The sequence below is a fragment of the Scyliorhinus torazame genome, chromosome 12 (genome assembly GCF_047496885.1).
Source record: "Scyliorhinus torazame isolate Kashiwa2021f chromosome 12, sScyTor2.1, whole genome shotgun sequence".
Lineage (NCBI taxonomy): Eukaryota > Metazoa > Chordata > Chondrichthyes > Carcharhiniformes > Scyliorhinidae > Scyliorhinus > Scyliorhinus torazame.
The window spans coordinates 209,401,748-209,913,651 of NC_092718.1; the positions used below are offsets into that span (position 1 = coordinate 209,401,748).

The following is a 511,904-nucleotide window of genomic DNA, read 5'->3' on the forward strand; positions in this document are numbered from 1 at the left end:
GCCGGGGGTTGGGAGCCGAGGGTGGGTGTACATTTCAGGAGAGTTGGTACTGTGATGTATTAAAAGTTTAGATTACAATTTGAGGTTTTTCCAAGATCTCACACGCCTCCTGATTAATTTCTCCCAACTTCCACCAGAGGGAGACAAACCCAACAACACGGAGCTGGGATTTCTGAATCCATCTCAAACCTCAGCTAAAGGAGTGAACCAGTCTTATTCCTGACCTGATAGACATATTTGAAGTCACAGAATCATAGAGCTTTACAGCACAAGGAAAGGCCGCTTGGTCCATTGCGTCTGCGCTGGGCATCAAGCACCTATCTATTCTAATTCCACTTGGTCCGCAGCCTTGTATGCTCGGGAATTTTAAGTGCTCAGCTAAATGCTGCTTAAATGTTGTGAGTGTTCCCACCTCTGCCACCCTTTCAGGCAGCGAGTTCCAGATTCCCACCATTTTTCCTCAAATACTTTCTGAATCACCTTGCCCTTACCTTGAATCTCTGCCCTCTGGTTATTGACCCCTCTACCAAGGGAAAATGTCCCTTCCTATCTCCCCTATCTGTCCCCCACATAACTTTGCTCACCTCGATCATGTCCCCCTCTCAGCCTTCTCTGCTCCAAGGCAAAGCAATCCCGGGCTAACCAGCCTCTCTTCACAGCTGAAATGCTCCAACCCTGGTAACATCCGAGTGAATCTCCTCTGCACCCTCTCCAGTGCAATCACATCCTTCCTGTAGTGTGGCGACCAGAATTGCACACAATAGTCTAGCAATGTCCTGACCAGCATTGTATACAGCTCCATCATAACCTCCCTTCTCTTATATTCTATACCTTGGCTTAGAAAGGCAAGTATCCCATTTGCCTTCTTAACCACTTTATCTACCTGTGCTGCTGCCGTCAAGAATCTGTCGACCTATTTCTCTGGATCTGTTTATAAGGTGACCGGAGAATCGGAGCCATTGGCTCCGTCGTGGCGCCAGTAGAGCGCCCACCCCCGGCGATTCTTCGCTCGCGTTGGGCCGAGTGGCTGCTGAGATAGGCCAAATCCCGCCACCGCCGTTCACGTGTGGTCCTACCCGGCGGGACCTCGGCGTTCATCCCGCGGGGGGGGCGGCCTGGTGGCCGGGAGGGGGGTCCGACCCCGGGGGGGGGGCTCCACTGTGGCCAGGCCCCCGATCTGGTGGCCGGCTTCTCCTGGTGGGAGCCTATTTTACTCCGCGCCGGGCCCCTGTAGCTCTCCGCCATGTTGCGTCGGGGCCGGTGCGGCGAAGGCAACTCCCGCGCATGCGCGGGTTTGCGACGGCCGCAGCGCGTAGGCGCAGACCCTGTCATGATATCCAGGTGAACACCATCGCACAAACATACATACATACTGATGGACCAATCAACACACACACAACACGACAGCCAATCACAGGCAAGAGCATACACAGTACAAAACAGGGAACACGACACTTCCTGGGCACTCAAGGACGAGACAGCTCAGGGCACAGAGCTCAGAGCAAGCCACTCAGACATCCACCATGTGCTGAGTGCCGCTACAAGATAGAATTAGGAGTAGGTCCATAGGTTCAAGGGTTATGATCGAACCTCAGTAAACAGTTTACAACTGTAAATAGATGTTTGAAATAAAACTGAGTTGTACCATTCGCAACCGTGTTGGTTTGTCTGTGTAGCAGAGCACCCAACACTTCAGACCCGAGGCGCCCATTTGACTCGGTATCCGCAGCTGGAGCTGCGTGAGTCGCTCCAATGCCGTGCTGGCCCCCAGTGAGGCGCAGGATCACAGATCCTGGGGGCCTGTTAACGCCGTCGCGTTCGACGGCGTTTACGACGACGTCAACACTTAGCCTCAGGATTAGAGAATCTCGCCCCTTATTTTCCTCCTTTTGAGTCCGAGACTCCGCAAGGTCTCACTTCCGAACTTGCTCGCCATGGCACCCGATGTTGGCACATCACTGTGCTGCCTGACTTAGGCCAGGATTTACCGGCCGCACCATGGCTATCTGTGCCGGTGAGTGTGTGGTGCGACGGTCAAAAGTCCATTGAGTTTGGGCAGGGCCGGACAATACCGACGGCAGACAGGGTGAAAAAAAAATCACGCACTGAGTTAATGCGGATCGAGTTTACCTTTGGTTACAGAGGCTGATGTTCTGTCGTTTCCTGACTGTTACCAACATCTTTCACTTTTCTTCCAGGTTAACACAACTCTACGTACTGATATTCATTCCCGGCCTTCCTGTCAGTAATTTGTTATGAGTAACACACACACACACACACACACACACACACACAGACAGACAGACAGGGAGAGAGGAAATAGGAGCACCCGGCGGAAACCAACGCAGACGCGGGGAGAAAGTACAAACTGCACACAGACAGTGACCCGAGGCCGGAATTGACCCCTTGGTCTTGATCGAACTTGTTCGGAAGTTTGGCAATATCAGCTCTTAGAAATCTTACAAAATCTTCTCGAGTGATATGTTTATGTAGGTTCTCGAGATAATAAATACTTCAGACCTCACAACCTATGTGCTTCAAATATATATACAGTTTATTGAGGCCCATCGTAGGCTATAGCTTACAGATAGAAGTTATAAATAATCACCAAAGCTAATCATAACCTGGCAATTATGCAGTGCAAATACACAACATTTCTAAATCCACCTTGTGGTATTATAGGTATTACAGTACCTGAGAGGCTGAAGTACCATTGGTAGAACCTATATGCTTGCTATTGGCTAGAGAGTATAATAGCTCCGCCCTGATAGGCGGGGTATAAGAACCCGTGCCGTCCCAGCAGCCTTCATTCTGTACCTGAGCTGCTGGGGGAAACATCTAGCTTAGTAAAGCCTTCAGTTGTACTACAACCTCGTTTTGGTGGTCATTGATCCTGCATCACCCCTTATCAGCAAGCCTGGTTGGATTTTCAAACAAACAGCAAGAACAAAAAGACATGTACTCACAAATCCAGTATGATTTGCTGATTTTGAAACACCGCGGTCTCAATCCAGGGGGGGGTTTCTCCAAAGACAACTCAATGACTTGGACATGAATTCCCCCCCACCCCACACGGCCAGCTTTCTGGGGGCGGGTGGGGGGGTGGGGGGGGGGTGGCACCGGGAGATCCCACCGCCAGGAAGGGCCGCCGAGATCCCACCGCCAGGAAGGGCCGCCGAAAACCATCGGCCTTGCGTTCCAAAGATGGCCAACTGGAACCTTACCGCTGGTGGCGTGCGCTCTTGAAGGAAGTGCGCAGAAACGAAACAGACTTTTCCTTCTCCTGTGTTAGTGATGAGCCTGATCAATTTGACAACAATCGACGAAGACCGCGAGTGGGATTTTCCAGGCACCCCCCCACCCCCAGCCCCCCTCCATACGCCATGTTTACCGAAGGAGGAGGCGGCTCGGCAATGGTCGCCGGCGCATTCTGCCGGTCCCGCCAATGTCGAAGTAATCTCACGTGGCTCGCCCATCCCTCCTTCGGGGAACCCTCTATGGGTGGGGGGGTGGCTGCTGGTGGAGGGACACCTTTAGTGGGACTGGAAGACCCCTGAAGGGCCTGAACACCCTCCCGATATGTCTCCCTTCTCAACTGCGTAATTTTGTGTTTTAAAATGGCTGCCTTCCCAAGGTCAATGGGTTTCCCTCTCAGAAGTTAAGTACCTCAAGACTTTGCATCAGCCAACTGTCACACGCTTGACCAAGTTTTTAATTATTTGGTTATCTGAAGGGATTTTTACATTCAGAGACTATGTCGCTGACAAGGTAACAACCCCAAGCGCGGGTGCCTGTCCTGGCTGCGTTCCAATTCCTCCCTGCCTGAATTCTTCTTTTACTTCCGATGCACATTGGCGATAATTCAAGTGAGCGGCCATTTTAAATGGGCAGCTTTTGTCAGTTCCGCCATTTTACGTTGCCGAGCCGGTGCTGCCGACCTTTTAGATCCACCGTCTGATATGTGACTTGGTTCACAGGGAGGAGGTACACCGGAGTCTCGGAGGGGTGGTAGGGCTGGAGGAGGGTACAGAGGTAGGGAGGGACGATCCTGTGAAAGGGGACTGCGTTGAGTGTCAGAAGGCGATCTGGGGGTAGGGGCGGAGGAGGAAAATGAGGGGATCAAAGTAATGGGGAGCAGAGATTCTGACTGATTTCATCCCTTCCAGAAACCCAGAGGGCGATGAAGGGGGTGGGGGTTAACGAGGTTAATTGTAAAAACAACCACTTCCCAACTGAGATCAGGTAACAAAGGAGACTGTGGACGTCTGTCTGACCATCCTGACCTGTTTGCTGACACATCCGCCCACAGTTATATTGATGGAGCAGTTACTTTCAGCAACAGATTAAGTTGGGAGAAGACAATAGAGAGTAACGTCCCGAGTAACTATCCCTGTCCTTTCTCCTGCAGGTTTCGCTGGGATACAGTGTGGCTGTAACTGTTCTTGTGGGTAACGCACTGGGTGCCAGTGACCCAGAGCAGGCTGTCAACTCTGCTAAAGTTGCTGTGTGCTGCATGGGTGAGTCCAATCGTTTAAACTCGCTGACTGAACCTGTGGTTATTCCTGAGGGAGGGGCAGCACGGTAGCACAAGTGGCTAGCACTGTGGCTTCACAGCGCCAGGGTCCCAGGTTCGATTCCCCGCTGGGCCACTGCCTGTGCGGAGTCTGCACGTTCTCCCCGTGTGTGCGTGGGTTTCCTCCGGGTGCTCCGGGTTTCCTCCCACAGTCCAAAGACGTGCAGGTTAGGTGGACTGGCCATGATAAATTGCCCCTTCGTGACCAAAAGGTTTACGAGGGGTTACGGGCAGAGGGTGGCGGTGTGGGCTTAAGTAGGGTGCTCTTTCCAAGGGCAGGTGCAGACTCGATGGGCCGAATGACCTCCTTCTGCACTGTAAATTCTATGATAATGGCAGGGGAACAATCATGTTCTGGATGGTGCTGAGTGTTGTGGGTATACTGATTTTGAATGATCAGACTGCCTGTCTCGCCCCAGTTCATACAAAGAACAAAGAACAAAGAAAAGTACAGCACAGGAACAGGCCCTTCGACCCTCCAAGCCTGTTCCGACCATGCTGCCCGTCTAAACTAAAATCTTCTACACTTCCTGGGTCCGTATTCCTCTATTCCCATCCTATTCATGTATTTGTCAAGATGCCCCTTGAATGTCTCCTCAACTGCTTCCAACCTTAGTGTTCAGTTCATGGGTGGGATTGTCCCCTACCCAGCGGGGCGGGGGGTCCCGGCGGGACAGAGTGGCGTGAATCCTCCGCCCCTTCAGCGGCTAGGCCCGCCCCGGAGTGGCTTGAGCCCCGCCGGCCGGCGGGAAAGGGGCTTGGTGCCACGCCAACCGGCTCCGAAGGGGAGTTGGCGCGTGCGCGGGAGCGCCAGCGCGTGCTGGCGTTATCCCCGCGCATGCGCAGGGGGCTTTGTTTCCGCACCGGGAATGGCGGATTGGTACCGCCTCCGGTGCGGAAGGAATAGAGTGACCCCACGGCACAGGCCCGCCCGCAGATCGGTGGGCCCCGATCGCGGGCCAGGCCACCGTGGGGGCACCTTCCGGGGCCAGATCCCCCCCGCGCCCCCCCCCCCCCCAAGAACCCCGGAGCCCGCCCGCGCCGCCTGCTCCCGCCGCTAAGGGACCAACTCCAATTTACGCCGGAGGGACTGGCAAAAGACGGGTGGGACTTCGGCCCATCGCGGGCCGGAGAATTCGGGCAGCCCCGGAACGCCCATTGAGTCGCGCCGGAGCCCGGCATTCTCCGAGGTGGGCGGCGCAACTCACGCCGCGCCGATTTTTGGGAGGCTGTAGAATTAGGAGGACGGCGGGGGCGGGAGTCACACCGACTCCCGGCAATTCTCCGACCCGGCGGGGGGGAACGGAGAATCCCGCCCCTTGTATCCAAAGGCAGCTTCTGGGAATATTGCTGAGTCAGTCTTGCTGCCAACCACATGCAGGAGCAGGAGGTGGTGCCGACCGTGCCACCCAGGCAGACACCATACGGGTGGCGCCCCGCGGAGGAGGCATGGGGGATGCGAGGGTTGCCCACACCTTTCACACTCACCTGCTCCCCTCTGAAAGAACCCACTCATTCTCGCCCGAGTCATATGCACCCTGTGCACCACCTTAAACTGTATCAGGCTCATCCTTGCACAGGAGGAGGTCCCGTTTACCCTACGCTGTGCCTCACTCCATACTCTCCAATTGATCTCCATTCCCAACTCCGCTTCCCATTTCTCCTTGATCTTCACCGCTCGCCTCCCAGCCACTTATATATATCCCCAATTCTTCCCACCCCACTTCCTTCCATCTCCTGTATACACTATCCATCCTCCCCGGCTCAAACCCATGATTCTCGCACAGCGGCGTTAGCACCGACATCCCTTCCACCCTAAAATGCCTCCTCAGCTGATTCCATATCTTCACCGTGGACTGCACCACCGGGCTCCCTGAATACCTACTCCGAGCCATTGGCAAAAGCTGCCGTCACCATAGCCCTCAAACTAGACCCCTTACAAGATTCCTCGCCCATCCTAACCCACTCTACCCCTTCTCCTTCCCACCATCGCCACACCTTGTCCACATTAGAAACCACAGCACCTTGCTGTGAAATGTGGGCCGTGTCACCCAGTTCCCACCCTGGTTCTGCCAGGTAGCACTGCCAGGCTGGCAGGGGCACTGCTGGGGGTCTAGGCTGGCAGTGTCAAGGTGCTCAAGTGGCGTTTGGCCCCACCAGGGATCAGGCCCAGCGGTGTTTTGGCTGTTTGATGTGGGGTGAGGGAGGGGGACCCCCCCAGCAGGTGAGTTGGGGCACTGGGGAGGATCCGGGGGTCGTGTCGGGGGGGGGGGGGGGGGGGGGGGTGTTGAGAGATCGGGGCTCGATTTAAAAATGGCAGAGCTCCTCCATGCAGGAAATGCGATTGGGCGCCGCCTCATAGAATTTTTAAATTTTTTTTTTACAGTGCAGAAGGAGGCCATTCAGCCCATCGAGTCTGCACCGGCTCTTGGAAAGAGCACCCTACCCAAGGTCAACACCGCCACCCTATCCCCATAACCCAGTAACCCCACCCAACACTAAGGGCAATTTTGGATACTAAGGGCAATTTATCATGGCCAATCCACCTAACCCGCACATCTTTGGACTGTGGGAGGAAACCGGAGCACCCAGAGGAAACCCACGCACACACGGGGAGGATGTGCAGACTCCGCACAGACAGTGACCCAAGCCAGAATCGAACCTGGGACCCTGGAGCTGTGAAACAATTGTGCTATCCACAATGCTACCGTGCTGCCATCCTCGCGGGGATGTTCCCCGCTGAGACCCCCCAGAAATAAGAGTGTTGTTCGATAGTGGTGTCGTTATAAGTTCTGGGAACGACCCCACTAATCCCGCCCAGGACGGGACTCTGTTTTTTTCCTGTTCAATCATGCCCCTAGCCTTTGACCTGCTCGTGTAGCCACACTATATATATGGCCGACCCAGTTCAGTTTCCGGTCAATCGAGATCATCATCCTTCCAAGCTGCCATCCCACCTCCAACTCCCTTTCCTCTCCATGGTCCTTGAAAAGGTTGTCTGAATTGAAACACCTCAGATCAAACTCACAAGAGGCACCCCATAGGATGGTGACAAAGATAAACTTTCCCTCCTCATTCTTCTTGACCAGCCTCCAACCTTTGTGACGAGTGATCAAACCACCCTTCTCCAATGCCTCTCCGGCTGGGCGGGGCTGCTCTTACCTACTCCCATTCTTATCCAATCAGAGAGAGGCCAACAACGCGGGTTCGATTCCCGTACCGGCTGAGGTTACCCGTGAAGACCCCGCCTTCTCAACCCTGCCCCTCACCTGAGGGGTGGTGAAACTCAGGTTAAATCACCACCAGTCAGCTCTCCCCCCTCAAAGGGGATCCTCCAAAGATCTCTGGTCCCTCCTATTTCTCATCTATATGTTCCCCCTTGGAGACGTTGTCTGATATCACAGGATTAGTTTGATCTGGCACTATCCACCACTACCTAGCTCACTATCACCTCTTTCTATTCCTCCTCTGTGAAATTATTAGAATGCTCATGTGATATGCAGATTGGATAAGCAAAAAAATCACTCCAATTAAATATTGAGAGGACTGAAGCCATTGGTTTTGGTCCTGGGATGATATGCATAAGCAGTCATGTAAATAGTAATATGTACGACCTCCAGCCAGCAGGTGGCAGTAGAGAACTACCACGTGACACTGTTACCTCGGGGAGTCTGGAGATAATCATCGTAGTGGATAGTCACATTTGTAGTAGCTCTTAGATAATTTATAATAGTTTGTAGATTTTGATAATTTTCTTATGGTTATCTAACCCACATTATTGTTCAACGATAAACATTTAAATAGTCGGGCAGCACGGTGGTGCAGTGGTTAGCATTGTTGCCTACGGCGCTGAGGACCTGGGTTCGAATCCCGGCCCTGGGTCACTGTCAGTGTGGAGTTTGCACACTCGCCCCGTGTTTGCGAGGGTTTCACCCCCAAAGATGTGCAGGGTGGGTGGATTGGCCACGCTAAATTGCCCCTTAATTGGAAAAAATAATTGGGTAATCTAAATTTATTTGAAAAAAACATTTAACTAGTCACGAACTGGACGTTCTCTCGTACGCTTATTCTGACTGGCCAAGCTCCAGAATGTAGCAGGTTCCTGCCCACATCTCTGTTCCTCAGCGACTGACTCGATTGCTCTTCCTAGCAACAGTCTGGGATTAATCCATTTTGTTCGCAACCTTGGTGCCAATTTGACCTCGATGTGCATTTCTGTCCGCATATTTATGCCATCACCAAGACTGCCTATTTCCACCTCTGTAACACCCAACCTCACCCCATCTCAGCTCCTGTGGTGCTGAGACCTGGTTACATGACTTTGTTACCTCCGCACGTGACTATCCCAACGCACACTTGGTTCTTTGGATCTCCGGCATCGCCGATGATTCGCATCTACTGCCCACCTGTTGGGGAGTCTTCAAGTGGGAATACCATCCTACTCGTGCAAAGCATTGTTGGTCGCACTGGGCCACCGTAGGGCACCATTCACAACAGCAGGGGTTACTGCCACATGTTGCTCTGTGCAATGGTGTTTTTCTGTGGCAAGCTGTAAGTGCCGTTCTTCAAATTTCCTTCTTCCATTTGGAGAGTTTGGAGTCAAGCGTTTCGGTGAAGAGCAGACTGTTTCCATTGATTGACGTCAATCTGACACGGATGATGGCTCCCTTGCATTAATCTTTAGCTGCCCAACAGATCCACCGGCACCATCAAGCTCTCCGTAGAATGCATCATTTGACAGATGACCATCATCCGTTCAAATGGTGTGGCCTCGCCGTCTATGTCACTTGAGCATTGCTATAATATATTCTGAGGTAGAGAGCTACCATATTTATGTACTGGGGACCCAAGTCTGCCAACGGATCCCAAGGATCTTTCTCAAGCTGAGCACGTGAGATGAATTCAATCTGAGTTCCTGCTTCTCCCATGTTGTCCAAGTTTCAGCCGCGTACAGCAGACTAGTTAGAACACGGCCATTTTAGATTCCTGATTGTGGGCAGCTGTGACTTTGGGTTTTTTCGAAGGTCTTGCCTGAAGCTTCCCAAATGCGTCAGCTACACTACCAATACGAGCTTCCCACTTCCCCATCGGGTTCATTCCAATTGAAACCATTGATCCCAGGTATCAGGATTTGTCTATATTTTTCACTTCAGGATTGCTCAGTGTTTGAGCTGATTGGCTCTTTCTCAGGCCGACCACGAGCACTGATTTCCCTGCCGCAGTTGAGAAGGTGTTTTCCAAGTGGCTGCCGTTCTTCGGCTGGACCAGTCACGAAGGCCGAATCGTCAGCAAACCGGAGTTCACGGGCTGATTTAGCGCCGCTCACAGGAGCGGCCTCGGTGGCAGGCGGGGCCCCCATAATCCCGGGGGGAGACCATGGATCCCATTCAAGCTGGCGGGAAAACAGATCCCATTCAGTCAGCGGTGGGATGGGGCTGAAGCAGGGAATCTACCCGCTGGTGAAGCGGACTTATTACCCAGCTACGTATAGCTCATTGTCCCTGAATTCATCGAAATTTAGCGCTGGCACGATGTAATAACCTTCATGAGACCCACGGGGATGACCCAATTGGTCTTCCCATGGGCTCGTGGAATACCAGCGGCCCCACTGAGGGGCAGAGGCCTAGCAGCTGGGGCCCGTGAATCTAGTGCTTAAATGCCGGGCGGATTGAGACCGGCAAGATCGGTAGTCCCGGCTGGAACGTGCGTGCCTTTTGTCGCCAAATCAACCTTTGTTTGCGTGGCCTTCTGGGCATTCCTGAAGATTTTATACACAGTGATTCGCCCTATCTTGTGTGGGTTACGGTGCCTCCTGAAGGTCACCCAGCTGCCTCCCGAGGGGTCCCTCTTTCAAAAAGGCAACGAGTGCCCAATGAAGGCCCTGAGGGCTCGGTCGATCTGGCCCTGGCATGGGAAGGGTGTGCCCCGAGTGCCACCCTCCTGCCCTTGCATCTGACCACCCCTCCCCCATCCATTTGAAGTCATGCATCTCATTCTCTCTCTGAAACCTTTATCCCGGGAGCCACCCATGAGGAGGCAGGAGAAGAAGACGCTGAACAGCGATTGGTGCAAGAACACAACAGCTTGACCGCAATCAGTCTTAATGTCGGGAATGTCTTAAACGTCAATCCATTGGAGACGATTCTTCCATTCATTTCAATGTTGAAAAGTTTTGGTTGGCAACTGAATTTTGGAAGAAGGGAACACAGACCATTCCTGCAAATCAGGTCTGTAAAAGCAGCATGCACTGGCTTCTGAACTGTCTCGGGGATTCCTGAGAGACTATGGGCTGGACCCCCATATTCGACTCACTGTAAACCTTCTTTAAAAATGACTTTATGGGATGTGGGCATTGCTGGCTGAAACAGCGTATATTGCTCACTGAGTGGCTTGCTCGGCATTTAAGAATCAACAACGTTGCTATGCACCTGGATGCACACGTAGACCAGACCAGGTAAGGAGGGCAGGTTTCCTCCCCATCGGTGAGGCAGGTGGGGTTTTTACATCATTTCAATTCCAAATCTTATTGCAATTAAATTTCATCATCTGCCGTGGGATTTGGATTGGATTGGATTTTGTTTATTGTCACGTGTACCGAGGTACAGCGAAAAGTATTTTTCTGCGAGCAGCTCAAACAGATCATTTAGTACATGGGAAGAAAAGGGAATAAAAGAAAATACGTAATAGGGCAACACAAGGTATACAATGTAACTACATAACACCAGCATCGGATGAAACATACAGGGTGTAGTGTTAATGAGATCAGGCCATAAGAGGGTCATTTAGGAGTCTGGTAACAGCGGGGAAGAAGCTGTTTTTGAGTCTGTTCGTGCGTGTTCTCAGACTTCTGTATCTCCTGCCCGATGGAAGAAGTTGGAAGAGTGAGTAAGCCGGGTGGGAGGGGTCTTTGATTATACAGCCCGCTTTCCCCAGGCAGCGGGAGGTGTAAATGGAGTTGTCGTACCCTCAATAATGACACAAGAGTGGGGAATGGTAAATGAAGGCTTTAATAAGCAGAGAACTAGCCAGCTACAGAGACGCGTGCTTACTGAGTGCCACCTACAGGGCACCACCTTATATACGGCTCCCTGTGGGCGGAGCCGGAGGCGGAGACCCCAGGGTTACAAACCTGGTCTTAAAGGGACATCACCTACATGGTGTTAAGGGTACAGTAACCATTCATCACAGGAGTCAATGGATGGGAGGCAGGTTTGTGTGATGGACTGGGACTGGGCTGTGTTCAGGCCTCTGGAGTTTCTTGTGGTCCTGGGCCGAGCAGTTGCCATACCAGGCTGTGATGCAGATTTGAACCCAGCCCCCAGAGTATCAGCCTGGATTCTGAATGATGACCCCAGGGGCAATACCACTATGCAACTGCCTCCCCTGGTCACCTAAAACTCAGCTCCCTGTGTCTTACCTCGCACCAAGCCCCATTCTCCTCTCAATCTTCTGCTCCCTGTTATCGAGCAACATTTGGATTTAAAGATTCTCCTCTTTGTTTTCAAATCCCACCTCGGCCTCACCCCTCCTTATCTCTGTAGATTTCTCCAGCCGCACCTGTAACCATCCACCTTATCCTCACTCCTACAATTCTGGTCCCTTGAGCATCCCAGGTTTTAACCGTTCCCTGGCAACATCTTCAGTTGACATGTCTTTATGTAAAGCATTATGCAAATGAGCCACTCATCAGGGCTTGTTGCAAATTAAAGTCAGGCTCATTTGCTCATTATTGTTCTGACACAAACAGCGTGCGTTATGTGTCACAACGCATCGTCGCAAAATCTTTCAGATTGGAATTGTGAAATAAAGAGCTTCAGGTAAAGTTTTAACAAACAATTATTTCAACGCATTTGGAGAAGTTGATGTTATAATGTAATTCACCTGTGTGATTCAAACCCATCCTGTAACAGGAACCAAGAACAGTAAAATCTTCACAAAGGTCTTGTGGAAACACTGACCCAGACTGTCAGTACTGAGCGGTACTGAATAACAGCCACTTGCATTTATATAGTGCCTACAATGCAGTAAAACATCTCAAGGCATCTTGGAGGAGTGCGATCAGACACAAACTGGCCCAAAATGTGAGGACTGTTAGGGAGGGAGCTCCAGGTTTTTGACCCAGTGACAGTGAAGGAACGGCGATCTAGTTCCAAGTCAAGACGGGAAATTTGTAGGTGGTCCTGGTCCATTTTGTCTGCTGCCCCTGTCCTTTTAAATGGTAGAGCTTCCAGGCTTGAAAGGTGCTGTTGAAGGTGGTTTGGCGAATAGCTGGAGTGAATCTCGTGTACAGTACACATTGCTGCCGCAGTGCACCTGTGTCGGAGGGACTGTTGATCAAGGGGATCAGGGGTTATGGGGAGAAGGCAGGAGAATGGGGATGAGAAAAATATCAGCCATGATTGAATGGCGGAGCAGACTCGATGGGCCGAGTGGCCTAATCCTGCTCCTTTGTCTTATGGTCTTAATTGCGTTGTGCTTCTTGAGTGCTGTTCAAGCCACACTCATCCAGGAAAGAGAGGATTATTGCATCACTCTCCTGACTTGCACCTTGTAGATGGGGACACGCTTTGGGGAGTCACAGGTCATAGAATCATAGAATTTACAGTGCAGAAGGAGGCCATTCGGCCCATCGATCCTGCACCGGCCCTTGGAAAGAGCATCCTACCCAAGCCCACATCTCCACCCTATCCCCACATCTCCACCCTATCCCCGTAACCCAGTAACCCTACCCCACCCCAACCTTTTGGACACTAAGGGGCAATTGATCATGGCCAATCCACTTAACCCGCACATCTTTGGACTATGGGAGGAAACCGGAGCACCCGGAGGAAACCCACGCACACACGGGGATGACGTGGAGACAGTGACCCAAGCCGGGAATCGATCCTGGAGCTGTGAAGCAACAATGCTAATAACTGTGCTGCCCGTAGATGCAGATGAGCTACTTGCCACAGAATGTGCAGCCTCTGAGCTGTGCAGTATTTATACGCCTCAGCTTTTTAAAAGTCTTGTCAATGGTAAGCGCAGGATTTAGATAGTGGGGAATTCAACAATGGCAATAACATCATTGAATGCCAATGTGGAGATGTTTAGATTCTCGTTTGTTGGAGGTGGCCATTTGTGTGATGTGAATGATGCTTATCAAGCCAATTGTGAATAGAATTGAGTTCTTTCTGTAAGCGGGCATGAGCTGCTTGAGTATCTCAGAGACCTGAACGGTCTTGAACACTCTGAAAGTTTCAATGAACATCACAACATCCAACCTTGTCACAGAGGGAGTGTCATTGATGAAGCAACTGGAGATGTTTGGGCCTCAGGCACTACTGTGAGGAACTCTTGTGTCAACCAAACACCCCCCCCCCCCCGACGAGGACCACGGAGAAACCTTCATTGATCCCCCTGTGGGATTGGTGGAGTACAAGCGTCCCAGGCAGGGGGCCCAGACCAGCCCCCCTGGGGGCAGAGATTAAAAGCAGGCCCAAGTCAGGGCCTGGTTTTAGTTGTCCCCCCAACTAGGATTGTACTGGGCGTGAGATGGTGCTTGACACAGAACTGTGTAAATAATTGTAAATAAATCAACATCAAGTTTACAGTCAGCCTCCTCTGCGTCGTTATAAGTTGTAGTAATTGCCTGAGACTGCGATGATTAGTTTCCAAATCCTAGACCATTCATTGACTCACTCTCATGTTTGGGATGCTTAGCGGGCCGGAGGAGTGGGGGAGGGGTTATCCAAAGTAGAGAAGTAAAAAAACGGGTTTATTTTTCCTTAGCAGTGAAGGATCGGAAAGATGGAGAATTCAATGAAACTCGACTCCAACAATGTTGCCCAGACCCCTGGAAGCTGTGGTAACCGGTTCCTGAGGAAAATAAAGAGATTGAAACCCATCAACTTCTGGCAGGAAGCGAAATGCGTTTCCAGACTGGCTGGGCCAGTGGTGAGTGATGCACTATCAATTACGACGAGATGAGAGTAGAATGTAATCAAGGCTTTATTACACAGAGGTGTGTGGCCTCCTACAGCAGCTTACGAAATGGCTGCTGTTCGGAGAGCACACAGATTTATACTCCGCCTACTGGGTGGAGCCAGCAGGCAGGGATCTACCCCCGTACCTGTAGTACAGGGGCCTTACCGTAATACCCATATATACAATATAATACAACAGTGCTGACTAACACATTCACCCCCTGTTTAAATGAGTCCAACAGCGGTGGTGGAAAACTATATACATACAAGTTTTTAAATTACAGAGAAGGTTACAAATTTAGACGATCAGGCGCCTTGATCTGTCGTTGATAGCGCCGCAGTGCTGGTGGCGACTCAGGCGTCGGCTTGGTCTTCGGTGACTCCGGGAGCATGTCGAAATCCTCTTCATCCCCGGGTGGGGGCAAGGGGAGGACGGATTGTCCTGGAGCGGGGACTGCGGTGTGGTGCGCTGGGGGAGTGGAGGGTGGCGCCGGGGCAGGCGGGGAGGGGGGGGGGGGTGTATGGGGACTCAGCTGGTGCCAGATCCCTGAGGGAGACTGTGTCTTGGCGGCCGTCGGGGTACGCTACGTAGGCGTACTGCGGGTTTGCGTGGAGTAGCTGTACCCTCTCAACCAACGGGTCCGCCTTGTGGAGCCGCGCGTGCTTGCGGAGGAGAACGGGTCCTGGAGCTGCCAGCCGCATTGGGAGCGAAACCCCGGAGGTGGACTTCCTGGGGAAGGCAAAGAGACGTTCATGGGGGGTTTCGTTGGTCGCGGTGCACAGGAGCGACCAAATGGAGTGAAGTACTTCGGGGAGGACCTCCTGCCAGCGGGAGGCCGGGGGATTTCTGGACTGTAGGGCCAGCTGAACGGCCCTCCAGACCGTGCCATTCTCCCTTTCTACCTGCCTGTTTCCCCGGGGGTTGAAGCTGGTCGTCCTGCTCGAGGCAATGCCCTTGCTGAGCAGGTACTGGCGCAGCTCATCGCTCATAAATGAGGATCCCCGGTCGTTGTGGACGTAGGCGGGGATCTACCCCTGTACCTGTAGTACAGGGGCCTTACCGTAATACCCATATATACAATACAATACAACAGGGGTGATTACCACAGTGAGTTTACACCTGCCTAATATCCCACAATATTCAGTGAGCTTGACGGATTGGAGAAATAGAGACCGTTCTCCTCGGAGAAGCACCGATTGAGAGAAGGTCCGAGAGATTAATTCAACATTGTGAGGGGTCTGGACCGAGTAGATGGAGAGAAACTGCTCCCTCTGGTGGGTGAATCTGAACCAGGGGACACAGCTTTAAGGTAATTGGCAGAAGAAGGAACAACAACACGAGAAGGAGTTTTTTCGGGCAGCGAGTAGTTAGAGTCCGCGACGCACTGCCCGAGCGCGTGGTGGAGGCCGGTTCAATCGCAGATCTCAGGCCGGAATTGGATTATTATCTGAAAGTGAAGAATCAGCAGCACTATGGAGGTGGGAGACGGAATAGAGAGGGATTGCTCCTTTGGGGCCAACACAGACTGGATGGACCGAATGGTTTTCTCCCAAAGATGTCACTATTCTAGCATTCCATATCCTTCGTGCACACCCAGAAACACGGCTAATTATCTGCCAAACCCATGTGTCCGGGGGGTGTTTTCTCACCGCGTTGCCCCGAGGACGGATGAATCGCGGGAGAGCAACAATTCGGGATCCAGGCCGGCCGAGAAACCTCGTGCCAGCCACCCGACGCGTGGCATCCGGCGTGATTTGGATCAGGCCCTCGCCGGGCGTGATCCAGATAATGATATTTAAATGAACCATTCGGCTCGTTTAAAAATCCCGACGCGGTATTCAGCCGGCACACGGGAGTCAACGGCCGCGCCAGCGAAGCCTTAACTGGGCGCTGTTCAGCATTTGCTTCCACAATCGTAGACCAGGCCTGATGGCACCTCATCGGGAGGGGTGTTGTCGCGAGCCATTATAGCCCCCCCTGGTGGGCGGGGATGGGGAAGGATAGTACCCTGGCTCTCCTCTGGCACCTGGGCACCTTGACACTGCCAGCCTGGAACTGCAGCAGTGCCACCTGGGCACGCTTGCAGTGTCAGCCTGGCAGTGTCAAGGTGCCAGGTTGCCACTGCCAGGGTGCTCGGGGCACTGCCAGGGTGATGGGGCACTGCCAGAGTGCCAGACTGGCAGTGCCAAAGTGCCCAGGTGTCAGGTTGGCACTGCCAAGGGTCAGGGCCCGAGGGGGCCATGCCCACGAAGATGGGGGAAGAGGAGAGATTGCGGGGGCAGAAGAAAGGTTGGGGTGTGAAAGTGGGGGGGGGGGGTCCTGAAAACGGGGGGTCCTGAAAGGGAAGGGTGTAGAGATTGGGACAACCTTTCACAATGGTTGCCCGATCTGCGAGGAGCCAGTTCCGCTGGCGAGCTCAGCTCCCTAGTGCAGGAAATCTCTCTTAATGTGACAGGGAGAAATTCCACGAGGTTCCCCCAAAAAACCGCTAAGTGTCCTTGAATAACGGTGTCAATCTCGGCACTGCAGCCATCGGCAAACATCCCGCCAAACGAGACGAAGCCGAATTTTCTCCGGTGAATCGTGCTCATCATCTCCTTCATTTAGACATTTATACAATTCTTGTCACTGAAGACATTTATAGAAAACCCTTCAAGTCATCAATGTATTTAATCACCTTCACTGAACCTATTTATAAAATTACCTTCACGGATTCCATTAATACGATTCATTTTGTTGAACCCGTTTCAAAAATCATGGATCATAGAATTTACAGTGCAGAAGGATGCCATTCGGCCCATCGAGTCGGCACCAGCTCTTGGAAAGAGCACCCTACTTAAGTCCACACTTCCACCCTATCCCCGCAAACCAGTAACCCCACTTAACCTAAGGGCAATTTATCACGGCCAATCCACCTAACCTGCACATCTTTGGACTGTGGGAGGAAACCGGAGCCCACGGAGGAAGCCCACGCAGACACGGGCAGAACGTGCAGACTCCGCACAGACAGTGACCCAAGCCGGGAATCGAACCTGGGACCCTGGTGCTGTGAAGCAACTGTGCTATCCACTGTGCTACCGCGCTGCCGTTCATGTTCAAGAACCTTGCCTGTTAACTGATTTCACAACTTACTACCTGAAAGGTGTAAGTTTTCTGTTTGATTTGGTTTTGTTACCAGAAAACGCATTGCGATTCAGCGACCGCGTTGTGCCCAGTGCGGAACTGTGTGCGCAGGGTGAATAGCGGGAGTTGGCAAACTCGAGATTCATGGTGGGCGCGAACCATTTTGCGATTGACCTGGCCCACTCCCAATGACGAGTTCCAGATCATGCCCAAAGATGGGGAGTGATGTTTGGGTACTCTGGATCTGTGGAGACTGTGTTTACCTTAGCGGTAACATAGACAGGCTACAAACACTTGTAATAGTACAACTCTACTTTATTTAACTAAGAGCTGTTAAACATACTTGCACTGTGGGTCGACACTATGTTAGATTGACTGAAGACCTATGCCTAACCTGACCAGCCTATACTGCTGGCACATGGTGGATGTTTGTGCTACTGACTGCGGGCTCCGTCTGTCTCAGAGGCTGCACCCCGAATGAACGGGAAAACTAGTGCCCTCTGTCTTTATAGTGACGGTACCCTAACTGGTGATTGGCTGCTGTGTTGTGTGTGTTGATTGGTCTTGCAGTGTGTCAGTCAGTGTGTGTCTCTGCACCATCATATACTGATGTGTATATTATGACAGGGAGAATATCATTAACCTTCATTTGCATTCAACCCCCTGAGGGGGGTTGGACTTGGCCGGGGGATGGGGGCTGAAGTGTCCCAGGTCCGGGGTCATCCTTGGTTCGGGGAGTGGGGGGCGAGCGGGGGGGGGGGGGGGGGGGGGTGAGAGGCCGACTCTCTGAGAGAAGGTGGGACAGTCATGGTAAGGTTGGCGGAGGCTTGGGGGATTTGAGTGTGAACGATTTAGGATTTCTGACCTGGTTTTATTAATCTTACTGGCCTGTTTTCTGACTGAGCCACTGAAAGACAGAACAGAGAACAGCTCCCACTAGGGGGAGGATACTCTTCAAGCTCTGAAATAGTGAAACAATCAGTTACGTTCTGATGGGGATTCTCCAGGTAAGTTGCTCAAAATAAACTGTTACATTTTCAGCATGGATTCTTGTCACTTAGGACATTTCCTAATGAGCTTCCAGGAATTTAAACTTACTCTGTGTAACACACACACAGTTTATATAGTTAGTGGAGTTTATTTTCAATATTTAAAAATATAGAACAGATTTACAGAGACTACAAAATGTAAGTCTTCTGACAGTTTGTCATTACAAAAAGAGAAATATACTTACACATGGATATCCAGAAGGTTTCTCTATTTCAAAACTTTTAACACCGTGTGGTATTATCAGGTACTGCAGCACCCGAGAGGCTGAAGTTCCATTGGTCAAACCTGGGGGTTTACCATTGGCTGTATAGTATGTAGCTCCGCCCAGATAAGCGGGGTATAAGAGTCGGTGCCGTCCCAGCAGCCCTCATTCTGTACCTGAGCTGCTGGGGAACAGTTCTAGTCTATTAAAGCCTTCAGTTATGCTTAACCTCGTCTTTGCCGTAATTGATCGCGCATCAGACAGTAAGAAATCCATACTTACAAAGTCCAGAATGATTTGTTTCACGGAACAGAACCTTGACTTCACCCTCTTGCAGGAGAGAAAGAGTTTTTAAAAATGCATTTACGGGATGTGCTCCTCACTGGTTAGGGCCACCCCTCCTTGCCCTTCTGAAGGTCGCGGTGAGTCGCCTTCTTGAACCGCTGCAGTCCTTGAGGTGCAGGTACACCCACCGTGCTGTTAGGGAGGGACTTCCAGAATGCTTCCCCAGCGACAGTGAAAGGACAGCGGTATACTTCCAAGTCAGGGAGGTGAGTGGCTTGGAGGGAAACCTCCAGGTGGAGGGGTTTCCAGGGATCTGCTGCTCTTGTCCTTCTACATGGTAGCTGTCGTGGGTTTGTAAGGTGCTGTCTAAGGAACCTTGGTGAGTTGCTGCAGTGCATCTTGTAGATAGTACACACGGCAGCGACCGTTCGACACTGGTGGAGAGTTGAATGTTTTTGGAAGGGGGAACAATTAAGTGGACCACTTTGTTCTGGATGGTGTTGAGCTTCTTGAGTGTTGTTGGAGCTGCACTCATCCAGGCAAGTGGAGAGTATTCCATCGCACTCTTGACTTATGCTTTGTAGATGGTGGACCAGGATTTTGGGGCGGGGGGGGGGTGGTGGTCAGGAGGCGAGTTACTCGCTGTAGGATTCCTAGCCTTTGACCTGCTCTGGTAGCCACAGTATTAATATGGCTAGTCCAGTTCAGTTTCTGATCAATGGTAACCTCCAGGATGTTGATTGTGGGGGATTCAGCGATGGTAATGCCATTGATGTCATGGGCGATGGTTAGGTCCTCTCTTGTAGGAGATGGTCATTGCCTGGCACTTGTGGCGTGAATGTAACTTGTCACTTGTCAGCCCAAGCCTGGATATTGTCCAGGTCTTGCTGCATTTGGACATGGACTGCTTCATTACCTGAGGAGTTGCGAAAGGTGCTGAATGTTGTGCAGTCATCAGCGAATATCCCCACTTCTGACCTTATGATGGCGGGAAGGTCATTGATGAAGCAGCTGAAGATGGTTGGGCCGAGGATACTATCCTGAAGAGTGCTGGTTCGATTGAATCTGTGTCCTTTTATACGTTTTTCTTCCCTTTCTCTAGAGTAGTTAGATGTTCCTTATCCCTGTGTTAACAGCCTGTCTTAGAGAAGGCTATTCAAGTTTGTAGATTTATATATATATGTATTTTTAAGGACAGGGATAGCTTGGTACCTTTAACCTGAACGGAACTAGTCTGTAGCAGGCCACTTTAAAGACGGCTATTCATGGGTAGAATTTTTTTTTTAAGGATGGTGAACTTCACAGGACCTGCATAAAAGCAAAGGAAGAAGCACACAAGTTGGTGAGGATTTGTGGGAAGCCGGAGGATTGGGAAGCCTTTAAAAGCAAGCAAACGCAACTAAAAAAAGCAATTAGGGGGGGAGAAGATGATATATGAGTGTAAGCTGGCTAGTAATATAAAAGAAGATTGCAAGAGGTTTTTTTCAATATATATAAGTTAAGAGAGGGGCAAGAATGGACATTGGACCATGGGAAAATGAGGCTGGAGAAGTAGTAATTGGAAATAGGTACTTGGCATTAGTTTTCACAGTGGAAGACAGCAGTGGCATACCAGAACTTCAAGTGAGTCAGGGGGTAGAGGTGAGTGTAGTGGCCATCAGTAAGGTGAAGGTTCTGGGGACACTGAAAGATCTGAAGGATAAATCACCTGGTCCAGATGGACTACACCCCAGTGTTCTAAAATAGATAGTTCAGGAGATTGTGGAGGCATTGGTGGTGATCCTTTGGGAACCAGGGAGGCAGGGAATCATAGAGTCATAGGTACTGGCATGGATAGAGCATTGGCTGACTGGCAGAAGGCAGAGAGTGGAGATAAAAGGTTTTTTTTCAGGATGGCAGCCGGTGACTGGTGGTGTGCCTCAGGGATCAGTGTTGGGACCACAACTTTTCACGATGTACATTAATGATTTGGATGAAGGAACTGAGGGCATTGTTGCAAAGTTGACAGATGATACAAAGATATACAGAAGGACAGGGAGTGTTGAGGAAGCAAGGGGGCTGCAGAAGAACCTGGGTAGGCTCGGAGAGTGGGCAAAGAAGTGGCAGATTAAATACACTGTGGAAAAGGAGGAAATACACTTTGGCAGGAAGAATAGAGGCATAGACTATTTTCTGGGAAAAGGCTTCGGAAATCAGAAGCACAAAGGGACTTAAGATTCCTAGTAAAGGATTCTCTTAAGGTTAATATGCAGGGTCAGCTGGCAGTTAGGAAGGCAAATGCAATCTTAGCATTCATGTCGAGAGGGCTAGAATACAACAGCAGAGATGTACTGCTGAGGCTATATAAGGCACTGGTAAGACCCCATTTGGAATATTGTGAGCTGTTTTGTGCTGGCCTTGGAAAGGGTCCAGAGGAGGTTCACGACAATGATCACCAGGACTTGTCATATGAGGAGCAGTTGAGGACTCTGGGTCTGTACTCGATGGAGTTTTGAAGGACGAGAGGGGATCTCATTGAAACTTACAGAATACTGAGAGGCCCAGTTAGAATGGACATGGAAAGGATGTTTCCATTAGTTGGGTAAACTAGAATCAAAGGGCACAGCCTCAGAATGAAGGGACGATCCTTTAAAACAGAGATGATAAGCAATTTCTACAGCCAGAGGGTGGTGAATCTGTGGAACTCTTTGCTGCAGAAGGCTGTGGAGGCCAAATCACTGAGTGTCTTTCAGAAAGAGATAGATAGGTTCTTTATTAATAAGTGGATCAAGGGTTATGGGGAGAAGGCAGGAGATTGAGGATGAGAAACATATCAGCCATGATTGAATGGTGGAGCAGACTCGATGGGCTGAATGGCCTAATTCTGCTCCTATGTCTTTTGGTTGTATGGGAACTGTTATCAGTGTTTAATGCAGCCAGACTAATAGTCATTCAGCACCATGTTACCTCTGTGGACCTGTGGATCTCTTGCTAAAGTTTTTAATAATGATTTTTTTAGTTAGGAAGAATTTATGTTTATCAACCCAAGATCCTGTCTCTTTGTACGTTAATACTTTGGGTAGCTTGAACTATTTAAGTCTTACTTATAATTCTATTTGTTGTGTTTCTATCCCAATGGATATTAGGGATTCTGAATGATAATTACATGATCCAGGTTTCATTTGTACTATTTTGACTTCATCCGGTTCTGCAGTCAGTGTGATATTCATCACATCCCCCTCTTGATAAACTTTTCTTTACTGAGTTCTTTTACTCAAGCCTGTCATCTTGTTTATGCTAACATTGGCTTTTTCCTCCTCTAGCAAAGGAGAGCCTTTAGTCAGAAGGAGTAGTATATTGCGCATTCGTTTGACGGGCAATCTTGCAATCCATTCTCAGTTCCGTTATTTATATTGGAAGATAATCGTGTCCGAGGACATCCCCACATTCATTGAGGATTCCACGGAGCTGATCTTTCAGACGCTTTGGTCTACGGTGAGGTAATGATTCTATATTCTGGGGGAAAGATGTTAACGTCTGTTTCCTGACCACTGTAGGAACCTCATTCCTCCGATCTTCGCCAATTCATTTTTTGTTTTATCTTTTATTGTGGTTGCTGCAGTGACTACATTTTTCTTGAGGCCTAGATCTAATTGTAGAGCCGATTTTAAGATTCCCAATTGTTTCTTTTTCTCAGAATTTATTTTGGTCTCTATTTGGTTATTCTCTCTTTGCGATATGTCCATTAAATCATTACAAATTCTCTGAAACTTGACCGAACTGTTAAGGGTTAATCTACTAGGCCATGGATCCTCTCCTCGTCCCCTGCAGAGAAAAATCTTGGGCATTTCACCCTTGTTTGTTTGTTATGGGCCAGGGTTTATAGAACCCCAAAGTGTATCATGGAGTTCACCTGACCCACAACTTTTAATAGATTGTGGTATGGAGAGCACCCAGCCCACTCTACAGGTGTGGTACAGCAGAAATGGAAAAGTATTTTTTTAAGCAAAACAATGTTTATTTTATGAACTCAAGTTAAACTTTTTAAAACATACAGTGAACATCTTAGCAACCATTAATTCAAATACAATCCCCAAAGAATACAACACTAAGTAATCCTTTAAGCTTTCCTTTTAACATCCATATGACTTAAAACACCTTTCACCAGAAGCACATCAGGTTAAAGTCACTACTGTTATTAGTTTTAAATCACCAGGATCGATTTACAGTCTTTAGATTACAGAGAGAGATTCATACACCTTCTGGCTGTGACTGCAGCTATCCAGCTCTGAAAATGAAACCAAAACACACCCTGCAGCAAACAGCCTAAAACAAAAGTAAAAAGCTGATAGACAGCCCAGCTCCACCCACTCTCTGACATCACTGCAGTAATAAACACCCATTTATTAAAGGTACTCTCACTACAAATACTTATATACACACCCATTTATAAACACCCATTTCTCAAAGGTGCTCTCACATGACAGTTACCAGAGCATATCCACAAGTTCTCTGAGATTCTTCCGCTTTTTGCAGGGGTTGAAACATGGAACTATTGTGACGAGATTCAATTTCCCATCTTATTTCTTAATTATATATGTTCCTTTTTTATACTGTCCATAGGAGGTGCTGATGGAACTGGTCTTGGACCATTGAGCCTGGGCGGCGAGGTGTGGGGGAGCGGAGGGCAACAGGGTGTGGGGGTGCAGGCAGGTCCGCTGTGAAGATTGACGTGGCAGAGGCTGCACATGTATGAGGTTTTGACATAATAAGCATTTCACTGTGTCAGATTCCCATTCCCCCTCGCTACAACAAGTGACCCCATTCACTGCGCCTCACTCCTCTTGATCTTCCGCCGTCTACTGTGACATCTAGGCGCGTACCCAGGATGCACATCTGTCGTGGAGGCAGCCAGCTACTTCCTGTGCCCTGTGACCTTTGATGCCCTTGGTGGAGGTCTGGAGCCGGGGGGGGTGGGGGGGGGGGAAACCGGCCGACTTACCGGCGTCACTGGCGTTGCCATGCCACCCTGTTCTTCCCGCTGCCCTTGATGTGCGTTGGTGTCAGGAGGGGGGATTTGGAATAAATGGAGACCGCCGCAGTCTCCTTGGTGACAAGCCTTGGGTTGGCCTCCAGTGCTTCCTCCTCGCTGACAGTGCCCATAGGGCCCTAGGGGTCTCAATGGGATGGAGGGTCAGCTGGAACGAGCTCTAGAGGCCACTGAGCCATCTGCGTGTCCTGTAGGCTCCCCATTGTCTGTACCATGCTGTCGATGCCCTCAGCGATGCTCCTCAGTGACTAGGCCATGCTCTGCAGTACCTTGGCAATGTCCAATTGCATCTGGGACAAATCCCTCAGTGACTGGGACATGATGTCAAGGCCTTCAGCCATGGCCATCACAGACTGAGCCATGCCTTGGACACCACCACTCGCGATCTGGACGTCGTGCTCCAGGTTTTCCATTGAGATTACCACCCTAACAGCATTGGCATCAGTGCCAAGCATTGCTGGCACCATCCCCTGAGCCTGCAAACTTTGGGACTCCTCCAATCGGCCTGGCTGTTGCTGGAATGTCATTGACATCCCCTCTTGAATCTCACGGCTGTGTCCAATCATCTGAATCAGCTCCAGGAGAACCTTGTCCAGAGGCTCAGCATCTGGCTGGGACCCAGCTGTGTCCTGGGATCCCGCAGATCCCCGACTGCTGCCTTCCTTGGATGTTCCTGCTTCCCCCTGATGTGCAACAACAACTGTGTGGTACTCCCTAGATAGTGCCCCCGAAGCCTGTCCACTAATTTACTGGTGGACGGTGCGGGTGATGGTTTGTGACGCATCGTGGGCGCGTTCTCCTCGGAACTCCCTTTCGAGGTGGTCTACAGGGTGGTGGGTGGGGTACTACTCCGGGTGTCCCGGCCTCATCAGATGGAGATCCTGCGAGATGATGGACATGTGGTCAATGAGAGGGAAGGATCATTTTGTCATGAACAGCTCAGTTGCGACAGGCCATCTGGGTGAATGGGCAGTGGATCCTCACCTCTCTCTGGCACAGGCCAACCTGGCTGTTAGTGACAGCTCGCTCCTCAGGCAACCCTGCGGTTTCCGGAGCCAATTCCTCATTGGGGGTGAGGTCTCAAATCGCTGGAATTCCAGCCTGGCAGTGCCCCTGCCAGCCTGGCAGTGCCATGTGGGCACCCTGGTAATGCCGGGCTGGCAGTCCGAAGGTGCCCAGGTGGCACCAGCAATGCCAGGGTACCACCCTGCTCGGAGGGCCTCCAAACCCTGGAAGATTCCCCACCCCTGAATGCCGTTCCAGCTGGTCTTTGTTTGTGGAGACCAGTACTGAATGGTGCTCGCCCATGTTCTCCAAGGCCAAGGGTTTAGATCCCAACTCCTCAGGTATATCAGGTGACCGCATATTAGAGTGAGACCACCTCCTCACTCTAATGTGCAGATTTGCCCAATACTGATCCCTCCCACAGATTGCAATGTCTCGCTAGATCCCGTTAGATGTCGCTGGGCATGGCGAGTCGGGTAAATCCTGGAAGAGGCCACTCCCGACATCCACTGGCCGCATTGTTCGAGCAGGACGTGGCCGGTAGATCACACCCTTCCAATATTTTTCTGCAGTGGGCAAGGTTGGCACCTTTCAAAAGGGTGCCTCCGATCTCAAAGTGAGGTTGAGGTCTCACATATCTGCACCTACAGACATCGTGACCCCCCCCCCCCCCCGCAAACATGGGGAACTCCCCCAACCCTCGACTCCCGAGACATAACCGCCCCCACCCCCTGCCCCCATCGCTAAAGGTCAGCATGCACTTCCCCACCATCGAGGCATGAGGGTGACTCGGTTGTAGTGATCTCTGTATATGTAAATACATGATTGGTTGATGTGCAGACAGTACAGTCAGATGATCACTAGAGGGCAACACCAACAGGCTGTATATAAGCAAGCTCTGTAGTGATCTCTATATGTGCATGTACACAAGGGGTTAATGGGTAATCAGTAGCACCACATGATCACTAGAGGGCCGGACTAACAGGGGTATAAAAAGCAACCACATTGGGTCTCTCGCTCGCTCTTGGGTGCACTGTGACCAGGGCAATAGCAGACTAGTTCAGGTGGCTAGTTGGGTTACGTATAGTTACCGTAGTTAGATCTTGTTAACCTTATCACTAGTATCAAAGTTAAAGTAAAGTCATGCAATTATTGTTATAGTTACTCAAGAAACCTTTTGTTATTACTGGACGAGTTCGAGTCTTCATCGAGATTCAGAAGGCCTCATCACTAACCAAGGTTTGAGTAGCACATGATACCTACCACACAGGTAACAAAACATGGTACCAGGCGTATTGGCTTTAACGGAACTAGTTACATTAGGTTAGACAAAAAGAGAAGAAAGTTCAGACCGGGTATGCGACTGTGGAAGACTTTGCAGCAAATGGATCCTCGGTGACTAACTATGGGACTCATTGGACCTCTAGGGCAGCTGGAAACAACAGGTAATTTAAGTTATGACTGGAAACGATTTGAACAGATATTCCAAATATTTATCACAGCTAATGATTTAAGCACGGTCTCTGACTCAACAAAAATAGCACTACTGCTCTCAATAGGAGGGCATGAAGCTAGAGAAATCTATAATTGCTTTACTTACTTACAAGGTGAAGACAACACCAAAATAGAAGTGATACTCAAAAAATATGATGAACACTGTAAGAGTCAGTCTGTTGAGATGCTGGAAAGATTTAACTCTTGTCATAAGTGCCAGAGAAATGGAGGGCCCATCACTGATTTTATGACAAATCTCAAGTTAATACCACAAGGCTGTGATTATGCTGATTTCAGAGACACTATGATAATGGATCAATTAATTTATGGACTATCTGACAAAAATTTGAAGGAAGAACTTTTATACGATAAGTATCTAACTCTAGAAACTGCTATACAAAAATGCCTTGCTTATGAACAAAAACAAAATCAATACTGTGAGTCTTTACAAACACAGAATCAGTATCTAGAAAACAAAATCCGTAAAAATGGGGCGAACACTCACCACGAGGCAGGATCTCACTCGATGCAACAGCGCTTTATGATTGGCAGCCATCTTGAGCGAGAGCGTTCCGGCCAGTACGCACATACGCACTTCTCAAAAAGAAGGAAAACGGCAAAATACATTCGAGAAGCCGCGCATGCGCAGTTGCGAAAAGAGCGCACAGTAAAGGAAACTCGAATTGCGCATGCGCAATCGATTTCTACGCATGACGTCACAAGCGTCATGACGTCAGAGGACCCGGACCACGCCCACTTAAGAGGGAAATGCACGGAAATGAACAAAAAGAAATGTAAAGCTGCAAAACCCAATTTTCTTACCTCAAAGGACAGAACAATGCCTGAACCTACACCAGCCGTTGAAAATAACTTTCACAACACCCTGGAACAAGCAGTCTGCACCACCCAAAGTGAAGAGCACAATGACAAATCCAAAACCCAAGAAGATGATTTGTTCATTGAACATGAAGAGAATGATAACAACTCCGAAACAAAAAGAGATGATTTGTCTACCGAACAATACACACAATACTACTCAGACATGGCTGAGTTATTCGGATATGCTGATCACAGCATCAGCAAAATGGTTGCAAAGCTCAACACGGCTCTACTCAGGGTAGATGATTCCAATACCATGATGCCATGGCAGATCGTTGATACATTGGATGACAGCAATACCCAAGAAGAAGACGACGCCACATAGAGAGCACAGATCGACTCGACAGTGAGAACACTGCATGACTCCACAGAGAGAGCGATGACAGACTCCACAGAGAGCGATGACAGACTCCACAGAGAGAGCGATGAAAGACTCCACAGAGAGAGCGATGACAGACTCCACAGAGAGAGCGATGAAAGACTCCACAGAGAGAGCGATGAAGGACTCCACAGAGAAAGCGATGAAGGACTCCACAGAGAGAGTGATGAAAGACTCCACAGAGAGAGCGATGAAAGACTCCACAGAGAGAGCGACACAAGCCTCCACAAAGAAAGCGACGCAAACCTCCACAGACAGCTCGGTGACAGACACAAAAATGGAAGCAAGCAAACACTCAATAGCGAACGCCATGCATGAACAAGACAATGAAAGTCTACTAAGCTCACGTGAACAACAAAAAGACTATGACAGTCTACCCAGCTTATTTGAACCATCAGAACCCAGCTCATTTAACCAACAAGAAGACACTGAATGTCTACCCACTGTATGTGAGACAGGTGACGAAGAAATCACAATTCCCGTACAGGATGTGCAGGATCACAGCGAGACTGACAGATCTCAGCTCATCTGCACAGAAGCACTCAACAATCAGAGGACAGCCACTCATGAGTCCAGAGAGACCAAATCAAATGAAATTGTGGATTTGGACTCCAGAAGAGGAGCACCAAGAGTCCAGCGAGACCACGTCAATAGAAATCTTGAGGATTTTGACTCCAGAAGAGGAGCACCAAGAAACCAAAGGTGGTTCAAATGAACCAGAAATAACTCCAGAAGAGGTGCACAAAGAGATCACAGATGATTCAAGTGAACCAGAAATGACTTGAGAAGAGGGATACCAAGGAAGCAAAGAAGAGGAATCAAATCCACCACAAATGACTGATGTCACCAACATCAATGCAACATCAGATCATTCTCACCATTCCCAAGAAGATACGCTCAATGTAACAGATACCACAAAGGACACTGACACCAATAACTGTGACAATGACTCACATCATCCACACGGAACACTCATTGGGCGCAACAGGAACAACAAAAACCGCAAGAAGCACAGCAGAAACAAGAACAACAACAGCAACAATGAAAACAACATGCAGCACAAGAGCAACAACAAGGAGCGCGGCAGAAACAAGAACAATGACAGCAACATCTAAAGCTACAAGCACAACAACAAAAACTACAAGAACAACAACAAAACCAACAAGAAGCATAACAAAAACAGAAACAACAAGCACGACAGAAACAACAACAAGAACGACACCGAAAACGACCAAGACAGAAACGACAACAAAAATGACAAAGACAGACATGACAGAAACAACAACAATGAAACAACAACCTGTACAACACGGTAAGACTCTGCACGTGAAGGACAATGCCACAGCACACTGCAAAACAATGACAAGACTACAAACATGCCAAGGCATGACAAAGAATCTCACAAATTCACATCTGCTCCAGAACAAGCAAGCATGCCAGCTTTCAAGGCAGATGACACACAAGATCAATACCGCAAGCACAGGAAAAAGTCCAGGTCAGACGACAAAGATGACATACAGAATCAATACCGTAAGCACAGGAAAAAGTCCAGGTCAGACTACGGTGTTACACAGAATCGCTACCACAAGTATAGAAAAAAAAAGAAAGTCTAAATCAGACAACAAAGGGGACTTCCGGTGACGGCAGGCGGGAGGCGGCCGCACAATGGAGGGCTCCTGTTCGGCAACGGCATTTTCGGGGCTTTAAGCCCGGTCCCAGGGTCCACGGAGGCGGCAGAAGCAGGGAGAAGGCACAGAGGAGGCACAGTGAAGACACAGGAGGAAAAAAAGAACCAAGAAAAATGTCGAGGGTGAGCAAGAAAACGGCCGGAAAAAAAACAGCTGAAGGTCCGTCGGGGAGTGGAAAGGTCACCGCGGGGTCACCAAGGAAAATGGAGGCTGGAGCACCAGGGAAGGCCGCACTGCTTATGGCTGAAGAAATAACCAAGGTGATGGCTGCGGAATTTGAAAAGCAGTTGGCGCAGATTGTGAAATGCATGGAGACGGTGAGGAAGGAGATGAGGGAGGCTTTGAGTGTGCTGGTGGAGGAGGCGGTTTCCCCGGTGAGGAGGGAGGTGGCGAGCACAGTGGCGGAGGTGCGAGAGCAAGGGGAGGCGCTGAAGGAAGTGGAGGAGGCGTTATTGCAGCACGGTGATCAACTTGCCTCGATGGGGAAGAGATGAAGAAGGTGATGGATACTAACAAGGATCTGCGAGGAAAAATGGAAGACCTGGAAAACAGATCCAGGCGACAGAATTTGAGGATTGTGGGGCTGCCCGAAGGAGTTGAAGGACCGAAGCCGACTGAGTATTTTGCCGCGATGCTGGCAAAACTATTGGGGGAGGGGGAGGATCCCTCCCGATATGAACTGGATCGGGCTCATCGGTCATGGAGGCCTGTACCAAAGGCGAGTGAGCCGCCAAGGGCAGTGACTCTGAGCTTCCGTAGGTACAGTGTGAAGGAGAAGGTCCTGAGCTGGGCCAAACAGAAGCGGGTGGTGCAGTGGGCTGGAGCTGGTATACGTGTATACCAGGACTTTACGGATGAGCTGGCAAGGAGCCGGGCTGCCTTCAACCGGGTGAAGAGGGCACTGTACATATGTAACATGAAAAAAAGTGGAATGTAGTGATCTCTATATGTGCATGTACACAAGGGGTTGATGTGTAATCAGTAGCACCACATGATCACTAGAGGGCCGGACTAACAGGGGTATAAAAGGCAACCACATTGGGTCTCTCACTCGCTCTTGGGTGCACTGTGACCAGGGCAATAGCAGACTAGTTCAGGTGGCCAGTGGAGTTACGTATAGTTACTTGTTAACCTTATCATTAGTATCAAAGTTAAAGTAAAGAACTCATGCAATTATTGTTATAGTTACTCAATAAACCTTTTGTTACTACTGGACGAGTTTGAGTCTTCTTCATCGAGATTCAGAAGACCTCATCACTAACCAAGGTTTGAGTAGCACATGTTACCTACCACACAGGTAACAAAACAAGCTCAAGCAGTTTTCCCACTCTCTTCGGGTGTGTTGTAGCTAGAGGACAGAAGTGTGACCAGCTCAGAGTGCAGAGTGTTATATTCATTGTTAATTTAATTCAATCTTAGTTAATTCAACTACTGGTCTAGGTATTAAAGTAAAGAACTCACAAGTATATTATTTTGCTACTCAATAAATAAATAGTCATCAACTGGAAGACGTTTGAGTGTTTATCATCAAAGTTAAGTATAACTCGGCAAGACAAAGGAGTAGCATATATATTACACCTCTGTAATATAACATCGGTCTCACACCCATCCATCCTCTTGTGCATTGGGTACCATGTTGGCGGTGCCAGGTTAGCAGTGTCAGGGTGCCCCTTGCCCTGTCCCCGACCACCTGGGGGCGCCGATGGCCTCCGAGGCCCCAGCCCCCTGGCACGGCCATCGCGCCTGATCTCCATTTGTGGAGACCAGCACTAATCCCCGCCCGAATGCGGCCTCGTCGGTACGGCCGGTGGTTACTCGGAGCCGGGAGAATGCGGCCTGAACCCGACCACCTAATGGCTGATTTAAATAGTGAGGGTGTGATCCAGATTGTGCCGGGTTCAGCGAGTCGGGTGACTTGCGATCGGCTCGGCGTCTGGCACGAGACCCATTTTGGCGCCTCTCCCGCGATGCGCCGGCACAATGGGATAGGCGCTGGGCGCAATGCGGTTGGAAAATCTCGCCCAAACGTGTTTGATGAGAATTTAGTGACAGTGTGTCTGATTTTCCTTTCACAGATTCTGGCACAGGTGATGGTACTTCTCATAAATGTTGTGAGCACCGTGTTCTGTGGACATTTCGGAAAAGTTGAATTGAACGCTGTTAATCTTGCCACAACGGTGAGTTTATATTCACAATGTGTATATTTATTCATCATTTTGTATCCTGTATATAAGAACATAAGAACTAGGAGCAGGAGTAGGCCATCTGGCCTCTCGGGCCTGCTCCGCCATTCAATGAGATCATGGCTGATCTTTTTGTGGACTCAGCTCCATTACCCACCCACTCACCATAACCCCTTATTGTTCATAAAACTATCTATCTTTGCCTTAAAAACATTTAATGAAGGAGCCACAACTGCTTCAGTGGGCAGGGAATTCCACAGATTCACAACCCTTTGGGTCAAGAAGTTCCTCCTCAGCTCAGTCCTAAATCTACTTCCCCTTATTTTGAGGCTATGCCCCTTCGTTCTAGTTTCACCCGCCAGTGGAAACAACCTGCCCGCTTCTATCCTATCTATTCCCTTCATAATTTTATATGATTCTATAAGATCCCCCATCATTCTTCTAAATTCCAATGAGTATAGTCCCAATTTACTCAGTCTCTCCTCATAAGCCAATCCTCTCCACTCCGGAATCAACCTAGTGAATCTCTTCTGCACCATCTCCAGTGCCAGTACATCCTCTCTCAAGTAAGGAGACCAAAGCTGTACACAGTACTCCATGTGTGGCCTAACCCAGCCTCCTACTGGCTACAACATAACCTCCCTGCTTTTAAACTCCATCCCTCTAGCAACGAAGGACAAAATTCCATTTGCCTTCTTAATTACCTGCTGCGACTGCAAACCAACTTTTTGCGATTCATGCACAAGGACACCCAGGTCCCTCTGCACAGCAGCGTGCTGCAATTTTTTACGAATTAAATAATAGTCTATTTTGATGTTACTCCTACCAAAATGGATGTTTACCAACATTGGGCCACATTCTCCGATTCCGAGGCTAAGTGCAGAGGATCTGTGGCGTTTTACGTGGAAAATATAGTCGCCACCCCCTCACCGATGCTGCGAACGATGAGCGGAAGCCGCACCACATAAAAGAAGTGAAAATCGCTTATTGTCACAAGTAGGCTTCAATGAAGTTATTGTGAAAAGCCCCTAGTCGCCACATTCCGGCGCCTGTTCGGGGAGGTTGGTGCGGGAATTGAACCCTGCTGCTGGCCTGCCTTGGTCTGCTTTAAAAGCCAGCTATTTAGCCCAGTGAGCTAAGCCAAAACTCCCAGCCTCTACAAATTAAACGGTCGGACAATGGGCGGGTCCAGGTGACGCACTGAGGCCACCCCTGCGGCGCACGCCGCGATGACTCCGTTTTGGAGGGGGCGGAGCATACGAATCCTGCGGCAAAAAGGTGCCGCCCCTGATTTGGGCGTCAAAATGGATTCGCCGCCCGCTTGCCGATTACGAAATCGGCGTTGATTTCGAAATCGGTGTCGGGGAATGGAGAATGTCTCCCATTGTACTCAATCTGCGAGACCCTTGCCCACTCACTTAAACTATCTATATCCCTCTGCAGACTTTCAGTGTCCTCTGTGTATTTGGCTCTACCACTCACCTTAGGGCCATCTGTGAACTTTGACACATCACACTTGGTCCTCGACTCCACATCATCTCTGTAAACTGTAAACAATTGCGGCCCTAACACTGATCCCTGAGACACGCCACTGATCGCCAACCAGAAAAACACCCATTTATCTTCACTCTTTGCTTTTTGTACAAAATAGTGATAGTGATGCAATTGCTGGCTTCCTGGTCAGTTTCAAGCTTAGTGCTTAGAGGAGAATGAGGTTGGACTCAGTCCCAATGCTCTTCGTGGGCAGGTAACCCTCTGACAGTCACTTGTCTCCTACATGGGGACTGGATGTTTATGCAGGTTTTTCCCAGGCTGCTGGGCCAATGGGTCTGTGTCAATTAAAGCAACAATTGCTTTAGTAAATCTACAGTGTGAAACAGATTGGTAAGCTCGAGGAAATACTTGTCAGGAAGGAAGATGTGTTGGGCATTTTGAAAAACTTGAGGATAGACAAGTCCCCCGGGCCTGACGGGATATATCCAAGGATTCTATGGGAAGCAAGAGATGAAATTGCAGAGCCGTTGGCAATGATCTTTTCATCCTCACTGTCAACAGGGGTGGTACCAGGGGATTGGAGAGTGGCGAATGTCGTGCCCCTGTTCAAAAAAGGAACTAGGGATAACCCTGGGAATTACAGGCCAGTTAGTCTTACTTCGGTGGTAGGCAAAGTAATGGAAAGGGTACTGAAGGATAGGATTTCTGAGCATCTGGAAAGACACTGATTGATTAGGGATAGTCAGCACGGATTTGTGAGGGGTAGGTCTTGCCTTACAAATCTTATTGAATTCTTTGAGGAGGTGACCAAGCATGTGGATGAAGGTCAAGCAGTGGATGTAGTGTACATGGATTTTAGTAAGGCATTTGATAAAGTTCCCCATGGTAGGCTTATGCAGAAAGTAAGGAGGCATGGGATAGTGGGAAATTTGGCCAGTTGGATAACGAACTGGCTAACCGATAGAAGTCAGAGAGTGGTGGTGGATGGCAAATATTCAGCCTGGATCCCAGTTACCAGTGGCGTACCGCAGGGATCAGTTCTGGGTCCTCTGCTGTTTGTGATTTTCATTAATGACTTGGATGAGGGAGTTGAAGGGTGGGTCAGTAAATTTGCAGATGATACGAAGATTGGTGGAGTTGTGGATAGTGAGGAGGGCTGTTGTCGGCTGCAAAGAGACATAGATAGGATGCAGAGCTGGGCTGAGAAGTGGCAGATGGAGTTTAACCCTGAAAAGTGTGAGTTTGTCCATTTTGGAAGGACAAATATGAATGCGGAATATAGGGTTAACGGTAGAGTTCTTGGCAATGTGGAGGAGCAGAGAGATCTTGGGGTCTATGTTCATACATCTTTGAAAGTTGCCACTCAAGTGGATAGAGCTGTGAAGAAGGCCTATGGTGTGCTCGCGTTCATTAACAGAGGGATTGAATTTAAGAGCCGTGAGGTGATGATGCAGCTGTACAAAACTTTGGTAAGGCCACATTTGGAGTACTGTGTACAGTTCTGGTCGCCTCATTTTAGGAAGGATGTGGAAGCTCTGGAAAAGGTGCAAAGAAGATTTACCAGGATGTTGCCTGGAATGGAGAGTAGGTCTTACGAGGAAAGGTTGAGGGTGCTAGGCCTTTTCTCATTAGAGCGGAGAAGGATGAGGGGCGACTTGATAGAGGTTTATAAGATGATCAGGGGAATAGATCGAGTAGACAGTCAGAGACTTTTTCCCCGGGTGGAACACACCATTACAAGGGGACATAAATTTAAGGTGAAAGGTGGAAGATATAGGAGGGATATCAGAGGTAGGTTCTTTACCCAGAAAGTAGTGGGGGCATGGAATGCACTGCCTGTGGAAGTAGTTGAGTCGGAAACATTAGGGACCTTCAAGCAGCTACTGGATAGGTACATGGATGACGGTAAAATGATATAGTGTAGATTTATTTGTTCTTAAGGGCAGCACAGTAGCATTGTGGATAGCACAATTGCTTCACAGCTCCATGGTCCCAGGTTCGATTCCGGCTTGGGTCATTGTCTGTGCGGAGTCTGCCCGTCCTCCCCGTGTCTGCGTGGGTTTCCTCCGGGTGCTCCGGTTTCCTCCCACAGTCCAAAGATGTGCGGGTTAGGTGAATTGGCCAATGATAAATTGCCCTTAATGTCCAAATTGCCCTTGGTGTTGGGTGGAGGTGTTGAGTTTGGGTATGGTGCTCTTTCCAAGAGCCGGTGCAGACTCAAAGGGCCGAATGGCCTCCTTCTGCACTGTAAATTCAATGATAATCTATGATTAATCTAGGACAAAGGTTCGGCACAACATCGTGGGCCGAAGGGCCTGTTCTGTGCTGTATTTTCTATGTTCTATGTTCTTAATTGCCATTTATATACAACACATTAACTTGGGAAAGGTTACAAGAAGCTTTACAGAAGTCTAATGCAGGGGCAGATCTATTATGAAACTAATGAAGCTTAAGCTTCAGGGCCCCTAATCCCGGAGGGGCCCCAGAAGCGACTTTAGTCCACATTGCTTAAAAATTTTGGGTCTACTGTATGAGAAGGGTTTTTTAAAAATAATAATATGAATAATATAGTGTAATTCAATACAAAATAATAGTTAAAATAAAAATTAAAAGGTTATTAAAGTATCATGTAGGCTACACTTTAAGTGTAACTAGATGGTCTGCACACTATGAAGCAGTCCGGGCAATTAAAAATGGATATATGGGTATTTTACAAACTCTCAAGAACTTTGAAGACTCAGAAGAGAAGCCTGAATGTAAATGAGATGCAAAGAATTTATACCACAAGTTGGTAAAGCTGGAATATGCTATTTTAACAGTCGTTTGGGAAGAAGTGCTGGAGCGTTTCAACAAAACAAGTAAGAAACTCCAAACCCCTGGTTTTGATGTATTTGAAGGTTATCTTCTGCTATCATCTTTACTTTCGTTTGTTAAAGAACTCAGAGAAAATTCAGCCGATAGGATTGCACACTATGAATCAGAAACAAAAGGTTTGTGTGAAGATATCACCGCAAGTTATTCTGATGCTTCCAAACGCATTGTTACAAGGAAATTTTCAGATGGAACAAGTGGTATTGCTTCTTTGAGAGGAGCTGACAAATTTAGGATAGAAGTTCTACATCAACTCTATGACTGCTTGATAACCCAGTTACACAAGAGGATTGACCCATATGAGCAGATTGTGAAAAGGTTCAAGTTCCTCTCAGAATTGGTGAACAATTCTGAAATTGATGAGGACAGTATTAAATTTATAATATCGTATTACAAAGATGATATTGACCACAAATTAGTAAACAAGTGTTGTCAGTTCAAAGAATATTTGCACCTTAGGAAATCCCAGACCACAGAAGAAAACACGCCATCTAAAATGCAATGCGCAGAAGTTCTTCAGCTTATTTGTGAGCAACACCTAATTGAAGTGTTCCCCAATATTACTGCTGCACTTAAGCTGTACTTGACAATGCCTATCACGAGCTGTGAAGCAGAAAGGAATTTTTCAAAGCAATCCTATATAAAGAACAAATTTTGGTCTACCATAACTGAAGAACGCTTAACTTCTTTATGCATATTATCTCTATAAAATGACATTGCAAGGAAGCACTCTTATGACAAAACTGTACGTGAATATGTTGCTAGAAAAAACAAGAGTTTTTTGTAAAATGTGCTTCATGTAGTATGTATTCTCATAGGTGTCTAAAATAAGAGATTATATTGACTGTGGTCTTTTCTATGTTTTATTTCATCATTCTCTGATGCATCATGCATGGAAATAACATTTCCCTAATTTTCATCCCCCCATAACTCGAAAATTATAAGGCACAGGACATTTTTATTCACACCAGTGACTTTGACATGTGAGATAATCCAGTACAGCAATTTTAATCAAAATCTGAGATGCAGTGGTTAAATTTTTTAAAAATTTGTGGTGATCTGCCGTGGAACAACCCCATTGAAGAAGATAACAGTGGTTACCCAGACCTCGTTGCTGGTTGCGAAGGGGCCCCCATAACATCTCAAGCTTCAGGGCCCCAAAAATGTAGGTCTGCCACTGGTCTAATGAGATTGAAAAATAAAACTGGACACCGAGACAAAGAAGGAGACATATGATGGGTGACCAAAGGGTTGATCAAGGAGGTAGGTTTGAAGGAAAGTCTCGAGAGGAGGAGGAAGAGGTGGCGGGACAGAGAGCTTTAGGTTGAGGATGGAAATTCCATAGGTTTGGACCCGGGTGGCTGCAGGAACGTCTGCCAGTTGGAGAAGCACAGAGTGCTCGGAAGGTTGGAAAAATGCAAGGGAGATGGGGAACGGAAAGACCACGGAACAGTTTGAAACAGAAGGATAGGAATTCTAAAACTGACGCATAGATTCGATCGGGAGCCAATGTGGGTCAAAGCGGGCACAGGCAGAGAGGATTTGGCGTGTGTTAGGAGACAGGAAGCAGAGTTTAGCACCAGCTGGAGTTTAGGGAGATAAAAGCAAATTACTGCGGAAGCTGGGATCCAAAACAAAAACAGAAATTTCTGGACAATCTCAGGAGGTCAGGTGGAGAGAAAAGGGAGCCAACGTTTCGAGTCTGCGTGACTCTTTGTCAAAGCTCGAGAGAACTGGCAATGGGGTCAGATTGAAACTGTAGTGGGTGGGGGGAACGCGTGGAAGCGGTGGGGCTGGATAATACTGCTCACCTTTGTTCTGCTATTCACACATTCTAATCTCTTTATGTGCCTCTATCAACACCCTTCTTAGCCTTAATCACCCCCGTTTACATTGCTTTTAGACGGGGGGCAAACAAAATATTCCGAAGAATTGCAAGCCGCTGGGAAGAGGGAAGGAATGAAACACTGAATACGGGGGAAAAAAGCACAACTTGCAAATAAAATAGATTGTAGCGTGCATTATTTCACCGTGGTGACATCCACGATGATATTGCTTTTCTGTTCTTTATTTGCTTCTCTTTATTTCTTTTGGCCAGGTAATAAATGTAGCAGGTATCGCCGTAGGTATGGGCTTGGCTACAGCGTGTGACACACTCATGTCTCAGGTAGGCGTAGCTAACTCCTGATTGTTATTATATTTCCCACTAGGATCCATAAAGAAAAATAATTACATTTACCGCATGGCCCCCAAGTGAAGAAATTGCCAAATAAAAATAGCTTTTTGTAAATTCTACTCTGAACATGAATCAGAAACAATGTCAATTAAACATTATTTGCCATGAGTGCCATTGTTGATACAACCATAGGGAACATCAGATGCAACAAAGGCTATCCCATGGAGTTAATAGTCAATCCACGGCACTTGTATGGTCCTAGTTCCAGCAACACAGTCCTTCCATGCAAAATACCAGTCCATTTCCTTCAATGACTTAGCAATTTTCTACAGATGGCAATTTCCTCATAAGTCGTGTCCACCTGTGAAATCTACCCGATATGGTACACTTCGTCTGGAGTCATCCAATCTCTCAACCCCCAACAGCTGTAGTAACATGGATCTACCAGAACTGCCTTTACCATGATGTGGAGATGCCGGCGTTGGACTGGGGTGAGCACAGTAAGAAGTCTTACAACACCAGGTTAAAGTCCAACAGGTTTGTTTCGATGTCACTAGCTTTCGGAGCGCTGCTCCTTCCTCAGGTGAATGAAGAGGTATGTTCCAGAAACACATATATAGACAAATTCAAAGATGCCAAACAATGCTTGGAATGCGACCATTAGCAGGTGATTAAATCTTTACAGATCCAGAGATGGGGTGACCCCAGGTTAAAGAGGTGTGAATTACATCAAGCCAGGACAGTTGGTAGGATTTCGCAGGCCAGATGGTGGGGGATGAATGTAATGCGACATGAATCCCAGGTCCCGGTTGAGGCCGCACTCATGTGTGCGGAACTTGGCTATATGTTTCTGCTCGGCGATTCTGCGTTGTCGCGCGTCCTGAAGGCCGCCTTGGAGAACGCTTACCCGGAGATCAGAGGCTGAATGCCCTTGACTGCTGAAGTGTTCCCCGACTGGAAGGGAACATTCCTGCCTGGTGATTGTTGCGCGATGTCCGTTCATTCGTTGTCGCAGCGTCTGCATGGTCTCGCCAATGTACCACGCTTCGGGACATCCTTTCCTGCAGCGTATGAGGTAGACAACGTTGGCCGAGTCGCACGAGTATGTACCGCGTACCTGGTGGGTGGTGTTCTCATGTGTAATAGTGGTATCCATGTCGATGATCTGGCACGTCTTGCAGAGATTGCCATGGCAGGGTTGTGTGGTGTCGTGGTCACTGTTCTGAAGACTGGGTAGTTTGCTGCAAACAATGGTTCGTTTGAGGTTGCTCGGTTGTTTGAAGGCAAGTAGTGGGGGTGTGGGGATGACCTTGGCAAGATGTTCATCGTCATCAATGACGTGTTGAAGGCTGTGAAGAAGATGACGTAGTTTCTCCGCTCCGGGGAAGTACTGGACGACGAAGGGTATTCTGGCGGTTGTGTCCCATGTTTGTCTTCTGAGGAGGTCGGTGCGGTTTTTCGCTGTGACGCGTTGGAACTGTCGATCGATGAGTCGAGTGCCATATCCTGTTCGTACGAGGGCATCTTTCAATGTCTGTAGATGGCTGTTACTCTCCTCCTCATCTGAGCAGATCCTGTGTATACGGAGCGCTTGTCCATAGGGGATGGCTTCTTTAATGTGTTTAGGGTGGAAGCTGGAGAAGTGGAGCATCATGAGGTTATCCGTGGGTTTGCGGTAAAGCGAAGTGCTGAGGTGACCGTCCTTGATGGAGACGAGTGTGTCCAAGAATGCAACTGATTTTGGAGAGTAGTCCATGGTGAGTCTGATGGTTGGATGGAACTTATTAATGTCATCGTGTAGTCGTTTCAGTGATTCTTCGCCGTGGGTCCAAAGGAAAAAAATGTCATCGATGTATCTGGTGTATAATGTCGGTTGAAGGTCTTGTGCGGTGAGTAGGTCCTGTTCAAACTTGTGCATGAAGATGTTGGCGTATTGGGGTGCGAATTTGGTCCCCATGGCTGTTCCGTGCGTCTGGATGAAGAACTTGTTGTCGAAGGTGAAGACGTTGTGATCCAGAATGAAGCGGATGAGTTGCAGAATTGCGTCTGGAGATTGGCAGTTGTCGGTGTTGAGTACTGAGGCTGTTGCAACAATGCCGTCGTCATGGGGGATGCTGGTGTAGAGTGCCGAGACGTCCATTGTGACGAGGAATTTTCCTGGTTCAACTGGTCCATGGGTGCTGAGTTTCTGTAGGAAGTCCGTCGTGTCGCGACAGAAGCTGGGCGTACCTTGTACGATGGGTTTCAAGATGCCCTCGATGTAGCCAGAGAGGTTCTCACACAAGGTCCCATTGCCTGAAACGATAGGGCGGCCTGGTGTGTTAGCCTTATGTATTTTCGGGAGGCAGTAGAGATCTCCAATGCGGGGAGTACGTGGAATGAGAGCACGTTAGGGTGCTCTGAAGATCTGGATCCAAGGTCTTGATCAGTCTGTTAAGTTGGCGGATGTGTTCCTTGGTCGGATCTGCGGGTAACTGTCTGTAGTGTTCTTGGTTGTTCAGTTGTCGGTATACTTCTTTGCAGTAGTCCGTTCTGTTCAGTACGACAGTGGCCTCCCCTTTGTCTGCTGGTTTGATGACGATGCTGCGGTTGGTCTTGAGTGCACGGATGGCATTGCGTTGTGCTTGGGTGACGTTCGGGGCTGTCTTGTGAATGCGACTGATGAATCTGGCATTGACGCGACTCCTGACGGCTTGAGCATACATGTCGAGTCTAAGGCAGCGGCCTTCCGGAGGGGTCCAATTCGACTCTTTCCTCTTCGGTTGCCGCACCGCAGATCTCTCGGTCTGCTGTTCCGGTTCATTGGTAGTCTGCTTGGATTCGCTGTTGGCCTCTTGGGGTCTGTGGAAGAATTCCCGGAGCCTCATTCGCCTGATGAATTCCTCCGTGTCTGCCGCGAGACTGATGGGGTCCATTTTGGTGGTGGTGCAGAAATTGAGCCCTCTGCTGAGGACTTCGATTTTGTCTGGTTGAAGGGTGTAGTCTGACAAGTTGACAATAGATTTCCCTGTATTGTTTTCTACTGTGACACCGGGGGTGGCTTGGTTGCTGCCGGTGGTGATGCTAAGTTTCTCAAGCTTTCTGTTCTTGGTGTGCATATAGGTGGCATAGTATTGTTGTCTCATCTGTTTGGCGGTGTTCCGCAGCTGGTCTGCTGCGTCCTGAGCGCAAGTTGAGAATATGGCCTCTATCGTGGTTTCCAGGTTGCGTCGTCTGCTGTAGAGCTGGCGGACGAGGTGGTTGAGGAGTGTGAGAGAGGTGCGACGGCAGAGTCTCTCAGCGTAATCTGTGTTGTAGGTCGACTTGAGTGGGTTTGTGATCTGTAGCCCTTTCGGGATCTTGTCTGCTTTCTTGCATCTTTGTAGAAACTTAATGTCGGTGTCTATATGCGCGATCTTCCTGGAGATCCATGGCACAGAAGGCCAAGTCAAGGCATTCAATCACCTGGATGTAAAAGGCACTGCAGCTCCAATCCTAAATGTGCTTTCAATCGCTCTCCATTTCTTCCCTTCCTCCTTTCCATCTGGCTGCTACAGGACCGCCACATTTTAACTTCCTGTTTTTTTTTTAAATTCATTTTTGCGGGAGGTGGGCGTCACTGGTTGTGCCAGCATTCAGAATCTGGTGGTGAGTTGTCTTTTTGAACCGCTGCAGTCCTTGAGGTGTAGGTGTACTCACCGTGCTGTTAAGGAGGGAGTTCCAGGACATTGCCCCAGCAACAGTGAAGAAGCAGTGATACATTTCCAAGTTAGGGCGGTGCGTGACTTGGAGCGCAACCTCCAAGTGGTGGCGTTTCCAGGTATCTGCTGCCCTTATCCTTCTCGATGGTGCTGGTGGTCGCGGGTTTGAAAGGTGCTGTCTAAGGAACCTTGGTAAGTCCCTGCAGTGCATTTTATAGATGGTACACATGGCTGCCACTGCTCGTTGGTGGTGGAGAATTTGAATGTTTGTGGAAGGGGGAGCAGTCAAATGGGCTGCTTTGTCCTGGATGGTGCACTCATCCAGCAAGTGGAGAGTATTCCATTACACTCTTGGCTTGCGCCTTGTACATGGTGGACAGGCTTTGGGGGAGTCAGGAGGTGGGTTACTCTTCATAGGATTCCCATCCTTTGACCTGCCCTGATAGCCACAGTAGTAATATGGCTAGTCCAGTTGCTACGGCGCCTGGGTAAAGTTCACGTGAATCAGTACGTATTCATATAACTGATCCATTTACAATGATGCAAAACCTTCTAAGTAATTTTGAAACGTGTAAAAAAAATCAGAGAGATTGCCCAAATATTTTACAATAATGACACATTTTCCTCAATGTTGCCTCTTCCCGGTCAAAGGCGGTCACATTTCAGTGGGTTTCTGTTCGAGTTCCGCTCCCAATGGAACCAGATTTCATGGGCATGTCTCCAAGATTAGATTATCTGGAATTATTTAACTTTGAGTTAAAGGTGTTACGACACCGCACCCCCCACCACCCCACCCCGATGTTCAATGCGAGGGTACCCCCAAACCACGCAGAAGAGCTTGGAATGGTATTTCTTAACTATTCATTTTTTGCAACTTGGAAAAATTGTGAGAAAAGAGAGGTGCAAAGGGGGTCAGTTTATTAAACTTAAAACACACAACAAAAAGGCAACAGTAAAGGAAAATATTTCTAATGAACTACATTGATGGTTAATTAGCCAGTGTACTTAACTTACTTCCAATTCGAAATCTCTCTGGGCACGATTCTCTGCCGCATTGCGCTCGAGTGAGAACAACACGTGGTGGGAAAATCTTGGGACAGCCCTCTCGCCGATCTCCCAGCAGCCTCCGCACCTCGTGGGATTCTCCCAAATCTAGAGAGACTTCGGATTCAGAACTCCACCCAAAAGGTGCATGACCCAACTGCGCTCCCAGAAATAGGTCTTAAACCTACTTAATGCTAGTCACCCGGGATACACCGGCCTACCGAGATTTTCCGGCCTCCCCAGGCTACCGATCAATGCTGAGCCAGAAGAATGTGGAACGGCATCTGGGGGATGGGTCTCCTGGGTTATCGGAGACCCCTGGGTATCAGGGTCAGGCAGGGTGGCGCCCTCGCCCTCCCCTGGTATGTGGGCACCTTGGCACTGCCCAGCTGGTTGGAACACCGCCTGGGTGCCAGTGCAAGGGTGGTTGGGTGCCTGGTTGGCGCTGCCAAGAGTCAAGGCCTGAGTAGGCAGTGCCCATGAATGTAGGTGGTGGAGGGTTTGAAGGGTGGGGGTGTGCAGGGCAGGTAAGTATGGGTCTCCGGGAGGTTGGGGAGGTGACAGGTTGGGGTCCTCGAGGGGAGTGGGTGCTGTAAGGGGGCTTGGCGGGCCTGGAGAGGGGGGCCCCCATAGCGGGGCGTCCTCACTTGGGGTGTGTGGGGTAGTGTCCATGTGTGTGTGTGGGGGGGGGTGACATTTCCCATGGGAGGGGGTGGGGGACCCACAAGCTCACTCAGAGATCGGGGCACCCTTTCAAATGAGGGCCCGATCTCTGAGTTCAGCTCCCCGGTGCTAAAAAAAATTCTAAGTGGGGGCTGCTAAACCGGTGAGGAGCTCACCAGGGCCCAAAAAAGTGACTAAGTGTCATTGAATAACGATGGGCGACTTGTCGGCAGAGCCAACGGGAAACTCACTGAAATACACGCCACAAATTAATTTGTTGGGAGAATCGTGCCCTCTACTTCCTTTAAGTCTGAGAATACACCTTCTCCAAAACAACATCCCATTGGTTTTAACACGATGACCCAAAACTTGCAAATAATTACCCCCCTGTGGCTTTATTGTTGGAACCTTTCTTCCAGTTCAGAGTGGACTGTCACAGACAGGCTTTGATAAATTGCCCTTAGTGACCAAAAAAGGTTATATGTGGTTATCGGGTTACGGGGATAAGGTGGAAGTGAGGGCTCAAGTGGGTCGGTGCAGACTCGATGGGCCGAATGGCCTCCTTCTGCACTGTATGCTCTATGTTCTATGTAATACTGCTTCCCTATTTACTGCACAAGAGCTTGATGCTTTGAGAGGGCTGTCTCTACTTTGCACTGGGCATGGCAATAACCTTGGTCTCTCCATTGCTTATCTTCACTTTGCAGGCCACCCGCTTCACTCTGCTGCGAGGCGAGTTTGCACCTCACAGGTCCTCAGTGTAACTTAATCCCTTCTCAGTTTCATTTTTATCCAGTTCTTTACTTTTCACTTCATCCCAACTTCCTAACAAAGTTACATTTCAAAAGTTGAATGTTTTGTAAATGTCAATGTTCACGAGAATGCCCATTGGACAGCCCTGTGTTCTCAATCGGGCAAGAGGTTCTCTGCTTCAACTGGGCTGGCGACTCAAACTGGCAAGAGGAAACCATTGCCACTCTGCCCGATGCCACTGCGGAAGGTGAACAGCTGGTGGCCGTGTTACCACGCAGAGTGAGCTGCACCCTATTGAGTGTCTGAGTCACAGGGCGGGATTCTCCCCCAAGAATGGGACAGACTGGATTTTCTGATTCCCGACACCGGAAACGCGGGTCGTGATTGGGCGGGGAAACAGGTGAACGGCCAAAATCGAGGTCCGCGCCCTGCGCCAGTTCGGGCGCCATGCTCCGGTTCCTCCCTGGTGGCAAGATCGAGGATTGTGCCCTGAGCCGGCAGTGATGCAAAAGCAGTATTTGTATTCATTTACATGTACTTACCGGCTTGGACACAGTATGCTCCGGGCCTCCGCAATGCTCAGCCCCTCACGGGAAGGTCACGCGGGCGCGATTTACTGCAGGTATTTACAAACGCGGACTCGGCGCCATGACTGCTGAGGGGAGAGGGGAGGAGAAGCAAAGTTTGAAAAATATTTCAATATTGTAGCGTTTGCTGAACCCCCCTCTCCCTCCTCCCTTCACTCCACCCTCTCCTCTCCCTCCTCCCTTCACTCCACCCTCCCCTCTCCCTCCTCCCTTCACTCCACCTCCCATTCCCTCCTCCTTTCACTCCACCCTCCCCTCTCCCTCCTCCCTTCACTCCACCTTCCCTCTCCCTCCTCCCTTCACTCCACCCTCCACTCTCCCTCCTCCCTTCACTCCACCCTCCCCTCTCCCTCCTCCCTTCACTCCACCTCCCATTCCCTCCTCCCTTCACTCCACCTTCCCTCTCCCTCCTCCCTTCACTCCACCCTCCACTCTCCCTCCTCCCTTCACTCCACCCTCCCCTCTCCCTCCTCCCTTCACTCCACCTCCCATTCCCTCCTCCTTTCACTCCACCCTCCCCTCTCCCTCCTCCCTTCACTCCACCTTCCCTCTCCCTCCTCCCTTCACTCCACCCTCCCCTCTCCCTCCACTCCATCTCCCCTCTCTCTCCTCTCTTCACTCCACCTCCCTATCCCTCCTCCTTTCACTCCACCCTCCCCTCTCCCTCCTCCCTTCACTCCACCTCCCCTCTCCCTCCTCCCTTCACTCCACCTCACCTCTCCCTCCTCCATTCACTCCACCTCCCCTCTCCCTCCTCCCTTCACTCCACCATCCCCTCTCCCTTCACTCCACCTCCCTATCCCTCCTCCCTCCACTCCACCTCCCTGTCCCTCCTCCCTTCACTCCACTCTCCCCTGTCCCTCCTCCCTTAACACCACCCTCCCCGTCCCTCCTCCCTTCACTCCACCCTCCCCTCTCCCTCATCCCTTCACTCCACCCTCCCCGTCCTTCCTCCCTTCATTCCACCTTCCCTCTCCCTCCTCCCTTCACTCCACCTCCCCATCCCTCCTCCCCTCACTCCACCTCCCTGACACTTGTCCCTTCACTCCACCCTCCCTATCCCTCCTCCCCTCACTCAACCTCCCTGTCCCTTCTCCCTTCACTCCACCTCCCCATCCCTCCTCCCCTCACTCCACCTCCCTGTCCCTCGTCCCTTCGCTCCACCCTCTCTGTACCTCCTCCCTTCACTCCACCTCCCTCCTCCCTTCATTCCACCTCCCCTCTCCCTCCTCCCTTCATTCCACCCCCTATCTCTCCTCCCTCCACTCCACCCTCCCTATCCCTCCTCCACTCACTCCACCCTCCCTATCCCTCCTCCCCTCACTCCACCTCCCTCTCCCTCCTCCCTTCACTTCCCTGTCCCGCCTCCCTTCACTTCCCCTCCCCTCTCCCCACCTCCCCTGTCCCTCCTCCCTTCACTCACCTCCCCTCTCCCTCCTCCCTTCACTCCACCCTCCCTATCCCTCCTCCCCTCACTCCACCTCCCTCTCCCTTCACTTCCCTGTCCCGCCTCCCTTCACTTCCCCTCCCCTCTCCCCAGCTCCCCTCTCCCTCCTCCCTTCACTCCACGTCCACTGTCCCTCCTCCCTTCACTCCACCTTCCCTGTCCCTCCTCCCCTCACTCCACCTCCCTATCCCTCCTCCCTTCACTCCACATCCCTGTCCCTCCTCCCTTCACTCCATCTCCCCTCTCCCTCCTCCCTTCACTCCACCCTCCCTATCCCTCCTCCCCTCACTCCACCTCTATCCCTCCTCCCTTCACCTCCCTGTCCCTCCTCCCTTCACTCCACCTCCCCTCCCCCTTCACTCTACCTCCCCTCTCCCTCCTCCCTTCACTCCACCTCCCCTCTCCCTCCTCCCTTCACTCCACCTTCCCTCTCCCTCCTCCCTTCACTCCACCTTCCCTCTCCCTCCTCCCTTCACTCCACCTGCCTGTCCCTCCTCCCTTCACACCACCCTCCCCGTCCCTCCTCCCTTTACTCTAACTTCCCTCTACCTCCTGCCCTCACTCCACCTCCCTGTCCCTTCACTCCACCCTCCATATCCCTCCGCCCCTCACTCCACCTTCCCTGTCCCTCCTCCCTTCACCTCCCTGTCCCTCCTCCCTTCACTCCACCTCCTCTCTCCCTCCTCCCTGCACTCTACCTCCCCTCTCCCTCCTCCCTTCATTCCACCTCCCTATCCCTCCTCCCTTCACTCCGCCTCCCCTGTCCCTCCTCCCTTCACTCCACCTCCCGTCCCTCCTCCCTTCACTCCACCTTCCCGTCCCTCCTCCCCTCACTTGACCTCCCCGTCCCTCCTCCCCTCACTCCACCTCCCTGTCCCTCATCCCTTCACTCCATCCTCCCTATCCCTCCTCCCCTCACTCCACCTCCCTGTCCCTCGTCCCTTCACTCCATCCTCCCTATCCCTCCTCCCCTCACTCCATCTCCCTGTCCCTCCTCCCTTCACCTCCCTGTCCCTCCTCCCTTCACTTCCCTGTCCCTCCTCCCTTCACTCCACCTCTATTCTCCCTCCTCCCTTCACTCCACCTCCCCATCCCTCCTCCCCTCACTCCACCTCGCTGTCCCTCGTCCCTTCACTCCACCCTCCATATCCCTCCTCCCCTAACTTCACCTCCCTGTCCCTCCTCCCTTCACCTCCCTCTCCCGCCTCCCTTCACTCCACCTCCCCTCTCCCTCCTCCCTTCACTCCACCTTCCTGTCCCTCCTCCCTTCACTCCACCTCCCTCTCCCTCCTCCCTTCACTCCACCTCCCCATACCTCCTCCCCTCACTCCACCTCCCTGTCCCTCGTCCCTTCACTCCACCCTCCCTATCCCTCCTCCCCTAACTTCACCTCCCTGTCCCTCCTCCCTTCACCTCCCCTGTCCCTCCTCCCTTCACTCCACCTCCCTCTCCCTCCTCCCTTCACTCCACCTCCCCATACCTCCTCCCCTCACTCCACCTCCCTGTCCCTCGTCCCTTCACTCCACCCTCCCTATCCCTCCTCCCCTAACTTCACCTCCCTGTCCCTCCTCCCTTCACCTCCCCTCTCCCTCCTCCCTTCACTCCACCCTCCCTCTCCCTCCTCCCTTCACTCCACCTTCCTGTCCCTCCTCCCTTCACTCCACCCTCCCTGTCCCATTGCCCTTCACTCCACCCCCCCACCCCCGTCCCTCCTCCCCTCACTCCACCTCTGTCCCTCCTCCCTTCACTTCCGTGTCCCTCCTCCCTTCACTCCACCTCCCCTCCCCCTTCACTCCACCTCCCCTCTCCCTCCTCCCTTCACTCCACCTTCCCTCTCCCTCCTCCCTTCACTCCACCTTCCCTCTCCCTCCTTCCTTCACTCCACCTGCCTGTCCCTCCTCCCTTCACACCACCCTCCCCGTCCCTCCTCCCTTTACTCCACCTTCCCTCTACCTCCTGCCCTCACTCCACCTCCCTGTCCCTCCTCCCTTCACTCCACCTCCCCTCTCCCTCCTCCCTTCACTCCACCTCCCCTGTCCCTCCTCCCTTCACTCCACCTTCCCGTCCCTCCTCCCCTCACTTGACCTCCCCGTCCCTCCTCCCCTCACTCCACTTCCCTGTCCCTCATCCCTTCACTCCATCCTCCCTATCCCTCCTCCCCTCACTCCACCTCCCTGTCCCTCGTCCCTTCACTCCATCCTCCCTATCCCTCCTCCCCTCACTCCATCTCCCTGTCCCTCCTCCCTTCACCTCCCTGTCCCTCCTCCCTTCACTTCCCTGTCCCTCCTCCCTTCACTCCACCTCCCCTCTCCCTCCTCCCTTCACTCCACCTCCCCATCCCTCCTCCCCTCACTCCACCTCCCTGTCCCTCGTCCCTTCACTCCACCCTCCCTATCCCTCCTCCCCTAACTTCACCTCCCTGTCTCTCCTCCCTTCACCTCCCTCTCCCGCCTCCCTTCACTCCACCTCCCCTCTCCCTCCTCCCTTCACTCCACCTTCCTGTCCCTCCTCCCTTCACTCCACCTCCCTCTCCCTCCTCCCTTCACTCCACCTCCCCATCCCTCCTCCCCTCACTCCACCTCCCTGTCCCTCGTCCCTTCACTCCACCCTCCCTATCCCTCCTCCCCTAACTTCACCTCCCTGTCCCTCCTCCCTTCACCTCCCCTCTCCCTCCTCCCTTCACTCCACCCTCCCTCTCCCTCCTCCCTTCACTCCACCCTCCCTCGCCCTCCTCCCTTCACTCCACCTTCCTGTCCCTCCTCCCTTCACTCCACCCTCCCTGTCCCATTGCCCTTCACTCCACCCCCCCCCGTCCCTCCTCCCCCTCACTCCACCTCCCTATCCCTCCTCCCTTCACTCCACCTCCCTGTCCCATTGCCCTTCACCATCCTACCCCCCCAGCTCATCTTCCCCCCTCCGAAGGTCCTCCCAGCATCACCCGCGGCTGTTGACCCTGGACAGGCTGTATCAGTGGGTCCTGTCCGCAGGACGGCGGATGATGACGGCTCGCTCTGATGTGAGCTCTGGTGCTCCTCATCTTTTGACAAAGTCTGACTCCTGCCTTTACGGTCACATTCCACTGTCCGCCCGGGCGATCCCTGCATGTGTGCCGGCCAATCCATCTCACAGGCCCATATATCCTTTGGGGGGGGGGGGGGGGGGGGGGGGGGGGGGGGGGGGGATGCGGTTATGGAGATAGTGAGTGGTGATGGGTCACTCACCGGGTAAGCTGTCCTCCAAGGCGGCCTCACACGTCTACCCCCGTTCCCTCTGAGGGGGACCCCAGGTGGAACAATCATGTGTCCTGGGGACCCTGCCCGAGCCATCCTCCAACACCCACCCATCCCCTCCCCTACCCACACCCTCCCACCACCAACCTCCTTCACCCCCCCACCCCACCCGCCACACCCAAGACACCCAGCCCATCCCATCACCCCCCCCCCCCACCCTCCAGATGGAGGATTTAGGCAGGTTGGAATGTTGGTGAATAGATGTTTAATGGTGACTATACATATTAGAGTGCCCTGGCCCCTAACTCTAACCCATGTGCTGCATCCGTGCCAACTTATCTGGTGTCTAACTTTCTCATCTTGCAAACTCTGAACGCTCCTTCGAGGTGTGACCCTGAACCGCACATCAGACGCGGGGGCGACCTGCTGCGTTTCTTGCCCTCTGACCTGAGATGCATTCTGTGGCCGTCCTCTGGAGTGCCTGGACCTGGATGGGCCTGGCTGACCTTCACGTGTCGCGCATGACGAGATGCCACCATGTTCTGCCCGCAGCCCATGAGACGCGCCAGTGTCAGGTTGGGGGGGCTGAGGTGTCCCAGCACATTCTCTGCGGGAGGCACGGGTCTGGCCTCCTTCACTTCCCCCTCCCTCGGGGCGCTCAATAGCCCCCGAGCTACTCCAGGGGGACGGAGGGGAGGCCAGAGTGGGCTCAAGAGGGTCTATTGTCACCTGGCACTGCCGTCCTAGAGGCCCTCCCTTGTCAGAACCAGGATCTCGACGTCCTCAACCATGGGGCACTGAGAGCGGGTCACGTCACTCAGTGAGTGAGTCATATCCCTCACTATCTTGACCATGCCCCTCTGTGACTGGCCCAGGTTAGTTAGCACCCGGCCAATGCTCTCGATGCCCTTTGTGAATGGGCCAAGTTCTGGGCTCCCCTGTCCTGAGCCTCAGCCATTAATTGCAGAATGCGCTCCAAGCCTTGACCCATGGCTGTGACGTTGTGTCCCAGGCCTTCCACCATGGACGCCACCCATTAAGTGTTGGCCTGGGTACCAGGCATTCTCGGCACAATCTCCTGCACCTCAATCTATTGGACTCCTCCGGGTGCATCTGCAGGTGCTGGAAAGTTGCTGACAGCCCCTCCAGTATATCCTGGTTGTGCATCTGCATCACTGCCAAGGGTGGGATTATACCTTCCAGAAGCGCGATACCTATGAAGAATATAGCTGCTTGTTGGGATGGGCAGCCCTCTGACCGCCCGCTCCCTCAGGTGTTTCTACCTCCACCTGGCGTATTGCCGCATGTGTGACGTGCGCGCCAGAAGGTGACCCAGGAGCCTCTTTCCTAAAATGCCCCACGGAGATGATAGTCTCTGCGATGGTGGAGGGGACAGGTGAATGGAGTGATGAGAATTCAGTGTCTTTCCCGGACTGGTCCTCCGGGCTGCGCTGGGGATCTGGCGTTTGCGAGGTATCCCAGATGGGCCGGCCTGGTCTGGTGGTGAACCTGGCAAGACTAAAGAGAAAGAGACATGGTGAGATCTTGGGAAGGAGTGGTCTGGGGGGAAAGGGGGGGACTATTTGCCATAGGGACATAATTTTGCTTTGGGAGCCCACTTGACTCATGCATGCCGACCTCCGCATCAGAGATTGCCCTCTCATTAAATTCGCTGAGGTCCGGGAGTCTCCGGTCTTCGCCCGCTCCTAGCGATTATGGGCTGCCTTTTCCTCGGGGATGAATAAAGGACATGGAGAGACATGGTCTCCTTGCTGCCACCTTCCTGGCCGGAATGAGATTGTGTGGGCAGTGGAGTGCTGAGAAGGCCCTGGAGATGGCGAGGTTTCCTGAGGAGAGAGCAGTGGCCGACAGCGGCCTGCCCCAGGGAAGTGAGGATCCACTGCCCCTTCATCCAGATGACCCGTCTCAAGTCAGTTGTTGATGTCCCACAAAACTATCCTTCCCTCTCACTGACCACATGTCCATTATCTCGCAGGATCACCATCTGATGAGGTCGGGCCATTGGAGTCGCTGTCCCCCGACCACCCAAGAGACCACCTCGGCGGAGAGTCCCCAGGAGAACTGGCAATTTGCCACAGCTCTCACCCCCACTTTCCATCAGCGCAGAGACACACACCTTGGTGAGTGACATTAGTGGACAGGCCTCGGGCACACTGCCTGCTGAGCACCACACAGTTGTTGTTGCACGTCAGGGGGAGGCAGGCACATCCAAGAGAGACGGCAGTCGGAGGTCTGCTGGATCCCAGGACACAGCTGGATCCCAGCCAGATGCTGAGCCTCTGGACAAGGTTCCCCCAGAGCTGATACAGAGCTGATACGACACAGCCGTGGGATTCAGGAGGAGGTGCCAGGCACATTCCAGTCACTGCAAGGCGATTGGAGGAGCCCCAAAGCCTTCAGCCCAGGAGATGGTGCAGACAATCCGTGATTTGCTGAGGACAGTTGATGCAGGTGAACATTGACAAGGCACCCCAGAACGTGGCCATTGAGGACCATAGCTTGACGCACCGGCACATGGAGCAGACAAAGAGGGGCATCCAGATTGGCAGAACCAGATGACTCAGAGACATCTGGAGCTCCCTCCAGCTGCCCCTCCATGCCATGGGTGACCCGGGGCCTACAGGCACCCTCAGGGAGGAGGAAGCACAGTAGCCCATCCTGGGGTCTTCCACCTAGGAGACGAAGGTGGTCTCCAGGCCTTCTGAATCTCCCCCCTCCTGACATTGGCACCTGTCAAGGCCAGAGGGCAGAAGAGGGTGGCATGGTAAGGCCTGTTGCACTGGTAAATCGGCCTGGACACTGCAGTCCCTCCAGAGGACATCCGCCAAGGGCATCAAAGGCCACGGGGTCCGGAAGGCAGCAGGCTGCTCCACCTCTGATGTGCAATCTGGGGTCACACCCGGATGTAGCACTGGACCACATAACAAGAAGACAGAGGAGAAGCACTGAGTGGCTCTGGCGAGGTCACGTTCCATAGCTGGGTGCAATGGAAATACGTCAGAGTAAAATGTTCACCATGGTACCGGCACGGTAGCAGAGTGGTTAGCACTGCACTTCACAGCTCCAGGGTCCCAGGTTCGATTCCCTGCTGAGTCACTGTCTGTGCGGAGTCTGCACGTCCTCCCCGTGTCTGCGTGGGTTTCTCTGGTTCCTCCCACAGTACAAAGACGTGCAGGTTAGGTGGATTGGCCATGATAAATTGCCCTTCGTGTCTAAAGGGATTGGGTGGGGTTACTGGGTTACGGGGATAGGGTGGAAATGTGGGCTACTCTTTCCAAGAGCCGGTGCAGACTCGATGGGCCAAATGGCCTCCTTCTGCACTGTAAATTCTATGTCTATGTCCAAAATATCTCAGGCCTGATACATGTGAAGCCTCTGTCACTTTAGTCTTCACAGCAGGCCTGGCCGCACCCTCACCCCCATTGCTCCCACTCCCCCTTACCCCCGTTTGGCACAGTGGTCCAAGAGTGGGTGATGAGGATGGACGAGCGCCCTGTCAGCGGAAAGACAGGAGTCAGATCCTGAGGAGCACCAGAGCTTCCCTCACAGCCTCTTGCCTTGTACAGGGACCCGCTGACAGTGCCAGCACAGGCCCATCACCCTGGAGGAGGAACAGGGTGATCGGGGAAGGGGCAGTGCAATAGGGGAGGGGGTTGGGTGGAGGGAAAGGTTGAGCTGATGGATACAGCCTGGTCTCATAAGAATCTTGAGACGATGAGGGCCTCTCTGATCCTCCTAGAATATCGGACCCTTGCCGTACCTGCCCTCCTTCCTAAGGGTTCTCCTCTGCCTGTCCTCCAGCCCCACATGGTCCTCCTCCTCCTCCTCAGACAAGGCCGCATGTTCCTCCTCCCCCCTCGCCCAGCATCACGCCATGTTGCTGCGCCAGATTGTGGAAGGCACAGCAGACCTCCACAAAGAGGGGGACCCTTGGGAGCTGTAGTGTAGAGCCCCACCAGAGCGGAACCACACTTTGAGGGGCTGAATGGCAGCACAGTTGGCAGTGTGGACCTCATTGTAATGGATCTCCGCATCGATTCACGGCTCCGCACTGGCGTGATCAGCCATGACCTCAGCAGGTATCCCTTGCCCCCAGTTATGGGCCAGGGTTCAGAGAACCCCAAAGAGTATCATGGAGTTCGCCTGACCCACAAATTTTACTAGATTGTGGAATGGGGAGCACACGGCCCACTCTACAGGTGTGGTACAGCAGAAATGGAAAAGTATTTTTTAAAGCAAAACAATGTTTATTCTATGTACTCAAGTTAACCTTTTTAAAACATACAGTGAACATCTTAGCAACCATCAATTCAAATACAACCCCCAAAGAATACAACACTAAGTAATTCTTAATAACTTCCCAAACAACATCCAGAAGACAAAAGAAACACTTTTTAACAGAAGCACATTAGATTTACATTCACTACTGAGAACATTTATAATTCTGAATTCACCAAATGATCAAGAGATAGTCTTTTCATGGCAGAGAGATCAACAGTACACCTGCTCTGTCTGGCTTCAGCTCCAACACTGAAAATGAAACTAAAACACACCTGCAACAAACAGCCTAAAACGAAAGTAAAAAGCTGACAGACAGCCCAGCTCCACCCACACTCTGACATCACTGCAGTAATATGAGCAGCCAAACATTTCTTAAAGCGATATTCTCATGACACCCCATAAGTCAACCCATGTACCTAGGGTGACCCTCGAAGATCTCTGAGTGCCCCAGGATGTAGCTGTCATGGATGCCACCAGGGTAGCGGGCACACAGGTGCATGATTCTGAGGTGGTGGTATCTCATGATCTGAACATTCAGGGAGTGGAACCCAGTTCTTTGGGTTGAGACCCACGCAGACACGGGGAGAATGTGCAAACTCCACACGGACAGTGACTAAAGGAAACTTTAATTTTAAGGGATCTTAACCTGTCGAACCACGCCAAGTTTGGGGGAAGCTTAGTTGATGAATCAAGTCCTGGCGCAATACGACAAGTTATAAGATTTGTAATATTTGTAGACTGTGTTAAGTTGTTCGATTCCTTGTATTATTCGACTGTGTATAGTTGAAGGAATTTATATCATCTCTGCTATTCGGTTATCAGTAGCACTTTGCGAATACTGGAACTCAGCAGAAATTTGCAGTATAAACTCCTCAGGTGCCAAAAAGAATTGTTTTATTTGTAGTCGCTTAATTACAATTTGAAAGTCATTTAAAAGGCAATTCGTAGACAATTCGAAGCTTTCAGAGAATTACAGACATTATCTTTCTTTGCTTAGGCAGACAGCTCGAAAGTAACTTTTAAAAGGTCAAAGTCTGGCAATGAAACATGAAAAGAGAGAGAAAGCTAATCTTCAGCTAAACTCAAACTCAAAGTCAAAAGTGGACTAACATCACTGACACAGACTGTTAGACTGACAGAACCCCCAAACCTAACCTAAAAACTAAACACTAAAACAAAACTGGAGACTAGAATCAAAGGCAAAAACTGACTAAACTAACAGAAAGACAACACAGCACAACACACCTTCAAAGACAATAAAACCACAGACAACACACTAAAAACTAAACTTAACCTACAAAGACAATACTCACAAAGACAACAAAACCCCAAAATGGCGGGGAGAAACTTTTTAGTTATACACTTTCATATCTGTCTTAAGTCATCTAATTACACCCCAATATAATCCTAATTGGTTTGGGTTAGACTCAAACACATTTGATTTGATGGCAAGCCGTCCATCTTCAATGTGCAACATCAGCTTTTCTGACCCAGCTGTTATCACCATTGTGAACAATGGTGCCTTCATGTTGCTGTGTATTCAATCCCTTGACCTTGACAATTAGCACAAGACAGTGTCAAATTATCTTGCAACTGTGCTTTTTTTAATGTCACACTGTCTTTGAAAATATGCATTTGCCAGAACAACGGACTTCAGTATAAGTGAACTATGCTGTATAAATGGGTATTAAAAACTGGGGCTCAACATTTATGCTTAAACAGCTATCTTTTACCTATACTAGTTGTATTCGAAATACCTGGCTTCTACAGTCGGCCCTTTGATAAATCGAAAAATTGAGATATATCAGAAAAGATTAAAATACATCATTAATGCAATAGGATAGGTAAAAGCGCAAAGAATCATTGCAGTTTTAAACAATAAAATGGAATTAACATTGCAACAGGCATTTCAAAATAATTATTATAATTAATAAATTAATCAAATTTGATCACATTGGTAATTAATAATAACTTCATGTAAAATTATTATACAATAAAAGTTGAACATATGATCTAGTAATAAATGGTAAAATGATTATCAAAATGGACATCCTCTGGATTATACACAAAAGCTTGTTGAAAGGGTTAATTTTCTTACAGGGACAAAAAGAGGCGTATAGCTTGGAATGATGCCATTCGCATCTTTAAACTTTTTTTTTTGTCACTCAAATGGACTGGGAGTAAAAGTTGGATTGCTGCCAAATTCCCGTTATCAAATTTCTTTGAACAACCTGTTCTTTTGGCTTTTAATCAAAGATTGTTGGGTTTTTTTTTAAACCAGCTTCCACATTGTTTGAAGTTTTAATTTCCAGGCTAATTCCAAACATTTATTTTAAAATATCAAATACAATAACTTATTAAATATATAACTGAACCAATCTTGTGCTGTATCTTGATTTTCTGTAGATGAATTTGCCGATTCTGTTAAAGGAAACACAGCTAACAAGATATGTTAATTTCTTTAAATTAATAAAGCAACGTTCAGAATGACAGTTTTCTTAAGTTGACAGTTCTTGGCAACTTTTTAGCGATACATTGAGGGTTCTTTAGCTGCTTTGATGGCAGCCGTTCTCTTCTGAGTAAGTTCCCTTTTTCGTTTGGAAATTTTCTGTCCCAAGTAAACATCTTTCTGGGCAATTTGTGCTTTGTGAAAGCTAGCTTTGCGACTGTTAGTACTGAGGTGGTTCAAGACCATCCGTAAATCTTTGTCATGATCATCTTTATTGATAGAGGTTATCAGAACATCATCTTCATATTGGATAATGGTGGAAGGCCGAACAGGCAGTTGCCTGAGATGATTCTGTAAAGCCATGTGGTAAACAGTTGGGCTATTATGATACTGTTGTTGATTAACTGTAAAAGCAAACCATGGTTGTAGTTGCTTAGCCAGTGTTGCTGACCAGAAGCCAAACTGGGTGTGTCTTGTTGGTACGTGTTACATGGTTGACCATGAGGTGGAGATGTATTGTAGTGAACATTGTCTACTTCATTATCATCTCTTGAATCCATCCGTTGTTTTTGATAGCATTTTGCCATCCAGTGTCCTACTCTACCACAGGAAAGACATTGTGGTATTTTCTTACGTGATTTTAATGGAGCAAGGGAACGTGTTTGTTCTAGCGCTGGTGGTGAAATTGTAGTTACTGCTGATATTCCTGCAGGTGCTGCAACAGCCGCCGCTGGAGCAGCAGGTAACATGGGCTGGATTTGAGCAATAGGCTGCATTTGAGCAGCTGCAGTGTTAAAAGTTGCCTGATTGTGCAAACCATGATCTATCTGAGTGCATCGGTCAACTATGTCTCGGTATGTGCCAGCTGTGGCCCAAGCTGGTAAAACCAAATTCAAGGCAGCAGAAACTCCAGGTTTAACACCGGCTATAAAAGCCGTTTTTAATGGACTTAAAGTGCTTGCATCCCATGTGTCATTTTCCTGGTCGAGTGTCATCCCTGAATATTCCATCCAAGTATGTAAAAATCTTTCCTCAAAATCCTGAATATCTTCATCATTTTTTTGAAAGCAAGCTGTGATCTTAGACCAATTGGTCCTCGGGGGGCGAAATTGTAATAGCCAATTCTTGATTGTTAGCCAACAAGCTTCTAAATTTTGCAAATCGTCTCCAAGGGCAACTTCTACTTCATTTCTAAGGGTTGAACTGATACGAGTACCTAGCATGATAGTCAGAATTTGTACTCCATCAAATGGGTGGAGACTGTAAATGGCTTGTAATCTGTGACTTCCATCCCATGTGATCTTACCACCCTTTTTAGGGTGTGGAAGACCCTTGGACCATTCGTCAATTTTAGAAGGATCAATTTGTTCATGAACCCATTGGTGGTCAAATATGTTTCTAGTGATAGGTTCACCATCTTCCTCTATTTTTTTGCTTCCAACTCTAACCCGTTTGCGTTTTAAAGGGGCTAGTCGAATTGCTTTAGTATTTTGTATTGTAGGAACACTATCTTCGTCTGATTCATCCGACAGAGAAAATGATTTATGTTTAACAATTGATCTCGGCTGTGCAATTGCCGATTGTGCCACTAGGTGAGTGGCTTGGACTGCTTTCTGAGTTTGTTCAATCTTTTGTACAGAAAGCATGTTTGTCAAAGAATTGCAATGTTCAGTCACGCTGGTTATATTTCTTTTTAAAACACATCTTTCTTTCACTAACTTGCAATTTTCAAGTTCAATTTGCTCAGTTTTTAATTGCAATTGTCGGTATTTTGACTCCACTTCAAAGACTTGATTTTGGAATTCTGTTATTTGAAAAGATAACTGTTGGAGCTCAGAGGTTTTGTTTCGCAAATATGTTTTAATTTCATCATAATGCTCAAGTTTGGATTTTGCATCTTGCAATTCTTCAACAACTGCAATTAGTTGCTTTTTAGTGGACCTATACTTATCATCGCTTCGCTCAGTAGTTAATTGCAACTGTTGGTATTTTGACTCCACTTTAAAAACTTGGATTTGAAATTGCTGGAGTTCAGAGGTTTTGTTTTGCAAATCTGTTCTAATTTCATCATAATGCTCAAGTTTGGATTTTGCAACTTGCAAATCTGTTTTAATTTCACCAGAATGCTCAAGTTTGGATTTTGCATCTTGTAAATCTGTTTCAAGTTTGGATTTTGCATCTTGCAATTCTGTTTTAATTTCATCAGAATGCTCAAGTTTGGATTTTGCAACTTGCAAATCTGTTTTAATTTCATCAGAATGCTCAAGTTTGGATTTTGCATCTTGCAATTCTGTTTTAATTTCATCATAATGCTCAAGTTTGGATTTTGCAACTTGCAAATCTGTTTTAATTTCATCATAATGCTCAAGTTTGGATTTTGCATCTTGCAATTCTGTTTTAATTTCATCATAATGCTCAAGTTTGGATTTTGCAACTTGCAAATCTATTTTAATTTCATCATAATGCTCAAGTTTGGACTTTGCATCTTGCAAATCTGTTTCAAGTTTGGATTTTGCATCTTGCAATTCTGTTTTAATTTCATCATAATGCTCAAGTTTGGATTTTGCATCTTGCAATTCTGTTTCAAGTTTGGATTTTGCATCTTGCAAATCTGTTTTAATTTCATCATAATGCTCAAGTTTGGATTTTGCAACTTGCAGATCTATTTTAATTTCATCATAATGCTCAAGTTTGAACTTTGCATCTTGCAATTCTGTTTTAATTTCATCATAATGCTCAAGTTTGGATTTTGCAACTTGCAAACCTGTTTTAATTTCATCAGAATGCTCAAGTTTGGATTTTGCATCTTGCAAATCTGTTTCAAGTTTGGATTTTGCATCTTGCAATTCTGTTTTAATTTCATCATAATGCTCAAGTTTGGATTTTGCATCTTGCAATTCTGTTTCAAGTTTGGATTTTGCATCTTGCAAATCTGTTTTAATTTCATCATAATGCTCAAGTTTGGATTTTGCAACTTGCAGATCTGTTTTAATTTCATCAGAATGCTCAAGTTTGGATTTTGCATCTTGCAAATCTGTTTCAAGTTTGGAATTTGCATCTTGCAATTCTTCAACAACTGCAATTAGTTGCCTTTTAGTAGATCTATACTCATCATCACTTCGTTCAGTATTTAATTGCAGCTGTTGGTATTTTGACTCCATTTTAAAAACTTGATTTTGGAATTCTGACTCCACTTTAAAACTTGATTTTGAAATTCTGCGATTTGAACATTTAACTGCTGGAGTTCAGAGGTTTTATTTTGCAAATCTGTTCTAATTTCATCATAATGCTCAAGTTTGGATTTTGCATCTTGCAAATCTTCAAGAACTGCGCTTAGTTGGTCTTTAGTGGACTGAAGCTGATGATCACTTTTATTTTTAACAATGATCTCTTGCTGACTGTGTATCTGTCCCGTAATTACCAGGGACCATTTTACACGTTCTGCACCGTGTAATCGTGTGCATTTTCCCCATGCTCTCTTGATATTATTGAAGGACCACTGTCCTCTGGGGATATCATACTTTGATTCAATTTTTTTTGAGGTTTCACATAGGTTAAAATGTCTACGAGTGAAAGATCTACAATCCCCCAACATATCTTCAACAGAAACATCTGGTATTCCAGCACCCCCCTTGGATGTAGTGGGGAGTAATTTTCTGTCTGCTAAAGGCTCTGAATCTACACTTTGAATTGGATCAGCCATAACTTTTCTTGATCGCTGACTGCCGTTTTATTTTAGTTACTGCAGTGCCTAATCTTCCAGTCACGCCTGATAGTCTGACCGACCGACTGGCACTTGATTTATTTAACAGTCTATAAAAAATGTTCTTTTCAAGGGTCGAAGTACTGATTGATGCGGCTTTAAGACTTTTAATGGGTGAAAAAGATATTTCTTACCCCAGTCTAGCCGTGGGTTCCGGCTGTCTTCTGGGCCTCCTCCGATTATCTCCGAAGCTTCCCGAAGGTTCCCAACCTCCTCCGATTATCTTCGAAGCTTTCCGTCGTCACCTGGGCCTCCGAAGGTCGTCCTCAGTACTCCCCCCCCCGACTGCCTGACTACGCCAATTAAAGGAAACTTTAATTTTAAGGGATCTTAACCTGTCGAACCACGCCAAGTTTGGGGGAAGCTTAGTTGATGAATCAAGTCCTGGCGCAATACGACAAGTTATAAGATTTGTAATATTTGTAGACTGTGTTAAGTTGTTCGATTCCTTGTATTATTCGACTGTGTATAGTTGAAGGAATTTATATCATCTCTGCTATTCGGTTATCAGTAGCACTTTGCGAATACTGGAACTCAGCAGAAATTTGCAGTATAAACTCCTCAGGTGCCAAAAAGAATTGTTTTATTTGTAGTCGCTTGATTACAATTTGAAAGTCATTTAAAAGGCAATTCGTAGACAATTCGAAGCTTTCAGAGAATTACAGACATTATCTTTCTTTGCTTAGGCAGACAGCTCGAAAGTAACTTTTAAAAGGTCAAAGTCTGGCAATGAAACATGAAAAGAGAGAGAAAGCTAATCTTCAGCTAAACTCAAACTCAAAGTCAAAAGTGGACTAACATCACTGACACAGACTGTTAGACTGACAGAACCCCCAAACCTAACCTAAAAACTAAACACTAAAACAAAACTGGAGACTAGAATCAAAGGCAAAAACTGACTAAACTAACAGAAAGACAACACAGCACAACACACCTTCAAAGACAATAAAACCACAGACAACACACTAAAAACTAAACTTAACCTACAAAGACAATACTCACAAAGACAACAAAACCCCAAAATGGCGGGGAGAAACTTTTTAGTTATACACTTTCATATCTGTCTTAAGTCATCTAATCACACCCCAATATAATCCTAATTGGTTTGGGTTAGACTCAAACACATTTGATTTGATGGCAAGCCGTCCATCTTCAATGTGCAACATCAGCTTTTCTGACCCAGCATTTATCACCATTGTGAACAATGGTGCCTTCATGTTGCTGTGTATTCAATCCCTTGACCTTGACAATTAGCACAAGACAGTGTCAAATTATCTTGCAACTGTGCTTTTTTTAATGTCACACTGTCTTTGAAAATATGCATTTGCCAGAACAACGGACTTCAGTATAAGTGAACTATGCTGTATAAATGGGTATTAAAAACTGGGGCTCAACATTTATGCTTAAACAGCTATCTTTTACCTATATTAGTTGTATTCGAAATACCTGGCTTCTACAGTGACCCAGAGTCGGGATCGAACCCGGGTCCTCGGTGGTGTGAGGCAGCAGTGCTAACCACTGTGCCACCGTGCTGCCCATAGTTGAATCAATCCTGAGAGATAGGATTAACTGTCACATAGAAAAGCATGGACTATTCAGGGGTAGTCGCCATGGATTTGTTAAAGGAAAGGTCTTGCCTCACAAATGTGTTTGAATTATTTGAGCAAGCGAGAAGAAGGGTTGATGAAGATAGTGCAGTGGATGCCGTGTGCATGGATTTTAGCAATCCAAAGTCCCACAGGGCAAACAGGTCGTACAAATTGGGATACAGGGCTGAGGGTGACTTAATTGAGGTGTGCAAAATTATGAGGGGAAGAGATACAGTGGACAGGATAAAATTGTTTCCCTTGGTGGCAAATTCTAGAACCAGGGGACATAGATTCAAGATAAGTGGCTGAGGTTGTAGAGAAGCGCAGAGGGCAGTGGGAGTCTGGATTTCACTGCCCGAGTTGGTGGTGGAGGCAGAGACCCTGAACTCTTTTATAAAGCACCTGGATGTGCACCGTAAGTGCTGTAAGCTGCAGGACTATGGGCTGGGTGCAGGAAGGTGGGATTAGGAAGGGCACCTGGGTGAACTCCGGCTGGCACGAACAAGATGGGCCGAGAGGTCTCATCCTGTGCTGTAACATTTCCGTGGTTTCTAAGGTCAGGGGTCACCCTGAGCCAGGGGTGCAAGGGCTTGGCGTCTGTCAGACCTCCAAGGCCATCTTTAAATATTGTGGCGACCCATAACAGTGGCCAGCACATTTGAAGCCTGTCTGTTCCAACAAACCCTCCCAGGGGACACCCCTGCTGCAGCCTCTCTCATGAAAGTCCATTTCACCCCCTTTGACTGTGAGCAGCCTCAGGCTTCACAGCTGAAGGCTATCTCAAAGGAGGGATTAGCCTTGTTAGTTGTGAGAGCACTTCACACTCCTGAGCTCGCAAGTGCCTCCTCGAAGGCACAGGTGCCATGTCTCAGAGGGTGATTAGTGCACTGTATGTTCAGCAACCTCTGAAGCCTGACCAGTGAGCCTGTAATCCAGGAGTGTCAGCACCAGAGAGGCAGCTGCCAACAATCAAATGGTAAAGAGCAGGGCCTCACCCCTGAGGATCCTCTCGAGGATCCAGATCGCGCTGGGCATAGTGACTCGGGATGGGCTCAGCCCCCGTTGCGAAGCTCGTTTTGGGCCCTTCCCTCGATGCACCCGATGTAATGGGAACTGCAGCAGACACAACGCATTGGAAAAACCGCGGCCGATAGTCTATTACTCTATTCTAAGCAGCACATTGTGTACAAAGCTGGTCACAACCTCGCAGCTTTCAAAACCGCTTCGCCGACAAAGAAACAATGAAATGTCATCGCCGTTGTAAACTCACCAGCCAATTAACACAGAAATGGTGTCCAACGGGACTGTGACGCAACAGTCAACATTGGTCTGATTCATTTTCATTTTTATTCTGATTTTTCAGACATTTGGAAACAAGACGTTCAAGAGAATTGGAGTGATCCTCCAACGAGGGATCCTCATTCTCATGATAACCTGCTTTCCCTGCTGGGCCATCTTCATCAACACCGAGCACATTTTACTGGCTTTCAAACAGTCTCCTGCAGTGGCCAAGTGAGTGTTTCATCCACACTTTATTAACACTGTCGCTGGGTGAAATCCAGGAACTCCCTCCCCAACAACACTGCGGGTGCACACAGAGCACATGGACCGCAGCGGTTCAAGAAGGTCACTTTCTAAGGGCAAATAAGGGGGATGGACAATACACACTGGCTTAGCGACAGCCACGGGCAAGTAAAGAAAGGGTTGGTATTTGTGTGGCACAGTGACACAAAGGCAGAGTTTGTTTGTGAACAGAGATGTGTTGAATCAAGGAATGTAAGGGTCAGGTTCCAAAATGCAGATATAAAGATGGTGGGCTGGATTCTCCGCGCGACCGCTGCTGGAAGCGGGGTTCACGATCTGGCGGAGAATGGAGCATTTGGGCTAAAAGTGGGCGACAGACATCCTGATCAGAGACACTCCCACCTGGCATATCAGAGACATCCCCTACCCCAATCAGTCACCCCTGCCTGAAAGCTGAAATACAGTCCAGGCAAAAACAGGGAAATATCACTGCTTTTTCACTGACCTGTCCCTTATACCTGCTGCCTCAGACAGAGGAGCTGATACTTCATAGAAAACCAAAACCATATCACAAAGTTTTAAACCCCCTCTTTGACCTGCGAGATTTCTATTAACTTTCAAAGACAAATAGTCTTTAGTAGGCTGTAATTTAATAGCTTCCAGGCAGCCAGGTGTCACAGGATTGTCTATTTTCATTTCCCTTCATGCTTGAATGCATTTCAAGAACCTTTGTGAAACCAATCTAAATGTTTATATATATCGAGGAGATAGGTACTTTAATTTCCTCTTTTTCTCAGCAGAAAGCACTTAACTGCATTAGATGTGGTCACAACCCATCAATCATAGCTAGGTATTTATAAACATTGTGCTTAGGTTTATAGCAGGATACTTGAGGGTAGTTTGATGTGAGGATAGAATGGGGGATCTCTGATATGGTGGTCTCTGATTCAGGCTCTCCGAAATGGTGGGTCTCTGATATGGGGGGGTCATTAATATGGGCGTCTCTGATGAGGTCTCTAGTATGGGGGTCACTGATATGGGGGGAGTCTCTGCTGGGTGTCTCTGATATGGGAGGCTACCTGGTGGGAGGGTCTCTGATCTGGGAGTCTCTGATATGAAGATCCAATGGTAGGATCTGATAGGGGGTCTCTGATGGGGTTTGGGTGGGAGTTCTGACTGGAGCCTGATGGGGGGGGGGGTCTCTGATGGGGGCTAGATCCATAAAATGCCATGAACAAGGCTAATGGAATGCTAGCCTTTATAGAGGATTGGCGTATAAAGACAAATACGTTATGCTGCAGTTATACAAAACCCTGGTTAGGCCCCACTTGGAGCACTGTGAGCACACCTTAGAAAAGATATATTGACCTTGGAGGATGTGCAACGTAGGGTTATAAAAATGATACCTGAGCTACAAGGGTTAAGTTACGAGGAGAGATTACGAGGAGGTGGGAACAAAGAACAAAGAACAAAGAAATGTACAGCACAGGAACAGGCCCTTCGGCCCTCCAAGCCCGTGCCGACCATGCTGCCCGACTAAACTACAATCTTCTACACTTCCTGGGTCCGTATCCCTCTATTCCCATCCTATTCATGTATTTGTCAAGCTGCCCCTTAAATGTCACCATCGTCCCTGCTTCCACCACCTCCTCCGGCAGCGAGTTCCAGGCACCCACTACCCTCTGCGTAAAAAACTTGCCTCGTACATCTACTCTAAACCTTGCCCCTCTCACCTTAAACCTATGCCCCCTAGTAATTGACCCCTCTACCCTGGGGAAAAGCCTCTGACTATCCAACCTGTCTATGCCCCTCATAGTTTTGTATACCTCTATCAGGCCTCACCTCAACCTCCTTCGTTCCAGTGAGAACAAACCGAGTTTATTCAACCGCTCCTCATAGCTAATGCCCTCCATACCAGGCAACATTCTGGTAAATCTCTTCTGCACCCTCTCTAAAGCCTCCACATCCTTCTGGTAGTGTGGCGACCAGAATTGAACACTATTCTCCAAGTGTGGCCTAATTAAGGTTCTATACAGCTGCAACATGACTTGCCAATTCTTATACTCAATGCCCCGGCCAATGAAGGCAAGCATGCCGTATGCCTTCTTGACTACCTTCTCCACCTGTGTTGCCCCTTTCAATGACCTGTGGACCTGTACTCCTAGATCTCTTTGACTTTCAATACTCTTGAGGGTTCTACCATTCACCGCATATTCCCTACCTGCATTAGACCTTCCAAAATGCATTACCTCACATTTGTCCGGATTAAACTCCATCTGCCATCTCTCCGTCCAAGTCTCCAAACAATCTAAATCTTGCTGTATCCTCCGACAGTCCTCATCGCTATCCGCAATTCCACCAACCTTTGTGTCGTCTGCAAACTTACTAATCAGACCAGTTACATTTTCCTCCAAATCATTTATATATACTACAAAGAGCAAAGGTCCCAGCACTGATCCCTGTGGAACACCACTGGTCACAGCCCTCCAATGAGAAAAGCATCCTTCCATTGCTACTCTCTGCCTTCTATGGCCTAGCCAGTTCTGTATCCACCTTGCCAGCTCACCCCTGATCCCGTGTGACTTCACCTTTTGTACTAGTCTACCATGAGGGACCTTGTCAAAGGCCTTACTGAAGTCCATATAGACAACATCCACTGCCCTACCTGCATCAATCATCTTAGTGACCTCCTCGAAAAACTCTATCAAGTTAGTAAGACACGACCTCCCCTTCACAAAACCGTGCTGCCTCTCACTAATACGTCCATTTGCTTCCAAATGGGAGTAGATCCTGTCTCGAAGAATTCTCTCCAGAAATTTCCCTACCACTGAAGTAAGGCTCACCGGCCTGCAGTTCCCGGGATTATCCTTGCTACCCTTCTTAAACAGAGGAACAACATTGGCTATTCTCCAGTCCTCCAGGACATCCCCTGAAGACAGCGAGGATCCAAAGATTTCTGTCAAGGCCTCAGCAATTCCCTCTCCAGCCTCCTTCAGTATTCTGGGGTAGATCCCATCAGGCCTGGGGACTTATCTACCTTAATATTTTTTAAGACACCCAACACCTCGTCTTTTTGGATCTCAATGTGACCCAGGCTATCTACACACCCTTCTCCAGACTCAACATCTACCAATTTCTTCTCTTTGGTGAATACTGATGCAAAGTATTCATTTAGTACCTCGCCCATTTCCTCTGGCTCCACACATAGATTCCCTTGCCTATCCTTCAGTGGGCCAACCCTTTCCCTGGCTACCCTCTTGCTTTTTATGTACGTGTAAAAAGCCTTGGGATTTTCCTTAACCCTATTTGCCAATGACTTTTCGTGACCCCTTCTAGCCCTCCTGACTCCTTGCTTAAGTTCCTTCCTACATTCCTTATCTTCCACGCAGGCTTCGTCTGTTCCCAGCCTTTTAGCCCTGACAAATGCCTCCTTTTTCTTTTTGACGAGGCCTACAATATCTCTCGTCATCCAAGGTTCCCGAAAATTGCCGTATTTATCCTTCTTCCTCACAGGAACATGCCGGTCCTGAATTCCTTTCAACTGCCACTTGAAAGCCTCCCACATGTCAGATGTTGATTTGCCCTCAAACATCCGCCCCCAATCTATGTTCTTCAGTTCCCGCCTAATATTGTTATAATTAGCCTTCCCCCAATTTAGCACATTCATCCTAGGACCACTCTTATCCTTGTCCACCAGTACTTTAAAACTTACTGAATTGTGGTCACTGTTACCGAAATGCTCCCCTACTGAAACATCTACCACCTGGCCGGGCTCATTCCCCAATACCAGGTCCAGTACCGCCCCTTCCCTAGTTGGACTGTCTACATATTGTTTTAAGAAGCCCTCCTGGATGCTCCTTACAAACTCCGCCCCGCCTAAGCCCCTGGCACTAAGTGAGTCCCAGTCAATATTGGGGAAGTTGAAGTCTCCCATCACCACAACCCTGTTGTTTTTACTCTTTTCCAAAATCTGTCTACCTATCTGCTCCTCCATCTCCCGCTGGCTGTTGGGAGGCCTGTAGTAAACCCCCAACATTGTGACTGCACCCTTCTTATTCCTGGGGCGAAATTCTCCCCCAACGGCGGGATGCCCGCCGACTGGCGCCAAAGCCGGCGCAAATCAGACGGGCATCGCGCCGGCAAAAAGGTGCGGAAGTCTCCGCATCTTTGGCGGCCTAGCCCCAACATTGAGGGGCTAGGCCGACGCCGGAGGGATTTCCGCCCCGCCAGCTGGCGGAAATGGCGTTTGTTGCCCCGCCAGCTGGCGCGGAAATGCGGCGCATGCGCGGGAGCGTCAGCGGCCGCTGTCAGTTTCCCCGCGCATGCGCGGGAGTGTCAGCGGCCGCCGAAAGTTTCCCGCGCATGCGCAGTGGGGAGAGTCTCTTCCGCCTCCGCCATGGTGGAGGCCGTAGCGGAGGCGGAAGGGAAAGAGTGCCCCACGGCACAGGCCTGCCCGCGGATCGGTGGGCCCCGATCGCGGGCCAGGCCACCGTGGGGGCACCCCCCGGGGTCAGATCGCCCCGCGCCCCCCCCCCCCAGGACCCTGGAGCCCGCCCACGCTGCCTGGTCCCGCCGGTAAATACCAGGTTTGATTTACGTCGGCGGGACAGGCAATTCCTGGGCGGGACTTCGGCCCATCCGGGCCGGAGAATCCAGCGGGGGGTCCCGCCAACCGGCGCGGCTGGATTCCCGCCCCCGCCCAATCTCCGGGAGCGGAGACTTCGGCGGGGGCGGGGGCGGGATTCACGGCGGCCAACGGCCATTCTCCGACCCGGCGGGGGGTCGGAGAATGACGCCCCTGATTTCTACCCATATAGCCTCACTGCCCTCTGAGGTGTCCTCTCGCAGTACAGCTGTGATATTCTCCCGAACCAGTAGCGCAACTCCGCCTCCCCTTTTACATCCCCCTCTATCCCGCCTGAAACATCTAAATCCTGGAACGTTTAGCTGCCAATCCTGCCCTTCCCTCAACCAGGTCTCTGTAATGGCAACAACATCATAGTTCCAAGTACTAATCCAAGCTCTAAGTTCATCTGCCTTACCCGTAATACTTTGTGCATTAAAACATATGCACTTCAGGCCACCAGACCCGCTGTGTTCAGCAACTTCTCCCTGTCTGCTCTGCCTCAGAGCCACACTGTCCCTATTCCCTAGTTCTCCCTCAATGCTCTCACCTTCTGACCTATTGCTCCCGTGCCCACCCCCCTGCCATACTAGTTTAAACCCTCCCGTGTGACACTAGCAAACCTCGCGGCCAGGATATTTATGCCTCTCCGGTTTAGATGCAACCCGTCCTTCTTATACAGGTCACACCTGCCTCGGAAGAGCTCCCAGTGGTCCAGATAATGGAAACCCTCCCTCCTACTGTTTAGCCACGTGTTTAGCTGCTCTATCTTCCTATTTCTAGCCTCACTGGCACGTGGCACAGGGAGTAATCCCGAGATTACAACCCTCGAGGTCCTGTCTTTTAACTTTCTGCCTAGCTCCCTGAACTCCTGCTGCAGGACCTCATGCCCCTTCCTGCCTATGTCGTTAGTACCAATATGTACAACGACCTCTGCCTGTTTGCCCTCCCCCTTCAGGATGCCCTCTACCCGTTCGGAGACATCCGGAAGGAGGGGCCGCATCTGACGCTGTGTAAACCGTCAGTGCCAACCCTTTGAGGATCTGCTAGACGGTGAGCACCACCAAAGACTCCGGCTCACCATGGAGATCGTGTGCACCTGTGCCAGATGATGGCACACCTGGAACCATGGGTGTATGGGGGAGGACGCCCATTGGCAGTGGCCATCAAGGTGATGTCACCCAGAACATTTACGCCTCTGGCTCATCCCAGGTTCGAGCGGAGACCTGTGTGGGATCTCGCAAACATCTGTGCACAGGTGCATCCACGCCGTCACGGATGCCCTCTGGGCCCGGGCATCAGACAACGCAATCTTCAACCGTAACCAAGTCTAAAAGATGCCCAGGTTGCAGAATGTGCTGCCAACTCTGGCATGCCCCAGGTGCAGGGGGCGATCGATGGCATGCATGGTCCCCCCTGAGCACCCCGTCGACAAGGTGTGCCCTTCATCCACTCCATGAATGTGCAGTTGCTATGCGACCATCAGCTACACATCCTGCCGCACTCGGATGAGGGATTGCCTAGAGGGTGACAAGGGTAACCCGCTGAGGTCTTGGTGGAAGCCAGACCTATTAATAGAGGTGTTGGAGTTTGGTGGAGGGTGGGATGTGAGGCAGATGGGTTTTGACTGGCCACTAGGGGACTGGGGAGTGGGTGATGTGAGGACTGAGGGGCAGGGGTGATGCCGGGGCACAGGGGTAGTGATTCACCACCGGTCCCCTGAGGAGGTCATTCACCTTCTTCCTACACTGGGTCCCAGGCCTCCTGGGGAGGCTGGTAGCACTGACCGCCTCTTGCCACCTCCTCCCAGACCCTGTTTACAATGGCGGGCTAGAGCCGCCGGCCCACCCCGGGGAAGAGGAAGTCCCTCCTCTTCTTCACTGCGGCCTGCATGTGATCGAGTTCTGACTCCTGATTCTCCGGGAGCTGGTCTCCGCTGAGCCACCTTCCTGGCTGGAATGAGAGTTTGCGGGGAGTGGATCGCTTAGAAGCAGCTCCAGCTTGTCAGTCTCCCCAGCACTACCGGGAATGGGAAATGCTCTGAATTCCATGTGGACAGAGTACTGGCCCATTGGCATGCCCTGAATTGCTCCCCGAATAGCTCTCCCAATGGGAACACAGAGCACACGCAGCTCAGTCCCTGCAGCAGCACTTAGGGCTGAATTCTCCGGTTTTTAGGCTACATCCGGAGGAAGCGTCCAGTTTCACAACGGAAACGTCAGCACCGCCCCCGCATTGATGCTCTGCTCGGTGGGGGGCTAGCAGCCACGCCACGTGAAACGCCCAGCGTTCCCATAAACGGCCAGACAATTGGCAGGTCCCAGCGGTCGCGCCGTACAACATGACGCCGGAAACGCGTGGACCCGACTGGCCAAATAGTGATCCCCTGGATACTCCCCAGCCACCCCAAGGACCCCCCCCCCCCCCACCAGCCCCCCCCCCCCCCCCCCCCCCCCCCCCCCAGCCCTCGCCGAAGCCCTCGATGATACCGATTTGGACGGGGCGGAGAATCCTAAGAACGGCGCTGGCCACGATTCGGTCGCAAACGGGGATTCTCCGCCCGATCGCCGACGACGCGGGGCAGCGGCGAATCCCACCCTTAGTCTCCCAAACGGAGAATCCCGGCCAAAGTGTTCCCGCAGGATCAGAATCGCATGCAATTCGCGTTCCCGAATTTGGTCCAAAATTCAGGAGATGCAAATGAGCCAGCAATCTGCCGGTGTGGATTGGAAGCAATTCCCAGCCCCACTGGCGTCGGATTCACTGGAGCCGCAACTCACATTAAAAAGCCGGACTGGATGGAGCTGATATAAGGACTCCCCTCACCACACACTCATTCCAGAGAAGGCGCTGGTTCAGAGAAGGCCTGCCTCCTGATCCCGGGAGTCTGAAGTGGACAGACTGCTCAATGCCATTGAGGGGAGGAGGGGCACCCTCTTCTCCAGGGTGGGTCGCAGACTCCAGCCCGCTCTCCTGAGCAGCCCCTGGGAGGAGGTGGCCGAGGCAGTCGGTGCTGCCAGCGTCACCGGGACGGCTGGCACGCAATCCCGGAAGAAGGTGAATGACCTCAAATGGCGGTTTGGGATTTTTGGATGACCCGATATTCTCCGCCGGATTGCGATTCTCATTGCCAGGATCAGGGAGCGGAGATTCCAGCCCAAAGCACAAGGACAGTAGAGCTCAGAAGGGTGAGATTTAACCCACCAAGTCTAGCCAGCTCTGTCAAAGAAGAATCCAGCTCGTCCCTCCCCGGCTCCATCCAGATATCCCTGTAGTTGTCACCCCTCGGCGAATTCCCCCTTTGACGGCCACTATTGAACTGTCTCCACACTCTGACAGGAGGAATGTATGAACTGATCAAATGTTACTGAAACATCAGAGTTGCCTGCGGCGACCATCACTCGATTAATTGTTCTCTTTGTTGTATTGTATCTCATACGGTGATCAGGCTGTCACTCCACTATGTGCCAGGGTTAACTTCCTGTCTTCATTGCCATGGCAACGTGTGTCGGTGCTTCACTGCGCGGCAGGACTTACCTGAGTCTGAGTTTACCTTTGGTTACAGAGGCTGATGTTCTGTCTTTTCTCGATTGTTACCAACATCTTTCACTTTTCTTCCAGGTTAACACAACTCTACGTACTGATATTCATTCCCGGCCTTCCTGTAAGTATCATAGAATCATAGAATTTACAGTGCAGAAGGAGGCCATTTGGCCCATCGAGTCTGCACCGGCCCTTGGAAAGAGCACCCCACCCAAGGTCAACACCTTCACCCTAGCCCCGCAACCCCGCCTAACCACTTTTGGACAATAAGGGCAATTTATCACGGCCAATCCACCTAACCTGCACATTTTTGGACTGTGGGAGCAAACCGGAGCACCCGGAGGAAACCCACGCACACACGGGGAGGATGTGCAGACGCCGCACAGACAGTGACCCAAGCCGGGAATCGAACCTGGGACCCTGGAGCTGTGAAGCAATTGTGCTAACCACTGTGCTACCGTGCTGTCCCATAAGTCGTTTGTTATAATTAAATTTAACACACACACACATACACCCACACATATACACAGTCGGCAGCACTGCGCCCCTGGCATTAACCCCCGTCCCACATATACCCGTAACCATAACCCCTCCACCTGGAGGGTGGCCAAATTCCCGCCCTGCACCACATTCCGGACCGATACCGGCTGCTATGGCTGGGTGCCCGGGCCACTGGAGCCACCCGCTACCCACCCCCTGGGCTGCATGCGTCGGAGTGTCTAATGCTGTGCATTTTCTGTCTCCCGCCCCCACCCCACCCACCCAGAAGCAGGCCGCCCATAACCGCCGGGAGCGGGAGAAGAGAGGAGGGGAACCGCTGGACCTGTGGCCCCTCACCGCGGCAGAGCAACGGGCCATGGACGGGTCCCATGACATGTGTATCACCCCCCCTCCCCCCACACCACCCTCACACCCACACCACCACCCCAACATCACCCTCACACACATCACCCCCACCCCCACACCACCCTCACCCCCACCCCCACACCAACCTCACCCCCCACACCCACACCACCCGCACCCCCACACCACCCTCACCCCCACCCCCCCCCAACACCACCCTCACCCCACACCACTCTCACCTCCACACCACCCTCACACCCACCCCCACACCACCCCAAACCACCCCCACACCACCCTCACCCCCACACCACCCTCACCCCCACACCACTCTCACCTCCACACCACTCTCACCTCCACACCACCCTCACACCCACACCAAACCACCCTCACACCCACACCACCACCCCAACATCACCCTCACACATATCACCCCCACCCCCACACCACCCTCACACCACCCTCACCCCCACACCCACACCAAACTCACCCCCACGCCCACACCACCCGCACCCCCACACCCCCCAACATCACCCTCACCCCACCCCACACTCACCCCCACACCACCCCAACCCCACACCACCCTCAATCTCACACAACCCCCACCCCCACACCAACCTCACCCCCACACCAACCTCACCCCCACACCCACACCAACCTCTCCCCCACACCCACACCAACCTCACCCCCACACCCACACCAACCTCACCCCCACACCCACACCACCCCCACACCACCCTCACCCTACACCACCCTCAACCCCACCCCACCCTCACCATCATCCCCACCCCACCCTCACCATCATGCCCACCCCACCCTCACCCCCACCCCCACCCTCGCCCTACACCACCCTCAACCCCACCCCACCCCACCCTCACCATCATCCCCACCCCACCCTCACCATCATGTCCACCCCACCCTCACCCCCACCCCGTCCCCCCAATATCACCCTCACCCCACCCCACAACCCTCACCCTCACACCACCCTCATCCTCACACCACCCTCGCCCCCACACCACCCCCGCCCCTACATCACCCTCACCCCCACACCCCCCCCAACACTCACCCCCACACCACCCTCACCACCCCCACCCCCCCAACATGACCCTCACCCCACACCACCCTCACTCCCACACCACCCTCACCCCCACACCTCCCTCAGCCCCACACCACCCACAACCCCACCCTCACCCTCATACCCACACCACCCCCACACCACCCCCCAACATGACCCTCACCCCCACACCACCGTCACCCCCAATACCACCCTCACCCCCAACACAACACTCACACCTCACTTACCCCCACACCACCCTCACCCCCACAGCATCCCCACCCCCACACCACCCTCAGCCCCATACCACCCTCACATCATCCTCACCCCCACGCCATCCACACCCCCACACCACCCTCACCCCCATACCATCCCCAGCCCCATACCACCCTCACCCCCACACCACCCTCACATCATCCTCACCCCCACGCCATCCACACCCCCACACCAACCCTGTTCCACCCTCCCCTACCCCCACCACCCCCAATCCCTCCCCGACCTGCCGTGGAATCATGTATCCCGTATTCATAGAATTTACAGTGTAGAAGGAGGCCATTCGGCCCATCGAGTCTGCACCGGCTCTTGGAAAGAGCACCCTACCCAAGGTCCACACCTCCACCCTATCCCCATAACCCAGTAACCCCACCCAACACTACGGGCAATTTTGGACACTAAGGGCAATTTTGCGTGGCCAATCCACCGAACCTGCACATCTTTGGACTGTGGGAGGAAGCCGGAGCACCCGGAGGAAACCCACGCAGAAACGGGGAGAACGTGCAGACTCCGCACAGACAGTGACCCAGGCTGGAATCGAACCTGTGACCCTGGAGCTGTGAAGCAATTGCGCTAACCACTGTGCTACCGTGCTGCCCATGTATTGTGTCTGTCAGGACCTGCTGGTGATGAGGCCGATCTTTCTGGTGTCCCCCACCCCCACCCCCAGCCACAGCCGGATCTCAGGTGCCGAGCAGCGACGAGGATACCGACACGGAGTGGAGCCATTTACCTGAGATCCGGGGTTTGGGGTTGCCTCCGGCAGCCTACGCCAGCAGCTTCTAAAAATAAAAGGCCTGACCTTAGCACCTGCAGTTGAAGCCTGTGTCCTGCACGAGAATGCAACTAGCCGCTATGCCCAATTTCAGGCAACCAAATCGGCGCGGAGGGGGTCCTACGCGACCGGATCGGCGAGCCAGGTGCCCCACGAGGCCAAACGGGTCCAGGCGATCGAGTTTCTCCCGGCCCGCGGCCCGGACGAGGGCGGCCGTTTCGCGCGCTTTTCGAGGCCTCCCGCGCTTGTGCGCGCCAAAACCTACGGCAACACTGAGAAACGTGATGCGCAGGCGCGATCGACGCAAGACCGAACTGCGCATGCGCAGTGGCGTAACGAACGCCATGACGTCACGACGTGCGGCAACTGTGGAGCTGCACATTTAAAAGGGCAATGTCCCGCAAAAGCCCGACAATGCCTACGCTGTGGCAAGGTGGACCACTACGCTGCTTACTGTCGAGCGGCTCAACCTGTTGATCTTCCGCATCTCCGACAACCTCGCAGGAACGTGCGGACCATTCAGCCTCCCCATTACGACATCCAAACCGACGACGCAGATGACCAAGATGCCTTCCGGGTTGCGGTCATTGATGGGAACCGGGTCAACACAATCAATCCGGGTGATGAATGGTGTGCCACCCTGACGGTCAACCCAAATTCGTTGCCCACCTACTAGACTGGACTTATGAGACTGTTTACACGTTGAACTCATGCAACCACTGTTTTAACATGTCTATGTTCTTCTCGTTACAGGCATTCGTTTTATCGTTCCACATTTCCATGGTTTTTTTGTTATGGTACAACCTCGTTAGTATGTCACACCCAACATCGCCCCTTGTATATAGTTAAGCCCCATGTACACGCTGTAAGTATTGCACACACACACATTTAGCTGCACTCAGTACACATTTCTATTTATAACCACGTAGGCACATAATCTTGTAAAAAAGGGGGATGTCATGATATTCAAATGAACATCACAGCACATACACACATACATAATGATAGACAGAGCAACGGACCAATTAGCACACATAACACGACAGCCAATCACAGATAAGAGCATACACAGTACAAAACAAGAAACACAACACTTCCTGGGCAGTCCATCAGGAGACGGCACAGGGCAAGGATCTCAAAGCCAGACACTCACACAGTCACCACGTGCTGAGTACCAAGTTTGTTATGTAACTAGTTTGAAGGAATAAAACTGCGTGTTACCAATCGCAACCGTGTTGGTTCGTCTGTATCTCAGAGCACCCAACACTTCAGCGTGCATGATATGTATCTGATGGTCACGCACCAACTGCACGTTCATCGAGTGGAACTCCTTTTGGTTGGTGTGGAGCGGCCTGTCATCCGCCGGTGCCTGTGGAGCGACAAGCATCATGTCAATCACCTCCCGGACCTAGCAGCAGAGTTCATCACCATCGCAGCGAATCCTGCTGCCCGGACATCCTGGTGGACTAAGTCCAAGTTAAAATGGATGTATTGTGCCGACTGGGCACAGAGGGCCTCCGTGATGGCTCATACACACCTGTGCACCAAACTCCTTGAAATCCTGGACAGGTCCGCACTCGGCACCTGCAAGGACCCTGTGGCGTAGAGGTTCAGGGCGACCGTCACCATGACAGTCACCGGGAGAGGGTATCCTCCCCCATTCCCCTGGTGCCAGGTGCACATGATCTGGTAGGTATGTCCCTCTGCTCAGCTGGAGTCTTCAACAGCATGCCCGGTCTGGCAGGTCCTCGAATGACAGGCGCTGATGGGACACACGAGGCCTCCTGCGGCGCCTCCTTTCCACCTCCTGCTCCTCAGTGTGTTGGGCGGCCGGCTCCTCACTCTCAGTCGCTGCCTCCTGTTTTTCCGGGGCAGGCTCTGCTGCTGCAGCTTCCTCCTCGAGCAGCTCCAGCTCGTACACACGAGTGCACCCCCCAGGGCTGCGCCGACTAGGAGGAAGGCCACCATTGCTGGTTGAATTCCATCCACTGCCTGCAGGGGGTGAAAGGCTGACACGTTAACGCGTACCGCCGTGCCTAACCAGGTCCAACGGGTTCATCTCCTCCCCTATCCTCGCACCCCTGGCCCCGCGACAGCATCTGGCCCTGGCGCCCATTCCTGCTGCCAGGGGTACTGTCGGCTGCCACTGTCCTTGCCAGCGGTATGCTCCACAGTCCCCGTCCGGCACCCCCCCCCCCCCCCCCCCCAACCCCCGTACGGGCTACTGCAGGGGTTGCCCTTGGGTGGGCCATGTGATGCCCCGTTGGTGGGTGGTGGCCGGTGGGGGCGGGTGGGGGGGGGGGGGGCGGGATGTCGGAGGGTGGAGTGCAGGGGTGGTGGGTGTGGGCTGGGGTGCGGTGGGTGGTGGGGTGCAGGGTGGGGGCTGGGGTGCGGGGGTGGGAGCACCCATATGGCTGATGGCACTCTGCAGAACCAGGCGACCAGCTCAGTAATGCAGCAGTCAAACGTTTCACGTTCTGGGCAGTGACAGGTTGTGTGTGCAGGAGGACATCAATAGCCTGCAGTCAGATTGAACAGAATCCCAACACGGGTCCGGCTGAAACTTGTAGCGAATGTCTGAATGTAACTTTCTTTTCTATTTCACTAGTGATTGCTACACTGTCTGCTGCTAATTATTGTCAATGTTCTTTCTTAGGCAACGTTTATGTATGATTTAGAGACCAGATACCTTCAGAATCAGGTAAAGCCGCTGAATTTTAGTGTTAATCATTCAATAATTATTGCAGTGAGACAGAATTGTGAGCTGTCAGTTTCATGCACAGATCATAGAACATACAGTGCAGAAGGAGGCCATTCGGCCCATCGAGTCTGCACCGACACACTTAAGCCCTCACTTCCACCCTATCCCCGTAACCCAATAACCAACCCCTCCTAACTTTTTTGGTCACGAAGGGCAATTTATCATGGCCAGTCCGCCTCCACCCTATCCCTGTTACCCAGTAACCCCACCTAACCATTTTATTTGGACACTAAGGGCAATTTTAGCACGGCCAATCCATATAACATAGAACATAGAACATAGAACAATACAGCGCAGTACAGGCCCTTCGGCCCACGATGTTGCACCGAAACAAAAGCCATCTAACCTACACTATGCCATTATCATCCATATGTTTAATCCAATAAACTTTTAAATGCCCTCAATGTTGGCAAGTTCACTACTGTAGCAGGTAGGGCATTCCACGGCCTCACTACTCTTTGCGTAAAGAACCTACCTCTGACCTCTGTCCTATATCTATTACCCCTCAGTTTAAAGTTATGTCCCCTCGTGCCAGCCATATCCATCCGCGGGAGAAGGCTCTCACTGTCCACCCTATCCAACCCCCTGATCATTTTGTATGCCTCTATTAAGTCTCCTCTTAACCTTCTTCTCTCCAACGAAAACAACCTCAAGTCCATCAGCCTTTCCTCATAAGATTTTCCCTCCATACCAGGCAACATCCTGGTAAATCTCCTCTGCACCCGCTCCAAAGCCTCCACATCCTTCCTATAATGCGGTGACCAGAACTGTACGCAATACTCCAAATGCGGCCGTACCAGAGTTCTGTACAGCTGCAACATGACCTCCCGACTCCGGAACTCAATCCCTCTACCAATAAAGGCCAACACTCCATAGGCCTTCTTCACAACCCTATCAACCTGGGTGGCAACTTTCAGGGATCTATGTACATGGACACCTAGATCCCTCTGCTCATCCACACTTTCAAGAACTTTACCATTAGCCAAATATTCCGCATTCCTGTTATTCCTTCCAAAGTGAATCACCTCACACTTCTCTACATTAAACTCCATTTGCCACCTCTCAGCCCAGCTCTGCAGCTTATCTATATCCCTCTGTAACCTGCTACATCCTTCCACACTATCGACAACACCACCAACTTTAGTATCGTCTGCAAATTTACTCACCCACCCTTCTGCGCCTTCCTCTAGGTCATTGATAAAAATGACAAACAGCAACGGCCCCAGAACAGATCCTTGTGGTACTCCACTTGTGACTGTACTCCATTCTGAACATTTCCCATCAACCACCACCCTCTGTCTTCTTTCAGCTAGCCAATTTCTGATCCACATCTCTAAATCACCCTCAATCCCCAGCCTCCGTATTTTTTGCAATAGCCTACCGTGGGGAACCTTATCAAACGCTTTGTTGAAATCCATATACACCACATCAACTGCTCTACCCTCGTCTACCTGTTCAGTCACCTTCTCAAAGAACTCAATAAGGTTTGTGAGGCATGACCTACCCTTCACAAAGCCATGCTGACTATCCCTGATCATATTATTCCTATCTAGATGATTATAAATCTTGTCTCTTATAATCCCCTCCAAGACTTTACCCACTACAGACGTGAGGCTCACTGGTCTATAGTTGCCGGGGTTGTCTCTGCTCCCCTTTTTGAACAAAGGGACCACATTTGCTGTCCTCCAGTCCTCTGGCACTATTCCTGTAGCCAATGATGACATAAAAATCAAAGCCAAAGGTCCAGCAATCTCTTCCCTGGCCTCCCAGAGAATCTTAGGATAAATCCCATCAGGTCCCGGGGACTTATCTATTTTCAGCCTGTCCAGAATTGCCAACACCTCTTCCCTACGTACCTCAATGCCATCTATTCTATTAGCCTGGGGCTCAGCATTCTCCTCCACAACATTATCTTTTTCCTGAGTGAATACTGACAAAAATATTCATTTAGTTTCTCGCCTATCTCTTCAGACTCCACACACAATTTCCCATCCCTGTCCTTGACTGGTCCTACTCTTTCCCTAGTCATTCGCTTATTCCTGACATACCTATAGAAAGCTTTTGGGTTTTCCTTGATCCTTCCTGCCAAATACTTCTCATGTCCCCTCCTTGCTCGTCTTAGCTCTCTCTTTAGATCCTTCCTCGCTACCTTGTAACTATCCATCGCCCCAACCGAAACTTCACACCTCATCTTCACATAGGCCTCCTTCTTCCTCTTAACAAGAGATTCCACTTCCTTGGTAAACCACGGTTCCCTCGCTCGACGCCTTCCTCCCTGTCTGACCGGTACATACTTATCAAGAACACGCAGTAGCTGATCCTTGAACAAGCCCCACTTATCCAGTGTGCCCAACACTTGCAGCCTACTTCTCCACCTTATCCCCCCCAAGTCACGTCTAATGGCATCATAATTGCCCTTCCCCCAGCTATAACTCTTGCCCTGCGGTGTATACTTATCCCTTTCCATCATTAACGTAAACGTCACCGAATTGTGGTCACTGTCCCCAAAGTGCTCTCCTACCTCCAAATCCAACACCTGGCCTGGTTCATTACCCAAAACCAAATCCAACGTGGCCTCGCCTCTTGTTGGCCTGTCAACATATTGTTTCAGGAAACCCTCCTGCACACACTGTACAAAAAACGACCCATCTATTGTACTCGAACTATATCTTTTCCAGTCAATATTTGGAAAGTTAAAGTCTCCCATAATAACTACCCTGTTACTTTCGCTCTTATCCAGAATCATCTTCGCCATCCTTTCCTCTACATCCCTAGAACTATTAGGAGGCCTATAAAAAACTCCCAACAGGGTGACCTCTCCTTTCCTGTTTCTAACTTCAGCCCATACTACCTCGGAAGAAGAGTCCCCATCTAGCATCCTCTCCGCCACCGTAATACTGCTCTTGACTAGCAGCGCCACACCTCCCCCTCTTTTGCCTCCTTCTCTGAGCTTACTAAAACACCTAAACCCCGGAACCTGCAACATCTATTCCTGTCCCTGCTCTATCCATGTCTCCGAAATGGCCACAACATCGAAGTCCCAGGTACCAACCCATGCTGCCAGTTCCCCTACATTGTTTCGTATACTCCTGGCATTGAAGTAGACACACTTCAAACCACCTACCTGAACACTGGCCCCCTCCTGCGACGTCAAATCTGTGCTCCTGACCTCTATACTCTCATTCTCCCTTACCCTAAAACTACAATCCAGGTTCCCATGCCCCTGCTGCATTAGTTTAAACCCCCCCCAAAGAGCACTAACAAATCTCCCCCCCAGGATATTTGTGCCCCTCAGGTTCAGATGTAGACCATCCTGTCTGTAGAGGTCCCACCTTCCCCAGAAAGAGCCCCAGTTATCCAGAAATCTGAATCCCTCCCGCCTGCACCATCCCTGTAGCCACGTGTTTAAATGCTCTCTCTCCCTATTCCTCATCTCACTATCACGTGGCACGGGCAACAACCCAGAGATAACAACTCTGTTTGTTCTAGTTCTGAGCTTCCATCCTAGCTCCCTGAAAGCCTGCCTGACATCCTTGTCCCCTTTCCTACCTATGTCGTTAGTGCCAATGTGGACCACGACTTGGGGCTGCTCCCCCTCCCCCTAAGGACCCGGAAAACACGATCCGAGACATCACGTACCCTTGCACCTGGGAGGCAACATACCAAACGTGAGTCTCTCACGCTCCCACAAAATCTCCTATCTGTGCCCCTGACTATAGAGTCCCCAATTACTAATGCTCTGCTCCTCTCCCCCCTTCCCTTCTGAGCAACAGGGACAGACTCCGTGCCAGAGGCCCGTACCCCATGGCTTACCCCTGGTAAGTCCCCCCCCCACAAGTATCCAAAGCGGTATACTTGTTTCTCAGGGGAACGACCGCAGGGGATCCCTGCACTGACTGCTTTTTCCCAGTCCCTCTTACAGTTACCCACCTATCTCCAATCTTTGGTGTAACTAATTCCCTGAAGCTGCTATCTATGACCCCTTCTGCCTCCCGAATGATCCGAAGTTCTTCCAACTCCAGCTCCAGTTCCCTAACTCGGTCTTGGAGGAGCTGGAGATGGCAGCACTTCCTGCAGGTAAAATCAGCAGGGACACTAACTGCATCCCTCACCTCAAACATCCTGCAGGAGGAACATTGCACTCCCTTCCCTGCCATTCCTCTAACTTTCTACCAAGATCTGGCTAACAACTAAATTAAATTTTTTATAAAAAATAATAATAATATAATAAAATATGGTACTTACCTCAGACCAATGGGTTTTATTATTAGGTTAGAGGAGGAGGGCGGGTGGGAGACACTACACGTGTAGTGTCTCGGGTTTCCTCTCCACCAGAATTTATTGGTGAGGGTCTTCCCAGACGTCCGCGGGTCGACTTCCTGTTCCCGCCTAAAACACTAATTAAAAAAAAAAAAAAATTCTCAGCTCCTGCTGAAATTGACTAACCAGCCAGCTCCACTCCCGCCGAAATCGACTGGCCTGCCCCTGCAAAGACAAGTGCTTTTAAAGGACAGACTTACCTCCCAGCAATCACTTCCGCACTGCTCCCGCTGAAACTGACTCACCAGCTGTTCTCCCGCCGAAATCGACTGGCCTGCCCCTGCAAAGACAAGTGCTTTTAAAGGACAGACTTACCTCCCAGCAACCACTTCCGCACTGCTCCCGCTGAAACTGACTCACCAGCTGTTCTCCCGCCGAAATCGACTGGCCTGCCCCTGCAAAGACAAGTGCTTTTAAAGGACAGACTTACCTCCCAGCAACCACTTCCGCACTGCTCCCGCTGAAACTGACTCACCAGCTGTTCTCCCGCCGAAATCGACACATCTTTGGACTGGGGCGGAAATTGGAGCACCCGGAGGAAACCAACGCAGACACGGGGAGGACGTGCAGACTCCGCACAGACAGTGATCCAAGCCGGGAATCGAACCTGGGACCCTGGAGCTGTGAAGCCACTGTGCTAACTACTGTCTACCATTCTCCGCCAGCTCGGGAACCACAATATCGGTGGTGGGTGGCGGATATCTACCACGCTGTTTTTTGTTTTTTAAAATAAATTTAGAGTACCCAATTCATTTTTTCGAATTAAGGGGCAATTTAGCGTGGCCAATCCACCTACCCTGCACATCTTTGGGTTGTGAGGGCGAAACCCACACAAACACGGGGAGAATGTGCAAACTCCACACGGACAGTGACCCAGAGCCGGGATCGAACCTGGGACCGTGGCGCCGTGAGGCAGCAGTGCTAACCCTCTGCGTCACCGTGCTGCCCCTCCCGCTGTTTTTTATTGAAGGATAATTTCAGGAATAACTATCGTTTTGTTCCCAGGGGATCACCATGCCTCAGATTGTCACTGGTTTCATAGCCAACATCCTCAATGCTGTCATCAATTATCTCTTCCTCTTTGTGTTGGCACTGGGAGTGGAGTAAGTAGCAAATGAGTTTTAAAATTTTAAACGTCAAATATATATTTGATTCCCGGTTCTGATAAATGAAGCTGTCACTGAACTTTATCTGAAGCTGCCTTTAACATGCACACTTGTTTCTCAGAGGCTCGGCCGCTGCCAATGTTATCTCTCAGTACTGTCAAGCTATTCTCCTGTTTGGATACATTCGGTGGAAAAAGCTGCACGTTAACACCTGGGCAGGTAGGTTTCAGAGGGGGCCATTCACACCTTGGACAATGATGTGAAATGAACAATTTCTAATTGGAACAAAAGTAGAAAATGCTGGACAATCTCAGCAGGTCTGAGACAGCATCTGTGGAGAGAGTAGGGAGCTAACATTTCGAGTCTGGATGACGCTTTGTCAAAGCTTGAGAGATCTGGAAATAGGGTCAGATTTATACCGTAGCGGGAGGGGGGCGGTGTGGAGCGGTGGGGCTGGATAGGGGGCCAGTGATAGGTGTGTCATGATATTCAAACACACACATCATGATAGACACACCAACAGACAAATCAGAACACACAACACCACAACTAATCACAGACAAGGACAGGGACAGTATAAAAGGACAAACACGACACTTGGTGGCCAGTATTAGCTGGAGACCAGGACAAGGACAGACCTGTTACACTACACACTCAGGGAGACACAACGTGCAGAGTATCCAGAACAAACTGTATATAGTAAGTTTGAATAAAACAACGTTGCACCAAATACAACTGTGTTGGCTCATCTGTGCATCAGAGCACCCAACACCACAAGGTGGAGATAGACAAAGATGTCAAGGGCAGGAGACAAAGGAATGTAAATGGGAGTGATTAAGGCTAAGAAGGGTGCTGATAGTGCAGCACGGTAGCACAGTGTTTAGCACTGTTGCTTCATAGCCCCAGGGTCCCAGGTACGATTCCCGGCTTGGGTCACTGTCTGTGCGGAGTCTGCACATTCTCCCCGTGACTGCATGGGTTTCCTCCGGGTGCTCCGGTTTCCTCCCACAAGTCCCGAAAGACGTGCTTGTTAGGTGAATTGGACATTCTGAATTCTCCCTCTGTGTACCCGAACAGACGCCGGAATGTGGCGACTGGGGGCTTTTCACAGTAACTTCATTGCAGTGTTAATGTAATCCTACTTGTGACAATAAAGATTATTATTATTATAGTGGCACATAAAGAGATTAGAATGTGTAAATGGCAAAACAAAGGTGAGCAGTGTGTCAAAGAGCAACTAGGAGCAGTTGGCCCTCGTGGAGTGGTGGGAGGGGGGACAATGGTGAGGGTAAAACAGATCAATAGAAGAAATGAAACTAAAAATAAATTGATAGAAATACAAATGGGGTGAAGGTGGAGGAGAGAGTTCACAGTCTGAAGTTGTTGAACTCAATGTTAAGTCTGGAAGTTTGTAACGTGTCTAATCAGAAGATGAGGTGCTGTTCCTCCAGTCTGCGCTGGGCTTCATTGGAACATTGCAATAGGCCAAGAACGGACATGTGGATGTGAGAGCAGAACGGTGAGTTGAAAGGGCAGAAACAGGAAGTTCTGGGTCCTACTTGCGGATGGACCGAAGGTGTTCTGCAACGCGGTCACCCAGTCTGCGTTTAGTCTCTAATTGGACCCTCATTATACACCCCACGGTGGGGTATATGGCAACAAGGTGGATGTATAACTGTTCCGTCAGTCACCTCGAACACAAACTTACCAATCACACATTGATGAACAATATAAGTGTTTGGATCCTTTACTGATGAACAACACACTATAGACAGAGTAACAGGAGAGCCCTATGTCCGCACGCTAACACGGGATTATTCAAACTGCCCTGAACATGTTGCCGCTCGTCACTTCCTGTGGTGATGATGAATTTAACTAATGCAAATTCAGGGATATGCTAATTGGAACACTCCAATATGTTAGACGTTTAGCTGCTGTTGTATAAAGAGTCAAAGGTTCTGCTCCTTTTCCACAAACACCTTTATTACACTTTAACAGACTCTGCACAAAACACTATCATCACATCACCTGACACAAAGGCCACCTGAAGCCCCTTTACAGATCAGTGTCAATTATTGGATACTTAACATAAATGAGGCAACTAATTGCAATGTCTCTTAATCCATTACTTAACAGTCTCCTCTTCCTTGGAGAAAAAAAAATAATTAGGTGAAAACAAAATTTCAAGAAACTCAAAAACACACATGCAATTTTCCCCCTTCTTTATTTCATTTTTTTTTGGAAGAAAAAAAACAGTCACAGAAACAGGCGCCCCTTCATTAACAATATCGAAATGTTTCTGTGAACTCGCCCCTCTTTTTGTGAAACAGTCTGACAATTGATCGCTACTTCGACTCACTTAATTTTTTCTATTACCCCTCTGTCCAACATCTGCTTCAAACTTGCAATGTCTATCCTTAACCTTTTTTCATTGACACTTTTTGTAGAGTGCACATTTTCCCACAGGGATTTAGTGTCAATGTGACAGTCAATAGGTACATTACCCAAATCCCCTAATCCCCAAATTTCTGTCAGTATCTGAGATATATAAATGCCATATCCACCGCCTCTACAAGGCTTAACATCTCAGCAGCCAAAGTGCTTTTGACCACTCTCCTTATTTTCTGTGTTTCCCACACAAGAGGGCAACATTTACCATTGTTCCCCAAAAGGAAAATTATAAAACCTCCTGCGTTTTAAACCCCATCACATAAATTTGCATCACTATAAACTATGAGTTTCAAGTGCCTACGGTCACTTAAAACTTGGAACCTCAAAACACACTCCTGCATTTTTAGTTTGGCCAATGCTTTATTTGCTCTTATTATGTCTTCCACTTTGGGATCATTCACTTTTGTACTCAACTCTAAGACATCAAAACCCATGTCCGGTCTAGTCTGTCTACCTAACCAATTCAGTTGCCCAATTAAACTTCGCAGTTGCTCTTTTTTCATTTTTGAAACAATTACGTCTTTTTGTGAAACCCGGCCACAACTAATTGCTACTGGACTGATGCTTTCCAAATAAGATCGCTGACGTAAAGTTGCCCCTAACTTAGTCTGTCTGATTTCCAGTCCAATATATTTAACTGCACCGGAAGCCTGACTTCCAACCCTGAATTCTTTCCTCAAAGCAGAGATTACAATAGCTTTGAAATCACTAGTCCCACCCCACAAAAAATCATCGACATGCATCATAAAGATGCCAGAAAGATTTCCTTTATCGTGCTAGTAAAACATTGCCGGATCTGCTTTCAACTGCAACAGCCTAACTTTAACAAAACTGACCTTACCGAAAAATACCAGACTCTTGACGCATCATTTAAACCACATACACATTTGTTCAACTTCCAGAGTACCCCTTCTGTGTTAGCTGCCTCTTTAGGAGGACGGAGAAAAATGTCTCTCTGGAGCTGATGCCCCTGCGAAAAGGCAGCTTTTATATCTATAGATTTACAATCCCATGCCTTTGTGGCTAATAGAGCCAAGAAGATATTTAAAATAACCTTTCCGATGTAGATGAATCTACTCTTAAATCCTGATCTTCTAAGTTTTCTTCAAATCCCCTTGCCACAAGCCTGGCCTTCGCTTTATAAGTTCCATCCGGAAGAACCTTTTCCGTGCAAATCCATCTGTGGGATAGAGCTCTTTGTCTCCTATCCGGTACTTGCGTGTATACCCCAAATTCACTCCAACGATTCAGTTCTTGCTGTTTGGCACCTTTGATAATTTTTTCATCCAATTTATTGGAAGCTTCCAAAATCTCACGTGCATGTGGGCTTCTACTCCTATTAGTATTTGTAGTCTTACTCATGTTCCGAGACTTTGATAAACTATGTCCCCTCTCCCGCCTGGTTTTTCGTTCTTTACTGTTACTGCTTGATCTTTACCTTCTGCTGTGGGATGTCCTTTCAATAGTTCTCAACCTTTTCCAGCGGACCTGTTCACTATCTGATGTGCTATCTGAACTGGCACTGCCTTTCTGTGCCCTCCATTTTTGAACTTCATGTTCCCAATTCATTGTCCTGTACTTTCAACCAATATTTATACTTTCCAGTGGCCTTCCCTGCTCCACTAATAACAGTCGCATCCTTCCATTGACTAGACCAAGTATGTCACTTTTGTACCAACTTTTGGCAATTGTCCTTTTGGAAGAATGGCCTATTCTAATTCATCAGAAGTGTTGTGTTCCTCTACAGAAACCCTGTCTATATCAGTTAACTGGTCCTCATAGTTCTATAACACGTGCGTACCAGATGACCCTGGTTCCTCATCATGTCTGTCTGTTCTGTCTAAATTTGAAAATTTGTAATCTGTACCCATTATCCTATGTACCCTAACAGTTTGATTGCCATGTTGCAAAATAATTGTTTTGCCATCTATGCCTATGATCTTCCCTGGGCCTTTCCATTCATTAAAATTGTCTTATACTATACAATGTCTCTTTGCTGAAAAACGGTATTTGATGGCCGTACATTATGTCTTGAAGCTCTGCGAATTCTTTCAGAGACTTCTGCTTCCAAAAAAGCTTTTCTACTGCTATGTTATGCATTTAAATGCTCAGCAAAGGCAGAGCTAATTCCCAAGCTGGAGGCTGGTCATCCAAAATGGACGGAATTTTAGAATTTCTACCAAACACTAATTGATAGGGACCATAGCCCCCAACCATCTGCAATGAATTCTTTGCCTGTACCGCCCATGCTAAAGCTGAATTTAGCTTGCAATTCGGCCGATCTGCCAAAATTTTCCGGAGCATGTCATCGATTACAGCATGGTTTCGTTCACATACACCATTACTAAATGGGCTTTCCGCAGCCGTATTCTTAACTGTGATATTCACGTTTTCACAGATATCCCTAAACTCATCATGAGCAAATTCTCCCCCATTGTCCATAAGGAATTTTGCCGGTGGGCCCATTCCTGTCCCTATCCATTTTTCCACGATTTGATCCAGAATTACTCTCTTTTCTTTACTTCGTACAATCGTTGATTGACTAAATCTGGTTGCTAAATCTACAAAATGCAAAATAAATATATTATTCGCTTTATCCCAGATCTTAAGGTCCATGGCCACAATGTTGTTAAAATCTCTGGCATAAGGTAGGGTTACTATCAGTCATGCTGATGTCCTTCTGTATTTCCTACAAACTTCACAGCGGTCACTAACCTGTTCTATCAGTTTGTATAGTCGTTATCCCTTACCCCAGCATCCTTTAATAAATTTTTCAGCCTCCGAGGAAACGGATGTGCAAATTACCTATGCACTTTTAATACAACAAGCTTTTTATCAGCTAAATTCCCATTTTCAACTGCCATTAACACATCCTTAACAACTGTACTTGAAATATTATTTGTCAGTAATGGAATATAATAGTGTCCCGACTGTGTAAATTGTAAGTCCACCGTCTTTCCAAAAACTGTTGCCTTATCCTGTTCCATATCCAGTTTCATGTGTGCTTTCTTCATCGACAGTTTGCTCAGAAGCAAAGGTATCTCACTTGATGCAACATCAATGCTAATGAAACGATTCACTCTGGCAATATTGCAAGGGATCGCCACTCTGTTCAGCGACTTCAGAGTATTATCATCCCCAAACCTGAAACTTGTGGAACTTTCAAATTCCTTAACCTTGTTACGATTTACAGCATTCAAGGAGTCCAGGTAACATTTTAACCAGTCAATTCCACACACAGTAGATGTGCAGGCACTGTCCAACACAGCACAATTGAAGGATTCTGCAACCAACACTCTCATTACCGGTGTAAAACTGCTTGTTAATAGGACAATGCCTTCTTTCTGGTCACTATCTTTTTCCTCTTCTGACTCTTCTGTGTCATGTGTCGCTTCAAACACTCTATTATAACGTGTTGGACAGTTGAAAGCACAATAGTGTTGAGAGTCACATCAAAAGCATCGATTTATCATGTCCTGTGCATTTCTGGGGTTCATCTTCCGATTGTAGGTTCTAACTGGGTTTCTGTCTTCATAATTTCCGGGTTCCCGATCTCCTTCTATAGTCTTGGAACATGTTCATAGCCGTACGATTTCGCCCTCCTGTTAGCAGTGCATCTTCCATATTCTGCTTTACAGCTGACTGACCTATTTGGGTCATCAGAGCCATCGGAATTGAATGTTTCCCCAGAAACCTTTTTTAAAGCTTCTGTCATCTGATCGAATAAGGTATCCTTATCTGCAAACTGAACTCCTGTCAAAACCAGGAACCTATCCATGTTGCTCACTCTAGCACAGTCAAGTAATTTAAAGGCCAACACAGACTGTGGAAATTCCAGATTGTGTTTCTGCAGCCTTTTATATAGTCTGCCAAATTCCATTATATAGTCTTCAATGGAGAAATCCTCTACTTTCCAGAACCTATCAAAATCCGACAATGCTTCATACGCACTTAACAAGTCATTATTTTTATAAATCTTATCCATATAATGTAATAGAGTCTCCAGACCATCTTCTGAGTCTAACTCTTCCAATTCCAGCTCAGAAAACACGTTGCTCTGGATTTTACTGTTGTATGGTAGAGAAAGAGCCAATGCCATACTTTGTTTTCTCTTTCCCAAGGCAGTTACCTTAATCCACATAACTACTGTACTTCTCCATTGGTCGTACGATCCCCTTTCAGAAAATAAGGAGGGGATAGTCATATCCGGCCATCTTTACCCTAGGTTCAGCCATATATCGTTTTCTTTTCTTCTCACTCACTCCTTGGTTTGGTCTGGAAAAGTTGTATCTTTCAACCCTTCACATTTGCACAGCAACCATCCTCTGCTACCATTTGTTAGACGTTTAACTGCTGTTGTATAGTCAAAGGTTCTGCTCCTTTTCCACAAACACCTTTATTACACTTTAATAAACTCTGCACAAAACTCTATCATCACATCACCTGACAGAGGCCACCTGAAGCCCCTTTACATACCAGTGTCAATTATTGGATACTTAACATAAATGAGACAATTAATTGGAATGTCTCTTAGCCCATTACTTAACACAATACACACATTAAAGCAACAATCACAACAAAACCCAGAGTCAATTTGAAAGCTGAGGTGATCTGGATGTTGATGATGATTTTCTCTATACTGCGTCAGTAACTCCATTGTTGTTTTTTCTGTGTAGGATGGTCTACTGACTGCCTGCAGGAGTGGGGCCGCTTTACACGGCTGGCAATCCCCAGCTTGCTGATGTTATGTGCTGAATGGTGGGCCTATGATTCGGGAATGTTGTACGTAGGTAAATAAACAAATTCACAACTTAACAGAACACGCCTCCCACTAATGTTAAATGGGTGATACACTGACCGGGGGCCTGTTTGGAAATGTAGAGAAAATAGATACTAGAAGGAGATAGGCATGACCCCCCCTCCCCCTCAACTTCGGGCCATGAGGTTTACAATGATTCACTAACACTCACAATATGAAATGATTGAGGGAGAATCTCACTTTGACTGGGATTGTAGAACAGTCCAGAGTCAATCCCTGATGTGGTGATCTTTGAGCGGGGTTTCCAAGATGGAAGGCGTAATGATCACAAAGACACAAAAAGTATTTTGAAGAACTAAACTAATTTTATTAGCACTACTAAATTTCATTTCAACACTTAATCTAAATAGCAAACATACTTGTAAGAATTAAATGACACTCACTAACACTATCTTTATCTACTAATTATAATTATTATATGTTAACTAGCTCTGCAATACACTATGAATCTTATCTTCTTCAGCTCCAATCTAATCTCCTCCCTGAAGCCCAAAAGCCAGTGCAATTTATAGTACTGTCCCTTAGCTCCCTCTAGTGACTCGGCTTAACATAACATAAACTCTTCACATGCGGGGCAGCACGGTGGTGCAGTGGTTAGCATTGCTGCCTCACGGCGCCGAGGTCCCAGGTTCGATCCTGGCTCTGGGTCACTGTCCGTGTGGAGTTTGCATATTCTCCACGTGTCTGCCCGGGTTTCGCCCCCCCCCCCCCCAACACAAAGATGTGCAGGGTAGGTGGATTGGCGACGCTAAATTGCCTCTTAATTGGAAAAAATTAATTGGTTACTCTAAAAAAATGTTTAAACTCTTCACATGCTGTCCATTTGTATAATGTCACACCTGAAAGATGATCAATCATCTTCCAGCAAATATTAATCTCCAATTACCCCCAAGAATCCCGATTAGGAAACTGTTCCAAAACAATGGCACTTGGATTGTTTGTCTGAGGCTTGTTACGGTCCCATTGGATGTCATAGCTGAACAGGAAGATCCTGGAATGGAACCTTGGCTCAAAAGATCATAACATTTTTCTTAATAGAATGTGGAGGAACCACTAATTAGTTTTAACAGCAAGAAAAAACATTAATTAATCATTGAGAAATTGGATTATGATACAATACGCCTTTACTCCCCTGTTAACTCAACGATTACATATGGATTTTAAGATTAACTTGGATTGCAACGTGTATCTTAAGCTACAATGGTCCCATTAACACAAACTCCTCTTTAAGCACACAGATTGGCTGTGGTCAAATACTCACTCTCCACTCTGAACCCAAAGTAGTGTCTGTGGATTTCCCCTCAGAGTGTCCCCAGATAATTGTCACATTAGGGTTTTCAAACTCCACTCCGAAAACCTTGCCCTAAAATCAAAGGTTAGGTGAGGTTACAGGAATAGGGCGAAGGAGTGGGTCTAGGTAGTATACACTCTAAGAGAGGGTCAGTGCAAACCTGATGGGCCGAATGGCCTCCTTCTGCACTGTAGTGATTCAATGTTCTATAATTGTGCTTTCTCTGAGCAGTTTGCCTTCCAAAATCTAGATCCTATTTTCCAAATTACTCTTTTAATCAAAGCTTCACTTTTAACAGCAAATTCAATCCAGGAATTTACACAAACCCCTTTGGGATTTCCTTGTCTTGACTGCTGTGCAAACCACTCACAACTAGCACGGTAGCACAGTGGTTAGCACTGTTGTTTCACAGCGCCAGAGTCATAGGTTCGATTCCCGCTTGGGTCACTGTCTGTGCGGAGTCTGCACGTTCTTCCCGTGTCTGCGCGGGTTTCCTCCGGGTGCTCCGGTTTCCTCCCACAGTCCAGAAAGACGTGCTGTTAGGTGAATTGGACAGTTTGAATTCTCCCTCCATGTACCCGAACAGGTGCCGGAGTGTGGCAACTAGGAGATTTTCACAGTATCTTCATTGCAGTGTTAATGTAAGCCTACTTGTGATGATAATAATAAAGATATTTAAAAATAGCTTTAACACTTGATTCCCAGGCTGTATTAAAATGACATCCAATGCTTCAGTTACCTCTGAAGTCCGCTGTCCCACTTTAAGTCTAGTTACTGCAATTGTCTCTTTAACTCAGAACATTTTGTTTGCTCTTCCTTGAATTCCTCTGAACCATACCTTCATCTCTGTTCAATTCACTCCAGATTTGGACACTTTTCTTCATTTTCCAGTTTCCTTAACTCGCTGTACTTCTGGGGCAAGATTCTCCGACCCCCCGCCGGGTCGGAGAATCACCGGGGGCTGGCGTGAATCCCGCCCCCGCCGGTCGCCGAATTCTCCACCACCGGATATTCGGCGGGGGCGGGAATTGCGCCGCGCCGGTTGGCGGGCGCCCCTCCGCGATTCTCCAGCCCGGATGGGCCGAAGTCCCGCTGCTAGAATGCCTGACCCGCCGGCGTGGATTAAACCACCTCTCTTACCGGCGGGACAAGGCGGCGCGGGCGGGCTCCGGGGTCCTGGGGGGGGCGCGGGGCGATCTGGCCCCGGGGGTGCCCCCACGGTGGCCTGGCCCACGATCGGGGCCCACCGATCAGCGGGCGGGCCTGTGCCGTGGGGGCACTCTTTCCCTTTCGCCTTCGCCACGGTCTCCACCATGGCGGAGGCGGAAGAGACTCTCTCCACTGCGCATGCGCGGGAATGCCGTCAGCGTCCGCTGACACTCCCGCGCATGCGCCACCCGGAGATGTCATTTCCGCGCCAGCTGGCGGGGCACCAAAGGCCTTTTCCGCCAGCTTTTCGTCCTAGCCCCTTAAGGTTGGGGCTCGGCCCCCAAAGATGCGGAGCATTCCGCACCTTTGGGGCGGCGCGATGCCCGACTGATTTGCGCCGTTTTGGGCGCCAGTCGGGAGACATCGCGCCGTTTCTGGAGAATTTCGCCCCTGATCTCTGCACTTGTTTTCCTAACCATTACTCCAAGGTTTGACATTTCTTCCTGAAAAGCTAAGAGAGATGTTCCCTCTCTAGCCTTCGAAAGCAGCTGGTTCTAGCAGAGCTGTGAGAGCTGCCTTCGCTCACACCACCTCTTTTCAACTGCAATCAAATTTATTAATCTAAAACTTAAGAGCTTGTCTACTTTACAAAGCCCAATTTGCGAAGTGACCGCTGCTGGTTTATTTAATCTTCATGCCATAGCCCTCTCTAAGCACAGAAACACAGTTGGAACTTAACCAACCCCTACACATACCTTTGTCCAAGGTCTCTGAGCTCCCCCATATCCTCGTCCCTTGCGTGTTCCCGATAATAATCACTCATTGATGGAGCCTTTATTCGGCCTTCAGCTGACTTGGTCCCAGGATCAGAAATAGTTTCCTCCAATGTGTCCATGCGCCTGCACCGTTAAGACATTTGTTTAAACTTTGCTCTTTCACTGGGATTTGATTATCTCTCCTGACAATTGTCTTCATTGGCTTGGAGACAACACTGCTTTTAATAATACTGTTCTTGTGAAACGACTTGGGATGTTTTGCCAAGTTAACTGTTCTGTAAATGTGATTTGTTGTTTCAGCAGACTTCCTACTGTAACATAGGAATTGTGGACGGAGTTTAATTCATGACTGGCTGATTTTGAAAAGTTTATTTGAGGACCCAAAGGTGTTTGAGTCAACAAATGAGGAATTTCAGAGACACCAGCTAAGGCACCGTGTGTTGATGCAGTGGGTATTTGACACTGAGACAGGAATTCCAGACACACCCAGCTAAGGCAGCGTGTATCGATGCAGTGGGTATTTGACACTGAGACAGGAATTCCAAAGACACCCAGCTAAGGCAGCGTGTGTCGATGCAGTGGGTATTTGTCACATTGAGACAGGAATTCCAGAGACACCCAGCTAAGGCACCGTGTGTCGATGCAGTGGGTATTTGACACTGAGACAGGAATTCCAGACACACCCAGCTAAGGCACCGTGTGTCGATGCAGTGGGTATTTGACACGGAGACAGGAATTCCAGACACACCCAGCTAAGGCACCGTGTATCGATGCAGTGGGTATTTGACACGGAGACAGGAATTCCAGAGACACCCAGCTAAGGCAGCGTGTGTCGATGCAGTGGATATTTGACACTGAGACAGTAATTCCAGACACACCCAGCTAAGGCACCGTGTGTCAATGCAGTGGGTATTTGACACGGAGACAGGAATTCCAGAGACACCCAGCTAAGGCAGCGTGTGTCGATGCAGTGGGTATTTGACACGGAGACAGGAATTCCAGAGGCACCCAGCTAAGGCACCGTGTATCGATGCAGTGGGTATTTGACACGGAGACAGGAATTCCAGAGACACCCAGCTAAGGCAGCGTGTGTCGATGCAGTGGATATTTGACACTGATGTGGTGTTGGGTGCTCTGGTGCACAGATGAGCCAACACAGTTGTATGTGGTACAACTCTATTTTATTTTAACTCTTATAATACAGTTCGTTCTGGATACTCTGCACGTGCTGTCTCCCTGAGTGTGTTTGGTGGCAGATGTGTCCTGGTCCTCCTCTGCAGCTAATACTGACCACCGGGGGTCGTGTCTGTGCTTTTATATCTTTCTGTCATTGGTTGTGGTGTTGTGTGTTCTGATTTGTCTGTTGGTGTGTCTATCATGATGTGTGTGTTTGAATATCATGACATCCCCCCTTTTTACAAAGATATGTGCCTACGTGGTTATAAATATAATTGTGTCGTGAGTGCATTAAAGAGTGTGTGTGTGTGTTGTGTACAGCGTGTGTATATGACGTAACTATTTACATGGGGCGATGTCGGGTGCGTCACACTAACAAGGTTGTACCATAACAAAACTTGGATGCGAGAGAAAAAAAAAACTTGAACATTGGTCCGGTCAGACGATATCTGGAACAATAAACAACAACAGGTTATAATACAGAAGTGTTTGACTTTTTGAACGTATGAACAGCGTTATAAGTCCAGTCTAATGGGTGACCGCCTCAAGAGTGGGCTGGTCCTCAAGCCGGTTCAGCTGTGGAGATTTGGGGTCACACTGGTTCACCTTGGACTGTTGGAGGTGATGCTGTTGCCGAAGTCTCTACTTTACCATTTGTTGTACTTCGTGCAGTGCTTGGTTTTTTCATTCATGCAAATATAACATTCAACATCTTTGTTAGTGGTGCCTTGGCTGTGGTTTGGTTCTGGTGGCGATGGAAGGGGCATGATCCGTGGCATCTCCATGAAGTCATCCTTGGGAACCAGTGGAGGATCCGGCGTGTGCGTACGGTTCAGTTGCGAGCGTGGAAGGCGGCGCAAAGCTCGCTGATTGCGCCTACGCACCAATCCATCCGCCCTGCATGCCAGGAACAAGGTGGAGTCTTTTTTCTTTTTATGTTTGTGGTGGACGGCATCTTGTAGCCGATGGGTCGTTGCCATCGAAGTAGCACCATCACTAATATCATGCAAGGCGATGACTGTGCCAGATGTGGAAGTTGGCCGAGACCGTGTACGCTGGTTCCGGCCACCTGCTGTGCCGGAAGGGCGACTCCGCAGAGAAACGTCGAAGCATGTCGCCTTGGAGAGAGAATTGTTGCTCGCATCAACGTCTGGCGATGGCGCGAATTGGTGTGTCCATCTTGGACCGCCGGTGCTGGTTGCCACTGCCGACCCAGTGGGACTGCCACGCGATCCATTCCCTGTCGCCATGGCATCCGCCGTCACCCTGAGCGTGCCATCACCGAGGCCGCGACACCGCCCGTCCGGAGCAAGGTCTGGCGTGCGCAAATCAGAGTCGGCGCTTGGCTGCTCCCCATCTGGAGTCCGGTCTGCCTTCCGTCGATGCCCCCCGTCCGGAGTCCCAACAGGTTCACTGGAGGCAGCCGAGATTCCCTGAAGCTGCACTTCTGGAGTCGGAACATGCAGGAATGCACCAACCAGTGGAGAGGCTCGAGCCATCGAGGGTGGAAACGGTGCGCCGCCACCGCAGTCGTCAGTGGTCCCACCGTGATCGTCGAGTGCCTCGGTACGCACTAGGCGAGGTCTGTCACCTTGCACCTTTTGCATGGGAAGTGGGATGCTGTCGTCACTCGTCTCACATCCCGTGGATAGACCCTCATTAGCAGCTTGCTGTTCACTAGGGTTGGATAAATTGTCAGAGTTTTCATCTGGTGGTGCACACCATGTCGGTGGACTGTCATTGTCTTGCCGTTGTCCTTCATTTGGGCTTTTCTTCTTTGGAATTTTAAATCTTCCCCCAGACATTGCAGAACCTTGTTTATTACCCCCAAATTCTCCCATATGTATGGTCTCGAATATAGGATCCAATGTTTCTATCGACATTGTACTATTTTCCAAAGAACATTCCGTTTCACTTTTCTTCTCAGGTGCCTCATATGTATCTTTGTCTAATGTACATGCCTTCATGGTCTCTGGGTCTGATTTTGCTGGGACTGGCATGGTCACAGTCTCTCTTTTACTGTTCTCAATTGCCCACATTATACTCCCCATACATAACTGCTTAATCACTGGGGTTAGTGTGGTACAATGGATAATCTGGTCGACCTTATCTGCATCTTCACCATTAGTGGAAAGCACACTTGGTTCACTTGAAACTGCTGTGGGTTTTAAATTCGTTATCTGGCTACTCGATGTCGGTGTCCTCAGGATTCTTGCTCCAATGTTCTGCTCATTTATCAGTGGAGTGTGTATAGGTTCAATGCAATTAATGTTCCCCTCAAGGTTTGAAGAGTCATTACTGACTAACTGCTGGTCTCCGAAGTTGGGATTTTGCGGCGTTGTGTTGAAGGGAGACATTTGTCCCTGCTGTAGATATGATTCAGGTTGTGTTATTTCCATTACCTGAGGATCAATGTCTTGTCCATTTTTTCGATCCGTACTAAAACACTGGCAATTCTCAGTCTGCTCCTTGCAAGTTAAACATTCAATAAATTTCTTTAGCAAATCCTCAGCATCCTTCTGTGGCCGTGCAGCATTATTAATCTCTGTTCGGCTATAATGATCCTGAAGGTCAGCGCATAAACCTTTTTTCTTTGGGCTTGGGCGAGGCGATTCCTTTGGCTTGTCTTCAGTTGGGCTTGAACAGTCATCAGCGCTGTGCCCTTCATTGTAGCATGAGAGACCTTCATGGTCATGCTGCTGTGTAGTGGAGCATGGTAGGCTGTTATAGCCTTCTTGCTGTTCACGTGAGCATGGCAGACTTGCATCATCTGCCGCTGGTTGGTCAGGAGAGGTTGCTAGACCCTCATGGTCTTGTTCCTGCAAGGACTGCACATTGGAGTCTTGCGTTGCTTCTATCGTGGAGGCTGTCCACGAGCTCTCTGTGGAGGCTTGTGACACTGGAGTCACTTCTTGTTCGTGCAAGGACTGCGCTCTGGAGTCTTGCGTTGCTTCTATCGTGGAGGCTGTCCACGAGCTCTCTGCGGAGGCTTGTGACACTGGAGTCACTTCTTGTCCGTGCAAGGACTGCGCTCTGGAGTCTTGCATTTCTGCAATTGTGGAGTCTGTCCACGAGCTTGCTGTGGAGGCTTGTGACACTGGAGTCACTTCTGGTTCATGCGAGGACTGCGCTCTGGAGTCTTGCATGTCTTCTTTCATAGAGTCGGGAACGTTGAGCGGGACGTGGACCACGCTCTGTGTGGCAGCAGGGCGCTCTCCGTGTGCTTGCACCGCTCCCTGTCTGTTAATGTCAGGCTGCAGCATCATCCGGTACTGATAAGTTGGAACGTCATATCTGCTGGATTGAAGATCCTCAAATCCGAAAAATGAATCCGCATCTACGTCGGATTCAATGTGGGGGCCGCCAATGTGCAACACGAAAGGTTCGTCCGAGTCATAGTCGTATAGGACCACGGAGCTATCATTGGGCTCGCGAGGTCCGGAAACACTGTAAAGATCGTCATCGAAGTATTCGAGGTCGGAATCATCGGCTTGTGCGTAGGTAACTGCTTGTCGGAGGGTTCTTCGGAGGTCAAATTCATCTCCTGGGTCAATTTGCGGCACTGTGCTGTCATTCCAGGTGAGGGAAGGTTGTTTTACAGCTTTAACAGATTTTTGTTTTTTTGATTTGGGACGTTTCCCTTTTAAATTGGATTTGGGACATTTCCCCTTTAAATTGGTGCAGTCTGGGGCCTCTGACATCCTGACGCTCGGTATGTAGCACGTAGGAAGCGACTGCGCATGCTCAGATCGCTGTTCCTTTACCGATGGCCGTTTTCTTGACTGCGCATGCGCAGCATCTCGCGCATGCGCAAACGATACTTCCGGTTAGCGCACTGCTCGCGCAACTGTGCTCGCGTGATACCTTTAGCAAGATGGCCGCCGACCTCGACCCAGCCCTCTCTCAGGCCCGGGATTTCGGGCTCCGGGATCCCAGCCACGAGGTGAGTACTGCCGCTTTTCTTACCTTTACTTGCCGATTGGATTGCGTTTTCTTCACAGTACTTGGAGAATTTGTCCAGGACTGCCTGGTAATCGTACCTTTGCTGCCTCCTGAAGAACCTGAACCTTCTGAATATTTCTCTTGCCCTTGCACCGGCGATGGTGAGGAGAAATTCAATTTTTTCGCTATCATCCAGGTCTTGGAGTTCAGCTGCCACCAGGAACAATTCGAACCATTGCCGGAATCGCCGCCAGTTTTCGCGGAGGTCGCCGTGGCACTGGAGCGGCTGCGGAACCGGGAGCTCTATCATTCTGCCTGGGCACTGCTGGTTGTCTGTGTACACTGAGGTATGCCGGCAGGTATCGATCCACTCCTGTACCATGTGGTGTTGGGTGCTCTGGTGCACAGATGAGCCAACACAGTTGTATGTGGTACAACTCTATTTTATTTTAACTCTTATAATACAGTTCGTTCTGGATACTCTGCACGTGCTGTCTCCCTGAGTGTGTTTGGTGGCAGATGTGTCCTGGTCCTCCTCTGCAGCTAATACTGACCACTGGGGGTCGTGTCTGTGCTTTTATATCTTTCTGTCATTGGTTGTGGTGTTGTGTGTTCTGATTTGTCTGTTGGTGTGTCTATCATGATGTGTGTGTTTGAATATCATGACAACTGAGACAGGAATTCCAGAGACACCCAGCTAAGGTACCGTGTATCGATGCAGCGGGTATTTGTCACTGAGACAGGAATTCCAGACACACCCAGCTAAGGCACCGTGTGTCAATGCAGTGGATATTTGACACTGAGACAGTAATTCCAGACACACCCAGCTAAGGCACCGTGTGTCAATGCAGTGGGTATTTGACACTGAGACAGGAATTCCAGAGACACCCAGCTAAGGCACCGTGTGTCGATGCAGTGGGTATTTGACACTGAGACAGGAATTCCAGACACACCCAGCTAAGGCACCGTGTGTCAATGCAGTGGGTATTTGACACTGAGACAGGAATTCCAGAGACACCCAGCTAAGGCAGCGTGTGTCGATGCAGTGGGTATTTGACACTGAGACAGGAATTCCAGAGACACCCAGCTAAGGCACCGTGTGTCGATGCAGTGGGTATTTGACACTGAGACAGGAATTCCAGAGACACCCAGCTAAGGTACCGTGTATCGATGCAGTGGGTATTTGACACTGAGACAATGTCCAGTTCTATTCATCATCATTAGGAGGAAGGAGTTGAGCTTCAGCAAATGTTGGGAAGAATTGTATTTGTGCAGTTTCACGTTGTCAATTCTATTTTGACCGGACTATACTTACCATCTATATTAAACCGCACAAAAAATAAATAAACTATCTTTTACAGTACGTGGCAGCAGGGAGTGAGGTTTCATTCTGTATTTAGCTGAATTGTTGATCTCACACGGGCTGCCCTGGGTAGTAACAACTTGGAGATCAAACACTGCTCCCCGGGGGAGGAAATTGGAGGGAAACCATTGTCAGATGATTCTTATTGCAGCCCGGAAGTGACTTCACAGCGACAATGGCAGAGAGCTGGAACCCTGGCAGCTCCCCACCCTCTCAGGAGGGCAGAAAGGTGAGTGGGTGTTAATTTAGGTCTCCACCCATCCCTCAAAGCAGAGGTGGACTTACAATGAGGCACACAGCCAATGGGGAGGGGGGAGGGGGGTGAACTGAGAGGTGGCTTTCTGTGCCCCAAATGTGTAAGTCTGCCTCGGCTGCGGTTCCTTCAGCGAGGCGGGGAGGAGGAGTCACTCGCCAATGGCCATCGGAGGGAGCAGTGGGGTGATTTTCCACCTCCAGGACAGGGCGGATGAGGATAGGCAGACAACCAACCAAAAAGAACAGAGGGCAGCAGGTCAGATAGCCAGCTGCACCCAGGAGCAGTCGGGGTCGTCGAGGCTCGGGGCCTGGCCTCCCGAGCAAGAGCCGAGAAGTAGGCAGAGCTGCAATTCGGAGGTGTGTAAAAGGCCAGGCAGCCGCCCGCGTTGTGATGCGGAGAATCGGGGAGCAGCGGCCAGCGGGAGGCTCGAACAGGGCCAGAGGCCAACCAGACAGCCGGGCCGAGAGTGAGAGAGCTGGACTGGGCAACAAGGGCAAGATCAGGGGTTTCGGTGCCCTGCACTGCATGAGCTGAGGGTGGGCGGAGTCAGGAGGGCATTGATATCTTTCGGGGTGGGGCTCGACATCGTTGTGGGCAGGCTATCATGTCACCAGATGGTGGGCATGATGTCATTGTGGGCAGGCCGCCTCGTCACCAAGGGGTGGGGCTCGATGTCATTGTCTGCAGGCTGCCACATCACCAGGGGTGGGGTGTGACCATCATTGTGGGCAGGCTGCTATGTCACCAGGGGTGGGGTGTGGCCATCATTGTGGGCAGGCTGCCACATCACCAGGGGTGGGGTGTGACCATCATTGTGGGCAGGCTGCCATGTCACCAAGGGGCAGGGCATGATGCCATTGTGGGCAGGCTGCCATGTCATCAGGGGGCGGGGCATGACATGAAGCCCCCACAAAGAGGGCCCCCAAAAGCGTAATCCGCCTCTGGCCAAAAGTAAGAACAGACAAATTTGTTTGGATTCTGTGGAAAGTTTAATTCCACATTGGGATAATTTTTTCACCCGCGATGTTGGTTTGCTTTGAGACAGTTTAATTTACTGATTGTGCATTTCCTGTTCACAGGGTTAATTAATGACGTTCAACTTGGTGCTCACGGCATTATTTTCCAGATATCAATAACAGCCTACAGGGTAAGAATGAAGATTCTGCACAATAAAGACTTGCATTTATTTAGCCCTTTTCATGACCACAGGATGACTCCAAGTGAAATGCAATGCTTACAAATCTAAGGCTTGCTTACTACAAATGGCAACTTTAACAAAGAAAGGGAACAAAGTCGCTCTTAGCGACTGAGAAAAATCAAGGTTAAACATTCTCTTTTCGCTGTTCTTGCAATGAGGGACTGGTCCATTCTGTGTAATCTGGTCCATTATAGCTCATCCCAGACCCAGCTGAACAATCACTCTGCACCTTCAACAATACCACTGATCCATTTGTTCGGTTGGTTACTGTACCCTTGAAGAGTCACTGAAATGTAACCACAGAAGGAGCCCATTCAGCCCATCTACCATCAATGGTGTCAGCTCTGCAGGTGGAGCTATCTTCCATAATCCCCATTCATCACTATTCTTCCTTTTCAACTACTTGTATAATGGCATTCCATTATTAGCGTTTTCCGCACAACCAGGCTAGCCATCCTCGGCTACGTCGTGGAAAACGGGGTCCTAGGGCCCGACCCTGACCGTATACGCCCCCTCCTACAACTCCTTCTCCCTCACTGTCCCAAGGCCCTGAAGAGGTGCCTTGGATTCTTCTCCTATTACGCCCAGTGGATCCCCCAGTAGGCGGACAAAGCCCGCCCACTATTTAAGGCCACCCTCTTTCCATTGGCAGCTGAGGCCCGCCAGGTGTCAACTGCATCAAGGCGGACATCGCCAAAGCCGTGATGCGCGCGATGGCCGGGTCCATCCCCTTCCAGGTGGAGAGCGACGCCTCAGAGGTCGCTCTCGCCGCCACCCTCAACCAAGCAGGCAGAACGGTAGTGTTTTTTTCACGCACCCTCACCACCTTTGAAATTCGACACTCCTCGGTCGAAAAAGAAGCCCAATTCATCGTGGAAGCCATGCGGCACTGGAGACACTACCTCGCTGGTAGGAGGTTTACCCTCGTAACCGACCAACGATCGGTAGCTTTCATGTTTGATAATACACAGCGGGGCAAGATCAAGAATGATAAGATCTTGAGGTGGAGGATCGAACTCTCCACCTATAACTACGATATAGTACATCGTCCTGGGAAGCTCAACGAGCCCCCAGATGCCCTGTCCTGCGGCACATGTGCCAGCACGCAAGATGACCGACTACGGGCTATCCACGATGACCTCTGCCACCCGGGGGTCACCCGGCTCGCCCACTACATCAAGGTCCACAACCTGCCCTACTCCACCGAGGAGGTCAGAGCCATGACCAGGGGCTGCCCGATCTGCGCGGAGTGTAAACCGCACTTCTATCGACCGGATAAGGCCCACCTGGTAAGGGCCTCCTGGCCCTTATTTAGGGGCAGGATTGAGGACGAAGTCAAAATCGGGAAACGCGATTCGGCGGGGAATCGGTTTTGACGCCAAAATTGTGATAGCCACCGGTTTCACGCCAAACCGCAATTCTACGGTGCCTCGACAGAGGCGTCAATGTGTTCCACTCCGCACGTACAGTAAACACCGTTCGCATTTCATTAGCGGGCCTGACCCAGTATTCCCCAGGGCCTCCGCGATTCTCCGCCTCCATTGGTGGGAACTCCGAGGTTCACTTGTGCTTTCAAAAATCGTGAATCAGGCGCCATGGCTGCTGAGGGAGAGAGAGGTGGTACAGAAAGTGTCCAACGTCGCCATAGTTTGCTGACCATCGTATTGCTGTCTGAGAGCATCTGCCAGGGCCGGGGGGGAAGGGGAATAGTGGGGAGCGGCCAGGGGGTGGGCTGTGGGGTCGGAACATCATTGCCGTGGCCGGCAAGGCAGCCATGCAGCTGCGTACAGGTCGTATGGGTGTCCCCCCAGGCCACCGCCCCTCGGTGCCCTCTGGCCCCAGCTGACCCATCAGTGGGATGGGCGCGCTCCAGCACAACCAGAGACATCTTGTTGGCTGGAGTGAGTGTGCGTGTGGGGAGTGCAGTGTGTATATGCAGCTGCAGATTGTCAGCCTCCTGAGTGTCAATCACGGATCGGTGAATCCAGCACCGTGTCCCATTGGAATGGATTATTCCACGTGGCATCGGTCGCTGATTCAGTCCAGGTGCGATGCCAGGTTTGGAAGTCCATGAATCCTGCCCCAGCGTTTCGGGACTGGAGAATCCCGGAGATGGTCTTTTCCTCAGTAACACCCTGAGGATTCATAGAATCCCCACAGTGCAAAAGGAGGCCATTGGGTCCAACGAGTCTGCACCGACCCTCTGAAAGAGCACCCCACTGAGGTTTGCTCCCCCGTAACCCCACCTAACCTGCACATCTTTGGGCTGTACTAAAGTATTCCACATGCTGCTGATCCTCGCTAAGAAATCATTCATTAAGATTCCTCCCCTTGGTTTTGTTAATCCTGAAACTTGTCTCATTGTCTCATAGGGGCTGGTTTAGCACAGGGCTAAAGAGCTGGCTTTTAAAGCAGACCAAGGCAGGCCAGCAGCACGGGTTCAATCCCCGTACCAGCCTCCCCGAACAGGTGCCGGAATGTGGCGACTAGGGGCTTTTCACAGTAACTTCATTTGAAGCCTACTTGCGACAATAAGCGATTTTCATTTCATTGTTACCATATTTGTGGATTTCTCAGTTTGATTCTCCTTGAATCATTTCTGTTCCAGTGGTAAAGGCCGCAATCTACGGCCCCATTAGCCGCGAGCACAGATCCTGGAATGACCACTAAATCTCTCAAACGGCCAAAAACGGGATGTGGATCTCCATTTGAGATCTGCCCTACAAAGGGCATGAACCTGGTCACAGAATTTCATAGAATTTTTACAGTGCAGAAGTGGCCATTCGGCCCATCGAGCACCGGCCCTTGGAAAGAGCACCCTGCCCAGGCCCACACCTCCACCCTATCCCCATAACCCAGTAACCCCACCTAACCTTTTTGGACACTTGAGGGCAATTTAGCACGGCCAATCCATCTAACCTGCTCACTCCAGCTGTGCCTCTCTGTCCCATGGAGTCACCCAAGTCCCTACGGTACCCTCAGGGCGGAGGAAGCACTGGAGCCCATTCCGGGGCTTTCCACCCAGGAGACTCAGGCAGCCTCAAGTCCTTTGAATCCCCCTCTCTGGACACCGGCGCATCTCAAGGACAGCAGAAAGAATAGGGTGGCATGGTGAAACCTGCGGTGAAATCAGGGCCCTGAGCTTCAGGCCGTCCAGAGGGCAACCTCTGGGCAGCAGGCTGCCTCCACCTCTGCTGCGTATCCTGGGGACACACCTGGACATGGCAGTAGACCCACTGAACATCAGGAAGAGTGAGAAGCACTGAGTGGGCACTGGTGCGGTCGCTAGTCATGGCGAGGGGCAATGGATAATTGCCACATTGAAAGGGTCACCAGTAAAACATGTCACAGCTGAAATGTGTGGAGCCTCTGTAATCTTCAAAGTCCTCCCACCCACAGTGGTCCAAAATCTAAAGCCCCCAGATGCAGAACCTGGCGTGAGGGTGGGTGGGAGCGGGCTGTCAGCGGAAAGACAGGAGTCAGACTTGATCAGTACCTGAGGAGCACCAGAGCTTCCCTCACAGCAAGTAGTCATCACTCTTCTGCCTTGAATAGTGACCCGCTAACAGTACCATTACAGGTCCATCACCCTGCAACATCAGCTCTCGGCAGGACAGCGCGGGGGCGGGGGGGGAAGAGGATGGTCGGGCATGTTAGGAGTGGGTGGTCTGGGAAGGGGTGGTATAATGGCGGGGTGGGGGGGGGGGTTAGGTGGGGTGTAGAGCTGATGGACACACAACCTAGTCTCATGTGAGTCTGAAGGCAATGAGGGCCTCACGGGGTGCCCCTCGTATCTCGAACCCTGGCCACTGCATACCCTTCATCCTCCGGGTCCTCCACGGGCATGTCCTCCAGTCCCTCCTCCTCCTTCTCCTCAGATGAGGCCACATTTTCCCCTGCCTCCTCCAGCATGCCACCCTGCTGCTGTGCCAGGTTGTGGAGGGTACGCCAGACTGCCACAAAGCAAACGACCCTCTGGGAGGGGTGTATTGTGGAGCCCCGCCAGAGTGATCCAGACAGTGGAACCAAATTTTGAGGAGCCCAAAGCACCACTCAATGACAGCATGGATGGCAGTGTGGGCCTCATCGTAACGGGTCTCGGCCTCGAGCTCAGGCCTCCGCGATATGGATTGTTTATGGTCCAGGAGCTGATTTACACTGGGATCTGGTATAAATATTCTCACAGCAGCTATCTAGCTCACTTAGGGTCATTCACTGTAATAAGTCCATAGAGTCCCGTCACCAGAATTCCTTTTATTTACAAATCCAACAGCTGACCAACCATGACCATTCAGTCTGCTGTCCACACCGGGAGTGCAGAGGATCTGACACTCCCTGTTATATACACAGAAAGGGGTTCCCTGATTGGGCCACTAATCAGGGAACTCGTATTCTAATTGGCCAATCTCAAAGGCCTGGCCTAAGTCATTATGTTCACCAACAACAATAATGCATTTATACAGCGCCTTTAACAAAGTAAGACCTCCCGAGGCACTTCAGACAACAGGGCAGGCTGATCAATCTCTGTCATCTAAATCTTTGGGGTGAGGGGGTAGCGTGGTTAATGAAAAACCAACCACTGCCCAACTGAGGTCAGGTAACTCAGCACAGAGGGGAACCTGAATGTGACCTTCCTGATCTGTTTGCTGATACATCCACCTGCAGGTGTATATCACAAGGGCACTTACCTTCAGCAGCAGATTCATTTGTGGAAAAGCACAAAGAATAACATCAAAAGTAACTATTTATGTTCTTTTTCCTGCAGGTTTCTCTGGGATACAGTACTGCTGTCACTGTTCTTGTGGGTAACGCACTGGGTGCCAGTAAACCAGAGCAGGCTGTCAACTCTGCTAAAGTTGCTCTGTGCTGCATGGGTGAGTCCAATCGTTTGTTGACTAAAGCTGTGGTTCTCCAAATAATGTTGTTGCTCACAATCTCTCCAATGCTCTCCCGCGTTAAACCCTCCTGAAGTGTTTGGCAGCCCATTGGGATATAGCTCCCTGGGGATCAGCAACCTCTGTAAACATTCTAATTGGACTTTCGGAGACTAAACAGTAATTGTTGAATGACTATTTGACTGCAGGAGTCATCACAACTGGTCTGATGTCTATACCCGAGGAGGTTTCGACAATTTCTATAGTTTTGTCATCTTTTAATTGCTTATTTATTGCCTCTTCCTGGCTACCCTGAGAGGGTGTGGGTGGTGGGTCCCCTCATTCCTGTTCTTATGGTGCTGGTGGTCCCACAATGGTGTTAGGCCGGGAATTCCCAGATTCCGACCCAGGGACAATGTCGCAGTGATGATTACATGGCCAAGGCAGGATGGTGTGTGGGTTGGACGGCCATCTTTAGTTGCCCTTGAAATGAGGGGTTTTCTCGGCCACTTCAGAAGGGCGGTTAGGAGTCAGACACATTTCTCTGGGTCTGGAGTCACACGTCGGCCAGGCCAGGTAACGCTGGCAGATTTCCTTCCTTTAACACTAGCCAACCCACGCTTGAAAAGGTCAAATTTGAACTGAGGGGAAGGATGGAGGGGTTCTACAATTCATGGGCGTTATTCATTATGTACTTGTGGGAATTGGATCACATCATACATTAGGAGGCTTGGGGGGTTGTGGAGAGGGGGACTGTATGGGTTAATGGTGATTATGGGTGATTCCTGATTCCTTTCTGTCATTTGTTTATGTTAACATGTGGGCTAATGTCTGGGGTTTGGTGGGAGGATGGAATCACTGTTATCGATATGGGGATTGACATTACATTCGTTATTGATTATTGTTTATTGTTGGGTGTAAATTTGGGAGAAAATGTGAAAAGGAGAATAACATTTCTTTTTAAAAAGACACGAGCCAACCCGATGGGTTTATTTTTACAACAATTGATATTTTCACGGTCATCATTACTGAGGTTTGCTTTCAATTCCAGATTGATGAATTGAACTTCCACCCACCAGTTGCCATTGTGGGATTTGCATCCATGAGTCCAGACCATTAGCCTGGGCCTCTGGTCCAGTGACGTTCCTATGAAGCCACCACCACACAAGGGGTTTCTCTAGTATTTAGCCCGGGGGTTTCCCGGCGGCATGGGGCTGCTCCACAATGGGAACCCCCATTGACCAGCCGGCACAGCGGAGCATCCTGCCGGCGGGGTGAAACGGAAATGTGGCACGGCGGGACGGAGAATCCAGCTCCTTGAGTTTCAGTTCCACTTTAAAAGTTGCCTGAGAGTCTATGGTTGTTTAAATGTACGGTGACACAGTGATTAGCACTGCTGCCTCATAGTGCCGGGGACTCGGGTTCAACTCCCAGCTTGAACGACTGTCTGTGTGGAGTTTGCACCTTCTCCCAACGTCTGTGTGGGTTTCCTTCGGTTTCCTCCCACAGTCCAAAGGTGTGCAGTTTGGGTGAATTGGCCATGCTAAATTCTCCCTTAGTGTCCAAAGGTTAGATGGGGTTACAGGGTTACGAGGATAGGGTGGGAGAGTGAGCCTAGGTAGGTTGCTCTTTCAGAGGGTCGGTGCTGACTCGATGGACCGAATGGCCTCCTTCTGCTCTGCAGGGATTCTATGGATTTTTTATTCAGTTTTCTAACTCTTGTACGGAGGTTTAAACAAACATAGGGTATAAAAAATGGGCAGTTGGCAGAGGCCACAGAACAGAAAGCAACTTTTAAAAAATAAATTTAGTGTACCAAATTTATTTTTCTCCAATTAAGGGGCAATTTAGCATGGCCAATCCACCTAACCTGCACATCTTTGGGTTGTGGGGATGAAACCCACGCAGACACGGGGAGAATGTAGAAACTCCACACGGACAATGACCCAGGGCCGGGATTCGAACCCAGGTCCTCAGCGCCTTGGTCCCAGTGCTAACCACTGCGCCACCGTGCCGCCCTGAACAGAAAGCCACTTGAGGTTCAGTTGCCGATTATGCTCTAAGGTGAAGGGAGCAGTTTCAGTCTCTCTCTCTCTAAGATGAAGGCAGCAGTTTCAGTATCTATCTCTCTAAGATGAAGGGAGCAGTTTCAGTCTCTCTCTCTCTAAGATGAAGGGAGCAGTTTCAGTCTCTCTCTCTCTAAGATGAAGGGAGCAGTTTCAGTCTCTCTCTCTCTAAGATGAAGGGAGCAGTTTCAGTCTCTCTCTCTCTAAGATGAAGGGAGCAGTTTCAGTCTCCCACTCACGAAGATGAAGGCAGCAGTTTCAGTCTCTCTCTCTCTAAGATGAAGGGAGCAATTTCAGTCTCTCTCTCTCTAAGATGAAGGGAGCAGTTTCAGTCTCTCTCTCTAAGATGAAGGGAGCAGTTTCAGTCTCTCGAAGATGAAGGGAGCAGTTTCAGTCTCTCTCTCTAAGATGAAGGGAGCAGTTTCAGTCTCTCTCTAAGATGAAGGGAGCAGTTTCAGTCTCTCTCTCTAAGATGAAGGGAGCAGTTTCAGTCTCTCTCTAAGATGAAGGGAGCAGTTTCAGTCTCTCTCTCTAAGATGTAGGGAGCAGTTTCAGTCTCTCTCTCTCTAAGATGAAGGGCGCAGTTTCAGTCTCTCTCTCTCTAAGATGAAGGGAGCAGTTTCAGTCTCTCTCTCTAAGATAAAGGGAGCAGTTTCAGTCTCTCTCTCTCTAAGGTGAAGGGAGCAGTTTCAGTCTCTCTCTAAGATGAAGGGAGCAGTTTCAGTCTCTCTCTCTAAGATGAAGGGAGCAGTTTCAGTCTCTCACTCTAAGATGAAGGAGCAGTTTCAGTCTCTCTCTAAGATGAAGGGAGCAGTTTCAGTCTCTCTCTCTCGAAGATGAAGGGAGCAGTTTCAGTCTCTCTCTCTCTAAGATGAAGGGAGCAGTTTCAGTCTCTCTCTCTCTAAGATGAAGGGGGCAGTTTCAGTCTCTCTCTCTCTAAGATGAAGGGCGCAGTTTCAGTCTCTCTCTCTCTAAGATGAAGGGAGCAGTTTCAGTCTCTCTCTCTCAGATGAAGGGAGCAGTTTCAGTCTCTCTCTCCAAGATGAAGGGTGCAGTTTCAGTCTCTCTCTCTAAGATGAAGGGAGCTGTTTAAGTCTATCTCTCTCTAAGATGAAGGGAGCAGTTTCAGTCTCTCTCTCTAAGATGAAGGGAGCTGTTTAAGTCTATCTCTCTCTAAGATGAAGGGAGCAGTTTCAGTCTCTCTCTCTCTAAGATGAAGGGCGCAGTTTCAGTCTCTCTCTCGAAGATGAAGGAGCAGTTTCAGTCTCTCTCTCTCTAAGATGAAGGGAGCAGTTTCAGTCTCTCTCTCTCTAAGATGAAGGGAACAGTTTCAGTCTCTCTCTCTAAAATGTAGGGAGCAGTTTCAGTCTCTCTCGCTCTAAGATGAAGGGAGCAGTTTCAGTCTCTCTCTCTAAGATGAAGGGAGCAGTTTCAGTCACTCTCTCTAAGATGAAGGGAGCAGTTTCAGTCTCTCTCTCTAAGATGAAGGCCGCAGTTTCAGTCTCTCTCTCTAAGATGAAGGGAGCAGTTTCAGTCTCTCTCTCTCTCAGATGAAGGGAGCAGTTTCAGTCTCTCTCTCTCGAAGATGAAGGGAGCAGTTTCAGTCTCTCTCTAAGGTGAAGGGAGCAGTTTCAGTCTCTCTCTCTCTAAGATGAAGGGAGCAGTTTCAGTCTCTCTCTCTCTAAGATGAAGGGAGCAGTTTCAGTCTCTCTCTCTCTAAGATGAAGGGAGCAGTTTCAGTCTCTCTCTCTAAGATGAAGGAGCAGTTTCAGTCTCTCTCTCTCAAAGATGAAGGGAGCAGTTTCAGTCTCTCTCTCTCTAAGATGAAGGGAGCAGTTTCAGTCTCTCTCTCTAAGATGAAGGAGCAGTTTCAGTCTCTCTCTCTAAGATGAAGGGAGCAGTTTCAGTCTCTCTCGCTCTAAGATGAAGGGAGCAGTTTCAGTCTCTCTCTCTCTAAGATGAAGGGCACAGTTTCAGTATCTCTCTCTCTAAGTTGAAGGGAGCAGTTTCAGTCTCTCTCTCTAAGATGAAGGGAGCAGAGTCAGTCTCTCTCTCTAAGATGAAGGGAGCAGTTTCAGTCTCTCTCTCTAAGATGAAGGGAGCAGTTTCAGTCTCTCTCTCTAAGATGAAGGGAGCAGTTTCAGTCTCTCTCTCTCTAAGATGAAGGGAACAGTTTCAGTCTCTCTCTCTCTAAGATGAAGAGAGCAGTTTCAGTCTCTCTCTCTAAGATGAAGGGAGCAGTTTCAGTCTCTCTCTCTAAGATGAAGGAAGCAGTTTCAGTCACTCTCTCTAAGATGAAGGGAGCAGTTTCAGTCTCTCTCTCTCTAACATGAAGGGAGCAGTTTCAGTCTATCTCTCTAAGATGAAGGGAGCAGTTTCAGTCTCTCTCTCGAAGATATGAAGGGAGCAGTTTCAGTCTCTCTCTCTCTAAGATGAAGGGAGCAATTTCAGTCTCTCTCACTCTAAGATGAAGGGAGCAGTTTCAGTCTCTCTCTCTCTAAGATGAAGGGAGCAGTTTCAGTCTCTCTCTCTAAGATGAAGGGAGCAGTTTCAGTCTCTCTCTCGAAGATGAAGGGAGCAGTTTCAGTCTCTCTCTCTAAGATGAAGGGAGCAGTTTCAGTCTCTCTCTCTAAGATGAAGGGAGCAGTTTCAGTCTCTCTCTCTCTCTAAGATAAAGGCAGCAGTTTCAGTCACTCGCTCTCGAAGATGAAGGCAGCAGTTTCAGTCTCTCGCTCTCTAAGGTGAAGGCAGCAGTTTCAGTCTCTCTCTCTCTAAGATGAAGGAGCAGTTTCAGTATCTCTCTCTCTAAGATGAAGGGAGCAGTTTCAGTCTCTCTCTGTCTAAGATGAAGGGAGCAGTTTCAGTCTCTCTCTCGAAGATGAAGGAGCACTTTCAGTCTCTCTCTCTAAGATGAAGGGTGCAGTTTCAGTCTCTCTCTGTAAGATGAAGGGAGCAGTTTCAGTCTCTCTCTCTCTAAGATGAAGGGAGCAGTTTCAGTCTCTCTCTCTCTAAGATGAAGGGAACAGTTTCAGTCTCTCTCTCTAAAATGTAGGGAGCAGTTTCAGTCTCTCTCGCTCAAAGATGAAGGGAGCAGTTTCAGTCTCTCTCTCTCAGATGAAGGGAGCAGTTTCAGTCTCTCTCTCTAAGATGAAGGGAGCAGTTTCAGTCTCTCTCTCTCTAAGATGAAGGCCGCAGTTTCAGTCTCTCTCTCTAAGATGAAGGGAGCAGTTTCAGTCTCTCTCTCTCTAAGATGAAGGGAGCAGTTTCAGTCTCTCTCGAAGATGAAGGGAGCAGTTTCAGTCTCTCTCTCAGGTGAAGGGAGCAGTTTCAGTCTCTCTCTCTCTAAGATGAAGGGAGCAGTTTCAGTCTCTCTCTCTCTAAGATGAAGGGAGCAGTTTCAGTCTCTCTCTCTCTAAGATGAAGGAGCCGTTTCGTCTCTCTCTCTCTAAGATGAAGGGATTAGTTTCAGTCTCTCTCTCGCTAAGATGAAGAGAGCAGTTTCAGTGTCTCTCTCTAATATGAAGGGAGCAGTTTCAGTATCTCTCTCTCTAAGATGAAGGGAGCAGTTTCAGTCTCTCTCTCTCTAAGATGAAGGGAGCAGTTTCAGTCTCTCTCTCTAAGATGAAGGAGCAGTTTCAGTCTCTCTCTTTAAGATGAAGGGAGCAGTTTCAGTCTCTCTCGCTCTAAGATGAAGGGAGCAGTTTCAGTCTCTCTCTCTCTAGGATGAAGGGAGCAGTTTCAGTCTCTCTCTCTCTCTCTAAGATGAAGGGAGCAGTTTCAGTCTCTCTCTCTCGAAGTTGAAGGGAGCAGTTTCAGTCTCTCTCTCTAAGATGAAGGGAGCAGTTTCAGTCTCTCTCTAAGATGAAGGGAGCAGTTTCAGTCTCTCTCTCTAAGGTGAAGGGAGCAGTTTCAGTCTCTCTCTCTCTAAGATGAAGGGAGCAGTTTCAGTCTCTCTCTCTCTAAGATGAAGGGAGCAGTTTCAGTCTCTCTCTCTCTAAGATGAAGGGAGCAGTTTCAGTCTCTCTCTCTCTAAGATGAAGGGAGCAGTTTCAGTCTCTCTCTCTAAGATGAAGGAGCAGTTTCAGTCTCTCTCTCTAAGATGAAGGGAGCAGTTTCAGTCTCTCTCGCTCTAAGATGAAGGGAGCAGTTTCAGTCTCTCTCTCTCTAAGATGAAGGGAGCTGTTTCAGTCTCTCTCTCTCTAAGATGAAGGGAGCAGTTTCAGTATCTCTCGCTCTAAGTTGAAGGGAGCAGTTTCAGTCTCTCTCTCTAAGATGAAGGGAGCAGTTTCAGTCTCTCTCTCTAAGATGAAGGGAGCAGTTTCAGTCTCTCTCTCTTTAAGATGAAGGGAGCAGTTTCAGTCTCTCTCTCTAAGATGAAGGGAGCAGTTTCAGTCTCTCTCTCTCTAAGATGAAGGGAGCAGTTTCAGTCTCTCTCTAAGATGAAGGGAGCAGTTTCAGTCTCTCTCTCTCGAAGATGAAGGGAACAGTTTCAGTCTCTCTCTCTCTAAGATGAAGAGAGCAGTTTCAGTCTCTCTCTCTAAGATGAAGGGAGCAGTTTCAGTCTCTCTCTCTCTAAGATGAAGGGAGCAGTTTCAGTCTCTCTCTCTAAGATGAAGGGAGCAGTTTCAGTCTCTCTCTCTCTAACATGAAGGGAGCAGTTTCAGTCTATCTCTCTAAGATGAAGGGAGCAGTTTCAGTCTCTCTCTCGAAGATGAAGGGAGCAGTTTCAGTCTCTCTCTCTCTAAGATGAAGGGAGCAATTTCAGTCTCTCTCACTCTAAGATGAAGGGAGCAGTTTCAGTCTCTCTCTCTCTAAGATGAAGGGAGCAGTTTCAGTCTCTCTCTCTAAGATGAAGGGAGCAGTTTCAGTGTCTCTCTCTAAGATGAAGGGAGCAGTTTCAGTCTCTCTCTCGAAGATGAAGGGAGCAGTTTCAGTCTCTCTCTCTAAGATGAAGGGAGCAGTTTCAGTCTCTCTCTCTCGAAGATGAAGGGAGCAGTTTCAGTCTCTCTCTCTCTAAGATGAAGGGAGCAATTTCAGTCTCTCTCACTCTAAGATGAAGGGAGCAGTTTCAGTCTCTCTCTCTCAAAGATGAAGGGAGCAGTTTCAGTCTCTCTCTCTAAGATGAAGGGAGCAGTTTCAGTGTCTCTCTCTAAGATGAAGGGAGCAGTTTCAGTCTCTCTCTCGAAGATGAAGGGAGCAGTTTCAGTCTCTCTCTCTAAGATGAAGGGAGCAGTTTCAGTCTCTCTCTCTAAGATGAAGGGAGCAGTTTCAGTCTCTCTCTCTCTAAGATAAAGGCAGCAGTTTCAGTCTCTCGCTCTCTAAGATGAAGGCAGCAGTTTCAGTCTCTCGCTCTCTAAGGTGAAGGCAGCAGTTTCAGTCTCTCTCTCTCTAAGATGAAGGAGCAGTTTCAGTATCTCTCTCACTAAGATGAAGGGAGCAGTTTCAGTCTCTCTCTGTCTAAGATGAAGGGAGCAGTTTCAGTCTCTCTCTCGAAGATGAAGGAGCACTTTCAGTCTCTCTCTCTAAGATGAAGGGTGCAGTTTCAGTCTCTCTCTCTCTAAGATGAAGGGAGCAGTTTCAGTCTCTCTCTCTCTAAGATAAAGGCAGCAGTTTCAGTCTCTCGCTCTCTAAGATGAAGGCAGCAGTTTCAGTCTCTCGCTCTCTAAGGTGAAGGCAGCAGTTTCAGTCTCTCTCTCTCTAAGATGAAGGAGCAGTTTCAGTATCTCTCTCACTAAGATGAAGGGAGCAGTTTCAGTCTCTCTCTGTCTAAGATGAAGGGAGCAGTTTCAGTCTCTCTCTCGAAGATGAAGGAGCACTTTCAGTCTCTCTCTCTAAGATGAAGGGTGCAGTTTCAGTCTCTCTCTCTCTAAGATGAAGGGAGCAGTTTCAGTATCTCTCTCTCTAAGATGAAGGGAGCAGTTTCAGTTTCTCTCTCTGTCTAAGATGAAGGGAGCAGTTTCAGTCTCTCTCTCTCGCTGGACATGCTAGTGCATTGCTGAGGACAATAAATCTGAGAGTCTTGGATGAGTTACTCTTGAGTTAATGTAACAGTGACTGTCAAGTGAGTTCTGCATCTCAAGGGAGACCCCCGGAGTCAGCAGTGAAACCAGGGAGGGGGACAGAAGGAAGATCGAAGCAGACCTCTAGCCAAAGTGAAAGAGCAGGAATCTGGAAAAGGTTCCTGTTCAGTGAAGTTAAATGTGAGGAGCAGAGGCTCCAAGGTGAAAGACAGGACTGCAGACCGAGAATAATGTAGTCTTGTCAGCAGCCACAGACACCAGGAGACCCGAAGGTTGGTGACTCCTGCGATCAGAACAGGAGTTTGATGATGGGACATCACTCAGGAGACAGCTTCTGGGAATATTGCTGAGTCAGTCTTGCTGCCATTTGGTTCTAACATCAGGATTCTGAAGCCGATGCTACAAACATGCCCATTAACTCTGTTCCTGTCTTCACAGAGGCTGCTCGGACTCGGAGGGCTGGATTCTCCGCCCCGCCCCGCCACATTTCTGCCCCGACCCGCCGGCAGGATGCTCCGTTACGCCGGCCGGTCAATGGGGTTTCCCATTGTGGGGCAGCCCCCACGCCGCCGGGAAACCCCCGGGCTGCCGGCAAAACGGAGCATCCCGCCGGCGGAGAATCCCTGAGTGTTTCCAGCATTTTGTGTTTTATTGTATATTTTATAGTTCGGACGATCCCATGTTTGACGCCTGGGCCTGTGCTGAGTGAGCTGATCCCAGCTGCGATGCCAGTTCGAATTCAGTCTCAACAATCTGGGTTAGGGAAAAGGAAAATCAGCCACGATTCCTGCCCAGGGCTGGATTCTCCGCTGTCGGGATTCTCCGTTGCGCCGGCAGCGCACCCACGCCCGGGAATTCCCCGACGGCGTAGCGCTGCCCACAGTGGGAAACCAATTCTTGGGAAAAGCTAGGGTAAAGAGAAGCAGCAAACTGCAACTTTCTTGAAAATAAGTTGCCCGGGAATCCCACGAGATTATTTGATGAGAATTCCTCCTGTTTTCCTTTTATTCCCACAGGGTGTATCTCCTTAGTAATTACAGTGATCATTGGAGCAACAGGAAATGTGGTGGGTTACATCTTCACCAATGACAGGTCAGTGAAACAGAAACAAATCACCCTCTCCAAACACACAACTCATTAACGCACCTTTACAATGTGAATTCAAAATCATGTGACACCTCTCCAACATCCTTCTTTTCATTTTCCAGAGAAATTATTCATTTAGTTTCAGAAACAATTCCAATATGTGCGGTTTATCATTATTTTGAAGCCATGACGGTGAGTATTTCAGTATCAGTGACATTATTCCAGGTCTACATGTAGCATTTCTGTTTCTCTTCATTTACAAGTGTGGAGGGTGGCAGCAGTGTCAATGACTGCTCTCTGAATTTTCTGGTAATGGCCACACCGAATCCTGCCCTGGGTGAAGCTGGAAAAACCCGGCCTAGTTAGATTTTAAATTTGTTCTGTCCTGCCAATAAATCTTAATCACAGCACCCATCTGGTCATATTTTGCCTGGCATATTTCCATTTCCATTTCCACTTTAGATACAGATGAAATCCACTCTTTCTTAAAGTGTTATGGAATCCCAACAGTACAGCAGGAGGCAATTCCTTGTACTCCCTGTACACACACGACTGCGTGGCAAAATTTGGTTCCAACTCCATCTACAAGTTTGCTGACGATACGACCATAGTGGGCCGGATCTCGAATAACGACGAGTCAGAATACAGGAGGGAGATAGAGAACCTAGTGGAGTGGTGCAGCGACAACAATCTCTCCCTCAATGCCAGCAAAACTAAAGAGCTGGTCATTGACTTCAGGAAGCAAAATACTGTACACACCCTTGTCAATGGGGCCAAGGTGGAGATGGTTTGCAGCTTCAAATTCCTACGGGTGCACATCTCCAAAAATTCGGCCCATCGAGTCTGCACCGACCCTCTGAAAGATCACTGGACCCAAGCTCACTCCTCCGCCCTATCCCAATATCCCCTTCGCCTAACTTAGACATCTTTTTTGGACACTAAGAGGCAATTTATCATGGCCAATCCACTTAACTTGCACATCATTGGACTGTGGGAGGAAACCGGACCACCCGGACGAAACCCACGCAGACACGGGGAGAACGTGCAAACTCTGCACAGACAGTCACCAGAGGTTGGAATTGAACCCGGGCCCCCGTCGCCCACTGTACAGCCAATAAAGATTCCGAGGAGGCTATGCAGGCTGTAATAAGCATATTCAGTTTTGAAAATGGGTGGTATCGGGGCTTCCAAATTCTTGGTTGAGGCCAGTTCCAAAGCAGTAAAGGTGGCTAACTGTAATCCTGTGCTTGGTAATTACTTACAGAAAAGGCATCTGCACAGAATCAGCGCTGAACATACAGCGTGAGAAGCACCTGATAAATTTGTTCCCGTTGCCTGCTATCTCGGAATGGTTTGACGCGTTTCTGCTCAGGACTCCCTGTGTTTTGTTCAAATATAATTTTGCTGGATTTTTAATTTTTATTACTAAAGTCGCAGAAAAGAGTAAAAGAAAATAATTATCAATGCAAAACAGGTACACGGCAGACCAAGAGTTATTGTAACCAGAGGAACAACCAAGATAGTATAAATCTAGAACAAGAGACGTATGGGACTAATGCCTCCAGTTGTGATACCGGATCATTCCAAAAACAGATTCAGATTAAGGCGGAAAGGAGGATGAGGCCATAAAAGTACATCAGGACACACACCTTTATGTATTGTGAAATCAAGACTTACAGCATGGATAAGGTGGAGTCTATAGATTTAAGATAGGGGTCCAATACTTGTTGGGATGTATCTGACTTAGAGAGGATCACAGATGTCAGTAATTCCTTAGGAGCACATTCCATATCTATTTTATGCGAGTTTTGAATTGAAAGATATTTGTCGCTGACCCAGGAACATAGGGGGCGGAGTAATCCCGGGGCGGGGGCGAATCCCGCCCCGCCGCCCAGACGCCGGCTGCCGTATTCTCCGGCACCGTTTTTCAGACTAGGCAGGATTCACGCCACGCAGGTCGGGGGCCATTGGCAGCGGACCCCCCGCCGATTCTCCGGGCCCCGATGGGCCGAGTGGCCATCCGTTTTTGACCAGTCCCGCCGGCGTGAATCACTCCACTCACGTGACAGCGGGACCTGGCAGGTAAGTGAGCGGGGGCGGTCCTTGGAGGGGCGCGGGGAGATCCCGGGAGGGGGGGGGCCCCCAACGGTGGCCTGGCCCGCGATCGGGGCCCACCGATCTGCGGGCGGGCCTGTTCCGTGGGGGCACTTCTTCCTTCCGCGTCGGAACATGCACCAAAATACGCCGGCCAATCCGCCTAACCTGCACATCTTTGGACTGCGGGTGGAAACCGGAGCACCCGGAGGAAACCCACGCACACACGGGGAGAACGTGCAGACTCCGCACAGACAGTGACCCAAGCCGGGAATTGAACCTGGGACCCTGGAACTGTGAAGCAATTGTGCTAACCACCATGCTACCGTGCTGCCCTCGATTCGATCGATCTTCTTTATAAACTCTACCTGACAGCAAAATTACTAATATCTGCAGGGGATATAACAATCTGGGCAACACGTTCATTTTAATGAATGTCTAACGACCCACATATTGTTCGCAATCAACTGAGGGAAATTGGCCTCATATAGCTGCCTAAATTGTGACACCCAGTTTCCCCTCAGCTGTCCCACTGGCAAAATTGATCTTATAACCGGAGAAGTCACTAAATCTATCCACCATGCTAATGACAGCGGGAACCGAGACATCCAGCTTCGACAGAGGCACATTGTCCGCAAGAAGCATAATCTTGTGCTGCCCCCCTCCACACTCCAGCCCCAATATTAGCCTCTGCCAATGGTTCTATGGCCAACGCAAATAACAAGGGGGATAGGGGACACTCCAGCTTGGTCCCCCTCTGGAGCCCAAAATTCTCAGACCTTATCAGAAATTGGCTCGCTGAAAGAAGACAGAGGGTGGTGGTTGATGGGAAATGTTCAGAATGGAGTTCTGTCACAAGTGGCGTACCACAAGGATCTGTTCTGGGGCCGTTGCTGTTTGTCATTTTTATCAATGACCTAGAGGAAGGCGCAGAACGGTGGGTGAGTAAATTTGCAGACGACACTAAAGTCGGTGGTGTTGTCGATAGTGTGGAAGGATGTAGCAGGTTACAGAGGGACATAGATAAGCTGCAGAGCTGGGCTGAGAGGTGGCAAATGGAGTTTAATGTAGAGAAGTGCGAGGTGATTCACTTTGGAAGGAATAACAGGAATGCGGAATATTTGGCTAATGGCAAAGTTCTTGGAAGTGTGGATGAGCAGAGGGATCTAGGTGTCCATGTACATAGATCCCTGAAAGTTGCCACCCAGGTTGATAGGGTTGTGAAGAAGGCCTATGGAGTGTTGGCCTTTATTGGTAGAGGGATTGAGTTCCGGAGTCGGGAGGTCATGTTGCAGCTGTACAGAACTCTGGTACGGCCGCATTTGGAGTATTGCGTACAGTTCTGGTCACCGCATTATAGGAAGGACGTGGAGGCTTTGGAGCGGGTGCAGAGGAGATTTACCAGGATGTTGCCTGGTATGGAGGGAAAATCTTATGAGGAAAGGCTGATGGACTTGAGGTTGTTTTCGTTGGAGAGAAGAAGGTTAAGAGGAGACTTAATAGAGGCATACAAAATGATCAGGGGGTTAGATAGGGTGGACAGTGAGAGCCTTCTCCCGCGGATGGAAATGGCTGGCACGAGGGGACATAGCTTTAAACTGAGGGGTAATAGATATAGGACAGAGGTCAGAGGTAGGTTCTTTTCGCAAAGAGTGGTGAGGCCGTGGAATGCCCTACCTGCAACAGTAGTGACCTCGCCAACATTGAGGGCATTTAAAAGTTTATTGGATAAGCATATGGATGATAAGGGCATAGTGTAGGTTAGATGGCTTTTGTTTCGGTGCAACATCGTGGGCCGAAGGGCCTGTACTGCGCTGTATTGTTCTATGTTCTATATGTAAACAATTGGTGAGCACATTTGGTCCCCACCCAGCCCAAATCTCCGCAATGTGTGCACCAGATGATTGCACACAACTGGCTTCCTGACCATTCAATACGGGCTCCGGCTGTAGAAGCCACATTTTCAACGTTTAGATCTCTGGCCTGGAGTCTCCATCCTTGAGCCTGAGTGCTCGCACTAGCAGAGAATCGCAACTGGTCTCCGTGGGCACTAGGAGCCAGGCCCGGTTATGAGAGTCTCCCCCCTTCTTCATGCTAATTTATGCATGGGGGGACATCTCGGCAGATTCTGCCAAAATCCCGGTACTGGGCTCCCATTTTGAATCGGCAGCCCAACACCAATGTCTGAGACCGGAGAGTACTGTATTTAGCTTTCACATTTATAGTAGAAATCTAGTGCTAGGAAACATATAGTTAACAGTAACTTTTTTTTAACTTTTAAATTTAATTTACTAATTAATTGTCGCAATGTCAGTTAGAGGGGTGCAGTGCTCTGACTGTGAGATGTGGCAGGTCCGGGAGGCTTCCAGCGTCCCGGATGGCTTCATCTGCAGAAAGTGCACTGGAGCTCCTCACAGACCGCATGGTTCGGTTGGAGCAGCAGTTGGATGCACTTAGGAGCATGCAGGTGGCGGAAAGCGTCATAGATCGCAGTTATATAAATGTGGTCACACCCAAGGTGCAGGCAGAGAAATGGGTGACCACCAGAAAGGGCAGGCAGTCAGTGCAGGAATCTCCTGTGGTTGTCCCCCTCTCGAACAGGTATACTCCTTTGGATACTGTCGGGGGGGATCGCCTATCAGGGGAAAACAGCAGCAGCCAGAGCAGTGGCACCACGGCTGGCTCAGATGTTCAGAAGGGTGGGTCAAAGCGCAGAAGAGCAATAGTCATAGGGGACTCTATAGTCAGGGGCACAGAAAGGCGCTTCTGTGGACGTGAAAGAGACTCCAGGATGGTATGTTGCCTCCCTGGAGCCAGGTTCCAGGATGTCTCCGAACGGGTAGAGGGCATCCTGAAGGGGGAGGGCAAACAGGCAGAGGTCGTTGTACATATTGGTACTAACGGCATAGGCAGGAAGGGGCATGAGGTCCTGCAGCAGGAGTTCAAGGAGCTAGGCAGAAAGTTAAAAGACAGGACCTCTAGGGTTGTAATCTCGGGATTACTCCCTGTGCCACGTGCCAGTGAGGCTAGAAATAGGAAGATAGAGCAGCTAAACATGTGGCTAAACAGCTGGTGTAGGAGGGAGGGTTTCCGTTATCTGGACCACTCGGAGCTATTCCAGGGCAGGTGTGACCTATATAAGGACGGGTTGCATCTAAATCGGAGAGGCATAAATATCCTGGCCGCGAGGTTTGTTGGTGTCACACGGGAGGGTTTAAACTAGTATGGCAGGGGGGTGGGCACGGGAGCAATAGGTCAGAAGGTGAGAGCATTGAAGGAAAACTAGGGAATAGCGACAGTATGGCACTAAGGCAGAGCTGACAGGGTGAAATTGCTGAACACAGCGGGTCTGGTGGCCTGAAGTGCATATGTTTGAATGCAAGAGGAATTACGGGTAAGGCAGATGAACTTAGAGCTTGGATTAGTACTTGGAACTATGATGTTGTTGCCATTACAGAGACCTGGTTGAGGGAAGGGCAGGATTGGTAGCTGAATATTCCAGGATTTAGATGTTTCAGGCGGGATAGAGGGGGATGTAAAAGGGGTGGCGGAGTTGCGCTACTGGTTAGGGAGAATATCACAGCTGTACTACTGAAGGACACCTCAGAGGGCAGTGAGGCTATATGGGTAGAGATCAGCAATAAGAAGGGTGCAGTCACAATGTTGGGGGTTTACTACAGGCCTCCCAACAGCCAGCGGGAGATAGAGGAGCAGATAGGTAGACAGATTTTGGAAAAGAGTAAAAACAATAGGGTTGTTGTGATGGGAGACTTCAACTTCCCCAATATTGACTGGGACTCACTTAGTGCCAGGGGCTTAGACGGGGCAGAGTTTGTAAGGAGCATCCAGGAGGGCTTTTTAAAACAATATGTAGACAGTCCAACTAGGGAAGGGGCTGTATTGGACCTGGTATTGGGGAATAAGCCCGGCCAAGTGGTAGAAGTTTCAGTAGGGGAGCATTTCGGGAACAGTGACCACAATTCAGTAAGTTTTAAAGTGCTGGTGGACAAGGATAAGAGTGGTCCTAGGGTGAATGTGCAAAATTGGGGGAAGGCTAATTATAACAATATTAGGCGGGAACTGAAGAACCTAGATTGGAGGTGGATGTTTGAGTGTAAATCAACATTTGACATGTGGGAGGCTTTCAAGTGTCAGTTGACAGGACTTCAGGATCGGCATGTTCCTGTGAGGAAGAAGGATAAATACGGCAATTTTGGGGAACCTTGGATAACGAGAGATATTGTAGGCCTCGTCAAAAAGAAAAATGAGGCATTTGTCAGGGCTAAAAGGCTGGGAACAGACAAAGCCTGTGTGGAATATAAGAAAAGTAGGAAGGAACTTAAGCAAGGAGTCAGGAGGGCTAGAAGGGGTCATGAAAAGTCATTGGCAAATAGGGTTAAGGAAAATCCCAAGGCTTTTTACACGTACATAAAAAGCAAGAGGGTAGCCAGGGAAAGGGTTGGCCCACTGAAGGATAGGCAAGGGCATCTATGTGTGAAGCCAGAGGAAATGGGTGAGGTACTAAATGAATACTTTGCATCAGTATTCACCAAAGAGAAGGAATTGGTAGATGTTGAGTCTGGAGAAGGGTGTGTAGATAGCCTGGGTCACATTGAGATCCAAAAAGATGTATTGGGCGTCTTGAAAAATATTAAGATAGATAAGTCCCCAGGGCCTGATGGGATCTACCCCAGAATACTGAAGGAGGCTAGAGAGGACATTTCTGAGGCCTTGACAGAAATCTTTGGATCCTCACTGTCTTCAGGTGATGTCCTGGAGGACTGGAGAATAGCCAATGTTGTTCCTCTGTTTAAGAAGGGTAGCAAGGATAATCCAGGGAACTACAGACCGGTGAACCTTACGTCAGTGGTAGGGAAATTACTGGAGAGAATTCTTCGTGACAGGATCTGCTCCCATTTGGAAGCAAATGGACGTATTAGTGAGAGGCAGCATGGTTTTGTGAAGGGGAGGTCGTGTCTCACTAACTTGATAGAGTTTTTCGAGGAGGTCACAAAGATGATTGATGCAGGTCGGGCAGTGGATGTTGTCTATATGGACTTCAGTAAGGCCTTTGACAAGGTCCCTCATGGTAGACTAGTTCAAAAGGTGAAGTCACACGGGATCAGGGGTGAGCTGGCAAGGTGGATACAGAACTGGCTAGGTCATAGAAGGCAGAGAGTAGCAATGGAAGGATGCTTTTCTAATTAGAGGGCTGTGACTAGGGGTGTTCCGCAGGGATCAGTGCTGGGACCTTTGCTGTTTGTAGTATATATAAATGATTTGGAGGAAAATGTAACTGGTCTGATTAGTAAGTTTGCAGACGACACAAAGGTTGGTGGAATTGCGGATAGCGATGAGGACTGTGAGAGGATACAGCAGGATTTAGATTGTTTGGAGACTTGGGCGGAGAGATGGCAGATGGAGTTTAATCCGGACAAATGTGAGGTAATGGATTTTGGAAGGTCTAATGCAGGTAGGGAATATACAGTGAATGGTAGATCCCTCAAGAATATTGAAAGTCAGAGAGATCTAGGTGTACAGGTCCACAGGTCACTGAAAGGGGCAACACAGGTGGAGAAGGTAGTCAAGAAGGCATATGGCATGTTTGCCTTCATTGGCTGGGGCATTGAGTATAAGAATTGGCAAGTCATGTTGCAGCTGTATAGAACCTTAGTTAGGCCACACTTGGAGGATAGTGTTCAATTCTGGTTGCCACACTACCAGAAGGATGTGGAGGCTTTAGAGAGGGTGCAGAAGAGATTTACCAGAATGTTGCCTGGTATTGAGGGCATTAGCTATGAGGAGCAGTTGAATAAAGTCGGTTTGTTCTCACTGGAACGACGGAGGTTGAGGGGCGACCTGATAGAGGTCTACAAGATTATGAGGGGCATAGACAGAGTGGATAGTCAGCGGCTTTTCCCCAGGGTAGAGGGGTCAATTACTGGGGGGCATAGGTTTAAGGTGCAAGGGGCAAGGTTCAGAGTAGATGTACGAGGCAAGTTTTTCCACAGAGGGTAGTGGGTGCCTGGAACTCGCTGCCGGAGGAGGTGGTGGAAGCAGGGACAATGGTGACATTTAAGGGGCATCTTGACAAATACATGAATAGATGGGAATAGTTGGATACGGACCCAGGAAGTGTAGAAGATTGTAGTTTAGCCGGGCAGCATGGTCGGCATGGGCTTGGAGGGCCGAAGGGCCTGTTCCTGTGCTGTACTTTTCTTTGTTCTTTTGTTTGTGTTATGTCAGTAGTTTTTAATTTTCTTGCGGTAAAAACCACAATGAGCTGTTGTCTAATCTCTGTTTGCCTATTCTACAGTGTGTATGTGGTGGAGTGTTAAGAGGAGCTGGGAAACAGAACCTGGGGGCTGTCGGTAACATCGTCGGATTCTACCTAATTGGGCTTCCCATTGGGATCTCACTGATGTTTGCTGCCAAACTTGGTGTATTTGGTAGGAACTTTAAAAGTTTTTGTTCTTCACTGGCGATTATCAGCCTCCACCCACTCTTCAAAGTACCTGGGATAGCATTCCACCTCAAGATCTGTACTGGAAGATGTAATCGGGTGTAGGTTTCGTCCCTGGGTATTGCCTCCCAATACTCACTCTGTACCATTGGACAGAGTAAACTTCCTCCCATGATCATATTTCATCTGTAAACCAGATACCGGAATATTAACAGGAGGCGAGTATTGCAGCGAAGCCAAGTCAACGGTCTCGGCCAACTTGCATGCACCTACATTTCCAACAGGGGTTGTTAGATATTACTCAAGAGTGGGAATCCTGGATGAATTCTTTAAATCCCAATTCCAGGGTTGCTCTGGCCAAACATGGACAAGTATCTCCATGCAGGCTGACACCAGCCATCTGATCAAGGTGAAATCTTCCATGAAGGGACAACGGGCGGAAGGAAAATTCAATGTCATTGTCTCCATACTCACTGCATCATTGTCATTTTACAGGTCTCTGGTGCGGAATATTAATAGCTGGCGTTGTGCAATTAATTTTCTTTCTGATCGTGATTTACAGAATAAACTGGAAGGAAGCAGCCGACGAGGTACGGGCAGATATTTATTAAGCTCGTGTTTTCATAGAATCCGTAGAATCCCCAGAGTGCAGAAAGAGGCCATTCGGCCCATCTGGTCTGCACCAGCCCTTCAAAAGTGCACCCTTACCTCGGCCCGCTGCCCCGCCCTATCCCCCGTAATCCAAACTAACCTGCGCGTCTTTGGGATTTGGTGTAACTTTATTGTTGTTCCCCTTCCATCCTCGTACCATACACTGTGTGCAGCTGGCAGGGTGAACAGTCAGAGAAACTCTTGGTTATTTTGCCACTTATTAATCTGGTGACATCATCTTTAAGGGCCCCCTGTGAAAATTGAATTAAAGTACGGTCTGGAGATTGTTTTGTACAGAAAGCGTTGCCTCTGTTTTGCCCCTCCACTGATTTAATGCTGGTTTTTGGGTTTTGTTTGAGGCTCTGGTTAACGCAGGTGTGATGAGAGACGTGGACACCTCGACCGGAACCTCGGCTGGTCAAACCCAATATCTGTCAACAGGTAAAAGAGAAAGTTGTGCTGACTTTAAACCATTCCCCGGTTAACAAATAAGAATAGAGTAAGAAACTACTTTGGTATGTTTCCGTTAAATTATAATTTCAAGTTAGGACATCTAAATTGTATCAGTCAGTAGAAATGCCAAAGGGTAAAGCAAACGCAGGGCGTTGCAACGGTAGCGCGTCTGACTCCAGATCAGGTTGCGTTCAAATCACGTCAGGCTCAGGAAGTTTTAGGGGCTGTTTAGCACTGGGCTAAATCGCTGGCTTTGAAAGCAGACCAAGGCAAGCCAGCAGCACGGTTCAATTCCCGTAGCAGCCTCCCCGAACAGGTGCCGGAATGTGGTGACTAGGGACTTTTCACAGTAACTTCATTTGAAGCCTACTTGTGACAATAAGCGATTTTCATTTCATTTCATCATGTGTTAAGTGTTGTGCTGAGGTGACTTGTTGGGAAGGCCGCACTGCCAACCCCGTGTAGACAGTAAGTACAGAACGTCTGTGGAGAAGTGATTTAAAGCTCGGAGTCCAGTCGTTAAGTTGGTCACTGTGCTTTTGACAGGACCAATGATTGGTCTGATCACCAGCCCATCGAAAACAAATTGAATTAACCGGTATGGTCATGGACTTACAACTTTTCAATGTGACTTTCCTTCACACAGGAAACAGTGCAGCGAATCCCATTCCCAATGGCTGTGTATTGGAACCAAAGATAAACAATGGCCGGGTGACAGATGAGACTTCCATTCTGGACGCTGGAGTCACCATGGTTGGAGAAATCCTGTCCACAAAACAACTGATCATTCGTCGTGGCCTGGCCTTCCTTTCAGGACCACTCATCCTGGCAATTGGAGTGGCGATACACTTTATTCTTGAAACAGCTCGTAGATCCCAGTGAACATTGTAGAGACAAAGCAAGATTATTTTCCTCAGCATTAACTAAGCGGCCAAAGTTCTTCAATCAAGTAGAAAATAAATAATAAAGCAAGAATGATTAATAACGATCAGTTATGAACAGATGTTGAGTGGTCAAGGAATGGTTGCCACACCAGTTGAGTGGTTTGAATGTTTGGGGTTCAAAATGTTGTTTCATGCCTTTGAGGGATTGCAGCATGACATCACTTGAAGGAAGTTGTGTCACGTGATTTAGCTTTAGTTCCACTTTTGCTTTTCAATAGAGCACATGCACACAAGGCTCTGCAACTCTGAAGGCCTCGAGCTTCTATGCTTCTGTATATATGTTCCCATGAACTTCGTGTCAATAAATGAACCGACAGTGTGTTTTCACAATTGCTCATGAGTGATTGGCACCTTTATATCATGATTGAAACATGGCACGAGGTAGTTAATTTTAAATGACTTGGTGCTCTGTTTGGCAGCAAGATTCAGTTCAGGTTCGACATCGAGCAGTATCTTAGATTATGTTGCACAAAATGAGATGACCACCGAGGTTTTGCCCAGGCTGCAGCAAGACCCGCAGCATCAGAGGTTATTGAAATCACAGCGTGACTTTGATGACACAGCTTTCGGATGCCGTTGACCTACTCTACGAATTCAAATTGTTTGACCATCATATCGAGCTTCGGTTTCTTGATTATGATGTGCACCCGAACATCCAAGCCATGTGTACTTCACTCACTCGAGATAGATTGGGTGACTGGGCGAAAACCTGGCAAATGGAGTTTAATGTGGGGAAGTGTGGAGTTACGCACTTTGGTAGGAGGAATCAAAAGGCAGATCATTATCTCCATGGAGAGAGTCTGCAGGTGCGTGAAGTACAGAGGGATCTAGGTGTTCCAGTGCATGAATCACAAAAAAACTAGCAGGCAGGATGCAACAAGTAGTCGAGAAGGTTAACGGCATTTTGACCTTTATTGCAAAGGGGTGTGCGTTTACAAATTGGGAGGTTTTGTTGCAATTGCGCAAGTGTGAGGCCTCACCTGGAATACTGCATCCAGTTTTGGTCCCCAAAGGTTATGTAAAAAAGGGTACGATAACATTGGAGGCAGTCCAGAGCAGATTCACCAGGCTAACTCCTGGCATGAGAGGGTTGTCCTGTCAAGAGAGACTAAATAATCTGGGTCTGTATTCCTTGGAGTTCCGAAGTGTTAGGGGTGACCTTATTCAAACTTATAACATCCTGAGGGGACCTGACAGGGTAGATGATGAGATGTTTCCGCTAGTGGGAGAGTCTTGAACAAGGTGACACACCTGCGAGATAAAGGGTCGGTCATTTAAAACTGTGATGCGTGGGACGATCTTCTTGCAGAGTGTGGAGAATCTCTGGAATTCTCTGCCCCAGAGTGGTGGGGGCTGGATAAATATTTAGAATCATAGAATCCCTACAGTGCAGAAGGAGGCCATTCGGCCCATCGAGTCTACATCGACCCTCTGAAAGTGCACCCTTACTATGCTCAAACCCCACACCATCCCTGTATCACCACCTGGGGCCATTTTAGCATGGCCAATCCACCTAACCTGCACATCTTTGAACAATGTCTTGAGCATCATGGTGGTCTGATCCGTCCTTCATAACATCGCGTAGCAGCTCGGCAACATGTTGGACGAAGAGGAGGAACGGCAGGCCTCATCTGACGAGGAGGATGTCCACTAGGAACTGAGCATGCAGCCCGGACTACCAGGGCAGGGCACCCAATGTGCGATCCAGGGCCACTGCACATGGACAACCTTATCACCTCCTGACTTACCAACGAGGAGGCCAGCTTGTGGTGACATGCGTACAGGCATATCTGCCTATAATTGTACATAGTTGCATCAATGTATACATTTGTACATAACAATGCCACTGTATATGGACAATGACCAACACATGTAGGGACAGCTATAACCTCCCGCCAGCAGGTGGAACCAGACCGGACAGATGGACACATATTAGGGGACGTACGGGAGCCAGACACTTGGGTAGCAGAACAAACAAGACAACAGACATCAGTAACGGAGACAGAATTGTTTGTACATAGTAATGCATGGTTACCACTAAGAATAAATAATTGTGGCAACTCCATCTTTGTGTTCTGTGTGCGTTCATCATCAAGGAGGTAACAGAACACAACACAGCCCAGCAACAGTTCCCCCGCCCTGTCCCACCTCTTTCCCCCATCCCAACTTCAACTGCCCCTCCACCACCCCACACAGAATCCACCTTCCTCTGAGCCTCTCAGCCATTCCGTCTCCCTTGGTCTTTCCACAGAAAATAGAAGCAGGAGGCCATTCGGCCCATCGAGACTGCTCCACCATTCATTATGATCATGGCTGATCGTCAAGTTCAATACCCTGATCCCACCCTTCCCCCCATATCCCTTTAGCCCCAAGAGCTATATCTAATTCCTTCTTGAAATTACAAAACGTTTTGACCTCAATTACTTTCTGTGGTAGCGAATTCCACAGATTCACCGCTCTCTGGGTGAAGAAATTTCTCCTCACCTCAGTCCTAAAAGGATTACCCCTGATCCTCAAACTAAGACCACTTGTTCAGGACTCCCCCACCATTGGGAACATTCTTCCTGAATCTACCCTGTCTAATCCTGTTAGAATTTTATAAGTTTCTATGAGATCCCCTCTCACTCTTCTAAGCTCCAAAGGATATAATCCTAACCAGTTTAGTCTCTCCTTATATGACAGTCCTGCCATCCCAGAATCACGGCACTCCCTTCATGGCAAGAACATCCTTCCTCAGATAAGGACACCAAAACTGCCCACAGTACTCCAGGTGTGGCCTCCCCAATGCCCTGTACAGTTGAAGTAAAATATCTCCAATCCTGTACTCAAATCCTCTCGCTATGAAGGCCAACATTCCATTTGCCTTCCCTCTCCATCAGTCCTTCCACACTTTCCCCCTACTTCAGTCCTTCACTCCACCTCCCCTCCTCGCCTTCCACTCCCTCCCTTTGCCACAGCTCCCCACCCCCCCCTCCGAAGATCCTACCAGCATCACTACAGGGTGTTGGCCGTATCAAAGGGTCTTCTCGACTGGGTGGAGGAGGACGATTCACTGTGAGGGGAGCTCTGCTGCTCCTCATTGTCTGACAAAGTCTGACGCCTGTCTTCAAGATAACATAGCACCGTCTGCCTGGGTAATCCCTGGATGTGTGCTGGCGGTTCCTTCCCACGGGTCCACAAATCTTAGTGGGGCGGGGAGGGGGGGATTGCATTATTACATTTCTTATACTCTGCCTATAGTTTATTCCTTACAATAGTTGTTTTTGTTACAATCCTTGGCGGTTGCCAATATTGCACCTTTCTATTTCGCACATATGGCATTGGTTACATCCAGAAACTCCTCTACATGTTAGTCATCAGCGACGAAAGAGAAATCTTATTTCAGAAGAAAGCTTTGTAGTGTTGAGCAGGGTGGGAGTCCCAATACCCAGAATCCGGCTGTCTGGAATGTGAAATTCTCTGAAAACAGGACATTATTGCAGTCGGGAACTTTGCTTGTTGGAGACACTGATTTGCGTCTACTCGAGGAAGAAGCGCCCGCCCTGACTTGAACAGGAGCAGCCATCGGATAAGGATGTTCACTGACATGCTGCAGTACATCCGAGGGGCGACTTCAACTGACCACGGTTCACAAGGGACGCAATAAATCAGTTCAAGTAAAGCAAATTTCAGTAACCGGACATTTTTGAAATGGCGTGCTTGCTGGCCAGGGCACTGTACAGCGTGGACGTTCAGAATCCGGGCGGGTCTCAGTGCGGAGGGCACAGATTTAGACACCGTACGGTCACGTGGAATGAAATATCATGAGCTATCGCTTCAATTCCAATCAGGGGTACAATCACGTAATTCCCCTCGTCTGCACAGTCCTGCGTGAGAGCAACTCGATACTTGTGTGAGATAGAAACAAACGGTTTTGTCCAAATTCAATCCACTCAAAAAAAAACCCCACAATAATTTAACATGTCGAAACGAATGTTTCTTTTTGGAAAAACTCAGCCTGTCTGGCATCACCTGTCAGATGTCGAGTCCTCTGGCTCATTGTCAGAACTGAAGGGAGGGAGAATATGTTACAGCTGAGAGAGGTTGCAACAAGACAGTTGGCCTGGAGTGGTGGTGGTGGTGGGGGTGCTGCGGTTTGCTTTGATGTAATACATACATAGGATATTTTAAGAGGGGGAGGGTTGAAGATGGAGGAGAAAGATCACAATCTAAATGTGTCAAACTCAGCGTCGAATCCGGAAGGCTGTAGCCTGCCTAATCGGATGAGGTGGTGCTCCTCCAGTTTGCGTTGGGCTTCCCCGCAGCCGGCCAAGGACGGAGACGTGGGTACGAGAGCCTGGTGCCGGGATAAAACGGCATGCAACAGGAAGGGTGGGGTCACGCTTGCGGACTGAGCGAAGGTGTTCCGCAAAGTGGTCACCCGGTCTGCCTTTAGCCTCCCCGTTGTGGAGAACTCACTGGGAACAGCAAATGCGGTAGATTATTTTTCAACGACTGCGTCACTGGCGGCCGATGTGGGACATTTCCTTCTGTAGTGTAGCCATGAGCCGTGAGTGTTCAGCTCACTATGGACAATTATATCAAATATCATATCAATGCTGGAAAATTATATTCACTCTATTTAGCACCTTTCCACAACTCCAAAACATCTCAATCTGCTTCAACAACAATGAACATGTTGAGGTGCAGCGATGTGTACACAATTTCTTTTTTAAATTTAGAATACCCAATTCATTTTGTCCAATTAAGGGGCAATTTAGCGTGCCCAATCCACCTAGCCTGCACATCTTTTGGGTTGTGGGGGCGAAACCCACGCAAACATGGGGAGAATGTGCAAACTCCACACGGCCAGTGACCCAGAGCCGGGATCGAACCTGGGACCGTGAGGCAGCAGTGCTAACCACTGTGCCACCTCTTACCCACTGTTGAGAGCTGATCAGGTGTCCGTAACAGTGCACCATAGCAACAAACACCAACGGACCTGTTGACTCTCAGTCAACCCCATAGGCCAAACGCATTAGCGCCCACAATATATACAAAGTACCCAATAAGACTGCATCCGAATCTGCAGATTCCAATCCGCACCCACGCAGGACAAAGTACATTTAGGTGAGTTGGTCACACATTAAAACCGACGTTTAAAAACGAGGGGGGCAAAGAGATGTAAAAACGCCCAAGTCACCAGAGGAAGTGTATCAGATCTTCGCAGCAAAACTGGACAAAGCACAGGACATCTGAACATTCCATGGGTGCACCAGGGGACTCAGGGCAGTTGGGAGCACCCACTGCCCCTTCCCACACGGGGCAGCCATCCAACATCAATGCCGTGAGGCCATCGGCCGAACTCTTGGAGAGCTGAAGGAAAAACCGTGGGCAGGAGAAACAGCAAATGAACACTGCGCCCAATTCAAGTCTTTATTTTTAAAACACATTTTTAGACCATTTTATCATACTTTCAGTAGGAAGGGGCGACGGGTCATTGGCTTCAGAGAACATGTTTGCCGACTGCACCCCCGCTCTCCGCACCGCCGTGGGACTGGAACAGAAACGGGGACACACTGACCTCCGTGAGTCAGTAAGGCTCGTCGTTGAACGGACCTGGCCCTCTTCACGCCGAGGGTTTCTGCTTGCGGTGCTTTGCAAACCATTCAGCGCTTTTGTCTGCTGCTACGGCCTGTCGGGAAAGAAAAGCTGGATTACTCCCTCCGCCCAACCAGGTAAATGGACCCCGAGGGGGATAAGGTGCTTCTGCACTTTTCCGATTGATTATGAGGGATGGGGACCGATGTGAAGAGAGCAGGATCATTGAAAACACGGGTTAAATTTGTAAAAGCTCCAAGGGTTCCAGTGGCGTCGCGTCGGGGGAAGAAAGGGCCATGTGTATCAGGTATACCCGCGGATTGATTCTTTTTGTGGTAGGTCGGTCTCTCCCGCCTTCTGTGTGGCGACTGGTTACTCAGCGATTGTGGTTTCGGACCATGCCCGGCAATTTGTTCATTTGGCGCTAAAGTCAGGTCCCTCCCAGCGTCCACCATGGAGGTTGGAACACAACATTTTATATTTATTTTCGATATCTCCCCATTTTTCTCCCCAAGACCTTATGTGTAAAAATCAATAAATTAATGCCATCCTCTCTCTTTGGGCCGGAAAGGTCCGTGGGCCTTTGCTCCAAAGAGATAGGCAGTCCGGGGTCTTGGCTCTATCCAATTTATTGTTTTACTATTGGGCAGCTAATATTCTGAAGATATTGGTTATGGTTCAGTGATCCTGGTTCCGAATGGAGGCGAGATCCACCATGGTTTCTGGCGTTGGTGCAATAGTAACCTCATCATTGCCTTTTTCTCAAGTACAATTTTCCATGAATCCAGTGGTGGTGTGCACCCTGAGAATCTGGAAGCAGTTCATGCAGCATTTTAAGCTCTGTTCCCTGTCTCCGATGGCTCCCATCTGCAATAACCACCGTTTCCTGCCAGCGGGTTTGGTCTCGACGTTTTAAGTCATGGGAGGGGAAGGTTTTGGAGACCTGTTTGTGGAGGGGAGGTTCACCAGTTTTGAGGAGCTGGTGGAGGAATTCCAACCGCCTGGTTCCAGTGTTTTCAGATACTTTGAGATTCACGGTTTTTCGTACCAGACTTTTCCCTCCTTTCCCCTGGCACCACTCTCTTCCCTGTTGAAGAGGATTTTGTTTTTGGCCGGGTCTAGTTGGGGGGGACTATTATTTTTTATAAATTACTATATCCTCTCAGTGGAGTCAGTTCCATTGAGTGAGGTGAGGGTGAGTTGGGTCCCATTCTGGAAGATGAGGTATGGAGTGAGGCCCTTCACAGGGTCAGCTCCATGTATTCATGTTCTCGACTAAGCCTGATACAATTCAAGGTGGCGCATCTATTTTCTTTTTTTTTTAAATTTAGAGTACCCAATATTTTTTTTTTCCCAATTAAGGGGCAATTTAGTGTGGCCAATCCACCTACCCTGCACATCTTTGCATTGTGGAGGCGAGGCCCAAGCAGACATGGGAGAATGTGCAAACTCCACACAGACAGTGACCCAGGGCCGGGATTGAACCCAGGTCCTCGGTGCCGTGATGCAGCAGTGCTAACCACTGTGCCTGAAGGCGCATCTTAAAGTGAGGGTGAGCGGATTTGTCTTTGGAATGGATTATAAGTGTGAGCTTAACGTCTGGGCCTGTCCCAAGTTGGTAAGTTGTCGGACCTCTTTCTTCAACACCTTGTCTCGACACTCAATGTTGATTTGGATCCATTCCGCTGGTGGCTAGTTTTGGGGCATCAGACTTGCTGGTGCTTCAGGCGGGATTGAAGGCGGATGTCCTCGCCTTCGCCTTGTCGATAACTTGGAGATGAGTTCTGCTTGGGTGGGGGTCTCCTACTCCGCCCAGTGCCTCTGCTTGGTTGGGTGACTTCATGTCTTTCTTACATTTGGAGAAGGTGGAGTCCACCATTAGAGGGTCGGCAGAAGGGTTCTACCTAAGATGGCAGCCGTTTTGACTTCCGGTTGCGGATGGAAAGAAGCGACAGTAGTGGTCAGATTGCGGAGGATCCTTTAGAGCAGCGGCAGAGAAGAGAAGGGAGAAGCAAGATGGCGGCCGAGGGAGCCCAGATGGTATGGGGCCCGGAACAGCAGGAGTTCCTCCGACGATGTGCGGAGGAGCTCAAGAAAGAGGTGCTGGCGCCGATGTTACTGGCAATCGAGGGACTAAAGGAAACACAAAAGGTCCAGGCGATGGAACTCCATGGAGTGAAGGCAAAGGCAGCCGAGAACGAAGACGAGATACAGGGCCTGGTGGTAAAAACGGAGACGCACGAGGCACTACACAAGAGGTGCATAGAAAGGCTGGAAGCCCTGGAGAACAGCTCGAGGAGGAAGAATCTATGGATTTTAGGTCTCCCCGAAGGAACAGAGGGAGCGGATGCTGGGGCGTATGAGAGTACGATGCTCCATATTCTAATGGGAGCTGAGGCCCCAACGGGACCCCTGGAAGTGGAGGGAGCGTACCGGGTCCTCGTGAGAAGACCAAAGGCAGGGGAAACACCAAGAGCAATAGTGGTGAAGTTCCATCTCGACAGGGAGATGGTCCTGAGCTGGGCTAAGAAGACACGGAGTAGCAAGTGGGAGAACGCGGTGATACGCGTGTATCAAGACTGGAGTGCGGAGGTGGCGAGAAGGAGGGCGAGTTTCAACCGGGCCAAGGCGGTGCTCCATAGGAAGAAAGTCAAATTTGGGATGCTGCAGCCGGCGAGACTGTGGGTCACGCATCAGGGCAAACACCACTACTTCGAGACGGCGGAGGAGGCATGGACATTCATTCAGGAAGAGAAATTGGACTAGACTTGAGAAATTGATGTCCGGAGAGAGGTAGCGAGGTGGTGGCACAGAAATGTAAAGTGGGGAGAGGGGAGGGCTAATGTATAATAATGTTGGATGGGGAATTTTTCTCCACCCCGATGGGGGGGACACGAAGAAATGTGGGCGCCGGTGGAAAAGGGGACAGGGAAGGGGAATGAGGGAACTGCGCCATTAGGGGCGGGGCCGAGTGGAAAGCGCAGGTATTTTCCCGCGCTATGGAAATTATGGCGGGAAAAAGGGCGCAGGAAGGAAGGGAGCCTCACACGCAGGGAGGTCAAAGGATGAACTGGGGAAGCCGAGGTCAGCCAGAGTTAGCTGACTTTCGGAAGCAATATGGGGGGAGTAATCAAGCTAGAGGGGGATCTAGCGGGGGGGATTAACTGGGTTGCTGCTGAGGGTAAGGGGGAGCTGATACGAGACGAGGTGGTCGGGACGGGAGGGCGCCGTCTGGGGGACAGACGGGTGCGTGAGACCTGGGTGAGGAGATGGCTTAAAAAAGGGGATGGCTAGTCGACGAGGGGGGGGGGGTAAATGGCCCCCCAACCCAGCTGATCACGTGGAATGTGAGAGGTTTAAATGGGCTGATTAAGAGGGCAAGGGTTTTGCGTACTTAAAGAGACTGAAGGCGGACGTAGTTATGCTCCAGGAGACGCACCTGAAGTTGGCGGATCAGGTTAGACGAAGGAAAGGATGGGTGGGACAGGTATTCCACTCAGGGTTGGACTCGAAAAACAGAGGGGTGGCAATAGTGGTGGGGAAACGCGTATCGTTCGAGGCTAAGACCATAGTGATGGATAGTGGGGGCAGGTATGTGATGGTGAGTGGCAGATTGCAGGGTGAGGGGGTTGTGCTGGTGAACGTATATGCCCCGAACTGGGATGACGCGGGGCGGGATTCATGAAGCGAATGCTGGGACGTATCCCGGACCTGGAGGTGGGAAGCTTGTTAATGGGGGGGGGACTTTAACACAGTGCTGGACCGGTCCAGATCCAGGACCGGGAGAAGGCCGGCAGCGGCCAAGGTGCTTAAGGGATTTATGGAGCAAATGGGGGGAGTAGATCCGTGGAGATTCGCCAGACCGATGGGGTAAAGAGTTGTCCTTTTTCTCCCACGTCCACAAGGTATACTCCCGGATAGACTTTTTTGTTTTGGGAAGGGCACTGATCCCGAAGGTGGCAGGAACGGAGTACTCGGCCATAGCCGTTTCAGATCACGCCCCGCATTGGGTGGATCTGGGACTAGGGGGGGGGTCGGAGAATGGCCGTTGGCCGCCGTGAATCCCGCCCCCGCCGAAGTCTCCGGTACCGGAGATTGGGCGGGGGCGGGAATCGGGCCGCGCCGGTTGGCGGGGCCCCCCGCTCACTTCTCCGGCGGATGGGCCGAAGTCCCGCCCAGAAATTGCCTGTCCCGCCGGCGTAAATCAAAGCTGGTATTTACCGGCGGGACCAGGCGGCGTGGGCGGGCTCCGGGGTCCTGGGGGGGGGGGGGGCACGGGGCGATCTGGCCCCGGGGGGTGCCCCCACGGTGGCCTGGCCCGCGATCGGGGCCCACCGATCCGCAGGCGGGCCTGTGCCGTGGGGCCACTCTTTCCCTTCCGCCTCCGCCACGGCGTCCACCATGGCGGAGGCGGAAGAGACTCTCCCCACTGCGCATGGGCGGGAAACCGTCGGCGGCCGCTGACGCTCCCGCGCCGCATTTCCGCGCCAGCTGGCGGGTCAACAAACGCCATTTCCGCCAGCTGGCGGGGCAACAAACGCCATTTCCGCCAGCTGGCGGGGCGGAAATTCCTCCGCGTCGGCCTAGCCCCTCAATGTTGGGGCTCGGCCCCCAAAGATGCGGAGCATTCCGCACCTTTGGGCCGGCGCGATGCCCGTCTGATTGGCGCCAGTCGGCGGACATCGCGCCGTTGGGGGAGAATTTCGCCCTAGGAGAGGAAAGGGAGCAGCGCCCACTCTGACGATTAGACATGGGACTACTGGCGGACGAGGGGGTATGCGGAAGGGCGAAGGGATGTATCGAAAGATACCTGGAGGTCAATGACGATGGGGAGGTCCAGGTGGGGGTAGTATGGGAAGCGCTGAAGGCGGTGGTTAGAGGAGAGCTGATTTCCATCAGAGCCCACAAGGGGAAACAAGAGGGTAAAGAAAGAGAGAGATTAGTGGGGGAAATTTTGAGGGTGGACAAGAAGTACGCGGAGGCCCCAGACAAAGGGCTATACAGGGAAAGACGAAGATTACAGATGGAGTTTGACCTGCTGACCACAGGAAAGGCAGAGACACAGTGGAGGGAGGCACAGGGGATACAATATGAATACGGGGAAAAGGCGAGCCGGCTGCTGGCCCAACAACTTCGGAAGAGGGGGGCGGCGAGAGAAATCGGAGGAGTTCGGGACGAAACGGGAAAGATGGAGCAGAGAGCAGGGAAAGTGAACGAGGTGTTCAAGACATTTTATGAGAGGCTGTATAAGTCCCAACCCCCGGAGGGGAAAGAGGGATTGATACACTTTTTGGACCAGCTAGAGTTCCCGAGGGTGGAGGGGCAGGAGGTGGCAGGTCTGGGGGCGCAGATTGAGGTGGATGAGGTGATCAAAGGAATTGGGAACATGTAAGCAGGGAAGGCCCCGGGACCAGATGGGTTCCCGGTAGAATTTTATAGGAAGTATATGGACCTGCTGGCCCCGCTTTTGGCGAGAACCTTTAATGAGGCTAAGGAAATGGGGACATTACCCCCGACAATGTCGGAGGCGACGATATCGCTAATTCTGAAACGAGACAAAGACCCGCTGCAGTGCGGGTCATACAGGCCCATCTCCCTCCTAAACGTAGACGCCAAACTGCTGGCCAAAGTGATGGCGACAAGGATGGAGGATTGTGTCCCAGGGGTGGTACATGACGACCAGACAGGGTTTGTTAAGGGGAGACAATTGAATGCCAATGTACGAAGGTTGCTGGGGGTGATGATGATGCCCCCACCGGAGGGGGAGGCAGAGATAGTGGTGGCGATGGATGCAGAGAAGGCATTCGATAGGGTGGAGTGGGACTATTTGAGGGAGGTGCTGAAGAGATTTGGGTTCGGGGAGGGGTTCATTAGGTGGGTTAGACTCCTGTACGGGGCCCCGGTGGCAAGCGTCGTTACAAACAGGCAAAGATCGGGATACTTTCGATTACATAGGGGTACAAGACAAGGGTGCCCCCTGTCCCCGTTACTGTTCGCGTTGGCAATTGAACCATTGGCCATAGCGCTGAGGGACTCTAAGAAGTGGAGGGGGGTGCTTAGAGGGGGAGAGGAACATCGAGTGTCACTATATGCAGACGATTTACTGCTATATGTGGCGGACCCGGTAGAGGGGATGCCAGAGGTAATGCAGATACTCAGGGAGTTTGGAGAATTCTCAGGATACAAATTAAATATGGGAAAGAGCGAACTTTTTGTGATGCACCCCGGGGAACAGGGCAGGGGGATAGATGCTCTGCCGCTGAGGAGAGTAGCAAGGAATTTTCGATACCTGGGGATTCAGGTGGCCAGGAACTGGGGAACCCTACATAAACTTAACCTGACGCGACTGGTAGAGCAGATGGAGGAGGACTTTAAGAGGTGGGATATGGTGCCCCTGTCATTGGCGGGCAGGGTGCAGGCGGTTAAAATGGTGGTCCTCCCGAGGTTTCTTTTTGTGTTTCAGTGCCTCCCCATCCTGATTACAAAGGCCTTTTTCAAGAAAATAGACAGGAGCATTATGAGCTTTGTGTGGGCGGGAAAGACCCCGAGGGTAAAGAGGGGGTTCCTGCAGCGCAGTAGGGACAGAGGGGGATTGGCACTGCCGAGTCTGAGTGACTACTATTGGGCCGCCAATGTGTCGATGGTCTGTAAGTGGATGAGGGAAGAAGAAGGGGCGGCGTGGAAAAGGCTGGAGATGGCGTCCTGCAAGGGAACGAGCCTAAAAGCGCTGGTGACGGCGCCGCTACCGTTCTCCCCGAAAAGGTACACCACAAACCCAGTGGTGGTGGTGACCTTGAAGATCTGGGGGCAGTGGAGACCACACAGGGGAGTGACGGGTGCCTCGGTGTGGTCCCCGATAAAGAATAACCACAGGATCGTCCCGGGGGGGATTTCAATGTTGGCAGCGAGCAGGAATTAGGAAGCTGAAGGACCTGTTTGTGGACGGGACGTTTGCGAGTCTGGGAGCATTGGAAGAAAAATATAAGTTGCCACCAGGGAACACTTTCCGATACATGCAAGTGAGGGCATTTACGAGGCAACAGGTGAGGGAATTTCCGCAGCTCCCGACGCAAGGGATCCAGGATAGAGTGATTTCGGAGGCATGGGTTGGAGAAGGTAAAGTGTCCGAAATATACAGGGAGATGAGAGACGAGGGGGAGGCGATGGTAGAGGAGCTGAAGGGAAAATGGGAAGAGGAGCTGGGGGAAGAGATTGAGGAGGGGCTGTGGGCAGATGCCCTAAGTAGGGTAAATTCCTCGTCCTCGTGTGCCAGGCTTAGCCTGATTCAATTTAAGGTTCTACACAGAGCGCATATGACGGAAGCAAGACTGAGCAGGTTTTTTGGGATGGAGGATAGGTGTGGGAGGTGCTCGGGAAGCTCGGCGAACCACACCCACATGTTCTGGTCGTGTCCGGCACTGCATGAGTTCTGGGAGGGTGTGACAAGAGTGATCTCAAAGGTGGTGGGGGTCCGGGTCAAACCAAGCTGGGGGTTAGCTATATTTGGGGTTGCAGAAGAACCCGGAGTGCAGGAGGCGAAAGAGGCCGACGTCTTGGCCTTTGCGTCCCTAGTAGCCAGGCGAAGGATTCTACTTATGTGGAAAGAAGCGAAGCCCCCGGGCATGGAGGCCTGGATAAACGACATGGCAGGGTTCATAAGACTGGAACTAATAAAATATGCACTAAGAGGATCGGCTCAGGGGTTCACCAGGCGGCGGCAACCGTTCCTTGACTATCTCGCGGAACGATAATGGAAAAACAGAAAAGACAGCAGCAGCAACCCGGGGGGCGGGGGGTGGGGGAGTATTATTCCGTGTTTTTGTTTTTTCTTTGCTAGTTGTTGATATTTGCTTTGTGTTTATCTCTTTTTTCATCTGTTGTTAGTTTAATATATTTAAATAACGTTTAATATATATTCCTTTATTAAGTTGTAAAAACGGAAAAATATTTGTTTGAAAAACTTCAATAAAATATATATTTTTTTAAAAGGTGGCAGCCGTTTGTTTCCTTTTTTAAGGAGCTGGTCACCGTCAGCTGTCAGAGAATTGTTTAGTTGGGTTAAGTTTAATATGTGCATTTGCTTGTTCATCTCATTCTTTTATTGTGTAACTTTGGTTAATTGTTTTGTACGATTGTGTTTATTATGAAAAGATGTTAAAGTTTGTAAAATCACATGTGGACATGGCCTCCCACAATGACCCTACACTAAAATTCCAATTGTAATTCTCCTATTGACACATAGGACCCGGTGAATAAACATCATTTTTAAAGGTTACAGTTTCTCCCAACTTAAGTGGACACATCACGTCTTTTGACTGCACACTTGTGGAGTTTGTACTTTCTTCCCGTGTCTGCGTGGGTTTCCTCCGGTTTCCCCCCCCCAGTCCAAAGATGAGCAGGTTACGTGGATTGGGCACGCTAAATTGCCCCTTAGTGTCCAAGGGTGAGCAGGTCAGGTGAGGTTATGGGGATAGGGTGGGGTAGTGGCCCTAGGTAGGGTGCTCTTTCAGCGGGTCGGTGCAGACTCGATGGGCCGAATGGCCTCCTTCTGCACTGTAGGGATTAGATGATAACTATTACTCACTTAACAGATTTACACCATCTCTGACGCGACCAATCTAAATGGCTCATCCAGATTTACCAAACCCAACCCAACCCAGCTCTCCAGCAACCTCCAGTCTTTGGTGTTCTATTGTCCGTTCAGTCTCTTGTTTCCGTCCCGTTACTGACGGCAGAACCTTTGGCTGCAAAGTCAGTGGTCCCTCCTCAACCCCCCTCTCTCCAGCTGTGCCTCCCTCGCCAGCTCCAAAAGCAAAACCCAAAGCAAAGCCCATTGCTTTGATCGTAACTTTCAGAACGCAATTGGACATAGGCTGGAAAATAAAAAGATGAAGGCCCTGAAAAGAACCAATGGATCCTCGTCGTGTGCCAGGCTGAGCCTGATCCAGTTCAAGGTGGTCCACCGGGCTCATATGACTGTGGCCCGGATGAGTAGGTTTTTTAAGGAGGTGGAGGACAGGTGTGGGCGGTGCGGGAGAAGTCTGGCGAATCATGTACCTATGTTTTGGGCGTGTCCAAAGCGGAGGGGATTTTGGCAGGGATTCGCAGGTGTCCTGTCAGAGGTGCTGGAATGGAGGGTGACTCTGAGTCCAGAGGTGGCAATATTTGGAGTGCCGGACGATCCGGAAGCCCAGTAGGGGAGAAAGGCCGACGTTTTGGCCTTTGCCTCCCTGGTGGCCCGGAGACAGATTTTGCTGGGGTGGAGGGACTCGGAGCCCCCAAAGTCGAGCTGTGGGTCAGTGACATGGTAGAGTTTCTCAGGCCAGAGAAGATTAAGTTCACCTTAAGGGGTTGAATGCAGGGGTTCGCTCGGAGGTGGGGGGGGAGAGGGCACGGTGTCGGCAATATATCAGGAGATGAAAGAGGGGGAGGCGTTGGTAGAGGAGCTGAAGGGTAAATGGGAGGAGGAGCTGGGGGAGGAGATTGAGGAGGGGTTATGGGCTGATGCCCTAGGTAGGGTTAATTCCTCCTCCTCGTGTGCCAGGCTCAGCCTGATACAATTTAAGATGGTCCACAGAGCGCACTTGACGGGGGCGAGGTTGAGTAGGATTTTGGGGGTAGAGGGCAGATGTGGGAGGTGCTCAGGAAGTCCGGCGAACCATGTCCATATGTTTTGGTCATGCCCGGCACTGGAGGGGTTCTGGAGGGGAGTGGCGGGAACAATATCTCAGGTGGTGAAAGTCCGGGTCAAGCCAAGCTGGGGGCTAGCAATATTTGGAGTAGTGGACGAACCGGGAGTGTAGGAGGCGAAAGAACCGGCATTCTGGCCTTTGCGTCCCTAGTAGCCCGGCGAAGGATCTTGCAAATGTGGAAGGAGACGAAGCCCCCCCCAGCCTGGAGGCCTGGATAAACGACATGGCAGGGTTCATAAAGTTGGAGAGGATTAAGTTTGCCTTGAGAGGGTCTGCGCAGGGGTTCTACAGGTGGTGGCAACCGTTCCTAGACTATCTCGCAGAGCGTTAGATGAAGGTCGGACAGCAGCTACAGCAACCCGGGGGGGGGGGGGGGGGTTTGTCTTGTGAAGGGGGGTGTGGGAGGGAGAGAGGGGGGAAGGGGGGTCTGCCAAGGGGGTATTTGAGCAGGAGAACACATGAAAGATCTGGAAAACTGGCATGTACGGGAGGAATCCAGTGTACAAAGCTCTGCAGCATATCGTTTTACCATGTTTATATCTTGCTATGTGCATTTTCTTTCTATTTTGTTCTGAGGGGGGGGGGTTTGTTTGTAAGGGTGAAAAATTGTGTGAAAAGACTTTAATAAATATATATTTTTTTAAAAAAAAATGTTAAATGCCTCATTAAAATGTTTCCTAAAAAAAAAGGAAAATAAAAAGATGGCGAAGCTGAGGGAAAACAGTCGAGCTGAGGGACTAAGCCCTTTCAAAGGGCTGGCACAGGCATGAGGGGCAGAATGGCCTCTTTCTGTGCTGTGTGATGAAGGAAGGGGGGTGAAGTCCCGGCTGTAGATTTTACTCATCTCCGGTTGGATGTTGTGCTCCCAAGGTGAAAGCTGTGTGCCCGGCAAACTCACGTCATCCAGTAGCTTGGAGCCATTGGGATCCATTCGGGAAAGCTCCCGGAACACCGCATCTCCCACCAGGCAAATTTCATGGCCATCCTGACGGTTAAAAGCAGAAGGCAGAGATTCAGTATACAAAACCTGGGTGCGATTCTAAACATCCCCGGGCACAGAGTGCTGCAAAGCGCAGTTCGCCAAGCGCTGGAGAATCAATCCACAATCCATCGGCCCTCAACTGAAGGGAAAGGGGTATAAAGAGCATGGTGGCCGTGGGGCATCGTCGCTGAGCATGGTCACCTTCCAGTCTGATAACACATGGGCGAGATACCTCCGGACATGTGACCACGTTGAATGGAGCTATATAAATGCAAGGTTGTCGTCAACATCTCAAACATGTGATGGATCAGGTTTAATTTCTGTCCCCTGGCTCACCCCAGGCCTCAGCCAGACCGAGCGAAAATGCCTCAGTGTGTCATGGGAAAGCGATGCAAGAAATGTCAGAACAGGAGGAAGGAGGCCCTGTGGCAGTGGTAGCACCCCTACCGCTGGACCAGAAGCTCCTCCAACGCCAGATTTTCCCAGGGGCTGATAGCATGGCCACGGAGAGGCTGTTTCTCCTGGTCAGAAAATTGAGAGAGGATTGGGGTGGGGTGGGGGGGGATGTACGTTCTGAGGATAAGGAGCCGATAATTCAGGACTGAGATGAGGAGACGTTCCTTCTCTCCAAGAGTTGTGAATCTTTGGAATTCTCAGCTCCAAAGGGTTGTGGAAGCTCCATCGCTTTGACAATAATCTGCATTATGCATAGAATCCCGACAGGAGGCGGCCATTCGGCCCATCGAGAATGACCCCACCAACCGTTAGACACGAAGGGGCAGGTTATCATGGCCAGTGACATGTAGGTCTGGGTGGACTGCATGTGACTCCAGACCCTCAGCAATATAGGAAGGATGTGGAAGCATTGGAAAGGGCGCAGAGGAGATTTACCAGAATGTTGCCTGGTGTGGAGGGAAGATCTTATGAGGAAAGGCTGAGGGACTTGAGGCTGTTTTTGTGAGGGAGAAGAAGGTTAAGAGGTGACTTAATTGAGGCATACAAGATGATCAGAGGATTGGATAGGGTGGACAGTGAGAGCCTTTTTCCTCGGATGGTGATGTCTCGCACGAGGGGACATAGCTTTAAATTGAGGGGAGATAGATATAAGACAGATGTCAGAGGTAGGTTCTTTACTCAGAGAGTAGTAAGGGTGTGGAATGCCCTGCCTGTAACAGTAGTGGACTCGCCAACACTAAGGGTATTCAAATGGTCATTGGATAGACATATGGACGATAAGGGAATAGTGTAGATGTGCTTTAGAGTGGTTTCACAGGTCGGCGCAACATCGAAGGCCGAAGGGCCTGTACTGCTCTGTAATGTTCTATGTGGTTGACGTTGAAATATCCTCTGAAATGGCCTAACCTGCACATCATTCTGGTTTAGCTGGTTTAGCACACTGGGCTAAATCGCTGGATTTTAAAGCAGACCAAGGCAGGCCAGCAGCACGGTTCGATTCCCGTACCAGCCTCCCCGAACAGGTGCCGGAATGTGGCGACGAGGGGCTTTTCACAGTAACTTCATTTGAAGCCTACTTGTGACAATAAGCGATTTTCATTTCATTTCATTTTTCATTCGACTGTGGGAAGAAGCCGGAGCACCCAGGGGAAACCCACGCAGACACGGAGAGAACGTGCAGACTTTGCACAGCCACCCAAGGCCCGAATCGAACCCGGGCCCCTGGCGCTGTGAGGCAGCAGTACTAACCCGGGTCCTGGCGCTGTTAGGCAGCTGTGCTAACCCGGGTCCCTGGCGCTGTGTGGCAGAAGTGCTAACCTGGGTCCCTGGCGCTGTGAGGCAGCAGTGCTAACCCGGATCACTGGCGCGGTGAGGCAGCAGTGCTAACCCGGGTCCCTGACGCTGTGAAGCAGCAGTGCTAACCCGGGTCCCTGGCGCTGTGAGGCAGCAGTGCTTACCCGGGTCCCTGGCGCTGTGAGTCAGCAGTGCTAACCCAGGTCACTGGTGCTGTGAGGGAGCAGTGCTAACCCGGGTCCATGACACTGTGAGGCAGCAGTGCTAACCCGGATGCCGGGAGCTGTGAGGCAGCAGTGCTAACCCGGGTCCCTGGAGCTGTGAGGCAGCAGTGCTAACCCGGGTCCCTGGAGCTGTGAGGCAGCAGTGCTAACCCGGGTCCCTGGAGCTGTGAGGCAGCAGTACTAACCCAGGTCCCTGGCGCTGTGAGGCAGCAGTACTAACCCTGGTCTCTGACGCTGTGAGACAGCAGTACTAACCCGGGTCTCTGACGCTGTGAGACAGCAGTACTAACCCTGGTCTCTGACGCTGTGAGACAGCAGTGCTAATCCGGGTCCCTGGCACAGTGTGGCAGCAGTGCTAACCCGGTTTCCTGGCGCTGTGAGACAGCAGTGCTAACCCGGGTCCATGGCGCTGAGGCAGCAGTGTTAACCCGGGTCCCTGGCGCTGTGAGGCAGCAGTGCTAACCCGGGTCCCTGGCACAGTGTGGCAGCAGTGCTAACCCGGTTTCCTGGCGCTGTGAGACAGCAGTGCTAACCCGGGTCCATGGCGCTGAGGCAGCAGTGTTAACCCGGGTCCCTGGCGCTGTGAGGCAGCAGTGCTAACCCAGGTCTCTGGCGCTGTGAGGCAGCTGTGCTAACCCGGGCCCTTGGCGCTGAGGCAGCAGTGCTAACCACTGTGCCACCGTGCTGCTTTATTTTTTTCTTTCTTTCTCGAGATGTGGGTGTCACTGGCAAGGCCAGAACTTGTCGCCCATCCTTAATTACCCTTGAACAGAATGCCTTGCTTGGCCATTTCAGGGGGCATTTAAGGTTCAACCACCGCAGAGAGTCTGGAGTCACATGCAGTCCAACCAGGCCTACATGTTACCCACAGACCAGGTAAGGACAGCAACTTTCCTTCCCGAGACGACATGATAGGTTTGTTGATGACAATCGATGATAGCTTCGTAATCACCAGCACTGAATTCTAATTCATTTGAATTTAAATTCCACTCACTGCCTTGGGTGGGTCTGAACCCACGTCCCCAGAGCATGAACCTGGGCCCCTGGATTACGAGTCACATCACTACCATCACCCCCTTGAACACGGAAAGCCTTGCAAGAACAGGAATGTTTACCAAATAACGTCAATGAGCAGAACGTACGCCAGAATCATTTTGCACATGTGACAGAGGCCGATGATTTCACACAGTCACCCGGTGAGGGGGACTCCTGCCTCTGATGCCAGGGCAATAGAAATCTGTACCCATTCACTTGAGGATAAAATGTGGAACTCACCGGGTCAGCGAGAATCACGACCTCCACCGTCGCTTTTCCCGGCGTGTGCAGGCTCACCAACGGAGTTAGGATTTTCTGATTCTCTCGTTTCATCTGGGTCTCGATGGCTGGTAACTTAAGCAAGAATTGAGCACTACTTAGAGCGAAACAATTTCAGTCAGCAGAAAGCGGATGGAAATTGAGACTTTGAACGCAATTAAAAGAGTTATGATTGATGCTTGTTGAGTTGGGAAACAATGACAGCAACTAGCTGTTCCCGCCCCCCCCCCCACCACCATGGTTCACCCCCGATTAGGTATAGCTCGTGCGGTGCAAGGGATCAAAGGATTGGGGGGGGGGGGGGGGGGGGGTGGCGCGAAGGCGGGACTAAGTCATTGAGTTGCATGATCAGCCATGATCATAACGAATGGCGGAGCAGGCTCGAGGGGCCGAATGGACCCCTCCTGCCTATTTTCTGTCTCCCAACCGCAAACCCCATCTCGACTTCCTGGAAGAAAGTTAAATTCCACCAAGCTGGCCCTTGCCCATATTCAGGGCGGTTGGAACTGCACTGGGCACATTCACCGCCCTTCCCTTTGCAAAATCCACTGTTTGCACCCCTGCCCTGTTTCATCCTGCTCCTCATTCGTTATGTCTGTATAACATTTTCAAGGGTGAGCTAGATTAACAAGGGGGTGAAGGGTCATCACGGGGGCGAGCCAGGAATGTGGGGTTGAGTTTACACCCAAATCAGCTGTGATCTTATTGAATGGCATAGGAGGCGCGAGGGGCCGAGTGGCCACGTCCTGCTCCTAATTTGGACGTTTGTATCTTACCTGCTCGCTCGGACAAGAGAAAGCGATTCTCCCGTACGCTGTACCATGGTCGACAGGGCACCCAATATCCTGCAATTCCAGCTTACACTGTAATACGGAGAAAGATAGAAAACAAATTGACTTCGGTCTCAAGAGGATAACATGCCCCCCTCCCCCCCCAATGACATGCAAGAATTCAAATTCAGCGCACTGCAACTGGATTTACAGCCTCGATATTAACAGGGGGTGGAGCTTTCCATCTTGACAGACACAAGAATACCAAATTTCAAAGGGAGCGACAATTTCAAACTGCATGACAAAGAAGTGCTAACCCGGGTCCCTGGCGCTGCGAGGCAGCAGTGCTTACCCGAGTCCCTTGCTCTGAGAGGCAGCAGTGCTAACCCAGGTCCGTGGCGCTGCGAGGCAGCAGTGCTAACCCGGGTCCCCCGGCGGGTGCTGTGAGGCAGCAGTGTTAACCCGGGTCCCTGGCACTGTGAGGCAGCAGTGTTAATCCGGGTCCCTGGAGCTGTGAGACAGCAGTTCTAACCTGGGTCCCTGGAGCTGTGAGGCAGCAGTGCTGACCCTGGTCCCTGGAGCTGAGGCAGCTGCGCTAACCCGGGTCCCTGGCGCTGTGAGGCAGCTGTGCTAACCCGGGTCCCTGGCACTGTGACGCAGCAGTGCTAACCCGGGTCCCTGGCACTGTGAGGCAGCAGTGCTAACCCGGGTCCATGGCACTGTGAGGCAGCAGTGCTAACCCGGGTCCATGGTGCTGAGGCAGCAGTGCTAACCCGGGTCCTGTCGCTGTGAGGAAGCAGTGCTAACCCGGGTCCCTGGCACTGTGAGGCAGCAGTGCTAACCCGGGTGCCTGGCGCTGTGAGGCAGCAGTGCTAACCCGGGTCCCTGATGCTGTGAGGCAGCAGTGCTAACCCGGGTCTCTGGTGCTGTGAGGCAGCAGTGCTAGATTAGACATGCAAGAATTCAAATTCAGTGCACTGCAACTGGATTTGCAGCCTCGATATTAACAGGGGGTTGAGCTTTCCATCTTGACAGACACAAGAATACCAAATTTCAAAGGGAGCGACAATTTCAAACTGCATGAGAAAGAGGGTGGTGATTGGTCAAAGCCGTGCCATGGAGAACATACAAGGGAAATATTCTCTCTTATGTTTTTGTTTAACTCGAAGGTGCAATGCTTGAACATGCTCCTCTTTCCTGCAGGGGGATAGGTCCCTGCGTTTGAATATATGTGGCTTCTCGGAAGTGTCTCTATGAGAACACATTTTTCAACAGTACCTCTCTTGTTTTCCAACCATACTCAAGTATGGCTGAAGCAGCCATTCAGTTTTTCTGACTACTGCTTAACCAGTTGAACCTCTAAGTTAAGCAACAGTGAAGTGTTAACGGAGCGATGGAGCTCAAGCTAATTATCCCATCAATATGCAGTGTGGAATTAGGAAATTGAAGGCCTCCCATCCGCCAAAGATACGTCAAACGCGTGCTTCATGGCATCGACCAACTGGTTGGTCAACATTTCAATGGCAAAGATCAATTGAGAGAGGGAAATCTAATCAAGGAAGAGCATCGATTTCAGTTTCTGCATCTTCCCCACTGTCAACGTGTCTGCAAGGAGGGGATTGTCACACTTGTATAGGTGATGGCTCACCTGGTCATCTGCATACCCGAGCAGGGCGCGCTTCTTGCCGTCATTCTTCTCGTAGACTTTCATCCCCAGCAAATCTGACCAGTAATCGATTGAGCGCTGGAGGTCCGACACTGCCAAGGTGACCTTCTGCACGGGATCTGTACAAGCAACACTGCGTCAGCGCCGCTTGACGTGAGCAACAAAATTATTCATGACAACACCACCAAATTCTCCACTGGTCAGTCTGACAGCCTGCCCTGCAATCAAATGTGTAGCTTTTCCCAAGAGGGACAGGGTGCACCCCAGACACAACGCTTAACACAACACTGTGTTTGCAGCCGTAGAGGCCTTTCCTCAATCTGACAGAGGTTCAGCATCCAGCTGACACTGTCAGAGCATACAACACACGGCTTACATAGAACATACAGTGCAGAAGGAGGCCATTCGGCCCATCGAGTCTGCACCGACCCACTTAAGTCCTTACTTCCACCCTATCCCGCAAACCCCATTAACCCGCCCTAACATTTTTTGGACACTAAAGACAATTTTAGCATGGCCAATCCACCTAACCTGCACGTCTTTGGGCGCTTCCTATGGGATATGTAGGAGGGTTGGCATTGAAAGAGTTAAACGCGCCAGGTTTCAGTTCATACACCTGGACTGTTCGGCGAGTTGCAGCTTGATTATTTTTTTGTCACGTGCATAGGCTATTCTCAACTTCCTTTTTTAAAAAAAACCTCTGAAATTATTCAATTCATGTTGATCGATCGATCGACCGACCAAATTGGCTCCAGTATGTTTACAAACAGAGTCGATAAACAAGACGACAATCAATCCCACAAACCTGTCTTTGGACGTTCCTTATTCACCAAAAAGAACTTGTACCCTCCCGGGTCCTCAGTTACAAACACCTCGTCCTTGTCTTCTGTCAGGGCCCATCCCTGCTTTTTGGCATTAGTGACTGCCTCACTCGACTGAATGGTAATCCCCTGTTGGGAAAAGTAATAATAGTGTAACACCGCCAAGACACTGCAGATTAGATTTTAGAGGCTCTATACTAGAAGGAAACACCTTTTAAGGACACAGGGACAGACCGACGATAAGACGTAGGAGCAGAAGTAGGCCATTCGGCCCATCGAGTCCTCTCTGCTATACAATGAATGGTGTGATATGATAATCATCAACTCCACTTTCCCGCCTTAAAGCCAGAACCCTCTGTTCCTTTACTGATTAAAAATCTGTCTATCTCAGCCTTGAACATACTTAATGACCCAGCCTCTACAGCTCTCTGCGGTAAAAAAATTCCACAGACTCGATACCCTCGGCGAGAATAAATTCCTCCTCATTTCTGTCTTCAATGGATGACCTCTTACTCTGAGATGATGCCCTCTGGTCCTGAGAACCTTATATGTCTCAATAAGGTCACCTCTCATTCTTCTGAACTCCAATGAGTACAGACCCGACCTACTCAACCTCGCCTCATAAGAAAATAACAAAACAGGAATGATGACAGATTGGGAAATGTTGACATGCAAAGGGACCTGGGTGTCTTTGGGCACCAGCCACTGAACGCGAGCATGTAGGTGCAGCAAGCAGTTAGGAATGCAAAAGGTATGTTGGCCTTCAGTGCAAGAGGACTTGAGTACAGGAGCAAGGCCTTCTGCCTGCAGCTGTACAGGGCCTTGATGAGACCACACCTGGAGTATTGTGTTCAGTTTAGGTCTCCTTATCTAGGAAAGGGTCTACTTGCCATAGAGGGAGCGCAGTGAAGGTTCACCAGGCTGATACCTGAGATGGCAGGACTGTCGCACGGGGAGAGATCGGGTCGACTGGGCCTGCATTCACTAGAGTTTAGAAGAATGAAAGGGGATCTAATTGAAACGTATAAAATTCTGACAGGGCCGGGCAGACTGGATGCAGGAATGTCGCTTCCCCTGCTTGGGGCATTTAGGACAAGGGCGGCGGCGGGGGGGGGGGGGGGGGGGGGGGGGGGGGGAGAGCCGGAAATAAATCACTAGATGCTAAAGGCATTGAGGGGCATGGGGAGAGCGCTGGAGTATGGCGTGGAGCTAAAGGGTCAACCATGAAGGGCAGAGCATGCTCAACGGGCCACACGGCCCACTCCTGTTCCTATTTTCTATGTTTCTATGTCTATGTCGGGCCATTCTGCCCCTTGGGCCTGTGGCACCATTTATTCAATTATAATTTCTCTATATCACAGCTCTTTATACCCGGTGTTACATACCCTTTGATGCTTTTGCTCAACAAAACATTATCCCAAGCAGAGAGAGAAATCTTAAAAAAAAGGTTACATTTAAAAAAAAGGACTCACCAAAAAGTCATTCCCCAAGCGATAGTCGCCGACTCCATAGTTATACGTCAATTCAGACACAAAGTGGTTGTCCTCAGGGCCGAATCCCACCATAGTTTTACTCCAATTGCCATCGTAAGGGCTGTAAACACAATTGAGAAAGCACTTATTTTGAAGAACAAACGTGTGCTGAGATGTCCCCATCTTCCGGAGGTCGACAAACGTCACAAAAACAGGGGCGGGAGGCGGCCCATTTGGCCCGTTGAGTCTGCTCCTCCTTTCAACACAGTGATGGTCTGACCTTCCACCGTCACGCCAACCCCAACGGCCTGTAGTCTAGCCACCTCGGCTTGAATCTATTCAACCACCGAGTGTCCATCTTCCGAAGATTCCGAGTGAAGAAATATATCCTCTTCTGAGCCCTAAACGGCAAACCTCTTATCCGGAGGCGGTCATCCCGTGTTCTGGATTCCTCAGCCACGGATAAATTTGAATGGACTGACTCAGGGAAAGGTGCACCCTGGATTCTCAGTTCAACCTTTTGACTTGACGTTGCGTCTCTGGGGCAGGACGGGTCCAGTGCCGGTAACTGAGGCAGGCCACAGGACTCCCAGCAGCGGAAGGCGAGGTAGGAGATGCTGGTATATAATGCCACCCCCGTTACATTCTGTCATTTCAGCTCTCCACCCAGACAAGGGTTTGGGCCGACTCGCTCCCGTGACTCTACCAGCTGGAATTGCCCGAAATATTCCAGGGCAATAATTCTCCATGGCGGGAATATATTGTGGTGCAGTGTTCCATGCCTCGGAATCAGAAGTTCCAGGTTCAAGTCACACTCCAGGACTTGATGGTCAAGGAAGGTCTGTTCATTACATGGCCAACAGGTTGAGTGTCAATTTGCAAATCCTTCCGATACAATGGCAGGTGGTAGGAACAGGAAACCCGGTCAAGCCATGCTCGACTCGAGTGCCCCCCCCCGTATATCACGCTATAACCTCTGGCTTCAGGCTATCGATCAGGAGAAACGAGCTGCGGAAAACAGACAACAGCACGTGATGCGTTCTGAAGAAGAATCACATCGGACTCGAAGTGTTAATTCTGTTCCTCACTCCACAGATGCTGCCAGACTCGCTGAGATTTTCCAGCATTTTTGGTTTTATTCCAGATTTCCAGCATCCGGAGTGTTTTGTTTTTGATTTGATTTGATGTGATTTATTGTCACATGTACCGAAGTACCACAGGGACGATCGAAGTACAGTGAACAGTATTTTTCTGCGGCCAAGGGAACGTACACAGTACGTACATAGTAGACAAAAAGAATAATCAACAGAGAACATTGACAAATGGTACATCGACAAACAGTGATTGGTTACAGTGCGGAACAAGCGGCCAAACAAAGCAAATACATGAGCAAGAGCAGCATAGGGCGTCGTGAATAGTGTTCGTACAGGGAACAGATCAGTCCGAGGGGGAGTCGTTGGGGAGTCTTGTAGCTGTGGGGAAGAAGCTGTTCCTATGTCTGGATGTACGTGTCTTCAGACTTCTGTACCTTCTGCCTGATGGAAGGGTCTGGAAGAAGGCAATGCCTGGGTGGGAGGGGTGTCTGATAATGCTGATAATAAAGCACGTGCTTCGTGTGCCCCATGCCTCTCTGGACGAGGGGAGCCTTCTGCGGTTAAGCCTAATTGTCCTTCATCTTTCTTACCTGCTCATTGGGCCGGGGGCAGTACGTTGTCATTTGCAGCGCGATTACATCGGGTGGCGAGAGGAGTGAAAGACAGAGTGGCCAGTCTGGGGCAGTTCTCTTTTAAGAGAAGATCGAGAGGAGGTTTGACAGGGGTGTACAAAATCCTGAGCTGTCTGGACAGAGCAGATACAGAGAAGTTGTTCCTGCTCGGGGAGGTCAAAGTCAAGGGACACCATTTGAAACTGATTGTCAAAAGAAGCAAGGTGACACAGGAGGAAGAACGTTTGTTTTTAATGAAGCCCTGGCTGACACTGTGGTGGAGGCAGATTTAAGTGTGGCTTTTAGAAGGAAATTGGAAAGTTATCTGGAGGAAAGATTTGCAGGGCTGGGGGGAAAAGGCAGGGGGAGTGGGGCTAGGATGAGTGGCTCTGAGCTAGTATGGACACAACAGGCCAAATAGTTTCCTTCTGAACTGTTACCATTCCATTATAGGGGTAGGTTTCCCTTGTTCATTATCTGTTGCACACAAACAGGAAAAATCGCTCTTCACCCTCCTCTGCGCCACTATGCTGCCCCTGAATCTGGGCAATTAAAGGAGTTTAAACTGGACCCGTGACCAATTGAGGATCTTTTAATGACTGGGTTGATAAGATACTCTTGATACAATCTTGCGCTCGTCTGAGCGATTGTGGGAAGTTCAGACGTTGACCGGAGATTGGAAATCGAGTGAGGAAATGTACAACTTTTGACTCCCTTAAGCATGGCTCCCACAAACAATCATTAAAAGGCTGTACACACCCATTGCAGCTCGCTTTGCATCCTTCTTCAAACTCTTCGTGCCTCAGGACCTGCGCAAACACCCAAAATGAGAAAGTCAAAACCAACGCAAATGTTCCTCCACATCCCATTTTTAAATTTTAAAAAAAATTTAGAGTAGCCAATTCATTTTTTTTCCAATCAAGTGGCAATTTACCGTGGCCAATGCACCTAGCCTGCACATCTTTGGGTTGTGGGGGTGAGACCCACGCAGACACGGGGAGAATGTGCAAACTCCACATGGACGGTAACCCGGGAATCGAACCCGGATCCTTGGTGCCATGAGGCAGCAGTGCTAACCACTGTACCACCGTGCTGCCCTCGTTCTCCCAATTCCCTTTCATTTTTCAGAATACAAACTTTTTATGGGAGTACAATCTCCCGAGGACCAGCTTTCCCCAACGTGTCTTCAATGTAATTATTCATGTGAGCTGTGATCGCGGGCGTCGGAGTGCTATTGGACCAATTTCAGCTTCATCCTAGCTGCAAGCGTTACTGATAGCATTAGCTGCGAGGAACCCTGCCCAATATTCTGTTTCCTTAATCTAAGGGCACCGAGGTCATTGCAGTACCCAAAACACTGCCCTACTAACTCAACAACTTGCGGCGAGATTAAGGTAATAAAACACCCCAAGGCGCTTCACAAAAATATTATGGAGCGTTATTAAGACACTGAGCCACAAAGAGGAATGTTCGGGCAGATGATCTTGTTCAAAGAGATAGGTCTTAAGGAACATCTTGAAGGAGGACAGCAAAGTGGAGAGATGTGGGGAGGGAAGTCCAGAGCTAGAGGCCAAGGCTGCTGAAGTGTTGAAGCAATTGGCCAGAGTTAGAGAGTGCAGGTTTCTCACAGGGTTGTGGAGTTAAAGGGGATTACAGAGAGAGAGAGAGGGAAGAGGTAAGGTCATGAAGGAATCTGAAAACAAGGATGAGAATTTTTAAATTGAGGCCTTGCTTGTCCGGGAGCCAGTGTAGGTCAGCTCGCACAGGGGTGATGGGTGAATGGGACTTGGCAGCAGAGTAGTGGACTGCTTCAGGTTTATGGAGGGTCCAATGCAGAGAGCAGCCAGGAGCGTGTTGGGAGTAGTCAAGAATGGGTTTTGTACTGTTTCTTTGCCGAGGCTGGAGGTCATAACTAAACAAAGCACTGTTTCCCCCAAATCAAACTAGGCTGAGAGAGAGAGAGAGGGGGGGGGGGGGGGGGGCTGTGAGCAGCTGCTCCAGAGGTTGGAGGGGGAAACAGTGCTGCTCTATTCCCAGATGATGGACACAGGGCAGCCGGGACACAACCTGCTGCTCTGCACCTTTCACATTTGCAAACACCAACTCACAGTCATGCCCAGAACATCCCTGTAAAACTTGGCGGTCCGGGCCCGGTCCCCCACTTTAAACACAAAATGCAGCGCCCTGCCCAGCACCATTACTCTCAGAAGCAGCCCTGCTGCCCGCCTCACGTGACCGCCCCTCACATTGCAACAGTGCCGCTTCCCGCGCGCATGCGCGCCATTCACCGCCTCCTCAGCAAAAGGCACCAGAGGAGTGAGTTTGCCACAGGCTCAAAGCTGACCCGTCCCACCCGGGGCAGAGTGAACTTGTGCTTCCGTGTCTGCCTGTGGAAGCAACAAAAAAAAAAATGCAGATTTAGAATTCATAGATCATATAATCCCGACAGTGCAGAAAAAGGCTGTTTGGCCCATCGAGTCTGCGCCGACCCCCTCCGAAAGAGCACCCCACCAAGGCCCGCACCCCTATCCCAGTAACCCCACCCAACCTGCACATCTCTGGACGCGGGTGGCACAGTGGCTAGCGCTGCTGCCTCACAACTCCAGGGACCCAGGTTCAATTCCGACCTCGGGTGACAGTCTGCACGCTCTCCCCGTGCCTGCGTGGGTTCCCTCCGGGTGCTCCGGTTTCTTCCCATAGTCCAAAGATATGCAGGTTGGGTGGATTGGCCATGTTAAACTGACCCTTAGTGTCCAAAAGGTTAGGTGGGATTATAAGGGATAGGGTGGAGGCATCGGCTTAGGTAGGGTGCACTTTCCAAGGGCTAACCGCTGCACCACCGTGCTGCTCCTGAAACGTAACAAAAATAAATGAAAGTACCATTTTGGGGGAGGTTGCCATGCCAGCTCTTGCAGCGCTTACTGGCTGCAGAAGTCAGAAGGAATTTGTTAGTGACAATCAATCAATCAAAAAGTGACCAATGATGCAGTGCTTAGCACTACTGCCTCACGGTGCCAAGGACCTGGGTTCAATCCCAGCCCCAGGTTACTGTCCATGTGGAGTTTTCACATTTTTCCTGTGTCTGCATGGGTCTCACCCCCACACCCCAAAGATGTGCAGAGTAGATGGATTGGCCACGCTAAATTGCTTCTTAATCGGAATTTTAAAAAAAAATGAATCAATAAGTGTCCCCATCCCCTTCCTAAAGGGACACTAACAAAAAAAGTTACGATAGAAAGAAAATGTTGTTTGCTGGCAATGCCACTGATGCGCAGTTGTTTGTGTGCCCACCATCTCACCATCTTTATAGGGGGCAATGCGCAGCAGGGCACACACGGCATCATCACTAGCCCTGGAATTGCAAATATTACTGCACCAGCAGCATCAAGTTAACAATTCTAACAATCCACTCAATCCACAGTTCACCCCAAACCTCACAGACAAGGCTGGAAAGACACATCACTATGGTATGTCTTTAGAAATATGTTAAATTGCAAATTATATAAATAAATGGCTGGAGAGAGCAGGAGAGAGACAGACGATTAAATGGCTGCCCCCCCCCCTCCTCCCGAGTGCCTTGCCCACCCCAGGGCTCAGGAAGCGTGGATTTGCCTGAAATTTCAGACCAGCCATTTAATTAGTTATGGTGGATGGCCCACCTCTCTGTGTAATTTTATTTGTGGTGTAAACCAATCCAGGGATGCATTATTCATTATTAAAAGTTTGAAGACAGTCAAAAAGAACATCTCGTCATGAGGGTGGATTTGTGACTCCTGCAAATGACACATTGGATTCTGCGCATACACTGACGATCATCGATGGCCCTCCTGCATTGGCAGGAGACACTGTAAAAAAAAACGGTTTCCTCCCACGGTTCAAAGATGTGCAGGTTAACTGGATTGACCATGATCAATTGCCTCTTAGTGTCCAAAAGGTTAGGAGGGGCTATTGGATTACGGAAATAGGGTAGGGACTTGGGCCTAGGTAAGGTGCTCGTTCCTAGGGTCAGTACAGACTCGATGGACCGAACGTCCTCCTTCTGCACTGTAGTGATTCTATTCTAAAAAAAGACCCCCCAAATTAAAGGAAACTTAAGAAATCAATTTAAATTGACATTTCTGGGGGAGTGGAATGATAATGTTCTCCAGACAAAAAGATTTCAACCTCTTTCAGGCAGGAGGGCAGTACTGGGAGTCATGTGACCAAATGTAACCAGCAGGGTGGTCACCTGACCGGCTGGGTTGGTTACATCCCCGCGCAAGCGCAGTAGCCCCCGGATCAGCACTATGGCGGCGCTCAGGGGAAACGTGAGCCGCTGGGCAGTTGTCCTGACCCCGGGGAGGCGGCACGTCCGCACGCTGAGGAGGAGGCCGCTGGAGGTTCTGTATCCCCGGAGCGAGGGAGCCGCCCCCGGGGCCGAACATCGAACCAGTGGCCCGGAGAAGCGCTGGCCGGCGGCTGGCAGCCCCGTCCCGGACCCGAGCCCCCGGCAGCCCGGCCGCCCCACTTCACTGGACGGGCTCTCGTACGAGAGGGCGCTCCCCGGGGACAAGCGGCTGGCGTAAGGGATAAACCTGAGCGGGCACCCTGTACACTCCCCGGCACAAACACCTCCACATTCAGCCTCTCTATGTCCCTTTCACACATCACCCATGTGTTCACTGACCTACAGTGGCTCCTGGTCCAACAATACTTCAATTTTATCATTCTAATCTGTCCAAATTCTTAATATTCTCATCCTAACCCTATTGTCGGATCTTCTCCAGCCCGGCAACTCTCCGGTCACGGCGTCTTCTAATTCTGCCTTCCTGTGTATCCCTCCTTTTTTTAAAAGAGTACCCAATTATTTTTTTTAACCAATTACAGGGCAATTTAGGTGGACAGTCCACCTACCCTGCACATCTTTGGGTTGTGGAAGTGACAGACACGGGGAGAATGTGCAAACTCCACACGGCCAGTGACCCGGGGCCTGGATCGAACCCTGGTCCTCAGTGCTAGAGGCAGCAGTGCTAACCACCGCCACTGCTTCTAAATCCACCATGATCTCTTTTTTTTTAACTTTGAGTTGAGTATTGGTGATGAGGTGTTTGTTGCCCATCCCTCGTTGCTCTGGACAAGGTGGTGGTGAGCTGCCTCCTTGAACCGCTGCAGCCCATGCGTTGCAGCCTTCAGCTGATGGGTATCTCGGCTCTGGCCTTTACTCTCTTTAAGGGGGACTGATGATATGGATCAATGGTTGCTAAACTCTTCAGCACTTTGAATGTTTCCTCATCTGCCTGGGTCTAATGTAGACTAAACCACAGACTAATTGCTACCATTAGTCAATAACTCCATTGTTGCATTATGCCACGAGTGGTATGGTGGATGGTGACCGAGATTGTCAGTGGCCTCCTTGTGTTTAGCAATTTTTATAGTCCCTCTGCTTCAAATCTAATTCTGAATCTCGCCTATCAATAGCAAAGTCGTGACTATCGCGAAGTCTAAGAAGTTCCGTGACCAGCAGGGGAAGATCCTGGTGGAGGGACGGCGGTTGATCATCGATGCCTTGGGAGCTGGAGCATTGTTGCAGACTCTTTTCTTTAGTACTGTGGACAGCCTGAAGGAGTTGCCTCTGGAGAAACTGAAACACGTCAAGTTAATCAAAGTAAAGTTTGAAGAGATCAAGATGTGGTCTGATCTTGTAACGCCCCAGGGAGCAATGGGTATGTCTGCAGAATTACATCTTTTGGATGCTTAGTTTGCTCTAATCGGTTAATATCACATGAAACATTGATGCATAGCAACAACAAGAACAACACTGCTATGCCAAGTTAGAACTAATAACTTTCATGCATCACAGTGTTATAGAATAGAGCCATAGACTCCCTACAGTGCAGATGGAGGCCATTTGGCCCATCGAGTCTGCACCGACCCTCTAAAAGAGCACCCTAACCAGGCTCCCACCCTAACCGCACAACCCTGGACACTAAGAGGCAACGTAGCATGGCAAATCCACCTCACCTGCACCTCTTTGGACTGGGAGGAAACCGGAGTAGCCGGAAAAAAACCCCGCTGACACGGGGAGAAAGTGTAAACTCCACACAGACAGTCACCCAAGACCAAATTGAACCAGGGTCCCTGGTGCTGTGAGGCAGCGGTGCTAACCACCGTGCCACCATGCTGTAAAACATTCCAAGGTTTGTTCACACGAGACCTGTTTTGACTGTGTGACAAATTGAAACAGAAGCGAGCCCTCTGGCCTTTAAAAGCCAGCTCCACCATTCCGTCCGTACGATCGTAGCTGATCGTCTATCGCAGCTCCAATTTCCGCTCTGACTCTTAATACACACAAATCGATCTAGCTGTTTCTCTTGAACATGCTCACTGACTTGACCCGAGCTGGGACAGAGAATTCCAAAGACTCACAATCCTCACCTCGGCCCTAAACGGCCAACCTCCCCTTTTTTGACCCGGTGACCCACTATTCTCCATTCCTTAGCTGGAGAAACATTTTCTCAGCCTTTCACGCCCATTAAGAATTTTATATGTTCCAGTTAGATTCTACTGAACTCCAGGGGACATGGGCCGTGTCTGGTTAATCCCTCCTTGCCGGACAATCTCCTCACCCCAGCAATAGATCTTGTGAACCCTCATTGCCGTCCCTCAAGGCTGGGTATACCTCCTGGGTTTGGAGGACAAATGGCGGGCAATATTTTCACACCAACATCCCACAAAGCAAGGAGCTGAATGCCCGTTTTTTCTAAATTTGGTGACGATTGAAGGATGAAAGGGTGAGAGAACTCCCTGCTTTTGTTCAGGTAGAATCTTGGGATCTTTAATGTCTGTGGAAGCAGGCAGGCTCACCTTTGGTTCAATGACGTGGTTACGCAGTGTAGAGATTGCATTGAGAGCGGATCTCGGGGGAGGGGGGTGGGAGGGGCTGAACCTGGCTGGGAGTGATCAGCAAATGAAATCTTGCTAATTGTAAATTAACCTTTTGGCCTTGCTGTCGCTGGCAGGGATATTTGTCAGACCAGATCATTCCAAGATGAAGTACCCATCGGTTCAGCAGGAACACACCATACCTCTCTCCCTCATCGGTGACAACATCCGAGATCCTGGAAACCTGGGGACAATATTACGATCGGCGGTGGCTGCTGGGTGCAGCAAAGTATTGCTGACGAAAGGTTCGTGCCGTTAGTGTTTTTGCTCGATTTTGTCATAACCCCACAACTCGGGACGGCACGTGACGCAGTGGTTAGCACTGGGACTATGGCGCTGAGGACCCGGGTTCGAATCCCGGCCCTGGGTCCCTGTCCGTGTGGAGTTTGCACATTCTCCCCGTGTCAGCGTGGGTTTCACCCCCACAACCCAAAGATGTGCAGGTTAGGTGGATTGGCCCTTAATTGGAAAAATAAAATAATTGGGTACTCTAAATTAAAAAAATAAATAACCCCATAACTCCCTCAGCGCTTCCATTTGCAAATGAAGGGCAGCACGGTGACACAGTGGTTAGCACTGCTGCCTCACAGCGCCAGGGACCCGGGTTCAATTCCGGCCTCGGGTGACTCTGCAGAGTTTGCATGTTCTCCCCGTGTCTGCGTGGGTTTCCTCCGGGTGCTCCAGTTTCCTCCCACAGTCCAAAGATGTGCAGGTTAGGTGGATTGGCCATGATAAATTGCCCCTTAGTGTCCAAAATGTTAGGTGGGGTTACGGGGCTAGGGTGGAGGCGTGGGCTTAAGTAGGGTGCTCATTCCATCGGCCAGTGCGATCCCGATGGGCCGAATGACTTCCTGCACTGTAAATTCTATGGTTTCCCTCTCGCTACGACACAGATCCGCACAGGGTCATTATTCACATTGCGCCCCCCCCCCCCCCCCCAGCTAGTTACTATCCATAAGTGAGCCAAAACGATACTGGCCAGCTAATTCCCTGTGCAGGATCCTGCCAGGCTCGGTCCTGTCCTCTGCTAATGTCAGCACACAAATAACCCCGACTTGAACATGTAAGGAAAGAAAGAATGGGGACCCCGGCTGATTTTTTTTTTTAAGCGCCCCTCTGATTTACGGGTACTGAGCTCAATTGGATGGTGCACACTGCCCTTCCCCTGGCCCAGATTAGCTGACTCAGCATTGGGGGTGAATCAACCGGAGGAGAGTTGCTGTGTATCACGTGAGGAGTGTTACAAAGAACCGTTCCTAATCTCCTCCAGCTTGTTTGGACCTTGTTATCAGCCGGTCCCCTAACTATCATTAAGTCATTGCCCATTCACCTTGTTTCTGATGGAGCTATGCAGCACCTGGTCACCCAGGCACTACCTTAGACCCGCCTGTGCCGTCCAGTCACCCTCACCCCGCCCTGCTCTTCCTCCCGTTTCTTCTGCAATGCACAGCCTGGAAGTGTGATGGAGGCAGGTTCAGTTGAGGTGTTCAAGAGGGCATTAGGTGGTTATTTGAATGGAAACAAATGTGCAGGGGTACGAGGAAAAGGCAGGGGAATGGCATTGAGTCATGGTGCTCGTCTGGGGAGGTGGTACAGACACGATGGGCGGAATGGCCTCCTTCTGCATCATAACAACTCTGTGGTTCTATGGTGCACAGCGAGGTTTCTGCACCAGGATGGCCAAGGGACATGAAGCGCTCAACCTCCCATTGGGACTTGCAGGGTGAGGATGATTATCTTCCCTGTGGGTCTCACTGAGTACGAGCTCTCCTGCTGAGGGGTGGGGGAACTCCATTTAGCATTGTAGAAATGTCGGCCAGTAAGGCACCAACCAGATAGAGACCCAGTAGAGATCTACTGCGAAGGGCAGCACGGTAGCATAGCAGGGCAGCACGGTAGTTTAGTGGTTAGCACTGTGGCTTCACAGCGCCAGAGTCCCGGGTTTGATTCCCCGCTGGGTCACTGCCTGTGCGGAGTCTGCACGTTCTCCCCGTGTCTGCGTGGGTTTCCTCCGGGTGCTCCGGTTTCCCCCCACAGTCCAAGGACGTGCAGGTTAGGTGAATTGGCCATGATAAATTGCCCTTAGTGTCCAAAAAGGTTAGATGGTGTTACTGGGTTACGGGGATAGGGTGGAAGTGAGGGCTTAAGTGGGTCGGCGCAGACTCGATGGGCTGAATGGCCTCCTTCTGCACGGTATGTTCAATATACCGTTATTGTAAATAAAACAAAGTTCTTTGTTATCGGTATGGACTTCCCATGTCCTTATTAAAGGGACACTGAACCAAAATTCGTGGGAGCTAAAGTGTGTTTGTTTCCTTTCTCCCCTCCAGGCTGTGTGGATGTCTGGGAACCCAAAGTGCTTCGGGCTGGTATGGGCGCTCATTTCCGCATCCCTGTTATCTCAAATCTAGAGTGGGATGTGGTCCCTAACTACCTGGCCACCAGTACTCGCGTCCACGTGGCAGACCATTCCCACTGGAGTGCTGGAAAATCTGTGGTGCCTCGTAAATCTCACGCAGCCGGTGACCAGAGCTGGGCCTCGCACACGAGGCAGACGGAAGAGCAGGAGGGTGGCACCGAGGACCGGGAAAGAGAATTCCTCCTCTCCCTGCCTGAAGTGGAAGCTCGCTGTTACCACCGCACCTGGGCAGAGGGGCAGACGGCCATTGTGATTGGTGGCGAGACGCAAGGGCTCAGTCTGGAAGCCCTCTTGTTGGCCCAGAAGATGCGAGGCCAGCGATTGTATATTCCCATGATCCCTGGTGTGGATAGCCTCAACTCAGCTATGGCAGCAAGTATTTTACTGTTCGAGGGTCGGAGACAGCTCTTGTCTAGTGTGGCGAATGGCAATAGGACCGAAAGAACCTAACAGAGTCGCATGGCTTCAGTAAGAGTACCTATAATCGTGGGTTCATCCTTAAGCTGCTCGCCATTGCAGTGATCAAGTCTGTCATGTGAGTTTGAGAGTTCTGAAACGGAAACTTGTGAGTCCACACGTCAGGCTGGATTTTTAATCAATGTCATGAGACTTCAAGTTCAGTCATCGCACTAAAATAACTTTGGGACACGTCTGAGAGACTTGATGCAGCATTATACTAATGGAACCATGTTTGGCTGGCGCAGCGCATTGCAAATATTCCACCTTTTTACACCCTATGCCATTATCCAAATCGCAAGATAATTATGATTGAGGGATCGCCCACCTTAACATATCTATCCAGATACATCTCCCCAACATTGCTGAAAAGAGAGTTCTAAAGCTTTCCGTCTCGCACCCATCAGGACAAATGCAAGAATGCCAAATTTCAAACTATCACAACAATTTGTACCGCGGGAGAGCGTTCTCATCGTGGTGAGTGGAAGATGAAAAGCTTTGGCAACATGCCTCTTCAGTAATAAATCCTCCTGTTCCTGCTCCCACATCAGCTGAATAGCCTGCAGATAGTCGCCGCCTGGTTTCATATGCCCTGGCGTCATTGGTGTATTTAGTCACGCCCTCAGCAGAACAAGGGACAGTAAAAAAGGATGAATAGTTTGTCGAAGGTGAAGGGTATTTAATAAGGTATATGATGTTGGAAGGGCCATCCGTCCAATCGGGAAGCTTTTCACTGGACATATCATGGTTATGGGGTTCAAGGGGCGATGGTCACTTTCCCACTGGCCTAACTCTGGTTCACTCTTAGTGACAGGTACTCAGGCTGATGTTCCGGTGCAGAGAAGGGCAATAGGGCAATGGTCTGACCAGGTTTCTTTTTGTTTTAACCTTTGGATTGGATCGTCATTGATCTGAATACTCCAGAAACAAGCACCAAGTGGAAGAAGCGGGAGCTACGGTCTACTACCTACTGATGTGCTGCTACCAATTTATGTCTGGGGGCACGTGTGTGTGTGTGTGTGTGTGTGTGTGTGTGTGTGTGTGCACACGCACGCGCTTGAGTCCTTCAAGTGAGGGGCGGGATCAGGCTTGGCTGTGATGCCCACAGCAATCAAACAGCCTGTTCTCATCGTCCGGAGTCAGGGGTGAAGAATTCTAAGTGATGTTCTGGCCTGAAGCGCTAAGTCCTGAAGGACGTGCTGTTCGGTGAATTGGACATTGTGAATTCTCCCTCTGTGTACCCGAACAGGCGCCGGAATGTGGCGACTCGGGGCTTTTCACAGTAACGTCATTGCAGTGTTAATGTAAGCCTACTTGTGACAATAAAAGATGGTGGTTATTATTATTAAATGATTCCAGGACTTTCACTTTCACTATTCCTGCAGGAGTTGGTTCTGAGTGACGGTTTGTAAGTTTCAAGCCGCAACCCTATGCCCCGATGTTACGGACATCCTGATGTACATTTTTCTCGTTTCATCGCCTGTCTTGTGCATCACCCTCAGGATCACGCTGCTCGATCACTTTCACCTGAGACTTGAAAACGCAAAATTACCCCAAACTCTCATTCACCCCAGCCTTGGGAATTAAAGCTTCCCTTGAGTCTCTGACCCATTGCTGAACGGACGGTGCTTCCTGCGTTACCGTGCGTCAGAGTATTTGTGCGCACCGAGCAAGTCGTAGGATTCAAAACAGATTCTTGATTGACGAGGGAGTCAAAAGTTGAGGCCTCAATTGGATCAGCCACCATCTTTGACACGGCCGAGTAGGCCCAAGGGGTCAGGTGGCCATCTCCTACTCCTGGTTGGTCAGTATTTCAGGAAGATGTGATTGATTATCAGAGCATAGAATTTACAGTGCAGAAGGATTGCGCTGGAGCGAGTACAGAGATTCATGAAGATGTTGCCTGGACTGGAGAAGCGGAGTTCTGAGGAATGATTGGATGGGCTGAGATTGTTTTCTTTGGGACAGAGAAGGCTGAGGGGGGGATAACTCATTACAATATGGAAAACTGAGGATCGAGCGGATAGGAAGGCCCAGTTCCCACTGATTGATGAATCCATAACCAGGGATCATGGATTTCGGGTACGATGTTGGAAGTTTAGAGGGGCTTCAAAAGGATTTTTTTTTTCATCCAGAGGATGATGTGGGTCTGAATAGTGGCAGAAACCCCTCATATTTAAAAAGTAAAAGGACACAGGAAGCAGATACCTGGGAACACCACCACCTGCAAGCTCCCCTCCCAAGTCGCGCACCATCCTGGTTTGGAAATATATCGGCCGCTCCTTCACTGTCCCTGGATCAAAATCCTGGAACTCCCTCCCTAACAGCGCTGTGGGTGTACCTACACCACAGCGGTTCAAGGAGGCAGCTCACCACCACCACCATAATTAGGGATCGGCGATAAATGCCGGTCGAACCAGTGACACCCACATCATGTGGAAGAATTTAATAAACTCGGATATCCACTTGCAAGTTCCCTGTTCTGCGAGATCACGGACCAGGAACTGGAAAGTGAGGTTAGGCTGGATGGCTACTTGTCGACCAGCATGGACGTGATGGGCTGAATGGCCTCACTGTTGTAAATTTTTATGGTTCTGTTTACAGCTCCCACCTGTTCACATCGCACCATAGTCAACATTAAAACAAAACAAAACACCGTAACTTGCTGGAAATCAAAGCCAGACGATGCTGACTTTGCACAGCAAGTCCACCTGTAGGTTATAAGCCCTTCACTTCTGGACCCAAAATGCCCCTTTTCCTCTTCACAGTGACACATTGCTGAACTGACGACGCTTCCTGCGCTAGCGTGTGTCAGAGTATTTGCACGCAGCCCAACCTAGATGACGGTGCAATGTGTTAGAAGGTGGTTAGCAAGGCCGCCTCACGGTGCCAGGGGCCCGGGTTCGATTCTGGCCTTGGGTGTCTGCGTGGGTTTCCTCCGGGTGCTCCGGTTTCCTCCCACAGTCCAGAAATGTGCAGGTTAGGTGGATCGGCCATGATAAATTGTCCCTTGGTGTGCAAAGATGTGAAAGTTAGGTTGTGGGGGAGTGGGACTAGACGGAGTGCTCTTTTGGAGGGTTGGTGCCGACTTGATGTGCCAAATGGCCTCCTTCTACATTGTCGGGATGCTATGGATAACATCAGAGACTACAATTGGCCCGTCGGGCATGTCGACGTTCCGCATGTCAACGTTCCGCACAGTCAGGGGTTGCCATTTGTCGGAAATTGTGTAACAATTGAATGGTGGATTTGCCTATTCTATTCTGATGGATGAATGTTGCAATTCACCCAACTGGGCAAACCTGCGCGTTCGAGGCGGGGAATCGGAAAGATTGACGGACGGATTTAACCCGGTGTGTAGGTGGCCACTGGTTTTAAAGTTCTGTTTTCAGTTTCTGCACTTCCGTGGCTTGTCACTGGTGTCAGATGTCTGCTGAAACATACCAAGGCTGGTGTTCCTCATTGTCGCCACATGGTGGTGCTTGGGTCTGCGCAGTCCATGTCCAGAATAGTCGAGCACCTAGGGTGAGGAGAAACTGAATTAAAAAAGTGGAGGCATTTCTGCAGCGAATCATAGAATTTACAGTGCAGAAGGAGGCCATTCGGCCCATCGAGTCTGCACCGGCTCCTGGAAAGAGCACCCTATCCAAGGTCAACACCTCCACCCTATCCCAATAACCCCCCCCCCCAAAACACTAAGGGCAATTTTGGACACTAAAGGCAATTTGTCATGGCCAATCCACCTAACCTGCGCATCTTTGGACTGTGGGAGGAAACCGGAGCACCCGGAGGAAACCCACGCACACACGGGGAGGATGTGCAGACTCCGCACAGACAGTGACCCAAGCCGGAATCGAACCTGGGACCGTGGAGCTGTGAAGCAATTGTGCTATCCACAATGCTACCGTGCTGCCCTCTTTGGCAACCTCTACCTCAAGGGGGCTCAAAACCGTTGAGCGCATTCGAACCTGACATGCATTTTTCTCGACATTAAGGGGAATAAGGGAACATGGAGTTTGGGCTAGGGAGTGGAGTTGAGGTGGATCAGCCCTGGTCTTAATGGCGGAGTAGGTCCAAGGGCCCCAATGGCCCACTCCTATTTCTCGGGTTAGTAAGATTTGCAACATCCAGCAGTCAGAAAGGGGAATGTCTCCGCGGCTATCATCAACTTCTCTCTGAGTGGCAGGTTTGCTGACGGTGAAGGGTTACGGGGGCAATGGGGAAAGTGGCACCGAGGCCGCAATCAAATCAGCTGTGATCTTATTGCATGTCAGAATAGGCTCGAGACGTCGAGTGGCCTTGCCCTTGGCTCTTGAGCCGTAAGATCGAGAACACCGGCATTTGAATCCTTAGCCTTGGCTGACACCGCAATGTTGCACTGAGGATGTGCTGCACTGTTAGGGGTACCTTTCAGATGAGCAAGTGCATTTCAGGCGGATGAAATAATGTAAGAAATAGAAACTGGGTTATGCCATCCTGTGACTGAACTCTGCCTATCTACCATTGTCCCGTAACCTTAGCTAACAAAAGTCTCAGAAACCTCTGGTTTGAAATTAACATTTGATCCAGCGCTAATTACCATTCGCAGGAAAGTGTTGCAGACTTAGATCATTTTTAAAAAAAATGTTTTATGTTGTCACAAGTAGGCTCACATTAATACTGTTACAGTGAAAAGTCCCTAGTCGCCACTTCGGCGCCTGTTTGGGTATATAGAGGGAGAATTGAGAATGTCTAATTCACCTAACAGCACGTCTTTCGGGACTTGTGGGAGGAAACTGGAGCACCCGGAGGAAACCCACGCAGACACGGGGAGAACGTGCAGACTCCACACAGGCAGTGACCCAAGCCGAGAATTGAACCTGGGACCGTGGCGCTGTGAAGCAACAGTGCGAACCACTGTGCTACCGTGCTGCCCTGTACTGCCCTCTGTGGAAATGTGTTCTAACTCGATTCATAGAATCATAGAATTTACAGTGCAGAAGGAGACCATTCGGCCCGTCGAGTCTGCACCAGCCCTTGGAAATCGCACCCTACGTAAGCCCACGCCTCCACCCTATCCCAGTAACTCCACGTAACCTTTTGGACACTAAGGGGCAATTTAGCACGGCCAATCCACCTTACCCGCACGTCTTTCCTGAAAGGGCTGGTTCTAATTCGTTGACTATTCTCTTCCTCAACTCCCGCATCCACCAGTGGTGGATTCCCCGCCTACAAGGAACAATTTCTCTATGTACCCTTTCTATTCCTTTTGATATCTTGAAATCTTCAATCAAATCACCCTTTGACCTTCGAAATACAATTTTGTTCAATCACTCCTCATAATTTAACCCTTGGGAGTCCAGATATTGTTTTAATAAATGTGCACTGCACCCTCGCCAAGGGCAGTGTATTGTTCCTCTGGTGCGTTGCCCTGAGCTGCTCTGTGATCTGACCGGGTATGACTTCTACTCCCCCTTCTGTGTTAATCCTTTAGACATAAAGGCCGGGATCCCATTAGCCTTTTGGTTTTCTTTCTTTTTCTTTCCCTGGGATGTGGGCGCTGTTGACAAAGGCCAGCATTTATTGCCCATCCCTAATTGCCCTGGAACGGAGTGACTTGGTGGCCCATTTCCGCTGGGGAGTTAAGAGTCAACCACAGTGCTGTGAGTCTGGAGTCACATGTAGGCCACACCGGGTAAGGACGGAAGATTTCCCTCCCTGAAGGGCATTAGTGAACCAGATGGGTTTTTATAACAATTGATGATAGTTTCATGGCCACCATTACTGAGACCAGCTTTATATTTTCATTGTAGAGTACCAATTTTTTTTTTCCAAAATAAGGGGCAATTTAGGGTTCCGAATCGACACCAAGATCCATCAAGTAGTCACTAATGATATCCTCGTGTTAACTCTCTCTAATTTATTCTACTCCTCGTGCTGTTCTCAGTCTTTCTCCTTTGCTAACTACCCAGCATTCCCTGAGGTCTGATATCTATACTGGGAAGTGGTGGTGCCCTCTAGTGTTTGAATTACACTGGGATGTAATAATTAACTCTTCACTGGCTTGCCTATATACATATCATTACACCAGGTATCTTTCGACCTCCACTGTTTCTGCTTTCCATCATTTAGAAAATACCCTGTTATATCCCCTTTAGGTCAAGAGTGGGTGAGCTCACACTGGCGTGCGTGGAAGTAGTGATAACGGGGGGATTATTGAGCAGGACGCACCCGGGGGAGGGGGGGGGGGAAGAAATAGATCTGAACTCGAAGGCATGGTCACGATGCAGGACTGGTTTCTAAAGACATGTGAGACTACGTCTGCAAGGAGGGAGGTGGAACCGAGTTGGATGGCAGCTAATGGGGGTGCTAGTAGTTACAGTACGACTGGGAGAACATCTGGAAAATGTCAACCTGAAAATGAGCAGACTTATTAAAATAAAAGTGTGAGTTTTGGCAAGACGGCCAAGGTTTGCAAAGGTAATAAAATCCGTGGCAATAGGATGTTTTCAAAGAGTTATTCTTTTAAAATGCAGAAGGAGTTTATCCTTGTAATGGATAGGAGGTGAAATGAGATCCAGGCAGCCGCTGATGAGGCTGCGACAATGGGATTTCTGCAAGACACGCTGAAAATGACAACGCTGGGTTCATTTGCAGATAACACAGGCCATCCAGCCCATTGTGCGGTTGCCAACTGTGATTGAGTGTATTCCTGAAGGTTTTATCACGTGACTTTCCCCCACGCCCCGGCCATCATTCAGCCAACACCATCCCAACTTTGTGACGCACAGCCTTCCTAGGCCGATCGCAAAGAGAAAAGACTCATTTCCCAATTGGATAATGCTTGACTGTCAGGCAAACAGACAGTCCCCCAACCCCAATGATGAGAAAAGCTCATTAAATGACAGCAGATAAAATGTCCAAATGATTTTTTTCTACAGGTTTGCACAAAGCTGTATCCTGGAGATTGATTTTCAGTTTCCACATGCCCCAGGCCAGTCCTGGAGGGTTGGCAACCCAATGCCCATGCCAGCATCACCTGGTGGTAAATAATGAAACTGCCGAATCTGAAAGGAACAGGAAGCACAGCAGATAGAGAATCATAGAACATAGGATTTACAGTGCAGAAGGAGGCCATACATCATGCAGCCCAGATGGAGGCCATTTGGCCCATAGCGTCTATGCCAGCTCTTTGAAAGAACTATCTAATTGGTCCCTCTTTCCCCATTATCCTTTAATTTATTTTCCTTTTTTACGTATATATCCAATTGACTTTGAAATGACATGAAACGCACCCCCCACCACCACCACAGTGCCATTTGTTACTTGTTCTCTTGTGGTTTCACGGAGCACTGCTTTTTATTCTTCTACGAACACATTCTGCTTTCTTAGCTTTGTCCCACTATTCGCACCTCCTTTAGTCCTTAATGCCACCATTAACACTCCCTTCGCCTTGCGCCTGGGACATCTCTCTTGAGCTCCCACCTATCCCTGACCTTCTACTCTGCTCCACCCCCTCTCCCACTGTATGATCCCTCTCATTTCTGTCCCTCTTCAGCTCTGAAGAAATCATTTGGACTCAAAACTTTAATTCTGTTTCCCTGCCCACAGATGCTGCCAGACCTGCTGAGTTTATCCAGCGTTTTCTGTTTTCATTCCTGTGGTTACTGACTGGCCTGACGATGGCAACGGCTTCTCCCCGTCTGTCAAAAGCTTTCAGAATTTTCAACACGGCTCCCGTCTTTCCAAAGAGATTTGTTTTTACACCAGGGAGTCAGCTCCCATGTTCTATTCTAATGAACGATGCATCCTGGTTACAGCGGCAGGCTTTTTGTGAGAAGGGAAGGTAATTTCATTATAAGATCCATCGGGACTCAGCCCGGCCCTGTCAGAGTGACAAATGCTGTCTGCGTTGTGGCGCTGGTGTAGCAGACGTGTTATTATCAGTCTGGCTCACACTTGCATTCCTTGCCTCACTGGTTACCTGACGTCGCAGACTGAGTAAAATACGAAGCAAAGATTTCTCACCTGCTTTGCTTGGGTGGGTCAACAGAGGGATGGCAGTGAGCATCTCAGCTGGTCAACATTTACAGTTTATGGGCAGCACGGTGGCGCAGTGGGTTAACCCTGCTGCCTCAGGGCGCCGAGGTCCCAGGTTCGATCCCGGCTCTGGGTCACTGTCCGTGTGGAGTTTGCACGTTCTCCCCGTGTCTGCGTGGGTTTTGCCCCCAAAACCCAAAAATGTGCAGGCTAGGTGGATTGGCCACGCTAAATTGTCTCTTAATTGGGAAAAATGAATTGGGTACACTAAATTTAAAAAAAAAGAACATTTACAGTTTATTTTACGAAGATAAACCCGCTCTGTGTGCCCGATTTTAATGATATTCTGAACCCCTCAGTCAATACGGGTGGCACGGTAGCACCGTGGTTAGCACTGTTGTTTCACAGCGCCAGGGACCCGGGTTCGATTCCCGTCTTAGGTCACTGTCTGTGTGGAGTCTGCATGTTCTCCCCGTGTCTCTGTGGGTTTCCTCCGGGTGCTCCGCTTTCCTCCCACAAGTCCTGAAAGACGTGCTGTTAGGTGAATTGGACATTCTGAATTCTCCCTCTGTGTGCCCGAACAGGCGGCGGAGTGTGGCGACTAGGGGATTTTCACAGTAACTTCATTGCAGCGTTAATGTAAGCCTACTTGTGACAATAAAGATTATTATGATTTAATTCAGGGCACAACTCTGCTCAAATTATTTTATACACTACAACTAATAAATATTTCCTGAATATGGAATAAACATATGTTTCTCTTGCTGCTTATGAACGGTGAATCAGATAAAAAGCTGGGAGAAAAAAGGCAAGGAATGGGGAAATTGGGACAGGGAGGAGTGGGACGAATTGAAAAGTTATTTCAAAAAGAATCAGGATGGGAGTGATGGACCAAATGTATTTCTTTAATATAGTTTTGGACACGGATTAAGAGAATCTTTGGAATTCTCCACTCCAGACCCCTTTGGGTCCGTGACTGCCCAATAATTACAGTCACCAGGTTTGTCAGTTGAAACACAATTACTGGGTGTTTTTGGAAAATATTTTTATTCTCCATTTTCACATTTTTCTTCAGAATTTACACCCCACCAATAAGCAGTAAACGGTAACAAATACAATGTCAATCCCCTTATCAACGACAACGATCCCATCCTCCCATCACCCTAAACAACGGCTCACCTGACAATATAAGCCTCGAATAAAACAAATCCTCCCATGGTGGGAAAACCAAAAGAAAAAGGAATCAGGAATCGCCTATGGTCACCATTGACCTATAGAGTCCACCCCACCCCCCCTAACATTCAATGCCATCCAATCCCCGAAAGAGTACTATAAATGACACCCATGAATTGTAAACCCCCCTCCTCTCCCCGACTCCTCCCCTCCACTTCCTCTTGTAAAACCCCTCCCCCCCCCCCCAACCTCTGTTCCTGCCCCCCAACTTTCCGCCCTGGCTAGACTCATCGGAACCTGCTTTGCCAGGTTCCGATGGCCGCAGCCCCTGACCCCACCTCACTGGCCGGCTTAAGCCGGTCAGCGAGGAAGCCCCCGCCCGGGTCTCTTTCCCCCTTGCCCAGTCCCAGGAAAACCAAGAAATCCCCTTTAGTACTGTTTATTTATAACAAGAATGATGATGAAATGCAACTGGATAACAACAGGCCAATACCTACTGCCCCCTTTAACTGTTCCACCCTCTATCCACACGCAAGACAGACAAACACAGAAGGCTGGAAAGGGATAACAATAATAAGGATGAAGGACGGAGTCTCCGTCCCGCCAGCCCCGTTTTCCGTCGTGCCGAATCCCCGCCGGCAGCCGGATCCTCCGTTCCGGCAGCCGGCCAATGGGATTTCTGATTGTGGCTATCCGATGCCGTCGGGAAACCCGCGGGTGTGGGTGGGCTGCTGATAAAGCGGAGGACCCCACCGACGGAGAATCCCGCTGAAGAGTCTTTCATCTAATGGTGGCCATTTAGCATTCTTTCCTTGCGCAACGCTGGCTGACTAAAGTCTCTGGTTTACAGCTGCCAAAAAGTCTTCTTCACACAGTTCAGAACTCACAGACAGCAGGCTTTCTTCTGGAGTGACACTTTACTTCTCATCAAATTAGGCCTTCAGCTTGAGATTCGCATTCAGGCCCAAATCTTTCTGGATGGACACTTTATTTCACACCATACCTCGCTTCCAGCTTGGGGTTTGACCTCAGGCTTCTGCAGTCTCAAGAGTACGACATCCAGAGTTGCTGTTGAGAGAGTCAGCCCTCACAGTAGCCTCAAGTAGAGAATGAGTTCAATCTTTTCGGAAAGAGTTAGTTAGATTCCTCTATCCAGGCTGCAAAATCAAAAGTGAAACCAGACTTGAACCTTGTGACTCTGAAAGAATTCCAGTGGGAATCAGATCCAATCACCGCCTGTTACCGGGCAGAGCTCAGCCTTTTGGGCCAATTCATTGGCCACCAGCCAAATCAATCAAACCGAGTCATCACTGATGTTGGCCAGTTTGGAATCACCGGCCTAAAACAGCACAAACCTCTGGGTCCTTCTGTTACATTAAAGGCACAGGCCGCTGCTTCCTTCTACTTGAATTAAAGGTACCAGCTGCCTTAAAGATACATGTCCACAGATCAAAAATGTAACGGCATAAAGAAAAGAAAGGGGAAATGAGGGAATAGACAGGAAGGACCCTTATATCTCAATGTGAAGACGGATTCTGTCTCCACCAGGACTGTGGGGTGGTCACTCCTACTGATACTGTCATGGACAGATGCATCTGTGGCAAACAGATTGTTGAGAATGAGGTCTGGGTTTTCCCTCTTGTTGGTTTCCTTCTCATCTGCCGTAGACCCAGTCGAGTAGTTATGTTTTTTAGGACCCAGCAAGTTTGGCCTGTGGCGGTACTACCGAACCACTCTTGGCGATGGACATTGAAGTCGGCCACCCAGAGTACATTCTGTGCCCTTACCACTCTCAGTGGTTCCTCCAAGTGGTATGGAGCAGTACTGATTCCTCGGCTGAGGGGGGGGGGGGGGGGGGGGGTGCAGTGTGTTGTAATCAGCAGGAGGTTTCCTTGCCCATGTTTGACCTGGTGCCATGAGATTTCCTGAGGTCCAGAGTCGATGTTGAGGACACTCAAGGCATATCACTGTTCTACCACCTCTGTTGGAATGGTGATGGTGGTATCTGGAACATTATCTGACACATATGATTCCTGAGTATGACTATGTTATGCTATTGCTTGATTTATCTGTGAGGCAGCTCTCTCAATTTTGGAAAGAGTTAGTTAGATTCCTCTGTCCAGGCTGCAAAATCAAAAGTGCAACCAGACTGGAACTTTGTGACTCTGAAAACATTCCAGGTAAGGAGGCTAGCCACAGATCCCAGAAGGTGTGAGCAGGTCGATAAGGTGTTAAGAGGGCATACGGAAGGGCATCACAGTGGCTCAGTGGTTAGCACTGCAGTCTCACGCCGCTGAGGACCCGGGTTTGATCCCATCCCACGGGTCACTGTCCGTGTGCGGTTTGCACATTTTCCCTGTGTCTGCGCGGGTCTCACCCCCACATCCCAAAGATGTGCAGGGTAGGTGGATTGGTCACGCTAAATTGTCCCTTAATTGGAAAAAAAAAATTATGCCATGGAGTGTCCCTTTAAGAAAGGTTTTGTCTTATCACATGGCTTGTAGCGAGGCTTCAGTGATGTAATTTGTGGGCGGAGCTGGGCTGTGGCTGGGAGGTGAGAGGGAGATTTGGTTTGTTGCTTTGGACTAAAGAAGAAAGTGTTTCCCTGTTTTCATTTTAAAGCTGGTCCAGGGAACTGAAAGCACGTTGGGTGCTGCAATCTGCCTCGGTAACTTTAAAGATAGAGGGGCGTTCCGGAAGGAGTTTCGTATCGGCTGATTGGAACTGGATCTCAGGGAAAGGACCAGTCCCATTCAAGTGAGATTACAGTGTGCTCGGCCACGCCCTGGAAAGGGGTTTTAGTTTATTCGATTTTGTATTGAATTTGAACAGCAACTGAGGGAGATTCATGAAGAGTTATATACATAGATTACTTTAGCTGTTGTGTGCTTTTTCATGTTTGTAATTGATAACCAATTCTTTTTTTAAAAATAAATTTAGAGTACCCAATTCATTTTTTCCAATTAAGGGGCAATTTAGCGTGGCCAATCCACCTAACCTGCCCATCTTTTGGTTGTGGGGGCGAAACCCACGCAAACATGGGGAGAATGTGCAAACTCCACACGGACAGCGACCCAGAGCGGGGATCGAACCTGGGACCTCGGCGCCGTGAGACTGCGGTGCTACCACTGTGCCACCGTGCTGCCCTGACAACCAATTCTTGATAACGGTTTCATATATATTAACTACATTCTTATAATAAACTTTGATAAAAGTGCCGAGGAAGTCTGATGAATCAGACCTGAAGTGAAGGCTCTTGTGCTCCCCCTAGCCAAATTCAACATCAAAGTTATAGGTCAGGTGAGCTTGATAATACACTTTAGAGTTTCTAAGTCCTGCCCCATAACAATTGGGTTCTCTAAATGTATTTATAAAAAGAAGGCATGTGGAATACTTGCCTTTATTAGCCAAGACTTAGGCTACAAGAGCAAGGGGGTCATGCTGGAACTGTATAAAAGGCTGGTTAGGCCACAATTGGAGTACTGCGTGCAGTTCTGGTCCCCAAGTTTTCAGAAGGATGTGATTTCACTGGAGTAGGTGCAGAGGAGATTTACCAGGAGGCTGCTTGAGCTGGAGGGTCTGAGCTATGGAGAGAGATTGGAAATGGAGCAGTGATGGACATTGAAGTCCCCCACCCAGAGCCTATTCTGTGCCCTTGCCACACTCAATGTTTCCTCCAAGTGGTGTTCAACATGGAGCAGTGCTGATCCATCAGCTGATGGTGAACGGTACGTTGCCCAGGTTTAACCTGAAGCCACGTGACTTCATGGGGCCCAGAGTCGATGATGAGGACTCCCAGGGCAACTACCTCCTGACTGTATACCACTGTGCCACCGCCACCTCTGCTGGGGCTGTCCTGCCGGTAGGATAGGAATGGTGGTAGTGGTATCAGGGACATTGTCTGGAAGGTCTGGCTATGTTGCTTAACTAGTCTGCGAGATAGCTGTCCCAACTTTGGCACAAGCCCCCAGAAGTTGGTAAGGAGGACTTTTCAGGGTCGACAGGGCTGGGCCTGCCATTGTCGCTTCCGATGCCTGATTTGATGCCGGGTAGTCCGTCCGGTTTCATTTTTCCCCCCATAAATTTAGAGAACCCAATTCAATTTTCCAATTAAGGGGCAATTTAGCGTGGCCAATCCTCCTACCCTGCACATCTTTAGGTGGTGGGGGCGAAACCCACGCAAACACGGGGAGAATGTGCAAACTCCACACGGACAGTGACCCAGAGCCGGGATCGAACCTGGGACCTCGGCGCCATGAGGCAACAGGGCTAACCCACTGCGCCACCGTGCTGCCCAGTTTCATTCCTTTTTGGTGTTTTTATAGCAGTGGCTTCATAAAATCAGAGGCCATTTAAGACACATGTAGGCCAGGCAAGGATGGCAGATTTCCTTCCCTGAAGGACATTAGTGAACCTGGTGTTTTTTTTATGACAATCAACAATGGTTTCATGGTCATCATTGGACTTTTAATTCCAGATATTTTATTGAATTTAAATTCCATCACCTGTTGTGGTGGGATTCGAACCCGGGCCCCCAGATCATTATCCTGGATCTCGGGATTACTAGTCGAGCGACAATACCACTATGCCACTATGCTTCTCTGGAAGTGCAGGGACTGAAGGGAAAGGTGTGACGGTGGGAGGACGATGTCAGGTTGGGAAGTTCCGGGGGGTATGGAGCACCCGGAGTGGGAGGCCTGTCTTGTGGGGAGGCCCCCAGAAAAGGGGGACGCCTGAGAAAGGTGACCCCCGCCCCACCTTCCCACCTCAGGCCAGAGCAGGGTATCTTTATGATAAAAAGGATATAGAGACACAGGAGAGAGAGAAAAATAAGTTGAGAACAATTTCCAGGACTGTGAGCTTATATACCTATTAGTAAAACACAGAACTTGAGTATTGCTTAAAAAAAAGATACATGTTGTCGAAGCTTTCCATCTTGCACTCATCAGGACAGATACAAGAATACCAAATTTAAAAGGGAACAAGAATTTATACTGCATGATAAAAGCGATCAGCCACGATGTTATTGGACGAGGGGGCAGGCTCGAGGGACCAGATGGCCGACTCCTGCTCCTGGTTCTGATGTGAAAGCAGGCTGATTGTACGGATTGTCTTGGCGGAACTCTGGGCTCAGATGGATTCCACTGCGCAGTGAATGTGAACTCAATTGAAGCATTCAGAAAAAGGGACAGTCTGACTCATTCCTCTGCCATGGCAACAGCTTTCAGTGAAAACAATACTGAATACTGTCAGTCTGACTTACCGCACTGATGAATACCCTTATTTTAAACAAGCCCTTGCTGGTTTCAATGAGAATTCCACAATCGCGTTAGCTCATTGCTCCAGTTTAGTCCTTCCGGCAGTTTCTTGGCACACACGTTCGGTGGAATAGGGAATGGGTGCTGCAACGGAAAGTAGCCTGCCCAAACATGCAGCACGGTTTGCCACCCCAACTGGCTGGTGTGATTCAGAGCGAAGCTCCACGGTAATATGTTCAGGCCTGGTTATTCGTTTTTAAGCATAAAATCAGTCTCGCTGTGCAGCTTTCGCAGTTAATTAAAATTTAACCAGGGGCAATAACTAACACAAGAGGAGGCATGCAACTGAATGACACAGGCAGCTGGTTCAATGAACGGCGTGCATGTGACGGAATACTAGTCTGTTCACTTGCAATGTGGGATTAACATGGGTGCCGTCGGTGAACACTCTCTCCTCTGATCTTAATTTCTTTTCCCCCGCTTCCTGTCCTGGCTATAGAACACCGATTCGCAACATCTTAATGGTGAGGCAGAGTGGCTTAGAAGGAAAGAAAACCGCGTAACTCCTGGAGTCCGGATCCCGCTACTCAATGGGGCATCTTGCCCCATGTGCTCATTGATCCGTGGATCGATAATTCGGTCGGTCCCGTGACAGGGCAAAAAGCGGCGACCCTGCGTAAACGTTATCCTCGAATCGAGGGGCAGCTTCGGTTGCCATCAGACTATACAACCCTTTTAAGAACAAATTTCCAATGAAGGGGCAATTTAGCGTGGTCAATCCACCTACCTGCACATTTTTGGGTTGTGGGGGTTGTAGCGCACAAAGACTCACGAGAGACGAATAGAGATGAAGTCGATGAGGCTTTATTAAGCGTGACTTAGTTCCCCGCAGTTCAGTAGCTGACTGGCCTGCGGGGGAGAACTCCAGGTTCTTATACTCCGCCTTCAGGGCGGAGCTAGAGGTTAACAGCCAACCAGGACCCGGGATCTGTCAGCCAATGACATCACGGCTTCACAGTCCCACATGACCCCTAATGCATACTACCACATTCACCCCTTGTTAAAAATGAACCCGGCGGGGTGGTGCTTCGTATGGTGGTAAGGGTTTACAAGGCTGGTCCTGGGAGGAAAACTTTTGCATGTACAGAGGTTTTTTTTTTGTGTTTTGAACTATTTACAGTAAAAGGGGGAAAAGGAAAACGTTCTCGTTACAGTCCACAATATAGTAATGTTACATTGATGCCACAAGTCGGTCGGGCGGTCGGGTCGTCCTCGTCGATCGCCTCGGCCCCGGTGGTGGTGCTTGTTCCCGTGTTGTCGTCTCCGGGAGCCTTACGGTTTCTGCTTCCGCTTCACTTCTGGTCGGACCTGGGAGGAGGACCGATCCCCCCGGGAAGGGGGCGCTCGCGGGGTGCGCCGGTGGCAGGGAGGGGGTGATTGGTGTCGGGGGGGTGTGCGTGTTGCCGGCGGGCGCCAGATCTCGCAGGGAGACCGTGTCCTGTCGGCCGTCGGGGTACTCCACGTAAGCGTACTGCGGGTTCGCGTGGAGGAGGCGAACCCTCTTGACCAACGGATCCGACTTGTGCGCCCGCACATGTTTTCGGAGCAGGATGGGTCCTGGGACCGCCAGCCAGGTCGGCAGCGACGTTCCAGAGGAGGACTTCCTGGGGAAGACAAGGAGGCGCTCATGAGGCGTTTGGTTAGTGCTAGTACACAGTAGCGACCGGATGGAGTGGAGAGCGTCCGGGAGGACCTCCTGCCACCGTGAAACTGGGAGGTCCCTGGACCGTAGGGCCAGTAGGACGGTCTTCCAGACCGTGCCGTTCTCCCTCTCTACTTGCCCGTTCCCCCGGGGGTTGTAGCTGGTCGTCCTGCTCGAGGCTATACCGTTGCTGAGCAGGAACTGGCGCAGCTCGTCACTCATAAAGGAGGACCCCCTGTCGCTGTGGACGTATGCGGGGCAACCGAACAGTGTGAATATGGTGTTAAGGGCTTTAATGACTGTGGCCGCTGTCATGTCAGGGCAGGGGATGGTGAAGGGGAAACGGGAGTACTCGTCCACCACGTTTAGGAAGTATATGTTGCGGTCGGTGGAGGGGAGGGGCCCTTTGAAGTCCAGACCAAGGCGTTCAAAGGGACGGGAAGCCTTGATCAGGTGCGCACCATCCGGCCTGAAAAAGTGCGGTTTGCACTCTGCGCAGATGTGGCAGTTCCTTGTGACTGTACGGACCTCCTCCACAGAGTAGGGGAGGTTGCGGGACTTTATAAAGTGGTAGAACCGAGTGACCCCCGGGTGGCAGAGGTCCTCGTGGAGGGTTTGGAGGCGGTCAATTTGTGCGTTGGCACATGTGCCGCGGGATAGGGCGTTGGACGGCTCGTTCAGCTTTCCGGGACGATACATGATCTCATAGTTGAAGGTGGAGAGCTCGATCCTCCACCTTAAGATCTTGTCGTTCTTAATTTTGCCCCGCTGTGCATTATCGAACATGAAGGCTACCGACCGTTGGTCCGTGAGGAGAGTGAATCTCCTGCCGGCCAGGTAATGCCTCCAATGTCGCACAGCTTCCACTATGGCTTGGGCTTCCTTTTCCACTGAGGAGTGGCGGATTTCTGAAGCGTGGAGGGTTCGGGAGAAAAAGGCCACGGGCCTGCCCGCTTGGTTAAGGGTGGCCGCTAGAGCTACATCGGAGGCATCGCTCTCGACCTGGAAGGGGAGGGACTCGTCGATGGTGCGCATCGTGGCCTTTGCGATATCCGCTTTGATGCAGCTGAAGGCCTGGCAAACCTCTGTCGACAGGGGGAAGGTAGTGATCTGTATTAGGGGGCGGGCCTTGTCTGCGTACTGGGGGACCCACTGGGCGTAATATGAAAAAAAACCCAGGCAGCGTTTTAGGGCTTTTGAGCAGTGCGGGAGGGGAAATTCCATGAGGGGGCGCATACGTTCGGGGTCGGGGCCGATTATCCCATTGCGCACTACATATCCCAAGATGGCTAGCCGGTTTGTGCTAAACACGCACTTGTCCTCGTTGTATGTGAGGTTCAAGGCTTTAGCGGTCTGGAGGAATTTTTGGAGGTTGGCGTCGTGGTCCTGCTGATTGTGGCCGCAGATGGTCACGTTGTCGAGGTACGGGAACGTGGCCTGCAACCCGTGTTGATCAACCATTCGGTCCATCTCTCGTTGGAAGACAGATACCCCGTTTGTGACGCCAAATGGGACCCTTAGGAAATGGTACAATCGCCCGTCGGCCTCGAAGGCTGTGTACTTGCGGTCACTTGGGCGGATGGGGAGCTGATGGTAGGCGGACTTGAGGTCCACGGTGGAGAAGACCTTATATTGGGCAATCCGATTGACCATGTCGGATATGCGGGGGAGAGGGTACGCATCTAGTTGTGTGTACCTGTTGATGGTCTGGCTATAGTCTATGACCATCCTTTGCTTCTCCCCTGTCTTGACTATTACCACCTGTGCTCTCCATGGACTGTTGCTGGCCTGGATTATGCCTTCCTTCAGTAGCCGCTGGACTTCGGACCGAATGAATGTCCGGTCCTGGGCGCTGTACCATCTGCTCCTAGTGGCGACGGGTTTGCAATCCGGGGTGAGGTTTGCAAACAAGGATGGGGGCTCAACCTTGAGGGTTGCGAGGCCGCAGATAGTGAGGGGGTATTGGGCCGCCGAATTGAAACGTTAGGCTCTGCAGGTTGCACTGGAAATCTAATCCCAGTAATGTGGGCGCGCAGAGTTGGGGAAGGACGTAGAGCCTGTAGTTTTTAAACTCCCTCCCTTGCACCGTTAGGGTCACTATGCAGAAACCTTTAATCTGTACGGAGTGGGATCCTGCAGCTAGGGAAATCTTTTGCGCACTGGGACGGATGGTCTAAGAACAGCATCTTACCGTGTCGGGGTGGATGAAGCTTTCCGTGCTCCCGGAGTCGACTAGGCATGGTGTCTCGTGCCCGTTTATCAGCACCGTTGTTGTCGTCGTCTGGAGCGTCCGGGGCCGTGCTTGGTCCAGCGTCATTGAGGCCAGACGTGATTGTAGTGTTTGAGCTTCTTCCTCGAACCCTGTGGAGCCGTCGACACTGGGGTCCGTTGTTGCCGTCCAAGATGGCGGCGGGGGTGAACAAAATGGCCGCCCCATGCATCGCACATGGCTGGGGGATCACAAGATGGCGACGGGGGTGGACAAAATGGCCGTCCCCCTGCGTCGCACAGGTCTGGGGAATCCCAAGATGGCGGCGCCCCTCCTCCCCTCGTGGTGGCCGGGACCCAAAATGGCGGCGCCTGCGGGTCGCACATGGGGTGCTGGGGGGGTTGGGGAGCGTCAGTAACGCGCAGCTCGCCTTGTTGTCCGGGGACAGCGGTATTCGGGACCCAAACTGGCTGCGCCTGCGAGTCGTACATGGGGCGCTGGACAGCGGTGGCCGGGACCCAAACTGGTTGCGCCTGCGGGTCGTACATGGGGCGCTGGGGGGGGGTTGAGGAGCATTATAAGCACGCAGGAATCCTTGTTCGCCGGGGACCGCGGTGACCTCCCGGGACCGGCACACAGCCGCGAAATGGCCCTTTTTCCCGCAGCTCTCACAAATCGCTGCGCGGGCCGGGCAGCGCTGCCGGGGGTGTTTCGCCTGGCCGCAGAAATAGCAGCGGGCCCCCCCGGAACGACTTGGAGTCTGAACCACGCAAGCCTGTGGGGTGGGGGGGAGGGGTGGGGTTTGTCGCGACGGGGGCCCACGGAGCCCAAGGGGCTGCCGCGCGGTCGGGGCCGTAGGCGCGGGCGTTTCGCGCGGCCACATCTAGGGAAGCTGCAAGGGCCCGTGCCTCTGAGAGTCCTAGCGACTCTTTTTCTAAAAGTCTTTGGCGGATTTGGGAAGAGTTCATACCTGCCACAAAAGCATCGCGCATCAACATGTCCGTGTGTTCCATCGCGTTTACCGGCGGGCAGCCGCAGGCCCGTCCCAAAATTAGTAGCGCGGCGTAGAAATCATCTATCGATTCTCCGGGACTTTGCCGTCTCGTTGCGAGTTGGTAGCGAGCGTAGATCTGGTTCACTGGGCGAACATAGATGCTTTTTAGTGCTGCGAACGCCGTCTGGTAATCCTCTGCGTCTTCGATGAGAGGGAAAATTTCCGGGCTTACCCTCGAGTGCAAGACCTGTAGTTTCTGGTCTTCTGTGACCCGGCCGGGGGCCGTTCTGAGGTAGGCCTCGAAACAAGTCTGCCAGTGTTTGAAAACTGCTGCTGCATTCACTGCGTTGGGGCTGATCCTCAGGCATTCCGGGATGATCCTGAGCTCCATAGTTCTTTTAAGCACGCTTAATAAATTGTAGCGCACAAAGACTCACGAGAGACGAATAGAGATGAAGTCGATGGGGCTTTATTAAGCGTGACTTAGTTCCCCGTAGTTCAGTAGCTGACTGGCCTGCGGGGGAGAACTCCAGGTTCTTATACTCCGCCTTCAGGGCGGAGCTAGAGTTTAACAGCCAACCAGGACCCGGGATCTGTCAGCCAATGACAACACGGCTTCACAGTCCCACATGACCCCTCATGCATACTACCACAGGGGTGAGACCCACGCAGACACGGGAAGAAGGTGCAAACTCCACACGGACAGTGACCCGGGGCTGGGATCAAACCCGGGTCTTCAGCGCCGTGAGGCAGCAGTGCTAACCACTGCGCCACCGAGCCGCCCTCTATACAGCCTTACTCTGGATGTCGTTGTTCTTCAGTTGGAGAGTCTTGATAGAGTCTCAAGAATGAGTGGGTGGGGGAAGCAGTGGGTGCAAGAAGAGAGAGCAGAGAAATAGGGGAAAAAACCCCCAGAGGTTAAATAAAATATTATTTTCGGAGGGACGTCACAAAGGGGGGGAAATTATCTGGACGATGCCCGAGGTAACAGGCTTCAGTTGCAAGGAGAAACAGAGGAAACTGGGTTCTTTCAAATGGGTTCTCTTAAAAACAGAGATAAAGTTTGATAGGTGTGTTCAAAATTATGAAGGTTCTGGATAGAACCAAATTGCACGGGATTCTCCAACCGCCCCCCCACCCCCCCGGCTGGGTCGGAGAATCCCTGGGAGGGGGCGGCGCAAATCCCACCCCGCCACCCCGACGCCAGCTGCCGTATTCTCCGGCGCCGTTGTTCGGGCGGGGGCGGGATTCCCACCACGCCAGTCGGGGACCGCTGCCAACGGCCTCCCCGGCGATTTTCAGGGCCCCATATATTTGGCCAGTCCCGCCGGCGTGAATCACTGAACTCATGCACCGGTGGGACCTGGCAGATGAGTATGCGGCGGCGGTCCTCGGGCGGGGGGGGGGGGGGGGGGGGGGGGGTGGGGGGGGGGGGGCGGCGGGGAGTGGGGGAATCCGACCCCAGGGGGAGCCCCCAAGGTGGCCTGGCCCGTGATTGGGGCCCACCGATCTGCGGGCGGACTTGTTCCATGGGGCCACTTCTTTCTTCCGTGCCGGCCCCTGTAGGGCTCCGCCATGGCCGGCGTGGAGAAGAGAACCCCCCGCGCATGCGCCAAAATACACCGTCCGGTCTGCGCATGCGCGGAATCACGCCGGCCGTTCGGCGCAGGCTGGAGCGGCGCTAACCCCTCCGGCGTCCACCTAGCCCCCAAAAATGCGGGGAATTCCACACTTTCAGGGGCTGGTGACACCAGAGTGGCTGGCGCGGTTTTCCCGCCGGTGTGGGGACTTAGTCCCCAGAAGGGAGAATCCCGGCCATTATCTCCACTGCTAAATGATCTATTCCAAGGTTAGTCAGGAACAAAGGGAAATGTTTGGAGAATGGTCAGGGTATATTGGCTGGAGATCTCCGTTCCCCAATGCTAGGATCGGGAATCCCGATCGGGCGGAGAATACCACGGAGGGGCAAAATCGGGACTCGCGCTGGGCGGCAAACTGGTCGAGGGTCTCTGTGCCCGCCTCGCTGGCAATAGCGGGTTCTCCAACGGTCCGGTCGGGCTTCCCATCCCGGCCCTGTGGGAACACGCAATTAGCTCATGAGAGCTATTTTACCTGTCATTGGTGGGCAGGACACTCCGTTCACAAGCCAGGTGGGTGCCCTGGGATCCACCCCCACTCCATTCGAGAGTCCCGCTGGCGTGAATTGGTGTAAGTATTAAGGAGCGTGGACCTGGCGGCTTGCAGTCCGAGGGGGTGGCAAGGTGGGCAGTACTCGCGCAGAAATAGTCATTAGAGTGTCGAGGGGGGGTTTCTTTCTGGGAGGTGGGGCTCAGGTCGAGGGTTTTTCTATGGATGGGGCTCCTTTGGCTGCTCTCCCCATCTGCAGCCATTAAACAGACAGTCAGTATGTAAAAGTTAAAGTTTTCCCATAACAAAGTGAAAATGTGCTCATCTATACCCCTATAACATTTAGACATATTGGTTCTGCAATGCAATGAGCGTGAATACCCTGACCGTATTCTAAGAGGGGATTGGGGACTATTGGTAAAGTTCTCTCAAAGTGCAATTGATGCTGTGTTCTATCACAGGGATTATCTGGAGCTGCGGAGACGTCATTAATCCATTTTGAGCAGCCAATCGCATTAAGGAATTCTCACAGACAGCCAATCAGGAAATGAAAAGGCTCTGCTGCCTCACGGCGCCGAGGTCCCAAGTTCGATCCCGGCTCCGGGTCACTGCAGGGTGGAGTTTGCACATTCTCCCCGTGTTTGCGTGGGCGTCGCCCCCGCCACCCAAAGATGTGCAGGTTAGGTGGATTGGCCGCGCTAAATTGCCCCTAAATAGGAAAAAAAATGAATTGGGTACTCCAAATTTATTTTTAAAAAAGGACATGAAAAGTGCTGATAATCAAATCACTTTTTAAAGACTGGTCTACACAGAGGGAAATAAAGATTGGTGGGTGGGGGTGGGCAAAAGTAGAAGTTGAAAGGTCATCAAAAACACTAAATTATTTTAAAATGCTGGCTTAGAAAGCTCATCATAATGGGTGACATTTATCAATGTTCCACCTACTGGCTTTGAAAGCAGACCAAGGCAGGCCAGCAGCACGGGTTCAATTCCCGTACCAGCCTCCCCGAACAGGCGGCGGAATGTGGCGACTAGGGGCTTTTCATTTGAAGCCTACTTGTGACAATAAGCGATTTTCATTTCATTTCCTGTTTCAGAGGCAGATCAGCTGTTGGGCAGTAGTTAACCCAGTTGCACCTCATTCAACAGAGCTTAAACCACTTGTGGAGTTTCTAGCAATGGTAAGAATGTGGAAAAGGGGAGGTCTGTACCGGGTGAATTGATTCCACTGATTGCTGCTGGCTCTCAGTGAATGTCCAGAGTGCAGCAGCTTCGAGACTTCCATGTTCGTCTGTACTTACGCTAAATCCAAAAGGGGTAACGACGTCGAATGCGAACAGATTGCCATCGAAAACCCTGCAAATTCCAGATTTTTTTTTGTGTGTGTGTGTGTGGGGGGGGGGGGGGGGGGGGGGGGAGGGGGGGGGGGGTGTAAGTGAGAAAACCAGGCCACAGAGAATCTTTTGGCAAAAGCTCCTGCTGTACATTTTGAGATGTTAAGAGTCTGAAACCCCGACGTTAACCATTCGTTGTTCTCTCTCCACCGATGCAGCCTGACCTGCTGAAGATATCCAGAATTTTTTGTCTTCACATCTTGGACTAGGCTGCCTGATTGAGAGGAGATTATAGATGTCGTGGAACTATTCATATATTTTAAAAAATCCACTCCCTCAAATAACAAACTAACTGGCCCATCTTATCACCCTGTGAAATCTTTGTGTGTGCAAAGTAGCTGCTGTGTGTGTCTGCATTACAGCGACTGTATTTCATTGTGTGCCACTGATCTGATAAGGTATTCTATAAATACAAGTCTTTGTCTTGCTGTGTGAAATCTAATTTCCCATCAGCTTTTGTTTAATGGGTTTAGGAAGACCTTCTATACTCATGTTGCTGCCTCATGACAGGATAAAGCTCTAGATTTATTCCTTGGGCCCAGTCAGTGTTACCCATGCAGGGGACATCATCATTTATTTCTGACAGCGCTGGTCTGCACACGATACCCCTGCCAGCACACCAGACAGCGCTGTCATCGACGCCTGCTTCTCTCCAAATAGCAAACTCTGTTAGTGTGTGGAATATCCGTCATGTTTTTTAAAAAGCTGTTCCTTGCCACGGATGCGAGACGGGTGAGTTTATCCACTGTCGGGTGACGGGGTCGTGAGCTGCAAGGTGTAGGATTGGCTGCGTTTTACGATCAGAGAGGCCACTCAATAAATCAACCCCCCAGCCCCTATACATGAGACGGAAGGCGGTGGCATATTCCTCATGTCACTGGACGAGTAGTCCAGATGCTGTGGCTAATAATCGGGTTCAAATCCTACCACGGCAGCTGGTCGAACTTAAATTCAATTAATACAATCTGGAATTGAAAACTTGATTCAGTAACTGTGACCATGATGCTATTGATTGTTGTTTAGAAACCCATCTGCTTGACAGGATCTGCATCCCTACCCAGTCTGGCCTTGCCCATGTGACTCCATGTGGAAATCGCAAAGACTTTCCAGAAGATGCAAGCTGTAACTCTGATGGGTTTACAGAAAGTAGCCAAAAGTCAGTTGACTAAATTGTCAGATAAATTGGAATTGGGATTACCTGCAGGGGTAAGGGATTCTGAGATTATTGAAAGCATAGCAAAACATTTAAATGCAGAAGGGTTGTCAGATAGACCAAGTTCTCTGAAAACTGAGGCAATTGAATTGGCTAAAATTCAATTACAAAAATAAATAGAGATGGCAAAACGTAAACTGGAGATGCAGGAAAATCAAAAAGAAAGGGTAAGAGAGGAAAGCGGCAAAGAGAGAGATTTTCAGAGGCAATTGGAGATGGAGAAGTTAGCAATGGGGAAAGGGAGAAAGAGACAGCATTTCAGCTTAAAATGCTGGAAGTTAAAGCAGAGACACTAGAGCAGGGTGAGGAAGATAGTTCTAGATACGAACCTTGTGGGGAAGTGTTTAAATTTATACAAGCTCTCTTAAAATTTGAGGAAAAGGATGTGGAAGCATTCTTTATTTCTTTTGAAAAGGTGACTAAAAAGATGAAATGGCCAAAAGTAATTTGGACATGACATTTACAAAGTAGACTTGTAGGTAGAGCAAATGAGGTGTGTGCATCATTGTTGGAAAAGATATCTGTGGATTATGACGTGGGAAAGAAAGCTATCATTAGCACATATAGTACTCTATAGATTCCTGAGGAGTACAAGCAGAACTCTTTTGAACATGAGACGGATAGAAAGTGGAAGGGAGAAAAGAAAACAAATGGTGAAGAAAGACTGCTAACAGTCCCTTTGATTTTGGACTGGCGTGATGGGGGAAGTGGCAGCCATCTTGGGTGGACCCTGAGCTGGTGCTTGATTGCCTCACAAGGTGGATATGGCTGAGCCTGGGTCGGGGCGGGGAGCCAGAGGCCCTCTGTCTGGTTGATAACTTGGAATGTGTGTGGGGGGGGGGGGGGGGGTGTAAACGGGCAGTAAAAAGGTCCCAGGTGTTTCCGTACCTGAGAGGTTTGAAGGCTGATGTGTTTTTTCTACAGGGAAAAACCATTGATTGTAGGACGCTGGGGTGGGGGTAGTGGGGGGAGAGCTGTGTTGATTAATAAGAGGGTGGCTTTTTCTGCGGTTAACTTATTAGCAGACCCAGGTGTGAGGTATGTAATCGTCAGTGGATCATTGGTGGGTTGTCTTTTGATTACGGTTCTGTTTTCTCTACAGCGGGTGGGGGTGGGGCGAGGAGGACTGGGTGGATGCATTTTTGATATAGAATAGAGTTGGGATTTGTTGTATTGTTGTTGTTTTAATGAAAATCTTGTTTGAATAAAAATATTTAGTGAGCAGGCCTTATTTAATAATAATAATCTTTATTGTCACAGGTAGGCTTACATTAACACTGCAATGAAGTTACCGTGAAAAGCCCCTAGTCGCCACATTCCGGCGCCTGCTCGGGTACACTGTGGGAGAATTCAGGATTTACAATTCACCTAACAAGCATGTCTTTCGGGACTTGTGGGAGGAAACCGGAGCACCCGGAGGAAACCCACGCAGACACGGAGAGAACGTGCAAACTCCGCACAGACAGTGACCCAAGCCGGGAATCGAACCTGGGACCCTCATTTGATTTGATTTGATTTGATTTTGTTTATTATCATGTGCACCGAAATACAGTGAAAAGTATTTTTCTGCGAGCAGCTCAACAGATCAATAAGTACATGAAAATTAAATAAAAGAAAATACATAATAGGACAACACAAGGTACACAATGTAACTACATAAACACCAGCATCGGGTGAAGCATACAGGGGTGTATTATTAATGAGGTCAGTCCATAAGAGGGTCGTTTAGGAGTCTGGTAACCCTGGTGCTGTGAAGCAATAGTGCTAACCACTGTGCTACCGTGCTGCCCAGAACCTGACGGGATTTCAATCTTGCGGCCCACTGAGATGAAGGAGGACCACTAATGTGACCCACTCACCAGCCTAGGTTGCTCATCACTGAGGGTTAATCCACCCATTTGAATTAGAAATATAGTCACTGCTTACTCACCCGCCTAATTCCACATTTCCTACGGACTGCTACATTATTACTGTGGTGATATGCATCACTGTAAATACACAAGGGGTTAATGTAAATACACTACGGTTAAGTAAACACTAGAGGGAGCACCAGAGACGTCATGACACACAGACCTACAGCTAATGAACACATAGAATAGGACACGACGAATAGGCAGTCAAGACACCCAGAGGTGACACTACCACAAGGGGGCATTACACAACTCATATATAAGGACAGGGCACACATGCTCTGTCTCTTTCCACAGGCGCCACTTAGAGAGTAGGACAGGGGCAGATCAGAAGCACCACACCCACCACGTGGCTTGGAGCAGACTGGTTGGTTAGACTGAGTTACTATAGCAAAATTAGCAGGAGAGTCGAACTCATAGAGAACTGTGCGAATGGTTCAATAAATCACATTGAACTTACTTCAAAGTCTGGAGTATCTTTTGGTCAAAGCTGCATCGAGTTGCAGCCTGTGTTATCCCAGAGTACATAACACAACAATTACTACTTTATCATAGGCTTGGCCGACACACGGCAGTTCCTCATTATGGTGGATTTAACCTCTTTATTCCTCGGCCCCCCACCACAACTCAAATCTATATTCCGCCAGCCTCTAAACTCCATCACTTCTCCACTTATTTTTGTGTTACATTCCTGCCGTTGACCTTCTGAGATGCTTTCCATTTTGAAGACATTTTTAAATGCCTCGGTTTTAAAGCCCACACCGCCGTGTCCAATTCCCTCAATGGCCATGTGCCCCCCGTCCCCCTCCATCCATACCCTACAACCTTATGAGATCCCTCCGCTCCCTCAACACTGACCACTCGCACATTTCCCACTTCTTTCACCCAATCGTGGGTGACCGTGCCTTCAGCCAACAAGGCATTGAGCTCTGGAATTCCCTTCCAAAGCCTTTCCGAGGCCGCACAGTTCCTCAGTTCCCCATCACTCCTGGAATTTGTTTTGGAGTTTTCCACCATGAAAACAGATCTTTTGTTTGACGCCTCTGTCATTTCTTTATTGCACACGATAATTTCTCTCGTCTCTTCCTCTAAGGGGGCTTTTGTTTATACTTGCATATCTTTTCCTTCTTTACGGACCGACAGAAGCTTTTATAATCTGTTTTGATAGGCCAACGAGAGGCGAGGCCTTATTGGATTTGGTACTTGGTAATGAACCAGGACAGGTGTTAGATTTGGAAGTAGGTGAGCACTTTGGTGAAAGTGACCACAATTCCATTACGTTTACTTTAGTGATGGAAAGGGACAGGTACATACCGCAGGGCACGAGTTATATCTGGGGGAAAGGCAATTATGATGCGATGAGGCAAGACTTAGGATGCATCGGATGGAGAGGAAAACTGCAGGGGATGGGCACAATGGAAATGTGGAGCTTGTTCAAGGAGAGTTGGTGCAATGGCCTCCTTCTTCACTGTTGGGATTCCATTCAATGAATTTATTTGTCTCCCAAGATATAGTGGAACACGTACGCACATACCTCACCTTACCAGAGTTAGCAATGTAATTCCCACATTAAATCCTTCTCCTGTTAAAATAAGTACATCGAAAGCCCACATCCCCAGCAAACCCTGCCTGGATTATTCTATGAAGCAATTCAGACGGCACATGTTTAAGGCAAAGAATTCACTCTGGAGCTGGTTTGTCCATGTACTCCTTCTCCAAGGGAATGTGATCCAGATTGGGAATTAGATCACAAAAGCAGACATTCTCCCAGCACAATATTCCTCTTGTCTTGTTTCAACAGTGATGTAAAAATCAGAGCTAAAAAAGGTCATGCTTGATGGGGAAGAGAGAAATCTGTTCTGCTGTGTGGAAATCAAGAATACTGCAGAATGTAACTTCGACGAAACAGCATTAACATGAACCATCTGCCGGCCTCCTCAGTTCTGACGTGAATGCATTCCGTTTCCAGGGCTCAGCCAAGACGAGGGTGTTTGAAGTACTGTCAGATAGTACTGCAAACACTCTGGAGGTCAGGCACCATCGGTGGAGGAAGAAGCAGAGCTAAACATTTAAGGACGACAACCTTTCTACAAGACTTGAGGATTGCTCGTGGGTTGAATTTCCTCTCCGTGCCAAAACAGCTGATTTCCGCTAAGGCGGGAGTTACAGACTACACAGTTTTTACAGCACAGAAACAGGCCATTTTGGCCTTACGAACCCATGCTGTACCCCAGCTTCCTCCCACATTACGTCAAACTGGCACTGTTCCCACGATGCTGTGTTCTGCGACCTTGTCCTAGCAATGATTCATACAGAATCTGGTGGCTTAAGTGGAATGAGGATTTATTGATCCACACGTGGAGTGGTAACAAACAGAATACGAAACAGACTAAGTTACTGATTGAGTTTTGTGAACTCCCCTGAAACTACCCTGTTGTGTGACTGTCTTGTTGTATGCCTTACTACCAACTGCCGAGAGTCAGACGTCACATGACCGATGTCTGACGCCACCAGCTGGTTTGGAGGTCGCATTGCTAACTATGTACAATATTATACACAGGCATATCACCACACTATTCACCTGAATTGCTCCTTGTGATAACGGGTTCCACATTCGATTTTTTAAAATTTAGAGTCAACTTCTTTTTTCCAAATTAAGGGGCAATTTAGCGTGGCCAATCCACCTACCTGACACATCTTTGAATTGTGGGGATGAGACCCGCGCAGACACGGGGAGAAGGTGCAAACTCCACACGGTCAGTGACCCGGGGCCGGGATCGAACCTGGGTCCTCGGCGGCGTCAGGCAGCAGTGCTAACCACTGCGCCACCCTGCCGCCCCTGGGTTCCACATTCTAAATGCACTCTGGGCTCAAGAGGTTGCTCCGGAATTCCTGATCGGCTGTGGTTGTCACAATTGGGCTTGGGCTCGGGGAAGGCCAAAGTTGGGTTTCCAACTACCATCCAACCCTGCCCACCGCAAAACCCACCATTGGAGGGGGAGCGGTCCTGGCACCCCTCGCCTCATCACGGTTGAATAGTTAGTCAACGTTTGATAGTTTGGATATGGATTTGCCCACCTCGCGTTGGCCACTTGAAGCAGCTCCAGCATCTCTAAGATGGGTCTGAAACCCTTCCCCAAACACACACATAAAAAGCTCCACAAGAGCAAGCTTAATGTTAAATTGGGCATCTATTGTCCAGCCCAGGTGCAGGATTTACAATCTCACAAAGTGGTTGTCTCTGTATGGAGACTATGCAGATGGGCGATCATTCCGCCACTTCCAGCAAAGACATGTTTGGCCACTAAAAGATCTTTATTTTTGCTGATTAGTCACTGATAATGACATGGAAACATATCGCCGTTCCTTCGCTGTCGCTGGGTAAAATCCTGGAACTCCCTCCCTAACAGCACTGTGGCTGTACCTACACCATGTGAACCGCAGCGTTTCAAGAAGGCAGCTCTCCACCACCTTCTCGAGGGCAATTAGGGATGGGCAATAAATGCTGCCCTAGCCAGCGAGGCCCACATCCCGTGAATTAATTTTTGAAAAAAGAGAACATGGAACCAGGAGTAGGCCACCCAGCCCCTCCGAAGCCTGCTCCATTTAATGAGCTTCTCGTCGAGCTGTATTGTAGCTCCACCCACCCGCTTTGGTTCCATATCTGGCAGGTATTTTGAATGATTAAATGGGTTTTGGTTTCATAAGCACTCTGTCACTTTGTAATGCTGACCTTGAGTACAATCTTTCCCCGTCACCTTCACAGAGGATGGAGCAGATCAAAATATCTCTACCGTTTGCCCTCTGTATGCAGAGTGCCAGAGGGTCACGGGACAACCAGCTACATCACAAAATAAATAGAAAATCGTGGCTCACTCACCACAAACGGCCATTAAAGCAGCTTCAGATGATGTGGAAACATGACACAGAGCTTTCAGGATACCACGGATAGGGGAGTGAAAGGAAAAAGACAATAATAATAATAGCTTATTGTCACAAGTAGGCATCAATGAAGTTACTGTGAAAAGCCCCTAGTCGCCACATTCCGGCGCCTGTTTGGGGAGGCTGGTACGGGAATTGAACCCGTGCTGCTGGCCTGCCTTGGTCTGCTTTCAAAGCCAGCTGTTTAGCCCAGTGTGCTAAACCAGCCTCATAGGCTGGACAAAGGGAGGGAAAGAAAGTGGCAGAGGAAGAGAGAGGGCGAAAGAGATCAAATGCAAGAGGCAATGAGAAGCGCAGTGAAAGAGATGAGAACAGCGAGAGAGCGACAGAGAGAAACTGAGTGAAAGCGACCCCAATAGAAAGAGAGCGAGAGGTTGAGAGAGAAAAAAAGGAAGTGAAAAAAGCAGTGGCAAGGGAGGGACACATGTGCACCTCAGAGAAAGGGACAGAGAGAGTGAGAGAGCGCCTTGGGGAAAAAGAGGCGGAGATTGAAGGAGAGAGAGGCACAGACACATCTCGAGAGAAAGAGACACTGAGTGAGCAAGGGATAAAAGGAAGAAAAGACAAGAGGAGGAATAGGAAGAGACAGAGACAGAGATTGAGTGAAGGAGACAGAGACCAATTGGGCCAGAATTCTCTGGTCGGCTGGATTCTCCTTTCCCGCCGGCAGCGCTCCCTGCCCGTGGGTTTCCCGACGGTGTGGGGTGGCTTCAATGAGAATTCCGATTGACAGGCAGCGGGATGAGAAAATTCCATCGCCAGCAAATGGCGTGTACCCCGGGAAACACGCTGCTGGGAGACCGGAGAAACCTGCTCCAAGTGTAACAGAGAGACAGAGAGTGAAAGAGAGACCCAGAGAGGTAGTGAAAGAGAGACACACATTTTCCCAGTGAGACACCAAAACTGAAAACCAAGGTGTGGAGGTGCCGGCATTGGACTGGGGTAGGCGCAGTAAGAAGTCTTACAACATCAGGTTAAAGTCCAACAGGTTTATTTGGGGTCACAAGCTTTTGGGGAGTAGCTCCTGAGCCACCAAGCTGGAATGAAGAACTTGTCGTATGAGGAACGGTTGAGGACTCTCGGTCTGTACTCGTTGGAGTTGAGAAGGATGAGAGGGGATCTTATTGAAACTAACAGGATACTGCGAGGCCTGGATAGAGCGGACGTGGAGAGGATGTTTCCACTTGTAGGAAAAACTAGAAGCAGAGGACACCATCTCAGACTGAAGGGACGATCCTTTAAAACAGAGATGAGGAGGAATTTCTTCAGCCAGAGGGTGGTGAATCTGTGGAACTCTTTAGCGCAGAAGGTTGTGGAGGCCAAATCACTGTGTCTTTAAGACAGAGATAGATAGGTTCTTGATTAATGAGGGGATCAGGAGTTATGGGGATGAGGGGATCAGGAGAAGGCAGGCGAATGGGGATGAGAAAATATCAGCCATGATTGAATGGCGGAGCAGACTCGATGGGCCGAGTGGCCTAATTCTGCTCCTATATCTTATGGTCTTACGATTCCAAACAAACCTGTCGGACTTTAACCTGGTAGTTCAAGACTTCTTACTGTGAACATAGAACATAGAAAATACAGCACAGAACAGGCCCTTCAGCCCACGGTGTTGTGCCGAACCTTTGTCCTAGATTAATCATAGATTATCATTGAATTTACGGTGCAGAAGGAGGCCATTCGGCCCTTTGTGTCTGCACCGGCTCTTGGAAAGAGCACCCTTCCCAAACTCAACACCTCCACCCAACACCAAGGGCAATTTGGACATTAAGGGCAATTTATCATTGGCCAATTCACCTAACCCGCACATCTTTGGACTGTGGGAGGAAACCGGAGCACGCGGAGGAAACCCACGCAGACACGGGGAGGACGTGCAGACTCCGCACAGACAATGACCCAAGCCGGAATCGAACCTGGGACATGGAGCTGTGAAGCAATTGTGCTATTCACAATGCTACCGTGCTGCCCTTAAGAACAAATAAATCTACACTATATAATTTTACCGTAATCCATGTACCTATCCAATAGCTGCTTGAAGGTCCCTAATGTTTCCGACTCAACTACTTCCACAGGCAGTGCATTCCATGCCCCCACTACTCTCTGGGTAAAGAACCTACCTCTGATATCCCTCCTATATCTTCCACCTTTCACCTTAAATTTATGTCCCCTTGTAATGGTTTGTTCCCACCCGGGGAAAAAGTCTCTGACTGTCTACTCTATCTATTCCCCCTGATCATCTTATAAACCTCTATCAAGTCGCCCCTCATCCTTCTCCGCTCTAATGAGAAAAGGCCTAGCACCCTCAACCTTTCCCTCGTAAGACCTACTCTCCATTCCAGGCAACATCCTGGTAAATCTTCTTTGCACCTTTTCCAGAGCTTCCACATCCTTCCTAAAATGAGGCGACCAGAACTGTACACAGTACTCCAAATGTGGCCTTACCCAAAGTTTTGTACAGCTGCATCATCACCTCACGGCTCTTAAATTCAATCCCTCTGTTAATGAACGCGAGCACACCATAGGCCTTCTTCACAGCTCTATCCACCTTGAGTGGCAACTTCAAAGATGTATGAACATAGACCCCAAGATCTCTCTGCTCCTCCACATTGCCAGAACTCTACCGTTAACCCTGTATTCCGCATTCATATTTGTCCTTCCAAATGGACAACCTCACACTTTTCAGGGTTAAACTCCATCTGCCACTTCTCAGCCCAGCTCTGCATCCTATCTATGTCTCTTTGCAGCCGACAACAGCCCTCCTCACTATCCACAACTCCACCAATCTTCGTATCGTCTGCAAATTTACTGACCCACCCATCAACTCCCTCATCCAAGTCATTAATGAAAATCACAAACAGCAGAGGACCCAGAACTGATCCCTGCGGTACGCCACTGGTAACTGGGATCCAGGCTGAATATTTGCCATCCACCACCACTCTCTGACTTCTATCGGTTAGCCAGTTCGTTATCCAACTGGCCAAATTTCCCACTATCCCATGCCTCCTTACTTTCTGCATAAGCCTACCATGGGGAACTTTATCAAATGCCTTACTAAAATCCATGTACACTACATCCACTGCTTGACCTTCATCCACATGCTTGGTCACCTCCTCAAAGAATTCAATAAGATTTGTAAGGCAAGACCTACCCCTCACAAATCCGTGCTGACTATCCCTAATCAAGCAGTGTCTTTCCAGATGCTTCCAGAAATCCAAGGGGGACAGAAAGAAACCGAGAGGAATAGAAACTGGAAGAAAGGCGGACACATGCCCAGTGAGAGTGAGAGAGATAGAAAAAGGAAAGACTTCGAGAGAAAGTGACTGGGAGAATAGACACAATGGGCTGGATTCTTCAGAAATGGGGCTATGTTTCCACGCTGGCGTATAAACGCTGTTGTTTCACCCCCCCAGTTTCCTGCAAAACATAAAGAGCTATTCACTTACCCGCGGGGGGTTAGGAGGGACCCCGGGAGCTTCACGCAGCTTTGGCTGTGGTACGGACCCCCGCACTTCCAGTTCCGAGTCCGCGCACGGTGGCGGCCACGCTGATTGCCATGGCAGACTCAGACCGCGGACCATCACCAAGTAACAAGGTTCCCCCCCCCCCCGATTAGCCCCGTGCTGCCCCTGCATCGGACCGGCCCGATCGCTGCCCCGGCCCCCACCCCCCCCGGGTGCTGGATCCCCCCGTCCCCACCAGGGCAGCCGCGGGCTGAGTCCGCAGTCGCTGCGTGATAGTCCCGACCGGCCATACGTGGTTAGAACCACGGGAAATCGGTTGGTCGGGATCGGAGTATCTCCGGGCGGGCCTCTGGCAATGGCCCCCCAGCCGCGCGGCGTGATTGATGGACGAGCGATTCTCTGGGGACCCGGAGAATCACCAGAGCGGCGCTGGTCGCGATCCGGTCGGGAACGTGGCTTCGCCGCCCCCAGCGCCTTGACGCGGGGCTGCGGAGAATCCAGCCCCGACAGTGAGTGAGAAAGAGAAACATAGAGAGAGGGGGAATGAGACAGAAAAAGAGAAAGGCAAGAGACTCGGAAAGCCAACAAGAGACAAATATAGAGCGAAACAAGAGGAGGGCAAACTCAGGAGAGGACATTTTCAACATATACAACGGGTAAACTTCCAAAGAGGAAAGTTCTTTGGCACGAGCATATTCCAGAGTCGCAGGAAGTTACAATTAAAATGGTCTCGGAAGGCAAAGTCATCAACTGCGCTAGGCCCGGGGTCAGCAATACGTCACTACAGCCATTTCAAATTGTGTAAGATTTGCCCTCAAAAATTACTTGAATGATGTCCCAGTAAATTGAAGGAAACTACTTCAGTAGAAGCCATTATGTGCGCCTAGCGGTAAAAGAGCAGGAAATGAAACAGAGCTGCTTTCAATGCGATTGCTGCCATGTTTATTAGACTTGCTTGCAATAATTTAAAACATCGTACAGGACCGGATTACATTAAAAGGAGGATATAAAAAAGGATGTGGTGTAAAGTCAATGGGAAACTGTTTAGAGGTACATGAACATAGTGCGTTGGGGGAGGGAGGGAGGGGGGTGGCGTCCTAACTGTCGCCCGTTGAATTATCAGCGACATCAAAAGCAGCCCAGGATCGATGGGTTGTGTCAGTGAAAGAATCGCGCCCGGCCTCAAGAACGAAAGGCCCCTCAGCTGGAAGGGACTAGGCCCGAGCAGGTTTCAGTCGGCTTGTCGAGAGACGTCAGCAGACTGCGGAAACTTGCAGTGGAACAGAAGTCAAGCTACCAATTGGATTTGTCGCAACAGGGTCATCCTACATGGCCAGCTAAAGCAGAGGCAAGAGACACCAGCTGTCTCCTCCGAAGGTGTGCTTACGTACGACCCGCAATGTTAGAACGAACAGAAATTCGACAGTTAGAAAGACCTTCCCGTTTAAATAGAAGTTTGAATGGAAATCAGCTGAGAGCATCAAATATTCTTTTTTTCACTTGCGGCCTCTTCAGATGGGCTCCGGTTTTAGCTTCTCCTTCAGGTACGCCATCACAAACTCTTCCACGATGGCCGGCGTGATCTCCTCCACATCTTTCACGAACTTTGCTCTCTGTGACATGTCCAGGATGGTCAGTAGTGGGGCAGACTCTGGCAGGTTTGTGAAATCCCGTATCGAATCCGTCATGTCGTCCTGCAACAAAGAGAGAGAAAGGACGTCAATGGCTGAAGCGGCATGTGTCAGACCAGCTTGCGCTCGGTGCAGGTTAGGCATTAGGTTGTGCTTGCAAAATTCTGCAATAAACTTGCGTTTATTGGCAATTTAATAAAATGTCCCAGAAACACTGCTGTTGCCGAACTAATTCTGACACCTGTCATGGGCGTGTCCCTTGAAGAAAGGTTTTTGTCTCACCACATGGCTTCAGTGATGTCATTGTGTGGGTGGAGCTGGGCTGTGGCTCTGGCAGCTGGCTTTACTTTTGCTTTGGTTTGGGGCTGTTTTGGTGGCACTGCGTGTTTTGCTTTCGTTTTCACATTTGGCTGCTATACTCAGAAAGAGAAGTATCTTGGCCTGTCTCTCTAACTTCATGCCTCACAAACCTTATTGAGTTCTTTGAGAAGGTGACTGAACAGGTAGACGAGGGTAGAGCAGTTGATGTGGTGTATATGGATTTCAGCAAAGCGTTTGATAAGGTTCCCCACGGTAGGCTATTGCAAAAAATACGGAGGCTGGGGATTGAGGGTGATTTAGAGATGTGGATCAGAAATTGGCTAGCTGAAAGAAGACAGAGGGTGGTGGTTGATGGGAAATGTTCAGAATGGAGTACAGTCACAAGTGGAGTACCACAAGGATCTGTTCTGGGGCCGTTGCTGTTTGTCATTTTTATCAATGACCTAGAGGAAGGCGCAGAAGGGTGGGTGAGTAAATTTGCAGACGATACTAAAGTCGGTGGTGTTGTCGATAGTGTGGAAGGATGTAGCAGATTACAGAGGGATATAGATAAGCTGCAGAGCTGGGCTGAGAGGTGGCAAATGGAGTTAATGTAGAGAAGTGTGAGGTGATTCACTTTGGAAGGAATAACAGGAATGCGGAATATTTGGCTAATGGTAAAGTTCTTGAAAGTGTGGATGAGCAGAGGGATCTAGGTGTCCATGTACATAGATCCCTGAAAGTTGCCAGCCAGGTTGATAGGGTTGTGAAGAAGGCCTATGGAGTGTTGGCCTTTATTGGTAGAGGGATTGAGTTCCGGAGTCGGGAGGTCATGTTGCAGCTGTACAGAACTCTGGTACGGCCGCATTTGGAGTATTGCGTACAGTTCTGGTCACCGCATTATAGGAAGGACGTGGAGGCTTTGGAGCGGGTGCAGAGGAGATTTACCAGGATGTTGCCTGGTATGGAGGGAAAATCTTATGAGGAAAGGCTGATGGACTTGAGGTTGTTTTCGTTGGAGAGAAGAAGGTTAAGAGGAGACTTAATAGAGGCATACAAAATGATCAGGGGGTTGGATAGGGTGGACAGTGAGAGCCTTCTCCCGCGGATGGATATGGCTGGCACGAGGGGACATAACTTTAAACTGAGGGGTAATAGATATAGGACAGAAGTCAGAGGTAGGTTCTTTACGCAAAGAGTAGTGAGGCCGTGGAATGCCCTACCTGCTACAGTGGTGAACTCGCCAACATTGAGGGCATTTAAAAGTTTATTGGATAAACATATGGATGATAATGGCATAGTGTAGGTTGGATGGCTTTTGTTTCGGTGCAACATCGTGGGCCGAAGGGCCTGTACTGCGCTGTATTGTTCTATGTTCTATGTTCTATTTTAAAAGGTGTTTCCAGATTACTTGATAACTTAAAAGTGATAACTGTTTTCTGGGAGGAATTTAATCCTGCTGTTTTGGAAAGGAAACAGGAGCATCCAAACCAGGTCCTGAGTGCTGTGTGCTGGGCCACGCCTTTGAAAAGGGGTTTCTGGTTTATGGGATCTTGTCATTGAATTGGAACAGTTAAAGGGGGGAATTCATTAAGGGTTATATATAGAGAACTGGAGCAGTGTGGTGTATTTATGTTTGTAGTTGATAAAAATGCTTACTGTGTGTGTTTATAAAAATATTAACTAAGTTTGTAGAATAAATCTTGTTTTTGATGAAAAGTGTGAAAGGCCTCTGTTGAATAAAACCTGAAAGGTAGGCCCTTGTGCTTATCGTAACCAAAATCTATAGGTCAGGTGAACTCCATGATATACTTTGGAGCTTTCTAAACCCTGACCCATAACACACCGTGCTCCAGAGGGAACTACTTGGTCGAAGGTGTACATAAGAACATAAGAACTAGGAGCAGGAGTAGGCCATCTGGCCCCTCGAGCCTGCTCCACCATTCAATGAGATCATGGCTGATCTTTTGTGGGCTCAGCTCCACTTTCCGGCCTGAACACCATAACCCTTAATCCCTTTATTCTTCAAACAACTATCTATCTTTATCTTAAAAAACATTTAATGAAGGAGCCTCAACTGCTCCACTGGGCAAGGAATTCCATAGATTCACAACCCTTTGGGTGAAGAAGTTCCTCCTACACTCAGTCCTAAATCTACTTCCCCTTATTTTGAGGCTATGCCCCCTAGTTCTGCTTTCACCCGCCAGTGGAAACAACCTGCCCGCATCTATCCTATCTATTCCCTTCATAACTCTATATGTTTCTATAAGATCCCCGCTCATCCTTCTAAATTCCAACAAGTACAGTCCCAGTCTACTCAACCTCTCCTCGTAATCCAACCCCTTCAGCACTGGGATTAGCCTAGTGAATCTCCTCTGCACACCCTCCAGTGCCAGTACGTCCTTTCTCAGGTAAGGAGACCAAAACTGAACATAATACTCCAGGTGTGGCCTCAATAACATATAGGTTTTCAAGCATGCTTTAAAGCAGGGGAGTGAAGTAGAGAGATGGTGAGGTTGAGGGAGGAGACTGCGGAGATTAAGGCCGGGGAGCTGGAGGCATGGACACCAAGGGCGTAAAAATTAAAATTGGGTAATGTCAAGGTGCCAGAATTAGGCGAGTGCAAATATTTGAATACAAGACAAAGTCCATACAGATGAGGAAGTGTTAGGGACCAGGATCTTTCCCACCAACATTGAATTGGCCAGTGTACAGGGAGGGAGGGTCATCTTTTCTCTCCTCATTGCTTTCTAACATCAGCTGCTGAAAAGGGGGCAAACGCTGGTGTGGAGTGAGGGCTTCTGCTGTGTCCTGATCACCAGCCCACGTCCCTGCTCGGTTAAAGAAACAGTGGCCCCGGTGACTCCAGCATAAATCCGGCCGGTAAAGTGGAAAAGAATAAAAAGTCCTTCCGTGGAACGCAGAAGCTCCAACGTGTTGCACGCCTGGGAGGGAATGCCGGTTCCTTATGCAGGAATGTCGCAATGCCAGGCATCGGTATTGGGTGGGAAGGGCGGAGACAAAGGCGCCAAAGGTGCTGGTGTTGCGCCAGTCGTCTCATGCACTTAGCCCAGGGCGGATGCCACCTCTGGCAAGCTAACCTGCACGCCTTGTTCGCAGCCCCCAGTATCCGGTCGCAGGACACCAGTGGCCCAGGGTTTGAGCTGTACAGGTTCAGGAATCAGTGCAGAGTGGAAACCGAGGCCGAGATTCCCTGGCCTCTCCGCGGCCTGTTTCTCTGCAACGGGAAGCAGTCGCCGTTGGCGGCCGCAGCAGGACCTTCTGGGCCCACCGCTGTCAATGGGATTTCCCATCAAATTGCCGCTGGTGGGGGGTGCTAGATCCCGCTCGACTGAACAGCCAGAAAATCTGCCCTAAATGTCTGCCTATGAGAAAGTTTAAGGCCGAATGCTTTTATTGGCAGCAAGTCACAGCATTTTGATTCATATCTCAATGCATTTGTGCAATGTAAAATAACCTCAGCCCCATTTCCTAATTCCTTGCCATTATACATATATTGAATGGAACATTTCCCAGTAATCAACATCAGATTATTTTTTCAGTAAAGCTGCAGTAATAGCATTTGCGATCATTAATCCTCTTGTGAGAGGATTGAGTCGAACTCCTGGAGAAAAGTGGCTGAGAAAATGGGCAGAGGAAAGAGAGAGAGAGAGAGAGAGAGAGTGAGCAGGCAACCTGAACAGTTGCTTCAGGGGGCTGGTGTCAGGCACACGATCAACATGTCCTGTTCAGTAAAGTTGGTTTTAAAGAGGGTGGCACGGTGGCGCAGTGGTTAGCACTGCTGCCTCACGGCGCCGGGGACCCGGGTTCGATCCCGGCTCTGGGTCACTGTCCGTGTGGAGTTTGCACATTCTCCCCGTGTCTGTGTGGGTTTCACCCCCAAAACCCAAAGATGTGCAGGGCAGGTGGATTGGCCACGCTAAATTGCCCCTTAATTGGAAAAAATGAATTGGGTACTCTAAATTTTTTTTTAAAGCATGATGCCTTTTCTTATACAAGCTTAACACTCCCCAACCCTGTTAAAATAAACTGGTATCAGAGAGCAGACGGCACACAATCCAAACTTGTTAAAATAAATAGGTATTGGTACGCACATTGAGCTACAGAAGTGGGATACAGAGGCTGATCACTTTCATTCCTGAGAAAAGGGATGCTCCTGTACCTTTGCTAATCAGAGAATCCCCACAGTGCCGAAGGAAGCCATTCGGCCCATCAGGCCTGTTCGGACCTTCCAAAAGAGCACCCTACCTAGGCCCTAACCCCCCCCCCCCCCCCCCCCCCCCAACCCTGTGACCCCACCTAACCGGGACATCTTTGGACAGTGGGAAGCAACCCGAGGAAACCCACACGGACACGGGGAGAAGGTGCAAACTCCACACGGCCATCTCAGGCTGGAACTGAACCCGGGCCCCTGGCGCTGTGAGGCAGCAGTGCTAACAGCGTGTCCTTTACACCTACGGTTGCATGGTGGCAAAGAAACATTGAGTAGTGTCTAAGGGATGTTGTGAGATGATTTTTCTTTTGGTAGCATCTCGAAGCAAGATTGTTAGATTGGAGTCTAGTCGAGGTTACAACAAAGAAAAATGAACTTGCATTTATATCGCTCTTTTCATGACCACAGGGAATCCCAAAATGCTTCACGTCAATTATGTACTTTAGAAATTTACTCATTAACGTGGGAAATGCTGCAGTCAATTTGTGCACAGCCAGCTCCAACAGCACTGTGAGAATGGCCAGCTAGTGAGTTTTAATCTCTCCAGGTGTGATGCGCGATCAATTACACTCAAGACGAAGTGATTTCATAACTGAAGGCTTTAATCGACTAGAACTTGTTTCCCAGCAGCTTCGGTACAGAAAGTGAAGGCTGCTGGGATGGCACCGTTTCTTATACTCCACCTGTCAGGGCGGAGCTACGTAACAACGGCCAATGGTAAACTCCTGCGTTTAACCAATGGTCATCAGCCTCTTAGGTACCGCAATACCTGGTACTACCACATTCACCCCCTGTTAAAAAAGAGTCCGGCGGGGGTGGTGGCCAGTGGTAACAGTCGCTTTTAACATGGTATGATCAGGTATGGAGGTACCGTGCTATCGAGGATATTTACAAAATGTTCGCTCACAGTTAAAGTCACAGCGAAGCAATCAGTCGATCGGGTGGCCTGGTCGTCCTTCTGGAGCATCTGGGCTTCGGTGGTGATTCTGGTGGGGGTCACGGTGGTTGCGACTCTGGGAGCGTGGTTTCTGCCTCCCTGGCAGCTTCGTCACCCCTAGGCGGCGCTGTTGGGGCAAACGGTTGACACGGGGGGGGGGTCGTTGGCGGGTGAGCGGGCCTAGGCAGGAACGGCGGGAGTATTGACCCTCCAGTGAGGTGCTGTGGGGGTGGGGTGGGAGGGGGGGGTTAATGGTTCGGGTGCGCGTGGGGTCCCGGCGAGCGCCAGGTCCCGAAGGGAGACTGTTTCTTGCCGGCCATCAGGGAACGCCATGTAGGCGTACTGGGGGTTAGCGTGCAGCAGGTGGACCCTCTCGACCAACGGGTCCGACTTGTGCGCCCGCACGTGCTTCCGAAGCAGGATGGAGCCAGGTGTCGCTAGCCATGTTGGGAGCGAGGTCCCGGAGGAGGACTTCCTGGGGAAAACAAGGAGACGTTCATGAGGTGTCTGATTTGTGGTTGTACAAGCAGCGACCGGATGGCGTGGAGGGCCATCGGGAGGACATCTTGCCAGCGGGAGACTGGGAGATTCCTGGCCAGTAGAACAGTCTTCCAGACCGTTCCGTTCTCCCTCTCCATCTGTCCGTTTCCCCGGGGGTTGTAACTGATCGGCCTGCTCGAGGCGATGCCCTTGCTGAGCAGGAATTGACGCAGTTCGTCGCTCATAAAGGAGGACCGTCTATCACTGTGTATGTACGCGGGGAAACCGAACAGTGTAAAGATACCCTGGAGGGCCTTGATGACGGTGGTTGTGGTCATGTCTGGGCAGGGGATGGCGAATGGGAACCGGGAGTACTCGTCAATCACGTTCAGGAAATACGTGTTGCGGTCGGTGGAGGGGAGAGGGCCTTTGAAGTCCATGCTGAGGCGTTCAAAGGGACGGGACGCTTTTATCAGGTGCGCCCTCTCTGGCCGGTAGAAGTGCGGTTTGCACTCCGCACAGATTTGGCAGTCCCTGGTGACTGTCCTGACCTCCTCGATGGAGTAGGGCAGGTTGCGGGTCTTGATGAAATGGAAGACACGAGTGACCCCCGGGTGGCAGAGGTCCTCATGGAGGGTTTGGAGGCGGTCCACTTGTGCAGTGGCACAAGTGCCGCGGGACAGGGCATCAGGAGGCTTGTTTAGCTTCCCCGGACGGTACAAGATCTCGTAGTTGAAGGAGGAGAGTTCAATCCTCCACCGCAAGATCTTGTCGTTTTTAATCTTGCCCCGCTGTGCATTATCGAACATGAAGGCAACCGACCGTTGGTCCGTGAGGAGAGTGAATCTCCTGCCGGCCAGGTAATGCCTCACAGCTTCAACTATGGCTTGTGCCTCTTTTTCGACCGAGGAGTGGCGGATTTCGGAAGCATGGAGGGTACGGAGAAGAAGGCCACGGGCCTGCCCGCTTGGTTGAGGTTGTCCGCCAGAGCTACGTCAGACGCGTCGCTCTCGACCTGGAAGGGGAGGGACTCGTCGATGGCACGCATCGTGGCCTTTGCAGTGTCTGCTTTGATGCGGCAGAAGGCCTGGCGGGCCTCCGTCGACAGGGGGAAGGTTGTGGACTGGATTAGGGGTCGGGCTTTGTCTGCGTAGTTGGGTACCCACTGTGCCTAATAGCTGAAAAACCCGAGGCAGCGCTTCAGGGCCTTGGGGCAGTGAGGGAGGGGGAACTCCATAAACCTATAACTCCATTTCGCACTACGTAGCCTAGAATGGCTAGACGGTCGGTGCTAAACACGCATTTATCTTTATTGTCAGGTTAAGGATTTCCGCGGTCTGGAGAAATTTGTGGAGGTTGGTGTCGTGGTCCTGCTGGTCATGGACACAGATGGTGACGTTATCCAGATACGGGAACGTTGTGCGTAAGCCGTACCGGTCAACCATTCGGTCCATATCTCGCTGGAAGACTGAGACCCCATTAGTGACACCAAAGGGAACTCTTAAAAATTGATAGAGCCGCCCATCTGTTTCGAAGGCAGTGTACTTACGGTCACTATTACGGCGGGGTAGCTGGTGGTAGGAGGACTTGATTTCCACTGTGGAGAAGACCTTGTATTGTGCGATCCTGTTTACCAGGTCGGCTATACGCGGGAGAGGGTACGCGTCCAGCTGTGTAAACCTGTTGATGGTCTGGCTGTAGTCAATGACCATTCTATGTTTCTCCCCGGTCTTTATCACCACTACTTGAGCTCTCCAGGGACTGTTGCTCGCTTCGATGACCCCTTCCCTCAGCAGCCTTTGGACCTCGGGCCTGATGAAGGTCCGGTCTTGGGCACTGTACCGTCTGCTCCTGGTGGCGACGGGCTTGCAATCTGGGGTGAGGTTCGCAAACAGGGAAGGCGGATCGACCTTAAGGGTCGCGAGGCCGCAGACAGTAAGGGGAGGTATAGGGCTGCCGAATTTAAAGGTCAGGCTTTGCAAATTGCATTGGAAGTCCAGCCCCAGGAGGATAGCCGCGCAGAGATGCGGCAGGACGTACAGGCAGAATTTGTCGAATTTCCTGCCTTGGACAGTGAGGATCGCTAGGCAGAACCCCTTTATCTCCACCGAGTGTGACCCGGAGGCCAGGGAGATCCTTTGGGTTACAAGTGAACAGCGCCTTACCGTGTCGGGGTGAACAAAGCTTTCCGTGCTCCCAGAGTCAATCAGGCAAGACGTCTCGTGGCCGTTGATGAAGACCGTCGTTGTAGCTGTTGCGAGTGTCCGGGGTCGACTTTGGTCCAGTGTCACCGAGGCCAGATGAAGCAGTTGCGAGTTCTGATCGGGCATCGTGTAGTCGGCCGTGCTGGGGGCCTGGGGCCCCATCCAAGATGGCATCACTCATGGGTCACACATGGTGTCCGGGGATGAACAAGATGGCGGCAGGGATGGACAAAATGGCGGCGCCCACCCGTCCAACGTGGTGTCCGGGGGGCAAGATGGCCACGCCCGTGGGTCGCACATGGCCCTGGGATAGGGGGGTGGCGGTGAGTGCTGGCCGGTCGGGGGGTTGCCGCGGCGGTCCGGAGTCGCTGGAGACCGCAGCCACGGCGCGGGCCTGGCCGACCCCCACAAAGTGGCCCTTCTTGCCGCACACTTTGCAGGCGGCGGTGCGGGCCGGGCAGCGCGGGCGGGGATGATTCGCCTGCCCGCAGAAGAAACAGCGGCGTTAGCGGGCTGTCTTGTAGCGCAGGCCTGCGGGGTCAGGGGGAAGGTCTGTGGGGCTGCCGCTGCGGGGTGCCATGCAGCCCAGGGGGCCGCTGCGCGGTCGGGCGCATAGGACTGCGCGTTTTTGTAGGCAACGTCCATGGACCCTGCCAGGGCCCGTGCCTCTCTAAGTCCCAGGGTGTCCTTTTCTAGGAGTCTTTGACGGATATCTGAGGAGCTCATACCTGCTACGAAGGCATCCCTGATTAAAAGTTCCATGTGCTCGCTCCCCGAAACTTGCGGGCAGCCACAGTTTCAGCCCAGCACCAGTAGCACCAGGTAGAAATCTTCCAACGATTCCCCGGGGCTTTGCCGTCTAGTTGCAAGCAGGTGACATGCGTAGTTACAGGGCGGATATAATGTCCTTTTAGCAGTTCGATCGCGGCATCATAGTCCTCCGCCTCCTCGATAAGGGGGTAGACCCCAGGGCTGGCCCTTGAGCGCAGGAGGTGCATTTTCTGTCCTTCTGAGGTGGTGCCTCCGGCCGTCTCGAGGTAGCCCTTAAAGCACGCCAGCCAGTGTTTAAATATTGCAGCCGAGTTCTCCGCATGGGGGCTGAGTTGAAGGCACTCCGGTTTGATTCGGAGATCCATCCTTCCAGCTTAAGTCTAGTAGATTAAATTGATGCACGATCAATTGCACTCAAGACGAAGTGATTTCATAACTTATACTCCGCCTGTCAGGGCGGAGCTACATAACAACAGCCAATGGTAAACTCCTGGGTTTAACCAATGGTCATCAGCCTCTTATGTACCGCAATACCTGGTACTACCACAAGGTGCTTAATGCAAAACATATTACTCTGACGGGCAGCGACCGTTACACAGGGAAATGTGACAGGGTTTACTAAGACAGGCCAGTCCGCGAGTGTGAATGAATAATTAGTCTGGCTTTTGATGGCGTTGCTGATGGTGGAACACTGAGAGAACTCTCCGCTCCTCTTCACGTAGGGCCGTGGGATTAACATTCTTCCAAATCACTGGAAGCAAACAACACGGGATATGGAGCAAAGGCAGCAAAATGGGAGTTGGCGTGAAGATCAACCGTGATCACATTAAATGGCTGGCCATCCCAGAGGGCGAGGGGCTGAATGGCCTCCTCACATTCTCTCGCACATGGTTTGAGGAGATCGCTTGGAGACGGCACGAAGATGGAGTTTGGGAAATACAGGCAGCACAGTGGGCAGCACGGTAGCACAGTGGGTAGCACAGTTGCTTCACAGCTCCAGGGTCCCAGATTCGATTCCCGGCTTGGGTCACTGCCCGTGCGGAGTTTGCACTTTCTCCCCGGTTTCCTCCGGGTGCTCCGGTTTCCTCCCACAGTCCAAAGATGTGCAGGTTAGATGGACTGGCCACGCTAAATTGCCCTTAGTGTCCAAAAAAGGTTAGGTGGGGTTACGGGGATAGGGTGGAGATGTGGGCTTAAATGGGGTGCTCTTTCCAAGGGCTGGTGCAGACTCGATGGGCCAAATGCCCTCTTTCTGCACTGTAAATTCTATGATTCTACGATAAACACCTATAAATGCAGACTGCCTTTCCAGAGATGAAGGTTAGTCACCAAGGCAATATGAATAAAATATCATAATAACAATAATAAAATCTCCCAAGGGACTTCACAGGAGCGCTATGAAGCAAAATTAGCCAACACGTCACAGAGGGGATATTAGTACAGATGGACAAAAGTGTGATCAAACTGGTAAGGCTATAAGGAGTGGCTTAATTGATGAGAGCAAGGCTGATAGGTGAATGGGACCGGGGGTGAATGAGGTCATGGGCAGCAGAGTTGACCTCGGGTTTACTAAGACTGGCCAGCCCACGGGTGTGACTGAATAGTTAAAGAGGAAGGACCTTCACTGCACAACCAGCCTTTCTTTTATACCCGACCCACCTGATTTCATCACGGGGTCGAAAACTAAGAATAAAAAATGGTTCTGCTGAGTGAGCCATCGATCACTTTGACAAAAGCAGCTTCGTAGAAAGGAAAGCAATCTAATTTTAAGGCCAGGGGAACTCAGAGAAGGTATTAATTTACCGCTGCTTTGGTAATAGACATCAGCAGGAAGGGGGGAGCAGCAAAAACCACATTAAAAAATCAGAGCATGACTTTTCCAACTGCAGGCAAAAGTTGATGCTAACAATCGCCAATTAGCAATGGCTCAGGGTGTGTGCAACGCAGCATAGCCTGCAGTGGCTGTCACTTATGATATGCATCCTACTTCCTGCTCATTTCCTCCCCTGCTCTTTGTTCCCCGTGTTTACGACAGCCTGTGAGTTAAGGACACGTCAACCTGGCTAGTGTCAGGCAAACCTAATGAAATTAGAGCAAGGGACCCCGAGGGAGTAGGCCGACGGAGCGGAATCGGCCTCTTCGGACACACGCCAGGACTGCCGTGCGCGTAAACCTCACGTCAGGCGCTAGACCCCAAAGCAGGTTCCAAACCAAGTTCAGTCGAACTGTTGAGTGCTCTCAAATGGAGCCATTCTTTGAAACACTCCCTCGTGCAGGAAGCAAGTTTGAGGCTCGCCTGATGCTCCCCTGGATGAATGCGGCGCAAGGTGTGGTACGATAACAAACCAGGAAGGGAGTAGGTTCAATCTATCATCTGTGCCCTTCGAGGAGACAATGGTTGAGATCGCAACCAGCCTCAGGCGCCAGGCCCGACTCACTGTGAGCCACTCTTGCTCTTGAACCAGGAGGTTCGATAAGGTCATTAGCCTCTGGAATTACCTTCCTCAAAGAGCAGTGGAGGTTGAGTTATACTGAATATATTCAAGGCTTGAGTGAGGCAAGAGTCAAGCATTACGGCGGATGGGGGGGGGGGGGGTTAGTTGATGGAGGTGGAGTGGGGGGGAATGGAGGGGGAGGGGTAGATAGGAATGTGGAGTTGAGGTCACATTCAGATCAGCCATGATCTCATCAAATTACAGAGAAGGCTTGAGGGGCCGAATGGCCTACTCCTGCTCTTCATTCCTGTGTCCGTAAGGTTGTGAGTTCAAGTCCCACTCAAGAGACTTCAGCAGAAAACTAGGCCGACACTCCAGTGCCATGTCAGTGGGAGCGCCGTGCGCTGTTGGAGGGGCTGTCGTTCAAATGAAACAATAACCGAGGTCCAACTTGCCCTCTCCGCTCGGAGTGAACAATCCATTTATACTACTTCGAAGAAGATCTGGGTGCTCCTCCTCGAGAACTGGCCAATATTTATCCCCTCAGCCAATATCACTAAAACAGGTAATCTGGTCGCTATTACATCAGTTTTTGGAAGCTTGCGGTGCATGAGGGAGCAGAGCTGTTCCCCACTATCCTAGCTGACATTTATCGCTTCAACACAGATAAGATAAATGTGGGGCTGGATTCTCTGTTTTTGGGACTATGTCAAAACCGGCATCAAAACTGTGGACTTTCACGCCAGAAAAGCTGGCTTGAAAGGGCCACATATTCCGAGGCCTGCAGGGGACTAGCAAGGACCCGGCGTAAATCCAGCAGGTTTTGCTGCAGATACGGGCTCCCGCACTTCGGGGTCGGAGGCCGTGCCGTGCTTCAAGGCGGACTCAGGCCGCCGAGCTGGACACTAAAAATAGACCCGCCGATTGGCCGTGTGCCCCGACCCTGAACTCCCGCCCAAACATTGCCCGACCTCGTATAAGACCAATCCTGCCCTCCCATCGGCCCGCCCCCCCCCCCCCCCCCCCCCCCCCCGACCAGGGCGGCCGGGAACTGGGTCCGCAGCCGCCACACTAGCTTCCCGACCGGCAGGACCACATTAGATCCACGGCGTCGGGACTACGGCCGGTATTCCCCGAGGACGCCGCTTTTCGGGGCCCGGAGGATCGGGGAACCGGCGCCGGTCCCGATTCCGTGCGGGGAAATAGATTCTCCGCCCCTGCGCCGGCCGCGATTCCGGCGTCGGGGTGCGGAGAATCCAACCCCTGGTCATTACCACAATACTGTCCATGGGATCCTGCTGTGTACCCATTGGCTGCTATTTCTCATTCCATTGCGGCACTCGGTATGCTTGGGAAGATATTGATTGGCTGGAAAGTACTTCGGGATGCCCTGGAGGTTGTGAAAGGCCCCATCATAAATGCAATTTATTTCTTCTTCTTTCGCGTCTTGGTGGCGTTCACAAATCCCGCCAAGCCTTGCCCCCGTTGGGTCGCGATGTTATCTGCTCTGCTTGACTGTGACCCACCGGCCGTCAGTTACTCCTCAGGCCAATAATCCCGTGGCACCCTCGCAGCGCGTCGTCAGATGCTCCTGGATCGTAGCAGGCAGTCTAATCCTGCACCAAGCTCTGATTCCTCCATGTACCCAAACCCATTCGGCTCAGACCACCGCAAGCTCAACAGGAGAAATATTAAAAGCAGCTGGACGAGGATTTTCGAAGCTTATGGCCGGGATTCAAGAAGGTCGTAATGCATCTCGGGAACTCCAGAAAATTCCCTGAGCCCTCTTCCCTTGGAGGTGGGCTTTCCACGTGCTGGTTGTCCTGAACGTATAGAAAACCTCCACTTGAGAAAGGGCAAGTTTAAAGTGTGGATAAGATGATATTGCACATACTAGGCTGGATTCTTCCGCTCCGCCCGCCGCAGGAACGCCACGGGCGAGGCGCGGACAATGGAGAAGTCCATTGACCTCGGTCGGGATTCTCCGGATGCCGGGCGGGCGCGGCGGGAGAATCCCAGCACCGTGTCATCACGTAATGGGCGGTTGGGACATAAATCCAAGTGACGTTTTATTGAGCGCATTCTGCCAATGATCCTTCAGCTACCTGGAGTTCTTAAATTTTGATGGGAGTGCCTTGGCTGCATACAACGGCCCATGGAACTGGCTGCCACTGTGAAGTTAGTGTGGATGGAAAGTTCTGGGAAGTCAGCAGTGTCAAAACGTTTTTGGGCTGAGGGAAGTGTCAACTTGGCTGCGTCAATGACCACGCGATCTGTTTGCTGAGTCGTGTCGGACTTCACTTGGAGAACGTAAGATCTATCACTTTTGCCTATCATTGAAGAAATTCACTTGAAAAATTAAGACTTGGATGAGCCCTCCCTTTAGCCAGTGTCTGGTAGCAGATTGGCTACATTCGCCGTGTAGAGCAGTTTGTAAAACCAATTATCTTTAAAAGCTGAATCGCACTTCAGGATCTTTGCTTAAAAAAGAAGAGACGTGCTGTCAAAGTTTTCTGTCTTGCACTCATCAGGACAGAGAGAACGAGGGCAGCAGGGCTGCGCAGTGGTTAGCACTGCTGCCTCATGGCGCCGAGGACCCGGGTTCGATCCCGGCCCTGGGGCACTGTCCGTGTGGGGTTTGCACATTCTCCCCGTGTCTGTGTGATCTCACCCCCACAACCCAAAGATGTGCAGGTAGGTGGATTACACCAAATTACCCCTTAAAATTGGAAACAAACAATTGGATACTCTAACTTAAAAAAAAGGACAGAGAGGACGGGAGAGGGGCTGTAACCAGTGCCGCAAATACGGCCAAGCACAGGAGGCCTCTTCCATCTTCCCCCACCCCAGTCCCGGCTCCCCCACCACCGTTGCACCGTCTCAATGTTTTCTGCCCAGTAGTAGAACATTAAATTTGGTAACACCAGTCCTCCCGAAAGCCACCCCCCTTCGCAAAAAGGTTGTGGCACCTCTAAAAAGCTGGAATCGATTCAAGCAAGATTTTAGATTTAGGGACATGTCAGTACTGTCGCCAATTTGCGGAAACCACAGGTTTGCACCGTCAGTGATGGATGCAACAAACAGGATTTGGAAGAGGGAGGGGGTCGAGAGGTTTAAGGATCTATTTGTGGAGTGTGGGTTCGCGGGACCGGAGGAGATGATGGAAAAATATCAATTCCTGAGGGGGAGCGAGTTTAGATAACTGTAAGTGCGGGACTTTGTTGGCAAAGAACTCCGTTACCGAGACCTACACTGTTGGACAGGATGCTATCTTGTGATGAGTTGGACGACGGGAAGATCTTGACATATATGTGTGGTTGCTGGAGATGGGATAGACTCCGTTAGAAGACATGAAGGGGAAGTGGGAAGAAGAATTGGGCTTGTGGCTGGTGGGAGGGGTCTGGAGTGAGATTTTGTATCGGGTAAATTCTACTTCCTCTTGCACCAGGCTGAGCTTGAAAGTAGTCCATAAGGGCCACTTGAGTAGAGCACGCATGAGTGGGCTCTTTCCCGATGTGGCAGACAGGTGTGAGAGATGCTTAAGGGGGGCCAACGAACCAGTCGATATGTTCTGGTTTCAGCCCCAAATTGGTCGAGTTCTGGGTCTTGTTCGTTGAGACCATGTCGAAGATCATGGGGGTTAGCCTGGAGCCGTGTCCACTGGTGGCGATTTTTGGGGTGTCGGACTTGACGGAGCTTCTTGAGGGGAAGAGGGTTGACGTCTTGGCCTTTGCCTCTCTGATTGCCCGGCGACAAATCCTCCTTGGATGGGGATCGGCGAAGCCACCTCGGACTTCGGCGTGGTAGGGGGACATGGCTGAATTCCTGAGACAGGAAAAAAATTAAACATGCCATTCGGGGGTCGGAGGAAGAGTTCTACTCCAGGCACAAGGGAATCAAGACTGATTAAGGGCGGCATGATTGAACAGGGTTTAACACTGCTGCCTCAAAGCACCAGGGACCCGGGTTCAATTCCAGCCTTGGGTGGCTGTCTGTGTGGAGTTTGCACGTTCTCCCCGTGTCTGCGTGGGTTTCCTCCGGGTGCTCCGGTTTCCTCCCACAGCCCAAAGATGTGCAGGTTAGATGAATTGGCCATGCTAAATTGCCCCTTAGGATGGGGTTGCAGGAATACGGCAGGGGACTGGGTCTAGGTAGGGTGTTCATTCGATGGGACGAATGGCCAACTTCTGCATTGTAAGAGTTCTATGGAAGAGAAAAAAAAATCTATGGGATGCCGTTCATTGCTTTCTTCAAAGATCTGTTTATGGCCAGCAGTGCAGGGGGCTGCGGTTCTTATAGTTAGTTTGTAAAATCAAAAATACCAAACTGCTTTTAATATATTTGAGAGTTTTTATGTGTCTGTGAAACTTTTAAAAATTCTAACAGGACTGGATAGACGAGAATCAGGGAGGATGTTTTCCCTAGTTGGGGAATCTCGAACCAGGGGACACAGTCTCAGGATACGGGACTGAGGTGAGGAAAAATGTCTTCACTCAAAGGGTAGTGAACCTGTGGAGGCCAAGTCACTGAATGTATTCAAAAGCGATAATAATTTTTCAGATTTTAATGATGAGAAAGCGGGAATATGGCATCGAGATCCCGGTTCAGCCACAATCACATTGAATGGAGGAGCAGGCTCGAAGGGCCGAATGGCCTACTCCTGCTCCTAGTTTCTATGAATGGCCTTTTTTTATGTTCGGCATACGCACCCCACCTCAAGAGTCTGAAGTGCGTGAGTTCCAAATCTTGCTCCAGAGAGTCCGAGTTTCAGTTTGGCCTGTTGGCTGATGGTGTGACAAGTGCCTCGGGGAATTGATGGCATCATCCACTTGGGTTCATCCACTTGGGTCTGACCAGCGGTCGCCTATTGATTTACATGGTCTACGCACTTTGAACATTAGAGTATCAGATGGATTTAGTGATTTGTGTTATCCTTACGAATCAATGCAGCCACAAAGATGTGCAGGTTAGGTGGGTTGGCCATTGCTAAATTGCTCCTTAGTGTCCAAAGGGTAAGGTTATGGGCTAGGGAGTGAGAGTGGGCCTAGGTAGGGTGGTCTTTCAGAGTGTCGGTGCAGGCTCGATGGGCTGAATGGCCTCCTTCTGCACTGACTTGCGCGCATAATCAGAGATGCAGTATTGAGGGAGTGCTGCACTGTCAGAAGTGCCATATTTTGAATAAGGTGTTGGGTCAAGGAAGCCCTGTCTGCCCTCTCAAGAGAATGTACAAGATCCCTTGGTGATATTCAAAGTAGAGCCTGGGATCTCTCTGTGTCCTGGTCAACAATTATCCTTTGACCAAAAAAAAAGACTTGATTATTTACCTCATTATTGCTCCCTGGCACTTGTTGTATACAAACTGTCTGCTGCAATTCCCTACCTTACAATAGCGACTATAATTCAAAACACATTCTATTGCCAGTGAAGTGCTTGCAAATAGCCGGAGATCATAAAATCAAATTTTTTTCTTTTATAACTTACTTAACTTGCTCCATGATCAGTTGGTGTGTATTTGGGGGCTAACTGAGAAGATTGGGACAATCTTTCTTCACTGTCGACTCCCCGTTAAGTTCTGATGCTCTCTCTCTAACAAGGACTCGAAAGCAAGTCTTGACTCCTTCAACTCCAATTTTACTGTGTTCTGCAATCGCTTCTACTCCAACACCACGGTGCCACCTGTATCCCCTTTATATATAAGTGCGGCCTGTCGAGCAATTAATGCGGTCTATTCAACAATTAAATCTCCAATTCTAACCTAATCACCGGGGACCATTATCACTTTCCTAACACCCATTGTGAACAAACCTTAGGACAGTCTCTCGTCAGATTTCAACACCCTGGAGTCCAATGTCGCTCGTGGTTTGGGGGATTATTGAAACATACCCGTGTACAAGTATGTTTAAATGAGGTTGCCTTGGGCAGAATGGTAGGAACCGTCAGGACCCAGGCAGAACTGTTAACCATCAGTCAGCACACTGTTTCCTTCAACACTCAGTACGGCTCAGGTGACACTGGTTTGAACACTTCTACCATAAATCTTCAAAACAGTAAAATCCACTCGAATGACAGGTACCTGGCAGGCCACAGGGAACGGAAAAACAAACACAGCCGTTCATGCAGCACCTTTTACAACATCAGGGACGTTCCAAACCACTTTAGAAGCTGTGAAGTACTTTTACAAAAAATGTCTCCTTATTTGGATTTCCAATTTTTACAAAAAAATTGCCTCAAACAAATAAAAGCATAAAGATAGCTCTCGCTATCGAGGTACAACAGGTACAGCACAAAGTAACGCTCAAAACATTATCAGGAATGAATAATGGGTGATTCAGGGACAAAATACCCAACAAGTTCCTTCCATTGGGTAAATGACCTGTCCGCATCCGAACAGGGTACAGGCAACATTATCGATCCACATCTCAGGGCAGCAAGGTGGCGCAGTGGTTAACAATAATAATAATCTTTATTGTCACAAGTAGGCTTACATTAACGCTGCAATGAAGTTACTGTGAAAAGCCCCTAGTCGCCACATTCCGGAACCTGTTCGGGTACACAGAGTGAGAATTCAGAATGTCCAATTCACCTAACAGCACGTCGTTCTGGACTTGCGGGAGGAAACCGGAGCACCCGGAGGAAACCCACGCAGACACGGGGGAGAACGTGCAGACTCCGCACAGACAGTGACCCAAGCTGGGAATCGAACCTGGGACCCGGAGCTGTGAAGCAACAGTGCTACCTGCTGCCTCACGCCGGTGAGGGCCTGGGTTAGTTCCCGGCCCCGGGTCACTGTCCATGTGGAGTTTGCATATTATCCCCGTGTCTGTGTGGGTTTCACCCCCACAACCCAAAGATGTGCAGGGTAGGCGGATTGGTCACGCTAAATTGTCCCTTAATTGGAAAAAAAAATGGAGTACTCAAAAATTTTAATAAATTGGAGGAACATCACACCCATAGCTACAAAACAAAATGACAGAAGGGAAAAACAGTACCCAAGAACCTCGGGGTTAAGGGGAAATCGACTGATTCTTATAGTGTAATTTAAACTCTTCCCCAAATCCAGGCGGGAATAACGAGCTGTGCGACACCTTCGAAATGGCCAAACGACAAAAACAAAGACCAAGAGAGGACAGGGTACAACTAAACCGCAATAGTCTCAGCCCAGGGTCTCTCAATGAAGAATAAAAATAGAACCAGAGCCAAGAATCCAAACTTCCACAATCCCACCTCTCGGCCCCAGATCAAAGGACGAAACAGATCATGGGTGACCAGCACCTGTACCCGCTTCAGAGGTGTTGTAACCTACGGAGCTGGGCTGATTAGGCTCCCTTCGAGTCTCGTGCAGGACGAGGGGTGGAGCCCCCTTATAAGCGGGAGAGAAAACCAGTGTATATAAATCGTGCTCGAATGTGAGCTGGCGGGGGAGTCCCATCCAGCACCTGTGTACATCGTATTTTCGTGTGTCTGTAAATAAACCTTTTGTTCCCAATGCTTCCACGGGTAAATGACCTGGCACACGGTAGCACAGTGGTTAGCACAGTTGCTTCAGAGCTCCGAGGTCACAGGTTTGATTCCCGCCTTGGACCACTGTCTGTACGGAGTCTGCACGTTCTCCCCGTGTCTGCGCGGGTTTCCTCCGGGTGCTCCGGATTTCTCCCACAGTTCAAAGATGTGCAGGTTAGGTGGATTGGCCATGATAAATTGCCCCTTAGTGACAAAAAGGCTAGGTGGGGTTATTGGGTTACAGGGGTAGGATGGAGGCGTGGGCTTAAGTAGGGTGCTCTTTCCAAGGGCCGGTGCAGACTCGATGGGCCGAATGGCCTCCTTCTGCACTGTAAATTCTATGATTCTATAATTTCCCCCGTGGCTGCTTCTGTGAACACAGTAAGAGGACAGCAGGATATGTGGGGCCAAGAACCAAAAGGAACAAACTGTTCCCAATGGTAAGAAGGGGGGGGGGGTCGTCAGTACCACCCCCAAACTGGGGAGCGCACTGGGAGGGAAGGCTGACCCGCACCCACCACTGGAATCAGGACCAACCAAAAGAAGAAACGATTAGGCCACCCAGAAGCCTGTGTGGGTCCGAATCAGACTTTCCACAACACCAAGGCTGACCCTCCAACCCCGCCCAGCCAACCCTCGCAGAAACCAATCACCGTCAATGAGGGAGACCCACAGCAGAAGAAACAACTAACACCACCCTCCCCCCCTCAAGGGGAGACCGACAAACCCCAGCCCTCACAGTCTGCCTGGGCCTGAGGAAGAAAGGGTGCAGTCAAAAGTAAAAATGAAAGAGATTAGCTCTCTCTGGGGGAGGTCTTACTCGGACCTAGCGAAGACAGAACAAATCCTAACGACCCAAACCTCCGCCCCTCCTCCTGCTCCTCACTTCCCCCCCAACAAGGATAAAGATGCTTTGCGCAAATGCTGTATTCAACATTCAGATTAACGGGATATAAACTTATTGAATCAGGATAACCAGCAATGCAAGGCATCAAACCCAAATTATCCACTTCCCTGCGGGCAACTAAATTGATAACATCAACCAACAACAACATAATTACCAGGGAGAGAAGCCCAGGATAACAACTGAAATGCCAGGCCGTCACCAGAATAAAGACTTCTCCACTGGCACGGGAAGAAAGCAGAAATCAAGGATAAAGCCGGATCAAAAACAACAAGCATTCTTCAGGATCTTCCATGGATTCCAATGATCGAAGCTCAAAACCTCATTACTTCCAACGGCCGACTCCATCGAACCCAGGTGGCCAGCAATTCCGACTCCGGCTGGGGGTGATGGAGAGGACGGGAGGGGTGAGGGTGGGGGGGAACGACCCCGACGGGCTCAGCCATCCCCAACCCCTCGACATCAAAAACATGACAACATAGGACCAGGGGTCGGAAGGCCAACCCAGCCCCAGGCCTCGGAGACAGGATCAAGTGTGCTCCCTCGATCCACCAAGGATAGTGCTCATCTTCAAACAACCGCGCAACCTCAAACAAACCACTGTTTGCAGCAAACTACCCAGTCTTCAGAACAGCGACCATGACTCCACTCTGCCATGGCAATCTCTGCAAGACGTGCCAGATCATCGACATGGGTACCACCATTACACGTGAGAACACCACCCACCAGGTACGCGATAGATACTTGTGTGACTTGCCAAATGTTGTCTACCTCATACGCTGCAGGAAAGAATGTCCCGAAGCGTGGTACATTGGCGAGACCATGCAGACGCTGCGACCACGGATGAACGGACATTGCGCGACAATCGCCAGGCAGGAATGTTCCCTTCCAGTCGGGGAACACTTCAGCAGTCAAGGGCATTCAGCATCTGATCTTCGGGTAAGTGTTCTCCAAGGCAGCCTTCAGGAAGCGCGACAATGCAGAATCGCCGAGCAGAAACGTATAGCCAAGTTCTGCACACATGAGTACGGCCTCAACTGGGACGTTGGATTCATGTTGCATTACATTCACCCCCCACCATCTGGCCTGGGCTTGCAAAATCCTACCAACTGTCCTGGTTTGAGACAACTCACACCCCTTTAACCTGGAATTACCCCTCTCTCTGGACTTATTACCTGCAAATGCTCACATTCAAAGCATTGTCTTGCATCTTTGACTTTGTCTATATATATGTTTCTGGAACCTACCTCTCCATTCACCTGAGGAAGGAGCAGTGCTCCGAAAGCTAGTGATTTGAAACAAATCCGTTGGACGTTAAGTGGTGTTGTAAGACTTCTTACTGTGCTCACCCCAGTCCAACGCCGGCATCTCCACATTCTGCATCAGAGGTGAGGTTGCTCTCTAAACGCACCGCAGTGGCCCGTATCTTCCTGCTGCTTTACGAAAACAACCATTTTTTTTCACATTCAACATTAATACGTCGCCCAGAAATGAAACTTGAACCTCCATTGGGGAATGAACTGTCGGAATTCAATGGAAATCACGCTGTGCCCATTCAACAAAGGCCAATGGGGAAGAAATACTCCAATTTTAAAATAGTAGTTCAACAGGCAACGAGACCTTATCTTGTTATTTCTTGATTTAAGATCTCAAATGAACAAGAACAAGGCAGTTGAGCAATAATTCACATTTTTGCTTCTATTTGAAAGAAAAACACATGGGAGAAAGTTACATGGGCCTTGGGGAAGTCTCTTAAATATTTGGAACTCCAAGAAAAATAACTGATCGTCCCAGCCTCAATCTGCCAGAATGTGAAAAGGCAGGGGTGAACGGCGCTAAGTCACGGTGAAAATTTGAAAATCGCTTATTGTCACAAGTAAGCTTCAAATGAAGTTACTGTGAAAAGCCCCCAGTCGCCACATTCCGGCGCCTGTTCGGGGAGGCTGGTACGGGAATTGAACCATGCTGCTGGCCTGCCTTGGTCTGCTTTAAAAGCCTGCGATTTAGCCCAGTGAGCGAAACGAGACCTTTTGGGGAGCTGGTGCAGGTATGTATGATGGGCCGAATGGCCTCCTTCTGTGCCTCAACAATTCTATGATTCTGAGGGACCAGATATGAAGAACATAAAATGGTAGTGCGGCACACGCACTATACGAGCCCAGACGAGGAAAACCATTTCATTCATTCTTAGCTCTAAAATTCTGTCCCCTGCCCTTCGATGGCCTGTCAGTTTCCATTTGCCTTCACTGGTCATTGCCACCTGATTGGGAGATAAGGGGGAGTGCAACTCCACTGCAGAATCAATAGTCAACTGCCGAGAATGTGCTCCATCGTAACATTGCGTCAATGGCTGTAATTACTCCAATTTGTGCGCAGCAGTGTGAAGCTACCCGGCTGGTCCTTAATTTACGGGTAATCAGCGGGCCTTTTCTCCCAGCAGAATGGGGAGGGAGGGTAATGCCCCTTACCAAAATGGCCACCTGCATTTACAAGGGTGGGGAGGGGGGGGGGGGGGGGATTAGCTTCAGTCCTCCTGCCATGAGTTGAATCTGACAATCAGCAAGGTGATCTGTTTCCAGTTACTGCTAAGCATGTTCTCATGTTAGGGGAATGCTTCCAATTACGGCAGTGCTGGAAACTTTTAGATTTTGTATTTGCTGCAGGGAATGGGGAGAAGCCCGCCCCCACCACACATACACGTGTCTGGCAAACATCACCGACGCCAGATGTGCCGACTAATCTGGACTGAAATAAAACACTTATCAGATAGAAAAATGGGCATCGCCGAAGCCTGACATTACTGCTGCACCAATCAGACATCTGGCTCGACCACTGCAAGCTGAGGTGGCCAGTTTAGGAAACTGTCCCTTCACCATCAGGGAGATTGGCAGCAGAACGTTGAAATGACCACACTGCCGAGGCACCCTCTGGCGCCAACCATAATGTGGAATGGAAACCACAACCGTGGCAAAATAATTACTTTGCCCGTTTTATGTTTCAACGTATGTGTGTGAACGCGGCGAAATATGGGCACTTACTGCCCGCCCCTCCTTGGCAAAGGGCGACCAATTAGTGCAGACTGGATTCACATGTGATCCAGCCACAATAGGGTCCCCTGTTGACACATTGTTGAACAGGTTTTAATAACTATCCATCCGTTTCCACAGTTATTAAATTATTTAATTTTTTAAAAAAAATTCCAATTAAGGGGCAATTTAGCGGGGCCCATCCACTTACCCTTTAGGTTGTGGGGGTGAAACCCACGCAGACTCGGGGAAAACGTGCAAACTCCACACGGACAGTGACCCGGGGCTGGGATCGACCCCAGTCCTCGACGCCGTGAGGCAGCAGTGCTAACCACTGCGCCGCCGTGCCGCCCACTTAGTCATTTGATTCTGATGCCAACTCATTTCACATTTTCCCCATGGCGAGATTTGAAGTCTCACCCTTTGTTGTTCATCCAGTGCTGTGGTCAACAAATCTCCCCTTCCATCTTGGAGGTTTCTATTTGTACTGGGTTTTAGTTCCACCCATGCCAGACATTATTGAGTGACTCCATTAAATAGCCAGCAGCCATACCTGAGGCATGATAGCGAGTGCCGGGTGGGTATCTAACCAGAGGGTGTTGCCATCCTAATGTTAGCTCCAATTTGCAAACATTCGGCATGAACAAGAGTTGACTATTCAGCCTTGAGCTTGCTCTAATTAACACCATAAAAAGTAGGAACAGGAGATGGCCATTCGGCCCCTCGTGTCTGCTCCGCCATTCAATAGGATCATGGATAATCCGACATTCCCCATGCCCACTGTCCTGCTCTTTCCCTGTAACCCTTGATTCCCTTACTGAGCAAGAATCTATCTCAGCCTCAAATATGTACAAGGACTCTGCCCCCACAGCTCTCTGTGACAAGGAGTTCCAAAGGCTCACAACCATCTGAGAGAAGGAATTTCTCCTCATCGCAGTCTTAAATTGGCAATTCTTTATTCTGAGACTCTGCCCTCTGGCCCTAGACTCTCCCCTGGGGGGTAAACATTCTCTCAGCGTTTACCCTGTCAAGCCCCTTAAGAATCCGACATGTTTCAATGAGATCACCTCTCAATCTTCTAAATTCCAAATCGTAGAGTCCCTCATAAAACAATCCCTCCATACCGGGGATCATCCTAGTAAACCTTCCCTGTACCGCCTCCAATGAAATAATATCCTTCCTTTAAGGGGACCAAAACTGCCCACAATGCTCCAGATGTGGTCTCACCAGTACCCTGTACCATTGCAGCAAGACATCCCGGCTCTTATACTCCAACCCCCTTGAAATAAAGGCCAACATTCCATTATCCTTCCTGATTACCTGTGTCTGTTAGCTGTCTCCTTTCAACCCCAATTTCCCACCCATTCTTCAAATTCTTTACCATCTTTTCATCTCAAATAAGCATCCACCTGCATTTTAAACCACTCTTCATCCCCTCTATTAGCACCTCTGCTGCCACTATGATCTCTTTGTCTGCCAGGAGTCCTGGTTGAACCATGGCTTGCTCCAGATAAACGTTGGGAAGACTGCCGCTATCGTTTCACCTCAAGCTCCGATTACTTGACTATCTCGGGCTGAAACACACAGGCCGCAATTCTCCGCCGATTGGGATTCTCTTTCCCCGCTGGCAGCGTACCACCGTCTGCGGGTTTCCCAGAGGCGTGGGTCTGCTTCAATGGGAAATCCCATTGCCAAGGGGCGGGAACAGAGAATCCCTCCACCAGTGACAGGCGACTGGAGAATCCCGCCCACAGTTGCACCCCACGCCGGGTCCCTGACTCGCTCTCCTCTCTCACAAAATGGCGCCTGCTTTCAGAGTCTGCATCACCTTTCACTCCCACTTCCCACCTTAACCTAGCTGCTGCTGAAATTCTCACGCTTGCGTTTGTCATCCACACTTGGCTATGCCAATTCTCTCCAGGCCAATTACTGTCCTCCATCCTCCTGTCATGCGAGTGCCCCTTTAAGAAATGTTTTGTATTATCAAATGGCTTCAGTGATGTCATTGTGTGGGTAGAACTGGGCTGTGGCTCTGGGTTTTTAGTTTTGTTTTTGAGCTGGAAGCTGGGCTGTGGCTCTGAGTTTTACTTGTGGTTACACATTTGGGAGCTGGATTCAAACAGAGAAGTCTTGTCGTGTCTCTCTCTCTCTCTTTCTCTCTCTGCATGTTAAAAGGTGTCTCCAGATCACTTGATAATTTAAAAGTGATAACTGTTTTCTGGAAGGAATCCAAACCTGCTGTTTTGAAAAGAACAAGAAGTATCCATACAACCGTCTTAAAGATACCAGGGGCGGGATTCTCCCACCCCCCCACCAGGTCGGAGAATTGCCGGGGGGCGGTGTAAATCCCGCCCCCACCGGCTGCCGAGTTCTCCGCCGCCGGAGAATTGGCGGGGGTGGGAATCGCGCCGCGCCGGTTGGCGGCCGCTGGCAGCGCCCCCCCCCCCCGGCGATTCTCCGGCCTGTGATGGGCCGAAGTCCGCCCGTTGTATGCAGGTCCCACCGGCGTAAATTGGAGTAGGTCCCTTACCGGCGGGACCTGGCGACGCGGGCGGGCTCCGGGGTCCTCGGGGGGGGGGGGGGAGCGGGGCGATCTGGCCCCGGGGGTGTGCCCCCACGGTGGATTGGCCCGCGATCGGGGCCCACCGATTCGAGGGTGGGCCTGTGCCGTGGGGGCCAATCTAGTCCTATGCGCCGGCCGTGTATGCCTCCGCGATGGCCGGCGCGAAGGTGAACCCCGCTGACGCTCCCGTGCATGCGCGGACCCGCGCCGGCCGGCGGAGTCCCTTCGGCCCCGGCTGGCGTGGCGCCAAAGGCCTTCCGAGCCGGCCGGCGGGGCGCAAACCACTCCGGCGCCGGCCTAGCCCCTGTAGGTGCGGCCCGCGCCGGAGTGGTTCACGCCACTCCGTCCCGCCGGGACCCCTCGCCCCGTCGGGTACGGGAGAATCCCGCCCCAGGTCTGAGTGTTGTGTGCTGGGCCACATCTTTTGAAAACGGGTTTTGGTTTATGGGATCTTGTTATCAAATTGGGACAGCTTAAAGGGGGAATTTATATATAGAGTACTGTAGCTGTGTGGGGTATTTATGTTTGTAGTTGATAAAAATGCTCACTGTGTGTTTATAGAAATGTTAACTGAATTTATAGAATAAACTTTTGTGTGCTACCGTAACCAAAATCTAGAAACAGTTGTGGGTCAGGTGAACTGGCCCATCACACTCCTTTGTCCTCACCCCTGGGAAAGTTGATAGTATAATCTAAAATTCCCGAAATCCCTGCTCATATGTCATGTCCAGCATTGCTTATAATAGTTCTTGGGGCGGTGGGGTGCAGTGGTTAGCACTGCTGCCTCACGGCGCTGAGGATACAGGTTCGACCCCGGCTCTGAGTCACTGTCCGTGTGGAGTTTGCACATTCTCCCCGTGTCTGCGTGGGTCCCGCCCCCACAACCCAGAGATGTGCAGGGTAGGTGGATTGGCCACGCCAAATTAGCCCGGTAATTGGAAAAAATGAATTAGGCACTTTGAATTTATAAAATAAAAAAATACATAATGGTTCTGGGACTTCAAAGCCTTAAATTAAAAATGTTTGCTTCCTTTCCTGGTACCACCTTTTCCTCATCTCTCTCTCTGCTCATCTCCATTTCTAAAATTCCCTCCTAAAACTTTCCAATTCGTCCTGTTTCATGCTCCAGGCCCCCCACCCACCACCACCAGTGACCATTTTTCCTTCAGTCGCTTGGCTCCAAATCCTATAATTCCCTAAATCCCTGCACATTGTCATCATCCTCTTCTCCTTTAAGACATTCCCTAAATTCAACCTCTTTGACAAAGCTTCTAAGATCACAGGAAATAGGAGCAACAGGAGACCATTTGGCCCCTCGGAGGCCGCTACACGTCACGGTGGTCTCAACTCCATTTTCCTGCCTGCCCCCCACCCCCTTCCCCCCCATAACCTTCGCCGATCAATATACGTCCAACTCAGCCTCGAATATATTCAGTGACCCAAATGGTCAGACCTTTTGCGTCGCATCCACTTCGGCTAAGGGCTCTATGAAGGACCATTGGCTGTTTTTCTAAGTTAGACCTTCATAGCCAATATCCTCACGCCTGTACTGAGCATGACAGGAACTTACCTGTTAAAACCATTGAGGTGTTAACAATAACTTCCATTACCCTCTGACCTTTTGTTTTAGTTACAGTGCCCCATCGGGGCTGTCACCCCCCTCTCATTCTTCTTTTAAATTTACTGATTTTTGGTTTATTAAAAGAGTATGAATAGGGGATAGCTGGGATACTGGGTTGTGTGGGAGCAGAGTTGTGAGACTGAGCGAGCCTTGTGTAGCCACCTGGGTTGGCCAACTCCCGACGTAAAATGGAGAACAGCAAAGGCTGAAGGGAAATTCAGCCAACACAGGCAGAAACTAGCAGGCGCAAGTTACTGTGTATTAAACTCTGCAAAAACCCAGACAGCATCGATACAAGCAGCCATCTGCATAATAATGTAGCAGCCATCTACATATTAATGAGCGACCCCCAGGTACAATCGAAACATTTGGGATAAACAAATGTAGCCACTTAAAATGGCCAACTCCCGATTTAAAATGGCGAACGGCAAAGGCTGATGGGAAAGTCAGCCAACAAGACAAAAACGAGCAGCTGCAGGTTGGCTGTGTATTTACCTCTGGAAAGGCCAGACAAGATCGATACCAGCAACCGTCAGCATAACAAAACACCAGCCATCTGCATACTAATGAGCAATCCCCGGGAACAATGAGCAACATTTAGACACATAAAGCCAAACCAGACTCTTCGGCACCAGCAGGAGCCTACACAAAGGGAGGTGAACGACCACCTCAAGACCGCCCATCGATCAGGGAACCGCTCCAGCATTGGAGAAAATCGAACCAAGTGATTGGGACAAAGTCCAATCACTTGGAACCAGGTACAGGGTCCGCCCCGAAAGGCGGGAAGCCCCTGGGGACTATAAGAATTGAGCCCCAAGTTCAAGGCGCTCTCTTCACTCTCTTCAACCGCTTCCAGCTCTCTTAACTCTTCAGCAGCTGGGCAGAACTGTAAGTCTTACCTCAACGCTCGCTACGAGATAGGCGCTCCTAGCTACCAATCTGTACCAACTTCGAATCCCGCAGACTCAGAACCCGAACGAAAGGCCATTTGTTTCCCTGACCTGGTGGGCCAGTCCGAAGCTAAGTATAGGCCTGTTAGTTGTAGAAGTAGCTTAGACGTAGAATTTATGCATGAGTAGTGATTACTGTGTATAATAAATGTGCTTTGATTTGAATCTTACTAACTGGTGTGTTGAGTTATTGATCATTACTTGAACTTGAACCTCGTGGCGGTATCATAAAGATACCTGGCGACTCTAGAGCAAAGGTTATAAAACAGAGCCAATTGAACCAACCAAATGTTAGCAACACTTGGTTTTAGGTCCAGCATCTGGCTCGGATCGCGTTAAAATTCCGGGGAGTTCTTCCCCATGTCCTGCAAAATATTTGCCCCTCACTCAACACCAGAAAAATAAAAAATGTTAGAAGGAATCTTGGCCATAATTCTTCAGCTGTTGAGAGTCACACAACCCCCCCGCCCCCCCCCCCCCCACCCCGCTCGACAACACATCCCCACCCATGGGTTTCCGGGTGGCTTTGGGTGGCTTCAATGGGAAATCCCATTGACAAGCAGCGGGAAGAGAGAATCCCGCCGCCAGGGACCCGGAGAATCCCGTCCTGTACAAAACACTGGCCTCGAATGGAATGTTGTGACCAATTCTGGGCACCACACTTCAGGAAGGATGTGAAGGCATCAGAAAGGGTGCGGGAAAATATGTACACCAATCATTCCAGGGGCAAGGAGGGTCTGTTCCATGGATAGAATGGCGGAGCCGGACTGTTTTCCTTGGAGAAGAGAAGGTGAAGAGGAGATTGGATAGAGGTGTCAGAATCATAAGAGATCGGGACAGAGCAGGCAGGGAAAAACCATTCCCATTGCAAAAACGTAGAGGACACCGATTTGATGGGATTGGCAAAAGAATCGACGGTGTCATAAAGGAAAAGCTTTTTTACCTCCAGAGGGGCCAGGGTCTGGGATGCGCAGCCTGAGAGTGTTGGGTAGGTAGATTCAGCCATGGCTTTCAAAAGGGAATTGGATAATTAGCTGAATCATAGAATTTACAGTGCAGAAGGAGGCTATTCGGCCCATCGAGTCTGCACCGGCTCTTTGAAAGAGCACCCTACCCAAGCCCACACCTCCACCCTATCCGCATAACCCAGTAACCCCATCCAACACTAAGGGCAATTTTGGACACTAAGGGCAATTTAGCATGGCCAATCCACCTAACCTGCACATCTTTGGACTGTGGGAGGAAACCGGAGCACCCGGAGGCAACCCACGCAGACACGGGGAGGACGTGCAGACTCCGCACAGTGACACAAGCCGGGAATCGAACCTGGGACCCTGGAGCTGTGAAGCAATTGTGCTAACCACTGTGCTACCTGTAGCGCACAAAGACTCCGAGAGACGAATAGAGTGAAGTCGATGAGGCTTTATTAAGCGTGACTGTTCCCCCGCAGTTCAGTAGTAGACTGCCTGCGGGGGAGGACTCCAGGTACTTATACTCCGCCTTCAGGGCGGAGCTAGAGGTCAACGTCCAACCAGGACCCGGGATCTGTTAGCCAATGACATCATGGCTTCACAGTCCCACATGAATGCATACTACCACATTCACCCCTTGTTAAAAATGAACCCGGCGGGGTGATGCTTCGCATGGTGGTAAGGGTTTACAAGGCTGGTCCTGGGAGGAAAACTTTCGCATGTTATTACAGTATGTACAAGGTTTTTTTTGTTTCAAACTATTTACAGTAATCGTCAGGAAAAGACAAAATGTTCTCGGTAAAAGTCCACATTGTACTGTTAGATCGACGCCACGAGTCGGTCGGGCGGTCTGGTCGTCCGTGTCGATCGCCTCGGCCCCGGTGGTGGTGGTGGTGCTTGTTCCGGTGTTGTCGTCTCCGGGAGCCTTACGGTTTCAGCTTGGGCTTCATTCCTGGTCGGGCCTGGGAGGAGGACTGATCCTCCTGGGAAGGGGGTGGTCGCGGGGTGCGCCGGTGGCAGGAAGAGGGGGGGTTGGGTGATTGGTGTCGGGGGGGGTGTGTGTGTTGCCGGCGGGCGCCAGATCTCGCAGGGAGACCATGTCCTGTCGGCCGTCGGGGTACTCCACGTAAGCGTACTGCGGGTTCGCGTGGAGGAGGTGAACCCTTTCGACCAACGGGTCCGACTTGTGCGCCCGCACATGCTTTCGGAGCAAGATGGGTCCTGGGGCCGCCAGCCAGGTCGGCAGCGACGTTCCAGAGGAGGACTTCCTGGGGAAGACAAGGAGGCGCTCATGAGGCGTTTGGTTAGTGCTAGTACACAGTAGTGACCGGATGGAGTGGAGGGCGTCCGGAAGGACCATAGGGCCAGTAGGACGGTCTTCCAGACCGTGCCGTTCTCCCTCTCTACTTGCCCGTTCCCCCGGGGGTTGTAGCTGGTCGTCCTGCTCGAGGCTATACCGTTGCTGAGCAGGAACTGGCGCAGCTCGTCACTCATGAAGGAGGACCCCCTGTCGCTGTGGACGTATGCGGGGCAACCGAACAGTGTGAATATGATGTTCAGGGCTTTAATGACTGTGGCCGCGGTCATGTCAGAACAGGGGATGGCGAATGGGAAGCGGGAGTACTCGTCCACCACATTAAGGAAGTATATGTGCGGTCGGTGGAGGGGAGGGGTCCTTTGAAATCCAGACTAAGGCGTTCAAAGGGGCGGGAAGCCTTAATCAGGTGCGCACCATCCGGCCTGAAAAAATGCGGTTTGCACTCTGCGCAGATGTGGCAGTTCCTTGTGACTGTACGGACCTCCTCCAAAGAGTATGGGAGGTTGCGGGACTTGGTAAAGTGGTAAAACCGAGTGACCCCCGGGTGGCAGAGGTCCTCGTGGAGGGTTTGGAGGCGGTTAATTTGTGCGTTGGCACATGTGCCGCGGAATAGGGCATCGGACGGCTCGTTCAGCTTTACGGGACGATACAAGATCTCGTAGTTGAAGGTGGAGAGCTCGATCCTCCACCTTAAGATCTTGTCGTTTTTGATTTTGCCCCGCTGTGCATTATCGAACATGAAGGCTACCGACCGTTGGTTCGTGAGGAGAGTGAATCTCCTGCCGGCCAGGTAATGCCTCCAATGTCGCACAGCTTCCACTATGGCTTGGGCTTCCTTTTCCACTGAGGAGTGGCGGATTTCTGAAGCGTGGAGGGTTCGGGAGAAAAAGGCCACGGGTCTGCCCGCTTGGTTAAGGGTGGCCGCTAGAGCTACATCGGAGGCGTCGCTCTCGACCTGGAAGGGGAGGGACTCGTCGATGGCGCGCATCGTGGCCTTTGCGATATCCGCTTTGATGCGGCTGAAGGCCTGGCAAGCCTCTGTCGACAGAGGGAAGGTCGTGGTATGTATTAGGGGGCGGGACTTGTCTGCGTACTGGGGGACCCACTGGGCGTAGTATGAAAAGAACCCCAGGCAGCGTTTTAGGGCTTTTGAGCAGTGCGGGAGGGGAAATTCCATGAGGGCGCGCATACGTTCGGGGTCGGGGCCTATTATCCCATTGCGCACTACGTAGCCCAGGATGGCTAGCCGGTTGGTGCTAAAAACGCACTTGTCCTCGTTGTACGTGAGGTTCAAGGCTTTAGCGGTCTGGAGGAGTTTTTGGAGTGTGGCGTCGTGGTCCTGCTGATCGTGGCCGCAGATGGTTACATTGTCGAGATACGGGAACGTGGCCCGCAACCCGTGTTGATCAACCATTCGGTCCATCTCTCGTTGGAAGACCGAGACCCCGTTTGTGACGCCAAATGGGACCCTTAGGAAATGGTATAATCGCCCGTCTGCCTCGAAGGCTGTGTACTTGCGGTCACTTGGGCGGATGGGGAGCTGATGGTAGGCGGACTTGAGATCCACGGTGGAGAAGACCTTATATTGGGCAATCCGATTGACCATGTCGGATATGCGGGGGAGAGGGTACGCGTCTAGTTGTACCTGTTGATGGTCTGGCTATAGCCTATGACCATCCTTTGCTTCTCCCCTGTCTTTACTACCACCACCTGTGCTCTCCAGGGTCTATTGCTGGCCTGGATTATGCCTTCCTTTAGTAGCCGCTGGACTTCGGACCGAATGAAGGTCCGGTCCTGGGCGCTGTACCGTCTGCTCCTAGTGGCGACGGGTTTGCAATCCGGGGTGAGGTTTGCAAACAAGGACGGGGGTTGCACCTTGAGGGTTGCGAGGCCGCAGATAGTGAGTGGGGGTATTGGGCCGCCGAATTTGAAGGTTAGGCTCTGTAGATTGCACTGGAAGTCTAATCCCAGTAATGTGGGGGCGCAGAGTTGGGGAAGGACGTAGAGCCTGTAGTTTTTGAACTCCCTCCCTTGCACCGTTAGGGTAACTATGCAGAAGCCTTTGATCTGTACGGAGTGGGATCCTGCAGCTAGGGAAATCTTTTGTGCGCTGGGATGGGTGGTCAAAGAACAGCGTCTTACCGTGTCGGGGTGGATAAAGCTCTCCGTGCTCCCGGAGTCGACTAGGCATGGTGTCTCGTGCCCGTTTATCAGCACCGTTGTCGTCGTCGTCTGGAGTGTCCGGGGCCGAGCTTGGTTCAGCGTCATTGAAGCGAGACGTGGTTGTACTAGTTGAGCGTCTTCTTCGAACCCCGTGGAGCCGTCGACACTGGGGTCCGTTGTTGCCGTCCAAGATGGCGTCGGGGGTGAACAAGATGGCGGCGGGGTGGACAAAATGGCCGCCCCCATGCGTCGTACAGGTCTGGGGTGGTCCAAGATGGCGGCGCCCTTCCTCCCCTCGTGGTGGCCGGGACCCAAAATGGCGGCGTCTGCGGGTCGCACATGGGGCGCTGGGGGGGTTGGGGAGCGTTAGGAACGCGCGGGGCTCCCTCTTCTCTGGGGACAGCGGTGGTCGGGACCCAAATTGGTAGCGCCGGCGGGTCATACGTGGGGCGCGGGGGGGGGGGTTTGGGGGGGCGTTAGAGACGCGCAGAACTCCCTCTTCTCCGGGGAGAGCGGTGGTCGGGACCCAAAGTGGTAGCGCCGGCGGGTCATACATGGGGCGCGGGGGGGGGGTTGGGAGCGTAAGCGGCGTGCAGGGCTCCCTGTTCTCCCGGGACAGCGGTGGTCGGGACCCAGAGTGGCTGCGCCTGCGGGTCGTACATGGGGCGCTGGGGGGCTGGGGAGCGTAAACGGCGTGCAGGGCTCCCTGTTCTCCCGGGACAGCGGCGACCTCACAGGACCGGCATACAGCCGCGAAATGGCCCTTTTTCCCGCAGCTCTTACAGATCGCTGCGCGGGCCGGGCAGCGCTGGCGGGGGTGTTTCGCCTGGCCGCAGAAATAGCAGCAGGCGCCCCCGGTGCGACTTGGCGTTTGGACCGCGCAAGCCTGTGGGGTGTCCGGGGGGGGGGGGGGGTTTGTCGCGACAGGTACGTACGGGGCCCAATGGGCTGCCGTGCGGTCGGGGACGTAGGCGTGGGTATTTCGCGCGGCCACGTCTAGGGAGGCTGCTAGGGCCCGTGCCTCTGAGAGTCCTAGCGACTCTTTTTCTAGAAGTCTTTGGCGGATTTGGGAGGAGTTCATACCTGCCACAAAAGCATCGCGCATTAACATGTCCGTGTGTTCATTTGCGTTCACCGACGGGCAGCTGCAGGCTCGTCCCAAAATTAGTAGCGCGGCATAGAATTCATCTATCGATTCTCCAGGACTTTGCCGTCTCGTTGCGAGTTGATAGCGAGCGTAGATCTGGTTTACTGGGCGGACATAGAGACTTTTTAGTGCTGCGAACGCCGTCTGGAAATCCTCTGCGTCTTCGATGAGAGAAAATCTCCGTGCTTAACCTCGAGTGCTGGACCTGTAGTTTTTGGTCTTCTGTGACCCGGCCGGTGGCCGTTCTGAGGTAGGCCTCAAAACAAGTCTGCCAGTGCTTGAAAGCTGCTGCCGCGTTCACTGCGTGGGGGCTGATCCTCAGGCATTCCGGGGTGATCCTGAGCTCCATAGTCCTTTAGTCACGCTTAATAAATTGTAGCGCACAAAGACTCCGAGAGACTAACAGAGTGAAGTCGATGAGGCTTTATTAAGCGTGACTGTTCCCCCGCAGTTCAGTAGTAGACTGCCTGCGGGGGAGGACTCCAGGTACTTATACTCCGCCTTCAGGGCGGAGCTAGAGGTCAACGTCCAACCAGGACCCGGGATCTGTCAGCCAATGACATCATGGCTTCACAGTCCCACATGACCCCTAATGCATACTACCACACTACTGTGCTGCCCTGAAGGGAAAAAAACATGCCTTGGGCTGTCCGGAAAAGGCAGGGGAGTGGGACTAGCTGGATTGCTCATGTGCAGAGCCAGCAAGGCACACCAGGTCAAATCGCCTCTTTCTGCAATGTAACCGCTCGACGATTCAAAGATGGTGATTATCACATTGATATGTGCAGCAGCTTTTCCAGATGGAAATCTTCTACACTACAACAATGACTAGACTTCAACTGTGGGTTTGAAGAGCTTTAAGGACCCTGAAGCGCGCGATAGAAATGCAAGTCTTTCTATATTTCAGATAGTTTTGAAGTAGGCATTGAACACAAAAATTCAATTCATAAACCGACCAATGAACCTTGTACCTACATCTCCTGCAACAAAGAACAGCAATGGTGGCTCTTCATCCTTTGCTTTATGTTCCGCGAAAAGCTTTTCTGCGATTGGCTGAATCAGTTGCTTGGCTGGTTCTAATTCTTCCTCATCAGAATCTAAAGAAAAATTAAAAATCAAAACACTGTCCCAGCAACCTGCATGACAAGCCCCTCACCTTCTGACTCTCAAGCTTCCAGGATGCACTAATAATAATCTTTATTAGTGTCACAAGTCGGCTCACATTAACACTGCAATGAAGTTACTGTGAAAAGCCTCACGTTCTCCCCCGTGTCTGCGTGGGTTTCCTCCGGGCGCTCCGGTTTCCTCCCACAAGGCCCGAAAGACGTGCTGTTAGGTGAATTGGACATTCTGAATTCTCCCTCCGTGTACCCGAACAGGCGCCGGAATGTGGCGACTAGGGGACTAGGGGCTTTTCACAGTGACTTAATTGCAGTGTTAACGTAAGCCTACTTGTGACAATGATAAAGATTCTCATTACTAGGAGGGAGGCCTGTGTGGAGTATGAACACTGGTAGGTGGGCTGAATGGCCTGTTTCTGTGCTGAGCGCATAAAGTAATTACAGCTCTGTATTTCGCACATCCAGCTCCGGACACAATTACATCATATCGTTAGCCTTTGAGAAACATGTACACACGCACAGAAGTAACCCTCTCCTTTGTCACTTAGTACTATAAAAAGCTGTCTCAGTCACTTTATTTTCGGATCGCAGAGAGTTAAATTAAGTTGAGAACAGCGTTGGAATGAAACCCGATCTTTGATGAAGGGGGGGGGGAGGTTGCTGTCGAAAGGGCATGAAGGCAGCCAGCAAAAATAAAGTTAGGATCTACCACAAATCAAAGGGAACAAGTGAGAGGAGGTCAGGGTCGTGATCAGTGGGCGGCTAGATTGGAATCCAGGGAGACACAGCAATGAGACTCCAGGGAAAAAGACAGGAAGCATTCCAGTACAAGGTCAAGGATATGCCTGAGGCCTCGGAGACACCAGGAGGAGGCACCAGGAGGACGTATGTGGAGGCAGAGGACAGAATCGAGGCCGAGTGGTTCGCAACCCACACCTTCCGCAACCCTTACTCAATGGCCCTTTTTATCCCATGGAGTCTGTGGCATGGCTAAAACATACAAAGCAGTGATAAGCGGGCCTGTCTTGGTGCTCTATACACTGACTATTCTCACCGGCGAACAGGAAACAATTTGTCTTTCAATTCCCTACATCTCTTTAATAAAACATAAAGTAACTGAATAGTGAGTATCCCAATTTTTGTTCCTCATAATTAACAGATCGGCAACCCAAAAAATTACCTGCAACCAGCCGCTACGGGCCAGATGTGCAGTAAGTGGCGATGAGAGAAGGACTTAGTTTTAGGGAATGTATCTGGGCAGGTGGAAGAGGTATCAGCGGCAGAACATGTTCGGAACTGTGATCATAATTCAGCTGGATTTTGGGTAGTTACGGAAAAGGATAAAGATGGGCCAGGAATATAAGTTTCAATTTGGGGAAAGGCCGGCCAGCCCCCCCCCCCCCCCCCCCCCCACCCCCAGGGAACCTGCATGGAATGGGGTGGTCACCATTGGTGGAACCAGATGATTGGGCTGCACGGTAGCACAGTGGTTAGCGCCCGGGACCAGGTACGATTCCAGGCTTGGGTCACTGTCTGTGCGGAGTCTGCACGTTCTCCCTGTGTCTGCGTGGGTTTCCTCCGGGCGCTCCGGATTCCTCCGGAAGACCAAATCCATTGTTTAAAAAGGGAGGAAGGGGTAGCTTCATAATTGCAGGCTGGTTAGCATTACTCGGATGGTGGGAAAATAATTGGGGGGAAAAAATTCAGAGATACGGTATAAACCGTCGTTTGGAAAGGGAATAATCCCGGGCAGTCAACCTGCATCTGTCAATGGAAAGTTGTGTCTGATTCACCTAATTGGATTCTCTGCGGAAGTAACAAGGAGGATCGATGAAGGTGGTGCATTTGATGTAGCCCACGTTGAGTTTAGCAAGGCTTTTGACAAGGTTCTACCTGACCGACTGGTTAAAAACTGAAAAGCTCATGGGATTCAAGTGGAAATATTAAAGTTCGTCTACAAAAGTATGCGGGGCATAGACAGAGCGGATAGTCAGATAGTCAGAGGCTTTTCCCCAGGATAGAGGGGTCAATTACTAGGGGGCATAGGTTTAAGGTGCAAGGGGCAAGGTTTAGAGTAGATGTACGAGACAGGTTTTTTTACACAGAGGGTAGTGGGTGCCTCAAACTCGCTGCCGGAGGAGGTGGTGGAAGCAGGGACGATAGTGACATTTAAGGGGCATCTTGACAAATACATGAATAGGATGGGAATAGAGGGATATGGACCCAGGAAGTGTAGAAGATATTAGTTAAGACGGGCAGCATGGTCGGCACAGGCTTGGAGGGCCAAAGGGCCTGTTCCTGTGCTGTACTTTTCTTTGTTCTTTGAATGTCAAATCGGCTCAGTGGCAGGAAGCAAAGACTAATGGTTGTCGAGTGTTTTTGTGATCGGAAGGCTGCTTCTAGTGGGGTCCCTTGCTCAGTACTGGGTCCCTTGCTGTTTGTGGTTTATTTATCTATCATTTAGACTTAAATGTAGGAAGCATGATTAAGAAGCTTACAGATGATATGAAAATTGGCCGTGGTGATTGATAATGAGGTAGAAAGTTGCAGTAGACTGCAGGAAAATATCAATCCTCCAGTCAGATTGGCAAGAAAATGGCAACTGGAATCCAATTTGGAGAAGTGTGAGGTAATTGTAAAGTCGCCATAGTCCCAGATGACCATATTTCCCCTTTGAGGGGGAGAGCTGACTGGTGGTGATTTAACCTGAGGATCACCACACCTCAGGCGAGGGGCAAGGTTGAGAAGGCGGAGCCTTCATGAATAACCTCAGTCGGTACGGAGATTGAACCCGGGCTGCTGGCCCCGCTCTGCATCACAAACCAGGGGCGGGATTCTCCGACTCCCCGCCGGGTCGGAAAATCGACGGGGGCGGCGTGAATCCCGCCCCCGCCGGCCGCCGAATTCTCCGGCACCGAAAATTCGGCGGGGGCGGGAATCGCGCCGGTCGGCGGCCCCCCCCCCCCGGCGATTCTCCGGCCCGCGATGGGCCGAAGTCCCGCTGCTGTGGGCGGGCTCCGGGGGCCTGGGGCGCGGGGCGATCTGGCCCCGGGGATGCCCCCACGGTGGCCTGGCCCACGATCGGGGCCACCGATCCGCGGGCGGGCCTGTGCCGTGGGGGCACTCTTTTCCTTCTGCCTCGGCCACAGTCTTCACCAGGGCCGATGCGGAAGTGACCCTCCCCTGCCCATGCGCGGGGATGATGCCAGCAACGTGGCGCCAAAGGCCTTTCCTGCCGGCGTGCCAACCACCGGCACGGGGCTAGCCCCTAAAGGTGCGGGGTCCGACGCCGGAGTGGTTCACGACACTCCATCCCGCCGGGGCCCCCCGCCCCACCGGGTAGGGGAGAATCTCGCCTCAGCTGTCTAGCCAAGTGAGCTAAACCATTGGGGGAGAACAAGAAATGCAAAGGAATTCAGACTGTGAAGTGTCGAGGAACAGAAGGACTTTGGAGCGTATGTCCACAGATTCCTGATGGTAATAGAAAAAATAGTCAAGATGGCCGACAGCATACATTTCTTCAAAGGGTCAAGAGTATAAAAGCCAGGGAGGTTATGTTAGAACTGTATAAAACATGAGTTGGACCCCAGTATATACTCTGTTCAGTTCTGGCCTCCACATTACAAAAAGGATGTGACCGCACCAGAGAGGACACAGACATTTATGAGGAAATTGAGGATTGTAGCAATGAAGATTGGATAGGCTGTGGGGTTGGGTCAGAGCAGGCTGAGGGGAGATTTAATTGATGTGTATAAAATATGAGGGGTCACGGCGGCGTGGCACCGTGGTTAGCACTGCGGCGCCGAGGACCCGGGTTCAATGCCGGCCCCGGGTCACTGTCCGTGTGGCGTTTGCACATTCTCCCCGTGTCTGCCTGGGTCTCACCCCCACAACACAAAGATGTGCAGGGTAGGTGGATTGGCCACGCTAAATTGCCCCTTAATCGGGAAAAAATTGGGTACTCTAAATGTATAAAATAATATATATATATATACATACACATATATGAAGATGCAGACCATGTACATACACACAAACACATATGCGTGAGAGAGAACAGACAGACACATGCACCCACACAAATACAGATAGGGATACATGACTAAGAGTTCATACCCACAAACAGAACAAGGCTGGGCCCCTCATTCAACTGCATGGCGTTGGATTCATTCAGTTCCAATACTGGTTTGGGATGCCACGGGAATTCTTTGCAATCCACGTCATTGAGCACAGCTGGCCTCCCCTGGCGTGTAATTATCTTTCCCTCCTGGTCCAGGATAATAAGTGTAGGAATACCTGGATTTGAAACAAAACACCCCTGATTATTTGATGTTTCTGCTCACACTCAACAATAACAACAGCAGTTCAAGAAAACCAGTTGGCTCGACGCATTTTCCAGAGGCTACTTTAGGCATTTGGACGCCATAATTATGTCCAAATTGGGGACTGGAAGTCTTGGAACCTATGAACCCATCTTAAACGTTTATTTGGTCGATCCTTCTTTCTTGCTCCGTACCGCTGGTGCCTTTTCCCATCTCACCCTATTTCTGACTGTCAAACTTCCCTTCTGGAAGCGGCAAATGGTTCTTGAATAACACTCTTGCTGGTTGAATGTGACACAGACAGCATGCTGGCACAGCGCCAAGGACCCGGGTTTGATATAGACCTTGGGTCACTGTCTGTGCGGAGTCTGCACGTTCTCCCCGTGTCTGCGTGGGTTTCGTCTGGGTGCCCCGGTTTCCTCCCAAAGATGCGCAGGTTAGGTGGATTGGCAGTGCTAAAATTGCCCCTTAGGGTCCAAAGATGTGCAGGTTAAGTGGGGAGTGTGCAGAAGTAGGGTGCACTTTCAGAGGGTCGGTGCAGACGCGATGGGCCGAATGGCCTCCTTCTGCACTGTAGGGATTCTATGATTCTATTCTATGGTTCTAAAAGAAAATTAAAATAAAGGAAGACAGGAAGAAGTGACCATGCACCCAATGCCCTCACACATGTACCTTCATTTTCAAGCAACTGGGTAGAACTGGAATGCTACACCCTAGTAAAGACTTGAAGAGACGTTCTCCTCAATTCACCTCTTGCATATATGATTAACTGTTCGGCATCTTCGGTGGAATTTGGTCTTTAGCACCAAGTGGCGATGAGGAAGTTGGCAGAGGGAATGAGGGGGTTGCGTGGGGTGGCGTACACGCATAATTGTGTTTCGTGCTGGTATTAGTGTTACAAACGTGTGTAAAAATAATGAAAAATAACCAAAACATTGCTTGAGTAAATATGCACAGCAGATGAACAAGGCTCAGCGCCAACCCCACTGAGACCTCATTAGAGCGGTGGCTACGTGACAACTCCTGGAAAAGAATTTCAGCTCCCAGCTCGCCCTCTCAGGAGCTGGAATGATTTAACGGCACATTGATTGGAGAATTCTGTTTTAGAATGTGTCACCATTACTACAGCTTCTATAAATCAAACTGCCTCCGAGAGAATTACAAATCACCTTTAAACAACCATACAAGGGGTTTCAAACTTTCTCCCCTCCCCTGCTGAATGATCCAATGATTTGAATTAGATTACAATGTATACATGGGTGATTCAAGAGTATTTATGACGGCTTATACCATCAGAATCATTTTGTGCTCATCCTAATCGATGAGAGCACCATTCACAAGCAAGGGACAATGTGTGAGATGGGAGGGGACCACATGTACAAGAGGGAGGCGATGGCAGAGGGGATTCAGGGGTCTGGGTTCATGCTTCTGGGACACCGGTGCAAAGCCCACCATGACATCTGGTGGAATTTAATTTGGTTAACAAACAGGTGGAATGAAATGCTTTAGTAATGGTGACAATGAAGCCATTGTTGATTGTTGCAAATCCCCCTCTGGTTCATTTCCTTTGAAGGAAGGAAATCTGCCATGCTTACCCGGTCTGGCCTACATGTGACTCCAGACTCACAGCAATGTGGTTGACTCTGAAATGGCCCAGCAAGCCACTCAGTGCAAGGGCAATTAGGGGCATACCACAAATGTCGGCCTTGCCAGACACACCCACATCCCACGAGAGAATCCATTCTTCAAAAGGAGATACCCTGGGAACTTGTTCCTGTTACATGCTCCACCCGAGGCTCTGTGGGTTGCATGAAGGTTGTGTGGGTGAGGTCGCACTTCAGAGACATGGGGATATCATCACACTCCAGTGCTGTGCTGAGGCAGTGCTGCACTTGTGGGGAGGGGTCTTTCAGATGTTGAACTGAGGAGTCCCCAACTCCATTCTGGGGCAGCACGGTAGCATTGTGGATAGCACAATTGCTTCACAGCTCCTGGGTCCCAGGTTCGATTCCGGCTTGGGTCACTGTCTGTGCGGAGTCTGCATATCCTCCCCGTGTCTGCGTGGGTTTCCTCCGGGTGCTCCGGTTTCCTCCCACAGTCCAAAGATGTGCAGGTTAGGTGGATTGGCCGTGCTAAATTGCCCTTAGTGTCCAAAAATTGCCCTGAATGATGGGTGGGGTTACTGGGTTATGGGGATAGGGTGGAGGTGTTGACCTTGGGTAGGGTGCTCTTTCCAAGAGCTGGTGCAGACTCGATGGGCCGAATGGCCTCCTTCTGCACTGTAAATTCTATGATTCACAGCTCCAGGGTCCCAGGTTCGATTCCCGGCTTGGGCCACTGCCTGTGCGGAGTCTGCACGTTCTCCCCGTGTCGGCGTGGGTTTTCTCCGGGTGCTCCGGTTTCCTCCCACAGTCCAAAGATGTGCAGGTTAGGTGGATTGGCCGTGCTAAATTGCACTTAGGTTAGGTGGGGTTACTGGTTTACGGGGATGGGGTGGAACTTAAGTGGGTTTAAGTGGGGTGCTCTTTCCAAGAGCCGGTGCAAACTGAATGGGCAGAATGGCCTCCTTCTGCACTGTAAATTCTATAAGAAGGACAAGGGAGCTAATCCCAGTGTCCTGGCCAATATTTATCCCTCACCATGCTTCACAAAAACACATTATCGGGCTAATATCCCTGGTGTTTGCAGCAGTTTGCTGTGTTTCCGACATTACAACAGTAACTGTTCAATTGTGATCATAAAGGGAGCTCAGCGCTGCTTTCTAAAGGGAAATTAGCGATGGACAATAAATGCCAGAGATGCTCACGTGGTTATTGAACAAAAAAAGGTCTGTGGTCCTTACAGTCCAGCAGGAGCTGACCCCCTTTGGGAGGCAGTGAGTGGGAGGCGTTTAATGATCTACACTTGGGAACTGAATTGAAAGCTTCTGAAATAAAGGATTCACTTGGCTATAGCGGCTTTCGCAGTCTGAGGATGCAGCGAATGGTCCACTTCTGAAGTAGCCACTGCTCTAAATGCCTTTAAACACAAAGCAGATCGCAAGTACAAAGGGAAATCAGTCATTTATTAGTCAGTACACACCGACGAATAAAGAGGGCCAAATCCTTCAGGAGAGTTTCATCCCCAGTTAGGTCTCCTCTCCTGTCAAAGCTAAACATTTGAGCTTCCAAACCTCGTGTTCAGTAAGCTAATGCACATTGCAATTCAAAGCCACCCTGCAAAAGCTTTTTGTTCTCTTTATTCGTGGGTGTGGCTGGTTAGGCCAGCATTTATTGTCCATTCCTAGTTGCCCTTCAGAATGTGGTGGTGAGCTGCCTTCTTGAGCCGCTGCAGTCCTCAAGATATCTGTCGGTACACCCATAGTGCCGTTAGGGAGGGAGTTCCAGGATTTTGACCCAGCGACAGTGAAGGAACGGTGATATATTTCCCAGTCGAGGTGATGAGTGACTTGGAGGGAAACATCCAAGCGTTGGGGTTCCCCAGGTATCTGCTGCACCTGACTGGAGATATTAAGCATTATTACAGCATAGCTGGCCAAAAATGTCAGCATCTCCTATCAAATACACACTGGATGCAAGAAGCTGAAGATTTAGTTGATTCAATGATCGAGCAATAAAGAGCGAAGACTGAAATGTGTGTCAGCCGATAGCTCAGTGGGCAGCGGTCTTGACTTTGAGTCGGAAGGTTGAGGGTTGAAGTCAGGATGTGAGTAGGGAAACTGTCCCCACTTGTAAAAGGATCAAGAACGAGAGGGGCACAGATTTAAAGTGACTTGCAAAAGAAGCAAATGTGATGTGAGAAAAATCTTTTTCACACAGCAAGTGGCTGGGGTCTGGAATGCAGGGACTGGGAATGTGGTGAAGACAGGGCCAATCGAGGCATTTTAGGAGGGCATTAGATTATTATTTGAATAGAAATAATGTGCAGGGGTGCGGGGAAAAGGCAGGGGAATGGCATTAAGTCATGATGCTCATTTGGAGGGTTGGTACAGACACGATGGGTTGAATGGCCTCCTTCTGCACCGTTAACAATTCAGTGATTCCAGGGCAGCACGGTGGCACAGCGGTTAGCACTGCTGTCTCACAGCACCGAGGTCCCAGGTTCAATCCCAGCTCTGGGTCACTGCCTGTGTGGAGTTTGCACATTCTCCCCGTGTCTGCATGGGTTTCGCCCCCACAACCCAAAGATGTGCAGGGTAGGTGGATTGGCCACGCTAAATTGCCCCTTAATTGGGAAAAATGAATTGGGTACTCTAAATTTATTTTAAAAAACAAATTCAGTGATTTTCTGAGCACACGATCTGGGCAGACACTCCAGTGCAATGCTAAGGGAGTACCACACTGTCAAACTGGGGCCCTGTCCGCTGTCTCTGGTGGATGTAAAAGATCCCATGGTGAGTATTTATAGAAGAGGAAGGTTATCACTGCTGTCCTGGCTAACATTTACCCCTCATGCAACATCGCAAAAACAGATTCCGCCATCATTATCCCATTGTTTGTGAGAGTTTGCTTTGTGCAAACTGCTGGCCACATTTCCCACATTATAACAGCGGCTGCTTTTAAGTGCTTCAAGGTTCTACAAACTGCAGAGACAGATGACCAGGTAATCTGTTTCCGGTGCTGGTCAAGGTATAATTATTGGTGAGGGCACCGGTAATATCTCTCATGTCCCTTTTCAAAATACTCTCATTGGACCTTTTAAATCCACCTGAGAACAAACAGGGCCTTGACTTAATAGGCGAAACTCTCCGTTTGGGAGACTAAAGTGTCGACGCCGGGGCTGAAATGCTTGTGGTATGCATTCCTGTTGGGGGCGCTATTTGTGGAGGAATTCAGGACATGCTAATGGACCAGCATTCTGCTGGAACGATTTCCGAGCAATTCCCGGCCCAGTGGGCGTTCTACTCGCTGGGGTCGGAGTTAGCTCTAAAGAGCCTGGCAGCTGGAATTGTTTGTAAACGCTCCACTCACCACACTCTCACTGCAGCCACCAAGGTGGCTCACAGAAGACCTGTCTCCCGAGGTCTGGAGTCCAAGTTGGACCCACAGCTCCGTGCCAGTGAGGAGTGGAGCGACATCCTCTTCCCCAGCGTGGGCTGCAGACCCAAGCCTGCCCTCCTGAACACCGCCTGGGAGGTGGTGGTAGAGGCAGTCAGCACTGCCAGCCTCGCCAGGGGGAGACAGCTGGTAATCCAGAGGGGTGCGGTGGCCACTGGTGTGTCATCTGCCCTGAAAGGGGCAGAGAACCAGAGAAGGTTCCAAAGGCCGCGAAGCAGGTGTCCTCTGGTTGGGGTGAGCTCTGCTTCCTCTGCAATGGGGCAGCGCTTCTGAGGAGAGCCAACACCTGGTGGGCCCCTGATTGAGTTTGGCCCTTGTTGATACAGCTGGGGTACGAGGGTGTCCAGAGGAGCGGCCTGGGTGGCCTCCCAGATGACCAGATACGGGCAACACTCAGCAATGTGGGCAGCCAGGAGCAGCCTATCAGTAGCACCAAAGGAGTGTGTTTAAAACACAGACTGCAGCAATGGCGGTCTGAACTAGGCACCCCGATCCCGAGGGGGACACCCCGAGTCCACAGACTTGGCACCAAGTCACTACCCGCTATTGCCCCCTGGCCCAGACAGCCACCCCCCCGCCCCTCCCCCCCCCCCCCCCCCCGCCAGCAAGCCCAACAGTTTTCAATGGTTTTTCAGTGTTCTTTTAGCCTCCCGCTGCCCCACCGCAGCCGTCCGCCCAGTCCACATTTGTAAATAATTGTAGTAATTCACGCCTGCGAGTTGTCTGGCTGAGAGGAGCCCTGCATCGCAGAAGGACGGAGCATACAGTGTCCAACCCGCTAATCATGTTTAAATGCATGCCAATGCTGGTTTTGCATGCTGCCCACGAAGTGGGCTTTGAACCTCGTGATTGTGGTGATGTGCATCACTGTCAATACACAAGGGGTTAATGTAGATACACGAGGACACTGTAAATACACAAGGAGTTAATGTAAATACACTGGGACAAAATAAACACTAGAGGGAGCACCAGAGACATCATGACACACAGACATTCAACCAATAGGTCAGTAAGATAGGACATGACCAATGGGCAGTCAAGACACACCCAGAGGTGCCACTACCACAAGGGGGCAACCCATATAAAAGGACAGGGCACACATGCTCTTTTTCTTTCCATAGGCGACACTCAGAAAGACAGGGGCAGATCTGGGAAGCATCACGCCCACCGCATGGATTACAGCAGACTGGTTAGTTAGATGAGTTACTATAGTAGATTAGCAGGAGAGTCGAATCCAAGTAGGAGAAGTGTTAACTGTTCAATAAATGTGTTGAATGTATCTCCAAGTCTGAACCTTCCTTTGTCAGAGCGTACATCAAGGAAGCAGCTTATGCTACATGAAGAAGCAGAACACAACAGTGATCACCACTAGTGAGAGATCAGAGCCTGGCGCCGGACACGGGTCTTGATTTGGCTTGACTCCTGATTCTCCGCACATGATGAACACAAGGTCCACTTATAGGAAATAGTTATTGATGTTGGACCCGATTCAGTAACAGATGTAGTGAAAATAAAAACCCATAATGTATCAGGCCACCATGATCAGAGTAGGGCATAGATTGGGCAACTCCAAGATGCTATGGAGCAGCGGGAAAATAGCTCACACTCTCAATTTCTCCTGACCTCAGCTAGGTTAGCAAGAAATCAGTCATTCACTGTCACTGAGCTGAGGCCATTTGTGGTAATACGTCAAATCAATTAAACCAATGTTCTTCAATGTTTGCAATATCCTCCTTGCAGCTTATACTTAATTTGACACTTCAAGCTGGTCCCATCACTGCTCCTCAGACAGAAGCAGTGTTTGATTCTCTCTCTGGACATAACCTGAAAGATAAAGGACGTGAGTTAATGGCCTCGTCTCACCTAATTTTGAGTCGGGACAAGGCCATTTAATCTCGCAGGATTCGCAACGTGTGGAACACGTCGCGAGATCTAACGAGACGGTGGCCAGGCTCTAGGTAGGGTGGTATGCTGGCACTCCAGCTGGCACCTGGGCACCTTGGCGCTGTCAGCCTTGCAGGGTGCGAGGCTGGCAGTGCCAATGTGATTGGGTGCCAGGTTGCCCGTGCCAGGAATTGAGTGGGGGGGAGGGTGCCTTGCGCTTAAGACTTCATGAAAGGGAAGTTTGGGTTGGATTTGTTTATTGTTACGAGTACCGAGGTACAGTGAAAAGGATTTTTCTGCGAGCAGCTCAACAGATCGTTTAGTACATGAAAAGAAAATACATAATAGGGCAACACAAGGTACACAATGTAAATACATAGTCACCGGCATCGGGTGAAGCATACAGGAGTGTAGTATTAATCAGGCCAGTCCATAAGATGGTTTTTAGGAGTCTGGTAACAGCGGGGAAGAAGCTGTTTTTGAGTCTGTTCGTGCGTGTTCTCAGACTTCTGTATCTCCTGCCCGATGGAAGAAGTTGGAAGAGTGAGTAAGCCGGGTGGGAGGGGTCTTTGATTATACTGCCCGCTTTCCCCAGGCAGCGGGAGGTGTAGATGGAGTCAATGGATGGGAGGCAGGCTTGTATGATGGACTGGGCGGTGTTCACGACTCTCTGAAGTTTCTTGCGGTCTTGGGCCGAGCAGTTGCCATACCAGGCTGTGATGCAGCCTGATAGGATGCTTTCTATAGTGCAGCTGTAAAAGTTGGTAAGAGTCAGTGTGGACATGCCGAATTTCCTTAGTTTTCTGAGGAAGTAGAGGCGTTGTTGTGCTTTCTTGGTGGTAGCGTTGACGTGGGTGGACCAGAACAGATTTTTGATGATGTTGACACCTAGGAATTTGAAACTGTCACCCATCTCCACCTCAGCCCCGTTAATACAGACAGGGATGTATATAGTACTTTGCTTCTTGAAGTCAATGACCAGTTCTTTAGTTTACAATATATATTAATGACTTGGAGGAAGGAAGCGAATGTACTGTAGCCAAATTTGCAGATGACACAAAAATAGGTGGAAAGGCAAGTTGCGAAACAGGTACAGACAGTTTGCAAGGGTATATTGATAGGGTAAAGCTGGAAAATGGAGTATAATACGGGAAAATGTGAAGTTGTTCATTTTGGAAGGGAAAACAGAGTATCATTTAACTGGAGAAACATTGCAGAAAGCTGCAACACAAAGAGACTGGGGGGGAACTTGTGCACAAACACAGAACTCTAGCACACAGGGGCAGCAGGTAATCAGGAAGGCTAATGGAATGTTGGCCCTTATTTCAAGGGGTTGGAGTATAAGAGTCGGGAAGTCTTGCTGCAGCTGTACAGGGTACTGGTGAGAACACATCTGGAGTATAGTGAGCAATTTTGATCCCCTTATTTAAGATATTGTTTCATTGGAGGTGGTTCAGTAGGATGATCCCTAGTATGGAGGGATTGTCTTATGAGCATCTGTTAAACAGGTTGGGATTCTACTCATTGGAATTTAGAAGAATGAGAGGGGATCTCATTGAAACTTATCGGATTCTAAAGGGGCTTGAGAGGGTAAACACTGAGAGGATGTTTCCACCTCATGGGAGTGTCTCGGACCAGAGGGCACGGTCTCAGAATAAAGGGGGTGCCCATTTAAGACTGAGATGAGGAGGAATTTCTTCTCTCAGAGGGTTGCGAGTCTTTGGGACTCCTTGCCACAGAGAGCTGTGGGGGCAGAGTCCTTGTGTATATTTAAGGCTGAGATAGATTCTTGATCCGTCAGGGAATCAAAGGTTACAGGAAAAGGGCATGAAGGTGGACATGAAGAATGTCGGATGATCCATGATCCTATTGAATGGTAGAGCAGACACGAGGGGCCGAATGGCCTACTCTTGTTCCTATTTCTTATGGTCTTATAGACTTGGTTAGCCCCAGGGCTGGCAGGCACTCAATCCTGAACTCTACATTCCTGTTTGAGTTTGATGTCCATTCTATTTTGAACTTGGCGAATAATGGTAGTCCTCGTTCAGGGAAGGGGAAAGGTGGCGTTGGGTCCGGTGATGTTGGATTTGCGCACCAAAGTTAGAAACTAGTGACAAGGTCAAGGGGGGGGGGGGTCACCTGCTGACCTCTCCACCTTCTCCTCCCCCACACTCCCGTAAACAAGTCCCACCCAAGGACTTCAGCACAACATCTGGGATGGCTGCACTGCCAGAGATGCCATCCTTCAGATGAGATGTTACATCAAGGCCTTGTCTGCCCCCTCGGGTGGATGTGATAAACGCCCATCGTCTCCCTGGACACCCTGGTCAATAGTTAACCCTCAACCAAAGCCTAAAACAGATCATCTGGCCATTTACCTCATTGCTGTTTGTGGGATCTTGCTGTGCGCCTTTGCTGCCACGTATCCTACGTTACAACAGTGACAACATGGGGGGGGGGGGGGCACAGTGGTTAGCACTACTGCCAGAGACCCGGGTTCAATTCCGGCCTGCGTTGACTGTCAGTGTGAAGTTTGCACATTCTCCCCGTTGTGTGCGTGGGTTTCGTCCGGGTGCTCCGGTTTCCTCCCACAGTCCAAAGATGTGCAGGTTAGGTGGGCTGGCCGTGATATAAATTGACCCTTAGTGCCCAGGGCTGTGCAGGCTAGGTGGGGTTACGGGGACAGGGCGGGGGAGTTGGTCTAGGTAGAGGGCTCTTTCACAGGGTCGGTGCAGACTCGATGGGCCAAATGGCCTCCTTCTGCACTGCAGGGGTTCTCTGAGAAAAAAAACACTTCAAACTACTTCATTGGCTGCAAAATGCTTTGAGACGTGCCAAGGCCATCAAAGGTGCTACGTAAATGCAAGTTTCATTTCTTCTTTCTGAGAGAAGGTAGCCACAAATAATCCCTTTGGGAAGAGGATGATCAGCGATGGTAAAACAACAAATATTCAAAGAAGCAACACCAACTGGGACAATTAGTTGACTGAGGAACAACTTTCATTTAGGTCGCACTTTGGTACATCCTCGGCATGCCTCAGTCAGCCATTGTACGAGTGTCACGGTGGCGTGGCCGACTATGACAGCCGCCATGCACACAGCAAAATCCCACAGGCAGCACATGACACCAGTCACCAGTACATTTGATGCTCGACAGGAATGTTAGCGTGGGACCTCCTGCTCAGGTGCTGCCGGTGACAGGACTGGGATTAGCAATAGATATGCGGTGGACCCTACAAATGAGGACGGGGAGGGAATTGGGAATCGATCCAGAGCGATTGAGCCCGCTACACTGAGTGCGGGCTTTCAGTGCAAACTCAGCAGGACCTGGATGGAAACGCGAAATGTGGCAATCATGAGTCAGTGACATTACCTCTTACGTCGGTTTATTATTTTTGAGAGGGAGTGGAAAGTGGACTTTAAAAAAAGTCAGGAAAATAAGAAATTAGGTTGACCCAATAAAAAAGAAGCTGACCTATGGGTGACTGAGTGAACATTAGGAATTGAACCCAATGGCTGTTTTGTGGTGTGGGACGGTATTGCCCCATCTCCCTCCCTTTCTGCTCCGTACATTAACCACTCCACAGAGTAGGCCATGGGAGTGAGCCTTAACCTCTCCGTGTGAACGGAAGCTGGAGATGATTGCATTTCCTTCTGTGAATTACCACAATGTTGTTTCAGCAAAGATGGCTTGTGAGGGATCCAATCATCATGATTTATTATCCTTGGCTGTGGCAGCGCCTACCACATGACTGAAGACAAACCAGGTTCAAGAGCACCTTTATCCATCATCTCTCTCCACCCCGTTTGCTTGTGTCGAGGTACAGCTCCTCAGGCACTGGTCCAAGTGGTCATTGGAACAGGTGACGTCAGAGAGAGCTATGTGACTGTCTAAGGACTTCACAGCCCAGCCCAAAATTATTGTGACTAAGTAACATTCACTCAAAAAGATGAAGTTGTATTTGCATAGCGCTGGTTCATGGGGCGGGATTTTCTGATCCTGAGGCTGTGTTGAGGCCGTCGTAAACACCGTCGCGTTTCTCGATGGCGTCAACGCGGCCTCAGGAGCAGCGATTCCGACCCCTACAGGGGGGGCAGCACGGCACTGGAGCGACCCACGCCGCTCAAGCTGCCGATCCTGGCGTCAAGATGGGCGGCGCGGGTCTGCGTATGCGCAGTAGGACCGGCGGCAACTCGCACATGCGCAGCGGCTCCCTTCGCCGCGCCGGCCCCGACGCAACATGGTGTAGAGCTCCAGGGGCCGGCGCGCAACAAAAGAGGCCGCCGGCCCGAGAGGCCGGCAGCCGATCTGTAGGGCCCGATCGTGGGCTAGGCCACAGTGGAGGCCCCCCACCCCACCCCGGGGTCGGATCCATTCACGCCGATGTCCCGCCGGGTAGGACCAGGTTAGAATGGGACCGCCGGGACTCGAGTGTTTTTGTACGGCTGCTCAGCCCATCCCAGGCGGAGTATCGCCGAGGGGCTGGCGTAGAGCAGCCCCCGACCGGCACCGCGCCAATCACAATGGCGCCAATTCTCCGCACTCCAGAGAATCAGCGGACCGGCGTCGGGGCGGCCTGGCACGATTCGCGCCTGTCCCGCCGATTCTCCGGCCCGGCCTGGGCTGAGTTGGCGGGCCCCGCCCAGCGATTCTCCGGCCCAGCCTGGGCTGAGAGAATCCCGCCATGGTCTCAGGGCGTTTTTTGCAGCCAATGAGGTACTTTTTTTAAAAATTGCCTGTGGGATGTGGGCGTCGCTGGGCCAGCATTTATTGCCCATCCCTGAGGGCATTTAAGAGTCAACCTCATTGCTGTGGGTCTGCAGTCACATGTAGGCCAGACCGGGTAAGGACATATGGGGCGAGATTCTCCGACCCCCCGCCGGGTCGGAGAATCGCCGGGGGCTGGCGTGAATCCCGCCTCCGCCGGTTGCCGAATTCTCCGGCACCGGAGATTCGGCGGGGGCGGGAATCGCGCCGCGCCGATTGACGGGCCCCGCCCAGCGATTCTCCGGCCCGGATGGGCCGAAGTCCCGCTGCTGGAATGCCTGTCCCGCCGGCGTGGATTAAACCACCTCTCTTACCGGCGGGACAAGGCGGCGCGGGCGGGCTCCGGGGTCCTGGGGGTGGGGGGGGGGGCGGCGGGCGATCTGGCCCCGGGGGGGTGCCCCCACGGTGGCCTGGCCCGCGGGCCGGCCTGTGCCGTGGGGGCACTCTTTTCCCTCCGCCTCGGCCACAGTCTTCACCACGGCTGAGGCGGAAGAGACCCCCTCCACTGCGCATGCGCGGGGATGCCGTGAGCGGCTGCTGACGCTCCCGCGCATGCGCCACCCGGCAATGTAATTTCCGCGCCAGTTGGCGGGGCACCAAAGACCTTTCCCGCCAGCTGGCGGGGCGGAAATCAGTCCGGCTCGGGCCTAGCCCCTCAAGGTTAGGGCTCGGCCAGTCAGGATGCGGAGGATTCCGCACCTTTGGGGTGGCGCGATGCCGGACTGATTTGCGCCATTTTTTGGCGCCGGTCGGCGGACATCGCGCCGATTACGGAGAATTTCGCCCCAGATTTCCTTCCCTAAAGCACATTAGTGAACCAGATGGATCTTTACAACAATCGACAATGGTCTCCTTTAGACTTTCGATTCCAGATTTTAATTGAATTCAAATTTCACCGTCTGCCGAGGCGGGATTCGAATGTGGGTCCCCAGAGCATGACTCTGTGTGTCGCTGGATTATTAGTCCAGTGACAATACCGCTGCGCCACTAATCATGTGTCATCATTACCATCATCATCATGTTGAGGGCGATATTTCCTTGCGGATGGTTGAGTGGATGTGAGAGGTCAGTATTGCCTGTGGGCTGGCAAATGGTGACCTGTCTTAGCTTCACAGAGACTCCCACAGTGCGGAGATCGGTTGTCGGTCGAAGGTGGTGGCGGATTGCTGGTTTGAGCTGCTGCCTTCTCTTTCCATCTCAGTGGTTGCTCTTGCAGTTTGGAAGGTCTTGACGCCATTTTTGCTGCTGAATTGCCATTTTGGTGAGGCTTGGGCCTATGTTGATGTTCACAGACAGGGCTTTGGGACTGTCTTTGAAACATTTCTTTCGACTCCCTTGTGAGCAGGCTCCCTGGTCTAGTTCTGAACACAGCAACAGTTTGGGCAATCTTGAGTTGGGCATTCCAGCATTGAAGCACAGTCAGCGTAATAATGAAGGAAACGTGGCAGCCAATTTGCACGCAGCAAGTTCCCACACACGGAAATGCCCAGTTAATCCATTTCAGTGACGCGGAATGAGGTCAGGGCACCAGGAGGGTGCTCCCATGTTCTACTTCACAACAGTGCCATGGAATGTTTAACACCCGGCTCAGAGGACAGATGGGCCTCTGCTTAATGTCTCATCCAAAAGCCGGCAGCTCAGGAGGTGAAAATGCAATCCAATCGACTGATCCAAGGCTGACACCCACGTTCCCTAATGTGTGGGCATCGGGGGGGGGGGGGGGGGGGATGCCAGGGGTGCCCTCTTCTTAGTCGCTCTAACAAGCTGCCTGTAATAATAGAATTCTGAGTGCTCCCCACTGAGTCATGGCTGACGCTATGACACAAATCTCGGCAGGATTCAGCGATCAGTCGTGCTGCTTTTCTCAGCGTCTTGTCAATTGCCTTTTGCAGCTGCCCGACTGGCTATCAGCGCAGACATGCAATCTAGGAGGGAGCCTTCTGATCCACATAGTTTAGGACTATAAACTTACCCATCCATCTTTCTCGAGCTAGAAACTAGTCTAGCAACTCACCGTCAAAGACATTATGGGTGGGAGAATCGCCGGGGGTCGGCGTGAATCCCACCCCCGCTGTCCTCCTAATTCTCCCGCCCCCCCAAAATTGCCCGGGTGTGAGTCGCGCCGCCCGCCTCGGAGAATGGCGAGGTCCGGAGCGACTCAATGGACCCCGGGGCTGACCGAATTCTCCGGCCCGCGGTGGGCTGAAGTCCCGCCCATTCTTTGCCAGTCCCGACGGCGTAAATTAGAGTAGGTCCCTTACCGGTGGGACTTGGCGGCGCAGGCGGACTCCGGGGTTCCTGGAGGGCCACAGGGGGGATCTGGCCCTGGGAGGTGCCCCCACGGTGGCCTGGCCCGCGATCGGGGCCAACTGATCCGCGGGCGGGCCTGTGCCGCGGGGGCACTCTATTGTTCCGCACCGGAGGCTGTGGTTTTCCGCCATTCCCGGTGCGGAAGAGAATCCCTCTGCGCTTGCGCGGGTGTGACGCCACCACTCACTGGCGCTCCCGCGCATGCGCCAACTCGCGCCGGCCGGCGGAGGCCCTTCGGCATCGGGTGGCGTGGCGCCAAGCCCCTTTCCCGCCAGCTGGCGGGGCGCAAACCACTCCGGGCGGGCCTAGCCCCTGGAGGTGCGGAGGATTCCGCACCTTTGCGGCAGCCCGACACCGGAGTGGTTCACGCCACTCTGTCCCGCCGGGACCCCCCGACCCGCCGGGTAGGGGGAAATCCCGCCCAATCTTCCACAGTGACCTGCGGTGCATTTTGTTTGGACGAAGAGGGGGCGCGGCACACAATTCTTGGTAAATAAGTGGGTCAACTGGGTAGAGGTGCAAGGGCACCTGAGGATACAGATAGAAAACAGCTAAAAATAGCAACACATTTTAAAAAAGCACTAAGGGCAGCACGGTGGCGCAGTGGTTAGCACTGCTGCCTCACAGCGGCGAGGTCCCAGGTTCAATCCTGGCCCTGGGTCACTGTCCCTGTGGAGTTTGCACCTTCACCCCGTGTTTGCGTGGGTTTCGCCCCCACAACCCAAAGATGCGCAGGGTAGGTGGATTGGCCACGCTAAATTGCCACTTAATGGGATTTAAAATAAATCCTCGTATTGGAGATGGTGTAAAAAAAAAACTGAAGAGAATTATGTCAAAACTGAGAAGTTATAATAGCAGGAAGCGAGGAACAGGTTGAGTCTCTTTTTTCCGAGAGTGGGGGAGACCTCGTGGGATTGTCCGTTGCCCGACGCCGAAATCGGGAACAGCGATTGGACGGAGAATGGCTCCTGACGCCGAAATCGCAGCAGGCACCGGTTTGACGCCGGATCACAATGCTCCGCCCCTCCAAATCGGCGTCAAACCGGTGCCTGCTGCGATTTCGGCGTCAGGAGCCATTATCCGTCCGATCGCTGTTGCCGCGCGCAGTCGCAACCCCGTTTGGACAGTGTCCAGCACCATCATATCCCGCCGACAGCCGTGCCGCTGGCCCGGGGGGCTTCCGCCAGGGCCGAGGGGAGAAGTGGGGGGTGGGCTGTGGGGTCGGGTGGACGGGTATGCAGTCCAGCACAACTGGCGTGATCGGTGCGTGTGTGGGGGTTGTAGCCGCACGCGCGGCTGCAGCTTGTCAGCCCTGCACGTGTCCAGCACGGCCCCGGCGATTCTCCCACCATTTCCCGCACGTTCCGTGGGTGTTTCACGTGGCGCCGCTGCTAGCCCCTCACCGGTACCGGAATCGGAGCGGGTGCGTCGCCGATGCTTCCATCGTGAAATGCCACGGATCGTCCGTTGGCATCAGCACTTAGACGTACTAACGGAGAATCCAGCCCAATATTTCTTCTTGCAGGTGAGATCTGAATTACGGGCTGTAAAACGACCGTGACTCGTAAACCCAATTGAATACTCAGGAGGCTTCTTTACCTAAGTGAGTGGTGAGAATATGGGGCTCACTTGAGAGGAGCAGTAGGGATGACAGGGAGGCGAGTAAACACAAGGGACAAAGGGGTAAAAGTATATGTTTTTGGGATTAGATGACGAAGGTTGAGAAGTGGCTCGTGTGGGGTATAAATGGCAATATGGATCGGTTGGGCTGAATGAACTGTTGACTCTGTTGTAAATATAACGAACAGTAGCCTGTAAGCTCCTGACTACCCCAAGCTACTATAAGCAACAACAACTGAATGGTAGCAGAAACTGTGCCACATAACTACTGGCTATAGATGATTTGCCCAGGACAGCACCATGGCCAAATCCATTCACCTTGCCACCCAGTTTCTATCTGTGAACACAGTCCATTAGGAGAGCGATCAGGAGAGGGGTCGTTGTACAAATTCCTCCCTTTCCCTAATCGACAGTCAGACCAATTGCACTCAGATCAGTTGATTGAGGGCAGCCGGTAACTTTGCAGCTAAAAAAAAGGATGTGCCTTTGAACAGGTTACACCCCTGGCTTCCATTCTCCCAGTCCTCCAGCTGTGACTGTCAATAAGACAAGAGGAGGCCATTATCGCATCAGGTAGCCCCAGTCAGGCCGGCAGATCAAGCCAGCTTGAATTTCACACAAAGGCGATTGGGTTGAAAGTCCATTTGATCCCAGCTTTTGAATGGGCTGCAGTTCTTTTCTCCACAAATAAAGACAAGGCTGATCAAAGCCTTTTAAGATATGATAGATAGAGAGGAGACGTTTTCTCTTGTGGGGGGAGACGCAAACCAGGGGCCATTAATATAAGACGCAACAATCTGCATCTGGATTGCAGTAAAATATCCCAAGATGCTTTGCATTATTGTCATCAATAAAGCTTAACATCTAGTCACATCCAGAAAGACAGGATGATCAAAAAGTTGGTAAAACATTTTTTTAAGGCGACGTAGCAAGGCAGAAATGTTTAGGTAAGCAATCAGATGCTCGGGGGAAGATGGTGTCTAGTGGTAATGTCACTGGACCAGTAAGAGGTCCAGACAATGGACGTGGGTTCAAATTCCACCGCAGCAGCTGGTGGATTTTAACTTCATTACTAAATACTGGAATTGAAAAGCTCGTCTCAGTAATGATGCTCATGATACTGTCATCAATTGTTGCAAAAACCCACCTGATTCGCTGATGTCCTTTAGGGAAGGAAATCTGCCGTCCTTCTCCAGTCTGGCCTTTGTGACTCCAAACCCACCGCAATGTGGTTGACTCTTTGACAGACCCCTGACAAAGCCTACAAAACCACTCGGTTCGAGGGTAATCCGGGACGAGGGCCAAATGCCGGCGTTAGGACGGCGCAGTGGTTAGCACTGCTGCTTCGCGGCACCCAGGACGCCGGTTCGATCCCGGGGCCAGGTCACTGTCCGTGTGGAGTTTGCACATTCTCCCCGTGTCTCCTGCGTGGGTTTCACCCCCACAAACCAAAGATGTGCAGGGTAGGTGGATTGGCCACGCTAAATTGCCCCTTAATTGGGAAAAAAAAAAGAATTGGGCACTCTAAATTAAAAATAAACAAATGCTTGGCCTTGCCGGTGGTGGCCACATCCCAGGAAATAATTTTATTTTAAATCCAGAGTTTAGGGCCATGATAGCTGAAGATACAGCCAACAATAGCGGAGCGTTTAAAATCTGGAATGTGTAAGAGCCCCAAGACGTTGTTGTGCAGAGATCTCATCCAGTGGAGTTTTAAAGGAGAATATTTCCCCCCCAATGACTGGTTAGAATACGAAAATTGCTACCCGAGTGTGAGATGGATACAGTTCAAGGGAAAGCTAGGTAGTCACAGCGGGTATGTGATGGGTTGAGTAGAGGGGTGGGAGGAGGATTCGGTGAAGGATAAATGCTGGCATGGGCTAGTTGGGCCAAATGGCCTGTTTCTGTGCTGTAAATCCCATGGGGGATAAATTGCCCACGAATACAGGCAGAGGGCAGTGATACCAGTCAGCATGTCACCTTTGGGCAGCACGGTGGCACAAGTGGCTAGCACTATGGCTTCACCGCGCCAGGGTCCCAGGGTCGATTCCCCGCTGGGTCACTGTCTGTGAGGAGTCTGCACGTTCTCCCCGTGTCTGCGTGGGTTTCCTCCGGGTGCTCCGGTTTCCTCCCACAGTCCAAAGACGTGCAGGTTAGGTGGATTGGCCACGCTAAATTGCCCTTAGTGTCCAAAAAAAAAGGTGAGGAGGGTTTATTGGGTTATGGGGATAGGGTGCAAGTGAGGGCTTAAGTGGGTCGGTGCAGACTCGATGGGCCGAATGGGCTCCTTCTGCACTGTATGTTCTATGTATGTTCATGCTTTTTGCTCATTTATATGATTTTGTTGGTTGCCAGCCCGCTCTGCCAGCTGCAATTTCAGCCACCATGCCAAACCAAATGGCAACAACTGGGGGACGAGGTTCTTCACTGTTGGGCATTTTGAGTACATGTGCATTGGCTACGAACCAGAGAGATGAATCATGTCGTCAGCAAATAGCCCTCATCGCCCAGTATCTACCATTAGGTTTGGCACCTTGGTAGAAATGCAGCTGGGACACAGGTTCCTGCAGAATGAACACATCACGTTGCTGCCAGGGTACTGGGCATGGACCTACATAACTCGCTGGTGTGGTCCATGAAAAGAGACAAACTCGCCAAGGTACAAAAAAACAACTGAGCGTGGTTTAAAAGCAGTGTGGATCTCACCCAAAAAGCCGGCGTGAAACACCTTGTCAAACTCGCCCAAAATGGCATTTAATAATGACCGGATCATTGGTTTTTAGGTGTTGGTTGGGGCTTCAGTGCAACATCTCATTTGCGAGGTTACACATTGTAAAAGGCATCCCGCTGGGCGGTCGAGGTGACCTCCCCGAGCCTGAATTCGGCAGCTGCGATCACTCGTATCCGGGCTCTCTGTGTGCACATCTGATACTGCCAGGCCCCTAAACAGAGGCTTGTTTAGTCTGCAATGCTTAAATCGACACCCGCTGCCATTTAAATAAGGGTAAAGCTTGATGCAGCAGCAAGGACGGCCAGCCGGTGATGTTTACATTTTGTGACACTGTCCTTCAGGGGGGTGAAAACATTGTCATCTGAAGGCTTGAAGTGGTGCAGTATGTAGAATTTAATACCAACAAATGGAACCCTATGTAAACATAGGGCTGGTCACAAACTCAAAGGTGGTCAGTAAAAGAGCACTCCAAGGACAGTACCATGGCTCTCTCTTTCGGCTTTTACGACACAATTAAATGAAGCGTTCACGATTTCAATTTACAGAAATTATTACAATTTTAAGTAGGTTAGCTTCCCCAAACGCCTGACCCGGTTTTGACCCATTTGCAACAGCAAGTTCCTAGTTTGAGCACAGTTTCACAGGAGCGTACAGCACAGAATCGGGTCCTTTGACCCAATTGCTTTGAGCTGGAGTTTACGCTCCGCACGCGCCTCCTTCCATCTTTGGGCCACATTTATCCCTCGCTCAACATCGCAAAACAGATCATCCAGTCGTAATCACATCGCTGCCTGTGGGAGCTTGCTGTGCACAGACTGGCTGCTGCTTTTCCTACATCACAGCAGTGGATTGGATTGGATTTGTTTATTGTCACGTGTACCGAGGTACAGTGAAAAGTATTTTTCTGCGAGCAGCTCAACAGATCATTAAGTACATGAGAAGAAAAGGGAAGAAAAGAAAATGCATAATAGGGCAACACAACATATACAATGTAACTACATAAGCACTGGCATCGGATAAAGCATACAGGGTGTAGTGTTAATGAGGTCAGTCCATAAGAGGGTCGTTTAGGAGTCTGGTGACAGTGGGGAAGAATCTGTTTTTGAGTCTGTTCGTGCGTGTTCTCAGACTTCTGTATCTCCTGCCCGATGGAAGAAGTTGGAAGAGTGAGTAAGCCGGGTGGGAGGGATCTTTGATTATGCTGCCCACTTTCCCCAGGCAGCGGGAGGTGTAGACAGAATCGATGGATGGGAGGCGGGTTCACGTGATGGGCTGGGCGGTGTTCACGACTCTTTAAAGTTTCTTGCCATCCTGGGCCGAGCAGTTGCCATACCAGGCTGTGATGCAGCCCCATAGGATGCTTTGTGTGGTGCATCTGTAAAAGTTGGTAAGGGTTAATGTGGACATGTCGAATTTCCTTAGTTTCCTGAGGAAGTATAGGCGCTGTTGTGCTTTCTTGGTGGTAGCATCGACGTGGGTGGACCAGGACAGATTTTTGGAGATGTGCACCCCTAGGAATTTGAAACTGCTAACCATCTCCACCTCGGCCCCGTGATGCTGACAGGGGCGTGTACAGTACTTTGCTTCCTGAAGTCAATGACCAGCTCTTTAGTTTTGCTAGCATTGAGGGAGAGATTGTTGAGGGAGTGACGACGCTTCACTGGTTACTTCATTCACTGTTAAAGGGTCGAGGCTCTGAAAGGCGCTACATCAATGCAAGTCTTCCTTTCCGCTTCACCCATCCGATCAACGTTCCCTTCTATTCCTCTCTCGCTCCATGGGCGGACTCTTCCCAGGTATTTTCTTCAGTGTCACTTTCAGTGAGAGAACTGGCGTGTAGCTCTCCAGCTGCACAGCCGAGCTTTCTCTCCAGATGTGCTGGAGAATGCGTTCGGCCGTGGCAATGCCGTCTCCACAGAGATAGGGATGCCATCTTGAAATTGCAACCTGATCTGTGGTTATACCCCCCCCCCCCCCCACCCCCCAGACACGGGGAACTCCTCAAACACATCGGAGCGACCATGCTCCCGCCCCCCCCAACACAAGAGCATCGGGTGGGGGTGGTACCAGGGGGGGGATGTCTGTGCAGGTGGGGTCCCGCGCCTCCCCCCCCTATCCCAAGACAGTGCCAGATGTCAGGGGTCTGTGCCAGGGCACTGGCCATGTACGTCCCTCTCCCGCCAAGGGCTATACGTATCTTTGTGCCCCTGGCAGGTTCCGCTCCACTGCTTCAACCTTTTTAAAAACCTGTGTAGCGCACAAAGACTCCGAGAGACGAATAGAGTGAAGTCGATGAGGCTTTATTAAGCGTGACTGTTCCCCCGCAGTTCAGTAGTAGACTGGCCTGCGGGGGAGGACTCCTGGTTCTTATACTCCGCCTTCAGGGCGGAGCTAGAGGTCAACGGCCAACCAGGACCCGGGATCTGTCAGCCAATGACATCACGGCTTCACAGTCCCACATGACCCCTAATGCATACTACCACATTCACCCCTTGTTAAAAATGAACCCGGCGGGGTGATGCTTCGCATGGTGGTAAGGGTTTACAAGGCTGGTCCTGGGAGGAAAACTTTCGCATGTTATTACAGTATGTACAAGGTTTTTGTTTCGAACTATTTACAGTAATCGTCAGGAGAAAAAGACACAATGTTCTCGTTAAAAGTCCACATATTGTAGTGTTAGATCGACGCCACGAGTCAGTCGGGCGGTCTGGTCGTCCGTGTCGATCGCCTCGGCCCCGGTGGTGGTGGTGGTGCTTGTTCCAGTGTTGTCGTCTCTGGGAGCCTTACGGTTTCAGCTTGGGCTTCACTCCTGGTCGGGCCTGGGAGGAGGACCGATCCTCCTAGGAAGGGGGCGGTCGCGGGGTGCGCCGGTGGCAGGGAGGGGGTGATTGGTGTCGGAGGGGTGTGTGTGTTGCCGGCGGGCGCCAGATCTCGCAGGGAGACCGTGTCCTGTCGGCCGTCGGGGTACTCCACGTAAGCGTACTGCGGGTTCGCGTGAAGGAGGTGAACCCTTTCGACCAACGGGTCCGCCTTGTGTGCCCGCACATGTTTTCGGAGCAAGATGGGTCCTGGGGCCGCCAGCCAGGTCTGCATCGACGTTGCAGAGGAGGACTTCCTGGGGAAGACAAGGAGGCGCTCATGAGGCGTTTGGTTAGTGCTAGTACACAGTAGTGACCGGATGGAGTGGAGGGCGTCCGGGAGGACCTCCTGCCACCGTGAAACTGGGAGGTCCCTGGACCGTAGGGCCAGTAGGACGGTCTTCCAGACCGTGCCGTTCTCCCTCTCTACTTGCCCGTTCCCCCGGGGGTTGTAGCTGGTCGTCCTGCTCGAGGCTATACCGTTGCTGAGCAGGAACTGGCGCAGCTCGTCACTCATGAAGGAGGACCCCCTGTCGCTGTGGACGTATGCGGGGCAACCGAACAGTGTGAATATGGTGTTCAGGGCTTTAATGACTGTGGCCGCGGTCATGTCAGGGCAGGGGATGGCGAATGGGAAGCGGGAGTACTCGTCCACCACATTAAGGAAGTATGTGTTGCGGTCGGTGGAGGGGAGGGGTCCTTTGAAATCCAGACTAAGGCGTTCAAAGGGGCGGGAAGCCTTAATCAGGTGCGCACCATCCGGCCTGAAAAAATGCGGTTTGCACTCTGCGCAGATGTGGCAGTTCCTTGTGACTGTACGGACCTCCTCCAAAGAGTATGGGAGGTTGCGGGACTTAATAAAGTGGTAGAACCGAGTGACCCCCGGGTGGCAGAGGTCCTCGTGGAGGGCTTGGAGGCGGTTAATTTGTGCGTTGGCACATGTGCCGCGGGATAGGGCATCGGACCGCTCGTTCAGCTTTCCGGGACGATACAAGATCTCCTAGTTGAAGGTGGAGAGCTCGATCCTCCACCTTAAGATCTTGTCGTTTTTGATTTTGCCCCGCTGTGCATTATCGAACATGAAGGCTACCGACCGTTGGTCCGTGAGGAGAGTGAATCTCCTGCCGGCCAGGTAATGCCTCCAATGTCGCACCGCTTCCATTATGGCTTGGGCTTCCTTTTCCACTGAGGAGTGGCGGATTTCTGAAGCGTGGAGGGTTCGGGAGAAAAAGGCCACGGGTCTGCCCGCTTGGTTAAGGGTGGCCGCTAGAGCTACGTCGGAGGCGTCGCTCTCGACCTGGAAGGGGAGGGACCCGTCGATGGCGCGCATCGTGGCCTTTGCGATATCCGCTTTGATGCGGCTGAAGGCCTGGCAAGCCTCTGTCGACAGAGGGAAGGTAGTGATCTGTATTAGGGGGCGGGCCTTGTCTGCGTACTGGGGGACCCACTGGGCGTAGTATGAAAAGAACCCCAGGCAGCGTTTTAGGGCTTTTGAGCAGTGCGGGAGGGGAAATTCCATGAGGGTGCGCATACGTTCGGGGTCGGGGCCTATTATCCCATTGCGCACTATGTAGCCCAGGATGGCTAGCCGGTTTGTGCTAAAAACGCACTTGTCCTCGTTGTACGTGAGGTTCAAGGCTTTAGCGGTCTGGAGGAATTTTTGGAGGTTGGCGTCGTGGTCCTGCTGATCGTGGCCGCAGATGGTTACATTGTCAAGATACGGGAACGTGGCCCGCAACCCGTGTTGATGAACCATTCGATCCATCTCTCGTTGGAAGACCGAGACCCCGTTTGTGACGCCAAATGGGACCCTTAGGAAGTGGTATAATCGCCCGTCTGCCTCGAAGGCTGTGTACTTGCGGTCACTTGGGCGGATGGGGAGCTGATGGTAGGCGGACTTGAGGTCCACGGTGGAGAAGACCTTATATTGGGCAATCCGATTGACCATGTTGGATATGCGGGGGAGAGGGTACGCGTCTAGTTGTGTGTACCTGTTGATGGTCTGGCTATAGTCTATGACCATCCTTTGCTTCTCCCCTGTCTTTACTACTACCACCTGTGCTCTCCAGGGACTATTGCTGGCCTGGATTATGCCTTCCCTCAGTAGCCGCTGGACTTCGGACCGAATGAAGATCCGGTCCTGGGCGCTGTACCGTCTGCTCCTAGTGGCGACGGGTTTGCAATCCGGGGTGAGGTTTGCAAACAAGGATGGGGGTTGAACCTTGAGGGTTGCGAGGCCGCAGATAGTGAGTGGGGGTATTGGGCCGCCGAATTTGAAGGTTAGGCTCTGTAGATTGCACTGGAAGTCTAATCCCAGTAATGTGGGGGCGCAGAGTTGGGGAAGGATGTAGAGCCTGTAGTTTTTGAACTCCCTCCCTTGCACCGTTAGGGTAACTATGCAGAAGCCTTTGCTCTGTACGGAGTGGGATCCTGCAGCTAGGGAAATCTTTTGTGCGCTGGGACGGATGGTCAAAGAACAGCGTCTTACCGTATCGGGGTGGATAAAGCTCTCCGTGCTCCCGGAGTCGACCAGGCATGGTGTCTCGTGCCCGTTTATCAGCACCATTGTCGCGTCGTCTGGAGCGTCCGGAGCCGAGCTTGGTCCAGCGTCATTGAAGCCAGACGTGATCGTAATGGTTGAGCGTCTTCTTCGAACCCCGTGGAGCCGTCGACACTGGGGTCCGTTGATGCCGTCCAAGATGGCGTCGGGGGTGAACAAGATGGCTGCCCCCATGCATCGCACATGGCTGGGGGTCACAAGATGGCGGCGGGGGTGGACAAAATGGCCACCCCCATGCGTCGCACAGGTCTGGGGTGGTCCAAGATGGCGGCGCCCCTCCTCCCCTCGTGGTGGCCGGGACCCAAAATGGCGGCGACTGCGGGTCGCACATGGGGCGCTGGGGGGGTTGGGGAGCGTTAGGAACACGTAGGACTCCTTCTTCTCCGGGGACAGCGGTGGCCGGGACCCAAAATGGCGGCGCCTGCAGGTCGCACATGGGGCGCTGGGAGGGTTGGGGAGCGTTAGGAACATGCAGGACTCCCTCTTCTCTGGGGACAGCGGTGGCCGGGACCCAAAGTGGTTGCGCTGGCGGGTCATACATGGGGCGCGGGGGGGGGGGGGTTGGGAGCGTTAGAGACGCGCAGAACTCCCTCTTCTCCGGGGAGAGCGGTGGTCGGGACCCAAAGTGGTTGCGCCTGCGGGTCGTACATGGGGCACTGGGGGGGTTGGGGAGCGTAAAAGGCGTGCAGGGCTCCTTGTTGTCCTGGGACAGCGGCGACCTCCCGGGACCGGCACACAGCCGCGAAATGGCCCTTTTTCCCACAGCTCTTACAGATCGCTGCGCGGGGCCGGGCAGCGCTACCGGGGGTGTTTCGCCTGGCCGCAGAAATAGCAGCGGGCTCCCCCGGTGCGACTTGGCGTTTGAACCGCGCAAGCCTGTGGGGTGTCCGGGGGGGTGGGTGGGTTTGTCGCGACAGGTGCGTACGGAGCCCAATGGGCTGCCGCGCGGTCGGGGCCGTAGGCGCGGGCGTTTCGCGCGGCCACGTCCAGGGAGGCTGCTAGGGCCCGTGCCTCTGAGAGTCCTAGCGACTCTTTTTCTAAAAGTCTTTGGCGGATTTGGGAGGAGTTCATACCTGCCACAAAAGCATCGCGCATTAACATGTCCGTGTGTTCATTTGCGTTCACCGGCGGGCAGCTGCAGGCCCGTCCCAAAATTAGTAGCGTGGCGTAGAATTCATCTATCGATTCTCCGGGACTTTGCCGTCTCGTTGCGAGTTGATAGCGAGCGTAGATCTGGTTTACTGGGCGAACATAGAGACTTTTTAGTGCTGCGAACGCCGTCTGGAAATCCTCGGCGTCTTCGATGAGAGAGAAAATCTCCGTGCTTAACCTCGAGTGCTGGACCTGTAGTTTTTGGTCTTCTGTGACCCGGCCGGGGGCCGTTCTGAGGTAGGCCTCGAAACAAGTCTGCCAGTGCTTGAAAGCTGCTGCTGCGTTCACTGCGTGGGGGCTGATCCTCAGGCATTCCGGGATGATCCTGAGCTCCATAGTCCTTTAGGCACGCTTAATAAATTGTAGCGCACAAAGACTCCGAGAGACGAATAGAGTGAAGTCGATGAGGCTTTATTAAGCGTGACTGTTCCCCCGCAGTTCAGTAGTAGACTGGCCTGCGGGGGAGGACTCCTGGTTCTTATACTCCGCCTTCAGGGCGGAGCTAGAGGTCAACGGCCAACCAGGACCCGGGATCTGTCAGCCAATGACATCACGGCTTCACAGTCCCACATGACCCCTAATGCATACTCCCACAACCTGTTGTAAACCTATTGAGTGAAGGAGGACTTTAAGAGGGCGGGAACCTTGTTACGTCACCGGTGAGGGGCGTGGAATATTGGATAACGAGATCTCGCCGGCGAGATTCTCATTTTCCGACACGCGCGAGGTTCTGGGCCCGCATCGTCGTTCACGCTAACGTGGGCTCAAAATATTCCCCCGTGTGTTTATCAAGCTTCCCCTTAAGTGCATCAACACTGTTGGCCTCAAATACGCCTTGCGGCAGGGCGGCACGGTGGTCGCTGAGGACCCGGGTTCGATCCCGGCCCCGGGTTACTGTCCGTGTGGAGTTTGCACGTTCTCCCCGTGTCTGTATGGGTCTCACTCCCACAACTCAAAAGATGTGCAGGATAGGGCATTCTGCCCCCTTTTGTCCTTCTTGACTTCAAACCTCGGGCTCAGAGGATGGTTCTTTTGGAATGCTGTGGGGGCCAGTTAATGAGGAAACCCATGAAAGTGGCCCATTGATAATCTCCCTGCTACTTGTTAAAGTTCCTACACACAGTGTCATGGCCCAGACTTTTGACGTACAATTGGGCCACATTTTTGCTCCCAATATCCGTTGGCCAATGTGTCTGTTTGCCAGCATTATCCTGCGCTCTCCCTCCTCACGTGAGCTGCTGCCCAACCTCCCCCACTCTACGCATGTGCTGCCCCTCAAAACCCAGATCATTTTCCAGAGGTGGGACGAGGGTTGCAAGTGCTATTAGTGGGGAGCTAATGGCCTGTTGAGGAGAATGCAAATTATCCATTTACTATCTGAACTATGTCTCTGCCTCCATGCAGAGTCTCCCAAAGGGGACTTTGGGATTTTCTTTTATGTTAGCTGACAGTCCCTATTCATGCTCCCTCTCTGCTTCCCTTATACCATAAGCACATTTTTTTTTCTTTCTCTTAATCTCTATTTCGTTTGTCATCCAGGGAGCTCCAGATTTGCTTGTTCCACCTTTCTCATTCAATGGAATATCCTTCGACTGTTCCTTAATCACTTCTTATTTGAAGGTATCCCATTGTCCAGCCGCCGTTTTTTTGTCCTGCCAAGCTTCGATTCCAGTTTATACGGCCCTAATACGGTCTTGCCCCATAGAAGTTGGCTTTCCTCCAGTTAATTTATTTTTACTGTTGTTGTTTTTCCTTTTCCATAGTCAGCCTAAAGCTTACGATACAATGATCACTGTTTCCTAAATTTTCTCTTTCCGACACTCGATCCACTTGGCCCACCTCATTCCCAAAGAACCAGCTCTTGGGGTGCCACAAAGTCTGCGTTTTCCTGTTTGAAAAACCAGCACCATGTACTGGGCGCAATCAAACCAAATTGTAACAGAGTCCCATGACGAGTACGTTGAGCCGGGTTGCATGCTATCACCATACTATCCATCAGGACTCTGTTTCAATTTGAGGCCTCAGCGGGGAATGCCCTGCTGAGGCCGTACTTAGTCCAGTTTCCTGCCCGGAGGAGCTCCACGACCCCGAACCCCCCGCAGCCCCCCAGCCCAAATTCACCTACAAGAGGGTCCCCGAGCTCCCTCCTCAGTCTCACCTCACATGCACACGGTATCCCCGGGCCCGATGGAATAGCACTTCCTGGTGCGAGAAAATGCCACCCTGGCCACTCGGACACCTTGGCAGTGCCAGACTGGCACCCAGGTGGCTCTGACAGGGTGCCAGGCTGGCACCAGTGACAGGGTGCAACACTGCCCAGAGGGCAGCCGCCTTGGGTCCTCCAATTGCCTGGGGGTGCTCCACAAGTGCCGTTCCGTCTGGTCCCCGCTCGTGGAGGTCTCCAAGGCTTAGGGATTAGATCCCAACGCCTCGGGAAGATCAGGGGAGAGTGAGGCTAGCTGTCTCCCTCTTATATGCAGATTTGCAAAAGAGTGATTCTCGCGAAAACGCCTCTCGGGGGCAACGCGCCTGTAGTTAACGCCCACTATGAGCAACTTTCAGAATTCCTCATTCTCCCGTGTGGAGTTTGCACATTCTCCCCGTGTTTGCGTGGGGTTTCGTCCCCACAACCCAAAGATGTGCAGTTAGGTGGATTGGCCACGCTAAATTGCCCCTTAATTGGAAAAAATGAATTGGGTACTCTAAATTTATTAAAAGAAAAAAAAAGAATTCCTCATTCTCTCTGCTGCCTAATGTATTGTCCATTCAGCACCCGTGGATCGAAAATGACAACTGTAAAAATAAAGAAAGGGGAAATAAAGGAATCAGCCCTGGGACCCTTAGAAAACTGCATCTATTGTTTTGGAATGCTGCCCTTGTTTATTAGTCACCTCCGTCACAGCCCAAACTAGAAAATATTCTCATTCGCCAGGAGTCTTTACAGGCTGACATCTGGCTGCAGAGCAGAGGAATCTCTTCCTGGATTTAATATTTCAATGACAGCACTTTCAAATAAATCTCCGGCATGGATTATTAACATTTCAGGGATTTTCCGGGGACGTTAAATACTTACTTACTGCTCAGCAGTGATAGGGGACTGCTCGAAACTCCTTGGGGCTGGAATTTCAGTCTGGGATAACGACTCCAACATCTGGAAAATGTCCAGGTCCCGACCCCCACACCCCGTCAGATGTAGGCACTGAGGCGATTCTCAAAAGCAACGGCCAATCAATGGTCATGGTGCAGGTTCGCCATCGTAGCCGAGGGCCTCTCAACGCTGGGTGGCTAATCAAAGGCCCTCCCGCCTCAAGGGAGCAGCGGCCTGCCGATGCAGGTAAGGAAGAAAGAGGGAGCTTCAAGATGGAGGTGTTCACCCAGCGCATTAGCACTTTTTAAAAAACAAAATTGTCCGCAGCTGTCAGATCACATTATGGGAGGGGGCAACCCCTTCACCAGGTGGGCCCAAGGCTGCAGCGGTGGGAGTCCCGTTTTGGGATTGAACGGGGAGAGGGAGGGGTGGATGGGGTTTACAAAGTCCACTGGAGGGCTGGCCCCCACTCCATCCCACCTGTGACATTATCATAAATGTAAAGAACTGCAAGGGTTAATGTAATGTCTAAATCAACCACTATAGGGAGCTAGATGTACAACTATATGAGACAGTGATGCTAACTCTTGTGGATGAGAGGTTGAGGAGAAAGCTGGACAACAGACTGAAGGAAAGATAGTGTGAGTGAGAGCAGATCATAGTTAAAGTAATAGTGTAGAGATTAGTAGTAGGTGAGTGTATATTGTATGTTAATTATCAACTCTGTATTACATAGGAATAAGTGTCGAATCCAACTAAGTAATGTTAATAAATGTAAAGTTCGCCAACCATCCTAAAATTGACAACACACAGAACACACCATCCCTGGTTTATCGCTGGGAGGCCGTCTCCTTGCCGACAGTAAACTCTTCAACTGGTCCCTGTCCTGAACGCGAGCTGTTTGCAAATGGCTCAGTGACTGGGAAACCGGCAGGCCAGCTGGTGAAGGAAAATGCTGCAATTCTCAGGCCACCGATGGATGCGCGATAAAATCCAAAGTTGCCCACAGCCCAAAGAAACCAATGACCCAAGTTTGGAGGTTTCACCGATGGTTTGAGGGATGGACTCCCTCTGAAGGCGAGATGGTGAGCTCCTTGAATAAAGGAGCTGGATAAGTAAGCATTGCTGAAAATGGGACTGTTGGTTATGAACGGGAGACAGAGTTGAAAAGCCTTCTATTTTTAAGGTGGAATAGTAGGAGGGCCTATCGGTGGGGGGGGGGGGGGGGGGGGGGGGGGGGGTAGAAAGGCGGCGGTGTTGGATGGTTTTAGGCCCAATGGTGGGAAGCGTAAATGTTCTGTAGGTTTTCTCATTTATCCAGGAATCAAAGAATTCCCACACGGAACTCTCCCTCTGTCGGTGATCTTCGTCGGGATCTTCAAGACCCGCAGAGGCCGATCCCGCATGACGGGTTTCCCCAGTAGGTGAGCCACAAGAATGGCTATTGACTTCGGCGAGATGGGAAGATTGAACCGGTGACCATTGGCTCGCCCCCTCTGCAGGGCGGGGGGTGGGGGGGAATCTCAGTTATAGTATGACAACATTACAAAGCCTCACCCTTGATCCAGTGAGTTGCAGTTCTTCGCCAGGTGAGGCTCTTCAACGCGGGGGTGAAGTGGTGGTGGGGCGGGTCGGGGGGGGGAGGGGAAATAATGGAGGAAAAAAAAACAGAGGCAGGTTGGAGGCTGCATTTCTACAAAAGATGTAGGAACAGACCCGAAATGTTAAAGTGGTGCCCGAGGCACCAGACCAAGTGGAGGAATATCATTCCACACCTCCCCAGTAAAAGCCCTATAGGGTAAGAGGGAGGTGCAGGAGGGAGATCAGTTAGGACAACCCCTGAATTAAACTGCACTCAATGTACGTACGCCTGTCCCATGCGTGCTAACTGGATCTGGAATGCACTGCCTCAAACAACTATTTTCAAAAAGGAATTGGATCATCACCATATATGCTCATGGATAAATCAAATTTTCTAGGTACCAATTATTTAGGCTAAAAGTCGCAACTTAAAAAAAAAATTTTTTTTTAAGAGTATCCAATTCATTTTTTTTTTCAATTAAGGGGCAATTTAGCGTGGCCAATCCACCTCACCCTGCACATCTTTTTGGGTTTGTGGGGGTGAGACCCACGCAGACACGGGGAGAATGTGCAAACTCCACACGGACAGTGATCCGGGGCCGGGATCGAACCCGGGCCCTCGGCGCCGTGAGGCAGCCGTGCTAACCACTGCGCCACCGTGCCGCCCCTAAAGTCACAGGGTTGACTTTTACGTGAGTAACGTTTCCGGGGGCAATGATGGGCAGTCTTATCTGGCCTTGCCAGTGATACACATATCCTGTGAATTTATAACTAAAAGTTTTTAAAAATCAGTTGCAAAGGGAGAGATTAAAAATACTTCTACGTAAAATGCAATTGCTGCATATTGAGGAGCGAATATATTATGGAACCCTTCCCCTTGCCTGAACTCAAACATTCCAGACCAGATTGTCTGGAAAACTGGTAAATCGGGAATATCACTGGTTCCTGAAAATGGCCAACTTGGGTCTCCAAGGAGGGTGGAAGGGAGTTATTGCCAATAATGGCAATGGTACAGGACATTGGCATTACAATTTATCCAGGCACTTGGTTACAGTGTAAGAACATTGGGAAATTCAAACTAAGGCAGGCTAAGGAGGTGAAGAGCGCCTGTTCCCTCAGCTCTACCTAAGGTGGCCCCCCAACCGCAAACCCATTCTCGCCATCGCAATATTCAGAACAATTCAGAAGTAAAAACAGAGTTGGAAAAGTTGTTTACTCGAACTCAGCACTGAGACAGACATTGTGGGGAGTCACAGGGCGCGATTCTCCGCTCCCGCAACTAAGTGCCCACGCCATCGTGAACACCCTACGATTCTCCGCTCCCGCGCCGGTTTGGAGAATCGCCTGGCGCGCCATTTTTCCCCGCGACGCCGGTCCGACGCCCTCCCGCGATGCACCCAAACGGCGGTAACAGCCCCGTCGAGTTCTGCGCGGCGCAGGCCGGAGAATCGCCCGGGACACCCAAAATGGTGATTCTCCACTACACTCGCTATTCTCCGGCCGGATGGACCGAGCGGCCTACCCAAAACGACGGCTTCCCGCCGGCGCCATCCACACCTGGTCGCTGCCGGCGGGAACAGCGCGGGAACGCTGGGGGGGCGGCCTGTGGGGGGGGCGAGGGGGGTTCTTTCACCGGGGTTGCACTCAAAAGGAGTCTGGCCCGCGATCGGTGCCCACCGATCGGCGGGCCGGCCTCTCTGAAGGAGGACCTCCTTTCCTCCGCGCCCCGCAAGATCCATCCAACATCTTCTTGCGGGGCGGCCTCGGGGAGGACGGCAACCGCGCATGCGCGGGTGACGCCAGTTAGGCGGCGGATGATGCGGCGCCGCTTTTATGCGGCGCCAATGCCCGGCGGCGCTGACGACGCTGCTTTAGCGACACGCCCCCCGTGTTTCTCGCGGCCCCGATCCTAGCCCATTTTCGGGACCTGAATCGGTCGAGATCGGGGCCGTTTCGCGCCGTCGTGAACCTCGACGGTGTTCACGATGGCGTGGGCACTTAGTCGCGGGAGCGGAGAATCGCGCCCTGTGACTCCCCACAATGTCTGTCTCAGTGCTGAGTTCGAGTAAACAACTTTTCCAACTCTGTTTTTACTTCTGAATTGTTCTGAATATTGCGACGGCGAGAATGGGTTTGCGGTTGGGGGCCACCTTAAGGAGAGCTGAGGGAACAGGCGCTCTTCACCTCCTTAGCCTGCCTTAGTTTGAATTTCCCAATGTTCTTAAACTGTAACCAAGTGCCTGGATAAACAGGTCTGGATAAGAGTCAATATTGCCCCTGCAACATTAGGTGTAATGCCTGGCACATTAAGAGTTAATGTGGATACTTTATTCTACCACAGATGGAGCTGGGGAGCAGACCTATAAAAGGGAATGCCTCTCAGACATCTGGGAGAGTGTAGTGGGAGAGCAGATAGTGAACAGAGAGACTAGAGATAGTTCGAGACATAGCGTGTTAGAGACAATAGTTAGTTATAGTGTAGATAGTAATTGTATTATATCATGTTGCTAGCTTTAGGAACAGGGTTCGAACTGTATTGAGAGTAGTGTAATAAAATTATCAACATAGCTTTGTGGTTCTTTGTGCACACTACAACCTTTATCCTTCTTGAGTTTTACAAAAACAAAGAACATCACAGCTCCAATTTATGAATCGGGGAATGAAGGACACAAGCAAGAGGGATCACGCTGGAACTATGTAAGACACTGGGTAGGTCTCAGCTGGGGAAGTGTGGACAATTCTGGGCAGCGCACTTCAGAGAAGATATAAAGGCCTTAAGAGAGGGCACAGGGCACAAGGCTGAGGAGGCTTACAACCAGACAGAGATGGGGGAACGTCAATATGAGGAGGTTGGAAATGTTCCGACTGTTCTCCTTGGAACAGAGAAAATTAAGAGGTGACCGCATAGTGATTCTCAAAATGGTGAGAGATAATAATGGAGTAGACAGGGAAACATTTTTTTTTAAAATAGAAATTTAGAGTACCCAATTCATTTTTTCCAATTAAGGGGCAATTTAGCGTTGCAAGTCCACCTAACTTGCACATCTTTGGGTTGTGGGGGTGAAACCCACGCAAACACGGGGAGAATGTGCAAACTCCACACGGACAAGTGACCCAGAGCCGGGATCGAACCTGGGACCTCGGCGCCGTGCTGCCCCAAGAAAAATGATTTTAAGTGAAATGAAATGAATGAAATGAAACCTCTTGAATAATAATAATCTTTATTGTCACAAGTGGACTTACATTAACACCGCAATGAAGTTACTGTCAAAAGCCCCTAGTCGCCACATTCCAGCGCCTGTTCGGGTTCACTGAGGGAGAATTCAGACTGGCCAATTCACCTAACAGCACGTCTTTTGGGACTTGCGGGAGGAAACCGGAGCACCCGGAGGAAACCCACGCAGACACGGGAAGAACGTGCAGACTCCGCACAGACAGTGACCCGAGTCGGGAGTCGAACCTGAGACCCTGGAGCTGTGAAGCAACAATGCTAACCACTGTGCTACCGTGCCGCCCATCAGCATGGCAGTTACAGCAGCACGGTAGCACAGTGGTTAGCATTATGGCTTCAATGAAAAAAATGAAATGAAAATCGCTTATTGTCACAAGTAGGCTTCGAATGAAGTTACTGTGAAAAGCCCCTAGTCGCCACATTCCGCCGCCTGTTCGGGGAGGCTGGTACGGGCATTGAACCGTGCTGCTGGCCTGCCATGGTCTGCTTTAAAAGCCAGCTCTTTAGCCCTGTGCTAAACCATCCCCTTGTGTGCTCCAGAACATAGAACATAGAATTTAAAGGACTGGACGGTGGCACAGTGGTTAGCACTGCTGCTTCACGGCACCGAGGTCCCAGGTTCAATCCGGGCTCTGGGTCACTGTCCGTGTGGAGTTCGCACATTCTCCCGTGTTTGCGTGGGTTTTGCCCCCACAACCCAAAAGGATGTGCAGGGTAGGTGGATTGGCCACGCTAAATTGCCCCTTAATTGGAAAAAATGAATTGGGTGCTCTAAATTTAAAAAAAAGAGAACGTAGAATTTACAGTGCAGAAGGAAGCCATTCGGCCCATCGAGTCTGCACCGGCCCACTTGAGCCCTCACTTCCACCCTACCCCCGTAACCCAGTAACCCATCCTAACCTTTTTGGACGCTAAGGGGCAATTTATCATGGCCAATCCACCTAACCTGCACGTCTTTGGACTGTGGGAGGAATCCAGAGCACCCGGAGGAAACCCACGCAGACGCGAGGAGAACGTGCAGACTCCGCACAGACAGTGACCCAAGCCGGGAATTGAACCTGGGACCCTGGAGCTGTGAAGCCACAGTGCTAACCACTGTGCTACCGTGCTGCCCACAGAAGAGGGGGGGGGGGGGGTGGGTGAAGACACCTTTCCCCCTTTGAGAGGATCTGTAAACATTCGCCCTGAATGGAGTGATGGCCATGAATAATTTTAAAAGGGAGTTCAATGGCGACTTGAAGTTGAGAACCTTAAACATGGCAATGGACAGATGCAGGGCTGAGGGACTCACCACGACCTGTTTTTTCAAAGGTCCAACATGGGCACGACAGGCCGAATGGCCTCTTTCTGGGCCGCTGCTGGCTTTTACGATCCGGTGGTAAATCTTCATTAATCCCGGGAGGAGAAAATCCTTCTCGTTTTCCCCCTCCCTCCCTTCCTCCTGCAAACGTTGTTTCAAACGAAAAACGAACCACCTGACAGCGAGCCGATACGAGTGGACGTTTCTGAGGCTCAGTTTGGATCCCAGCGCCTCACGCTGCTCCCTCTGGGGGGCGTAGCAGCTGTGTTTACATTGCCGAGGAAGCCTTGGAGATGGGATTGTGGACTCCAGCACACATTTGACTGGGAGGCCAGTGTCTGCATGGCAGGGCTGCCTCCTCTTCCTTCTGACTGTGCATACGGCAGGGGGTATGGGGCTGTTGGCACAGGAACACAGGAGCAAAGGACTATTGCGGGCTGGGGTTTTTTTTTTTGACGCAGAAAACACATATTTGAAATGTATGTGCATTGGGCAATAATAGACAAGCTGTGCACTGTTGCCAATTTAAGTTCCCGTAATTGGTTGATCCCCCCCCCCGCCCCTTGAGAATGGAGCTAATGTAACATCATTTACTGGATGGAAAAATGGGCCTTCAGGTTTAACAAGTCTGCTCCACTGTTCATAAGCCACCTAACCTTTCAAACCATTTCTGTCCAAGATCATTAGTCACCTCAAACATATTGGATTATTTTCGTTTTTTAAAAAAGCAATAAAGTACATTGCGCTGAAATTGGGTGATAATTGGCCTAGTTTCAATGCTGTTTTGTCAGAGGAGTGAAACAGTTGGGTCACATATCAAAGCTCAGACCCCCATGGCCAACACCCTCTTCTCAACACTCTTCGGAGAGTTTCACCACATCCAGCTAGAAACCAACGCAGTTTGCAAACGAGCGCTTGCTTCCTTTCGGTCATTAACTTAATGGCACCGCTGGTGATTTACAAAGAGGCTGGCAGTCACGGTACTCCAGCTGGCAAATCTCTGGACAAAGATACCGGGGAGTCACAGACAAGCCATTGTTCCTCGCCGTTCCTTCCACATGCTGCTCGATCTCGTTCTGGGCAGCTGGAGGTGTTTCTTCCTTTGCGTTTTAAAAAATTTTACTTTGAAACTTTTCCATGCTGTTTTTCACCCCCTGCTCTCCGGCGTGCGTGAGCACCTGGCGTTCTTTGTTGGTCATCAAACTCGCTCTCTTAAAGGGGACGCGGAGAATCACGGCGAGAGCCGGATCCTGGCCAAGGCAGGCCTCCACATGTACTTCCGATAAGTTTCACCGGACATTGATCAGGAATGGGAAGCCTGATTGCATTCGGCAGCTATGGGCCAGTTAAATAGCTCACTCGGCGCAGTCTGCATGGAATTCCCCTGGTTGTGTGGATACACCACTCTCTCAGTCACTGCTCCTGAAAAATTGAATCATCGAGCTACAACCGTCGATTGTACTAATCAGGTGATACCTTTCTTCGTTTGCCAAGCTTTCTCCTCGAGAAACAGGGGGCGGGATTCTCCGTCCCGGGACGCCGGCCCGGCCCCGATCCGAATGCAACGCTCTGACTCCCCGCTGGCGGTGTGAACGAGGTCCACGATGCACTGGCGGGGGAGGCAAATAAATGCAAATAGGTTTTATTGACCCACTTGCATCTAATTAGTGAGCCCGGAGCACTATGGTCAATGTTTTCAAACATTGGATTTCCCCATTTAAGCCACAGAAGCGTGAAGGGATATGAATGGATCAAAGCAGCTGATGGTTTGTACAAGCTGTCAATCACAGGCCACTATTTGAAAGCTATGAATGGCTTGCAGCTAATGGATCTGAGGGACCTAGACACTAAGGGGCTGTGGTAGAGGTATTACGGTACCTGGTAATGCTGGAACGCCATTGGTAGATATTGTATGTTTCCTATTGGTCAAGGGGGGCTGGATTAGCTCACTGGGCTAAATCGCTGGCTTTTAAAGCAGACGAAGGCAGGCCAGCAGCACGGTTCAATTCCCGTACCAGCCTCCCCAAACAGGCACCGGAATGTGGCGACTAGGGGCTTTTCACAGTAACTTCATTGAAGCCTTCTCGTGACAATAAGCGATTTTCATTTCATTTTGTATGGTAGCTCCGTCCTGCAAGACGGGGTATAAGAGCCCGTGCCGCCCCAGCAGCCTTCTTTCTGTACCTGAGCTGCTGGGAGAAACATCTAGCTTATTAAAGCCTTCAGTTGAACTACAACCTCGCTTTAGTGGTCATTGATCGTGCATCAATTTAATAAGCTAGATTTAAAAGGATGGAGCTCCGAATCAAGCCGGAGTGTCTGCAACTCAGCCCCCACGCGGCAAACTCAGCGGCAACCTTCAAGCACTGGCTGACGTGTTTGAAAGGGTATCTCGGAACGGCCGAAAACACACCCACGGGAGAACAGAAATTGCAAGTCCTGCACTCGAGGGTGAGCCCGGAAATTTACACCCTCATCGAGGATGCGGACGACTTCGATGCAGCAATGGAGCTGCTAAAAGGACATTATATTCGCCCGGTAAACCAGGTCTACGCACGAAATCTGCTAGCAACGAGGTGACAAATCCCTGGGGAATCGTTGGAAGAATTCTACCGTGCGCTCCTGGTGTTGGGGAGAAACTGCAGCTGCCCGCAAGTTTCGGCGAGCGATCACAGAGAACTCTTGATCCGGGACGCTTTCGTGGCAGGTATGCTGCCCTCCCAAATCCGCCAGCAATTGCTGGAAAAAGACACTCTAGGCCTCAAGGAGGCACGGGCCCTTGCAGGCTCCTTGGATGTGGCCTCCCGAAATGCCCGCGCTTACGTTCCCGACCGCGCGGCAGCCCCATGGGCAGCGTGGAACCCCTCCGCAGCCGACCCCGAGACATCTCCCATCCCCCCACAAGCTTGTGCTGCAAGGTGGCCTGGCAACCCCGGGGGGCCCCGCAGGCCAAGCACCCCCAGCAGCACTGCCCAGCCCACGCATCCACCTGCAAGGGATGCGGTAAAAAGGGGCCACTTCGTGGTGGTATGCCTGGCCCATGCGGTAGCCGTGGTCTCCGGTGGCGAATGCGGACCGCCACCATGAACCTCTCCACGGTCCCCATGCGGCCAGCGGGCGCCGCCATCTTCCTCCTCCAGGGCCATGTGCGGCCCCCGGGCGCCACCACCTTGTCCCGCGGACGCCACGTTTGATGGATGGGCGCAGCCATTTTGTGCACCTCCAGCCATGTGCGACCAATGGGAGCCGCCATCTAGGATGGAGTCCCAGGACCCCAGCTCGGCTGACCGCACACCGCCCGAAGAGAACACTCAACTGCTGCGATTAGCCTCAGTGACCCTGGACCAGTCCCGGCCTCGAACACTCTCAACCGCTATAACAACAGTACTAATCAACGGGCACGAGACGTCCTGCTTAATCGACTCTGGGAGCACGGAGAGCTTCATACACCCTGACACGGTAAGGCGCTGTTCTCTCCTCGTCCACCCCGTTAATCAAAAACTCTCTCTGGCCTCCGGTTCCCACTCAGTAGAGCTAAAGGGGTTTTGGTTAGCAAACCTCACGGTCCAGGGAAGGGAGTTTAAAAATTACCGGCTCTACGTCCTTCCCCACCTCTGCGCGGCCACACTCCTAGGTTTAGACTTCCAGTGTAATCTCCAAAGTCTAACTTTAAAATTTGGCGGCCCTATACCCCTCCTCACTGTCTGCGGCCTCGCGACCCTCAAGGTCGATCCGCCTTCCCTGTTTGCGAACCTCACCACGGATTGCAAACCCGTCGCCACCAGGAGCAGACGGTACAGTGCCCAGGATCGGATCTTTATTAGGTCAGAGGTCCAAAGGCTACTGAGGGAAGGAGTCATTGAAGCCAGTAACAGCCCCTGAAGAGCTCAAGTAGTGGTGGTAAAGACCGGGGAGAAGCATAGGATGGTCATCGACTAGTCAGACCATCAACAGGTTTACGCAGCTGGACGCGTATCCTCTTCCCCGCATATCCGACCTGGTAAACAGGATCGTGCATTACATTCTCCATGGTGGATCTTAAGTCCGCCTGCACCAGCTCCCCATCCGCACTAGTGACCGGAAATACACTGCCTTCGAGGCAGATGGGCGGCTCTACCACTTCTTAAGGGTTCCCTTCGGTGTCACTAACGGGGTCTCGGTCTTCCAGCGCGAGATGGACCGAATGGTTGACCGGTCCAGTTTACGGGCAACATTCCTGTATCTCGATAATGTCACCATCTGCGGCCACGACCAGCAGGACCACCTCCAGACCGCAAAGATCCTTAACCTTACGTATAACAAGGATAAATGCGTGTTAAGCACCAACCGCCTAGCCATCCTCGGTTACGTAGTGCGAAATGGAGTTATGGGCCCCGACCCTGAACGCATGCGCCCCCTTATGGAGTTCCCTCTCCCTCACTGCTCCAAGGCCCTGAAGCGCTGCCTTGGGTTTTTCTCTTACTATGCCCAGTAGATCCCCAACTATGCAGACAAGGCCCGTCCCCTGATCCGATCCACAGTTTTCCCCCTGCCAATAGAGGCCCGCCAGGCCTTCAGCTGCATCAAAGCAGAAATTGCAAAGGCCACGATGCACGTCATCGACGAGTCCCTCCTCATCGATGAGGCCCTCCCCTTCCAGGTCGAGAGCGACGCGTCTGACGTAGCTCTGGCGGCCACCCTCAACCAAGCGGTACCCCGTGGCCTTCTTCTCACGTACCCTCCATGGTTCCGAAATCCGCCACTCCTCAGTCGAAAAGGAGGCCCAGGCCATAGTAGAAGCTGTGCGACATTGGAGGCATTATCTGGCCGCCAGGAGATTCACTCTCCTCACTGACCAACGGTCGGTTGCTTTCATGTTCGATAATGCACAGCGGGGCAAGATAAAAACGCTAAGATCTTGCGGTGGAGGATTGAACTCTCCACCTACAACTACGAGATCTTGTATCGTCCCGGGAAGCTAAACGAGCCTCCTGATGCCCTGTCCCGCGGCACATGTGCCAACGCACAAGTGGACCGCCTCCGAGCCCTCCACGAGGACCTCTGCCACCCGGGGGTCACTCGCTTTTTCCACTTTATCAAGACCTGCAACCTGCCCTACTCCATCGAGGAGGTCAGGACAGCCACCAGGGACTGCCAAATCTGCGCGGAGTGCAAACCGCACTTCTACCGGCCAGAGAAAGCGCACCTGATAAAGGTTTCCCATCCCTTTGAACGCCTCAGCATGGACTTCAAAGGCCCCCTCCCCTCCACCGACCGCAACATGTACTTCCTGAACGTGATTGACGAGTACCCCTGGCTCCCATTCGCCATCCCCTGCCCCGACATGACCATAACCACCGTCAGCAAGGCCCTCCATAGCATCTTTGCACTGTTCGGGTTCCCCGCTTACATACATAGTGATAGGGGGTCCTCCTTTATGAGCGACAAACTGCGTCAATTCCTGCTCAGCAAGGCCATCGCCTTGAGCAGGACGACCAGTTACAACCCCCAGGGTAACGGACAGATGGAGAGGGAGAACGGAACGGTCTGGAAGACCGTCCTACTGGCCCTACGGTCCAGGAGTCCCCCAGTCTCCCGCTGGCAGGAAGTCCTCCCAGATGCGCTCCACTCCATCCGGTCATTGCTTTGTACCACAACTAACCAAACATCTCACGAACGTCTCCTTGTCCTCCCCAGGAAGTCCTCCTCTGGGAACTCGCTCCCCACCTGCCTGGCAGCTCCCGGACCCATCCTGCTCCGAAAACAGGTGCGGGCGCACAAGTCGGATCCGTTGGTCGAGAGGGTCCATCTTCTCCACACCAACCCCCTACGTGGCGTACCCCGACGGCTGACAAGATACGGTCTCCCTACGAGACCTGGCGCCCGCCGGATTCCCACACACACCCCAGCCACAAGTCCCACCCTCCCTCCCACCGGTGCACCTTACAGGAGGATCAGTCCTTCTGCCGGCCCCGTCTAGGCCCCCCCCACCCACCGACACACCCCGCAGACGCTCCCTTCCCAGGTCAAACCCACCAGCGCTGTTAGGGGTGTTGAAGCTGCCACAGAGATCGAGGCCACGCTTCCGGGGTCACAGACGCACGAGCCTCCACCGACGTCACCACCAAAGCTTCGACGATCACAGAGGACGACCAATGTAATCGTGGCCTCCAGAAGCTTCTTCTGGATATTAAGGTTATGGATCCCACAAACTAACCAGTCACGCAACATGTCGTTAAGTGTGGCCCCGAACTCACAGTGCTCAGCAAGCTGGTGAGGCCTGGCTACGAGTGCTGAGACAGACTCTTCATGATCCATCTCTGCAGAGTTAAACATATAATATTGGAGGATAATCGAGAGCCTTGGGTTTAAATGTTCTTTAACCAATTTCACTATCTGATCAAAGGTCTTCAAGTCAGGTGCCTGGAGACATGAGGGACGTCATTCTCCGACCCCCCGCCGGGTCGGAGAATGGCCGTTGGCCGCCGTGAATCCCGCCCCTGCCCCTGCCGAAGTCTCCGGTACCGGAGATTGGGCGGGGGCGGGAATCGGGCTGCGCTGGTTGGCGGGACCCCCCGCTCAATTCTCCGGCCCGGATGGGCCGAAGTCCCGCCCAGAAATTCCCTGTCCCGCCGGCGTAAATCAAAGCTGGCATTTACCGGCGGGACCAGGCGGCGTGGGTGGGCTCCGTGGTCCTGGGGGGGGGGCGCGGGGCGATCTGACCCCGGGGGGTGCCCCCACGGTGGCCTGGCCCGCGATCAGGGCCCACCGATCCGTGGGCGGGCCTGTGCCGTGAGGGCACTCTTTCCCTTCCGCCTCCGCAACGGTCTCCACCATGGCGGAGGCGGAAGAGACTCTCCCCACTGCGCATGCGCGGGAAACTGACAGCGGCTGCTGACGCTCCCGCGCATGCGCCGCATTTCCGCGCCAGCTGGCGGGGCAACAAATGCCATTTCCGCCAGCTGGCGGGGCAGAAATCCCTCCGGCGCCGGCCTAGCCCCAACATTGAGGGGCTAGGCCGGCAAAGATGCGGAGCATTCCGCACCTTTGGGGCGGCGCGATGCCCGTCTGATTGGCGCCGATTTGGGCGCCAGTCGGCGGACATCGCGCCGTTGGGGGAGAATTTCGCCCGAGGTTTCTCATCAAATAATATGTTTGGGGCCAGCAAACTGTCCGAAGTTTGCCTGTCATCGCTTGTGATCTCATTCATGGTTTTAAAAAAAGGGATCCATAAAATGAACTGACTCCATGGCTTGACCTCTTGGCCAAATGGGTCTAGTGTACAAATGATAGGCATTTCCTCTCACAACTTAAATGATTTTGAATCTTGCTGGAGCTGCTCTACTTTCTCAACTGTTCCTTTCTTCCGTCCTCAATTCACAATGACAGACAGATGTTATGGAAAACCTTTACCTTGTCCCCTTGCTTTTCTGATTGGAGGGCTGTGAGCTTTTCTAATTGGAGGGGTGTGACTAGTGGTGTTCCGCAGGGATCAGTGCTGGGACCTTTGCTGTTCGTAGTATATATAAATGATTTGGAGGAAAATGTAACTGGTCTGATTAGTAAGTTTGCAGACGACACAAAGGTTGGTGGAATTGCGGAATACGATGAGGACTGTCAGAGGATACAGCAAGATTTAGATCGTTTGGAGACATGGGCGGAGAGATGGCAGATGGAGTTTAATCCGGACAACTTCAGCGTGGTCGGCGCAGGCTTGGAGGGCCGAAGGTTTTCTTTGTTCCTTAAATCAAAGTGAAACTTTAACAATTGAAACTAAAATCACTTTGCAACACACAAGCTGGCCATCCAGACCACTGGCCCGTGCTGCAATTTATGCTCTTCCCACCCCTGAAGAGGACATTTTAAAAAGGAGACGATTGCGAGTGACACCTTTCACTGAGAAACCCGATATAAAACCCCTCCCTCAACGCCCTTGCCTGAAAAGGACAGGGGTAGGGGGGGGGGGGGGGGGTGAAGATACACTCGAGAAGCAGCAGCGACGAGGTGACAATAAGCTGGAATTTTCCAGATGTTTGAAGATTGCCAGAGGAGCGACAAACTGAAGGATGTGAGCACAGCCACGGCCTGTGATAAAAGCGAAATACTGTGGCTGCTGGGGACCAGGAATAAGAAACAGAAACTGCTGGACATGCTCAGCAAGTCTGGCCGCTTACTGGAAATGTTTGCAGTCCAATATGACTTATGTCGTGACTCTGGGAAAGAGTGACTTGGGAGTAGGAGAGAATGCAGCAAGCCTTTGCTTCAATATGGAGACGAGGAATGGTGAACGGACAGTGCATTTGGGAGAGGAAAAGAAGGAGGTTTGGAGGAGCACTAATCATTAAAATAAACATAATACATTAGGACGTGCTCTTGACATTCATCGAAAAAACATCAGATGCAGCTGATTAACTTTCCTGTTACTCAAAACTCTCCTGGTGCTCCTGGGTGAAGGGTGTATCGTCAACAGGATGCAGCAACAGGGTTAATTCAACAATGCATTGCTCCCAATGTGACCTCAGCACACCGAGGACAAATGAAGCAACAAAATGGAAACTCCTGAAAATCACACACTTAGCCTCGCAGCGACTGATCCCATCCATTTCTGCCAGGACACGCTGCCTACCACCTTTATGAAAACACGATCACGACTTTGACTGCCCAGCACAGGCATGTGTGTGGTGTGTGTGTTTATGTATGTGTATGTGACACCAAGTATGAGACGTTGTGTTAATTCAGGGGAATGTGTGAGAATAAGTGGGATGCGATTCTCCGAAGTGCGCAGAATCGGCGCCATTTGCGCAGGTGCATTTGACGCGCCGCTGGTTCTCCAGCCCGGATGGGCCGCGCGGAAAAAGCTGAGTCCCGCCTGTGCCGTCCACACCTGGTTGTTGCCGGCGGGAACTCTGCGCGAAGGGTCGGGGGCGGCCTGTAGCGGGGGTGCGGTGGGGGGGGGGTGCCTGCGATGGGATCTGGCCTGCGATCGGGTCCCACCGATCGACGGGCCGGCCTCCCCCCCCCTCCCAGGCCTATTTTGTTGCGCGGGCCGGCCCCTGAACCCCCACGCCATGTTGCGTCGGGGCCGGCGCGCTGAAGAAGTCCCCCGCTGAGGCTTGGGGGGGGGGAGGGGCCAATTGAGAAAGGTTAAAACGGAGATTGATACACTTCCATTAGGTGAGGGGTGAGTTAAGGACCACAGACCCGAGGTGGGCGGATGAAGTTGAGAGACCGATCAGTTATGGTCTAATCGAATGACGGAACAGGCTTGAGGGGCTGAATGGCCTCCTCCTGTCCCTGTGTTATAGGGCTAAGTATTCCACCAAAAAGACACCTCAGTACCAAATTGACGATGGACAAGATGAGAAAATAAAGTTGCACCTTCTCCACTCCTCAGCTGCTCTGAACAAGGCTGAACGGAGACAGAACAACTGACTGTGCCCTTTATAGACAAAAACATCAGGCATTCTGGGGGCTGAAGCATGATACATCTGGACGTAACATTTTGATCTGCACTGCAGCTTTCAAACCACACAGCGTCTCCTTCATGCACCAAACACATTCGGTTGAACTGACATTTAATTTTCGAGAGAGGAAGTTGCAATTATTAAAAAAGATAACAACCGCAAGACACAGTGAATTCCCACGGGGATCGCCGGTTTCCACAAGTACCTTGTATGCCGTAATGCCAATTGAGCCGTGACCTCCTGGCTTCGTCGGTATATGGTACAGCTTCCCACGGCATCTCGCTGAAATACTGTTTATAGGAATCTTCGGACCTGAGGGAGATGAAGAATAGCAGGACTTCAATTTTATGTTCTGATTTTGGGGAAGGGGAGGGGTGGGTGAGGGCGTGGGTGGGGCCGCAGAGGAAGGGGGGTGTATTGCCTTGGCTGAGATCTGCGGCTCAAGAGGCAGGAGATGTTGAGACCACCACCAAATACATCCTGGAAACTCCCCCTTGACATTCCCCCCCCCCCCCACCCCCCACCCCCGAAGGGTTTCCCCCAACTCCACCCCCCTCCCTTCCCGCCCCACACAGACAGCGCCCCCTACTCACTGCTTCCTTCAAAAACGCAACGACGGCAGAGATATATGTAAAACATTGCTGGTGCATTGGGTGCGAGCTCAGGCCAGAAAACAAGACACCATCCACCTCCTGTCTCTCCGACCTGGCATTCAGCCAAACTAATGGCAACAAGTATTTTAATTTTGTAAATTATTCGTTCCCAGTGTGTGGGCGTCGCTGGCAAGGACAGCATTTATTGTCCATCCCTAAATACCCACTAGAAGATGGTGGGGAGCCGCTGCCACTCAGAACCGCTGCGCTCCATGAGGTGTAGGTACACCCGTAGTGCTGCTAGGGAGGGAGTTGCGGGATTTTGACCCAGCGACAGTGAAGGAGCGGCCGATATATTTCCAAGTCAGGATGGTGTGCGGCTTCGAGGGGAATGCTTTGGCAGGCTGCCAGCGATATAGAATCCCTGCAGTGCAGAAGGAGGCCATTCGGCCCTTCGAGTCTGCACCGATCCACTGAAAGGGCACCCCACCCAGGGCCACTCCCCCGCCCCATTCTGTAACCTAATATTTTTTTTCCATTTTTAAAATAAATTTAGCGTACCAATTCATTTTTTCCAATTAAGAGGCAATTTAGCGTGGCCAATCCACCTAACCTAACGGTGGTGGGGGCGAAACCCACGCAAACACGGGGAGAATGTGCAAACTCCACACGGACAGTGACCCAGAGCCCGGATCGAACCTGGGACCTCGGTGCCGTGAGGCATCAGTGCTAACCACTGCGCCACTGTGCTGCCCAGTCCTGTAACCTAAGCTACACATCTTTGGACACTAAGGGGCAATTTAGCATGGCCAACCCATTGCATGACCAAATATATTTAGCAGTAACACCCGTTCACCACATCAGGACGCAGCGCGAGTCCAGGCACCAGTGCTGTAGGACTACTGAAGCTTAAACCAAGCTCCAAAACACCGCTCCCCGTTTGTTGACCGTCTTTCTTCATCTCCGTTATCGGCACGGCTACCGAAATAAGGTGATCGGAAACAGCGAACCTTGGAGGTGTAGAATTACCAACATTGGCAATTGTCAAAGCTACAGCTTGCTTAGTTTGTCGAGTTCCGACGAACGATTGACCTGCAACGTTATCTCTCTGTCTCCCTCCACAGCTGCTGCCGGATCTGCTGAGGATTCCCAGCATTTTCAGTTTTATTTCACATTTCCAGCATCTGCAGTTATTTGGCTTTATTAACCCGCATTGTCTCTTCAATCGCCGCATTGCCATTCTGCTTTTCGCCGTACCCCTTCGTTCTCCTGGTCATTTAATCTCTCCTGGCTGCCACCCTATCACAACAACCCTTCTCGCGTGTCCCAGTCCAGACAACAGGTGGCCAACCCAAAATGTTCACTTAACATCTCTCTCCACTGGTGCAGCTGACAAATGCTCAGCATTCCAGAACCTTCTGTTTACGAATCAGATTTCCAGCATTCTCACCCCCCCCCCGCCCCCGTGTTTTTTAAACAGCAGATTAGTTGCCCCTGTCGAATGTTCAATCAGGACCCACTCAAAGTTAACGAGGGTAAAGCCATCAAGGGATTGTGGCGCAAAGTTGTTTAAATGGAGTCAGGTTGCTGATCGGCCAATGGTCGCGTGTCCACCGGGATCATCACACTCAGCATGAGCATCTTGAGTACTGCAATGGCTCTTGGGCTGTGACCTGCTGCCTTTGCTAGTATACGGCAGGTTTCAAGGGCTGAATGGCTTACTCCTGCTCCTAATATTGAGATACATTCTGGGTTATTCCGGAACATGGGAACTTGAGGTTCATGCTTAGAGTTGCTCTTCACAAGTTAAGTCAAGGGTGTCCAACCTATGACGCGAGTGAAACGAGCAGCCCCCGATTCTTGGTCCTTTAACCTAATAATAATAATAATCTTTATTATTGGTAGGCTTACATTAACACGGCAATGAGGTTACGGTGAAAATCCCCTCGTCGCCACATTCCGGCGCCTGTCCGGGCACACGGAGGGAGAATTCAGAACGTCCAATTCACCCAACAAGCGCGTCTTTCGGGACTTGTGGAGCGCCCGGAGGAAACTCACGCAGACGCGGGGAGAACGTGCGGACCCCGCGCAGACAGTGACCCAAGCCGGGCATCGGACCCGGGACCTTGGAGCTGTGAAGCAACAGTTCTCGCCACTGTGCTACCGTGCCGCTCAACTTGGTCCCCTTTTGCCTGGAATTTTCCGGCCCCATTCCTCCCAGCGGGATCCTCCAGTCCTGCCGATGGCAACCCCAACTCCCCCCCCCCCCCCCACCGCGGTGGGTTCCCCAAATGTGGAGGGATGCAGGGCATGCAAGACCCTGTAAACGTGGCGTGACTGAAGATCCCGACAGTGGCCTGTTGTCTGACAGGTAGGTAAACCCTAAATCAGAATCTGGCTGGTTCTCTTATCTGCAAATAGCTGCAAATCAATAGTAACAATGGGTTTAAATGTGCCTGTGGCTCTAAGGGTCTCATCACCTTGTCATAGAATTTACAGTGCAGAAGGAGGCCATTTGGCCCATCGAGTCTGCACCGGCTCTTGGAAAGAGCACCCTACCCAAGCCCACACCGCCACCCTATCCCCATAACCCAGTCACCCCACCCAACACTAAGGGCAATTTAGCATGGCCAATCCACCTAACCTGCACATCTTTGGACTGTGGGAGGAAACCGGAGCACCCGGAGGAAACCCACGCAGACACGGGGAGAACGTGCAGACTCCTCACAGACAGTGACCCAAGCCGGGAATCGAACCTGGGACCCTGGAGCTATGAAGCAATTGCGCTATCCACAATGCTACCGTGCTACCCACGTGGGCTTCAACACTCCATGAACAAAGTGGTTGGGTCCTAGAGGAAAATTCCCTTGCAACAAGATTGCTCACGTCGTTTAATTTCCCCCCCTCCTTTGACTGGAAAGAAATCCAACCCCTTTAGTGTGGAAGTCTTAGAAGCGGAAGACAGGGCCAAAATCCCCATGATTTACACACACACACAAACACACACACAAGAACACAAGGGCAGGCTGAAACCTGACATTTAATGAGTTTGTCTGTTGTTATACAGCTGCCAAGCCATCTCAATGCTGTCCAGGACAGGAAAAAGCTTATGTTTATAATTAAAGTCACTGGTTATAAATACTTGCAGAAGAATGCAAGCAGCAGGGTTGGCTTCACGCCATCCACAATCCTGACCTTGGGTTTGCTTTTACTAAAACCAGGCTGTTTTTTACCGCTACCCCGTTTCGCTTCCTATCTCTCTCTCTCCCTTTCGCACACCCGCTTATTAACTCAGTGGGGCTGCTGTGCAATAGGTTAGGCAAAGGGAGAACGCGTGACCTACAATGTCGATGGCTGCAAGCGTACGGGAAGACCAGCCTTAATGCTCTCCTCCAAGACACGCCCTGTCCCTACTTGCACGTGTATGGACTGTTCCTTGCCACCACTAGGTGTAAATCCTGCAACTCTCCCTATCCAACCACAGCAACATCTTCACACATGCATTGCAGCAGCTCAGGAAGGATGCTCACCTATACCTTCCCTATACCTTCTTTTTTTTTTAAATTTAGATTACCGCATTTTTCCAATGAAGGGGCAATTTAGCGTGGCCAATCCACCTGCCCTACGCGTCTTTGGGCTGTGGGGGGCAAACACGGGGAGAATGTGCAAACTCCACACGGACAGTGACCCAGGGCCGGGATCGAACTTGGGACCTCGGCGCCATGATGCAGCAGTGCTAACCACTGTGCTACCGGTCTGCAAGACCATTGTCCAACGGAGCGGGTTAAACAAAGAAACAAAGAAAACAGGAGCAGGAAGAGGCCATTCGGCCAATCGAGCCTGCTGCACCGTTCATTATCATGGCTGCCCCTCTACCGCAACACCATTCCCCCCGCTCTCTCTCCATAGCCCTTGACGCTTTTAGTGTCCACAAATCTCTTTCTTTCTTAAATACATTCAGTACTCAAGGGCACGTTTTCACAGAAATGAAGCAGAGTCCTGTTTCCTGCTGCTTGCAGTGCCGAGAATGGCCCCGCTGTCAAACGGGACCCTGCTTCAGTTTGGGGCCTAAGCGAGGAACGGTGCCAGGCTGGCAGTGTTAGGGTGCCTGGGTGGCATCGGCGGGGTGCCAGGGTACCATCCTGCCCAGAGCCCAACCACCCAGGCCCCCCCCCCCCCCCCCCGCCCCCCGCCTACCCCCGGGGAGTCTCAATTCCTTTTTAAAAATGGGCTTATTTACTTGTGATAAGTATTTGAGTGGGTGACCCGGAAAGTTCTACCTCCCGTGTTCGGACATTGTTGGCTTGCTGACCGAATCCGAACGTTGCCCGAGTGACGAAACCGTTCCACCCTGGCCTGAACTTAACGTTGGCTGACTTCCCGGGCTGCACAGTGGTTAGCATGGTTGCTTCACAGCGCCGGGGATCCGGGTTCGATTCCCGGCTCGGGTCACTGCCTGTGCGGAGTCTGCACGTTCTCCCCGTGTCTGCGTGGGTTTCCTCCGGGCGCTCCGGGTTTCCTCCCACAGTCCAAAGACGTGCTTGTTGGGTAATTTGGACATTCTGAATTCTCCCTCTGTGTACCCGAACAGGTGCCGGAGTGTGGCGACTAGGGGATTTTCACAGTAACTTCATTGCAGTGTTAATGTTAGCCGACTTGTGACACTAATATAGATTATTATTATTACAAGAGCGTGCTGCCATCCCCGTTGGAAGCCCTCACATGCGTGTCGTGGAAAGTGAGGAGGTGGCGGCTGACTCGGAAGGCTACGAGGTGACTGTCCCACGCCAGCACGTTATTCCCCATTTACTGCTCAACGTTTGGAATAATCCCTCGCATCCTGTCTCACTGAAGGAAGAAAATCTAATGGCCGCTGCACAGAGGAGTGAGGCAAATGCAGGAACCGCGATCAACGGTAATGTTCCAAAGAAGCCGAATGGATGGCGGGGGAACAACATCCCGGCTTTCGATGAGACACTTTACAGCAGTGCGGAGCGACCTGCCGCCAGGGGGTCACAGGCGGCCCAACTGGGATCTGAGTGCGGTGCACGAGACATTTTGTTGACCACGCCCAGGGTTCGCACATTCTGCTGGTTTCCATTCGCATGGCTTTTTTCCCCCCCCTTCCGGTGTGACTGAAGTGATTCACACCCAAACGCGAGGGCGAGTGAAGTGAGGTGTGTGCTGATTGCTCACGACATTGACCGTGAGGGCCGTGCTCCTTGTCCAACCGACTGTAAATTGTCATGTTGGGTACACTGGTCTAATACTGGCTGCAACTGGATGCAGCTTAGATCAGAAAGATACTCCAGACCTTGAAGTTAGTTCAATCAGGTTTATTGAACTAATAGCACAGTTAGCACAGTTCTCTGTGAGTTTGACTCTCTGCTAACTTCAGTGTGGTTACTCTGCCTGACTGAACCAGACTAGCCCTTAGCCACGTGGTGGGAGTGTGAGATTGTAACAACACCCTTTACTGACTCTCTAGATGTTCATCAATGGAAAGAGGCAGAGTGTGAGTGCCTCGGGTCTTTTATAGTCAGATCCCACCCGAGTGTCCTGCCTGCTTATTGGTCATGTCCTGTTCTCTGTGTCCATTAGCTACTTGTCTGCATATCATGACATAAATATTGATTTTGTTTTTATCATTTGAAGTTGGTGACAATTCTATTAAATGACTAAGCATTTTCTATAACTCGATCTGAAATATCAGGCGTGTGTTTCATAGAATTATCATAGAATTTACAGTGCAGAAGGAGGCCATTCAGCCCATCGAGTCTTCACCAGCTCTTGGAAAGAGCACCCTACCCAAGGTCAACACCTCCACTCTATCCCCATAACCTAGTAACCCCACCCAACACTAAAGCAATTTTGGACACTAAGGGCAATTTATCACGGCCAATCCACCTAACCTGCACATCTTTGGACTGTGGGAGGAAACCGGAGCACCCGGAGGAAACCCACGCAAACACGGGGAGGATGTGCAGACTCCGCACAGATAGTGACCCAAGCCGGAATCGAACCTGGGACCCTGGAGCTGTGAAGCAATTGTGCTAACCACTATGTTTACCATGTTGCTACCATGCTACTCTGCTACCGTATACATTAAAAAAAAAAATTTCTATTAGGATTTTCACAAAATATCAACAACAGAATGAAAAAAAACCCAATACAATTAAATACAGAATAAAGTAAAGCAACCCCCCTGCCCCCCGAATCATAAATAATAAATTAACACCCCGAATTAACACAAAGCAAACATAGCAAATATATACACCCCCTCAGATCCCCCAGGGTAAATAAACAGAAATAAAATAGAACACCCCCCCCGGGCTGCTGCTGCTGCTGACCAATGTCTATCGTTCTGCCAGGAAGTCCAAGAACAGTTGCCACCGCCTAAAGAACCCTTGTACCGATCCCTTAAGGCGAATTTCACACTCTCCAATTTAATGAACCCTGCCATATCGTTGATCCAGGATTCCACGCTTGGGGCCTCGCATCACTCCACTGAAGAAGAATCCTTTGCCGGGCTACCAGGGACGCAAAGGCCAGAATTCCGGCCTCTTTCGCCTCCTGCACTCCCGGCTCCCCTGCAACCCCAAATATTGCGAGCCCCCAGCCCGGTCTGACCCTGGATCCTACCACCCTCGACACCGTCCTCGCTACGCCCTTCCAGAATTCCTCCAGCGCTGGGCATGCCCAGAGCATATGGGTGTGGTTTGCTGGGCTCCCTGAGCACCTAACACACCTGTCCTCACCCCCAAAGAACCGGCTCATCCTTGTCCCGGTCATGTGTGTCCTGTGCAGCACCTTAAACTGTATGAGACTGAGTCTCGCGCACGAAGAGGAAAAATTCACCCTCCCTAGGGCATCTGCCCACGTCCCCTCTTCGATCTCCTCTCCCAACTCCTCCTCCCACTTACCTTTCACCTCCACCACCGAGGTCTCCTCCTCCTCATGCATCACCTGGTAAGTTTCCGAGATCTTCCCCACTCCCACCCACCCCCCCGAGAGCACCCTGTCCTGTACTGTGCATGGCAGCATTCGCGGGAATTCCACCACTTGCCACCTGGCAAACGCCCTTATGTGTAAATATCTGAAGGTGTTCCCTGGGGTAGCCCATACTTCCCCTCCAGTTCACCCAGGCTCGCGAACCTCCCGTCCACAAACAGGTCTCCCAACCTTCTTATCCCTGCCCGGTGCCACCCCGAAAACCCTCCATCTATTCTCCCTGGGACAAACCGGTGGTTCCCCCGTATTGGCGTCCACACCGAGGCCCCAACATCCCCCCTGTGCCGCCTCCACTGCCCCCAGATCTTGAGGGTAGCCGCCACTACCTGGCCTGTGGTATACCTCATTGGAGGGAGCGGCAGTGGCGCCGTTGCCAGCGCCTCCAGACTTGTACCCTCACAAGACGCCGTCTCCAGCCTCTTCCATGTAGCCCCCTCCCCCTCCATCACCCACTTGCGCACCATCGCCGCATTGGCAGCCCAGTAGTACCCACAGAGGTTGGGCAGCGCTAGCCACCCCCCATCCCTACTCCGCTCCAGGAACACCCTCACCCTCGGAGTCCCTCGCGCCCACACAAACCCCGTTATGCTCCTGTTGACCCGTCTAAAGAAGGCCTTCGGTATAAACATGGGGAGGCACTGGAACAGGAACAAAAACCTTGGGAGCACTGTCATCTTGACTGACAGCACCCTACCCGCCAGGGACAGCGGCAACGCGTCCCACCTCTTAAACTCCTCCTCCATTTGCTTCACCAGTCTCGTGAAATTAAGTCTATGCAGGGCCCTCCAGCTCCTGGCCACCTGGATCCCCAAGTACCTGAAGCTCCTCTCCGCCCTTTTTAGTGGGAGCTCGCCAATCCCCCTCTCCTGGCCCCCTGGGTGGACCACGAACAACTCACTCTTCCCCATGTTGAGCTTGTACCCTGAGAAATCCCCGAACTCCCTGAGGATCCTCATTACCTCTGGCATTCCCCCCACCAGGTCCGCCACATATAGCAGCAAGTCATCTGCATAGAGCGACACCCTATGCTCCTCCCCGCCCCGCACCAACCCCCTCCAGTTCCTCGACTCCCTCAGTGCCATAGCCAGGGGTTCAATCGCCAGTGCGAAGAGCAGGGGGGACAGGGGACACCCCTGCCTCGTCCCCCGATGCAACCAAAAGTATTCAGACCTCCTCTTATTCATGGCCACACTCGCCATCGGGACCTCGTACAACAACCTAACCCACCTGACAAACCCCTCCCCAAACCCGAACCTCTTCAGCCCCTCCCACAAGTACCCCCACTCTACCCTATCGAAGGCCTTTTCAGCGTCCATCGCCACCACTATCTCCGCCTCCCCCACCCTTGCCGGCATCATAATAAGGTTCAGGAGCCTCCGCACATTGGTGTTCAACTGCCTCCCCTTCACGAATCCCGTCTGGTCTTCGTGGATCACCTGCGGCACACAATCCTCAATTCTCGTGGCTAAGACCTTCGCCAGCACCTTGGCATCGACATTTAACAACAAAATCGGCCCGTAAGACCCACACTGCAGGGGATCCTTGTCCCGCTTCAGGATCAAGGAGATCAGTGCCCAGGACATCGCCGGGGGCAAGGCCCCCCCCCCTCCCTTGCCTCATTGAAGGTCCTAACTAGCAACGAGCCCAACAGGTCCACATATTTCTTCTAGAATTCGACCGGGAAACCGTCCGGCCCCGGTGCCTTCCCCGCCTGCATGCTCCCTATCCCTTTGGCCAGCTCCTCCAGCCCAATCGGGGCCCCCAATCCCACTACCAGTCCCTCCTCCACCTTCGGAAACCTCACTTGGTCCAGAAAGCGGTCCACCCCTCCCTCCTCCCGTGGGGGCTCGGACCGATTCAATTCCTCATAAAAGTCCCTGAAGACCCCATTGATGTCAACCCCACTCCGTACCACACTCCCTCCCCTATCCTTAACTCCCCCGATCTCCCTAGCTGCGTCCCGCTTCCGAAGCTGATGCGCCAGCATCCGGCTTGCCTTTTCCCCATACTCATAAATCGTCCCCTGGGCCTTCCTCCACTGCACCTCCGCCTTCCTGGTGGTCAACAGGTCGAATTCGGCCTGGAGGCTACGCCTCTCCCTCAACAGTCCCTCCTCCGGCACCTCCGCATACCTCCTGTCTACCCTCACCATCTCCCCCACCAGCCTCTCCCTCTCCCTCTGCTCCCTCCTCTCCTTGTGGGCCCTAATGGAGATCAGCTCTCCCCTAACCACCACCTTCAGCGCCTCCCAGACCATCCCCACTCGGACCTCCCCGTTATCGTTGGCCTCCAGGTACCTCTCTATGCTTCCTCGGACCCGCTCACTCACCTCCTCGTCCACCAACAGCCCCATCTCCAAGCGCCACAACGGGCGCTGGTCCCTCTCCTCTCCCAGCTCTAGGTCTACCCAATGCGGGTCGTGATCCGAAATGGCTATTGCCGAGTACTCGGTATCCTTTACTCTCGCTATCAGCGCCCTACTCATAATAAAGAAGTCAATCCGGGAATAAGCCTTATGAACATGTGAGAAGAATGAAAATTCCCTAGCCCTCGGCCTTGCAAATCTCCAAGGGTCCACCCCTCCCATCTGGTCCATAAACCCCCTCAGCACCTTAGCCGCCGCCGACTCCCTACCCGTCCTAGACCTGGAGCGATCCAGTGCCGGATCCAACACCGTGTCAAAGTCCCCCCCCCATTATCAGGCCCCCCACTTCCAAGTCCGGGATCCGACCCAACATGCACCGCATAAAACCCGCATCGTCCCAGTTCGGGACGTTGACCAGCACCACCCTCTCCCCTTGCAGCTTACCACTTACCATTACGTACCTGCCGCCATTGTCTGTCACAATGCTCGACGCCTCGAACGACACCCTCTTTCCCACCAAGATCGCCACCCCCCGATTTTTGGCATCCAGCCCCGAATAAAATACCTGACCTACCCACCCCTTCCTCAATCTTACCTGGTCTGCCACCTTCAGGTGTGTCTCCTGGAGCATGACCACATCCGCCTTCAGCCCCTTCAGGTGCGTGAACACCCGGGCCCACTTGACCGGCTCGTTCAGTCCCCTTACATTCAAGGTTATCAGCCGGATCGGGGGGCTACCCGCCTCCCCTCACCCGCCGACTAGCCATAACCACTCCTCGGCTAGGACGCACCCGCACCCCACGCCCGTCCCGTTCCCCATGGTGGCAGAGCCTCGTCCCAACCCCCTCTACTCGCTCGAGCTCCCCCTTGACCATAGCAGCAGCAACCCCCCCCCCCCCCCACCCCCCCTCTCCCCCCCGCCCCTCCCCCCGGCTAGGATCCCTCCTAGCTGTTTTACTTCCCCCATTGCACTCCCGCAAGTCAGCTGACTCCTGCTGACCCCGGCTATTCCCACCTCTCCTTCGACTCCTCCCATTGTGGAGACATACCCTCCTCCTCCTCCATTACCCATCCACAGGCTCTCCGCCTCCCCCTTCCATCCCAAGCGTGGGAAACAACCCTCGCTTCCCCACCCTGGCCCCGCCCCCTCCAGCCTTCAGCGCGGGAAAAAGCCTCCTTTTACAGGAAGGAGGTGAAGTTTGGCGTGACTGTGGGTCACCTACAAGGACCGGCACCATTATTTTGAGTCTCCAGAGGAGGCGTGGGCCTTTGTTCAGGCTGAGAAACTGGACACAAACTCCTGGTGCCGGTCCTTGTAGGTGACCCACAGTCGCGCCAAACTTCACCTCCTTCCTGTGCAGCACCACCTTCACTCAATTGTACCCGGCCCTCCTCTTCGCCACCTCCCCACTCCAGTCCTGGTATATTCGCCACCTCGGCCCCGCCACCTCTGTCGCCGCTCCTTTTACAGGCCCAGTCCACTCACCCCCGACTCGGGCCTCCCCCACCCCCCTACCGGCCATCCACCCCTACTCCATTTACTTACCCCCCCCTCCAAGAGCCCACCCGACAGACCCAACCAAAACAGTGCCCAACCCACCCTAACCACCCTCATCGAACCAAACAGAAATAAGAGCAAAGAACCCCCCCTCAAAGTGTAACACCCCAACAGCAATCCCCGGCCACCCATCCTGACCCTCAGTTTGTGTCCAGTTTCTCGGCCTGAACAAAGGCCCACGCCTCCTCTGGAGACTCAAAATAATGGTGCCGGTCCTTGTAGGTGACCCACAGTCACGCCAAACTTCACCTCCTTCCTGTGCAGCACCACCTTCGCTCAATTGTACCCGGCCCTCCTCTTCGCCACCTCCCCACTCCAGTCCTGGTATATTCGTACCTCCGCGTTCTCCCACCTGCTGCTCCTCTCTTTCTTGGCCCCCTGAGCACACACACCCGATCAGTGAACCGATGAAACCGCACCAGCACGGCCCGCGGCGGCTCGTTAGCCTTGGGCCACCTCGCCAGCACTCCATGGATCCCTTCCAGCTCCAGGGGCCCCTGGAAGGTCCCCGCTCCCATCATTGAGTTTAGCATGGTGACCACATAGGCCCCCATGTCCGACCCCTCCAGCCCCTCTGGGAGGCCCAGAATCCTCAAATTCTTCCGCCATGACCGATTCTCCATCTCCTCGAACCGTTCGTGCCATTTCTTGTGGAGCGCCTCGTGCGCCTCCACCTTTACCGCAAGGCCTAAGATCTCGTCCTCGTTGTCGGAGACCTTTTGTCGGGCCTCGCGGAACACCACCCCCTGGGCCGTCTGGGTCTCCAGCAGCTTGTCGATAGAAGCCTTCATCGGCTCGAGAAGGTCCGCTTTAATCTCCCTGAAGCAGCGCTGGATAACCTCCTGCCGCTCCTGCGCCCACTGCATCCCCGCTGCCTGGTCCCCGCCCGCCGCCATTTTGCTCTTCTTTCCTCGCACCTTGTTTGAGTTCACCACCACTTTTTTAGTCGCCCCGCTCCTGGTCCAAGCCATTCACTGTCGGGGAACTATTGCAATCTCCTTCCCACACCGGGAAACGTCGAAATAATTCCGCTGGGGGCTCTGAAAAGAGCCCCAAAGTCCGTTTTTAGCGGGAGCTGCCGAATGTGTGACTTAGCTCCGCATTGCCGCAAGCGGAAGTCATGCTACCGTATTGATGGGATCAGGGTTAGTGAACAAGCCCTAGCTTGCCCAACGCTGCTTCACAGGCTTCTGGACTCAACGTTGAGTTCACCAATTTCAAAACATAGGAACAGTAGTGGGCCATTCAGCCCATCGAGCGTGTCCCACCACTTAATGAGAACATGGCTGAAATGTGGCCTAATGTGACCAATATCCCTTACTATCTTTGCGCAACAGAAATCTATCGATCTCAGACTGATCTCGCTTCAACTGCTGTTTGTGGGAGAGAGTTCCAATCCTCGACCACCCTTTGAGTGAAGAAGTTCTTCCTAACATCTCTCCTGAACGGTCTGGCGCTAACGTTTAGACTATGCCCCCTAGTTTTAGAATCTCCAACCAGTGGAAATAGTTTCATCTTTATCTACCCTACCTGTCCCTGTTAATATCTTAAATGCTTCAATCAGATCGCCCCTTAACCTTCTAAGTTCCAACATAATCGCTGTCCCCATTTGTTTTGGAGATGGCAACTTTGGCGATGGTTCCGCTATTCTCTATTTACAACTCTTTTATTTCTTTATATCTCCCTCCGCCATTGGAATCAGTTTCTCTTTATTTACTCAGCCTACACCCGTCACGATTTTAAAAACCTCCATCAAACCTCCTCTTAGCCTTCTCTGCTCTAAGCTGCGTCTTTCCTGAGCGAGTGTGCTATGTGCAGAAAGGGACCGTAAAACAAAGTTATTTGCAGCCGCCAACGCGGAGTGTGTTGGCTAAAAATCAGGGGCGGGGATTCTCCAATAATGGGGCTATGTCCCCACACCCGCGAAAAAACTTACCTGGAGGGGGCAAGCAGGGCCCCGGAGTGCTCCTCGCAGCTCCGGCTGCCGATAGGGGGGCCCGCACTTGCAGTCGGGGGTCCGCGCGTGCGTACGGCCGCCCCGCGCGACATGGCGGACCCACACCGCAGACCGGCACCCAAAACATAGCCCCCACCCTCCCCAGATCGCGCATGCCCGCGGATCGGTAACCTGGCCATCCTGGAGGACCAACACTGGGGAAGAATCCCCCCGCCCCCCCCCCCCCCCCCCACCAGGGCGGCACTGGGCCAAGTCCGCAGCCGCCACGCCGAATTCCCGACGGGTGGGACCATGAGAGAACCACGGCGTCGGGAACTCGGCCAACTGCACTCGGTGAATCGCCGCGGGGGCCTCTTTCAATGGCCCCCGACCGGCGCCGCATCAACCGTGCACGATTTGCGGCGATTCACTGGGGACTGGAGAATCACGGGAGTGGCCTCGGACCCGATCTCGGGTTTGACGCCCACTCTCGTCCCCCGCGCCGTTCGCGATTCCGGCACGGAGGCTCGGAGAATCCCGCCCCAGAGTTTTACATTTTAGCGCAACAGCCTCCGCGTCAAAACAAACCAACAAACCCGACAGAGAACTTCAATCTTCCATAAAAACTGCTTCTGCCGCCTACTGAGCTTCTTCCAGGACTTTGCACAATGGAAGCGATTTGTACGATTGAGAATAGCAAGTTCAGCTGAAGAGAGAGAGAGAGAGAGAGAAGTGTCGCCAAAGTTTTGTGTCTTACACTCACCAGGACAAATTTCAAACAATCACAACGATTTACCTTCCAGGAGGCAAGGGTGCTGATTGGTTGGCTAGTCAAATCAGATTGGTCGAGGTGTTGCCATGGAGAAAGCACCAGGGAACTATAGCTGATGGTTTGACCATATTTCTTTTGTTTGCAGAGAACGGATCCCTGTGCATGAACGTGTGTCGCTTCGAGCAAGCTTAAATAAGCCACAGTACAAACTTGATTGATTGTTAGTGTAACTATCAACACACTGGGCAAGTTTACAAATCTTTAAATGCACCGCAGGGGCAATATGCCCAATTCTGGGTACCACACATCGTGAAGGGTGCAAAGGTTATCAGAGCGAATGCAGCAGAGGTTTACTTGAACGTTCCAGGGTTGAGGGAGTACAGCAATATGGATGGACACTGGGGTCGTCCTCCTTAGAGCTGAGAAAGCTAAGGGGAGATTTGATAGAGGCACCTGAATTCATGAAGAGCTAGATAAGAATCGATAAAGAGAACCTGTTTCCAATGGCTGAAGGCTCGATACCTGACGACATTGAACCAATGTGGCAGCTGCGGGCAGCGAGGTGGAGAAACGCGTCCATTTTCACCTCATCACAATCGTTCCAGATCGTTCTATACTCACAGCAACGACTAGATCCAAAAATAAGACATGCTGCTCGTTGTTACAATGATCTCCGTCTGTTCCAGCATTAAATTCAGAGGCAAAATTCTAACCTACTGCAGAACTTGGGCTTAAAGGACTTTGATGTGCCAGGTCATTTCATGGCCCAGCTGGCACAAACGTGGCGCTTGCTCAAGTAGCCGCTCTTCTCTGTGCTAGCCTGTGGCCAGTAAGAGTGGGCAAACAATTAGCGTTGGGAGTAGCAAGGGGTGAAAACGCAACTAAGCTCAATCCTGTTCTCACTTGAAGTCCAAATGTACAGAGTCCAGAGCTGAGAACTGGGCAGTAATCAGGACAAAACCTCTTGACCCACAACAGCTGCCTACGTTCACCTCTGTAACACTGCCAATTGCTCATGGCTACTTTTGTTACCTCTTGATTCGACCATTCCAACAGTCCCTTGGATGGTGTCCCATTTGCACCCTCCAGACATTTCAGTCCATCCAAAGAATCCTAACTCACGCTGAGTTCCATTCACCCATTATCCCCCCCCTGCTAGCTGCCCTAAGCTGGATCCCGAACTTGCAATACCTCAATTTTAAAATTCATCCCCTTTTCCTATTTCTGTAATCTCCTTCAGCCCTGCCATCCTCCAATTCCGGCTTCTTGCTCATCCTGGCACCGTTTACCCCATCGCTGGCCACCACACCATCAGCCATCTAAGCGCTGAAATTCCCTTTCCAAACCTCTCTGCTTCTCTATGCTCCTTTAAGTCATTGCTTGAAGCTACATCTTTGACCAAGGCCTCCTTGTCCGAGTGTCTCTGTCTTTAGCTTGGTGTCACTGTTTGGTTTGATCGGGAACCTTGGAACAGGAGAAAGCATGCAAACATACGAATTAGTTTCAGGAGGAGGCCGCTCGGCCCCTCAAACCTGCTCCGCCATTCAATATTACCCTGGCCGATCTGATTGTAATCTCAACCCTACATTCCCGCATGCCCCCGATAACCGTTCACGCCCTTGCTGATCAGGAATCTATCAACCTCTGCCTTCAAAAATATCTAACGACTCTGTTTCCACAATCCTTTGTGGAAGAGAGTTCCAAATGTCTACCACCCTTTGAGTGAAGAGTTGGTTACCTGGTTTGACTCCTGCGAGGTCTGGGTCTAACCCAGACCTTTGACGATGCGCCCAGTCTTCGATTCCCAAACCAGGAGAAATACTTTTTCCCCCTACGCCTCCCATTCCAGCTCTGAAATGGGAGCACCTCAGGATGATGCATTATGTTAAAAGCCGCTTCAATGCAAGTGGTACCAGTGAGTAAATTGGAGCACTCGAACCTTTAGCCTCTTTGAGATCGGCTGGTCAGCACAGATCAGGGTTCAACGTGCAATGATTTGGTGACGTTCGGGACAATCAGAGCTGATCTGAGCTGCCCAGAGTTGGGCAGTACCGTAGCATGGTGGATAGCACAATTGCTTCACAGCTCCAGGGTCCCAAGTTCGATTCCCGGCTTGGGTCACTGTCAGTGCGGAGTCTGCACATCCTCCCCGTGTGTGCGTGGGTTTCCTCCGGGTGCTCCGGTTTCCTCCCACAGTCCAAAGATGTGCAGGTTAGGTGGATTGGCCATGATAAATTGCCCTTAGTGTCAAAAATTGCCCTTAGTGTTGGGTGGGGTTATTGGGTTATGGGGATAGAGTGGAGGTGTTGACCTTGGGTAGGGTGCTCTTTCCAAGAGCCGGTGCAGACTCGATGGGCCGAATGGCCTCCTGCTGCACTGTAAATTCTATGATTCTATGATAAGGTTGGGTGTGAGTGGGGAAGTGAGGAGAAGGGGGGATTTTGAATTCTGAGACCAGGTTGGGGGACAGTGATGGTGCGCAACATCTTCCTGCCTGGAAGCTGATAGGGGGTTAAGCATCCAGGCGAATGTCACCAGTGCGGTGCGAGATGTGTTTTGTTACCCCAGCCCCGGGGTCAAAGAATCGGAACGTAACTGGAGGAGCTGCGCTGTCGAAGACCCCAAATGCAGGAATAATTAGTATACCTGTCAGCGCTGACGAAAACAATCTCAAATTTCGTCCCCATCTCTTTGATTTTTCGATACGTCTCCACGAGAACACGGGTGAGACTTCTGCAGGGGGGGCACTGTATTCAAAAGGAGAGAATTATTGCAGCAAAACAGCTGGGTTCTGCTACCCTCATCTACTGCCGATAATGCACACCCTTTTTCGCAACGTGCTAATCATTAAAAAAACTCCCCCTCTACTCCCCTCCCCCCCAGAACGCTATTAATACACGTCACTTATCCTCTTACTTTTGTGTGTGATGTTCCCACATCTGGTAAATGCGCTGTCTTTTCCTAGGGCCTTGTATTTTCAGAATTATAATAATTAGCCCCATTGGAGGACTAGCCTGATGGGGAGTTCTCAAGAGTTTCAGATACTGCTGGAACACATTCAAAGCCAAATTAAACCTTTTCCTCCCCAACCTGTCTCTCTCTCTCTCTAACTTACTTTCCAAAGGCACTGACTCTACCCTACCTTTCTTTAAAGAGGGCAATGAAAATGTTTTTGGCATTTAGGTGCACAGAAGTGGTATTGCAGGGATGTGAAGAGGTAAATGAGGGCAGTTCACCCTGGAGAATGGAACGATTGTTACTACATAGCCGCTTCTCCCATCTTACAATAATATAACCTTATCCAAAACGCTACTGCCCCTATCCTAACGGGGAGAACGTGCACCTCCAGGAGCTCCGGTTTCCTCCCACAAATCCCAAAAGAGGTGCTGTTAGCTGAATTGGACATTCTGAATTCTCCCTCTGTGTACCCGAACAGGCGCCGGAATGTGGCGACTAGGGGCTTTTCACAGTAACTTCATTGCAGTGTTAAGATAAGCCAACTTGTGACAATAATGAAGATTATTATTACATCAAGCTCCATTGAACCATTACTGCCCTGTGCTTATTAACCTACACTGGCACCCGATCTGGCAACCCCTCGATTTAAAAATTGTCATTCCTTTTTTCAGACCCATCCTTTATTAAAAAAAATTTTGATTACCCAATTTTTCTTTCTCCAAATAAGGGGCAATTTAGCGTGGCAAATCCACCTACCCTGCACATCTTTTGGTTGTGGGGGTGAAACCCACGCAGACACGGGGAGAATGTGCAAACTCCACACGGACAGTGACCCAGAGCCGGATTCAAACCCAGGCCCTCAGCGCCACAGTCCCAGTGCTAACCACTGCGCCACATGTCGCCCACAGACCCATCCTAACCCTAACCCTGCCTCATCTCTGAAATCTCCTTCAGCTCTACAACTGTCTCAGCTCTCTGCGCCCGCCATTGGTAGCGTCATTTTCAGTTGACGTCATCCAAATCTCTGGAATTCCTTTCCCAATCCTCTCTACCTCTCTCCTCCTTTGAGATTCGCCTCAATTTCATAGAATCATAGAATTTACAGTGCAGAAGGAGGCAATTCGGCCCATCGAGTCTGCACCGGCTCTTGGAAAGAGCACCCTACCCAAAGTCAACACCTCCACTCTATCCCCATAACCCAGTAACCCCACCCAACACTAAGGGCAATTTTGGACACTAAGGGCAATTTAGCACGGCCAAACCACCTAACCTGCACATCTTTGGACTGTGGGAGGAAACCGGAGCACCCGGAGGAAACCCACGCACACACGGGGAGGATGTGCAGACTCCACACAGACAGTGACCCAAGCCGGAATCAAACCTGGGACCCTGGAGCTGTGAAGCAATTGTGCTATCCACAATGCTACCGTGCTGCCTCTTTCAGTGAGGTTTCCAACATCTGCTGAAATATCTTCTCATTGGAGTCAGTGTCAGATGTTAAATACAAACGGAAAATGCTGGATAAACTTGGCAAGTCTGGAAACATCAGTGGAGAGAGAAACAACGCTTAATGTTTCGGACCTAAACCATCAACCGACAGAACTGCTCTGTAGAAGGGTCATTTAGGCCCGAAACGTTAAATCCTGTTTCCCTTTGGGGAAGCGGTGGCGTAGTGGTATCGTCACTGGACTAGTAATCCAGAGACCCAGAGTACTCTGGGGTCCCAGGTTCAAATCCCACCACTGCAGGTGGTCAAATTTGAATTCAATAAAATGTCTAGCAATGACCAGGAAACCATTGTCGATTGTCGCAAAAACGCACCTGGTTCACTAATATCCTTCAGGGAAGGAAATCTGCCGTCCTTTCCTGGTCTGGCCTATACGTGACTCCAGACCCACAGCAATGTGGTTGATTCTTAACTGCCCCTCAAGGGCAATTAGGGATGGGCAATAAATGCTGGCACGGCCGGCGACGCCCACGCCCCACGAACGCATTAAAAAAAAGATGTTTCCAGACTTGAAATGAAAATCGCTTATTGTCACAAGTAGGCTTCAAATGAAGTCACTGTGAAAAGCCCCTAGTCGCCACATTGCGGCGCCTGTTCGGGGAGGCTGGTACGGGAAGACTTGCTGAGTTTATCCAGCGTTTTCTGTTTTCATTTCATACTTCCAGCATTTTGATTTTATTTCAGTGTCAAATGTTTGATTGTGACCCTCTGAAGCTCTTTGAGACATTTTGTTATGTTGAAGCACGACATAAATGCAAAGTTGGTGCTGTATTCCTTAGGAAATTGGGTTTCGAGTTTGCCTAGTCATGAATAACTATTACCTCCTTGAGTCTTCTTAACTACCCGCAGTTTTTTATCGATGTTATTTTCTCTAATAGGAGCTGGTGATATGAGAGAAAGATGAATGGTGCATGGTGTGGCATCAACTAATTCACAGGATGAGTATGTGCAGCCCCCTCTATGTCCTATTCCCACTCTTCCATTCAATGCGTCAAAATTACTGGGATGTATTTAATTGCTCTTGTTTCAGCAGCCTATTTCAGTCTAGTAGGAATAACACTGAACAGCACAATCCCGTCCCCATCTTGACTCTAAGCACGTGCATCTTCAGCGGAGGTCACTGTAAGATAATCAAGACGTTTTCCCCCCCCATTCTTTCACGGGATTGTAATGATATTTATATTGACTGGGATGTAAAGAGTTAACAAGTTAATGATAATGCTTCTTACCACTAGAGGGAACCACAGAACAGTCATATATATATCATGTGACTTAGGGCATTTAGGAATAAGATAGTGAGGCATGAGAGAGAGCAGTTGTACTTGAGAAAGTCTGCTAGTTAGAGATAGGATAGTTTAATAGAGAAACCTTCTACTTTAAGAATGTGATTGAATCTTAGTTAGTAGTGTAATAAATTTATTGTTTGGTTCATTAACAAAGGGTTGTGTTCTTTACTCAATTCTGCACATCTGAACCAGGTAAAGCAGAATAGAGAACACAACAGGGTTGTGAGCATGGCTTTCTAGGCCAGCATTTATTGCCAATCTTTAATTGCCCTTGAGACGGTGGTGGTCAGCCACCTTCCTGAACCGCAGCAGTCCATGTGCAGGCTTATCGCCTGGGCCGCTGGGAATTTGCAGCATTTTCGGTTTTTATAACTCAGTGGAAGCCCTGTGATCAAACCTTCCACATTCCCAGTTTGCATGAAAAAGATTATGAAGGGATCAATGATTCTTTTCTGTACCCAAGCTGCCATTCACTTAAAGGCCAAGAGCAGGTCAGGGGCTGGTTTAGCACACTGGGCTAAATAGCTGGCTTTTAAAGCAGACCAAGGCAGGCCAGCAGCACGGTTCAATTCCCGTACCAGCCTCCCCGAACAGGCGCCGGAATGTGGCGACTAGGGGCTTTTCACAGTAACTTCATTGAAGCCTACTCGTGACAATAAGCGATTTTCATTTTTCATTTCAGAGGTGGAAAAAGGTGACCCAGTTGATTAAGATCCTTTCAGAACGCGAACCCTTCATTCTTCTCGTCGCAGCTTTCTACATCCGAACAGTCAAAACTAAGGTTCAGCAACCTGCCTAAAGCAGTGGGTTCTCAATGTGGGGGTCCGGGGACCTCTGGGGTCGGCACAGACTTTCCATGGGACCCACCAAATAATGTGGAAGTGTGCACAGAACAGAGCCAGCATTTATTGCCCAGTCCCTGATTACCCTGGACTAAAACGGAACGGCTTTCTCGGCCCACTTCGGAGGGCAGTTATGGGTCAACCACATTGCTGTGGGTCTGGAGTCACGTGCAGGCCAGACCGGGTTTTCCTCCCTAAAGGACATTGGTGAACCAGATGGGGTTTTTACACCAATCTGGTAGTTTCATGGCCACCATCACTAGTCCCAGCTTCCCCCCCCCCCCCCCCCCCCCCCCCCCCCCGCCCGATTTTTATTTAACTAATTGCGCTTAACTCCCCCAGCTGCCAAGATGGAGCTTGAACTCATGTCTGCTCCAGATCACTATTGCAGGCTCCTGGCTCACTGGTCCAGTAAATTTGCCAAAAGGGTAGCCACATCCTTTAATGACCAAAAAAAGGATTCTACAATTTTTCTCAGTTTCCCAGGGCGTAAGTAAGGGAGATAAATAAATCTTCCAGGGCTTCTGTTTGTTCTGTTTGGTGGCCCATTTTGTAGCTTGGGATGGTTGGATGGAACAGGCCACAAATGGCACCCAAAACATACCTTTCAATCCTCAATGAGACATGGGTAGCAACCTGAGCACAGGCCAGTGTTGAGCTGCCCACCACAGAACTGCCCACTATAGAATGCCACTTGATAATTGCACAGGGAGGGAAGGGCTAGGAAGCCAATCAGAACATTTTGGGGGCTGAAACGCAAGGGCAGAAACCAGGGTCAAGAATGAACCTCGCACGGCCCACACGAGTCACATTCATGATCTGGACCAAACCATGGCGAATGACCAGTTGCGCAAGGTCATTGAGAGATGCTGGTGCCTGGGGAACTGGATCCCAATGTACGTCAGCACTTCAGGGGGAAAAAACGGAAGAGGGGGAAACAAATCTATATTAACGCTCTGTCAACTGTATTGTTAAGGTAAAGATAAACAGTTGGGGGCAGCATGGCGGCGCAAGTGGTTAGCATGGTTGCCTCACGGCGCCGAGGTCCCAGGTTCGATCCCGGCTCTGGGTCACTGTATGCGTGGGTTTCACCCCCACAGCCCAAAAGATGTGCAGGGTAGGTGGATTGGTCACGCTAAATTGCTCCTTAATTGGAAAAAGAAATGCATTGGATATGTAAATGTATGTAAAAAAAAAATGTTTTTTTAAAAAGCTAAACAGTTGGAGGATATTGATTGATTAAATATCTTGAGCATATATAAAGAGGGACTGCTGGGACACCATGTTAGTCAGTAGGAGGCAGACTTATGTGGTGTTGCATTCTGTAAATAAATCAACTATCAAGAAAAGGAATTGCATTATTTATACATTTCACAATCTGGCTTGGGATCCATTTGTCAATCTCAGTGCATCAAGACCTGGTGCTTACTCCAACACCTGTTCCATGCAGCGAAAAGCAAGCGGTTTGTGACTTTTGGTCTTACCCAGTGTGCGGAGAAGTAGACACCAACGTAACTGCCATCCAGAGTACTGCTGTCCACTATCTGCCCACTGTTCTTGATCAGTGATCCAGCAATCACCTCGCCGAAGGACTTGGGAGTCCAAGGAAAGTCGGTCCCTGCTCGAGTTAACAAATCGGTTAGTGTGGTTGTAAAATGTACTGAAGAGCGAGATAATTTGTTGGGCACCCACAGCAGTCTGGAGTGTTACAATCCCTACCTAGAGGGTCGTCCCGGATAATCTGATGTCCATTCCTGCTGACGATCCGTCCTGTGCTGCCTTCGATGAATATTAGTGATGGGATATTGGTCACTTTATATTTGCTCCATAGCTTCACCTGAAATTGGAGTGCAGAAACAAAAAAAAAACGGAATTATTTAAATTTGTAATTTACTGCTGAAGAGAGAGCTATCAAATCTTTCCGTCTTGCACTCATCAGACCTCAGCAAGTAAACTGTGATTGGTGGAGACATTGCCTCGGAGTCCACTTGCCAACCAATCAGCACTCTCTTCTCATACATTATCAATTGTTGTTTTGCCCTTATACTGGTATTCTTGCGTACAGTCCTGATCAGTACAAGATGAAAAACTTCACCATGTCTCTGTTTTCAGCAATACTCAAGTTCTGCACTACCAAAAGACTATTTGTAATTCATCCTGTCAGAATCTCCGCTCCTTGAGGCGGGGCTACCAAAGACCGCCTCACCGAATCCACCGCAGTTGCACTCTGTAAGTTGCTGCTGGGTGTGAAAAAATGGGGTGAAGATCATTGTCCATTGACTCCAAACCCATTGCGCCTCCCCCCCACCGTCCCCCGCTTTAAGGACACCTTCACACCAAATTCCCAATTTGTGCATAATCCTTACAGCCTCGCCTGCATTGGGGATCAATGGTCAATTCTTTTGCACAGCAATGGGCTGCTGGGTGCCACCTTCTCTGCAAAGCTCCTAAGTAGGTTAAGAGTGGCGAAAGGGAGGAAGAGAGACAATAACCAGGGGACAATGCACTGTCCTCACATCAAAACAACAATCATTTGTATTTAAACACACCTTTAACATAATAAATCATCCAAACCACGTAAGAGAAGATATGAGAAAAGATTACAAAAGTCTTGGTCAAAGACGTAGGTTTTAAGGAGCATCTTAAAGAGAGTTGGAGAGATTTAAAAAAAGGTCGATATCAAGTTATTGGTATCTTCCAACAAGGGATTGTTTCTTTGAAGAAAGCTGAAGACTCACCTACGTGACCCAGAGATTTAGGGGATGCTTTAAAGTCAGACTCTGAGAAACCTTTGACTGTCACAAATCACTCACTCATTCTCTTCGGCACCAAATATACCAGTAAGTAAGAAGGTGACTTGTCTACATTTTTGACGACAGGCACAATGAGAATAGGTTGGAAGATCTGTTGCAATCGCTGGAGTAAAGAGAGGTGTCGAGTTAACGTTTCAAACCCAATAGGATTCTTCCACTTGAATAGTTACATTGGGCTCAAAACATAATCTCCTGGTTCTCTCCCCTCAGATGCTGCCAGACCTGCTGGGTTTCCCAGTATCCTCGGCTTTTAGTTCAGATTTCCAACATCCAAAATTCACAGTATTTTGGCTGTTTGTCTGCACTGTTGAGCAGAGAATACTGTCAGGCAAGCAGGCAGGAGTTTTATATCTTTGTAAACCACTATGAACAGAATTTCCAAATAACTGAATCCTCAACTGGCCCTTCCAAAGAGCCCATTTAAAAATGAACATTTAAACCCACAGTTTACACGAAATGAACATTTAATGATATTAGAGATTACAAAAGGGGGAAACTGTAAACTCTTTTAATGGCTCGGCAAGTAAATCTTGTTTCTTGCTTAAAGACACGGAAAGCCCCAAGGTTCAATCTGATGTCAGGTTCTCAGTTGGGTGGGGCGGCACGGTGGCGCAGTGGTTAGCACTGCTGCCTCATGGCGCCGAGGAACCGGGTTCGATCCTGGCCCCGGGGTCACAGTCCGTGCGGAGTTTGCACATTCTCCCAGTGTCTGCGTGGGTTTCGCCCCCACAACCCAAAGATGTGCAGGCTAGGTGGATTGGCCACGCTAAATTGCCCCTCAACTGGAAAAAAAGAATTGGGTACTCTAAATTTATTTTTAAAATAAGGTTCTCAATTGGGGTGCTACAACGTTAGCAGAAGGTCACTGGCATCCCTTCCCCAGTTTGGGACTAAAACTAAACATGGCTACAGATCCCCAGCGCTTGTTGCTATCGGTCACCACAGATGGCTGGGAATCCCTACGACTGGTTGCTATCGGTTACCATGGATGGCAGGGGATCCCCACCGCTGGTTGCCAGGATTCCAGGCAAGAAGAGAACAGTGATCCTACTGTGGTGAATGCGTCTGTGAATACTTTTAAGGCCCATCACATATTGGCCTCAGAGGGGGAGTCATGCAGGTTCACTGGGGTGAAAAGGTCAAATTATGGGGGCAGGTTGCAAAGACTTGTGTGAGAACAGGTGATTGAGGATTTGATCTGATCAAGGGGTTCAAAATGACAAATGGGTAGAACATAGAACATAGAAAAATACAGCACAGAACAGGCCCTTCGGCCCACAATGTTGTGCCGAACCTTTGTCCTAGATTAATCATAGACTATCATTGAATTTACAGTGCAGAAGGAGGCCATTCGGCCCATTGAGTCTGCACCGGCTCTTGGAAAGAGCACCCTACCCAAAGTCAACACCTCCACCCAACATTAAGGGCAATTTTGGACACTAAGGGCAATTTATCATGGCCAATCCACCTAACCTGCACATCTTTGGACTGTGGGAGGAAACCGGAGCACCCGGAGGAAACCCACGCAGACACGGGGAGGATGTGCAGACTCCGCACAGACAGTGACCCAAGCCGGAATCGAACCTGGGACCCTGGAGCTGTGAAGCAATTGTGCTATCCACAATGCTACCGTGCTGCCCTTAAGAACAAATAAATCTACACTATATCATTTTACCGTAATCCATGTACCTATCCAATAGCTGCTTGAAGGTCCCTAATGTTTCCGACTCAACTACTTCCCCAGGCAGTGCATTCCATGCCCCCACTACTCTCTGGGTAAAGAACCTACCTCTGACATCCCCCCTATATCTTCCACCATTCACCTTAAATTTATGTCCCCTTGTAATGGTTTGTTCCACCCGGGGAAAAAGTCTCTGACTGTCTACTCTATCTATTCCCCTGATCATCTTATAAACTTCTATCAAGTCACCCCTCATCCTTCTCCGTTCTAATGAGAAAAGGCCCAGCACCCTCAACATTTCCTCGTAAGACCTACTCTCCATTCCAGGCAACATCCTGGTAAATCTCCTTTGCACCTTTTCCAAAGCTTCCACATCCTTCCTAAAATGAGGCGACCAGAACTGTACACAGTACTTCAAATGTGGCCTTACCAAAGTTTTGTACAGCTGCATCATCACCTCACGGCTCTTAAATTCAATCCCTCTGTTAATGAACGCTAGCACACCATAGGCCTTCTTCACAGCTCTATCCACTTGAGTGGCAACTTTCAAAGATGTATGAACATAGACCCCAAGATCTCTCTGCTCCTCCACATTGCCAAGAACTCTACCGTTAACCCTGTATTCCGCATTCATATTTGTCCTTCCAAAATGGACAACCTCACACTTTTCAGGGTTAAACTCCATCTGCCACTTCTCAGCCCAGCTCTGCATCCTATCTATGTCTCTTTGCAGCCGACAACAGCCCTCCTCACTATCCACAACTCCACCAATCTTCGTATCGTCTGCAAATTTACTGACCCACCCTTCAACTCCCTCATCCAAGTCATTAATGAAAATCACAAACAGCAGAGGACCCAGAACTGATACCCAAGAGTTAGAAGCAGGGGTAAGGCCAATCAGCCCTTCGAGCCTACCCCACCATCCCGCAAGACCATGGCTGATCTGATTGGGACCTCGACTCAACTGTGATGTGAGGAAAAAAACGTCTTCGCACAGCAAATGGTTCGGGTCTGGAATGCACTGGCTGGAAGTGTGCGGGAGGCAGCTTCAATTGAAGCATTCAAGAGGGCAGGAGATGGTGACTTTAATTGAAACAATCTGCAGGGGTAGGGGAAAAGGCAGTAAAGCCATGGTGCTCGATTGGGCAGCCGCACAGTCGCGGTGGGCCAAATGGCCTCCTTCTGCACCGTAACAATTCTGTCATTTTCCCCCTATCCTCCTGGACTCCCTTTGTCGATCAAAAATCTGTCCAACTCGGCCTTGATCACAATCAATGACCCAGCCGCCACTGCTCTCTCGGGACGAGAGTCCCGAGCATGAAAGATCCTCTGGGCGAAAAATATTCTCATCTTTGTCTTAAGATCCCTGAATTTTAAGCTGCGTGTCCTAAGTTCTGGTCTCTTACAGAAGGGAAAACATTCTTGCAGCACCTGCCCCGTCAAGCCCCCTTATTGCACCTTTCGATAAGATTGCTTCTTTTACTCTTCGAAAAGTGAATGAGTGTAGGCTTATCCTACTCAACCTTGGGGAATCGCCCTCTTCCCAGGAATCGGTCAATAGGGAGGATGGAGGATTCCAGGACAAGGCCGGGTGTAACCTTAAAACCAGGGCTAGGTCATTTCATTTAGGGGTGAAATCGGAAAAGGATACTGTTCATCCAAAGGGCAGGGGGAGTCTCGCCCTCCTCCCCCAAATGACCGCGGGTCTCGAGGTCAAACGAAAGCTTCGGGACTCACATCAGGAGGCTCAGGCAGAGATAGGAAGGGGACGTGAAACAAAGACTTGTAAATGGAGTCAAGATGCAGGTTAACCACGATCGAAGGTGAATGAGGATGGGTCAGCTGAAATGGCCTCCTCCTGTTTCCTGGGTTTTAAAAAAAGTATCTGGAATTTTGGAAATAAATGGGAAGTGCAGCACAAGATCAAGGAAACTGGATTCGCCCGTGCTCCAGCAAACCTCTCCTTACTCAGGCGCTAACTGATCGCAAATATGCCTGCAACGTTTTCTGTGCTTTATGTAAATGATGGCACGGACTGCCTTAGCCAAGGCGAGTGTTGCTGCTGTTACGAGTGCGAGCGCCCAGGCATCAGGCATCTGTACAGGCTCCTTCCTGACAGTTTAACTGTCTAACCCTGGCTCCGATCTCGCACTGCAGCAGATGGTGGAACTGCCACATACCAGCAGGGCAATGTTATTTTTCCTTCCCCTCTGATCCAATTAATGGAGCATTAGGGGTACTAATGCTGCCTTAGATTACAATTAAAACTTCTGCAGGGAAAAAAACTCCTCAAAATACTGTTCCTGCATTTCTTTAATTCAGCTCGAGATCTGCTAACTCTCCCAAAGCCTCATAATTAAGAACTTTGCAACATAAAGTCACACAAAATCCAGCTGAGCCCCTTGCATTAAACATATTACAGAAATCACTGACAGATGTGTGAATTCGCAATTCCCCAGAGGTGGTTTTTAAAGTTTTAAAATGAGCCAAACTTCCTAAACCCTCGGATACGCAGCGTGTGAGGGATCTACAGGCAGCATGGACATGCACTCTACATTTCCTTATTTAAAGGCGATCTTTTGAACTTACCTTAACTCACCCCTACATGGGGCTAAGTAAAAACACACTCTCTTTTCTCCCTCCCCCCAACCCCTTTTAATTGCAAAATTTACAAGAATCTCTACTTCCCACAGTTCAGGGCAGGATAGAGAATCACAGTGAGTGTGCTGCTTCCCTAAGTCACAGAATACAGGCACCGAGGAGTCCATTACAGCTATATGGTTTGGCACACTAGAAGGGCGAGCTCTTAGCGGGCTGGTTGGGGGGGGGGTCTTCATCAGAAGCCCCAAATGTCACGGGGCGGAGAAAGGGAAAAGGAGATATTCAGAGATACCCAATTATAGTGAGGGATTGCCCATTGCTAAATTGCCCCCTAAGTTTCCCAAGGTTAGGTGGGGATACGGGGATGGGCCGGGGGATTGGGCCAAGGTCGGGCGCTCCTTTGGAGGGGTGATGCAGACTTGATGGGCTGAATGGCCTCCTACCGCACTGTAGGGATTCTATGATTCGACACTGGGTTGTCGCGGAGATGTTCACTGAGAAATCGGCCCGAGCATCTCAGCAGTTCCCGGGGGGCCTGCAGGAAGGGGCGAGATCCCCCTGAAGCGGGATTTTCCGCTTGGAGTTAGGGCCCCGACGCTTCGGCATCAAATGTGGGTCACGACCCCGGCTCACAGCAGCCCAGGAGCGATCTCTGCGCAACTGGCTAATCGGCAGACAACCGAGGATGGTGGGGCAGGTTCTTGGGAACCGATATTTATCTCTCCAACAACGCACTAAATCAGATCATCTGCCCATTCCCTCGCTGCTGTTTCTGGAAACTTGGTGTGTCTAAACTGGCTGCCGTGTCTTCTACTAACTAACAGAGGCTACCCTTCAAAAAGCTGTGAAAGGTTCTAGGCAAAGGCACAGCACAGCAAATGCTCCGGCAGTAAGACAGCACCTTCGGAAAGACAAAGAGGCGAGACAATCAGCAAGAGGAATAAAACTGGTAAAAAGGTTTGTGATTTACATCGCGTCTCCAACCTCCCTCATACCACCCTGATCCGGTAGTAACACTACATTCCACCACACGCTAGTCGGCATTGTTTAAAGATTGCTTAAGGGGCAAATATAGCTTCGGATTGTTGAGTGCTGAAGCTAGGCTTCTTGAAACTGTCAGAGGCAAAAGGCCCGATCGAACGGCCTCCTCGCGCCCAACTCGGGACGTGACGAGGCCGTTAAATCTCGCGAGAAGCGATTCCCGTGACACCACGCGAGATCTAAAGAGATGTCATGAACTGGATCTCACATTTAAGTCTTCCATCGGGCAGGAGATACAGAAGTCTGAGAACACGCACGAACAGACTCAAAAACAGCTTCTTCCCCGCTGTTACCAGACTCCTAAACGACCTTCTTATGGACTGACCTCATTAACACTACATCCTGTATGCTTCATCCGATGCCGGTGTCTATATACTTACATTGTGCGCCTTGTGTTGCCCTATTATGTATTCTATTTTTATTTTATTTTATTTTCATGCACTTAATGATCTGTTTGAGCGGCTCGCAGAAAAATACTTTTCACTGTACCTCGGTACACGTGACCATAAACAAAATCCAAGATGGGGGTTGGGAGCGTGCCAAAGGGGCTGTCAAAGTCTCTTTGTTGGCTTAGCTCAGTGGTGGACAACATGCGGCCTGGGGGGGGGGCCCATCTGAGTTCCGAGTGTGACCCACGAGAGATTTTGTTAACCGTTGCCCACCCGCAGGGTCACCACATTTCGCTGATTTGCATCCGTGTAACCTTTTTCCTGCCGGTATGACTGAAGTGATTTGCACGTAAAGCGAGGGCGAGTGAAGTGAGGAGCGCACTGATCGCTCACAACATTGACTGTGAGAGCCACGCGCTCCCTCTGCGCCCCAAGGCGCAAATGTTTATTTTGTTTTTACAATTTGAAGTTGATGACAGTTTATTTAATATATAAATGATTAAGCATTTTTAATAACTCACAAAATATTTGGTGTGCATTAAATATATTTAAATCTTATTCATGGGTCATGGTGAGTGAATACGCCCAAATTCCATCTTGCGGCCCACTGAGATAAAGTGAGGGGGCCACTCATGAGGCCCACTCACCAGCCTAGATTGCCCATCACTGCCTTAACTTGACTTGTTCTGTCATGATCGTGGGAGCTGAATAAGGACCTCGATGGATGTTCACTGGAAGAGATGATTGAATCCAACATTCCTCCCAGATAACTCAACCGCTGTTCAAGCAACCGATTCTCTTCAACATTGACACCGGAGGGAGTAGCCCGTTGGCGCAGTGGGTTAGCACTGCTGCCTCACGGCGCCGAGGTCCCAGGTTCGATCCCGGCCCCGGGTCACTGTCCGTGTGGAGTTTGCACATTCTCTCCGTGTCTGCGTGGGTTTCGCCCCCACAACCCCAAAGATGTGCAGGGCAGGTGGATTGGCCACGCTAAATTGCCCCTTAATTGGAAAATAGAAAGAATTGGGTACTCTAAATTTATAAATAAAAACATTGACATTGGCCCTCGGTGGTAGCCTGTGAGAGCTGGCTCAAGAATAAATATTCCAGCGAACAGCGGCTTCACTCAAACCACTGACCCGTGAACTCTAATGTAATTTAGATGCAGTTCGATAATTTTGCAATAAATCATGATGCGAAAGAGGAGCTCAGAGATCGAACTGATTTCTGTCCTTGATAAATGAGATATCGGTGGCGTATTCTGGCAGATAGATTTTTAATGTGAGAATAAATTCAGCTACTACACACCCATCGGCTGTGCTACGAATACAGGAACATTTACAAACTGTAGCAAAATGGCTCATGGTCATGTCAGAGTTGGGCAGTGGATGAAGTTCCTCACACAGGAGCATTTGTACTAACCACTTGTTCGAAGCGGTGAGGTTGGATGCTACATGGAGGGGGAAGGAACTGGAGGGATTATGTGACCTATTTCTGGACGGTTGGTTTGTCAACCTGGAGGAACTGAAAGAGATATTTGGGCTCTCGGGCCTCGGTTCGTTTCGGTACCTTCAGGTACAAAATTCTGTCAGGCGAACGTGGCATTCCCAGATGTGCCACCATCCTCCTTGATACAGAGGACCCTTTCGAGCCCGGGGTTGGAGGAGGGTAGTGCGTTCGGTATACATGGGCGGATTCCGGCAGAGGACGGTCGGTAGAGGGGGTGAAAACTACGTGGGAGGAGGAGCTGGGACCCGTATTGAAGGGTGAAGTGTGGAGTGAGGCCCTTCAAATGGCGAACACTACACCGTGTTCAAGGGCGAGCTTCACCCAGCTGAAGGTAACGTTTAGGGCACACCTGACCGGAACTAGAATGAGTTGCCTCTTTGCGAGGGTTGAGGAAAGGTGCGAATGCTGTTCGAGGGGCCAGCTAACCACACGCACATGTTCTGGTGGGTTTTTGGGTCTCCTTTCTCTACACCATGTCTCTGATTCTGAACATGGAGTTGGAACCCTGTCCCTTAGCAGCCATATTTGAAATGAAATGAAAATCGCTTATTGTCACAAGTAGACTTCAAATGAAGTTAGGGTGAAAAGCCCCTAGTCGCCACATTCCGGCGCTTGGTCGGGGTATCGAACTAGCCGGATCCGTGGAACGGGAGTGGAGGTGGGGGGGGGGGGCAGGTGTTCTTCCCTTCGCATCGCTGATTGCTCGGAGGCGAGTCCTGCTGGGATGGAGGTTGGCAACTCCACCCAGTGCCTCTGCTTGGCTAGGTGACCTAATGGAGTTTCCACGCCTGGAGAAGGTCAAATACACTGTGAGGGGGGTCAATGGGCAGGTTCTACCGGAGATGGCAACTGTTTATCATCTACTTCAAAGAGTTGGTCGCTGTCAGTTGCTAGGGGGGGAGGAGGGGGTGGAGCCTTGTTCTTGCCATATTGGTTGTTATTTCCTGTCACTGTTTTACTGTTGTTTCTATTTTTGTACTTTATAAACTGAAAAAGGTTAATAAAGACATTTAAAAAAAAAAGAAACTCCAATATCATTGCTCTCCTGGCCTAAGAACTAACAGGAGGAGTAGGCCGCATGAGCATCTGAGCTTGCTCCACCAATCAAGTAACACCATGGCCGCGATCTTCTACCTCAACTCCACCTTCCCGCACTGACCTCCCTCGTCCTCAATTCCCCTCATGTCCAAAAATCTTTCAACGGCAGTGTCGAATAAAGTCAACCAGAGCCCTCCGGAGTGAGAGAATTTCAAAGATAATTCTGCGTGGTGAGGGACGGCTTGGAGGCTCTACCTGTATCTCCGTGGGAGGAGAATGGTCCTGCTGAAACCTGTTCCCACGACGGCCAACAACTTTCAGCACCAGTTGAAGGCCTGGTTTTCAACTGAGGCCTATCGAAATTGGTCACAAAGCCATTTGCTTCTGCCGTGTAAAAGGAAGGAAGTACCTGTGAAACTAAAGTTTGAATGGGAAGGGGCAACCTAATAATTCATCCCATGCACAATCCCTTGGGAAACTGCACTGGAAGTTTCAGGACCCAATGAGTTTGGAAAAGGCCTGCCTTGATGCAGCAAATGTTGTTGGGAGTTTCTAACTCAGTCCGTGATCCCGAAGCCTTGGGCAGGCAGTGATGTGGGTAGACTATAAGATGTAAAACTAGAAGCTGGCCATTCAGCCCATCGAGTCTGCTCCGCCATTCAATGTGATCACGACTGATCTGTCCACTTACCTACCTTATCCCCATAACCCTTGATTCACATTGGGGAGTCGGTACTTGAATGAAAATCGTTCAGGTAGTTGAGAGCCATTTCAACCTGCTGCCATTAAACCCTCAGCAAGAAGTTGGGAACCAGGGGCGCGATTCTCCGAACCCCCGCCGGGTCGGAGAATCGCTGGGGGATGGCGTGAATCCCGCCCCCGCCGGTTGCCGAATTCTCCGGCACCGGATATTCGGCGGGGGCGGGAATCGCGCCGCGCCGGTTGGCGGGCCCCCCCCGGCGATTCTCCGGCCCGGATGGGCCGAAGTCCCACTGCTAGAATGCCCGTCCTGCCGGCGTGGATTAAACCACCTCTCTTACCGGCGGGACAAGACGGCGCGGGCGGGGTCCGGGGTCCTGGGGGGGGGGGCGCGGGGCGATATGGCCCCGGGGGGGTGCCCCCACGGTGGCCTGGCCCACGATCGGGGCCCACCAATCCGCGGGCGGGCCTGTGCCGCGGGGGCACTCTTTTCCTTCCGCCTCCGCCACGGTCTCCACCGTGGCGGAGGCAGAAGAGACCCCCTCTCCACTGCGCAAGCACAGGGATGCCGTGAGCGGCCACTAACGCTCCCGCGCATGCGCCGCCAGGCAAAGTCAGTTTTGCGCCAGCTGGCGGGGCACCAAGGGCCTTTTCCGCCAGCTGGCGGGGCGGAAATCAGTCCGGCGCAGGCCTAGCCCCTCAAGGTTAGGGCTCGGCCCCTCAAGATGCGGAGGATTCCGCACCTTTGGGGCGGCGCGATGCCGGACTGATTTGCGCTGTTTTTGGCGCCGGTCGGCGGACATCGCGCCGATTACGGAGAATTGGGCCCCAGATGTGCATCAGGAATGGGACCTGACGCTGTCAGATTTAACTCTTGCACAAATCATTGATAACGTCCTTGTTTTCTTGCATGGGCCGGGAACACGGTAGGGCAAGGGTCAGAAAGAAAGGCAGGGGGGAGTTAATTGTTACTCCCCGGGGTGGGATGGGGTGCATAATATTTTTGAAAAGTGGAAATTCTGACCGTCAGCACAGCCACTTTTTGTTTTAACGGAAATAGGCACGGTGAACAAACTGCTCTCATGAGATGGGCCACTGCAATACTTGTCAAGGAGACAGCTGTAATAAATCATAGCAATATTCCATTAACCCATTATCTGTAAACAAGTGAAAGGTAAAGTCGCCACAGTCCCGGATGACCACAGGCTGTTTTCCCCTTGGGGGGGGGGAGCTGACCGATGGTGATTTAACCTGAGGGTCACCGCACCTCAAGCGAGGGGCAAAGTTAAGAAGGCGGGGGCTTCGCGAATAACCTCAGCCGGTACGGGAATTGAACCCGTGCTGCTGGCCTCGCTCTGCTTCACGAGCCAGCTGTCCAGCCGAACAGCTGTAATATCCCACACAGGACATACGGGGTGGGAATGAATTTCTTCCCCATGTTCCTCACGGAGTATGAACTAACTCAGGTTATCATTGTTTAAAAGGTCAGCCAGTAAGGCACCGATCAGAGAGAGACACGGTACCGCACTGTAAATGAAAGTACTCAGTGTGGACTCCCTGTGCTCTTATTAAAGCAGCATGCCTCTATTTAAATATTTTATTTCTTACTTGGGATTAGAATACTGAGGTGGTTGCTTCTGACCAGAGTTGACATGAGGTGCCGAAGGGCTTTTTCTGTGACCTCTATGACCTCTGGAGGTTGGTATCCTCAGAACACAGGGAACCCGGTGGATGAAGGGAGATGAGATAGGCCGGATCAATACATGCCTTTGTTGAACTGCTGTTGTGCCAGGAGATGAAGTCAACCATCTCCTAAAAGACCCACTAAACTTACCTTCTAAACACCCATCGACTGAGCCCCCCATCTCTCAAGAGGGAGCAAGCGAGAGAAAGGGGGTGGGCGAGAGAGTGGACGGACGCGAGGGGGAGCGGGTGAGAGAGGGGGAGCGGGCGAGAGGGTTAGCGAGGGTAACAGTGAGAAACATGCCACTCTAAAGGAACATCAATGAGACGAAGCGATGGAAAGTCATTGTTTGAATTCCCAGAGAAAGCACGAATGAAAAGAGAGTAAAATTGGAGAGGTATGAAGACCAATCAAGCAAAATATTCAACAACATTTACAATGGAGGCACAGCAGACTGTTTCAAAAAGCAAACAAGAGTCTGAATCCCTGCAAACTTCTGCAGCACCACCCACTCTTCCGAACTGCGCGGAGAGAAAGCTCCAGACGCCTTACTCAGCTTCCAGATTGTGAACAGTGGAGCTGTTAAATTTTCCCCAGTCATGTTCGCAGATTTATAACCGTGTTTATGAAGCCAAAAAGAGAGCTACATTTCTGCGCCTCGAGCACTCGCTTCCTCAGCATGGCACAGAGTGAAGATTGATGTCCAGCGCACAGCTCCAAGCTGCATTCACAATAAGGCAATCGCGACAACACTCATCAGCACACATATCCGGAACAATTTTCACGGTCAGTGCCTTGTCGAAGCAAACACCAAAACATGCCAGGTCGGTGACCATAATTTACTGGGTGTAGTGTATAACGTGCCCGGCCAATCGTGGGCTTGTTCTATCCTGAATTGTGCCAGATAGTGGGGCAAATCACTTTCCGCTCACCCTTTACTTTCCACGCGAAACACCCATGCCAATAGGGCAGCACGCTAGCACAGTGGTTAGCACTGTTGCTTCACAGCTGCAGGGTCCCAGGTTCGATTCCCGGCTTGGGTCACTGTCTGTGCGGAGTCTGCACGTTCTCCCCATGTGTGCGTGGGTTTCCTCCGGGTGCTCCGGTTTCCTCCCACAGTCCAAAGATGTGCAGGTTAGGTGGGTTGGCCGTGCTAAATTGCCCTTAGTGTCCAAAAATTGCCCTTAGTGTTGGTTGAGTGGGGTTACTGGGTTATGGGGATAGGGTGGTGTGGGCTTGGGTAGGGTGCTCTTTCCAAGAGTTGGTGCAGACTCGATGGGCCGAATGGCCTCCTTCTGCACTGTAAATTCTATAACATTACACAATTGCTAAATCACCCCAATCAGAACAACTTGAATGATGACAAATTCTCCACCAGCAGAATCTTCTGTTTCTGAAAAGTTGGCGTTATCACAAGCATAAGAAATAGCAGGAGTAGGCCATTCGGCCCCTCGAGCCTGCTTCGCCATTTGACAAGATCATTGCTGCTCTGATCTCGGCCTCACCTCCACGACCCCGCCTGTTGCCCCATAACGCTCCAGCAAGTCGGTATCAGTCGTGAATATATTCATTGACCCAAGGGACTGGGGTAGAGTATTCCAAAGATTCACGACACGCTGAAAGAAATTCCACCTCATCGCCATCTTAAGTGGACTGCCCCCTTCCAGAAACTATGCCCCCTCATTCCCCAACGGAGGAAGAATCATGTTGGATCTAATGGAAGCAATATAGGGGCTGGTTTAGCACAGTGGGCTAAACAGCTGGCTTGTAATGCAGAACAAGGCCAGCAGCGTGGGTTCAATTCCCATACCGGCCTCCCCGAACAGGCGCCGCGAATGTGGTGACTAGGGGCTTTTCACAGTAACTTCATTGAAGCCCACTTGTGCCAATCAGCGATTATTATTATTAGATTTTGCATGCTGGTAGCAGAGCCACTGAGAGCCCTATAATTACCTCCTCCTGCCTTTCGGGAAGGCCTAAGTTAAGTGTCTCTCCGGGGAGGTGGGAGAGGTGGGTTAGTGGTGAAAATCCAGCCCCCACCCCCTCCTCACCCAAGAGCTGCCGGCCGACCAGTGGCTGGCAGCTGTGTATTGCTTGTTCGCGCCACTGCTGTAGTGGTGGTAGTTGCCTGTAATACAACTAGCAGAGGCCCAGAACCGGTAAGGGACCCACTGCCTGGTGTGTGATGGTGGGGGGGGGGGGTTCACAGTTTGGGGAGGGGTGGCAGGAGGGAGAGGCAGGTCAGGAGCAGCACAGGCATGCAGGTTGGCTCCCAATGCGACCCCCCCTTCTCCTTAACCGGGCCTTAAATCAGGCTCGAAGTGCCTTTGAATGAGGAACTGCCCCCCTCCCCCAGCATCAGTCCCGTTGAGCCCGCATAGAATTGTGGGTTTCAGTAAGATCACCTCTCATTCTTCTAAACTCCATTCAGTTTAGTCTCGCAGGGAGCCGTGCTGGGGCCTCTACATGAATGAATTGGATGCAGGGATTGAGTGCATTGTCGGCAAATCTTCTGATGATCAGGAAGGTTGCTAGGGGGAGCAGCACGGTGGCACAGTGGTTAGCACCACCGGTCCGATCCCGGCCCTGGGTCACTGTCCATGTGGTGTTTATGATGTGGAGATGCTGACGTTGGACTGGGGTGGGCACAGTAAGAAGTCTCACCACACCAGGTTAATCACCAAAAGAGAAGGGATTGTTTGGTCATCAAGCATCTTCCTCGAGGTTCTCCTCGGTCTGGAAGAGGGGTGGGAGACAGAAACAAGGTCAGTCAGGAGCAGCACCAGTTGCAGGAGGAGAGAGGGGGAAAAAAAAGGCAAGGTGGCCTCCTCGCCCAGGGCAGACAACATCCCAACACCCTCTGGACCTCCTCCGCAAGAACATAAGATGCAGGTGTGAGCCATTCGGCCCGTCGAACCTGCTCCGCCGTTCTACACCATCATGGCTGATCTTAGGCTTCAACCCCATTTTCCTGCCGACTCCCCATATCCATGAATTCCCCGACAGAGTTCTGTCTGTCCCAAACTTAAACATATTCAAGAATGGAGCATCCACACTCTCTGGGGAGGAAAATTCCAAAGATTCACAACATTTTGAGTGAAGCAATTTCTCCTCATCTCAGTCCGAAGTGACCCTTACCCTATGAATGTGCGCACCCCCCCCCCCCCCCCGCCACGCTCTCCAGATTCCTCCACCAGCGGAAACAACCGATTAGTGTTCACCCTGTCAAGCCCCCTTCGGGTCTTGCGTGTTTCAATTAGATGGCCTCATATTTCTAAACTCCAGAGGATATTGGCCCAATTTATTCAGCTTTGCATCAGAGGACAGCCCCTTGATCCAAGGGACCAGTTTAGTGAGGTCTAGCTCCACAAAGAACAAAGAAAAGCACACCTCAGGAACAGGGCCTTTGGCCCTCCAAGCCTGCACTCACCATGCTGCCCGTCTAACATAAAACCTTCTACAATTCCGGGGTCGGTATCCCTCTATTCCCATCCTATTCATGTATTTGTCAAGACGCCCCGTAATCGTCACTATCGTACCTGTTGCCACCACCTCTCCTGGCAGCGTGTTCCAGGCACCCACTACCATCTGTGTAAAAAAACTTCCCTCGCACATCTCCTCCAAACTTTGCCCCTCGCACCTTAAACCTATGCCCCCTTGTAATTGACCCCTCTACCCTGGGGAAAAGCCTCTGACTATCCACTCTGTCTATGCCTCTCCTAATTTTGTAGACCGCTATCAGGTCGCTCCTCAACTTCCGTCGTTCCAGTGAGAACAAACCGAGTTTATTCAACCGCCCCTCATAGCTAATGCCCTCCATACCAGGCAACATTCTGGTAAATCTCTTCTGCACCCTCTCTAAAGCCTCCACATCCTTCTGGTAGTGTGCCGGTCAGAACTGAACATTATATTCTAAGCAGCCTGCCTTCCGTACGGGCAACAAAGAGTCCACACCGAGTAGGTCGAGACAAACAATATTACTTTATTTTACAACGACTATTAAATTCAGCCCCAGTAATTCCCTACTGGGTCTTCTCTCTAGCCGGTGCCTAACTGGCTGACTTGATATATGATATGACATTATTTAGAGGTCCCATGGCCCCTTTAATGGGGGTGCTTGTGTTCTGCACGGGCCACGGGGAAGTTAATTGTTTGTACCCCTTAGGCTACTTGCTGGTTATAACACTCTCCCTGGTCCCACCTGCAGTATGTTGTCACATGTCAGCCGGAGCACTCCAGTGGGAGTGGGGGTACGACGCCCACATACACCGCTCACTGAATGCAGCACCCGAGAGCAAAACGGACAGGAGGAGTCTGTTTTCGTAGCTGCCGGCCAATTCACGTGATGGGAATCAGCGATTGGGGCCAAGACTGTGCTCTAAAATCCGTAGCTCCGAACAGTCAGGTCTTATTAGCACAGCGCCCATTTTGCGGCAGTACTCTTCCCTTGGCCAATGTGGCAGCCCCGTGGCCAACTCGACTCACAGAAAGAAAGACGTGCATTTAGGTAGCGGCCGTCAGGATCTCCCAAAGCACTTGACAGTCAATCAACCACCTGTGAAGTGTAGTCACTGCCGAAATGTAGGAAACACGGCAGCCGCATTGCGACAGCGAGCTCGCATATACAGCGGTCCGATAACGGCCGGGGCTTTTGAAGTGGTTGATTTACTCGGGTGTGTGGACCAAGTGGAACAGGGCCATCTTTACGCTGCTGGAATGCCACTGTAATCTACTAAAACCAGCTGCACAAAGGTTGAACTTTGCACTGGGCTATGAGCCAGTGCAGGACATGAACAGGTTTCGTTCTTTTAGCTTTTAGAGGGAGAATTCAGAATGTCCAATTCACCTAACAAGCACGTCTTTTGGGACTTGTGGGAGGAAACCGGAGCGCCCGGAGGAAACCCACGCAGGCACGGGGAGGACGTGCAGACTCCGCACAGACGGTGACCCAAGCCGGGAATCGAACCCGGGGGACCCAGGCGCTGTGAGGCAACAGTGCTAACCACGTTCCTCGCAGACGAGGGAAGCACTGAAGTTTTCCATTGACATCTCCACAGTAAAATAACCAGGAGCGCAGAGAGAGGGTCCGCTCGGTCGCAGGAACAGGGCGGGGTGGGGGGTGGGGGGAGGAAAGGTGGGTGTGGAGAGGAAAAGGGGGGAAGAAGGGATGGAGGGCGGCGGAGGGGCAGGGAATGGGGAACGGGGGGAGCAGAGGAGGAGGAGGAGGTGACAAGAGCGACAGGGGCGCGCAGAGAGGAGTGAGATAAAGAGCTGAAGACTCGGCCGATCGGCAGTCAAATTGAAAGAGTTGTGTTATTGACTTCCCCAACCCCTTTTAACTTTTGACCCCGTATCCCCTTTCATTCTGAATCTGGCCCAGGAGGATTTGAATTAGGATGGCATATCCTTTAGCAGATGCCAGGGCTCCTCAGGGTGATCACTGCCAAAAGCAGGAATGTATATTTATTAATGACAGCCTGCAAATGGCAGCTGTCAGCTTGTTAAATCCCCTGGCTGAGATCCGCAGGGACTTGGAATTGATGCATTTACCACATTTACACGTTACATTAAGTAATTCCATTTACCAATATCACAACAGCAGGTTCTCGACTGTGGCAGCACACAGGCTCGGGAGACAGACACGAGACAATTACAACGAACCCCTCTTTCACAAAGATTTCATAGATTTTCCGAGTCAGCGCTTATCCTGATTTGCATCTGTGACAAATTGTTAAACAGGAAAGTGCGACCCATTAAACTGTCAAAGCACCTCAACTAATGTAAAAAAGGCAGAAAAGCAAAACACCGCAGCGGCCGGATGTCCTTTAAAGACACATTTGCGCAGCCGATTGGGTGAGTCAGTTGCTTCTTAGACTGGGGGACTAGAGAAGCCGGAGGCAGACAGGGCACGTGTCTACGTCCATTTTCTGTACCTCCCTTTTTCCTGGAACAGGACGCTAGCCTGAAGCCAGAGGCTGTAGGTAGGAGGAAGAGGTGGGGTGGGATGGGCGAGGGGGCACATTCCACATCACGTACGGCTGGCCAAGAGTCCCTCCTGCACTTACCATCCACCCCTAGATGCGTTGGAAGGATTCGCAGCTTGACCATCAATCTGTTTGGCCATCGCGTCCCGGGGAGGATCCCGAGCCAGGAGCTTCTGCCACTGAGGCAGGGACATTTACCCGCTGCCGCACAACACCTCCTCAGCCGCCTCTTTGCCACTGGGCTTTTATGATTTAAAATGGTCATTGGGCGGCGAATGTGGACAAGGTGCGGCGGTGCTGGGAAGGAGAAGGGGATAGAGTGGGTTAGGATGGAGGAGGAGGGCAGCACGGTGGCACAGTGGTTAGCACCACTGCTACATGTCGCCGAGGTCCCAGGTTCGATCCCGGCCCTGGGTCGCTGTCCGTGTGGAGTTTGCACATTCTCCCAGTGTCTGCGTGGGTTTCGCCCCCACAACCCAAAGATGTGCAGGGTAGGTGCATTGGCCACGCTAAATTGCCCCTTAATTAGAAAAATGAATTGGGTCCTCTAAATTTTAAGAAAAGGATGGAGGAGGAATCTTGTAAGGGGTCTAGTTTGAGGGCTATGGTGACGGCAGCGTTGCCAATGGTTCCGAGTAGTTATTCAGGGAGCCCAGTGGTGCAGTCCATGGTGAAGATATGGATTTGATTTGATTTGATTTATTATTGTCACCTGTATTAGTATACAGTGAAAAGTATTGTTTCTTGCATGCTGTACAAACAATGCATACCGTACATAGGGAAGGAAGGAGAGACTGCAGAATATCATGTTACAGTTATAGCAAGGTGTCGAGGAAAGATCAACTTAATAAGAGGTAGGTCCATTCAAAAGTCTGATGGCAGTAGGGAAGAAGCTGTTCTTGAGTCGGTTGGTATGTGACCTCAAACTTTGGTACCTTTTTCCTGACTGAAGAAGGTGGAAGGGAGTATGTCTGGGGTGCGTGGGGTCCTTAATTATGCTGGCTGCCTTTCCGAGACAGCGGGAATTATAGATAGAGTCAATGGATGGGAGGCTGGTTTGCGTGATGGACTGGGCTACATTTGCAACCTTTTGTAGCTTCCTGCGGTCTTGGGCAGAGCAGGCTCCATACCAAGCTGTGATACAACCAGAAAGAATGCTTTCTGTGGTGCATCTGTAGAAGTTAGTAGCTGACATGCCAAATTTCCTTAATCTTCTGAGAAAGTAGAGTCGTTGGTGGGCTTTCTTAACTATAGTGTCGGCATGGGGGGACCAGGACAGGGTGTTGGTGATCTGGACACCTAAAAACCTGAAGCTCTTCCCCCGGGAAATGCCTTTAGATACATGCAGGTGAGGGCTTTTGTGAGGCGACAGGTGAGGGAATTCCTGTTGCTCCCGGCACAAGAAGTTCAAGATAGGGTGATCTCGGGTGTATGGGTCGGGGAGGGCAAGGTGTCGGAAATACACCAGGAGTTGAAAGAAGAGGGGGGAGCGCTGGTAGAAGAGTTGAAGGGTAAATGGGAGGAGGAGCTGGGGGAGGAGATCGAGGAAGGTCTGTGGGCTGATGCCCTAGGTAGGGTTAATTCCTCCTCCTCGTGTGCCAGGCTCAGCCTGATACAATTTAAGGTGGTCCACAGAGCGCACTTGATGGGGGCGAGGTTGAGTAGGTTCTTTGGGCTAGAGGACAGATGTGGAAGGTGCTCAGGGAGCCCGGCGAACCATGACCATATGTTTTGGTCATTCCCGGCACTGGAGGGGTTCTGGAGAGGAGTGGCGGGAGCAATATCTCAGGTGGTGAAAGTCCGGATCAAGCCAAGCTGGGGGCTAGCAATATTTGGAGTAGTGGACGAACCGGGAGTGTAGGAGGCGAAAGAGGCCGGCATTCTGGCCTTTGCGTCCCTGGTAGCCCGGCGAAGGATCTTGCTAATGTGGAAGGAGGCGAAGCCCCCCAGCCTGGAGGCCTGGATAAATGATATGGCTGGGTCCATAAAGTTGGAGAGGAATAAGTTTGCCTTGAGAGGGTCTGCGCAGGGGTTCTACAGGCGGTGGCAACCGTTCCTAGACTCTCGCGGAGCGTTAGAGGAAGGTCGGTCAGCAGCAGCAGCAACCTTGGGGGGGGGGGGGGGGGGGGGTTGGAGGGGACGTCCTGGGAGGGGGGGGGAGGGGGGGGACTGCCTGGGAGGGTGGATGAGCAAGAGATAACATGAAGGGTTGGGGAAACTGGCACGTACGGGTGAGGGCCAGTGTACAAAGCTGTGTAAATATATCATTTTGCCATGTATATATCTTGCTCTGCGCGATTTCTCGTTTTTTTTTGTTATGGGGGGGGGGTTATTGTTTGTAAGGGAGAAAAATTGTGTTAAAAAACTTTACTAAATATATTTTTTTTAAACCTGAAGCTCTCGACCCTTTCTACTTCGTTCCCATTGATGTAGACAGGGGCGTGTTCTCCACTACGCTTCCTGAAGTCGATGACAATCGCCTTCGTTTTGTTGACATTGAGGGAGAGATTATTGTGGTCGCACCAGTTCACCAGATTCTCTATCTCATTCCTGTACTCTGTCTCGTCATTGTTTGAAATCCGACCCACTACGGTGGCGTCATCAGCAAATTTGAAAATGGAGTTGGAGGGGAATTTGGCCACACAGTGATAGGTGTACAAAGAGTATAGTAGGGTCTGATGACACAGCCTTGTGGGGCACCGGGGTTGAGGATGATCGTGGAGGAGGTGTTGTTGCCTATCCTTATTGATTGTGGCCTGTGGGAATCAGTTGAGGAGGCATTTTAGGGTGGAAGGGTGTTAACCCCGCTGTGCGAGAATCATGGGTTTGAGCCGAGGGGGGGATGGATAGTGTATACAGGAGGTGGAGGGAAGTGGGGCTGGTCAAGGTGAGGGATCTCATAGAGATTATCATAGAATTTACAGTGCAGAAGGAGGCCATTCGGCCCATCGAGTCTGCACAGGCTCTTGGAAAGAGCATCCTACCCAAGGTCAACACCGCCACCCTATCCCCATAACCCAGTAACCCCACCCAACACTAAGGGCAATTTTGGACACTAAGGGCAATTTATCATGGCCAATCCACCTAACCTGCACATCTTTGGACTGTGGGAGGAAACCGGAGCACCCGGAGGAAACCCACGCACACACGGGGAGGATGTGCAGACTCCGCACAGACAGTGACCCAAGCCGGAATCGAACCTGGGACCCTGGAGCTGTGAAGCAATTGTGCTATCCACAAGGCTACCGTGCTGCCCTGTATTGGGAGGAAGGGTTCGCCAGTCTGTGTAGCTAACAGAGGGGTAGTGAGTTCAGGTATCTGCAGGTTAGGGACGTTACACAAAAGGTCTGAAAGGGGTTCCCTAGATTGCTGGGATACACCCTGCTGGAGCGACTGCTGCTTCCGGATGTGGAAGGGGAGGGAAGAATTGGGGATATATATAAGTGGATGGGGGAGCAGGGAGGCGAGCGGGGTGGTGAAGATCAAGGAGAAATGGGAAGCGGAGTTGGGAATGGAGATCAATTGGGGAATATGGAGTGAGGCACTGCGTAGGGTAAACGGGACCTCCTCTTGTTCAAGGATGAGCCTGATACAGTTCAAGGTGGTGCACAGGGTGCATATGACTCGGGCGAGAATGAGCGGATTCTTTCAGGGGGTGGCAGATGAGTGGGCAGGACCAGTGAATCACACGCACCTGTTTTGGGGTTGCGGAAAATTGGTGGTGGGGGAGGGGCAAAAAAGGGAAAATATCTGTACAGACTGTGCAGTTGATTGCTGGGAAGTATGTTTCCCGGGGTGTTTGTTTGCTGTAACCTGTTTTGATACATGTTTGTAATAAATTACATTTTTTTAAAAAATGATTTAAAATGGTCGATCAGAGATGGCAATGGGAACACAATCAAGGGGTTTCTCACAAAGAGTGGCCAACTTGTGGGAGGAGTTCAGGCAAAAGCTACAGGAGTCACGTAAATCTCTCTATACACTGCAGTGCAGGCATGGGGCTAACTCAGCTGCAGAGTAAGTCTTTGGCTGAACTCTCGCCGTTAAATCAGGAGGTTCAACTCCACTGCAGTAAATCCCGGTGAGGGGAAGCTCAATCTCTGGACGTGATTCTCCGACCGCTTCCGCATTGCGCCCGGAGAATCCCGCCCGAGGTCAATGGACTTCTCCATTGTACGCGACTCGCTCGTGGCGTCCCTGCGGTGGGCGGGGGAATCCAGCCCTCTGACTCACATTGTTTGACCAATAGTGGGATATTCCTGCCCAGTGGGTGCAGCTGTCGCGTCGCGTGGCCTGTCCGGCCTGTTAATCCACCTGGTGAAGCCCGGTTCTCCAAAGGATGGGAGGTAAGACTCGAAAAAGGCAACAGCGTAACTGAAATGATTTCCGCCCTTGAACAGTCGAAATGTGGATTCAGTCATCCCGCACAGCCCAGTTGCAGTATTGTCGGCCCACCTTTTCAGGCCGATGCATTTTGGTCACCTGGGGTAGTGCAGTCATGGCACTGCGCCAAAGGGCTGCTGGAGTAGCGAGTTTCCCAGTCCCAGGAAGCCTGGCAGCAAACAGATAGAAGGTAAGACACAGGAACAGGAGCCGGAATGTGGCGACTAGGGCCTTTTCACAGTGACTTCATTTGAAGCCCACTTGTGACAATAAGCGATTTTCATTTCATTTCATTTCATTGAGCATGTTTACCCCTCAGCGGAGAATGTCGGAGATTCACAACCATCTGAGTGACGACATTTCTCCGCCTCAAGTCATAAATTGTAAAGCCCCTCGTTCGGAGTCTGTGGCCCGAGTTCTCGTTCCAGCCTCGGCTAACATTCCCTCAGCATCGACCCTGTCAAATTCTCGAAGAATTCCATGGGCTGGATTCTCCGCCCCGCCCCGCCGCATTTCTGCCCCGACCCGCTGGCGGGATTCTCCGTTACGCCGGCCGGCCAACGGGGTTTCCCGTTGTGGGGCAGCCCCCACGCCGTCGGGAAACCCCCGGGCTGCCGGCAAAACGGACATCCCGCCGGCGGAGAATCCAGGCTCCATGTGTTTTCGTGAGAAAGGTCTGTCAATTTTGTTTGGCTGACCGGGCCAGACCCCAACCCAAAAAAGATGTGCAGGGTGGGTGGATTGGCCGGGCTAAATTGCCCCTTAATTGGAAAAATAAAATGCAAAAAATGACAACAGATATCAAATATTATATATAATCATGTACATTCATTGGAATTATTAAAAAATACAGATCTTCCTGGTCACAGGTCTAAAGAAATTTCACCAGATTGGTTTTAAAGTTGGGTTGTAAATTCTGCCGATCCGCACGGCTGGAGTAGGTGGCCAAAGGATAGACTATTTCCAGCTGTCGGAATGACTGCCTGCTCCTCCCCATTTCCTCTGGGCAGTGCGATGGGGGCAGAACCCATGGCAAGGTGGAAATGAGCTTCCATTTGCTCCACAACAATGCAAACTCCATTCTGTGACAACCACCTGCATTCACGTAGCGCCACTGGAATCTCCCAGGGCGCTTCATAGAGGTGCAATAGGATAGCAGATCGACACTTGAGCCAAAGAAAGCAACATCAGAACAGGTGGCCTAAAGCTTGATCGAAGAGTTTGGTCTGAAGGAACATCTTAAAAGAGGGAGAGGAAGAGTGGGGATTCGGGAGAGAAAGAGTAATAATAATAATCTTTATTTTCACAAATAGGCTAACATAAACACTGCAATGAAGTTACTGTGAAAAGCCCCTAGTCGCCACATTCCGGCGCCTGTTCGGGTACACAGAGGGAGAATTCTGAATGTCCAAATTACCCAATAGCACATCTTTCGGGACCTGTGGGCGGAAACCGGAGCACCCGGAGGAAACCCACACAGGCATGGGGAGAACAGGGCAGCTTGGTAGCATAGTGGTTAGCACAGTTGCTTCACAGCTCCAGGGTCCCAGGTTCGATTCCCGGCTTGGGTCACTGTCTGTGCGGAGTTTGCACGTCCTCCCCGTGTCTGCGTGGGTTTCCTCCGGGTGCTCTGGTTTCCTCCCACAGTCCAAAGATGTACGGGTTAGGTGGACTGGCCATGCTAAATTACCCTTACTGTCCAAAAATGTTAAGCGGGGTTACTGCGTTGCGGGGATACGGTGGAGGTGTGGGCTTGGGTAGGGTGCTCTTTCCAAGAGCCGGTGCAGACTCGATGGGCCGATTGGCCTCCTTCTGCACTGTAAATTCTATGATTCTATGAGAACGTGCAGACTCCGCACAGTCACCCAAGCCGGGAATCGAACCTGGGAGCCTTGTGCATTGAAGCAACAGCTATCGTGCTGCCCTAAACTGTGGATTTGGGAGAGAGAGTGGGGATTCGGGAGAGAAAGAGTGGGGATTCGGGAGCGATTCCAGAGCTGAGAAGGATGAGATACATATTTCACTTAAATATGTGACAATTCGGACTTCCGGTGGCGACTATGAAGGAGTAAGTCGCACATTTGTGGCTCCCGCTCGGGTCAGACTTTTGGACCTTTCCCCCGATTTTCTACTGGACTTGAATTGTAAAACTGAAGACAGAGCCAATTGTGAACTGAATTCCCACATCGGTGCATGGAGAGGACGAGAAGTGCTCATAAAGGCAGAAATAGAAAGACAGAGAAGGCTTGGGCTGAAGCTGCAGCAGGAGACAGAATGGCGGAGGACCGGACCTCTGGTTTGTCGACCCAGCGGTCAACGGAGCAGCTGATGCAAGTTATTCAGGAAGGCTTTACTAAGCAGAAACGGGACTGCTTGGACCCGATAAAAGAGTCAATTGAGCGGCTGGAGCTTAGATTGGACGCCCAAGATCGGGCGATCCAGAAAGTAGAGAAGGCGCAGGCTGAGCAGGAGGAACATCAAACTGCGGTGGAGTTGGAGGTGGGGATGCTGCGAGACCAGCAGAAGAAGCTCCTGGAGAAGGTGGAGGACCTAGAGAATAGGTCCCGCCGGCAGAACTTGAGAATCATTGGTCTCCCCGAGGGATCCAAAGGAGCGGGCGCGGAGCAGACATGTTTGTGAAGGTGCTGGGGGATGGGGCATTCTCCCGACCCTTGGAGGTGGACAGGGCTCACAGAGCACTCGCGAGGAAGCCGCGAACGGGAGACCCCCCGAGGGCAATGGTGGTGAGATTCCACAGGTACTTGGATAAGGAGCGCATTCTACAGTGGGCCAAGCAGACGCGGAGCTGTAAGTGGGACAACAGTATCCTGCGGGTTTACCAAGACCTGAGTGTGGAGGTGGCCAGGAGAAGAGCAGGCTGCAACCAGATAAGGTCGATCCTTTTTGAGAAAAAGGTGAAGTTCAGACTGTTGTATCTGGCCCATCACTGGGTCACGTACGAGGAACAGCACTTTTATTTCGAGTCGCCTGAGAACCTGCTGGACTTCGTGAAAAGGAAAGGACTGGTGGTAGACTGAGAACTTTTGAACTTTGCTGCAACGTTTATGGTTTTTTTTCTGTTCTTTAGAAAAAGTTTCTCTTTTTTTGTTTTGTGGAAGCTGTTTGTAATGCCTTCTGTATTGATTTGGGAGAGCTGAGTGAGTTAAGGTTTTCATTTGCACTGTTGGGGGATGGAGGTGTGCTTGTTTAGATTTTGGTGTTTTTCTGTTGGGCAATTGTGTGGGGATTGTTTGATGTTGGAGTATGTTTGTATGAGCGGGGGATTGTTTGATGTTGGAGTATGTTTGTATGAGCGGGGGGAGGGAACAATAGGTGGGAGACTATCCGGTGCCAGGGATGGGGGCCACCAAGTTAGCTGGGCGGGCCAACTCACGGAAGCATAATGGGGGGTGTGCATATGTTCGCTTTATTAAAGGGGTTGTGTTACTAGGGGGGAGGGGGGAAAATGTTCTGCTGACGAGGGAGGGACTTGTGCTAAGGGACAGAGAGGAGGTTGTGGGCGGAGACTGCCTGGGGGCAGGCCGGTGGAGGCGCGGAGTATGGGCTGGAGGCGGGCCCAAAAAGGGGGATGCTTGATCGGTGAAGGGAGGGGGGGCAATGAGCCCCTCAACTAGGCTTGAACACATGGAAAGTTTGAGGGTTAAATGGGCCGGTCAAGAGGACACGTGTGTTCGCGCATCTTAGGGGACTGAAGGCGGACGTGGTAATGTTGCAGGAGACGCACCTGAGAGTAACTGACCAGATTAGACTGAGGAAAGGCTGGGTCAGTCAGGTCTTTCACTCGGGACTAGACTCAAAGACTAGAGGGGTTGTGATCCTGATCAATAAGCGGGTGGTGTTTGAGGCGGGTAGAATAGTTTCGGATGTGGGAGGTCGGTACATTATGGACAGTGGGAAACTGGAGGGGGTGCAGGTGGTATTAGTAAATGTGTATGCGCCAAATTGGGATGATGTGGAGTTTATAATGAGTATGCTGGGGAAGATATTGGACCTGGACTCGCACAGGTTGGTCATGGGAGGGGACTTCAACACAGTTTGTCATGTGAGAGTACCTTTAAGAAGTGGATGTTTATAAATGTGTGTGTATATAAGTATCTGTAGTGAGAGTACCTTTAAGAAATGGGTGTTTATTATTGCAGTGATGTCAGAGAATGGGTGGAGCTGGGCTGTCTGTCAGCTTTTTACTTTCGTTTTAGGCTGTTTGCTGCAGGGTGTGTTTTAGTTTCTTGGAGCTGAAGCCAGACAAAGCAGATGTACTGTTGATCTCTCTGCCATGAAAAGACTATCTCTTGCTCATTTGGTGAATTCAGAATTATAAATGTTCTCAGTAGTGAATGTAAACCTGATGTGCTTCTATTAAAAGGTGTTTCTTTTGTCTTCTGGATGTTGTTAGGGAAGTTATTAAGGATTATTTAGTGTTGTATTCTTTGGGGGTTGTATTTGAATTGATGGTTGCTAAGATGTTCACTGTATTTTTTAAAAAGGTTAACTTGAGTTCATAGAATAAACATTATTTTGCTTCAAAAAATACTTTTCCATTTCTGCTGTACCACACCTGCAGAGTGGGCCGTGTGCTCCCCATACCACAATCTATTAAAAGTTTTGGGTCAGGTGAACTTCATGATACACTTTGGGGTTCTCTAAACCCTGGCCCAAAACAAGTTATTGACTCTGGCTTGGACCGGTCAAGCTCGAAAACGGGCAGTGTGCCAGCAATGGCAAAGGAACTAAAAAGGTTCATGGAGCAGATGGTGTGGGGGTGGGTGGATCCATGGAAAGTTAGGCAGCCGAGGGTGAAGGAGTTCTCCTTCAACTCACACGTGCATAAAATGTACTCCCGGATTGATTTCTTTATTTTGAGCAGGGCCTTACTGGCAGGGGTTGTGGACACGGGGTACTCGGCGATCACAATCTCAGACCATGCTCCGCACTGGGATGACCTGCAGGTTAGTAAAGACAGTAACCAGCGCCCGCACTGGAGGTTAGATGTGGGACTTTTGGCTGATGAAGAGGAAATGTATTCAGAACTACCTGGAAGTCACCAACACGGGGGAAATTTCAGCAGCGGTGGTCTGGGAAGCACTGAAGGCAGTGGTCAGGGGGGAGCTGATCTCGATACAGGCCCATAGGGAGAAGGTAGACAGGGCAGAGATGGACCGACTGGTAAAGGAGATACTACAGATCGATAGGACGTATGCAGAGACCTCACAGGCAGGGCCTTTAAGGGAACGGCGGAGGCTACAGGCGGAGTTCAGCTTGTTAACCACAGGGAGGGCGGTGGAGCAGCTGAGAAAGGCGAGGGGGGCGATCTATGAGTATGGAGAGAAGGCCAACAGAATGCTTGCACAGCAGCTTAGAAAGAGGGAGGCAGCCAGGGAGATAGGGAAAGTAAATGACGATGGGAACCTGGTTGGAGATTCAGCAGGGGTGAATAAGGTGTTTAGGGATTTCTACAGTCGGCGTATAGGTCGGAACCCCCTACGGGGCCGGAAGGGATGAGGCATTTCTTGGGGGGCTGAATTTCCCAAAGGTGGACGGGGAGCTGGTAGACGGGCTGGGGGCCCCGATCGGGATGGAAGAGTTAGCGGAGGTTCTGAAGGCTATGCAGTCGGGTGAAGCCCCTGGTCCGGACGGGTACCCAGTGGAGTTTTATAAAAGGTTCTCTGGGATATTGGGGACGGTGTTGATGAGGATGTTCAATGAGGCAAGGGAAAGAGGGGTGCTGCCCCTGATGATGTCACAGGCCACGATTTCGCTGATTCAGAAGCGGGACAAGAACCCGGAGCTGTGTAGGTCCTACAGGCCGATATCCCTGTGGATGCCAAACTGCTGGCCAAAATGTTGTCCTCCAGGATTGAGGATTGTGTTCCGGATGTTATTGGGGAGGACCAGGCGGGGTTTGTTAAGGGCAGGCAGTTGGTGGCCAATGTAAGAAGGCTGTTAAATGTGATCATGATGCCCCGGAAGGTAGGGAGGTGGAGGTAGTGGTTGCAATGGACGCAGAGAAGGCTTTTGATCGGGTAGAATGGGATTATCTGTGGGAGGTACTGGGACGGTTCGGTTTTGGGTGGGGCTTTATTGACTGGGTCAGGTTGCTGTATCAGGCTCCTGTGGCAAGTGTACGGACAAATAGGACAACATCGGACTATTTTAGACTGCACCGGGGGATGAGACAGGGTAGCCCCCTCTCCCCACTGTTGTTCGCGCAAGCTATAGAGCCGTTGGCAATTGCTCTGAGAGCCTCAAGGGGCTGGTCCAGGGGGTGGGGGGGGTGGGGGGGGGGGGGTGTGGAGCACAGAGTCTCGCTCTATGCAGACGACCTGCCTCTGTATGTATCAGACCCAATAGAGGGGATGGAAGAAATCATGAGGATTCTAGGGGAATTTGGCCAGTTTTTGGGGTGTAAGCGAAATATGGGGAAAAGTGAGATGTTTGCGGTCCAGGCGAGGGGACAGGAGAGGCGATTGGAGGAGCTGCCGTTTAGATTAGTAGGGGGAAGCTATAGGTACCTAGGCATTCAAGTGGTGCAGGAATGGGACAGGCTGCATAAATTCAATCTGGCCCGGCTAGTAGACCAAATGAAGGACGATTTTCGGAGATGGGACACGCTCCTGTTGTCATTAGCTGGGAAGGTGCAGATGGTGAAGATGACGGCCCTCCCGAGATTCCTGTTCGTGTCTCAGTGTCTCCCCATCTTTATTCCGCGGTCCTTTTTTAAACGGGTCAACAAAGTGATCACTGGCTTTGTTTGGGCGGGCAAGACCCCGCGAGTAAGGAAGGTAATGCTTGAGTGGAGTCGGGGAGAGGGCGGGCTGGCGCTGCCAAATCTTAGTAACTATTACTGGGCGGCGAATATAGCCATGATCAGGAAGTGGGTGGTGGGGAGGGGTCGGCATTGGAGCGTATGGAGGCGGCTTCATGCAAGGGCACTAGGTTGGGGGCATTGGTAACGGCGCCTCTGCCATTCCCGCCGGCACGGTACTCCACCAGCCCCGTGGTGATGGCGGCCCTGAGAGTCTGGGGGCAATGGAGGAGACACGTGGGAGCAGAGGGAGCATCGATCTGGTCCCCAATCTGTAATAATCACCGGTTTGCCCCGGGAAGTATGGATGGGGGTTCCGGATATGGCGGAGAGCAGGATTGAGAGGACGGGGATATGTTTATAGAGGGGAGCTTTCCAAGTATGAGGGCGCTGGAAGAGAAGTTTGGGGTGGCGAGGGGAAAAGAATTCAGGGGCGGGATTCTCCCCTACCCGGCGGGGCGGGGGGGTTCCGGCGGGATGGAGTGGCGTGAACCACTCCGTCGTCGGGCCGCCCCAAAGATGCGGATTTCTCGGCACCCTTAGAGGCCAAGTCCTCACCTTTAGGGGCTAGGCCCGCGCCGGAGTGGTTGCCGTCCCGCTGGCTGGCGTGGAAGGCGCCAGCCAGGGCTGAAGGGGCTCCGCCGGCCGCGGAAGTCCGCGCATGCGTGGGAGCGTCAGTGGCTGCTGACGTCATCCCCGCGCATGCGCGGGGGGGAGGTCACCTCTGCGTCGGCCATCGCAGAGGCTGATGGCCGACGCGGAGGGGAAAGAGTGGCCCCACGGCACCCCCCGGGGCCAGCTCGCCCCACGTCCCCCCCAGGACCCCGGAGCCCGCTCGCGCCGTCTGGTCCCGCCGGTATGGGAGGTGGTTTAATTCACGCCGGCGTGACCAACATTACAGCAGCGGGACTTCGGCCCATCGCGGGCCGGAGAATCGCCAGGGGGGCCCGCCGACTGGTGCGGCACGATTCCCGCCCCTGCCGAATCTCCGGTGCCGGAGAATTCAACAGCCAGTGGGGGCGGTATTCACGCCGCCCCCCCCGGCGATTCTCCGACCCGGCGGGGGGTCGGAGAATCCCACCCCAGGTATCTACAGGTGCGGGACTTCCTACGTGAACAGGTGTCAACCTTCCCGCTCCTACCGCTAAGGGGGATTCAGGACAGGGTAGTTTCCAGAGGGTGGGTAGGAGAAGGGAGTGTCCCTGACATTTACAAGGAACTTATGAGGTCAGAGGAGACGCAGACCGAGGAGCTGAAGCGCAAGTGGGAGGCGGAGCTGGGAGGAGAGATCGAGGATGGTTTGTGGGCGGACGCGTTGAGTCGAGTCAACGCGTCCACAACATGTGCCAGGCTCAGCCTGATACAATTCAAGGTCGTTCATCGGGCTCTCATGACAGTTGCCCGGATGAGCAGATTCTTTGGGGTGGAAGACAGGTGTGCAAAATGTGCGGGAGGACCAGCGAACCATGTCCACATGTTCTGGGCATGTCCGAAGCTTAGGGGATTTTGGCAGGGGCTTGCAGATGTTATGTCCCCGATGTTAAAAACAAGGGTGGCACTGAGTCCAGAGGTCTCGATTTTCGGGGTGTCGGAAGACCCGGGAATCCAGGAGGAGAAAGAGGCAGACGTTCTGGCCTTTTCTTCCCTGATAGCCCGGAGACGGATACTATTAGCTTGGAGGGACTCAAAGCCCCTGAAGTCGGAGACCTGGCTATCGGACATGGCAAGCTTTCTCTGTTTGGAGAAAATCAAGTTCGCCTTGAGAGGGACGCTGTTAGGTTTCGCCCGGAGGTGGCAACCGTTCGTCGACTTCTTCGTGGGAAATTAATCGTCAGCAGAAGGCGGGGGGGGGGGGATAGTTTAGCTTAGAGTAGGGGGTTAATAAAGGTGGGACCTGTAAGGGAGGGAGACAGCTTTTGCACTATGTTTATAGTTTCATGTACATTTTTTATTTTGGTGTTGTTATAATACCAAAAATACCTCAATAAAATGTTTATTAAAAAAAAAATGTGACAATTCAGCAACAACCAGAGACCCCTGGAAGCAATCTCACAATTGGCAAATGATTGAAAAAAGATTTTAACAAGCAACATATGATAAACATTGAACGCGACTCCCAGGTGCACTGGTGTTAACGATGGGAATGATGGATGCAAGGTTTCACTTGTAACTTCGGCGCTCCAAACCTATCTTTGCCTCTTGGCCGGACACATGCCGTTCCTGCCCAGTCCAGCTTTGTGCTGTTACGGCGTCTGTTCTTGCAAATATCCAACCTTTGCCGCAAAGACTGAGGGTTGTGCGAGTTTATGTGGGAAGTAGTGTAACGTCCCGCATGGCCTCCGTGCAACCTATTTGTGCAACGCTGCTCTTTCCTTCGTGCTCTCCCCACAGGCAAATTACACTTTGTTTTTGACAACTCATGCGACTGATGAGCAAAAATAAGCCTTGTGAAAGAAAGCACCTGAAGCCATTAAGTTCCCCCAAGGGTAACGTGCACGGCAGTAATGGCATAATGCTGCTGGGTACCTTTACTGTTCAAACGTAGCTGCCATTTCCCAAATGTCAAACATAACTGGGGCCTGCAGCTGATTTTACTGTCATCATTTACTTTACAAGTCAGAATTAATTATTAACAAATGGTTAACTTATCCCATCTCCCACTGTTATCGTATTAACCCATCCCTGTCACCCTATACTGCACTGCTTTAATTCTTCCATTTAGAATCGTTCTAATTTTAACCCTTCCCCTTTACCCCATGCTGCAGTGCTGCAATTTTAACCCTTCCCTGTTAACCCCATCAAGGAATGTCCTCATTTTAACCCTTCCCTGTTAACCCCATCGTGCAATGTTCTCATTTTAACCCTTCCCTGTTAGCACAGTCCACATTGTTCTAATTTGAAAGCATTTCCACCCAGCGACCTGGAATGCACTGCCTGAGGTTGTGGTGGAGGTAGATTCAAACCCAGCTTTTAAAAAAGAATTGGAGCACTTTCTGAAAGGGAATATTCGCAAGGATACAGGGAGAAGACAAGAGAGTGGCACTAAGTGAATACCTCCCTCAGCGGGCCAGTACAGGACGAATGGTCTCCCATTCGAGGGACCCTTCCCACTTGCCTCATTCAGCACTGTCCTAATCTTAATCCTTCTCCTTTACCCCATCTCACACTCACCCAATTTTGACCTTTTCCTATTATCCCGTCCCACACTGAATTTTAATCTTCCTGGGGCTGGTGTTTGCCCAGATCTACTCTGTTCTGGTTTGAAGAAAAGCAGCCCAGGAGGATTCCTGAGGGTGACATTCTGTACGAACATTGCGCTGCTCTGATCTGGGGAGCATTCCCAATCACCAAGTCACTGCAGAATAATTTCCCAACAACATTTCTATTCCCAGTTTACTGCTCAGCAATCACTGGATACAAAGAGCCCACGGAAAACTCGATGAACCCATGGCGACCAGATGTTACTCACCTCTTCGCTCTTTGTGACATCGCGTGTGCGGAGCAGCTGTTGTGTTTGCTGTCCATGATGCAATGGAAGAGATGTAACAAATAGCCTTTGAGATGCAAGCATTACTTTCCTTGACCAGAGACTCCACTTCAAAAGATGGCTGTAAAAGTGATTTCCCTGCCCCCCCCTTCCCAAAATCCCAGCTTTCCCATAAACCTGCCACAAAAGCACACCAATATCCTATGAGTGTAGATTAAACCAAGGAATCAAGGTTATCGATTTTTAATTTGTTCCTGCTCATTTTCAACTGTACTGGTTAGCACTGTTTCTTCACAGCGCCAGGGACCCACGTTCGATTCCCAGCCTGGGTCGCTGTCTGTGCGGAGTTTGCATGTTCTCCCCGTGTCTGTGTGGGTTTCTTCTGGGTGCTCCGGTTTCCCTCCACAAGTCCCGAAAGACGTGCTTGTTTGGTGAATTGGACATTCTGAATTCTCCCTCCGTGTCACCGAACAGGCGCCGGAGTGTGGCGACTAGGGGATTTTCACAGTAACTTACACTCATCCCTAGAGCATCTCGAAAACAAGGACTCCTACATTAGACTCCTATTTATTGACTACAGCTCCGCCTTCAACACCATAATCCCAGCCAAGCTCATATCAAAGCTCCAAAACCTAGGACTTGACTCCCCACTCTGCAACTGGATCCTCGATTTTCTGACCAACAGACCACAATCAGTAAGAATGAACAACAACACCTCCTCCACAATAGTCCTCAACACTTGCGCCCCGCAAGGCTGCGTACTTAGTCCCCTACTCTACTCCCTGTACACACACGACTGCGTGGCAAAACTTGGTTCCAACTCCATCTACAAGTTTGCTGACGATACGACCATAGCGGGCCGGATCTCGAATAATGAGATGAGTCCGAATACAGGAGGGCGATAAAGAACCTAGTGGAGTGGTGTAGCGACAACAATCTCTCCCTCATTGCCAGCAAAACTAAAGAGCGGGAAATTGACTTCAGGAAGCAAAATACTGTACACACCCCTGTCAGCATCAACGGGGCCGAGGTGGAGATGGTTAGCAGTTTCAAATTCCTAGGGGTGCACATCTCCAAATATCTGTCCTGGTCCACCCACGTCGATGCTATCACCAAGAAAGCACAACAGCGCCTATACTTCCTCAGGAAACTAAGGAAATTCGGCATGTCCACATTGACTCTTACCAACTTTTACAGATGCACCATAGAAAGCATCCTATCAGGCTGCATCACAGCCTGGTATGGCAACTGCTCGGCCCAGGACCGCAAGAAACTTCAGAGAGTCGTGAACACCGCCCAGTCCATCACACGAACCTGCCTCCCATCCATTGACTCCATCTACACCTCCCGCTGCCTGGGGAAAGCGGGCAGTATAATCAAACATCCCTCCCACCCGGCTTACTCACTCTTCCAACTTCTTCCATCGGGCAGGAGATACAGAAGTCTGAGAACTCGCACGAACAGACTCAAAAACAGCTTCTTCCCCGCTGTCACCAGACTCCTAAATGACCCTCTTATGGACTGACTTGTAAGCCTGCTTGTGACACGAACAAAGATTATTATTATTAATGCATCTCAGCCCTGATATAAATGTAACTTCAGCATCTCAAGGAAAGTTTGTCTTGAAGCCTGGCGGATCTACATTACAGTCTTAGCTACATGCCACCTCCCCCCCCCCCCCCCGGCCCCCCGCCCCGGCCACCCCCACCCCCACCCCCGCGCCACCCCGCACTACACTCTTCCCTCAGGTAAATCACTTGACGAAAGTTCTCACGAACAAATCTCAGTTCTTAAGGAGCTGAAATCAACATCCTCGTTTCCAAAGGTCACCACCCTGAAAGGTGAGCTCTGATTCGCTGCCCGCAGCACTGCCTGACCTGCTGACCGTTTGTGTTTGTGTGTTTTGATTTCTCAGGGATTTATGGGTTAGTCTAGGTATTGACCCCAGTCGCGGTAAATTGCTTGCTGGGGAATACACAGGATGGCCACCTACACAGACTTAAAATACACCGCACCACTTGATCATTTTATATATGTTGAACTGCCGTCCTAGATTTATCTGCCATCAAAGTCACAGCAGCACGAGGACAAAGGGTGGATACACGGATTTTACTCCGTTCCCCCTCCCCCATTATTCTATCCCAAGCAAAGACGCCAATGGGTCCACGTGGTGTGTAAGCTCCACTTGAGCCTCCTCCCAGAGTCTACTTCACCTCCGATTAATTTCTCCCTCATGTACGTGTCCAGGTGCCGCTCAAATAGCATCGATGCCGGTCACCTCAATCACTTCCTGTGGTGGCTAGTTTCACATTCTCATTGGACCATAAGACTAGGAGCAGAAGTAGGCCAATCGGCCCATCACGTCTGAACCGCCATTCAGTCTGCGCATTCGCTTTGTAACTTTAAGGATGGGATAATCAATTTTTTTTTAGAGAATCTTCGTTCTAGTTCTTTTCCATACCCAAGTGTGTGATTATTTCTTGGCCGATTTGGCTGGTTTGGTGACCAGGGATGTCCTCACTCGCTCCCTTACAGCATCGCCTATCCAGAAGCAACTTGTCAATAGCTTGATCTGGAGTGCTGCTTTGTAAGGATGCGCGGCGTGGGTCTTACAGAAAGGGGAGACCAAATAGCTTTGAAATGTCGGCTTGGCGGAGAATGGAAAGGATCAGGAAAAGGGACAACTGGCCAAGTGCTGTGGAGAGTGAATATGCAAAGACATTTGATGAACGTAATTAGGAACAGGCAGAGTCTGGGTGGGGCTCATCGTAAGAGGAAATGGATGTGCAAGAGACATCAGGATTCCAAGGAAAAAGAGGATGGGGAAGGCAGAGAATATCGGTGTTGGATGGCTTGAAAGCTGAAGGAAGCTACTGCAAATGAAAAGACTGGTACAGGACAGAGAGACATGGACAGACTATGAGCCAAGGATCTGCTTTCCAGCACAGCCGACTTGATGATGATCGGAGGTCACCCTTCAGCCATCGTTTTTCAAGGACAAAGGCTCTAACATTTTCAGTCCTTTCCAAAACTTGCAGCCATATTGATTAGGGCAAGACAAAGGAATGAGCAGATAAAGGGAAACAACAGTTGTTACCAATGGAAAGAAATGCGTATTCTAGAACAGTGTTTGGAGGAACTAGGACAGCGACAGTGAGAGAACGTGCCAGGTGCTATGATACTGAACCAAACAAAGTACAAGTTTCTCTGAGAAAAAAAGCACCATAATATACAAGACATAACCTTTGGTCTTAGATACGTTGGTAGCACTCTGGTCTCCGAGTTAGAAGGTCAAGGCTTTAAGCACCACTCCAGGATATGAGTTGATGATCTTGACCAGTGGTTCTCAACCATTTTTGGTTGACCCCGTGGCAGAGTCAGGATAGATTCGTAATCCCAGACCTCGCCAAACTGCAAGAACTCCTAATGTGAAAGTGCTCCATATAAGGTGTGTTTTTAAAAAAATAATTCATGGCATATGGGCCTCGCTGGCTAGGCCAGCATTTATTGCCCATCCCTAATTGCCCTTGAGGAGGTAATGATGACCTGTCTTCTTGAACCGCTGCAGCTGGTGTACACCCACAGTGCTGTTAGGGAGTTGCGGGATTGTGACCCAGTGACAGTGAAAGAACGGCTTTGGTGAGTGGCTTGGAGGGGAACTTCTCGGTGGTGGTGTTACCAGGCATCGGCTGCCCTTGTCCCTCTAGATGGTAGCGGTCATGGATTTGGAAGGTGCTGTGTAAGGAAGCCCTGGTGAGTACCTGCAGTGCACCTTGTAGATGGTACACACAGCTGCCACTGTTCATTGGTGGTGGAGGGTTTGAATGTTTGTGGAAGGGGGAGCAATCAAGCGGGCTGCTTTATCCTGGATGGTGTCAAGCTTCTTGAATGTTGTTGGAGCTGCGCTCATCCAGGCAAGTTGAGGATTTAAAAAACAATTGTTCATAGGATGTTGTTGGAGCTGGGCCGGCATTTATTGCCCTTCCCTCAGGGCATTTAAGAATCAACCTCATTGTTGTGGATTTGGAGTCACATGTAGGCCAGACCAGATAAGAACAACAGATTTCCTTCCCTAAAGGAATTTTGCGAACCAGGTGGGTTTTTATGACAATCAACAATGGTTTCATGGTCACCTTTTTAGAATTTTTATACCAGATATTTTAAAATTTAATCCAAATGTCACCATCTGCCATGGTGGGATTTGAACCGGGGTCCCCGGAGCTTGACTCCTTTGTCGCTGGATTACTAGTCCAGCGACAATACCATGATGCCACCGCCTCCCCATCACAATCCTGACTTGTGCTTTGTAGATGGTTGGCATGATTCAGGGAAGCAGAAGGTGTTAGGAAAACAAAGGTAGTTTTAAGGGATTTATATTTGTATGGGTAGACATTGGAAATAAGGTACTGTTTTAGATGAGTTTAATTTAATGTTTCTGTGCCTGGAAGGGACCTACAGCTAAATTCATGCTGGAAAAAGGTGTTTGTATGTGTGGGGGTTGGTTTCAGTTCCAGCTGGATTCTATTGTGCTTAGAGAGGCTATGGTGCGGAGAATAAATTGAAGTAGAGTGTTGCTTAGCAACAGGGGGCCACTTCCCGGAAAGAAGGCTTTCCTTTGTTCTTAGTTTTGTTTAACAGAAAGCCACAGCAGTTGGAGCCAGGTCACTGAGGAACGAACAGCTTTTGATTCTGCCAGGAGAAGCTGCACAAAACAAAGGAATTGAAATGTGTCCTAAGTTTCCTAAAAAACAAGTTATAGTTCAGATAACCGGGGAACTGGGGCATAAGAGTTTCTTAAGAAGGCTGAAGTTAAACAGAACAGAGGAAACAGAAACAAGAACAGATCACTTTCCAGTAAAGTCACAGAGAGTTGAAAAAGCATTGGGTCAAGAGAGGCCAGAAAGATATCTGCAGTGGTGCTAAATGAGACATTACTGCAGGTTGTGAGATATTACTTGAAAGAATTGAGTAAATCAGTGGCTGGATCTCAGAATCTGTATAGCAACGTTTAAGGCAAAGAAATCCTGAAAGGAGTTGGTGTAAAATCCTGGGCTGTATTCATTGGTAAAAGTGGAGCAGAAACTTTGGAAAATGTGGACTGGATTTCGGAATGCAAACTGCTAACCCAAAGCATAATTATGAGAGACGATTTTAAAGAGTATTTTGGAGACTAGGGTTTGGAAATTCTTACCTGGGGGGGTTCTGAGGGGGCATATCCGCAGACATTCACCTGCGGAGTGTGTATTTGACCACAGGCATTTGTGTGCGTCAAAGAGACTGTACACGGCAGCATAGTGGGGGAGGCACGGTAGCACAGTGGGTAGCACAGTTGATTCACAGTACCAGGGTCTCGGGTTCGATTCCCGGCCTGGGTCACTGTCTGTGCGGAGTCTGTACGTTCTCCCCGTGTGCGTGGGTTTCCTCCGGATGCTCCGGTTTCCTCCAACAAGCCCCGAAAGACATGTTTGTTAAGTGAATTGGACATTCTGAATTCTTACTTTCTGTACCCGAACAGGCCCCAGAACGTGGCGACTAGGGGATTTTCACAGTAACTTCATTGCAGGGTTAATGTAAGCCGACTTGTGAGACTAATAAAGATTATTATTATTGTGTGTTAGTGAGACCATTGTAGCTTCACATATACTTTATCTTAAATTATTGTCAATCTTAAAAACCTGTGCATATTTGGTAAACTAAGGGGGGAGTAAAGGAGTACCGTAGTATAATCAAATTTTTCATGTTTAATAATTGTTTTTTCTCATTGTTAAAACTAATGAGCAATCTTTTCCTCCACATTTTATAAACAAATGTCAAAGGTAGGGTCTTTTGAGCCAGGGTTCGCTTCTGGGATTTTCCCAGTTAGAACATCAGCTGGGATTACGGCAGAGGTGAGTTACTCGTCACAAAAATTTTAGCCTGTAGCCTGCTCTTGTAGCCACAATATTTATATGGCTTGTCCAGTTCGGTTTCCAGTCAACGGTAACCCTCAGATGTTATAGTGGGGGTTTCGGCAATAGTAATGCCACTGAATGTCAAGGAGCGATGGTTAGATACTCTCTTGTCAGGGATGGTCATTGCCTGGCACTTCTCAGCCCGAGCCCGGATATTGTCCAGGTCTTGCTGCATTTGAACTAGGACTGCTTCATTATCTGAGGAGTTGCGAATGGTGCTGAACATTGTGCAGTCATCCGCAAATATCCCCACTTCTGACCTTATGAAGAACAGGAGGGCATTGATGAAGCAGCTGAAGATGGTTGTTTGGGCCTTGGACACTACCCTGAAGAACTCCTGCAGTGATATCCTGGAACTGAGCTGAATGAGCTCCAACAACCACAACCATCTTCCTTTGTGCCGGGTATGACTCCAAGGAGCAGAGATTCCCCCCTGAATCTCATTGACTCCATTTTCACATGGACTCTCTGATGCGGTTTGAATAATACCTTTAAGAATTCAGGCAAAGGACGTGTGTGTGTTTCTCACTGCACAGTTTGTCTACTGTTGTCAGTAGCCCCGAGAGAGCAGTCCATGAGCAGTGGGAGGGCAGAGCATGGAGAACCCAGGAGCCTGGTGAAAGTAGAGTATGGAACCCAGAGAGAGCAGAGTACCCTCCAGTTTAAGAACCACTGATTTACACTGGCACCTCGGCATTGTACCGGGGGAGTGCTGCCTTGTTGCTGGGGCCATTCTTTACATGGCACACATTAACCTGAAGCTGTACTCTCCAGTTTGGGCGGAAGTTAAAGATTCGAAGAGGAGACACTCCCAGGGTCATGGTCAATAATCATTCTTCAACTAAAAAAACATCAGTACCAGTTTCATTGTTCCTTCAATTAATTCGCTGTTTGTGGATCCAAATTGATTGCCAAAAAAAGGTGACTGTATTTCAAAACACGTATTTTGGAATATCCTGAGGACATAAAGAGATGTGCTCTTTGTTTTCAGATGTGGTTACTTGCCACTTGTGCTGTCTTGCCCACGTCAAAGCTATCTGCCCTCGATGCTATGGTACATTGCAATGTTACTCATTGAGTATGCAAGACATCCCACACACACTTGTGGTATCAGAGCTGTAGACTAGTAGTCAGCTTCAGGACAGACACTCCGCGGCCCTCCTTACGACTCAAGTCAAGGAACAAGGATGCATTCCTTCTGAAACAATTAAACTACCAATTATATCTGTCTTCACAAACGAACAAAGACAAAAGGATAATAGCTTTAAATCATATATATATATTTTTTTAATTTCCCTCAGGGATGTGGACATCACTGACAAGGGAATATTCATTAAAACCGCTGGATGCCCTGTAGTCAACTGAATCGAGTCAACTGAAAAGTTTGGGATTGGAGACACTTGAAATTCAGACAGGCTGTGTGTGGCGGGATCACTTTCCTGAAGGGCCTTAATGAACCAGTTGGGTGTGCCAAAGATAATCCTGTAGCTTTCTGGAGCATATTCTGACGCTGGTCCATAGATTGCCAGAATGATTGAAGGCAGTTGCACCACTTGCCAAGGTGAAAATGAAATGAAAATCGCTTATTGTCACAAGTAGGCTTCAATGAAGTTACTGTGAAAAGCCCCAAGTCGCCACATTCCGGCACCTGTTCGGGGAGGCTGGTACAGGAATTGAACCGTGCTGCTGGCCTGCCTTGGTCTGCTTTAAAAGCCAGCGATTTAACCCAGTGAGCTAAACCAGCCCCTGTGGGATTCGAACTCACATATTTTGTGGTTGTGAGTCAGCACTGTAAAGATGGAGCAGAACCGCTTAATATCTGCCGCAACATTGCTTCAGCCCCAAACTAAAATTGCCCCCCCCACCCCATAATTACTGCGTCAGAGTCTTACGTCTCCCGTACGAGTTGTCCTGTTGTTTCTAGGAGTGAGCTCCCTAATTAACTGCTAGATTTGAGGGAGACTGTGTTCAATGAGTCCATGCCCATGACACACTTGGTTAAAGTGACTCCAATACATCTCACACTCGCCTCCTGCAACTGACAAAAGAAAGGGTGGCATGGTGGTTACCCCACAGTGCCAGGGACCCGGGTTCAATTCCAGGTGGCTGTCTGTGCGGAGTCTGCACGTTCTCCCTGTGCCTGCGTGGCTTTCCTCCGGGTGCTCCGGTTTCCTGCCACAGTCCAAAGGTGTGCAGGTTACGTGGATTGACCATGCTAAATTGCTCCATAGTGTCCAAAGGTTAGGTGGGGTTACGGGGATAGGGCGGGGGAGTCGGCCTGGGTGGAGTGCTCTGTCACAGCATAAGTGCAAAGTCGATGGGACGAATGGACTCCTTCTGCACTGTGGAGATTCTCTTTTTTTTAGGTTAGATTACTCAATTCTTTTTCTACCAATTGAGGGACAATTTAGTGTGGCCAATTCGCCTACCTTGCACATCTTTCTGGATTGTGGGGGTGAGACCCACGCAGATACGGGGAGAATGTGCAAACTCCACACGGACAGCGACCCAGGGCCAGGATCGAACCCGGGTCCTCGGTACCGTGAGGCAGCAGTGCTAACCACTGTGCCACCGTGCCAGCCTGCACTGTAGGGATTCGAGGAAAGTTTCACTCTATCGGTCTGAGACATATTCAATTTCCAAAGCAACTTCATTGTCTGCCTCACTGTCCTATCTCTCTCTCTCCTCCTGCCTCAGCACGCCCTGAACCTTTTGCTATTACTATTTTCTCATGCCAAGAGTATAACGGAAAGCGTCCACTTTGAGAAGATGAATGATTAAAAAAATAGTTGGACCGTGCCCCTTCCCAATGCTGCAACAACCAACAAACATCAAAGGCCAAACAATATAGACGGCAAGCATCTGGTCTCCTCTGGACCTCACCATCATTGTGGCGCCTTCAACCCTCTCTGCCCTGTGCTCTGGAGCACCTCCCGGAACCGGTCTACCTGTGTCACATCTTCTCAGTAACATGTCTGTTAATCTGTCTGTTATGATGTGCCATCCCCCTCTCCATTTGGCCATGCTAAATACAATTGAAAGTTTAAAAAAAATAAATTTGAAGTACCCAATTTTTTTTCTGGTTAAGGGGCTATTTAGCGTGGTCAATCCACCTAACCTGCACATCTTTGGGTTGTGAGGCCTATGCAGACACGGGGAGAATGTGCAAACTCCACACGGACAGTGACCCAGAGCCGGGATTGAACCTAGGACTTCGGGCGCCGTGAGGCAGCAGGGCTAACCCACTGCGCCACCGTGCTGCCAGAGAAACGGTATAATAATGAGCGCTGAAATTTCTCTGCATTTTTGCACTTTAGTGGGGGTTGGCCGGGTTCAGGAATGCAAGCGTTAACTACACCATTGGCAGCCCCATGCTTTCAGCTCTCTGGGCTCTAAGCTGCGGAACACCTTCCCCAAACCTCTCCACCTACCTCCCTTTCGTCCTTTAAGATGCTGCCTCAAACCCCACCTCTTTCACCTTTAGGTCACCTGTCCGAACATGCCCTTACTTTGCTTGGTGCCAATATCTTATTGACAGGCGTACTGGGGAAGCATTGTGACATTTCAGTGCATTAAAGGTGCTATTTAAATGCAAGTTGTTTCTGTTGTTGAGTGAAGTTCTGTTTAGTACAGCTCCCAATTCTGCCAATCTCAAAACAGCTACTCACCAGCCACACTGTCCTTTCCTTTCTCTGAGCAGCACACGGTGCTGCAATGTGGCCACTCACATGCTTTAGACCTTGTAGAGGGTGGCACAGTGGTTAGCACTGCTGCCTCACAGCGCCAGGGACCCGGCATCGATTCCGACCTCTCTAGGTGGAGTCTGCACGTTCTCCCCGTGTCTGCGTGTGTTTCCTCCGGGTGCTCCGGTTTCCTCCCGCAGTCCAATGATGTGCAGATTAAATGGACAGGCCATGCTAAAATTGCCACTTTGTGTCTAAAAATGTTAGGTGGGGTTACTGGGATGCAACAGGCGGGGGGGGGGGGGGCCTGGGTAGGGTTCACTTTCAGAGGGTCTGTGCAGACTCGATGGGCCGAATGTCCTCCTTCTGCACGGGGGGGGGGGGGGGGGGGGGAGATTCTATGAAGCCCAGACAGTGGGAAACCTGTTTCACGTGCGTTTTGTCAGAGATCATTCTGTAGTTTCGGCCATGACTCATCGAGGAACACCCTTGCCTCACGCCAGAAGGTTGTGGGTTCAAGGCTGCCACTCTAGTGCAGTATTGCGGGAGTGCGGCACTGCCAAGGATGCCCGCCTTCAGATGCAACTTTAAGCTGAGGCCCCATCTGGCCTCTCAGGTGAACGGAAACCGATCCAGGGCACTATGGTGAGGAAGAGGTTCTGATTCTCACCAGGGTCCTGACAAATATTTATTCCCGTTACCAGGAGGACGCGGGCAAATCAGCTGATCGTCATCGCTTTGCTGTTTGGGGGGACCTTGCTCTCTACCGATAGACTGCTACATTTCATTCCTTGTCAGAGTGAATACTTTCAAAGTATTCCAGCAGCTGTGAATCACTTGATGCCCCCTGAGGTTGTGAAAGGCACCATCTCTTTCTGTTCCTAAATGCTCTGGGCTCTCGATGATAGGATCATGTTGAAACGAAAAACTCTACCCAACTCCAATGCTCCTGGGATCTGACACCATAAACAATTGAATTCTCATGTGCCCGGGAGATGGAAAGGAATGTCTGAAGCTGAGGAGGCGGAAACTAAGAATGAATCCCATATCCACTCAGGAATTTTCAGGTCATTGCAAAAACGGGAAGAAGTATTTGTGCTTCCGTGTTAAGTCCGACTGTTAATAGTCCTACACAAGCAATCCCTTCTATAAACTGCGCGCGTATCCAAGTCAGGGGGCTCCTCCGCCTTTAAGGTATTTCAGATGAGGAGAGTTACGGCTAGGTTTCCATGGTAATGTCTTTTCACACAATAGGCTCATTACTGGGAACCAGGCTTCGGGCTGACACGAAAGGCCAAAGGTCGATGACCTTCTCAAGCTGCACTCTCCCCCACACCACCACCCCACGCTGACCCAAACCTGCCACTCTTCCTCGGTCAGTCATCCAACTCATAGAAGCTGCGAAACAAATTTCAAAAGCGAGGAGGAAGACATTGAGACCTGAAACGTGCATTTACGTTTGCATTCATCACAAAGCACCTGGAACCCATGACACCAGCGACAGGAAGGGAGGGAAAGGCCCTTGACAATAGGAGAGGGGGAAGTGGAGGGGGGTGGGGGGGAGAGGCAGAGGGGGGACACTGTAAATATCATCATACCTCAGCGACAATCCAAAATATTTGCTCACACACTTCCCATATTGTGATGTTATCTCAACTTAGATTCTCTGGTGCCGAATGGTCAGGTTTCTATAATTATCTTTATTATTGTCACAAGTAGGTTTACATTAACACTGCAATGAAGTTACTGTAAAAATCCCCTAGTCGCCACACTCCGGCGCCTGTTCGGGTACACAGAGGGAGAATTCAGAATGTCCAATTCACCCAACAAGCACGTCTTTTGGACTTGTGGGAGGAAACCGGAGCACCCGGAGGAAACCCACGCAGAAAAGGGGAGAACGTGCAGACTCCGCACAGACAGTGACCCAAGCCGGGAATCGAACCTGGGACCCTGGGGCGGTGTGAAGCAACAGTGCTGACCACACTTGTTCTAGGGAGGAGATGCTCTGGCTGATTTCGCAAATCAGCTCTTGGTCTGTAACATTGTGGGTAGCAGATGAGGAACGTATCAGCCATGATAGAATGGCGGAGCAGCCTCGACGGGCCGAATGGCCTAATTTTGCTCCTATATCTTATGAATCTTACGAACAATGCGGTCTGTTGGAGCTTACTGTGCATAAATTAGCTGCTGTGTTTACAACATGACAACAGTGACTACACTTCAAAAAAAAATACACCATTTTTAAAAGATTTAAAGATATTAAAAATAAAAATAATTGAAATTTAAAAAATGCGTATTTGAGACGTTGGGTGATTGCGGGAGGCACAATGCAAACGCAAGCAACTCTCAGCTTTATTTCAAGCAATCAGGTATTTGAACCTTGTTGAAACAAAGCTTCCACCTGCTGCCGTACTTCAGTTGCGTGATTCAAATTAATGAATCTTTCTGAGGAAAACCCAGACACTGGAACAGGTGGAGCCCGCGATAAAGGGAGGTTAGACGGTGCAGGGAGTGACCCTGCCTGCCAGGGGCATTGTGACTTTACATTGCATTTCCCTCCCCCATCCCGCATGTTCTGTGCAGTCATTAGAGAGAATGGAAGCAAAACCGCTTTGAGTAGTTTACAGGGCCCACTTTGCGCGGCTTAACGGCCTCCCTCTTGCTCCTCTGACATCCTTTCAGTGTTTTGACAACAGATCCCACCCGTGCGGCACCCTCTGAGGAGCACTTATCTTTCCCACAGAGGCATCGCCTGACATTTAACGATTTCCACAACCTGCACATTTCCCATCGAGTTCCCTGCAGCACCAAGTGTACCCGCCCTGACGCAGACTACCTGCCATTTGTCCAAAAATAATACATTCAATGCAACGTGCCCTCGTGAAAAGATATTTAAAAAACCCGGAGAGGCAGAGCTGAACACACTTTGAAATTAATGTACCACAGGTTTAGATCCCGCTCTCCCCCTCACTCCTGCCAACCCCGCCCCCCGATATGTTTTCTTACTTCAATTTTATAAATGCAAAGACTTACCCACCTATTGTGCCAGCCGCCACCTCAAGACGGCCCCAAAGTGCATTGGCGCGCACACCGGGGATAACCCACCCGTCCTTCTGGAAAACCGGGACCTGACAGACTACCTGAGAGGGCAGATGGGACCTCAGTTTGACATGTCGCCACATCGCTAACTCCTTCAGTACTGCACTGCCCTGGCAAGGTCAGCCTCCGACATTGTGTCAAGCCTCTGAGATGGGACTTTAAACCCACAACCTCCTGGAAGGGGGGGGGGGGGGGCGAGAGTCACTAAACCCCCTCATCGCGGTGTTCTTTAGGTTGCTGAATTCAAATGACTGAATTATTTACTTTAAGTAAGTAAAGCAGCCACAGTCCCAGATGACCACAGGCTGCTTTCCCCTTTGAGGGAGGGAGCTGGCCGGTGGTGATTTAACCTGAGGGTCACCACACCTCAGGCGAGGGGCAAGGTAGAGCAGACGGGGCTGTGATGAATGGTTACTGGACACTTAACACCATGTAGGTGATGCCCCTTTAAGACCAGGTTTGGAACCCTGGGGGACTCCGCCTCCGGCTCCGCCCACCAGGGAGCCGTATATAAGGTGGCGCCCTGTAGGCGGCACTCAGTAAGCACACGTCTCGGCAGCAGGCTAATTCTCTGCTTATTAAAGCCTTCATTTACCATTCCCCACTCTCGTGTCGTTATTGAGGGTACTACAGGGGCCTTCGTGAATAACCTCAGCCGGTACGGGGGATTGAACCCGCGTTGCTGGCCTCGCTCTGCATCACGAACCAACTGTCCAGACGACTGAGTTAAACCGGCCCCCTTCTCAGTAGGAGGCGGAGACTGGATGCTTTTCGTAACTTGCATGAACACACATTAAACTTTCACAGATCTGAACGCTGAATGTGAAGGGGCTTAAAAAAGTAATGCAGTATTGGGAATGTTTCACACATTCATTCTGGCCATCATACCAAAGGACCTATACAAGTGCCCAGAAAGCAGCAACAAAGGGATCCCAGCTGTAAAGAAACAAAACCGCCAAGGAGGAAAGTCAGGAAGGCTATGTATCATATACTTTGGGTAATAGGTTATGGGGGGTGGAAGGGAGGCAGATTTGAGGTTACTATCGGATCAGCCAGGATCTTATTAAATGGTGAGGCCGGCTCGAGGGGCTGAATGGCTATTTCTGCTCCTTGTTCATATTTAAGCATGGAGTTAAGTCAGTGTTATAACCTGCCTGCTTACCATTGGCTGGGGACTAATGACAATCCCACAAGCCTGTGGGAGTATGAGCTCCCCCAATGAGGGGGGCGGAGGAACCATTAGTAAACTCCAAGTATAAATAAAGCTGGCCAGTTTGGAACCAGCAGGAAGGAGTAAGCAGCAAGCGAAGTTGCTGCTGTTGTGTATATATATGTTATTGTAAATAAATGTTATTTCTTTGTATCCTTGAAACTCGTGCTGGATTCTTCGTGGCCCTCACAAAAGTCAGGTAAGCAGGGTCGGAGAGCACCGATTTAAATTAGTTAGATGTAAACTGGAGAGACATTTGGGTGAACTCTGGGCCGTTGGAAAAGTGAAGAGTTTCACCATTCTGCTGTGTTTACGTTTTCTCACCTCTTTCATCTTCTTGGTGCGCCTCAAGGTTAAGCATGTTAGTGCTGGAGAACTTCCAGATCATCCCATTCCTGGCATCCAGTGTTTGCATGAAACATAGAATTTACAGTGCAGAAGGAGGCCATTCAGCCCATTGAGTCTGCGCTGGCCCTTGGAAAGAGCACCCTACCTGAGACCCTGCCTCCACCCTATTCCCACACCTCCAACCTATCCCCGTCACCCCACCTAACCCAACCCTTTTGGACACTGAGGGCAATTTAGCATAGCCAATCCACCTAACATTCCGAGGTCAAGACATGAAAAGGAGAGTGAAGTGAATAGTGCCCTCTACATTGCCCCCCAGCCCTGTACGTGAAGGCCTGATACACAATCTCCGACCACCAGGTGGCAGAGTGAACTCACCAAATGAACTTGTGCTTGGGGAGTTGGGAGTAAGTCGTGTTGGAGGATAGACGTATTTTGCAGTAGCTATATAATAGTTATTTAGTGTTCGTAGTTTATTCTTTTATTTATCTGAGTTATCTCTATCACGCGGTTGTGCCATAATAAATTATTTAAACGAGACGTTCTGTCGTTCATCATTCATACCGGCCAGTCGACAAGAGCATGGCAGAGGCCAGAAAACGCTGGAAATGCCCAGGCACCATTTGTGGAAGGAAGGTCATGTCATTTCAAAACAAAGTCTCACAGCGAGAGAAGCCAACACTTGCTCCCTCAGTTTGAGCTGGGTTCTAACCCAGGTAATAAACCAGCGTTTAATCCGTATAAACGTACCGGCCATGACCTTCTCTCCGGACTGGAGAGCTGGAAAAATCTTCAATCATAGCCTTGTCCCCATGAGACACGAGACAGCGGCGGTGGAGTCTGTACCTCTCCACCCTCCCTGACATCAGTGGCTCTTTTAAAGACATCGCAATCTTGACAGCATTCATACTTAGATCCAGGAAAATGGATCTGAATCCGAGCCAAACTACAGCTGTACCCGGCGCACCATGAGAGTCGCATATGCCAGCCCTCAGGTCAAAGTGCTGAGAGACTTTGTCGATGTGGGTCCAACCACACTCTCATTCTGAGTCAGTGAATCCTGCGGGACGGAAGAGGCCTTCACTCATCTCCGCTCATATTCTCTGCCAGAATATAGTGGGCAGGGAGAAAGGAGTTCAGACTGTTGGATTTCTGAAATCAAAGTGCTGAAACCATATTGTCCAACTTGTTTGTGATGAATCGACTGCTCTGCCTGGTCTCTGTTACAATGGAACCAGCCCACGGATACCAGGTCCGATCAGGACATTACAAAGCAGTCAGGAAGGGCGGCAAGGAGGCGCAGTGGTTAGCACTCCTGCCTCACGGCGCCAAGGACCTGGATTTGGTCCTGGCCCCGAGTCACTGTCCATGTGGAGTTTGCACATTCCCATTGTGTCCGCATGGGTCTCGCCCCCACAACCTAAAGATGTGCAGGGTAGGCGGATTGGCCACACTAAATTGCCTCTTAGTTGGAAAAAAAATGAATTGGGGACTCTAAATTTATGTTAAAAAGTACAAAGCAGTCAGGAGGTAGAACTACCAAAACACACAATGCAACACAGTCCTGCGAGTCACACCGTCAGTTGGTTTACTCCTGTCAACCCTCCCTCCAACGTAAAATTCAAGTTTGCTTTTCTGCTTTAATCGTAACGAGTATTCCTCAAAGATACCAAGGTCTTCAGTGAAGAGTCATTCTGATGGGGCGAGGGGGAGGAATCAAAGTAAGATTCTCCAGCTGTTGCACTGGGGTTTAATAAAACTGGAATAAAAAGGGAATGGGGGAAAATAGCTCTTTTCTGTATGTTTCACTGCTATGTAAAATAGGGCATTAAACCCACCGGGAAATCAATGGCTCAGTAATATGAGCTTTTCATGATCCAATATTCGCAGATCGCTACATCTCATGTAAAAGTCTAGCATGGGCCAGGGTTTAGAGAACCCCAAAGTGTATCATGGAGTTCACCTGACCCACAACTTTTAATAGATTGTGGTATGGGGAGCACACGGCCCACTCTACAGGTGTGGTACAGCAGAAATGGAAAAGATTTTTTAAAGCTAAACAATGTTTATTCTATGAACTCAAGTTAACCTTTTTAAAACACACAGTGAACATCTTAGCAACCATTAATTCAAATACAACCCCCAAAGAATACAACACTAAGTAATCCTTTAAGCTTTCCTTTTAACATCCATAAGACTTAAAACACCTTTTACCATAAGCACATCAGGTTAAAGTCACTACTGTTATTAGTTTTAAATCACCAGGATCGATTTACAGTCTTTAGATTGCAGAGAGAGAGATTCATACACCTTGTGGCTGTGACTGCAGCTATCCAGCTCTGAAAACGAAGCTAAAACACACCCTGCAGCAAACAGCCTAAAACGAAAGTAAAAAGCTGACAGACAGCCCAGCTCCACCCACTCTCTGACATCCATGCAGTAGTAAACACCAATTTCTTAAAGGTACTCTCACTACAGGTATTTATATACACACCCATTTATTAACACCCATTTCTTAAAGGTACTCTCACATGGCAAGTCAATAACAACTGATGTATTTTTTTTTCCAATTAAGGGGCAGTTTAGCGTGGCCAATCCACCTACCCTGCACATCTTTGGGTTTTGGGGGGCAAAACCGACGCAAACACGGGGAGAATGTGCAAACGCCACATTGTGGTAAACTCCTCCTGGACACCTACCTGCCTCAGAAGCGGTCACCTCTCCCAGCGTTAGGGTTGGTAATCGGGTGCCTGGTCCCATTCCGAAATGGGACGGCATGCTCAAAAGTGGCCACTCTGGAGACCACCTCCGAGGAGGCCACTGGGCCGACCTTGCTGCTGACCGGGGCAGGCTCGAGGCGCCCATTGTATCCTGATGTCAGGGTTCTGAGGCCCAGTGGGGGGTAAACCAACACATTGGACGCGATCTCCCGGCCATGCCCCCAGCTGGGTGCCATTTAGTTCTGGTCCACACAACGTGGACCATGTGGGACAGCACCCTCCCGAGCCATTGGGGGTGGTCAGCGACAGGGCAGGGTGGCACCCGGGTTCTCCCTCTGGCACCTTGGCACCGCCAGGCTGGAAGGAACAGACAGGGCATCAGGGTGGCACTGCCAGGGTGCACAGGCGTCACTGCCAAAGGTCAGGGCCTGAGGGGGGCCTTACGTATGAAAGGAGGGGCGGGAGGGTATGAAGGGTAAAGGGGGGGGGTGAATGGGCCTCTGGAAGGTGAAGGATGGGAGTCCTGAAAGGGGGGGATGCCTGTAAAGGTCGTTGGAAGGCCTGAAGTGGGGGAATGGGGCCTCAGCGACCTTAGAAGGGGTAATGCGCATGTGTGTGGGGTGGTGACATTGCTTGTGAGCACCCTCAAGCTCACTTAGAGATCAGGGCACCCTTTCAAAATGGTGGCCCGATCTCTGAGGAGGAGCAGGCCTGGACTTCCTGGATGGACTTCTCCAAAATGGTGGTGTTAGCAAATTCAACATCTTTCAACAGGGAATTCGACAAATCCACGGAAAAGGAGAATACCTGCAGGGCTGCACGGAAAGAGGTGTGTGGGCCAAAGTGGAGAGCTCTTTCAGAGGGCTGGCACAGGCGCGATGGGTCCAATGGCCTCCTCCTACACGAAGAGGTTCTGAAATGAGCAATGCCCACAGACCTCATGAGGCGTTTCATCGTACAAAGGTTGGGAAGCGTGCCACTCAAACTGTAGTCATGCCCTAGTTTAGCCCCTGAACTGTTGTGACAATCAGCACTTTGACAAATCTGAGCGGGTCAGGCTGGTCCTCAAATTAGTGCAGAAAAAGGGCAGCATGGTGGCGTAGTGGCTAGCACCGCTGCCTCCTGCCGCCGAGGACCCGGGTTCGATCCCAGCCCTGGGTCACAGTCCGTGTGGAGTTTGCACATTCGCCCCGTGTCTGCGTGGGTCGCGCCCCCACAACCCGAAGATATGCAGGGTAGATGGATTGGCCTCGCTAAATTGCCCCTTAATTGGAAAATGTTTTAAAACTGTGTCTTGCGCAATGCGTTCTTTTAGCTCCCCCTGGTAGCCCCGTGCCAACCAAATGGCAATTGAGATGCACCAGGGTCACGGGAGGTGAAAAATAGGGGCCCGAACACGTCAGTTCCAACAACGGCCTCACTACAGCATCGTATTTTTCTTATCTGAAAGGCAGAGAAAGGATTTGTGCTCAAAACAAAATAAATGAAACTCTGCTCTCTTGCCTCACTCTAGTTCCGCAGAGGAATGTTGTCTACTGGGGTTGGAAGATCAAACTACTGTGGTTAGCAGATTAGACAACGCCTACTAAAGTGAGCAGGAATTCCTGAAATTTTTGATAGCTGCGAGATGGAGGAGGAGTGGGGGGAGTGGGGGGTGGGGGGTGGGGGGGGGGATGGTTGAGAGGGAGTGAGAGAGGGAGAGAGAGAGAGAGATAGCAAAGAACACAACTCCCGGATTTTGAGTGCAGTCTCCATTTTTCTTGCCTACCCCCAAATAATCCAAAACCTTTTCGCAACTGGAGAAATATGACTTTATTGCTTCATCACTCAGTCCTTCACAGAACTCCTGCCGTGCCATGCACCATGCTCGTACGCAGAAGGGAGGTTGCGTTCAGCCTACCAAAGCTGTACTTATCCTCTGTTCCTGCTTCTCCCCCTTTCCCACCAATGATAATAATAATAATCTTTATTATTGTCGCAAGCAGCACGGTAGCCTTGTGGATAGCCAATTGCTTCACAGCTCCAGGGTCCCATTCTGGCTTGGGTCACTGTTTGCGCGGAGTCTGCACATCCTCCCCGTGTGTGCGTCGGTTTCCTCCGGGTGCTCCGGTTTCCTCCCACAGTCCAAAGATGTGCAGGTTAGGTGGATTGGCCATGATAAATTGCCCTTAGTGTCCAAAATTGCCCTTAGGGTTGGGTGGGGTTACTGGGTTATGGGGATAGGGTGGAGGTTTGGGCTTGGGTAGGGTGCTCTTTCCAAGAGCCAGTGCAGACTCGATGGGCCGAATGGGCTTCTTCTGCACTGTAAATTCTATGATAAAAAAAAAGTAGGCTTACATTAACACTGCAAAGAAGATACTGTGAAAAGCCCCTAGTCGCCACATTCCGGCGCCTGTTCGGGTACACTGAGGGAGAATTCAGAATGTCCAATTAACCTAACAACACATCTTTCGGGACTTGTGGGAGGAAACCGGAGCACCCGGAGGAAACCCACGCAGACACGGGGGAGAACGTGCAGACTCCGCAGGTGATATTTTTGCAAGTGAAGTCATATCGGAACGTAGGAAACACAACTAATTTGTGCACAAATTAGCTTCCACAAATCACAGAAATATCAGAAAACGCTGGGTAAACTCAGCAGGTCTGGCTGCATCTGTGAGAGAGAAAGGGAATTAATGTTTTGAGTCTGTATGCTTCTTCTTAAGGACTTGAAACGTTAAATCTGCTTGTCTCACCACAGATACTGCCAGACTTTTTAAAAAAATCATTTATGGGATGTGCGCATCACTGGTTAGGCCAACATGTTTCCCATCCCTAATTGTCCTTGAGAAGATGGTGGTGAGCTGCCTTCTTGAACCGCTGAATCCATGTGGCGTAGGTACTCCCACAGTGCTGTTAGGGAGTTTCAGGACTTTGACCCGGTGACAGTGAAGGATATATTTCCAAGTCGGGGTGATGTGTGACTTGGAGGGGCGCATGTAGGTGGTGGTGCTCCCATGAGTCTGTTGCCCTTGTCCTTCTAGATGGTAGAGGTCACTGCTGCCTAAGGAGCCCTGGCGAGATCCTGCAGTGCACCTTATAGATGGTACACAGGGCTGCTACTGTGCGTCAGTGGTGAAAGAAGTGTTTGGGGTGCCAATCAAGCGGGCTTCTTGAACATTGTTGGTGCTGCACACATCCAGGCAAGTGGAGAGTTTTCCATCGCACTCCTGCCTTGTGACACAGCAAGGCCTGTTAGGTACCTCCCACACTGCTTACAATGGGCCTAGGCTTCACCTGAAAGAGAGCATCTCCAACAGCCCCCCTCCCCCTTGGGGCAGGACCCTCCATACTGTATTGAGCAATTTACCTCCTGGAAATATCTGGAAAACTGTCCCCGACCCATTCGGGTCTCCTGGAACAGCACAATCAGCCCTTTGCACACACATCCCCAGACTATTCATGGATGGTTTGCTGTCGCTCTCAGGTCCATTGCTCCACCAAACACAGGAGTCACTGGGATCCTGGTCAGTATTTGACTGTTTCAGATCTGCAGCTATCCCTAAAGTCGCATCTCCCATTCCCAGCTGGATGATTACCCAGCTTCAACGGGATGTGGACACAGATCATTTTGTGCCTGTAAGGGTAAAATTCGACTGGTTTCCAGGATCCTTGGGATTTAGTCCCTCGCAACAACAACTTGCATAAGGGCCGGTGAAGACTTGATGGGCCAAACGGCCTCCTTCTGCATTTAAATTCTAAGTAAATAGCAACTTTAACCTAATAAAACACCGCAAGAGGCATTATCAAACAAGGCATGACTGGGAGTAAGTGTAAAGTAACAAATACGCGCAGGGGGTGGGCCTCGGGATACGCTGTAACACAACACAGGTAGATAAACAGACAGAGAGAGAGGAAGGGAGTTTAATAAGGACATGGAGGTAAGTACGGCAGAGTAAGCGCAAGGGGGGGGGGGGGGAGGGGCGGGGAAAGAAGAGTAAGCCTGAGTCAAATGCGCCTTATCCATTTGTATTGCTTTGGAAATGCGACTCAAAGCGATGAACCACAGGCATTGTACACGAGTCATTCCTCCCCTTGTGGGATATAACCAACTCGCAGATATCTGGGGTACAGCATAACACTGCGCGAAGCATTAGTTTTACCAGCCGTAATGTCATGCTACTTAACAAAAATAAATCCTTCGAATCCACAAGCAGTGACCTCGCTCCCCAGCCCCTCACCAGAAATACCCTCTCGAGGTTTAGACGGTGTTAAGTGGCTGCAGCTGGCAGTGTCTCTGGGATTTGCTCTCTGCACACGCCCTACAGATGCTTTCGGTCCCATTGCTGTGACAGAAAGGCTTCAAACAGGTCACTTCTAGGCCAACAGCTGGGCACGTTGCCTAATCTCTTGTACTTTATTTTTTTGGGTGGTGCTGTGTGTGTTCGTATAATTATTTTGTTCCCCCGGCTATTATCGTCAATGGCTTCGTACGACTGGAGACCTCCAGCTAAGATAGTGCCCCAGTTTTACACGGTGTAAAGCAGGAAAGGACGAGAGAGAGAATATGCTGAAGTGGAAGATTAGTACCCCAGGGTGTCTTGGAACTGGACTGAGTCATTGAGGGGAAGGAGATGATGCCAACGTGGTCACCTTCATCCAGAAGCACCCACCCAATGGATCAGCCCGTGAGAGAGACAGAGAAAGAAAGAACTTGCATTTATTTATATAGTACCTAATATATAGAAACAAGAGTAGGACCAGGCCGTTTGGCCCCTTGAACCTGCTCTGCCAGGTCACCGACTCATCAAGAACCTGTCTAACTGAGCCTTCAAGTGACCCGGCCTCCGCTAATCTCAGAGGAAGAGAAATCCAAACAGTCACCACCCTCAGAGAATAAACTCTTCCTTATCTCAGCCTTCAATGGGGGACCCCCTTATTTTGAAACAGTGCCCAGAGGTCTAACTTATCCCATGTGGGGAAACATCCGCACAGCGCCGAAGGCATCTCCGATTTCTGCCCCCTCCTCCCTCTGGGGTTGCCAAGAATGCATTACTGATGGCATGACTGCCCACCTCCAGTTACCTGGCCACTGGCCACCTGCCGCACAGCTCAATGCAACGCGATACCTTCCCACCCCCACTGGAGAAAAAACTGGCTCTCCAGTGACCAGACTGGGTGATATTTGACTGGCAGCCAATCTGCCTTTTATCACTCCCACCTCCAATATATTTCTAACTTTTTATGATGCTATTTAAATATGGCGCAGTGGGTAGCGCTCCCACCCCCCCCCCCCCCCCCCGAGTCAGGAGGTTGTGTGTTCAAGACCCACTCCAGAGGCAATTCAAGTTTGACATGCCAGTGCAACGCTGAGGGTGATGAATGTGAGAAGTTGTCACATTTGATATTTAAGCGTCTTTGTAGTATTATTAAAACCTAGGTTAAAATGTTGCCCGACAGCGGCGGGATTCTTCGCTTGCTGACGCCGATTTCGGAATCGGCGATCGGGCGGAGAATCCCTTTTTACGATGGAATTGGGGCGGCTCTGTTTTTGGACACTCCGCCCCCTCCAAAACGGCATCATCGAGGAACGCACCGCACGCCGTTGAGACGGCCTCAGGGCGTTACCTGGAAGCCCTCCCCGATGCTCCACCCGCGAAGGGCCGAGTTCCCGACCGCGTGGGGGACGTGCGGTTTCAGCGGTCGGGAACCAAACGTGGCGGCTGCGGGTTGTGTCGGGCGGGAGCCGTGCTGCTGGCCGGCGGGGCTTCCGCCAGGGCTGGGTGGGACGATCTGGCAGGTCGGGTCCAAGCACCGGCCGGCGCCATGTTGTGCGGCGTGACCGCTACAGGTCGTCACCGTGCGCACGCGCGGCCACGTACCCGGCAATTCTCCGACCGTTTATATCGGGAAGGTTTATGTGGCATGGCTGCTAACCCCTCACCGGTCAGAGGATCGGTGCAGGAGCCTCGCCGCTTTTTCCCACGTAAAACGCTACGGATCCTCCGGACATAGCCCCAAAATCGGAGAATCCGGCGCACTGTGTCTGCTGGAACTGTGATTAAAAGTCAGGTAATCAGTGATTTTCACGGCGGAAGTGCTTTGCTAATGTAATGTTGCAACAATTTGAGTCTGGCTACACAAGTCAACATACATCTTGTAACAAGAGACAAAAAAATGCTGTGTGCATTGAGTGCAGCCGGTGGAATGAATGGGAGTGGCCAGGTCAGGCTGGAAATGGCAGAGACCTGCAGGATTCGAAGCGGAGCAAGTTTTCAGCTTAGTCTTAAAAAAAGGTTTCCTTCTCCAAGGACTCTGCACCAAGAGAAACAAGTAAAACCGGGCTACAAACTTTATACACAAGTGGTATTTGAAATATATGGGTTTGCTTAATTGGAATGTAGAGGCAGGTTTCAGGAGGCAAATTAAGATATTGTACCTGTTAACTGTAAAGCTATTTCTTTGATATTAATGTGCTTACTTCTGTGTTCAAAGTTGTCTACTGACCAGTGTTATCAGTCCTGTGGTGCCGTAACCTTTCCTCACAGTTTTATCAAATGCAAATAGTTGTGTTCTTGTCCAGGATCTTAACCAATATGGGGTTTCTAATCCGGACCCGTAACATGAGGGAGTGCTGCATTGTCAGATGTGCTGTCTTTGAGATGTGACGTTAAACCCTGGCCCCGTCTGCCTGATAGGGTGGATGTAAAACATCTTGTGGTGCTATTTCTTTTTTTAAATATAAATTTAGAGTACCTAATTCTGTTTTTTCCAATGAAGGGGCAATTTAGCGTGGCCAATCCACCTACCCTGCACATCTTTGGGTTGTGGGGGTGAGACCCAAGAAAACACGGGGAGAACGTGCAAACTCCACACGGACAGTGACCCGGAGCCGGTCCTCGATGGAGTGAGGCAGAAGTGCTAACCACTGCGCCACCGTTCCGTTCCTTTTGTGGTGCTAGTTCAATGAAGAGCAGGTGAATTCGCCCTGCCGCCTTGGTCAATATTTATCCCCTCGATCAACATAATTGAAAAGAGATGACTTGGTCATTATCACAGTGATGTTTGAGGGAGCTTGCTGGGCACAAATTGACAGACGTGTTTCTGACATTACAACAGCAAGGACACCTCCAAAGTGCTTTATTGGCACTGAGGTGCTTTGGGATCTCTCGGATTGCTCATAGCAGTGTTACTGAGAGGATACCCAGTGCATTGAGATTCCAGGATAATCCTGGGGGGTTGCCAACTCCACGCGGTTGGGCTGTGTGTCGGCCCCTGGTTTGGCACCTTCACTCCACGAGAGTCAGGTCGGGGCAGAGGAGGCTGATGGTTTATTTATGTTTTTAGCTGGGGGTGGGCAGGAGACAAGATGTCTCCCTCCGCTCATCCCAAAACAATTCTGTTCACAAATGAATCAAGGTTTGGTGCGGGTAACTTGATGAAACCTCTTTAATAGTAACAATCTTTATTGTCACAAGTGGGCTTTCATTAACATTGCAATGAAGTTACTGTGAAAAGCCCCTAGTCGCCACATTCCGGCGCCTGTTCAGGTACACTGAGGGAGAATTCAGAATGTCTAATTCACCTAACAAGCACGTCCTTCGGGACTTGTGGGAGGAAACCAGAGCACCCGGAGGAAACCCACGCAGACACGGGGAGAACGTGCAGACTCCGCACAGACAGTGATCCGAGCCAGGAATCGAATCTGGGACCCTGGAGCTGTGAAGCAACAGTGCTAACCACTGTGCTACCATACTGCCCATCAGCACGGCAGTTACGGGCAGCACAGTAGCATAGTGGTTAGCATTATGGCTTCAATGAAAAAAATGAAACGAAAATCGCCTATTGTCACAAGTAGGCTTCAAATGAAGTTACTGTGAAAAGCCCCTAGTCGCCACATTCAGGCGCCTGTTCGGGGAGGCTGGTACGAGAATTGAACCGTGCTGCTGGCCTGCCTTGGTCTGCTCTAAAAGCCAGCTCTTTAGCCCTCTGCTAAACGTGGGTTTCCTCCGGGTGCTCCGGTTTCCTCCCACAGTCCAGGTTAGGTGGATTGGCCATGCTAAATTGCCCCTTGGTATCCAAAACGTTAGGTGGGATTACTGGGTTATGAGGATAGGGTGGGGGTGTGGGCTTAGGTAGGGTGCTCTTTCCAAGAGCCAGTGCAGACTCGATGGGCCGAATGGCCTCCTACTGTAAATTCTATGTTGTTCTAGCAGCACTGTCTGCCTGTATTCAGACACTGCCAAAGGCAGAACAGCCCAAGGGAGTGGTCCCTCGTTAAATCAGGACAAATGCTGAAAGTAGGAACTCCCTTCCTGGCTGTATAACAATTTGTACATTGCCGATAATCGCAGTACATCCCGTTGATGCTGCCTGTGATCTGGCATACCTGTTTCCTCACCATCTGTTCTGCCTTTAGACTGGGCCGTGGGAGTTGCTGGGTCCTGCGCAGTGCGGGACTGCTCACATCTATATATACCCAGGTCAGGGGATGAAGATACAGTCTGGTCGCGACCCAAATGATCGCTGAATAGCTTCAAAGAGCTCAATGCTTTCTCCATTCCCTATTCCTCAAGCCACAAATCCCATTCCCAGATATTTATCCAGCTACAAATTCTGCAGCAAGACCGGTTTCACTCACACACACACACACACACACACACACACACACACGTAGAATTCTACTCGCATCCAGACTCCAGAGGGACTGAACGGAGCACAAGCCCACTTAACATGGTGTCAGAAAAATGTTTCATGGCTGACACTTTTAGGAAAGGTTGTAGGAATCTAGACCATTCTGTTTTTGTAATGCACGGCTGGGTCTGGCTTTGGTGCCTTCATGCTCTTGAACAAATGCCAGATCGGGTTTTCCAAATCCAACCTCCGCTATCGCTTCAGTGAGCGTCACCAAAAACAAAACACTAACGCTGCCGGCTTTGTGTCAAAACCCAACTGGTTCACTGATGTCCGCCATGGGAGGTAACCTGTTCACCGCCCAAGAAAAACCCTTACTTGGTCTGGCCTATGATTTATCATCACAGTCCACAATCCTTCCTGTTTGTTCCTGCTCATTTCCCCTTTCTTTTCTTTTTGCTTTTACATTTTTGATCCATGGATGATTAATGGACATGTGCCTTTGAGGCACGTGGCCTGTGCCTTTAATTCAAGCGGAGGATTTCAGCAGCGGGACAGATCACTGTTCTAGTCTGTGCTGGTTCATACTGGAGTGGTTGACTGACCGGCACCAATGACAGGGTTTTGGCTGGGACTCGGTTTGATTGATTTGGCTGGTGGCCAATGAATTGGCCCAAAAGGCTGTGCTCTTGCCCGGTAACAGGCGGTGATTGGATCTGATCCCAGCGGAATGTTTTTAGAGCTCCAAGGGTTGAGTTTGGTTTTAGTTTCGATCTTGGCAGCCGCAGGAAAAGACCTGCTATCCTCTCCTCTCCGTTTTTCTCCAGGAAGGCTGTGTTTCTGAACTGGCAGAGAGTCCGGATGAGAGCCCGGATGAGTCTATGTACAGGCAGAGCCCAGAACCGACCAACTCTCTCTCCTGAAAAATAGAGGCCTGCATGTGAACCTCGAGCTGAAGAGTGTCTCTCCAGAAAGCCTGCTGCCTGTGAGTCCTGCATTTTCTAAGCTACAGTGGCCATGACTGAATGGATTGCTCCACAAAGAAGACCATTACCGCTGTGCATGACAGACTTTAATCAGCAAGCTTGCTGTGAAGAAAGTGTGCTTAAGGAGCACCAGCTGAAGCAAAGTCTCATCTTTTCACTTTCGTCCATATTATTTCCCCACTTCCCCTTTCTGTGTTTGTCTGTCTTGTGTGTGTGGATAGAGAGTGGGACAGTTAAAGGGGGTAGTAGGTGTTAGCTTGTTGCTATCCAGTTGTATTTACTGCCTATTTCATGATAGTTATTGTTGTCAATAAACAGCAACTGTGTTTCAACTTACAAACCTGGTGACTGTAATTATTGGGCAGCCAAGGGCCAAAGACTCCGGATATCTACCTAAGAATTATCGGTTAATTCACGTTGTGATTCTGGGATGGGTAGGAATGGAACTGACCACTCACACATGCCCCAGGGTGTCGTGACACCATGTTAATGACCGAGAGCTTTAAATTCATCTCGGAAGCTAGCACAGAATGGGTGGTATTGGACCACCCAACCCATTGGTGCTGGTTTAGCTCAGTGGGCTAGACAGCTGGTTTGTGGTGCAGAACAAGGCCAGCAGCGCGGGTTCAATTTCCGTACTGAGAATTCAGAATTCTCCCTCCGTGTACCCGAACAGGCGCCAGAATGTGGCGACTAGGGGCTTTTCACAGTAACTTCATTGCAGTGTTAATGTAAGCCTACTTGTGACAATAAAGATTATTTATTTATTTGATTTTATTATACCCAACGGCCAGTGTTCAGTTCCCAGCCTGTCAGAAGGACTGTCAGAATTAACCCCTTGGCTCCACCATATTACAACAAAACATAGTCTGCCCAACCAATTGGCATGTGGGCCCGCCAAATTCTCAGAAGGAATTAACCAAATGTAAAGTCTGGGCCTTACCTTCAGATCTGCCCCATCTCAACATGTCCCCAAATATGGATTGTCCACCTTGCGACCCCCTCCAAGGCACCGCCCGAGGAGGTGCGACCGCCTGAGGAGCAACAGGATAATGACTGCCACACCGGGCCTGACCTAGTCCAGTGCCACCACAAGAGTAAAGCCTTAAAAGAACTGGCCCTGAGGGCTATCATGCCCCCCCCCCCCGCCCCCTCTCCAACACTCTGCCAAAGCTAGGCCTGTCTGGTCCCGTGTGAAACATGGCACCTAGAGAGACCTCCCCACCAGACACACCACCTCCAACCAAAAATAGAGAAGATGAAGGCCGACCTCAGCACTAAACTTCTGACAGCAGGACAACAGCCAAAGAGGGAGACCCAATTCAGGATGGCAGACCGACTCCCCCCCAAAAGGGGGAACTCGACAAACCCCTGTCATCAATAGGATAAAACACAGTCCACCTGGGCACAAAGAGGAATAAGCGCAACCGAAAGAAAATAAGTAGATCTGACTACGGGGGGGACCTTCCTCGAACATAGAGAGGGCAAAACAGACCTTATCTCCCACACCTCCCACCCCTCACCCTGCTCTGCCCATCCTTCCTCCAAGGATACCAAAGAATAAAGTAATTATGCACAAATCCCGCAGACAATATCCAGCTTAACATGATGCAATCCTATTAATTTAGGATAAATAACGGTGCAAGACATCACCCCCAAAGAACTTACTTCCCTGCAAACGACAATATTAACAGACAGCATCATGATTACCGGGGAGTGGAAGTCCAGGATTAAAACTGAGAAGCGAGGTAGTCATTAGGATAAATGATCACTCCACTGGCGCATGAAGAATGCAGACATCAAGGATAAAGTAAGAGCTAGATCGGAGAGCATCCTTCAGGACCTTCTGAGGATTTCAATGATCAGAACGTGAGTTACATTACTTCCAGCCTGCCGAGCCCAGGTAGTCATCAACTCAGGCTCCCGCAGTGGGGGACAGCCCAGCTGGTTCAGGCAGTCCCCACCCCTCTCGGCCGACACCAGAAACAGGACGACACAGAACCAGATGTTGGAAGGACACCCCAACCCCAGGCTTTGAAGACCGGATTAAATGTGCTCCATCGAACCTGAGCTGCCCGCCCTTGAGATCGAGATTCCCGAAACATGTCAGCCAGTTCTCAAACTCGGCCGGGTACCTCTCCATCATCTCACCGCAGAGACCGCGCTCAGCAGGGTTGCTCACCTGTTCCCCTCATCCTCGTCCGCACCCCTCAGGATGGGTGGTAGGCCAGTGCAACAGGACCACAACCATGCGGAGGCGGGCCTCCAGCAAGGACAATGCTCTCTCTCACGTCCCGCATCGCAGAGTCAAGCCACTCAGATGGATTAACTTCACTGCGAGCAGCCATCAGCCGCCGGTGAACACCGTATCGTCAGGGCGGGAATCCTCTCAAAAGTAGCTGCGCCACCAAAGACCGGGTCCAACCCCAACCTTGTCCAGCTGAGATTTAGGGCAGGGTTATCCGGTCCCATTGAGGAGGCCCCCTTCCTCCCCGTACGGTGGGTTCCCTGGAGACAGGCCCAGCGAGCCGGACAAAATGCCATGGACCTTGGCCGGACGGGAAGATCCCGGTGAAGGTCAATGGTGAGCCGCCATTATGTATTATAGTTACATTTATGGAAGAACTGAAAGAAGAATGGAAGAGACGCCATCAATGGATAGGAGAAGACATATATCGATAGAGTTAAGTAGAGGAAGTTATTTTGCAACAGGAGACGGTGGCAGTCAATGTTGGAGAAAATGAAATGAGACACAGATCCAGGAAAACACACAGGGTGCATCATAGCTATACATGTCAGGAGAAAAATGTGAAACATGGACCCAGGTCCTTGCCAGCTTAAACAAACAGTTTTGAGTATTTCCATACAGTGTCTGGCACGTGCATGTGTCAACATATAAGAATAAGCGGCTTCCTTCAGCGCACCCAGCACATGCTGAAGCCACAGGTCCGACAACGGGGCTGGGCCTCAGCGTTCATTAACCTGAGGGCATGTGTGCCAGACAAATAGAGAGACGCTCCCTCTGTCCATTGCAATATGGAAATAGGGAGGGATTGTGGAGCTGGAAGACGATGGACAAATGTGAGCGCAATGAAGTGATCATCATTCAATAGCGTCGCCTCAGCAAGCTGCTTTGCCGTTAGAGTTAGTGAGGTATTGACAAGTCCAGAGTTCCTGAGGTGGAGCCATCAGGATGTTTTGATTAAAAACAATGCTCCGTTAGTTCAAAGTACGTAATTGACTGAAAAGCACTTTGGGATGTTAAAGGTACTTGATAAATGTACGCTATTATTTCTTTACTTTTTTTTCCTATGTACAAGTTAATATAAATAATTTAAATTTTAGGTGCAGCTCATGGCTTCATAATGCATCATTTAATAGGCCACAATATCCAAAAGCTTCAAAATTCTGTAATTTGGTACATTCTTGGCCCAGCCTTTGAGTTGGCATCAAATCATGGGCGGGATTCTCCACTCCCGCGCCAAAGTGGCCGCGCCGTCGTGAACGCCGTCGAGGTTCACGACGGCGCGAAACAGCCCCGATCCCGACCGATTCAGGCCCTGACAATGGGCCAGGATCGGGGCCGCGTCATCTACACGCGCCAGGCCTTGTCGCCCGCGTAAAGGTGGCGCCGCATAGATGACGCGGCCGGCGCCGCATAACGGGCGTCATCCGCGCATGCGTGGTTGCTGTCCTCTCTCAGTCCGCCCTGCAAGAAGATGGGGGATGGATCTTGCGGGGCCGCGGAAGGAAGGAGGTCCCCCTTCAGAGAGGACGGCCCGATGATCGGTGGGCACCGATCGCGGGCCACCCCACATTTGAGGTACCCCCTGGTGCAGGATCCCCCCTTGCCCCCCTGCAGGCCCCCCCCCAGCATTCACGCACCGTTCACGACGGCAGCGACCAGGTGTGGACGGCGCCGGGGGGAACCCGCCGTTTTGGCCTGGCCGCTCAGCCCATCGAATAGCGGGATGCTGGAGAATCGCCATTTTGGGTGTCTCCGGCGATTCTCCGGCCTGCGGAACCTGACCGGGCCGTTCCTGCCGCTTGGGAGAATCGCGGGAGGGCGTCGGACCGGCGTCCCGGGAAATTTTGGCGGACCAGGCGATTCTCCCAACCGGCGCGGGAGTGGAGAATCTCGCCCCATATGTTTGATGTTTCAAAATAAATTGTGGTTGGGTTGCCAAATCCAGTTGGAGGTTTTATCAGGTGACCTTCCACCTCCAATGACCCTACCTAAACGCACTTTCTCTTCTCTCCCCCCTTCTCAAGTAGCGTTATCCCTAACAAGCAAAGAAGAACCAGGCAACGTGCCTAAACGACTACCGACCAGTGGCCCTGACTTCAGTCGTAATGAAGTGCTTTGAGAGGTTGATCATGAAGCGCGTCACCTCCATACTCCCAGAACGCCTTGATCCACTGCAATTTGCATACCGCTGCACCCGGTCCACATCAGACACCATTTCCCTGGCCCTACACTCATCCCTAGAGCATCTCGAAAACAAGGACTCCTACATTAGACTCCTATTTATTGACTACAGCTCCGCCTTCAACACCATAATCCCAGCCAAGCTCATATCAAAGCTCATAAACCTAGGACTTGGCTCCCCACTCTTCAACTGGATCCTCGATTTTCTGACCAACAGACCACAATCAGTAAGAATGAACAACAACACCTCCTCCACAATAGTGCTCAACACCGGTGCCCCGCAAGGCTGCGTACTTAGCCCCCTACTCTACTCCCTGTACACACACGACTGCGTGGCAAAACTTGGTTCCAGCTCCATCTACAAGTTTGCTGACGATACGACCATAATGGGCCGGATCTCGAATAATGATGAGTCCGAATACAGGATGGCGATAGAGAACCTAGTGGAGTGGTGTAGCGACAACAATCTCTCCCTCAAAGCCAGCAAAACTAAAGAGCTGGTAATTGACTTCAGGAAGCAAAGTACTGTACACACCCCTGTCAGCATCAACGGGGCCGAAGTGGAGATGGTTAGCAGTTTCAAATTCCTAGGGGTGCACATCTCCAAAAATCTGTCCTGGTCCACCCACGTCGACGCTACCACCAAGAAAGCACAACAGCGCCTCTACTTCCTCAGGAAACTAAGGAAATTCGGCATGTCCACATTGACTCTTACCAACTTTTACAGATGCACCATAGAAAGCATCCTATCAGGCTGCATCACAGCCTGGTATGGCAACTGCTCGACCCACGACCGCAAGAAACTTCAGAGAGTCGTGAACACCGCCCAGTCCATCACACAAACCTGCCTCCCATCCATTGACTCCATCTATACCTCCCGCTGCCTGGGGAAAGCGGGCAGTATAATCAAAGATCCCTCCCACCCGGCTTACTCGCTCTTCCAACTTCTTCCATCGGGCAGGAGATACAGAAGTCTGAGAACACGCACGAACAGACTCCAAAACAGCTTCTTCCCTACTGTCACCAGACTCTAAATGACCCTCTTATGGACTGATTTCATTAACACTACACCCTGTATGCTTCATCCGATGCCAGTGCTTATGTCGTTACATTGTATATGTTGTGTTGCCCTATTATGTATTTTCTTTTATTCCCTTTTCTTCTCATGTACTTAATGATCTGTTGAGCTGCTCGCAGAAAAATACTTTTCACTGTACCTCGGTACACGTGACAATAAACAAATCCAATCCAATCCAATCCAAGCAAAGTTGTTTTAAAGTAAATGACCTTTCTTGAGATTCTAGTCTCTGAGTCGGAGAGTCACAGGTTCAAGTCCCACACTCCAGAGAGCCGAGCATGGAGCCAGGCTGACACTGCACTGCAGTGCTGAGGGGGTGCTGACGTGGTGTTAAGCAAAGGCCTCAAACATCCTCCTGGACAGATGTAAAAATAAAACATTTTGGAAGAACTTCACTGGCTGCATGGGGTTGGCCCGAGGCTGTGAACAGTGCCACAGAAATGCAAATTCTCTCCTCCACTTATTAACAGAACGTGGATTTGATTTTTAAGTTGGACAAGGTGCCACATAATGGGGCTGGCCAGCACAGGCGGCAGGCGAAAAAAAACAGAGAGAATCATGAGAAAAAACATTTTTTAAAAACCCACTGTGAATGGTTAGGATCTGGAAACGCATTTCCCGGGAGCGTGATGAAGACAGATTCAATCGCAGCTTCCAAAAGGGAATTGAATAAACACCCGGAGAGAAAACATTGACATGGCTATGGGTAAGGGGTGGGGTGGGAAAGGTTGGGGGTTGGGGGGGGGGTGGGGGGGGGGGGGTACCAGCTAAATTTAGAGTGGCCAATCCACCTAGCCTGCACATCTTTGGATTGTGGGGGTGAGACCCACGCAGACACGGGGAGAATGTGCAAACTCCACACAGGCAGCGACCCGGTGCCGAGATCGAACCTGGGACCTCAGCGCCGTGAGGCAGCAGTGCTAACCACTGCGCCACCGTGCCGCCCTTGAACACCCCATGATTTAAAGCATCATTTTAGAAGTGGGTGGATCGAGGACTTGCTGAATAGGACATCTGATTTAAAGGGCTGGGTTGCCTGGTTCTGGTTGGTTACATTCAGAGAGGCTTCATTTTTTCCCCTTCTCCAATATATTTTCTGGCTTATAACCCAAGTCTTCTAATGAAAAATATAGTGCGCCAGTTCTCTCCTCCCCCCGCCTCTGTGGAATGCTCGTCGTGGTGTCATGTAGACTCCAGAGGAGACCTGCCAGGCTGACGATACTAAAAGCTGAACACTAACATATGAAACCAGAGCCTGACCCCTATCTTAAAACTCTCCGCCAAATCGCAAATTAAAAGCTGAATTGCAACCAGCGAGTGCTCGATTTCTGTCCAACTCTCATTCTTGTCGAAGGAGCAGAGCTCCACGGTCCTTATAATACCCGACGAGAGGCTTTTGTTTACTTGCCCATTGTCTTTATAACAAAGAATAGGGTCGATGACTCTGTAACCCTGCCGGCGAATTTGCAGAGATTCAGTACTTCCATCGCTGTTCGAAAACCGGCTAACTTTCCCGGCACAACTGCACCCCTTACACAGCCGGGAGACACAGATGGACAGAAATGCAGCACAATGGGCAAATGCAGTGCGGTGTCGACGAACACAGAAGATTGCAAACATTTTGGGGAGAGGGGAAGGAATTGGATCAGCAACAGCATGGCGCAAGACACAAGTGACTGAAAGAGCAGCTGTCATCAGAAGGTGACCCCCTTTGTTCTTTTGAATCCACGCACAGGGGCTTGTCCTCTGCAGGCAAAAGGAACCTGTCCAGGCATTGCGACTTTTTTCTATTGAACAAATGCGTGGGGGTCAACAGCGCTGGGGCTACCTCACCGTGGCCATGTTTAGCCTGGTCCGCACAAACGTGGACCAGGCGTAACGGCCCCTGGGGGTGCCTCCCACACCACCGGAAGCCCCTGGATGGTCGGGCTCTGGGCAGGGGAATCACCCTGGCACTCCCGCAGCCACCTTGGCACCGCCTGGGTGCCAGATAAGGTGGAGTGAGGGGGAGCTCGAGAGCCCCTATCAGGCAAGTTGGGGCATTGGAGGAGTGGGGGTCGAGATATCAGGGTGGCATTTAAAAATGGCACCCCGATCTCTTTCTGCAGGAAACAAGGTAAGTGCACCCCAGTGGGGCATTCCTCACTGAGGCCAAAATAAAAGAGTCCTGTTTGATGGCGGACTCATTCTCGGCATTGTAAGTCCGAGAAACACCCTGTTAAATGCACCCAAAACTGGACTCTATCGGGACACTGTTAAATCGCACCCCATGTCTCTCCAATGCACTTCACAGGTGCATTGTCAAACAAAATTTGACACCAAGCTAAATGAGGAAATCTGAGGGTAGGTCATCAATAACTCGGTCAAAGAGATCGCTGCTCAAGGACACTCAGTTTGGGTCACTCGGCTCCTGACCTGATTACAGCCTGGGTTCAGACATGGGCAAAAGAGCTGAATGCCAGAGGTGAGGTGAGAGTGAGGTGAGAGTGACTGTCCTTGACATCAAGGCAGCATTTGACCGAGTGTGGCATCAAGGAGCCCTAGCAAAGCGGGAGTCAGTGGGAACTCTCTGCTGGAGTCACACCTGGCACAAAGGAAGATGTCTGTGGATGTTGGAGGTAAATTCTCTGATGGCACCAAATTCATCCCCGAGATGCAACAATCATGCTGGGATGGTGGAGGATGAAGTACATTGGCCATATTGTCTGCATTAAAAGACAAAGAATGGAGCTCGACAGCAACCCAAGGGAAAGCAGGTGGGCGGATAGACAGGAAAAGTATAATTAATCCTGGAATTGAGTATGGAAAATTCACAGCAAATCATCAACAAAAGGCCCTGGAAACCTGTGTGTTCCTCACTATCGGGTAGCGACCAGGCAAGGCCGAGGAAGGAAAAAGGCGTCAGCTGGGGAAAAGAAAAATAGTCGTCAAGCCACCCTGCGAGCTCATCAATCCTGAATTCCGCAGGCCAATTACCTCAGTGAATGGAACCGCCGAACAACACAAAATGTCTCCAGTTCGGCAATAAATTAACAGCGCACAACTGAATGTGCAACATCCCACTGCAGGCGATCGATCACGGCAGGAATTTGACAGGGCAGCTGGAGGTAAAAGTCAGCGCACCAGCTGTGTGCAAATTTTATACATTGCATCTCCGTTTTCATAAAGAGGCGGGACAATTCATTTTCTCTCTCCTTTTCCCTCTTGAAGTCTTCCCCGCGCCATCTGCCCCCTCCAGCAGACGGGTGAATGGGACTCGAATGAGAATTTGGACAAGGTGCAGCAGGGTTCTTGGCGAAGACATTCTCAGCTTGATATTAATGAGACGGGGATGGAAAGTTCCACCAGGTCACGGAGGCAGAGAGTATGTGCAGGGCTGTGCCAGCTTTTCGATCAGGTAGAAGGAGAAAAGTTGTTCCTCTTAACTGATGGCACAGCGACCAGGGGATATGAATTTAAGATTGTGGGCAGAGGATGTGAGGAAGGATGTATTCACGCAGCGAGTGATAATGACCTGAACCCGTTGCCCATGGAGAGGGTAGTGGAAGTGGCAGCAATCGATGATTTCAGAAGACAATTGGATGGGTACTTGAAGGGAATTAACCTGCAGGCTGCAGGGATCGAGTGGGCGGGGCGGGGTGAGAGAGAGGGACTGGTCCGCTCCGCATTGAGCCAGCATGGACTGAATGATAATAATCTTCATTGTCACAAGTAGGCTTACTGTAATACTGCAGTGAAGTTACTGTGAAAACCCCTAGTCGCCACATTCCGGCGCCTGTTCGGGTACACTGAGGGAAAATTCAGAATGTCCAATTCACCTAACAGCACGTCTTTTGGGATTTGAGGGAGGAAACCGGAGCACCCGGAGGAAACTCACGCAGACACGGGGAGAACGTTCAGACTCTGCACAGACAGACCTGCATCTCTCTTGCCATCAGCCCAAACATTTATAAATTGAAAAGATCAGAAAAATACAGCGATGGCATCTCAAGTTAAAAAAAAAAACTTTTAATTTATAAATCATGGCTGTTTGTGAATAACACACACACGCACACATACGGATACATGCGCGTTGGGAGTACTGCAACGGCTGTGCGATAGGGCAGTGCAGACTCTGGTTGATCAATCCCAGCCACGGGGAACAGCACTAGATTAGCTACAAAGATAAGCAAGTTTGAAACGAGAGCACAAATGGTGCAGATACTCGGCAGATCCAGAAAGGGCCGGATATTGTGGCCGGGCTCTCCAGGAGAATCCACCCAAGCTGCTTCTCTCGAACAACATCAAAATTAAGCAGATGATCCAGTCAGTATCAATCGCATTGCTGCTCTGTGGGAGCTCTCGCTGTGCAAACTGAGCGCTGCTGGTTCCTACAGTGACGACTGATGTGCCATCAATTATAACAAAGACGAGTTGTGGAACAAAACTGTGGCTTTAATAAGCTAAACGAGAACCTGCTGGCAACTGATCCCGAACTGAGGCAGGGCCAGAGGTTGGCCACCTTTATACAGAGCCTGAGGGGAGGAGCCAGCAGAGACAACAAACAATATATACAATACAGTAACAGTGGTTTACCACAATATATATAATACAGTAACAGTGGTTTACCACAATATATAATACAGTAACAGTGGTTTACTACAACGACACTTCACAAGCATTTGATGGTCTGTCAAAGGCTTTGGGAAGTCCTGAGGTTGTGAAAGGCGCCATATCAATGCAATGTCCTCATCAGGAGGGCAGAGGTTTAGAGGAGACAGGTTTTAAAGTGATTGGCCAAAACAGCCAAAGGCCACACGAGGAAAAACTGTTTTTGCTTTACGGAAGTGACTGTAATCAGCAGTGTACTGTCTGGAAGGTTGATGGGAGGCAGACTAAAGAAATTAAGGAAGACTTGCATTTATAGAGTCACGGACAATTCTGGCAATTAAATACTTGTTGAAGTGTAGTCAGAGTTATAATGTAGCAGCCCACACAGCAAGATCCCAGAGAGAACATAGAATCCTGACAGTGCAGAGGGCTATCCTTCAGACCATCGAGTCTGTACCGACCCTCTGAAAGATCAGCCCACCGAGGCCCACTCCCCCACCCTATCCTTGCAACCCCTACCTAACCTGTACATCTTTGGATACTATGGGGCAATTTGGCGTGGCCAATCCACCTAACCTGCACATCTTTGGACTGTGGGAGAAAACTGGAGCACCCGGAGGAAACCCGCGCAGACACAGGGAGAACGTGCAGACTCCGCACAGACAGTGACACGAGGCCGGAGTTGAACCCGGGTCCCTGGCGCTGCGAGGCATCAGTGCCAACCACTGTGCCACCAAGCTTGTGTGTGCCGTTGAATGGGGGACAAATCTTGACCATGACAATATCCCTTCTTTGATCCCCCCCGGAGGGGGGGGGGGGGGGGGGGGGGCAGTAGGGAAGTAGACAGGACACAGGGGCCTCAATCAGATAAGTCATGATCTTATCAAATGCTGGAGCAGGAGCAGGTTTGAGGGGCCGAGTGGTCTACTCCTGCTCCTCGTTCCAATGTTTGGTATGCATGTAGGAAAAAGAGAGCCGGGGTTGAAGATGGCCCAAAGAGATGAGTTTGAGAGAAGAGGTGGGAAGGAAGCAAGAGTGCATGCAACGTAGAGGACGGAAGTTAAAACGTGCTAAAGAGAAGTGGTTGAAGCCCAAGTGGGAGGTGTGAACGCACAAACGGACCAGAATTGGAACAGCATAACAGCATGCAAGGCTGGAATAGAGATTTTTTAAAGAAACGTTCCAATTAAGGAGCAATTTAGCGTGGCCAAACCACCTACCCTGCTCATCTTTGGGTTGTGGGGGTGAGACACACGCAGACACGGGGAGAACGTGCAAACTCCACACGGAGAGTGACCCCGGGGCCGGGATCGAAACCGGCTCCTCAGCACCGTGAGGCAGCTGTGCTAACCACTGCGCCACCGTGCCATCCTGGCTGGAGTAATAATAATAATAACCGCTTATTAACCACATTGAACAAGTTATAACCGTTTATTAACCACAAGTTGGCTCAATGAAGTTGCTGTGGAAAGTCCCTAGTCGCCACATTCCGGCGCCTGTTGGGGGAGGCGAGTACAGGAATTGAACCCGCGCTGCTGGCCTTCTTCTACATTACAAGTCAGTTGTTTAGCCCACTATGCTAAACCAGAGGCAGAAAAGGAAAAGGCCATGGGAAGATTTGTAAACACGGATGGGGATACTATAGTTGAGGCAACAACTTATATTTAAACAGCACCTTTGACATAGTAAAACATAGGGCAGCACAGTGGGTTAGCCCTGTTGCCTCACGGCGCCGAGGTCCCAGGTTCGATCCCGGCTCTGGGTCACTGTCCGTGTGGAGTTTGCACCTTCTCCCCGAATTTGCGTGGGTTTCGCCCCCACAACCCAAAGATGTGCAGGGTAGGTGGATTGAACACGCTAAATTGCCCCTTAATTGGAAAAATGAATTGGGTACTCTAAATTTTTAAAAAAACATAGTGAAACATCCCAAGGCACTTTCTTCACAAAGGAGCATTATAAAACAAAGTATGGCCCCGTGTCACATAAGGAGAGAAAGGTCAGATGACCAAATGCTTGTCAAAGGGGTAGTTGTTAAGGGGTGTCCGAAAGGGGGAAAGTGAAGTCGAAAAGCGGAGATATTTAGGGAGTCAATTCCAGAGCTTGGGACGACTTGCCAGTTTTTATACTCGATGCCCCGTCCAATGAAGACAAGCATTCCATAAGTCAAGACACGGTTTGGGCGGTCAGAAGTTTAGGGAGGAGGGCAGAATGTGGGAGAGCAGCCTGGAGAGCATTGGAACCATGGGCAGCGCGGTAGCATAGTGGTTAGTACTATGGCTTCACAGCGGCAGGGTCCCGCGTTCGATTCCCTGCTTGGGTCACTGTCTGTGCGGAGTCTGCACGTTCTCCCCCGTGTCTGCGTGGGTTTCCTCCGGGTGCTCCGGTTTCCTCCCATGAGTCTCGAAAGACGTGCTTGTTAAGGTGAATTGGACATTCTGAATTCTCCCTCCGTGTACCCGAACAGGCGCCGGAATGTGGCGACTAGGGGCTTTTCACAGTAACTCCATTGCAGTGTTAATGTAAGCCTGCTTGTGACAATAAAGATCATTATTATAGTCACTTCCAAAGGTAACAGGAGGCATGAATGAGGGGTTTCAACCCAGGCAGTCAGAAATGCAAGTGGAGATCAGTGAAGATGGGAAAGCAAGGGCCAAGGGAATTATGCAAGGCAGAGGTTGGTCAAGCTTCAGGGCGAAGGAAGTGCGGCTAGCGACAGGCTGGGGACGCAGGCAAGCAATGGCGCTAAAGTGTATGTAGGAGGTCTGGGATGACACGACTGGTTGTGTTATTCCGAGCTGAGCTGAGGGTTGAACAGGACATGGGTCACGTGTCTTCAGCTTCAGCTGGAGGGAGTAGCCAGGGATAAACCCCCGAAGGGTAGAGTTCCAGCAAATTATGAGTTAAAGAAAGATACATTTGAAGCCTTTTCTTTCAAAAGATACTATTGATTCCGTAATGCCTTTCCAGACTTGCAATAAGCATGAGTAATGGTGTGGGACTTAATCAGGCAGCCTGTCTTAGGAAGGAGGAGTCTGACTAACAGCACCAGAGATGGTGACAAAATCAATCTTCATTACTGCAGTGAGCACAATGTCACCGGGTCATAAGTTATTCCTTTATGAGGTAGACACAGGGTTATATAAACTTGTAAAAGAACACGCACCCCCAGATGAATATAAAGCATCAGCTGCTATGAAGGTAATACGGCAATTTCTCATGATTCATTTCAAGGTTTGTTTCTAAAGTCAATGAGTTGGAAAAGAAAATTGCATTTCTTCCCCTGCACCCCCCCCCCCCCCCCCCACTCTCCCCAAAGAGTAAATTGACTGCTATTTGAAATATAATCAACTGGGCCATTAGTCACCAGCATCATTAAACAATGTGAAAAATGTGCCCTTTCTATGACTGCTCAAACTGGGAAAGGGATGTGGCGAGGCGAGCAAAGTAGGAGGTGGAAAATGGCCAATTCTGACGACAATGGGCCAGATGTTTCTATAGTAAAAGCGTCGAGGATCTCGATGCACACAGATATCGCTGGGTGAAGCACCTTTTGGCATCCGCACACGCACAGTTGAACATGGAAACCGGTATTTGTTCTTCCACAGGATGTGTGCTGTTGCAATCTCATGGAACCTTCACAAAAGTCACGAAGCTAATCACCTTTATTACTGCACAGCAGACCAGCGAGAGGTTTGAACTATGTTCAATCGGGCATATATGGGTTTTTAACGGCGTAGTAACTCGATAACTGAAAAATCTCTCTGACCCTGAAAAATTGACTTTACATGCGTGGAGCATCATTTCCTCAGAAGAAAATAACAAAGTTACAGATGTAAGAAAAATAAATGTTTTTAAAAATATACATTTCTCCATTAATCCCACAGGTACATCCTCATTTCAGTTTTCTGCTCTGTGCAATGATTTCAGTGTCATTTATATTTTCCACCTCTTACTTCCTGCGTGGATCTCTGTGGGGATTCTTCAATATAATTGGTTGGCCGGCCTGTCTGCCGCCAGCACTGTTTACAGGCAGCACAGATCCCCTGGGGCGGCACAGTGGCTAGCACTGCTGCCTGACGGCGCTGAGGTCCCGGGTTCGATCCCAGCCCCGGATCACTGTCCGTGTGAAGTTTGAACATTCTCCCCGTGCCTGCGTGGGTTTCACCCCCACAACCCAAAGATGTGCAGGCTAGGTGGATTGGCCACGCTAAATTGCCCCTTAATTGGGAAAAAAAAGAATTGGGTACTCTAAATTTATTTAAAAAACACAGATCCTCTGTGGCGGGGTGCTGAATTCGAACAGAATCAGGAAGGTGAGAGTCCGCGTTTTAGAGCTCGCTAAAATAAAAGTGGGCATCTTTCTTCAGGGTCAGTTGTGAGAACAATCCCTTTATCATTGACTGTAAAATCCAGGCTGAAACATGTACACACACAGGTCAGCAGTGACATTATTGAAAAGTCAAATCCCTTTTGCCTGTATGTTACCCTCAAACGGTACCAACATAATTGGTGTGGTATTGCACAAGATATTCTCTGGTGTTTCAGCCCTTCACCTCCTAACCTAAACCTGTCAAAATGCCCATGTTCATCATATGAAATATTAAAATAGGCATATGTAATCCATGTAAATATTTTCCGTATTGCAAGAAGATCCAATCAACCAGTGGTACAGGTATAGAATTGTAGAAGGTGCCAGTTTGGCACATCTGAGAATCGTACGGCACAGAAGGAGGCCAATCAACTCAGCCAAAACAGATGACCTGGTCGGCCAATGCAGGACAGGTCTCTCACCAGCACAGCCACCGTGTGCCAAATGGTCCCTCTCTGTCCCGTAAACCTTCTTGGATTCTATGGTCATCGCCACATTCTGCTTGTGGGAGTTTGCTGCGTGCACATTGTCTGCTGTGTTCCCACATTACAACATTGACTCTACTTCATTGGCTGAGATTTCCACCCCCCACCCCCCCACCCCACCGGCATGGTTTTCCAATGACCAGAGGTGGCTCACTGTGGCCGGCGGCGGGATAGTCCAGTCCCACTGCTGACTATGGCGTTGTGCGTGGTTTGCACGCACTACCGTCGGGGAACCCACCATTGGGGGGGGGGGTCGTCTTGCCGGAATCGGAAGATCCTGCCCATTGGCTTTGGGTTGCTAGAGTCACTCTCTCACTGCCAGTCTTTATTTTTCGAGTGACTTCATGGGTTCAGACAACTGAACCAGCCAGTGTCTTCCGAATAGTTAAATTGAAAATCGGAGGTTGGAGGCACACATTTCAATAACCGCTTCACCCAGAATATTGAGCACTTGGGGGTCCATCTGCCAGATAATACATTCTTTATCCAAAAAGGTCAGGTATGCTCAATGATGAGGGTAAAATGTAAATCGAAATGTCAACGCAGTCGCCGTCCGCCACGGGGATTGAACCCGCGCTGTTGGCATCGCTCCGCGGCACAAACCAGCCATCCAGCCGACTGGGCATGAGGGTAAGGTGGTTTTAAATGAAGAAGCAAACCATTAACACCGAAAGCATACCCAGATGAAATGTTAAAACACAGGCAATTCTGCCCTTGATATATGGAGACTTCTGCGCCAAAAGTCATTGTGGGCCCTTTGGGCCTAATGTTGAGCAATAAACTTCTGGTTCAATAATTGAAAACATCAACCATTAATAATGAGACGACGAAAGGTCACAGCAGAAGGAGCGGGCAGGGTAGCCTCATCGCGTTTAATTTCCTGGAGCAGAATCTCTTTGCAATAACAGTTGTTATTTTAAATAGTCTTGGCAATTTGCTGAGGAGTTTGGGGAACAATATATTGGAATATTATTTGACAATAACAATTTCTAATCTAGTTAATTTGTAAAGTTATATCCAATACAAATCTTGGTTTCAGGTTTTGACATTCAACCAAATGAGAAACGACACAGCAGAATAGAAATGTACATTCTCTGGGGGCGCGTTTCAGGGAAGATTGCGCGAGAGATTGAGTGTGGAGAGGGCGGGGGGGAGGAGAGAGAGGAGGAAGAGAGAATCACTTTTGTGAAATTTCTCTTAATCTTGTGCGCATACTCAATCGCAAGGCTAGGACAATTTTTCTCTTTGCTGGGATGTGGGTGTCACTGCCAAGGCCAGCATTTGTTATCCAGCCCTAATTGCCTTAATTTTGGTAGGCCAGTTGAGATGTCAGTTAAAAGTCAACCGCATTGCTGCGGATCTGGAGTCACGTAGCAATGGAAGGGTGCTTTTCTGATTGGAAGGCTGTGACTAGTGGTGTTCCGTAGGGAGCAGTGCTGGGACCTTTGCTGTTCATAGTATATATAAATGATTTGGAGGAAAATGTAACTGGTCTGATTAGTAAGTTTGCGGACGGCACAAAGGTTGGTGGAATTGCGGATAGCGATGAGGACTGTCAGAGGCTACAGCAGGATTTAGATCGTTTGGAAACTTGGACGGAGAGATGGCAGATGGAGTTTAATCCGGACAAATGTGAGGTATTGCATTTTGGAAGGTCTAGTGCAGGTAGGGAATATACAGTGAATGGTAGAACCCTCCAGAGTATTGACAGTCAGAGAGATCTTGGTGTACAGGTCCACAGGTCACTGAAAGGGGCAACACAGGTGGAGAAGGTAGTCAAGAAGGCATACGACATGCTTGCCTTCATTGGTCGGGGCATTGAGTATAAAAGTTGGCAAGTCATGTTGCAGCTGTATAGAACCTTAGTTAGGCCACACTTGGAATATAGTGTTCAATTCTGGTCGCCACACTACCAGAAGGATGTGGAGGCTTTAGAGAGGGTGCAGAAGAGATTTACCAGGATGTTGCCTGGTATGGAGGGCATTAGCTATGAGGAGCGGTTGAATAAACTCGGTTTGTTCTCACTGGAACGAAGGAGGTTGAGGGGCGACCTGATAGAGGTCTATAAAATTATGAGGGGCATAGACAAAGTGGACAGTCAGAGACTTGTGGCTTCACGGCAGCAGTCATTGTGCGAGATGGAGTGAGAGCCAGGAGGCCACGATCAGCTAGGCGGAGACAGGAAGTCAGCAGGAAGGGACGACGTTGGGTTGCCAATGGCGGCTGAATGCATTCCCTGAGATCTCGTCGCACCCAGTCACCCACCATCGGTCAGCCAACACGGTGGCACAATGGTTAGCACTGCTGCCGCACAGCGCCAGGGACCCGGGTTCAATTCCGGCCTTGGGTGACTGTCCGTGTGGAGTTTGCACTCCCTCCCCGTGTCTGCGTGGGTTTCCTTCGGGTGCTCTGGTTTCCTCCCACTGTCCAAAGATGTGCAGGTTAGGTGGATTGGTCATGATCAATCGCCCTTTAGTGTCCAGGGCCGTGCAGGTTAGATGGGGTTACTGGGATAGGGTGGGGGAATGGGCAACGTTTCAGAGCGATGGTGCGGACGTGAATGGCCAAATGTCCCCCTTTTGCTCGGTAGGAATTCTATGGCTCTAACACATCCATCTTCATGCGCACTGCCTCCCTTTCCCACGCCAACTGGGAAACAAACGTTGTCCTAATCCAGTTTGATCCAATATTCTCCACACATATGGTGCTCCATGTGTTTTTTATCAATGATTTGAAAACCCCCTGGAAGCTCATGTTATCAGTGAATGCACCGAGAAGAATGATAGTGGTGCTCAGGATGGAATGATACGTGGCACACTGATGTGTTTCAGCTGGTGAGCGATATTAATCGGGTGGACATTAGGACCCTGTAGCAGTCCATCCAACCAAGGATGTGGTTCCAGACTCTGACTGACACAATATTCTTTGACAGAGCTGCTGGTTCAGTGCAGTGCACTTTGTGATGATATGTGAACTATCATCTGTATATCTAACATAATAACCAAATTGTGTTAGAACATTAGTGCCTGCACGTATAGATTACAATTCTAGCATCCGACCACCGGTGGCGTGGCGACAGGAGAACGTTACTGGAAAACAGACACATGTGAGGCAGAACAAGGATAGCAGGCATAGTGTCCAGTCGCATATCGAGTAGCTCCTTAGTCAATAGTAATTAATATTAGTTAATCATAGTTATTTGTTTTTAGCCGTAGTATCAAACTGTATTCACATTAGACATCATAGAAACCCTTTAGTGTTTTAGTTAGCTAATGAACAGTTTTGTTCATTTACAGAGCCGTATGTTCTCTGATCACTTCAACTATAAAGACATTGCCACCCGTGCACACAGAGAACATTACACACTATTGCTCTCCTGTACTACTGCATACATCTTGTATCATGTGGCAAATATGGTAATCAACTTGCTACATGTTTGGCGAGCACTCAAAAACATTGGCCTAATTGCGGAAGACAGAAGCCTTGGGCCTTTTCAAAAGACAATCAGACGGCCTGATGAGAGAGTTAATGTACTGGAGGGAATGAACATCAAAGTGTCAAATGTTTTTTTATTTCTAAATCACTGACTTTCCTTCCATAAAAATGTGCACTGTGTGGATACACTGAAATTGCCACAGTAAGGGACTCCTTCAATGGATAATGTGATTTGTCAGCCAGAAAAGGTGGAGGGTCAGGTTTGGCCAGAACTAAATTAACTCTCTCTCCTGGATAAGAGTTTTAAAAACAAAATCAGCCCCGGTTCCTGTTCCTAACCTTCACCCAGCGGCCCCTCCTGAATGGGGCACGTGTGGTCAATGCAGGGCATAAAAATACAAGGATTTGGGGCAAGAGTAGGCCATTCAGCCCCTCCATCATTCAATATGCCAGTTCAAAGATATGCTGGTTAGATGGATTGGCCATGCTAAATTGCCCCTTCGTGTCCAGAGATGTGCAGGTTAGGTGGGTTACAAGGACGGGGTGGGGTGGACGGGGGAGCGGACATGGATAGAGTGCTCTTTCGAAGGGTCGATGCAGACTCGATGGGCCGAATGATCTCCTTCTGTACCGTAGGGATTCCACTATTCTTCTATGAATACGATCATGGCTGATCTGATTGTGACCTCAACTCCACTTTCCCGCCTGCCTCCCTTTACCCTTGGTTCCCTTGTCAATCGGAAATCTGTTTTACAAGCTGTGCTCCTTAGTTTAAGATTCCTCTATAAGGTGGAAACGTCCTCTCAGCATCTACCTGTTACATTCTTGTGCTTGGCTGGTTGGAATAAATGCACGAAAGAGCGTCTAGTTCTAGACTAGTTGAAATGTTACTGTTGAACAATTGCGTGGCTTAGATAACCATAAGAATATTATCAAAAACGACTAATTGTAATAAATGAACTATGAGCCACTACAAATTGTGACTATCCACTCTGAGCACCCTCTACCAACTCCCTGAGGTAACAGTGTCACATGGTTGTTCTCTACTGCCACCTGCTGGTTGGAGGTCTTGTATATCACGATATACATGATTGCTTATACATGCATAACATCACATTATCCTGTCACGCCTCCTCAAAATATTCTATGTTTCAATGAGATCACCTCTCATTCTTTCAAACTTCAATGAATTCAGGCCAAACCTGCTCAACCTTTCCTCGTAAGATGAATACCCCCTCCATCCCAGGGATCAGCTGGGTGAACCTTCTCTGAACGATTCGAGCCTTGATGACCCAACCCTCTGACCAACCATCCCATCGTAACCCAGTATCCCGGCTGCGAGGGTGACATAGCCAAAGGGCGAGGAGCATCAGGGATTATTTATTTTTCAACTCCCCCCCCCCCCAAAAAGCAGCAATTAGTACTTCACGCGATAATTCCACGTGGGACATCGGCAGACAAGGAGCCGGAAGGGAGAGAGAGAGAATTGGCGGGAGGTGATTGAAGGTGTGATTGATGGGGCAGGTGTACAGGAGGCTTTCAAAAAAAAAAAAAAAATCCGGGAGAGAGCAAAGGAAGGGATTCCTTGTGTGTAGGTGATGTTCGTTGAAGGCTCCACTGCACCTGGTGGGACGGCGGTACAATAAAGAAGGCAGCACAAAGTGGAAGAACAGGAGCTGGACTCTGGGATGCAGGATGGACTGGGGCATCATATACGATTTATAAACAGGGGTTTTCAAATTGGCCCATGTGGGTAGTTCAGTTAACCATTGGAGAGTCATCCACAGGTTCTGGCCAAGTCTTTTCTCACCCTCTGTGTCAAAGCTCTATTTCAACTGTACACTGACCAATCCCCCAACTCGCATCCAGCTTAAGAGAAAGGACGTACTGGCACTGGAGGGTGTGCAGAGGAGATTCACTAGGTTAATCCCAGAGCTGAAGGGGTTGGATTACGAGGAGAGGTTGAGTAGACTGGGACTGTACTCGTTGGAATTTAGAAGGATGAGGGGGGATCTTATAGAAACATATAAGATTATGAAGGGAATAGATAGGATAGATGTGGGCAGGTTGTTTCCACTGGTCGGGGAAAGTAGAACTAGGGGGCATAGCCTCAAAATAAGGGGAAGTAGATTTAGGACTGAGTTTAGGAGGAACTTCTTCACCCAAAGGGTTGTGGATCTATGGAATTCCTTGCCCAGTGAAGCAGTGGAGGCTCCTTCATTAAATGTTTTTAAGATAAAGATAGATAGTTTTTTGAAGAATAAAGGGATTAAGGGTTATGGTGTTCGGGCCGGAAAGTGGAGCTGAGTCCACAAAAGATCAGCCATGATCTCATTGAATGGCGGAGCAGGCTCGAGGGGCCAGATGGCCTACTCCTGCTCCTAGTTCTTATGTTCTTATGTTCTAAACCATCCAAAACTCTACATTCCACATCTGTGTATCTGACCGGCTCAGAATGCCACAACGCCTCGATGTAAAAATTCTCAAATCCGCCCCCATGGCCTCATTCCATTCCTCCCCAACTCTGTAATCTCCTCCAGCTCAACAGGTTTACTCACCCCCCCACTGATGGTGGTGTCTTCAGCTGCTGGGGTCCTCCGTTTGGGAATTTCCTCCCTAAATCTCTCACCCCCCCCCTCCTTAAAATGCACCCCCCCGACGGCTTTAATATGCCCTTCTGTGGCATAGTGTCAATTTTCATTTGATAATGCCGCTGTGAAACCGCCTGGGGCATTTCGCTGCTTGAAAGGCGATGCCATACAGAACTGTAGAATGGTTACAACACAGAAAGAGGCCATTCAGGCCAGCATGTCAGTGCTGGCTTCCTGCAAGAGAAATGCTGCCAGTCACACTCCCCTGCAGTTTCACCAGAGCCTTGCAAGTTTTTTTCTAATCAGGTGATGACGCAGTAGGGGAGATGGTGGTGTAGTGGAAATGTCATAGAATCATAGAACCCCTACAGTGCAGAAGGAGGCCATTCGGCCCATCGAGTCTGCACCACCACTCTGAAAGAACACCCTACCTAGGCCCAATTCCCCGCCCTATTTCCATAAACCCATCTAATCTTTTTAAAAAATAAATTTAGAGTACCCAATTCATTTTTTGCCAATTAAGGGGCAATTTAGCGCGGCCAATCCACCTACCTTGCACATTTTTGGGTTGTGGGGGCGAAACCCACGCAAACACGAGGAGAATGTGCAAACTCCACACGGACAGTGACCCAGAGCCGGGATCGAACCTGGGACCTCGGCGCCGTGAGACTGCAGTGCTAACCACTACGCCACCGTGCTGCCCTTAAACCCATCTACCCTGCACACCTTTGGGCACTCAGGGGAAATTTTATCAAGGACAATCTGCCTAAGCTGCACATCTTTGCACTTTGGGAGGAAACCGGAGCACCCGGAGGAAACCCACGCCGACACGGGGAGAATGCGCAAACTCCGCACTAGCAGTGACTCAAGGCTGGAATTGAACCGGGGTCCCCGGCGTTGTGAGGAAGCAGTGCTAACCACTGTGTCACCGTGCCTGGACTAACAATCCAGTGGCCTCGGCTAATGTTCTGGGGACATGGGTTCAAATATCACCACGGCAGTCGGTGAAATTTAAAATCAATTCACAAAGTTTGGAAACGAAATGCTCGACTCAGCACTGGCGACCACAAAACTATCGTCGATGGGTCGTTAAAAACCCATCGGGTTCACCATTTCCCCTAAGGGAAAGAAATCTGTCGTCCTTACCCGGTCTGGCCTCCTGCTGACTCCAACCCCACATCAATGTGGCTGGCTCTTAACTGCCCTCTGAAATGGCCGAGCCGGCCACTCAAGGGCAATGAGGGGTGGGCAACAAAGGCTAGCCCACCCAGTGAGGCCCACATCCGTGAAAGAATAAATAAAACTTCCCTCTCGAAAGACACGATAAGACCTGCCTCCAACACAGTCTCGTGCAATATATTCCAGATGCTAACCACTCGCTGTATCAAAGGTTTTGGCAATCACCCTGTGTCAGTCCCCTTTGGTTCTTGATCGTTCCAACAACGGGAACAGTTTCTCCGTGTCCAACCTACTCAGGCTCCTCATGGTTCTGAACACCGCAGTCAAATATCCTCTCAAACTTATTTATTTTAAGAAGACCAGCCCCTGTTCCACCAATCTAGCACCCCTCAACACCTCCCCCCACCCCCCAACACCCCCGCCCCGCAACTGAAATCCATTCTCCCTGGAAACATGTAAATACAAGTTATTGTTGTCGAGGTGAGTGGGGACCTGGTGATAGCGATGCTCGACTTGGCCGCGCCTGCGTGGGTTTCCTCCGGGTGCTCCGGCTCCCTCCCGCAGTCCGAAGACCTGCAGGTTAGGTGGATTGGCCATGATAAGTGAGATCACTGCGACAAGGTGAGGGAGTGGACCTAGGTCGAGGTAGGTTGCTCTTTCAGAGGGTCGGCGCAGACCCCGATGGGCTGAATGGCCTCCTTCTGCGCTGTAGGGATCCCATGGTTACCCAAGGCACTGGGCAACAAAGCCGGGGAAGGCCGAATGACCGAGCGCAGGCTTGTCATTGCACCCTTGGTTCTGATCCAGAAACTTTATTCTTCTATCAACGTTAGACTCCATTTCAGAAGTGATCCCCTGAGGGGAACTTTACTGAATTGGGTAAGCTTTTTGCAAAGCTGGCGCAGAGCCTTGAATACCAAACATAGCCCACTCAACTGGGCTATCAATTTCCAAATGTGTTTTGTTAAAGATTGATGGAGCAGATTGAGAGAAGCAGAGGCATAGATCCTCAATTCACACCGGTTCGCAGTCTGACAAAACCCAAGAAATAAAGGATGTCTCAACAAAACCGGTCGCCGAAATTTTAAGGAATTGGTCGGAGAAGGTTTGTTCCGAAAATAGGCGGTCAGTCAATCACCAGCATCCCGTGCTGTTCAGTCAGGAAGTAAAGAGCTGTACTTTAGGCAAATGTTGACTTTGGCTTTCTGTGGCTGGCTGTATAAAAGGGCCAGGGATCGCTATTCTTTGTTTCCCTTCAAGCACTAACGCTGCCCAACTCGCCCCCAGCAGCTACAACAAGACACAATTAACGCACGCACCATCGATTTGCCAAGCTTCTGTCGCTTGATGCTCGGTTCATCAGGAAGAAAGGGTTCTCGGCCCATTTCAGAGGGACCTGTATTTGTCGAACACATACCTCAGGTGTCGCATTGCCAGAGACATTTCTACAACTGGCTTCCTCTCACGTTTTACTGCAGCGTTAAAAAAAAAACACAGTTGCGTCAACTTACTGGGAGATGCCACTCTTTTTCTCAACCCCCCCCCCCCTCTCCTTGTTGCCTCCTGCGCTGGGGCAGCAGTGTTGGACTCTGCCTCATATAGAAACAGGTAAAATAGGAACAGGAGTAGGCCCTTTAGGCCTGTTCAACATGGTCATGGGTGATCCTCTGTGTGGTTGGCACGGCTGCCTCATGGCGCCAGGGACCCGGGTTCAATTCTGGCCTGGGGTGACTGTCTATGTGGAGTTTGCACTTTCTCCCCGTGTCTGCGTGGGTTTCCTCCGGGTGCTCCGGTTTCCTCCCATTGCCCAAAGATGTGCAGGTTAGGTGGATTGGCCATGCAAAATTGCCCCTTAGTGTAGGGGCTGTTTAGCACTGGGCTAAATCGCTGGCTTTGAAAGCAGACCAAGGCAGGCCGTAACAGCCTCCCCGAACAGGTGCCGGAATGTGGCGACTAGGGGCTTTTCACAGTAACTTCATTTGAAGCCTACGTGTGACAATAAACGATTTTCATTTCATTCCATTTCATTTCATTTCAAAGGTTAGGTTGGGTTATGGGGATGGGGTGGAGGCGTGGGCTTAAGTAGGGTGCTCTTTCCAAGGGCTGGTGCAGTGCTCGATGGGCCAAATGGCCTCCTACCGCACTGTAAATTCTATGATTCTATGAACACCAAACTCCAGCACTCTGACACGCTTAAAATCAAGAAATCTATCTATTTCCCTCTTAAATATTTTCAGACATTTGGCCTCCACAGCCTTCTGTATAGAGAATTGCACAGATTCTCCACCCTTTGAATGAAGAAATGTCTCCTCATCTCAGTCCTCAATGGCCTACCCCGTATCCCAAGACTGTGACCCCTTGTTCCAGACCCTCCCCCCCACCCCCCCAATCCAGAGGAAGCAACATCCCTGCATCCAGTCTGTTCTGCCGTGTCAGAATTTTATACGTTTCAATTAAATCCTCCCTCATTCTTCCCAACTCCAGTGAATACGGTCGACCCAAGCTCTCCTCATACAACAATCCTGCCACTCCAGGAATAAGTCTGATGAACATTCATTGCACTCCATCTCTGGAAAATGGCGACGCAGAAATGGGAACTGAATAGAAACTTGCCAAAGGAACATCTGGGGTGGGGTGGGGTGGGCGTTGCTATGGGGAAAGAGCAGAGGGTAGCGGGACTAACTGGATCAAAGAGCTGCTGCAGGCATGTTGAATCTCCTTCTGCGCTGCCCTAGTCCACAATTCCATTCTAGGATTCATCGTCTGTGACCCCCACAGCTTAATCTCGCTCGAAGGAAGAAGTATCAAAATGAAAGCTGGACTCCAGAAAGACATTGAGTGGAAGTCATCCCAGACCTTTCTGTCCGTTTAACTACAGAATACTGTACATAATAAAAGGTCACTTGTGTTAAAGTTACAACCGTGTGACTGCGATTTATTGGAATCAACCCTTAAACGGAGGTCCCGTCATCCATGCCGAGCAGCCAGAGCTCAGGACCTGACAGGGCGGCTTTGAAAAAAAGAAATACGGAACTTTCAGCCTGAGAATTCCGCTGATTGCTGTGCTGCTGCTGGGGAGGTTGCTGGGCTTGTGGAGTTTAGGAAGTGGGGAGAGGTGTGTTGAGATTGGGGGCTGCTGTGGGGGGGTGGAGGGGTTGAGGAGGAGGTTGGAGGGGGCTGTGATGGAAGAGGAGATTGGGAGGGGTGGGGGTGGGGGGTGAGGCTTTTGGGAGGGTGGGGGAGGGGTGAGATAGTGGTTGGTGGCAGTGGGGGCACTAATAGTTTTAACTTACAAGGCATCATTTTACTGACTTTTGGGATCTCAAGCGATTGATGCAGAAGGAAACAATGTCATAGCAGATGTGGAATTGATTTGGCCAACACATTCTCTTAGTGTTCTGGCACCTCAGCAATTCAGCGCAACAGCCCTGATTGTGGGGATGTCTCAAGTTCCTTAACCCAGAGCCTAAACTTCATGAAAGACCTTGACATGCAGTATATATACACCTCGGCAGCGTTTACTAACAGGCATTTCCATTCAGTACCGTTCAGTACAAACGCGGTTTCCAGTTGCCCCCAAGCCCGATGAGCTCGTTCCACGCAAAGCAGTGGCTGAATTCAGAGCTTCCTTAGTTGGTTACGCTACATCCAATGCTTCACGGTGGGAGATGAAGGATCCCCTTTTAAACCATGGTGTTGGAGGAAGGTGGAAAGGGCTATTCAGATACAGGGAAGAGGTACAGTATCCTATTAAACTCTTTAAAGACTAAAAAAAGAACAAAGGGTGATTTTATAATACTGTTTCAAAAGACCGGAACTGCCGGTACCCAAATCCCCAAATCTGCACCTTCACTGTGTATAACGATAGAAATGTACTTTGTTGCTCGGAGATTATAAAGATGTGATGGATGTACTATCTCACTACAGTCGGCCCTGTCTTTCAATCTTCTCCAGCCAACTAGGTCGTCTCTAGTTCCTTATCTCCAGCTCCTGCTCCCTCACTTCATTTTGTCTCTGTGCAGTGACGTGGAACAGCCAATGTGCATTAAAATCAAATTTCTCCTTCCCTGGGGAGCAGCAACCTTATATATTTTTCAGGCCTGTCTGCAGCAGTGTGTATGTGTCTGTGCGAGATTCGGTCGGTGGGATCAGGCAGTCTGCTTGTGTGTGTGCATATGTATGTTTGTGCATGTATATGTGTGTGTGTGCTTTTGAATGTATGTGTGTGCATATGAGTGTGTACATATGCTTGTGCGTGTGTGTATACATATGTGTGTGCTTGTTTGTGTGTGTATGCATGAGTGCACATGCGCAGGCATATACGAGTGCTTGTGTGCACATATAAGTGTGCGCGTGTGTGCATATGCTTGTACGTGTGAATGTGTGTGTATACATATGTGTGTGTATGCATATGTGTGATCATATGTGAGTGTGTACATAGATGAGTGTGTATATATATGAGCACATGTGTGCATATATGAGCGCATGGTGTGTGCATATATGAGCATGCATCTGCGTGTACATGAGAGCATGCACATGTACATGAGTGCATGTTTGTGTGCATATATGAATGCGTGTGCATATATTAGCGTGTACAAGTGTGCGTGTGCATAAGTGCACGAGTATGTGTGTATAGGTGTGTGAGAAACATATTCTGGGGCAGCACAGTGGCTAGTACTGCTGCCTCATGGCGCTGAGGACCTGGGTTCGATCCCGGCCCCTGGTCACTGTCCGTGTGGGGTTTGCCCATTCTCCCCGTGCCTGCACCCAAAGATGTGCAGACTAGGTGGATTGGCCACGCCCTTAATTGTAAAAAAAAAAAAAATTGGGTACTCTAAATTCAAAAAAAAGAGAGGAACATATTCAGACACAAATATAACTCTGTGCATTAAAATCTCACGGGTGACTTCCGGTTGCGGCGATGCGGAACTAAGTCGCACATTCGGCAGCTCCCGCAAAAAACGGACTTTTGGGCTCTTTTCAGGGTCCCCAACAGAATTTTTTCAACGTTTCCCGCTGTGAGAAAGAGAGTACAATAGCTCCCCGTCAGTATATGGCTTTTACCTGGAGCGGGGCGACTAAAAAAGTGGTGGTGGACCCGAAGAAGGGAGGGAAGAAGAACAAAATGGCGGCGGGCGGAGACCAGGCAGTGTGGATGCAGTGGGCGCAGGAGCAACAGGAAGTTATCCAGCGCTGCTTCAGGGAGATTAAAGCGGACCTGCTTGAGCCGATGAAGGCTTCTATCGATAAGCTGCTGGAGACACAGACGGCCCAGGGGGTGGCGATCCGCGAAGCCCGACAAAAGATCTCCGACAACGAGGATGAGATCTTAGGCCTGGCGGCAAAAGTGGAGGTGCACGAGGCGCTCCACAATAAATGGCAGGTGCGGTTCGAGGAGATGGAGAATCGGTCGAGGCGGAAGAACTTGCGGATTCTGGACCCCCCGGAGGGGCTGGACGGGCCGGACGTGGGGGCCTATGTTGTCACCATGTTGAACTCGCTGATCGGAGCGGGGTCCTTCCAGGGGCCCCTGGAGCTGGAAGGGGCCCATAGAGTGCTGGCGAGGAGGCCCAAGGCTAACGAGCCTCCGCGGGCGGTGCTGGTGCGGTTCCATCGGTTCGTCGATCGGGAGTGTGTGCTCAGGTGGGCCAAGAAGGAGAGGAGCAGCAGGTGGGAGAACGCGGAGGTTCGGATATATCAGGACTGGAGTGCGGCGGTGGCGAAGAGGGCCGGGTACAATCGAGCGAAGGCGGTGCTGCACAGGAAGGGGGTGAAGTTTGGCATGTTGCACCCGGCGCGACTGTGGGTTACCTACAAGGACCGGCACCATTATTTTGAGTCTCCGGAGGAGGCGTGGACCTTTGTTCAGGCCGAGAATTTGGACACAGATTGAGGGTCGGGATGGGCGTTTGAAGATTGCGGTTGATATGTTACTTTTTGAGGGGGGGTCCTTTGCTCTTGTTTATTTTTCTTTCTGGTTGGGTGAGCGTGGTTAGGGCGGGTTGGGCACTGTTTTGGTTGGGTTGGTCGGGGGGGCTCTTGGAGGGGGGTAAGCAAATGGAACAGGGGTGGATGGCCAGCAGTGTGATGGGGCACCGCGAGGGAGGGGGAAGCCCGAGTCGGGGGTGAGGGGACTGGGCCTGTAAAAGGAGCTGCGTCAGAGGTGGCGGGGCCGGGTAGGTGGTAGGCGCGGGCTTTTTCCCACGCTGAAGACTGGAGGGGGCGGGGAAACGAGGGTTGCTTCCCGCACTTGGGATGGAAGGGGGAGGTGGAGAGCCTGCGGATGGGGAATGGAAGAGGAGGGTGTGCCACACAATGGGCGGAGTCGAAGGAGAGGCGGGAGTGGCCGGGGTCAGCAGGAGCCAGCTGACTTGCGGAAGTGCAATGGGGGGAGTAAAGCAGCTAGGAGGGGTCCTAGCCGGGGGGTGGGGGAATCGAGTTGCTGCTGCAATGGTCAAGGGGGAGCTGGAGCGAGTGGGGGGGTCGAGACGGGGGTCTGCCGCCGTGGGGAACGGGCTGGGCGTGAGGTGCGGGCGAGTGGCTGGCCGAGGAGGGGTGATGGCTAGTCGGCAGGGGAGGGGGGCGGGTAGTCCCTCTGATCCGGCTGATAACCTGGAATGTAAGGGGACTGAACGGGCCGGTCAAGCGGGCCCGCGTGTTCGCGCACCTGAAGGGGCTGAAGGCGGATGTGGTCATGCTCCAGGAGACACACCTGAAGGTGGCAGACCAGGTAAGATTGAGGAAAGGCTGGGTCGGTCAGGTGTTTCATTCGAGGCTGGATGCCAAAAATCGAGGGGTGGCGATCTTGGTGGGAAAGAAGGTGTCGTTCGAGGTGTCGAGCATTGTGGCAATGGCGGTAGGTACGTAATGGTTACGAACTGGGACGATGCGGGTTTTATGCAGCGCATGTTGGATCGGATCCCAGATATGGAAGTGGGGGGCCTGATAATGGGGTAGACTTTAACAGGGTGTTGGATCCAGCACTCGATCGCTCCAGGTCTAGGACGGGTGGGAGGCCGGCGGCGGCTAATGTGCTGAGGGGATTTATGGACCAGATGGGAGGGGTGGACCCTTGGAGATTAGCCGGGGGCTCGGGAATTTTCATTCTTCTCACATGTCCATAAGGCTTATTCCCGGATCGACTTCTTTATTTTGAGCAGGGCGCTGATAGCGAGAGTAGAGGATACTGAGTACTCGGCGATAGCCATTTTGGATCATGCCCCGCATTGGGTGGACTTAGAGCTGGGGGAGGAGAGGGACCAGCGCCCGTTGTGGCGTTTGGAGGTGGGGCTGTGGCGGACGAGGAGGTGAGTGAGCGGGTCCGAGGCAGCATAGAGAGGTACCTGGAGGCCAACGATAATGGGGAGGTCCGAGTGGGGATGGTATGGGAGGCGCTGAAGGCGGTGGTTAGGGGAGAGCTGATCTCCATTTGGGCCCACAAGGAGAGGAGGGAGCAGAGGGAGGGGGAGAGGCTGGTGGGGGAGATGGTGAGGGTAGACAGGAGGTATGCGCCGGTGCCTGAGGAAGGACTGTTGAGGAAGAGGCGTAGCCTCCAGGCCGAATTCGACCTGGTGACCACCAGGAAGGCGGAGGCGCAGTGGAGGAAGGCCCAAGGGGCGATTTATGAGTATGGGGAAAAGGCAAGCCGGATCCTGGCGCATCAGCTTCGGAAGCGGGTCGCAGCTAGGGAGATCGGGGGAGTTAAGGACAGGGGAGGGAGTGTGGTCGGTCCGAGCCCCCACTGGAGGAGGGAGGGATGGGTCGCTTTCTGGACCAATTGAGGTTTTGGAAGGTGGAGGAGGGACTGGTGGTGGGATTGGGGGCCCCAATTGGAGTGGAGGAACTGACCAAAGGGATAGGGAGCATGCAGGTGGGGAAGACACAGGTGCCAGATGGTTTCCCGGTCGAATTTTATAAAAGATATATGGACTTGTTGGGCCCGTTGCTAGTTAGGACCTTTAATGAGGCAAGGGGGGGGGGGCCTTGCCCCCGATGATGTCCCGGGCACTGATCTCCTTGATCCTGAAGCGGGACAAGGATACCCTGCAGTGTGGGTGTTACAGGCCGATTTTGTTGCTAAATGTAGATGCCAAGGTGCTGGCGAAGGTCTTAGCCACGAGGATTGAGGATTGTGTGCCGCAGACCATCCACGAAGACCAGACGGGGTTCGTGAAGGGGAGGCAGTTGAACGTGAATGTGTGGAGGCTTTTGAACGTTATCATGATGCCGGCGAGGGAGGAGGAGGTGGAGATAATGGTGGCGATGGATGCTGAGAAAGCCTTTGATAGGGTAGAGTGGGGGTATCTGTGGGAGGTGCTGAAGAGATTTGGGTTTGGGGAGGGGTTTGTCAGGCGGGTCAGGCTATTGTATGAGGTCCCGATGGCGACTGTGGCCATGAACAGGAGGAGGTCTGAGTACTTTTGGTTGCACCGAGGGACGAGGCAGGGGTGTCCCCTGTCCCCCCTGCTCTTCGCGCTGGTGATTGAACCCCTGGCTATGGCACTGAGGGAGTCGAGGAACTGGAGGGGGTTGGTGCGGGGTGGGGAGGAGCATAGGGTGTCACTCTATGCGGACGACTTGCTGTTATATGTGGTGGATCCGGTGGGGGAAATGCCAGAGGTAATGAGGATCCTCGGGGATTTCTCGTGGTACAAGCTCAACATGGGGAAGAGCGAGCTGTTCGCGGTTCACCCAGGGGACCAGGAGAGGGGGATTGGCGAGCTCCCACTAAAAAGAGCGGAGAGGAGCTTCAGTTATTTGGGGATCCAGGTGGCCAGGAGCTGGGGGGCCCTGCATAGGCTTAATTTCACGAGGCTGGTGGAGCAAATGGAGGAGGAGTTCAAGAAGTGGGACACGTTGCCGCTGTCCTTGGCGGGTAGGGTGCAGTCAGTCAAAATGACGGTGCTCCCAAGGTTTTTGTTCCTGTTCCAGTGCCTCCCCATGTTTATCCCAAAGGCCTTTTTTAGGCGGGTCAACAGGAGCATAATGGGGTTTGTGTGGGCGTGAGGGACTCCGAGGGTGAGTAGCGTGTTCCTGGAGCAGAGTAGAGATGGGGGGGGAGCTGGCGCTGCCCAACCTCTGTGGGTACTACTGGGCCGCCAATGCGACGATGGTGCGCAAGTGTGTGATGAAGGGGGAGGGGGCTGCATGGAAGAGGCTGGAGACGGCGTCCTGTGTGGGTATGAGTCTGGGGGCGTTGGCAACGGCGCCGCTGCCGCTCCCTCCAAGGAGGTATACCACGAGCCCGGTAGTGGCGGATGCCCTCAAAATCTGGGGGCAGTGGAGGCGGCACAGGGGGGGAAGTTGGTGTCTCGGTGTGGACCCCAATATGGGGGAACCACCGGTTCGTCCAAGGGACGACAGATGGAGGGTTTTCGGGGTGGCTCAGGGCTGGGACACGAAGGTTGGGAGACCTGTTTGTGGACAGGAAGTTTGCGAGCCTGGGTGAGTTGGAGGGGAAGTATGGGCTCCCCCCAGGGAACACCTTCAGGTACTTACAGGTAAGGGCGTTTGCCAGGCGGCAGGTGGTGGAATACTCGCGGCTGTTGCCACGCACAGTACAGGACAGGGTGCTCTCGGGGGGGTGGGCGGGAGTGGGGAAGATCTCGGAAAAGTACCAGGTGATGCAGGAGGAGGAGGAGGCCTCCTCGGTGGTGGAAGTGGAAGGTAAGTGGGAGGAGGAGTTGGGAGAGGCGATCGAGGAAGGGACGTGGGCAGATGCCCTCGGGAGGGTGAACTCTTCCTCTTCGTGCGCGAGGCTCAGCCTCATACAGTTTAAGGTGCTGCACAGGGCACACATGACCGGGACAAGGATGAGCCTGTTTTTGGGGGGCGAGGACAGGTGTGTTAGGTGCTCAGGGAGCCCAGCAAATCACACCCATATGTTCTGGGCATGCCCAGCGCTGGAGGAATTTTGGAAGGGCGTAGCGAGGACAGTGTCGAGGGAGGTAGGATCCAGGGTCAAACTGGGCTGGGGGTTCGCAATATTTGGGGTATCGGACGAGCCAGGAGTGCAGAAGGCGAAAGAGGCCGGTATTCTGGCCTTTGCGTCCCTGGTAGCCCGACGGAGGATTCTTCTTCAGTGGAAGGACGCGAGGCCCCCAAGCGTGGAATCCTGGATCAACGATATGGTGGGGTTTATTAAGTTGGAGAGGGTGAAATTCGCCTTGAGAGGGTCGGTACAAGGGTTCTTCAGGCGGTGGAAACTGTTCTTAGACTTCCTGGCAGAGCGGTAGACAGAGGTCAATGGCAGCAGCAACTCGGAGGGGCGGGGGGGGTTAGTTTATTTATGTTTATTTACACTGGGGGATCTGAGGGGGTGTATATATTTGATATGTTGGCTCTGTGATAAGTTGGGGTGTTAATTTATTATTTTTGTACGGGGAGAGGGGGGTCTGGAGGGCTGTTTTTTGACTGTTTTGTATTTAACCCTGTTGGGTTCCTTTTTCATTTTGTTATTGATATTCTGTGAAAACCTTAATAAAATTTAAAAAAATTTTTTAAACCTCACGGGTGAATAACGTGATGAGTTACCTTGTACATGATCATTCAGAACGTTCTCAGTGTATTGAAACAAACCAAAGGTTCCAATCTGGTTTCCATGTGGAGCAGAAATGCAACTCCAGGCAAAGGTTTAATTTACAGTGGCCACTTCGCTGCCAAGTCACATATTTGACAGTCACAGAGCTTATTCCAAGTATATCAGAGATTACGAAATGCTGTTCAGTACCACCCCCGTCTCAAATTCTAATTTAATAATGCTGTGCAAAGGTTTTGGTCCTGGAAACTTTGTTTCGAATAAAAGCACCAACGTTCTGCAGGAGGGGCTTGCCAACCCTCCAGGATTGCCCTGGAGCCTCAGAGAATCAAACGCAAATCTCGAGAACAAATGCCGTGAGGATTGAAAAAGGTCTTTGTTTTCAAAAAACAAAATGCTCTCAAGATTATTGGTTAGAAAAGCACTGGAGATTGGGGGGGGGCAGGTTGAGGTGTGTGTGTGGGGGGGGGGGGGGAGCAGTTGGAGGCAAGAAATCATGTGCCGAAACCTCCAGGAACACGTCCGGAGATGGCATCCCGGACTGTGGGTCTTTTCTTTGTACAGTATCAACAGTGACTCAGCGTAGTACTCTTGCTTCAGTTCGTAAGGCTCTTGGTTCAAGTCCCCCTGCAGGAATCGAGTAGGGAAATCCAAGCTGGCATCCCCGATGCAACACTGAGGGGAGAGCTGCCACGTGGGAGGTGTCCTTTTTGAGGTGGGCGCCAATGTTCCCATCGCACTATTGTGGAGAGGAGCTAGTCCGGTCTCCCTGATGCCCTGGCCCCCCTGGACAACATTGCACCCCTCAATCAACAACACAGGAACAGACGACCTGGCCATTGTCACACTGCCTGTCTGTGGGAGCTTGCTGTGCTTCCCACATTACAAATCTCCAAAAGTGCTTCACCGGCTGTACAGCACTTTGAAATGTCAGGTAGCCAAAAAGGACGTTTTGTCAACGCAAGTCTTTGGGCGGGATTCTCTGATCCTGAGGCTGAGTGTTGACGCTGTCGTAAACGCCGTCGCGTTTCTCGATGGTGTCAACAGGCCCACAGGAGCAGCGATTCTGACCCTTACAGGGGGCCAGCATGGCAGTGGAGCGACCCACCCTGCTCCAGCTGCCGATACCGCCATCAAATGGGCGCCGCAGGTCTGCGTATGCGCGCTGTGATCGGCGGCAATGCAACCGGCGCGATTGCGTGCGTGTGTGGTGGCTCCCTTCTCCGCGCCAGCCCCGCCACAACATGGCGTAGGGCTACTGGGGCCGGCACGGAGCAAAAGAGGCCCCCAGCCCGAGAGGCCGGCCCGCCGATCGGTAGGCCCCGATCAAGGCCAGGCCACAGCAGAGGCCCCGGGGGGGCAGACCCCCCCCCCTCCCGCCCCTGGATGCACGCCGAGGTCCCGCCGGGCAAGACCACACGTGGACAGCCCCGGCGGAACTGGGATTTGTTTAATGCGGCCGCTCGGCAGAGAATCGGCAGGTGGGCCGCGCAGTGCGGCCCCTGACCGGCACAGGACCAACCACGACGGCACCAATTCTCCGCTCTTAGGAGAATCGGCAGACCGGCGTCGGGGCGGCATCGCGCGATTCTCCGGCCCGGCGTGGGCTGAGAGAATCCCGCCCTTTGTCTTAGCTGACAGCGTTAGCATGAATGACCTTTTCCTGTACAATGCAATGGAAACTGTGCCTAAAGCTGTGTGGACGACCCTGTAAGCGCATCAAGCTGGCTGCAGGTGAATTCTCAAAGCTTTACGCACATTACGAAATGAAGAAATGAAATGAAAATCGCTTATTGTCACAAGTAGGCTTCAAATGAAGTTACTGTGAAAAGCCCCTAGTCACCACATTCCGGCACCTGTTCGGGGAGGCTGTTACGGGAATTGAACCCGTGCTGCTGGCCTGCCTTGGTCTGCTTTCAAAGCCAGCGATTTAGCCCTGTGCTAAACCAGCCCCTATTATGGTGTCATATTTGAATCATTGAAACAGTGCAGACTAGCACTGGACTCTCAAGACAGACAACGTGAAGTGGGGCACCTGGGGGGAGCTGTCCTTCGAGATATTAAACCAAGATTCCCGTCTACCCTCTCGGATGAATGCAGAAGTTCCCGCGGCATTATTTCGAAGAGGAAAAGGAGAGTCGTCCTCAGCAGCCTGGCGAATAGCCCTGCTTCATCCAACATCACTGAGAAAGAAACATTACCAACAGCTATTTATTATTCCTGGGAGTTTGCTGTGAACAAATTGGTTGCTGTGACTACACTTTGAAATGCGTTCAATGGCTGTTAAGGGCTTTGGGATGACCGGGGGTTGCAAAGGGTGCTGGGTAAATCCAAGCTCCTTCTACTTTTAAATAGAGAGTAGGTAGGTGTTCTGAAACTTAACCCTCACTGGGACTATTGATGTTCCAGAAAAATAGAACAGCAGGGGGGCCATTCAGCCCCTCGAGCTTGTTCCGCCATCCAATAAGATTATGGTTAATCTGTATCTTAACTCTATCTTCCCTGAAATAACTCTTACCAGTTTGAACTGCGTCCCCACTTCACCATCTTTGAGTGCCTAACTCTCATTTTAAGAATGCGTTCCGTTGTCCTGGATCCCCCCCCAAGGAAATAGTTGCTCCCCACTACCCGACCCTTTTAGTCGTCCTTAGCACCTTAATTGGCTATCCCCTTAATCATCTATACCCTACCTATGCCCCCGATCACATAGACTACCCTATTAAGCCTGACATCATTCTGGTGAATCTGCTCTGCACCCTTCACAAGGCCAAAATTTCCTTCTTGGGGTGTGTGGCACACGTGAAGGAGGTTACGCCTGACAGGGTTTAATGGCTGCAACATCATTTGCAAACTGAGGGCCACAGGGATTCCTGAGTTTCTGGGACTGGGGGTAACCGGGAAAGGAGGAGAATGTTGTTCCCTGATGGCAACAGACCAGGGTTGATGATAGAAGAGCTTTCTTCAGAATTTTCTTTAACTTCATCACCGTCGCACATCAGGGTGTGTTTATGCAGACTTCAGACCAAGACTTGGGAACCTTCCGGTGTCTCCACGGAAAACGTACTTCGGTCTGTTTCCAAAGCCTGTTTTTCCTGGTACAGGTCACCAGAGGCTAGCTTGGGGGGCACCACTCTGAATCAAGCACAGTTGATCAGGAGGCTCACCCACTCTTACCGCCTGGCGTGGACGTATTGGAAGGACTTACAGGCTGATAATCAACCTGTTTGGTCAGGTTATGAGCACATTTACCTCAGCTTTAAAGTCCTGGAGTGGGACTCGAACCTGGAACTGCTGACTCAGAGTCAGGGATGATACCGCACCACAAGACCTCCCCATTTAAGTAGAAATCACCCTTAAGTGAAATGGATAGGATAGAGTCCTCGAGGAGGGGCTGAAAGGATTGACTTCTTACTCCTTAGGCTTTTCACCTACCCTCCCCTCCACTTCTTTTCTTTGAATCGCTGCCATGCACTTTACCCACCGAAGACGGGAGGTCTTTAGCAAAGATTCCACAGTTCTTAGTCTATCCTGTAGTAGATAGAGAGGTGGAGATAGCGAGAGCGAGACAGACAAAGAGAGCAAGCTCGACAGTGAGAGAGACAGACAGATAGAGGGAGGCGCACTGTCTGTGCAGAGTTTCCAAGTTCTCCCCGTGTCTGCAAGTCCCGAAAAGCGCTGTTAGGTGAATTGGACATTCTGAATTCTCCCTCGGTGTACCCAAACAGGCGCCGGAATGTGGCGACCAGGCGATTTTCACAGTAACTTCATTGCAGTGTTAATGCAAGCCTACTTGTGACGCTAATAAGGGCTATTATTACTAATATGGGGGCTGAACATTTCTGTGGATCTGCCTGGTCTCTGAATTGGTTGTGTTCCCACCCTACCCTACCCGATCCTGCCACAGTAGAGTTAAGATCATGACCCAGCCAACCATGGGGTAGTGGGGGGCGAGGGGCGATGTGGAAGGGGAATCTGACGGGGTTGAGAGGGAAAATGTCTGAATCTTCCAAACCAAGGCTGTAATTACAATATTAACAGAGCCCTCTCTTTGATGTGCAGCAGGCAAAGTGCCACTTCGAATCACCACTATTGCAAATGCTATCCCCAGAGGAAACTCAATGTACCGACAATATAATTACCCCTCATGACACTGTGCACAAACAAGTCAGCAGCTCACCAGGGCTTAAGTTCAGCTGTAAAATAAGTCCTCACAACCACTGACCAAACCATTAACTTTAGGAAGTGCTGTACAAACTGACTGTCACACACACTGAACCTAAACTTCTTATCCTCTCACTCCAAACTCAATCTGCTCCTCAAAAGTGCAGCCTCACAGGAGCATTCCAGTCTTTACCAAATGGTCCTTCCAGGCACAGTTCTGCATTTCTTGTCAATGGAACGCGCCATTGGTGAATAGGCAGTCTTCATACTGCCACTCTTAACTCAGGATTATACGCATATATCTTTCCCTAAGTGTGGAGATGTCTCATGCTGCAATCTGTGTATCTGGGGCAGGTCAATAAAAGTTTATTTAGGATGCCACATGCAAACCCCTGCAACAATAAGCTCTGTTAAAAGTCCTGCTTAACTTCAGCAGCCTGTGGGTCTTTGGGAAATATTTTACTTTTTAAAAAATATATTTTTATTCAAAATTTTACAGAATTTTTACAAAACCGCTACTAAACAAAAGGCAACAAAAAAAAACAAAAAAAGAATTAACAACTTAACAAAACAAGGTGGGATAATTACCATTTACAAGAAAAATCTATCCACAACCCATACAGCCCCCCCCCCCCCCCCCCGAGTTTGCTGCTGCTGCTGACCTCCTCACTCAACGTTCCGCGAGAAAGTCAAGGAACGGTGGCCACCGACCGCCTGGAGAACCCCTTCAAGGAGCCTCTCAAGACAAACTTTATCCTCTCCAAACCTAGAAACCCCGCCATGTCACTGACCCAAGTCTCCACATTTGGGGGTTTCGCATCTCTCCACATTAACAAGATCCGTCCCCGGGCTACCAAGGAGGCAAAGGCCAGGACTCCTCTTTCGGCTCTTGCACTCCCGGATCGTCCGACACCCCAAATATCGCTATCCCCAGACTCGGCTTTACCCGAGTGTCCAAGACCTTGGGCATAGCCTTTGCAAAGTCTCGCCAAAATTCTTTAAGTGCCGGGCATGCCCAAAACATATGGACATGGTTTGCTGAGCTGGAAATACTTTTCACCCAACTTCCACCAAATATCTCACAAATATTGCTGTCGACTGGTCTCACCGTACAGCCGGTCACGAGATCTCAGTTTTCGACTTTCCATTTGTTCCCGATGTGACTGTGATGGAGGCTAGGAGGCAGCTGGTGGGCAGAATGGTGGACGCTCTTCGCGCCCTCCCTCAACCTGGAGAGGGAACAAAGAGATGAGTCCATCGTCAGAGGTAGCTGCCAACAGGACGCATGGACCACCACAGGTGTTGGTGGCGCAGTGCCATTGTCACTGGACTGGTAATCCAGAGACCCAGGGTAAATGCTCCGGGGACCCAGGATCGAATCCCACCATGGCACATAGTCAATAAATCTCTTGGGCGGGATTCTCCCGTACCCGGCGGAGTGGCGTGAACCACTCCGGCGTCGGGCCACCCCAAAGGTGCAGAATAGGGGCAAGGCCCTCACCTTTAGGGGCTAGGCCCGCCCCGGAGTGGTTGGCGTCCCGACGGCTGGCGTGGATGGCCTTTGGCGCTACACCAGCCGGGGCCGAAGGGACTCCGCCGGCCGGCGCCAGTCCGCGCATGCGCGGGAGCGTCAGCGGCTGCCAACGTCACCCCCGCGCATGCGCAGGGGGAGGTCTCACGTGTCGGCCATCGCGGAAGCTGGCGGTTGACGGGTAGGAAAAGAATGCCCCCACGGCACAGGCCCGCCCGCGGATCAGTGGGCCCCGCACCCCCGGGGCCAGATCGCCCCGCGCCCCCCCCCCAGGACCCCGGAGCCCGCCCGCGCCGCCAGGTCCCGCCGGTAAGGGACCTGGTTCAATTTACTCCGGCGGGACTGGCATAGAACCAGCGGGACTTCGGCCCATCGCGGGTCGGATAATCGCCAAGGGGGGGCCCGCCGACCGGCGCGGCGCTATTCCCTACCCCGCCAAATCTCCTGTGCCGGAGAATTCGGCGGCCGGCAGGGGGTCGGAGAATCCCGCCCCTTGAATGAAAAGTCTGATGATGACCATGAAATCATTGTCAATTGTCGTAAAAACCCACCCTTACCAGACCCACAGCAATGTGGTTGACTCATTGGAGCAGCACGGTAGCATTGTGACTAGCATAATTGCTTCACAGCTCCAGGTTCGATTCCCGGCTTGGGTCACTGTCTGTGCGGAGTCTGCACGTCCTCCTCGTGTGTGCGTGGGTTTCCTCCGGGTGCTCCGGTTTCCTCCCACACTCCAAAGATGTGCAGGTTAGGTGGATTGGCCGTGATAAATTGCCCTTACTGTCCAAAATTGCCCTTAGTGTTGGGTGGGGTTACTGGGTTATGGGGATAGGGTGGAGGTGTTGACCTTGGGTAGGGTGCTCTTTCAAAGAGCCGGTGCAGCCTCGAGCGGCCGAATGGCCTCCTTCTGCGCTGCAAATTCTATGATTCTTAAATGTTCTCTAAGATAGCCTCGCCGAGTAAGCAGTCAGTTCAAGGTCAATAAATGTGGGCCAAGCCAGCAAAGTTCACATCCCATGAATTTAGAAAAAGGGAAAGTTACCGGGCTTTGGGTGGTGCATGTGTCTTCTGGGATGTGAGCACCACTCGCAAGGCCAACATATCCCTAATTGCCCTTGAACAGAGCTGCTGGCTCAGCTGTTTCAGAGCAGAGTGTAGAGTCAACCACCTCGCTGTGGGCCTGGAGTCACATATAGGCCAGACCGGGTAAGGATGGGCAGATTTCCTTTATTAGTGAACCAGATGAGTTTTTCCAACAATCATGGTCAACATTGCAGGGTCTAGCTTTCAATTCCAGATTTATTAATTGAACTTACATGGGACCTGAACTCATGTCCCCTGAGCATGAGCCCGGCCCTCTGGATTACTCCTGCAGTGACAATACCATCAGGCCAGCATCTTGCCCCTTAAGAAAAGCTCACTTCTTCAGTGGTGTCCCGCAAGGATCTGTTCTGGGACCTCTGCTCTTTGTGGTTTTTATAAATGACTTGGATGAGGAAGTGGAAGGGTGGGTCAGTAAGTTTGCCGATGACACGAAGGTTGGGGGAGTTGTGGATAGTGTCGAGGGTTGTTGCAGGTTACAACAGGGCATTGACAGGATGCAGAGCTGGGCTGAGAAGTGGCAGATGGAGTTCAACCCAGCTAAATGTGAAGTGATTAATTTTGGAAGGTCGAATTTGAATGCTGAATACAGGGTTAAAGGCAGGATTCTTGGAAGTGTGGAGGAACAGCGGGATCTTGGGGTCCACGTACATAGATCCCTCAAAGTTGCCACCCAGGTTGATAGGGTTGTTAAGAAGGCGTATGGTGTGTTGGCTTTCATTAACAGGGGGTTGAGTTTAAGAGCCGCAAGGTTTTGCTGCAGCTTTATAAAACCCTAGTTAGACCACACTTGGAATATTGTGACCACTTCTGGTCACCTCATTATAGGAAGGATGTGGATGCTTTGGAGAGGGTACAGAGGAGATTTACCAGGATGCTGCCTGGACTGGAGGGTATGTCTTATGAAGAAAGGTTGAGGGAGCTAGGGCTTTTCTCACCGGAGCAAAGAAGGCAGAGAGGTGACCTGATAGAGGTGTACAAGGTGATGAGAGGCATGGATAGAATGGATAGCCAGAGACCTTTCCCCAGGGTGGAAATGGCTGTCACGAGGAGACATAATTTAAAGGTGATTGAAGGAAGGTATAGGGGAGATGTCAGAGGTAGGTTCTTTACACAGAGAGTGGTGGGTGTGTGGAATGCCCTGCCAGCAGAGGTGGTGGAGTCAGAGTCATTAGGGACATTTAAGCGACTCTTAGACAGGCACATGGACAGCAGTAAATTGAAGGGGTGTAGGTTAGGTTGACGTTAGATTAGGATAAATGGTCGGCACAACATCGTGGGCTGAAGGGCCTGTACTGTCCTGTTCTATGTTCTGCTCTCCCGTCCACCAAATTAAAGTCGAAATTCTAACAATCAACGAGGCCAAGTGACTGCCGAGTGCATCTAATGGCGGACCGAGTGTGAACACGACATCGCTGCATGAGCCAGCAGGTGGTGGTGACAGAGTTGCCAACTCTTGTCGGACATATACCTGGAGGTTATGTCACATGACCTCCCTTCCCCAAATGGTCCCTGGCCTGAAATTCCCTGCCCATCACGCCAGCGGGATCGTCCGGCCCTGCCAATGTGAACGGAGATTGGTTCGCCAGCCCCACCGCCGGGAGATCCTGCCGGAAAATCTAGTCAAACGGCCTTGTCTTTTCCAAAAAATTAATTTACGGGATGTGGGGGTCGCTGGTTAGGCCAGCATTTATTGCCCATCCCTTGTTGCCCTTCAGAAGATGGCGGTGAGCTGCCCTCTTGAACCGCTGTAGTCCCTGAGGTGTAGGTACACCCACAGTGCAGTTAGGGAGGGAGTTCCAGGATGTTGCCCCAGCGACAGTGAAGGAACGGCGATATAGTTCCAAGTCGGGGTGGTGAGTGACTTGGAGGGGAACCCCCAGGTGGTGGGGTTCCCTGGTATCTGCTGCTCTTGTCCTTCTAGATGGTAGCGGTCGTGGGTTTGGAAGGTGCTGCCGAAGGAGCCTTGGCGAGTTCCTGCAGTGCCTCTTGTAGATGGTTCACACGACTGCCACTGTTCGTCGGTGGTGGCGGGTTTGAATGTTTGTGGAAGGGGGAGCGATCAAGTCCACCGAGTCTAACATTTCTCTCAATTATTGAAACAAAAGCTCTTAAAGAAGATGAATAAAAAACAAACCAGAATTTCTTTGAACCCTCAAAGATTATTCTTGCTGGTTACTTGCAGTGGTGCGGAAGAGTTCAAGCTTCAACTGCCTGGTTTCCTGGAGGATTGGCACCCTGGATCATCACTTGAGTTGTACAGCTACCAACTCAATGGCAGGAGAACGCACAACCTGCCAACCATCCTTCTCTAACTATACTTACCACATGTTAGACATTAAAAGCCCCCCTTCTGGCTGAGGTTGCTACCTTTGGAGAAAGAAATGTTTGCCCTCACAAAGGTCCGTCACGATTAGTTTTCAGGACTACAATAATGATTAATTTACCAGAAAGCACGGACTCCATCAAGGAAAGGTAAAGCTACAAAACAAAATTACACGGTAATAATAAAGACGAAAATGTTTTTTTTTAATGAATTGGCAAAATGCAACGGGACACAAATCTCAAACACATGTTCATATAATAATCGGTTCAGGTCAAAGGCATCAAATAAACACAGTATGTACTAATCACCTACATTCCAAGAAAGGGAAATAATCCAAACATTTCATTAACAAAGAACGTTCACTTTCAAAGCTCCAGGGAACACAGCAATAACAGACAAGAGGTGCAGCACTTCATCTTCCGATTAGGCAATTTACAACCCTCAGGACTCAATGTTGAGTTCAGCAGCTTTAGACGGTAACCTTTCTCCCCCATCTTCAACCCTGTTTTTATATCTCACACATTTATTGACTCAATGCAGCCACACACGCGCATGCGCACACGGACGCAGCAGGCCATCTTATTCTTGAGGTTGCTACGTCTTGTTGCAATCTCTCCCAGCTCCAGTTTAACATCCAACGCGTTTTCCCTCTCTTTAGTCCCGATGAGGAGTCAAGTGGACCTGAAATGTTAACACTTGTTTTCTTTCCCCCCCCAGGTGCTAAGCCTGCTGCGTTGTCCCGGCATGCTCTGTTCCGAGAAGAGAGTGCCCAACCACCTCTCCATTGTGCTCAACGTCTTTCCGATTGTTAAATACACCTCTATCATCAAAACTTTGGGAGCCACCTAACTGGACCAGCCATATAAATAGCGTGACTGCAGGAGCAAGTCAAAGGTTGGGAGTTCTGTGGCGAGTAAACTCCCTTCCTGACTCCCCAAAGCCTGTCCACCATCTACAGGGCACAAGTCAGGAGTGTGATGGAATACGCTCCACTTGCCTGGTGTTGTACCGTCAATATGACGCAAGGCAGGTTGAAGTAACATCAATTAAAGGCTTTATTGAGCAGAACTTGATCCCCAGCAGCTCAGTTACAGAATGCAGCTGCTGGGGGAAATCCGGGTTCTTATACCGGCATTTCTGGGTGGAGCCCAGTAGGCGGCCGATCCTATCAGGACCCGGTATCCATCTACCAATAGCCTGTCGGCATCGTGGTGTACCGTATTACCCCTAATACATACCACCACACCTGGGTGATCGCAGCTCCGACAACACCAAACACCATCCAGGACAAAGCAGTCCATGTGATTGGCAACCCATTCGCCACGCTGAACATTCACCCTGTGAGCTCCAGACACATTGTGGTTTCTGTGTTCACCACCTATATCATGCGCGGCAGCAACTTGCCAAGGTTACCCTTCTGTACAGACAGCTCCTGTCACACACACAAGACAATACCGAAGTGTCTATTTAAGCAGGACCAAGTACCTCCAGGTGCAGCGATCAGACTCCTGGGTTGGTGAGGTGAGCCGCGACGGAGGCCGGGCGCTGGGCCCATGCTCCCCGGGAAGCGGCTGGCTTGCTGGGCGGTGAGAGCTGCTGGGAAGGCGGTGGGCCGCAGACCCCGGCGGCACATTACAGGGAGAGGCCGGTGGAAGCTACGCCGATCGGGCAGTGGAGTGAGGCCTGCGCGTTGAGGCAGCAGGGCCAGCCTGACCGGGCCTGGGCTGGGCAGCAGGAGTGAAGAAACCGGAGGGCTGATCGAGCATTTCTCCAAACACCAATACCGGGCCAAGGAGGTCAAACTCAAGGGAGCGGCACCAGCTCTTCCTCGCCCTGACTGACATCGGGCACAAAAACAAAGCAACGACAGGCTGCAGCTGGATTTAAAATTGTTTATTCCAAGATGGCGCCGGAGCTTGGCGGCTCTCTGGGAGCTCTCCCCTACAGATCCTCTTCCTACGTCTTTTACAACTGTTAAAATGGTGGGCTGGATTCTCCGTTTGGGAGATGAAGACCCCACGCTGGCGTGAAAATGGTGGTGTTTTACTCCAGGAAAACTGGCGCAAAGCGGCCACCTATTCCCTGCTCCGGGATGGGGGTAGAGCTCCCAGCTGCCGATACGGCCTGGAGAATTGCTGGGTCCGTGGCCGCGCTTGCGCCAGGCGGCGGCCTCCAGCGACCGCGTGTGCTTCGTGGCGGACTCAGCCCCGAATAAAGCCCCCCCCCCCCCCCGCCCGCGGATTGACCCTCCCCCGACTCTGGCGGCGCCTGGTGAGACCATGAGAGTCCTGCGCCATTGGGAACTCGGCCGGTCGGGGATGGAGCATCGCGGGGCAGGCCTCAGGCGCTTTTCAGGAGGCGGATAATCTGAAATCCGGCGCCGCCCCCGATATTGGCGTCAAAACGGATTCTCCGTCCCGCCGCCGAACGCAGGAAATCCAGCCCAGTATGATCTATAATTATTAAAGTATGTTCTCCACCAATGCCCCCCCCCCTCCACGATAAAGGCACAGTCCATACATTACCATTAAGTCCTGAACAAAACGTCATAAATGGTTTGACCTGCATGTCACTAGTGGTCACCATCGATGAGATATACTAAACACCAAATGTGTTGGCTGTCTAACTTGTTGACTGTTTTGTGATAAGCTGGCTGCTGTCCAAAAATCATTAATCCTTCAGAGTGGACGTCATTACACATTAACCACATGGAGGGTTCAATCAATGTCGAACACAATACATGCCACCAGAAATGAGAAACAAGACAGAAAATTGGCCGCGTAACTGGTACAGTCTGGATTAATACTCAATACACAGTTACAGCCACTGGAAAGTAAACTCATCTTGTGGGTCAGGCAATGATTGCAAACTGCTCAAAGTATGGCACTTAACGGTGCAAAATAAAAATATCTCAACGTCTTTGAGGCTACCCATGCCGCACAAAAGGCAATTTAAATTCAGAGTCACGCTAACAGAGCTCATTTTTAATCCCGGGCAAACCCAAGTGAACAGTCTCCATGGAAACCCTTCCAGGGATTCCTCAAATCCCTGCAATTTCACAGAATCACTGAATTGTTACGCCGCAGGTGGAGGCCATTTGCTCCGTCGTGTCTGTACCGGCCCTCTGAACGCGCATCATAAACAAAGAACAAAGAACAAAGAAAAGTACAGCACAGGAACAGGCCCTTCGGCCCTCCAAGCCCGTGCCGCCCATGCTGCCCGTCTAAACTAAAATCTTCTACACTTCCGGGGTCCGTATCCCTCTATACCCACCCTATTCAGGTATTTGTCAAGATGCCCCTTAAATGTCATTATTGTCCCTGCTTCCACCACCTCCTCCGGCAGCGTGTTCCAGGCACCCACTACCCCCTGTGTAAAAAAACTTGCCTCGTACATCCCCTCCAAACCTTGCCCCTCGCACCTTAAGCCTATGCCCCCTAGTAATTGACCCCTCTACCCTGGGGAAAAGCCTCTGACTATCCACTCTGTCTATGCCCCTCATAATTTTGTGGGCCTCCATCAGGTCTCCCCTCAACCTCCGTCGTTCCAGTGAGAACAAACCGAGTTTATTCAACCGCATCTCATGGCTTAGTGCCATTTTCCTGCCGATCTAACTGCCGTGCTGCGCCCGGGAAGCAGCTCGCCGCGCGGCGCAGCCTGGCCGATAGAAGCCGGGAGACCTCACTCCCGGGATCTACCCAGCTTGCAACGCCTCGCGAGATCGCGTTAGGTCTTGAGACGTTGCGATGTAAATCCTGCCTATTGTGGGCGGGATCACTTTCAGGCAAATCTATATACTGAAGCGAGACAGCTAGTTGCACTTTAATGTGCAGTTTCCCGAGGTACTGGAGGCTTTCAGATCTATCCCCTTTGCTTTGGAGACTTTTGGTGAGTGCTGTTCAGCACTGGTTTCCATAAATGGGGACCAGATGGAATGGCTGTCGTAGGCATCTCCCTGGGGATGGCAGGCCCTCAGGTGCATGTCCTTTGGACATGGTGGCACCCTGGCACTGCCAAGCCTGGCTTGAAAATATATTGGGTGTTCCTTCACTGTCACTGGGTCAAAATCCTGGAACTCCCTCCCGAACAGCACTGTGGGTGTACCTACACCACATGGACTGCAGTGGCTGAGGAGGGCACCTTCTCAGGGACAATTAGTGTGTTGGGTGATAAATGATGACCTCACGAGTGATGCTCACACCCGATGAATGAATAAAAGAAAAATACGAGTTGTTATTTTTGCAGAATGGAGTTGTGGGAAAGGTCAGCCATGGTCCAATTGAATGGTGTAAGAGGCTGAGTGGCTGGATGGTCTACTCCTGGTCCGACGTTCGAGCTCAATGCTCTAGACAGGCAGCTAAGCACCTTTCAAATAAGTTTTCAAAATTAGGAAAATGAACCAAGAGGCTAAGAGCATCATAAAACTGAGAAGGGTGGGAGAGGAAGCGGGGAAAATCAACTACTGGGAGGGTGGGTGGTTGGGGTTATATTAAACCTATAGGTTGTCGAAAGAGGGCGATAAAGAACACACCAGTGTGGAGATCCTGAGAAAGAATGAGATTGAGTGAGAGACAGCTGAATTTAAATTGTCCTTTCTGCGACGTGCCTGGACTGAAGAGGTTGCGATGTACCTGAACTTTGCACCATAATAGTTTGGATGACCTTGAACAGCGAGAGACATGCCGGGGCCAGCGGCGGTTGTGTATTTCAATGCAGTGATGTTGAAGGGAGGGGAGGTCAGCCTGGAGCTCTTTACAGCACGTGAGTAACAGAACAGGCATTCAACTTCGCAACAGCTCAGCCAACACAGACCTGGCATGACCCAGCTTTGACCCCCGGTACACTCTATGAATAGAGCTTCTGCCAAGAAAGCATCAAGCAATGCCCGTGCCGTCTGTGGAGATAAAAATCAGCCAGGCTTCCTACCCCTGCTCCCTGTCTAGCTACCCCGAGTGCAACTCTCTGCAGCCATTAACGCCAACTGTCGATGTCCACCCGTAGTTCAGTAGCTGGTGAATGTTAGCTGGGCTGTTGTGAAAATTACTATTTAATTACACCTCTGGGCGGCACAGTGGTTAGCACTGCCGCCTCACAGCGCCAGGGACCTGGGTGCAATTCTGACATCAGGGGCGGGATTCTCCCCTACCCGACGGGGTGGGGGTTCCGGCGTAATGGAGTGGCGGGAACCACTCCGGCGTCGGGCCGCCCGTGCGGAATTCTCCGCATCTTTAGGGGCCAAGCCCTCACCTTGAGGGGCTAGGCCTGCGCCGGAGTGGTTGCCGCTCCGCGGGCTGGCGGGAAAGGCCTTTGGCGCCACGCCCGCCGGCGCCGAAAGGTCTTCACCGGGCGACGCATGCGGGGGAGTGTCAGCGGCCACTCACGGCAACCCCACACATGCACAGGGGAGGGGCTCTCTTACGCCTCCGCCATAGTGAAAACAATGGCGTAGGTGGAAGAAAAAGAGTGCCCCCACGGCACCGTGGGCCAGGCCGCCGTGGGGGCATCCCCCGGGGCCAGATCGTCCCGCGCCCCCCCCCCAGGACCCCGGAGCCTGCCCACGCCGCCTTGTCCCGCCGTTCAAAAGGAGGTTTAATCCACGCCGGCTGGCGAGGGTTGACAGCGGCGGGACTTCGGCCCATCGCGGGCCGGAGAATCGCCGGGGGTGGGCCCGCCGACCGGCGCGATTCCCACCGGCGCGGCGCGATTCCCCCCCCCCCCCCCCCGCCGAATCTCTGGTGGCGGAGAATTCGGGACACGGCGGGATTCACACCAGCCCCCGGCGATTCTCCGACACGGTGGGGGGGTCGGAGAATCGCGCCCCAGGTGACTGTCTGGGTGGAGTTTGCACTTTTATTAGGAGTCGTACTTTCAATGGTTTGGGCCCTAAACTCTGGAAATCCCTCCACCAACCTCTCCCTACCTCTCTCCTCCTTCCAATCTACCCCTTTGTCACAAACATCCCCTTTTGTGGATTGGTGGCAAATGTTGTCTGAACGCTGCTCCCGCCAAAAGTCATCTGGCGCCTTATCGCATTAAATGGGCAAACTAGCTGCAAGTTGTTGTTGCTACCCTGATGCTCCAGGATCAGCGTTTATGGCGAGCTTTGGTTTGGCTCAGACAGAGATCCTAAAATGTTACAACAACTGCTAACTTAGCATCTGGAGGAAATCCCCAACCAAGCAACAGCAAACCACAAAACCATTAAAACAAAGCAATGGCAGGAACCTGAAACGAAAGAACATTCCTGGAAAAAAAAAATAATCACTTCACGGGCGTCACGGTTGCACAGTGGTTGGCACTGCCGCCTCTCAGCGCCAGGGACCGGGTTCAATTCCGGCCTTGGGTCACAGTCTGTGCGGAGTCTGCACATCTTTGGGTTGTGGGGGCGAAACGCACGCAAACACTGGGAGAATGTGCAAACTCCACATGGATGGTGACCCAGGGCCGGGATCGAACCCGGGACCTCAGCGCCGTGAGGCAGCAGTGCTAACCACTGCATCACCGTGCTGCCCACAACATCTGACCTTCTGATGGAGGCAAGGTTATTGATGAAGCAGCTGAAGATGGTTGGGCCGAGGACACTTCTCTGAGGAACTCCTGCACTGATGTCCCAGAGTGGAGACAACTGGCCTTCAACAACCACAACCATCTTCCTTTGTGCTAGGTACGGGAGAGTGGAGAGTTCTCCCCAACGCTTCCCACTGACTATAATTCTCCACTTCATACCTCAAATTTTATTTGAAATTGCATTTATCGTAAAATGCTTGTATAGAACTGTCATGTGAGAGTACCTTTAAGACATGGATGTTTAAGCAATGTATCTTTAAGAAAACAGTGATGTCAGAGAGTGGGTGGAGCTGGGCTTTAGATCAGCCATTCTGCAGTTTAGTTTTGCAGTTTGAAAAAGAGCTTCTATGTGTCTGGGTGTTTCCAGAGAGCTGTTTTAAAAAGCAGCTTATGTGTGTCTGTGTGTTTCCAGAGAGCTGCAGTTTGGAGGAAAAGAGCTTGGCAGTGTCTTTGTTTGCAGTGAGCTGGATCTCTGCCATGAAAGACTATCTCTGGATCATTTGGGTGATTTAAACTCATAATAGTAAAGCCTTTAACCTGATGTGATTCTGTTTAAAGGTGTTAAGTCTCTTGGAAGTTTGAAGGAACATTTTGAGGAATTATTTACTTTTGCAATATTTTCTGAGTTATCTTTGAAGTAAGGGGCGTTAAGAGATCCAATGTTTATTTAAGATTTTAAGTTGAGTTCATGGAATAAACATTGTTTTGTGTTGAAAAACCCACGTGTCCATAATTGTAATCCCACACCTGGGGAACAAGCCGTGTGCTAGGAAAAGCAACAAATACATTAAAGGGAGAGGTTGGTTGAACTCCATGATACATTTTGGGGTTCTGAAAACGCCTGGCCCAAAACAAGAACCTACAGCACAGAAATACAGGAGTAAACATTCTATCCCTTTCTTTCTTGTGAAAGCTTAAACTCCTCAAACTGAATGTAATCAGAGCTGGGCTCGAATTCGTACAACTGTATATCACAAGTTGCAGAACCTTGGGCTGCCTGTGGGGAGGGAGAGGTAGGAAGAGAATGACCTTCAACAAGATAATTGGGCGCCCACAGATCACACCCATTCCTATTTCAGATGGACATGAGGAAGGGCTGGCAGATTGCCTCCCCGCTCTCTGTCTCTGAACACAAAACGGCAGAGATGGAGCAGGTAGGGAAGAGTACGCATCCATGCCCAGCAGTCTGAAGACGTGACGCAGATTCACTCCCGTTGTTGTATAATTAAAGATTTCTTTGAGCAGAATAAACATGAATTGCTGATATTACTCAGCACATTATCAAATCTGCACGCCTGCAAACAGCCCAAGACAAACCACTCCTATCAGATAACGTCAAAATGAACTCACTTCAACCCTCTGCTGAAATAGGCTTAACCCTTTCACAGACCCAATCCTACACGTGGACATCCAACCTTCATATACGTATTATATAGACACACACTCAGAGACAGCCAGACAAGGACACACTGTGGCTGCTTGTGGACATCCCCGTGTGATCTACGGCAAACACTGTCTGCAGCGAGTGTCTACACTTTTTAAAAAGAATTTAGGCTACTCAATTCATTTTTTTCCAATTAAAGGGTTATTTAGCGTGGCCAATCCACCTACCCTGCACATCTTTGGGTTGTGGGGGCGAAATGCACGCAAAGACGGGGAGAATGTGCAAACTCCACACGGACAGTGACCCAGGGCCGGGATCGAACCTTGGACCTCGGTGCCGTGAGGCAGCAATTCTAAGCGAGTGTCCACACTTGACGCACTTCCACTCAGAGTTAATGAGCTGCAGTCTGAGCCTTGGACACTGCGATGCAGCAGGAAGAGGGAATTGACTTGGAAACTTTGCTCCAGAGGGCCGTCACACTTTTCAGGGCTTTTCCCGATTTGGTCAGTGGGTATTCATAGAATTATCACAGAATTTACAGTGCAGAAGGAGGCCATTCGGCCCATCGAGTCTGCACCGGCTCTTGGAAAGAGCACCCTACCCAAGGTCCACACCTCCACCCTAACCCCATAACCTAGTAACCCCACCTTTATATTTCAGGGCTTTTATGAACCCATTTAAACCCATTTCATGATTCATCCTAAAACTGAAAATAAGCTTTCTCTGAAAACGTACCCTGGAAATCAAGAACGCCCTGATTCAGAATTGGAAAGACCTGATTAAGACTGGAGTTCGTAGACCTATGTAGAGGAGATAACGACTCTTCCTGATTACTGTTCGCTGTTGAATGATCACAGCTAAATCTGTCCTACCACATGGCTTAAACAAGGCAAAATACTGTTTATCAGCTTAGATCATTTTTATCTCTTAACTGTGGAAACCTACAGCCTGACGCCAAAACTAACAAGTCAAATGAGAAGTTGACCCAGATTTTTTTCAACTGTTCACAAATAAGTTGATACACTTCCTCTTTAACTTCCTCTTCACCAGCCCCACGGACAATCCAAACACATCACTGTCATCTGTGAATGGCGATTTTTACCTGCAGTTTGGAGTGACTTCTTTTCCAATGTGTCCGTTTTTGTTTTGCTTCGATACCTTGGCAACGACTGATTTGTATCAATGACAAAATAAATACAAGGGACCCATGGCCCATGGGGGTGTCGGAGACGATTAGCAGCCAAGGCTACAAGGTGCAAGGTTTGAATGAAGTCTCACTGATTCTGAGGAAACCAAGCATAGAATCATAGAATTTACAGTGCAGAAGGAGGCCATTCGGCCCATCAAGTCTGCACTGGCCCTTGGAAAGCACTTCTGAGGATTCACACTCTTGAGTTGGCCTCGGGTCATTGGATCACTTTGGTGGTGTTTGTGAAACTTGGCTAAATGACTGTGGTTAATGACATGAAGACGAAAGGCAATTCGTCAGGATGTTGTTGTTGTTAAGTGGCTAAAATAATGGCAAAAGAGGCCAATCAGTGAGAGAAAGGACCTATCATGAGTGCCGTACTCCAGGGTCCCAGGTTCGATTCCGGCTTGGGTCACTGTCTGTGCGGAGTCTGCACATCCTCCCCGTGTGTGCGTGGGTTTCCTCCGGGTGCTCCGGTTTCCTCCCACAGTCCAAAGATGTGCAGGTTAGGTGGATTGGCCATGATAAATTGCCCTTAGTGTCCAAAATTGCCCTTAGTGTTGGGTGGGGTTACTGGGTTATGGGGATAGGATGGAGGTGTTGACCTTGGGTAGGGTGCTCTTTCCAAGAGCCGGTGCAGACTCGATGGGCCGAATGGCCTTATCTGCACTGTTAATTCTATGAAACTCTTTACTTGGAGATGATGCCCTTTGTCCTAGACTCTCCCACAAGAGGTGTAACCTCTGAGCATCTACCCTGCAAGCAACATCCCCCCCCCCCCCCACCGAGAATTCTGTTTTAAAAAATTAATTATGGTATGTGGGCGTCGCTGGTCAGGCCAGTATTTATTGCCCATCCCCAGTTGTCTTCCAGAAGATGGTGGTGAGCTATCTTCTTGAACCACTGCAGTTCTTGAGGTGCAGGGAGGGAATTACAGGATTTTGTCCCAGCGACTGTGAGGGAACGGCGATATATTTCCCAGTCAGGGTGGTGAGTGACTTGGAGGGGAACCTCCAGGGGGTGGGGTTCCCAGGTATCTGCTGCTCTAGTTCTGCTAGATGGTAGTGGTCATGAGTTTGGAAGGTGCTGAGGGACCGTGGTGTACACGGGATGAGGGCATTTAAGAGTCAACCTAAGGTGTCCATAGATGGCAGATTTCCTTCCCTAAAGGGCATTATAAGTGAACCAGAACGGAATTTTACAACAATGGGCTCATGGACTTTTAATTCCAGATTTTTATTGAATTCCAATTTCACCAGCTGCTCATGGTGGGATTTGAACCGGGGTCCCCAGAGCATGGGGTTTCTGGATTACTGGTCCAGCGACAATACCACTACGCCACTGCCTCCACAAAAGAACAACGAAAAGTACAGCACAGGAACAGGCCCTTCGGCCCTCCAAGCCCGTGCCGACCATGCTGCGCGTCTAAACTACAATCTTCTACACTTCCTGGGTCCGTATCCCTCTATTCCCATCCTATTCATGTATTTGTCAAGATGCCCCTTAAATGTCACTATTGTCCCTGCTTCCACCACCTCCTCCGGCAGCGAGTTCCAGGCACCCACTACCCTCTGAGTAAAAAACTGGCCTCGTACATCTACTCTAACCTTTGCCCCTCGCACCTTAAACCTATGTCCCCTAGTAATTGACCCCTCTACCCTGGGGAAAAGCCTCTGACTATCCACTCTGTCTATGCCCCTCATAATTTTGTAGACCTCTATCAGGTCGCCCCTCAACCTCCGTCGTTCCAGTGAGAACAAACCGAGTTTATTCAACCGCTCCTCATAGCTAATGCCCTCCATACCAGGCAACATCCTGGTAAATCTCTTCTGCACCCTCTCTAAAGCCTCCACATCCTTCTGGGAGTGTGGCGACCAGAATTGAACACTATACCCAAATGTGGCCTAACTAAGGATCTATACAGCTGCAACATGACTTGCCAATTCTTATAGTCAATGCCCCGCCCAATGAAGGCAAGCATGCCGTATGCCTTCTTGACTACCTTCTCCACCTGTGTTGCCCCTTTCAGTGACCTGTGGACCTGTACACCTAGATCTCTCTGACTTTCAATACTCTTGAGGGTTCTACCATTCACTGTATATTCCCTACCTGCATTAGACCTTCCAAAATGCATTACCTCACATTTGTCCAGATTAAACTCCATCTGCCATCTCTCCGCCCAAGTCTCCAAACAATCTAAATCCTGCTGTATCCTCTGACAGTCCTCATCACTATCCGCAATTCCACCAACCTTTGTGTCGTCTGCAAACTTATTAATCAGACCAGTTACATTTTCCTCCAAATCATTTATATATACTACAAACAGCAAAGGTCCCAGCACTGATCCCTGAGGAACACCACTAGTCACAGCCCTCCAATTAGAAAAGCATCCTTCTATTGCTACCCTCTGCCTTCTATGACCGAGCCAGTTCTGTATCCACCTTGCCAGCTCACCCCTGATCCCGTGTGACTTCACCTTTTGTACTAGTCTACCATGAGGGACCTTGTCAAAGGCCTTACTGAAGTCCATATGAACAACATCCACTGCCCGACCTGCATCAATCATCTTTGTGACCTCTTCGAAAAACTCTATTAAGTTAGTGAGACATGACCTCTCCTTCACAAAACCATGCTGCCTCTCACTAATACGTCCATTTGCTTCCAAATGGGAGTAGATCCTGTCTCGAAGAATTCTCTCCAGTAATTTCCCTACCACTGAAGTAAGGCTCACCGGCCAGTAGTTCCCTGGATTATCCTTGCTAACCTTCTTAAACAAAGGAACAACATTGGCTATTCTCCAGTCCACCGGGACATCACCTGAAGACAGTGAGGATCCAAAGATTTCTGTCAAGGCCTCAGCAATTTCCTCTCTAGCCTCCTTCAGTATTCTGGGGTAGATCCCATCAGGCCCTGGGGACTTATCTACCTTAATATTTTTCAAGACGCCCAACACCTCGTCTTTTTGGAACTCAATGTGACCCAGGCTATCTACACACCCTTCTCCAGACTCAACATCTACCAATTCCTTCTCTTTGGTGAATACTGATGCAAAGTATTCATTTAGTACCTTGCCCATTTCCTCTGGCTCCACGCATAGATTCCCTTGCCTATCCTTCAGTGGGCCAACCCATTCCCTGGCTACCCTCTTGCTTTTTATGTACGTGTAAAAAGCCTTGGGATTTTCCTTAACCAGGTGATGGGGGGGATTGAATGTCTGCCTCTCATTCTTCTAAACCCCAATGAGTACAGACCCAACCTGCTCAGCCTCTCCTCGATGAAGGATAAGAAAGATTTCCATTCATGTAGTGCTCTTAACGGCCACCTTCCAGCCAATGAAGTAGCCACTGTTGTAACGCAGCACACACAGTGGCCAATTTTGGGCCCAGCAAGCTCCCACAATATGATCATGACCAAATTACCATTTTTTGTGGTATTGATTGAGGGATAAATGTTGACCAGGGAGAACGCCCCTGCACTTCTTCAAAAAGGTCCCATGGGATCTTTTTGCATTCACCTGAGCAAGCAGAGTGAATCAATGGCATTTAGCAAAGGCTCCTTCATGATACATCCCATTCAGCTCCGATGGATTTAGGTGGTTTATCTGTAAACATGGGATAGTCCCTGTGGATATTGTTAATATTACTTTCCACATCCTTCCTTCCCTGTTAACTTTCACACAGCAGAAATTGACAGCTGTACATATGACAAGTTTGTCAAGTGAGAATTTGACTGTTAACTGTAGGTGATTATAGATAATGTACATAACGCACAGGGATAGAGAGTGTGTTACCCAGCGGCAGCTGTTCCAGGAGTTGAGATGTCATCTCTTTGGCATCTGAACGTGAGTGAAGCCTCTGAAATGCTCTTGTCAGCATTACTCTGCTTTATATAATAAACACACACCATGGTTTCTATGCCTTGTTATTTTTTATTTTTAAAATAAATTTAGAGTACCCAATTCATTTTTTTTCCTAATTAAGGGGCAATTTAGCGTGGCCAATCCACCTAACCTGCACATCTTTGAGTTGTGGGAGTGAAACCCACGCAGACACGGGGAGAATGTGCAAACTCCACACAGACAGTGACCCAGAGCCGGGATCGAACCTGGGACCTCGGCACCGTGAGTCCGCAGTGCTAACCCACTGCGCCACCGTGCTGCCCATTGCCTTGTTATTTATTAGGTTAGTCCATTGCCAATCATCAACTGGGGCCAAATTACACAAGGCCTCAAAACTGATCCTGGCCCTGTGCTATTGTTAACCGCTCTCAGTCCTGCCAGCAAAGAACACATTTAACAGAAAACACATGAAATAGAAGCAGGAGCAGTCAATTCTCACCACCGCGCGCCCCCCCCCCCCCCCAAAAAAAACATAGAAAGACAGGAAATAGGAGTCGGCCATTTAGCCCTTCGAGCCTGTTTGTAATGACTTGCGCCAGGCCTTTGAGATTGGCCAATTAGAATATGAGTTCCCTGATTAGTTGCCCAATCAGGGAACCCCTTTCTGTGTATATAACAGGGAGTGTCAGATCCTTTGCACTCCCGGTGTGGACAGCAGACTGAATGATCATGTTTGGTCAGCTGTTGGGTTTGTAAATAAAAGGAATTCTGGTGACGGGACCTCTGCCTCAGTGGACTTATTACACTCTTCCCCCATTCAATGTGATCATGACTGACTCTCCATCTCAACTCCCACACTCTCCTCTTATCCCCTTGGCATCTTCCGAGTCTAGAAAGCCACTCAATTTTAATCTTATTCTTAATCTTAAATAATCTTGAATAACTTTCATCTTAAATTTATTCTTGGCCTGCACAGCCTTCAGCGGTAGCGCACTCCTCAGATTCATTGACCACCCACCACCCCCACCTCCCTCGAGCTTCAGAGTGAAGGTATTTCTCCTCATCTCAGTTCTCAATGGCCTACCCCGTATCCTGAGCCTGCGACACTTTTGTTCCAGACCCTCCAGCCAAAGGAAACAACACCCTGTCTGTCCAACTCTTGTCAGAATTATATATGTATACACTCTGTTATTCAATAACATTGTGGCTGATCTGATTGTGGCCTTAGTTCCACTGTCCTGTCCTTCCCCCATAACCCTCCCTTGCTAATCAAAAATCTGTCTATCTAGCAACTAGTAACCAGGGTGTTCCATTTATCAACCCACCAACCTATGACATCGCTCCCCCACCTACAATTTGGTGTTATTTTCCTGAACTCTGCTGGGATTTATAACAATAATAATCTTTCTTGTCACAAGTAGGCTTACATTAACACTGCAATGAAGTTAGTGAAAATCCCCCAGTCGCCACACTCCAGTGCCTGTTCGGGTACACTGTGGGAGGAAACCCACACAGACACAGGGAGAGCATGTAGACTCCACACACAGTGACCCAAGCCGGGAATCGAACCTGGGGCCCTGGCGCTGTAAAGCAACAGTGCTAACCACTGTGCTACCGTGCCGCACAACTCCTGCAAAACACCGGGGCAGTGTTAACTGGACTAAAGACGCTACAAACACGAAAGCAGCGACTGGCTAAAATGAAGCACAGGCAAGAATATCACCCAAGATGTGTGTAGACTATGAATAAAACACTGAATACTTGAAGAGTCTAAAAGTCTGACTCATTACAGTTTATAGCCTTGCCCGGCAATCATTGTGCAGCCTGGACTTTTGCCATTTTGTTGATGATTTGCATCTGTGTGTCTTGTAAAGGGTTAAATAGAAACGTTCCTGCATCAAGGGGTGAACGAGCCAGAAAGCGCACCGCTTGTCCAAGAGCCTAATTTCAATGCTGTCATGTTCAGCAGGCTAAAATCCCAAATGTAGTCAAATGAAGCAGCTCATGTCCATGTATGGATGTATGGTTTGTGCATTAAGACCACAGGTATGTACAGCATGCAGCACTTGGTGAATGTGCAAGCGCTCAGGGAGGGCAGAGAGAGAGAGAGAGAGAGAGAGAGGGGGCAGAGTGCGAGTGAGGATGGGGCTATCGTGCAAAACCAGGAAGTGAATCCGAAATTTAAGAGAAAAGGAACTGGCCACAGTTTTGGATTAGTGTGCCATGGGGACGGGAAACGGAGCTTAAATAGAACAGAAGGGCGGCATGGTAGCACAGTGGTTAGCATAGTTGCTTCACAGCTCCAGGGTCCCAGGTTCTATTCCCGGCTTGGGTAACTGTCTGCACGTTCTCCCCGTGTCTGCGTGGGTTTCCTCCGGGTGCTCCGGTTTCCTCGAACAGTCCAAAGATGTGCAGGTTAGGTGGATTGGCCATGCTAAATTGCCTTTAGTGTCCAAAAAGGGTAGGTGGGGTTACTGGGTTACGGGGATAGGGTGGAGGTGTGGGCTTAAGTGGGGTGCTTTCCAAGGGCCGGTGCAGACTCGAAGGGCCGAGTGTCCTCCTTCTGCACTGTAAATTCTATGATTTTATGAAGGAGGCTATGCAGCCCCTCAAGGCAAGCTCTCCATTCAATTAGATCTGCACCTGACCATTTACCCACCTTTTCTCCATATACTTTCATAACTTTTTCTCCTTATACCCAGATATCCTTTTCTCCATATACCTGGTTAACTTTTTCCCCATAGACCCAGATATTGTTTTCTCCATATACCCGGGTGTCCTTTTCTCCATATACCCGGATATCTTTTTCCCCATATACCCGGATATCCTTTTCTCCATATACCCGGATAGTGTTTTCTCCATATACCCGGATATCCTTTTCCCCATATACCCGGATATCCTTTTCCCCATATACCCGGATGTCCTTTTCTCCATATACCCGGATATCCTTTTCCCCATATACCCGGATATCCTTTTCTCCATAGACCCGGATGTCCTTTTCTCCATATACCCGGATACCCTTTTCTCCATATACCCGGATACCCTTTTCTCCATATACCGGGATATCCTTTTCTCCATATACCCGGATACCCTTTTCTCCATATACCGGGATGTCCTTTTCTCCATATACCCGGATGTCCTTTTCTCCATATACCCGGATACCCTTTTCTCCATATACCCGGATGTCCTTTTCTCCATATACCTGGATGTTGTTTTCTCCATATACCCGGATATCCTTTTCTCCATATACCCGGATACCCTTTTCTCCATATACCCGGATACCCTTTTCTCCATATACCCGGATGTCCTTTTCTCCATATACTGGGATGTCCTTTTCTCCATATACCCGGATACCCTTTTCTCCATGTACCCGGATGTCCTTTTCTCCATATACCCGGATGTCCTTTTCTCCATAAACCCGGATGTCCTTTTCTCCATATACCCGGATGTCCTTTTCCCCATATACCCGGATATTGTTTTCTCCATATACCCGGATACCCTTTTCTACATATACCCGGATGTCCTTTTCTCCATATACCCAGATGTCCTTTTCTCCATATACCCGGATACCCTTTTCTCCATATACCCGGATGTCCTTTGCTCCATATACCCGGATATCCTTTTCTCCATATACCCGGATATCCTTTTCTCCAAATACCCGGATGTCCGTTTCTCCATATACCCAGATATCCTTTTCCCCATATACCCGGATATCCTTTTCCCCATATACCCGGATATCGTTTTCTCCATATACCCGGATACCCTTTTCTCCATATATCCGGATGTCCTTTTCTCCATATACCCGGATACCCTTTTCTCCATGTACCCGGATGTCCTTTTCTCCATATACCCGGATATCCTTTTCTCCATATACCTTGATAACGTTTTCTCCATATACCCGGATATTGTTTTCTCCATATACCCGGATATTGTTTTCTCCATATAACCGGATATCCTTTTCTCCATATATCCGGATGTCCTTTTCTCCATATACCCGGATATTGTTTTCTCCATATACCCGGATATTGTTTTCTCCATATACCCGGATGTACTTTTCTCCATATACCCGGATGTCCTTTTCTCCATATACCCAGATGTCCTCTTCTCCATATGCCCGGAAATTGTTTTCTCCATATGCTCGGATGTCCTTTTCTCCATATACCCGGATATCCTTTTCTCCATATACCTGGATATTATTTTCTCCATATACCCGGATGTCCTTTTCTCCATAAACCCGGATACCATTTTCTCCATATACCCGGATATCCTTTTCTCCATATACCCAGATGTCCTTTTCTCCATATACCCGGATACCCTTTTCTCCATAATATACCCGGATGTCCTTTTCTTCATATACCCGGATATCCTTTTCTCCATATACCCGGATATCCTTTTCCCCATATACCCGGATATCATTTTCTCCATATACCCGGATACCCTTTTCTCCATATACCCGGATGTTCTTTTCTCCATATACCCGGATATCCTTTCCCCCATATACCCGGATACCCTTTTCTCCATATACCCGGATGTCCTTTCCCCCATATACCCGGATACCCTTTTCTCCATATACCCGGATGTCCTTTTCCCCATATACCCAGATATTGTTTTCTCCATATACCTGGATACCCTTTTCTCCATATACCCGGATGTCCTTTTCTCCATATACCCGGATACCCTTTTCTCCATATACCCGGATATTGTTTTCTCCATATACCCGGATATTGTTTCCCCCATATAGCCGAATATCCTTTTCTCCATATACCACGATATCCTTTTCTCCATATACCCGGATGTTGTTTTCTCCATATACCCGGATATCCATTCCCCCATATACCCGGATATTCTTTTCTTCGTATACCCGGATATTGTTTTCTCCATATACCCGGATGTCCTTTTCTCCATATACCCGGATGTTGTTTTCTCCATATACCCGGATGTCCTTTTCTCCATATGCCCGGAAATTGTTTTCTCCATATACTCGGATGTCCTTTTCTCCATATACCCGGATGTCCTTTTCTCCATATACCCGGATATTGTTTTCTCCATATAACCGAATATCCTTTTCTCCCTATACCTTGATAACTTTTTCTCCATACACCCGGATGTTGTTTTCTCCATGTACCTGGATATCATTTTCTCCATGTACCCAGATGTCCTTTTCTCCATATACCCGGATATTGTTTTCTCCATATACACGGATATTGTTTTCTCCATATAACCGAATATCCTTTTCTCCATATACCCTGATGTCCTTTTCTCCATATACCCGGATATCCATTCCCCCATATACCCGGATATTCTTTTCTTCGTGTACCCGGATATTGTTTTCTCCATATACCCGGATGTCCTTTTCTCCATATACCCGGATGTTGTTTTCTCCATATACCCGGATGTCCTTTTCTCCATATGCCCGGAAATTGTTTTCTCCATATACTCGGATGTCCTTTTCTCCATATACCCGGATGTCCTTTTCTCCATATACCCGGATATTGTTTTCTCCATATAACCGAATATCCTTTTCTCCCTATACCTTGATAACTTTTTCTCCATACACCCGGATGTTGTTTTCTCCATGTACCTGGATATCATTTTCTCCATGTACCCAGATGTCCTTTTCTCCATATACCCGGATATTGTTTTCTCCATATACACGGATATTGTTTTCTCCATATAACCGAATATCCTTTTCTCCATATACCCTGATGTCCTTTTCTCCATATACCCGGATATCTGCTGCTCCTACCTCCACCTGTACCGGGACGGCTGTGTTGTGCGCACCAGTGAGTGTACCAGACGCCTCATCACTAAAGTGCCCAACCGAGGTGAGTGTCTCTGCGATGGCGGAGGGTGTTGGAGACAGCAGTGGCGTTGTGTCGTGCGCATCGTCCGACTCTGAGTCCATAGTACTTTGGGGTGGCGGTTCGTCTCCACCCATCCATTCTGTGTCACTGTCCTGTATTTCGGTATCCAGGGTCGGGGTCTCCTGGGTAGGGGTGTCCTGGGTAGGGGTGTCCTGGGTAGGGGTCTCCTGGGTAGGGGTGTCCTGGGTAGGGGTCTCCTGGGTAGGGGTCTCCTGGGTAGTGGTGTCCTGGGTAGGGGTGTCCTGGGTAGGTGTGTCCTTGGTACTGGTGTCGTGGGTAGGGCTGTCCTGGGTAGTGGTTTCGTGGCTCGGCATCGACGGGGGCCTGTGGCTGCCCCCCTCGTCGCTGGGTGGCACACGCCTACGTCGCCACACCCGCACGAGACGGGGGCGTCGTCTCCCTATTGCTCCAGGTCTCTCCGTCTCCCATGGTCGCCCTGGGGCACCCTGCGGGCATCGCGTGCCAGAGAGTCTGGGTCTCTCCATCTCCCGTGGACGCCCTGGGGCACCCTGCGGGCGTCGCGTGCCAGAGGGTCCGGGTCTCTCCATCTCCCGTGGTCGCCCTGGGGCACCCTGTGGGCATCGCGTGCCAGAGAGTCTGGGTCTCTCCATCTCCCGTGGACGCCCTGGGGCACCCTGCGGGCATCGCGTGCCAGAGGGTCCGGGTCTCTCCGTCTCCCCTGGTCGCCCTGGGGCATCCTGCAGGCGTCGCGAGCCAGAGGGTCCGGGTCTCTCCGTATCCCATGGTCGCCCTGGGGCATCCTGCGGGCGGTCGGCATCTGCGGGGATGGGTGCCTGGACGTTTGCTCCTGTGATACACAATGATGCATGCATGGTTAGACACGCAGGCGGTGATCAGGTGATATGGGGGAGGAGGATATGGGGGAGAGGGGATATAGAGACGGGCTGGCGGTGGCTCACTTGCTGGTGGGCCCCCAACCTCTGCATCAGCAACCTCCCGGTCCTCAGGTCCGCCAGCCAGTTCCAGGGCCCTTTCCTCATGTACGGTGAGTGGCCTCTCATCAGCTGGGCCCCCTCCAGTCCTCTCATGCTCCCTATTGTTGTGTGCGCGCTTCTCCTGTGGGGGGCGGGTGGGTGGCAGGGGTAAAAGGCAACAGTGTTAGACAGGTATATGAATGCACGCCATCCGTTGCGCATATAGTGCAGAGGTTAGGATTAGGGTTGGTTTCACCTGGGGGTGCGCCGCACATCGGGCAGGGAGGGGGGGGGGGGAACGACTCACCCTGGCTGCCCTGACGAGGTCGTTCACCTTCTTGTGGCACAGGGTGCCTGTCGGTGGTGTCAGAGCCGCAGCGCTGACGGCCTCTGCCACCTCCCTCCACAGACGCCGGCTGAGGCGTGGGGCGACCCTGCGGCCGTGTCCGGGGTACAGGGACTCCCTCTTCCCCACTGCGTCCAGGAGCGCCTCGATGTCGCGGTTCTGGAACCTCAGGGCTGCGCGGCGGGCGGCCAGCTTGTCGGGTCTTCTGGGGTGGGGGGTTGCGTCTTTTGAGCCGTCACGCCAATCGGCGTCAGTGACGCTGCACGGCGTCGCCGTCCACGTCAGGTGACGCCATCGCGAATGGCATCACGCAGCTGCTAGCCCATTCGGGGCTGGAGAATTTGCATTGTTTGGGGGGGGGCCGACGCCAGAGTGATCCGCGCCGTTTTTGGCGCCGGGTCCCGGACATCGCGCCAGTTTTCGTAGAATCAGCCATGATTGTATTGACTAGCAGAGTACGCTCGAGGGGCCAAATGGCCGACCCCTTTTTTGATAAAGCTCTTCTTTGAGGGGCCAATGTCCTGCTCCCTGCTCTTTACCATGTCCTCCCAATCCTTCCTCGTTGCATCCACTGGGGTACAGTTCCAAGGTTTCTTGTAGTTCACTCACATGGGCGAGCCTTGACAGCAGGTAGTGACAGGCGGTGCAGGTAGTGACAGGCGGTGCAGGTAGTGACAGGCGGTGCAGGTAGTGACAGGCGGTGCAGCCACAACAGTGAAACCTGCTCCTGTCCTCCTTCAATATCCACAGGCCCGCTTATGAGCTGGCAAATGGGATTAGGCCGAAGGGCCTCTTCTGCATTGTGTATTTATGTTATTCTGTGATTCTGTATGGGGACTGACACCTAGTTGACAGCATTCCATTGGGATTAGGAGTGGGAACAATGGCCAATTTCCCCTTTGCCAACCCAGGGGCAAACGCAATTTGAAATGATGCTGATTTCGCACTCTTCCAAGCAGGTAATCCAGCTCCCACACTGTTCATTAATAAAAATATCAAAGGAACTCCAAAACAGCAATTCGCCATAGAGCGCCCAACCTTCCCCATTAAAGATAGACAAACAAGAAAGACAAAAAAAGCCATAAACAGTGCCTTTCGTTGCAAAAACATTTTGAACTGTTTTATGCAAAGCATCTTCAGGGTTTATTGCAAATTAAAGTCAGGCTCATTTGACATGATCAGTGTGTTTGATGCGTCAGATCACAACGTATCGTCCCAAAACCTCTCCCGTGATAATTGTGAAACAAAGAACTCCAGGTAAGGTTCTAACAAACAATTATTTAGAAGCATTTGGTAGCGTTGATGTTATAATGTGATTCAGCGATGCAAATCGACCTCACCCTGCAACAGGAGGAAACAACGCCAGAGACGCAGTGGATAACATTGCTGCCTCATGGTGCCGGGATCCCAGGTTCGATACCGGCCCTGGGTCACTGACCGTGTGGAGTTTGCACATTCTTCTTGTGTCTGCGTGGGTTTCGCCCCCACAACCCAAAGATGTGCAGGGTAGGTGGATTGGCCACGCTAAATTGCCCCTTAATTGGAAAAAAAAGTGAATTGGATACTGTAAATTTATGTTTAAAAATATTTTTTTTTTTAAATCAACGGCATAACCATGTGGAGTTTGCACATTCTCCCCGTGTCTGCATGGGTCTCACCATGCCATGATAAATTGGCCATGATAAATTGCCCTTAGTGTCCAAAATTGCTCTTAGTGTTGGGTGGGGTTACTGGGTTATGGGGATAGGGTGGAGGTGTTGACCTTGGGTCGGGTGCTCTTTCCAAGAGCCAGTGCAGACTCGATGGGCCGAATGGCCTCCTTCTGCACTGTAAATTCTATGATTTAAAAAAACCACAACCCAAAGATGTGCAGGTTAGGTAGATTGGCCACGCTAAATTGGCCCTTAATTGGAAAAAATATAATTGGAAACTCTAAATTTATAAAAACAAAATCAACGGCAGAGGCTTTGCTAAGTTCTTGTAGAAACATTGACCCAGGCTGTGGCAGAGAACAACAACAACTTGCATTAATGTAGTGCCTTTGATGCAATAAAGGTGCTTCATGGGAAAAATGTGGCAACATAGCCCACAGTGCCAATCAGTTGGAAAGGGGTGAGGGGGGTGAAAGGGCCTTGGTGCAAGTTAGGATGTGAGCAGCAGTTTGCTGAGAGTTCAGGTTACTGGGCAGCGGAGATACGTTGTTGGTCTAGGGCAACGGGTAACAAAGGCACAGATCGAGGATCTCTGCAGCTGGTGAACTGAAGGAGGGACGGAGGACACTTGACCCCAACGGAGGATGAAATATGTAGGGTCAGAATTCCCTCTGGGCTCAAATAAGATATGGAGATTGTGAATATTCTGTTTCAACACCAGGCAATGGAATCGATGCAGGCTTGGGAATGTAGTCTGGGGCGGGATGGAAGATAAGGATTTCAGGCTTCCTGATATTCAATTGGAGGAAACATCAGTTCGTTCAAGGATGTCAGACAAACAGTCCAAAGACACTGGGACAGACGAAGGCCCAAGAGAGGAGGCGATGAGATAGAACTGTCTATCCATCATAATTTATTTGGAACATAGGTCTTCTGGAGGAGATGTTAAACTAAGGCCCCGCCTGCCCTCCCATGAAAAGGTAAAAGACCCCATGGCACTATTTTAAAAAAAATAGAGCAGGGAATTCTCCCTCGTGGCCTAACTAACATTAGAGAGAGGGACTGAGTTTATCTGTTCATCATCACATTGCTGTTTGTGGGATCCTGCTGTGTGAAAGCAGAGTTACGTGGTGATTTCCTAACATTAACTGTGGTGAACTGTGGTAAAAGTTAGATGTTTGTTCCCCTTCCTGTATCCACAATCCAGCCAACTTTATTTTATTTTTTTTAAATAAAAGTGGAACGAACAGCATGGAAAAAGAGTGCAAAAAGTTTCCCTTTACGTGGCTCAATTTCTGGGGACTGGCACTGAACGACTATCCACAGCCACAAGCTTAGCTGAGCTAAGCTCAGATTACTTAAAAACAGCAGAACTTGCTCTTTTCCCACATGAGAGACTTGGATGGGAGTTTGCTGTTGGGTTGGATGCCGAAATCCCAGTCGCTTGCCAATTGCAGTCCTGACTCCCAATCTTGGATCGTATTTAGTTCCCCAACCATTCCTGGTTTCTATCCAGAGGCCATTTGTCACTTCAGGTTCTGCGCGTGGGCTACCGGCCTTTCCCCCCCCTTCTGTCCCAAAAGCCATGAGCTCGCCCAAGGTTTGGCTACCTGCATCCTAGCTGCTGCACTGGGGTCTCTGCAACGGGACTTGAACCCACATTGTTCTGACACCAAGCAATGGACTTCTAAAAGGGCATTATTTAAATGTGCGGGGGGAACGTGAGTCTTTGCCCCCATTCTTTAGCGATGCCATGGGACGGGTGACTTTTTAAAAGTTGTCAGAATGTTAACGGATCTGTGGTCTGTGAGGGTTGAGTGTGTCGGAATGTACTCTTTACTCAATAAACGTGCATAATCGTAAAACTAATTGGGAGCCCGGAATCGGATCTCAAAGGCATATTGTGCGTGGAATTCTTCACAGGTATAAACATTGGAATGGAATGCAGTAAATAGTTAAATCTTAGTTATGTGAGGGCGGGCAAGCAAACAAAACAACAGCATTAATTCCAATGGCAGAGATAATCCTGGCCAGCAACTTTGCGCCTGCTACTGCAAAAGCCTTTCAGCAGAAGAAAATGACACAGGAGTTCCTTGAATCCCAAACTGTGGCTAACGCCATACCTCTCTCAGCTAAGTCAGCAACTTTGAACTGCCCACCTCCAGGGGTGTGCACTAAAATTATTATTTTTTCATTCATTGTTTTATGGCTAGGCCAGCATTTGTTGCCCGTCCGTAATTGCCCTCGAGAAGGTGGTGGTGGTGAGCTGCCTTCTTGAGCCGCTGCAGTCCATGTGGTGCAGGTACACCTTCTGTGCTGTTAGGGAGGGAGTTCCAGGATTTTGACCCAGCGGCAGTGAAGGAACGGTGATATATTTCCAAGTCGGGGTCGGTGAGTGACTTGGAGGGGAATCTCCGGGTGGTGGGGTTCCCCATGTACCTTCTGCCCTTGTCCTTCTAGGTGGTAGTGGTTGTGAGTTTGTAAGGTGCTGCCTAAGGAGACTTGGTGAGTCCCTGCAGTGCATCTTGTACTTGTTACACACTGCATCTACTGTGCGTTGGTGGTTTGAATGTTTGTGGAAGGGGCGCCAATCAAATGGGGCTGCTTTGTCCTGGATGCTGTCGACCTTTTTGAGTGTTGTTGGAGCTGCACTCATCCAGGCAAGTGGAGAGCATTCCATTACACTCCTGACTCGTGCCTTGTGGACAGGCTTTGGGGAGTCACGAGGTGAGTTACTCCCTGCAGGATTCCTAGCTTCTGACCTGCTCTGGCAGCCCCACTATTTATATGGCTAGTCCACTTCAATATCTGATCAATAGTAAACCTCAGAGTGTTGATAGTGGGGGGATTCAGTTATGGTGATGCCACTGAATGGCACGGGGTGATTATTTGATTCTTTCTTCGTGGAGATGGCCATTGCCTGGTACTTGTGTGGCACGAATGTAATTTGCCACTTGTCAGCCTGAGCCTGGATATTGTCCAGGTCTTGCTGCATTTGGACACGGGCTGCTTGATTACCTGAGGAGTCGTGAATGGTGCTGAACATTGTGCAGTCATCCGCAAATATCCCCACTTCTGACCTTATGATGGAGGGAAGGTCATTGATATAGCAGCTGAAGATGGTTGGACCTAGGACACTTCCCTGGGAATCTCCTGCGGTGATGTCTTGGGGCGGAGATGACTGACCTCTAACAACAACAACCATCTTCCTTTGTGCCAGGTATGACTCCAACCAGAGGAGAGATTTCCTCCTGAATCCCATTGATTCCAGTTTTGCTCGGACTCCTTGATGCCATTCTCGGTCAAATGCTGCCTTGATGTCAAGGGCAGTCACTCTCGCCTCACCTCTGGCATTCAGCCATTTTGTCCGTGTTTGAACTAAGGCTGTAATGACGTCAGGAGCTGAATGACCCTGGCGCAATCCAAACAGAGTGTCAGTGAGCAGAATTATTACTGAGTGAGTGCCGCTTGATAGCACTGTTTATGACCGCCTCCATCACCTTTGCTGATGATTGAGAGTATACTGATAGGACGGTAATGTGTCGGGTTGGATTTGTCCTGCTCAGGTGGGAGTTAGTTCTGTCATTCACAAGGTATCCTGTGAACAGGACACACCTGGGCATTTTCCACATTGCCGGGTAGATGCCAGTGTTGTAGCTGTACTGGATCAGCTTGGCTAGGGGCGTCGCAAGTTCTGGAGCACAAGTCTTCGGTACTATTGCCGGAATATTGTCAGGGCCCATGGCCTTTGCAATAGCCAGCACCTTCAGCAGTTTCTTGATATCACGTGGAGCGAATCGAATTGACTGACATCTGTGATGCTGCGGTCTCCACCGAGATGGATCATTCACTCGGCACTTCTGGCTGAAGATTATTGTGAGCGCTTCAGCCTTGTCTTTTGCACGCACGTGCTGGGCTCCTCCATCATTGAGGATGGGGACATTTTTGTGGAGCTAGTTCTGTCATTCACATGGTATCCCGATTTGCATTCCTTCCTCAACCCAACCCACCTTGGTTATTCGCCATTGTAGCAATGGAATCTTGCTGTGCGCAAAATGGCTCCCAAATAGCAGCTGCTGCATTTGAAATGAGCTTTGAGAAATATGAAATAATAATCTTTATTAATGTCACAAGTGGTCTTACATTAACACTGCAATGAAATCACTGTAAAATCCCCTCGTCGCCACATTCGGGTACACTGAGGGAGAATTCAGAACGTCCAACTCTCCTAACTGGCATGTATTTCGGGACTTATGGGAGGAAACCGGAGCACCCGGAGGAAACCCACGCAGACACGGGGAGAACGTGCAGACTCCGCTTAGACAGTGACCCAAGCCGGGAATCAAACCTGGGACCCTGGCGCAGTGAAGCCACAGTGCTAACCACTGTGCTACTGTGCCTCCCGCTGAGGCCCTCGCAGCAGAATTTAATTTATGATTGTTGGTGTTTTGTTTTAATGCAGCCCTTCGATTTAATATTTTAAGCAGAGTTCAGAGAAATAAAACACCACCACACAACTCTATTTTAATTAACCTATTTGTATCCGAGAAAGGGTAGTCTTTGGGTGCGGCACTATTAAAATGCAGGGATCGTTGGACCAGATCAGTGTGGTCGACTCTTAAATGCCCTCAGGGATGGGCAATAAATGCTGGCAAAGCGATGCCCACATCCCACGCACAAATCAAATAAAAAAGAGGACAGAGGCATAATCCAAACCGGCCTCAATGCTGTATATTTTTCCCTTTTTATTACCCCATTATGAAAAAAAATGAAAACCGCTTATTGTCACAAGTAGGCTTCAAATGAAGTTACTGTGAAAAGCCCCCAGTCGCCACATTCCGGCACCTGTTCGGGGAAGCTGTTATGGGAATTGAACCATGCTGCTGGCCTGGTCTGCTTTCAAAGCCAGCAATTTAGCCCAGTGCTAAACAGCCCCATTATAATTGCTGTGCCAAATTTTAAATGAAAACTGTTCAAATCCTGCCCCGGAGGTTGGAGCACAAAATCCAGGCTGCCATTCCAGCACATCAGCGAGGGAGTGCGGCACTGTAGGAGGCGCCTTCCCTCAGGCTCCCTTTGTCCTCTCGGGTGGACCCTAGAGATCCCCTGGATGTATTTAAAAAGCGGGCAACTTTGTACCCAGTGTCCTGCGCCAACATTTACCCCCCCCCCCCCCCCCCCCCCCCCTCCCACCAAAAAATACAAATGATCTAGTCAGCATCACGGGACAGTCCATAAGACCTTGCTGAGGGAAAACTGGCTGCCGGGTTTCCTGCAGTGCAGCAGTGCAAAACCTATTTGTTGGCTTTGGGATATCTTGGGGTTGTGACTGGCATTTATATAAATGCAGGCCTTTCCCTTTTGTGTAACAGTTTGAGCAGGGTATTACAGCTCGGAGTGGGGAGAATGTGGCAAGAAGCTCACAAACAATTTAAAAAAAAATCTATTATTTAGATTTCTAACCAACTGAACAACCCCAGTGTGCACACGCACATACACACACACACACACACACATAGACATACACACATCGACGGACATACACATACACACAGATACATACACACACACACAGATGGACAGACAGCCCGGTCAATGAATCTGTGGTTGTGTAATTAAACCACAACACTTCTATCACAGCTTTTTCTTCACATACAAATCCCAACTGCGAGTAATTTCTGCTATTTACTGGAGTGTCAAAGAGGGAACATTTCTACCGAGTCTGTTGCGGCCACTTCCCAAGCCCCGACTGTGAAAGTTCTAACATTGGCACAAATTCAACACTGAGCTCAAGTTTGCAATTATCTCAGTTCATGGACTGTAGCAGTCCAAGATGGTGGCTCACCGTCACCATCTTAGGGACAGACAGTAAATGCTCGTCAAGCCAGCGATGCCTGCATCCCATGAATAAATGAATGTTAAAAACAATGCAGGCAAATACATTTTAAACAGATCGCAATCACTTTCCAACTTTCATAATCGTATCAACATTTTTTTTTACCATCTCTCCCACAGTTTTAACACAATATTTTTGTTTTTAAATCCCCCCCCCCCCCCAATTAAGGGGCAATTTAGCGTGGCCAATCCACCTACCCTGCACATCTTTTTGGGTTGTGGGGGTGAGACCACTAACTAGGCCCAGGGATGTGTCATTAATAATTGGTTCGAGGTAACCAAAGGAAAAAGTAATTTTTGCCCACTCACAACAAATTAGCTTCCTGACTTATATATCTTAAAAAATTATTTTGTTGGCCTTCTTAGCAAACAAACAGAAAAAAAAAATGGGTCAAAAACAGAGAGTACTGGACAATCTTTGCAGGTCTGACAGCATCTGTGGAGTGAAAAGGGAGCCAATGTTTCGAGGCTGGATGAAGGCCTCAGACCTGCTGAGATTGTCCAGTATTTTCTGTTTTTCTTTCACATTCCAGCATCCGCTTTCATCTGAGAAACAAATGGGAATTTTGGGCTAATGAAATAATATTTAAAATGAAGAAAAGAGAACATTACAGGCTTTAATTGTGATGTGGGTGTGATTTGTAATATCTCAACATGTGCTAAATATGGTTGCCAAACCTTGTAAAATGTTGTAGCAGAGCCAAGTATCGGGCATCCTACTTATTCCCAATTTACTGAAATGTAACACATCTTTTCCCAATTTAATGAAATGTAACATCTCTTTTTTTTCTCTTCTCTTGTGTTGACCATGTATTTGGAAGGGATGTTGTGCATACTTTGGCTCTCCTCTATGATCACTGACTTTAAACTGTTGTCTCTCCTCTCTGCCTCGCAGGACATCAATGCAACCTGATGTCCGCCTTTGATGACTCTGGAAAACCTTAATAACTTTTTTTTTTAATTTAAAAAAAAATACATTTAAATTAATTTTTTCCAATTAAGGGGCAATTTTAGCATGGCTAAATCCACCTACCCTGCACATTCTTTTTGGGTTTTGGGGGTGAGACCCACGCAGACACGGGGAGAATGTGCAAACTCCACACGGACAGTGACCCAGGGCACGGGTCCTCAGCGCCCTGAGGCAGCAGTGCTAACCGCTGTGCCGCCCTGAAAATCTTAATAAACATGACATTAAAAAGAAACATTATTAGGGCAGCACGCTGGCGCAGTGGGTTAGCAGTGCGGCCTCACGGCGCCGAGGTCCCAGGTTCGATCCCGGCTCTGGGTCACTGTCCGTGTGGAGTTTGCACTTTCCCCCCGTGTTTGTGTGGGTTTCGCCCCCACAACCCAAAAGATGTGCAGGGTAGGTGGATTGGCCACGCTAAATTGCCCCTTGATTGGGAAAAAATGAATTGGGTATTCTAAATTTATTTTAAAAAAAAATATTTTCTTAATATTTGGCCTGGGCTTGTTAAGAGTGTTAATCAGTCTGCCTTCCAGGAGGTGGCAGGAAAGGACACAATGGCACCTTTGTATAACAAGCGATTTTATTAGGACCCTGGGTCATTCCATCGTACCAGGAGATATGTAAAAGTATAGCAACATTCTTAATTGTAAGCGATGAGAAATCTGCTTGGAGGGGCACACAGAACTCAAGGTTATTTAATGGGTCTGAAATTTGTGATAAACATCTGATTCACAGAGGAGAATGCTTGGACAGCCATGGGCTGTAGCTTTCTTCTACCTACAGCAAGCTTACACCTACAGCGCACAAAACCAAGAATGATCACAACTTCAAGGCAGTGCAAGGGTTAACTGTCACCCAGTGGGAACCGACAGCCTCGCCAACATGCCCAAATACAGTGCCACGGCCTGGATATGGGGTCATCAGCGAAGGAACAGAGCTTGCCATTATAGAATCCTTACAGTGCAGAAGGAAGCCATTCGGCCCATTGTGTTCTTCACTCTCTCCGGGTCTTTGCACGAAGATGTAATGATTCGTAAGTAATTTCAGTGCAACTCACTCAACAGGAGATCTGGGACCTGTGCGAACAGGGCAGGCAACTGCGTACCTCCTTAACCGATCAGAATGAAGGATCCTTACTGAGGCAGCACATCTGAGCCAGATCGTTACAGCCTTTAATTCAATCACGGAAGGAAAGTGCAATGGGGGGGGCGGGAACCCTCACAACATTCACAAAGTATTTAGATGAGCACTTGAAACGCCAGAGCAGACAAGGCGACAGGCAGGGTGGAATGGTGGCGCAGTGGTTAGCACTGCTGCCTCACGGTGCCGAGGACTTGAGTTTGATCCTGGCCCTGGGTCACTGTCCGCGTGGAGTTTGCACAGCCACCCAGTGTCTGCGTGGGTCTCACCCCCACAATCCAAAAACATGTGCAGAGTGGGTGGATTGGCCACGCTAAATTGCCCCTTAATTGGGAAAAAAACAAATTCAAGGCTACAGGCCCAAGTGCTGGAAAAACAGATTCGAGTAGATAGGTGCTTGGTAGCCAGCATAGACAGGATGGGCCAAAGGGCCTCTTTCCAGGCTGCAAAACCGTACGACACTAAGTGAAAGCTGGAAGAATGAGACTCCACACTTTAAAAATTTAATTTTCCGTGCCAGAGATGTTTTTTCGTTGCAATTAAGACTTACCATGCTACGAGAAATTCATTTGTACTTGAACAGGCAAGCCCTAACATTCCAGGGTGAATTCAATGGGAACATCCCCTTTCAGCTATCAGAATGCTGAGTCTCACAGTGCAATATAGTTACAGCAACTCGGACAGCAGAATTCCTGATTTCCACCTTTGCCAGCAGGCATGCAGTTGCTGGAAGTTGCTGTCCGGCTGACACATGTATAACAATGAGCACTGATAACCTCACTGTAATTTTTATACTGCAAAATCAAAGCCGAGTCGGAAATTTTCCAGCCGTTCCTAATCACAGGATCGTCTGGTCCCACCCATAGTGGGGCCCGCCGCGAGCGATGCAGGCACGAAATCCCCCGAGATTCGGGAAACTAGATTCTCGCCGGCGAGATCGCCCCTCCCGATTTTCCCCGCCCCTCGGCCGGTGACGTAACGAAGTGCCCACCCCCCATATATTTTTTAAAATTTGCTTCTAATTAAAGTGCTGCCCGGCCACTCGATCCGCCCTCATTGAATATTAATGCCTCACCAATGGGGCATCATCTGGGCGGCGTTTACAACAGTTATTTCTGAACGTGAATCAGTCGACAGAATCGCACTGGGGGTGCCAATGTAAGTATAGCCTCCGTGGGGGAGAGGGACGTGCCCGGGAGTGCTTCCGGCACAGGTTGGCACTGGCAAAGCCAATCTTTCTTGGGGGGGGGGGGAGAATGGGGGGCAGGGTGGTGCTTGTGAAGGGGGGGGGAGGGATCTCTGTGAAGGCGAGGATGTTTGTGGAGGTGGGACGGTAGTGGGGGGGAACAGAATGCCTTTGAAGGCGTGGGGTGGAAAGGATGCCTGTGAAGGTCGGTGTGTCTGTGAAGATGGGGGGGGGGGGCGGGGGGGGGGGGGGGGGGGGGGGGGGGGAAGAATGCCTGTGAAGGTGGGACGGTGGTGGGGGAGTGGGGTGGGGCCGGGGGGGGGGGGGAATACCTGTGAGGTGGGAGAAGAGTGTCCGTGATAATGCAGTGGTGGTGGGGGGGGGGGCAGAGGGAGGAAGAATTCCTTCCGATACTTGTGGTGGTGGTGGTGGTTGGGCGGGTGGAGGGGGTGGGGGTTAAATATATGTAACACAGTTCAACTGGATTCGGTCCATTTAGCTTCAGTCTTGCAAAACTCTGAAGGTTAAGAAGAAGCATTGCTTCATATAATATATTACCCTCCCCCGCCCTACTCATTATGGCGCCAACAACCTTTTCTTGGCATCCTTTCTTTTCAGATATGGGCTCACCTTGCATATTATTGGTTTTGAGTCGGAATTTGTGGCACTCACAGTTAATTTTCTTTTCACTTGCCTTGATCTGCGTTTTTGAACAGATAGCTGTGCAACTCAGGAACTCCCATGCTGGCCTTGTCTCGTGTTTGCGCATCCAACGGAGCACAGAGATTAGGAATAGCAGCAGTGGCTGGACGATCCCCTTCCCCTAAGCCTGGGGTCAGAGGGAAAGGACAGCGAGGAAACGAGCACACGTTTGCGAATGCCGTCTGTTACCCAAGGGGGCCAGGCGTGAGATCTTCGCCTTGCTCTGTGCGACTTTAATGGTCCATGAGCTGGGAGAGACCTGTTTGCGCAACATCCCTTTCGGAACAAAATGATCCTGGAGTATTCTGAATGAGGGCTTCCTGATCATGACACCATTACGTTCTATGTAATGGCCACATGACCGGAGGTTGCCATGGATACAAACAGCTAAGAAGCAAAGGCAAAATAAGAAAGATGACTGCAGTGTGGTTGGGTCAGCCAGTGTTTTCTGCCTGGCAGTTTAGACGTACAGAGTATTTGTGAAAAAAAGGTAGCAATCAAGGTTCTCTCCGAATTTGCGTTGGCCATCTTCAAACAGATCCTGGTGTTGAAGCAGGTCTCTGAGGATAGAGCAGAAACTGTGTTACTGTGTGTTCTATAGTTGGAGGTAGTAGAGAGCAGGAGGCAGGAAGGCGGAGAAGGGAGTCTCTGGGGATGCTGTGGCATCTGGATGTCATGACCGGATGTGAGAGAGGGTATGCCGGTGTGCGTCTTGACGGTGGTAACCATGTCTGGGGCCATCACATGGAATACGGCTGCTGGTGAATACAGCCTCAAGGGCCAAAAAGCCAAAGTGGGAGAAACCCTACAGCGTGGACGCTGAGTTGGTAAGGCTGTGGTCCCACATCTGTGCAGGAAGCAGAGTGCTTGTAATGCCATCAGCACATTGTTGTTAGTATCGACGAGTTTGAGTGAAATTTATCTTGTTGTCTGAAATATCCTTCACCTGTCAATTAATGTTTGGATTGCAGTGAGCCGCTGCTTAATGTTTTTTTTAAATTTAGAGTACCCAATTCATTTTTTCCAATTAAAGGGCAATTTTAGCGTGGCCAATCCACCTACCCTGCACATCTTTGGGTTGTGAGGGCGAAACCCGCACAAACACGGGGAGAATGTGCAAACTCCACACGGACAGTGACCCAGAGCCAGGATCGAACCTGGAACCTCGGCGCCATGAGGCAGCAGTGCTAACCACTGTGCCACCGTGCTGCCCTCTGCTTAATGTTGAAGGTGTGTTTCTGAAAATAAATTTTAAACTTTATAAGAAGTATGTAAACTCTTCTTACTTACATTCTGCTTGCCACCTCCTCTGCTTGCTGACGTTCCCGCTTGCTACCTCTCTGTCCCACCCACTCTCCCGCTTCCCAGCCCTCCCACTCGCTGCTTCCCGATCCTGTCCCGCTCAGTAAGATGAGCGGCGTGAGGCAAGAGGAGCAGTTTTGGAGTGAGAGCAGCTTCAAGTTGCAGGATTGGGGAGGTTAAGCCGCAAAGTGAGACCGAGGGAGGGCAACGACCAGGAGGGTCAGCATGTGGAGGGTCGGCGGTGTCTGGGAAAGTCAGTGAGTGGAAGACGTTTGTGGTGAGTGTATTCACCTAATGCATGCATGATACTGTAACCTATGACCTATGACCTGGAAGTGGTAATACGAGCTGCTTCCAGGTACTGTACTGTAACCCTGGTGGGCTCCGCCCTCACCGGGGCCATATATAGACCGGCCGCCTGTGGGCGGCATTAATCTGTACAACCGACTTTGGCTAAGCAAGTTCATGACTAATAAAGCCTAATGTTCACTCGCCCTCTCTGCCTCTCGGTGAATTGAAGGTGTATCAACGTTGCTCCCAAATGCTGCCGATTGGGTCACCCGACCCTATATCACAACCAGCACTAAATGCAAACACCAGCCTCATTAGCTCCATAGAAACCACAGAATTCCTACCTAGCAGAAGAAGGCCATTCAGCCCACCGAGTCTGCACTGACCCTCCGAAAGAGACCTCTACCTAGGCCCGCCCTCCCGTCCTATCTCTGTAATCCCACACATTAATGCGCACATCTCTGGACTGTGGGAGGAAACCGGAGCATCCGGAGGAAGCTCGCGCAGACACGGGGAGAAAATTCAAACTCCACACAGTCACCCAAGGCCGGAATTGAACCTGAATGCTGTGAGGCATCAGTGCTAACCACTGTGTCGCCCTTTTGCGTGACGTTAAAAGCATAATGACTTAAAACGGGGCAATTTAAAACAGGGGGCAGTTACTGTTTGGCGTTTTTGGTTGATTTGTTAGAGTCAAGGCTTCACAGAGTGAAATCTTGTCCAACCGTTTTCTTCCTGTCAGCTTTGTGGGGATTGTTATCCTTTCAATATTATCGGTCTCTACGGGTGATCCTGACGGTCTCTCGGCACCGTAACGTACAATCCAATTTGCTCGTTCAGAATCCCATCTTCTGACAACAATTCCCAATAGGAAATCTCAGCATCCGAGCAACAGGAAACCAAGAAATATTTCCATTCATTTAAAACTCAGTTAGAAACAACAACATTAAAGAGTTAAACATTTGGATTGAGTGTTTCCTGGTTCCCAAGCATTACCTAGATAGCTTTCAAAATATTAGATGAAGGCAATGTATTTCTCCACATAGTTGAGCTTATGCCACAACAATAGGAACACCCTGAAATAGCAAATTTCTTCCCACGTTCTCCAAACTTTGCATTCAGCAGACATGAAAGGCAGTTCCTCAAGAATAATTCTTGTCACAAAGTTCCGTTCATTCATCTCAGAGCTTTGAGATAAGCCCTTGACTCTTTGCCAAACCAGCATTTCTACAGGAACGTTTCACAGCATCCTCACCAACATTCTGCATCCATCACCCTCGTCTCCACCCCCCGCCCCACCCAGCCGACACCCAATAGCCCCGTCCTCCCACTCACACATTCCCCACATCCTCGTGCCGTTGGAACTCAGCCACAGAGTCACAAGCCTCTCGACCGACAGACAGCCACCTGCGCAAAGTTAGTCCAACAACTTGTGGCCGAGTTTAAAACTCCTAGTGTTGTCACGGGCACAGCAGAATACGATGCCCATCACAAGTGAGCTGGCAGGAAGCGGTCATTTTAAACCCCCGATCAAAAATCGAAACTCAATCTGTACACACAAACACCAAAAACAAAAGGGGCAAATTGTACACCTGATCACCCATGTCTTTTAGGTGCTTTGGCATTTAAAAAAAGTTGGCTCCTCCTCCAGGTCCTTGGGAAATATCACAGAAAACTCTTAAATCTCCAACATCTTCACACTGCATTTATATAGCACCTTGAGTGCAATATAGTGGCCCAAAGAGCTTCACCAGACATGGATCGACACGGATCTGGAGATGGAGATATTCAGCAAGATGACTAAAACCTTGGTCAAGGAGGTAGGTTTCAAAGGGCACCCGAGGAGATGGCGAGGGGCAGAGGCCATTAGGAAACGACACGTGGAACGTAGGCCTAGAAGGTCAAAAAGGAAATGCTAGAATCTATTATTAAGGAGGTTATAGGGTGGCACGGTGGCGCAGTGGTTAGCACTGCTGCCTCACACGCCGCCGAGGACCCAGGTTCGATTCTGGCCCCGGGTCACTGTCTGTGTGGAGTTTGCACATTCTCCCAGTGTCTGTGTGGGTTTCCCCCCCACAACCCAAAGATGTGCAGGTTAGGTGGATTGGCCACGCTAAATTGCCCCTTAATTGGAAAAAATGAATTGGGTACTCTACCTTGAAACAGAGTGAGAGTCTCTCGACTGGAGATCTTGGGCGGGATTCTCCGACCCCCCCCGCCAGGACCGGAGATTCTCCGGCACCGGAGATTCGGCAGGGGCGGGAATCGCGCCGCTCGGCCAGCCCCGCCCCCGGCGATTCTCCGGCCCGCGATGGGCCGAAGTCCCGCTGCTGTAATGCCGGTCCCGCCGGCGTGAATTAAACCACCTCCCTTACCGGCGGGACCAGGCGGCGCAAGCCCGGGGGGGAGGGGGGGCGCGGGGCGATCTGGCCCCGCGCCTGGCCCGCGATTGGGGCCCACTGATCCGCGGGCAGGCCTGTGCTGTGGGGGCACTCTTCCCCTCCGCGTTGGCCATAGCCTCCACGATGGCCGACGCGGAGTTGCGACCCCCCCCCCGCGCATTCACCGGGTTGACGTCAGCAGCCGCTGACGCTCCCGCGCATGCGCGGACTTCCGCCGGCCGGCGGAGTCCCTTCGGCCCCGGCTGGCGTGGCCCCAAAGGCCATCCACGCCAGCCGGCGGGACGGCAACCACTCCGGCGCGGGCCAAGCCCCTAAAGGTGAGGGCTTGGCCCCTAAAGGTGCGGATTTGGCGGCCCGACGCCGGAGTGGTTCACGCCACTCCATCCCGCCGGGAACCCCCGCCCCGCCGGGTAGGGGAGAATCCCGCCCATTACTTCACATTGGTGTCAGCTTAATAATAATAATAATCTTTATTGTCACAAGTAGGCTTACATTAACACTGCAATGAAGTTACTGTGAAAAGCCCCTAGTCGCCACATTCCGGCGCCTGTTCGGGTACACGGAGGGAGAATTCAGAATTCTCAGCTGGTACAGGAATTGAACCCACGCTGCTGGCCTTGTTCTGCATCACAAACCAGCTGTCTAGCCCACTGAGCAGCCTCCCTTGCGTGGGTCTCACCCCCACAACCCCAAGATGTGCAGGCTAGGTGGATTGGCCAGGCTAAATTGTCCCTTAATTGGAAAAAAAAGTAATTGGGTACTCTAAATTTATATTTAAAAAAAGATTAGCCTCCTAACTCTGGATTTGGACAGTAAAAAGAATACAAAACTGCTTAGCACCATGAATGTAGTTGCCCAAACATACCATTTGCCCTGCAGCCAATAGGTCTGTGAAAAGGTCCGTTCCTGAAGGGGAACGCTAAACCACATTTTTCAGACCACCCGGAGGGGTGCAGTAAGGGAGAACCCAAAAGCAGTTAGCGAATATTTCTTTTTTTAAAAGGTAGGATTCAGGACTGGAGACATGTGGATTGATGCCACTTGACTGTATGTAAACACAATATTGAAGTAGTCTTTGACACAACGCCAGTATTTCTATAGTCACCTGCCGATAGCATTCTGGCTAATCCAGAAGCACCTTCCAACACCATGCTAACACATTCTATAGAAACATCTGTACACAAGTGTGTTTAACTCCATGGAAAATCTAGTTTTAAATGAACCATTCGGCGCAACGTGCTTAGAAAACATTTCAAGCGTTTTTATACAGTCCTAGGGAATTTCAACACAAAGGATAGCCCGTTGGCCTATCGTACTTATTCTACAGTGCACCCATCTCCTTTAATTACATTTCACTGCCCTTCAATGCTCTCCTAGTCGCTTCTCTGTAGACTTGAGATCGTCCAATACTCTGCTGCCTCTGTTGTAACTCGCACCGACTCACTGACCCACATTGGTTCCTGGTCTAGCAAGGGCTTCATTTTAAAATGCTCTTTCTCACTTTCAAATGCCTCCATGACCTCCTCCAGTGTGATGATCGTCCAAGATCTCTGCGCTCCTCCAATTCTGTCCTCTCGCGCATGCCTGATTTTAGCCAACATTGGCAGCCATGCCATCAGCAGCCAACACCCTGTAATGTTGAATTCTCTCCATCAATCTCTCGTCTTTTAACATGCTCTTTAAAACACCTACCTCTCCAACTGAGCATTAAGCCACTTATCCCAATACCTCCTGCTTGTGGTTCAGTGTCAAATTTTTTTTCATTCGTTCATGGGATGTGGGCATCGCCGTGCCAGCATTTATTGGCCATCCCCAATTACCCTTGAGGGGGCAGTGAAGAGTCAACCACATTGCTGTGGGTATGGAGTCACATGTAGGCCAGACCGGGTAAGGACGGCAGATTTCCTTCCCTGAAGGACCATTAGTGAACCTGATGGGTTTTTACAACAATCGCTGATAGTTTCATGATCATCATTAGACTTTTAATTCCAGATATTTTACTGAGTTTAAATTCCATCACCTGCCGTGGTGGGATTCAAACCCAGGTCACCCAGATCATTATCCTGGGTCTATGGATTACGAGGCCATCGAAAATACCACTATGACCCTACCTCCCCTACACTCCAGAGAAGTACTATGGGATGTTTCTATCAGGTTGAAAAGGAATGAGTTGCTGTTATCTTTGCAAAGAAAATGATGACCTACTGAAGTCAAATCAGTCATCAGGCTGCCTCAAAATTGTGAAACCGTCACCAAGAACATTTCAGGGGTTCCCAGTTGCTGGGTTTTGCTTTCTTGCAGTGACCCAGAGCCGGGATCGAACCTGGGACCTCGGCGCCAAGAGGCAGCAGTGCTAACCACTGTGCCATCGTGCTGCCCTCTGCTTAATGTTGAAGGTGTGTTTCTGAAAATAAATGTTAAACTTTATAAGAAGTATGTTAACATCTTCTCACTTACATTCTGCTTGCCACCTCCTCTGCTTGCTGACCTTCCAGCTTGCTACCTCTCTGTCTCGCCCACTCTCCCGCTTCCCAGCCCTCCCACTTGCTGCTTCCCGATCCTGGCCCGCTCAATAATCTTGCTTTGGTCCTGCTCCCATCTCATTCTCTCCCAGCCATTCCTCGACGTCCCAGCAACACAGGCTCCTGCAGTAGACAAAGTATAGATACGAAAGCATCGCCATGCAATTCATGGAAAGCCATTGGGTTTATCAAGGTCAGGCGTCTCTATGGACGGAAAATAATGCTTTGTGTGAAACGCGAGTCAGTTAAAAGAATGAGACCATTAGGCAGCTGAAAGCTCATTCGGCAAAACGCAGATTTCCAATTTCAGGCCATGGGTGAGGGGCAGATACGATTGATAGCTCAACAGAAAGTGGGACCCAGGTGACTGCACCGCTGCTGTGCTCCTGCTTTTGAAAGCTGCACTGGAGCCTCGAGACAGCAGCGACCAACCTTGATGCTGGTGTCCCTCACTATCCCCAGAAACGGGGCGACGCACAATTGCAATTTAGAAGACATTGGGCGCGGCTCAACACGCAGGAAACAGAGTCCTCGTTTTGGGACTGCAGCGCTGAGACCGACCCCGCTATCAGGGTGCCCAGGTGCCAGCAGGAGTGCCAGGGTATCACCCTGCCAAAGAAAAGGACCATCGGGGGGCCTCCGATGGCCTGGGAACCCCCCAGATTCCGTTATACCCGGTCCACCTTTGTGTGGACCAGTGCTAAACGGCACCACAGCTCCCAGCGGTAGTTCCCGGGTCTTGGAAGAATTGGGCGCAGACATATTTAAATATACCTAATGGTTCATTCAGATATGTTCATAGAATCATAGTATTTACAGCTCTGAAGGAGGCCATTCGGCCCATCGGGTCTGCAACGGCCCTTGGAAAGAGCACCCTACCCAAGCCCACACTTCCACCCTATCCCCGTAACCCCACTTAACCTTTTTGAACACTAAGGACAATTTATCATGGCCAGTCCACCTAACCTGCGCATCTTTGGCCTGTGGGAGGAAACCGGAGCACCCGGAGGAAACCCGCGCAGACACGGGGAGAACGTGCAGACTGTGCACTGACAGTGACCCAAACCGGGAATCGAACCTGGGACCTTGGAGCTGCGAAGCAACTGTGCTAACCACTGTGCTACCGTGCTGCCCCATGTTAACAGGGATCTCGCCCAGCGAGGGGGAAATCCAGATTGTGACGTCTCGCGAGGCCTACCGAGCGTCGCAAGTCTTGCGAGAGGACTCTCGCAAGATTTTACGGCCTCGCCGCGTCGCCGAGTTGGGCGGGGCAAGGCCATTCGACCGTGCCCACTGCGCATGCACAAGATGGCGCTGGTTCCACATTCACCACAGGATTTGGGGAAGTGAGGGGGCGAGTTCCTAGCCTCTGACCTGCTCTTGTAGCCACAGTCTTTGAACAGCTGGTCCAATTCTGTTTCCGGTCAACGGTAACCCCAGGATGTTGATGTGTCCAGTCGTGGGCAGCACACTTTAGGACGGTACATAAAAGGTTTAGGCCGGGTGCAGGAGAGATTTAGTCGGATGGTTCCATGGATGGGGAGGTCTGGTTCTGTGAATAGACTGAAGACGTTCTCCTTCGAGCTGGGAAAGCGGAGAGACCATTCGGTAATGTTTAAAATCATGAAGGCTGTCGAAGGAGCAGAAAGGTATCTAACTGCCGAAAGATCGAGAACCAGAGGACACGGATTGAAAGCAAATGGCAAAAAATATCAGAGGTGGCCTCGGGAGGAACTTTTTCTTTTAAATGAAACTAGTATTTAAGATTGAGAATGCGCTGCCTAATAGCGTGCTGTTCACTGATTCGGCAGTAAGCTTCACAAAGAGATTGGATAAATGTTTCAAAATAGAGAAAAGAAATCAATACCTTGCAGCAGACATTTTTTTTTTATTTAAAAAATATATATTTTTATTCAAGAATATTTTTCATAAGAAACAAAATATTCAAACAAACTTTTCATGATTATAAAAATAACGCCAACACACCACCACCTGTCCTAATCTGGTTGCATACAAAGACTTTGTCCCCCACACCACCACCGCCCCATCCCTCACGGCCTGAGACCCCCCTCCCCCCCACAAACACTGACCAGACGCACCCCCTCTCCCCAACAGCTGACGGTAACCAGCTCTTTAAAAAAGGTAATGAACGGCTACCACCTTGAGTAAGACCCATCCACCCGGCCCTCTCATGACACGGTGGCACAGTGGTTAGCACTGCTGCCTCACAGCGCCAGGGACCCGGGTTCAATTCTGGCCTCAGGTGACTGTGTGTGTGGAGTTTGCACTCTCTCCCTGTGTCTGAGTGGGTTTCCTCCGGGTGCTCCGGTTTCCTCCCACAGTCCAAAGATGTGCAGGTTGGGTGGACTGGTCATGCTAAATTGCTCCTTAGTGTCCAAAAGGTTAGGTGGGGTTGCTGGGTTACGGGGAAAGGGTGGAGACGCGGCCTTAAGTAGGGTGCTCTTTCCACGGCCGGTGTAGACACGATGGGCCGAATGGCCTCCTGCTGACTGTAAATTCTATTCTATGATATTTGCTCTTCTCTAAGTGCAGAAATTCCACGAGGTCCCCAGACCAAGCCAAAGCCTAAGGCGGTGCCAGTGACCTCCAGCCGCGCACGATCCGCCTCCGGGCTATTTGAGAGGCGAAGGCCAAGAGATCTGCAATTCTCCCCTCTTGCCGCACCAACAAGCCGACACTCCATAAATGGCCATCATCAGGCACGGCTGCACTCCAACATTGAGAGCCCTTGACATTGTTTCAAACAAGGAGACCCAAAAGTCAATAAGCTTGGAGCACGGCCACCTATAACACACCTAACCTCCACACCCAAGGCGAACTGACTCATACATGCCCTGGTCAAGCGCATCCTATGCACTACTCTGAACTGTATCAAACTTAACCTTGCGCACGAGAAGTTGGCCCTATGAAGAGCCTCACTCCACACACCCCCCTCAAAGACCAAAGCCAACTTATCATCCCACTTCCCAGTTACTTCCAATGATACCTGCTCCGTCGCCAACATCTACGCATAAATGTCTGAGATCCTTCTCTCCCCGAACTTGTCCATGGGCAGGACCCTATCCATAAGCGAAGGCACCGGCACCAGGGGAAGCAAAGGAAGCTCCTTACGTACAAAATCTCCCGCCTGCATGTATCCGAATACATACCCTCATTGGAGCTGGAACTCCTCTTAAACCTCTTCCAGCCCAGCAACCTACCCTCCGGAAACATGTCCCTAAACCTCTCCAAACAACCCCGCCCCCCCGTCCCCCCCAAATCCCTCTCCAAGGCCCTGAACGTTGAATCTAGACCAGATGACACAAACCTAAATCGGCGCCAAGAATGACATAGAGCCTAATTTAAAATGCTGCCTGAATTGATACCAAATTATCAAAGAGGCTATTACCACTGGGCTTGACGACAATCTTACCTGAGAGAATGTGAGAGGAGCAGTAACAAGAGCCCTCAGACTCGATCCTATAAAGGAAGCCTCCTCCATCACCCCCCTCCCCTCCCATATAGTGTCAGGATCCCTAAACCACCCCCGCACCTCATCAATGTTTGCCACCTGAGGGCAGCATGGTAGCACAGTGGTTAGCACCGGGACTACGGCGCTGAGGACCTGGGTTCAAATCCCGGCCCTGGGTCACTGTCCGTGTGGAATTTTCCCATTCTCCCTGTGTCTGCGTGGGTTTCACCCCCACAGCCCAAAGATGTGCAGTGTAGGTGGATTGGCCATGCTAAATTGCCCCTTAATTGGGAAAAACATAATTGGGTACTCTAAATTTATAAACTTAAAATCAATGTTTGCCACCCAGTAATAACACCTCAGATTAATTAGGTAGTGCCAACGCCCCCCCCCCCCCCCCCCCCCCTACGCCTCCCTCCCAATTAGCCCCTCCACCCTGGACACCAAACAAACAACTCACCAACAACCAGAACCCCCTCCCCCCCCCCACTTCGTAGCAAAACAAACAGAATAAAACCAAGCTGGTTACCTTAATAAACAAAATAAACCACCCCACCCCCACAGGTGACCAGCTGCAGCCATCTCCCCCACTCCGCTCCCGCTAACTAGATAAACCTCTGGCAGGGTGACCCCCACCTAGGATAAAAAAATCAATGTCTTTCACACAATGGATCAAAAGACAGCCCCTCAACCCACACCCAACTTTAATACCGAACAAGAAAACCGCATCCAAATTCTCTCCCCCAACCAGTTCAAACAATACTGTTAGCTTTGACAAAGGGTCATCTGGACTCGAAACGTTAGCTCTTTTCTCTCCCTACAGATGCTGCCAGGCCTGCTGAGATTTTCCAGCATTTTCTCTTTGCCAACGATACTGTAAACAACTCCCAAATTCACCCAAATACAAACCCACTACCAAGCCCCATAACAACAGCGCGCCCTCTCCCACTTTACAACCCCCCACGCTAAAAAACAGATACAGAAGAACTCAAGAATGACCAAGCAAGCAAAACCATAGTCCTCAAACACTTCAGTCCCATTCCTCCTTCCCAATCTGTGTTTCTTAACAAAGCCATTCGCTTTCTCCGACACGTCGAATAGTATCTCTGTCTCTGACGGTAACCCGGGTACACCATCCCAAAGCGTACGTTGCTCTTGTGGAGCGCCACCTTGGCCTTATTAAACGGCGCACACGTCCTTGGCAACTCTTTCTCGACATCCTGGTATATTCGGATGGGATGGCCCTCCCAGCCACGCTCTTGATTGTCCTTCGCCCATCTCAGCACCCGCTTCTTATCCGGGTGCCTATGTCATCACCCGTGGTGGCTTCCCCCATCTGGGCTTCAGTCGCCGCGACCAATGGGCCCTGTCCAACTCAGGAAAGGCCCCCTCCATCACCAGTTTCCAAACATCTTCGAAATGTAATCAGTGGTGCTTGTACCTTCTAGCCCCTCAGACAGTCCAACAATTCTCAAATTCTGCTGCCTGGAGCGATTCTTGCTCATCGACCTTGGCCTTTAACGCCTTTCGTTGCCTCCAAAGAGACAATCCGATCGCCGGGATCAGTGAGCGCCTCCTCCTTCTTTTTAACCATCACTGTCGTGTTATGTACTCTGGGATAACACAGGCTGCAACAGGCTGCAGCGTTAACCAAAAGATACTCCGGACCTTGAAGTTAGTTCAATCTGATTTATTGAACCAGTAGCACAGTTCGCACAGTTCTCTAGGAGTTCGACTCTCTGCTAACCTAAGTGTGGTTACTCTGTCTGACTGAACCAGACTGGCTCTTAGCCACGAGCTGGAGGTGTGATACTGTACATACACCCTGACTCACTCGGTAGAAAGAGGCGGAGTGTGAGTGCCTCGCCCCCCCCCCCCCCCCCCCACAGTGAGACACCACCCCCGAGCATCCCGCCCGCTCACTGGGCATGTCCTGCTCTCCATGCCCATCAGCTGCCCGTCTGTATATCATTATCTGCATATCATGACAATCGTCACCCCACCCAAGGTCCCTGAATGGGTGCCACGGCCCCTCAATCGCCTTCATCAGATCCTCAGCAACCGCTTGTCGCTCTTTCCTAAATTCATCCGACAAGAAGCCCCACCCCCAACCTTTCGGTCTTCCACTGGGGGGGGGGCAACGACGACACCATTTGCTCCCCCTCTGGGGCTCGAGAGGCTCCTGACGGTGCCTAGACGAGAGATGAGAAGATACCTCGCCCGATCTATGCCTTGCGTTGTACCGCCCCCACCCCCCCGCCCCCAGACATCACTCGCCAGAGGGGATCTATTTCTGACTAACTGCACTGATTTCTTCCCAAATATCACCCGATAATCAGACAGAATGGGCCAAAAAGACAAATCCCCAGGGTGGGAGCCGCCTCGTGCTCCCCTCATAGCCACCCCCGGAAATTCCTGAGCCAATTTTCTGCTGCTTCACAGTCTACAGAATTAAAACCTTGCCAGAAAACCGGTTCAGTTGTTTTTTCTTCTCTGCCGAGTGTTGATTTTTTTCCTCTCTCTCTGTTTTGAAGTATTTATATCCAATTCCCTTGTGAAGGTTCCTGTCGAATCAGTGGACAGCGCCCTATTGGGCAGCGCATTCGGAATCCTAACCACTCATTTCATTAAAAACGAAATTGTTCCCCGATGTGGTCTCTGCTGCCTCTGCCAATCACTTTCAAACTGTGCCCCACAGTTACTGAGCTGCCAGCACCCATTCGCAGCATGAATTATGAAGCATGGGAGACCACCCTACAGGTGACCCACCATTCCTTCTGCGCAGTCCCCTACCCCGCCCTCGCATTTGGAATGGGGGCGCATCGAGCCTCCGCTCATATTCAAGTCAGCGCCCCCCCCCCCCCCCCCCCCCAGTCCCGCCTCCCCCGCCCAGGTTTAACTGAACAACAGGCACTCTGGACACCCAGCTCTGTGATGTTTTCTCCGAGCGTTAGTGAAAAGCTATAATTGCGTTTTAAGCAAGAATGCGCTCATTAACCTACATTTTTGTGGGTCCTGATATTTCGTTGAAGGAAACTAATCCAAGTTCACTTTCGATGCGGTGAGGATTCCAGCACCTTTTACTGAGTGTTTCAAAACTGGGATTTAATGATAACAAACAGTGTCTGACAGGTCAGGACAGGTAAACAGAGCCCACTCTCGCCAAGTGAGAGCGGGCACACTGACGTCTAGAGAGCAACGTGAATACCTACAGACAGGCGCGTACACGCACGTCTCGCCCAGAGACAGGCGCGTACACGCTCGTCACGCCCACAGAGACAGGCGCGTACACGCTCGTCACGCCCACAGAGACAGGCGCGTACACGCTCGTCACGCCCACAGAGACAGGCGCGTACACGCACGTCACACCTACAGACAGGCGCGTACACGCCCACAGACAGACACGTACACGCACGTCACGCCCACAGAGACTGGCGCGTACACGCACGTCACACCCACAGACAGACACGTACACGCACATCACACCCACAGACAGACAGACACGTACACGCACGTCACACCTACAGACAGGCACGTACACGCACGTCACGCCCACAGAGACAGGCGCGTACACGCACGTCACACCCACAGACAGACTGGCGCGTACACACACGTCACACCCACAGACAGACTGGCGCGTACACACACGTCACGCCTACAGACGGACAGGCGCGTACACACACGTCACGCCCACAGAGGGACAAGCGCATACATGCACGTCACGCCCACAGACGGACAGGCGCGTACACGCACGTCACACCCACAGACAGACAGGCGCGTACACGCACGTCACACCCACAGACAGATGGGTGCATACACGCACGTCACACCCACAGACGGACAGGCGCGTACACGCACGTCACACCCACAGACGGACAAGCGCGTACACACACGTCACGCCCACAGACAGACGGGTGCGTACACGCACGTCACACCTACAGACAGACAGGCGCGTACACACACGTCACACCTACAGACAGACAAGCGCGTATACACACGTCACGCCCACAGACAGACAGGCGCGTACACACACGTCACGCCCACAGACGGACAGGCGCATACACGCACGTCACACCTACAGACAGACAGGCGCGTACACACACGTCACACCTACAGACAGACAAGCGCATACACGCACGTCACACCCACAGACAGACAGGCGCGTACACACACGTCACACCCACAGACAGACAAGCGCATACACGCACGTCACACCCACAGACAGACAGGCGCGTACACACACGTCACACCCACAGACAGACGGGTGCGTACACACACGTCACACCCACAGACAGACAAGCGCATACACGCACGTCACACCCACAGACAGACAGGCGCGTACACGCACGTCACACCCACAGACGGACAAGCGCGTACACACACGTCACACCCACAGACAGACAGGCGCGTACACGCACGTCACACCCACAGACGGACAGGCGCGTACACACACGTCACACCCACAGACGGACAGACGCGTACACACACGTCACACCCACAGACAGACGGGTGCATACACACACGTCACACCCACAGACGGACAGGCGCGTACACACACGTCACACCCACGGACAGACAAGCGCACACACGCACGTCACACCCACAGACAGACAGGCGCGTACACGCACGTCACACCTACAGACAGACAGGTGGGTACACACACGTCACACCCACAGACGGACAGGCGCGTACACGCACGTCACACCCACAGACGGACAGACGCGTACACACACGTCACACCCACAGACAGACAAGCGCATACACGCACGTCACACCCACAGACAGACAGGCGCGTACACGCACGTCACACCTACAGATAGACAGGTGCGTACACGCACGTCACACCTACAGACAGACAGGCGCGTACACACACGTCACACCTACAGACGGACAGGTGCGTACACACACGTCACACCTACAGACGGACAGGTGCGTACACACACGTCACACCTACAGACGGACAGGCGCGTACACGCACGTCACACCCACAGACGGACAGGCGCGTACACGCACGTCACACCCACAGACGGACAAGCGCATACATGCACGTCACGCCCACAGACGGACAGGCGCGTACACGCACGTCACACCCACAGACAGACAAGCGCATACATGCACGTCACACCCACAGACGGACAGGCGCGTACACGCACGTCACACCTACAGACAGACAGGCGCGTACACGCACATCACACCCACAGACAGACAGGCGCGTACACACACGTCACGCCCACAGACGGACAGGCGTGTACACGCACGTCACACCCACAGACGGACAGGCGCGTACACGCACGTCACACCCACAGACGGACAGGCGCGTACACGCACGTCACACCCACAGACGGACAAGCGCATACATGCACGTCACGCTCACAGACGGACAGGCGCGTACACGAACGTCACACCCACAGACAGACAAGCGCATACATGCACGTCACACCCACAGACGGACAGGCGCGTACACGCACGTCACACCTACAGACAGACAGGCGCGTACACGCACGTCACACCCACAGACAGACAGGCGCGTACACACACGTCACGCCCACAGACGGACAGGCGCGTACACGCACGTCACACCCACAGACGGACAGGCGCGTACACGCACGTCACACCCACAGACGGACAAGCGCGTACACACACGTCACGCCCACAGACAGACGGGTGCGTACACGCACGTCACACCTACAGACAGACAGGCGCGTACACGCACGTCACACCCACAGACAGACAGGCGCGTACACACACGTCACGCCCACAGACGGACAGGCGCGTACACGCACGTCACACCCACAGACGGACAGGCGCGTACACGCACGTCACACCCACAGACGGACAAGCGCGTACACACACGTCACGCCCACAGACAGACGGGTGCGTACACGCACGTCACACCTACAGACAGACAGGCGCGTACACACACGTCACACCTACAGACAGACAAGCGCATACACGCACGTCACACCCACAGACAGACAGGCGCGTACACACACGTCACACCCACAGACGGACAAGCGCATACACGCATGTCACACCCACAGACAGACAAGCGCATACACGCACGTCACACCCACAGACAGACAGGCGCGTACACACACGTCACACCCACAGACGGACAAGCGCATACACGCACCTCACACCCACAGACAGACAAGCGCATACACGCCGTCACACCCACAGACGGACAGGCGCGTACACGCACGTCACACCCACAGACGGACAAGCGCGTACACGCACGTCACGCCCACAGACAGACGGGTGCATACACGCACGTCACGCCCACAGACAGACAGGCGCGTACACACACATCACACCTACAGACAGACAGGCGCGTACACGCACGTCACACCCACAGACGGACAGGCGCGTACACGCACGTCACACCCACAGACAGACAGGCGCGTACACACACGTCACACCTACAGGCAGACAGGCGCGTACACACACGTCACACCTACAGACAGACAAGCGCGTACACGCACATCACACCCACAGACAGACAGGCGCGTACACGCACGTCACACCCACAGACAGACAAGCGCGTACACGCACATCACACCTACAGGCAGACAGGTGCGTACACACACGTCACACCTACAGACAGACAAGCGCGTACACGCACATCACACCTACAGACAGACAAGCGCGTACACGCACATCACACCCACAGACAGACAAGCGCGTACACGCACATCACACCTACAGGCAGACAGGCGCGTACACACACGTCACACCTACAGACAGACAAGCGCGTACACACACGTCACACCCACAGACAGACAGGCGCGTACACGCACGTCACACCCACAGACGGACAGGCGCGTACACGCACATCACACCCACAGACAGACAGGCGCGTACACGCACGTCACACCCACAGACAGACAGGCGCGTACACGCACGTCACGCCCAGAGACAGACAGGCGCGTACACGCACGTCACACCTACAGGCAGACAGGCGCGTACACACACGTCACACCCACAGACAGACAGGCGCGTACACGCACGTCACACACAAACATCACACTTGCAGACACACACCACCCTACAGACATGAGCACACCACACAAGCAGACAGAAATGCAACACAGATAGGCACGCACGCACACAGCACACAGACACCCGCATACCACACATGGATTTACTCAGCACGGTTGGTGAATGGAACCGTGAACAACCAACACCAAAGAGAGCCACAGACACCTTTCCTCTTTCAGCAAGGTAAGGGGAGGGGAAACATATCCTTACTTCATAACTGGGCCAGGCTGCCCTCCCTCCCGAATGTGAACAAGACGAACCAGCTACAAACCATCCAATTCTGTTGGAGCACAGACCCATCTCCCAGGGAAACACACACAGACATAGTTAAATAGAAGGAGCTCACAATCGTACTGTGCTTCTATTCAAATACAATGCCGTCACGTCAATATGTGTTCTATTAACACAGCAACAACAATAACAATTTATGGGCGGGCGGGAGAAAGAGAAACATATTTAGCATGGTAAAGATTTGCAGAAATAGAAGATCCAAATCCAAAAGATTTTAGGACAGGCGACCAAAAGTGTGGTTAAAGAGGGGGAAGGGGGGTTGGTTTCAATGAGGTCCATAAGGAGTGGGAGGTGGAGCTGGTCCCCCTAGGCAGCACGCTCATTTTGACAGTCTATCCTTCCCGCAAGCGAAAGAGGGAGTGAGTCCCATCTTTGCAGGCCCCTCTTTACCTCCTCCTGCAGGCTGGAGAGGTTCCATTTGTGAAGCCTTGTCCAGGTGTGAGCCACTTGGATCCCTGGGTACCTGAACTTGGTCTGGGTCACTTTAAACGGCAGTTGCTCCAGCTCCACTCCTCCCTCTCGGGGATTCACCGGGAAGATTTCGCTCTTTCGCAGGTTGAGTTTGTAACCTGAGAAGGCACCGAGCTCCCTAAGGTATCCTGTTGTCTTTCCCATACAGGCTAGGGGATTCAACACGTAGAGGAGCAGGTTATAGAGCGAGAATTTATGCTCTCTGCCCCCTCTCCGAATGCCCATCTACCACTCTGCCAATCTTTCTTAGAGCACCCAATTTTTTCCAATTAAGGGGCAATTTAGCGTGGCCAATCCACCTACCCTGCACATCCTTGAGTTGTGGGGCTGAAACCCTCGCAGACACGGGGAGAGTGTGCAAACTCCCCACGGACAGTGACCCAGAGCCGGGATCGAACCTGGGGCCTCGGCGCCGTGAGGCAGCAGTGCTAACTCACTGCGCCACCGTGCTGCCCTACTCTACCAATCTGAGGTCGGCGGACAGTGGTTTGATTGCCAGTGTGACAATGAGTGGGGATAACAGGCATCGCTGTCTCGCTCCTCCGTGCAGCCGATAGTATTCGGAGCTGCTGGGGTTTGTCTGTACGCTCGCCGTGGGAGCGCAGTAAAGGAGCTTCACCCACACGGTGAACCCTGCTCCAAACCCAAACCGTTCAAGCACCTCCATGAGGTACTTCCATTCTACTCGATCAAAGGGATTCTCAGCGTCCAGGGAGACGATCACCTCTGGTGTTCTCTCTCCGGATGGGGTCATTATTACATTCAGCAGGCGTAATAATGTTCGCTGTTAGCTGTCTGCCCCTTGACAAACATGGTCTGATCTTCCATGAAGCCTTCTGGCAGGCAGCTCTCCAGGCGCCTCATCAGAGCTTTTGCAAGAACATCTGCATCAGTGTTTAAGAGAGATTTAAGAGGTAGATGGATCTGTATGCTCCACGCTCTGTCGGGTCTTTGTCGTTTTTGGGGATCAATGAGATCGAGGCCTGGGCCAGCGTGGACGGCAGGAGCCCCTTCATCACGAGTCAGTGAACATCTACGGCATGTGCGGGGCCAGTGCTGCTGAGAGGTTTTTGTATAAGACAACTGGGAACCCATCCGGTACAGACGCTTTCCATGGAATTGATGCATTCAGTGACTCGGCCCAGCTCGAGCGGTGCTTCCAGCCCTCATTTCCTGTGCTCTCGTACCACCGGTAAACCCAGTTTGTCGAGGAACTGTCCCATCACCGAGTCCCCCTCTGGGACTCAGTAAAAGTTTGCAAAGGTCGCGTTAACCTCGTTTGGGCATCCTACCATTTCCGTCCCGAACTTTTGCTATCTTTTCTGCAGCTGGCTTGCTTTCTTAACTGGTGTGCCAGCATGTAGCTGGCCTCGTCCCCATGCTCGTAGAAGCCCCCCCCGCCCCGTGCCTGGCGGAGCTGGTGGACTGCCCTGGAGCGGCATGCCGGAAAACGGAAATCGCCGGTCACCTCAGATGCCATTGTGCCAGCTTCAAGTTTTTGTAAAGGAGCGCTAAACGACGCCCGCGTGATTTCCTGCTGGGGATATGGGTAGCTCCCGCTAGGCCGCTGTATTCAACCTCAATCTCGTTAATGAGATTGAAATGAATGTATATTAGGCTGATGGACATCTCGCCAATTTTGGGCGGGATTGGGAACTCGCCTTCAGGAGGGGGCCGGGTGAATAACAACATGGTTCGCACCCGGCGCGAGTCTCGATATTGCCCTCTCCCGCTGTTCAGCCTTCCCGCCCGCCTGCCGCCAACACCTTTGCTCAATCCCGCCCCATAGTTACATAGACATAGACATAGAACATACAGTGCAGAAGGAGGCCATTCGGCCCATCGAGTCTGCACCGACCCACTTAAGCCCTCACTTCCACCCTATCCCCCTAACCCAATAACCCCTCCTAACCACTAAGGGCAATTTATCACGGCCAATCCACCTAACCGGCACGTCTTTGGACTGTGGGAGGAAACCGGAGCGCCCGGAGGAAACCCACGCACACACGGGGAGAACGTGCAGACTCCGCACAGACAGTGACCCAAGCCGGGAATCGAACCTGGGACCCTGGCGCTGTGAAGCCACAGTGCTATCCACTTGTGCTACCGTGCTGCCCTTTGAAGGGTTACTTTGAAGGGAAACTACCTTCCAATACAAGGCGATTCCTTTTCATCCTCTGCGAATATCGACTGGACTTCATGCCAAATTCCACAGCTGCCAGTGAGCAAGTCTCTTGGTATTTTACCCGAGTGGCCATTCTTCATTACCAGAGTGTGAATGTTGGAAACTATCCAACGTGGCCGGCGGCTGGGCGAGGGAGGGGGGAATCCCACCAACTCCCTCATTCTGCCCCGCTGCACAGACACTGCAGCACCCCGGCTGTCACTGGGACCGAGAGGGGTAAGCTGGACAGAGCCCCGGGACCTCCCTGGGCTGCACAGTTCAGCTCACGCTGCGCAGGCTACTGAAACTCTGAGATTGGAACTCAGCTGTCCGAATCGGGAAAAATAAAATCAGCATTTATAACAACGGCTTTTAAAAATAAATTCCATTAACAAGCTGAAACGAGATGCAAGGAAAGATAACGCAGCTCGTTAAAACCATATTGGTAGTAAAATTTGTTCCTCTTTGTTAAATCCCTATTACCAGATGTTTTTATTTACGACCCAGTTGTTTTTAGTTCTAATGCGACCCAGGGTTTAAATTGGTTACATTCTGTATTTCATGGCCTTGAATCACCACTTTTCACCAGCGGAATTGGCAGATTGGAAAATCCATTAGGCAGAACAGCTGTTTTTTAAACTAAATTTAGAGTACCCAATTCTTTTTCTTTCCAATTAAGGGGTAATTTAGCGTGGCCAATCCACCTACCCTGCACATCTTTTGGGTTGTGGGGGAGAGATCCACTCAGACGCGGGGAGAATGTGCAAACTCCACACGGACAGTGACCGAGAGCTGGGATCGAACCGGGTCGTCAGCGCCGTGAGGCAGCAGTGCTAACCACTGAGCCGCCATGCCGCTCACAACAACAGCAGCGGGATTCTCCCTTCCAGGGACTAAGTCCCCGCGCCAGCGGGAGAACCAGCGCCAACCACTCCGGCGTTAACAGCCCCTGAAAGTGCGGAATTCTCTGGACGCCGGAGGGGTTGGTGCCGCTCCAGCCGGCGGCGAAGGGACCGCGCGAGTTCGCGCATGCGTTGAAGGGCCGGCGTGATCTCGCGCATGCGCGGAATCGCCGGCGTGGTTCCGCGCATGCGCAGACCAGCCGGCGTGTTTTGCCGCATGCGCAGGGGGTTCTCGTCTCCGCGCCAGCCATGGCGGAGCTCTACAGGGGCCGCCGCGGAAGGAAGGAGTACCCCCACGGCACAGGCCCGCCCGCAGATCGGTGGGCCCCGATCGCGGGCCAGGCCACCGTGGGGGCCCCCCACCGGGGTCGGATCCCTGAGGACCGCCCCCGCCGACTTACCTGCTAGGTCCCGCCGTGTGGGACCATGCGTAAACTACGCGGGCGGGACTGGCCAAAAACGGACGACCGTTCGGCCCATTGGGGCCCGGAGAATTGGCGGGGGTGCCGCTGCCAACGGTTTAATGCCAAGCTGATTCAGAAAGGATGCTGGGCGGCGGTGGCAAGGAGACGGGATTTTCAAAGAGATTCTTTAGGAGGCGAGGTGGGAATTCTGGGATGTAGTTGGAGGCTCAGCCATCAATGGTGCTGCAAAGTCGGGGATGGGGAATACAGGGGCAGCCCTCAAGGAAGGAGGGATGAGTTAGACGGGCGGCTTATCCAACACACAGACTCTACGGAATGGCGCTTGAACCCGGCCACAACCCCGTGTGTCAGCCCAGAGCTTGTCCATGGGGCTCGAACAACACAACTAACGTGATTGGGGCGGAGAACAGCATATCCCCAGAAGCTTGCCACTCGATTGGAAAACAGAAGCAAAAATCAGCGAGTAGACGGATTGAAGAGAGGCATCATATAGCAACATGACATCTATTCACAGTAGCTAAGAGATGTAACTATCGAGCTCTGTGGGATCAGATTTAACTGGTTATTTTAAGTTAGCCATTCGTTGAGGGCTGTGTAATTGCTATGTAAACATTTGAAGCTTGTCACAGGATCTTGTCTCACACTCAGGTGAAAGGAAGTCCAAGTGTTCGTTTCATCGGCCATTCATTGGCAGCCGTGTCTTCAGCTGCCTGGGTCTGCATGAGGCTTGGTGCCAAATTTTGCCTGATAATGTTCCACCGGAGTATGTGCCTGGGGATGTTTTTACAATGTGAAAGGCGATATGTGAATGCAAGATGTTGTTGTGATAAATGTCCGCACATCGCTGTCCACATGCCAAGGTGCTTTACAGGAAAGTACTGAGCGAAGAGAGGTTATGGGACTTGACCAGACAAGTGGCAAGCACATCCTGCCACGCCCACTGAAGGAATAGAGGTGAGTGTGTGGACGTTGTTTAGGCCGCAGGCTGAACAAAGTCGCCCCGCGTACGAGAGACATATCACAACCGGAGCAAGGGAATTCAGCAAGCTGCTGAAGGATGGGACTGTTGGTCTGATGTGAAGCGAATGGAAATTGGCTCGGACAATCTACAAACTGCGCTGTGAGCTTGGAGGCTGACAAATACAAGTCGCCAGCCTGGTTCAGTGCTGGAAGGGCGTGCCACACGGTCCTGGGTTCCAAGCACACACTCAGGTTTTGCTACAGGGCCGAGGCAGACACTCCAGCGTGTCCCCAGAAAGTTCCGCATTGCCAAAGGTACATCCTGTCAGATGAGACCTGGGTAGCTGGAAAAAAGAAACAATAGAACGGCAGGGAGTTCTCCCAGTTCCCAGATCAAAGCTCCTCACGTAGTCCGCACCACCAAAACAGCACAACATAGCTGTTCAGAACCTACAGACGAATCCATAGAATCTCTGCAGTGCAGAAGGAGGCCATTCGGCCCATCGAATCTGCACCCACCCTCAGAAAGAGCACTCCACGCAGCACCGCCCCCCCCCCCCCCCACCCCCCCCCCCCCCCCCCCTGCCCAGCCCCCAACTCTGTGTATTGACCATGTCCAATCCACCTAACCTGCACATCTTTGGACAGTGGGAGGAAACCGGAGCACCCGGAGGAAACCCACTCCGACACGGGGAGAACGTGCAAACTCCACGCGGTCAAGGTCAGAACCGAACCCGGGTCCCAGGCCCGGTGAGGCGACGTGATGCCAACAGAACGGCAGTAATTCAGGCCAAAACTAAATGGTTGACTTTGAAGTGCTTTGGAGCATCTTGGAACCTCAGAGAACCCCAAAGTGCTTTGCGGGTCCTCCAAAATTACACGTTGTTCTTGAAATTTGGAACATAACAAATTTAACATGACACAAAATGGAAAATAGATCAGTTTCTTTTCGGGAAGTATGTGGTATGTACCTCGCTTATCATTACAGTTTATGTGTACAATATGCATTTCATGAACATCCAGCCTGGAGGGCTTTACCCAGTTCCCTGCCGCACAACCCAGAAACTGGAAAGACGGGGAGTGAAGAAGTGAAAAGAATTGAGGCCATGTGAAAAATCAAAATCAAACCCATCACTGCTGGAGCTGAATGTTTATCCATGTCGGGGGTAGAGGCGTCGACAGCTAAACACAGAAGAATATAGGTTATCTGAAGACTGGCAATCGAATAAAAGATAGTCCAAGAGAAAAAGGGCACCTTACCTAGGCCCACTCCCCTGCCCTACCCCTGTGACCCAGTAACCCTACCGAACCTATTGGACACGAAAGGGCAATTGATCATGGCCAATCTACCTAACCTGCACATCTTGGGCAGTACGGTGGCATAGTGGTTAGCACTGTGGCTTCACAGCGCCAGGGTCCCAGGTTCGATTCCCCTCTGGGTCACTGCCTGTGCGGAGTCTGCACGTTCTCCCCGTGTCTGCGAGGGTTTCGTCCGGGTGCTCCGGTTTCCTCCCACAGTCCAAAGATGTGCAGGTTAGGTGGACTGGCCGTGATAAATTGCCCGTAGTGTCCAAAAACGTTAGGAGGGGTTATTGGGTCGGGGGACAGGGTCGAAGTGAGGGCTTAAGTGGGTCGGTGCAGACTCGATGGGCTGAATGGCCTCCTTCTGCACTGTATGTTCTATGTATATTCTATGTGTATTTGGACTTTGGGAGGAAACCGGAGCACCCGGAGGAAACACATGAAGGACACGGGAGAACGGGCAAACTCCACACAAGGTCGGAATTGAACCCGGGTCCCTGGTGCTGTGAGGCAAAGATAAAGCAAGATGAGATTATTATAACGAGGCTGAAGAAGCTGGAGAGATTTCCACCACACAGTATTGAGCAGTAACCAACAGATAATTAGTGACATTAGCGTTGATTCCTCACACCATCTGTGTGGTTGCTTCACCGGGCTCTTTCTGGCCTTGCCTCAACCTGAGTCTAGGCCTTCAGCAACACTCGCCATGTACAGCACAAAGGAGACAGGATATTGAGACTGCCGTCCAGATTGAGCACACCCTCGAGCTTACCTCCTGAGAGGGTGGGGAGGGAGGTGAATATTGAACCCTCTTTAATAAACAGCCTCTGCCGCTTTAAACAATGGAATGACCTCAAGCCGACACTGGGAACACGGCGTGTGAATTGGAAATATCCCCAAAGCATCACCACTTTACTGCATGTCCGCCCTGCCCCCGACTCCCCCAAAGTTCCTATGGCCCCCCCCCCCCAAAAAAGTTACATTTCGCCACACAAGTGCCAGGCAATGATCTTCTCCTGCAAGAGAGGATCTAACCATCGCCCCTTGACATTCAATGGCATTACCATCGCTGAATCCTCAACAATCAACAACTTGGGGGTGCCCATTGATCAGAAACTGAGCTGGACTAGCCTTTTTAATAATGTGGCTACTGGGGCAGGTCAAAGACTCGGAATCCTATGGCAAGGAACTCACCTCCTGACACCCCAAAGCCTGTCCACCATGTACAAGGCACAAGTCAGGAGTGTAATGGAATACTCTCCACTTGCCTGGATGAGTGCAGCTTGATTGCTTCCCCTTCCACAAACATTCAAACCCTCCACCACTGACAAACAGTGGCAGCCGTGTGTACCATCTACCAGATGCACTGCAGGAACTCGCCAAGGCTCCTACGACAGCACCTTCCAAACCCATGACCACTACCATCTAGAAGGACAAGAGCAGCAGATACCTGGGAACCCCACCACCTGGAGATTCTCCTCCAAGTCACTCACCACCCTGACTTGGAAACATATCGCCATTCCCTCACTGTCGCTGGGATAACATCCTGGAGCTCCCTCCCGAACAGCACAGCGGGGGTACCTGCACCTCAGGGACTCCAGGGGTTCAAGAAGACAATTCATCACCACCTTCTGAAGGGCAACTAGGGATGGGCAATAAATGCTGGCCTAACCAGCGACGGCCACATCCCGTAAATTAATGAGAAAAAAACAGCCCCCCAGTTCTCCTGCCCGCCCCACCCCCCCAAATTTCCCCCCACAATGACCCCTGGCTGGGCAGCCAATCAAACGATTCATTCCCTTTTCTACAGTGAAAACAATGTAGAGGCACTCTGTACCAGACATTGTAAACGAAGACCCGACTCTGCAAGGTGCAGGGGCAGCCTATGGACACGCCAGTACAGTGAACGGTCTCCCTCTTACTACAACGTTGCAAACATTAAGAGGTCAGGAAGAAAGTGGGTCAATGGCACAAACTTCCGAGCTGGTAAAGAGCGTCAAACTTCACAGGAAATTTAAGACGCCCATGTTAACCGCCCCCTGAAGTCTCTCTGTGTGCAAATAAAGAAGTTGATATTATTTACTGGGTCAGCTCATTGGGTTAAAATATCCATGAACATTGGTGTGTCGGGGCAGGAGTGGGCAATGAAATTCAATGCTGCAATGGTATCTGGTGTTAGACTGGTTTCTTTTGAATATCACATCGTAAAATGTTACCAAAATTTGCACTGAATTCAGACATGCACTCAGCTCAGTGAGACCCAGGCAGCGCAGAATATTTCCAATCCCCGAAAAAAAACTCCAGCATTTTACAGTTGTCATCGCAACCATTCTCCACCCCAAACCCCGCACAATATTCCGCCGTTTTCAAACCCGTGTGTGCGCAGATACTGCAAATGGGGGGAAAGGACATCAACTGACTTCAGATGAACAAAACTACAACGAGGTAGCTCAATCTATGCGCGGTGAAATTAAAGGATGCATCCGACTAGAAAAGAAATGCTATTGCCCTTCATTATACAGGCAGACAGAACGAAAGGAGGTCATTCAGCCCATCGCACCTGTGCTGACTTTTCCAAACAGCTCGCCAATTGGCCCAGCAAAACAGTGTTTTAAAAAGTACCACCCATGTTCCTTCCTGTCAATAAAGAGATGGATTCAAGTCGATTTTTATTTAAAAATAGGTTGAAACAGCAATGTTTGTGACAATTAGGATCAACGGGTCGGTTCTGCACAGCAAAGTGGGAGGTGTGCAATTCGGTATCCGCCCACTGAAAAGTGTGCAACACTGTATCCCCCACAACAGTCTGCAAAACTGTAACCCCCCACAACAGTCTGCAACACTGTAAGCCCCCACAACAGTCTGCAACACTGTAACCCCCCACAACAGTTTGCAACACTGTAACCCCCCACAACAGTCTGCAACACTGTATGCCCACACAAGAGTGTGCAATACTGTATCCCCCACAACAGTGTACAATACTGTATCCCCCACAACAGTGTGCAACACTGTAAACCCCCACAACAGTCTGCAACACTGTAACACCCCCCACAACAGTGTACAATACTGTATCCCCCTCACAACACAGTGCAAGACTGTATCCCCCACAACAGTGTGCAATACTGTATCCCCCCCACAACACTGTGCAATACTGTATCCCCCACAACAGTGTGCAATACTGTATCCCCACACAAGTGTACAATAATGTATCCCCCACAACAGTGTACAATATTGTAACCCTCCACAACAGTGTGCAATACTGTATCCCCCACAACAGTGTCCAATACTGTATCCCCCCACAACAGTGTGCAATACTGTATACCACCCACAACAGTGTACAATACTGTATCCCCCACAACAGTGTACAATACTGTATCCCCCACAACAGTGTACAATACTGTATCCCCACACAACAGTGTACAATACTGTACCCCCCCACAACAGTGTACAATATTGTAACCCTCCACAACAGTGTACAATACTGTATCCCCACACAACAGTGTGCAATACTGTATCCCCACACAAGTGTACAATACTGTATCCCCCACAACAGTGTACAATACTGTATCCCCCCACAACAGTGTACATCTGTATCCCCCCACAACAGTGTACAATACTGTATCCCCCCAACAGTGTACAATACTGTATCCCCCCCACAACAGTGTACATCTGTATCCCCCCACAACAGTGTACAATACTGTATCCACCTCTCACCAGTGTACAATACTGTATCCCACACAACAGTGTACAATACCGTATCCCCCCACACAACTGTGTACAATACTTTATCCCTCCACAACAGTGTACATCTGTATCCCCCCACAAAAGTGTACAATACTGTATACCCACACAACAGTGTACAATACTGTTTCCCCACACAACAGTGTAGAATACTGTATCCCCCCACAACAGTGTACAATATTGTATCCCCACACAAGTGTACAATACTGTATCCCCACACAACAGTGTGCAATACTGTATCCCCACACAAGTGTACAATACTGTATCCCCACACAACAGTGTACAATACTGTATCCCCACACAACAGTGTACAATACTGTATCCTCCCACAACACTGTGCAATACTGTATCCCCCCACAACACTGTGCAATACTGTATCCCCCCCACAACAGTGTACAATACTGTATCCCCCCTGAACAGTGTGCAATACTGTATCCCCCCCACAACAGTGTGCAATACTGTATCCCCCACAACAGTGTGCAATACTGTATCCCCCCACTACAGTGTACAATACTGTATCCCCCCACAACAGTGTACAATACTGTATCCCTCCACAACAGTGTACAATACTGTATTTGCCACAACAGTGTGCAATACTGTATCCACCCACAACAGTGTACAATACTGTATCCCCCCACAACTGTGTACAATACTGTATACCCTCACAACAGTGTGCAATACTGTATACCCTCACAACAGTGTACAATACTGTATCCCCCCTCACAACAGTGTACAATACTGTATCCCTCCCACAACAGTGTACAATACTGTATCCCCCCACAACAGTGTGCAATACTGTTTCCCCCCCACAACACTGTGCAATACAGTATCCCCCCCACAACAGTGTACAATACTGTATCCCCCCCCACAACAGTGTACAATACTGTATCCCCCCCACAACTGTGTACAATACTGTATGCCCTCACAACAGTGTGCAATACTGTATACCCTCACAACAGTGTACAATACTGTATCCCCCCACAACAGTGTGCAATACTGTATCCCCCACAACAGTGTACAATACTGTATCCCCCCACAACAGTGTACAATACTGTATCCCTCCACAACAGTGTACAATACTGTATTTGCCACAACAGTGTGCAATACTGTATCCACCCACAACAGTGTACAATACTGTATCCCCCCACAACTGTGTACAATACTGTATACCCTCACAACAGTGTGCAATACTGTATACCCTCACAACAGTGTACAATACTGTATCCCCCCTCACAACAGTGTACAATACTGTATCCCCCCACAACAGTGTACAATACTGTATCCCCCCACAACAGTGTGCAATACAGTATCCCCCCACAACACTGTGCAATACAGTATCCCCCCCACAACAGTGTACAATACTGTATCCCCCCCACAACAGTGTACAATACTGTATCCCCCCCACAACTGTGTACAATACTGTATACCCTCACAACAGTGTGCAATACTGTATACCCTCACAACAGTGTTCAATACTGTATCCCCCACAACAGTGTACAATACTGTATCCCCCCACAACAGTGTACAATACTGTATCCCCCACAACAGTGTACAATACTGTATCCCCCCCACAACAGTGTACAATACTGTATACCCTCACAACAGTGTACAATACTGTATCCCCCCTCACAACAGTGTACAATACTGTATCCCCCCCACAACACTGTGCAATACAGTATCCCCTCACAACAGTGTACAATACTGTATCCCCCCCCCCCCCAACACTGTGCAATACTGCACCCCCTCCTCCGCCCCCCTGTTACCTTCCTCTCCTTGTCCTGGAAAGGCAGCATCAGCCAGGGCATCTGGCCCACGAACTCCTGCCAGGGTTTGTGCTCCTCCTCGGAGCTGATGAAGACCACCTCCAGCAGCTCGCCGTGTTCCCCTTCCTTGAAGCGGCCGTAGAAGTCGCTGAGCAGCACGGTGAACTGCCGGCAAGCGGGGCTCCAGCTGCAGCCGAAGTAGAGGGCGAGCAGCCGCCCGTCCGTGCCCAGCGGAGAGCTCTCCACCTCGGCCTGGTGGCGGTCCGTCAGCCGCTCGCCCAGCAGCTGGCACAGCAGCTCAGACATTCTTCCCCAGTGCAGCAGCAAAGAAAATCAGGGAGGGGAGAGGGGTGGGGCGGGGGGATAAAAATCACCCCCAGTGCAAATTCTTCACAAGATTACTTCCTTGGAGTGTGTGTGTTTTTTTTTGTCTGCTCTGTGCTCCCCCTCTCCTCTGCTCACACTGTCTCTCTCTCTTCCCCCCTCCTCTCCACAGACTCCAGTCCCACCTATGGGACATGGCAAAGCTCAGCTCCAGCACTCCTATTGGTCCCACCGGCGAAATCCTTCTTCAGGAAGTCTTTTGACCCCCATTGTCAAGAAATAAAAACTTCATCCTTCTTGTGCGCCAAGTCAATAATAATAATAATCTTATCTTTATTATTGTCACAAGTAGGCTGACCTTAACGCTGCAGTGAAGTTACTGTGAAAAGTCCCTAGTCGCCACACTCCGGCGCCCGTTCGGGTAACCGGAGGGAGAATTCAGAATGTCCAATTCACCTAACAAGCATGTCTTTCGGGGCTTGTGGGAGGAAACCGGAGCACCCGGAGGAAACCCACGCAGACACGGGGAGAAGGTGCAGACTCCGCACAGACAGTGGCCCAAGCCGGGAATCGAACCCGGGACCCTGGGAGGGGAGGAGTAGGGAACGGCAATGCATGGGGGTGGCATTTTTTTTCCAAAGATATGGAGATGCTGGCATTGGACTGGGGTGGGCACCAAGAAGTCTGACAACACCAGGTATACAACAAATGTATTGTTTTACCTTTACTTTGGAAAGAACAGTCACAATACCACCCCCAGCCTGGTGCAGTTTGGAAATTGAGGCTGCAGAATCCGCATGGGGAGAGACAACAGGAGCACGCGGAAGGGTAGAAATGAATGACTGATTTATTACGGTGTTCACAAAATAACGATGCTCGTCCTCCTTCTGCACCCAAACAGCCACCCTCCTCGACCTGCACTCAGGTCAGGGTTTTTATACAGAGTAGTTTCCTCCTTGTTAAGGGGAAGCCCCACCCCCAATTACCGGGGGAAGTAAGGGGGAAATCGAATGGGGCACAGTCCTTGACTCTCCCCCAGCCCCTCCAAGGGGTTTTGTCCATTTCCAAGAGAACAGGAGAGAAGTGGCCAAGAGGTCGGGGAACAATGATCTGAGGCTTACATGTTTAAACCAGATATCAAAGATACAGGAGTTCACCCCATAGTCTCTTTGTAACTATTTCATTTCCAGCTAGCAGAGACCAGTCATGTGCGATTGAATGCAACACACATTTTGACACAAACAATTTCATTAAAAGACCCTGGGCTGGATTCTGCGTTCCCCGACACCGAAATCGATTCGGCGATGTGGCGGAGAACCCGTTTTGGTGCCAAAATCGGGAGTGGCGCCGGTCTTTGAATTCTCCGCCCCGTGAACTCTGCATGGTGGCTGCGGACTCAGTCCGGGGCCGCCACAGTCGGGGGGAGGGCCGATCGGCGGGCGGGGGAGGGCTTCATTCGGGGCTGGAGGCAATGTGGGCGGGCGGTCCGGGGCGCGCGAGTGGTCAGAGTGGGGGGGGGGGGGGCACGACTTTGGACATCCAGGTCCGCAGGCTGAGTCCGCCATGGAGCACAGCGTAGCTGCTGCAGGCCGCCGCCTCGGAACCGGAAGTGCTGGGGGCCGTGTTAGCAGCTACGCTGCCTCCCTGCTAGCCCCCAGCAAAACAGGGAATCGGTGGCCTTTTGACGCCAGTTTCCCCACCGTTTTCACGCTGGCATGGGGGACTTAGTCTCCAGAACGGAGAATCCAACCCGCCTTGGACAAGAACATAGTCAAAGAAACAAACATCAAACGGAGGGCATACAAATACTTATTGATTAATGCCTTCATTCTAACCTGTCTGAATGTGATTCAGGTCAACGGTGGGCACTTCAGTTTATTTGATGAGGATTACTTAGTTATTTATGTTGATGACAATAGTTGGAGATGAACAATTCTGCTGATGGTTTTGACCTGTTCTCAATAACAAATTCTTATTCCTCGTTTTCAAAGTGCAAGTAATTATTCTGCTGTAGTTATCCCAGAAACTCTTTCTTTGAAGGGCTTGAAGGCAGTACAGTCCATACAGTTTATCATAGAATTTACAGTGCAGAAGGAGGCCATTCGGCCCGTCGAGTCTGCACCGGCTCTTGGAAAGAGCACTCTACTCAAGGTCAACACCTCCACCCTATCCCCATAATCCAGTAACCCCACCCAACACTTAGGGCAATTTTGGACACTAAGGGTAATTTATCATGGCCAATCCACCTAACCTGCACATCTTTGGACTGTGGGAGGAAACCGGAGCACCCGGAGGAAACCCACGCACACACGGGGAGGATGTGCAGACTCCGCACAGACAGTGACCCAGCTGGGAATCCAACCTGGGACCCTGGAGCTGTGAAGCAATTGTGCTAACCACAATGCTACCGTGCTGCCCCTCGTTACATCGCTTATATCAAAAACTCTAACAATTCATTTTAAAAATCCTTTATTAATATGTTGGACTGGGGTGGGCACAGCAAGAAGTCTCACAACACCAGGTTAGAGTCCAACAGGTTTATTCGGTATCACTAGCTTTCGGAGCGTAACTCCTTCATCGTGTAAGAGAGCTGCCACTCACCTGATGAAGGAGCTAGGCTCCGAAAGCCAGTGATTCCAAACAAACCTGTCAGACTTTAACCTGATTCGCTCTGTGTGTGACTTCCACCTGCGGCAGCTCGTTGAAGCAGCCATTCTTTATTTGCAAGGTGGTCAGTGACGAACAGGGAGTTGTGGGTAGAATCCCCATTGGACCTGATCTTCCTCACGCCTTCCAGCGCCATTTACTGCATCGTGAGATGAGGAGCTGGACTCCAGCCTCATTTACCCGCTTCACCCCCCCCCCCCCCCCCCCCATAGCCCAGGTTCTCTTTGACCCTATATGACCCCCACCTCCACCCCAGCTGAGGTCAGATAATTCAACACGAATCTGAGTTAAAGAAGGGGAAAGAGGACTGAATAAGGATGGTGCTGGCTGGTGGAAATACCCTGAGCGGTTTCTACACTTACCGTGTTAATCGTCAATGGGTAATAGATAAATCATTGGGGCAGGCGTGTTCAGTGAGCAGCTGAACATCATTGTCCTTGATGAATTATATCAGCCTGCCCTCAGCCCCAGTCGATTGTTTCACCAATGGTTCCGGCCTCAAGGGGTCTTTAAACTTACCCAATGCTGACACCGCATGGTCGCTTTTGGTAATAGTTAGGGTAAACAAAAAGCCCACTGCAAATCCCATAATCACATGTTTGTTTTAAAAGTTGATGGTAATAATACATTTGACATAATGGACAGCTCTATCGTAAGTGTGCAGAGATTTAAACCAAATTGGGGAAGATCGTCAGAGAGTTCAGATGTAGTTACATGACACAGGTTAACGGGTACGTGGAACAGGCTACCCAGAGAGGCAGGGAGACGGACGTTTTATCGACGTTGATACAGTAGCAACGTTAGTGGACTAATGAGCCAGAGGGCGGGATTTTCTGGTCTCTCCCGCCGGTGGGGTGTCCGTGTCCCGCCGACGTTGACCCCGCCGCGGATCCCCTGGCAATGGAATGGGCAAGGCCCTGAAAATTGCCACTGACTTTGTGGGAACCGGATTATTCCAACGGCAGCCACCGTTGCCGCAGGAAAACCTGCCAAGTCTGGGGCAGACGGATGCCTATCCTAATGCTCTGGGGACACAGGTTCAAATCCCAGAGCCGCTGATGAAATGTAAACTTAATTAATAAAATCTGGAATTGAAAGACTGTCTCATTGATGTGCCATCAATAATCTAGTGAACAAAACTGAGGCTTTAATAAGCTAAACAGAAAGCCCCCTGGCCTCTGATCCTGAACTGAGGCAGGGCCGGAGGTCAGCCACCTTTATACCGAGCCCGAGGGGAGGTGGAGCCATCAGGCAGTGGTTTACCACAACACATGTAGTACAGTAACAGTTTACCATAATACATATAATATACCAACAGTGGTTTACCACACTCAGTAATAGAGATCACAAAGGTATCGTTCCTTCTTGCCAAATCCCATCCAATCCATTAGATCTGCTATCCTTACCTGTCTGACCCCCAACCTGAGTCTTAACTGCCCTCGGAAATGGCCCGACAAGGCACTCGGTTCAGGGACAATTAGGGATGAGCAATTTGTGTTGACATTACCAGTGACACCCTCAACCCATGAAAGAATAAATATAGAGTTTATTTTTCCTTTCGCGTAACTCTCACTTTTTAAATGTGTTTGTTCATAGGCATCCCTGACTAGACCAGTATTTACAGCCCATTCCTAATTGCCCTTGAGAAGGTGGTGGTGAGCTGCCTCCTTGAACCGTCACACTCCACGTGTTGTAGGTACACCCAGTGTGCTGTTGGGAAAGGGCTTCCAGGATTTTGACCCATTGAGAGTGAAGAAAGGATGGCGGGTGACTGCATCCCATTGTGCTCCCGTGCATCTACTGCCATTGTCCTTCCGTGGCAGCACGGTAGCACACATGGATAGCACTGTGGCTTCACAGCGCCAGGGTCCCAGGCTTGATTCCCCGCTGGGCCACTGTCTGTGCGGAGTCTGCACCTTCTCCTCATGTCTGCGTGGGTTTCCTCCGGGTGCTCCGGTTTCCTCCCACAGTCCAAAGACGTGTAGGTTAGGTGGATTGGCCATGATAAATTGCCCTTAGTGTCCAAACAGATTAGGAGGGGTTACTGGGTTACGGGGGTAGGGTGAAAGTGAGGGCTTAAGTGGGTCGGTGCAGACTCGATGGGCCGAATGGCCTCCTTCTGCACTGTCTGTTCTATGTTCCAGATAGCAGAGGTGGCAGGTTTGAAAGGTGATGTTGAAGGAGCCTTGGTGAGTTTAGCTGGAGCACAACCTGTGGATGGTCCACCAGGCTGCCACTGTGCGATGGTTGTGGAGGGAGTGAATGTTTAATGTATTGGATGGAGTGCCAATCAAGCGGGGCCGCTTTCCCCTGGATGGTGTTGAGCTTCTTGGGTGTTCTTGGAGCTGCGCTCATCCAGGTAGGTGGGGAGTATTCCATTAGGTTCCTGACTTGTGCCTTGTAGATGGTGGACAGGCTTTGGGGAGTCTGGAGGTGAGTTATTCGCCGCATAATTCCCAGCATCTGACCAGCTCTTGTAGCCACAGTATTTATCTAGCTGGTCCACTTCAGTTTCTGATCAATGGTGACCCCCACCCAGGGTGTTGAAAGTGGGAGATGCAACAATGCATTTCTCTCCATTTAAGGAGAGAATTTCTTGACTAATCCTGAACCAAACTCCTTTTGCAACCTCCTGCCTCTTTTAGTCACAGCTTGCTCTGCCTCTCCTCTAATTTTCTATCATCATTGGGTCTATTTTCTTTTGGTCTGTCTCGACTTGCATATCTGCATCCTCCTCCATGGCCACCAATCATCCTGGCGCTTACAGCCAATTTGAAGAGCAGTCACTCCTGTAATTATAGAACATATGGCAGCCGATTTGTGTACAGCAAGCACCCTCAAAAAGCACTGTGGTCGTGACCTTGAATTAGAGGATTTAAGTACAAAAGCAAGGAAGTTATGCTTCCCCTTTGTCTAGCTCTGCTGCAGCTTCAACCCCAGTCACGCATTGCGCCCAGTTCTGATCACCACACTTTAGGAAAGACGTGAGAATTGTAAAATCATTGAATCTCTGGAGTGCAGAAGGAGGCCATTCGGCCCGTCAAGTCTGCACAGGCCCGTCGAATGAGCTCCCCAGTATTGGCCGGCTGTTTCGGTCTCGGACTTTGCAAGCGTCTCTTCATTGATCGTTCGACTTGGCCAAGGTCTTCTTCATTGATTGTGCGACTTGGCCAAGGTCTCTTCATTATTCGCTAAAAACCAACAGCTCTGCAGGCTCGATTTCACTCTGCGTTACTCCGCTGATCATCCGGCACTCGCTCCCTCCCGCATTGTCAAAATTGGCACAATTTGGTATTCCAGGATTAGCTGGATCTCACGGCCTCAGTGATCGGATCGAAGTAAGGGCAACCTGGGTTGGAGGGTCTACAGCAAAGGATCCGGTTATTCCAAATAAAAGCAAAATCCTGCAGCTGCTGGAAATCTGAAATAAAGAACAGAAAATGCTGGATAAACTCAGCAGGTCTGGCAGCGTCTGTGGAGAGAGAAACAGAGTTAACGTTCCACGGGAACATGGAAAGTAGGATCAGGAGAAGGCCATTCGAGTCTGCTCTGCCATTCATTATGATCATAGCTGATCAGGGCAGCGCGGTGGCTCAGTGGTTAGCACTGCAGCCTCACGGCACCGAGGACCCGGGTTCGATCCCGGTTCTGGGTCACTGTCCGTGTGGAGTTTGCACATTCTCCCCGTGTCTGCGTGGGTTTCGCCCTCACAACCCAAAGATGTGCAGGGTAGGTGGATTGGCCACGCTAAATTGCCCCTTTATTGGAAAGAAACAATTGTGTACTATAAATTTTTTAAAAATGATCATGGCTGATCATCCAGCTCAATAGTCTACCCCCCCCCCCCCCCCCAATATCCTTTGATCGCTTTCACTCCAAGTGCTAACTCCTTCTTGAAAGCACACAATATTTTGGCCTCAACTATTTTCTGTGGTAGCGAATTCCGCAGACTCACCACTCTCTGGGTGGAGAAATGTCTCCTCACCAGGAAACTCAAAGAAAGCAATCAGGTTGACCAGGAAGAGGCCACATTCCAGTTTCCAAATGCAGACTGGGGTAGATCCCACATGGATTATCAGTTGCGCTCTGCTGGGAGATTCTTGGCCAGAGTCACTTTTCCTCATGCACTGAAACTTCAGACCGTGAATATGAGTAGGTTGTTTGGCTGTGTGTATTGCAGCTGGCCCCGATCTTATACCCTCCCAACATCCAACAGTTACTGGGTGCTGATCCAGAATGGCAGCTCTGGGAGGTTTCCATCCCCTTCTCAACCCAGGGGCACTCAGACTAACTGTAGTAGTTGAACTAGGCTGAGAAATGGGAAGGCTGGTTAGGCTGTGATTTGGACGATGGCATACTTCCTGTACCTGCAGAGGGTAGATTTGCAGAATCCACCTCTTTTTAATTGGTCCACACCGGCTGCAACGTTTACCAGCCATCGGGATAGATTGGTGACCTACGAATAGACTGCTAATATTGTCAGCCTTAACTCAGTAGGCAGCACCCTTCGACCTCAAAGTTGGAAGAATTTGGGTACAAGTCCCACTCCAGAAACTTGAACAGAAAAAGATCTCGGCTGATACTCCAATGCGGTACTAAGGAAGTGCTACAATGTCAAAGTGTTTGGCCTTTGGCTGAAACATTACACCGAGGCCCCATCTGCGCTCTTAAGTCGTCATAAAGATACATGGATACATAGGAGATAGGAGCAGGAGGAGGCCTTTTGGCCCTTCGAGCCTGCTCCGCCATTCATCACCATCATGGCTGATCATCCAACTCAATAGCCTAATCCTGCTTTCTCCCCATTTGATCCCATTCTCCCCAAGTGCGATATCCAGCCACCTCTTGAATATATTCAAAGTTTTAGCATCAACTACTTCCTGTGGTAATTAATTCCACAGGCTCACCACTCTTTGTGTGAAGAAATGTCTCCTTAGATCTGTCCGATTCCCCTGGTACTGTTTCAAAGAGGAGCTATCCCCAGTTTAATTTTCTGTCATTTATTTATCCTTCAATCAACATTTATCCTTCAATCAACATTTTCTGTCAGGATCACACTCCTCGTTCCGGGGGCCTGCTGTGTGCAAATTGGCAGCCATGTTTCTTACCTTATAACACTGATTACTTTCAGAAGTAGTTTATTGGCAAACGTTCTTTATTTTCTTTCAGAATTAGCTAACTTATGACAGAATGCATAACTGAAGCAGCATTTATCAGATTACGCATCGAAAATTGAAATGATTTAAGGTTTAACATAATTACTGGTAAACGTCAAAGCAATGCTCATGTAACCATTGCTGCCTTGCTGAGTAGGAAAGATGGGGCGTGAGGCATAGAACATAGAACATTACAGCGCAGTACAGGCCCTTCGGCCCTCGATGTTGCGCCGACCTGTGAAACCACTCTAAAGCCCATCTACACTATTCCCTTATCGTCCATATGTCTATCCAATGACCATTTGAATACCCTTAGTGTTGGCGAGTCCACTACTGTTGCAGGCAGGGCATTCCACACCCTTACTACTCTCTGAGTAAAGAACCTACCTCTGACATCTGTCTTATATCTATCTCCCCTCAATTTAAAGCTATGTCCCCTCGTGCTAGACACCACCATCCGAGGAAACAGGCTCTCACTGTCCACCCTATCCAATCCTCTGATCACCTTATATGCCTCAATTAAGTCACCTCTTAACCTTCTTCTCTCTAACGAAAACAGCCTCAAGTCCCTCAGCCTTTCCTCATAAGATCTTCCCTCCATACCAGGCAACATTCTGGTAAATCTCCTCTGCACCCTTTCCAATGCTTCCACATCCTTCCTATAATGCGGTGACCAGAATTGCACGCAATACTCCAAATGCGGCCGCACTAGAGTTTTGTACAGCTGCAACATGACCTCATGGCTCCGAAACTCAATCCCTCTACCAGTAAAAGCTAACATACCGTACGCCTTCTTAACAACCCTCTCAACCTGGGTGGCAACTTTCAGGGATCTATGTACATGGACACCGAGATCTCTCCGCTCATCCACACTGCCAAGAATCTTACCATTAGCCCAGTACTCTGTCTTCCTGTTATTCCTTCCAAAATGAATCACCTCACACTTTTCTGCATTAAACTCCATTTGCCACCTCTCAGCCCAGCGCTGCAGCTTATCTATGTCCCTCCGTAACTTGTAACATCCTTCCGCACTGTCCACAACTCCACTGACTTTAGTGTCATCTGCAAATTTACTCATGATGGTAAATGATGGTAAAAGAGGACAACAGATTTGTCCCTGAGTGTGAAAGCTGCCGCTTAAGCAGAATGACGTTCGTTGGAATGGCAGAACAACATCTCTCTTCCAACCTCTTCCATCGGGCAGGAGATACAAAAGTCTGAGAACACGCACGAACAGATTCGGAAACAGCTTCTTCCCCGCTGTTACCACGCTCCTGAATGACCCTCTGATGGACTGAACTGATCTCTTTACACATCGTCCCTACTGACTCGTACTACACTCCGGATGCTCACCCGATGCCTGTGTCTATGTATTTACATTGTGCATTTATGTCCTATGTTTTGTCACATATGGAACGGTCTATCTGGATTGTACACAGAACAATACTTTTCACTGTACCTCAGTACACTTGATAATAAATCCAATCCAATCCAATCCAACTGGGCTTTGCACGGGTAATACTTTGTTTTGGAACAGTGAGATCAAGGCTCTTTCAAGGGCGAATAATGCCTAGGGCAGCACGGTGGTGCAGTGGTTAGCACTGCTGCCCCACGCTGCTGAAGTCCCAGGTTCAATCCCAGCTCTGGGTCACTGTCCGTGTGGAGTTTGCACATTCTCCCCGTGTTTGCGTGGGTTTCAGCCCCCACAACCCAAAGATGTGCAGGGCAGGTGGATTGGCCACGCTAAATTGCCGCTTAATTGGAAAAAATGAATTGGGCACTCTAAATTTATGGGGGGAAAAAAGGACAAATAATGCCTTTATTTGCAACAGAATTGTTTAACTTCGGCCTTATAAAAAGCAGCAACTTTAAGCTTTCGACCGTGGGCTCAACATTCGCAAGACAAAACGTGAGTTTGGAAGCTCACAGCGCACACCCTCCAGAGCGAGCCTGGCCAGGTTCTCTCTAGCGGGTAGTATTGTTGACAAGTTGTGAGTCTTGAAACCTTTTTAACTGTTTCTTAAGTGGGTTAAATAAAGATGTATTTAAAAGTAAATCAAAGTGGCAGTGAGTATTCAATTTGTCTGTTTTGCCAGCAGAGGGCAGCAGCAGTCTACACCTGGTTGTTTGTGTTGGCAGAGTTTTATTATTACGAGCAAAAGTGTGCGGGTTGCATTTAACTCAGGTCTGTTTCCTTTCACCTAGAAATATTTCTTTAGTCAACCAGTTTCAGTAGGGCAGGGAAGGTAAGGATCCAAAATAAACACTTTCCCTAATTGCTATTGTACACCCGTCTCTTGCATCTATAAGTGTTTGAAGCAAGTAGTATTTGTAAACCTGCTCAATGTAAGATTATTACCGACAGCAAGGCAGCATTGTAGGAGAACCTTCATCACATGGACTACAATGGTTTGCGAATAAGGCTCACCACCAGCTTTTCAAAGGGATTATAAATAAATGCCAGCCTTGTCGATCATGCCCATATCCCGAGTGGATAAAAAACACAGAAATGTCAAGGTACAAAAGCGAATCTCAGTAACTTTACTCCAGCTGCTACCACTGTAGCCACTCCAACAGACATAATACAAAAGTACAATTTCTCAGGCCCACACGGTGGCGCAGTGGGTTAGCCCTGCTGCCTCACGGCGCCGAGGTCCCAGGTTCGATCCCGGCTCTGGGTCGCTGTCCGTGTGGAGTTTGCACATTCTCCCCGTGTCTGCGTGGGTCTCACCCCCACAACCCAAAGATGTGCAGGGTAGGTGGATTGGCCGCGCTAACTTGCCCCTTAATTGGGAAAAAAGCAATTGGGTACTCTAAATTTATCAAAAGATAACAATTTCTCAGTGTAGTTTGCATGCTAAAGTGGACACTGAGCATAATCTTCACCCTGACCTCGCTACACGTGACAGTAAATCTTCATCTAAATTTAACATATTGGGGATGGGCTAGTGGGTCGGGGGTGCAGGGGAGGGGCTACCAAAAGAGAGAAGTAAAATAACCGGTTAATTTTTCCTATGCAGTGAAGGATGGGACAAATTCAGACTTCAATTACTCTCTGAATATGTTGCCCCAACCTCTGGAATCTGTAGTGACCTGTTCCTGAGGAAAATAAGGAGATTGAAACCCAGTAAAGTCTGGCAGATGTGAAATATATTTCCAGACTGGCTGTGCCAATGATGAGCTTACACCCATCTCGTATTCTATCATGCCCCTCACACGTCACTCTCTCCAGAAATGTATCTAATTGTCTATTCACGGCATTTAGCCCCATCTCCTTCAATCAGCCAGTTGACTCAATTCTATTTACATAATCGATTCATCCATTTATTCAATCGCCGTCACTGAGCCTAATTATAAAATTCCTTTCCCTGATTCCATTTACACAAATAATTTTCCTGAACCTGTTTAGAAAATCCCTTTCAATAACCTTGCCTGTTAACTTTTCCATAATGGTTAGAACTACTGCCTCACAGCGCCAGGGATCCGGGTTCAATTCCGGCCTTGGGTGACTGTGTGAAATCTGCACGTTCTCCCCGTGTGTGCGTGGGTTTCCTCCGGGTGCTCCGGTTTCCTCCCACAGTCCAAAGATGTGCAGCTTAGGCGGTGGATTGGCCGTGCTAAAATTGCCCCTTAGTGTTCAAAGCTGTGCAGGTTATGCGGGGTTACAGGGACAAGGTAGGGGAGTGGGCCTAGGTAGAGTGCACTTTCGGAGGGCTGGTGCCGACTCGATGGGCCAAATGGTCTCCTTCTCCACAGGAGGGATTCAACGGATTCGGTGTGGCTCAGATCAATGTATCTGGTTTCACTTCAGCTGTCAGGTTGTCTGCAGTGTGTGACACACCCATGCTGTACCCCGATTTGGTCGTGAACGGGTATTCTCTGGCTGATTGCCGAACGCGATTTCGGCTTCGGAGAATCCCGCCCCATGACTCCTCCAGCTCCCAATCAAATAGGTCGACACTCGCTGGCGAGGATTAGCTGGGAAGAAGGTTTCTGGAGCAACAGGGAATGGTAAAGTCCATACAAATTTACCCAGATAGTTGACAGTCAATAAAGAAGATGGGATGTGTCAGAAAAAGAGAGTAAACAAAAGCAACGAATGATAGCTTAAAAGAAAAGTTTATCTCAAACTTCAAATCGATTATTTGATGATGATTCGTTGCGTTTTGCAGGTGTATTCCGCAGGGTGCATCGCCTCAGTAATTGCAGTGATACCTGGAGAGTTAAGGAATTTGGTTGGCCAGCGACAAGTTAGTAAACAAATGACTTCTGGAGGCGGCCATGCTGTGAGTGGTCGCACCCACAGGGCAGCTCCTGCTTGAAGGCGTAGCAAAGAGCTCTTTTTACCCGGAATCGGGTGTAACTTCGACGGAAAACTGGCACTGAAGGTTGGAGCGAAGTTCCCCCCGGTAGTGGTATGTCTGCTGGTCACCAAATGCGGCAGAAGAAGGTGAAAGATCTGGCCAAGGAGTTGGAGGAAACCTGTGGCACAGCAGCTGGTGGAAAGATGGCGGAGGGGGAAGGGTCAGTGCAAGTAGCAAAGCCCCAGATGGAGTAGTCGATGGCCTTCATCCAGGAAGAGTTCCGCCCGCAGAGGAAGGAGATGCAGGAGGATCAAACAGAGGCCATGGAAGGGGCTGGGGCACCCCTGAAAGGCTCGATGGAGAGGGTGGAGAAATGTCTGGAGGCTCAGGGGTCGCAGATCTGAGTGATTGAGAGGGTGATCTCTGAACACAGTGAGAGAGTGGTGGCACTGGAGGCTGAGGTGAGGCTGTTAGGAGACATTTGCAAGGCGTTGAGAGCAAAGGTGGATGAGCAAGAAAACAGGTCGAGCAGGCAGAATTTCCTAGAATTTACAGAGCAGAAGGAGGCAATTAGGCGTACACCGGTCGTTGGAAAGAGCACCCCACTTAGGCCCACACCTCTACCCTATCCCAGTAATCCCACCTAACCTTTTTGGACACTGAGGGCAATTTAGCCTGGCCAATCCACCTAACCTGCACGTCTTTGGACTGTGGGAGGAAACCGGAGCACCCAGGAAATCCACGCAGACACAGGGAGAACGTGCAGACTCCGCACAGACAGTGACCCAAGCCGGGAATCGAACCTGGGACCCTGGAGCTGTGAAGCGACTGTGCTAACCACTGGGCTACCATGCCGCCTTGTGTGAATAGTGGGCCTGCCTGAAGGAGTGGAAGGGGCGAGGGCCACGAGGTACGTTTCGAGGATGCCGGCGGGATTGGTGGCGGAGGGGGTGCTGGACAAGGCCCCTGAGGTGGACAGTGCGCACAGGTCTCTGAGGCAGAAGCCAAGAGCAGGGGAGCCGCCGCGGGCGGTGATCGTGTGACTCCACAAGTAGGTGGAGCAAGGGAAGATCTTGCAGTGGGCCAGGGAGAAGTGGAACTGCGAATGGGGGTGGGGGAACGAGGCCCAAATATACCAGGACATTGGAGCTGAGCTGACAAAATGGTGTGCGGAGTTCAACAAAGCCAAGGCTGTGTTATTATGGGGCTGGTTTAGCACAGGGCTAAATCGCTGGCTTTGAAAGCAGACCAAGGTAGGCCAGCAGCACGGTTCAATTCCCGTACCAGCCTCCCTGAACAGGCGCCGGAATGTGGCGACTAGGGGCTTTTCACAGTAACTTCATTTGAAGCCTACTTGTGACAATAAGCTATTTTCATTGTACCGATGGCCGCTCAGGTTTGGGGTGCTCTACCCGGCAAAACTATGGGCGACGTATGAAGGCCAAGAATATCATTTTGAGGCCCCAGAAGCGGCCAATGACTTTATCAAGGACCATAAACTGGGGGAGAACTGAACAGTTTTGGGAGATGGAGGTGCTGGCACTCTGGAATGATGGAGTTTCCGGGTCGAGTGGGGAGTGGGGGTTGCAGCCTCCTTCAGATCCAGCCTGTTGCACACTCCACAATGTCCTATTTCTATTTCCGAGCTTGCTGCAGATGAAATCCAATCTTGTGCAGAATGTTACAGTCAGTAAAGATTGTGACGAAGCTACTGGGGTCGTAATTGGCTGTTTTTGGGTTGTCTTCCTGTGACTTGAGAGCAGGAGGTATCTTTAGTGAGGCTCAGAGAGTCTATAGCGAGTAGAATTAAAAGACATTTATTGAAACAACATGACACAGGAAACAAAACAGTGTTTAAACAGCTTTTAATTATCTGTCAATTCTCCAAGTTTATACATGACCCCCAGTTAAACCTCACTGGGTGCTCTCTGTCTCTCTGTTGGTCGGTTCCAGGCTGGTCGATTCTTTATACAAGTACGGGTAAGCTACCCTGCCCCTAGCAGGGGAGCTCGTACTCCTCAAGGAGCACAGGGAAAACAATCATCCCCAAATTGTATGTCCCGTGCTGGTTATAACATTCCTCCCTCCAAAGTCCAAAGACCCTCTCAGAGGACGATGATGAGGAGAAGACAATGAAGATGCAAAAATCGAGGATGAAGAAGAACCAGGCCCTGTCAGATGAACAAGGTGGTCCCGCTCCGGCAGGTCGCCGTTGAGTGGATGAGCAGGATTGGCTGGTGTGCATCTCGCCGGCGAACGGCGTTTACGGCAGGTTCACCTGGGCGGACAATCAGCTGAAGGTGACGGAGCCACGACGTCAGCGTCGGAGGCCCCAGACGTCTGCTTCTCCATGTCGGAGTCTGAGGACGGACGTCTGGCATGTCGTCGACGGGGGGGGGGGGGGAAATGGAGCAGCCGCAGCAGGCCGTACCGGCAGTGGAATCGGAGCATCCGGGGTGGATCTTGTTCGGGATATCTCTCGAAGGACAGACCCCCAAGACCGGATGTGGAGCATTGTCGGACGTGAACCCGGTGTGACACAGGGCCCAACTGACTGACGATAATTCCAAGAGCCAGCGAGCGCCATCGACGGAGTAACGAGCGTAGACCGCGTCATCAGGTGCAAGGTGTCAAAGAGATGGGCGCGAGCCGAGCAATGCCCCAGCGCTCCTGGTTACGGCTCACCTTAGTGTAATGGGCCAGGGTTTAGAGAACCCCAAAGTGTATCATGGAGTTCACCTGAGCCACAACTTTTACTAGATTGTGGTATGGGGAGCACACGGCCCACTCTACAGGTGTGGTACAGCAGAAATGGAAAAGTATTTTTTAAAGCAAAACAATGTTTATTCTATGAACTCAAGTTAACCTTTTTAAAACATACAGTGAACATCTTAGCAACCATCAATTCAAATACAACCCCCAAAGAATACAACACTAAGTAAACCTTAGTAACTTCCCAAACAACATCCAGAACAAAAGAAACACCTTTTAACAGAAGCACATTAGGTTTACATTCACTACTGAGAACATTTATAATTCTGAACTCACCAATGATCAAGAGATAGTCTTTTCATGGCAGAGAGATCAACAGTACACCTGCTTGGTCTGGCTTCAGCTCCAACACTGAAAACAAAACTAAAACACATCCTGCAGCAAACAGCCTAAAACGAAAGTAAAAAGCTGACAGACAGCCCAGCTCCACCCACACTCTGACATCACTGCAGTAATATGAGCAGCCAAACATTTCTTTTTAAAATTTTTTTAAAATTAAAGTTTTGCAAAGTTTTTCATAATAAATAGTAATAGTCCTAACACAGCAAAATAGAGTGAACATTAACTCTAGTGCAAAAAGAGAATATACAATAGCAATTGGCTAGACGTGACCCCACGCGCCTCAGTCTTCCCATACCCTCCCAACGGAGCACTCACCCCCACTCCCCTACGGTTCGCTGCTGCTGCTGTTCCTGTGGACATTAAGTTTGTTAACGTTTCCCTGCCTCCCCCCTCCCCCTCCCTGGCTCTCCTCTATTGTTCCGTCTCTTCCCTCTACCCCCCTCTCCCCGCTCCTGCCCCCCCCCCCGTGTTTTGCCTTTCCTTCCTCTTAGATTTAGCTGTGTCCCCCCCGCCCTCCCCGTCTATCTGTCCCTCTCATGCCTTGGCTACTCTCCCCTGTTTCTTGGCTACCTGGCTATTCTTCTGTTTGTTTGTTGGCCACAAACAGGTCCCGGAACAATTGGGTGAATGGGTCCCACGTTCTGTGGAAGCCGTTGTCTGCCCCTCGGATGGCGAATTTGATTTTCTCCATTTGGAGAGATTCCGAGAGGTCGGACAGCCAGTCTGCAGCTTTGGGTGGTGCTGCTGACCGCCAGCCGAACAGGATTCTATGGCGGGCGATCAGGGAGGCAAATGCAAGGGCGTCCGCCCTCCTCCCCAGGAATAGATCCGGCTGGTCCGACACCCCGAAGACCGCCACTTTCGGGCATGGCTCCACCCTCATCCCCACCACTTTGGACATTGCCTCGAAGAAGGCTGTCCAGTACCCCGCAAGTCTGGGGCAGGCACAGAACATGTGGGCGTGGTTGGCTGGGCCTCCTTGGCACCGCTCCCATCTGTCCTCCACCTCCGGGAAGAACCTACTCATACAGGCTCTTGTTAAATAGGCTCTATGTACCACTTTTAGTTGCGTCAGGCTGAGCCTTGCACACGTGGAGGTGGTGTTGACCCTATACAATGCTTCGCTCCAGAGTCCCCACCCTATTTCGATCCCCAGGTCCTCCTCCCACTTCATTCTTGTTGCGTCCAGTACGGTGTCGGCCCCTTCTCCAAGTCGGTCATACATGTCACTACAGTTTCCTTTATCTAGTATGCTTGCGTCCAGTAACTCTTCCAGTAGTGTCTGTCATGGTAGTTGTGGGTATATCCCTGTCTCCTTTCGTAGGAAGTTTTTTAGTTGCAGGTACCTTAGCTCATTCCCCCTGGCTAGCTGGAATTTCTCTGTCAGTTCGTCAGTGTTGCGATCCTGCCGTCCGTGTATGATCCTGACTGTCAGTGTCCTTCTGTCCTGTCCCCACCTTTTGAAGGTGGCGTCAGTCAGCGCTGGTGGGAACCTATGGTTGTTGCAATGGGAGCTTTACCCGACATTCTGGTCAGGCCATATTGCTGCCGCAGTTGGTTCCTGGACTGGAGGGTGGCTATCACCACCGGGCTGCTGGAGGGTTTTTTGGATGGGGATGGGAGCGCCACCTTGGCGAGGGCCCGGAGGGAGGTCCCCATGCAGGAGGCCTCTTCTGCGCACACCCACACTCGGCTTCTGGCCCCGTGATCCATCCCCTTATTCGCTTGGCCATCGCCGCCCAGTGGTAAAGTTGTAGGTTTGGGAGGGCAAGCCCCACCCCCTGGATTTTGTTTTTGTGTAAGACTTTCTTTGGGATCCTAGCATTCTCCCCCCGCCCCCATACGATCACCATGATTAGTTTGTCTCGTGCTTTGAAAAAGGCCTTGGGGATGTAGTTCGGGATGGATCTGAATAGGAAGAGGTACCTGGGCAGCACGTTCATTTTGATCGTCTGGACTCTCCCGCGAGGGACAGTGGGAGTGTGTTCCACCTTTGCAGTTCCTTTTTTACTTCCTCTGTCAGACTGGTGAGGTTCCATTTGTGGATCCCTTTCCAGTCATGGGCTATTTGGACCCCCAGGTCGCTGAATTTGAGTCGGGCTTGTTTAAACGGCAGCCCCGTTAGTGCTGCCTCCCCTACTTGTGGGTGTACCGGGAAGATCTCGCTTTTGCTCATGTTGAGTTTGTGGCCCGAGAAGGCGCCAAACCCTTTCAGGAGCGCGATGATTCCGTCCATGCTGCTTTGTGGATCCGAAATGTAGAGGAGCAGGTCATCTGCATAGAGTGAGACTCTGTGCTCTCTGCCTCCCCTTCGGATCCCCCTCCAGCTTTTTGCTGCTCTGAACGCGATTGCTAGTGGTTCGATCGCTAGAGCGAACAGCAGCGGGGACAGTGGGCATCCTTGTCTGGTGCCCCTGTGCAGCTGGAAGTATCGGGAGTTGGGATTGTTGGTCCGTACGCTCGCCATGGGAGCGTTGTATAGGAGTTTTACCCAGGAGGTGAACCCTGTTCCAAGCCCGAACCGCTCCAGTACCTCTATGAGGTATTTGTATTCGACTCTCTCGAAGGCCTTTTCTGCGTCTAGGGAGATGGTCACCTCTGGTGTTCTCTCCCCGGAGGGGGTCATTATCACGTTCAGCAGGTACCTGCTGTTCGAGGTAAGCTGTCTACCTTTGACAAAGCCCGTCTGGTCCTCTGCGACCACCTCTGGTACTCAGTCTTCTAACCTTTTGGCTAGGATTTTGGCATCTGCGTCCAGCAGTGAGATGGGTCTGTATGACCCACATTCTGTTGGGTCTTTGCCTTTCTTAGGTATCAGCGAGATTGAGGCCTGTGCTAGCGTGGGAGGCAGTGTGCCCCTCGCTAGCGAGTCTGTGAACATCTCCCACAGGTGCAGGGCCAGTTGTAGAAGCCAAGTATTTCAAATACTTGGCTTCTACACCAGTGCTGTCACAAATCTTTTGTAGAAGTCCGCCGGGAACCCGTCGGGCCCCGGCGCCTCCCCGCCTGCATGGAGCTAATGCTGTCCATGATCTCTCCCAGTGCTAGTGGTGCTTCCAAGCCCCGTTTTCTGCCCTCCCCATGACTGGAATGTCCAGTCCATCAAGGAACCGTTTCATCCCGGACTCCCCCACTGGGGGCTCTGAGGTGTACAGCCCTTGGTAGAAGGCCTTGAAGGTTTTGTTGATCTTCTCTGGTTCTGTTTCTAACATGCCTCTGGAATCCCTGATTTGTGCAATTTCTCTGGTGGCTGCCTGCTTTCTCAGCTGGTGTGCCAACAGGCGGCTGGCTTTGTCTCCGTGTTCGTATAGGGTCCCACGTGCCTGGCGGAGTTGGTGCACTGCTTTCCTGGTGGAGAGCAGGTCAAAGTTCCTTTGTAGCTCTTTCCTCTCCGCCAGGAGCTCTATGTTCGGGGCCTCAGAGTATTTATGGTCTACCTCCAGTATGGAGTCGACCAGCTGCTGCCCAGCTGCCCTTTCCTCCCTATCTCTTCGCGCTTTGAAAGCAATGATTTCCCCTCCTAGTACGGCCTTTAGTGCTTCCCAGAACGTGGAGGGTGAGACCTCCCCGTTCTGGTTGTTCTCTGTGTACTCTGCAATGGCCCGTGATAACCTTTCGTTGAAGGCCTTGTCCGCGAGTAGGGCGAGGTCCAACCTCCATGTGGGGCGTTTGGCCCTGCCCATCACCAGCCTCACGTCCATGTAGTGTGGAGCGTTGTCTGATATCACAATTGCGGAGTATCCCACTTCGTCTATCCCCGGAAGCACCGTTTTCCCCACCACAAAGAAGTCAATTCTGGTGTATACGTTGTGTACTGGGGAGAAGAAGGAGAATTCCTTCTCCCCCGGGTGGGCGAACCTCCAGGGGTCCACCGCTCCCATCTGCTCCATAAAGTGACCGAGTTCCCTTGCCATGCTTGAGGTTTTTCCCGTTTTGGGGTTTGATCGGTCAGTCGTTGGGTCCTATACACAGTTGAAGCCCCCCCCATGATTAGTCGATGCGTCGCTATGTCAGGGATTTCTGCCATGGATGGATGAAGTTCGTGTCGTCCCAGTTGGGTGCGTACACGTTAACTAGTACTACCGGTGCCCCATCCAGGGCCCCGCTGACCATGACATACCGCCCCCCTGGGTCCGTAACCGTCTTTGTTGCCATAAACATCGTCCTCTTGCCGATCAATATTGCCACCCGCCTGGCCCTTGTCCCATAGCAGGAATGGTAGGTTTGTTCCACCCAGCCCTTTCTTACCCGCAGTCGGTCCTGTTCTCTCAGGTGTGTCTCTTGGAGGAAGACTATGTCGGCTCTCATATTTCTTAGGTGGGTGAGGACTCTGGATCTCTTCACTGGGACGTTGAATCCCCTTACGTTCCAGGTGACTATCCTGGTGGGGGGCTTCTGCCCCCTCGCCCCTGTGGGGTTAACCATACTTACCTGGTGGACGCGCCCCTGCACTCCGGGGTTTCCCTTTGTTAGGGGGCCGTCCAGGATGGCCGCTGTCACTGCTCTCTCCATGCGGTTGGGTCCCTGCGCTCCCGGGTTTCCCGGGGGCACCCGACATGGCCGCCCACTGTGCGTCCGCCATGCGGGTAGTCCCCTGCACCCTGGGGTCTCCCTTCGCCCAGAGACCGTACTGGGTGGGTGCTTGCAGTGATTCCTTGTTTCGAGCCCTTGGCTGTGGCACTTTGTAGCCCTATTCCTTTTCTAGCCCTGTTTGTCCCTCCTTCCCTGTGTCGCCCCTCCCCGGTCTCTCTCTCTCCCCCCCCCCCCCGGTCTCTCCCCTTTCCCCCCTCTCCCTTAGACCCCTCCTTTGTTCCTCTTTCCCCTGTTCCTATCCCAGTTTGCTCTCCCGTCTCCCCACCTCCAGCCTGGCGCCTTCCCCCCTGTTGGGGGCGCGCTGCGGCCCTGCTTTGTTGCATGCCCCCGGTGCTAGCTTTCCCGCTAGTACGGTGGCCCCCCCTCTCGGGAAATACTGTCTCGCTTCTCCCCTGCTCGGCCTCTGCGGTTTTCTGCCCGCTCTTCCCCTATCCTACCCTGCACTCCTCTCGCTTGCTCTCCCTTCTCCACTACTCTCGTTCCCTCGTGCTGGGGCCGGGTCTCCCACCTGAAGCGGTCCCTCGGGCAGTGGTTTGTTCTTAGTTCAGGGTGCGCTCGCCGTGGCGGGGGGGGCCTGGCGTTGCCTCACCCCTCCCCTCCCCCCGTCGGCGTGTTGTTGCCCCTTTCCAGGGGCCCCTCATTTCTACCCTCGTTGCTGGTTTTCCAGCCCGTGATCCTCAACAAACTTGTTTGCTTCGGCAGGGACTGTAAAGAAGTATTCTCTTTCTTGGTATGTGACCCAGAGTTTCGCTGGGTACAGCATACCAAAACGCACGTTGCTCTTGTGAAGAGCTGCTTTCGCTCTATTAAACTCGGCCCGTCTCCTGGCTAGGTCTGCCCCAGTGTCCTCGTAAATTTCCTTCCCATTTGTAGGTTCTGTTTTTCCTGGCCCAGCGCAGGATTGTTTCCCTATCTTGGTACCGGTGCAGTTTAGCTATAACTGCTCTCAGGTGTTCCCCTGCTTTGGGCTTCGGGCGCAGCGACCGGTGTGCTCTGTCCATTTCTGGTGGGCTGGGAAAGGTTTTCTTCCCCACTATGTTGCACAGCATCTCGGCCACGTATGCTGTGGGGTTTCTACCGTCGATCCCCTCTGGTAAGCCCACTATCCTGACATTTTGCCTCCTCGAGCGGTTTTCCTGGTCGTCCACTCTGCCCTTCAGGCTCCCCTGCGTTGCGCCCAGTCTCGCCACCTCCCTCTCCAGGGCCGTGATCCGGTCGCTCACGTCAATCGCTGCTTTCTCCAGCTCCTTAATGGTCGCCTCTTGGGCTTCCAGTTTCTCCCCTTGGGCGTCCAATTTCTCCTCTGCTCTGCCCAGGGCCTGCTGCACCTCCGCCAGGGCCTTGGCCATTGCTGCCTGCACTGCGGCCTCTATGTCTGCCCTAGCCTCTGCCTTGTTTACCTGCTGATGTTCCCTCAGCGCATCGGCAAAGGCTGCCTCCCAGTTCCAGCTCCCCCTCTGGCCCCGGGGGAGACGGCACCTGTCTGCCCAGCTCTTTTTGATGCGGCGATACTTCCGGTCTGCCGCTTTCTTCGCTGATTGGCTCGTCTGAACTGGCTCGCCCATTGCCTTGTCTGCCTTTGGTGCCCCTTCTCCCTCTGCTTTGGCTCCCTTCTGGGGGGGGGATCGCTCCTCTCCCGAGGACCCAGTTCCCCTGCTCCCGATTTCGCGGGAAATTAAAAAAAAAAAATTTAATCCGGAGGCCCCCTGAAAAAGCCCCGACTTCGTGGAACTGCGGGAGCCTTTATGCTGCGACCGCTCCGCTCACGAACGCCACCGGAAGTGACCAAACATTTCTGAAAGCAACATTCTCATGACATTAGCGCCAATGTCAGGGAGAAGCATACTATATTTAGACTTTCACCCAGAGTCGAGCTGCCAAGTCCGTCAATGACAAACACTCAATCCCTGCTTGATCTGATTAAAGGTGAGTTATGCCACCGCCGAAACAGCTGTTCCTGCGTCCAACTCCATCCGGAGAAATGTCCATTGACTTGCACCGGATTACGGATCGGGGTATACTGGGTGCCGACCTGCAATTGAGATAGATCTCGGCCTCATCCTCAGCCTCCTCCAGGTCATCCAGGTGTAGGGCCTTATCACGGGGCTGGAGCCTACCACAAGCAGAGCACCCAGAGCCGGCCCTCTTGCTGCTGCCAATTATGTCTATCCTGCCGACAATACGTCACACATGGGGCGGATTCGCTATCAGCGTAGTCCGGGGATGGTGTGTGTCATAACATACACCAGTATATCATGGTGCAGACACACACTGATGGACACGCAGTGGGACCAATCAACACACACAACACCACAGCCAATCACCAGTTAGAGCACACGCACTATAAAGACAGGGGGCATCAGAGTTCCCGCTCATTCGAGCTGCAGCATCCTGGTAGGACAGAGCTCACAGCCTGCAGCACAGATCTTTACCATGTGCTGAGTGCATTGACTGGTTAGGACAAGGCATAGGTCTTTAGTTCAATCTAATATCGTGTTACCCCACAGTGAAAGTATGTTCAACAGTTTCTAACTTAATAAAATAGTGTTGCACTATTTTAAGTGTTGGTGGCCTGTATGTGTTCCACGGATCCAGAGCACCCAACACAACATGATACCAGGAGTTGAGGGATATTAGCACTTCTTAGACCTACCTGCAAGTGATCTGCCTTCCGCCAGCATACAGCCATCCTGCAAAATGGACAGCGCCCACCCGCCACCGCCGCTCCGCATCGCCGGCAACCTAGGGGTCAACTGGAAGATATTCAAACAACGCTTCAAGCTCTTCCTTGAGGCCACAGACCAGGAGGACGCCTCGGATGCCAGGAAGATCGCTCTCTTCCTATCCACGGCCGGGGACCATGCCATCCACATTTTCAATTCTCTCACCTTTGCGGATGATGAAGATAAAACAAAGTTCAAGACGGTCCTCCTCAAGTTTGACACTCACTGCAGCATAGAGGTGAATGAAAGTTTTGAGCGCTATGTATTCCAACAGCGTTTGCAGGGTAAGGATGAACCTTTCCAGTCCTTTCTCACCCACCTCCGTATCCTTGCGCAGTCCTGTAGCTACGGGCCCACCTCCGACTCCATGATACGCGACCAGATTGTTTTCGGTGTTCAGTCGGACCCCCTACGCCAGCAGCTCCTCAAGGTAAAGCAGCTCACCCTAGCGATCGCCATCGATTGCCATCGAGACCTGCGTCCTGCACGAACACGCCACGAGTCGGTAATCCCACATCCAAGCGGCTGAAATGGCGCGACAAGGTCCCCACGAGGCGGAACGGGTCCGAGCAATCGAGCAACTCCAGGGCCTCAGCCTGGATGAGGGCGGCCATTTTGCGCGCTTTTCGTGGACTCCCGCGCTTGTGCGCACCGAACGAGGGGACGGTGACGTCGACGAACGTACTGCGCAGGCGCGCACCACGTACGACTGCACTGCGCATGCGCAGTGGCGCAGCGAACGTACTGACGCTACGACGTGCGGCAACTGTGGCTCCGCCCAATTAAAACGGCAATGCCCTGCCAAATCCCGACAATGCCTAAGATGTGGCAGACTTGGCCACTATGCTGCCTTATGCCGAGCAGCTCAGCCTGCCAATTCATATCGCTTCTGCCAGCCTCGCAGGAATGTCCGGGCCATTCAACCCATGGTCACCGAGTCTGATGTGGACCTCCCACACAGCAGTGACACCGAGGACCCGAAGGCGCCTTTTCGAGTCGGTATTGTTACAAAAAACAGGGTGTCCCTGAAGCAAAGAATCCAGCCTCTATCGGTATACAGCATCTATCCGGATGATGAGTGGTGTGCCACCCTGATGGTCAACCAGTCCCAAATACGATTCCGCCTGGACACCGGTGCCTCTGTCAATCTCATGGCGTGGTCTGACCTCCAAAGCCTTCGTGTCAAACCAGCCATCCTTCCATCAGCCTGCCAGCTATTGGATTACAATGGCAATGCCATTGATGCCAGCGGCTCGTGCCAACTTGAAGTGACGCACAGGTCACGCAAAGCCATTCTTCCTTTTGAAATTGTGGGCTCCTCGAAGCCTCCCTGCTTGGCGTGCAGGCATGCAAGCTGTTGAACCTAGTTCAGAGAGTTCACTCTCTCTCTCCTGATGACACGTCTGCCTTTCAGGACACCGACTTCAGGGCGCAACTCGACGCCATTATCAACCAGCACCACAAAGTCTTCGAGGGCATGGGCACGCTCCCATACACCTACAAGATCTTATTAAAACCGAATGCCACGCCTGTTGTGCACGCAACTCGCAGGGTACCCGCACCCCTTAAGGACCGCCTCAAGCAGCAGCTGCAGGACCTCCAGAACCAAGGAGTGATTTCCAAAGTCACGGAACCGACCGACTGGGTCAGTTCCATGGTATGTGTAAAAAAGCCTTCCGGCGAATTGAGAATTTGCATTGATCCCAAGGATCTAAATCGCAATATCATGAGGGAGCATTATCCAATTCCCAAGCGCGAAGAGCTCACATGTGAGATGGCTCGCGCCAAGCTCTTCACCAAACTCGACACCTCAAAAGGATTCTGGCAAATCCAGCTCGACAAATCCAGCAGGAAACTGTGTACATTCAATACCCCCTTTGGCAGATATTGTTACAACAGGACGCCGTTTGGGATCATATCTGCTTCAGAAGTGTTCCATAGGATTATGGAACAAATGATGGAAGGCATTGAAGGTGTTCGCGTCTATGTCGACGACATAATCATTTGGTCCACCACCCCGCAGGAGCATGTTAGTCGCCTCCAGCGCGTATTCAGACGTATACGTGAGCATGGCCTCCACACCACATCTCCCAGTTGGGTGTGCGGCTGGATGCGGACAAGGTGGCTGCTATCACAGCTATGAAAACACCAGAAGACAAGAAGGTGGTCCCCCGATTTCTGGGCATGGTCAATATTTTAGGGAAGTTCATCCCTAACCTCGCCTCTCACACTACGGCTCTCAGGAACCTGGTCAGGAAGACGACAGACTTCCAATGGCTCCCTGCCCACGAGCGCGAATGGCGAGAACTCAAAACAAAACTGACCACGGCCCCGGTCTTAGCTTTCTTTGATCCAGCAAAGGAGACCAAAATTTTGACCGATACCAGTCAATCCGGCATTGAGGCTGTGCTCCTTCAACGTGATGAGGCCTCATCAGGGGCCCCCGTTGCATATGCATCATGTGCGATGACCCCCACGGAGCAGCGCTACGCTCAGATAGAAAAGGAGTGCCTGGGTCTTCTGACCGGTGTGGTGAAGTTTCACGATTATGTATACGTACTTCCTCAATTCACCGTTGAGACCGACCATCGCCCGCTGGTCAATATAATACAGAAAGACTTGAACGACATGACGCCTCGCCTCCAGCGTATTCTTCTCAAGCTCCGGCAATATGACTTCCAGTTGGTATACACCCAGGCAAAGACCTCATCATTGCTGACACTCTCTCCAGGGCAGTCAACACTCCATGTGACCCAGCGGGATGTGTCTGCCAGGTTGACGCCCATGTGGCATTCGCGGCCTCCAATCTACCTGCCACGGATGAACGCCTCGTCCAAATTTTCCGCGAGACGGCGGCTGACCCTTTGCTACAGCGTGTCATGCGCCACCTAACAGACGGGTGCCTCAAGGTGTTAAAGTCAATATTTTCCCGCTTCTGTAGTAGAAAGATTCAACACACTCGTTAAGACAGAATAAAAAAGTTTTATTTTCGAAAGAACTGCATGCAGTAACGGCTGAAACTTAAAGTCAGAGAGCAGTCAACAAAACTGCTGAGTCTTTCACAAGTTCCGCGCTTTCGCGGAGAGTTAGCTCAATATTTATACATTATCATTATCAAGATTGTGTGACAACAGTATAGTCAGGAGTTTGATCGGAAATACAAACGGAAGCATAGAACAGACCATTTTTGGTCAGATCACTGATACCATTATTTAGTCCTTGGAGGGAACATTGAAAGTCGGAATAGACTTGTTTTTTCCTGAACTTATCTTGCTTTAATTCCTACGGCCCTGGGTTATGACGAGTTAGTTTTATCGGGAGTTGCCGAGGTCCGGTGTTTTGGAATGGCTCGACCTTCGCTGATATTTTCAGACTTCAAGTTATGCAGAGTTGGCCTTATCAGTCTTTCAGTCTAAAATAGTTAGGGCAGCATTCTTTACCTGGGCCAGGTGAGCTGGAATGAGTAGTTTCAGCCTTTCTTACATTGTATCAAACCTTTTGACCAGTCTTCCCATTGACCAGTTTTCCCATCATGCCATTACTTAATTCGTACCATATCACAAAGGGCCAATGCCCTCAGTTCTATAATGTCAGAGATGATCTGGCGGTAGTAGACGGGGTTCTTCTAAAACTGGACCGCATTGTCATCCCGCATAGCATGCGCCAGCTCGTCCTGGAACAACTACACGAGGGCCACCTTGGCTTGGAAAGTACCGCTGACGGGCCCGAGAGGCAGTGTACTGGCCCGGCATTAATGAAGACATAGCCAACACAGTGCTCAACTGCCCCACTTGTCAGCGCTTCCAGCTGGCCCAACCACGTGAGACCCTGCAGCCCCATGGGTTGGTCACGTCACCATGGACCAAGATAGGCATCGACCTGTTCCACACGCTGGGTAGAGACTATGCCCTGATCGTGCACTACTTTTCAAATTACCCGGAGGTGATACGGTTGCACGATATCACCTCGTCTGCAGTCATTCGTGCCTGTAAGGAGGCCTTTGCTCGACACAGCATCCTGCTCCCAGTTATGTCAGACAATGGCTCCTGCTTCGCCAGCCAGGAATGGTTCAACTTTGCCAGGCGGTATAATTTTGCCCATGTGACATCCAGTCCTCTGTACCCCCAATCCAACGGCAAAGCGGAGAAGGGGATACATATAGTCAAACGGCTCCTGTGCAAGGCTGCCGATGCTGGGTCCGATTTCTACCTCGCCTTGCTGGCCTATCGCTCCACCCCACTGTCCACTGGCCTGTCACCAGCCCAGTTACTCATGGGTCGTACCCTGAGGACGACGGTGATGTCCATTCATGTCCCAGATCTCGACCAGGTTCGGTCCTTCGCCGGATGCAGCTGTCTCGTGCACAGCACAAGGCGGCTCATGACTCCCATGCAGCTGATCTCCCTGCTTTGGCTCCAGACGACAACGTCCGCATCCATCTTCTGGATGGTGGCTGGTCTGCAACTGCTGTTGTCCTTCAGCAGGTGGCCCCCCGCTCATTCCTGGTTCATTTACCGGATGGCTCCATTCTGCGCCGCAATCGACGCGCCCTTCATCTCATTCCACGCTCGCTACGTGATCCTCCACTATCGCCTCGCCCTCCTGCTGACCCTCCCATGGACTATGCAGAGCTCCCTGTCACTCTGCATCCCCCTGACTCTGACGCAGTCCAGCCCGCTCCTCAGCCGGCGGCTCCCGACCCACCCTTGAGGCGGTCAACCAGAATTCGTCGCCCACCTCGGAGTCTTAATTTATGAACTTTGCGGACTTATAGACTTTCTGAATTGTTTCGTTGCTTTGTTTGATCGTTTACATGGTTTGTATTTGGTGTTCATCCCATTACTCTTGTTGCATACTGCTTCTCTGCACCAGGCACCTTCCCATGTAAATAGATTAGTTCTCATGTACATAGTCCTGTAAATATGTTTCTCGCACCCCACACATAGTTAGGAACATTCTCACCGTACACTATTTATTGCCGCACATATACATTCTTTTATAAAAGGGGGGATGTCATAACATACACCAGTATATCATGGTGCAGACACACACACTGATGGACATGCAGTGGGACCAATCAACACACACAACACCGCAGCCAATCACCAGTTAGAGCACACGCACTATAAAGACAGGGGGCATCAGAGTTCCCGCTCATTTGAGTAGCAGCTAGCTAGTAGGACAGAGCTCACAGCCTGCAGCACAGATCTTCACCATGTGCTGCGTGCATAGACTGGTTAGGACAAGGCATAGGCATTTAGTTCAATCTAATATCGTGTTAACCCACAGTGAAAGTATGTTAAACAATTTCTGACTTAATAAAATAGTGTTGTACTATTTTAAGTGTTGGTGGCCTGTATGTGTTCCACGGATCCAGAGCGCCCAACACAACAGTGTGCGGCGCAATGACTGTCCCCTTGGCCAAAGGCCAGAATCTTTGCGGCGCTCTTTCCGAGCCACATAGGAACCACGTGGGGAGGTGGCGTTGGATAACATTCACCTCCATACCCTGTAACTCCTGAAGGCCCCTTGTAGTGCTCTCTTGGGAAAGGGAGATTTGCAGCGCCTGCTGAAATGCGATGGAGCTTTCGCCCATGGGTTCCTCCTGAGTTCCATTGCCAATTATCCCACAGACCAGGCGGCTGCGGAGCATATCTCCCAATACTGCACCGTACCCACAAGGCAATTTTCTGAAGTTTCCGCCCCAAATTCTTTCTTAACCACGTGAATCATGACACGCTTATGGCGGCCTCCCACTGATTCTCTTGCCCCGGGGAAGCTAACATTTTGCAATCAATAAACACCTTCGCATAAACCCTCCCCCGGCACTTGTACCAGGTCCATTCGAGGGAGAGGCTGCCGGGAAGCAAGCACCATGATTCACAGAGAGCCCTGTCCAGATTCCTGGCCGGGGTGCAGAAGAGGCGGGATGTCCCCGATCCACGGTCGCACAGGTGACCATCTGGCAAGGTCACCACCCCCCGCCATGGAGGTAGAACAGGATGGGTCAACAATGTCGCAAAAAGGTGAAGGACCTACTTTGCGTGGCCAGGGTAAGTCTGCCACCTCCGGTCTCTCACTGCACCCCCTCATGTGCCCCTCGCACCACCAAGGTGATCTCTTAGCCAGCTACCTCATGGGTTTCCAACAGCTTTAATGAGGCCTTCTCCCCCGCAACCCCCAACCACACTCTCCCCCCATACCTTCTCTGCTCTGCGAGCACAAGGAGAGTTGCGGAGGCGCAGGATGAAAGAGTGTGCGGAGAGCAGCAGTTACAGGGCAAAAGAGCGCCCTCAAGAGGCTCAGTGGACATGATCTTCAGCGTAGGGAACAGCATCAACCTCTGTACATGGCCTTCATAGAATCACAGAATTCACAGTGCAGAAGGAGGCCATTCGTCCCACCAAGTCTGCACCGGCCCCTGGAAAGAGCGCCCTACTTAAGCCCACAACTCCAACCTATCCCCGTAACCCAGCAATCCCAGCTAACCTTTTTGACACAAAGGGGCAATTTAGCACGGCCAATCCACCTAACCTGCACACCTTTGGCCTGTGGGAGGAAACCGGAGCACCCGGAGAAAACTCACGCAGACACGGGGAGAAAGTGCAAACTCCGCACAGACAGTCACCCAAAACTGGAATTGAACCCTGGTCCCTGGAGCTGTGAGGCAGCAGTGCTAACCACTGTGCCACCGCGCCGCCTTCTTCGAGATCGCCAAGGCCTTCGACTCTGTCAATCGTGAGGGATTATGGAACATCCACCTGAAATTTGGTTTCCCCCCAGAAGTTCATCACCATTCTCCGCCTGCTCCACGATGACATGCAGGCCGCGATCCTCACCAACGGAACCACCACAGATCCAATACGTGTGCAAACCTAGGTCAAACAGGGTTGCGTCAAAGCTCTTCTCCATCTTCCTCACAGCAACACTGCACCCCATCAGCCTGAACTTATCCGCTGGAGTGGAACTAACCTCCTGGACAAGTGGGAAACCGCTCAACCTGCGACGCCTCCAGGCCAGAATCAAGGCCACCCCAACCTCTATCATCGAGCTGCAGTACAGAGACGATGCCTGTGTGTGCGCACACTCCGAGGCCGAGCTACAAACCATCGCTGGTGCATTCACTGAGGCATACGAGAGAATGGGCCTCAGACTAAACATCTGGAAAACAAAGGCTCTCTACCAACCGCTCCTGCCACACAAAGCCTCCCCCCGCCCATCAAAATCCATGGTGAGTTCCTGGACATGGATCATTTCCCATACCTCAGTAACGCCCTCTTGGTGCGAGCAGACATTAACAACGAAATCTAGCATTGACTCCAATGCGCCAGTGCAGCCTTCAGACAACTGGGGAACAGAGACCTTGAACCCAACACCAAGCTCAGGGTCTACAGAGCAGCCGTGGCCCCGCCCTCCTGTGTGCATCAGAAACATGGACAATGTACAGCAGCCGCCTCAAATCCCTGGAGAGGTATCACCAATGCTGTCTCCACAATATCCAGCAAATCCACCGGCAGGATAGGCATACCAATACCTCTCCCAGGCCAATGCCCCCAGTATCGAGGCACTGGTCACGCCCGACAAGCTGCGATGGCCGGGCCACATTGCCTACATGCCCAACACGATTCCCGAAACATGTCTACTCCGAGCTCCGCAATGACAAGCGATCACTGGGAGGGCAGAGGAAACACTACAAAGGGCACTCAGAAAACCTCCCTAAATAAATGCAACACTTCCACCAACACATAGGAATCGCTTGCCTTAGAACGCACAAATCAAGCACCATGAGCGTCACAGGGTGGAGCACGTGGAGGCCAAGCATAAACAGTGGGAGGAGAGCGCGGAGTCCAGAGCATCCCTCTGTACCACCTCATCCAACACCACCTGTGGCAGAGTCTGCGGATCCAGGATTGGGCTTCTCAGCCACCATAGAACCCACCTCCCCAGAGCGGACACAAGTCATCCTCGACGCCGAGCGACTGCCCAAGAGTTCCTGGCACTCGGAGGGATGCCGGAGCCCAGGACTCTGTTGAGCTCCTGGCTGATTACGCACCCTGGGGTCTATCGTCCCAGAGCTGCTGGAACTGCTGAATGGCGAGCAACAGGATGGAACTGGAGGAGTCCCATTGACTTCTGTCTGAGCAGATGGTGCCGTCACTCTGACACGGGAGGGCAGCACTATGAGGATGGCGTCCACAATGGAGACCTTGGTGCAGGAGGCGCACTCCGTGGTGGGGGATGCACAGTCCATGGTTCAGCTCATGACTTCCATGGCTGAGGGCATGAGCTCCTGGTGCAAGGCTTCAACTGCATGGTGCAGGCCCTGGTGGGAATCCATCGAGTATGTGTGCCGTCGGATGTTGGGGCTTCTGCATCTCACTCCAGTTGCCCCTCTATCCCATTCAGGAGCAAAGGAACCCCTGGAAACTCAAAGGGAAGAGGATTGGCAGGAGCACATTCCCGGGTCCCTCAATCCAGCGAGCGGGGAGGTCCGGAAGTGGATGCTCGAGAATGACATGCTAATGTTTAAAATAAGATTCCTGGGGTACCACGGCATGTTTTGTGTTACTCTGCTGGTATGGGGGAGGGGGGCGTGTTGGAAATCGTGATCTTTCCCGAGACATTCGAGTTTTCCAATTCTCTCCTGATTTTGCGCCTGCCTTGCCAATCCCGTGCATGGCTAGTGCGGGCTCAAAATCGTCCCCAATGTAAATTGTACTTGCTGACAGCTCTCCACCACACCAAAGGCAGCTATGTGCCTTTTGTTGTGAAAAGGTGAAAGTTGGGCGGCATGGTGGCGCAGTGGTTAGCACTGCTGCCTCACGGCACCGAGGATCTGGGATTGATGCCGGCTCCGGGTCACTGTCTGTGTGGAGTTTGCACATTCTCCCCATGTCTGAGTGTGTCTCACCCCCCACAACCCAAAGATGTGCAGGGTGTGTGGATTGGCCAGACTTAATTGCCCCTTAATTGGAAAAATAAATTAAAAAGTAAAAAAAAGTGCAAGTCAAAGAACGTTTGGTATGGTGAAGAAGTATGAATCATAGTGAGAGTGTTTAGAAACATTGGTCATTGCATTAATGCATGGTAATGGAGATGCATTCGGGCAGCACGGTAGCATTGTGGATAGCACAATTGCTTCACAGCTCCAGGGTACCAGGTTCGATTCCGGCTTGGGTCACTGTCTGTGCGGAGTCTGCACATCCTCCCCGTGTGTGCGTGGGTTTCCTCCGGGTGCTCCGGTTTCCTCCCACAGTCCAAAGATGTGCAGGTTAGGTGGATTGGCCATGATAAATTGCCCTTGGGTGGGGTTACTGGGTTATGGGGATAGGGTGGAGGTGTTAACCTTGGGTAGGGTGCTCTTTCCAAGAGCTGGTGCAGACTCGATGGGCCGAATGGCCTCCTTCTGCACTGTAAATTCTATGATTCTATGATTCTATGATTCTATGATTCATTCAAGCATGAAGGGAATGAAAGAGCAACAATCCACCGACCGCTGTCTCTGGAGTAATAAAACTGGTCAATCACTGTCTAATGCTGTGTGAAAATTGAATGAAAGATTTCTAGCTTGTCGAGGGATTTCAAGCCCTTTGCAGTGTACTGGGCTTTCGAAGAAGCTTCTGACACTTGTACCAGCTGCTGCTTTAAACAGTTAATGGAGAGATCAAAGGGAAAGAACACATTTAAGGAGATACTGAAACGTATGAAGGAACTGTTTTCGACCTCAGCAGCAATAGCTGGTTGACTCCCAACAAGCACTGTGAACAAGCCGGTTCTGAAATGACAACCGCTGCGAACCTAAGAGGGCACCACAAGGGAGACTTAAAGGCCCTGTGTGGTAACAATTACTGGACTTTTATAGATCTTAAAAGCTATAAGGTATTGCTGAACAGATGGGGAATGTTAGCGGTGAAGGAAGTTGAATTAAGATTGTTTGGCACTCCTTTAAAGTACTGGGACTGTGTGAAGCCATTGCCTTATTTAAGTGTTATTCTATTTGATTTTATTGTCTTTTTTTATTTCAGAATAAACATTCACTTCACTATAAAATCATCACAAGTAGTTGGGGACATCAGTTCTGAATTTCAAAACCTCTCCTCATCCTCTGCAAATTGCGAAATACCAACGTGTGGTCAGTCAATTCAAGTTCCCCTTCTGGGATTTGAACAATTCATCATTTACCCTCAGTCGTGCCCTTAATAGAGTGAGAAATTCTCCCCTTAGAACAGAAGAATGGGGAAGAATCGCAGAATCACAAAATCGTTGCAGCGTAGAAGGAGGCCATGTGGGCCAAAATGTCTGCACCAGCTCTCTCAGTGAGCAACTCACCTCGTTCCATTCCCCCGCTTTCTCCCCGTTTTAATAAGACTCGGGGAGTCCGAAATAATCAAAAAGTAAACATTTATTTTGCAACACTTATATACACGAGTACGGGTAGAACCTCACCAGGTACTCTCTCTCTCTTGTCGATCGATTCCAGACTAGCCGACCTTTTATACAAGTGTGGGTAAGCTAAGTTACCCCGCTCCTAGCAGGGGGAGCCCGTACTCCTCCAGGAACACGGGAAAAACAATCACTCCCACACTGTATGTCCCGTGCTGGTTATTACATTCCTCCCCCCAAAGACCAAAGACGATGATGAGGAGAAGACAACAAAGTTGCAAAAATCATTGACGAATCTGGTGTTCTTTGTGTTGCTTATTTCAGGATGGTTACGTAGTGCTCACAAAGACCACAAAATAGCTTTAGCTTAAACAAAGCTATAAATTTATTAACACTACTAACTTGGATTCGACACGTACTCCTAAAGAATACACAGTTGATTAATAACATCAAAATTACACTCATTTACATGGATAATCTCACTACTGGTTTAAACGATGATCTGCTCTCACTTACATTATCTATACATCTGACTCTCACTAGCTAACTCCTGCACACACTCTCCCGCAAGGCTTAGCATCACTGCCTTATATAGTTGTAACTGTAACTCCCTCTCGTGGCTACTCTCGACACTTCATTAACCCTTGCTGCGCTGACAGTTAAGATAATGCCGCAATGAAGAAGAAGAGGAAACTGGTTCAGCGCTCGGAATGGTCGGATGACAAAGACGTTTCGGCTCCGGCAGATCGCCATCGAGCGGAGGAGTAGGATCGGCCAGCATAGATAGCCAATCAAAGTCATTCCATTGGGATTAGGAGTGGGAACCATGACACAGTGTCCAAACCGCCCCCTTTTAAAGATACACTGAAGAAAGATGAACTGGAACACAGCCGGAAAGACAGGCACTGGTCAGGGGGTGCAATACACATACCTGTTCTTTTTCTTTAACGCAAAACACCTACAAACCAGTATAAAACCAGAAAGGCTTTATGTAAAGCATTTTCCAACTTCAATTTGCAAATGGGCAAATCTTCAGTGTTTATTGCAAATTAAAGTCAGGCTCATTTGCTCATTGTCACTTTGACATGATCAGTGTGTTTGAAGTGTCAGAACACAACGCACCTTCTCAAAACCTCTCCCGTGATAATTGTGAAAGAAAGAACTTCGGGTTTCAGGTAAGATTCCAACGAACAATTATTTAGCAGCATTTGGAAGAGTTGTTGTTACAAATGGAATGCAATCTCACCCTGCAACAGGCGGCGTCAACAACAGAAGCTTAGGGCGCACAGTGGCGTGGTGGTTAGCACTATCTGGGTTTGATCCTGGCCCCGGGTCACTGTCCGTGTGGAGTTTGCACTTCCTCCTCGTGTCTGCGTGGGTCTCACCCCCGCAACCCAAAGATGTGCAGGTAGGTGGATTGGCCACGCTAAATTGCCCCTTAATTGGGGAAACAAAAATAATTGGGGACTCTAAATTTAAAAAAAAACAGCAGAATCTTCATTAAGTTCTTGCAGAAAAACTGACCCAGACTATCTGTCACCACTGTCCACCAGGGAGTCCAATGGGGGAAGAGGACAACGGACAGCTCTGTTGGGTTGGGGGTGTGGTGGGAGGTGCTTTCGACGACAGTACTGGCAGACCTAATTCCTCGGAATGAAGGGCCGGGGGTTCACCTTGCCCCAGGACCCCCAACTCCTGAATTAGCCATCCCTTGGATTTCCCCCCCTTTCACGTTGCCCACCTCACGGTCCAAATATGAGCATTTAGGGACAATCAGGAAACCAGAGTCCCCCCCCCCCCCCCGAAAGTGCATGAGGGCCAGAGGCATCCTCATCGCGAGACAGTTCAGGAGGTCCAGGATTAGGGAAGACACTTGGGTGACCCTTCTGGGCATGGCCCCTCCTATGTGCTTGGGCTAACAACTCAATGCAGGATGATGATGATGGCTTGCAGTGAAATGAATGAAATGAAAATCACTTATTGTAGGCTTCAAATAAAGTTACTGTGAAAGCCCCTGGTCTCCACATTCCGGCGCCTGTTCGGGGAGGCTGGTACAGGAATTGAACCGTGCTGCTAGCCTGCCTTGGTCTGCTTTCAAAACCAGCGACTTAGCCCAGTGCTAAAGGGGCTGTGCTGCTCCTCAGAGATATTGCGAATGTTTGGCTCCTGTCTGGCTGGTGGCAGCTCGCAGACTCCCTGGCTGTGTCTTGGGTCATTTCAGAGCGATGAACGCCAAGTCAGCCCTCTCTCCTGATGTTGACTCGGGGGAACTGGGGGTTCAGATCCAGGATTCCGTTACAGGGGGGATGGAAGCCGCGTTGTAAGTCCAAATGCATCCCTAATGTTAGATGTGCCATTGCTGTCACCAATCAGTGGAGATCGGGCAGTCTAAACGTGGTCAAGAAAAGTGAGTTCTAACATATCGTGAAATCAAAAATATACAAATATCAGTGTTCTACATCCCGAAGTGTCGAACATCACTACAATTTCTTAACCTTCCTAACCTCACTGCTTAGTCTAGGTGTCTGCTAGGATTCAAATCTGAGGTTGCTGTCTGCCATGCCCTGCTGCCTGAGATCACCTTGGTGGGTGTCCTCTGGAGGGCTGGAACCTATGAGGCCATAAGGCCATAAGACATAGGAGCAGAATTAGGCCACTTGGCCCATCGAGTCTGCTCCGACATTCAATCATGGCTGACATTTTCTCATCCCTGTCATGATATGCATGGGCAGCACGGTAGCCTTGTGGATAGCACAATTGCTTCACAGGGTCCCAGGTTCGATTCCCGGCTTGGGTCACTGTCTGTGCGGAGTCTGCACATCCTCCCCGTGTGTGCGTGGGTTTCCACCGGGTGCTCCGGTTTCCTCCCACAGTCCAAAGATGTGCAGGTTAGGTGGATTGGCCAATGATAAATTGCCCTTAGTGTCCAAAATTGCCCTTAGTGTTGGGTGGGGTTACTGGGTTATGGGGATAGGGTGGCGGTGTTGACCTTGGGTAGGGTGCTCTTTCCAAGAGCCGGTGCAGACTCGATGGGCTGAATGGCCTCCTTCTGCTCTGTAAATTCTATGATCTCTGATAATGATGCACAGACAGGCAGCTAATAAACACAGAGAACAGGACATGACCAATGAGCAGGCAGGACACTCAGGGGTGGTATCTCACCATAAAAGGCACGAGGTGCTCACATTCTGCCTCTTTCCACTGATGGACATCTACAGAGTGAGTCAGGGTGTATGTACAGTATCACACCTCCAGCACGTGGCTAAGAGCTAGTCTGGTTCAGTCAGACAGAGTAACCACACTTAGGTTAGCAGAGAGTCGAACTCATAGAGAACTGTGCAAGATGATGGAGTGGGACAATGCTCAGCAATGATGAGCTCCTTGACAGGCGTGTGCACTAAGTCAAAGTCGTACCGTCTGAGTTTGAGGAGGATGCGCTGCAACCGAGGCGTCATGTCGTTCAGGTCCTTGTGGATAATGTGGACCAGAGGCCTATGATCCGTCTCGACAGTGAATGTCGACAGGCCGTATCCATAGTCGTGAAACTTGAGAATGCCAGTGAGAAGGCCCAGGCATTCCTTCTCTATTTGCAAATACCTTGCTTCGGTGGGTGTCATGGCCCTCGATGCGTAGGCTACCGGTGCCCAGGATGAAGTGTCATTGCGTTGAAGCAGATCCGCACCGATGCCATCCTGGCTCGCATCTGTCAAGATCTTCGTCTCCCTGTCTGGGTCGAAGAATGCCAAGGCGGGTGCAGTGGTGAACGTGGCTTTCAGCTCCAACCACTCTGCCTGATGTGCTGCCTTCCACTCAAAGGCAGTGGACTTTTTCACCAGGTTTCGTAGGGCCGTGGTGTGTGAGGCCAGGTTTGGGATGAACTTGCCCAGAAAATTGACCATGCCCAGGAAGCGCAACACCGCCTTCTTGTCTTCAGGGACCTTCATGGCTTTGATGGCCTTGACCTTGTCTGTGTCCGGGTGCACGCCCTGCTGAGAGATCTGGTCACCTAGGAACTTGAGTGTCGACATGCCAAAGCAACATTTGGACCTGTTCAGCTTCAGGCCATTGGCATGGACATGACAGAATACCTGCTGGAGACGGGTAACATGCTCTTCAGGTGTCGTGACCATATGATGATGTCGTCCACGTACACACAACCCCTTCAATGCCCTCCATCATCTGCTCCATGATGCGATGGAAGATCTCCGATGCCGAGACATTGCCAAACGGCATCTCGAACATGGTCCTCAACCAAACTGTCAACGCTTCCAGCCAGCGCAGAGCAAGGAGATGCTCCAGCATCATGAACTCGAGATCCCCCCATGGTCCAAGGTTGGCATTGACCTCTTTCGTGCGAATTTCTCCAATTACCCTGAAATCGTGAAGCTCTCAGACCTCACATCATGGACCGTCATCAAGGCCTGTAAGGAGACGTTCTCCAGGCATGGTATCCCACTCATTGTCATGAGTGACAATGGCCCGTGCTTCAACAGCCACGAGTGGTCAATGTTTGCCAAGTCATACCATTTCAAACATGTCACTTCCGGCTCACACTATCCGCAGTCCAATGGGAAGGTTGAAAAAGGGGTGCACATTGTGAAACAGCTCATCTGCAAGGCCGCGGATTCTGCTTCTGACATCTACCTCGCGCTGCTTGCGTACAGGGTGACCCCACTGTCCACTCGCATGTCGCCGGCTCAACTCCTGTTGAACAAGGACCTGCGGATGACACTTCCAGCCATACACTTCACTTGCCCAACCTGGATCACCTCCCGGTGCTGCAGAAGGTGCAGCAGCTCCGAAACCAGCAAAAGCAGGGCTACGATGTTCATGCCACCGATTTGCCCGTGTTATCCCCGGCAGACATTGTCAGGATCAAGATACCGGATGGCGGCTAGTCTGCTCCAGCTGTCGTTGTTCGACAGGCTGCGCCCCGCTCGTATGGACTTATGAACATTTGTTTTGTTTGCTATTTTCTGTTTTCTCACATTAGACAGCTGTCTTCACATGTAAATATGTTCACATGTGCCACCCCTGGTAAATATGTTAATATATGCCACCACATGTAAGTACGTTCCCATAAGATAAGGTAAGGTAATTGCTTATTGTCACAAGTAGGCTTCAAATGAAGTTACTGTGAAAAGCCCCTAGTCGCCACATTCCGGCACCTGTTCGGGGAGGCTATGCCAACAAAACAATTTTTAAAAAGGGGAGATGTCATGATATGCAGATATGCAGATATGATATACAGACAGGCACAGACGGGCAGCTAATGAACACAGAGAACAGGACATGACCAATGAGCAGGCAGGACACTCAGGGGTGGTATCTCACTATAAAAGGCACGAGGCGCTCACATTCTGCCTCTTTCCACTGATGGACATCTACAGAGTGAGTCAGGGTGTATGTACAGTATCACACCTCCAGCACGTGGCTAAGGGCTAGTCTGGTTCAGTCAGACAGTGTAACCACACTTAGGTTAGCAGAGAGTCAAACGCATAGAGAACTGTGCTAACTGTGCTACTGGTTCAATAAATCAGATTGAACTAACTTCAAGGTCTGGAGTATCTTTTGGTTAAAGCTGCATCCAGTTGCAGCCTGTGTTATCCTGGAGTACATAACACAACAATCCCCATTCTCCTGCCTTCTCCCCATATCCCCTGATCCCCTTATTTATCAAGAACCTATCCATCTCTGTCTTAAAGACACTCAGTGATTTGGCCTCCACAGCATTCTGCGGCAATGAGTCCCACAGATTCACCACCCTCTGGCTGAAGAAATTCGTCCTCATCTCTGTTTTAAAGGATCATCCCTTTAATCTGAGATGGTGTGCTCTGCTTCTAGTTTTTCCTACAAGTGGAAACATCCTCTCCACGTCCACTCTATCCAGGCCTCGCAGTATCTTGTACGTTTCAATAAGATCCCCTCTCATCCTTCTAAACTCCAACGAGTACAGACCCAGAGTCCTCAACCGTTCCTCCTACGACAATTTCTTCATTCCAGGGATCATTCTTGTGAACCTCCTCTGGACCCTTTCCAAGGCCAGCACATCCTTCCTTAGATATGGGGCCCAAAACTGCTCACAGTACTCCAAATTGGGTCTGACCAGAGCCTTATACGGCCTCAGAAGTACATCCCTGGTCTTGTATTCTAGCCCTCTTGACATGAATGCTAACATTGCATTTGCCTTCTTAACTGCCGACTGAACCTGCACATTAACCTTAAGAGAATCGTGAACAAGGACTCCCAAGTCCCTTTGTGCTTCTGGTTTCTGAAGCATTTCCCCATTTAGAAAATAGTCTATGCATCTATTCCTCCTTCCAAAGTGCATAACCTCACACTTTTCCACATTGTATTTCATTTGCCACTTCATTGCCCACTCTCCTAGCTTGTCCAAGTCCTTCTGCAGCCCCCTTGCTTCCTCAATACTACCTGTCCCTCTACAGATCTTTGTATCATCTGAAAACTTAGCAACAGTGCCTTCAGTACCTTCTTCCAGATCATTAATGTATATTGTAAAATGATGTGGTCCCAGCACAGACCTCTGAGGCACACCACTAGTTATCGGCTGCCATCCTGAAAAAGACCCCTTTATCCCCACTCTTTGCCTTCTATCAGTCAAACAATCCTCTATCCATGCCAGGATCTTACCCTGAACACCATGAGCTCCTATGAGGCACCTTGTCAAAGGCCTTCTGGAAATCTAAATAAATCACGTCCACTAGTTCTCCTTTGTCTAACTTGCTTGTTACCTCCTCAAAGAACTCTAACAGATTTGTCAGACACGACCTCCCTTTGACAAAGCCGTGCTGACTCAGTCCTATTTTATCAAGCACTTCCAAGTGCTTTGTGATCTCACCTTTAATAACAGACTCTAAAATGTTACCAATGACCGAAGTCAGGCTAACCGGCCTATAATTTCCCATCTTCTGTCTCCCTCCATTCTTAAACAGCGGTGTTACATTAGCCACCTTCCAGTCCTCTGGGACCGTTCCTGCCTCCAGTGATTCCTGAAAGATCATCACTAATGCCTCCACAATTTCCTCAGTTATCTCTTTTAGGGCCCTGGGGTGTCGCCCATCCGGTCCAGGTGACTTATCCACCTTCAGACCTTTCAGTTTCCCCAGAACTTTCCCCTTAGTGATGGTCACTGCACTCACCTCTGCCCCCTGGTTCTCCCGGAGCTCTGGCATCCCACTGGTGTCTTTCACCATGAAGACTGATGCAAAGTAACTATTCAGTTCGTCTGCCATTTCTTTGTTTCCTATTATTACTTCTCAAGCCATATTTTCTGGTGGTCCAATGTCTATTTTTGCCTCTCTCTTACCTTTTATATATTGAAAAAAAATCCCTTCCTATCTTCCTTTCTATTACTAACTAGCTTGCACTCGTACTTCATCTTTTCCCCCGTTATTGCTTTTTTAGTTGTCCTCTGCTCACTTTTAAAGGCTTCCCAATCCTCTGGTTTCCCACTAATTCTCGCCACTTTGGATGCTTTTTCCTTAGCCTTTATGCTGTCCTTGACATCCCTCGTCAGCCATGGATGCCTTGTCCTCCCCTTAGCATGTTTCCTCCTCCTTGGGATGAATTTCTGTTGTGCCTCCCTAATAACCCCCAAAATTCCTGCCATTGCTGTTCCACTGTCTTCCCTGCTAAGCTCCTTTTCCAATCAACTCTGGCCAGCTCCTCCCGCATGTCTTCGTAGTTACCCTTATTTCATTGTAATACCGTTACATCTGATTGCAGCATCTCCCTCTCAAACTGCAGGGTAAATTCTATCATACTGTGGTCACTGCTCCCTAAGGGTTCATTCACCTTAAGTTCCCTAATCAAGTCTGCCTCATTACACATCACCAAATCCAGAATTGCCTGTTCCCTCGTAGGCTCTGTCACAAGCTGCTCCAAAAAACCATCTCTTAGACATTCCACAAATTCCAGGGGCTGTTTAGCACAGGGCTAAATTGCTGGCTTTGAAAGCAGACAAAGGCAGGCCAACAGCACAGTTCAATTCCCGTACCAGCCTCCCCGAATAGGTGCCGGAATGTGGCGACTAGGGGCTTTTCACAGTAACTTCATTTGAAGCCTACTTGTGACAATAAGCGATTTTCATTTAATTTCTTGGTATCCACTACCAACCTGACTTTCCCAGTCCACCGGCATATTGAGGTCCCCCATGATTATTGTAATATTGCCTTTTTTGCATGCCTTTTCTATCCCCTGATTTATTTTCTGCCCCACAGCCTGACTACTGCTCGGGGGCCTGTACATAACTCCCATCAGGGTCTTTTGACCTTTGCGATTCCTCAACTCTACCCACAGAGATTCTATGCCTTCTGATCCTATATCGCTCCTTGCTATCGATTTAACTTCATTCCTTACTAACAATGCAACCCCGCCCCCTTTGCCCATCTGCCTGTCCTTTCGATAGGACACATATCCTTGGCTATTTAGAACCCAGCCCTGATCCCCTTGCAGCCACATCTCCCAGCCTGCGCCGATCCAGATCCTTTATCTAAACCTGTCGCCTATTTTCCAAGGATCTACTTCCCTCTGTTCCCCGCCCGTTCATATGTCTGTCTAGATGCATCCTGAATGATGCTATCGTGCCCGCCTCTACCACCTCCGCTGGCAAAGCGTTCCAGGCACCCATCACCCTCTGCGTAAAAAACCTTGAAATCGTGACCCCTTGTAATTGACACCCCCACTCTTGGAAAAAGCTTGTTGCCATCCACCCTGTCCATACCTCTCATAATTTTGTAGACCTCAATCAGGTCCCCCCAAATCCAAGCCAGCCTTCCGTATGCAAGTTGCATCTTGGGCAATTGTTTTGATAACATGACAGGGATTTCAACGCCCCACATGGCTGATAAGCAGCCTTGTTGGCTGTGTGGGTAGGCTGGATGACAGATCAGCATAGACATGCAGGGGCACCTTCGATAGCCGGCGAAACAATGCGGAGGTCAGCATTATAGTCCATCCCCCACCTTCCTGCCCAGAAGAGTAAGTGATGTTCAACGTCATACACATCCTGTACCAATGACAAATCTGTCAGGTCTTCCCCATGGTTATAATTTGAATGGTAGCCCCATTCCACTTGGCAAAGCTGGAACTCTCCCAAGTAAACAGTTGAAAACTGGATTAGGCCTTTCTGAGGGGTTTATACATGTTGATAATGTGGTGATATGCATCAATGTAAATACACTATGACTAAGTAAACACTAGAGGGAGCACCAGAGACGTCATGACATGCAGACATACAGCTAATGAACACATAGAATAGGAAACGACCAATGGGCAGTCAAGACACCCAAAGGTGACACTACCACAAGGGGGCATTACACAACCCATATATAAGGACAGGGCACACATGCTCTGTCTCTTTCCACAGTCGACACTTAGAGAGTAGGACAGGGGCAGATCGGAAGCATCACACCCACCACGTGGCTTAGAGCAGACTGGTTAGTTAGACTGAGTTACTATAGCGATAATATAAATCACATTGAACTTACTTCAAAGACTGGAGTATCTTTTGGTCAAAGCTGCATCAGGTTGCAGCCTGTGTTATCCCAGAGCACATAACACAACAGATAATTGTCAGTTTAGGATTTCAGTTGGAGGAAGAAGAACAAAAAAAAAATGGACTATATTATTATACCTGTTTGCGTGTGCTGTTTTTTTTAAACAAAAAAGTATATTTATTGTGTGCATTTCTCAAAGGATAGTGAAAAGTTGAAAAATGAAACCATCTTGAAGTTGATGGTTTATTTTTTTTCTTGGGGGGAGGTGTCATTTAAGAGTACCTTTAAGAAATGGGTGTTTACTACTGCAGTGATGTCAGAGTGTGGGTGGAGCTGGGCTGTCTGTCAGCTTTTTACTTTTGTTTTCGGCTGTTTGCTGCAGGGTGTGTTTTAGTTTTGTTTTCAGAGCTGGATAGCTGCAGTCACAGCCATAAGGGGTATTAGTCTTCTCTCTATAATCTAAAAAACTGTAAATCGATCCTATGGTGATTTAAAACTAATAACTGCTCTCAGTAATGACTTTAACCTGATGCGCTTCTGTTTAAACCTTGCTTAAGATTACTAAGTGTTGTATTCTTTGAGGGTTGTATTTGAATTAATGGTTGCTAAGGTGTTCACTGTATGTTTTAAAAAGATTAACTTGAGTTCATGGAATAAACGTTGTTTTGCTTTAAAAAATACTTTTCCATTTCTGCTGTACCACACCTGTAGAGTGGTCCGTGTGTTCCCCGTACCACAATCTATTAAAAGTTTTGGGTCAGGTGAACTTCATGATACATTTGGGGTTCTCTCAACCCTGGCCCATAACATTAGGGTTTTATAACCTGAAGCCTATAACCAAAAGGTATAAACGTGTTTCATAGTCTTGATATCAGGCACCCTCAAGGAGCAGGTTATGTCTCCCACACAGGTTTGTGAATAGACGTCTCAGTTACTGCAACTTACAGACCTGAGTGGTTTCAATCATTGGCCGCAGCAGTGGAATTGTTTCTTGCCTTCACTGCGCAGTCCTGAAGATATAACCGACCACGACACTCACCAGTTTCCCACAAAGCACAAGTCACCAAAGCCCCAAACGCTGTTCCAGTGTGAGCCACAAGAAAAAAAAATCCCCATTGAAAACTGGATGTAGAGATAGTCGTGACGAACTAACCCGGTACAAATGCTCGGCAACCCACTCATAAGAATGCTGCAATTCATAGATTTACATGAGACACAAAGCACAGGCAGGCTCTTAGTGACTGGATAAAAGCAGATTACTGCGGATGCTGAAATCTGAAACGAAAGAGAAAATGCTGGAAAGTCTCAGCAGGCCTGGCAGCATCTGTAGGGAGAGAAAAGAGCTCACGTTTCGAGTCCAGTTGACCCTTCGTCATAGCTCTTTGTAACGCTGGCAGTGGCTTGCATACCACATTTTGACAAGCGTTGCCCCATTTGGAATTCTTGGCAGCTATCGCATATTGATTAGTTATTGAGGGCAGCACAGTGGTATGAGGGCAGCATGGTGGCACAGTGGTTAGCACTGCTGCCTCACGGCGCTGAGGTCCCAGGTTCGATCCCGGCTCTGGGTCACTGTCCGTGTGGAGTTTGCACATTCTCCCCGTGTTTGCGTGGGTTTCGCCCCCACAACCTAAAAAGATGTGCAGGCTAGGTGTATTGGCCATACTAAATTGCCCCTTAATTGGACAAAAAATGAATTGGTATGCTAAATTTATTTTTAAAAAAGCACTGCTGCCTCACAGCTCCATTGAACCCGGGTTCAGTTCTGGCCTCAGGTGACTGTCTGTGTGGAGTTTGCAATTTCTCCCCGCGTCTGCGTGGGTTTCCTCCGGGTGCTCCGGTTTCCTCCCATAGTCCAACGATGTGCAGGTTAGGTGGACTGGCCAGGATAAATTGCCCCTTAATGTTGAAAAGGTTAGGTGGGGTTGCTGGGTTACGGGGATAGGGTGGAGGCGTGGGCTTAAGTCGGGTGCTCTTTCAAAGGGCCGGTGCAGACTCGATGGGCCAAATGGTCTCCTTCTCAACTGTGAATTCTACGATTCCATGAATATTCCCACCTTCCCACCCTGCCACGATTCATACCATTTGAGCGCACAATCCTGTGGACACTCCTGTGCAATATTGAAGGAGTGCAGCATTTTCGGTCAGATGAGATGCCAGCTGAGACCCTCTGCCTCTCTAAGTTGGATGAAAATGGGGCAACATTTCAAAGAAGAGCAAGGGCTAATCTTTACCCCTCCATCAAACAGATTATCCATCCCTACGGGGGTGCTATCCTGCTGGGCGCCAATTGGCTTCCGTGTCTCCTACATTTCAACAGTGGCTGCACTTTAGAAAGTAGCCATGGGAACAGCCATCTTCATGCACAAGTTTGAACATGACCTCCTCATCGCACAGGACCTTCAACCGACGTTAAGCACCAGATACATCGATGACATTTTTTTCCTTTGGACCCACGGCGAAGAATCACTGAAACGACTACACGATGACATCAATAAGTTCCGTGCCACCATCAGACTCACCATGGACTACCCTCCAAAATCAGTTGTATTCTTGGACACACTCATCACCATCAAGGACGGTCACCTCAGCACTTTGCTTTACCGCAAGCCCACGGATAACCTCACGATGCTCCACTTCTCCAGTTTCCACCCTAAACACATTAAAGAAGCCATCCCCTATGGATAAGCCCTCTTTATTCACAGTATCTGCTCAGACGAGGAGGAGTGTAACAGACATCATGGGGGACTTCAATATGCAGGTGGACTGGGTAAATAATGCTGCCAGTGGACCCAAGGAAAGGGAATTCAATGAATGTTTACAGGAGGGTTTTTTCCGAACAGCTTATGATGGAGCCCACAAGGGAACAGGCCATTCTGGACTTAGTGTTATGTAATGAGCCAGACTTGATTAAGGATCTTAAAGTAAGGGAACACTTAGGAGGCAGTGATCATAATATGGTAGAATTCAATCTGCAATTTGAAAGAAAGAAGGTAGAATCAGATGTAAAGGTGTGACAGTTAAATAAATGTAACTACAGGGGCATGAGGGAGGAACTGACGAAAATCGACTGGGAGCAGAGCCTAGTGGGAAAGACAGTAGAACAGCAATGGCAGGAGTTTCTGGGAGTAATTGAGGACACAGTACAGAGGTTCATCCCAAAGAAAAGAAAGGTTATCAGAGGGGGGATTAGGCAGCCATGGCTGACAAAGGAAGTTAGGGAATGCATCAAAGCAAAAGAGAAAGCCTATAATGTGGCAAAGAGTAGTGGGAAGTCAGACGATTGGGAAGGCTACAAAAACAAACAGAGGATAATGAAAGAGAGAAATCAGGAAAGAGAGGATCAAATATGAAGGTAGGCTAGCCAGTAACATTAGGAATGATAGTAAAAGTTTCTTTAAATACATTAAAAACAAACGGGAGGCAAAAGTAGACATTGGGCCCCTCCAAAATGACGCTGGTAATCTAGTGATGGGAGACAAGGAAATAGCTGAGGAACTAAATAAGTGCTTTGCGTCAGTCTTCACAGTAGAAGACATGAGTAATATCCCAACAATTCAGGAGAGTCAGGGGGCAGAGTTGACTATGGTAGCCATCACAAAGGAGAAAGTGCTAGAGAAACTAAGAGGTCTAAAAATTGATAAATCTCCGGGCCCAGATGGGCTACATCCTAGAGTTCCAAAGGAGATAGCTGAAGAAATAGTGGAGGCGTTAGTTATGATCTTTCAAAAGTCACTGGAGTCAGGGAAAGTCCCAGAGGATTGGAAAATCGCTGTTGTAACCCCCCCTGTTCAAGAAGGGAACAAGGAAAAAGATGGAAAATTATAGGCCAATTAGCCTAACCTCGGTTGTTGGCAAGATTCTAGAATCCATTGTTAAGGATGAGATTTCTAAATTATTGGAAGTGCAGGGTCGGATTAGGACAAGTCAGCATGGATTTAGTAAGGGGAGGTCGTGCCTGACAAACCTGTTAGAGTTCTTTGAAGAGATAACAAATAGGTTAGACCAAGGAGAGTCAATGGATGCTATCTATCTTGACTTTGATAAGGTGCCTCACGGGAGACTGCTGAGTAAAATAAGGGCCCATGGTATACGAGGCAAGGTACTAACATGGATTGACGATTGGCTGTCAGGCAGAAGGCAGAGAATTGGGATAAAAGGTTCTTTTTCGGAATGGCAACCGGTGACGAGTGGTGTCCCGCAGGGTTCAGTGTTGGGGCCACAACTGTTCTCTTTATATATTAACAATCTAGATGACGGGACTGGGGGCAGTCTGGCTAAGTTTGCCGATGATACAAAGATAGGTGGAGGGGCAGGTAGTATTGAGGAGGTGGGGAGGCTGCAGAAAGATTTAGACAGTTTAGGAGAGTGGTCCAAGATATGGCTGATGAAATTCAACGTGGGCAAGTGCGAGGTCTTGCACTTTGGAAAAAAGAATAGAGGCATGGACTATTTTCTAAACGGTGACAAAATTCATAATGCTGAAGTGCAAAGGGACTTGGGAGTCCTAGTCCAGGATTCTCTAAAGGTAAACATGCAGGTTGAGTCCGTAATTAAGAAAGCAAATGCAATGTTGTCATTTATCTCAAGAGGCTTGGAATATAAAAGCAGGGATGTACTTCTGAAGCTTTATAAAGCATTAGTTAGGCCCCATTTAGAATACTGTGAGCAATTTTGGGCCCCACACCTCAGGAAGGACATACTGGCACTGGAGCGGGTCCAACGGAGATTCACACGGATGATCCCAGGAATGGTAGGCCTAACATACGATGAAAGTCTGAGGATCCTGGGATTATATTCATTGGAGTTTAGGAGGTTGAGGGGAGATCTAATAGAAACTTACAAGATAATGAATGGCTTAGATAGGGTGGACGTAGGGAAGTTGTTTCCATTAGCAGGGGAGACTAGGACCCGGGGGCACAGCCTTAGAATAAAAGGGAGTCACTTTAGAACAGAGATGAGGAGAAATTTCTTCAGCCAGAGAGTGGTGGGTCTGTGGAATTCATTGCCACAGAGGGTGGTGGAGGCCGGGACGTTGAGTGTCTTTAAGACAGAAGCTGATAAATTCTTGATTTCTCGAGGAATTAAGGGCTATGGAGAGAGAGCGGGTAAAAGGAGTTGAAATCAGCCATGATTGAATGGTGGAGTGGACTCGATGGGCCGAATGGCCTTACTTCCGCTCCTATGTCTTATGGTCTTATGGTCTTACAGACGCTGAAAGATGCCCTCGTACGAACGGAATATGGCGCTCGACTCATCGATCGACAGTTCCAACGCGCCACAGCAAATAACCGCATCAACCTCCTCAGAAGACAAACACAAGACACAACCGACAGAATACCCTTCGTCGTCCAGTGCTTCCCCGGAGCGGAGAAACTACGACATCTTCTTTGCAGCCTTCATCGATGAAGATGAACATCTTGCCAAGGTCATACCCACACCCCCACTACTTGCCTGCAAACATCCGCGCATCCTCAAACAAACCATTGTTTACAGCAAACTACCCAGCCTTCAGAACAGCGACCACGACACCACACAACCCTGCCATGGCAATCTCTGCAAGGCGTGCCAGATCATCAACATGGATACCACCATTACACGTGAGAACACCACCCACCAAGTACGCGGTACATACTCGTGCGACTCGGCCAACGTTGTCAACCTCATACGCTGCAGGAAAGGATGTCCCGAAGCGTGGTACATTGGCGAGACCATGCAGACGCTGCGACAACGGATGAACGGACATCGTGTGACAACCACCAGGCAGGAATGTTCCCTTCCAGTCGGGGAACACAGCAGCAGTCAAGGGCATTCAGCCTCTGATCTTCGGGTAAGCGTTCTCCAAGGCAGCCTTCAGGACGCGCGACAATGCAGA

General features: G+C 50.5%; 4 protein-coding genes across 6 annotated transcripts; 2 read left to right on the plus strand and 2 right to left on the minus strand.

The window, feature by feature from the left end:
* Positions 1–14,362: 14,362 nt before the first annotated feature.
* LOC140386931 (multidrug and toxin extrusion protein 1-like) lies at positions 14,363–127,847 on the plus strand. Its single transcript, XM_072469835.1, has 17 exons — positions 14,363–14,509; positions 31,749–31,850; positions 38,320–38,388; positions 63,268–63,416; positions 71,674–71,716; positions 77,194–77,238; positions 82,624–82,721; positions 82,846–82,943; positions 89,852–89,965; positions 101,027–101,094; positions 105,911–106,019; positions 115,122–115,197; positions 115,314–115,383; positions 123,602–123,734; positions 124,244–124,338; positions 124,759–124,840; positions 125,499–127,847. Exons 1-17 carry the CDS (start codon positions 14,363–14,365, stop codon positions 125,732–125,734), a joined length of 1,734 nt encoding a protein of 577 aa, XP_072325936.1. The 3' UTR covers positions 125,735–127,847.
* Positions 127,848–131,197: 3,350 nt separating this feature from the next.
* On the minus strand, positions 131,198–154,050 carry glod4 (glyoxalase domain containing 4). Its single transcript, XM_072469837.1, has 9 exons — positions 153,880–154,050; positions 152,531–152,580; positions 150,067–150,187; positions 148,579–148,723; positions 147,756–147,892; positions 146,114–146,200; positions 145,299–145,412; positions 141,967–142,053; positions 131,198–131,470 (listed from the first exon to the last, which is right to left on the minus strand). Exons 1-9 carry the CDS (start codon positions 153,967–153,969, stop codon positions 131,405–131,407), a joined length of 897 nt encoding a protein of 298 aa, XP_072325938.1. The 5' UTR covers positions 153,970–154,050; the 3' UTR covers positions 131,198–131,404.
* Positions 154,051–156,049: 1,999 nt separating this feature from the next.
* On the plus strand, positions 156,050–164,481 carry mrm3a (mitochondrial rRNA methyltransferase 3a). The gene is made up of 4 exons (XM_072469838.1): positions 156,050–156,332; positions 157,229–157,473; positions 158,770–158,937; positions 161,023–164,481. Exons 1-4 carry the CDS (start codon positions 156,058–156,060, stop codon positions 161,559–161,561), a joined length of 1,227 nt encoding a protein of 408 aa, XP_072325939.1. The 5' UTR covers positions 156,050–156,057; the 3' UTR covers positions 161,562–164,481.
* A 31,410-nt stretch (positions 164,482–195,891) lies between these two features.
* nxn (nucleoredoxin) lies at positions 195,892–463,727 on the minus strand. Of its 3 annotated transcripts, none has more exons than XM_072469839.1 (8): positions 463,248–463,727; positions 301,702–301,819; positions 301,467–301,600; positions 296,036–296,136; positions 279,360–279,466; positions 235,365–235,544; positions 231,103–231,224; positions 195,892–196,666 (listed from the first exon to the last, which is right to left on the minus strand). In XM_072469839.1, the coding sequence occupies exons 1-8, from the start codon at positions 463,551–463,553 to the stop codon at positions 196,484–196,486; spliced, it is 1,251 nt and encodes a 416-aa protein (XP_072325940.1). In that variant the 5' UTR covers positions 463,554–463,727; the 3' UTR covers positions 195,892–196,483. The 3 variants fall into 3 exon arrangements, with proteins under 3 accessions (XP_072325940.1, XP_072325942.1, XP_072325941.1); XM_072469841.1 differs by lacking the exon at positions 463,248–463,727 and adding an exon at positions 405,062–405,080; XM_072469840.1 differs by lacking the exon at positions 463,248–463,727 and adding an exon at positions 334,097–334,213.
* Positions 463,728–511,904: the final 48,177 nt, after the last annotated feature.

What these genes read in the sequence shown, in the direction of transcription:
- LOC140386931 (XM_072469835.1), top strand. Translation starts at nt 14,363, where the DNA reads ATGGAGAATTCAATGAAACTCGACTCCAACAATGTTGCCCAGACCCCT. An exon ending in GCACGTTAACACCTGGGCAG is followed by an intron (nt 82,944 to 89,851) that starts GTAGGTTTCAGA and finishes TTTTCTGTGTAG; the next exon opens with GATGGTCTACTGACTGCCTG. An exon ending in TGCCAAACTTGGTGTATTTG is followed by an intron (nt 123,735 to 124,243) that starts GTAGGAACTTTA and finishes GTCATTTTACAG; the next exon opens with GTCTCTGGTGCGGAATATTA.
- glod4 (XM_072469837.1), bottom strand. Translation starts at nt 153,969, where the DNA reads ATGGTGCTGGGCAGGGCGCTGCATTTTGTGTTTAAAGTGGGGGACCGG. An exon ending in GGGATGTTCTGGGCATGACT is followed by an intron (nt 152,581 to 153,879) that starts GTGAGTTGGTGT and finishes GTGTTTGCGCAG; the next exon opens with GTCCTGAGGCACGAAGAGTT. An exon ending in TCGGGTATGCAGATGACCAG is followed by an intron (nt 146,201 to 147,755) that starts GTGAGCCATCAC and finishes TCCGTATTACAG; the next exon opens with TGTAAGCTGGAATTGCAGGA.
- mrm3a (XM_072469838.1), top strand. Translation starts at nt 156,058, where the DNA reads ATGGCGGCGCTCAGGGGAAACGTGAGCCGCTGGGCAGTTGTCCTGACC. An exon ending in CCCGGGGACAAGCGGCTGGC is followed by an intron (nt 156,333 to 157,228) that starts GTAAGGGATAAA and finishes GCCTATCAATAG; the next exon opens with CAAAGTCGTGACTATCGCGA. An exon ending in AACGCCCCAGGGAGCAATGG is followed by an intron (nt 157,474 to 158,769) that starts GTATGTCTGCAG and finishes TGTCGCTGGCAG; the next exon opens with GGATATTTGTCAGACCAGAT.
- nxn (XM_072469839.1), bottom strand. Translation starts at nt 463,553, where the DNA reads ATGTCTGAGCTGCTGTGCCAGCTGCTGGGCGAGCGGCTGACGGACCGC. An exon ending in TATCCGGGACGACCCTCTAG is followed by an intron (nt 301,601 to 301,701) that starts GTAGGGATTGTA and finishes TAACTCGAGCAG; the next exon opens with GGACCGACTTTCCTTGGACT. An exon ending in TTGGCATTACGGCATACAAG is followed by an intron (nt 235,545 to 279,359) that starts GTACTTGTGGAA and finishes TTTCAAATCCAG; the next exon opens with GTATTCCTACACTTATTATC.